General features: G+C 43.1%; 6 protein-coding genes across 21 annotated transcripts in view; 1 reads left to right on the plus strand and 5 right to left on the minus strand.

The window, feature by feature from the left end:
• The window catches only part of sema5a (sema domain, seven thrombospondin repeats (type 1 and type 1-like), transmembrane domain (TM) and short cytoplasmic domain, (semaphorin) 5A), a 196,746-nt gene extending 62,431 nt beyond the window's left edge, over positions 1-134,315 (minus strand). The window contains exons 1-15 of one of the 2 annotated variants that reach the window (XM_014157212.3): positions 133,754-134,315; positions 124,843-124,893; positions 78,371-78,597; positions 69,458-69,557; positions 64,246-64,291; positions 48,758-48,820; positions 41,128-41,226; positions 35,650-35,863; positions 32,578-32,863; positions 30,356-30,491; positions 20,883-21,087; positions 17,674-17,881; positions 15,872-15,989; positions 3,928-4,109; positions 3,451-3,594 (exon numbers count right to left, since the gene is read on the minus strand). In XM_014157212.3, the coding sequence (XP_014012687.1) occupies positions 3,451-3,594; positions 3,928-4,109; positions 15,872-15,989; positions 17,674-17,881; positions 20,883-21,087; positions 30,356-30,491; positions 32,578-32,863; positions 35,650-35,863; positions 41,128-41,226; positions 48,758-48,820; positions 64,246-64,291; positions 69,458-69,557; positions 78,371-78,536 (1,967 nt within the window). In that variant the 5' untranslated portion in view covers positions 78,537-78,597; positions 124,843-124,893; positions 133,754-134,315. The remainder of the gene's footprint in view (positions 1-3,450; positions 3,595-3,927; positions 4,110-15,871; positions 15,990-17,673; positions 17,882-20,882; positions 21,088-30,355; positions 30,492-32,577; positions 32,864-35,649; positions 35,864-41,127; positions 41,227-48,757; positions 48,821-64,245; positions 64,292-69,457; positions 69,558-78,370; positions 78,598-124,842; positions 124,894-133,753) is intronic. The other variant, XM_014157211.3, reaches the window with a different exon arrangement.
• A 20,798-nt stretch (positions 134,316-155,113) lies between these two features.
• On the minus strand, positions 155,114-168,339 carry si:dkey-118j18.2 (uncharacterized). Of its 2 annotated transcripts, none has more exons than XM_014157209.3 (6): positions 168,031-168,339; positions 163,097-163,127; positions 162,902-162,954; positions 162,580-162,739; positions 159,328-159,457; positions 155,114-157,397 (listed from the first exon to the last, which is right to left on the minus strand). In XM_014157209.3, exons 3-6 carry the CDS (start codon positions 162,919-162,921, stop codon positions 157,225-157,227), a joined length of 483 nt encoding a protein of 160 aa, XP_014012684.1. In that variant the 5' UTR covers positions 162,922-162,954; positions 163,097-163,127; positions 168,031-168,339; the 3' UTR covers positions 155,114-157,224. The 2 variants fall into 2 exon arrangements, with proteins under 2 accessions (XP_014012684.1, XP_014012685.1); XM_014157210.3 differs by lacking the exon at positions 168,031-168,339 and adding an exon at positions 167,538-167,688.
• Positions 168,340-201,434: 33,095 nt separating this feature from the next.
• Positions 201,435-220,515, minus strand: LOC106578435 (uncharacterized). 13 transcript variants are annotated; one of them, XM_014157203.3, is made up of 13 exons: positions 220,283-220,514; positions 219,169-219,209; positions 218,800-218,832; positions 218,539-218,589; positions 216,417-216,506; positions 216,125-216,232; positions 215,539-215,628; positions 204,812-204,934; positions 204,609-204,734; positions 204,435-204,486; positions 204,286-204,312; positions 202,467-202,493; positions 201,435-202,312 (listed from the first exon to the last, which is right to left on the minus strand). In XM_014157203.3, exons 2-13 carry the CDS (start codon positions 219,199-219,201, stop codon positions 201,681-201,683), a joined length of 1,392 nt encoding a protein of 463 aa, XP_014012678.2. In that variant the 5' UTR covers positions 219,202-219,209; positions 220,283-220,514; the 3' UTR covers positions 201,435-201,680. The 13 variants fall into 13 exon arrangements, with proteins under 13 accessions (XP_014012678.2, XP_014012679.2, XP_045558048.2 ...); XM_014157204.3 differs by having other exon boundaries at positions 220,300-220,476; XM_045702092.2 differs by having other exon boundaries at positions 219,123-219,209; positions 220,300-220,473.
• Positions 220,516-223,137: 2,622 nt separating this feature from the next.
• timm21 (translocase of inner mitochondrial membrane 21) lies at positions 223,138-225,815 on the minus strand. Its single transcript, XM_014157202.3, has 6 exons — positions 225,284-225,815; positions 225,011-225,073; positions 224,798-224,895; positions 223,823-223,896; positions 223,571-223,676; positions 223,138-223,377 (listed from the first exon to the last, which is right to left on the minus strand). Exons 1-6 carry the CDS (start codon positions 225,585-225,587, stop codon positions 223,285-223,287), a joined length of 738 nt encoding a protein of 245 aa, XP_014012677.1. The 5' UTR covers positions 225,588-225,815; the 3' UTR covers positions 223,138-223,284.
• A 760-nt stretch (positions 225,816-226,575) lies between these two features.
• neto1l (neuropilin (NRP) and tolloid (TLL)-like 1, like) lies at positions 226,576-415,487 on the minus strand. 2 transcript variants are annotated; one of them, XM_014157199.3, is made up of 11 exons: positions 414,240-415,487; positions 413,571-413,624; positions 412,632-412,766; positions 404,829-405,077; positions 321,159-321,200; positions 318,215-318,342; positions 265,277-265,505; positions 252,704-252,817; positions 237,091-237,706; positions 235,902-235,974; positions 226,576-228,628 (listed from the first exon to the last, which is right to left on the minus strand). In XM_014157199.3, the coding sequence occupies exons 1-10, from the start codon at positions 414,265-414,267 to the stop codon at positions 235,914-235,916; spliced, it is 1,656 nt and encodes a 551-aa protein (XP_014012674.1). In that variant the 5' UTR covers positions 414,268-415,487; the 3' UTR covers positions 226,576-228,628; positions 235,902-235,913. The 2 variants fall into 2 exon arrangements, with proteins under 2 accessions (XP_014012674.1, XP_014012673.1); XM_014157198.3 differs by lacking the exon at positions 226,576-228,628 and adding an exon at positions 229,490-230,540 and having other exon boundaries at positions 414,240-415,486.
• On the plus strand, positions 284,993-287,361 carry LOC106578430 (E3 ubiquitin-protein ligase TRIM39). Its single transcript, XM_014157197.3, has 2 exons — positions 284,993-285,113; positions 285,381-287,361. The coding sequence occupies exon 2, from the start codon at positions 285,383-285,385 to the stop codon at positions 287,039-287,041; it is 1,659 nt and encodes a 552-aa protein (XP_014012672.1). The 5' UTR covers positions 284,993-285,113; positions 285,381-285,382; the 3' UTR covers positions 287,042-287,361.
• Positions 415,488-574,362: the final 158,875 nt, after the last annotated feature.

Here is a 574,362-nt window from a genome sequence, read left to right on the forward strand (position 1 = left end):
CTAGCATACTTCCGGGGAATTTACTAACAATTTACTAAATTACTCACGATAAACGTTCACAAAAAGCATAACAATTATTTTAAGAATTATAGATACAGAACTCCTCTATGCATTCGATATGTCCGATTTTAAAATAGCTTTTTGGTGAAAGCACATTTTGCAATATTCTAAGTACATAGCCCAGCCATCACGGGCTAGCTATTTAGACACCCGGCAAGTTTAGCCTTCACCAAAATCAGATTTACTATTACAAAAGTTTGATTACCTTTTGTTGTCTTCGTCAGAATGCACTCCCAGGACTGCTACTTCAATAACAAATGTTGGTTTGGTCCAAAATAATCCATCGTTATATCCGAATAGCGGCGTTTTGTTCGTGCGTTCCAGAAACTATCCGAAATGGTAAATCAGGGTCGCGCGCATGGCGCAATTCGTGACAAAAAAATTCTAAATATTCCATTACCGTACTTCGAAGCATGTCAACCGCTGTTTAAAATCAATTTTTATGCAATTTATCTCGTAAAAAAGCGATAATATTCCGACCGGGAATCTCCTTTTCGGTAAACAGAGGAAAAATCACAAAGACGGGGGCGGCCAGTGCACGCGCCTAAGCCCACAGTCCCTTGATCGGCCACTTGAGAAAGGCGATAATGTGTTTCAGCCTGGGGCTGGAATGACAACATTCAGGTTTTTCCCGGGCTCTGAGAGCCTATGGAAGACGTAGGAAGTGTCACGTTAGAGCAGAGATCCTTTGTAATGGATAGAGATGGCAAAGAAGTTCAAGAAATGGTCAGACAGGGTACTTCCTGTACAGAATCTTCTCACGTTTTGGCCTGCCAAATGAGTTCTGTTATACTCACAGACACCATTCAAACAGTTTTAGAAACTTTGGAGTGTTTTCTATCCAAAGCTAATCATTATATGCATATTCTAGTTTCTGGGCAGGACTAATAATCAGATTAAATCGGGTACGTTTTTTATCCAGCCGTGAAAATACTGCCCCCAAGCCATAACAGGTTAATCTAACCACACTGTCCGATTTCAAAAAGGCTTTAAAACGAAAGCAAAACATTAGATTATGTCAGCAGAGTACCCAGGCAGAAATAATCAGACACCCATTTTTCAAGCTAGCATATAATGTCACATAAACCCAAACCACAGCTAAATGTAGCACTAACCTTTGATGATCTTCATCAGATGACAACCCTAGGACATTATGTTATACAATACATGCATGTTTTGTTCAATCAAGTTCATATTTATATCAAAAACCAGCTTTTTACATTAGCATGTGACTAGCATTCCCACCGAACACTGCCGGTGAATTTACTAAATTACTCACGATAAACGTTCACAAAAAGCACAACAAATATTTTAAGAATTATAGATACAGAACTCCTCTATGCACTCGATATGTCCGATTTTAAAATAGCTTTTCGGTGAAAGCACATTTTGCAATATTCTCAGTAGATAGCCCGGCATCACAGGGCTAGATATTTAGACACCCAGCAAGTTTAGCACTCACCAAAGTCAGATTTACTATAAGAAAAATTGTATTACCTTTGCTGTCTTCGTCAGAATGCACTCCCAGGACTTCTACTTCAATAACAAATGTTGGTTTGGTTCAAAATAATCCATAGTTATATCCAAACAGCGGCGTTTTGTTCGTGCGTTCAAGACACTATCCGAAAGGGTAAATAAGGGTGACGAGCATGGCGCAATTCGTGTCAAAAAAATAATTATTCCATTACCGTACTTCGAAGCATGTCAACCGCTGTTTAAAATCAATTTTTATGCCATTTTTCTCATTAAAAAAGCGATAATATTCCGACCGGGAATCTGCGTTTAGGTAAACAGACGAAAGAAAATAAAGCATTCGGTCGACTCGGGCACGCGCCTAAGCCCATAGTACTCTGATCGGCCACTTGCCAAAAGCGATAAAGTGTTTCAGCCAGAGCCTGCCTCGATATCGTTCAGCTTTTTCCCGGGCTCTGAGAGCCTATGGGAGCCGTAGGAAGTGTCACGTTACTGCAAAGATCCTCAGTCTTCAATATAAAGAGCCAAGATGAAACACAATTTGTCAGACAGGCCACTTCCTGCATGGAATCTTCTCAGGTTTTGGCCTGCCATATGAGTTCTGTTATACTCACAGACACCATTCAAACAGTTTTAGAAACTTTAGGGTGTTTTCTATCCAAAGCCAATAATTATATGCATATTCTAGTTACTGGGCAGGAGTAGTAACCAGATTAAATCGGGTACGTTTTTTATCCGGCTGTGTCAATACTGCCCCCTAGCCCTAACAGGTTAAGTGATAATTGATCAGTTCAGTTTCTTTCCTAGCAGCTTGGTACTTTGTAGCCTTATTTATTAAGCTTTACATAACACAATTCCCTCGAGATTATTGTCTTTTACTTTTAGCCTTCAGAAGTAGGTTCAGACTGAACTTTAAACACTCAGTGTTGTTGCAGATGGTATTTCCAGGTTCCGCTGTGTTTCTTCTGCGGGTTTTGGTTTGTTAGAAGTTTTTTTTGATAGTCCTTGGTAGGAATAGTCCATTCAGGTCATTTTGTCTTAAATCAAGGTTTTCGGTGTGGAATAGTGTACAAGTCCTTCTAAAACATTCAAGTTTATCTACATTTATCCAACTCTCATTCTATCTTTTTTCAGGAGAACTCAGGAGCTCATGCTCTACGTGTGTGTGTGTCTCTCTCTCTCTATCCCCCTCCCTCTTTCCCTCCCTCCAGAGGTGGTCAATGAAATTAGCAGCATGTCTGGGTAGCTAAAAGAAGCTAGAGTCTCATATAAAGAATGCCCAAGTCCCCCATGCTTCATTATGATGAAATGGACCATGTATAAATGACATATAGAGGAACAAAGTACCCAGACATTAAGGAATCTATCTGAAGTTATTCTCATATTATTATTTACTTTGTTGTAAAGTTTCAGGTAAAGAAGTTTCACTTCAAACAACCTGTAGACGTGTTGACCTTCTCTACCAGCACTGTTTCATGTTCTCCAGCTTTTATTTTTCTTCTCTCACTTTCTTTCTCTGCAAATCCCATATTTCAGAGGGCAACATCGGTGGCTTAGAAACCTTCAAAACATATTTTTTGGAGGTGATTATTCCAGACCGATCCAGAGCTCCAGAAGGAATGCAGCTTCCCTCGTCTGTGTGGAGCTCAGATAATTACCAGGCTCAGAAACACCCCTCTCTCTCTTAATTGGCTGTCAGAGTCGGACAGAAGCGATTATGACAACAGCGAGTAATTTCTTCCAGTCATACATTTTACATTAGAATGTATGACTGGCTGGGTGAAGGACTCAAGACTTCTGTGACACTCACACCAGCAAGGGGACTGTGTGAGGTGATCTTGTGTGGATTTACGGTTGAGTATTAGTGGCTATGTGCGCGTGTACATGTGTATGAATTTATGTGTGCGAGTCCTGTACCTCTCTTCTCGGTTCTGCCCCACACACACTCGTCCTCCGTGGCGCGGAGTGGGGTTGCTGCAGGACCTCTGGCGGACCTGGAAGCCAATGCCACAGCTGGTACTGCAGGGAGCCCACAGAGTCCAGGGGGTCCACACTCCATTCCTATAGAGAAACACAGACCACAGGGTTACACACACAACGAGAGAGGCGGTGGAGAAAGATAGAACGCTTGCTATTGGGAAAATCTTTCTGTTGTCGAATGAAATATATACTCTGTTTCATGTATTATCCATAACATGGACTGTAAGCTTGTGGTGTCTTTGTGAGAAAAGGGCAGATTGACAAATACAAATGAAAAGACAGACAGACAGACAGACAGACAGACAGACAGACAGACAGACAGACAGACAGACAGACAGACAGACAGACAGACAGACAGACAGACAGACAGACAGACAGACAGACAGACAGACAGACAGACAGACAGTCATGTACCTGGAGCAGTTGGCTACCTCCACGTTGAGTCCATGACAGGACTGACCCCCACACTGGGGTGTGGGGTTATCACACGCCCTGGTCCGACACAGACAGGACCCAGCACTGCCCCCATCAGTATTGCTACAGGCCCCCCAGCCTGACCAGGACCCAAACCCTCCATCCACCGTCACATTACGCACCTGGGGAAAATACAGAGAGGAGGAAGAAAATACTTTGAACTATGTTGGAGGTAAATAGAAAAGAACGAAGGATAGAGGCGGATAGAGGGAGAGATAACTATACACAAACAGGAAGTTTGACTAAACCATATACTCATGTACGGTATATCCACAAGGGTAATAAATAACAATGTAGTCACTACAGATATATAGATATGGACACTCTGAGATCCAAATAAGGAGATATATAAATAAAAAGATAGTATGATTTTTTTTAAAGTATAATCCACAAGGGACAAAACACATACTTTAGCTGGGAAATGGATGATGAGAGAAATAAATATTCACATACACACACATAGTTACTCATATACAAACGTCCATTTGTATAAAACAGAAAACAGTGCAGAATTTCGTTAGCAATGTATTACAAATGACGGCCCGGCCGTACGGGCTAACTGGAAAGAAATGGTGTGACATTCAAAACCACAGGTGATATGAGCCCTGTAATGGTTACATTTCCGGCCAATTTAAAAATGCTAAGAGCATTTTAACAACAGTAGAAAGAAGGCTTGATGTGTCACTGCTTTGGCGGAAACTGAAATAGCGTCTGCCCTTCTCTTATTGGTAACTGAACCCAGTTGGCGGTCTAAATTGGAAGACATCTCAAAGAGAGAAACATACTCTTGTGAAAGGAGAGAGATAACACAGAGAGAGAGGGGGAGCAGAGAGAGAGAGAGAGCAGAGAGAAGAAGAAAGAGAGAAAGAGAGAGAGACTTTTGACTTTTTGTCTTTCTTTAATGATACATCCTCATTTCATTAAAACCTCACCACCACCACCCCCACCCACCTTTAAAAAACAAATATCCCTTGTGCTGTATACTCACCTTGCCCTCTACCGCACCATACAAAACAACATCATACATCTCAATAACCAAAACCTAACTACTTCTACAATCGTATAACCATCCCATCTTCCCCAGCTAAACACACTATATCTCCTGAAACATCTCCACACTTTTTATAATTTTATAGAACTCAAATTCCACACTAAGGCGTGCAGAGACCATCCCATTAAATAATAGTAAAGGGTCTGTTATCCCCCCACCTTTGAACCTGTTCCTCCTTGTTAGCCAAATAGCCAGAAAATTCAACAACCCACATTTGGTCTTTTCCTTATTCGGATACCTGGGCCCCATTATAAACATCCCAACAGTAAACTCCACCCCCAACCTCTCACACAGACATTACAACAGAGACATTAATGCCAACCAGCTACTAGTGGCCAGGCTCCATGTAGAACCCTCCACTGGAGGTCCCCTGACCTCTTTGGTACTGGGGGTTTGTAGACCCCCCCTCCATCTAAAACCCCCCATACTCTCTGCCCCACATACCCCCTGCCACTGATGTGCCTTTACTCCTGTTAGGCTCCTAATGTTCCTCACCTTAATGCAGAGCTTGTAGAAGGCTTTACCTTCCACCCTCTCAGAGGCTCGGAGTATTAAAATCCAACAAGTCCTCCATCCCCCTTGCCAGTCCCCAGTCTCTGCCGTCACCTGCAGTGGCGGAAACATTGGTGGCCCCTTCCCCTTTGGCCGCTCAAACACCCCCATTACCGGCTCAGTCAGTGCCACCTGGACCTCTCCCAGGAATCAATTCAAGGGCTTTATTGGCATGGGAAACATATGTTAACATTGCCAAAGCAAGTGAAATAGATAATAAACAATAGTGAAATAAACAATGAAAATGAACAGTAAACATTACACTCACAGAATATTAAGTCTATATCCAGTGTTGTAACAATGTGCAAATAATTAAAGTACAAAAGGGAAAATACTACTCTTTCAGACGGCCGTTACAGAACCACCCACCATAAGAAGACCAAGCAGCGTGGATTGGAGCATCGGGTTGACGGATGGACTTGGCAGAAGGAGCGAAGATTCTGGGAGGACAAGTTACGGGAGCTACGGGAGCCCAAGAGGCAGCCCCCAAATTATTTTTGGGGGGGCACACGAGAAGTTGGCCTGAGTCAGGATGGAATACTGAGCCAACTTCCCGTGCTTACAGGAGTCATCGTAGTACTGGTCAGGCACCGTGTTATGCGGGAGAGCGCACGGTGTCCCCAGTACGCGTTGAGAGCCCGGTGCGCTACATCCCAGCTCCTAACATCTGCCGGGCGAGAGTGGGCATTGAGCCGGGGCGGAGTGTTCCAGCTCAGCGCATCTGGTCTCCAGTCCGCTGTCTCGGTCCAGGTTATCCTGCGCCGGCGCTGTGTACTGTGTCTCCGGAGCGCTGGGATGAATCAGTCCGTCCTGTGCCGGGCCTAGGTTGGGTATTCAGCCTGGAAGATGGGTAACAAGCCTACGCACCAGATCTCCTGTGCGACCTCACAGTCCAGTACGCCCTGTTCCTGCTCCTCGCACTAGCCTTGAGGTGCGGGTCTCCAGTCTGGTACCTCCAGTGCCATCACCACGCACCAGGCCTCCAGTGCATCAGCCCAGTCCAGTACGTCCTGCTCCTGCTCCTCGGGCTAGCCCTGTGGTGCGTGTAAATAGTCTGGTGCCTCCAAAGCCAGCCCCACGCATCAGGCCTTCAGTGCGCAGTCCCCGTCCAGAGCTTCCGATGACAGTTCCCCGTCTAGAGCTTCCGACGACAGTTCCCCGTCCAGAGCTTCCGGCAACAGTTCCCCGTCCAGAGCTTCCGGCGACAGTTCCCCGTCCAGAGCTTCCGGCGACAGTGCCCCGTCTAGAGACGGCCCACAGTTCTGGAGCCTGCAGAGACGGCCCACAGTCCGGAGCCAGCAGAGACGGCCCACAGTCCGGAGCCAGCAGAGACGGCCCACAGTCCGGAGCCAGCAGAGACGGCCCACAGTCCGGAGCCAGCAGAACCGGCCCACAAGGCTATGCTCACTGAGTCTGTACACAGTCAGATTTCCTTAAGATTGGGTCAGTCACAGTGGTCAGGTATTCTGCCACTGTGTACTCTCTGTTTAGGGCCAAATAGCATTCTAGTTTGCTCTGTTTTTTTCTTTCTAATGTGTCAAGTAATCTTTTTGTTTTCTCATGATTAGTTGGGTCTAATTGTGTTGCTGTCCTTCGGCTTTGTGGGGTCTGTTTGTGTTTGCTTAGGGGACTCTTCTCCAGGTTCATATCTCTGTAGGTGATGGCTTTGTTATGGAAGGTTTGGAAATCGCTTCCTTTTAGGTTGTTGTGGAATTTATAACGTCTCTTTTCTGGACTTTGCTAATTAGCGGGTATCGGCCTAAAACTGCTCTGCATGCATTAGTTGGTGTTTTACGTTGTACACAGAGGATATTTTTACAGAATTCTGCATGCAGAGTCTCAATTTGGTATTTGTCCCATTTAGTGAATTATTGGTTGGTGAGCAGACTTGTGTCTCAGATTGTTCACAGCTTTGTGGAAGTTACCTGTGGCGCTGATGTTTAAGTCGAGGTATGTATAATGTGTTGTGTGCTCTAGTCCTGGCGACTGGACCTTTTCTGGAACACCATTATTTTTGTCTTACTGAGATTTACTGTCATGGCACAAGTCTGGCAGAATCTGTGCAGAAGATCTAGGTGCTGCTGTGAGCCCTCCTTGGTTGGGGACAGAAGCACCAGATCATCAGCAAACAGTAGACATTTGACTTCAGATTCTAGTAGGGTGAGGCCGGGTGCTGCAGACTGTTATAGCTTTTTTTAAATCAACAAAGCATGAGAAAACTTTGCCTTTGTTTTGGTTTGTTTGGTTTGTCAATTAGGGTGTGCAGGGTGAATACGTGGTCTGGAATATCTACAGCCTAAGAGATGTTAGTCCTTTTTGTTGTGCCAGAACTTCCGGGGTTTTCCACTCCTCCTCCCCCAGCAGCCGCAGGTCACCCAACCTTAGTAAACCCGCTGCCATCAGTCGCTTCTGCAGGGTGGCCGATTGAACCGATCTCAAAAGGATGGCTGAATTGTGGAAGATAGGCTCCTCCCACACCGACAGCCCAGGCTCCACACCCCCTTCTCGTGTGGTCCTTAGCAGCTGCCAGGCCCTCAGAACCGCAGAGCAAAAAATCTGAGAGACCTGCTGTACTCAGCCTCTCCAGCATCATGAGGAAGAGCTGCCAGTCCAACCCTAATCCACCAGCTCTCCTCAGCAGCACGCATGCTGGTTCTCTCCAGCCGACCTCAGTATGGAACAGCAGTCTCTGCGACGCCTATAGTTGGAATGCAGCCACCCTGCTCTCCAGTTCCACCTGGCTCTGTCCTCCTTCGTGGAGTGCCAGTGATGGCCTGACCAGAAAAAAATCCACCAGCTTGCGTTGCAGGTCTTTTATCAGACCGGCAGAGAGGGTTGAGGACAGCCAGTTTAAACCACAGGGAGGATGCTGCCAGGTTGTTGATTATCAGCACCCTCCCGCTATATGGCACTTGGGACAGGAGCCGCCTCCACCGGGCCAGTCTTGACACCACTGCCTGTGACAGCCACTCCCAGTTCTTCTTGACCCACCTCTCTGAGCCCGGGTACACCCCCAAAATGTTAAGCCCTTCAAAACCCCTTTGCAAAACCCCCTGGAAGCAGAGGGGGGGAGGGGGGCGGGGGCTATCCCTCCATGCCCCACATAACAGAGCTTTGCTCTTGCCCCAGTTCACCTTAGCTGACAAAGCTCCCTCGTACACCTTCAGACTAGTCTCTAGTGCCTGCATATCCTGCCCATCCCTGACCATCACAGAAACGTAATCTGCATACGCCGACACTGATATGCCTGTCCAGCACATTCCCTGCAGTCTCCTGCGTAGGAGGCCCAAAAAGGCTAAATGGCTAGTGTATATAACTGCCCCGATAGAGGGAATCATTGTCTAATGCCCCGTCTCACCCAGACTGGCCTACTGAGCCCCACTCCCACCTTGACCATACATGACGCCCCAGCATACAACATCTTCACACAAGACAAAAACCTTTCCCCAAACTCAAACATCACATTAAACAGATTATCATGGTCCGCTCTATCAAAGGTCTAAAGAGACCAGTCAGAGTTCACATTAGAAACTCTTGATAAGTCCAACATGTCCCTGATTAAAGACAAGTTGTCCGTGATTCAGTGACCCGGTACGCAATAAGTCTGGTCCTTGTGTACTATAGAGTCTTTATTATTCCCTTGATTTTTTTTTATAAAACTCCACTGGGAGTCCTTTGACCCCTGGTGCTCGGCCGGGGGACATCTTGGTTATGGCCTCTGAAGGTTCATGGGACAACAGGGGAATGTCCATTTCATTCATCAGTGCCAGAGAGAGCATAGGGAGTTCTGCAAACAAAACCTGACCACACATAGGATCACACAATTCTGCCCTATACAACTCTGTGTAAAACTCCACAGTCCGCTCCCGCATCTCCCCCACCACAGAGGTCACCCGCTCATCCGACAGCTGCAGACAATGCATACCCTTGGCTTCACCGCTCTGTCTTTCCAAACCAAAGAAGAAGGAGCTGGGAGCATGGAGAACCTAGCTCGTACAAGTGCTCCCTTTGCTTTAACCTTGAAAAAACTGCCAAGGTCATTACGTAATTCAGCTAAATTAGCCGGGAGGCTTACATTGCCTTGCCCCACCAGCTCTACCTCCACTTCACTGATACTACGCTCAAGTTACCCCAATATTCTCCTAGCCTCTGAGGATGAGAGAGCTGTACCCTGTTGACAGAAAAGCTGAATTTGGACATTTCCCACATCCCACCATTGACTCAGACTCCTCTCTGTGCAGCCCCCAACTTTCCCCAAAAGTCTGGAAACCTGAGCAAAAACTGTCATCTTGTAAAAGCTTTACATTAAACTTCCAATAGGATGCCTACAGAGGCCCTGGTTAAATAGACAGCCGAGCCACGGTTATGTGGTGATCCGAAAAACCCACCGGGACAATGATAGCGCCCAACAGCCTATTGCTCTGATCTAGTCTGGCTACTTTCACCATAGTCCCAAAGACCTTCACCCATGTATACTGTCTTGTGTTGGGATGTCTAGATCTCCAAACATCCACCAGGTCAAACTGCTTAATGATGTTGCTTAACACCCACACTGAGCCTGAATGATGCTCCTCCCCATTTCTATCTTTTCGTAAAATCTATCGTACAATTCCAGTCCCCGCCAACCACCAGTATCTCCTCATGCGCTACCTGTGAGACTTCCTGTGTAAGACACCCAAACGACACCCTCTCGCTCCCTTTGTGAGGTGCATACACATTTATTAGGACAAAACCCTTGTTTTTAATTTCTGCTTTTACTACAAGCAGTCTACCCCTACACACCTCCTCTGAGGAAAACATTTTTACAGTCAGATCCAGTGCAAAAAGGACTGCCACCCCTGCACTAACATTTGCTCCATGGCTCAGCACACTTGCCCCTTTCCATCAGAGCCCCCAATTGACTTCATTCACAACATTTGTATTTATTTTACCTTTATTTAACTAGGCAAGTCAGTTAAGAACAAATTCTTATTTACAATGATGGCCTACATCGGCCAAACCCGGACGACGCTGGGCCAATTGTGCTCCGCCCTATGGGACTCCCAATCACGGCCGGTTGTGATACAGCCTGGATTCGCCCCAGGGTGTCTGTAGTGATGCCTCTAGCACTGAGATGCAGTGCCTTAGACCGCTGCACCATGGGTCTCCAGCGTCTCCTGCAGAAACAAAACCTGTACTTTTTTTGTTTTACATATTCACCCAACAGACTCCTCTTTCCTGCATCTCTGGCGCCATTTATATTAAGCAAGCCTACCCGAAGAGTCTCCATAAGAAGTGGGAGAAAAGCCAGCAAAGAAAGAGACCAATTGTAAAGCAAAAAAAATCCCAGTGCCAGATAAGAACTATTCATCTAAAAAGCATCTGAAGGTAGAACCTTACGCATGGTTGTGACCCACTTCCTCAACCTAAAACATTTCCTGATCTTACAAAACTTTCCCGGATCGCATAAAAAGCTTCAAGATTAACCTTTTTCCCTTTAGTGTCATTCAGGAACCCAGGAACTTTGACCCCTCTGCCTGACTGGCTGGCTGTCAGCTCTGGACCCATTGTGGAGGAGTCTGAAAAGAAAGCCTCCTCATTGTCCTCTTCCTCAGACTCACCTTCCTCCTCCTCCTCATCTCCATCTCCCGTCCTGACCAGCCGCCCTTTCTCTAAATTCGGGGCCTCCCCCCAACACCAGGCAAAGGTTCCTTATTGCCTTTGACCACACCAGCCTCTCCCCTCCCCTCCCACCTCCTTTCTTCTCCCCCTTTTTCCTCTTACGCTTGACACCCTCCACCACCGCCCCTAGCCACTTGCCCTTCCCCACTTTACTCTCCTCATCCACTAGCATAACCTGACTAGGCCCAGCCTCATCTACACCCCATCCATCACATGACTAGACCCAGCCTCAGCTACACCACCATCCATAGCCTGACTAGACCCATCCTCATCTACACCATTTCTAGCATGACTAGGCCCAGCTTCATCCACACCACCATCTATAGCAGGGGTGGGCAACTCCAGTCCTCGAGGGCCTGATTGGTGTTACACTTTTTCTCCATCCCTAGCAAACACAGCTGATTAATCAAATTGCATTCTAAAGTGAAGACCATGATTAGGTCATTATTGGAGTCAAGTGTGTTAGCTGGGGCTGGGGCAAAACTGTGACACCAATCAAGCCCTCGAGGACTGGAATTGCCCACCCCTAATCTATAGCATGACTAGGCCCAGCCTCTGCTGCCTGCATCTCATGGCCCTGCACGTTGACCTCGATTTCCACCAATGGTGGTTGTACCCTCACCTTGTCTATGGCTTTTATGTGGGCACTTAACGCTCTTATGTCCCAAATCCCCACACTCAAAGCACCATAGACTATCTGTGCTGGCAAACCCTGCGTAGAGCCCCTCCCCATGCCTCACTTTAAAATGCACATTTAACTGTTGCTCATTGTTATTCAGAAACATGAACACTTGCCTCTGGAATAAAACAACATGCTTAACGGCATCTTCTGAAAACCTGCCGACAGTAAACAAAAAATGCTAGCAAACTTACCGTGAGCAGAATCTCCACCTTAACTGCAATCTCAGGAACACACCTGAATCCATGCTGTAACAACAGTGTTTCTTCCGAGCTAGGCTGCGAAGCCATCGTGCACACCACACCGTTCAAAACCCCAGGAAACTAAAGCTCTGTCCTCTTCCTCCCTAACTTAAAAAAAAACCAACGGGTACCGCTAAACTAACAGTGCGTTAACCCTCCACCATAGAAAATAAAAATGTAAAGAGAAGACCAAGGAAAGAATCAAGAAAATGTCTACTGTTTGCTGATGATCTAGTGCTTCTGTCCCCAACCAAGGAGGGCTCACAGCAGCACCTAGATCTTCTGCACAGATTATGTAAGACAAAAATAATGGTGTTCCTTAAAAAGGTCCAGTTGCCAGGACCACGAATACAAATTCCATCTAGACACTGTTGCCCTAGAGCACACAAAAAACTATACATACCTCAACCTAAACATCATAGGTAACTTCCACAAAGCTGTGAATGATCTGAGAGACAAGGCAAGAAGGGCCTTCTATGCCATAAAAAGCAACATAAAATTCTACATACCAATTAGGAGCTGGCTAAAAATACTTGGATCAGTTATAGAATCCATTGTCCTTTATGGTTGTGAGGTCTGGTGTCCACTCACCAACCAATAATTCACAAAATGGGACAAACGCCAAATTGAGAGAAAGTATGCAGAATTCTGCAAAAATATCCTCGGTGTACAACGTAAAACACCAACTAATGCATGCAGAGCAGAATTAGGCCTTCTATAACAAAGCCATCACCTACAGAGAAATTAACCTGGAGAAGAGGGATATTTACAGTGTTATTATCGATTTTAGATGATGCTAACTGTATAGCATAGCCTGTTGTTCTTAGCATAGCACCCCGTTTATTGCAAAATGTGATTTCCCAGTAAAGTTATTTTGAGATCTGGCCATTCGGTAGCAATTACGAGATGATAATATATTATTCTTTGAATGACAATATTATAATTTACCAATGTTTTCGAATAGTAATTTTGTTATGTTCACCGGAAGCATTTCAGAGAAGAAAAAAATCTGAATTTCACGCTACTGTAAAATGCTGTTTTTGGATATAAATATGAACTTGATGGAACAAAAAATGCATGTATTGTATAACATAATGTCCTAGGAGTGTCATCTGATGGAGATTGACAAAAGTTAGTGCATAATTCTAGCTGGTTTCTGCTTTTGGTGACGCCTGACCTTGAATTGAAAATGGATGTTTGTACTTTTGTGGCTATGTACTGTCCTAACATAATCTAACTTTATGCTTTTGCCGTAAAGCCTCTTTGAAAATCGAACAATGTGGTTAGATTAAGGAGATGTTTATCATTTAAATTGTGTCAAATAGTTGATTGTTTGAGAAATTGAAATTATTAGATTTTTGATGTTTTGAATTTCCAGCCTTGTTAGCAATCCCGACTCGGGGTTCATTGCTAACCTGTAGCCCCAACAGGTTAAGCAAGCTGGTCCTGGGTCTCTGTTCACAAACACACCCCACAGAACCCCAGGACAGCAACACAATTAGACCACACCAAATCATTAGAAAATAAAAAAGATAATTACTTGACACATTGGAAAGAATTTACGGAAAAAAACTGTGCAAACTAGAATGCCATTTGGCTCTAAACAGAAAGCACACAGTGGCAGAATACATGACCACTGTGACTGACCCAAAATGAAGGACATTTTTGAAAGGTGTACAAACTCAGTGAGCATAGCCTTGCACAAGAAAAGGGCAACCAGTGAAGAACAAACACCATTCTAAATACAACCTATATTTTGTTTATTTATTTTCCCTTTTGTACTTTAACTATTTGCATTATAACACTGTACATAGTCATAATATGACATTTGAAATGTCTTTATTCTTTTGGAACATTTGTGAGTGTAAAGTTTACTGTACATTTTTTATTGTTTATTTTACTTTGTTTATTATCTATTTCACTTGCTTTGGCAATGTAAACTAATGTTTCCCATGCCAATAAATCCCTTAAATTGAAATTGAATTGAGAAAGGGAGAGAGAGAGAGCTATATTGCATCTCTTTTACTTTTATTGTAAGACTGATAAAGAAGTGTGTAATCTGCTAATGAAATTAAAGGTTAGAATAGAGGGATGGACAAAAGAGTGATATTTTGCTGCCATGGCAAGGGGAGCTAGATAAAACAATTGTTTGTGAAAAAAAGTGTTTGTATTTCATATACACTAGGGAACATCACATCAATAATAATTTATAATTTCACGGCCTCAGTGGAATTGAATCAGCAGACTTCTCTATTGTTTCTCACTTATAAGATGAAGTGCATTGTTTTATTGTTGGGTTGGAAATGTGCTGTAGAGGGGGAAGGAACAGAATGGTTCCATTCCATTTCAGTTTCAGTTAGTTAAAAACACAAGGTGACTAGAATGCTTCCATTCTATTTCAGTTCCATTTGTACTTTTAATGCCTAAAAGACACATTTGGTGAACATGGTGACTAAGATTTATTTTACTTCACCAAAAACACACCTCCTTTCTATAGTGTTTATTTCCACAGGGAGTCCAGTCCCAAACACCAGATGGTTTTGTGAATAGGTTGGTAAATCCGTCTCCTTTCTACCAACTCACTGTGGTACACATTACACCTTGGAACAAGATCCTATCCAAATCTTAACCACAAAACATGTGAAATATGACTTCATCTCTCCTCTAAGTTCTCTGAAAGTTCAGTTCCATGTTGAGGAAAGCCATGTTAATCACAAAAGCCGATTAGAGTAATGTATGGGAAATAAATCTACGCAGCTTCACAAAAGCGTCATTGACTTTGCAGTCATTTTGTCCCCAATATTCCAGTCCTGTCCAACAGTTATGTGCATTTGGACTGCCAGTTGTCAGTCAGATTTAACAGCCATGGAAGTCCTACAATAATAACCAAATGGTTCACAGTTTGTCTGGGCAACACAGGACTCCATTGTTCCGCTGGCTAGCAGGTCGTTATTGGAACAGAATTTATTCTCATTTTCAATTATTTCACTGGCTATATAAAGGCTACATAAGCAAATACACGCTCCCTTCTTGTCTTTGGCAGTTGTGTCTGAGCAAATAAAAGGCGCTAAGAATAGCCAGAGCACAGGCGACGACACCTGTAATAGTGTCTGTGTTTACACTGTCTTTTAGTTGACCATTATGTAATCAGAAGGAGAACAGCCAGTGCTCTCTGATCAGTAGAGAGTGCCCCTTAGGTCTGTCGGTGAACTTTAAAGATTCTGGATAAGTAATGCTTTGGTGTGTGTGCGCATGTGTGTAGGTGTTCGCCAACAAATGCAGTGGGCTGTCTAGTAGTGCCAAATAACCTGTTGAACATGAAACCACATACAAGACTAGGGCAGCACTCAATACTGCCAATGGTCACCGCACCAGAATGGATGTCTGTCAGAAACACGTCAATTACCGTTTCATTAAGCGGGGTCGCTGTGAAATCAATCCCCCGGAATTGGGAGTGGACAGAATGAATGGGGCGAACTGTTGCGAATTAGCTAATGATCGCGAAGACAGAGGAGATTGATTGAGGCTTTGCTGGGGAGAGAATGCATTTCTCTTAGTGTGTGTGTGTGTGTGTGTGTGTGTGTGTGTGTGTGTGTGTGTGTGTGTGTGTGTGTGTGTGTGTGTGTGTGTGTGTGTGTGTGTGTGTGTGTGTGTGTGTGTGTGTGTGCGTGTATGGTACAGTGCATTCTGGGTACTCACAGGGCACTTAGTGATGCTCTGTTCCCATTGGCTCATGCTGACGCTCTCCTCCAGTGTGGTGCACTTCCTCAACACCAGGTCCCAGCCACAATACGGGTCCCTCGCCCCCACACACGCCCTGACAGAGAGGAGACATATTGACTGATTCATTGATTCATATATTAATTAATGAGAGAAAAGGCGAGAGGGTGTGAAAAAGTTATTCCTCAGTCATGTTCTGATCTGTAAACTTTTTAGGAATAAGCAAGACTATCACAAACTATTATCACAGTACAGATTTGTCATGGGACCAGTCTAATACCAGCTCAATCCCCTTCTGGCTTTTCCAGGTCTCTGTTTAGGAGGCGTAGAGGTTTCCAGCGCAATAAAGTACCTGATGTCTCTCTTCTGTCATGCAAATAAGAGAGCCGTGTCACAACCTACACTCATCTCTGAGACACAGACAGATGGTATTAGCTACAGTAATAGTCTGTAGAATATAATAGTGATAGATTGTGTACTGACACACACTCGCGCGTCTGTCAGAAGAGAAAAAAATAACAGTTTATAATCTAGTCAGGTGTTCCTGACCCAGGTGTTACCCTCCATCTCTAAATCTAAACCAGAGAATAACTTATGTCTTTGTGAGATGAAAATTGCAGATTGGTTTTCACCTATTTGCTGTGGTTTCTCCAAATCTCTTCAATGGAGTCTGTCTTTGTAAATCATGCATTGCGTCCAAAATGGCACCCTGTTCCCTATATGGTGCACTACTTTTGACCAGAGCCCTATCAAAAGTAGTGCACTAAATAGGGAATAGGGTGCCATTTAATACACAGTAAGTCTCTGTGAATCATGTGTCTACTGTTATCCTTGGCACTGTGTTCATATCCAGGCCTCTGCTCCGAACGATCTGGTGCCTCTGTCAGAAACTCAATATGTCTCATTAACATACTCCCACTACAATAGCCACAGCAGCTGAGGGGACAAGAAGGCAGACCAACACTATATTACATTGGCATCATGCCAGGCCCACTATAATTGGATTAATTAACAAGTAATTAGCTTGTAACAACTATGAAACTACATGCAGTTGTGGAGAAGTAGTGTATGTGTGTGGGTCTGTGGGTGGGTCTTTGTCTGAAACTTAATCCCTGGTGGACAGATTCTCATGGACAGATGAAACGTCGAGAATCTATCAAGACACACGTATAATTATGTGATTAGCAGCAGTAGTTCCTGGTTTTGGGTTTTTGTGATTGATTATTTGGACGAATCAGGATTGGGCAAAGGTGGTGCTTAAGCTGGTGCGGTGTTATTCAAGCCCGTGATGAACGGTTTCCACTAGATTCCACAGCAACAAAGTCAAAATTGGCTATATTGTAAAAATTCATCAAAACAATAATGTGCTTTTTGACCATGATAAACACAGGTGAAATTAGTGGAAGGCTTTGGCTGAGAGTTTGCATTTCCACGGGAGGACACTTCGCTTCCTTCCTTTGCACAAAGGTAATCACAATTGTTAACGGCATACACCCCAGAAGTAAAACAGGAAATTACAAACCTTGGTAAAATAATTTTCCTTCTGGGTTACCAAGATTATCTGAAACCTGAAGACTTGTTTTAGCTCCATAAAATAATGTCTAGACTTTAGCTCTGTTGGCTAACATGTTCTTGGTCACCTGGATTGCACAGCTTTGATACCTAGGAGGTTGTGTGTGTGTGTGTGTGTGTGTGTGTGTGTGTGTGTGTGTGTGTGTGTGTGTGTGTGTGTGTGTGTGTGTGTGTGTGTGTGTGCGTACACGTCTGTGTGTACTACTCACTCTCTGGTCTTGTGGAAGTTGCATCTCATCAGTGGTATCTTGATGACCTGGTCCCTGACCCCGACGTACAGCTCACTGCTGCTGTGAAGGATCAGGAGGCTTCTGATTGGTTGTCTCCTCCTGGGCGGGAACAACTCAATCTCATCTAATAGACAGCTGCCCATGGACTGGTTCAGAGGAGACAGGACCTTACGGATGGTTCCATAATCTGGAGAGAAGAGAGTAAGAGAAGGAGGTATATAAAAAAGAGGGAACATTTCTGTCTCATATGTGTTAAACAGTATTCTTCTTTTTCAAAGGGAGTGAATGAGGGAGAGGAAGTCACCATTGACTCCATATTTGGCAAAGTTGCAACATCCCCAATCAACTACAATAGCTTACTCCCTCTGGAAAAGTACACAACATGACCAAAAGTATGTGGAAACCTGCTCGTCGAACATCTCATTCCAAAATCATGGGCATTAATATGGAGTTGGTCCTTCCTTAACTGCTATAACAGCCTCCACTCTTCTGGGAAGGCATTCTACTACATGTTGGAACATTGCTGCATGGACTGGCTTCCATTCAGCTACAAGAGCATTAGTGAGGTCGGGCACTGATGTTGGGCAATTAGGCCTGGCTCGCAGTCGGCATTCCAATTCATCCAAAAGGTGTTTGGTGGGGTTGAGGTCAGGGCTTTGTGCAGGCCAGTCAAGCTCTTCCACACTGATCTCGACAAACCATTTCTGTATGGACCTCGCTTTGTGCATGGGGGCATTGTCATGCTGAAACAGGAAAGGGCCTTCCCCAAACTGTTGCCACAAAGTTGGAAGCACAGAATCATCCAGAATGTCATTGTATGCTGTAGTGATTTCCCTTCACTGGAACTAAGGGGCCTAGTCCTAACCATGAAAAACAGCCCCAGACCATAATTCCTCCCCTACCAGACAGTTGATACTGTGCATTCGGGCAGGTAGCGTTCTCCTGGCATCTGCCAAACTCAGATTCGTCCATCGGACTGCCAGATGGTAAAGCGTGATTCATCACTCCAGATAACTAATTTTCACTTCCCCAGAGTCCAATGGCGGCGAGCTTTACACCACTCCAGCCGACATTTGGCATTGCGTATGGTGATATTACGCTTGTGTGCAGCTGCTCGGCCATGGAAACCCATTTCATGAAGCTCCGGATGAACAGTTCTTGTGCTGAAGTTGTTTTCATAGGAAGTTTGGAACTCGGTAGTGAGTGTTGCAACCGAGGACAAAATATTTTTACAGGCTACGCGCTTCAGCACTCAGGGGTCCCATTCTGTGAGCTTGTCTGGCTTATCACTTCGCGGCTGAACCGTTGTTGCTCTTAGAAGTTTCCCCTTCACAATAACAGCACTTACAGTTGACTGGGGCAGCTCTAGCAGGGCAGAAATTAGTCTAACTGACTTGTTGGAAAGGTGGCATCCTATGACGGTGCCACGTTGAAAGTTACTGAGCTGATCAGGCCATTGTACTGACATTTTTTGCACTAATTTAAAGTGTTTTTAAACATGCTAAACTGCCATCATAGGAAGTCTTGATTTATAGATTAGGTCAGCACTTAACAGATGACCTCTGTGGTCCAATAATGTAATGTAATGGGAACATCCCATGTGATTGCATAAGATACAGAATTTGGAGGCAACTCAAGCAAACATCGTCAATTATACATGCATTCCCTGTGGGGAGGGGAATGTAATTAGATCTAAGAAAGTTGAATTCCTATTCCCTAACACAAAGCTTCAAGGTGGTAAAATACAAAAGTACAGTCCTGCCCCGAAGTAGAGTTTTTCACTGCGGGAGCAATGGATGTTTTATCGATCTGTAGGGAAACTGATATCCGAGATACTCAGAAATTGATGACTACACTTGACTAAAAGCTACAAGCAAAGAAATGTGGGAAATAGTTTGGTTCAACATGCTACAATAGTGTTAGCGTTCATGGCTAGATCCTGCCTAAAAACAGTTTGTTTTGTCTATTTTATACAAACAGGAATTAAAGAGGATTTGTGTGGTTTACAAAGCCAAAAGTTGGAAAAACATTGTACGACACTACCTAGTTGTTCGGCCCTCTAGTAAAACAATCAGGTACCAGAGAATGGTCCCAATCAGAGCAGTGCACTAGAGCGCTAATAGCCAGTGATTAGCTATGTATGCTAGCCGTTGCTAATGGCCCTGGCACTGGTTCAGATGTTTTCATTAGGGTCTGGTTAGCATCCAGAAACTTGTCTGCTCTGTGTGAACCCACCGATCTCATTGCCGCATTGATCCCACAGACACACTCACGCACGTATAAGCACGCATCCACACACAATGAGAGTGGAGATACACACACTCACTCACTCACGCACATACGAACACACACAAACACAATGGGAGCAATGTTTTGTTAGCAGGACCGTCAGACAGACAGAAATGCCCAAGGCTAGTGATGCAGAACAGGTGGAGGAGGGACCCAGAAATAACAGGGGCACAGAATGAGACAGAGCATGGCTGTACAAGCCAGCAGTGTAAGAGGAGGTTAAACCTTCCAGTCTGGTTGCTGTGTTACATACTTCCTGTCCTCTGTCTGGTTGCTGTGTTACATACTTCCTGTCCTCTGTCTGGTTGCTGTGTTACATACTGTACCTGTGTTTTTCTCATTACCGCCATGCTTCCCATTGACAGGCGACTGGTTGCAATTTCATGGTGTTTAACATCTCTCAGTGAGGGATTGAGTGTGTGGAAAAGGATGGGATGTGTGTGTGGTTTGTGTGTGTGAGTCTGCTGGATGTGCAAGGTTGTGTGCGTGTGTGAGCTTGTGTGCCTCTGTGTGTGTGTGTGTGTGTGTGTGTGTGTGTGTGTGTGTGTGTGTGTGTGTGTGTGTGTGTGTGTGTGTGTGTGTGTGTGTGCGCGCGCGCTGCCGCATATGGAGGACACATGGCAGTTCATTGCGATCCCATTAATGTCAGCTGAATGAAAGCTTTGATGTCTCCTCAGAGCTACACATCTAATGCCTTCAATCACCTTCCTGAACCACTCCACAACGTGCAGAGTCAAAGGGCTAGGAATCAGATCACACACACACACACACACACACACACACACACCACACACACACACACACACACACACACACACACACACACACACACACACACACACACACACACACACACACACACACACACACACACACACACACACACACACCAATTTTACCTGTGGCCAGGTAGATGATATGGAACAGCATGTCTTTGCCCTGCACCACGTCCACAGCTACGTGGGAGAAGCGGATATTATCCTCCATAAAGTAAGGGACAGGCTGGACCGGCTGAACCACCTCGTTCATCAGCAGGAACTTCTGGGCATCCTGCAGGTTCCTCTCTGTCAGGTTCACGTAGGAGCCGTAGTCTATGGTACCACACTCGAGGGAGAAAGAGAGGGACAGATATCATTTATTTGTGCTGTGTTTTTGTATTTTAATGCAATATATACAGTCCCAGTCAAAATGTTTGGACACACCTACTCATTCCAAGGTCTTTTGTTATTTTTTTAAAACTATGTTCTACATTGTAGAATAATAGTGAAGACATCAAAACTATGAAATAACATATATGGAATCATGCAGTAACCAAAAAAGTGTTAAACAAATCAAAATATATTTTATATTTGAGATTCAACAAGTAGCCACCCTTTGCCTTGATGACAGCTCACAGATCTGAGGAAGTGACTACTTTTCTGAAACTATTGGATTGGCTGCCTTCAACTAATGGCAGGGTTGTATCTGGAACTGCACGTTGAAGATAGAAATAGAATGAATAGAGCACACACAATCTCCTGCACAATTTCAATCTATCTGAGAGTCTTATTGGATCTACACAATACATTTATTTCTGAACATTTTGTAAATGTTCATTCTCCTGAATATCCATTGCCCCAGGTGTACAATCAAATCAAACCAATTAATCAATGATATTTTGTCCAGAAAAGTATAAATAAGTTGTGATGCTCAACAACTGACTCTTCCAACATGCCACTGAAAAGTTTGAAAGCTGCAATTAATTGTATATGATACCTGAAAATACTGCAGAGTAATTCAAATCCATTTACAAACATTGGAAACAGCAGGTTGGATGCTTAGCAAAAACAACTTTGAACCTCTTTGTCCATCTGAGGGTAAATGTTCTTGTTACAAACACACACTATACCATCTTTAAAGAGATAGTTTACTCAGACTAAAACTAACAGATTTTCCACCTACCTTGGCTGTAGTTGATTCATGAAGGCAGTTTTGGGATATTTAGTTTCCTTTTGACACTCAATAGCCATCATTTGTTACTGTTAGCACTCTCAGTAACGCTTAACATTAAACTGTTCTTGTGTCTGTGTAATAAAACTGTAATTACTTTTGGGCCAACATTTTATTAGCATGTTGTTACATAATAATTTTGCAATTGCATTTTAATTGCATAGAAATGAGCTGAGAGTTTTTTGTAACTACTGCACACAAGAGGAATAGTGACTATTCCTTATTCTACTTATGTAATAACTCCATTATTATGCAAGTCCTATGTAACAACAATGTTGCTATTGAAAATAATCACAAAGTTACTACACAAGAACTTGATGCCAAGTGTTACTGTATTACCTTATGTCTCACTCATTGTGAAAGTATATTTGTTAGTCATTTTGAAGCTGCAAAAGTGGTCTACTCTAATGTTGAAGTGATTCCATGTCCCTCCTATATTTCATTCTAGACGATAAACTAGATTAAGACGAATATCTAAGAGCCCCCTAAACCACGTGCTTATGATGATATATTTAGACTAATTCAACTAACTGTTGTAGCTTTTTGGCAGCCATCAAAAATATATTTTGTTTGCTTTCGAATAACTTATATTAAAATACCTTAAAATATTTTTGGGTTTTCTGAGAGATATTCCAATACTTCAATATTATGTTGTTTTTCTGAGACCTGTATTTGAATATTAAAGAAAATATGTTCCTTTTAGTTGAAATGTCATAACCTATATTTGACGACCTTAAGTTTTTGAAAAGCTAGTATTTTCAAATGAACTACAAAACATAACTATTTTCTACCCAGGTCTGGTACTAACTGTATGTATGGCTTATAGTATAGTGAGATATACATGTAAAATGTATTATAACAACCATTAGGAAATCATCTATAAGAGTTTTGTGCAAAACACATCAATCTCTCTCTGACAATGAGTTAAACGATGAATTCATTTTGCATTTACAAGTGAGAGATGACTATCTGCACTCAGACACACCCACCCCAGTCTGATGGTATTGGAACTGTTAATACACAGCAACATGATTCACCATGACCTATAACTGCTGGATCAATTCATACAGTTTAAGAGAAGAGGGAGATATTTCTCTAGACAGATAGATCATTAACCATTCAATCAATGGCCAGGGTGTGTGTGAGTAATGATTTCACAGGAAGTTGGGGAAAGATCCATGTTGGTGTGTGTGTGTGTATTTGTGTATGTGTGTGTGAGTCTCTCTCTCTCTCGCTCTGTGTGTGTGTGTGTGTGTGTGTGTGTGTGTGTGTGTGTGTGTGTGTGTGTGTGTGTGTGTGTGTGTGTGTGTGTGTGTGTGTGTGTGTGTGTTTGTGTGTGTGTGTAGGGTGCTAGATATATGGGCAGGCCATTTTACATCAATGCAGGGCTGCCATAAATCCAAAGCTCGTAAATCGAATCCTCCAACATTGACAAATACTTGATGAAGATGTCACCCCAACCTAGATAAAGTGTGCTGTGCTCCAACAGTGAAATGTGTGTGTGTGTGTGTGCATGTGTATGTATGTGTGTGCGTGTGTGCGTGTGTCAAATGGTGCAGCTCAGAGCAATTCCCCCTGAGCCTGGAAAAGGCTGGTTTACACGCGCACGCACACACGCACACACGTACACACGCACACACACACGCACACGCACACACACACACACTTTATCCTCTCTAACAGGGCCCTGTGCAGACCTACACTGCCACAGTGGGCAGGGCAAGGCTTTGGTCAGATACTACAAGCCAGAGGAAATTGGTTTCCATCAAGGCAATTTCTCCTAGCCTCAAGTGACTGGAATCTGTGTGTGTGTGCGTTTCTTCATGTGCAAATATGTGTGTCTATCAAGCGTAAAACTCGCTGACCAAGTTCACCTTAGGCTTTTGGTTACATGAGTGATATGGAACATGTGTGTGCAGCCGGCCGTGTCTGTAGCCGTGTGTGTGTGTGTGCCCTCCACTGCCTCCCCCAACCCCCTGAGAAAATGAAATCACATTCAGACTGTTGTATGTAGATTAGCCTATAGGCCATCTGCTAAGCCTGCTAGCCCTGAGAGCTGCTAGCCCTGAGAGCTGCTAGCCCTGAGAGCCATACACCATTCTCTCTGTGTCATGACTAAAAAGCACAGAGCTTTAAAGCTAAGGCTTCCAAATCCTCCCTCTGTTCCAAAGCCCTATGAGGTCAGATCATAGCCGTGGGAAGTAGGGGTGCTGAGGGTACTACAGCATCCCCCCCAAAAAACATAAAAAATATATATTGTTTTCACAAGAGTAGTGCACTGGATCTTTAATACACAGAACAAACATATAAATGCAACGTGTAAAGTGTTGCTCCTATGTTTTGTGAGCTGAAAAAAAATATCCCTGAAATTTTCCATATGCACAAAAAGCTTATTTCTATCAAATTTTGTACACAAATTTGTTTAAATCACTGTTAGTGAGCATTTCTCCTCGGTCAAATTAATCCATCCACCTGAAAAGTGTGGCATATCAAGAAGCTGATTAAACAGCATGATCATTACCTTGTACATTACCTTGCACCTTGTACGGTGGACAATAAAAGGCCACTCTAAAATGTACAGTTTTGTCACACAACACAATGCCACAGATGTCTCAACTTTTGAGGGAGTGTACAATTGGCATGCTGACTGCAGGAATGTCCACCAGAGCTGTTGCCAGATAATTGAATGTTCATTTCTCTACCATAAGCCGCTTCCAATGTCGTTTTAAAGAATTCGGCAGTACGTCCAACTGGTCTCACAACCACAGACCACGTGTAACCACGCCAGCCCAGGACCTCCACATACGGTTTCTTCACCAGCGGGATTGTCTGAGACCAGCCACCCGGACAGCTGATGAAACTGTGGTTTGCATAACTGAAGGATTTCTGCACAAACTGTCAGAAACCGTCTCAGGGAAGCTCATCTGCGTGCTCGTCGTCATCACCAGGGTCTTGGCCTGACTGCAGTTCGGCGTTGTAACCGACTTCAGTGGGAAAATGCTCAGCTTTGATGACCACTGGCACGCTGGAGAAGAGTGCTCTTCATGGATGAATCTTGATTTCAACTTTACAGGGCAGATGGCAGACAGTGTGTACGGCGTCATGTGGGTGAGCGGTTTGCTGATGTCAACGTTGTGAACAGAGTGCGCCATGGTGGTGGTGAGGTTATAGTATGGGCAGGCATAAGCTATCGACAACAAACACAGTTGTATTTTATGAATGGCAATTTGAATGCACAGAGATACTTGGGCCCATTGCCATGCCATTAATCCGCCACCATCACCTCATGTTTCAGCATGATAATGCACGGACCCATTTTGCAAGGATCTGTACATAATTCCTGGAAGCTGAAAATGTCCCAGTTCTTCCATGGCCTGCATACTCACCAGACATGTCACCCATTGAGCATGTTTGGATGCTCTGGATCGACATGTACAACAGCGCGTTCCAGTTCCCATTTATATCCAGCAACTTCGCACAGCCATTGAAGAGGAGTGGGACAACATTCCACAGGCCACAATCAACAGCCTGTTCAACTTTATACAAAGGAGATGTGTCACACTGCATGAGGCAAACGGTTGTCACACCAGATACTGACTGGTTTTCTGATCCACTCCCCTACCTTTTTTTAAAGGTATCTATGAGCAACAGATGCATATCTTTATTCCCAGTCATTTGAATTCCATCGATTAGGGCCTCATTTATTTATTAATATTGACTGACATGAACTGTAACTCAGTAAAATCTTGGGAATTGTTGTATTTTGCGTTCATATTTTCGTTCATTGTAGTATTAGTCAAGCGATATCGACGTCTGTAGCGAGGGCAAAAGCATGTTTTCAGCATCTCCACTTTGGCAAAAAAGGTAGTTGTATAATTAAGAACATGACTCAATAGTTGGTGTTGTAAGAGTCGTTGCCCTGTACCTTTCTCTTTGATTGTCATTTTAATGGAATCCATGAAGATCAAAACCCTGTCCTCAGACATTTACATCAAAAAGTGCAAAGTTATAGGCAAAGAAACAAAACATCCACTTCACATAAAATATTTTTCTTGATCAAATAACATAGAAAACAACCACTTTATGTGCAGTATTAATTTACCATCCAAACAAACCACATAATGTACATTACTGTATTGTACACAAGCTGGTCATCTAGGTTTGTAACTAGACCATCACCATGAAGAAAAACAATGTACAGTAGAGTAATTGAGTACATTGAGACATCAAGTGGTTTGTGATGATGTGATGTGATGATCTGGCTGAGATGGTAGAGCATGGCCCTTGCAATGCTAGGGTTGTGGGTTTGAAAAAGCATGTAAATGTATGCACTCACTACTGTATGTTGTTTTGGATAAGAGTGTCTACTGAAAAGGAATGAATAAACCATTTCAGTTCACACATAGAAATAAGTTGCATTTGCAAAGTATTTCAAGAAACTGGAAAACATATATCAAGCAACTATTTTTATATTCCACAAGTATTATCAGATTAACTGTTTTGTTCAGAGTCAAGTTACAAATGCTGGTAAACATTCAAATACATTTAGTTAATTTTTTCACAAAAGCCATGCACTGAGCCTTTACTAGTCCTGTATTAGTGGACCGATAAAGACATCTTCAGCGTGGGCAACAAAAAAAAATTCTGCATCCCCCAATAGGCAAAAAAAAATCGCAGCACCCCCACCCCCAAACAAATTTCCGTGGCTATGGGTCAGAGAGGCTTCAGAGAATGAACTGCCATTCATGATAGGTAGAAGTTGACCTTTAACACAGATCTAGGACCAGATTACCCTCAACCCACTCCTAACCTTAAACAATAAGAGAGATGTAATAACACCTGGTCCTGGGTCAGTGGTTAGGGACAACTTCTTCCGGCTCTAGGGAAAGTACTGTAGTGGTGCGATTGGGATGTTGTAAATTTCACATCAGTGAGTTTTATAACGCGAGGTCGTCATTATTAACAGGTTTGTGAGGAGATTGAAAGAGAGAGTGAGAGAGAATGAATTAATGAGAGGGAGTGTACAGGGACTCTGGAGCTTGCTCATCAGCCCTACACACAAGCACACACACACACTCAAGCATGCACACAAACAAACACACACACAAACACAAATGCAGACCCACCCATACACATAACCACATGTACACACATACTTTCTGTTGGATTCGATTATGTTTTTGTATGTTGGTTAATTGGACAGAGTTGTTGAGGTGATAAAAGCTCTCAGAATAACCAGGTGAAAGCCTGAGTCCATGACGGCTAGATGTCCACCAGAGCTAACTGTCCATGGGAAACAGACACAGGCATGGTCGTCCGCTGCCATCTCAGATGTAAGATCTTAATTTGATCACTCTTTTGTTGCTGAAAATATTCCTGTACAGCAGGAAATGCAAACTTAGTGTATTTGATTTTTTTTTAAAGGTTTCTAAAGTTTATAATTTCCAATTTAAAAAAAAAACTTAATTTGCCCTAACGAAAAATATATCAACCCCTACAAAAACGTCCATTAATTATAATCCACATAATAATTCACATTTTCTGTTGCTGCAGGATTATTTTCCTGCTGTAACAAACTTGCTCAAATTAAGATCCTACATCTGTAAGGCACTGACCTGAGTCATACATCTGTCTTGTCACACTATTTATATATATATTTTTTATTTCACCTTTATTTAACCAGGTAGGCTAGTTGAGAACAAGTTCTCATTTGCAACTGCGACCTGGCCAAGATAAAGCATAGCAATTTGACACATACAACAACACAGAGTTACACATGGAATAAACAAAACGTACAGTCAATAATACAGTAGAACAAAAGAAAACAAAAAGTCTATATACAGTGAGTGCAAATGAGGTAAGATAAGAGAGTTAAGGCAATAAATAGGCCATGATGGTGAAGTAATTAACAATATAGCAATTAAACACTGGAATGGTAGATGTGCAGAAGATGAATGTGCAAGTAGAGATACTGGGGTGCAAAGGAGCAAGATAAATAAATAAATACAGTATGGGGATGAGGTAGGTAGATAGATGGGCTGTTTACAGATGGGCTATGTACAGGTGCAGTGATCTGTGAGCTGCTCTGACAGCTGGTGCTTAAAGCTAGTGAGGGAGATATGAGTCTCCAGCTTCAGAGCTTTTTGCAGCTCGTTCCAGTCATTGGTAGCAGAGAACTGGAAGGAAAGATGACCAAAGGGGGAATTGGCTTTGGGGGTGACCAGTGAGATATACCTGCTGGAGCGCATGCTACGAGTGGGTGTTGCTATGGTGACCAGTGAGCTGAGATAAGGCGGGGTTTTACCTAGCAGAGACTTGTAGATAACCTGTAGCCAGTGGGTTTGGCGACGAGTATGAAGCGAGCCAACCAACGAGAGTGTGCAGGTCGCAGTGGTGGGTAGTGTATGGGGCTTTGGTGACAAAACGGATGGCACTGTGATAGACTAATAGCTACTATGGTAGCTATTAGCCTGATTTGTTATATTCAATTGGTCATATTCAACTTTAAAAACGGATTCAAGCTCATCCATCCCAAAACATATCCCAATCTGATCCTGTGCCTGGCTTAACCCTGATAGAACAACTACCTAGCTGAGCTCATGGCTCAAGGCCTTGTTTCTACTATAGGGATAGAAGATTTTCCTGTGAGCTGTGTCGGCAGCCATACTGGGGTTCCTTATCTGAAAGTCAGGGTTAGGGTTGGGGTAGGTGTATATTTACCTGAAAGTCAGGGTTAGGGTTGGGGTATGTGTATATTTACCTGAAAGTCAGGGTTAGGGTTGGGGTAGGTGTATATTTACCTGAAAGTCAGGGTTAGGGTTGGGGTAGGTGTATATTTACCTGAAAGTCAGGGTTAGGGTTGGGGTATGTGTATATTTACCTGAAAGTCAGGGTTAGGGTAGGTGTATATTTACCTGAAAGTCAGGGTTAGGGTTGGGGTAGGTGTATATTTACCTGAAAGTCAGGGTTAGGGTTGGGGTAGGTGTATATTTACCTGAAAGGCAGGGTTAGGGTTGGGGTAGGTGTATATTTACCTGAAAGTCAGGGTTAGGGTTGGGGTAGGTGTATATTTACCTGAAAGTCAGGGTTAGGGTTGGGGTAGGTTTATATTTACATGGAATTCAGGGTTAAGGGTGGTGTATACTTGGTTTAATGACATGTCTGTAGACAATTAGAATGTGACAAGTGTCGCAGGTCAAAACAACATTTAATTTATACTCTGGTGGAATGTCTGTAGACCGTCACTGCGACTGTTTCCTTGTTGCACAGACATGAAAAAAGTTAATGTCTCTGCGACTGTCGGAACGCCCGTTGTCGTGGTTACTGGGCTGCTACAGCAACAAGACCAAATCCACTGTGACAAGACAGTGCAGTAGTTCTAAATTCTCAGAAAGAATTACCTACTTTTATTTTGTAACACACAACCAAAAGCTACTTTCTGTAAACTCGCCATCATTACCTTGCAATTAATGATGTTGTTGTGGTGGGTTTATTTTCCTGTAATAATGAATAAAAAGTAGCTAAAGTTAAGGCGTTGTCAGCTATACTTGGGTCATTATTTGAACTGGTTAGCCAGCTAGCTAGCTAACAAGCTATTAACGAACCAAAACATTGTTTATAAAGTTGCTTTTAGCAACACCCACCCGTAGGACGCGCTCGAGCAGGTATATTTCACTGGTCATCCCCAAAGCCAACACCTCCTTTGGCCGCCTTTCCTTCCAGTTCTCTGCTGCCAATGACTGGAACGAATTGCAAAAATCACTGAAGTTGGAGACTTATATCTCCCTCACTAACTTTAAGCGTCAGCTGTCAGAGCAGCTTACCGATCGCTGCAGCTGTACACAGCCCATCTGTAAATAGCCCATCCAATCAACTACCTACCTCATCCCCATATTTGTTTTTGTTTTTCTGCTCTTTCGCACACCAGTATTTCTACTTGCACATCCTCATCTGCACATATCACTCCACTGTAAATTGCTAAATTGTAATTACTTTGCCACTATTGGCCTATTTATTGCCTTACCTCCTTAATTCATTTGAACACACTGTATACATATTTTTCTGTTGTGTTATTGACTGTAGGTTTGTTTATCCCATGTGTAACTCTGTGTTGTTCTTTCCGCACTGCTTTGCTTTATCTTGGCCAGGCTGCAGTTGTAAATGAGAACTTGTTCTCAACTGGCCTACCTGGTTAAATAAAAAAGAAAAGAAAAATGCCATACAGAGGCTGTCGTTTTGTAATTATACTTTTTCATAACGAAGAGGATAAGTTTCATGTCGGATGATAATAGAATGTTCATGATGTCACTGTGACAACTGTCTACAGACATGTCGATCGACCAACTGCAAACCAGCCTTTCGGGTTGGGTAGGTGAATATTTACCTGGAAGTCAGGGTTAGGGTTAGGGTAGGGTAGCCAGGCGGAGCGAGAGTTCTCCTGGTATTTGAAGGGACCTCCAAACACCTGGGTGATGGCACTGAGGTTGAAGGCACACACCGCAGATGCTGCTATGCTGTTCCTGAAGGGGCAAGAGAGGGATAGCGATAAATATACAGTGCCTTCAGAAAGTATTCACACCACTTGACTTTTTCCACATTTTGTTGTATTACGAAGTGGGATTAAAAGGTTTTAGTTGTCATTTTTTGTCAACTATCTATAGAAAATACTCTGTAAGGTCAAAGTGGATTTTTGTGGTAAGACTCTAAGAGCTTTGCACACTTGGATTGTACAATATTTGCCAACTATTATTTTCTAAATTCTTCAAGCGCTGCCAAATTGGTTGTTGATCATTGCTAGACAACCATTTTAAAATCTTGCCATAGATTTTCAAGCAGATTTAAGTCAAAACTGTAACTCTGAGACTCAGGAACTTTCATTGTCTTCTTGGTAAGCAACTCCAGTGTAGATCTAGCCTTATGTTTTAGGTTATTGTTCTGCTGAAAGGTGAATTCATCTTCCAGTGTCTGGTGGAAAGCAGACTACCAGGTTTTCCTCTAGGATTTTCCCTATGCCTAGCTCCATTCTGGGTTTGTTTATCCTGAAAAACTCCCCTTAATGATTACAAGCATACCCATAACATGATGCAGCCACCACTATGCTTGAAAATATTGATAGTGGTACTCAGTAATGTGTTGTATTGGATTTGCCCCAAACAAAACACTTTGAAGTCAGGATAAAAAGTGAATTGCTTTGCCACATTTTTTGCAGTATTACTTTAGTGCATTGTTGAAAACAGGATGCATGTTTTGGAATATTTTTATTCTGTACAGGCTTCCTTCTTTTCACTCTGTCAGTTAGGTTAGTATTGTGGAGTAACTACAATGTTGTTGATCCATCCTCAGTTTTCTCCTATCACAACTATTCAACTCTGTAACTGTTTTAAAGTCAACATTGGCCTCATGGTGAAATCCCTGAGTGGTTTCTTTCCTCTCCAGCAACTGATTTAGGAAGGACGTCAGTATCTTTGTAGTGACTGGGTGTATTGATACACCATCCAAAGTTGAATGAATAACTTCACCATGCTCAAAGGGATATACAATGTATGCTTTTTCAATTTATTTTACCCATCTTCCAATAGGTTCCTTTTTTGCGAGGCTTTGGAATACCTCCCTGGTCTTTGTGGTTGAATCTGTGTTTGAAATTCACAGCTCGACTGACCGACCTTACAGATAATTGAATGTGTGGGGTACAGAAATCATGTTAAACACTATAATTGCACACAGAGTAAGTCAATGCAACTTATTATGTGACTTATGTGACTTTTGTTTTTACTCCTGTACTTATTTAGGCTTACCATAACAAAGGGCTTGAATACTTATTGACTCAAGACATTTCAGCTCTCATTTTTACTTAATTTGGAAAATTTTCGAAAACAGCATTCCACTTTAGTTTATGGGGTATTGTGTGTAGGCCAGAATGTGGAAAAAGTCAGAGTGTGAATACTTTCTGAAGGCACTGTATATCTTTCGCATTTTTTTCTGCTGACTGTTAATATCCAGTCTGTGTTTTTGTCCTCTAAATATACCTACACATCTGTCCCTACCAGTTAGTGTCTATAACACAGACTCAGATCCTACTGTGAACGATGGTGTAAGGTGACTATAAATTTAACACCAGGCTTCAATTAAGATGTTCTGCCTCTGTGGCTAAGTGTATGGATCGGGCCTGACGGATAGCTTTGACTTTTCAAACTGTCACTTTCCACAAAAACATGTATCTTCTAAGAGGTGAGAAAATTGAAAATGAAAGAAATGAGTTTAAAGTCAAACTGTGAAACTAAACGTTTATGAATGACGATAGTATGTATAACATGACTGTTCATTTTAAGCTGTGCCTGAATTATACTTCAGTGTTTTGGCAACTACATGGTTTATCATACATTATAAACTGGGTGGTTCAAGCGCTGAATGCTGATTGGCTGACAGCCGTGGTATATCAGACGGGTATGACAAAATATTTATTTTTACTGTACGAACAGCCCTTAGCCGTAGTATATGGGCCATATACCATACCCCCTCTGGCATTATTGCTTAATAATACAGGCAGAATATACCCTATGTGTGTGTGTGTGTGTGTATATAGCATAGTATGTGTCTCACACTTACACATTAGTAGTGAAGATCCCATAGAGCAGTTCTAGCTCTGGCAGGTAGAACGTCCCCTGTAGTTCATTATAGTTGAACGGTATCTCTCCCGGTCGAGAGCAGTTCAACCGCGCCTTCATGAACGTGGTCCAGGTGTCCTCCAATAGGAAGCGGCCCCCAATGTCGTTCTTACAGACCCGGGCGGCGCGCGAGAACACGGTCCGACCGCAGTCGTGTTCCACCGCGTTCTCTCGGAAGAAGAAGTAGGTGAAGTTCCCAATGTCGTAGGAGGAGACAAAGTTAGGTTCTGTTGAAGGATGAGACAAAGTTAGGTTCTGTTGAAGGAGGAGACAAAGTTAGGTTCTGTTGAAGGATGAGACAAAGTTAGGTTCTGTTGAAGGAGGAGACAAAGTTAGGTTCTGTTGAAGGATGAGACAAAGTTAGGTTCTGTTGAAGGAGGAGACAAAGTTAGGTTCTGTTGAAGGTGAGACAAAGTTAGGTTCTGTTGAAGGAGGAGACAAAGTTAGGTTCTGTTGAAGGATGAGACAAAGTTAGGTTCTGTTGAAGGATGAGACAAAGTTAGGTTCTGTTGAAGGAGGAGACAAAGTTAGGTTCTGTTGAAGGATGAGACGAAGTTAGGTTCTGTTGAAGGATGAGACGAAGTTAGGTTCTGTTGAAGGAGGAGACAAAGTTAGGTTCTGTTGAAGGATGAGACGAAGTTAGGTTCTGTTGAAGGATGAGACAAAGTTAGGTTCTTTTGAAGGATGAGACAAAGTTAGGTTCTGTTAAAGGAGGAGACAAACTATTCAGACCACCTGACTTTTTCTACATTTTGTTACGTTACAGCCTTATTCTAAAATTAATTATTGTTTTTTTCCCTCATCAATCTACACACTACCCCATAATGACGCTACAAGCTTGGCACACCTGTATTTGGGGAGTTTCTCCCATTCTTCTCTGCAGATCCACTCAAGCTCTGTCAGGTTGGATGGGGAGTGTCGCTTTTCATCTATTTTCAGGTCTCTCCAGAGATGTTCGATCGGGTTCAAGTCCGGGCTCTGGCTGGGCCACTCAAAAACATTCAGAGAATTTTCCCGAAGCCACTCCTGTGTTGTCTTGGCTGTGTGCTTAGGGTTGTTGTCCTGTTGAAAGGTTTACCTTCTCCCCAGTCTCAGGTCCTGAGTGCACTGGAGCAGGTTTTCATCAAGTATGTCTGTACTTGGCTCCGTTCATCTTTTGTGCCTTTTCCTGAGGAGTGGCTTCCGTCTGGCCACTCTACCATAAAGGCCTGATTGATGGAGTGCTGCAGAGATGGTTGTCCTTCTGGAAGTTCTCCCATCTCCACAGAAGAACTCTGGAGCTCTGTCAGAGTGACCATCAGGTTCTTGGTCACTTCCCTGACCAAGGCCCTTCTCCCCTGATTGCTCAGTTTGGCCAGGCTGCCAGCTCTAGGGAGATTCTTGGTGGTTCCAAACGTCTTCCATTTAAGAATGATGGAGGCCACTGTGTTTGTGGGGACCTTCAATGCTGCAGACATTTTTGGTACCCTTCCCCAGATCTGTGCTTCGACACAATCCAGTCTCAGAGCTCTACGGACAATTTCTTCGACCTCATCGCTTGATTTTTGCTCTGACATGCACTGTCAACTGTGGGACCTTATGTAGACAGGTGTGTGCTTTTCCAAATCATGTCCAATCAATTGAATTTACCACAGGTGGACTCCAAGTCGCAGAAACATCTCAAGGATGATCAATGGAAACAGGATGCACCTGACCTCAATTCCAAGTCTTATAGCAAAGGGTCTGAATACTTATGTAAATAAGCTATTTCTGTTTTTGTTTTTTTATACATTTTCAAAAAATTCAAAAAATCTGTTTTCACTTTGTCATCATGGTGTGTCATCGTGTGTAGATTGATGAGGAAAATTATTTTTGAATAAGGCTGTAACGTAACAAAATGTGGAAAAAGTCAATGGGTCTGAATACTTTCCGAATGCACTGTATATGACAATGAGTTCTGAGTGATTGACTAGGAGTCCATAGGAATGTGAGGTTGAGGTGATTAGTCTTAATAAATGGTGGCATTGTTATTAATGACTTTGTGTTTCAAAATTAATTATTTATCCAGGGAAACCCTAAAGGTTAGGATGAGGTATGGCCAAAACACTGGTGTAGTGTAATAGTTGTCAACCCATCTAAAACTGCTGACCTTCCTAGAGCACTCATTGATGAGCTGTTCATTTTTATGTATGACATTATTGGACCTTAACCGCACGCTTTATCCTCTCTGACAGTGATTTAATTGACTTTTAAATGAAAGAGTTTTTTCCCCTTGTTTGCTCTTTCAACCCCTCCTCTACTCTGCACCTTTGCACAGCATCACAGAAGAAAAGAGAGAAAAAAATCAATTTGCCATAAAATTAGTTATTAAACCTTTCTCAAAGGTTGTCGCGGCGCTATGTATGTGGTGGCTTTTAATTTATTTTTTCAATCTGGCTTTAATGTGAATCAGATAAAATCCTGACAAGATAGCGATTGACCTGCTCTTTTAGAGCAAGTGAACGACTGAAGCAGCGTATTCAATCAGCAGCCCTGTTCCAGGTGGGGTGTGCTGTTGAACTGCGATCCACTGAGCTCTTCAGAACGACACACTGATTTCATTGTTTCAGTACCAGATGTAAATGTCACTTTTATGTCCTTCAAAAGGAAAGAACAAAATATTTTGAAATATATATATATATATATTGTAAAAGAGGCTAAAATGTGTGGATATGTTCTTTGTCATCAATACACTGCATGGCAGTGACAGACGTCCGTATCACTGACATTTTGACACTTCCTGTAAACACCACCACCTTACTTCTACCCTTTCCCCCTCATCCACCCCTTTTCTCCTTCTATATGAACTACTTTTCCTCCTCTCTATACCTTTACTGCTTATCCCCCTGCCCCCTTACCACCTTCCATTTCCCAGCCTACCATTGAGCCATTTGGACTTGTACTAAGCAGTGCATTATTGGCAGCAGCTGCCTATCTCCTACCACTTGCTTCCCTACCCCTACTACCCTTACCTCTACCCGGTACCCCATCCTACCATTGAGCCATTTGGAGTTGTACTGTGCAGTGCGTAGAGGCGGCAGCCCCCCCAGGCTGCGATAGATAGCTGGGTCTCTGCCAGAGAAGTCCATGGCGGTAGCAGCATAGAGCTCTCCGCTGGAGGTGATCAGGGCTGTGGAGTTATGGAGAGGGTTGTAGGGACAACGGGCCATCCCACTGATCTGGTCATGGATCTCTGTCAGGTTGGTCAGCTAGAGGGGGAGAGAGGGTGGAGAGGGGGAGGAGATGAAGGGCAGGAGGAGGGAGAGGGGAGAGGATTAATGTGTTTATAATGCACACAAATGCATGCAGGAGTGGTGAGAGAGGGAGTGTGAGCACACATCACATGATTTTTAACCCTCTCCTTGACTGGAATTTGTCACTCCCATACAAATATTGATTGGTCTCAATTACTGTGAGTTTCAGCAAACAATGAGACAAGGCTAAACATTGAGCACGTTGCTTGGTTACCACAGAACCAAGGGAGAGATTTGGAGTTTGACTTGAATAATTGATTATGATAGTAAAAGTTCAAGTGAAACAGAGAAGTCCCAATTGGCAGCATTTATAGTTGATAACGGCAAAGCAGTGTGAGTGCAGACTGTTTTACAAATCACCTTTATATGATTGTTTATTTCACCACTATGGCGATTTCTCATCTCATAACTAGCTTGTCATCGCTAACATAAATTAACATAAATGCTAATCATTGCCTACCTCACACATACAGTCAATACCAACAGACACAGACATACATACACATGTACCACTTGGTTGGCTCAACATGAGCTCATTTAAATTCTAAAACTTTCTCAATTTTCAGAAATGTTGTGGAATTCGTTTTTTTAAAAGAAATGATCAAATAAATGATTGTGTTTTTTCACTATGATGGCATGGGGTTGTTCAATGACAGACATGTTTTTGGTTTAAAATCTATCACTTGGTGGTTTCAATTCAGAGAGACAAATATTTTATTTTGCTAAATGCTATATATCCACCTCACTCTCAGAGAAATAACTAGTACTGCTATAGTAGGTTTTAAAACTTCTTCAGGATCGGTGGGTCCCCCACGGGACAGTTGAGCTAACGTAGGCTAATGCGATTAGCATGAGGCTGTAAATAACAAGAACATTTCCCAGGACATAGACATATCTAATACTGTCAGAAAGCTTAAATTCTTGTTAATCTAACCGCACTGTCCAATTTACAGTAGCTATTACAGTGAAATAATACCATGCTATTGTTTGAGGAGAGTGCACAGTTATGAACTTGAAAAGTTCCTAATAAACCAATTAGGCTCATTTGGGCAGTCTTGATCCAAAATGTGGTTGTTTTTTTTCTTTGTATTTTCTTTTACCAGATCTAATGTGCTATGTTCTCCTACATTCATTTCACATTTTCACAAACGTCAAAGTGTTTCCTTTCAAATGGTATCAAGAATATGCATATCCTTGCTTTAATGCCTGAGCTACAGGCAGTTAGATTTTGTCATTTTAGGCGAAAATTGAAAAAAAGGTCTGATCCTTATTAAACAGTCAAATGCAACAACAAACTACATTTTTTATAAAGACATTTAGAAATTATACTGTACATTTGTGACATCAATATAATAAAAAAAATGCAATACAGGAATATGAGCTCTGTATGTAAAACATTTACATTTGACATTTTAGTCATTTAGCAGATGCTCTTATCCAGAGAGACTTATAGTAAGTGCATTCATCTTAAGATAGCTAGGTGAGACAACAGTCAAATAAACAGGATACGAACATTCCATTCCAGCGAAACAATGGACATATATCGTTTCGCAAACAAATCTGAGAACAGTAATATTTTACACACACATGAAGGTACCCATAAGCAATAATTTCTGATGAAAAAACACAAATGTGAAAAATATATGATGGATATAGTGTTTGGGGAAAAAACTCTTAATTTGGACAGACCTCAGATTAGAAAGAAGGATATGGAACAATAAACAATAATGCCTGTGAAACTGCAGTTTGTCCTCTAGGAAGAAACCTGTCTCTTATTGTTCATGTAAGACCATCTTACAGAACCATAGCTAAAATCCTACCTTTAGCTATGAAGTTTGGATACAAAACCAATCCGTGGAGAATCAATCGAGGTAAAATAGAGCAACCTACAGTCTACCTACGCAGTTCCCAGCGTAGAGCTCTTATGGCCATATCTATGTGGGTGGGTATTGCTGGTAATTAGCTATAGCATCTTTTTAGGCAAGAATATGACTCTTCCCACAGCCTTTTATAATCAGCTTAACCTATCCAAAACCACACTCTAAGAACAAGAACACAACATCTGGAACAGGACCAATGCTAATAGAAAACCTCCATCTTCACTGTACTTCCTGGAGAAGTTCATGCAATTTGTATTCCTCCTGGTTTGGTTGTTCTGATGACTAGCGGACATACATCTGTTTTCCTTGATAAAGCATTATTAAACCACATCAGTGACTTAGGGAAAGCCTCTCCGTTTTCACAAGCAGCTCCATGCGAAGCTCAGAGCTCAGACGTTTGGTTTGTCTGCCTTTGAAAGTGAGGCCAAATCCAGCTCTCCGTGTTTAAAAATACTCTACAGTACGACCTACACTTGGCCCTAAGACAGTGCACTTGTTCCCAATAAAAACCCACCCAACATAAACTGAGGCAAAAGCCTTGGATATGTTTAAGAGCTGGAATGTACACAGTGTTTTCTTTGCCAATATGACATTTTAACTCACGGAGTAACCGTGAAGGAGAGATGCTTAGGGCAAGGCTTCCACCTCCATTCCTATCAATCTAAACCGTGAGGTATTTTTAGACATTTATATAAACCATCATTCTGTACTTCCCATTTATGGTTAACCACATACTGTTGTAGAAATGCATCTTTGTTTCAATGGAAACCCTCCAATAAACTTTAAATACTTACTGAGTCCCCAAATGGGGTTCTGCAATGGTCAATTTTAGGGCCGCTATAGTTTCTTTCCCACCCACTAACCATCGCATTAAGCTATGAGGCAACGCTACACATTACTCACATCGACCCAGGTGTGTTCTTAACTGCACATCCTGCCTGCCGTGCAGAAGATCATCAGCACAGGAATTTCTAACCATACAGAACACAAGCTTTGTCCAACTGACACACTGAAGCTTCTCTCTAATGCTGGCTTGAGTTTCAGGTTAATCAATGAGAGATGGCCTTTCCACTTCCTTAAAGTACGTGATGCTCATTAATAAAACAGCCTAAGAGCGGGTCACTTTGTATAGATTTATTAGAGTGGGTTGATTTGGACCACTGTTGGTTCCGTCAACACAAACTACCTCCGCTCCGGGCCTCCGGTCTGACCCAGCTTGACCCAACAAGTGTCACTGTGTCTGGGCCTGAAGTCTGTGATGAAAGGGGGTATTGATGGAGCTCATTCTGTGTGTTGAGGGAAGTGTTTGGGTCGAGCTGGGTCTGTAAGATGGGTGGAATGGGGATAGAGTATAGATAGAGGCTGCATCTATCATGCATATTAAAGCAATGGAGTGAATGAGTTCTCTCTTCAGGACACACAGCAGCTGTGGTTGGGAGGACAGGCTGGGGAAACGGGTCACTTTCACACCTCTAATAGGCAATCATTTGAGACACACTCAGTGCTGTTGACTTGGCTTTCAGATCATCTCTCTTTCTCTCCCTTCCTTCCTGGTCAGTTGCCATGTTACACTTCCTTGCAGCCGTCTCAAAAATGTGATCAGACACAGAAAGAGACAGCCAAGCAGGTGTTAGGTGTCTGATGATTCATAGCTGTCAACAGGGCAGCAAAGAGGACATTGGGTCTGCAATAATAAGCTCTATATAATCATCATCATTTCACTCATCATCATTATCATTATCAAAATCATCATCATCATTATCAAACTCATCATCATCATCACCATCATCATCACCATCCTCATGACCACCATACTCATCGTACTCATCATCATACTCATCATTATCATCATCATACTCATCATCATCATACTCATCATCATCATACTCATTCTCATCTTCATCCTCCTCATCATACTCATTCTCATCATCATCATCATCCTCCTACTCATCATTATCACACTCATCATCATCATACTCATCATCATACTCATCATCATCATACTCATCATCATCACATCATCATCACCATCATCATACTCATCATCATCATTATCAGTAGCAATATCATCATTGCCATTATCAATAGCATGACTAGAGGATTGCATTCTCTAATTTCTGACAAATCCATAGTGGGCAAAAATAATCCTGCCATTCAAGGCTATAAATATTGATAAGGCCTTGAAATTAATTAATATATTGTCATGAATGAGGACATTTGGACAGAATTAATTTCAGTAAATGCCTGTAAAGACAGTGAATGGGTCATTAACGGGATATTAATCTGTGGTTATGTACACACATTATGATAACTAAATGCAAATTTATTTCCTTCTCCTCTCTCTCGCCATCTCTCTCCCTCCCTTGAATCTTTCTCTCTCTCTTTCCCTCCCTCTTTGTCGCTCTCGATCCTTCTCTCCCTCCCTCTCAATCTCCTTCTCTGTCGCACCTAATACTTCTCTCTCTCTCCCTCCCTCGCGATCTCTCCCTTCCTCGCGATCTCTCTCTCCCTCCCTCGCAATCCCTCCCTCGCGATCTCTCCCTCCCTCGCGATCTCTCCCTCCCTCGCAATCTCTCTCCCTCCCTCGCAATCTCTGTCCCTCCTTCGCAATCTCTCTCCCTCCCTCGCAATCTCTCTCCCTCCCTCGCAATCTCTCTCCCTCCCTCGCAATCTCGCTCCCTCCCTCGCAATCTCTCTCTCCCTCCCTCGCGATCTCTCTCTCCCTCCCATGCAATCTATCGCTCTCCCTCCACCTCTCTCCCTTTCTCTCTCCCTCTCCTGCCCTCTCTCTACCTCTTTGTCGCTCTCGATCCCTTTCTTTCTCCCTCTCGCCTGATCCCCCCCCACTCTCTCCTTCCCTTTGTCACACTCGATCCTTCTCTCTTTCCCTCTCTCCCGATCCCCCTCTCTCTCCCTCTCTCTATAGCTATGCAGCACTTATCTTTCATATTAGCAGACCCACTCAGAGTAAATATGTGTTCTCCTATAACAGGGCTGATGAAATACCATCGTAATAATGTTTTGGCATTTATACTATATGTATTTCTGACGGAGTAGTCGTTATGAGACGGTGACCTTTGCATTTGCAGCTAACAAAATTAAAAATAAAATCTAAACACCGTCCTTCCCTCCACCTACACACCATATAATATAACCAACAGTCCACACACTTCCCTCCGGTTAAACTGCAGGTTTATATTCAGGTGGTGGAGTAGAACTAGAAGTAGAGGAGCATAGAGTAGTAGAAGAGAGGAAAAGAGAAGATAGTTGCAGATAAGAAAGTAAAGTAGAGGAGAGAAGAAAAAGGAGGGGATAGAAGAGATATGATTAGATTCTTACAGTGCGGTTGGTGCAGATGGGTGTGAAAGCATTGGTTCCACAGGTGAACAGTCTATCTCCATTCACCAGCAGCACTCTGATGTAATTCTGACACTCCTCCTGTGGAGAGGACAGAACAGCACAGCTAACATTAGCACTAATAGAATGACACAAACACAGGAATAAACACCTTAACCAAGTTTCAAGTATTTGCCATTTGTAAGTACATACATTGGAATTTCTCTTCAACGAGAGCTCAAAAAAGGTAGAAGAAGATAAAAAAAACACAAAGATTACGTATAATACAAATAATCACATATGCAAGATAAGAAAGTATATGTGTAAATACTAGCCAGTCACATCCAAACATTGCACTAACTCTGAATAATGAAGCTGCAGCCCTAGAGTACCTACAGATGTAGGATCTTAATTCAAGCCAGTTTGCTACAGTAGGAAAATAATCCTCCAGCAACAGGAAATGTAGGGGTTGATACAAGTCGAAAATTTCAAAGTGGAGATTACAAACTTCAGAAGCCTTTTTAAACCTCATGTTTTAAATGTCCTGCACTGCAGGAAAGTTCTCCTGCAACAGGGTGATCAAATTAAGATCCTACATCTGTTTTGGGAGTTTTTCTTTGCCTCTATTGCCTTGGCTAATCCTTTGGGGGTTAGCTTTAAGCCCGGGTTGAAAAGTGCTATACAAATAAAAAATGAATAAAATGTGATTGATTGAAACAGTGTAACAACACGACCTCTGTTTCCCCCAACACTATTCACACTGCTCAGTCTGTCAGGGGACTTTGTTAAAAACACACAACACTAACACCATGCTAGCAGTGAGAAGTCTTGTCAGAACATGGTGGATGTGTGTTTATGCATTGTCTGACTGGAGTCTTAAAATAAACCACTTGTATGGTAAGTTCCCCTGAGTCCGTCTGAAGGGACCTGGGGCTTGTGGTTCTGACGGCCCTCGTTCAGATTTAGGGCCAGTAAATCAAACTGTCTGGTGTACTAGAGATGCCCGGAGCCCCTCTCTGACTCTCTTTTTTCCTCTCTTTCTCGCTCTTCTATCTCCCTTTCTCCTTTCTCTTGCTTTCACGCTCGCTCTCTCCTCCACCTCTCTCTCTATCAGTGGTGCCTGATTTAAGAGTGTTACAAGGGACCGCTGAAGGGTTAGTGGGAGCAGTATATGTGTGTCTGTGGGAGGGGTAGAAGTCTGGTATATTTTATTTCCCCCTATCAAGATGGAGGTTAACTCGTAAAACCATTCATTTTCCTGTACTAAGCACATTGTATATGTGTGTGTCTCTCTCGCTGTGTGTTTGTGTGTCTCGCTGTGTGTGCGTGTGTCTGCCTTTTATAGTGTGGCTGCCTGTGTGTAAAACTCAACTCAGCACGGAGGTTGTTCCCCCAGCAAATAAGAAGCTGATTGTCTTGTGTCACAGTGTTGAAAACTTCCTGACAAACGTTCAGGCTCCTTATAGTAACACGGAGACTGTTATGCACGGCTCTCGAATGACAAACCAGACAGAGCTGCCGATCGACTCCCGTCAAGTCAATTTAAGTCCCTTTTCTTCTCCTGGTGGAAATAAATCAAAGGCGGTTCAGAGAGGCAGACACCGGCTTTAAAGAGCACAATCACTTGTAAATTCACTCAAGGCGGAGACACCGTATCTGTGAAATAACTTAAGTTACGGTATATTGCTGTGCGGCGGACTAAGTAATAAAACCCCCAACTCTGCCAAGTAAAAGGGAGAGATGAAGAGCGAGAGTGAGAGGGCGACAGAGTGAGAGGGCGAGAGAGTGAGAGGGCGAGAGAGTGAGAGAGCGAGAGTGAGAGGGCGAGAGAGTGAGAGAGCGAGAGTGAGAGGGCGAGAGTGAGAGGGCGAGAGAGTGAGAGAGAGAGAGAGAGAGAATTGAGCGTGAGAGAGTGAAAGACAGAGAGAGCGATAAAGAGAAAGAAAGAGAAAGAAAGAAATATGCAGAAAATGATGTCTTTAATGCTATTCTTAGTGTTCTGTACATTACTGGAGTGTCTCTTCAGAATCAACAACAAGAAAAACAATTCCTTAGGACTAAGGGCTAAGCTAGGACTAAGCTTAGTCTGTAATTCAGAATGACAATCATACACTGGCCAGTCCCTGCACACTTATAATGTGTTGTGTGTGTGTGTGTGTGTGTGTGTGTGTGTGTGTGTGTGTGTGTGTGTGTGTGTGTGTGTGTGTGTGTGTGTGTGTGTGTGTGTTATAGGCCTCTAACCACCTTTCACAGAGGGATAAACACACAGGCAAATCTCTCAGACTCCAACTAAAAAACGGAAATACCCACAAGGCCCCTGCAGTTCAGCACACGGTCACATTCAGTTATAAAGCATGTTATTTGGAGGAGGGTATGCAGGAAAACCACACACACACACACACAGACAGACAGACAGACAGACAGACAGACAGACAGACAGACAGACAGACAGACAGACAGACAGACAGACAGACAGACAGACAGACAGACAGACAGACAGACAGACAGACAGACAGACAGACAGACAGACAGACAGACAGACAGACAGACAGACAGACAGACAGCACACACACACACACACACACACACACACACACACACACACACACACACACACACACACACACACACACACACACACACACAAACAGAAGAAAGGAAAACAGTGTCTGTGTATAGTCAGTTTAAATGAAAAGGTGTGTACTAAACCCACTAAATCCTACTTCAGACATAAATCACACATTATTGTCCGTGAGGGGTTTCTACAGTTTGAGTGAAGTCTAAGTTAAGTCTGAGTTATGAGTGGGTTTGTTTCATGTTGGGATGAGTCTGCTAACGGCCTCACCTCTGACTTCCCCCGACTGAAGCAGGCTCCTTTAGTGAATTCATCACAGGTGTGTGTGTGTGTGTGCATGCGCGTGTTTACACACACACACACACACACACACACACACACACACACACACACACACACACACACACACACACACACACACACACACACACACACACACACACACACACACACACAGCGCTCACTGACACAGAGATAGTGTATCCTAGAAATTACCGTAATGCTTTTGAATCATCACTTTTAGAGAGCAATGAACTAAAGTGGTACCAAGTGATTAACAAACCTGGGTAATACTTTCTATGAAGTCCACATGCACACTGCATTACACAGCATTAGACATGCACTCCTAATGCAGTATAAGTATAGTTATAGACGCACATAAAGACTCATAATTCTATATACCAATAGTCATAATGCATTATAAGTATCATCATAATCACTATAAAGGAATCTTTGTCATGGTGTGTTATAGCATACCTATAAGCCACTATAAAGGAATCGTTGATTGCTTCAGGTAAAGTGATGAAATGCCAAAGGCAGACAGATATGATAAACCATAAACGGCTCCTATACAATTATAAAGTGGTCGTTGTCTGCTTTCAGTAAAGTGAAACTTTCTGAATGTTTCATGATGAGATACTGTAACACAAAGCTCTTCATTCTTTCCCTCCTCTTTTTTATTAAAAACGCTACAGAAATTCCCTTCAAATCTTACAATTTACAATTTGGAATTCCTGCAAATTTGAATAACATAAATAACCCCAAAAAATAAAAAGACAAAATAAAAAGTAATTCCATCACTTTACCTGAAGCAATCAAAGATTCCTTTATAGTGGCTTATAGGTATGCTATAACACACCATAACAAAGATTCCTTTATAGTGGCTTATAGGTATGCTATAACACACCATAACAAAGATTCCTTTATAGTGGCTTATAGGTATGCTATAACACACCATAACAAAGATTCCTTTATAGTGGCTTATAGGTATGCTATAACACACCATAACAAAGATTCCTTTATAGTGGCTTATAGGTATGCTATAACACACCATAACAAAGATTCCTTTATAGTGGTTTATAGGTATGCTATAACACACCATAACAAAGATTACTTTATAGTGGTTTATAGGTATGCTATAACACACCATAACAAAGATTACTTTATAGTGGCTTATAGGTATGCTATAACACACCATAACAAACATTCCTTTATAGTGGTTTATAGGTATGCTATAACACACCATAACAAAGATTCCTTTATAGTGGTTTATAGGTATGCTATAACACACCATAACAAAGATTCCTTTATAGTGGCTTATAGGTATGCTATAACACACCATAACAAAGATTACTTTATAGTGGCTTATAGGTATGCTATAACACACCATAACAAAGATTACTTTATAGTGGCTTATAAGTATGCTATAACACACCATAACAAAGATTATGATGCAACAATAATCATGTGCTGCTCATTGATAAAAACATTAGAATTGCATCGCACTCATAGTCATTATAATACTGTATGATCCTTTAGGAAGAAGTGATCAGCCATGATGAAGCAGTATGTTGCAGTATATTCTAAGTGATTATGATGATACTTATAATGCATTATGACTATTGGTATATTATGAGTCTTTATGAGTCTTTATGTGTGTCTATAACTATGCTTATACAGCATTGCGAGTGCATGTCTAATGCTGTATAATGCAGTGTGCATATGGGCTTCACAGAAAGTGTTACCCACACCTGAAAGTAACAAACTGTGCACCTACTACCTTTTTAAATGCTATTTTGGGACAGAACACAATGTATGTACTGTTTATCCAAGCAATATCAAAGTTATTTTGCAAAATGTTGATTTGGAGTGGGCCCTCTCGCTATTAAGACTGGTCGATACACTGTTGTAACTTTAATGGGTTACAGAGTTAATGTTTACAGTTAATTCATTGAGCTGTATCTAATGATATTTTCTTTACAGTTATTTACATATGTAATTGTATTAGAATTCGTGTGTTGGAGATTGAGAGAACTACATACATATTTTTGTTGTATTGGTTAGTATTGGATTACGCTTTTGACTGCAAGTTCCAGAATGCCTTGCGACAGGAAGTAGAGAGAGAACACACCAGTTACGTACAAGTGACAAGTGATTATCCTGACTTTCGCTAGCAACTTTCTTTTATTGTTTTGTAGAATCTAAAGTTGTTAAATGTAACGTGAACAAGTAGTATTACTAAAAGAAGCTTTCATTTCAAACCCGACGTCCCGAGTCATTACTTTGAAGATAGTTATTCTATATATGTGTATGTATTTCTTGTAAAGATCATTACATTGAAACAGAAGTTCATGCCTTCCTTGCTTTACTGTGGGTTGTACAACAACATTAGAGATGATCCTTACTGTGGGTGGTACAACAACATTAGAGATGATCCTTACTGTGGGTTGTACAACAACATTAGAGATGATCCTTACTGTGTGTTGTACAACAACATTAGAGATGATCCTTACTGTGTGTTGTACAACAACATTAGAGATGATCCTTACTGTGGGTGGTACAACAACATTAGAGATGATCCTTACTGTGGGTTGTACAACAACATTAGAGATGATCCTTACTGTGGGTTGTACAACAACATTAGAGATGTTCCTTACTGTGTGTTGTACAACAACATTAGAGATGATCCTTACTGTGGGTGGTACAACAACATTAGAGATGATCCTTACTGTGGGTGGTACAACAACGTTAGAGATGATCCTTACTGTGGGTGGTACAACAACATTAGAGATGATCCTTACTGTGGGTTGTACAACAACATTAGAGATGATCCTTACTGTGGGTTGTACAACAACATTAGAGATGATCTTTACTGTGGGTTGTACAACAACATTAGAGATGATCCTTACTGTGGGTGGTACGACAATATTAGAGATGATCCTTACTGTGGGTTGTACAACAACATTAGAGATTATCCTTACTGTGGGTTGTACAACAACATTAGAGATGATCCTTACTGTGGGTGGTACAACAACATTAGAGATGTTCCTTACTGTGGGTTGTACAACAACATTAGAGATGATCCTTACTGTGGGTTGTACAACAACATTAGAGATGATCCTTACTGTGGGTTGTACAACAACATTAGAGATGATCCTTACTGTGGGTTGTACAACAACATTAGAGATGATCCTTACTGTGTGTTGTACAACAACATTAGAGATGATCCTTACTGTGGGTTGTACAACAACATTAGAGATGATCCTTACTGTGGGTGGTACAAAAACATTAGAGATGATCCTTACTGTGGGTTGTACAACAACATTAGAGATGATCCTTACTGTGGGTTGTACAACAACATTAGAGATGATCCTTACTGTGGGTTGTACAACAACATTAGAGATGATCCTTACTGTGGGTTGTACAACAACATTAGAGATGATCCTTACTGTGGGTTGTACAACAACATTAGAGATTATCTTTTTGGTCAGCTGCCCAGCCAAAATGAACATTTTATGAAAATATTAAACTATGGGAAATGTTATTAAGAAAAATGTCTGAGCCGTGTGAATGTCTGAGCCGTGTGAATGTCTGAGCAGTGTGAATGTCTGAGCAGTGTGAATGTCTGAGCCGTGTGAATGTCTGAGCAGTGTGAACGTCTGAGCCGTGTGAATGTCTGAGCAGTGTGAATGTCTGAGCCGTTTGAATGTCTGAGCAGTGTGAATGTCTGAGCAGTGTGAACGTCTGAGCCGTGTGAATGTCTGAGCAGTGTGAATGTCTGAGCAGTGTGAATGTCTGAGCAGTGTGAACGTCTGAGCCGTGTGAATGTCTGAGCAGTGTGAATGTCTGAGCAGTGTGAATGTCTGAGCAGTGTGAATGTCTGAGCAGTGTGAATGTCTGAGCCGTGTGAATGTCTGAGCAGTGTGAACGTCTGAGCCGTGTGAACGTCTGAGCAGTGTGAATGTCTGAGCAGTGTGAATGTCTGAGCCGTGTGAATGTCTGAGCAGTGTGAATGTCTGAGCAGTGTGAATATCTGAGCAGTGTGAATGTCTGAGCAGTGTGAATGTCTGAGCAGTGTGAATGTCTGAGCCGTGTGAATATCTGAGCAGTGTGAATGTCTGAGCAGTGTGAATGTCTGAGCCGTGTAAATGTCTGAGCCAAAACCTGCCATCTTATCCTCAAACAGTTTAATAAAGGTTAAATAAAATAAAATCATCCAACGGAGACATTTCTTTTTAAGTGCCTAATTGTCCTTTCATCCACTGTTTTTAATAAAATACAATAAGTATGCATACATGTGCATAGATGATGTAATGTACCGTGTTTGACCATGATTGTGTTTAGTGTCTCAACTCAATTTGAGCGGTCCACAATGTGGTAAAAAAAAATCTGTATTTTATATTATTGTGAAGTGATATTTAAATACACTGTTCTCACTCACTCACTCACACACACACACACACACACACACACACACACACACACACACACACACACACACACACACACACACACACACACACACACACACACACACACACACACACACACACACACACACACACACACACACACACACACACACAAGAAAGGAAAACAGTGTCTGTGTATAGTCAGTTTAAATGAAAAGGTGTGTACTAAACCCACTAAATCCTACTTCAGACATAAATCACACATTATTGTCCATGAGGGGTTTCTACAGTTTGAGTGAAGTCTAAGTTAAGTCTGAGTTATGAGTGGGTTTGTTTCATGTTGGGATGAGTCTGCTAACGGCCTCACCTCTGACTTCCCCCGACTGAAGCAGGCTCCTTTAGTGAACTCATCACAGTGCCACTCCGCCTCCTGTCAACACAAAAATAACATTAGAAACACAAGATACTGGTGTTAAACTGCATTAGAAACACAAGATACTGGTGTTAAACTGCATTAGAAACACAAGATACTGGTGTTAAACTGCATTAGAAACACAAGATACTGGTGTTAAACTGCATTAGAAACACAAGATACTGGTGTTAAACTGCATTAGAAACACAAGATACTGGTGTTAAACTGCATTAGAAACAGACACTGAAACAGCATGACACAATGGAAACACATAGGCATTAAACGAAGAGAACATTAAACATTGGGCAAAAAAATATGAATGGTTCATTAACAACATTGTAAACCAACAATAAAACAGCTTTTAGAAACACTCAATAAACTGACACTTGAGCAGTAGACAACAGTTTAATAATGAACAGTGACAACATTCTACAATAGCCGTTTTCTGTAGGCAGGTATACCACATCACATTGTTTTAAATACGGTGAAGACTATTTCCTCCAGTCTTGAGTTTGTTTGACCAGGTGGTATAGTATTGGCCACTACAACCAACCTCTCTCCCTTTCCCATTCTTTATATGGCTGTGGTTCATCGACCCACACAGAGGCTGAATGAATACATCCTACACAACAGACCGCATCCTATCGGTGTACCAGTGCACGTTAAATACGAACACTGAATTCAATTAACGCGCCCACCCACCAGGGCTCACTCCAGACACGAGGGAGCGAGCACAGAGACGGATGACAATGTGATTTACACCAGGGGAGAAAATGAGGGATACTTAGACATGAGAGAGCAATCACAGAACTGAATGTCAATGTGATTTACATGGGAGGAAATGTTGAGATGCTTTTCACGTTTTTACTAGCAGAGAGGAATTAGGAGATAAAACCTAGGCCTATCCTCTAAGGATGAGAATTCAATACACTCTGATTCCTCAACTGTAATTTCACTTCTGGTACTCCAGGGGGTTTTCATTGATAAAGGTTCTGTAGTAATGGAATGAAATGACTGCTGGCGTCAAGCCAGTGAAACGATGGACGGAGGGAGGAGGAGAACAGCCATTACCGCCACTCCAGAGATTAGGGAGTGAATGGAAAGTTTCTGTAATAATTACTGTACCGGTGTAACTTAATGTACCACTCCGGAAGTTTATGAACCACTTGCTAGCTATAAGTCCCATTATAATTGTGTTTCACTGTAACTCTTGACCACTTTCCCCATTCATTCATTTAGCCAGGTAAATCATGAAGAGCAGTTTCTATTTTTACAATATGGTAAACTACTTGAGGGAACGTTATACTGTATGGATACAATTTTTTAGGATAGAAAATAAATCATATTTTCATCTTAAATATACTCTATATTTCAACTTTGTATAAGGACGAAACGAGGGGAAGGTAGCCTAATGAGTTGAAACCACCTTTTACATTAAGAACCTGTTAAACTATACCAAACACATTATTATAATGTTTCCATCTGATTCAGGATTGAAAGTTGTATATCAGCTGTATATCGTGCAGAAAGAGAGGATAAGTTGAAACCCCTCAGCAGAAACTTTCTTTAATTTCCTCCTCAGACAGGAACAGTGCACTGAAATTCTCCTCAGTGGTTTTTATGAGGAAGCCTTAACTCCACCGTCGCAATGGCCTAAAAGTAGTAACAGGAAGTAGAGATATTGCACGCACACACACGCACACACACACACGCACGTGTGCACACACACACACGCACGCACGCACGCACGCATACACGCACAGGTAGCCTAGAGGTTGGGCCATTGGGCCATTAACTGAAAGGTTTCTGGTTTGAATACCGGGGCCGGCAAGGTGTAAAAATCTGTTGCTGTGCCCCTGTGCTAATTTCACTCCCTGGGGTGTCTCAGGGGGAGTTGGGATATGCAAAAAAACACACTTGTGTGTAACAGGACAAAATATAAGCACCCCCAAATAATAATAATTATTATTATTACCCACACACCTGGCAGGTTCACGTGGGAACAGGAGGCGGGAGAAGGGGGGATGAGAAGGAGAACGAAAATAGGATAGAGGCCCAGCATAAAGTGGAGGGAGGCAGAAGGTGGTGGATTGTGTGTGTGTGTGTGTGTGTGTGTGTGTGTGTGTGTGTGTGTGTGTGTGTGTGTGTGTGTGTGTGTGTGTGTGTGTGTGTGTGTGTGTGTGTGTGTGTGCGTGGCCACCACTCAGCTGTATCTGTCAGGATGCCAGATGACATTCCAGGCCAAAGCTAGCTATTTTAGGGACAGTGCTCCTCTGACACAAACCACACATAAGCACAAGCAGCTCAGCATGCCAACCCAGCTTGCACAGCACTGGCTGTCCCTATGAGTAGGCTATGCGTGTGCAGTACGTGCTCTCAGAAATTACAGGGGAAATACCAAAAGGTTTGGTCTAACTCAAACACAAACATTCTCTAGTCCGTCTGTGAAATGGTATTAGATAGTAATGATGAGGTAGAATAATCAATAATATTACGAAAGAGCTTTGTGGGCACTAACGGATTCAATAAAACAAATCATTACTCATTCAAATGTATTATAATAATCAAATATAAATAGAACAATTCAGAAGAGATTCAATACTCATACTTATTCCACTTTCAAAAACGGCTACTATAATAAAATATGAAGTGAATATTATCCATCTTTCCTAAAACCAGTAATATATTGGCATCATTTACCACCTCTCACACCCCAGTACCACAGTGCCAAGACATCAAATGGGCCAGAATACCTAGCCGTGCATCGATGCAAAGTCTAGAACCAAAATCTTAAAACATTAAACACCCATTACAACGCTATTATTTAGCCTCTTTGTGCTCTGCAGACGAAATAGCTCTCTTAAAGTGAAATATAATCTCTAGTGTGCTGACATTTATTCTAATTATCAGCTCTCAACTTTAGGTCTCTGATACACAGCCCTTTTTAGTTAGAAAGAAAAGCTGCTTTTCAGAAGTATCTACTGGTCTGAAAGCAGCTGTAGGGCATAATCACATGCAGGCATTCAGTGTTTGGGACTTAAAGTGATTTGAATCTGGAGATATGCATGTTCTCTCTACCCACCCTCTCTCTTCACTACACTGTCCTCAGTACTGTTTGATAACCAAGAGATGAGCCTTTGTGCAGAGACCATGTGTGTCTTCACTACTAAGAGGCCCATTGTTACTCTAAGGTGGGTGTTAGGGAGAGACAGAGAGAGCGTGGTCAGAGGACAGACAGAGGGAGAGAGAAACAGAAGGGTGGCAGAAAAAGAGATCGGGGGTGAGAGAGAGAGAGAGAGAGAGAGAGAGAGAGAGAGAGAGAGAGAGAGAGAGAGAGAGAGAGAGAGAGAGAGAGAGAGAGAGAGAGAGAGAGAGAGAGAGAGAGAGAGAGAGAGAGAGAGAGAATCCAAAACAGTGTTCTTCTCCCCAGACAACCAGACATGATAGCATCTATTTTGCATAAAGAGAGCCACACTTTATGTCTAGAGTAGATACTGTCTTGGGAGTCCTTCATAAGACTAGGACATTATGAGGAGAGACAGAGAGCAGAGACATCTGTATCTGTTCGAAATGTCTTTTGACCGTTTTTTTGTTGCGACATTTAGAATTCTGACTGATGTCTGGCTGATGTAAGCCGATGAAAGGTTCTGACAAGAAATTGGCCCTGAAGTCATATTAAAATATGTGTCTATTTCACTACAGTCCCAGATAGTTACAGTCATCAGAGCAGAGCTGTCAGTCAACATGTAGGTAGGGTATTTAAAATCTTAATCAGGTATGTAATTGACTGAAAAACATCCTCAGAGACTGTAGTCTCACCATAATGTATGACATCAAATATGACGGTGTTCAGTATACACAGGGCAGACAGTCAATTAGTCACTATCAGTGTCAACATTGACCATCATCCACAGTCAAACCATTAGTTTCCGAACCCCATCACCCCTCTCAGCCCCTTTAACGGACCAGTCCAAGTTATTATTGAGTGTGCTGTGTATCTCTATTCTGTGGCCCCATTCCACTGACTCAGTCCTCTGTATTATTCCATGCATTTAAATGGAGGAGTTATTCCGACTTGGCCAATTTAAAGAAGCTGAGCTATTGGAGCTAACAGAGGTGTTCCGTTAGCGCTTGCTAAGCAGGGGTAATTGTCTCTCAGACAGAAAGCGTGATGGGAAGAGAGAAGCTGCTGAAATACAACACACTGGGAACTTATTTTGCATCTTGCATTAAATGTCTTCATTATAGCAAAAAAAAATGTTTCATGGCATATCTGCTATTTATTTCACATACTGCACTCCACATTGAATGTGAACAATGCTACTGCTACTATAGAACTCGTCCAGCAATAACTGCCTAATGCTTCGATCCACAACACTGTCTGAAAAACTAGACTGTCTCTGTGTTCCAGTTTAGATTTTCTGTGTCAGAGGAAATAGCCTACTAATGAAGGATTTAAAACATCATGTCTCTCTGAAGGCCATTCTATTAACGATAGAACAGAGGGAGAGAGAAAGAGAAAGAGAGAGAGAGAGAGAGAGAGAGAGAGAGAAACAGGACAGGAAGGAAGGAAAACTGAGGTCTAGAACCCAGGTGATCATCCATCACCGTGGGCAAGACAATGGGATGTGAACACAATGCAGACAGAGAGCAGGTGATTCATCAAGGAAGTGCTCGGTCCAACCCACAGCAGCTACTGTACAGGGTGTACAGGGTGCAAAGGCTCATGGAAGTATGGTACAGTGGTGCCAAGGCTGACTCTGCTGACTGGGGTTGGCAAGGGGTGAGTGTAGGACAGTGAGGGAGTAGGGGGTAAGGCTAGGGGGTAAGAAGGGGGTAGAAGGGGGTAAGGGATGGGGTATTGACATAGGGGCTGTTCACACTAGACAAGTTAGTCATTGCAGAGTAGGCCTACTTTACCTGCCGCCAGATTCTATATAAACCAGATTCTGAGTGTGTGTTTGTGTTGTAAAAACACTCCATCTGATGGCAATCAGAAACTTCTCAGAAACTTTTCACTTCAAATCATTGTTTTGCTTTGTATTCTGAGAGTGTTTACAACACAAAAACAGTTCATCAGACAAAGTACTATCTCTTGCCTGAGTCGTCTGTACCCTTCCTGTTCATAGCCCCAATTGAAGAGATAATCCATGGGGAATGCAATCAAAGACACACAGAAATTGCAAAAGAGTTCTCTCGCTCTCGCTTTCTCGCTCTCTCTCTCTTCATCTCCAATGTTATCCCTTCTTCTCCGAGCAGAGGACTTCACTTCTTCTCTCCCATATGCTTTTCTAAAACCTTGACTTTATTGTTCATTACAGTCAGGAAGTAGGAAGAGAGAGGGGGAGAGAAGGAGGGAGGGAAGAAGAGCGTTTTGCTGAGGTAACAGAGGACAGTGAGATTATGATAGCAGGCCTCAGCCAGTATCGATCTCCTGGTGAACTCTATATCTGCAGTACCACAGGACAGACAGAAGGCAGTTAGCTGGCTAGCAGCACATCAACTGCCACCACTCTCTGAAACTCCAAACAACACAACACTGCCAAGAGGCTCCAGGTTTCATTTTAAGTGATGAGGGTTAGTTTGAGGGAAAATTAGAGGGATTTCAATCAATAATGCCGGAAAAAATTTCTAGAGGTCTGGTTTATTTTTCCTTCATACATCGAAGGATGACCTTGGCTGTTTTGACATGCTCATAAATATATTTTCTTTGTACATAAAGGATTAAGTCTGAGCATTGATTAAACATCAAATGGTAATTCTACCTCGTCTCTTCTTGTATAAAAAAAATCATGCACGGCATAGCTCTCAGCACTAAGCTTCATCAAGACACACAAGACACGAGAGTGTAGTTTGTAGGTCATTTCCCACAGTAGACTACTTTATTTTTTCAACAACAATGTAGACAAGTAAAATCAACAAACCCTGTGAGTATTCTGGTAGTGCATTCTTTCTAGGAATGTATTATTTCTTTGTTTCTTTGTTAGGGACCATGTACAACATGCCATTGCACCAGATTTAACTAGATAGTACATTTTCATCTGTAGTCCCCGTATTGCGGTTTCATAAACAATATTCCCATCATAAATTAACTTGATCAATCTTTAATGCACTTAATATGAGCTGAGAGGCACCGGCAGGGGAGACTTCCTTCATAATGAAACCTAACACAGAAAGAATATAAGACATGCCAAGAACGCCAAGGATGCAAATTTCACCGCAATGAAAATAATTGCATCTTTTAAAGAGAGGAGAGGAGAGGGTAAATTAAAACGAGAGGAGGGGGTAAAGGGTAGTGGAGCTGATGGACAAAGCAGAATATGTCACGCCCTGATCGGTTTCACCTGTCTTTGTGATTGTCTCCACCCACCTCCAGGTGTCACCCGATTTCCCCATTTTCCCATGGTATTTATTTCTGTGTTCTCTGTTTGTCTGTTGCCAGTTCGTCTTGTCTTGTCAACCAGTGTGTTTTTCCATGCTCCTGCTTTTTCCTTGCCTCTGTTTTTCTAGTCCTCCTGGTTTTGACCTTTTGCCTGCCCTGACTCTGAACCCACCTGCCTGACCATTCAGCCTGCCCTTACCTTGAGCCTGCCTGCTTCCTTGTACCCTTTGGAACTCTGACCTGGTTAATGAACTTTTGCCTGTCCTCGACCTGCCCCTTGTTGTTTAATTAATATCAGAGGCTCTAACCATCTGCCTCCTGTGTCTGCATCTGGGTCTCGCCCTGTGTCGTTATAGTACGAACTGGCCATGACTGACCCAGCAGACTTGGACACCATTAAAAAGCCACCATTAAAAACACGACGAGCTACTTCAGAACCTTATGGAATGGTTCCAATCTCTGGCGGAACGCCACAACCAGGGGTTCAAGGCCCCTGTTGGGGCTCGGGGGCAGTATTGAGACATTTTGAAAAAAATATGTGCCCATTTTTAACTGCCTCCTACACCAACTCAGAAGCTAGGATATGCATATTATTAACACATTCGGATAGAAAACACTCTGAATTTTCTAAAACAGTTTGAATGGTGTCTGTAAGTATAACAAAACTCATATTGCAGGCAAAAACCTGTGAAAAATAGATCCCAAAAAAATGTGAATTTTGTGACTGTACTATTTAGTGTCATTGTTTTATAGATACCATAGTGAGAAAGGATTCATTTCGCAACACCTACGGCTTCCACTAGATGTCAACGATCTTTATAAAGTTGTTTGAAGCGTCTATGATAAACAGAGAGCAAATTAGAATCCAAGGAAGTTGACATGTCATCACTTCATTTTTTTGCGCCTGCGCATAAATCTGAGAAACGTGAGTTTGTCATCATTTTTTATCTAGACATAGGATAGGTTGTGTGAAAATATTACTGATGTTTAACGTTAAAAATGGACCAAAAGATTAATGCTAAACAACATTTGACATGTTTGAACAAACATAAATAGATTATTTACTAGGTTTTTTTAGCTTTTCGGCGTGATTTTACCAGCCCCCCACCACGTTTTGTGGGAGCATAATGAACGCTAAGTACTTGGTGTTATTTGGACATAAATTATGAACTTTGTCAAAAGAAACCACATTTGTTCCGGACCTGGGATGCCTTCCGGACCTGGGATGCCTGTCTTCTGATGGAGATAATCAAAGGTAAGGGGATATTTACAATGTTATTATCGATTTTAGATGATGCTAACTGTATAGCATAGCCTGTTGTTCTTAGCATAGCACCCCGTTTATTGCAAAATGTGATTTCCCAGTAAAGTTATTTTGAGATCTGGCCATTCGGTAGCAATTACGAGATGATAATATATTATTCTTTGAATGACAATATTATAATTTACCAATGTTTTCGAATAGTAATTTTGTTATGTTCACCGGAAGCATTTCAGAGAAGAAAAAAATCTGAATTTCACGCTACTGTAAAATGCTGTTTTTGGATATAAATATGAACTTGATGGAACAAAAAATGCATGTATTGTATAACATAATGTCCTAGGAGTGTCATCTGATGGAGATTGACAAAAGTTAGTGCATAATTCAAGCTGGTTTCTGCTTTTGGTGACGCCTGACCTTGAATTGAAAATGGATGTTTGTACTTTTGTGGCTATGTACTGTCCTAACATAATCTAACTTTATGCTTTTGCCGTAAAGCCTCTTTGAAAATCGAACAATGTGGTTAGATTAAGGAGATGTTTATCATTTAAATTGTGTAAAATAGTTGATTGTTTGAGAAATTGAAATTATTAGATTTTTGATGTTTTGAATTTCCAGCCTTGTTAGCAATCCCGGCTCGGGGTTCATTGCTAACCTGTAGCCCCAACAGGTTAATGGAGCAGGTCTGTGAATTATCTCACAGGCAGCATGCCACATCTGAGACCTCCCAGTCACTCAGTAACCCACCTACCAGCGGTGGGTTTGTTCAGCCTACCCCGTTTCCCCGAGAACCCCGCATACCTCTTCCTCCGGAGCGATATACTGGGGATCCTGGAACCTGCCGGGCGTTTCTTTCCCAGTGCTCCCTTATTTTTGAGCTACAGCCATCTTTGTTCCTTTCGGATCGGTCGAAGATAGCGTATCTTATTATGCTAATGTCTGGAAGGGCACTCTCCTGGGCTACAGCTGTTTGGGAGAAACAATCTGGTGTTTGCTATTATCTGTAGGATTTTATGGCAGAGGTGAGGAAGGTGTTCGATTCTCCGGTGCCTGGGAGAGAGGCGGCCCGAAAACTACTGAAATTAAATCAGAACTCCCATAGTGTGGCAGACTACGCAATAGATTTTCGCACATTGGCCACCGAGAGTGCCTGGAATCCGGAGGCCGTGTTCAATACCTTCACGGACTATCAGAGGAGATAAAAGATGAGCTAGCAGCCCGGGAGTTTCCTTTGGACCTCGATTCCCTCATCTCCTTTACCATTAGGATTGATGGGCATCTACGGGAACTCAGGAATGAGAGGAGGTCGGGTCTCGGCAATACTCGTTCATCTGCTGCTGCTTGTTCACCTCTGAAGGAACCCGGAAGTCCCCAAAGGCTGCATTTCTGAGAAGATCCGAAGCCACCCGAGTTCCCTGGAATCATGGGCGACGGGTCTGTCGGATACACTGGAACCTATGCAACTGGGCAGAGCTAGATTATCGCCTAGGGAATGTTCACGTAGGCTAAGCTCCAACAGTTGTCTGTATTGTGGTGCTGCGCGGAATTAAATAGCCACCTGCCCAGTAAAGAGACCTGACTCATTAGTAGGCACGATTAGTAGGTACACTGGTGAGCCAGACTGGGAATTCACTAATTCCCATTACCCAAACTCCTTTTTTTTTGTGATCCTGCTGTGGGGAGACCAGTCTAAGACTCTACGGGTGCTCATTGACTCTGGGACAGATGAGAGTTTTATGGACGCTATCCTGTTATCGGAAATAGGTATCTCCACTCAACTCCTCTCCTTTCCAAGAACGCCAGGGCACTGGACGGCCGCTCCATTGGAAGAGTCACGCACAGAACAGTTCCCATTAATCTGCGGGTATCTGGAAATCACAATGAATCAATACAGATTCTCCTCAGTGAGTCTCCCCACATCCCTGTTGTTTTGGGATTTTCTTGGCTCCAGAAGCACAACCTCGATATTGACTGGACCATTGGTTCATTCCTGGGTTGGAGCCCGTTCTGTCATTCACATTGCCTGAAGGCAACGCAGCCTCCCCCGGAACGTCCACCTCCAGGGTTAAGTCCAGCCTCGGATTTCTCTGCAGTTCCCGCAGAGTACCATGACCTCCTGGAGGTTTTCAGCAAGGCTCATGCTACCTCCCTTCCTCCACACCGTTCTTACGATTGTGCTATTGACCTCCTCCGGGCACCACACCGCCTCGAGGCTGGCTATATTCCCTGTCTGGCCCTGAGACCAAGGCCATGGAGGAGCACATTGAGGACTCTCTGGCTACTGGGAGTATTCACCCTTCTGCCTCCCCTGCCGGTGCAGGGTTCTTCTTTGTGGGGAAGTAGGACAAGACCCTGCATCCATATATTGATTACCGGGGCCTCAATGACATCACAATCAAGAATCGTTACCCTCTACCACTCCTATCCTCGGCTTTTGCACCTCTCCAGGAGGCTACCATATTTTCCAAACTGGACCTTCGGAATGTCTACCACCTTGTTCGGATACGCAAAGGAGACGAGTGGAAGACGGCCTTCAACACTGCCAGTGGACACTATGAGTACCTTGTCATGCCGTACACTCCCACTGTCTTCCAAGCCCTGGTCAACGATGTGCTCCGGGACATGTTGAATCGTTTTGTATTTGTCTACCTCGACAACATCCTGGTTTTCTCTTGTTCTGCCCAAGAACACGTTCTCCATGTTCGACAAGTCCTTCAGTGCCTCCTGGAGAATCAGTTGTTTGTAAAAGCAGAGAAGTGTGAGTTCCTCCACTCCACTATCTCCTTTCTGGGATATGTCATCACTGAAGGGAATGTCCAAATGGATCCAGAAAAGTTGAGAGCGGTGGTGGATTGTCCCCAACCCACGTCCAGGGTGCAGCTACAACAGTTTCTGGGGTTTGCTCATTTCTACCGCCGTTTCATTCGAGGCTACAGCACCCTGGCGGCTCCCCTCTCTGTACTCACCTCTCCCAAGGTACCGTTCACATGGTCCCCAGCAGTGGACAGGGCTTTTATGGATCTGAAACAGCGATTCACTACTGTCCTCATCCATCCGGACCCGACCCGTCAGTTTGTGGTTGAGGTTGACGCTTTCAATGTGGGAGTGGGGGCCATCCTTTCCCAGCGTTCCGTCCAGGACCAAAAGCTTCATACCTGTGCCTTCATGTCCCATCATCTCAACTCTTTGGAAATGAACTATGATGTTGGGAACCGGGAACTCCTGGCGGTTAAGATGGCTCTGGAGGAGTGGAGGCACTGGCAGGAAGGGGCAGAACATCCATTTTTGATATGGACTCACCATAAGAATTTAGAATACCTCTGCACTGTCAAGCGCCTTAACTCGAGGCAAGCCCGTTGGGCCCTGTTATTCACCAGGTTCAATTTCCCCATCTCCTACCGCCCAGGTTCCAAAAATGTGAAGCCAGATGCCCTCTCTTGCCTGTACAGTTCCGCTGCCACACCCTCTGAATCTGAGACCATCCTCCCTGCCTCATGTCTTGCGGCTTCGGTTGTCTGGGGTATTGAGGCCCTGGTCCGCAAGGCACAACATTCCTAGCCAGACCCTGGGGGGGGGGGGGGGGGGGGCATTCCAGCCCGGCCTTAGGTCCTGGAATGGGCTCACTCCTCCAGGCTTACCTGTCATCCTGGTGCCCGTCGTACCCTGGCTTTCATCCAACAACGCTTCTGGTAGCCCACCATGGCTCCTGATGTCTCGGCCTTAGTTGCCGCATGCACTGTGTGTACTCAAAATAGGACTCCGCGGCAAGCTCCGTCTGGCCTCGTTCAGCCACTCCCTGTTCCTCATCGCCCCTGGTCCCATATTTCCCTGGATTTTGTCACTGGGCTTCCCCCGTCAGATGGCAACACCACCATCCGTTTTCCTCATTATTCCCAGGGTATTTGTTCTGTGTTCTCTGTTTGTCTGTTGCCCGTTCGTCTTGTCTTGTCAACCAGCGTGTTTTTCCATGCTCCTGCTTTTTCCTTGCCTCTGTTTTTCTAGTCCTCCTGGTTTTGACCTTTTGCCTGCCCTGACTCTGAGCCCACCTGCCCTTACCTTGAGCCTGCCTGCCTCCCTGTACCATTTGGAACTTTGACCTGGTTAATTAACTTTTGCCTGTCCTCGACCTGCCTCTTGCCTGCCCCTTGTTATTTAATAAATATCAGAGACTCTAACCATCTGCCTCCTGTGTCTGCATCTGGGTCTCGCCCTGTGTCATTATAGAAGAAGGTAAATGAGGAGAGGAGAAGAAAAGAGAGGAGAGCGGGAAAGAGGAGAAGAGATGTGAAGAGGGGGAGAGTTAGAGGAGAGAGAGAAGAGAACAGGGGGAGAGGATAAGTACAAGAAGAAAGGAGAGAAGAGAAGAAGAGAAAAATAGAAGAGAAGGTAGCAATCAAAGTAGTACTAAATCTCAATAGCACTCCGACCACTTCAGCTGAGCCCTGTTTTTTTTTAGATAGGTAGCTCCTTAACTCTCTAACCTAAAACCCTGTTCCTGTCAGATGCAAAGCAGTCTCTAGACTCAGGGTCAGTTTAAATTGGCAGTTGGCCCGTGGTCCAGATTACCAAGGCTTTCTCTCTCTGGAGATGGGGCCTGCCTGGGGTGAAGGAGGGTTGATAGGGGCTAGAGGAATCTACACTGAGTGAGGGATGAGATAAAGGCTAAGAGGGATGGATGAAGGGATGGGGAGGATGAGAGAAGAAAGGATGGGATGAAGCATCTTTAATAACCAGCCCTGTCCCAGTGAGCGCCCTACACTGGCTTCCTGTTAAGGCAAGGGCTGATTTCAAGGTTTTACTGCTAACCTACAAAGCATTACATGGGCTTGCTCCTACCTATCTTTCCGATTTGGTCCTGCCGTACATACCTACACGTGCGCTACGGTCACAAGACGCAGGCCTCCTAATTGTCCCTAGAATTTCTAAGCAAACGGCTGGAGGTAGGGCTTTCTCCTATAGAGCTCCATTTTTATGGAATGGTCTGCCTACCCATGTGAGAGACGCAGACTCAGTCTCAACCTTTAAGTCTTTACTGAAGACTTATCTCTTCAGTAGGTCCTATGATTAAGTATAGTCTGGCCCAGGAGTGTGAAGGTGAACGGAAAGGCTGGAGCAACGAACCGCCCTTGCTGTCTCTGCCTTGCCGGTTCCCCTCTCTCCACTGGGATTCTCTGCCTCTAACCCTATTACAGGGGCTGAGTCACTGGCTTACTGGTGTTCTTCCATGCCGTCCATGGGAGGGGTGCGTCACTTGAGTGGGTTGAGTCACTGACGTGGTCTTCCTGTCTGGGTTGCCCCCCCCACCCCACAGTGTCTTCTGATCCCTCCTGTCTCAGCCTCCAGTATTTATGCTGCAGTAATTTATGTGTCGGGGGGCTAGGGTCAGTCTGTTACATCTGGAGTATTTCTCTTGTCTTATCCGGTGTCCTGTGTGAATTTAAATATGCTCTCTCTAATTCTTTCTTTCTCTCTTTCTTTCTTTCTCTCGGAGGACCTGAGCCCTAGGACCATGCCTCAGGACTACCTGGCATGATGACTCCTTGCTGTCCCCAGTCCACCTGGCCGTGCTGCTGCTCCAGTTTCAACTGTTCTGCCTGCGGCTATGGAACCCTGACCTGTTCACCGGACGTGCTTGTTGCACCCTCGACAACTACTATGATTATTATTATTTGACCATGCTGGTCATTTATGAACATTTTAACATCTTGACCATGTTCTGTTATAATATCCACCCGGCACAGCCAGAAGAGGACTGGTCACCCCTCATAGCCTGGTTCCTCTCTAGGTTTCTTCCTAGGTTTTGGCCTTTCTAGGGAGTTTTTCCTAGGGAGTTTTTCCTAGCCACCGTGCTTCTTTCACATGCATTGCTTGCTGTTTGTGGTTTTAGGCTGGGTTTCTGTACAGCACTTTGAGATATCAGCTGATGTACGAAGTGCTATATAAATACATTTTATTTGATTTGAGCGCCAACAAAAGAGTGACTCCCCATGGATCTCTGCCTTTCTCTATGGGGGGTATCTCTCTTTTCTTATCTCTCTGTCTCGCTCTACCTCACTTTCTTTCTCTCATCTCTGTCTATCACGATCTCCGATCTCTTTTTCCTCTATTCTTCCCTCTCCTCGTCTTCTTCATGTCTTTTTTTCTCCCTCTCTCTCCCCAACCCCCTTCCCCCATTCTCTCTATTCTCCCCTGGTCTTTGAGGGTGTAAACAGCCATTGTCTAGCCTCTGTCCAGAGCATCAGTAAACTGCCAGTGTCTAGCCTCTGTCCAGAGCATCAAAGGAGCCTGCTGTTTTCCCTCAGGAAGAGATCCAGATAAACCTCTAACGTGTCAATATTTGACTGGTTACTCACTGGGCTACACGATTCTTAGCCCCACAGGGGGTAAGTACACACATACAGCCTTCAGCCATGGAAATCAAGGAGAAAGGAGGGAGCATGCTGGTGTAATGGTTACTATTCCATTGTGAGATGAAGGGATGAAGGGAGGGAAAGAGCTACAATTATACTGTACAGTATGTTTACAAACATCACATTGCACTGCTCAAACACATGCTATCGCTTTCAACATCAAAGGTTGACAAAAAAGATAAGAGATTATTTTATAGCATCATTTTAATAACAATCAATTTGCTTGATTCAATTGATTTGGTTTTGTGCTGCCAGTCTTAACTAAGAAGAGATAGAGCATGAGCATCTGTGCTTCTTCCTCTGGCAGGCAGAACACAAGGTGCAAATAACTTAGCAAACTGCAAAAATACTATCATCACGCAGCAGAACAGAATGGGTCTGGAACATAGGAACCACAGGAATTTCACATGTGGTTTTAGGAGCTGGGGTAGACATACACGTATAGGGAATTAACACTGACTGCAGAGAAGACTACAGTTAGAGAGATGGGGCATTAAGACTAACTAAAGAGAAGACTACATTTAGACAGATGGGGCATTAAGACTGACTGAGGAGAAGACTACAGTTAGAGAGATGGGGCATTAAGACTGACTAAAGAGAAGACTACAGTTAGACAGATGGGGCATTAAGACTGACTGAAGAGAAGACTACAGTTAGACAGATGGGGCATTAAGACTGACTGAAGAGAAGACTACAGTTAGACAGATGGGGCATTAAGACTGACTGAAGATAAGATTACAGTTAGACAGATGGGGCATTAACACTGACTACTGTGGCTGGTGGACTTTCCTGAATCCCTGATCCAGCTTAGCCTAGAGATGGCCTCTGCACATAGCCCATGGTGCAATCCAAGCCCATAGGATCTCCTGACAAAATAATAATGAACCTGGCTTCATTTATCAGCACTTAACATAATGATGTTGTCAAGATGCATAGGCCTATAACATGGAGAAACTATTGAACTATTTGAAATGTTCCCTGGGTTTTCATTACTGTAGCTCCCATGGCATGCTATGACAAGCTTTGTGTCTTGTTTGTGACCATTTCTAAGGGCCTGACAGCTGGGCTGTTCCAGTAACTGCTACGATAATTACTGCATAACTGTGTTACACACAAAGACAAGACAGTCATCTTATAGATCACACTGTGGTCCAACAGAGAGTGAGGAGTTGGAGGGAGAGGGAGGGAGGGGGCAGAAAAGAAGGAAGAGGAGCAAAGAGAGAGAGAATACGAGAAGAAAGAGAGAGAGTATGAGAAAAGAGAGAAGTGAATCGAAGAGTGAGTGACAGGTATATAAATAGGAAGGGGATTGAGAGGGAGAAAGAGGGAGTGACAGAGAGATAGATAGTAAAATAGAGGGAGGATAATGGTAACGCTGGTAAAGACTCACCTGGATCAACGAGAGGTCCTCCAGATTGAGTCTGAAGAGGTGGTTTCTGAAAGAAAAAAGAGAGGGAGGAGAGATGAAGGTAGAATCTTCTCTAAAAGAACAACACCGGAGAAAATAAAAGTGGACAGGAGAGCATTTCTGGTAATAGGTGTCCAACGATATCTCTGGGTTATTTTATCCCTATTTTGGTCATTTTCTCTCCCTTAATAACACATCTTTGATGTAGCACACTTGTTTCTGGGCCACTCCAAAAGCCTGTTCAGATGTAACCACATATAGGAACACTTGATTTGACTACTTTACTGCTATAGCATTCCAAAACAAGGTATATCTTTGTTGAATAGAAACCCAGTCAAAACTGAACTGAATATAGTTTGCAAGATTACATACTTTGTCATCTCCCAGTGATATGCCCTTGTCTGGGAAGAACTTTTCCATAGACACAGATGCGGGATCAGCTTACCCTTTACAAATCCAAACATTAACCATTAGATCTTTTTTACGGGTAACTTCAACCAATGGAATGGGAGTTTTGAGGAGTATTTTTCTTCGCTCTGCTGATGAGTATTTGTCTCTGTTAATACATGAGTAATAAAGGCCTAGTTCATACATTTGGTGAAAAAATACATATTCTATTCCTCAGCTTGACGAGAAAGAAATAGCCTATTCCAAACAGACTATGGGACAGTTATGGGACGATAGATCCCAATAGGCCTAGACTAAATAAATAAAACATTCAAAAGCAATGAGTCTGATGCAACAGATCAGAACGTTTAAAATGTTAATAAACTACTATTATTTCACATTATAAGAGTAGCAATGTGCACAAGGCAGCAGGCTACATGTGAATATTCTTTCCATAATGCAATTAGCGGGAAAACACTGTTGTCAAAAGCACACCATACATGCGAGCGGTTTCAGGTGACAGAGATTAAAATATCCGTTAGAAATTTTGAAAGAGGGAAGATCTAATATGCAACAACTAGCACGGATTGCTGTTATTACAACGATTGTGCCTTTGGCTATTGACCAAAGAAAGAAAGTTAATATAAAATAATTTCCCCCATGGATATGGTCTGATTTTGTCTAGGCTACTTTAAAGCAAGGTAAGACATGCCTCATAATATGTAGTAAAACGTTCAGGTTTCAGACAATTAAGTATATGTTTTTAAAATGCATACTGCCTCCAGTTCATTGCAAAGTGGTGTGTGACGCGCTGATGATGCCTGCCTTCTGTTGCCTACGTATTTGCTATTTGAGATGCGGTAGCAGCAGCTCTCACGCTGTCAGCCATATTTTCCACTGAAAGGCTATCTGTATTGTGTACGTGTGTGATAAATAAGATACATAACAAATATACTGTACACATGCGCAAATTTAATTCCACTAAATTAGGCAAATTAACCTATAAACTGATAAGGATGACCAGTCAAACTGGTATTTCCACCAGTTAATAGTTTAAAAAGCATTATTTCGTGATGGAATTTTTTCTTCTTCTCTCCGACAATTGGCCGGCGTCAATTTTATTTATCGGCTTTTCAATTTTTTTATCTGCCAAAAGCCGGCTATCACCGGCTAACGGAAACTGTGTTTCACAGGTACATCTCTCTCTCTCTCGCTCTGTCTGATTATAAAGACTTTCACAGGTACATCTCTCTGTCTCTGTCTGATTATAAAGACTTTCACGGGTACATCTCTCTGTCTCTGTCTGATTATAAAGACTTTCACAAGTACATCTCTCTGTCTCCGTCTGATTATAAAGACTTTCACTGGTACATCTCTCTGTCTGATTATAAAGACTTTCACGGGTACATCTCTCGGTCTGATTATAAAGACTTTCACAGGTACATCTCTCTGTTTCCGTCTGATTATAGACTTTCACAGGTACATCTCTCTCTGATTATAAAGACTTTCACAGGTACATCTCTCTGTCTCTGTCTGATTATAAAGACTTTCACAGGTACATCTCTCTGTTTTCGTCTGATTATAGACTTTCACAGGTACATCTCTCTCTGATTATAAAGACTTTCACAGGTACATCTCTCTCTGTCTGATTATAGACTTTCACAGGTGCATCTCTGGCTCTGTCTGATTATAGATTTTCACAGGTGCATCTCTGGCTCCGTCTGATTATAAAGACTTTCACTGGTACATCTCTCTGTCTGATTATAAAGACTTTCACGGGTACATCTCTCGGTCTGATTATAAAGACTTTCACAGGTACATCTCTCTGTTTCCGTCTGATTATAGACTTTCACAGGTACATCTCTCTCTGATTATAAAGACTTTCACAGGTACATCTCTCTGTCTCTGTCTGATTATAAAGACTTTCACAGGTACATCTCTCTGTTTTCGTCTGATTATAGACTTTCACAGGTACATCTCTCTCTGATTATAAAGACTTTCACAGTTACATCTCTCTCTCTCTGTCTGATTATAAAGACTTTCACAGGTACATCGTTCTCTCTTGGTCTAAAGAAAAATATACTCTAATCTGAAAAGAGCATAGGCCCATGAGGCGGTGTGTGTGTGTGTGTGTGCGTGTGTGTGTGTGTGTGTGTGTGTGTGTGTGTGTGTGTGTGTTTGTGTGTGTGTGTGTGTGTGTGTGTGTGTGTGTAAACCACAGTGAAAGAAACCTTAAGCCCAACAGTGAAACTTCACTTTAATGAACACCTTTAGCCTATCCTTGGCTCAAGCTCTTTTGAATTGTGAAGTTTCCATTGTAAGCCAACTAAAAAAACGGTTTATTTGGAAACCTTTTACAAAACATGACAGTGAGTAGTATCTATATTGACTATCAATGTCTCACTATGGTTTTGGAAAGTCAGCATTATTGCATCACAGAATCATCATTTCAAAACGATTGTCTGGATCCTGGATGCTGATTGGTTGATAGCAGGGAGTTATTCACCACAATCCCCGGGTAATTTAACTGTTCCATTAGATTTATCAATGCGCATCCACTGTCCCACAGCCCAGCTAGGAAATGTATAAACTTAATCTCCCCTGGAAAAAAGCGTCTAGACAATATTTCCCCATGCTACTTGCCTAGCATTTGGTTTGCAACAGTTGGAGTTTGTCTAAACCTTTCCTGTGGAACAATGCTGCAGGTTTTTTGGGCGATCTCCACCGTGCCATGCATATGAACGTTAACGAAACTGACAGCTTCTCTGAGCCAGGCGAATTTATTTTATCAGAATAAGTATAATGGATATATCCAAAGAAATGGCAATGAAAATGAAGGTAAAATAACCAAAAATGCACATAGTTTGCTGTCATTTCAGCTGCTTGATGAGATTGTGTGTTCGCTTTAGTTGGCTAGCTAGCAAAGTAGAAGTAGCTAGCCTCCATAGCAAAATGTTTTACTTAGAACGTCCATGCCATTGGAATGGACGACCACCCCATTTGGCTAGCAACTTCAGAATCTCAGAACTAACGACAAGACTATATTGTATGGTGGAAGGATGACATAAAACAAATGTACTAATTAAAATAACGTTTTTAATGAAAAAATTTAATTAATCTTTTTTTAAATGCTGGCAACCATTTTATAAAAGAAATAAGGCCCTCAAAACCAGGAATTATTGTGCCTAACACCCTCCTAAGAGCTGTTTTTCTGGCCCTTGGCTTCGCCTCGGAAGTTATTCACACGATAATTCCCGTGTTCTCATTACTTATTTTTTAATTATAACAGCTTTATTACATTTTCAGCAGATTATCGTTTCCTTTTAAAAACGGTTTTATTTCAAATAAATTTGGCCTTGAATGTCAGAGAATCAATTTTTCTATTTCAGTTAAACTTGGTACATGAAGGTTATTCAAGGTATAACAACACTCCTAGCTCTTGTCAGAGTAATGCATCTATTCTGTAATATTATTCACCAGCTGAAACCTCTTCACATAAGATGACTCGATAGCAACACACATATACATAGGTGCACACACGAAGACGCACGCATGCACGGACACACACCAACGGATCCATCTTCTGAAGAGTGGCTATCTCACAGGGCAGGCTGTGGTCTAAGAACCTCTTTACAGTATATTGACATTTACATCGATCTGCCTCTCCTTCTCTACCTCCATTATCACTGAGTCCTTTCACTCTGGCCATCAGGCCACAGACAACCCCTAGCTCCTTAAACACTTCTTCTAGATCCCTGTCACTGAGCATTTAAGGAGCTAGGGGTTGATTTGGTACTAGGCTTCTTTGACTGTGTGAATGGTCTCGGAATACACCGTGTGTTGAATCCGTCTAACATGGACTTTCCAAGAATCCAATTAGACCTGTATTTTGGATACAGTTGGTTTAATTCAAGATGTTTAACATACGAGCAGTCGTATAATTGCCTTAGAACCTCTGGTGCCAATATGACTCACATCAATGTCTAAAACTCAAATGTAGTTAGCCAGAGAGGGTATGTCTGTGGCCTGATGGCCTGAGTGAAAGGACTCAGTGAGGCCTGGTCCTAAGTCAACCCCAAGCCCTGGACACTTCTCCTAGATCCCTTTTACAGAGCCCACAGAGCCCACTCCAGAGAGAGCGAGAAGACAGACTAGGCCAGACCACTGCAGGTAGAGACAGGACCACCCTTAAGCCCCTGAGTCAGGTTCGTGTTTGAAAGGAAAGGGTAAGAGCTCTTCTCTCTCCCTCCCTCTATTTTCTCCTTATCTGTCAATCCCTGCAAGTCTTTCCAACTCCTCCGTGTCCCTGTATCCCATCTGCAGTACATTAGTTTATTCCCCCAGCTCTGCTTCTCTGTGTTGGTCCTGCTCCTCCAGCTCTCTGTCTCCTCAGCCATCTGCTAAACTGGAGAGAACGGCTTGTATTGACAACCTAGGCCATTAGCAGAAGTGAAATCCATGCATAGTAAAGCGCACACACGAACGCACTCACACACAAACACACACAGACACTCTAGTTAGAGTTCATCTAAACCCAATCTCAGCTGGCCAGAGAACACTTCAGACAAACACAGACACTCTGGATTAAATACGATGTGCTTGACAGAGACAATGAGCTTAACTTGAGAACACTCTGTGGCAAGTGAGGGGATAGCCAGAGAGAAAGCGAGGGAGAAGCATTGAGAGAGGGGGAAAGAGAGAAGCAGAGAGAGAGAGAGAGGAAGAGAGAGAGAGGGAGAGAGAAGCAGAAAGAGCGAGAGAGCAGCAGAGAAGCAGAGAGAGAGAGAGCGAGAAAACAACATATTACCTGGCTCCGACTATCAGTTCGTTCTGGCTGGGGTCAAAGGTTAGCTGGGAGTAATCCACTGTGCCCTCATCCCGGAACCTGTGGATCCACGGCTCCATATCTGCCAATCAGTGTAGAGAAAGATACACGGTAATCAATGAAACAGGAGGAAAAGAGATCAGAGAAAAAAGGGGTGGATAAAGAGTTTAGCCAATAGCCACAGTAAGTAATAAAGTGATGTAGGCCTATATTATATTGTCTTTGTGTGTATCGTTCTGTATTGTGATTTTATGAAAACAAATGCTTCTTGCCTGGTGATGTTACACACTCCCTCGCAAAATAGGTTCAAACCAGAGGGGAGTTCCTGGTAAAATGAATATTAAGTTAAAAAAAGCCTTCCAAGGAGACCTAATGTACCCTATATCCTGTGCGTCTCCAGATAGCTGTAGTCTATCTCAAGGACACAGAAGTACAGTTTCCCACCTGGGCTTTCAACCAAATGCCTTCCACTCCATTTACTAAACCATTACTGCAGCTAGCAGGAACTAATGCATACAGTACATAGTGTGTGAGAGGAGGAGGGTTGTTTGTGTGAGTGTGTATGTGTATGTGTATTTGGGTGGGGGGGATTGTGTGTGTGTTGTGTGTGTGCATGCCTGTCTGAATCCAAGGTCCTTCTAAAGTGAATCTGAGACGGATGCATCTCATGGTTGTCAGTGCCTTGACCTTGGCCCTGAACCCAGAGATAGAGATTCCCTCATGGTACATTAGACACACACACACACACACACACACACACACACACACACACACACACACACACACACACACACACACCACACACACACACACACACACACACACACACACACACACACACACACACACACACACACACACACACACACACACACACACACAGACACACTGAATATGTCAAACCCCAGACACACAGAGACAGATCACCCTCAACATGCCTGTCTCCATGGCGCCCAACCCATTAGCCCTTGACCAATAGAATCAAATATTCCTGTTGGATTGCTGGGCGATTAGTGTCGGGCCCCTACTGTCCTGTAATCTGATAGGTAGTGAGTCAATAGTTAAGGCTACGGACTAGGAGTAAATGTACCATAACCCCTGATCTAGGGTCAGATATTGTCCAATCCCCTAATAGCTAAGGTAAGCATTTGAAAGAAGATAATCTGATTCTAGGTCTGTGTGTCACGCCTGCTCCCATTCTCCCTCCCTGGCGCTCGAGGGCGCCAGGCTGCTCAGCACTACGCACTCCTGCCACCATCATTACGCACACCTGCTTCCCTCGTCACGCGCATCAGCAATTCATTGCACTCACCTGGACTCAATCACCTGTGTCATTTCCTCCCCTATATCTGTCTGTTCCCCAGCTCTGTTCCCTGCTTCAGCATTAATTGTCGTTTGTCATTTTGTTACCCAGTTCTGACGCTGTTCCTGTCCTGTTCCATGTCAGTGCTAAATGAAATGTTCACTCTCCCTACCTGCTTTTCTACTCCAGCGCCAGTTCTTACACTGTGGTTTGGGCAGGTTCTTCTCTGGGCGTTTGTTTCCTCTCACTCAGCACATAACCTGCTCTGTAGTCACAATAACACATCACTACACACCGATACTAGACAGTATTCTATTCTAATAATCCCCGTTTGAAACTGTTAGCAGTATGTCTTATGTTCATCTAAGTACAGTATTTCAAAATATCTGGTGCCACTGTGGCTCAGGGATTTCAAAACACTTTTCATGGTAGAGAATGAAGCCATTTTAGGGCAATTACCGTGGTGGATATTATGTTGTGATCTGTCTATACCTGTCCTGTACTATATCTGATCGAATACAGCTAGGGTTGAAGTAAAGAAACTCACCTCAAAAAACTTTCAGTCAAAAATGTGAAACACCTGTCAGAAGACATCTTGAAATGAAACCACAGTCTCCCTTCACTGCATCAAACCAACAATCCATTGTTTACTGTCAAGCCAAAGCATTCAGCCCAATACAACAGGGAATCTCTGCCTGGCTGCCTGCCTTCCTGTGAGTCACTGCTAGGAGCTACATACTAAAAAAATACAGCACTGACTCTACCTCCTTGTCAAACTGCAGGAGCACAGAACACTATCATAGCACATTCATTTCACCTAACATGATGGCATCACTGCTAACAAAGACATTCCTTTCCTCTTCCTTCCACTCTCCAGGGTCTAAAATATTAATGAAAATGAGCACCAGTTAAGCTGGGAGGAGGAAACTTTCAACTCGCAGACCCAAAGCTAATACATTTTCATTAGCCTGGGTGAAATAAATATTGTGGAGAGATCACAACAAATTCCGCCCTAAGATTTGGCTGTGGTTAATGGCTTGTTCCCCTCTAATTCTACAGGGGGACGAGAGTTTGGGATGCGCCTCTCTGGTGCCAGTGACAGGCTAGTTTTTCATACCGGGGGAAGCATTCAGAGCATACAAATGTGGCAGCGACACCATCAGAGGGAAACCAAGGCTTCAGTTACTCAGTGTTTCCCCCATAAATCATGCTAAGATCCCACCGGGGTATAGCCCCACTCAGGTCCCTCTCAGAGGGGGAGGCAGAGAGGAGTTTTTAAGTGAATACAACGCCCACAACATGGAGGATTTATGTGTTTTATGACGAGGTGAAGGGCTCATAAACATTCATAAGCATTGATAAGCATTCATAACCAGAGCAGATGTGTTACCCTGGGCTCTGGGCTCTAATGAGAAACAGACCAGACTAATGTTGGAGAATGGCAGCAGGACATTATGGTTTGGTAGAGCGTTGAGTGATCTTGGTAGAATACTAGAAAGTTATATGGAACATTGAGTGATTTGGTGGATTACCTCAGGGCTTCAGTATAACATTGGTATGTTTTGTAAGGCTCTAGGGGAGCAGCAATAGCTCCCTTAGGAGCATTATATTACAGTTGAACCTCAAATTAACTCTGACCTTGACCTCTACAAAAGGAACCAATGGGATTTAAAGAACTTCTTCACTAAACAAGATGTGTTTTTTAAAAATAGCCCCTTTAAACAGTAGAGTGTCTGGGCCTCAAGGGACCCCCCCTCCCCCCCTTCAAGTTAATGAGCAGTCATTCTGAGTGCAACATTCTAACACTGTAGTTAATTCATTTCATATATGCGATTGCAAAAATAATCATTTGGTTATGTTTATGAAGACCTTGGGTAACAATTATTTTTTTTAAATAGCATTTTCATTAGCTTGTTATTGTAGGCTATACGTAAAAATATAAAAACACAAAAAACACATTCAAGTGTTTAATACAATTTATTTGTGGGGTGGGTTTGTTACAACTATGGAACAGAAGGCATGTGTGTTGGAACACATTAACAGCTTCTTTTCATAATGACAAAATGAAATAAAAACCCCAACCACCAAGACGCGTGGTCAGCAAGACGGGTGGTCAGCAAGACAGGTGGTCAGCAAGACATACGGTCAGCAAGACATACGGTCAGCAAGACATAAGGTCAGCAAGACATAAGGTCAGCAAGATGCGTGGTCAAATGATGAAAACATCATTAGCCTAAACATCATTATAAGTGCCAAGTGGGCTTGATAATTAGTGAAAATCAGCACAAAAGCAATAGTTGCATTATAATGAATGTGTCGATATGACAGCAGTCAAAAACAGTAAATTATTGTCAGCTATGTGCTTGCTTGTGTGCATCTTCACACAATGGCATCAGTTGGATTTCATTGAACTGTTATTCGTGGTCCTAGTAATTGACAGAATTGTTGTATCTTTCACTTGCTTGTCACACTTTGACATACCTTTGTTTGGTTGTAGTGCATAATAGTCTCCGGTTCTCTCTTTATTGCGTCCCTGTGGTCTTGTCAATCTTCAGCACCGTTGTGGAGTACAACGGCTGTGCCGGTGAGCTCCGTCTGCCTTTGTTCATGGTGCCAACCAATGACAGTGAAGTGAAGAAATGGTACATGGTGACATTTCTCCCCTTGCCAGTGTAAGGTTCCACAAGCCTCATCACAACATTCTCTGTCACTCCCTCACCTGCTGCCCGATATTGAAAGGGGTTCTGCATGTAAATGACACACGCTCTCACTGTGTAGCCTGTTCCAAGTAGGCCCATGGTAGACTGATAAGACTGCTTTTATTTAGTGGACTGAAGTAGGGTACATACCATTTTAAGATTAGAATTAGACTGGATCAATACAATAGAATGCCCCCCCCTGTTCTTCAATCACAATTGGTGATTACACAATTATGCATCGTTCGCTTCCCCTCGCTCATCAACTCAACCATTCTCCCCATTTCTCCCCAGTCATTCTTACTTAATTTATTTAATCTGATTTTATACGTGTGAAATTTGTTTCGGTATAGTTTCGAGGCAATTATCGTGGTGATTATCAACTGGGCACTGCACTTTCAACTGTTGGGAGAAGGAGGGGCAATGGGGGAAAACCATTTCAAAAATGACACACCCTGCTAAAAATGGTAATAACTCCAGTTCTGTTTGTGATATTAAGATTCTAACACAGACAGTGTGTTATATAGACTTATTTAGGAAAAGTCAAGAATGGAGGGGGGCAAGACTTTAAAAATGGCAGAGTAAAAAAAATGATTCATGAGCAGTCAAAATGACTGCTGTAGCGGTTCTAGTGTTAAAATATGGTCCCCTGCCTCGCTCTCTCTCCAGGCATTTCTCTAGTCTTTTTCATGTCCTTTCCTTCATGCTTTTAATGCGTGTGCGATAATGTAATCGAATCATTACTGTGCTTGTACCACAGCCGGGTGCATCGGGGGCTTGGCTGCTGATGAGACAGAACCGTACAGCGTGCACGTGTACGTGTGTGTACGTGCGTGTGTGTGTGTGTGTACGGTTTGGGAAAAGAACTCTGAGAACGCGGCCAGGGCTGCCATGGCAAAGAGCCAAGCCGAAACCGGCACACTCCCCTCCCCCTTCCCTTCCTCCTCCTTTCTATCCCCCTTTCCAAACTAGATCTTTGCCTTTTTCCTTCTCCATCACTCTTTCCAGGTTTGTTATTCTGGGTTTTGAATCAGAGCGGTTGACACACAATGACAAAGTGACAGACTATATAAATATTTACACCCTAGCTTCAGAAACTAGGGCAGTGTTCAGTCTCAGAGTGCTCAAACTGTATAAAGAACAACCTGACCTGAAACAATAGACACGTGGAACCAACTGGGACTGGAATACTGCAGGTTTCCAGGAGTAAATGGGGGGGTCGTTGAGGGTTTAAATGGAGTACCTACGTATATATTCAATTTAAATTCAGCCTGACAAGATGTGTCCAGCTAGGGAGACGGGGGCGTGTTTGCTGTCCCATGTGGTAAAGGGAAAATATGAAATTACAACTATTTTGTGAAGTTGGATTGAGAAGAAAACCTTAAAGATGCACTGCAGAGGGTGAATCCTGACAGACAAACCACAAGAAAACGTTTCAATGCATCATGCGCTTCAGAGCGAAACCGTTTAAGGGAAGAAAAAAAGGAACATTTAACAAGATGACCTAATGACCTCTGTGTGCCACATGGGAAAAAGAAACACAACTGTAACTTAAGACTTAAAGAAAACACATGAAGGTAGAGGCAGGGTGGACTACATTTCATTTCCTGTGTCAGTATTCAAATGCAGCTTTGTGGGAAGTTTGGCCGTAAATAGAATGCACTGATGCTTAAGAATGTAGCAAGTTGGTCTCGCAATGGACTTAGTGGGCTGTAAAAAATATTCCCCATGGACCAATTAAATCATCTTGGTCTCCAATCGTTGATGTGGCGATTTGTTTATTTTCCTTTGGAAAGTCTTGCGCGCGCACACACACACACACACACACACACACACACACACACACACACACACACACACACACACACACACACACACACACACACACACACACACACACACACACACACACACACACACACACACACACACACACACACACACACAGCAGCAACTCTCTAACAATGTGTTATTCTTTGAGGGGTGATAAAAGTGCAAGTCTATACACCGCTGTTAAACAGACACGTCTTCTCAGATCCTCCGAGACGAGACCTTGAATGGTGGTGAGATGACACTGTTTACTGCACACGTTTTAACTATCTTCCATAACTTCAACATCCGCCAAGGAACACTCGTTAAACATAGAACTTCAATAATATATCTCTGGAGGTTAGGACTGCTGATTGACTCATAAACCCACACGTGTTCCACAAGAATGAACTGTGCTTTAGAACGTTTTTTTTTCTTCCTGATAGAGGATACATTTTTGTTTAAAGTCTGATTTCATCATGGTTGACATTAAGAAGTCATTCCCGAAAGGTTCCTTGCAGAATCAGAAGTTCTATGACTAGTTCGAAGTTCTAAATTCTGCCTGTCAGTTTTGAGCTACGCAGCTTCAAATCCTTCTCACTATAAAACATTTTTCTTGGAAAGAAAACTGCACTCAGAACGACAAAGGAATGGACAATTTCTATAATTCAGCCTTTGAAAATATCACAAGGGAGTATTGCTGTACAGTAGCAGTTATTATGGCTGAGAAAAGAGCCAAGTCAGAAAATCACCACCCTTTAGGGTTGAGTCTTTCATGTGTGTTAGAGTGTCACACCCTGCTCTGAGCAACCCACAGGCACCAGACCAGACAAAACACAACAGTAGAGTACAGTGTGTCACTGGAACAGCTTTAGTGCCATATTCCATCAAACCCACTAACCAGATTCCCAGGAGAAGTTATTTTCAAACTATCCCAGAAATCCAGTTTTCGCTTTAGATTGAATATGGCCCTTGGAGACATGGAAGACATGGGAGTATAGCGAGGCCCACCACAGCTAGCCCAGTCAGTGTGTGTCCACCATAAGAAAAAGCCTGACTCTCCAGGGAGTTACATTTATATTATATTGATATATTTTCATATTTATGTTTGAGGTCTTTGTAGTTCTTCCCACTCTTTGGAGGACCTGGGGCCCTCCCTCCAACTTTAGACGTCAGCAGGACATGGAGTATACAGCATATAGAGAGCAGTGAGTGTGTGTGTGTGTGTGTGTGTGTGTGTGTGTGTGTGTGTGTGTGTGTGTGTGTGTGTGTGTGTGTGTGTGTGTGTGTGTGTGTGTGTGTGTGTGTGTGTGTGTGTGTGTGTGTGTGTGTGTGCATGCGTGTGCGTGTGTGTGTGGCTGTGTTCTATTATACTACATATTATAAACTGGGTGGAATGCTGAATGCTGATTGGCTGACAGCCGTGGCATATCATACCGTATACCCTGGGTATGACAAAACATTACCCTGGGTATGACAAAACATTTACTGCTCTAATTACGTTGGTAACCAGTTTATAATAGCAATAAGGCGTTTGTGGTATATGGCCAATATACCATAGCTAAGGGATGTATCCAGGCACTCAACGTTGCATCGGGGTTAAGAATAGCCCTCAGCCGTGGTATATTGGCCATATACCGCACCCCCTCAGGCCTTATTGCTTAATTCTACTACCTTTAGAGACATTTCCTCCCACTTCTTCTCTATCCCCTACCCCTAACTCTTCTCCCCTTCTCCTCTTCCCCCTCCCCTCTACAGTCTCCCCTCTTCTCCTCTTCCCCCTCCCCTCTACAGACTCCCCGCTTCTCCTCTACAGACTCCCCTCCTCTCCCCTAACCCATCCCCTCCTCTACAGACTCCCCCTTCTCCTCTACCCCCTCCCCTCTTCCCCTCTACCCCCTCTTCTCCTCTACCCCCTCCCCTCTTCTCCTCTACCCCCTCCCCTCCCCTCCCCTCTTCTCCTCTACCCCTTCCCCTCTACCCCCTCTTCCCCTCTACCCCCCTCTTCTCCTCTACCCCCTCCCCTCTTCTCCTCTACCCTGCCCCCCTCCTCCCCCTCCCCTCTTCCCCTCCCCTCTTCCCCCTCCCCTCTTCCCCTCCCCTCTTCCCCCTCCCCTCTTCTCCTCTACCCACTCCCCTCCCCCCTTGCATCTTACCCCTTTTCATCTTCCCCCTCCCCTCCTATTCCCCCTCTCCTTCCCCCTCTCCTCTTCTCCCCTTCCCCCTCTACCCTTCTCCCCTTCCCCCTCCCCACCCCCCTCTCTTCTTCTCCTCTTCCCCCTCTTCTCTTCCCCCTCGCCTCTTCTCCTCTACCCCCTCCCCTCTTCTCATGTACCCCCTCCCCTCTTTTCATGTACCCCCTCCCCTCTATCTGTGTTCAGTGTTCATATCTGATTAGTAACCAAACTGTCTCCATACTTTATTAACACCACTGCATTTCCATGACTTCAGCAGGCACTGAGTGTATGGACTGAAACATTAGGGAACACAAACTGTTGACCTCAGGCAATGCTAGTGTGCAGTTTGGTCACCCCAACTACCACAGAGACTCACAGAGGACAGCAGATAGCATTAGCCAGACCGTTAGTCATCGTTCTCACAGTCTATAGACTGAGTGCTGAAGGTAACCCAACTAACCATGAGCTAACAGAGGAGGCTATGGTGTGTGTGTGTGTGTGTGTGTGTGTGTGTGTGTGTGTGTGTGTGTGTGTGTGTGTGTGTGTGTGTGTGGTGTGTGTGGTGACCTTGCCCTTTCACTCAATTATACCCTAGACAGAGAGCTGTATGATTAGCTGACAGTCTCAGCTAGGATGGATGGAATGGGCGCAGTGGCATTTGGCTGGTATGTTGTTAGTGGAGAGAACTGAATTAATTTCTATCCATGTTTTCATCTGGTGAAGTTTTACAGTACTATTTATGGCTGAACTGCTCTATAAAATATGTTCTTTAATGCAGGAAATATGAAAAATGCTATTAGATTACAGGAAACACTGAATAACAAAATATGAACTTCCACAACAGAAAGGGAATGAGTGTGTGCATGACTGTGAGTGTGAGTGTGTGTGACTGTGAGCGTGTGTGACCTACCTGTGTGTGAGATGAGGGGGTGTTCTGCCCGGTGACAGGGCGACTCAGGCAGCAGCACCGGCCCTCTCCTGCCAACCACGCCCTCAGCCCACAGGACCAGCATGCACTGCAGCAGCAGCACCGCATGCCGGGTAAGGGAGAGGCGACCCACGGGGGGCGGAGCCATGGGAAGGTGGGGCGTCGGTTACTTCCTGTTGGGCCGTGAGCTAATCGCATTAGAGACACGCCTGTAGAGAGAGAGAGGCAACATAAGTTCCTTTAGTTTGCTTGCGAAAAAGGCTTTTTGAGGGCGAAAGAAAGACGGAGCTGCGAATGTAAGCTGGTAATAATTGGAACTCTTAATAAACCACGAGAGAGTGAAGAAGAGACAGAAAGAGAGCAGGGGAGAATAAAAGAAAGGAGGAGAGATAAGACCAAAGAAAAAGCAGAGAGAGCGAAGATAGAAAGTGCTAGAGAAAGGAGAGCGGAGAAAGGGAGATAAAGAGAGAGATATGGTTCTAGTGTCAGATTCATGCGGAGCTGAAGCAGCTGCTGTCACATTCACCCTGATGACCCCTGAACTGTAACCTCTAACCCCTAACACATGAATCAGATCTGCATGCCCTCACACAGCATGAGTGTGCGTGTGTGTGTGTACACATGACCTTCATGTGGGACACACTACTCCTCATGGGGCCCGTTTAAACGTGGATCCCATAAAAACACATTCACTTCTGCTCCAAATGGAACTGTTTAAAGATACATGCATGGCTATTCGGAAACATTGGTCTTGGCATTGTGTAGAGAAATCTGTCTCTTTTGAAGGAACGCTTGATGGTGGAATGTACGGCACTCCTGACTTTCTAATGTAAATCACCTGTCAAATACTGCCAGTCAAGACCACTGTCTTTAGCAATTCTTTCCTCCCGTTTTCTATAGAAAGAATATCCTCATGGCTTTTAGCTTGTCTCCCATTTAGTGAGCATATTTCCTCAATTCTATATAATAAAACTGTCCAAATGTAATTTTTCTTTAGTTAAGATTTCCTACCCTTTTGACAGCCTAGTCTACAGTATCTGACAGCCTAAATATAATTTCTCTAAAGGAAGGTTTACCTATTATATCAGAAACTGTCAGGAAGCGTTTAACTTTAGTAATATTTACTCATTCTAGCATTTTTCTGGATTGATGTTTTCTCCCATTCTGACAGTCTGCACATCATTTGTCATAAACATTCAAAGAGTGCAGCAAACCTGCAGTCAATTATCTCAAGGCCTGTATTCAGAATATCAGCTCAATCATCAACATGACAATCTACACATAAACATGTGTGTGTGTATTGATTGAAGGCACGATTCCAAGTCAGATTTACTGGGCTGACTGAGTGCTGATATATGTCTGTCTGTGTGTGTGTGTGTGTTTGCTGATGCTATCTGTTAGGTGGAGGCCAGAGTATGACTGACACACACACACACACACACACACACACACACACACACACACACACACACACACACAACACACACACACACACACACACACACACACACACACACACACACACACACACACACACACACACACACACACACACACACACTTATACATTGCTGAGGCAGCCATGATTTACAGTGGGTGGATGGATAAATAAACCAACAGCATTGTAAGAGATGTATACAGTAATAATACAACCCAGTCTAAATCATTTTTATCCAGGGTGATTGTGTAAACCCGTTCTTGATCTCGCTCACAAACACACAACCATAACTTGCACACTGCTTTTCAATGGCATCATCTTCAGCATAATACTCCTCAAGTAGCACCGCATTACAGACCACACACAGTGTTCCTCCCTAAACAAGATGAACATGTGTACAAGGTCATGTATTTACACTACAGACCATAAATACTCGGGTTTAACCCTGTGTTGTCCCAGACAAAAGGACTGTATTAAGATCAACACCACTATTTATCTCAATTACAACATGTAGACAGCTACAGAGGTTATGGAAATAAAATGGTAGAGATGAATGCTATTGTCAACACTCAAAGAGTTATACAAAGACAGACGTTGGGAAGATAAATAATTGTTCATTTTTATATATGTACAGTGGAGGAAAAAAGTATTTGATCCCCTGCTGGTTTTGTACGTTTGCCCACTTACAAAGAAATGATCAGTCTATAACTTTAATGGTAGGTTTATTTGAACAGTGAGAGACAGAATAACAACAACAAAAAATCCAGAAAAACACATGTCAAAAATGTTATAAAATGATTTGCATTTTAATGAGGGAAATAAGTATTTGACCCCTCTGCAAAACATGACTTAGTACTTGGTGGCAAAACCCTTGTTGGCAATCACAGAGGTCAGACGTTTCTTGTAGTTGGCCACCAGGTTTGCACACATCTCAGGAGGGATTTTGTCCCACTCCTCTTTGCAGATCTTCTCCAAGTCATTAAGGTTTTGAGGCTGACGTTTGGCAACTCGAACCTTCAGCTCCCTCCACAGATTTTCTATGGGATTAAGGTCTGGAGACTGGCTAGGCCACTCCAGGACCTTAATGTGCTTCTTCTTGAGCCACTCCTTTGTTGCCTTGGCCGTGTGTTTTGGGTCATTGTCATGCTGGAATACCCATCCACGACCCATTTTCAATGCCCTGGCTGAGGGAAGGAGGTTCTCACCCAAGATTTGATGGTACATGGCCCCGTCCATCGTCCCTTTGATGCGGTGACCTGTCCCCTTAGCAGAAAAACACCCCCAAAGCATAATGTTTCCACCTCCATGTTTGACGGTGGAGATGGTGTTCTTGGGGTCATTGGCAGCATTCCTCCTCCAAACACGGCGAGTTGAGTTGATGCCAAAGAGCTCCATTTTGGTCTCATCTGACCACAACACTTTCACCAGTTGTCCTCTGAATCATTCAGATGTTCATTGGCAAACTTCAGACGGGCATGTATATGTATTCTTGAGCAGCTGGACCTTGCGGGCGCTGCAGAATTTCAGTCCTTCACGGCGTAGTGTGTTACCAATTGTTTTCTTGGTGACTATGGTCCCAGCTGCCTTGAGATCATTGACAAGATCCTCCCGTGTAGTTCTGTGCTGATTCCTCACCGTTCTCATGATCACTGCAACCCCACGAGGTGAGATCTTGCATGGAGCCCCAGGCCGAGGGATATTGACAGTTCTTTTGTGTTTCTTCCATTTGCGAATAATCGCACCAAATGATGTCAACTTCTCACCAAGCTGCTTGGCGATGGTCTTGAAGCCCATTACAGCCTTGTATAGGTCTACAATCTGGTCCCTGACATCCTTGGAGAGCTCTTTAGTCTTGGCCATGGTGGAGAGTTTGGAATCTGATTGATTAATTGCTTCTGTGGACAGGTGTCTTTTTTACAGGTAACAAGCTGCGGTAAGGAGCACTCCCTTTAAGAGTGTGCTCCTAATCTCAGCTCGTTACCTGTATAAAAGACACCTGGGAGCCAGAAATCTTTCTGATTGAGAGGGGGTCAAATACTTATTTCCCTCATTAAAATGCAAATCAATTTATAACATTTTTGACATGCGTTTTTCTGGATATTTTTGTTGTTATTCTGTCTCTCACTGTTCAAATAAACCTACCATTAAAATTATAGACTGATCCTTTCTTTATCAATGGGCAAACGTACAAAATCAGCAGGGGATCAAATACTTTTTTCCCCCCACTGTACATTTTGAGAATAAAAATGTTGTTATGGGACTGAAACTCATTGAATGTCATTTTAATTCAAGGGAAACAAAAACACACTGAAACACATTCACACTATTCTGTAGAGTGGGAGGTCTTTGTGAGACCGATGGGGATTAAAACTTGGGTGTCTAGCGTGTTGCAATACTGTGAAAGCCTGCGTGGCTAAAACCAGGGTGATATCTTGGGGGGACAGTGAGAGTCTTCATGTTTCAGCCAAGGTCACTTATCTTGCGAGTGTGGTTACAAACCAGCTCCATTAAACATGGTGTAACTTAACTGATCAATATGTCAGAAAACCAGGCAGGATCATAGTGTCACACCCATATTGATCATGTCTGAGTTCGTCTATGATAGCAGTATAGCATTGTTAATGAATAACCTCTGAAATGAACCACAGTTTAGTGGTCAAGACGAACGCCTTCACACACACACACACACGCACGCACGCACGCACGCACACACACACACACACACACGCACACACACACACACACACACACACACACACACACACACACACACACACACACACACACACACACACACACACACACACACCACACACACACACACACACACACCCTAATGGTCCATCTGTGTAAACAGACAGTAGGGTGTTAGCTTGGGGTCACATCATCATGTTGATAGATGCTGCCTCTCTCCACACTAGACATGTACATGCGCGCACACACGCACACGCACACACACCAGTAAAACAACCCCAGACTTTACATTACAATCTAAGATTAGAGGAAAACCAAAAAGAGAGGCCTGAAGTGTGTGTGTGTGTGTGTGCATGTGTGTGTGTGTGTGTGTGTGTGTGTGTGTGTGTGTGTGTGTGTGTGTGTGTGTGCGTGTGCGTGTGTGTGTTTCTGTCATTTGACTAAGTTGGTAGGTCGGTTGTCTGTCAGTTAGTCTAGAATACATGAACTATATGAACTGTGTGTCCGATGTGAAGTGTGAGTCAGTGTGTTTGTAAAATAGTGAGAATAAGAATGGGATTAAGAATAGAATGACGATATCAGCATCAAAGTCACTGGGTCAGTAAGCAGGCTTTTCAGCTTTTCTCTCTCAAAATGATGTGAGGGCTGAGCCACTGAATAAATGTTGATTCATTTCTAACAGAAGATTATTATCACAGTCAGATTAGAAAGCTGTTTGTTAAAGCCTGGTATGTGCGGTTGGAACAGGGATTATACACACACACACAGATAGCGGTAAAGAGAAATTCAGGGCTGAGCAAACAGCTCAGTATTCTCTAGACCAGGTGGCGTGTGTGTGTGTGTGTGTGTGTGTGTGTGTGTGTGTGTGTGTGTGTGTGTGTGTGTGTGTGTGTGTGTGTGTGTGTGTGTGTGTGTGTGTGTGTGTGTGTGTGTGTGTATATTCTCCCCAGGTGTGTCGGTGTCAGTGTGTGAACATTTACTGTTTTCAGGCCCATAATGCATTTCACCGCCTCCAGCTTCTTATCCCAAACTGATATTTCTCCTCAGTCAGACAGAAAGCTGTGTGTTGATATTTCTCCTCAGTCAGACAGAAAGCTGTGTGTTGATATTTCTCCGCATTCAGACAGAAAGCTGTGTGTTGATATTTCTCCTCATTCAGACAGAAAGCTGTGTGTTGATATTTCTCCTCAGTCAGACAGAAAGCTGTGTGTTGATATTTCTCCTCATTCAGACAGAAAGCTGTGTGTTGATATTTCTCCTCAGTCAAACATAAAGCTGTGTGTGTTGATATTTCTCCTCAGTCAGACAGAAAGCTGTGTGTTGATATTTCTCCTCATTCAGACAGAAAGCTGTGTGTTGATATTTCTCCTCAGTCAGACAGAAAGCTGTGTGTTGATATTTCTCCTCATTCAGACAGAAAGCTGTGTGTTGATATTTCTCCTCAGTCAGACAGAAAGCTGTGTGTGTTGATATTTCTCCTCAGTCAGACAGAAAGCTGTGTGTTGATATTTCTCCTCAGTCAGACAGAAAGCTGTGTGTTGATATTTCTCCTCAGTCAGACAGAAAGCTGTGTGTTGATATTTCTCCTCAGTCAGACAGAAAGCTGTGTGTTGATATTTCTCCTCAGTCAGACAGAAAGCTGTGTGTTGATATTTCTCCTCAGTCAGACAGAAAGCTGTGTGTTGATATTTCTCCTCAGTCAGACAGAAAGCTGTGTGTTGATATTTCTCCTCAGTCAGACAGAAAGCTGTGTGTGTTGATATTTCTCCTCAGTCAGACAGAAAGCTGTGTGTGTTGATATTTCTCCTCAGTCAGACAGAAAGCTGTGTGTTGATATTTCTCCTCAGTCAGACAGAAAGCTGTGTGTTGATATTTCTCCTCAGTCAGACAGAAAGCTGTGTGTTGATATTTCTCCTCAGTCAGACAGAAAGCTGTGTGTTTATATTTCTCCTCAGTCAGACAGAAAGCTGTGTGTTGATATTTCTCCTCAGTCAGACAGAAAGCTGTGTGTGTTGATATTTCTCCTCAGTCAGACAGAAAGCTGTGTGTTGATATTTCTCCTCAGTCAGACAGAAAGCTGTGTGTTGATATTTCTCCTCAGTCAGACAGAAAGCTGTGTGTGTTGATATTTCTCCTCAGTCAGACAGAAAGCTGTGTGTTGATATTTCTCCTCAGTCAGACAGAAAGCTGTGTGTTGATATTTCTCCTCAGTCAGACAGAAAGCTGTGTGTGTTGATATTTCTCCTCAGTCAGACAGAAAGCTGTGTGTGTTGATATTTCTCCTCAGTCAGACGGAAAGCTGTGTGTTGATATTTCTCCTCAGTCAGACAGAAAGCTGTGTGTGTTGATATTTCTCCTCAGTCAGACAGAAAGCTGTGTGTGTTGATATTTCTCCTCAGTCAGACGGAAAGCTGTGTGTTGATATTTCTCCTCAGTCAGACAGAAAGCTGTGTGTGTTGATATTTCTCCTCAGTCAGACGGAACGCTGTGCGTGTGTGTTGATATTTCCCTAGGTGAGTTAGAACATTTCCCATCACAAACCTAACTACTAACTTTCAGGATTGCTTCTTCCCAATCTGTTCCACAAACAGTATTCCGGCGGAATAAACACTCGAGTGTGGGCTGTGTGTGTATGTATGTAAGTCCCCTCGGAAAACCAGACTGAGATTCCAATCTGTTTGGTTTGTAGCTGACTCTCTGGAGTGGAGGGGTTTTAAAACAGAAACGTTCTACAGTGAGTGTTCTCTGCTGTGGACAGATGGATGGTGTAAGGCATGAGTAATGGAACACATGGATGGAGGACTGTAGAGGGGCTGTAAACAGGACTGTAGAAGGATTGCAGAGGGACTGAAGAGAGACTGTAGAGGGACTGTAGAGGGACTGAAGAGAGACTGTAGAGGGACTGTAGAGGGACTGAAGAGAGACTGTAGAGGGACTGAAGAGAGACTGTAGAGGGACTGAAGAGAGACTGTAGGGGGACTGTAGAGGGACTGTAGAGGGACTGTAAACGGGACTGTAGAAGGATTGTAGAGGGGCTGCAGAGGGACTGTAGAGGGGCTGTTGCAAGTGTGTGGTTGAGGGTGAGGTCAAAAGGTTGAGGAAAAACTAAAACACTAATAAAATAAATTAAATTAAAAGCAGCCGTATGCAATGACAATTGTTAGAATATACAAATGTACTTAAACCCTGATGACTACGTAAATACTGTACTTAACTGTACTAAATCTTTGTCTTTGGAGAAAAACTCACACCCACTGTGGTAACAGACTGTATTGTACAAAGGTCTGAAGGACTCTTGGACTAACCCTGAGTTGACTGGCCACAGCCTTGGTCCCATTTAAATCTGACGCACTAACACAAGCACACACACACAGTGTCACGATAGTTGTACAGAGTGGACCAAGGCGCAGCCTGAGTTGAGTTCCACATAATTTTAATTCACAGTGAAACAACAAAAAACAACAAAACATCTGTAGACCGTCACTGGAGTCTCCGGACCGTACACACGCACTGGTGGACGAGTGCCGGGAGCCGGCACAGGATGTACCGGGCTGGGGAGGCGCAATGGAGGCCTGGTGCGTGGAACCGGTACAGGTTGCACCGGACTGGTGACATGCTCTTCAGCGTGGAGCCGGCACAGGACTCAGACTGTGTGTGTTGATTTAGTACTGTCAGCAGGCTCTTCAGGTCGAATGTTGTGCATGTCGAATGTTGTGCAGAACACACCTCCACAACATCTCTCTCCTTTCTCTCACCTCCAACAGTTACATCAGCTCCCCGACGGTCTCTGGCTCTCTCCGCGGCTCGACCGACAGCCCCTTGTGCCCCCCAAAACTTTTCTTGGGGTTTCTGTGGCATCGGACTGAAGACACGCTCTTCAGCACGCCTGTGCTGCAGCATACTCCTTGCTAACACCTCTCTCCAGTATCCCTCATTAAACTCCTCCACCGACTCCCATTCGGGCTCTGGCACTCTCCGCTGCTCGACCGACAGCTCCATGTGCCCCCCCCCCCCCCCCCCCACCCCCCAAAGAATCTTTGGGTTTCTGTGGCTGCGGACCCCGGCGTCGTCGCTGTCCTTCCACCTTCCTTGGTGTCTCCTTCCAAGGAAGGGTCTCACAACTTCCCATGATTTCCTCCCATGTCCAAAACTCCTTAACCTCCATAACACGCTGCTAGGTCCTGCGTTGGTGGGATATTCTGTCACGATCGTCATACAGAGCAGACCAAGGCGCAGCCTGAGTTGAGTTCCACATAATTTTAATTCACAGTGAAACAACAAAAAACAACAAAACATCCAACGAACATGAAGTACAGCACGCAAATAGGCACTAACTGAAACAATATCCCACAAAGCAGGTGGGAGAAAGGGCTTCCTAAATATGATCCCCAATTAGAGGCAACGATTACCAGCTGCCTCTAATTGGGAACCATACAACTCACCAACATAGAAATAGAATTACTAGAACACCCCCCTAGTCACGCTCTGACCTCAACCAAGGGCTCTCTATGGTCAGGGCGTGACACACAGACACACGCGCACACAGGCACAATAAACCCAGCAATTTCAGCTGTGTCCCGCCCTTACTCTCAGAGGTTCCCAAATCCTGATGTTATTTTTACCCATCGCTCTCAGCCTCCAGCAGTGTGTGTGTGTGTCAGAAAAGGGGGATAACAATCACAGTGAGGACTGATGACTGACAGTAGACAGAGCAGATTTTCACCTACAATACAGAGTTGAAGGGTACCTGTAGCAGTGGGGATATATGTTTGAACAGCACACACACACACACACACACACACACACAAACAAGCAAGCAATTACCTGTGTAACCTTGCCCTGTGGTTTCTGGAGGTATTCCAGAATGAGATGGGAGTTAAACCCATTAAATAATGCCTGGGGGATCTGGCCTCATGGCTTTATAACAGGTGACTCTACCTCCCCCACACACACACACACACACACACACACACACACACACACACACACACACACACACACACACACACACACACACACACACACACACACACACACACACACACACACACACACACACACACACACACACACACACACACCAGAACTACAGTAGGTCAAGGTCAAATAAAGCTGTGTATGCAGTTAAGGAGAACTTCAATTAATCAAACTATGAAACCCTGACACGTAATGAAAATGTTTTCTGAGTGGATGCCAAGGTAAAGTCTATGGTAAAGACCACTTAACCTGACCAGGAAAAATGTCTGAATCCTGTAGGGCTGTGAGTTTTTCCGGTTCAGGTCACGTGGTGAGCAAAAACTTAGGACGCAACTTATCGGCAATCCAGAGGATTTTAAATGACTCCTTAGCTGTCAAATCATATACTGATGGTTCTATGTGTTTCTAAAGAATTTTCTCTCCTTCTGTTTGAGTGACATGGCACATTTCATACAATCTCATTGGTAAACAGAAGCTTTAGTTTAAACACCTAAAATGCCATTTATATTTGTCCACAGTTGGCTCACAGTGATCTCGGACATAGTTTGAAGTATTCCCTGCACAAACTCTGATGTTTTCCAGACATTAGAACGCTTAGGAAATGCCTCGACATCAAAGATCCACATTACTTCAAAGACTGACATGTCCATAGACTGACACTAGGAAAGGAGAAGAGTGTCATCGGAAAGCTGATCAAGGGAGAGAGAGAGAGGGAGAGAGAAAGAAAGAGAGAGGGAGAGAGAGGAGAGAGAGGGGAAGAGAGGGAGAGAGAGATGGCCACTATGAAGACCCAGAGGAGTCTACATCAACACACATACAGTTGCAGTCAGAAGTTTACATACACCTTAGCGAAATACATTTAAACTCAGTTTTTCACAATTCCTGACATTTAATCCCAGTAAAAATTCCCTCTGTTAGGTCAGTTAGGATCACCAATTTATTTTAAGAATGTGAAATGTCAGAATAATAGTAGAGAGAATGATTCATTTCAGCTTTTATTTATTTAATCACATTCCCAGTGGGTCAGAAGTTTACATACACTCAATTAGTATTTGGTAGCATTGCCTTTAAATTGCTTAATTTGGGTCAAACGTTTCGGGTAGCCTTCCAGAAGTTTCCCACAATAAGTTGGGTACATTTCGGCCCATTCCTCCTGACAGAGCTGGTGTAACTGAGTCAGGTTTGTAGGCCTCCTGGCTCGCACACGCTTTTTCAGTTCTGGTATATTCAGTTCTAGTATACAAACTTTCTCATTTGTTCTATGTTTGCTGTCACGGACAGCTAGAAACCCAAGCATTTTGCTGCACCTGCTTTAGCATCTGCTAATCTGTGTATGCGACAAATAAACTTTGATTTTATTAAAGTTGAACTGACAGCGTTTTAACTACTTTGCAGATATCGAACAAACAGACAATCATAATATCAGTAAAAAATATCAAATTCCCAGTTTATGCTACAAAACCAACTTCATAAGATGTTTTAAAAATGTCAATACAATTAAACTAGCAAGGGCAATGATCAAACTAGCAAGCGCAAATCAGACATTACGTGGCTAATATGCTAGCGTATTTATTTAAAACACAGAGCCTAACTTTAGCTAGATAGCTAGCTAGTTGACAGGAGGACGTCATTGGAGGAGTGGGTGAGTGACTTTTTCCACTCATATCGTTTTTCAGTGGCTACACAGCTAGAGATAACAGTCGTCCAACATTTGGTTAGCTAGCAAGAAATGTGGTTAGCTAGCAATGCTGAACAACTGTTATCCAGTTAGCATATCTCTTGCGTTCACAAATTCATTCTGGCTAGCTACCTACTCCGATTTCAGGGCACTCTTGTCTGAGTGTGCCAGAGCACAGAATAACTGATGAATTTACAAACGCGCAACACCCATCGAATATGACCTGTGTCAGTAAACATAGGTAAAAAAGTAATAGTTAGTCACGAACGCTCTAGATAACATCTAAACAGCCTAACCAGCTCTCTTAGGGTGAGTAAAATGATCAGAGTGAGGTGTTCTCTTATTTGTGTCTGAAAGCAGCTAGCTAGTAAGCTAGCCAACTTTAGCCAGTTAGCTTGGGTGCTTGGTTGGGACAACAGATGCATTGGCAGGCACGCTGCAGAAGGATGAGCAGGCTATTCCCCTTCGTTTATAAGTGCAATTTTGACAGCCAACAAGCTAAAAAAAAGTTTGAGAGACTTTATCTAATGTTTCTTCGTTAGATTTGAGCTAATCTTGCTCTGGCTAGCGTTAGTTGTTGGTCTTGTTGTTATTGATCTATATATAGGGGAAAATAGCCTACATTTTTATGGTTGTTCAATCAATAGGACTGTAAAATTCACAAATGTAAGAGGACTCCTGTGGTATTTAGCTACATATTTGCAGAAATCCATTCAAGTGTATTTAATGGCTTTTGCCGAATGCGTTCTAAGGACCTAAAGTCACGCTGCTGCTACTTCCTGTAAACACACAGTCCAGTTCAAATTGAATGATGGCAGGCCCTTGTGGCCTCTGATTGGCTATGGCGCACCGGTCTGCGTAGACTCCGGTCCTGGACAAGACAGATGTTTTTATTAGGTTTTATTTACTGCAGTGTCTATTAAATAGTCCAAACACACAGCTGCTTTCCTACTCTACCCTAATTTTCACAAATGCCTTAGTATACGTAATTCCCAAATATTCTAAGAATTTATGAAAACGTGAAAATGACCATTTCAAATCAAATGTTATTTGTCACATGCGCCGAATACAACAGGTTGACCTTATTGTGAAATGCTTACTTACAAGCCCTTGACCAACAATGCAGTTAAGAAAATAGAGTTAAGAAAATATTTACTAAATAAACTAAAGTAAAAAAATACAAAAACACAAAAAGTAACACAATAAAATAACAATAATGAGGCTATATACAGGAGATACAGAGTCAGTGTGCGGGGGTACAAGTCTCGACCCGCTCCACTACAGCTTAAGTGCTCACTTGTCAGAAAGCGTTAAAAAAAATGTAATATTCTTCCTGGGGGTGTATATGAACAGATTTTAATAAGATTTCATGTTGCTAAAATGCTGTCATTTCCACTTTACATTATATTTGGAATAATGCCATGCCTGGAGCAATAACAACACCGACACAAAAATACACTTACCATCAGCAAGTCTGATGTCAATAATCTAAATGTAGATTCTCCTTAAAAGTCAGATATCGTGTTCTATACCACAACATTAAAACGGATCAGTCACAACCCATACAATTTAGAGAGGTCTTTATTGTTGCTGTCTGGTGGTGAGTTGATAACTTGGACAATGAAATGTGAGCGCTCGGTCGACCAATACCATGATACTCTTTCACCAATCACACACACACACACACACACACACACACACACACACACACACACACACACACACACACACACACACACACACACACACACACACACACACACACACACACACACACACACACACACCTGGTAATGCTGTGATAAGGGACATAAAGCCGTCTGGCGAGGGATGGTGACATTTTTAAGGCTTTAATTACATGGTTGGCTAACGTGAGCCTAGTAGCTCTCTGGCTGGAAATTACACTATCACTGTCATACACACACGCACACGCACACACGCACATGCACACACACAGTCTATCAGTGTCTCCAGCTGCAGAGAGGAAGAGGATTCTGTCTTTTCTTTCTGTTAGATACAGCGTGGACACAGCACCAGGGCCTAAGGTGACTGGATTTAATTGAAAAGCAGACAGGAATGCTACCCGGACTGGCCACTGGTGCTACTGTATGTCTCCTTAAAGTTTAGAATAAAGTGCTATTCTAAGGACTTCAGAATGGCAGAACATGTTTCGAACATTGCTTTGTCCAAGTTTGACCTTTTTGAGAGTAGACTAATCTAATCTATTCTTAGCAGCACTTCAACCATGCCACAATAGTTACTTTCTTCAAATCCGCATTGACAGCAAAGCTAGAAGCAACAGCTGTGTATAAACAATAGCCAATACATTTGATCAGACGCTCTTATCCAGAGCGACTTACAGGAGGAATTAGGGCTTGCTCGAAACTTTTCAACTAGTCGGCTCGGGGATAACCTTTTGGTTACAGGCCCAACACTTTTAACCGCTAGGCTACCTGCCACCCTATAAGTCGCTGTAAATTGCCAGCTGAAAAACGAATCTCTCATTGCCAGTACTGTACACATAAATTAGAGAGCAGAAAAAGTTAACCAACTTCCCGGTTCAATGAAACCAAGATAATGATCTTCCAAAGACACCTCTAGGAGAAGTGAGAAGAGGTGTGAGTTAAGGACTAATAGATCTCTGCTGATGAGGACACTTAGGCTACACTGCCAAATCAGCATGTGTGCAAAACCCGTCACCAGACGAAACTTAAGGAAACAATGTCACCACTGATCATTCTACGATAATCGATCATTTCAATAAGCATTTTTCTACGGCTGGCCATGCTTTCCACCTGGCTACTACCCCTACCCCGGCCAACAGCTCTGCACCCCCTGCAGCACCTTGACAAGCCCCCCCCCGCTTCTCCTTCACCCAAATCAAAGACAGCTGATGTTCTGAAAGAGCTGCAAAATCTGGATCCCTACAAATCAGCTGGGATAGACAATCTGGACCCTCTCTTTCTAAAATGATCCGCCGAAATTGTTGCAACCCCTATTACTAGTCTGTTCAACCTCTCCTTCGTATCGTCTGAGATTCCTAAAGATTGGAAAGCGGCTGCGGTGATCCCCCTCTTCAAAGGGGGAGACACTGTAGATACAAACAGTTACAGACCTATATCCATCCTGCCCTGCCTTTCTAAAATCTTCGAAAGCCCCACCGTACCTTCTCCACTATGCAATCTGGTTTACGAGCTGGTCATGGGTGCACCTCAGCCACGCTCAAGGTCCTAAACAATATCATAACCTCCATCGATAAAAGACAATACTGTGCAGCCGTCTTCATCGACCTGGACAAGGCTTTTGCACTGTCAATCACCTCATTCTTAATCGGCAGGCTCAATAGCCTTGGTTTCTCAAATGACTGCCTCGCCTGGTTCACCAACTACTTCTCAGACATAGTTCAGTGTGTCAAATCAGAGGGCCTGTTGTTCGGACCTTTGGCAGTCTCTATGGGGGTGCCACAGGGTTCAATTCTCGGGCTGACTCTTTTCTCTGTATACATCAATGATGTCGATCTTGCTGCTGGTGATTCTCTAATCCACCTCTACGCAGAAGACACCATTCTGTATACATCTGGCCCTTCTTTGGACACTGTTAACAAACCTCCAAACGAGCTACAATGCCATACAACACTCCTTCGTGTCCTCCAACTGCTTTAAAATGCTAGTAAAACTAAATGCATGCTCTTTAACCGATCGCTGCCTGCACCCGCCCGCCCGACTAGCATCACTACTCTGGAAGGTTCTGACTTAGAATATGTGGACAACTACAAATACCTAGGTGTCTGGTTAGACTGCAAACTCTCCTTCCAGACTCACATTAAGCATCTCCAATCCAAAATGAAATCTAGAATCGGCTTCCTATTTTGCAACAAAGCCTCCTTCACTCATGCTGCCAAACATACCCTCGTAAAACTGACTATCCTACTGATCCTTGACTTCAGCGATTTACAAAATAGCCTCCAACACTCTACTCAGCAAACTGGATGTAGTCTATCACAGTGCCATCCGTTTTGTCACCAAAGCCATAAATTCTACCCACCACTGCGACCTGTATGCTCTCGTTGGCTGGCCCTCGCTACATATTCATTGCCAAACCCACTGGCTCCAGGTCATCTAGGTAAAGCCCCACCTTATCTCAGCTCACTGGTCACCATAGCAACACCCACCCGCAGCACGCACTCCAGCAGGTATATTTCACTGGTCATCCCCAAAGCCAACACTTCCTTTGGACGCCTTTCCTTACAGTTCTCTGCTGCCAATGACAGGAACGAATTGCAAAAATCACTGAAGCTGGAGACTTATATCTCCCTCTCTAACTTTAAGCATCAGCTGTCAGAGCAGCTTACTGATCACTGTACCTGTACACAGCCAATCTGTAAATAGCACACCTAACTACCTCATCCCCATATTGTTACTTATCTTCTTGCTCTTTTGCACCCCGGTATCTCTACTTGCACATCATCATCTGCACATCTATCACTCCAGTGTTAATGCTAAATTGTAATTATTTCGCCTCTATGGCCTATTGATTGCCTTACCTCCCTACTCTTCTACATTTGCACACACTGTACATAGATTTTTCGTACTGTGTTATTGACTGTACGTTTGTTTATGTGCAACTCTGTGTTGCTGTTTTTGTCGCACTGCTTTGCTTTATCTTGGCCAGGTCGCAGTTGTAAATTGTTCTCAACTGGCCTAACTGGTTAAATAAAGGTGAAATGTACACTGCTCAAAAAATAAAGGGAACACTTAACACAATGTAACTCCAAGTCAATCACACTTCTGTGAAATCAAACTGTCCACTTAGGAAGCAACACTGATTGACAATACATTTCACATGCTGTTGTGCAAATGGAATAGACAACAGGTGGAAATTATAGGCAATTAGCAAGACACCCCCAATAAAGGAGTGGTTCTGCAGGTGGTGACACAGACCACTTCTCAGTTCCTATGCTTCCTGACTGATGTTTTGGTCACTTTTGAATGCTGGCGGTGCTTTCACTCTAGTGGTAGCATGAGACGGAGTCTACAACCCACACAAGTGTCTCAGGTAGTGCAGCTCATCCAGGATGGCACATCAATGCGAGCTGTGGCAAGGAGGTTTGCTGTGTCTGTCAGCGTAGTGTCCAGAGCATGGAGGCGCTACCAGGAGACAGGCCAGTACATCAGGAGATGTGGAGGAGGCCGTAGGAGGGCAACAACCCAGCAGCAGGACCGCTACCTCCGCTTTTGTGCAAGAACGAGCAGGAGAAGCACTGCCAGAGCCCTGCAAAATGACCTCCAGCAGGCCACAAATGTGCATGTGTCTGCTCAAACGGTCAGAAACAGACTCCATGAGGGTGGTATGAGGGCCCGACGTCCACAGGTGGGGGTTGTGCTTACAGCCCAACACCGTGCAGGACGTTTGGCATTTGCCAGAAAACACCAAGATTGGCAAATTCGCCACTGGTGCCCTGTGCTCTTCACAGATGAAAGCAGGTTCACACTGAGCATGTGACAGATGTGACAGAGTCTGGAGACGCCGTGGGGAACGTTCTGCTGCCTGCAACATCCTCCAGCATGACCGGTTTGGCGGTGGGTCAGTCATGGTGTGGGGTGGCATTTCTTTGGGGGGCCGCACAGCCCTCCATGTGCTCGCCAGAGGTAGCCTGACTGCCATTAGGTACCGAGATGAGATCCTCAGACCCTTTGTGAGACCATATGCTGGTGCGGTTGGCCCTGGGTTCCTCCTAATGCAAGACAATGCTAGACCTCATGTGGCTGGAGTGTGTCAGCAGTTCCTGCAAGAGGAAGGCATTGATGCTATGGACTGGCCCGCCCATTCCCCAGACCTGAATCCAATTGAGCACATCTGGGACATCATGTCTCGCTCCATCCACCAACGCCACGTTGCACCACAGACTGTCCAGGAGTTGGCGGATGCTTTAGTCCAGGTCTGGGAGGAGATCCCTCAGGAGACCATCCGCCACCTCCTCAGGAGCATGCCCAGGCGTTGTAGGGAGGTCATACAGGCACGTGGAGTCCACACACACACTACTGAGCCTCATTTTGACTTGTTTTAAGGACATTACATCAAAGTTGGATCAGCCTGTAGTGTGGTTTTCCACTTTAATTTTGAGTGTGACTCCAAATCCAGACCTCCATGGGTTGATAAATTGGATTTCCATTGATTATTTTTGTGTGATGTTGTTGTCTGTCAGCACATTCAACTATGTAAAGAAAAAAGTATTTAATAAGATTATTTCTTTCATTCAGATCTAGGATGTGTTGTTTAAGTGTTCCCTTTATTTTTTGGAGCAGTATATATTTTTTTAAAGTACAAATCAGAGCGAGAGAGTGAGAGAGGGAGAGCACATGAGAGTATGTTGCAACACACAAAATCGCCCACTTGTCTACACATACAGATAATAACAAGTTGACAAACCCCAAATCCAACATAATTATATTCCCTAAAACATAACTCTCTCACTGTCTCCACACTAGTCCCACACGAAAGGGTGAATGAGGCTTACTGTACATTTATTTTATTTGACCTTTATTTTACTGGACGGGTCAATTGAGAACAAATTGTTATTTACAAGGACAGCCTGGCAGTATGAGGATCATAAGGTATCTGAAAGCCTTGAGCAGCCTTGATGTGTCACGATACTGAGACTATGTGGAGGGTCTAATCAAATCAAATAAGCACGTGGTACCAGCGGAACCAATTAATCACCCTGTGTGTGTTGTGTATGTGTGCACGTGCGCACGCGCAGAGGATATCATTTGTCCTGTTAAAATACAGACTGGCACAATAGTGCAGAGTGAGGGAGTGAGAAAGATAATGAGAAGGAGAGAGATGGAGGGAGAGTCACAGACGGGATGGGAGAGACGTCTGAACAGGACAGCGACTAAGCAGAGCGTGTGGGTGTTCTCCTCAGGACATGAGGAGACCGTGAAGGAGAGGAATGGAGACAGAGCCTAGAGGCATCCGATCTGATCACGTCCCAACTAGACCGAGGAAAACAGATGTAGAGGACTTTTTTGTCTCCTGGTGGCTGATGCGTATGTGTCTGTGCGTCTGTGTGTGCCTGCATGTCTGCCTGCGTGGGGTTGTCTGATGACTGGGAGATCTGGAAGAGGATGACAGCATTTTTGTGAATTGTTTTCCACAGACAAGGATTTGGTTAAATCAGGATTGTACATTTCCTAATCATAGCCTGGTGTCTGACTTCTGCCCTAGTCTCAACCCGTAGGCACTTCTTATAACTTGATCTGAAAGGATGGAGTATAGGCATAAGCAAGCTGGAGAATAATTCCGCCCAGCCTACCATATAAAGTAATTACAATATTCCTCATCTCTTCCTCTCAGATCTGGAAGACGTGCCTAGGGCCAAGTGGGTATAGGGACTGGGATTGGGCATTTGACTCCTAATTGGCCAACTAAGAAAAGAGGACCAGAGCCTTTGATCTGAGCGCCACCTCCCTCTTTTTTCGGCTCCCTCCCTTCTTTCTGCTCCCTGCTACGATGGATAGAAACAGTGCAGATAATGAGCGTGATCTGAATCTCAACTACCGCTAGTGAAAGTAAGAGCAGTGTCACATGTGCTCATTTGTAGAGTCCCAAACCTTGCAGATTTCTTTGGGCACAGATTGCACATTTGGGCCTGAATTTTATCTTGAGTAAAACTTGTGCAGCTAAAATCTGTAAAGTCAATTGTTTAAGTGAATGGCTGAAGTCTTCTAATTGAGCATGTGTATCCGAAGAGAACCTGTACAAAGAGGGACAAAGGTTCAGTACAATGTGACGTGCCATTAAACAAGTAGCCCAGAAACTTTAGACCAACAACACAACACATAAATCTTGACCAATATACTCTCTGTGATTTATCTGCTTCTTCCTCATATCGGTCTTCTGACAGTATATTAGATGAAGTTCATTAATGAGGAGGAGGGAGAGGAGGAAGGGGGAAGAAATGGGGAGGAGAATGAGGACGAGGAGTCTGACACATATGGACAGTAAATAACACATGATTTCCCTACTGGGTCCTCTGAGACGTGTCTTAATAATGACACACTGATTACCTCTCTATCTCTCCTGAGACAGTAATAAAGTACAGTAGAGTTAGAGATTCAAAATGGCCTCCTTACTAATAAGCTCATTTACATCCCTGAGAGGAGAGTAAATAAATCAGATAATTTGCCATTGCAGGGTCTTTGAAATTCAACACGTTTAGAAAAGCACATTTCTTAGAACACCAAGGCTTGGCGATTATGATACTATAGAGAGATGGTAATTGTGTTTCTTTCCCTCCTTTCTAAGAGCTGATGTATTCTTCCCCTGAGAGAAAGCAGAGTGTTTTTGAATTATCACAACAAACCAATTTCTCCTTCCACAGACCTATACCTATGCTGAATGGTAAACCATGAAATGGTAGAACATTAAGGTGAAAAACAAGGACAACGTAGCGCTGCTATTTTTTAATAGCTAAATCATGTAGAACCTGATGAAGCACTGTAGGCCTACAACGAGGGGTGGTGATGGGTTGAAAACAAATATATAAAATAATCTCAATAAAAGGAGGTCCTCCCATCTTTAATAAGAGATTGCTAGAACTAGCATATAGCGAGATGGTAAGGGTCCACTCATGGGCAACATGCTCCTGACACCTGCCTGTAGATGTTAGATCATGTTGGGCTTTAAAGATCTCCAATGGCATTTCCTTCAGGGAGAACCTTCAAAGGTGGACATTTGTTTATGCTGTCCATCCTCTGTTTTATAGATGTATTCTGCATGCTCATCTTTGCACTGCTGCAACCAAAAGTGCCCAGCGATGGGAACATAAATATTTACATCATAGCCAAACCATATAGATATAGAGCTGATGATGGGAAGTACATCCTAGACCTTGTATTTACAGTGTCATCACCAGAGTAGTGTAAGTACCCTCGACAACCTACGCTTCTATTAACACTACACAGTTAAAAACCTACACTTCAGCCGACATCACGTCTAAGAGCTCCAGACCACACAGCCTGTGCCCTCATGTCCCCATCATTATATCTGTGACATCAATGACAGTCATTACTGACACGCTAAGGTCATCAGAGGTACCTGTCTGTCCTTCTCACAGCTCGTTAGCCAGCGCAACAAAGCCATCGCTACAGAGGAAAGGTTGTCTTTGAAAGCTGGCTAGCAGGAACATCAGTGTAAATGTCAACTTGAAGGTCAAGTGACTGGGGGAAGTTGGGGAGAGAGGTGATAAGGGACCCAGTGAAGTGGAGTGTGATGTTCGTGCCCGAATTGAGTGAAAATGCCCTAAGAGAGCACAGATGGTAAAAAATAAATGATTCTTAAACACAACTCATTTGAGTTTGTTTCAAAATGTTTGTGGTGTGTGTAAAGATAGCCACTTGTAACTACAGAAATGGTAAAACCGATATCGCTGTTGTAAACTGCCATGTAACGTCACGTTTCAAGAGCCGATCCAAAAAGCTTTGATGGAATGCGATGTCGAAGAGAAGTTGACTGTAGATATTAACAACCAAACAATCAATAGAAATTCCATTTCCACTGTCAGGATTTTGAGGACAGAAAGCATCTATCAAACGTTAGAGTGAGAGAAAAAATGAAGCCCACGGTGATTTCCTAAGAGGGTAGGGTTATTAATGTTTTCTCTTCAGGCAGTTCACACACCACCCTTATCTAATCAGGACCCACTAAACACATCACTTCCGATCTCTCTGATCAATCCCACACTCCCCCTGACACAGGAAACATCAGACAGACAGATAGGACATACGAAACCTTTAATCTACTGTACTGGAGAGTAGTGAATCATCTGCATCCACACACACACACACACACACACACACACACGCGAGAGCCTGGAGTAGGGTTGCTGAACACCACTCGCATGATCACAGACTTTAGGCTTCCAACTCATATCATTAATAGAGCCTTTTAAAGATTAGGCTAAATGTTGTGAATATTTGATCGCTTTTAAACAGCAGACAGCTAATAGCAGGTCTTCAGGGTACAACAGCACTTCTCCAAAATACAGGCAACATGAAAGGAGATGCTCCTAATTGAACTAAATGCATGTTGTACGAATTACAAAGCACTGTGATAATTTGTCGTCGACGCCTCCCTACACAGACAGACACAGACATTCAATTCAACTGGGATGAGAGAGAAGGAGAGAAAGCGCAAGAGACCGAGAGAGAAACAGAGAGAGAGAGAAACAGAGAGAGAGAGAGAGAGAGAGAAACAGAGAGAGAGAAACACAGAGAGAGAGAGAGAGAGAGAGAAATAGAGAGAGAGAGAGAGAGAGAGAGAGAAACAGAGAGAGAGAACACACGGGAGAGAGAGAGAGAGAGAGAGAAATAGAGAGAGAGAGAGAAAGACAAGACGAAGAGGAAAGACGTTCAGTGAATAGGTGTAACATATCCTGTCTGCATGTGTGAGATGCTAGATAACAATCCCCTGTAAATCCTTTACAAAACTGATTACAAGGCTTCTGTCTGTCTGTCTGGGCCAGATCAACCCCAACAGCATATCAAACTGTGTAGCCCAGCTGTAAACTACTGCTATACATAGCAGTTCATCTGTGTTTTACATTCCTGCCGTTCAGACAAACAAAACCATGCAGTGTGTGTGTGTGTGTGTGTGTGTGTGTGTGTGTGTGTGTGTGTGTGTGTGTGTGTGTGTGTGTGTGTGTGTGTGTGTGTGTGTGTGTGTGTGTGTGTGTGTGTGTGTGTGTGTGTGTGTGTGTGTGTGTGTGTTCGTGTGCGTGCGTGTGCGTCAGTGTTCTGATCATAAACCCGGACTACACCAGATGTTTGAGTGTCCCAGGGCTTTGTAGAGCTGTCTGATGAGACTAGAGGGAAACGTTAACACATCCCAAATCAACAACTGCTGAAGACCCAGTCTGGCAGTCTTCTTCACGCCCAGTCCTGTGGGGGCTTTTGTTCTCACCCAGCATTAACATACTTTGATTCAGCACTTGATTCAGCCAATCAAGGTCTTGATGAGTAGCTGATTGGTTGAGCCAGGTGTGTTAGTGTTGCGCTGGAACAAACACTCCCACACCTTGGGGTCTACCAGACATCACATATCATCACAACTGAACAATTCTGTCAAAACAACACACAGCTAAATCAACACAAACCCTGAATGAAGATGTGCGTTGGTATGGCATATCTACATTTCGTCAGGTCTAATTTTGTCTCCCGGCTAAATATACATTCCAGTCCGGCCCAGCCGACCTAATCAGCAATGCCTTTGATGCTATGTTTCCCTTCAAAGGAAGATGCCATCACTTTCAACTCTAACTCCAATGTATTCATTCAACATCTATCTTTAGCATGTAATGCCCCATATTGCTAGAGAGAGAAAAAATGTCTATTAATGATAGTCGAACTACAACACACCTGAGTCTCAAGACTCTTCTCTTCCTCTTTCCCACTCTATCTCTTCTCTCCTCCCTTTCTCTTAATCTCCTTTTCTGTCTCTGTCTTTGTCATTCTCATTCTCTCTGTCTCTTTCTTTCTCTCCCTCTCTTTATCTCCTGGCCTTGGCGACTGACCTAAATCTCCCTAGATTATGCCATAAATTAATTTGGAAAATAACTCCAAGTACCCATCATATACTGATTAGTAACTCATACCCTGGCTCCTCTTTTGATGTGTGGTCTTTAGGTAGGAGAGAGGGGGAGAGAGGGAGAGAGAGGGAGGAGAAGAGATGGGGAGGAGAGGAGAAGATGTGACTGGTGGGGTAAGGTAGGAATAGTAAAGTATGGGATAGCAGGCAAAGAGGGGAGATGAGAAGGAGAGGTGAGGAGAGGAGGCGGGGGTGAGGAGAAGAGGCAGGGGATGAAGGGGTGAGTGTGGAAGGAGAGGTAAGGAGAGGGAGAGAGGAGCAGGGGGTGAAGGGGCGAGTGTGGAAGGAGAGGTGGGGAGAGGGAGAGAGGAGCAGGGGGTAAAGGGGCGAGTGTGGAAGGAGAGGTGAGGAGAGGGAGAGAGGAGCAGGGGGTGAAGGGGTGAGTGTGGAAGGAGAGGTGAGGAGAGGGAGAGAGAGAGGAGCAGAGGGTGAAGGGGTGAGTGTGGAAGGAGAGGTGAGGAGAGGGAGAGAGGAGTAGGGGGTGAAGGGGCGAGTGTGGAAGGAGAGGTGAGGAGAGGGAGAGAGGAGCAGGGGGTGAAGGGGCGAGTGTGGAAGGAGAGGTGAGGAGAGGGAGAGAGGAGCAGGGGGTGAAGGGGTGAGTGTGGAAGGAGAGATGAGGAGAGGGAGAGAGGAGCAGGGGGTGAAGGGGCGAGTGTGGAAGGAGAGGTGAGGAGAGGGAGAGAGGAGCAGGGGGTGAAGGGGCGAGTGTGGAAGGAGAGGTGGGGAGAGGGAGAAAGGAGCAGGGGGTGAAGGGGCGAGTGTGGAAGGAGAGGTGGGGAGAGGGAGAGAGGAGCAGGGGGTGAAGGGGCGAGTGTGGAAGGAGAGGTGAGGAGAGGGAGAAAGGAGCAGGGGGTGAAGGGGCGAGTGTGGAAGGAGAGGTGGGGAGAGGGAGAGAGGAGCAGGGGTTAAGGGGTGAGTGTGTCTTGCTATAAAGAGCACCTGGGATAACACAGTGGAGCAGCAGCAGCCCTGGGCCCCTGAGTCCATGTGTGTGATTGTAGGGTAGGAGCAGATGTCTGTCTAGAGACGGAGAGTGTTTTTTTCTTCGTGTCAGTTTAACCACACTGGAGTGTGGTATCAGTGTCACTGTGGGTGCAGAGTTACAGTTTAACAGTGGAGTTTTACTGGTCTAAAGCTGTCTACCTGTATGGACTTACCCCCTCTCCCCTCTGCTGATAACACACAAGTTCATCATCATCATCCTATTATCATACTGTGGTTGATGTCTAAAGAGGATTCTTATCATATAACCATGACCAACACTGTATGTGGACAAAGACGTATACCAGATTTATTAGATGTCCTCATGTGTGCTACCTATATCCCCCCACTAAAATCCCCATACTTTAACGATGACAGCTTCTCCATCCTAGAGCCATTTCCAGGCCCAGGGACATGTACTCGTCTGTGGCGACCTAAATGCCAGAACTGGACAAGAACCTGACACTCTCAGCACACAGGGGGACAAACACCTACCTAAATGGGTCACAACTTCTACAGTCCTGTCGCACGCTGGGTACACCTACAGCTCAGCCCTTGGCAGTAGTACTGTAGATTACTTTATCACTGACCTCAACCCAGACTCTCTTAGAGCTTTCACAATCAGACCACTAACATCCCTATCAGATCACAGCAAAATCACAGTCCACCTGAACAGAGCAGTACTCAATCATGAGGCATCAAAGCTAAAGGAACTACACAATATTAACCTCTTGACGGTCGCCTAGGATAGGGGGCGCTACAGCGATTTTTGAAAATAATTTGTGCCCATTTTAAACGTCCTCCTACTCAAACTCAGAAGCTAGGATATGCATATAATTAATACTTGTGGATAGAAAACACCCTAAAGTTTCTAAAACTGTTTGAATGGTGTCTGTGAGTATAACAGAACTCATATGGCAGTCAAAACCCCGAGACCGATCGTAACAGGATGTGGAATTCTGAATTGCAGACTCAACTTCATCACTTTGCCTATAAATAACACCGTGAGCAATGGTTCATTGAGCACTTCCTATTGCTTCCACTAGATGTCCCCAGTCTTTACAAAGTGGTTTGAGTCTCCTACTGTGAAAACTGACTGAATGAGACGCTGTGGAAAGTGGTCACATGAGGAGGGCCATCCCCATTATGACGCCGGCGCCCCTGGCTACCCTCCCTTTCAAAACGTTTTGAAAGACAATGCAATCGTCCCCCTTGAATCTTATTGGAGCTCTGGTTGAAAAAGGCCCTAAAGATTTATGTTATACAACGTTTGACATGTTTGAACGAACCTAAATTTAAAAAAAAGCATTTTATTGAAAGAGGAGTCCCGCAGCCGACGGAAGTTTTGGAGCAGCCTTCAGAACGCGCTAACAAGAACAAGCTATTGGGACGTAAAGGATTCACTTTTTCGAACGAAAATACATTTGTTGTGGACCTGGGATTCCTGGAAGTGCTTTCTGATGAAGATAATCAAAGGTAAGGGATTATTGACAATAGTATACAAGAGTAGATTTGATATGCGATTGTTCCAAGATGGCGCTGACCTGTAACGGTAGCCTATTTTTCTGAGTATCGCATCCCCTTTTATCGCAAAGTGTGATTACCCAGTAAAGTTATTTTTAAATCTGGCATTACAGGTGCTTTCAAGAGATATTCATCTATAAATCTTAGAATGACAATATTACATTTAAAAAAAAAATGTAATAGTAATTTAGTAAATTGTAGCGCTATTTCACCGGATGCATTTGAGGGAAAATGGTTAGTCAACGTCACGCGCCGATGTAAAATGCTGTTTTTATATATAAATATGAACTTTATCAAACAAAAGAATGCATGTATTGTGTAACATGATGTCCTAGGAGTGTCATCTGGTGAAGATTGTCAAAGGTTAGTGCTGCATTTAGCTGTTTTTTGGTTATTTGTGATGCATGTGGTTGGTCGGAAAATGGCTATGTGGCTACTTTTACGATATACCCCTCTAACATAATCTAATGTTTTGCTTTTGCTGTAAAGCCTTTTTGAAATCGGACAACGTGGTTCGATTCAGGAGAGGTGTATCTATAAAACGATATAACATAGTCCTATATTTGAAAAAATATATATATTACATTTTGTTATGCTAATGGCAATAGGATTTTTCGCTGGATGTCCAACCAGGGGTTAAGAAATGCTATAGATGGAAGGAAAGTAGTGTAGAAACCTACCAAAAAAACAATTAGGCAACAACAAATTCAATCCCTTTTAGAGAACTTCCTAGACAAAACATTTCACTGTAATAGTGAATGTGTAAACTTGGCAGTAAAAAGCCTAAACAGTATATTTGACCTCTCAGCTTCCCTATCAAATCTAAAAATGTCAAGCAGACAACCTAAGAACATTTACAACAATGACAAATTGTTTGATGAAGAATGCAGAAACCTAAGAAAGAAATTGAGAAACCTGTCCAACCAAAAACATAGAGACCCAGAAAACCTGAGTCTGCGTCCTCACTATAGTGAATCACTAAAACAATACAGAAATGCACTACAGAAAAAGAAGGAACATCATGTCAGAAATCAGCTCAATGTAATAGAATCTAACCACCAAAATCCAATCTTTTTGTCCCTATAGCAAAGAACAAACAGCAAAAACATATAAATGATCAAATACAAATCTTAGAATCAACTATCAAAGACTACCAGAACCCACTGGATTCTCCAATTACATTGAAGGACCTATAGGACAAAATACAAACCCTCCAACCCAAAAAGGCCTGTGGTGTTGATGGTATCCTAAATGAAATGACAAAATATACAGACCACAAATTCCAATTGGCTATACTTAAACTCTTTATCATCCTTAGCTCTGGCATCTTCCCCAATGCTTGGAACCAAGGACTGATCACCCCAATCCACAATAACTACCGTGGGATATGCGTCAACCACAAACCTTGGGAAAATCCTCTGTATTATCATTAACCTGTTAGGGCTAGGGGGCAGTATTGACACGGCCGGATAAAAAACGTACCCGATTTAATCTGGTTACTACTCCTGCCCAGTAACTAGAATATGCATATAATTATTGGCTTTGGATAGAAAACACCCTAAAGTTTCTAAAACTGTTTGAATGGTGTCTGTGAGTATAACAGAACTCAAATGGCAGGCCAAAACCTGAGTAGATTCCATGCAGGAAGTGGCCTGTCTGACAAGTTGTGTTTCATCTTGGCTCTTTTTATTGAAGACTGAGGATCTTTGCTCTAACGTGACACTTCCTACGGCTCCCATAGGCTCTCAGAGCCCGGGAAAAAGCTGAACAATATCGAGGCAGCCTCTGGCTGAAACACATTATCGCTTTTGGCAAGTGGCCGATCAGAGTACTATGGCCTTAGGCGCATGCCCGAGTCGACCCCATGCTTTATTTTCTTTCGTCTGTTTACCTAAACGCAGATTCCCGGTCGGAATATTATCGCTTTTTTATGAAAAAAATGGCACAAAAATTTATTTTAAACAGCGGTTGACATGCTTTGAAGTACGGTAATGAAATATTTAGAATTTTTTTGTCACGAATTGCGCCATGCTCGTCACCCTTATTTAACCTTTCGGATAGTGTCTTGAACGCACGAACAAAACGCCGCTGTTTGGATATAACTATGGATTATTTTGAACCAAACCAACATTTGTTATTGAAGTAGAAGTCCTGGGAGTGCATTCTGACGAAGACAGCAAAGGTAATAACATTTTTCTTATAGTAAATCTGACTTTGGTGAGTGCTAAACTTGCTGGGTGTCTAAATAGCTAGCCCTGTGATGCCGGGCTATCTACTGAGAATATTGCAAAATGTGCTTTCACCGAAAAGCTATTTTAAAATCGGACATATCGAGTGCATAGAGGAGTTCTGTATCTATAATTCTTAAAATAATTGTTATGCTTTTTGTGAACGTTTATCGTGAGTAATTTAGTAAATTCACCGGCAGTGTTCGGTGGGAATGCTAGTCACATGCTAGTCACATGCTAATGTAAAAAGCTGGTTTTTGATATAAATATGAACTTGATTGAACAAAACATGCATGTATTGTATAACATAATGTCCTAGGGTTGTCATCTGATGAAGATCATCAAAGGTTAGTGCTGCATTTAGCTGTGGTTTGGGTTTATGTGACATTATATGCTAGCTTGAAAAATGGGTGTCTGATTATTTCTGGCTGGGTACTCTGCTGACATAATCTAATGTTTTGCTTTCGTTGTAAAGCCTTTTTGAAATCGGACAGTGCGGTTAGATTAACGAGAGTCTTGTCTTTAAAATGGTGTAAAATAGTCATATGTTTGAAAAATTAAAGTTTTTGCATTTTTGAGGTTTTTGAATAACGCGCCACGGGATTACACTGGCTGTTACGTAGGTGGGACGATTAGGTGCCACCTACCCTAGAGAGGTTAACAGCAGACTCGTACATTTCCTCAGTGAAAACAATGTACTGAGCAAATGTCAAATTGGCTTTTTACCAAATTACCTTATGACAGACCACGTATTCACACTGCACACCCTAATTGACAAACAAACAAACCAAAACAAAGGCAAAGTCTTCTCATGCTCTGCTATACAAATTGATGGAACGTGGTGTTGGGGGAAAAACATACAACATTATAAAATCCATGAACACAAACAACAAGTGTGCGGTTAAAATTGGTTAAAAAAAACACACATTTCTTTCCACAGGGCCGAGGGGTGAAACATGTCAACGAATTGGCAAGGGCACCAGAACAGTCTGCAACACCCAGCCTCACCCAGCTAGAATCTGAAGTCAAATGTCTACTGTTTGCTGATGATTTGGTGCTTCTGTCCCCAACTAAGGAGGGCCCACAGCAGCACTTAGATCTTCTGCACAGATTCTTCCAGACTTGGGCCATGACAGTAAATCTCAGTAAGACAAAAATAATGGTGTTCCAAAAAAGGTCCAGTTGCCAGGACCACAAATACAAATTCCATCTAGACACCGTTGCCCTAGAGCACACAAAAAAACTATACATACCTTGGCCTAAACATCAGCGCCACAGGTAACTTCCACAAAGCTGTGAACAATCTGAGAGACAAGGCAAGAAGGGCCTTCTATGCCATCAAAAGGAACATAAAATTCAACATACCAATTAGGATCTGGCTAAAAATACTTGAATCAGTTATACAACCCATTGCCATTTAGGGTTGTGAGGTCTGGGGTCTGCTCACCAACCAAGAAATGGGCCAAACAATTAAACATAAAACACCAAATAATGCATGCAGAGCAGAATTAAGCCAATACCTCCAGAAAAGAGCTTTTAAATTCTACAACCACCTAAAAGGAAGCGATTCCCAAACCTTTCATTACAAAACCATCACCTACAGAGAAATGAACCTGGAGAAGAGTCCCCTAAGCAAGCTGGTCCTGGGGCTCTGTTCACAAACACAAACAGACCCCACAGAGCCCCAGGACAGCAACACAATTAGACCCAACCATATCATGAGAAAACAAAAAGATAATTACCTGACACATTGAAAAGAAACTGAGCAAACTAGAATGCTTTTTGGCCCCCAGAATACCTGACCACTGTGACTGACCCAAAATTAAGGAAAGCTATGTACAGACTCAGTGAGCATAGCCTTGCTATTGAGAAAGGTCAGACCTGGCTCTCAACAGAAGACAGGCTATGTGCACTCTGCCCACAGAATGAGGTGGAAACTGAGCTGCACTTCCTAACCTCCAAAAGGAGCAGAGAGATGAGAAGGAGGATGAGAGGTGGAGGACAGAGAAATAAGAAGGAAGATGAGAGGAGAGGAGAGGGGAGGGTGAGAGTGACCGTGAATAGAAAAAAGTTAGACTAGAGGGCAGGTCTCCACACAGAAAACAAAGTTAGACTAGAGGGAAGGTCTCCACACAGAAAACAAAGTTAGACTAGAGGGCAGGTCTCCACACAGAAAACAAAGTTAGACTAGAGGGAAGGTCTCCACACAGAAACCAAAGTTAGACTAGAGGGAAGGTCTCCACACAGAAAACAAAGTTAGACTAGAGGGCAGGTCTCCACACAGAAAACAAAGTTAGACTAGAGGGAAGGTCTCCACACAGAAAACAAAGTTAGACTAGAGGGAAGGTCACCACAAAGAAAACAAAGTTAGACTAGAGGGAAGGTCTCCACACAGAAAATAAAGTTAGACTAGAGGGAAGGTCTCCACACAGAAAATAAAGTTAGACTAGAGGGAAGGTCTCCACACAGAAAATAAAGTTAGACTAGAGGGAAGGTCTCCACACAGAAAATAAAGTTAGACTAGAGGGAAGGTCTCCACACAGAAAACAAAGTTAGAGGAGAGTGGGAAAGATAGAGGATTATGGGAAGTAGAGAGGAGAGATGAGAAATAAGGAGATGTGAGGAGAGCAGAGGGAGCAGGGTTGAGAGTGAGTGTGTGTGGAGAGCGTGGCCTTGCTATAAATATAAGGAGAACATGGGATCTCCATACATAACAGACCAGGGGTGAGGCAGACCGGCGGTCGGGGAGACCGGGGATGAGGCAGACCGGGGGTGAGGAAGTCTAATGGTGAGGCAGACCAGGGGTGAGGCAGACCAAGGGTAGGGCAGACCAATGGTGAGGCAGACCAGGGGTGAGGCAGACCAGGGGTAAGGAAGACCAAGGGTGAGGTAGACCAGGGGTGAGGCAGACCAGGGGTGGGGCAGACAAAGGGTGAGGCAGACCGGGGGTGAGGTAGACCGGGGGTGAGGCAGACCAGGGGTGAGGCAGACCAGGGGTGAGGCGGACAAAGGGTGAGGCAGACCGGGGGTGAGGCAGACCGGGCGTGAGGCAGACCAGGGGTGAGGCAGACCAGGGGTGAAGCAGACCGGGGGTAGGGCAGACCGGGGGTGAGGCAGACCGGGGATGAGGCAGACCGGGGGTGAGGCAGACCGGGGGTGAGGCAGACCAGGGGTGTGGCAGACCGGGGGTGAGGCAGACCGGCAGTCGGACAGACGCAGCTGGAAAAGCAAGAGTTACTTTCTGCACTGAACGGAAACACCAGGAGAAACTGTGGTTATTTGGACTAGCCTGAACCTACAGCCATAATGCTAGCTGCCTCTCTCCTTTTCTCTCTCTCTTGCTATACACAGAAGCCTAACAGTTATAAATACCTACAGGGTATACGGTTTAAGATACTATTACATGTTATTTCTGTTATATCTACTAAAATACTCTAGAATGCCAGAATAGGTATTTCGTCCAATCGAGGAAAAAAACACAAATGTCAGAATGTCTGCTTTATTTTCCTTTATAAAACCGTGACCCAAATCCATTAAGCTTAGATGTTATCATACTGGATAGGCCAGTTCAAGAGGTTAAGGCCTAGATTCAAACAGATAGCCGACACCCGCACAGCTGATGTTCTGGCGGTGTTGGAGGTGTAACTGTGTTGGAGCTGTCAAAACGGTGAGCCGCTGCTCTTGATCATGGTCACGAATCCAAACTCGTCCCACTGGTGTTAGAAGTTCAGAACGAAGTGTAGGCTCTATAGAAATAATGACGCTCAAATTGAAAATCATTAAACTAAATAATGAGGATTTCTATCAGCCTAATCGAGGTGCAGATTACATCTCACATTCCAGTGCTCGAATTTGTAAACAAGGCTGCATGGGATTTTTCTTAACCCTCTATTAAACATCGTTGTCCTCAGACAACAGAAATGACTTTGGCCCCTGACATGACAATATGTGATGACATGTCTGTAAAAAAAAAAATCAATAGTGCAGAAGTTGGTGTGATATAATGAAATTGGGGACGGACCTTCTTTCAGGAAGCAGAGCGACGTGAGCGCATGGTGTGAGCAAAGGGTAAGATACATTTCATTCTTTTGAATGTTTAAATAGAGATAACTTGATGATAAAAAAATATGTGCTGGTGTAGGAACCTTTTAAGAACCATATTTGATAGGTTTTCAACATATTTAAAAAATATATATATCCAAAAATAATCATTACTATTTGTTGCCTCAGGGCAACATTGTGCAGTTAAGCAATGTTTTTTTGTTTTTGCCTCCAGGCTACTTTTCAGGGCAATATCATGCTCATTTAAAGACATGTAATTTGTTGTAAAATTATGGCCTTGGTTAATGTTTTTGCCAACATATTCACTGACATTCACAGGCAATGGATACAGGGACATTCTATGCTCACTGTCCTCTGATAGTGAGGACAGTGAGCTTGAGGACAGTGACAGCTAGGAAGAATGGACCCCAGAATCAGGTTTGAGAGGCAGTGAAATACTCTTTTATAAGCCCAACTTTTATTTTCTCATGAAAAGAGTGCTTGTTTCTACTATGTTTCACTTCATAAATGTTCTGAAAATATCCGATTTTCAAAGGCAACAAAAAAAATTCTGGGTGTGGGTAAACGTTTTATTTTTATTATTATTATTATTGATACATTATCATAATGCCAAAATCTTCCAAAAATAGGGAAAAACCTACATGTGTGCCGTAGAAGGTTAATGTGACTCCGTGCAGCCAATGGCAATGTCCACTTTAAGTACAATGCCAGGAACCGCTTGTGGATTTGAAAGCTCTACCGCAGTTCCACCTCCAACGCCAAAACAACCACTATGAGAAAGTTGGCTAAACCGAATCAGATTGAATAGAGCCCTCTAAGTTGTGCCAACTAGACACCTTGTTAAAACCTAAAGTATCTGTTACGTTTGAATGTCTAAATATGCTAATTTTACTGTGAAAACAGCTCCAATCTAATAAAAACAGCCAGATAAAACAGCCTTAAATTGGGTGAGAGGGAGAGATTCAAAGTCTCTCTATTTCCGCCTTGTTTCCACCCTGGTTTATCAGACAAACATGCTACCCTTGTAAGGAGGAAATTGCCTGTAAAACTTCCTCGGCGAGTGTGTGTGTGTGTGTGTGTGTGTGTGTGTGTGTGTGTGTGTGTGTGTGTGTGTGTGTGTGTGTGTGTGTGTGTGTGTGTGTGTGTGTGTGTAATTGGACTAATTTGGGAAAGGAGTGGGGGTTCATTTTCCAAGCAGTTCGTAAATAAAACACAAATAAAACCAGGTGCAAAACAAGACACAAAGTTTCCATCAACAGAGAAACGCAGAGCTTCACACTGACGACTAGACTGTTAATGTCAGCAGTTTTTCTTGGGGGCACCCCTTTCCCTAGACTGAGTTATTCTTCTGTCGATGGTGTGTGTGTGTGTGTGTGTGTGTGTGTGTGTGTGTGTGTGTGTGTGTGTGTGTGTGTGTGTGTGTGTGTGTGTGTGTGTGTGTGTGTGTGTGTGTGTGTGTGTGTGTGTGTGTGTGTATTTGTGTGTGTGTGTGTGTGAGAGAGAGAGAGAGAGTCCATGTGTGTTGCTGTCCCTGTGTGTGCATGTGTGTGTTTGTGTATAGTATTGGACTGACTGTGTTGTATGAGTGTGTCTGGAGGTGATCAAGTAGTGGAGCTCTCATAAATAACGTCCTAATGAGCACCACCACCCTTCACTTTCATGACTGAAGACTTTTCTACCCGCAACATCCACAGCGGTGTGTGTGTGGGGGGCTACATGTGGTCTCCAGGTGTACAACGCCCTTCTCCCGGAACACACACACACACATTCCAATCTACTCTTTTCGAGTCCCGATTAAATATCCTCCTTAACTTGTCACAATTCTTTTGTGTGTGTGTGCGTGCGTGGGAGCGAGAGATGAGGGGGGGGGACCAGATGTGAGATCACACACACACTGAAACTAACTCTTGACTACTCAGGCAGAAATAACAGAACATGCTTCCTAACTGTTTCTATGGAACATTCCATCACTGTAGGCCTGGTTGGTACAAGAGAGCTTGTGAACTTAACCCCAAATATCCCCCTCTACCTCTCCCTCCTTCCTTATCCCCTCTACCTGTCCCTCATTCATTATCCCCCTCTACCTCTCCCTTCTTCCCTATCCCCTCTACCTCTCCCTCCTTCATTATCCCCCTCTACCTCTCCCTTCTTCCCTATCCCCTCTACCTCTCCCTCCTTCATTATCCCCCTCTACCTCTCCCTCCTTCCTTATCCCCCTCTACCTCTGCCTTCTTCCTTCCTTCCTTATCCCCTCTACCTCTCCCTCCTTCCTTATCCCCTCTACCTGTCCCTCCTTCCTTATCTCCTCTACCTCTACCTCCTTCCTTATCCCCTCTACCTCTCCCTCCTTCCTTATCCCCTCTACCTGTCCCTCATTCATTATCCCCCTCTACCTCTCCCTTCTTCCCTATCCCCTCTACCTCTCCCTCCTTCATTATCCCCCTCTACCTCTCCCTCCTTCCTTATCCCCCTCTACCTCTGCCTTCTTCCTTCCTTCCTTATCCCCTCTACCTCTCCCTCCTTCCTTATCCCCTCTACCTGTCCCTCCTTCCTTATCGCCTCTACCTCTACCTCCTTCCTTATCCCCTCTACCTCTCCCTTCTTCCTTATCCCCTCTACCTCTCCCTCCTTTATTATCCCCCTCTACCTCTCCCTCCTTCCTTATCCCCCTCTACCTCTCCCTTCTTCCTTCCTTCCTTATCCCCCTCTACCTCTCCTTCCTTCCTTATCCCCTCTACCTCTCCCTTCTTCCTTATCCCCTCTACCTTTCCCTCCTTCCTTATCCCCCACTACCTCTCCCTCCTTCATTATTCCCCACTACCTTTCCCTCCTTCCCTATCCCCCTCTCCCTCCTTCCTTATCACCCTCTACCTCCTTCCTTATCCCCCTCTACCTCCTTCATTATCCCCCACTACCACTCCCTCCTTCCTTATCCCCTTCTACCTCCTTCCTTATCCCCCTCTACCACTCCCTCCCTCATTATCCCCTTATCCCCACTAGCTCTCCCTCCTTCCTTATCCCCCCTCTACCACTCCCTCCTTCCTTATCCCCCTCTACCACTCCCTCCTTCCCTATCCCCCTCTACCTCTCCCTTCTTAACAATCAGCTATGCCTCCGTCAACTTGACCAGAACATTCTCTATAGCTCAGTCACCACTCACCATGAAGCTGTCTGTCAATGGTCAATTACAGGAGAGACTTTTCTTAACAACTACAACAATCCCACAAAGTTATAAGGGGTCTTTCGGTTCATATAGAGTTTCATGATTGATTAAGGGGGAGGGGGTCAGACACCTAACACCAGAGTGTGAATTATACCGTGACATTCGGGAGGTCTCATTTTAATTTGGTTATAAAAATGTTTTTACCGTTAAATAATGTCTTTACTATTAGGCCCAGTCCAAAACATGTATGGGCCTAATAGAAAACACATGTCATTTAAAGATAATTTATTTTGTATTAACTTTTAATTTGGTATGAACACAATCAGTTATGATGTTTTCATCTTATTGTCAAACAAATCACTGGAAAAAGTAGGCTACCCGTCCACACCAAAATAATTTGAGCATCCAAACAGAGCACTGTGCACTCGCACCATTTGATGAATGGAAAGAAACAGCTGTTACAAAACGCCAAAAAGTGTAACGACATTCGGCGATTGTCATTGGGTCTACACTCTTCTAGCCTGAATTAACTGATGCGCTTTGCTGACAAAAGGACCTTTTTTGTAGAAAAGTTGGGACACCTGAAATGGCACTGAGATACGGGACTGTCCAGAGATGACAAGTGAAGCAACATGGGAAAATATGGTTTAAACCATGACACAGAGATTGGGGTGTTTGTTTAATTTGGAATAAACTCTTATTTGAATATAAAAAATTAAGCAGTACAAATTCCATTGTAAACAAATAGGAGAAAGGTATTTTAGCATTATTTAGAGACCTGAAAAAGAAAGGGGATGAAGGGTGTGAAAGAGAGAAAGCAAGGGAGGGGAAGTCTCAACTTAACTCAATAGGAATATCAGTACCTATAGAAATAAATAGCCTACAGCAAAACAGAGTTGGGTTCAACCTCACTCACCCTGAACACTTTCTTCCCGTCTCACTGTTTTTCTAAAGTCAATACAAAGATGTGAAGTAAAACACTTCCTCTCTGTCTCCACCCTTAACCACTGGTGCCAGGAGGCTTCTTTCACACCCACAAAACAGAGAGTAGAGTGGAGAGAGAGAGAGCACACAAAAAACAAAAAACTATACATACTATACCTCGGCCTAAACATCAGCGCCACAGGTAACTTCCACAAAGCTGTGAACGATCTGAGAGACAAGGCAAGAAGGGCCTTCTACGCCATCAAAAGGAACATAAAATTTGACAAACCAATTAGGATCTGGCTAAAAATACTTGGATCAGTTGTACAACCCATTTCCCTTTATGGTTGTGAGGTCTGAGGTTCACCCACCAACCAAGAATTCACAAAATGGGACAAACAACAAATTGAGATTCTGCAAAAAAAAATATAACGTAAAACACCAAATAATGCATGCAGAGCAGAATTAGACCGATACCCGATAATGATCAAAATCCAGAAAAGAGCCGTTAAATTCTACAACCACCTAAAAGGGAGCGATTCCCAAAGCTTCCATAACAAAGCCATCACCGGCTCTGTTCACAAACACAAACAGACCCCACAGAGCCCCAGTACAGCAAAACAATTAGACCCAACCAAATCATGAGAAAACAAGAAGATAATTACTTGACACATTGGAAAGAATTTACTAAAAAACAGAGCAAACAATAATGCCATTTGGCCCTAAACATAGGGTACAGTGACAGAATACCTGACCACTGTGACTGAGCCAAACGTAAGGAAAGCTTTGATTATGTACAGACTCAGTGAGCATAGCCTTCGTATTGAGAAAGGCCGCCGTAGGCAGACCTAGATCTCAAGAGAAGACAGGCTATGTGCACACGGCCCACAAAATGAGGTGGAAACTGAGCTGCACTTCCTAACCTCCTGCCCAATGTATGACCATATTAGAGACACATATTTCCCTCAGGGTGAAATACCACAGTGTGCCATCACAGCAGCAAGGTTTGTGACCTGTTGCCACAAGAAAAGGGCAACCAGTGAAGAACAAACACCATTGTAAATACAACCCATATTTATTTTCCCTTTTGTACTTTAAATATTTGCACATCGTTACAACACTGTAAATACACACAATATGACATCTGTAAATGTCTTTATTCTTTTGGTACTTCTGTGAGTGTAATGTCTACTGTTCATTTCACTTTTGTATATTATCTACTTCACCTTCAATTCAATTCACATGACATCTTTGCTTTATTTTCTCTGTAGAACATTTAATTTCAAGACAAATGCACAGAGTTGCTAACAGCCTATCTTCATCAAGAAACGTTAGCCTATTAAAAATGAACAATTAATCCTCTCATATGAATATTAAAGTACAGGAGGCCTACCTTATAAAATTACATCAAAGCAGGCTTCATTTTGATAACAACCGCAGCTGCAGGTAACCTAGAGAAGCCTATGCGCTCTGATCCCATCTGGGCCAGGGGAAACGTAACATAATGTTTTCATAGCCTAAGATATGTATTTCAAGTTTAAAATAGGCCTATTTATTTGTGTTCTGAGAAAATGTGAATGTGATGATCAAATTTGGTTTATATTCAAACTTCGGGTGGCTAGGCCTGCTAGGCTTTTTTAATCAAACTTTATTGACTGGAATGAATCAATCAACACGATAGTGATGACATACTGTATGAGTATATTTTTAATTACAGATGCAAAGGCCTACACCGTTCAACCTGCATACAGCCAGCTCAGCCCTGTTCGTTTTATTGTCCAATCGCAGTTGTCTCTTTGTCTGTGTAAAGGGATTGAATGTTTTCGTCCTCCCTAGGGCCAGGAGATTTTCCAGAAGTTTTTTTTAACCATATGACTGATATGAAAACTGATCTGGTCCTATCATAGCCCATATACAGCTGATTCATTACTATATCCTACCCTACAGCCAGGGTCGGGAGTTAGTTAAGTTAGCCTACTACCAGATCAGGAAAAACTCTGGGCCCTAGTTAAAAAATGCCCCCCTCCCATCCTATTTGAATGATCTACATTTAACAACCTTTGGTGGTGAGGATGGGCTTCCGTAGTTTTACATGGTTCAGTGCAGCCGGGCAGCTACTAAAATAATTTCAGTATGTAACAGGCTGATATTTTTTTCAGGTAAAAACTCAATAAAACAAGTCTGAAATATTAGGAAAATGTCTGTACATATCAGCTTTTTAAAAAACATCGCTCTACTATTTCCATTTATACTGGAGGAGTGTTGGCTCAATGAGACAACTGTGTTTACACTGCCCTGCTTCAAGGCGGGCAACCATCAGGGGAGTGTGATGCTCTGCCTCTGGAGGTATCAGTCGAGACGTAGTAAGTACACAAGTTTACATTTGAGTAATATGTGTAGCCGACTGTATTGTTATGAAAAGTCTCGTGTGAAGAGGCTCATAGAGGGAGAGCGAGAGAGAGAGAAAGAGAGAATTCGATAACAAATCCAATTTTGATAAACTCCCATATCTATTGGGTGAAATACCACAGCGTGCCATCACAGCAGCAAGATTTGTGACCTGCCAGAAGAAAAGGGAAACCAGAGAAGAACAAACACCATTGTAAATACAACCTATATTTATGTTTATTTATTTTCCCTTTTGTACTTTAACTATTGGCATATAGCCATAATATGACATTTAAAATGTGTAATGTTTACTGTTCATTTTTTGTTTATTTCCCTGTTTATGATCTATTTCACTTACTTTGGCAATGTAAACATATGTTTCCCATGCCAATAAAGAGAGAGAGAGAGAGAGAAAGGATCCCACATAACAGGAACTTTGCTTCAGAGGGGCGCAGGAAGCTATTTTTAGTGTGGTGCAGCAGGATATGATTCCACTGAATAGCCCCTCCCTCCTTAACTACTTAGTGTTATTACACTATTCAATCAAAACAGGTAGGAGGAAGTTGCTGGGGTATGGCAAAACAACCACCCTGCCTGTTTTGAATCCGATGTTTCGATGCTCAACACTAGAAAGTCATAATCTCAAGGGTAAACCCAGTCCTGTCCTCTCATTACCATTGTAACATATAGCCATCTTTGGGAAGTTGGAACCAGTCTCTGTTGGAACCTGAGCCTGTCCTTCCTGCCTCTCTAACCCAGTTGTGAGACCTCTCTAACCCAGCCGTGAGATCTTTCTAACCCAGCCATGAGATCTTTCTAACCCAGCCGCCGGCCTCTCTAACCCAGCCGTGAGATCTTTCTAACCCAGCAGTGAGATCTTTCTAACCCAGCCGTGAGATCTTTCTAACCCAGCCGCCGGCCTCTCTAACCCAGCCGTGAGATCTTTCTAACCCAGCTGTGAGACCTCTCTAACCCAGCCGTGAGATCTTTCTAACCCAGCCGCCGGCCTCTCTAACCCAGCCGTGAGATATTTCTAACCCAGCTGTGATATCTCTCTAACCCAGCCGTGAGACCTCTCTAACCCAGCCGTGAGATCTTTCTAACCCAGCCGCCGGCCTCTCTAACCCAGCCGTGAGACCTCTCTAACCCAGCCGTGAGACCTCTCTAACCCAGCCTTGAGACCTCTCTAACCCAGCCTTGAGACCTCTCTAACCCAGCCTTGAGACCTCTCTAACCCACCCTTGAGACCTTTCTAACCCAGCCGTGAGATCTTTCTAACCCAGCAGTGAGATCTTTCTAACCCAGCCGCCGGACTATCTAACCAAGCCGCCGGCCTCTCTAATCCAGCCGTGAGATCTCTCTAACCCAGCCGCCGGACTATCTAAACAAGCCGCCGGCCTCTCTAATCCAGCCGTGAGATCTCTCTAACCCAGCCGCCGGACTATCTAAACAAGCCGCCGGCCTCTCTAATCCAGCCGTGAGATCTTTCTAACCCAGCCGTGAGATCTTTCTAATCCAGCCGTGAGATCTTTCTAACCCAGCCGCCGGACTATCTAACCAAGCTGCCGGCCTCTCTAACCCGGCCGTGAGTCCTCAGGACCTCAGGATGGCTGGTACAGCAAAAATATCTGAAAACAGAGACGCATGAGAAAAAAACAGGCTGTCTATAAATATTCTGCATCATCTACCATACATCCAGATTCAGGCTTGTTTTGGACCTCTTGTATTCTCATCGTAGCACAAGGACATTGATTCATCACTATCATTAGGGGAATCAATTTTAATCAGCTATAAGTATTTCTCTTATTTCATTCAAAAGTCATCCCACTTAGAGTTTAAATGCATTTCACAGAAACGTACGGTATAGATTTAGCACTGGAAAACCATTTTCAGGCCTGAAAAATAAATGACACCAGCCTCTCTGGAGAGCGGATCTGGTATTGACTTTCTACGTGCTTTGTCTCTCCAAGAATCACAGCCCAGTGAAGGAGGAAGCAAATCGCCTCTATACTTATCTAAGGTCAATTTTAACATATGTAGCAGTGGGAAAGGTCAGTTTTAACATATGTAGCAGTGGGAAAGGTCAAAGGGGGTGGGGGGTTCGAAGAGCTGAGAAGCTCAGTTCTGATTACATTTCAAAAGGACATTCTACTCCAAAATGAATGAAAATAAAATTATGCTGACATCATTTAAAATGTCATTTCCACCTCCAGAAATGAGCCAAATAACATATTGGTACAATTATTTTAAAAAGTACACTCATGTGTGCTCTGCTGTACTCTACTGTATTTTACTGCACTCTACTGCACTGTAGTTTGTGACTACTAGGATTTCCCATTTTGCCAAATTCAATTGCCGTCATTCTGTTACAGATTTTCCGGTCAATCAATTACTGATTTGATAATAGAGTGAAGTGTTTAATCATTTAATAATTCATTAAAAAACTATAACTAATTGGTAGGTCTACCTTTACTTGTTACTTCTGTAAACTTTCATAATCCTCCCTCCTCATGAGGGAGAGAAATTAGAAAATATCTGAAAGATATCTGGGTTTTTTGGTAACAGAATGACAAGCCACTAGCCAAATAATTTCTGCAAAATATTATTGTGTTTTCATGCATTTCTAATACATTTTAGTAATGTTTTTTAAGACCCCTTTTCCATCTGTGACCAGAGGCCTTTGCTTATTCCTAATTTTTAGGATGGAAAATGGTTGAAAAACGTGGCTCATGGGTCCTTTTACATGGAAATGACCTAATATCTGGAGGGCTTTGTTGCAATAGAAAAGCAGGGATGTTAATGATAGCATCAGAGTCATGCTTGGTCCTGCTGGATTTGGATTATCGGACTCCAAATGTTTGGATAAGGATTGAGTAGTTATTAGCAAAGTATACACAGAAACAGAGAGCACATCTCTTTTGTTCTCTTTCTCTCTCAACCCCTTTCTTTATCTCTCCCCCCTCCTTCCTCCCTCTCTCCTGTCAGATCTCCTCTGTGGCCCAGGGGCTTGGTGCTGGTCCACCTGTCAGATACCAAGACAACCTCTCTCTCTCTCTCTCTCTGTGTGTGTGTGTGTGTGTGTGTGTGTGTCTGTGTGTGTGTGTGTGTGTGTGTGTGTGTGTGTGTGTGTGTGTGTGTGTGTGTGTGTGTGTGTGTGTGTGTGTGTGTGTGTGTGTGTGTGTGTGTGTGTGTGTGTGTCCATGAGCCTGCCTGCTTGTGTAAGAGTATAAACAAACTCTTCAGCAGTTGTCAGGAAAAATGCTGTGCCACCTACAGAATCCTTAATAAACAGCTCTGTTCAGCACCCGAGACAGAAAAGAACAGGACAGAGTCAGCTTTCGAATGTACCTGCCTCCAAATCTCAGGAGCTTTCAAATACACTAGAATAGGGCATCACACTCTCTTGTTTCACAACCAGCCGAATCAGACTGATGTACCGGTTACTAATAGTGTCTGGAAAAAGGGGCACTCCTCGTGATAACGCTCAAGTTTCTCAATTGTCTTTCAGGTGAACCGAGGGTTATACATCGTCTCAAGTGCATGAGCTGTCGGTTAACACAATACATGGCTAGACGATTGATAGGCAAGTGTACCATACATACTGTACTATACTGTTAGGAAATCTCCCCCCACACAAAGTGGGTAACTTTAAACCTGCGCTCATACAACAGACTACAGTAGCATTCAACTCCAAATAACTATTTATCTTGAACGCAGCTCCCTAATCTAACTATCCAGTCACTGAGGTGCGTTCAACACGGAGCTGTGTTTCCACTGTTAAAACATCCCATGCCCACATTGCCTTTTGACTGAGCAGTTCTTTCAGGGCAGAATAGAGACATGTTATGCAGAGCCAATGGTTCAGACCACACATCCTGCCTGTGGTCCACCTTTAGGACTGAGACAGCAGTCTCTCCCCCCCCCCCCCCCCCCCCCCCACACACACACACACACGCACACACACACACCAATAAAGGGCTGACTCACAGGAGCCCTTGTCTGGAGCCGCAGTGTGTGTGTATGTGTCTATGTGTGTATGAGACAGTGTGGGGAGCACAATGGGGGGTGTGTGTGTCCATGTGTGTGTGAGCGTCTGTGTGGACTGGAGTACCCAAGGAGTGTGTGCCCTGAGAGTGTGCTTATTAGAAAAACAGACTGTATTTAAAGCCAGACATGTGGAGAACTGACTGGTAGACCACGTACCAGCTCCTTTCATTAATTCATATCTCTAGACAGAGAGCTACTTCCTCTTTCTCTCCCACCCTCCCTCTCTCTCTATCCCACTTTCTCTCTCTCCCTCCCTCTCTCAATCCTTTCTCTTTCTCCCTCTCTCCCTCACACTCTCTAACTCTCCATCCCTCCTTCTCTTCCTCCCTCCCTCTCCCACCTGTGTAGGTCTGTGTTAGTGATATATGGAGTCCACAGACAGAGATGGGCCAATACAGAGCAGCTGGGGCCCCTGGGAACACCCAGTCCAGTGCATATGGAGAGAAAAAAACACTACATTAAGCTGCATCTCCCTCCCATCCCGCTCTCTCCAATCCTCTCCCTCCCATCCCGCTCTCTCCAATCCTCTCCCTCCCATCCCGCTCTCTCCAATCCTCTCCCTCCCATCCCGCTCTCTCCAATCCTCTCCCTCCCATTCTCTCCCTCCGTCTCTCTGTTTTACTCAGTTCTGTAGGCTATGCACCAGAAACCTCTTTCTCTGTTTCCTTTTCTCACCATTCTCTTCCAATCTTTATCGTCCTCCTATTCTGTCTCTCACCTCTTTCTGTGCATCTTTTCTCAGATAATCTGCCTCTCTATCGCCCTCCTATTTTTCTACATGACCATGCAACAAGTCTGTACAGTATTCTCTTATTGATATGATCACACAATCTCCCCAAAAGTTCAGCTGAGAGGTTTTTATTTCTGTCATCCATTGGCGCATCTTTTTAAATATCATTACCATTCACCAAATGCATTTTTCACTAACGATAAATCTTTCAGAAGATATCTTCTTAATTACCCTTTCATAACGATTTCAAAGCTAAGATTAAAAAAAATTATTAGCCAAAGATTAAAGAAGGCTCCATACTCAAATCTCATCCACTGATCAAATTAGCTGTCTTCTGCATTGCTCTGGCTAGGCAGCCACGCGATTAATGAATCTCACATCGACTTAAACGCTGCTGCATGAAAAGGCTTGCTTATTGTAAAGACACGCAATATCTAGATATGACACAGGAGGCAACATCCCTGAGGATTTAGGATCCATTTAAAACATTTACCGTGTTTCTATAGTCTTCTACAGACGACACCATTCTGCATACATCTGGCCCTTCTTTGGACACTACCTTAATAACTAACCTCCAAACGAGCTTCAACGCCATACAACACTCCTTCCGTGGCCTCCAACTGCTCTTAAATGCTAGTAAAACTAAATGCATGCTCTTCAACCGATTGCTGCCCACACCCGCTCGCCCGATTAGCACCACTACTCTGGATGGTTCTGACTTAGAATATGTGGACAACTACAAATACCAAGGTGTCTGGTCAGACTGTAAATTCTCCTTCCAGACTCACATTAAGCATCTCCAATCCAAAATTAAATCTAGAATTGGTTTCCTATTCCGCAACAAAGCCTCCTTCACTCATGCTGTCAAACATACCCTCGTAAAACTGACTATCCTACCGATTCTTGACTTCGGCGATGTCATTTACAAAACAGCCTCCAACACTCTACTCAGCAAACTGGATGTAGTTTATCACAGTGCCATCCGTTTTGTCACCAAAGTCCTATATACTACCCACCACCTGTATGCTCTCGTTGGCTGGCCCTCGCTACATATTCGTCGCCAAACCCACTGGCTCCAGGTCATCAATAAGTCTTTGCTAGGTAAAGCCAAGGCTTATCTCAGCTCACTGGTCACCATAGCAACACCCACCAGCAGCACGCACTCCAGCAGGTATATTTCACTGTTCATCCCCAAAGCCAACACTTCATTTGGCCGCCTTTCCTTCCAGTTCTCTGCTACCAATGACTGGAACGAATTGAAAGAAAACGTCTTATATCTCACTCTCTAACTTTAAGCATCAGCTGTCAGAGCAGCTTACCGATCACTGTACCTGTACACAGCCAATGTGTAAATAGCACACCCAACTACCTCATCCCCATACTGTTATTTATCTTCTTGCTCTTTTGCACCCCAGTATCTCTACTTGCACATCATCATCTGCACATTCTATCACTCCAGTGTTAATGCTAAATTGTAATTATTTCACCTCTATGGCCTATTTATTGCCTTACCTCCCTACTCTTCTACATTTGCAAACACTGTACATAGATTTTTTTCTATTGTGTTATTGACTGTACGTTTGTTTATGTGTAACTCTGTTTTGTTGTTTTTGTCGCACTGCTTTGTTTTATCTTGGCCAGGTAGCAGTTGTAAATGAGAACTTGTTCTCTACTGGCCTACCTGATTAACCTCTTGACGGTCGCCTAGGATAGGGGGCGCTACAGCGATTTTTGAAAAAAATTCGTGCCCATTTTAAACGGCCTCCTACTCAAACTCAGAAGCTAGGATATGCATATAATTAATACTTGTGGATAGAAAACACCCTAAAGTTTCTAAAACTGTTTGAATGGTGTCTATGAGTATAACAGAACTCATATGGCAGTCAAAACCCCGAGACCGATCGTAACAGGATGTGGAATTCTGAATTGCGTACTCAACTTCATCACTTTGCCTATAAATCACACCGTGAGCAATGGTTCATTGAGCACTTCCTATTGCTTCCACTAGATGTCCCCAGTCTTTACAAAGTGGTTTGAGTCTCCTACTGTGAAAACTGACAGAATGAGATGCTGTGGAAAGTGGTCACATGAGGAGGGCCATCACCATTATGACGCCGGCGCCCCTGGCTACCCTCCCCTTTCGAAACGTTTAGAAAGACAATGCAATCGTTCCCCTTGAATCTTATTGGAGCACTGGTTGAAAAAGGCCCTAAAGATTTATGTTATACAACGTTTGACATGTTTGAACGAACCTAAAAAAAAAAAAAAAGCATTTTATTGAAAGAGGAGTCCCGCGGCCGACGGAGCTTTTGGAGCAGCCTTCAGAACGCTCTAACAAGAACAAGCTATTGGGACGTAAAGGATTAACTTTTTCGAACGAAAATACATTTGTTGTGGACCTGGGATTCCTGGAAGTGCTTTCTGATGAAGATAATCAAAGGTAAGGGATTATTGACAATAGTATACAAGAGTAGATTTGATATGCGATTGTTGCAAGATGGCGCTGACCTGTAACGGTAGCCTATTTTTCTGAGTATCGCATCCCCTTTTATCGCAAAGTGTGATTACCCAGTAAAGTTGTTTTTAAATCTGGCATTGCAGGTGCTTTCAAGAGATGCTAATCTATAAATCTTAGAATGACAATATTACATTTTAAAAATGTTTTCGAATAGTAATTTAGTAAATTGTAGCGCTATTTCACCGGATGCATTTGAGGGAAAATAGTTAGTCAACGTCACGCGCCGATGTAAAATGCTGTTTTTATATATAAATATGAACTTTATCGAACAAAAGAATGCATGTATTGTGTAACATGATGTCCTAGTAGTGTCATCTGATGAAGATTGTCAAAGGTTAGTGCTGCATTTAGCTGTTTTTTGGTTATTTGTGATGCATGTGGCTGTCGGAAAATGGCTATGTGGCTACTTTTACGATATACTCTAACATAATCTAATGTTTTGCTTTTGCTGTAAAGCCTTTTTGAAATCGGACAACGTGGTTCGATTCAGGAGAGGTGTATCTATAAAACGATATAACATAGTCCTATATTAGCCCGACCAGGGGTTAAATAAAAGTGAAATAAAAATAAAAATAAATTCTAATGGGTTTGACATTTCTACAATACTGAGCTGCTCTGTAGAAGGCGCAAGAGCTATGTCTCTTACGTTTAGGATAAACTCCAGGCCACAGGCTGCTGTGCGAAACACACAGGACAGAACTGAAATACGACTACCAGAGGCTATGAAAAGATCCTCTCATTGACTCCAATTCATCTCACTTAGAGAAAGAGATAGAGAGAGGGAGAGAGGGAAAGTGGGAGAGAGGGAGGTAGAGAGAGTGAGAGAGAGAGAAAGGAGAGAGAAATAGAGCGAGAGAGAGAAATAGACAGAGCGAGAGAGAAAGAGAGAGAAAGCGAGAGAGACAAACAAACAAACCAAAACAAAGGCAAAGTCTTCTCATGCTTTGTTGATTTCAAAAAAGCTTTCGACTCAATTTGGCATGATGGCCTGCTATACAAATTGATGGAAAGTGGTGTTGGGGGAAAAACATACAACATTATAAAATCCATTTACACAAACAACAAGTACACGGTTAAAATTGGCAAAAAACACACTTTTTTCCACAGGGCCGGGGGGTGAGACAGGGATGCAGCTTAAGCCCAACCCTCTTCAACATATATATCAACGAATTGGAGAGGGCACCAGAACAGTCTGAAGCAGCCGGCCTCACCCAACTAGAATCTGAAGTCAAATGTCTACTGTTTGCGGATGATCACGTGCTTCTGTCCCCAACCAAGGAGGGCCTACAGCAGCACCTAGATCTTCTGCACAGATTCTGTCAGACCTGGGCCATGACAGTAAATCTCAGTAAGACGAAAATAATGCTGTTCCAAAAAAGGTCCAGCTGCCAGGACCACGAATACAAATTCCATCTAGACACTGTTGCACTAGAGCACACAAAAAAACTATACATACCTCGGCCTTAACATCAGCGCCACTGGTAACTCCCACAAAGCTGTCAACGATCTGAGAGACAAGGCAAGAAAGGGAAAGGGGGATACCTAGTCAGTTGTACAACTGAATGCATTCAACTGAAATGTGTCTTCTGCATTTAACCCAACCCCTCTGAATCAGAGAGGTGCAGGGGGCTTCCTTAATCGACATCCATGTCTTTGGCACCCGGGGGAACAGTGGGTTAACTGCCCTGCTCAGGGGCAGAATGACAGGTTTTTACCTTGTCAGCTCGGGGATTAGATCCAGCAGCCTTTCAGTTTGAGACTCTGCATGCAGAATTCTGCAAAAATATCCTTTGTGTACAATCTAAACACCAAATAATGCATGCAGAGCAGAAGTAGGCCGATACCCACTAATTATCAAAATCCAGAAAAGAGCCATTAATTTAACCACCTAAAAGGAAGCGAATCCCAAACCTCCCATAACAAAGCCATCACCTACAGAGAAATTAACCTGGAGAAGAGCCCCCTAAGCAAGCTGGTCCTGGGGCTCTGTTCACAAACACAAACAGACCCCACAGAGCCCCATGAGAGCAAAAAATTTGACCCAACCAAATCATGAGAAAACAAAAAGATAATTACTTGACACATTGGAAAAAATTTACGAAAAATCAGAGCAAACTTTAATGCTATTTGGCCCTAAACAGAGAGTACAGTGACAGAATACCTGACCACTGTGACTGACCCAAACTTAAGGAAAGCGTTGACTATGTACAGACTCAGTGAGCATAGCCTCGCTATTGAGAAAGGCCGCCGTAGGCAGACCTGGCTCTCAAGAGAAAACAGGCTATGTACATACTGCCCACAAAATGAGGTGGAAAACTGAGCTGTATTTCCTAACCTCCTGCCAAATGTATGACCATATTAGAGACACATATTTCCCTCAGATTACACAGACCCACAAAGAATTCGAAAACAAATCAAATTTTGATAAACTCCCATATCTATTGGGTGAAATACCACAGTGTGCAATCACGGCAGCAATATGTGTGACCTGTTGCCACAAGAAAAGGGCAACCAGTGAAGAACAAACACCATTGTAAATACAACCTATATTTATGTTTATTTATTTTCCCTTTTGTATTTTAACTATTTGCACATCATTACAAAACTGTATATAGACCTAATATGACATTTGAAATGTCTTCATTCTTTTGGAACTTTTGTGAGTGTAATATTTACTGTACATTTTTTATTGTTTATTTCCCTTTTGTTTATTATCTATTTAACTTGCTTTGGCAATGTAAACATACGTTTCCCATGCCAATAAAGCCCTTAACCTGTTATGGCTAGGGGGCAGTATTTTCACGGCTGGATAAAAAACATACCCGATTTAATCTGGTTACCACTCCTACCCAGTAACTAGAATATGCATATACTTATTACATATGGATAGAAAATACCCTAAAGTTTCTAAAACTGTTTGAATGGTGTCTGTGAGTATAACAGAACTCAAATGGCAGGTCAAAACCTGAGAGATTCCTTTACAGGAAGTGGCCTGTCTGACCATTTCTTGAACTTCTTTTCCATCTCTATCTTTTACTAAGGATCTCTGCTCTAACGTGACACTTCCTACGTCGTCCATAGGCGCTCAGAGCCCGGGAAAAAACAGAATGTCGTCATCCCAGCCCCAGGCTGAAACACATTATCGCCTTTCTCAAGTGGCCGATCAAGGGACTCTGGGCTTAGGCGCGTGACCCGACCGCGCCCGCCTTTGTGATTTTTTCCTCTGTTTGCCGAAAAGGAGATTCCCTGTCGGAATATTATCGCTTTTCTACGAGAAAAATGGCGTAAAAATTGATTTTAAACAGCGGTTGACATGCTTCGAAGTACGGTAATGGAATATTTAGAATTTTTTTGTCACGAATTGCGCCATGCACGCGACCCTTCTTTACCATTTCGGATAGTGTCTGGAACGCACGAACAAAACGCCGCTATTCGGATATAACGATGGATTATTTTGAACCAAACCAACATTTGTTATTGAAGTAGCAGTCCTGGGAGTGCATTCTGACGAAGACAACAAAAGGTAATGAAACTTTTATAATAGTAAAGCTGATATTGGTGAGTGCTAAACTTGCCGGGTGTCTAAATAGCTAGCCCGTGATGCCTGGGCTATGTACTTAGAATATTGCAAAATGTGCTTTCACCAAAAAGCTATTTTAAAATCGGACATATCGAGTGCATAGAGGAGGTCTGTATCTATAATTCTTAAAATAATTGTTATGCTTTTTGTGAACGTTTATCGTGAGTAATTTAGTAAAATGTTAGCGAATTCCCCGGAAGTTTGCGGGGGGTATGCTAGTTCTGAACGTCACATGCTAATGTAAAAAGCTGGTTTTTGATATAAATATGAACTTGATTGAACAAAACATGCATGTATTGTATAACATAATGTCCTAGGGTTGTCATCTGATGAAGATCATAAAAGGTTAGTGTTGCATTTAGCTGTCTTCTGGGTTTTTGTGACATTATATGCTAGCTTGAAAAATGGGTGTCTGATTATTTCTGGCTTGGTACTCTGCTGACATAATCTAATGTTTTGCTTTCGTTGTAAAGCCTTTTTGAAATCGGACAGTGTGGTTAGATAAAGGAGAGTCTTATCTTTAAAATGCTGTGAAATAGTCATATGTTTGAAAAATGGAAGTTTTTGTATTTTAGAGGAGTTTGTATTTCGCGCCACGCCCATCATTGGATATTGGAGCAGGTGTTCCGCTAGCGGAACGTCTAGATGTAAGAGGTTAAATTGAATTGAGAGAGAGAGAGAGTAGGAGAGAGAGGAGAGAGAGAGAGAGTGCGAGAGAGAGAGAGAGAGAGAGAGAGAGAGAGAGAGAGAGAGAGAGAGAGAGAGAGAGAGAGAGAGAGAGAGAGAGAGAGAGAGAAATAGACAGTCTATTTCACTTGCTTTGGCATTGTAAACATGTTTCCCATGCCAATAAAGCCCTTTGAATTGAATTGAGAAACAGAAAGTGACTCAGGAACTATGACATAAGGACTCTCCTTACCTCTCCTTCAAGGGCAACCTCTGTACGGATACACAGGTAGGCAATCAATATGCCTTTTCACTCTTTCTTCCACTTTCTCTCACTCCTTCTCTTTCTCTCTAATAGTCTATCATTCTACCTGATCTCTCCTGACTCACTACTCCTTATAACTGCTTTTGCTACATTTTCTTCTTCTCTTTTTTGTCAATATTTCTATCATAATGGTGTATTATTATATATATTTGTTTATATTTAACTCCGCATTGTTGAAAAAGGACCCAGAAGTAAGCATTTCACTGTTAGTCTACACCTGTTGTTTACGAAGCGTGTGACAAATACCATTTGAATTGATTGATTAGATTTTCTCTCTCTTCCTCTCTCAGAAGTCTAATTCTAACTCCAACAAGCAGAACAGACTCCAGATCAACAGACCAACAGCACCTATAATTCTGTATAAACGACTCCTGTTAGTAACGATTTAAGTCCATCCTTATTTTACTTCTCATTCACAAACACCCCTTGACACGATCCCTCCTGAGAAAACAGGCATACAAGATTTATTAACAATGTTTCAGATTTAGAACACAACACAGATGTCCATGCTCCAGTAAGGAAGTGAGGTTTCAGCTTTGGGTGCAGGAAGCAGGAAGCTGAGCTAGCTGTCGTGTTTGAGTGGAGGATAATAGAATGCTGGTTTGCTGCTTTTAATTCTGTTTGGCGTGTAGACATGTCAGGCCTGTTCCATACAACCCACAGCCATTCACTCATTCAGGAACCCAAACAGCGGTGAGAATAATCACACAGCCAGTAACATGTCTCTCTCTCTCTGCTTCTACCTCTCTGGTGAGAATTTAAATCATTTCAAACTAAAACCCAGCGTGAAATTGCTACAGTTTATGATGTAGCTTTTTCGTGCAGTCATTCGGTGTGTGTGCAAGTTGTGGGGCAATAGTCGTAGCTAATTGCTTGTCAGAGAGATTGAAGCTGAGTAGAGTGAGGAAAGAGGAAGGGAGAGAGGAAGAGAGAGGATGGAAGAGGAGGAGAGAGAAGGGAAGTCAGAGAATAGAATCGGAGGGGAGATGAGGGAAGAGAGAGGACGGAAGAGTTGGGGAGAGAAAGGAAGAGAAGGAGAGAAAGGAAGAGAGAGGACGGAAGAGTTGGGGAGAGGAAGAGAGAGAGGACGGAAGAGTTGGGAAGAGGAGGGGAGAGAAGGGAAGAGAGAGGACAGAAGAGTTGGAGAGAGGAGGGGAGAGAGAGTACGGAAGAGGAGGGAAGAGAGAGGATGGAGGAGGCTGAGAGAGAAGGGAAGAGTTGGGGAGAGGAGGGAAGAGAGAGGACGGAAGAGGAGGAGAGAGGAGGAGAGAAAAGGGAAGAGAGAGGACAGAAGAGTTGGAGAGAGGAGGGGAGAGAGAGTATGGAAGAGGAGGGAAGAGAGAGGACGGAACAGGAGGGGAGAGAAGGGAAGAGATAGGACAGAAAAGGAGGAGAGCGCGAGAGGCCCCAAACCATGACAATGCAGGACTCAAGTCACCTTAGAGGAAACAGTGTGCCATCTCACCTTTTCTGCATAAACTGGTCCCCTATCCACTGCCAGAAATAGAATACAATCTCACTAAATAGCTTCCACTATTCACAGATAAGCTGCTGATAGTCGTTAAGTAGGCACTTGTTTCAGCATAATTATGTGTCAGACCTCGACTTGAATCAACCACATGGTGTGCCTTGCATATAACAACAATAGACGTTTATAGTGTTGACGGCTGACGCAAATGCTGAACAAAACAAACAGGTTGACGCAATATGTTATTCAGACAGGATCTCAACAATAGAAGCACTCAGCAAACAACATGTTGCATTCTTCCCCAGTAGCTATGGTAACACAGTCACCCTAACAACGCTGGCCTTTAAACAGCGAGCCAGCTACAGATGATCAAGTTTTATCATATTGTCAACATTTCCATTTCTCATTGTATCCCGCGGAAAGCAATCACCTCCCTGAACCCCTGGGGTAGACATGGCAATGTGCCCATCTCGATAAACAGATAAATAAACAAGGGCGATGAACAGAGGAGAGGAGAAAAATAATCATGCTTCTTATTTTGACAGAAATGTTCTGGGACAAATACAATTGAAAGGATAGTGCTTTACCAGGTCAGGTCATGCCAACCTTACACCCGTCTCTCGGCCAAATGGTTAAGGTTAGGTTTTGGGGGTGGGAAAACTGATGCTCGATCTGTGCCTATGGGCAACGTCTACCCTGATCCACAAAGGTGATCCCTAGGGGCAGGATCCCTAGGGACAGGCTGTCTATGCCAAGGTAATAAACCATCATCCGGGCGGCTCTTTGATACTCCAGTGTGTGTCTACTGGTTACCAGCCTACAGAAGGATCTCTACATAATCTAGAAGTGGCTACTGGACAGGAAGAGAAGAGATATTAACTAAGTGAATCTATATTTAAACTAAAAGGGGGGACATGATAGAACGGAGCACTAGAGGTGTGGGGGGGACAGGGAGGATACATTTGATTTGGGATAGAATGTTTGCTTTGACCAGCAGTAAATCAATGCCTGAGAGAATTTACGTCAGATTAAAATCCTATTTCAAACCAATGAATACAAGCTCAACTATTATCTTATTGTGAGGTTTGTCTCTGTAAGGCCAGTCTCTTTCAGTGGCTCTAGCCCGTGTCAGTTGAATGAGTAACTAAAGTCTTTTTAAGAGCACTGAGGGACTGAGGGTAATGGCTGTTTAGGTTACACGCGCATGACAATGTCTCTTTTAATCCTGAACAGCATTCCGCCCCATGCTCCCAAGTCCCTTCCCCAAAGAGATGCCCAATCACAAAGCCGGTCAACAATGGTGCTGTCACTCAATCTGTCTCCATAGTGACCGCACAGAACGCAGGGTTCCGTGAGGTCACTTTCATTCCAGAATTCTCTGAACAGGGACTAATTGCTATGTTTGTGCTGGTGTTCCGTGTCAGTGAGCGGGCAAATTACCAGCACCGCGCAAATATCAATCACACCAGCTAATCATATGCTGCTATTCACACCAAAAAACTAGAAGAGAGAGAGATAGAGAGAGAGAGAGAGAGAGAGAGAGAGAGAGAGAGAGAGAGAGAGAGAGAGAGAGAGAGGGAGGAGAGAGAGAGAGAGGAGAGAGAGAGAGAGAGAGAGAGAGAGAGAGAGAGAGAGAGAGAGAGAGAGAGAGAGAGAGAGAGAGAGAGAGAGAGAGAGAGAGAGAAGAGAGAGAGAGAGAGAGAGAGAGAGAGAGAGAGAGAAAGAAAGAGCTGAGAGAGATGCTTCTCAGCTGCTCTGTACTTATCTGTAAGTACAGTTCACACTGGTGGTTATCTTTGTTATGAAGCTTGGGAGGGGAAAGGAAAGAGCAGGGAGGAGGGATGTTTTTGAGCATATATTGTTTTTTTCTCTGTCCAGTTTCCCTTGTTGAAACTCAGCTGTAATATAAACCCAGTAACTTTGCCGAGAGGCATCCCATCAGATCAGTTCTCGATTCAGCAATTTTCCCCAACCCTCTCTCTTCCCTAGTCTCCCCTCTCCTTCCTCCCTTCTCACTCCCTCTCTCTCTCACTTTATCTCATGTCTTCAGGGACTTTAGCAGTCCGAGCCGAGCAGGCCTTTCTGAGGGGTGAACTCAAGGAACTCTCTCTGCCAAAACTCTCAGAGTAATTCAACCATCTGGATGGGGTCACTGTTTGTCGCGGAGCGCACAGTATGAGACAGCACCGCATGCACAGCATCACAGCAAGGAGAGGCTCTGAGACTACAGTAATGCTGTGTTCATGAGAGCCACTTCCTTCAAGCCAAAAAACACATTAATACATCTTTGAAGCATCCATCATTGTGTCAAAGAATGGAAATGGCATTAAGACATATTGTTGAGTTGTTATATAAAAACAGCATATGTTGTGATTACTCTGCTGTGATAAAAAGGGATATTTTTGTAGTTGTGATTTTTACAGCCACATTCATATTCTCTGAGAGCCTGAGGGTGTCTGAATGCACTCAACACTCGCAAAATGCATCTGTAAGTAAGGTATTAACCCACAGTGGATACCTCATCATCATACCCCACTCAGTATGATGGAAAGAGACATTCAGGATTCATCAGAACTCACATGTAGGCATGGAGGTCCATTAGGAGCCGATGCCGGAAGCCAAACAGTTAGGTTTCTGAGAAACTGTGAACTCACACAGTCACACACACATACTGTTACCGGAACCCCTTTTAAATGAACCACCGTTGGGATGCATTTTATAAATCCACTTAGCATATGGAAATAGACAATCAAGATTAATCATAACTCACATGTTGGGATTCCCAATTAGGAGCCGATGCCCGGGAGCTAGACAGTTATGTTTCTGAGGTTTCACACACACTGAACAGGTCACATACTGTTACCGGAACCCCTTTTAAATGTCCCACCATTGGGGTGCATTTTATAGACTAAAGCCTGCTTCGAAAGACAATGTGTTGGAGTAAATAGTTTGTCTTGAAAAAAGGCATTGTATCTCCTTGTCTTTGTTTTCTCTTGAAGTCTCAAATGTGGCACTCCAGGCCTACTGTAAACAATCCCAGCCTCAATATGAACGTCCTTCATACTAACTAAAGGTTAGTACATGTGGGGAAGCAGGTAGCCTAGTGGTTAGAGCTTTGGACTAGTAACCGAAAGGTTGCAAGAATCGAATCCCCAAGCTGACAAGGTAAAAATCTGTCGTTCTGCCCCTGAACAAGGCAGTTAACCTAACCCACTGTTCCTAGGCCGTCATTGAAAATAAGAATTTGTTCTTAACTGACTTGCCTAGTTAAATAAAGGTAAAATAAATATGTAATGGGCTGACAAGACAGAATCTGTGGTGTTGAATTAGAATGGATGGCAGTGTACTGTAGCTTACTGTTACTGAGGAGAGGAAACATTTGCCCACACAGCAAGTGCCAATCCTGATGCATTCACAAATCAAAAGAAGGGACATGGAAGAATTTAACACCCGCTGTATGTCATCAAAATCACTGTCAAGTAGTCAACAAAAATAAAGTGATATAAGGGGGTTCCATAACAAAATACAACCTTATATCTATCCTTCTCTGTTCAATTTGTAAACATTGTTCAACATGAGCAATAGCTTATTACCAAAGTTAATTAGAATAATTGCCAAGATATCCAACCATAATCACTCCAAAAGTAATAGTGACTTACTCTGCTTCAATTAAAGCTTAATTACGTAACTGTTGTTTTGTATACATGTAATGGGACCAGGAGACAAACAGATATTATAAGAAGTACATGGTTTCAGAGTTAAACTGACAATGTAAGTATAGAACGGGACCAGTAGCCTACCTCTGTAATTACACAGACCAAAATACGGTGTTTGTACAGCACGAGGAACGAACTATCACTACCAGTGGAAATGTTGTTATTAAAATGAATGTATAAAAGGCAATGCATCTGCATAACGCAGAGGCGAGAAATCGTATTAAGTGCGTGTAATAACAGTGAATAATCACAGTGTTAGCACCGCCAAGCGGTACTAAATCCTTTTAGATAACCAGAGTCAACTTCTACACCGGGCTATTCATATTACTATGTGAATAATATCATATGGCCAACATTATTTTGATTATTATATGTATTATACGTATTTATTGTATCCTATGAAGTCGTGAATTATGCACAGCAATAGAAAAGAGAAGGTGGAAACGTTAAATATTTCACCAGTAATACAATTTACTCCAGAGATTACAGCATTCAGACTGCAAAACGGCAAATTAACCAATTCAGCAGGTCCAGTGAAAGGTCTAATTTGGAAAGAAGAAAAACATCGGCATGGTAAAGCCTTTCAAATGCCAATATGTGTAAACCACTCACCTAGTGACGTCTCCAACTACTCCTATTCATCTAGCAGGAGAACAACTGCAGGTCTCAACCAGTCTGAAGAAGGTGAGTGTTGTTGTGGCTCAGGGAAAAAATTACGGTAAAGGTGGAGTAATCCCAGTTTGCGTTCTCCTATTTAAAACAAAATCCAGTAACTCCGGGTCAGTCTCTGACTACTGTGCAGCTTTCTCAGATCTCTCGCTCCCCCTCTCTCTCTCGGTCTCTCTCTGCCGTCTCTCTAGAGCCATATATTTCTGTCGCCGTGCCTCCTCGCAGCAGCACAGTGCACTGTTTGTAACTGGACACTACACCGCACTGCACTGCCGCGCTCCGCTTCACCTCACAGACAATAGCCTCGGCCACGAGACAAGGACGCAATCCAAGTGACGCGAACTCTTAAAACTTTGTTAAAACTGTAGCAAGAAGGGAGATCAGACAGAGCATTGCAGAGTGCGCGGTTATGTGAGTTGCTGCGTGCAATGCAAGCGCTCAGTGATAGCCATCGGGTTCGCAGGATTTTAAAAAGAACTGAGTGAGGTAAGAGTGCGCCCCCCCTTGCCGCGTCCGTTCATTCACACAGTGGATGAATTGGCCATGATTCTCGCATGATTCTGGAAGACGTGGCAGGCAGCGGCGCACAGCTGTCCTGCAGGTAGACTACGTACTGTAGACGGATACAATAGAGGAACATTGACCCATGAGATCCCAATGTTTTTGGGGGACTATCCAAAGTGCATTTTCTAGGAGACACTTTTATGCATTCTGGTTTATGTTTGATTCACATTAAAGGGCAATTCCACCACTTTTCAACCTCATTTTAATTATCTCCAACAAAATTGTGTCTACATGTGAAAACGGCAAATATCTACGTTTTGTAGAAGAAAAATATAAAGTTAAAATATTCTACTGCCGGTTTTGACAATCACAGTAAAAAATAAAATGTAGTACTACTATCTGTGATGTCACAGATTTGTATTTTTTAGAACCATTCCCTTTATCTATTTAACCACAGATCATAGAAATGTGCTCTTTTCACATAAGACACTGGTTTGTTGCTGGAGATGGATGAGGTTGAAAACCGGCGTTATTGCCCTTTAGTATTTTGAAAGAGTGTTGGTCTATCCAACTTTTGTTGAGTATTAAGTGAACTGTCTGCAAACGTTTTTAACTAGTCAAAATCAAATCAAATTGTATTAAGGTCAGATGCGAACAGCACCATGTTTTTAATCGGCCTTTCAGAGAAACAGCAGCTTCCTCGTGAATAGGAAATACCAATATAAAACTCTGTCAAAAGTCATTGGTCCATATCAAATCTTAACTCACATTTTCACCTTCATATACATGTACATGCCTTGAGTGTGACATCTTCAATTCAATACCTTACTTGTAACGTTTATCCCTCCAGCCAAATTAACATGTGTCAAGCTATGCACACACACGGCCAATGCGAGTGACAGTCATCCTGTTTTGACACTATGACAGAGAGGCGACGACTGCTGCTTTGACAGATGCATTTATTCAAGTCAAACACAGACTGTCTCTTCATATACTGGCCTGGGTGAATACAGATACAGTATGATAGGCTCTCTGTATCCACACATCTACATTCAAATCAGGAACATTTCATATAAAAATGCTAACCGCCCCCAATAGAGGATAAAGTAAAGCTGAGATTTACATTTCAAGTGGTATTTCTCTCTCGCTCTCTCCTCTCTCGCTCTCTTGCTCCAATTCAAAGGGCTTTATTGACATGGGAAATATATGTTAAAATTGACAAAGAAAGTGAAATAGATAATAAACAAAAGTGAAATAAACAATAAAAAATGTACAGTAAACATTAGAACGTTCAAAAGGAATAGAGACGTTTCAAATGTCATATTATGGCTATATACAGTGTTTTAACAATGTGAAAATAGTACAAAAGGGAAAATAAATCAACATAAATATGGGTTGTATTTACAATGGTGTTTGTTCTTCACTGGTTACCCTTTTCTTGTGGCAACCGGTCACAAATCTTGCTGCTGTGATGGCACGCTGTGATATTTCACCCAATAGTTTAATAGTTAATAGTTAATAGTTTATCAAAATTGGATTTGTTTTTGAATTGTCTCTCTCTCACAGAATGCCAACAACCCAAAATGCCAGTAGTCAGAGAACGTTAGCATATTTACAGGGCTGAGAAAAGGCACGGAGAATAAGTCCTACAAGATGTATGATGCGTTTGTGCCTCGATGCCAGGGAAGGACAAAGAGCAGACAGGACACACGGGGGATCACAACCACTGCTTGATCCTACAAATGCCACTGTGACATCTAGTTGTACACATTACTCACTAGCTGTCAAAGTGTTTCGAAGAACGTCTTATTTACTCAACATCATCAGCGCTATAACGTAGAACGAACAATGACTTAAATGTATATTTCACCTTGCACATTTTTTAAGAATATGGAGGTACAGTAGTAACTCACTGCATTCACCCCCAATGTGTAGCATATCAGCTACTGTTTGATTCTGCCTCAATCTGGATCTAGCCTAAACTCCAACAAAAACCCTCTCCAGCCGGAGAACTCCCAAAAACCCCTCCTGAAAGGGTTCTTTACCTCGGCTTTAAGTGAGATTCTTTAACCAGACAATGGTGGGTCTTAACTGAGTCCCCAGATAAATGGGCCCGCTGATGGATGGCTGTTAGTGCATCAGGGCATGGAGGGGGGATGGAGAGGGGAGAATTCACACACACACACACACACACACACACACACACACACACACACACACACACACACACACACACACACACACACACACACACACACACACACACACACACACACACACACACACACACACACACTGGTATTCAAGTGTCCCCCAATCCTCTCTGGTGTGTGCTGTGTGTGTGTGCGTGCGTGTGTGCGTCTCCTTAAACAGTATACATATTCACTGGATGCCAGAGTCAGTCTAATGAACTGGAGTTGCCAAGCAACACACCAAAAATCTAGGCTAGGCATGAGGTCCCTTCCTCTCTTCTATCCCGCTCTCCATCCATCCCTTCCTCCCTCCATCCCTTCACCTGGCCCAACTGTGTTTACTGTTGAAAAGGTGTGCGTGTGTGAAGGAGCACATGTTTGTGAGCTTTACCTCTGCCTACCCAACCTCTATATAACTCCCAAATCGCTCTCCAACAGCAAACAGTCCATCTGTCAAACAGCTACTGTTACCCAGCCGCTGGTCAGCTCAGGACTGGACGGACTCTGGGAACCCTAAAAACAACAAGCACACACACACACACACACACACACACACACACACACACACACACACACACACACACACACACACACACACACACACACACACACACACACACACACACACACACACACACACACACACACACACACACACACACACGTATCGAGTTTACAGCAGCTGCAACAATGACTCAATCACCTGAAAAAAAACAGTCTTCGGAGATGGGGTGTATGCATACATTTAATGTTTGTGTACAGTACCATTATAAAGTTTGGACACATCTACTCATTCAAGGGGTTTTCTTTATTTTTACTATTTTCTACATTGTAGAATAATAGTGAAGACATCAAAACTATGAAATAACACATATGGAATAATGTAGTAACCAAAAAAGTGTTAAACAAATCAAAATATATTTCATATTTTAGATTCTTCAAAGTAGCCACCCTTTGCCTTGATGACAGCTTTGCACACTCTTGGCATTCTCTCAACCAGCTTAAACTGGAATGCTTTTCCAACAGTCTTGAAGGAGTTCTCACATATGCTGAGCACTTGTTGGCTGCTTTTCCTTCACTCTGCGGTCCAAACCATCTCAATGGGTTGAGGTCGAGTGATTGTGAAGGCCAGGTCATCTGATACAGCACTCCATCACTCTCCTTCTTGGTCAAATAGCCCTTACACAACCTGGAGGTATGTTGGGTCATTGTCGTGTTCAAAACCAAATGATAGTCCCACTAAGTACAAACCAGTTGGGATGGAGTATTGCTGCAGAATGCTGTGGTAGGCATGCTGGTTAAGTGTGCCTTGAATTCTAAATAAATCACAGACAGTGTCACCAGCAAAGCACCCCCACACCATCACACCTCCTCCTCCATACTTCATGGTGGGAACCACACATGCAGAGATCATCCTTTCACCTACTCTGCATCTCACAAAGTCACGGCGGTTGGAACCAAAAATCTAAAATTTGGACTCATCAGACCAAAGGACAGATTTCCACCGGTCAAATGTCCATTGCTCGTGTTTCTCCACCTAAGCAAGTCGCTTCTTCTTATTGGTATCCTTTCATTGTGTTTTCTATGCAGAAATTTGAGGTGCAATTTGAGGTGCAGTTAACTCTAATGAACTTATCCTATGCAGCAGAGGTAACTCTGGGTCTTCCTTTCCTGTGGCGGTCCTCGTGAGAGCCAGTTTCATCATAGTGTTTGAAGGTCTTTGCGACTACACTTGAAGAAACTTTCAAAGTTCTTGAAATTTTCCGGATTGACTGACCTTCATGTCTTATAGTAATGATGGACTGCCATTTCTCTTTACTTATTTGAGCTGTTCTTGCCATAATATGGACTTGGTATTTTACCAAATAGGGCTATCTTTTGTATACCACCCCTACCTTGTCACAACACAACTCTTTGGCTCAAATGCATTAAGAAGGAAAGAAATTCCACAAATTAATTTTTAACAAGGCACACCTGTTAATTGACATGCATTCCAGGTGACTACCTCATGAACTGGTTGAGAGAATGCCAAGAGTATGCAAAGCTGTCATCAAGGCAAAGGGTGGCTACTTTAAAGAATCTAAAATATGAAATATATTTTGATTTGTTTAACACGTTTTTGGTTACTACATGATTCCATATGTGTTATTTCCTAGTTGTGATGTCTTCACTATTATTCTACAATGTAGAAAATAGTAAAAATAAAGAAAAACCCTTGAATGAGTAGGTGTGTCCAAACTTTTGACTGGTACTGTGTATATGGACCGTGCGTCAGATTGGATTGGGAAAAAAGGTGATGGAGAGGGGGTGAGGATTGGGTAATGGAGTCAGTCAAGCATAGTCCCCGGAAGGAGGAAAAAGGAGGAGAGGAATGAACAATGGAAGGATGGAGGGAGGAGTGCTGACCAGCTGTGAATCTCTGCAGTCATCTTTCACCCTGCTACTGTACCTGCGTGGGCCCAATGAGCCATCCCACACTGCACTGGGGCCAAGAGCAGCTGATTTCTCAGGCTTACCCAGCCTTGCCTTGTCCCTGCGGTGCCGAGGGAAACGTCCCTGTAGCATCTGAGATCCAGAATGTCCTCTGTAACGTTAACTGCCACGGTCCAGAGGAAGAAGGATTGGAACAATAATGTCAAAAACATCAAGGTTCTCCAAGAAGTATTTCTGCTGTGGAAGACACAGTGAGGGGAAATTATTGAACTCCATAGACCCAGTGTCTCCCAGGTGTATAACAGAATACACCTGAACCGTAGATATACAGAGCTCAGCAAAATCTGGGTGAGATTTAGATTTTGAATGGCTGCCATATTGGCAACAAATATGCCATTCTAGAATGCTAATTAGAATGTTTTCTCATCGAGGATTCCATGCCAACATGGTGAATTGTCTGCAGAACTGTGGTTTAGTAAATCTATTCTGTAGCTATCCTATAGCTCCCTGTCTCTTTCATGACACCATCTTTGTCCAATCCATCTTTAACTCATCCTCAGGTCTGTCTAGGCCAGTGGTTGCCAAAGTTTGTATAGTCCCGTACCCCTTCAAACATTCAACCTCCAGCTGTGTACCCCCCTAGCACCAGGGTCAGTGCAATCTCAAATGATGTTTTTTGCCATCATTGTAAGCCTGCCACACACACACACTAAACATCGAACATCATCGAAAATTGTGAATAACTCACCACAGGTTAATGAGAAGGGGTGCTTGAAAGGATTCACATAACTCTTCAATCTTGGGTTGTATTGGAGAGAGTCTCAGTCTTAAATCATTTTCCACACATGGTCTGTGCCTGTATTTAGTTTTCATGGTAGTAAGGGCCGAGATTCCACTCTCACATAGGTATGTGGTTGCAAAGGGCATCAGTGTCTTAACAGAGCGATTTGCCAAGGCAGGATACTCTGAGCGCAGCCCAATCAAGAAATCTGGCAGTAGCTTCTGATTAAATAAAATTTTCACAGAACCGCTTGTTGCAATTTTGATGAGGCTCTCTTGTTCAGATATCAGTAAGTGAACTGGAGGCAGGGCATGAAAGGGATAACGAATCGAGTTGTTTGTGCATCCGTTTCGGGAAAGTACCTGTGTAATAGCGCACCCAACTCAATCAGGTGTTTCGCTATATCACGTTAGACATTGTCTGTAAGCTTGAGTTCATTTGCACATAAAAAAATCATACAATGATGGAAAGACCTGTGTGTTGTCCTTGTTAATGCAGACAGAGAAAAGCTCCAACTTCTTAATCATATCCCGCACGGTTGTGGAGAGTCGCTGTAATCCTAGATTCCGATTATTCAGGTGAGAAAAAACATCACCCAGATAGGCCAGTCTGGTGAGAAATCCGTCATCATGCAAGCGATCAGACAAGTGAAAATTATGGTCAGTAAACAAAACTTTAAGTTCGTCTCTCAATTAAAAGAAAAAAGTGTCAATACTTTGCCCCTTGATAACCAGCACACTTCTGTATGTTGTAAAAGTGTTGCATGGTTGCTGCCCATATCATTGCGTAGTGCAGAAAATACACGAGAGTTCAGGGGCCTTGCTTTAACAAAGTTAACCATTTTCACTGTAGTGTCCAAAACGTATTTCAAGCTGTCAGGCATTCCCTTAGCAGCAAGAGCCTCTCGGTGGATGCTGCAGTGTACCCAAGTGGCATCGGGAGCCACTCCACTATGCCACTCCACTATGTCTCCCTGTCATGGCTTTTGCCATGACAGGGAGGCAGCAACTACGTTTGGCTACATACGGACCGTTAGTGGAATTCCTGCGAGAAAGTCATGGTTAATGTGATTGGATGTTAATTATTTGACTAGTCTACCTGTATTTGACATTGTGTTGTTATTTCGCTGAACACTAAATGGTTTAATTTTATTTTTGTCAGTGAAACGAGGCTACTCAGGTGAGAAAAAAAACTCACCCAAATGTGTAGCCCCGTTGGAAAATATAAATGGACTGTTTGAAAATGCGACGAAAAAAATGTACAAAAAAACGAATTTTCTTTTCTCTATTTAAAAAAAAAAAATGTAAATCACATTTTTATTTGGCGTACCCCTGACGGCATCGTGTTCCCCAGTTTGGGAATACCTGGTCTAGGGCATTGGCTAGTCTGATGTAGTGTGTGTGTCTATCTATGCGCACACGTGTGTGTTTGTGTACGTGTGTGTGTGTGTGTGTGTGTGTGTGTGTGTGTGTGTGTGTGTGTGTGTGTGTGTGTGTGTGTGTGTGTGTGTGTGTGTGTGTGTGTGTGTGTGTGTGTGTATGTGTTTGTGTGTGTGTGTTTGTTTGTGTCTGTGTGTGTGTTGGTGTGTGTGTGTGTTTGCATTTGTGTGTACATGCACTTGCGTGTATCCATTGCCTGTAAGTGTGCCCTCTGTCTTTTCTCATGGCTTCTACAACTTGATGGAGTGGAGCTGTGTTCTCCTCCAGCCCAGCAGCTCCAGAGAGAATGGACAGACAGAGAGCGAGAGATAATGACATGGGGTGCTAGGTCCATAGGGTCATCTTCCTCTACTCTACTGATATTCTGGCTGGCTAGATCCCTCACTGTCCTCCCCTGCTTCCACCATGATGGATAGTAACCAGAATAAGGCTGATACTTTTTAGGAGATGTTGTTCCCTCTCACTCTCCCTTGCATGTGAAGTGGAGTGGAAAAGTTAAGAGCGGCAGAGATGAACTTTGTGAAATTCAATCATGGAGCGGAGGCCAGAGGAGGCGTGAGGTCCCCTGTCTACAGACAGCCTTTTAAATTACACAGAATTAATTATTGTCACAAATGACAATGGCCTGAAGTTGTAGGGAGCAATTATCTACATCGCTATCCCATGTGATGGGAGCAATAATCCATCGCAATGGGTACAAAATATGACCAACATTTGGGACCACTAATAGTATTGGTGACAAGGGCTTTAGTTTTATGTAATTATTTAGACCTACTATCCAAAAACAATATGATAAGAAACCTGAACTATTCATACTGTCCCAATATTATTTAGTTACAGTATAACAGCAATGGGTAGTGTAATCAAAGTCTCTGTCTCCTGTGCATTCCAGCGGGGCTTGAAGCGAATCTCCTACAGTGAATGTTTTGTTTTCCTAGTGTAACAAGGACACAATGATATTCTCCCTTCATCTACCCTCCTAACTCACCAAAAGGCAATTTGTTTCTCTCAACACCGGATTGTGTTTCTGAGCCTTCCCTGGCCTCTCCTCACAGCCCTGTCTTCTTCTGTCACTAGGTCTTATTGTGTCAGCTACACACACTCACAGCCCTGTGTCCTATATCATCGGGTCACACATCTCCAACAGGACGAAACACAGACACACACAGAGGCAAGAATGCATTCACACACACAAACAGATGGAGAGTGTGGATGGTGTGTGTGTGTGAACCGTGATGCTTTCTGAGCAGGTGTGCACAGCAATTCAAGATTAGGCTTCCCGCTACACTGCCTCTGTTTCTCTAGAGTTGTACAAATCTAGATTTATGTGTGTTTTGGGGCTCTACTGAGGCACAGAAAAATGACAGAAATCTGCAGAGTTTCTCACAGTGCGGGATCATGGATACCTTAACTGTGTCGGTACCACAGAGAATAAAGAAATGGAATGGTTTATGATACTTTTCTTCCTAGATCACCCACAGCCACAGGCCTCTATGCAGTCATCGTGGGAAATCCTCTTTTCATAGTACATGTACTGCAACATGCTCCGGCCTTTTTACATATAAAATATAACATTCACATTCGTCTGTTCTACCCATTGGGAAATACACAATCTTAAAGATTAACCACCACAACAACACCACCAACAACAACAACAACACCAACAACAATAAGGATAATACCAAAAACTAGCTCCCTAACCAATAATAATCATCGATATTACTTGGATATTATTATATTTTATTATCCCTGATAATCTATTGTTATAATAATGAGCCGGCAGTATGCTGTTGGAACTCATTAAAAACAAGCCTCTGTTGTAAAACCCTACATCCATCTTACTCACTCACACACACACGCACGTACGCACGCAGGGCACGCACATACACGCACGCACACAAACTTCCCAACATCCATCATCCTACTGGGTCTCCAGCGGGAGCCAACGGTGGGACAAGCTGCCCATTCCTCTCCCAACCAAACGCTGCTTTGTTGACAAGCAAGTGTGTTCCCAGATAATTGGTTTTAGCTTCATGCCGGACAAGTTAATTAATTTTAATTACTGGCAGGCATCCACTTGGGGTCAAATGGAGGGAGAGAGAGAGACAGAGTGACAGACCAGACAGAAGTAGATGTTTGTGGTTTGTTAGGCTGTTTGTGTTCTTCCTCAGAGCGGACAGTGAAATGTATGTTCGTCTGATGTCACTACTCTGATAGGCTGAGCTGGCTTAAAAACAGTCATACGTCAACTTTGTCTTGACATGACAGAACTGGAACGGTGCAGAATAACATCTAATATTGTTGTCCACCACAGACAGAACAGCAGTGTGTGCAGGTTACCTGTTGGGTTCAAACAAGGACAAGAGATTACGGGTTACCTTCAATGGGTAAGTGTTGCCCACAGTGCGAATATCCATTCACAGCAGCACTATAGAAGTAAAGGACGCATAGCAGGCTGGACCATTACCTCATTTTAACGAGGGAACAAACCCAGGAAGTATTTTGAAACGGAGAAATGCATGAAAATTGGAAACGTGCAGTGATATACAACACATTGTCAAATCAAATCAAATTGTATTGGTCACGTACACAGATTTTCAGATGTTATGGCAGGTGCAGTGAAATGCTTGTGTTTCTAGCTCCAACAGTGCAGTAGTACCTGGCAATAAAAACACACACAAAACACAATGCACACATAATCCCCCCAAAAATAAGAAATTAAGAAATATCAAAACGAGCAATGTAGATATCTAATATGTTAATATAATATAAAATAATGACAACATTAAACACAGTGGCATTAAGCTGGCACCAATCAGAATACACACACACGCGTGCATACTGTTTTATCCACTTCATACAGTATGTACGTATATACTATACTGTACTGTATATATATATATATGTTTACACACATATAATGCTGTGTTTTGTATGTAAACATTATCGAAGTGACCAGTGTTCAATGACTAGAGTACAGTATATTCGCACATACTGTATGAAGTGGGTGAAACAGTATGCACGCGTGTGTGTGTATTCTGATTGGTGCCAGCTTGGTGCCACTGTGTTTAATGTTGTCATTATTTTATGAATGACAGTCCACAGGCACGACATCAGTGGATATTACAAGTTATTTGCTTTAGGACTAGGAATTTAATATTAATTCGGAGCTGATTCATTATTCATTTATATATTCATCAGGTTTGGAGTAAAGTCAACAGCAGCTGTGGAGGGCAATTGTGTGTCTGGTTATTTCAACAAGTCAATTATTTGACCAATATGAGAGCTTGGACTATGAGTTTGGTATATTGGTATGTTTTATGTGATTGTCTTTGATGTGCTAACATAAACCACACTGATTTACTGGTATGCCCTTCTCATCACACACCCATTCCCAATAGCTACACAAATTCCCATTAACTCTGTAATCGACTGGGTCATTGATTGGTTAATTGAATTGTTCATTGATTGGTTAATTGATTGGAATCACTGATCTGTGCCCCTACGGCCCACCGGAGACACCCTAGGGATTGTGGGATTTGTGTCAACATTCTCCCTCGCTCCGCCACGCTGTCTCGTTCTTCATCGCTTCCTCCACTTTTCCTCTCTAAACCGTGAAGCATGAGATTGGATTTATTCTGTAATAGCATAAAGCACATTGTTTCTCATTGGTGCAGAGAAAGCGAGGATATAACCGAAACAGCGCCGACTTGCCTGGTTGGGAAAGTTGATCAAAAGCATCATATCCAAGAAGGAAGAACAATGTTGTTTTTTTTTGGTCAAAATCTATTAAGTTTGTTTTTACTAAAAATAGAATTCCTTTCATTTCCTGGTGGTGCTCATATTGATTTGGTCTAAGCTGCTGCAGTTCGCTATAGAAGTGAAAAAGGAGGGAATGAAACAGGTAATCTTCAAGAGATCAAAGAACAAGGTTGACACAGCTATTTCCAGGGATTTGTGTAATTTAACAAAGTCTATAATGATTAGGATGAAGTTTACCCCTAGACACTGCTCTAAGGTCAGTTTTGTGTTTTGCCGTAATAGTTTAAGGGAGCTAAGCTGATCCTAGATGTGTGCTCTCGGGCAGCTTCCTACCTAGAGCAATAGAAAACATTGAAATTCATACCCTCAATTCGGACCGTTGTTGCGGTCTAAAAGTAATGAAGAATAACCTGTATTGTTCATATTCAACCTTCAACAATGTGAAACTCTATCTGTAGTTTTAATTGAACACGTTTCTCTGTTATCCCTAATGTCCATTACTCTGTCTCACCCTTTCACTCCTCTTCTCTGCTTTATAGTCTTACTGAATAGAGCCACATGATCAGTTCATGAACTATTAGCTTCAGTGACACCATAAAAATAGCATCTTTCAGAATGACATCAATCCACAGTCAACTTATTGTTTTGTTATCCTGCTATTTAATGTTGAATATTCATTTTGATATTCACATGGGAACGTAAGGACAATATATTCCACGTTTTGTTTTAGATGAAGCGAATGGAAGGTCAGGACATATGGTGCACAGTGTAGTATATTAATGACTGTCTTTAGGAAACTGAGAAAGTAGCTCTGCTGGCCTTTAGTTTAATTTACAGTCTTGACTTTTCTGGGCCGTACAGAGTTCATAGAAATATCCTCACTCAATTTATTGCTCCCTCGGTTGCATGCACACTTGCATGCACAAACACGCACACACTCAGCTAGACCAGACATGATCAATACATCCTGCCTCTCACATCAGATGAACGGCTCTTGGTCCTGGAGTGCCACAGTGTCTGCAGCCTGAGGTGCATGCCAGACAACTCCTCATCTAACCAATCACCATCCTGACTGAACCAATTATGATGCTCATTCAACCAATCACAGGTCCTGATGGAACCAATCTAGCCCCCTGTCTTCCAGGGTCAGGGGTAAAGTTGGTGGGTTAGTGACTGGGTGGAAAAGAAGACTGAAGCGCCCAACGATCAGGGCTTGGAAATGTAACTTGTTGAGAAGAAGTTGTTGCTGTGTGTGGTTGAGTTAGAAAATAATAGGGAAGAAATAAATAGAATACTATTGGTTGAGAGGCAACAGTGTTACAGTTACCACAATCTGTAAAAAATAGTTTTAAATATGCTTTTTGCAGGAAGGCGGCAGTGAGGGAGTTATACTGATCAAACGCTGAATGTGAATGAACTGTGTGCCTGTATCTAAACTAACCTTATTAAAAAACAGTAAACTTAAAGAAAACAGCAAGGGTTCTCTTCAGAGACTTTCGCTCTGTAGGCAGAGTCAGCAGAATAGTCAGGACAATGCTAACAAGTGTTCCTCCCCCCAGTTCTGTTCCTCTCCAGTGTTATACAGTACTGTCAATATGAGACATCAACTCAATCACAACAGACAAAGGAGCTGACGAATCATATCTGTTTCAGGTATCTTGTACCTTAATAGAGTGTTCTGTAATGTCAGCGGAGTTAGTGAAGGTGGCATATCAAACAGAGAGTGGGAGTGGACACATCGAGTGATGGATCAAAGTTATCATAGTCCACACACATGCAGGTCAGAAAGAGGAATGCACGCATACTCACAGACAGACACATGCAAGCATACAAGCACAGGCACGCACGCATGTATGCACATACTCAAACACAACTCTCCAAGGCCCTGCTCTAATTCTGCTGTGCCCTTGTACACACGCTCCAAGGATACTCCCTAACAGGAGAGTCAGTTTGTACAGCTATTAACTTGGATTCTGTGAGTTATAACATGGCTCTGTAACACTTTCCTCTGACGTGTTTAAGTTAAACAGCAAGTGTAGGGCGTCCTACGACCACATCATGATCCAATTCAAATGTAAATTCAACATTCTGCTGATAACCGAGGAACAAAGGGGTTGCTAGACAGGAAGTGTGTTTTACACAGGGTTCCGTAGTGTCTGTAAGCAGGTGAACGCAGACAGACGGAGGCCTCGCTGGATAAAGGTTAGATTAGCATAAGGCCCAAGGTCATGGGCGTTCAGGTGTCGCTAAGGCAGGATATTGTCACTTTAAGGGATCAGCAGGTGATCTTTGACTCCTGGTATTTGCCCGGCTGCTACTCTCGTTCCCCTTCATAAGCACGTCTTATCTCTGTGAATAACAGAACTTGTCTAGGCTGTTGAAAGCTTTGCGATAAGACGAAACTGCGCTTCACACCTTGTGTCTACAACTGGCGAGCCTTTAAACTATGTAAGGTATACTGAGATTTTGTACACTCAAATGATAGTGATTCAACATTTTAAGGTGGCAAAATTCACCGTTACACAACCGGTTTAGAATATCCAGGATATCCAGTGAATCTCAACAGACACTGGAGTGATTGGTCACCTCTGCAGGTATATCTGGAGCCCACCTTAAACTGCAGAGGGAAGAGTGGTAGTGTAGATGAATGACTAATGCTAGCATTAAAGCCATGGAGTCTCTCAGCCGCCGACAGAGTTTTTAATTTCCACCCGTCGTGATTCACTGTAAGCTTCATCGTAAGTCACGAATCCACTCGCTCGGAGAACAACTTTCCACTCAGCGAAAATGTTTGGGGATAACTTATGCAGAACAAATCGTCTCCAATGACCAACAAATTACCACAGGGCAAGAGGTATTGCTGCTATATATGCTGTAGTCCTACTCTGGTGGGTGCCAATAATGTAGTAATCAAACCAAGACTAGAGCATAGTCCTACTTCTGACCTGATAAGAGCATTGAGTCTATAACTACACGATGAACCACATTACTCCTCCATTTCATTAAGATGTCTGGAGTTGTCATTAAGTATTGTGTTGTCTTCGCAGGATCTGTCTTCGACTTAACAATAAGATAATATCGAAACAACCTCTCTATTGTTCACTGTGTTCGTCCTCCTTTTATGAATCTCGGACGGCTTCACACACAGAAAAGGAGTCTTATCCCAGACAGATTAGATCTATTGTGTTTGGTTGAATGGTGAGGCTGTTGAACGGTGAGGCCGTTATTATGCTTTCAACACTTGGTGTTTAGGAGAGCTTTTTTGGTACCCGTGCTTCCGCTCAGATTTTTTGCTATATTTTTTTATTTAACCTTTATTTAACTAGGCAAGTCAGTTAAGAACAAATTCTTATTTACAATGACGGCCTACCCTGGCCAAACCCGGACGATGCTGGGCCAATTGCGTGCCACCCTATAGGACTCCCAATCACGGCCGGGTGTGATACAGCCTGGATTCGAACCAGGGACTGCAGTGATGCCTCTTGGACTGAGCTGCAGTGCCTTAGACCGCTGCACCACTCGGGAGCGTTGGGTAAACAACAGGGCATAGTGTGTGTCTGTGGGTGTGTGTGTGTTTTGCAACACAGCCGTTCATCGTGACATTTCCGGCTGACAAGAGAGTGTATTGGTCCACAGATGGTGCTGTAGAAATGCCAATGTAATGGGACTGATTGGAGTAGCTCATCATTCTCTCTCTCTCTATCTCTCTCTCTCCCTCTCTCTCTCTCTCTCGTAAAACATAACTCACTCTCCCTTCCAACCCTACAGCACAATTTTCTCCCTATCTCCTCCCTTAAACATCATTCTCTTTCACACGTTCCTAAAACATCCCTCTCCCTTTCTCATTTATCCCTACACATCAGTCACTTCTGCACTCGTTTCTTTAACACCTTCCAATCCATCCAGAATGGGCCTTTCTGCCCCCAGACATGACACAATGAGCACTGATGCATCACCACCATGGTTATGGCTGGCAGTGGAGCACAGAATCATGAAGAGACTAGGGGAATCTATACATGTTCATTCTGTTGCATTGTATTGTATTTTATTCAGTTTGAAAGGCCTTGAGATGTCAGACTTGTAAAGAAAATGGTGTTTATTATTATTCACCATTTACTTTTTAAATGTTAATGCTGAAAATAACATTAGCATATTGGAATGGAATAATAGGCACTGAACAATTAATGAAGGTCAGAGGGGTAAAAGCAGTCTAATTACTCATAATGTGGTGTTTTGCATCTCGGTAGTCTGTTTCTATTAAAACTGTATACGTATCACAGTATAGTATTAGCACACAATTAGTTTAGAATTGTGCTCAGTCGTTAAAAGGTCTCGGTTGCTTTTAATTCATAAAGGTCAGGCTGGTGGCTTACTATTCCATCTTCCATGTTACTTAACATAGTTTGTTTACATAACGATTCATATCACATATGGTCTCCAAAGCAATTAAGTTTGAATTTACAGCTTTTAGTTGCATGGCAAGCTCTACATCCCCCCGAACTCTCTAGTGTCAAACCCTCAGTAGAGACCAACTCTGATTCCACGTTTACTTTTAATCCGTTAATACCAGCGCTAATGAACAGGCGATAACAGGGTACTCAGGCGTCTGATAAGCTGGAGTAGGAAAAAGAGAGAACGAGAAAACAGAAAGAATAAAGATAGAGGAAGGAAGAGGCTGAGAGAAGATAAATTCAGGATGAGTCACACACACATATATATAGACACGCACACACATGCACACACAGACATGCACACACACACGCAAACACACACAAAACATGAACATGTAAGCACACATGCAAACAAACACACGCAAACACACGCCCACACTCAGCTCTTCGGGCACAAGCCTCTTAAAAGCAGCTAGCTATACGTCACTTGAACTTTCCCATCATAAGGCTTACATTAAACAGTCATTATATTATGACAAATGCTATAAACACCTTAAAGAGTGGATGTTGTCTTTTTAGAACTGACCAGAAGATATATGGAGACTGAAATAACACATGCTGCAAGCTGTTACAGTATTCATTGAATGTAGTCTACAGTAGTGTACATACACAGCTACTTACAGTATCCTGTGGTTTATGTCATGTAATGTAAAGTCAGTCCAACTGATGTTAGCTAACAAAAAGCCTTACCCAGATTATACCATTTCAATATAACTTCTACATTTAGAGTCTGATTGCTCTATTGTACCTCTGAATGATTGCTGTACTGTCGTTGTGTGTACAGTGGCTTGCGTAAGCATTTTTCCTATTTTGTTGCCTTACAACCTGGAATTAAAATAGATTCTTTGGGGGTTTGTATCATTTGATTTACACAGCATGCCTACCACTTTGAAGATGCAAAATATTTGTTATTGTGAAACAAACAAGAAATAAGACAAAAAAACAGAAAACTTGAGCATGCATAACTATTCACCTCCCAAAGTCAATACTTTGTAGAGACATATTTTGCAGCAATTACAGCTGCAAGTCTCTTGGGGTATGTCTCTATAAGCTTGGCACATCTAGCTACGGGGATTTTTGCCAGTTCTTCTAGGCAAAACTGCTCCACCTCCGTCAAGTTGGATGGGTTCTGCTGGTGTACAGCAATCTTTAAGTCATACCACAGATTCTCAATTGGATTGAGGTCTGGGCTTTGACTTGACCATTTCAAGACATTTAAATGTTTCCCCTTAAACCACTCGAGTGTTGCTTTAGCAGTATGCTTAGGGTCATTGTTCTGCTGGAAGGTGAACCTCTGTCCCAGTCTCAAATCTCTAGAAGACTGAAACAGGTTGAGAAGAAAAGGACTTGAGTTCCTGTACGTTACCACAATCACACCATTAGTTGTTAATCATTAAACAAACCCCTCTGCCTTTTTCTTCTCAAGAGAGTTATTTCTTCCTGTCAGCACGACGGATGGAGAACCATGCTGGGTGAATGGACAGGGCAATATATCCGGAGAGAAAAATTATTCCGTAAAACAGAGTATGTTACAGTCCCTGATGTCTCTTTGGAAGGAGATCCTCGCCCTGAGCTCATCTACTTTATTGTCCAGGGACTGAATATTAGTAAGTAATACAAGTACAATCAGAAGCGGTGGATGGTATGCACGCTGCCTGAGTCTGACTAGGGCCCCACTGCTTTAGCAGTATGCTTAGGGTCATTGTCCTGCTGGAAGGTGAACCTCCGTCCCAGTCTCAAATCTCTGGAAGACTGAAACAGATTTTCCTCAAGAATTTCCCTGTATTTAGCGCCATCCATCATTCCTTCAATTCTGACCAGTTTCCCAGTCTCAGCTAATTAAAAACATCCCCACAGCATGATGCTGCCACCACCATACTTCACTGTAGGGATGGTGTTCTCGGGGTGATGAGAGGTGTTGATTTTGCGCCAGACAAAGCATTTTCATTGATGGAAAAAAGCTCAATTTTTGTCTCTTCTGACCAGAGTACCTTCTTCCATATGTTTGGGGAGTCTCCCACATGCCTTTTGGCGAGCACCAAACGTGTTTGCTTATTTTTTTTTTTAAGCAATGGCTTTTTTTTCTGGCCACTTCCATAAAGCCCAGCTCTGTGGAGTGTACGGACAGATACTCCAATCTCCGCTGTGGAGCTTTGCAGCTCCTTCAGGGTTATCTTTGGTCTCTTTGTTGCCTCTCTGATTAATACCCTCCTTGCCTGGTCTGTGAGTTTTGGTGGGCGGCCCTCTCTTGGCAGGTTTGTTCTGGTGCCATATTCTTTCCATTTTTGAATAATGGATTTAATGGTGCTCCGTGGGATGTTCAAAGTTTCCAACCCTGATCTGTACTTCACAACTTTGTCCCTGACCTGTTTGGAGAGCTCCTTGGTCTTCATGGTGCCACTTGCTTGGTTGTGCCCCTTGCTTAGTGGTGTTGCAGACTCTGGGGCCTTTCAGAAAAGGTGTATATATACTGAGATCATGTGACAGATCATGACACTTAGATTGCACACATGTGGACTTTATTTAACTAATTATGTGACTTCTGAAGGTAATTGGTTGCACCAGATCTTATTTAGGGGCATCATAGCATGTACACGCACCACTTTTTTATTTTATTTAATTTTTCATTTTTAAACAAGTTCTTTTTTTCATTTCACTTCACCAGTTTGGACTATTTTGTGTATGTACATTACATGAAATCCAAATAAAAATCCATTTAAATTACAGGTTGTAATGCAACAAAATAGGAAAAACACCAAGGGGGATGAATACTTTTGCAAGGCACTGTATGTGCTTGCTGTACCTAAGTTCCTGTGACGCAAGGGGAAGGCATTAAGTGTCTATTGGCAGGTTGTCTGAGGAGAACACTGTGATTTAATGAATAGGGAGATGAGGACAAACTCTTCATATTACTGCTGTTGCATATCACATACTTAAGCCAATACATTTCTGTGAGTGTGTGTGTGTGTGTGTGTGTGTGTGTGTGTGTGTGTGTGTGTGTGTGTGTGTGTGTGTGTGTGTGTGTGTGTGTTTCAAAAGTCAATCAATTGTTGCCCAGACCAACAGAGCTGACAGGAGTTTGGCTGGCCATCTCTTAGTTTAGCGTGTTTGTGTGTACAGTATGCGTGTGTGTGTGTGCCTGCTGTTAATTTCCAAAGCAGAACGATTACTGCAAATTAAGCCAATTACTGAAAATGTAGTGCCGCTGACAGGCTAATAAGGAAATTTTGGTTTATTTTTTGACAAGTTGGACTTTAATCGATCTTTGCATCAGACATTAGCTCAAATATCAGTTTGTTGCGAGAGGGGAAAAGTTATATTGTTCCTGCACAGTGAAATAACATCTTAAACCGTTTAAAATATTATCTTTAGTCATGGTACTCATGGGCGTCCGTAACTGAAATTATTTAGGGGAGAAGAAAAATAACAAAAAGCTCTCAACACTTTATCCATCCTCACCCCTGGCAGGAATGTGCTCTCGTGCGGAATTAAAAAACCCAAGGTGTGGTATTTCCATGGATGCCAAATACCTCTCCAAAAATACTTGACATTTGATAGGTACCTTAGGCAGGGTATTCGAGAGCAATACCCTATCCTGAGCCCCAATGACAAAAACAAAACCCAATCTTAATTTGAATTCATGTCTCTGTAATTATTCATTGATTCTCAAGCTGTCAATGATTCTCAGAGGATTTATACAAATGTCATGTGCGGAGCTGTGTGGTGGGGAGGTGTAAGACTACTTCTGCATCTCAAATGGCAACCTATTCCCTTTATAGTACAATACTTTTCACCAGGGTCCATACGGCTGTGGTCAAAAGTAGTACACTATGTAGGGAATAGTTTGACATTTGGGACGTAGCCTATATCTAATATCCCTCCTTAAAAACCCAACTGAAATAGCCTCCCAACTCCCATGTGTCACCTTTTAATTTATTGCTTATGAAAGAAATGTCACATTTAGTGAGTATGGATTGCAGACATGAATTTCTTACAACGTAAACATTTCACCTAAACTGAACATATTATTTTTCATGTGGGAGTCAGTGTGGTGTACTGCTGAGGTGACAAGCACAAACGACCTTCCCTGCCTCGTGTCAGACTGTGTGTGTGTGTGTGTGTGTGTGTGTGTATGTCCAATTATGCATGTAGGTGTTTTTTCCAAAACTCCTATTCCCTTCTATGTGCATATCTCCAGCTCCAACCCAAAGTTCTCAGGAAGAGGAATCAAAAACATTGAAGTCGGTGGCCTTAAGTGTCTGTCTGAAACACAATCTAGTGCAGGACTGTGAACTGTAATGTTGAGGCCTTTCAGCCCTGAGGAGTGCCTTAATTAAAGTGATGCTACACTGCCTCACATTTAGACAAGGACAAACACAGCATACACAACTAATTTAGCTCTACACCTACGCTACCTAACATTGATTAATGTGAATTGTCAACTAGATGAGATGAATATATAAAATAGCCAAGGGCAATATGTCCTATTCAGAACCTCGGAGAGGAAAGGCAACTTAATCTATGTTAGGAAACCTTGAGATAGATATCTGTGGCATGCAATTCGTTTCTAGCTACACTGCTTGTTTGTAAAGTTTCCAACTGAAAAAGTGTAACTTCTTCTCATACATATGCTATTAGTAAGAGGTGTGTTTGAATATGTGAGTGTATCCCTTTTAGGGGCATTTATTTGTCCTGCCAATTAAAAAGAAATCATTGAGTGCAGGCAGCAGTGGCATCGTGCGCTGGGTGAAACTATCACTGCCACCCACGCCTCTGGGAACGGCATTGTCTGTTTACCATTTACTAGTCACTATACTTAGCAGTCACCCACCCACCCACGCACCAGCACACACCCACCAATAAATAGTCTACTGTTTTCAAATCCACTGATCCAGAATAATATGAGCAATCTAAAGCCAATCTGATTAGAATTAGCTCTATCCGTCAAGAGGAAAATAAAACAGACAGGACAAAAACCATAATATAAACTAGCCCTGAGAAACAGGGTCAACAGTTGGTGCCTGTAGACAAGGCTACTCCCTGCCAAAGAGACCCTGACAGTGGCTTGGTTCAAATCAAACAGAGCAATACCTCCCCCTAGTGGCTCAAAAATATCACCACTGGTTGAGGGGGAATAGTGGACAGGAACAAAGGGTGTAATTTCAGACTCAATTAGGGCAATTTCTTGATATCAAGTTTCACCCATAGAGCCCATAGTGGAGGTGTCATAATACCCATAAAACCTCAAACAGGGGAATGGTCCAATGGTTCCAATCATTTTTCCACCATTCATTTTTCCAACAGGGGATTTTATAAACACTTAAAATAAGGGCTGTGACTTTTATCAAATCATCTGTGTTGAGAAACCATCAGTCTCATAACACTGGAATTGACAAATGGCAGTCACCAAAGGGAGTTTCCAGATATCAAGAGATCACTATAACATCTTTTTTTTGGGGGGGGGGGGGGGGGAACAAATCACTCTGTCAAGTTTAAAATACGTTGGAAACCCATTTAACCTCAAAAGTTTATATTTTATTTATTATGTGCACTACCTCATCACGCACAGATATTTATCCATAAGTCAACTTGATGGAAACTTCTCTGGTTGGAAAATGTGCATATTGTTTTTATGGGGATATTAGAATATCCGCAGTAAAATCAGCCACCGATTGGATGGAAACCTAGCTACGGTGAAAAAATGTATTTGCGCTGTAAAAAGACAAACACCAGAAACGAGATATGAATATAATCATATGTTTAATGTACAATTGATTAATCCCCAAAATGTATGAATACCCAACAACAAAATCAAGTCTCAGAAATGCAGAATCAAACTGGGTTAAACTTCCCATAATGCATGTGGCAAGGTTAGGGACGGAGACACACTGATTTGTCGCCACAAAATGGAAGATTATCATAATCATATAACAATATAATTTAAAGTCATTTTAAACTCATCTGCAACCTTTCTATTCTATGCTTAAAGTTGTTTCAAATGGGTCTCTAGATTACTTCCTCAAAGTTCCCACAGTATTTTTTACTACACATTTTACAACATTGTTATTGTTTGTTTGTCTTTGTAAACACACCAAAAACCTATGTTGAAAGGTCATCATGATCAGGCCTGTTAGCTCATCCATTTACAGCCAAGGGAAGGAAGGAACCAGAGTTGGGATACTAACGGTTCGTCCCAATAATATCTCCTTTCTCCTGAAGTGTGCACTCGTTCACTACTTGCTACAAATCTAAAAGCATTGGATTGGTGGAGGCATGGGCTAGTGGGAGTTTCCACCAACTTAGAGCAGTCATTTCCTTCAAATCTGTGAAGGGTAACGAACAAATGCACACTTTGGGAGGAAGGAGATTTAGAGTGAGCTCCAAAAGGTATTGGGACAGTGACACATTTGTTGTTGTTTTTGCTCTGTACTCCAGCACTTTGGATTGAAATAATACAATGACTGAAGTTAAAGTGCAGACAGTCAGCATTCATTTGAGGGTATTTTCATCCACATCGGGTGAACCGTTTAGAAATGACAGCACTTTTTGTACATTAGTCACCACATTTTAGGGGACCCAACATATTGGGACTATTTCACTTATATGTGTATTAAAGTAGTAAAAAGTTAAGTATTTGGTGCCATATTCACAACATGCAATGACTACATCAAACTTGTGACTCTACAAATTTGTTGGGTGCATTTGCTGGTTGTTTTAGTTGCATTTCAGATGATTTTGTGCCCAATAGAAATGAATGGTAAATAATATATTGTGTCATTTTGGAGTGGATGAAAATACCCTAAAGCTGACAGTCTGCACTTTAACCTCAGTCATTGTATCATTTCAAATCCAAAGTGCTGGATTACAGAGCCAAAACAACTCAAATGTGACACTGTACCAATACTTTTGGAGCTCACTGTAATTGGGACATAGTCTGTGGGGTTACAGTAAATGCATTGACACAGCAGCAATCTTCAATGAATGGATATGACTTCGGTTAGGAATTTTCCTAACTATATGACCTGACTAGAAAAACACAAAAACTCCTGGCCCCTGGAATGACGCAATAACAGAACATTTATGACATAATAGCCAAAATGGCATAACCAAGCCACTGACAGAGTGAAGAGGGGATGGAGCTCCGATGGACTGAAGATGTTAACCATTATTATTATTCTGTGACTGTACAATAATCATCACATTCAACCACTACATTTTTCCAACATGGTTCTTTCATCCGGTAGATTTCTTGGAAATGCATCGATCTCTCTCTCAATCTCTAAGGCAAATGCTGTTGGATGTTACAGATAAAGGCCTGTCGAATAGTCTCTTTTAAATCAGTTCTGAGAAGGTGCTTAGTATAGAACTCTGATGGGGACACTGGAATGGGTGTCTAGACGAAGCACTAAAAGCCGTCATTGGACTCATTAGATATTGGACGTTATTGTTGCCTTTTATCCTCTCCACTGCTGGCTGTTGTGTAAATCTCTCCCTCTGCCCTCTTTCTCTTCTTCCCATGATGCAGTGGGGTGTCCGAGGGAAGAGTTGTCCAGCAGTCAAACTCCCATCAACTCCACAACATTATATCTTATTATTTATCATATTCTTCATCACAATAAATCACTTTCAAACAGTAGAAAATAGAAAACTGTTTTAAAACCTAGAAAACCAAAACAACAGTCTGCCCTCTCGGTTTAGTGAGTGAGCATAGCTGGCAGGGATCGCTGAGGTGAGAAGGCAGGGAGGAGGACAGCACTTGGAAAGGCGGTAAAGAGTCAGTCAGCATCAGAGTTTGTGATTGGTCTAGCTGGGTCGGTCCTCCGAGTGTGATTGGCTGGAGTTGACAGGGCCCTCATGCTGGTTGGGGCTGGGGGGTGTATGGAGGCGGAGCTTCGCTGATGATGCTAGCAGAGTCTCCAACCTCAGAGAGAGGGGGAGGAAGAAGGGCGTGGTGGGAGGGGCGAGAAGTGTCCATGGCGTCGCTGTGGGCAACCTCGCTATACGGAGGAGGTTTCAGGTCATCAGCTGTGGGTTAAGAGGTTAGAGGTCAATAGGCAGAAATACAGAGCGGTGCCATGAACATCTGTGTGCAGTCTAAAGAAAAAAGAAACTAAAGAATATTACGATGGTCGGCAAACATTCTTAAAACTCAGTCTCCAACAAACGCTGGACATCGTTTTTAATTTTAGCAAATAAATGCTGGCCGCTTATAAGCGCCGGGTCAAAAAAGTGAAATGACATGCACAAATTTGGCTCGTCTGCTCCAGTAGAATGTCACAGCATTGCCACCTGGTATCAAATGATTGATCCCTGCATGTCAAAACACAAGTCTGTCTAAGCAGCGGGAAAAAAAGACCAGTTCTCCCCTTTTGTAACATTTGCAGTGCGTTCTAAATGCAACCACTGTTTTAAATATTTCACAGGGCTACCGGTGACAGAACGTATTAATTACAGTAGCTGTAGAGGAACTTCCACACCTCGAGTGATATTAAAATGCCAGCCTCCCATACGCACCGGCCAGCTCGGCAGTGGAAACAAATAAATGTCTAAATAGAAGTTTTACAGTACTTTGGAATAAAAAAAAAAAAAGTGTACACACAACTTCTACATACCTCTATTTGGCATCATCCTAGAGAATATAGTTTGAGAGATCATAGGAGGAAGTAACCACTCAACAGACTCATATCCTCCCCTACCACATCCTGTTACTGTTCAGTGAGCTGGCTAGAACCGGTTTAGGGTAAAGTTGCTCCTAGATGCTGATCTTGGGTCAGTTTAGCATTTTGCCCACTAAGGGTTAAGGTTAGAATTGGGGGAGGGGAAACTGATTCTAGATCTGTACCTAGGGGAGACTTCACTCCTGAGCGCTAGAACACCAGGCAACGCAGGAGGAGGGGGGAATAATAAGGTACTTTTGACAGTGTATTTATGACAAGGAAAGAGACAAACCCACACACTGGTCCTGGTACTAACACTGACATCAGCTACATGTGTGAGTGGAGGAGGCTCTGTGATCATAGAGAGATCTGAGGGGTAACGGTGTCTTTGATACAGAACACACACAATCACTCAGGGTGAGTGATCTAAGCACTAAAGATCTAAGTGACAGTGCAGTCAAGCAGGGAAGTCCTCATTCATTTTAAAATGGGGCTACCAGAGCTTGGTTCCTTTGCATCTTGCCTGCTACTGTAGTCAGGAACCACTGGTGGCAATAGTGACTGGGATATGAGGGAAAGAACACTCCCCTTTTGAATGTGACGAAGACCATGCTGTTAGAAATGATGTAATTGTCTCACTAAAGAGCGCTTCTGGGAAGAGCAAACAAGGAGTCATTTTTTGTCTCCAGCTCCTGTGTTATGGCTGGATGTGCGTAATCACTCCTTTCAACAGGGTAAGATGGTGTATCTTTGGCAGCAGTGTGGCTGTGACGGGCCTAAAACAAGCCTTTTGGCAGTGGTACCAGATGGCCAGCCAAGCAGTGCTATTATACTGGGAGATGTGTGCTTTTTCTCTCATGGGTTGTGTTCACTAGGGACCAAACCGAAGCAAACAGACAGAAACGGGGAGGGACTACTTCAACTTGTCCAGTAGGAAACTTGTTGTTGTTGCAAAATATTTTCTGTTCCAAAACAAGTTGAACGGTATACACTAATGAATATGGCCCTGTTTGTCCCTGTGGTCTGTAAGGCTGCTGCCTCAAGGCTCAAGACCTCAGCACCAGGATGGCTGAATGAACAACCACACTGAAGGAGTTAGCTAAGTGAGCTAAACATAGTGGTGAAGACAGGCTTAAGGTAGCCTTATTAAGTAGCTCCAATGCAATCTTGAGTAGGCTGTAGTATTTGTGAGAGATAAAAGCCATCAACTCTAAATGTAACGTTAGCCCCTTCTTTAGATAAGACATGTACGACTTTAAGTGGTGTCTCGTCACCTAACCATATCCTGCATGTGTTACCTCCAGAGACGGCTTCGTATGGTGGAGGCATGTCCATGTGAGAGAAGGATGCTGCCGGGGGGGGAGAGGTGGAAGGCTCGCCCACTGACTCCTCATCCTGAACCCCATACCAACTGGGCCAGATAGACGTCTGGGGGGGAGAGAAAGAGAGAAAGAATTAATACCACACACACGCACACTTTCATTCTCAACTGGAGTGTGATGATAAACACAAGCTAAACAGAAGCAAAAGCTCACTAGTTGCCAAAAGACAGAATCTTCACCCTGCATCTCCCCGTCTCTCTCCCTCCCTCTCAAACTGCGCCCTAAATGGCTCACTATTCCCGATATAGTGCACTACTTTTGACCAGAGCCATATGGGTCCCAGTCAAAAGTAATGCACTTTATAGGGAATAGGGTGCTATTTGGGATGCAACCTGTCTCTGGTCTCCCCCCTGGCCTGTCTCCAGAGCCCTTCAGGGAGGCTGCTGCCTGCCTGCTGCAGTTATGGATGGCTCGAGGGCCTCCTTGCTGAACATTCCATTACACTCTAAACAGGGAGTATCATGCTTTAGACTAGAAGACTGAAAGAGGAGATGGGGTGGAAAACAAAAAAGAGAAGTAGGTTGAGGTGAGCCAGAGAGGGGTTGTACTAAAGCAGTGAGGCAGTAAAGGCTTGGAATGGAGTGCAAAAGATCATTCAAGCTGGCTCACTGGGGTGTGGCTGAAAAGGACCAGGTGGAATCACAGGGTTAGAACACTCAGCTTTACCTGGGTTCTGTTCCGAGCACAGCTACATTCTGACTGACATTCTAATTCTTACATTCTAGTTAGGCATGTTAACGGTTAATCGGCAAAAACTATATAATGCTTATTGGTCTATAGGTTCATTTGCATAATTTAGTGGAATTAAACTTGGCACATGTATTTTTGTTTGTCACCATGCATCTTACTTATCACATGCTCACAGCATAGGGAGTCTAGTTTGAGGAGCGGAATAGCCTAACACCTGTTCTCAAAAAGCTAGTACTGGAGTGAAACGGCAGTTGATTGAGAAATAAAAATGGTATTTATTTTTAATTGTGACCATCAAAAGTGTTTTTAACCCTCGATTTTCATTCATAATTATTTGTTGCGCAATGACTGGGCTTACAAGCAGTCATTGCGCAACAAATATTTATGAATGAAAATCGAGGGTTAAAAACAGTTTTGATGGCCACAATTAAAAATAGATACAATTTTTATTTCTCAATCAACTGCAGTTTTTTGAGAACAGTGTTTTCTCGCGAATTGGATTTTGGCGAATATTTGAAATCAACGTTTTATTAGCTGGTCATTACAGGAGTTGGATGTTCAATAATAGGCTATAGCCTTTTGACTGTAAGGTGATAGGCTTGATATTGTTGCATGTTTCCATTCTAATTACAAATGTCTGTGTATGCATGCATAGAATTTTCTGTTGGTCACGTCATGTTACTGCTTGGATTTTCTTTTTACTGTTTGTTGACCAGTTAATGAGAGTCGGTTAGTCGGCGGTAAAATTGACCGAAACGTGCATCCCTAATTCTAATTCCAGCCTAACAGAACTGTAAGGTCTGCTCATCATGTACAAAAATCTACAGTTGTTATTTGAACTTGGTTTCCTTGTAGAGCTGTTTCATTTCGGGTCCAACTACACTAACAATCAAAAACAGAACAGGCTTCTGTTCAAACCAAATGTTCAAATCAGATCAAAGGCAGATATACTAAAGCAGATACAGTAGTGTCATTACTGGGGAAAGCTTCCAAGAAGAGCTAGCTAGAGGCTGGAATCTCCCCTTAACGACTACAGACCTCATTCTTAGAATTGGGGCATTTCCGCCATGAGAAAGCTACGCTATAAATAGCCTAAAAACTAACCTGGAAGACAAGGGGCACCAATAGTAATTCAGTAAAGGCAAGGCATTTTTTGAGTAACAGCATTTGCAGTCCTTTATTCACGTAACAGTGCTCTTTCTATCCAGTCAATCAGAAGGATATAGACCTAGGCCAGGATAGTATGGAACCGTTCTGAGCGCTATTAAAAGGGACAGCAGAGGAGTCGGAGAGAGAGATGTTGAATTTGTTCCCTCATAGATCGTTTGAGCCGGGTTTTGATTCATGGAGATTACTTCCAGGTGTTCTACGAAGAGCTGTTAAAACGTGTTCTAAGAACCTCCGCAGAACACAAAGGCAGAACGTACTGGAAGTAGGGCTAATGTCAGTTTCTATAATGCAACCTTGGTTTTGAAGTCTTCTCCCAGACTTGTCTATGAAAACATCAAAGTCACAGGTCAGTGGTTCTAGAGATATTAGTCCACCGAGGACAATAAATCCACAACAGATGGTAACACTTGGTGTTTAGGGAGAAGTCCCTGGCCAGTACAACAAAGGAATGCAGAAGTTGCATGAATGTCACTTTGAAAACTCCGGAAACAAGATGTATAGAGTGGTGGTCCGTCCTATTCTCTAAGGCACTTCTCTTGCCCCGTCCATCTTAGCTGTCCCTATTGGCTCAGAGACTTTCACAGGCTTGGGTTAGATTTTACAAGTGCTGGACAGTCACCGGTAGAAAAACCTACCCCAACATTGGCTCACACACATTCATTGTAGCCCTTGCACTGCTTCACAAAGCCATGAGAGCTTCCAGAGCCCTGACATTTTAGCAAGGACACCGTCTCACACACAAACACACCCGTACGTGCACACAAACACACACAAACTAAACACATACATGAGCATACACACCTAATAAACAAAGAGTCAACCTGCTGTTAAACACAAGACTGGTGGGAAGCTGAGTAATCGACACAGTGAGAAAGCCTCCCATTCTCAGTCATTCTGAGTGAAAGTAACTCATCTAAAACCACAAGCACTTTCAGGAACACAAACTGCCCACCCACCAACACACCAACTCACAAACCTCTGAAAGGGCAACCTTTAGCAACCCTCCTGCCCTCTTCTTCTTTACTCAGAGTCAATATGATATGCTTCCCTGCGCATGACTGGAACAAAATAATGTGAATCTAGTCTCTGAATAACCTGAATTAGTAGGTCTGCATCCCCATTTCTTTTCTCAGAATGTGTGCCTGAGAACCATGTTGCAAACAAGATGCCACCTCCCCCCAAACCTAGTCAAATTGGTTGCTAATTGGTATACAATTACTTGTACATAATCAGCCTTGTATTGTGTCCATCCATGGCCCTGGTTTGATGCCCCAATAACAAAGATGTAGAAGAACCACTGATACTTACATTCGGTCTCTCACACGTCTGATGCAGATAGGCCCTCCCTCCCACGATGACTATCTGGGCATTACGAGGGTTGTTGAGGTACGCTGCCAGCTGTCTCTGACGTGAGCGGTACCAGCACACGTAGAAGAAGATCTTGATGATGATGAATACGATGACCACTCTGAAGGTACACAGAAGAGAGAGAGAAGTAGCAGCAATAATGTCTTATGCTGAAGTTAATGTTGTTCACATTGTAATTCTATCCATCAAATCCTACTGCATCATGTGAATTGAAGTGAATGCAAAAGAAGTAGAATAGAAATGCAACTAGCTAGCTACTTACATGTACCAGTACAACTCCATATTGAGATCACTAGTTGCAGGGTATCATGGTCCCTGAAACACAAAACCAAAGCAGTGTTTAGACATTTCCAGAGGCACAGCCCACTGTGTGTGTTCTTCTAAAACAAGATGACAGAGAATTTGTTTACTGTAAACCCAAATGGAAAACTCAGAATGGAAACCATAGCTACGTCACCTCTGTGAAGAATAAAGGAGTCCCGTTCAATCTGCAAGACACACGTGGCACAATGTGAGTAACAGTTCAACATCCGATCCAAGGGATGTTGTGTGGTTTTAAACACCATTAACTCGTGGGAGAGGCACTTCAAACTACAGGCTGTTACTCCTCCAACCATGTAGCTAGCCAGCCAAGTAAAACTCAACTCCACCATGTACTTCACATCAACGGAGTTGAGCGGAGACGAGACTGTGTGTACTGCATCTCCGAATACACCGAGTCGCCGAAGGTCGATACTTCTTAAAAGGACAATACCACTTTATAACCAGTTAATAAGCTATTATTACACTGAGTATATAAAACATTAGGAACACCTGCTCTTTCCATGACATAATGACCAGGTGAAAGCTATGATCCCTTATTGATGTCACTTGTTAAATTAATTTAAAATCAGTGTAGATGAAGCGGAGGAGACAGGTTAAAGAAGGATTTTTAAGCCTTGAGACATGGATTGTGTGTGTGTGCCAATCAGAGGGTGAATAGGCAAGACAAAAGATTTAAGTGCCTTTGAACAGGTTATGGTAGTAGGTGCCAGGCGCACCGGTTTGAGTGTGTCAAGAACTGCAGTGTTGCTGGGTTTTTCACACAACAGTTTCCCGTGTATCAAGAATGGTGCACTACCCAAAGGACATCCAGCCAACTTGACAACTGTGGGAAGCATTGGAGTCAACATTGGCCAGCATCCCTGTGGAACGCTTGACATCTTGCCCCGAATAATTGAGGCTGTTCTGAGGGACTATGGGGTGCATCTCAATATTAGGAAGGTGGTCCTAATGTTTTATACACTCAGTGCATGTCGTAATATATGTCAAAAAATTTTAAAATAACGATATTCGACAAACAATGGACACTATGCAAGAATTCTACAAAAAACAGCAGTGATCAAATATACTGCTCAAAAAAATAAAGGGAACACTTAAACAACACATCCTAGATCTGAATGAAAGAAGTAATCTTATTAAATACTTTTTTCTTTACATAGTTGAATGTGCTGACAACAAAATCACACAAAAATAATCAATGGAAATCCAATTTATCAACCCATGGAGGTCTGGATTTGGAGTCACACTCAAAATTAAAGTGGAAAACCACACTACAGGCTGATCCAACTTTGATGTAATGTCCTTAAAACAAGTCAAAATGAGGCTCAGTAGTGTGTGTGGCCTCCACGTGCCTGTATGACCTCCCTACAACGCCTGGGCATGCTCCTGATGAGGTGGCGGATGGTCTCCTGAGGGATCTCCTCCCAGACCTGGACTAAAGCATCCGCCAACTCCTGGACAGTCTGTGGTGCAACGTGGCGTTGGTGGATGGAGCGAGACATGATGTCCCAGATGTGCTCAATTGGATTCAGGTCTGGGGAACGGGCGGGCCAGTCCATAGCATCAATGCCTTCCTCTTGCAGGAACTGCTGACACACTCCAGCCACATGAGGTCCAGCATTGTCTTGCATTAGGAGGAACCCAGGGCCAACCGCACCAGCATATGGTCTCACACAGGGTCTGAGGATCTCATCTTGGTACCTAATGGCAGTCAGGCTACCTCTGGCGAGCACATGGAGGGCTGTGCGGCCCCCCAAAGAAATGCCACCCCACACCATGACTGACCCACCGCCAAACCGGTCATGCTGGAGGATGTTGCAGGCAGCAGAACGTTCTCCACGGCGTCTCCAGACTCTGTCACATCTGTCACATGCTCAGTGTGAAACTGCTTTCATCTGTGAAGAGCACAGGGCGCCAGTGGCGAATTTGCCAATCGTGGTGTTCTCTGGCAAATGCCAAACGTCCTGCACGGTGTTGGGCTGTAAGCACAACCCCCACCTGTGGACGTCAGGCCCTCATACCACCCTCATGGAGTCTGTTTCTGACCGTTTGAGCAGACACATACACATTTGTGGCCTGCTGGAGGTCATTTTGCAGGGCTCTGGCAGTGCTTCTCCTGCTCCTCCTTGCACAAAGGCGGAGGTAGCGGTCCTGCTGCTGGGTTGTTGCCCTCCTACGGCCTCCTCCACGTCTCCTGATGTACTGGCCTGTCTCCTGGTAGCACCTCCATGCTCTGGACACTACGCTGACAGACACAGCAAACCTTATTGCCACAGCTCAGCATTCAAAAGTGACCAAAACATCAGCCAGGAAGCATAGGAACTGAGAAGTGGTCTGTGGTCCCCACCTGCAGAACCACTCCTTTATTGGGGGTGTCTTGCTAATTGCCTATAATTTCCACCTGTTGTCTATTCCAAATGCACAACAGCATGTGAAATGTATTGTCAATCAGTGTTGTTTCCTAAGTGGACAGTTTGATTTCACAGAAGTGTGATTGACTTGGAGTTACATTGTGTTGTTTAAGTGTTCCCTTTATTTTTTTGAGCAGTGTACATTTTCACTAAAATGTCAATAATGTAGTCAAAATACATAAATCATTTGAAAACATGAATGTGGAAGTTGTTAAAAATCGAAATAGTGTTTTTCTGATATTTACATGATAGGAGCCCAAATGTAATGTAAGTCCTGTGCTTAGAACATTCAATTCTGTGACAGAGTCTTTTTTATGAAAGCCATGAAATCGGTGTGTTGATGTGTTCAAATTTGCTCTTTGGTAGAGTGAGGAATACCCATCGCAGAGTAAGATCGATGTGACATTGTATTGCCAACAGGTATGGGAAAGTCCTGAGGTTTTACGTTCATCATATGTCATTGGACTGAAATATAAAAAGGTAAAATGTTTTCCCTTCGGTCATTCAGGTGTTTTCAGAGACACATAAAAAACATAGCATGTCACCAAGTAGAGCTTCGTAGCTACATTTTGGTGTATGGGTTATTAGGGATTGGTACCACCCCTTTTCATGATGAGATGCTAGCTAGCTGTGCGAGGGAGTGTTTGTTGGCTTGATGCCGTTCGCTGAGGTAACGCTCTTGGTGAGAGGCAGCACTGCTCTGCAGCGGCTGTATTGTGCCAGCAGCAAATTTTGTGTTTGATGATTTTATTAATTCTACCAGAATGCAGTGGTTACAGCCCTACAATCGATAAAAACATCCCTAAATACCAGTGAATTGAAAATGTGTTCCATCTATCTTAAAAAATTAATAAAAATGGTTTACCTTTATTTACCTGTGCAGGTTACTACTACCAGGCAAATCACTGTCTCAGCCAAGGATAATTATTTACTGGAAACAATGCAGTTTATCCTCCCATCACTAGAGTAACTCATCAACACCAAACATTACAATGTAAGCCAACTCAGGTTTATGCTTACCTTAGAAGTAAGCCACAATATTACTAACAAATATTCATGCTTTTTGCAAAACAGAGTTTGTAACAACTTATGAAATTATAATGCAACTTTTCATACTACTTTTTGCAAATTAGTTTGTGAATAGCAAAGTTACATTCACTTCAATGGTATTTATTTTTAGCCTAATTGTCGCTGGTGTGGAAGAACTTGACTGGCCTGCACAGAGCCCTGACCTCAACCCCATCGAACATTTTTGGAATTAATTGGAATGTCGACTGCGAGCCAGGCCTAATCGGCCAACATCAGTACCCGACCTCACTAATGCTCTTGTGGCTGAATGGGAGCAAATCCCCGCAGCAATGTTCCAACATCTAGTGGAAAGCCTTCCCAGAAGAGTGGATGGAGGCTGTTATAGCAGCAAAGGGGGGACTCCATATTAGTGCCCATGACTTTGGAATGAGATGTTCGACGAGCAGGTGTCCACATACTTTTGGCCATGTAGTGCATGACCACCCTACCTTAAATTATTAGTCTTAAATTACTGTCAGTAGGCCTATGTATTCCATACTGCCTCATTTGCATATTAAGTGCTACATTTCCATAATATTGCAGTTTAATTTAATACATCTTACTTTTATTTGAATCAACTATGTGTTCTACATCAGCCTTGAAAATGTCATAATAATATGACCAAACTATCTTCAGATATTGGACAAAACGTGTTGAAATTAAGAATTTGGTGCCATTATTGACTAGGGATTAACATTGACCAGTCTGCGACCTTTTGAATATTTTCTGTTCGCTTGAGAAAATATATATAAGCAATGGTAAATCCTATCCTGATGAAATAAAGTGTTCTCTGTTCCTGGGAAGCTTCTCAATAACATAGAATACATGCGTATAACACCAGAACCACGGTTTCATTTTGACCCCTAACACCCTAGTTGTATAGATGAAAATGACCGACCATAATTTATTGTATTTGTCATCTCAGGGATCCTACTGAAAAAAACGTAACAGAGAAGCAATTTCTGGTTTTGCTCATCACTAAACAGTCAATAGACATGGAATCATACAATTACACTAAAACTGTTTAGGACATCAGTAAATACTTTATAATAACAACGCAAACGTAGAACGTGTCGGAGTTGACCTTTAAACCCTTACCGTGTACTTGTCCCTCTGTAGCTGCGAGTATTTGTTTGCTGAAATCTATACTTTTTAATAAAACGTTAAACAAATACAACCACGGACTGTTTCCTCATATCGACTGACAGCGGGTGACTCGATGTAGTCGGAGGAGGTATACTCCGCCCACTCTCATTACATCGTGGAGTTGCGTTTTACTTGGCTAGTAACGTAACTAGTTAGCCTGTCAACTACTACTAGAAAGCACAACGAGTTAAACAAACAAAAACGGCCAGCTAGCTAGCAAATCCAAAACAGTCTAAAGTATCTAACGTTAGCTAGGTGTTAGATTTATAATCCAGTGAGGACAGTTCGCTAGCAAGAACGTATTACAAGGCAAGGATACTAGCTAGTTAGCTAATGTAGCTACTAATTAGACTAGCTAGCTAACGTTTGCTAGTCAGTTGTTTACGTCGTGCTAGCTAATAGTAAACTTATCTAATTCGCTAAACAGAACTAATAAATTACTTACCGTATCAGCGGAGTATATCACTCAGAACTGCTACCCAGGCTTGTCATTATGTTTTCATTTCAGCTGTGGCTTGCAGGACATTTGCGAATGTTAGCCAGCTAGCTTTTGCATAGCGTGAACAACAATTTATTCAAACGCTGTCTAGTGTAATCAGCATGCTGAGGTAATCCACTGACTACTTGTCAATTTCCAAAGTTTATTTTCCTTACAAACATTGCGATTTAAACATTTGTAAGACCGTAAAACGAAAGCAAAGAGTAGTAGCTTCTTCTACAAAGTTATGGCAGACCACCTATTGGTGTATTGCTGCCACCTACTGTATGGGGGACCCAAAAATCATACAAAAGACCAAAAATACATTTTAAAAACATCCCACTCCTTCAGTCACAGTCCAAATCACATCCATGAACAGGCTCAGGTGCCTGTGAGGTTGGAACATTAATTGACAGGATACCTTGGAATGCCTCTGCAGTAAAATCCTTGAGTTCCCCAAAAGTTTTTTCTCAGATTCCCTCTGTTTGCACTTTGCAGTTGATAACCAATGCAATAAACTACAAAGTTCACCTCCTTAACGTGCAACATGTCAGAATCCCTCTTTTGACAAGGAATATAATCTGGTCTCTCTACTCCTACTACCATTACTTCAACTTCACTCCTTTCTTCCACTCTTCTCACCAGCTCTGGATAGAATCTACTGGACAGCCCTTATTCTTGCTACATCCGTCTCCTTCACCCTAACAGGACACTTCAGAAATTCGGGTGCATGTTCACCACCACAACTGCAGCATTTAGGCTCAGCTGGCATATGAAAAATATACTTGACACATGACCAAATATTTTGCATGTATAACACTGCATGGGTTTGGGCATGAAAGCTCTCACAGGGAATCTCATAAAACCCAAATAAACGTGAGAAGGAAGGGAGAGACTCGTCATCAAAAAACTGTGGAATGGATACAATGGGCTTCCTCACTCCATCCACCACGCTCTCCATAGCCAATGTGAGCAAGACCTTTAAACAGGTCAACATTCACAAAGCCGCGAGGCCAGACGGATTACCAGGACGTGTACTCAAAGCATGCGCGGACCAACTGGCAAGTGTCTTCACTGACATTTTCAACCTCTCCCTGGCCGAGTCTGTAATACCTACATGTTTCAAACAGACCACCATTGTCCCTGTGCCCAAGAAATAGCGAAGGTAACCTGCCTAAATGATTACCGCGCTATAGCACTCACATCAGTAGCCATGAAGTGCTTTGAAAGGCTGGTCATGTCTCACATCAACACCATCAACACCATCATGCCAGAAACCCTAGACCCACTCCAATTCGCATACTGCCCCAACAGATCCACAGATGACGCAATCTCAATCACACCTGGTGCCTACAAAGCTCATCACTAACCTAAGGACCCTGGGACTAAACGCCTCCCTCTGCAACTGGATCCTGGACTTCCTGACGGGCTGCACCCAGGTTATAAGGGTAGGCAACAATACATCTGCCACGCTGATCCTCAACATTGGGGCCCCTCAGGGGTGCTTGCTTAGCTCCCTCCTCTACTCCCTGTTCACCCACGACTGCGTGACCAAACACGACTCCAACACCATCATTAAGTTTGCTGACTACACAACAGTGGTAGCCCTGATTAGCGACAACGATGAGAGCCTATAGGGAGGTCAGAGACCTGGCAGTGTGGTGCCAGGACAACAACCTCTCACTCAATGTGAGCAAGACAAAGGAGCTGATCGTGGACTATAGGAAAAGGAGGCTCCCATTAACATCAACAGGACTGAAGTGGAGCGGGTCAAGTTTCAAGTTCTTTGGTGTCCATAACTTTTTTTTCCCTCAGGAGACTGAAAAGATTTGGCACGTGTCCCCAGATCCTCAAAAAGTTCTACAGCTGCACCATCCAGAGCATCCTGACCGGTTGCATCACAACCTGGTATGGCAACTGCTCGGCATCTGACCGTAAGGCGCTGCAGAGGGTAGTGCGTACGACCCAGTACATCACTGGGACCAAGCTTCCTGCCATCCAGGACCTATATACTAGGTGGTGTCAGCGGAAGGCCCAAAAAATTGTCAAAGACTCCAGTCACCCAAGTCGTAGACTGTTCTCTCTGCTACCGCACTGTTGTGCTGTGACTTCCGGATGCTGGAGTGAGTGGTCGTGCTGCACCTCGCTCTGCGGGTAATATTACATTTCATTACATTACATTACATTGGAACGATTTGATTAGTGTATTGTTAGCTAGCTACATAGTTGTATCTGCTGTTTTTGTATCAAGGATAAAGGTGTAGCTCTGAGGAACTAACAAGGTTAGCTAGCCAGCTGTATTCGTTCGTTCGCGCCGTTTTCGAAACGGCGTCAACACCATAACACCACAGCCACTGCTAGCTAGCCAACTTTACCAATTAGCAGTACTGTAGAAACTATATACATTACAACGGAACGATTTGACTAGTGTAATGTTAGCTAGCTACATAGTTGTCTTTGTATCAAGATAAAGGCGTAGTACAGAGTAACTATCGAGGTTAGCTAGCCAGCTACATTTTCTAACAGTCTACAACGCGCCCACTGCTAGCTAGCTAACCCTACCAGCTAGCTGTCTCATTTTTTAGTCAATAAGATTTTTGCAACGTAAGCTTAACTTTCTGAACATTTGAGATGTGTTGGCCACTTGTTAGCTAGCCAACGTTTAATTACTTCTGCGTTATGAACTAGACACGGACACGAATGATCCATTGGTAGCTTGTTGTTACCAAGTATTGGTGCTAACCGTGTGTTTATAGGATGCTAGTTAGCTAGTTAGCTACGGCGTCATAGGACACGGTGCACTAGGTGGGTTTTCACGGAAGAATACTGTACCAAGTTATCTAGCGGAATAAACTAAGTTTGAGCCTATTCCTGGAAACATTGAACCACTGTAGTTTACATCAATTTTAATTTCTAGTGGTAGCTAGAAAAGTTATATTTGAGCGTTTTAGTGTTTCAGTGAATTGTTAGTGAGGGAGGCCCTGCGCTCTCGCTTCCCCAGTTGTTTAGATAATTTTTCATGCCAATCTCCTTTGCATTAGCGTAGCCTCTCCTGTAGCCTATCAACTATGTGTCGGTCTATCCCTGTTCTCTCCTCTGCACAGACCATACAAACGCTTCACATCGCGTGGCCGCTGCCACTCTAACCTGGTGGTCCCAGCGTGCACGACCCACGTGGAGTTCCAGGTCTCCGGCAGCCTCTGGAACTGCCGGTCTGCGGCCAACAAGGCAGAGTTCATCTCAGCCTATGCTACCCTCCAGTCCCTCGACTTCTTGGCGCTGACGGAAACATGGATTACCACAGAAAACACTGCTACTCCTACTGCCCTCTCCTCGTCTGACCATGTGTTCTCGCACACCCCGAGAGCATCTGGTCAGCGGGGTGGTGGCACTGGAATCCTCATCTCTCCCAAGTGGACATTCTCTCTTTCTCCCCTGACCCATCTGCCTATCTCCTCATTTGAATTCCATGCTGTCACAATCATTAGCCCATTCAAGCTTAACATCCTTACCATTTATCGCCCTCCAGGTTCCCTTGGAGAGTTCATCAATGAGCTTGATGCCGGGGAAGGACTGCCCGTTCCATGATCTCGCCATCACGGTTGACAACTCCCTTGTGTCCTCCTCCCAGAGTGCTAAGAGCCTTGGCGTGACCCTGGACAACACCCTGTCGTTCTCCACCAACATCAAGGCGGTGACCCGATCCTGTAGGTTCATGCTCTACAACATTCGCAGAGTACGACCCTGCCTCACACAGGAAGCGGCGCAGGTCCTAATCCAGGCACTTGTCATCTCCCGTCTGGATTATTGCAACTCGCTGTTGGCTGGGCTCCCTGCCTGTGCCATTAAACCCCTACAACTCATCCAGAACGCCGCAGCCCGTCTGGTGTTCAACCTTCCCAAGTTCTCTCACGTCACCCCGCTCCTCCGCTCTCTCCACTGGCTTCCAGTCGAAGCTCGCATCCGCTACAAGACCATGGTGCTTGCCTACGGAGCTGTGAGGGGAACGGCACCTCCGTACCTTCAGGCTCTGATCAGGCCCTACACCCAAACAAGGGCACTCCGTTCATCCACCTCTGGCCTGCTCGCCTCCCTATCTCTGAGGAAGCACAGTTCCCGCTCAGCCCAGTCAAAACTGTTCGCTGCTCTGGCACCCCAATGGTGGAACAAGCTCCCTCACGACGCCAGGACAGCGGAGTCAATCACCACCTTCCGGAGACACCTGAAACCCCACCTCTTCAAGGAATACCTGGGATAGGATAAAGTAATCCTTCTAACCCCCCCCCTTAAAAGATTTAGATGCACTATTGTAAAGTGGTTGTTCCACTGGATATTATAGGTGAATGCACCAATTTGTAAGTCGCTCTGGATAAGAGCGTCTGCTAAATGACTAAAATGTAAAAATGTAAAATGTATAAGTTCCTTTTCTGAGGATGGCTCACCCCTCACAGTTCTGGGTGACTTTAACCTCCCTACGTCTACCTTTGACTCATTTCTCTCTGCCTCCTTCTTTCCACTCCTCTCCTCTTTTGACCTCACCCTCTCACCGTCCCCCCCTACTCACAAGGCAGGCAATACGCTTGACCTCATCTTCACTAGATGCTGTTCTTCTACTAATCTCACTGCAACTCCCCTCCAAGTCTCCGATCACTACCTTGTATCCTTTTCCCTCTCGCTCTCCTCCAACACTACTCACTCTGCCCCTACTCAGATGGTATTGCGCCGTCGCAACGTTCGCTCTCTCTCTCCTGCTACTCTCTCCTCTTCCATCCTATCATCTCTTCCCTCTGCTCAATCCTTCTCCAACCAATCTCCTGATTCTGCCTCCTCAACCCTCCTCTCCTCCCTTTCTGCATCCTTTGACTCTCTATGTCCCCTATCCTCCCGACCGGCTCGGTCCTCCCCTCCTGCTCCGTGGCTTGACGACTCATTGCGAGCTCACAGAACAGGGCTCCGGGCAGCCGAGCGGAAATGGAGGAAAACTAGCCTCCCTGCGGACCTGGCATCTTTTCACTCCCTCCTCTCTACATTTTCCTCCTCTGTTTCTGCTGCTAAAGCCACTTTCTACCACTCTAACTTCCAAGCATCTGCCTCTAACCCTAGGAAGCTCTTCGCCACCTTCTCCTCCCTCCTGAATCCTCCCCCCCCTCCTCCCTCTCTGCGGATGACTTCGTCAACCATTTTGAAAAGAAGGTCGACGACATCCGATCCTCGTTTGTTAAGTCAAACGACACCGCTGGTCCTGCTCACATTGCCCTACCCTATGCTTTGACCTCTTTCTCCCCTCTCTCTCCAGATGAAATCTTGCGTCTTGTGATGGCCGGCCGCCCAACAACCTGCCCGCTTGACCCTATTCCCTCCTCTCTTCTCCAGACCATTTCCGGAGACCTTCTCCCTTACCTCACCTCGCTCATCAACTCATCCTTGACCGCTGGCTACGTCCCTTCCGTCTTCAAGAGAGCGAGAGTTGCACCCCTTCTCAAAAAACCTACACTCGATCCCTCCGATGTCAACAACTACAGACCAGTATCCCTTTTTTCTTTTCTCTCCAAAACTCTTGAACGTGCCGTCGTTGGCCAGCTCTCCTGCTATCTCTCTCAGAATGACCTTCTCGATCCAAATCAGTCAGGTTTCAAGGCTGGTCATTCAACTGAGACTGCTCTTCTCTGTGTCACGGAGGCTCTCCGCACTGCTAAAGCTAACTCTCTCTCCTCTGCTCTCATCCTTCTAGACCTATCTGCTGCCTTTGATACTGTGAACCATCAGATCCTCCTCTCCACCCTCGCCGAGTTGGGTATCTCCGGCGCGGCTCACTCTTGGATTGCGTCCTACCTGACAGGTCGCTCCTACCAGGTGGCGTGGCAAGAATCCGTCTCCGCACCACGTGCTCTCACCACTGGTGTCCCCCAGGGCTCAGTTCTAGGCCCTCTCCTATTCTCGCTATACACCAAGTCACTTGGCTCTGTCATATCCTCACATGGTCTCTCCTATCATTGCTACGCAGACGACACACAATTAATCTTCTCCTTTCCCCCTTCTGATAACCAGGTGGCGAATCGCATCTGTGCATGTCTGGCAGACATATCAGTGTGGATGACGGATCACCACCTCAAGCTGAACCTCGGCAAGACGGAGCTGCTCTTCCTCCCGGGGAAGGACTGCCCTTTCCATGATCTCGCCATCACGGTGGACAACTCCATTGTGTCCTCCTCCCAGAGTGCTAAGAGCCTCGGCGTGACCCTGGACAACATCCTGTCGTTCTCCGCTAACATCAAGGCGGTGACCCGATCCTGTAGGTTCATGCTATACAACATTCGTAGAGTACGACCCTGCCTCACACAGGAAGCGGCGCAGGTCCTAATCCAGGCACTTGTCATCTCCCGTCTGGATTACTGCAACTCCCTGTTGGCGGGGCTCCCTGCCTGTGCCATTAAACCCCTACAACTCATCCAGAACGCCGCAGCCCGTCTGGTGTTCAACCTTCCCAAGTTCTCTCACGTCACCCCGCTCCTCCGCACACTCCACTGGCTTCCAGTTGAAGCTCGCATCTGCTATAAGACCATGGTGCTTGCCTACGGAGCTGTGAGGGGAACGGCTCCTCCGTATCTTCAGGCTCTGATCAGGCCCTACACCCAAACAAGGGCACTGTGTTCATCCACCTCTGGCCTGCTGGCCCCCCTACCTCTGCGGAAGCACAGTTCCCGCTCAGCCCAGTCAAAACTGTTCGCTGCTCTGGCACTCCAATGGTGGAACAAGCTCCCTCACGACGCCAGGACAGCGGAGTCAATCACCACCTTCTGGAGACACCTGAAACCCCACTTCTTTAAGGAATACCTGGGATAGGATATAGTAATCCGTCTACCCCCCCCCCCCCCCCAAAAAAGATATAGATGTACTATTGTAAAGTGGTTGTTCCACTGGATATCATAAGGTGAATGCACCAATTTGTAAGTCGCTCTGGATAAGAGCGTCTGCTAAATGGCGTAAATGTAAATGTAAAATGCAAGCGCCAAGTCTAGGACCAAAAGGCTCTTTAACAACTTCTACCCCCAAGCCATAACACTGCTGAACAATTACTCCACCAGGACTATTTACATTGACCCCCACTCCCCTTTGTTTTTACACTGCTGCTACTCGCTGTTTATTATCACTTTACAAATGACCTCGACTAACTTGTAACCCCACACATTGACTTGGTACCGGTACCCCCTGTATATAGCCTCGTTATTGTTATGTACATTTGATGTGTTACTTTTTGATTGATTAGATTTTTAAAAACGTTTTTTTATTTAGTAAATATTTTATTAACTATTTATTGAACTGCATTGTTGGTTAAGCATTTCACGGTAAGGTCTACACCTGTTGTATTCGGTGCATGTGACAAATCACATTTTATTTTTGTTGAATTCTTCACATATACTCTTTGCTTTTACTTCTAGCGCCACCTGAGATAACACCATGATAAGCGTCCCACTTTGAAGATCCACACGACACATTCCAATCTGCTATCTTCTTGAGTCGCAGAGCACTCTCTTTCTGTTCCATAGATATACAAAAAAAAACAAAATAAGGCCACTTCTCGTGACTCTCATCGATGCCACCTCATCCAACGCATCCACAATTTTAATAGCGACTTCAAACGGATCTCCCACAATCTCGATCCAAAACCCATACTCCAACCAAAAACTAATCAGAACTACGCCTGGAATTAGTAGATTACACTTCCACTTTACTTCTCTTATTTCCTTTTGGATTTACCACTGTAATCCAATTCTTCTCACTCTCATCTCGACACGCCATCTGATGCAAACATACCATCCACTTCTGCCATTTTATGAGTACTAGCTAAAGCACTTTCTATCAGTTCTTCTATTCTTCTTCTTCTATGTTACCATGGCAGTCCTTAAACAACTGTTTAAGGTGCATGCCACCACATACTGTGCTGGAGTGTGCAATCAATCATGGTTTGCCAAATTCTGTACTACTTAGAAAATCTAATAAAAATAAAAAATACATCCCTACTAACTTCTACCACATCATCCCCCTCCTGAGTTGTGTTGATAACTTCATAGCTTTCACTGGTAAGGTTAACTTTATTCACTATCAAGGTGTCCTTTGACACAGCACATTCATGAGTGCAAGATTTTTGAACAGGTCTCGAAACCATGCCAGGACCAGCAGAAGCACCAGCCAGCCATGGGAGCTCCATCAGTCCGCATTGTAGTTCCACCAATCAGTCTTACAGCCTCTGCATATGATACATCATGACTGCTTCTATATCTCTGAGCCTCTCTCTGCACCTGGCATCCACCAAATGCTGCACTATGTTCCCTCCCACAATTACAACACTAAACCTTCACATTGCTCCCACATTCCCCCTAATCGTGTTCCCCTCCACACTTGGCACATCTTTTCTTTCCTTTACACTGAACAGCTAAATGTCCCATCTTTGGCATTTTAAACACTGCAATGGAGATGGGCCAAGTCCTCTGACATTGAAACTAAGGAATCAAATCTACTTTTCCAGGAGAAACCTTCTCAAACCTCAACAGCACTGATAAGCTTTCACTTCATTGACTCTTTCCTACTGATCAACCTTTTGGCCTCAATCACTCTGCCTCCCTTCACATTTTATTTAATATCATCTATAGAAAAAGATATTGGGACCCTAGTGATGACTCCCCTCCACCTAGCATAAAAAAAGTATGTCCGGGTCACGGAATTTCGAAACTTTTCAAAATAAAAGTCCCCCACGTAATAGTAGAAACGTGTCAATCAATAACCTGTATTTATTCATGATATATGAAAAATGATTCTCTAAATTTTAACAATGATTCATATTTGCTCATATTTAAGTGAAATTTTCATTAAATGGGGGTTTTTAAAACATATTCCGAGGCAAAAAATAAATGGCCACAATGTTAATCACTGTATATGGAATACATATTGACTTATAGAGCAAAAACTATTCTAGGTGCCGCAGTAAAAGTATTATAGGGAATAGTCAGTAGGGTCTGTACAATGTATATGGTGTCATTATATGGGGCTCTGAATAATACCGAGTGTTGCTGGCCTTTTATTCCACCCATTCCATTGGCCTCAATGCGAATCACTGTATATGGAATACATATTGGTTTATAGAGCAACATACATTTTTTGGGGACCAGTAACACTCCGTATTATTCAGAGCCCCATGAAATGACACCATATATACCACAGGAGGTTGGTGTCACCTTAATTGGGAAGGACCAGCACGTGGTAATGGCTGGAGCGGAATAAGTGGAAAGGTATCAACAACATCTAACATATGGTTTCCATGTGTTTGATACCATTCCATTTGCGCCGTTCCAGCCATTATTATGAGCCATCCTCCTCTCAGCAGCCTCCACTGATATATCCATTCTACAGACTCTCCCGAGTACTCCACAACCCATTTTTACAACAGAATATATAATAGTCTTTTCTCTATAAGCCAATATATAATGTGCTGTGGCCTATGTAATGGGCTGAGTAAAAGGCCAGCAACACTCCGTATTAATCAGAGCCCCATGAAATGACACCACATATAGATTCTACAGACCCTGTACTCCCCACCCCACTTTTACATCTGCACAAATAATGATTTTTCATGTACAGCTCTAGATTGGTACCATATAGTGTCCAGGCACCCGATGTTAAGCCATTTGACCACAGTAAAAGGCCAGCAACACTCAGTATTATTCAAAGCCCCATGAAATGACATCATATATACAGTAGGGGGAAAAAGTATTTGATCCCCTGCTGATTTTGTACGTTTGCCCACTTACAAAGAAATGATCAGTCTATAATTTTAATGGTAGGTTTATATGAACAGTGAGAGACAGAATAACAACAAAAAAATCCAGAAAAACGCATGTCAAAAATGTTATAAATTGATTTGCATTTTAATGAGGGAAATAAGTATTTGACCCCTCTGCAAAACATGACTTAGTACTTGGTGGCAAAACCCTTGTTGGCAATCACAGAGGTCAGATGTTTCTTGTAGTTGGCCACCAGGTTTGCACACATCTCAGGAGGGATTTTGTCCCACTCATCTTTGCAGATCTTCTCCAAGTCATTAAGGTTTCGAGGCTGACGTTTGGCAACTCGAACCTTCAGCTCCCTCCACAGATTTTCTATGGGATTAAGGTCTGGAGACTGGCTAGGCCACTCCAGGACTGTTACGTTCCCCACTTTCTGTGTTGTGGTTTGTGGATATTCATGTAGGTATTTCAGGAAATGGCTTCCTGAAATTCTCTACAAGCAGCTGATTGGTCGGCCCCATTGCTGATTGGAGAGCTGACCCCGCCCCCTCGTCAGGACGCAGCTGTCTCCAATTACCAACCCCACCTAAAGCTATATAAGCCAGTGTTCTGTTGCTCAGAAAAAGAGAGATGATTGCAGAGAGATATTTGCTGAAAGAGGAGGTTGATGGCAGAGGGTTATAGCATGTTGGCTGTTACTAAGAATTTTGGTATGTACTGTGTTCGTTGTTGCTGAGGGAGCTGATTGGTTGTCTGTTGTGTCAATAGGATGCAGTGTTTTGATTATTTAACTTATTTTTGTGTTCTGTTTGATTTGTTCTCAAAGGGGAAGGCACCTAGGGAGTGCTTAGGCAAGAGGCCCATGGGCATACATTACCCGTAGTAGTTCATTGTCTATTCACACTAGGAAAGACCTGGGTGAACCATCCCCTGTATTTTGGTTAGTGCACCAGGTGGTGCTAGTTAGTTAAGTAGTGGGAAGTCAGGTAAGGTAGGAGAGGGGGCTTTGATATTTACTTTCTTTGCTTTGGTTCCGTCCAGCCCCTTTTCCCCGAACTTACCGTGCGGAGGAATAAATTCCCTGTAAATGGCATTCTCTGCCTTTTTGTCATCCTTACTCACACCTACAGTCCATACCTCTTTCACACCACGGAGAGTTGAGTTGCAGCAGGGTATTGCGTTCCCTCTTTCTAGAGGTGTGCGTAACATAATGGGGGCTCATCCGGGATTCCATTAAGCTCTCTGATTTGTGATTGAGGTGTTTGTGTATTCAGTGGACTTCTGTGTACAAGATGGCTGCCACAGCCATCTCCAAGTTTTTTTGAAGCGCCCTCTATTGATTATTTGGTGAGGTTTCGGAAAGCAGACCTCTTAGCTGTAGCTGACCATTATGGATTTGTTATCCCTGAGAAAGCCCTAAAGGCTGAGCTTTTGGTGCTAGTCAGGGAGGGTTTAATGAGAGAATTAATTATCTCGTTGCAAGATGACGAGAGGGAGGCTTCAGGAGACGAGTAGACCTTCCAATGCCAAGTCGGAGGACAGGGCAGAGGAAGGGGTTGCTCGTACCCCCTTTGCATTGCCCCGATTTGATCCTTTATCTTCTGCTTCAAGTCGTTCAGGCGGGACCGCTAGGCTGAAGGTGAGGCTGGCCCTGTTAGAAATGGAGCAAAAAGATAAAGACAGACAGATGAAGTTTGATCTTGAAATTAGGAGAATGGATATTGACAAGGAGGTGAGGATATGACAACTGGAGCTAGACTCTGGCTCCAGTGCGACTCCACAAGCTGCTTATCATCAAGCCCACTTTGATGTAAGTGAAAATATAGCTTTATTCCTTCAATCCCAATGTTCGGAAGTTGATTCCTATTTCTCTGCTTTTGAGCGTGTGGCCGCTGCGCTACATTGGCCACTCGAGGTTTGGCCACTCCTGTTACAATGTAAATTGTCTGGGAAAGCCCAGGAAGTAGTAGCTGCTCTCTCCCTGGAAGACAGTTTACAGTATGATATAGTTAAAACTACCGTGTTGCGGGCTTATGAGTTGGTGCCTGAAGCTTATAGACAGCGCTTCAGGAACCACAAAAAAACATCTCAATGTACTTTTGTTGAGTTTGCTAGGGACAAAGAGTCTCTGTTTAATCGCTGGTGTTCAGCCAGTAAAGCTAACACCTTTGCTGATATTCGGGAGTTGATTCTGTTGGAGGATTTTAAAAGCAACCTCCCTGATAGAATTGTAGTTCATTTAAATGAACAGAAAGTGGTGACATTGTCCCAGGCAGCAGTGTTGGCAGATGAGTACGCTTTGACACACAAGACTGTCTTTGGTGCACCTCGTTTTGAAGGCCGAACGATTACGTCATTAGTGCCTCGTTCAGGTCGCTTTTCCTCTGATAAGCCTTTTCATGAAATCCGTGAATGTTTTTACTGTCACCAAAAGGGTCATGTGATTGCAGACTGCCCGGTTTTAAAAAATAAACCGAAACAGTCCCTATCACCGTCCCCAAAAATGAAGTGTGGGTTTAGTAAAGTCTATGGCTCATCCGTTGGACTGAGATATTGATTCAGCATTTGAGAAACCAGATCCTGTCTATGCTCCGTTTATCTGCCGGTTGTGTTTCCTTAACTGGAGAACAAGCTGATCAAAAGCCTATACGAATCTTACGAGACACCGGGCTGCGCAGTCAGTAATTGTTACTGATGCTTTACCCTGGTCTCCTGAAACGTATTGTGGCTCACATGTCATATTACAGGGGATAGACAAAACAGTACCTGTACCATTACACTGGGTCCACTTAGTGTCAGACTTGGTATCAGGATGTGTTGGATTATGTCAGTAAGATGCGGGGGAGACTGCACGCCGCATGTGCGTTAGCCCAAAAGTCTCTCCTCTACTCAAAAACGCATGAAGTTGCATTATGACAAAAAGGCTGTGGCCGTTCTTTTGCACCAGGGGATCAAGTTTTTGTTTTGTTGCCAATCCCTGGCTCATCTGTCAGCACGTTTTTCTGGACCATATCTAGTGGAAAGAAACTCGGTGACACCAATTATGTGATAAAGACCCCAGATCGGAGGCGTTCTTCCCGAGTGTCATGTTAACATGCTGAAAGCATATTATGTGCGTGATTCTCCCAACAGCTCCTCAAGTAAGCCGGTCCTGCCCACCGTCTCCAGTGTGGCTGCGGTGGTGCTGAAGCCTGGCTGGGACCTAGAGGAGGATAAGGAGGACGGGTTGGAGTTGCGCCATACGTTACAGCAGTGTGAACGTTTATGTAATTCAGATGCTGAAAAAGTTACCCTCTCAAATGGAACATTTGGATAACGATCAAACTAAGGATCTTATCCTTTTGATAAACAGTTTTCTCAATGTGTTTCAGGACGTTCCAATTCGCACGTCCATCTTGGAACATGATGTAGATGTGGGGAACGCTGCTCCTATAAGTCAGCATCCGTCCCGAGCTAATGCAAAGAAAAGGGAGGTAATGAAAAGTGAGGTAGCTTATTTATTACAGAATGACATGGCAAAACCCAGTAACAGCTCCTGGAGTTCCCCGTGTATTCTTGTTCCTAAGCCTGACGGTACGTCTCGCTTACGTACGGACTATCGTCGAGTAAATGCCGTTACAAAGTCTGATTCTTTTCCTCTACCTCGCTTAGATGACTGCATTGATAGAATTGGCTCTGCTGCTTACGTTAGTAAGTTAGATTTGCTAGGTTATTGGCAGGTGCCTCTGACCTCTCGAACTTCTGACATCTCGGCTTTCGTTACGCCAGATAACTTCGTACAATACACTGTGATGCCCTTTGGAATGTGTAATGCACCTGCAACTTTTCAGCGGCTAGTTAACATTGTATTTGCGGATGTACCGAATTGTACTGCTTACCTTGACGATGTGATTCATTCGTCTACTTGGACTGATCATCTCTCCACTTTGAAAAGTGTTTCAGCGGTTGGAGAATGCTTCTTTAACCCTCAATTTGGCCAAGTGTGAGTTTGGGAAGGCTACAGTGACTTACTTAGGGAAACAAGTGGGACGAGGTCAAGTGCGCCCAGTAACTGGCAAAGTGGAAGCAATTGTTGCTTTTTCTGCCCTTCTGCTTTTTCTGCTTCCAAGAATTTCTCGACGGTAGTAGCTCCCCTTTCATCTCTGCTTAGTCCGACGGTACCATTTAAGTGGTCCCAGGACTGCAACTATGCTTTTGAGTCCGATAAAGCGCTACTTTGTAGTGCCCCAGTGCTTGCCGCCCCAACTTTGACAAACCTTTTAAGTTGGAGGTGGACGCTAGTATAGTAGGGGTGGGTGCGGTTCTCTTGCAGGAAGATGAAGATGAAGTGGATCGGCCCGTCAGTTTCTTCTCCCGTAAGTTCAACTCGTGTCAGTCAAGGTACTCCACAATTGAACAGGAAACGCTGGCTTTATTGCTAGCATTACAGTTCTTTGAGGTATATGTGGGTTCCAGTGCCTTGCCTGTAATGGTCTTCACGGACCATAATCCTTTGGTGTTCTTTAAATAAATGTACAATCAGAACCACCACCTTATGCGGTGGGCTCTGATTGTACAAGGATATAATGTACAGATAGCCTATGTGAAGGGCTCGGCAAATGTGGTTGCCGACGCTCTATCACGGGTTTAGTAACTGGGGATGCGTTAGGTTCTTGTAATTGTAAACTGTATGTTTGCATTTTTTGTGGTGGGCGTGTTACGTTCCCCAGTTTCTGTGTTGTAGTTTGTTTCAGGTAATGGCTTCCTGAAGTTCTCCAAGCAGCTGATTGGTCGGCCTCCATTGCTGATTGGAGAGCTGACCCCGCCCCCTCGTCAGGACGCAGCTGTCTCCAATTACCAACCCCACCTACAGCTATATAAGCCAGTGTTCTGTTGCTCAGAGGAGATGATTACAGGAAGATGACCACTGAGAGAATGATTTCAGAGATATTTGCTGAGAGGAGGTTGATGGCAGAGGGATATATATGTTGGTTGTTTCTCAGAAAGAGATTTGGTATGTACTTAGTTAGTTGTTGCTGAGAGCTTATTGTTATGTTCTGTGTTTGGTGCTCAGAGTTTTCTTTAATGTCCTGGGTTAGTGTTCTCAGTTTTGTTGTGAAATTGTTTGTTATTCTGTTTCCTTTGTTCCCAGGGGGGAAGGGGAAGGCACCTAGGGAGTGCTTAGGGAAGAGGCCCGCGGGCATACATTACCCGTATTAGTTGGTCTATGCACACTAGGAAAGACCTGGGCGGACCATCCCCTGTATTTTGGTTAGTGCACCAGGTGGTGCTAGTTAAGTGGTGGTAAGGTAGGAGAGGGGGCTTTGATGTTTACTTTCTTTGCTTTGGTTCCGTCCAGCCCCATTTCCACAAACTTACCGTGTGAAGGAATAAATTCCCTGTAAACGGTAATCTCTGCCTTTTGTCATCCTTACTCACACCTACACTCCCATACCTCTTTCACACCACGGAGAGTTGAGTTGTAGCAGGGAGTTGCGTTCCCTCTTTCTAGAGGCATGCGTAATAAGGACCTTAATGTGCTTCTTCTTGAGCCACTCCTTTGTTGCCTTGGCCGTGTGTTTTGGGTCATTGTCATGCTGGAATACCCATCCATGACCCATTTTCAATGCCCTGGCTGAGGGAAGGAGGTTCTCACCCAAGATTTGACAGTACATGGCCCCGTCAAATGATGCGGTGAAGTTGTCCTGTCCCCTTAGCAGAAAAACACCCCCAAAGCATAATGTTTCCACCTCCAAGTTTGATGGTGTTCTTGGGGTCATAGGCAGCGTTCCTCCTCCTCCAAACACGGCAAGTTGAGTTGATGCCAAAGAGCTCCATTTTGGTCTCATCTGACCACAACACTTTCACCAGTTGTCCTCTGAATCATTCAGATGTTCATTGGCAAATTTCAGACGGGCATGTATATGCATTCTTCAGCAGGGGGACTTTGCGGGCGCTGCAGGATTTCAGTCCTTCATGGCGTAGTGTTACCAATTGTTTTCTTGGCGACTATGGTCCCAGCTGCCTTGAGATCATTGACAAGATCCTCCCGTGTAGTTCTGGGCTGATTCCTCACCATTCTCATGATCATACAACTCCACGAGGTGAGATCTTGCATGGAGCCCCAGGCCGAGGGAGATTGACAGTTCTTGTGTTTCTTCCATTTGCGAATAATCGCACCAACTGTTGTCACCTTCTCACCAAGCTGCTTGGCGATGGTCTTGTAGCCCATTCCAGCCTTGTGTAGGTCTACAATCTTGGAGAGCTCTTTGGTCTTGGCCATGGTGGAGAGTTTGGAATCGGATTGATTGATTGCATCTGTGGACAGGTGTCTTTTATACAGGTAACAAGCTGCGGTTAGGAGCACTCCCTTTAAGAGTGTGCTCCTAATCTCAGCTCGTTACCTGTATAAAAGACACCTGGGAGCCAGAAATCTTTCTGATAGAGGGGCTCAAATACTTATTTCCCTCATTAAAATGCAAATCAATTTATAACATTTTTGACATGCGTTTTCTGGATATTTTTGTTCTGTCTCTCACTGTTCAAATAAACCTAACAATAAAATTATAGACTGATCATTTCTTTGTCAGTGGGCAAACATACAAAATCAGCAGGTGATCAAATACTTTTTTTCCCCCACTGTAGATTCTACAGACCCTACTAAGAATTTCCAACCCCACCTTTACATCAGCACATATAACAGTTTTTTTCTCTATAAGCTAATATGTAATTTATAGTCCTACATTGTATTGCATTGGGACTAATGGGATGGGTGGAGTAGAAAGGGCTGCTGGGCATTTAGATCAGTCATTCAAGAAATAACACCATATATAGACTAGTGCTATATAGACTAGTGCTAATTAATAGTTACCCTGCTCGTCGCTGGAGGCTCCGGACCGTCCGGACCGTCGCTGGAGGCTCCGGACCGTCCGGACCGCCGCTGGAGGCTCCGGACCGTCGGGACCGCCGCTGGAGGCTCCGGACCGCCGCTGGAGGCTCCGGACCGCCGCTGGAGGCTCCGGACCGCCGCTGGAGGCTTCGTGCCATGGATCGTCGCTGGAGGCTTCGTGCCATGGATCGTCGCTGGAGGCTTCGTGCCATGGATCGTCGCTGGAGGCTTCGTGCCATGGATCGTCGCTGGAGGCTTCGTGCCATGGATCGTCGCTGGAGGCTTCGTGCCATGGATCGTCGCTGGAGGCTTCGTGCCATGGATCGTCACTGGACGTACCAGGCTGGCGAGACGCACTGGAGGCCGGGTGCGTGGAGCAGGCACAGGGCATACCAGGGTGGAGAGACGCACTGGAGGCCGGGTGCGTGGAGCAGGCACAGGTCGTACCGGGCTGGGGAGACGCACTGGAGACCGGGTGTGCGGAGCTGGCACATGATATCCTAGACCGAGGAGGCGTATTGGAGACCAGGAGCGCTGAGCCGGCACAACCGGTCCTGGCTGGATGCTCACTTTCGCACGGCAAGTGCGGGGAGCTGGCCCCGAGCGCACCGGGCTGTTAATGGTGCCTGAACGGTCACACGCTCCTTAAAGTGAGTGTGGGGAGTTGGCTCTGGTCTGAAACCTGGCTCCGCCAACCACCCTTTGGGGGGGGGGGGGGGCTGCCTCTCATGCTTGCGTTGTGGTTGCGACCCCCGGTGTCGTCGTTGTTGCTCCCTCGCTGCTTCCGTCTGCTCCCATGGAAGGCTGGAGACCAAGGTGAATGAGGAGACCAAGGTGCAGCGTGGTAGGCGTACATCATTTCCTTTAATAATGAACACCAACAAAACAAGAAAATGCAAAACCGAATGTAACGTTCTGCAGGGCTAGACAGCACAATGCAAAAACAAGATCCCACAATCTCAGGTGGGAAAAAGGGCTGCCTAAGTATGATCCCCAATCAGAGACAATGATAAACAGCTGCCTCTGATTGGGAACCATACTAGGCCAACAAAGAAATATAAACAGATTTGCCCACCCAAGTCACACCCTGACCTAACCAAATAGAGAATAAAACAGACTCTAAGGTTAGGGCGTGACACCGGAAGTGAATGTTGCTGCCATGACACGAATGCACTTTCTTTTGCCACGTTCAAACTAAGTGGAAACTCGGAACTTGGAACTCAAAAATTCCAATGGATATTCCAACTCGGGAACTCGGTAGCTCTGAATTTCCGACCTTCAGGTCACTGGCGTCATGATTTTACCTCGTATTTTTCAGAGTTCGCAGTTGTTTTGAAAGCACCCATTTTTTTTTTTACTTCCGCCTACCTAGGCTGCAGTCCAAATTCAAAGTAGACAGCCCTCGGCCCTAAACCCTCAGCTCTTGAATTACATTTTACAGTGTCACATCCGAGTGTACCTTAAATGTCCCTTGCCCAAGTGAGGGAGAGTGATTATTGAAGAGGCATCAAAGGCATTTAGCCCGTCTGGTAGGCTCGCTTCACTGGGCAGCTCGCGGCTGGGTTTGTAGTCTGTAATAGTCTGCAAGCCCTGCCACATCCGACGAGAATCAGAGCCGGTGTAGTAGGATTCAATCTTCGTCCTGAATTGATGGTTTGTCTGAGGGCATAGCTGGATTTCTTATAAGCGTCTTGATTAGTGTCCAGAGTTTTTCCTCTGGTTGCACATGTGACATTCTGGTAGAAATTGGGTAAAACGGATTTAAGTTTGCCTGCATTAAATTCCCCGGCCACTAGGAGCGCCGCTTCTGGATGAGCATTTTCTTGTTTGCTTATGGCTTTATACAGCTCGTTGAGTGCGGTCTTAGTGGCAGCATCGGTTTGTGGTGGTAAATAGACGGGTACGAAAAATATAGATAACTCTCTTGGTAGATAATGTGGTCTACAGCTTATCATGAGGTACTCTACCTCAGGCGAGCAATACCTCGAGACAAATAGACACACCATCACCCCTCGTCTTGATGGATGTAGCAGTTCTGTCCTGCCGATGTATGAAAAACCCAGCCAACTGTATATTATCCGCATCGTCATTCAGCCACAACTCTGAATCATAGGATATTACAGTTTTTAATGTCTCGTTGGTAGGATAGTCTTGAACGGAGCTCATCCAGTTTTTTTCTCCAGTGATTGCACATTTGCCAATAGAACGGATGGTAGCGGCGGGTTACCCACTCATCGACAAATTCTCACAAGGCACCCCTATCTCCGCCCCCTGTACCTGTCTTTTCGTCACGCGAATGACAGGGATTTGGGCCTGGTTTTGGAGAAACAGTATATCCTTCACGTCAGAAATCATTAAAGAAAAAATCTTTGTCCAGTTTGAGGTGAGTAATCACTGCTCTGATAACCAGAAGCTCTTTTTGGTCATTATGTACAAAATAAGTTACAAATAATGCAAAAGAACATACAAAATAGCACAGTTGATTAGGAGACCGTAAAACGGCAGCCATCCCCTCCGGCGCCATTGATGAGGTTTTACTGAGTTACAGTTCATATAAGGAAATCAGTCAATTCAAATAAATTCTTTAGACCCTAATCAATGGATTTCACATAACTGGGCAGGGGTGCAGCCATGGGTGGGCTTGGGAGGGCATAGGCCCACCCTTTTAGTAGTCAGGCCCACCCACTGGGGAGCCAGGCCCAGCTAATCAGAATGAGTTTTTCCCCACAAAAGGGCTTTATTACTGACAGAAATACTCCTCAACCAGTGGATGGATTATCTTGGCAAAGGAGAAATGCTCACTACCATGGATGTAAACAAAATTTGAGAGAAATAAGCTTTTTGTGCATATGGAACATTTCTGGGATCTTTTATTTCAGCTCATGAAACATGGGACATGTTGCCTTTATTTTTGTTCAGTATACATTGCAACAATTCTTTGTTATTCACCATCAAGTAAAATACATACAGATTAAATAACAGTCAATAACCGCTTGCAACCTTATACAAAGGTGGGCATACAATGCATTCGGAAAGTATTCAGACTCCTTGACTTTTTCCACATTTTGTTCATTCCAGCCTTATTCAAAAAATGTTTTTAAATCCTCATCAATCTACACACCATACCCAATAATGACAAAGTGAAAACAGGTTTTTAGAAATGCTTCCAAATTTATAGAAAAGAAAAACCTTAATTATTCAGACCCTTTGCTATGAGACTCAAAATTGAGCTCGGGTGCATCCTGTTTCCATTGATCATCCTTGAGATGTTTGTACAACTTTATTGGAGTCCACATGTAGTAAATTCAATTGATTTGACATGATTTGGAAAGGCACACACCTGTCTATATACGGTCCCACAGTTGACAGTGCATGTCAGAGCAAAAACCAATCTAGGAGGTTGAAAGAATTGTCCGTAGAGCTCCAAGACAGGATTGTGTCAAGGCACAGATCTGGGGAAGGGTACCAAAACATGTCTTCAGCATTGAAGGTCCCCAAGAACAAAGTGGCCTCCATCATTCTTAAATGGAAGAAGTTTGGAACCACCAAGACTCTTCCTAGAGCTGACAGAGTTCCAGAGTTCCTCTGTGGATATGGGAGAATCTTCCAGATGGACAACCATCTCTGCAGCACTCCATCAACCAGGCCTTTATGGTAGAGTGGCCAGACGGAAGCCACTCCTCAGTAAAAGGCACATGACAGTCCGCTTGGAGTTTGCCAAAAGGCACCTAAAGGACTCTCAGACCATGAGAAACCAGATTCTCTGGTCTGATGAATCCAAAATTGAACTCTTTGGCCTGAATGCCAAGCGTCACGTCTGGAGGAAACCTGGCACTGTGCCTATGGTGAAGCATGGTGGTGGCAGCATCATGCTGCAGGATGTTTTTCAGTGGCAGGGACTGGGAGACTAGTCACGATCAAGGGAAAGCTGAACAGAGCTAAGTACAGAGAGATCCTTGATGAAAACCTTATCCAGAGCACTCAGAAACTCAGACTGGGGTGAAGGTTCACCTTCCAACAGGACAACGACCCTAAGCACACAGCCAAGACAACACAGGAGTGGTTTCAGGACAAGTCTCTGAATGTCCTTGAGTGGCTCAACCAGAGCCCGGACTTGAACCCGATCGAACATCTACGGAAAGACTAAAAATAGCTGTGTAGCGGGTATAATAAGTCTGTAACGTAACAGAATGTGGAAAAAGTTAAGTGGTCTGAATACTTTCCGAATGCACTGTCTAGTGGTAAAGAGAGGGGTCAGATCTACAGTCTCAATTCACTTAAATGCATCAAATACCTTTTTACGCCTGTTTCTGCCAGAAAAGACATTCTAGCATATTGTTTTCCTATCTATGGTATCCAGCTTCTCCTGCTAGATATGGCAGACTGCTTTGTCTTGTTGGTGTTATGTCGTCAACCTCCATGACAACCAAATTAAATCAGAATCCAGGCAACAACATTTGTTATAGCACTTGTGTGCGATGTAAATTGTTGTGCAAAGTGCTTTACAAGACTGCTTCGTAACTCATATTCCAAATTCTCACCTGAACCTGTTTGTCCTCTCCCTGTGCCCTAACATGGGTGGTGCTCTCCCTCTCTCTACTGACTGTCTATGACCCCTGCCAAAACAACCAAATGAAATGCAGGCAACAACTGTTTTGTTATAGCACAGGCTACAGTCAGCAAAGATGAGGAGTTGAACTGATAGTGCCTTATAACTCAAATTCTCACCTGATGATCTGTTCGTCCTCTCCCTGCCTCAACGTGGGTGGTGCTCTCTCTCTCTCACTCTCTCTATTGCCTGTCTTTGAACCCTGCCATAATCCTATTACCAAATACCATTATCATATGACAAAAATGGCTGGCCTTAACAATGATGTGATTAGCTTATTAACATGAATTAGATACTGCTTTTATTAGCTAAATTATGTATTTACTGACAATGGGTATAGCTAGCTAGCTTACTTCATAGTACCCGTTTATTGTGAATTGTGAAACTATTGTGTAGTTAGTTAGCCAGCAAGTTAAGTAGCCATTCATTAATTAACTTACATTCCACCTGCAATCCCCCCAAACATCTTATGTTCTGCACTTTTCTCCTCTTTTGCATTGGTACCTTTATTAAGGTCACTAGCTACTTTTTCAATAAGGTGAACACTGACTCAAGTGAGTGATGCTCATCTGAAACTGCAGCTGACAAGAAAAAGGGGAAGATCCAGATACTGTGCTAGCTCAGCTAGCTAGCAAGCATTAGGCTTGCTAAAATAGCCAAACTAGCATCGCATCACTCGCTATAAAACTCTTTTGACACAATATTATCACCAATAGTATGCTAGTTACACAACATAGGAATGCATTTATGAAATGTTCATGAACTTTTACTCGTTTTGAACTTTCAAAAGATTTATACATTGGAGCACTCCTGAATATAGGGGAGAGATCTGTCCATAAAGAGATGCCCTGCTTTTATGATACCGTATTCCACAAAGCAAGTCCTGCAGGCTCTAGTTTTATCAAATCAGGATTATTGTCCAGTCATATGATCAAGTGCTGCAAAAAAATACCTAATTAAGCTGTAGCTGGCCCAGAACAGATCGGCATGTCGTGCTCTTCACTGTAATCAGAGGGCTAATATTAATACCATGCATGGCAGTCTCTATTGGCTGAGAGTTGAGAAAAGACTTGTGTCACTTGTTGTTTTTAAAAGAAACATTAATGTATTGGAAATTCCAAATTGTTTGCATAGTTACACACAGCACTGACACACACGTACCCCACCAGACATGCCACCAGGGGTATTTTCACAATCCCAGAACACATTCAATGAAACATACAGTATTATACAGGGCCATGAGTGCATGGAACTCCCTTCCATCTTATATAGCACAAGTGAACAGCAAACCTGGTTTCAAAAAACAAATAAAGCAACACTTCACAACACCTCTCCCCCATGTGACCTACTTGTGTGTATGTACGGACATGTCTGTGTAACTGATAGATGCGCGCACACACACAAACTTTTTATTTTATTTATTTATTTTATTTCACCTTTATTTAACCAGGTAGGCTAGTTGAGAACAAGTTCTCATTTGCAACTGCGACCTGGCCAAGATAAAGCATAGCAATTCGACACATACAACAACACAGAGTTACACATGGGATAAACAAACATACAGTAGAACAAAAGAAAACAAAAAGTCTATATACAGTGAGTGCAAATGAGGTAAGATAAGGGAGTTAAGGCAATAAATAGGCCATGGTGGCGAAGTAATTACAATATAGCAATTAAACACTGGAATGGTTAATCTAATTAATTGTATGTCAATTGTAAAGTATTTTGTCTGTAATGTTTTTTTATTATGTGTTGGACCCCAGTAAGACTAGCTGTCGCCATTGGCGTCAGCTAATGGGAATCCTAATAAATAAAATCAGAATTGTCGCAAAGTCCAATTCAAACCATCCCAAACTGAAGATGAACTGTGCCAAAATGAAAATACTTTCTTTATTTTTATGTTTTGATATAATAACATGGGTCTGTCTACTCTAGGACTTACGTCATTCACAGTGATTAAAAAGGCTAATAAGAGTACTATTGAAATATATTTCAAAAAATGTGCCTCTAAAAAGGTCAACATTGGAATAATATTCAAATCTATTGTCCATAAATTTACAGATAACTGACAAAATTAAGGAAACACTTCAGTAAATGAGGGATACAAAGTATATTGAAAGCAGGTGCTTCCACACAGGTGCTGTTCCTGAGTTAATTAAGCAATTAACATCACATCATGCTTAGGGTCATGAATAAAAATGCCCAGTTGCCCATTATTCTGGTTTCCATGACTAGAGGAAGAGATCCGTGACTTTGAAAGAGGGTTCTCAAATGAGCAGAACTGTCCCAGAGTCTGTTTTGAACCTTCCCAGACATACAGTGCATTCAGAAAGTATTCAGACCCCTTCACTTTCTACACATTTTGTTACGTTACAGCCTTTTTCAAAAATAGATTAAATAGTTTTTTTCCTCCTCATCAAATCTTCACACAATACCCCATAATGACAAAGCAAAAACAGTTTTTTAGAAATGTTTTCAAATTTATATACACTACCGTTCAAAAGTTTGGAGTCACTTAGAATTGTCCTTGTTTTCCATGAAAACATACATGAAATGTGTTGCAAAATGAATAGGAAATATAGTCAAGATGTTGACAAGGTAATATATAATGATTTTTAATTGAAATAATAATTGTGTCCTTCAAACTTTGCTTTCGTCAAGGAATCCTCCATTTGCAGCAATTACAGCCTTGCAGACCTTTGGCATTCTAGTCGTCAATTTGTTGAGGTAATCTGAAGAGATTTCACCCCATGCTTCCTGAAGCATCTCCAACAAGTTGGATTGGCTTGGTACCATACGGTCAAGCTGCTCCCACAACAGCTCAATAGGATTGAGATCTGGTGAGTGTGCTGGCCACTCCATTATAGACAGAATACCAGCTGACTACTTCTTCTCTAAATAGTTCTTGCATAGTTTGGAGTTGTGCTTTGGGTCATTGTCCTGTTGTAGGAGGAAATGGGCTCCAATTAAGCGCTGTCCACAGGGTATGGCATGGTGTTGCAAAATTGAGTGATAGCCTTCATGCTTGAAGATCCATTTTACCCTGTACAAATCTCCCACTTTACCACCACCAAAGCACCCCAGACCATCTATGCATAGTCACTTCACCCCTACCTACATGTACAAATTACCTCAACTAATCTGTACCCCCGCACACTGACTCGGTACCGGTACCCCTGTGTATAGCCTCGTTATTCTTATTGTATTACTTTTTATATTATATTTTACTTTAGTCTATTTGGTAAATATTTGAACTGCACTGTTGGTTAAGGGCTTGTAAGTAAGCATTTCACGGTAAGGTCTACACTTGTATTCGGTGCATGTGACAAATTAAGTTTGATTTGATTGCCTCCACCATGCTCATGCTTGACAGATGGCGTCAAGCACTCCTCCAGCATCTTTTCATTTTTTCTGTGTCTCACGAATGTTCTTCTTTGTGATCCAAACACCTCAAACTTAGATTTGTCTGTCCAAAACACTTTTTTACCAATCTTCCTAAGTCCAGTGTCTGTGTTCTTTTTATTGGCCAGTTTGAGATATGGATTTTTCTTTGCAACTCTGCCTAGAAGGCCAGCATCCCGGAATTGAGACTGGTGTGTTGCTGGTACTATTTAATAAAGCTGCCAGTTGAGGACTTGTGAGGCGTCTGTTCCTCAAACTAGACACTCTAATGTACTTGTACTCTTGCTCAGTTGTGCACCGGGGCCTCACACTCCTCTTTCTATTCTGGCTAGAGCCAGTTTGCACTGTTCTGTGTAGGGAGTAGGACACAGCGTTGTACGAGATCTTCAGTTTCTTGGCAATTTCTCGCATGGAATAGCTTTCATTTCTCAGAACAAGAATAGACTGATGAGTTTCAGAAGAAAGTTATTTGTTTCTGGCCATTTTGAGCCTGTAATCAAACGCACAAATTTGGATGCTCCAGATACTCAACTAGTCTAAAGAAGTCCAGTTATATTGCTTATTTAAATCAGCACAACAGTTCTCAGCTGTGTTAACATAATTGTAAAAGTGTTTTCAATTAGCCTTTTAAAATGATAAACTTGGATTAGTTTACACAACGTGCCATTGGAACACAGGAGTGATGGTTGCTGATAATGGGCCTCTGTACGCCTACAGTGTGTAGATATTCCATAAAAAATCTGCCGTTTCCAGCTACAATAGTCATTTACAACATTAACAATGTCTACACTGTATTTCTGATCAATTTGATGTGATTTGAATGGACAAAAATGTTTATTTTCTTTCAAAAACAAGGACATTTCTAAGTGACCCAAACTTTTCAACGGTCATGTATATAAAAAAACAAGAACTGAAATACTACATTTACATATGTATTCAGACCCTTTACTCAGTACTTTGTTGAAGCACCTTTGGCAGCAATTACAGCCTTGAGTTTTCTTGGGTATGATGCTACAAGCTTGGGTATGACGCTACAAGAATGGGCAGTTTATCCCATTCTTCTCTGCAGATCCTCTCAAGCTCTGTCAGGTTAGATGGGGAGCGTCGCTTAACAGCTATTTTCAGGTCTCTTTAGAGATGTTGGATCGGGCTCAAGTCCGGGCTCTGGCTGGGCCACTCAAGGACATTCAGTGACATGTCCCGAAGCCACTCCTATGTTGTATTGGCTGTGTGCTTAGGGACGTTGTCTTGTTGGAAGGTGAACCTTCACCCAAGTCTGAAGTCGTGAGCGCTCTGGTGCAGGTTTCATCAAGGATCTCTCTGTACTTTGCTCCGTTCATCTTTCCCTCGGTCCTGACTGGTCTCTCAGTCCCTGCCACTGAAAAACCTTCCCACAGCATGATGCTGCCACCACCATGCATAACTGTAGGGATGGTATTGGCCAGCTGATGAGCGGTACCTGGTTTCTTCCAGACGTGACGCTTGGCATTCAGGCCATAGAGTTCAATCTTGGTTTCATCAGACCAGAGAATCTTGTTTCTCATGATCTGAGTCGAAACTTCTTGCATTTAAGAATGATGGAAGCCACTGTGTTCTTGGGGATCTTCAATACTGTAGACATTGTTGGTACCCTTCCCCAGATCTGTGCCTCGACACAATCTACAGACAGTTCCTTCAACATCATGGCTTGGTTTTTGCTCTGACATGCACTGTCAACTGTGGGAGTTAAAATGTAGACAGTAGTGTGCCTTTCCAAATCATGTCTAATCAATTGAATTTACCAAAGGTGGACTCCAATCAAGTTGTAGAAACATCTCAAGGATGATCAATGAAAACAGGATGCACCTGAGCTAAATTTTGAGTCTCATAGCAAAGGGTCTGAATACTTATGTAAATAAGGTATTTATGATTTTTAATGTAATACATTTGCAAAAAATTAAAAAAAAACTTTGCTTTGTGATTATGGGGTATTGCGTGTAGATTGAGGGGAAAAAAATATTTAATACATTTTAGAATAAGGCTGTGACGTAACAAAATGTGGAAAAAGTGAAGGGGTCTGAATACTTTCCGAATGCACTGCATTTTTTATTGCCCCTGGGATGACGTGACACCCTGAAGCTACCTCTACTCAGTAGACACCACAGAGAGAAAAAGAGAGAGTGTAGTGGGAGCTGCTGAACTGTTACTGCAGACCAAATCAACCAGGCGGAACGAAAAGCATATTTGGCATATTTGGGATCAATCTTTAAAAGATGAACTGAATAACTGTGGTGTAAAGCCACATTAAAAAACAGTAGCTGCCTGGTGGGACTTTTTTTCTCCAATCAATCACACTGCTAGGTAAAGTCTCCCCTTATCTCCGCTCACTGGTCACCATAGCAGCACCCACCTGTAGCACGCGCTCCAGCAGGTATATCTCTCTGGTCACCCCCAAAGCCAATTCCTCCTTCGCCCGTCTCTCCTTCCAGTTCTCTGCTGCCAATGACTGGAACGAACTACAAAAATCTCTGAAACTGGAAACACTTATCTCCCTCACTAGCTTTAAGCACCAGCTGTCAGAGCAGCTCACAGATCACTGCACCTGTACATAGCCCATCTATAATTTAGCCCATACAACTACCCCTTCCCCTACTGTATTTATTTATTTATTTTGCTCCTTTGCACCCCATTATTTCTATTTCTACTTTGCACTTTCTTCCACTACAAATCTACCATTCCAGTGTTTTACTTGCTATATTGTATTTACTTTGCCACCATGGCCTTTTTTGCCTTTACCTCCCTTATCTCGCCTCATTTGCTCACTTTGTATATAGACTTATTTTTCTACTGTATTATTGACTGTATGTTTGTTTTACTCCATGTGTAACTCTGTTGTTGTATGTGTCGAACTGCTTTGCTTTATCTTGGCCAGGTCGCAATTGTAAATGAGAACTTGTTCTCAACTTGCCTACCTGGTTAAATAAAGGTGAAATAAAAAATAAAATAAATAAAAACTCATCATGGTATATTATTGGGGGGGTCAAATGTACAGGTTTCTATTTTTGAAGTTACAAGCTTGCTGCTACGAAAATTCAATTCTGGTAAATTCTTCTAGCCAAATCCAAGAGGCGGTGAAGCTTCTTCTTCTTCGGGGGGTTTTACGTCGGACTACATCCTTTAGTGGTGTATTGCTGCCACCTACTAGGTGGGGTGAAAACTGGATCTTTAACACAAAAGGGAAATAGGGGGAAGGGTTAAAAACCATACTCATAAAATTTCTCCCAAATAACTACAAACATTTTTTTTTAATATAATCTCAGCCTTATTCAAATGTATTCTCAGATCCCTACACAAGGATGGACTCCCGAGTGGCGCAGCGGTCTAAGGCCCTTTATCTTAGTGCTAGAGGCATCACTGCAGACCCTGGTTTGATTCCAGGCTGTATTACAACCGGCGTCGTCTGGGTTAGGGTTTGGCCGGGGTAGGCCATCATTGTAAATAAGAATTTGTTCTTAACTGACTTGCCTAGTTAAATAAAGGATAAAAAATAAATAAACAGGCTCTGTGGCCAAAGAGGAGGGAACATCTTCAGACAATATTCCCTGCACGGTTTTCGGCTGTGAAGTCCTGGAGGTCCAAAAACATTTAGCCACTTTCAAATTTATATCCATTTCCTTAGACGTATAGTTTTTTTTTGCCAGTACAATTTATCAACTGTGCTATAAATGCAAGAAAATCCAACTTCTTCAAAATCAGAGTTTCAGGATCTTTGAGCTGGTGAACTACATTCTCACTCTCAGCAGACTGCGGGCGTCCACTACCGTATCTTCCTCATCTCGACTCGCTCCTTCAGCTATTTCCACTACACAGCATAGGAGTCCTGTTGGACAGCCCTGATCCCTACTATTGCAACCTCCTTCACCCTTACAGGGCATTGGAGGAAGTCAGAAATGTGATTCCTACCACAATTGCAGTGTTGTATACCCTCCAACTGTTCAACAACATATTTTTTCAGCCTACCAACACTTGGCACGTGTCCAAATGTCTTATAGGCCTATTCATCAGATATCAGTAATACGATTCACATAACATCAGCATTAACTTGTTTAGCCATAATGTCTTCTCTTTCTGCTCTTCTGACACACAGGAAATCCAAACCACTCCTGATCACTCTGACCGACTCCACCTTTCCTAATGCATCCTTTACCATCTGCTTCTCCTTCTTGTTGTGGAGTAGACAGAGAACAGCAAGACGATTTTTCCAATCAGCGCTGGTCCCAGGTCACAAGTCATGGAAACAGAAAGCAGCTGCATGCAGCTAGGCGGACTGGAGTGTCTGCAAGAGGTTCGGAGCAGATTAACATAAGGAATAGCTTCGCCACACTGGTGCCTGATCTGCCTGCGCCTTCATCGCTGGGATTCTCTGTGTCTGCTACGGCTGTGCTGACTCCAACTACACTGACTCCAGCATCGGCTTCGTCATTGAGTTTGGCTCCTTTCCCTCTCACTGGATCTGACGAGGCACTGCCTGCTGTGGGAGGTCTGGACCTATTGCCTGGGAGCAGCGGGCGTATGCTATCCTGCTTCTCGTGTGCCCGTGAAAGGTTCAACGAATTGTGTGAGGGGTAGGAATGGGCGGATTTCTCCATTCCCTTCTCCGGATGTTGTATTGAGCAGTTCAATGGTGAGAAATGTCTCAGTCCCTGGAGCAAAAATGTTGCGCTATCCAGGAGCACGAGTTCAGGACATAAATAAGCTGCTCTCAAACATTTGAAACCTGCATCAGGGAATTGAGTCTATCATAGTTCATGTGGAATTCAATGACATTATAAAGGGGAGGTCACAACAGCTGAAGATGGATTTTAAATAACTTATTTGGTCTCCGCTTGACACCAACAAACACCCCATAATATCTGGCCCTGTGCCCTCCCTAAATCGTGGCACTGAATGTTTCAGCAGGCTTTTAGCCCTCCATAACTGGCTACAAGACTGTTGCAGCTCTGTGGGTGTAACAACTATTGAGAAACAAAGCTTGTTTTATAAGGAGGATGGGATCCACCCAAATCATGTGAGTTCCTGGATCCTTTCACAGTATTATAAGACTTAACAATGATCCAGCTCAGTTAATCTCTACCATTGTGTCGATGAGTTGTCATAATGCTTCAGCAAATGTACATTATCCCAGTGGCATTGGAAGACACAATGTAAGTAACCTAATTATGTCCCTTGTCACGTGACCCTCTTTGGGTACAGTGAGCACCATCCCCCTCTCTCTCTCACCACCTCTCTTTTCCCCCTACACCCAGGCTCTGTTATCACAGGTCATAAATTCATAGAGGAGTCTCTCTCCTCATGGCCATGCAGTTTATATAGAGAGTTTCACAGGAGAACAAAGGAACCTCTTCCACATCACAGAACTTGAGAACTGAACAATGTCCATGTTTTGGAGAACGTGTACACGGTCGGGGGAGAATCCAGCTATGACCGGTCCATTTCGTTTAATGTTTGTGAAACTCATGAGAGACAATACAGCCACATTACCATAACTCTGTTTATACAAGAGTCTCAGTTGTGAGGCTTGCATCTAATGTTGTATAAAATGAATGAGTAAAGATGAAACTATTTGTGAAATTATGTAATGTGATTTTAAACTGTTTAATGAAGGAAACTCCAATTCCCTTTGGAGTTTAACTATGTCATAGGCCTGCCCCATGAGCACAGACATTGATCTGGCATCATGGGACAGCCCTTTCCTACGGTTCTGGATATAACCCCCACCTTGGGAATTTCCCAGCAGACCAGTACCTCGATCACAGAGGGAGCTAAGGTTTGAGTAGAGACCAAGCTTACCTTGATTACCGAGAGGGCTAAGGTTTGAGTAGAGACCATGCATACCTCAGTATAAACTAGGGTTGTAATGGTTGTTGAAACTCTGAGACTATCGATTCCGACAGAATAAGAGCAAATCTTCGATACTAATTACTAGTCTGCAGCTAGAAATTATGTACCACTGAGACGCGAAGGCCGACAACCGCCGAAACATCTATGCTATAAGAACATTTCTGAATGTTACTCTGAAGTAACCATTCTAACCAAAGACTCCAGGGACGCAGAGAGGGGTGGATGAACCTCCAACAGAAAGGACGATTCCAACAGAGATCACGACGACACACTGAGCGTAAATATATATATATTGATTGCAATTATTCCCGAATGAGTGAGCGTTCATGTGCAAAGGATTAGTATTTCAATGAATATAATTATCAAGTGTGTAGTGACTCATTTGCGTAATTCCCGCCTTTCTCAGTCTACACCCACTTCCCTTTTGTCCACCAAGCCGTAATATCGGTTTATCCCACCAGGGAACCTCCCCTATCATTTCCTTGGAACCATATGTACTACTCTTTGTTTATGCTTTTCTGTGATTATTTGGTTAGTTAATAAATGATTGAGACAATTGATGTATGGAGGATTCATAGTGAAGACTGGGTTTGTGCAGATAACCAACAATTTACGACGTTTGGAATGAGACTAACGTGAGGTAAAGAATAATTCATTAATTAGAAGACTAATTGATCAGATATTAAAATATCTGAAAGTTATATTAGGAAAATTATAACTTTGTAATCTGAATATTTTCCTTGGTGCCCCGACTTCCTAGTTAATTACATTTACGTGATTCATTTAATCACGTAATAATAATTTGAGAATTGATTTGATAAAATATGTCTTCAGTTTAATGACGCCAAAGACACGACACCCTCTAACTGCCCTGAGTGCCTCTGCTGATCCTACAGCTATTGTATACAGCTATTGTATGCAGTAATCAGTAATCATGTGCCTATGAAAAAAAATGACTGCCTCTGAGGCGGTGTACCCTAGTAGGAAGTCCACTGTGTGCAACTCACCATGCACTAACATAAGTAACATGAGCATGTCTACTTCGGCTAAGCTTCACAGTAAAGCAATGAAAACAATCAAGTATCCCAGAAAAGTGTTGAAAAATAGTCCACATTAACATATGTAGTTTAAGAAACAAGGACTATGAAATCAATAATTTGCTATAAAGGATGACATTCATATTCTGACAATCTCTGAAACTCACTTAGATAATGTAGCAATACATGGTCTAACATCTACAGAATAGACAGAAATGCCAAAGGTGGAGGTGTTGCCATTTATATTCAGAACTACATTCCTGTAAAGCTTAGAGAAGATATGTTAAATACTATAATATGGCCACAGGTTCATCTGCCTCAGCTACAGCCCATTCTGGTGGAAAGCCGCTATAGACAACCAAGTGCTAACAGTCAGTATCTGGATTACATGTGTGAAATGCTAATACAGTACATTGATAATGTATGTGATATCACCAAAGATGTATATTTTCTGGGTGATTTGAAAATTGACTGGCTTTCATCAGGTTGCCCACTCAAGAAAAAGCTTCAAACTGTAACTAGAAACCTGTAACCTGGTTCAGGTTAACAGTCAACCTACCAGGGTTGTTACAAACAGCACAGGAATTAAATCATCAACATGTATTGATCACATCTTTAATTCTGAAGAAATTTGCTTTAAAGCAGTATCCAAATCCATTGGATGTAGTGATCACAATACAGTAGCAATATCTAGGAAAACTAAAGTTCCAAAGTCTGGGTCTAATACAATATAGTGTATAAGAGGTCATACAATAAGTTTTTTAAATGATTCCTATGTTGTTGATGTAAATATTTTTTGCTGGGCTGTGGTGTGTAATGAGGAGCAACCAGATGCTGCACTTGACCCATTTATGAAATTGCTTCTTCCAGTTACTAATAAGCATGCACCCATTAAAAAAATGACTGTAAAACTGTCAAATCCACGTGGATTGATGAAGAATTGAAAAATTGTATGGTTGAGAGGGATGAGGCAAAAGGAATGGTAAATAAGTCTGGCTGCACAACCGATTGGCAAACGTACAGCACATTGAGAAATCATGTGACTAAACTGAATAAAAAGAAGAATAAACTATACTATGAAACAAAGATAAATTACATAAAGAATGATAGTAAAAAGCTTTGGAGCACCTTAAATGACATTTTGGGCAAAAAGGCAAACTCAGCCCCTTACTTTTTTTCAATCTTTACTAATGACCTACCATTGGCCTTGTGTGTCTATGTAAAGTCAGTGTGTCTATGTATGCGGATGACTCAACACTATACACTTCAGCTACTACAGCAAGTGAAATCACTGCAACACTTAACAAAAAGCTGCAGTTAGTTTCAGAATTGTTGGAAAGGAATAAGTTAGTCCTAAATATTTTAAAAACGAAAAGCATTGTATTTGGGACAAATCATTCTCTAAACCATAAACCTCAACTAAATCTTGTAATAAATAATCTGGAAATTGAGCAAGCTGAGGTGACTAAACTGCTTGGAGTAACCCTGGATTTTAAACTGTCATGGTCAAAACATGATAATACAACAGTAGCTAAGATGGGGGGGAAGTGTGTCCATAATAAAGCGTTGCTCTGCCTTTTTAACTACACTATCAACAAGGCAGGTCCTAAAAGCTCTAGTTGTCGTCACACCTGGACTACTGTTCAGTTGTGTGGTCAGGTGCCACAAAAGAGAGGCCTTAGAAATGCCAATTGGCTCAGAACAGGGCAGCATGGCTGGCCCTTAAATGTACACGGAGAGCAAACATTAATAATATGCATGTAAAAAAATACAGGGAGAGAGAGAGGCAGAGGTTGTCCAGATTGTTTCCAGATTTATTAGCTGCCAGTGGAGGGGAGGACCCCTTTTCCATCTGTTCGACCAGAAATCAAAGCTTTTGCTTATTCCTAATTTTAGAATAGAAAATAGTTGAAAACATTTATATATGCCTTCATTTTCAAAAAAATATAGGACTCTTAGGACACCAAATTGTGTTCCTATGAACTTCACATGTTGGTGCTCATGGGTCCTTTAACATGAAATGGCCCTATATATATATATCAATCAAACATTTTTATACACTGTAGTTTTACCCTAGGCCTATATGGTTTTACCCATGGAGTTTCATCTAGTGGAGTACTAATGTGTGTCTCTAATGTGGCTGAAATCTCTCTGGTGTCACAATTTTGAGCTTTGTGTAGGCATCCAGACAGGCAAACACAGGAACGACCCCCCCCCTTAAAGGTATCAGAGAAGGTGTAGATGTGAGACCTCTTCTCTACATCATAGAAAGACACCTGGCCCTCTTCGTAATCCAGATAGATGCCCACCCAGTTGACACTTGGAAGCTTGATTGGTTGGTCATTGCAGGCAAAGAGCTGCCGGGACCCACTCTGGGTCCAATAACCCCAGAGTGTCCAGTAGCCCTTTGCTGGGGTTATCTCAAACCGATTCCTCCTGGAGGAAGTTACAGTGGTTAATCCCAATCTCCAGCTCCCTGTGGGGGTTGCTTCCACCTCCCAGTAGTGATGCCCTGAGGTGAAGAATCTGTCACCAAGCACGCAGTGCCATGAGTTAAAACGACAGGGGTGGTCTATGACATTGGGCCTCTGGCTCCCTCTCGATACCTCAAGCTTGTCGTCTGAGAAAGCCAGCAAAGGGTGGCTAGTGTTGGGGTCCAGGCGGATAGGGACTGTGGAGATTGACAGAGAGAACAAGGGAGGCGTTTTAAATGGAAGCCTTAAGATTGTTTCTATCATGTTTCTATCATGTTCTTATTCATGAGGTTAAAGACTGAAGTAACCAATTGAATATATTTCCCTGCACTTTATATGTTTAAATGTTACCTGAAACACTGAGAATCCATTGCCATGCTAAAAGAAAATAATGGAATAGGTGAATAGATTTTACACAGGACTTAAATTGAGTGAATTTCCAAGAAGCAATGGAGGCTGCCGAGGGGAGGGCGGCTCATAATAATGACTCGCACGGAGCAAATGGAATGGCATCCAACCATGTGTTGATAGTGCTAAATACGGCTGCTAAAATCCTGACTAGAACCCAAAAATGTGATCATATTACTCCAGAGCTAGCCTCCCTACACTGGCTTCCTGTTAAGGCAATGGCTGATTTCAAGGTTTTACTGCTAACCTACAAAGCATTACATGGGCTTGCTCCTACTTATCTTTCCGATTTGGTCCTGCCGTACATACCTACACGTACGCTACAGTCACAAGACGCAGGCCTCCTAATTGTCCCTAAAATTTCTAAGCAAACAGCTGCATGCAGGGCTTTTTCCTATAGAGCTCCATTTTTATGGAATGGTCTGCCTACCCATGTGAGAGACGCAGACTCGGTCTCAACCTTTAAGTCTTTACTGAAGACTCTTCTCTTCAGCAGATCCTATGATTGAGTGTTGTCTGGCCCAGGAGTGTGAAGGTGAATGGAAAGGCACTGGAGCAATGAACCGCCCTTGCTGTCTCTGCCTGGCCGGTTCCCCTGTCTCCACTGGGATTCTCTGTCTCTAACCCTATTACAGGGGCTGAGTCACTGGCTTACTGGTGCTCTTCCATGCCGTCCCTAGGAGGGGTGCGTCACTTGAGTGGGTTGCGTCACTGACGTGGTCTTCCTGTCTGGGTTGGCGCCCCCCCTTGGGTTGTGCCGCGGCGGAGATCTTTGTGGGCTATACTCGGCCTTGTCTCAAGATGGTAAGTTGGTGGTTGAAGATATCCCTCTAGTGGTGTGGGGGCTGTGCTTTGGCAAAGTTGGTGGGGTGATATCCTGCCTGTTTGGCCCTGTCCGGGGGTATCCTCGGATGGGGCCACAGTGTCTCCTGACCCCTCCTGTCTCAGCCTCCAGTATTTATGCTGCAGTAGTTTGTGTCTCGGGGGGCTAGGGTCAGTCTGTTATATCTGGAGTATTTCTCCTGTCTTATCCGGTGTCCTGTGTGAATTTAAGTATGCCCTCTCTAATTCTCTCTTTCTCTCTCTCGGAGGACCTGAGCCCTAGGACCATGCCTCAGGACTACCTGGCATGATGACTCCTTGCTGTCCCCAGTCCACCTGGCCGTGCTGCTGCTCCAGTTTCAACAGTTCTGTCTGCGGCTATGGAACCCTGACCTGTTCACCGGATGTGCTACCTGTCCCGGACCTGCTGTTTTCAACTCTCTAGAGACAGCAGGAGTGGTAGAGGTACTCTCAATGATCGACTATGAAAAACCAACTGACATTTACTCCTGAGGTGCTGACCTGTTGCACCCTCGACAACTACTGTGATTATTATTATTTGACCATGCTGGTCATTTATGAACATTTGAACATCTTGGCCATGTTCTGTTATAATCTCCACCCTGCACAGCCAGAAGAGGGCTGGCCACCCCTCATTGCCTGGTTCCTTTATAGGTTTCTTCCTAGGTTTTGGACTTTCTAGGTAGTTTTTCCTAGCCACCGTGCTTCTACACCTGCATTGCTTGCTGTTTGGGGTTTAGGCTGGGTTTCTGTACAGCACTTTGAGATATCCGCTGATCTAAGAACGGCTATATAAATACATTTGATTTGATTCCACTCCAGCCATTACCACGAGCCCGACCTCCCCAATTAAGGTGCCACCAAACTCCTGTGCAAAGAAGGTACTGAAATAACTTATTTTGTGAATAACTTTGCCCACCTGAATTGGGGATATATATGGAGTTTCCTAATTGGGAAGGAAAATAATAGTTTAGCACAACAATAAATAGGTGAAAACGTTTCAGTGAACATCAACCCTATTTATGAAAAATTCTAAGAGAAAGAGACGAAGGAATCATCAACATTTACCAGTCTTGCATGCCCTCTGTTTGGACGATAACCACAGCACTGATATGTCCTCCTATGGAGACAGAATAAATATGATTTGTTGGACAGTAATATACACAGGAAGGAATACACACACTGGATTCCTCACTGCTGTTTCAATAGTCACCATGTTTGAAAAGTGTGGGCACTGCTCACCTCAGAGTCATGTGATAGTAGAGACCAAGCCACAAATTCCAACAATGGCAGAGCACTGGCCAGCCTTGACTCCTTCCCACTAGGGCGCAGGAGACTTTCAATGTCTTCATCTGACAGACAATTCACCTGCATTACAAAACAATGGGAGTACACACACATAAAAGATATAGTAGCACACACACACAAATAAATAATTGCCATACCTTTGAGACATTCTTCAGCTCTACTGCCCAGTCCAGGATCTTCTTCTCCAAACATCTATCTTCCCATGTGCCTTTCAAATCATCCAAACTTCCATCCTCTGTTTCCATGGCTCGCTTTGGGAACTGAGAGAATAAGCTTTGAAACATCAGCCATGAACATCACAGAATTATACATACTGTATATGTACGCCTTCGGGTAACTTGGGGGTTATTCGGGTGTCACTTATTAGATGTATTATAGATCTACAGTTAACTGCCAAAATAAAGGAAACACCAACATAAAGCATCTTAATAGGGTGTTCGGCCACCATGAGTCGCCAGAACAGCATCAATGCACCACGGCATACAGTTGAGGTAGGAAGTTTACATACACCTTAGCCAAATACACAATTCCTGACATTTAATCCTAGTAAAAATTCCCTGTCTTTGGCCAGTTAGGATCACCACATTATTTTATGAATGTGAAATGTCAGAATATTAGTAGAGAGAATGATTTATTTCAGCTTTTATTTCTTTCATCACATTCCCAGAGGGTCAGAAGTTTACATACACTCAGTTAGTATTTGGTAGCATTGCCTTTAAATTGTTTAACTTGGGTCAAACGTTTCAGGTAACCTTCCACAAGCTTGCCACAATAAGTTGGGGGAATTCTGGCCCATTCCTCCTGACAGAGCTGGTGTAACTGAGTCAGGTTTGTAGGCCTCCTTGCTCACACACACTTTTTTTGTTCTGCCCACACATTTTCTATAGGATTGAGGTCAGGGCTTTGTGATGGCCACTCCAATACATTGACTTTGTTGTCCTTAAGCCATTTGGAATACCATTTTGCGACCAAGCTTTAACTTCCTGACTGATGTCTTGAGATGTTACTTCAATATATCCACATAATTTTCCTCCCTCTTGATGCCATTTATTTTGTGAAGTGCACCAGTCCCTCCTGCAGCAAAGCACCCCCACAACATGATGCTGCCACCCCCGCACTTCACGGTTGGGATGATGTTCTTCAGCTTGCAAGCCTCCCGCTTTTTCCTCCAAACAAAACGATGGTGAGTATGGCCACACAGTTCTATTTTTGTTTCATCAGACCAGAGGACATTTCTACAAAAAGTACGATCTTTGTCCCCATGTGCAGTTGCAAATCGTAGTCTGGCTTTTTTAATGGTGGTTTTGGAGCAGTGGTTTCTTCCTTGCTGAGTGGCCTTTCAGGTTATGTAGATATAGTTCTCGTTTTACTGTGGATATAGATACTTTTGTACCCGTTTCCTCCAGCATCTTCACAAGGTCCTTTGCTGTTGTTCTGGGATTGATTTGCACTTTTCACACCAAAGTACGTTCATCTCTAGGAGGCAGAATGCGTCTCCTTCCTGAGCGGTATGACAGCTGCGTGGTCCCATGGTGTTTATACTTGCGTAATATTGTATGTCCAGATGAACGTGGTACCTTCAGGCGTTTGGAAATTGCTCCCAAGGATGAACCAGACTTGTGGAAGTCAACCATTGTTTTTCTGAGGTCTTGGCTGATTTTGTTTGATTTTCCCATGATGTCAAGCAAAGAGGCACTGAGTTTGAAGGTAGGCCTTGAAATACATCCATGGGTACACCTCCAATTGACTCAAATTATGTCAATTAGCCTATCAGAAGCTTCTAAAGCCATGACATCATTTTCTGGAATTTTCCAAGCTGTTTAAAGGCACAGTCAACTTAGTGTATGTAACTTCTGACCCACTGGATTTGTGATACAGTGAATTATAAATGAAAAAAAATCTGTCTATAAACAGTTGTTGGAAAAATTACTTGTGTCATGCACAAAGTAGATGTCCTAACCGACTTGTCAAAACTATAGTTTGTTAACAAGAAATTTGTGGAGTGGTTGAAAAACGAGTTTTAATGACTCCAATGTAAGTATATATAAACTTCAGACTTCAACTGTAGATTCTACAAGTGTCTGGGACTATATTGGAGGGACGCGACACCATTCTTCCATGAGAAATTCCATTATTTGGTGTTTTGTTGATGGTGGTGGAAAACTCTGTCTCAGGCACCGCTACAGAATCTCCCATAGGTGTTGAATTGGGTTGAGATCTGGTGACTGAGACACACACACACACACACACACACACACACCCACCCTTTAAACCCCCTATGCTCCTTTATGACCCCTCTTTCAAAGTCACAGAGATCTATTATTCTAGCCATGGTAGCCAAATTAATGGGCATCTGGTCATTTTTAGACATGACCTGAAGCATGATGGAATGTATTAATTGCTTAATTAACCCAGGAACCACACCTGTATGGAAACACTTGGTTTCAATATACAGAGCATTTGGAAAGTATTCAGACCCCTTGACTTTTTCCACATTTTGTTAAGTTACAGCTTTATTCTAAAATTGATTAAATAGTTTTTTCCCCCCTCATCAATCTACCCTATAATGACCAAGCAAAAACCATTTAGAAATTTTACCAAATGTATTTAAAATACCTTATTTACATAAGTATTCAGCCCCTTTGCTTGAGACTTGAAATTCAGCTCAGGTGCATCCTGTTTCCATTTATCGACCTAGAGATGTTTCTACAACTTTATTGGAGTCTACCTGTGGTAAATTCAATTGATTAGACATGATTTGGAAAGGCACACACCTGTCTATATAAGGTCCCACAGTTGACAGTGTATGTCAGAGCAAAAACCAAGCCATTTGGTCAAAGGAATTGTCCATAGAGCTCCGAGACAGGATTGTGTTGAGGCACAGAGAAGGGTACCTTCTGGAGAAGGGTACCAAAAAGTTTCTGCAGCATTGAATGCCCCCAAGAACACAGTGGCCTCCATCATTCTTAAAATGGAAGAAGTTTGGAACCCATTATTAAGAATCTCCCTAGAGCTGGCAGCCTGGCCAAACTGGGCAATTGGGGGAGAAGGGCCTTGGTCAGGGAGGTAACCAAGAACCTGATGGTCACTCTGACAGAGCTCCAGAGTTCCTCTGTGGAGATGTGAGTACCTTCCAGAAGAACAATCAATCAAATTTCTATCAAATTTATTCATAAAGACCTTTTTACATCAGCCGATGTCACAAAGTGCTGTACAGAAACCCAGCCTAAAACCCCAAACAGCAAGCAATGCAGATGTAGAAGCACGGCGGCTAAGAAAAACTCCCTAGAAAGGCCAGAACCTAGGAGGAAACCTAGAGAGGAAACAGGCTCGGAGGGGTGGCCAGTCCTCTTCTGGCTGTGCTGGGTGGAGATTATAACAGAACATGGCCAAGATGTTCAAACGTTCATAGATGACCAGCAGGGTCAGATAATAATAATCACAGTGGTTGTAGAGGGTGCAACAGGTCAGCACCTCAGAGTAAATGTCAGTTGGCTTTTCATAGCCGATCATTCAGAGTTAGAGACAGCAAGTGTGGTAGAGAGTCCAAAACAGCAGGCCCGGGACAAGGTAGCACGTCCAGTGAGCAGGTCAGGGTTCCATAGCCGCAGGCAGAACAGTTGAAACTGCAGCAGCATGACCAGGTGGACTGGGGACAGAAAGAAGTCATCAGGCAGGTAGTCCTGAGGCATGGTCCCAGGGCTTAGGTCCTCCGAGAGAAGAGAGAGCGAGAGAGAGAATTAGAGGGAGCATATTTAAATTCACACAGGACAGCAAATTAGACATGAGAAATACTCCAGATATAGCAGACTATCCCTAGCCCCCCGACACAAACTATTGCAGCATAAATACTGGAGGCTGAGACAGGAGCGGTCGGGAGACACTGTGGCCCTGTCTGACGATACCCCCGGACAGGGCCAAACAGGCATGAATATAAACCAACACACTTTGCCAAGGCACAGCCCCCACATCACTAGAGGGATATCTTCAACCACCAACCTACTACCCTCAGACAAGGCCGAGTATAGCCCACGAAGACCTCCCCCACGGCACAAACCCAAGGGGGGCGCCAACCAGGACAGGAAGACCACGTCAGTGACTCAACCCACTCAAGTGACGCACCCCTCCTAGGGACAGCATGGAAGAGCACCAGTAAGCCAGTGACTCAGTCCCCGTAACAGGGTTAGAGCCAGAGAATCCCAGTGGAGAGAGGGGAACAGGCCTGGCAGACAGTAAGGGCGGTTCGTCACTCCAGTGCCTTTCCGTTCATCTTCACACCCCTGGGCCAGACTACACTCAATCATAGGACCTACTGAAAAGATGAGTCTTCAATAAAGACTTAAAGGTCGAGACCAAGTCTGCGTCTCTCACATGGATTGGCAGACCTTTCCATTAAAATGGAGCTCTATAGGAGAAAGACCTGCCTCCAGCTGTTTGCTTAGAAATTCTAGGGAAAATTAGGAGGCCTGCGTCTTCTGACCGTAGCGTACGTGTAGGTATGTACGGCAGGACCAAATTGAAAAGATAAGTAGGAGTAAGCCCATGTAATGGTTTGTAAGTTAGCAGTAAAACCTTGAAAATCAGACCTAGCCTTAACAGGCAGCCAGTGTAGAGAAGCTAGCAAGTAATAATATCACATTTTCTGGTTCTAGTCAAGATTCTAGTAGCCGTGTTTAGCACTAACTGAAGTTTATTTTAGTGCTTTATCCAGGTAGCAGGAAAGAAGAGTATTGCAGAAGTCTAATCTAGAAGTGACAAAAGCATGGATGAATTTTTCTGCATCATTTGACAGAAAGGTTCTGATTTTTGCAATGTCACGAAGATGGAAAAAAGCTGTCCTTGAAATATTATTGATATATTCGTCAAAGGAGAGATCAGAGACCAGAGTAACGCCGAGGTTCTTCACAGTTTTATTTGAGACGACTGTACAACCACCAAGATTAATTGTCAGAGCCAACAGAACATCTTTGTTTCTTGGGACCTAGAACTAACCTCTGTTTTGTCCGAGTGTAAAAGTAAAACATTTGCCGCCATCCACTTCCTTAGGTCTGAAACAGGCTTCCAGGGAGGGCAATTTTGGGGCTTCACCATGTTTCATCGAAATGTACAGCTCTGTATCGTCCGCATAGCAGTGAAAGTTGTCATTCGGAAACATAATGTTATCACCAAGAGGAAAAATATATAGTGAAAACAATAGTGGTCCTAAAACGGAACCTTGAGGAACACAAATTTACAGTTGATTTGTCAGAAGACAAACCATCCACAGAGACAAGCTGATATCTTTCCGACAGATAAGATCTAAACCAGGCCAGAACTTGTCCGTGTAGACCAATTTGGGTTTCCAATCTCTCCAAAAGAATGTGGTGATCGATGGTATCAAAAGCAGCACTAAGGTCTAGGAGCACGAAGACAGACGCAGAGCCTCGGTCTGACACTATTAAGCCCTGGTCGGACATCCAGCGAAAAATCCTATCGCCATTAGCATAACGAAATTTAATATATATATTTTTCAAATATAGGACTATGTTAAATCGTTTTATAGATACACCTCTCCTGAATCGAACCACGTTGTCCGATTTCAAAAAGGCTTTACAGCAAAAGCAAAACATTAGATTATGTTAGAGGAGTATATCGTAAAAGTAGCCACATAGCCATTTTCCGACCAACCACATGCATCACAAATAACCAAAAAACAGCTACATGCAGCACTAACCTTTGACAATCTTCATCAGATGACACCCCTAGGACATCATGTTACACAATACATACATTCTTTTGTTCGATAAAGTTCATATTTATATATAAAAACAGCATTTTACATCGGCGCGTAACGTTGACTAACTATTTTCCCTCAAATGCATCCGGTGAAACAGTGCTACAATTTACTAAATTACTATTCGAAAACATTTTTAAAATGTAATATTGTCATTCTAAGATTTATAGATGAATATCTCTTGAAAGCACCTGTAATGCCAGATTTAAAAATAACTTTACTGGGTAATCACACTTTGCGATAAAAGGGGATGCGATACTCAGAAAATAGGCTACCGTTACAGGTCAGCGCCATCTTGGAACAATCGCATATCAAATCTAGTCTTGTATACTATTGTCAATAATCCCTTACCTTTGATTATCTTCATCAGAAAGCACTTCTAGGAATCCCAGGTCCACAACAAATGTATTTTCGTTCGAAAAAGTTAATCCTTTATGTTCCAATAGCTTGTTCTTGTTAGCGCGTTCTGAAGGCTGCACCAAAAGTTCCGTCGTGCGCGGGACTCCACTTTCGAAAAAATGCTTTTAAATTTTTTTTTAGGTTCGTTCAAACATGTCAAACGTTGTATAACATAAATCTTTAGGGCCTTTTTCAACCAGAGCTCCAATAAGATTCAAGGGGGATGATTGCATTGTGTTTCAAAACGTTTCGAAAGGGGAGGGTAGCCAGGGGCGCCGGCATCATAATGGTGATGGCCCTCTCCGTGTGACCACGTTCCACTGCGTCTCATTCATTCAGTTTTCACAGTAGAAGGCTCAAATCACTTTGTAAAGACTGGGGACATCTAGTGGAAGCAATAGGAAGTGCTCAATGAACCATTGCTCACTGTGTGATTTACAGGCAAACTGATGAATTGGAGTCCGCAATTCAGAATTCCACTTCCTGTTACGATCGGTCTCGGGGTTTTGACTGCCATATGAGTTCTGTTATACTCACAGACACCATTCAAACAGTTTTAGAAACTTTAGGGTGTTTCTATCTACAAGTATTAATTATATGCATATCCTAGCATCTGAGTTTGAGTAGGAGGCCGTTTAAAATGGGCACTAATTTTTTTCAAAAATCGCTGTAGCGCCCCCTATCCTAGGCGAACGACAAGAGGTTAAAAGGTAATTTACCACCTTCACAAGTGCAGTCTCAGTGCTATGATGGGGTCTAAAACCAGACTGAAGCATTTCGTATACATTGTTTGTCTTCAGGAAGGCAGTGAGTTGCTGCGCAACAGCTTTTTCTAAAATCTTTGAGAGGAATGGGAGATTCGATATAGGCCAATCGTTTTTTATATTTTCTGGGTCAAGGTTTGGCTTTTTCAAGAGAGGATTTATTACTGTCACTTTTAGTTAGTTTAGTACACATCTGGTGGTAGAGAGCTGTTTATTATGTTCAACATAGGAGGGCCAAGCACAGGAAGCAGCTCTTTCAGTAGTTTAGTTGGAATAGGGTCCAGTATGCAGCTTGAAGGTTTAGAGGCCATGATTATTTTCATCATTGTGTCAAGAGATATAGTACTAAAACACTTTAGTGTCTCCCTTGATCCTAGGTCCTGGCAGAGTTGTGCAGACTCAAGACAACTGAGCTTCAGAGGAATACTCAGATTTAAAGAGGAGACCGTAATTTGCTTTCTAATGATCATGATCTTTTCATCACAGAAGTTCATGAATTTATCACTGCTGAAGTGAAAGCCATCCTCTCTTGGGGAATGCTGCTTTTTAGATAGTATCAAAAATACATTTTGGATTGTTCTTATTCTCCTCAATTAAGATGGAAAAATAGGATGATCGAGGAGCAGTGAGGGCTCATCGATACTGCATGGTACTGTCTTTCCAAGCTAGCCGGAAGACTTCCAGTTTGGTGTTGCGCCATTTCCGTTCCAATTTTCTGGAAGCTTGCTTCAGGGCTCGGGTATTTTCTGTATACCAGGGAGCTAGTTTCCAATGGACAAATGTTTTTTGTTTTTAGGGGTGCAACTGCATCTCGGTTATTACGCAAGGTTAAATTGAGTTCCTCAGTTAGGTGGTTAACTGATTTTTATACTCTGATGTCCTTGGATAGGTGGAGGGAGTCTGGAAGGGCATCTAGGAATCTTTGCATTGTCTGAGAATTTATAACACGGCTTTTGATGATCCTTGGTTGGGGTCTGAGCAGATTATTTGTTGCGATTGCAAACGTAATAAAATGGTGGTCCGATAGTCCAAGATTATGAGGTCAAACATTAAGATCCGCAATATTTATTCCACGAGACAAAACTAGGTCCAGAGTATGACTGTGGCAGTGAGTAGGTCCAGAGACATGTTGGACAAAACCCACTGAGTCGATGGCTCCAAAAGCCTTTTGGAGTGGGTCTGTGGACTTTTCCATGTGAATATTAAAGTCACCACAAATTTGAATATTATCTGCCATGACTACAAGGTCCGATAGGAATTCAGGGAACTCAGTGAGGAACACTGTATACAGCCCAGGAGGCCTATAAACAGTAGCTATAAAAAGTGATTGAGTAGGCTGCATAGATTTCATGACTAGAAGCTCAAAAGACGAAAACGCAGTCACTTTTTTTTTTGTAAATTGAAATTTGCTATCGTAAATGTTAGCAACACCTCCGCCTTTGCGGGATATGGTCACTAGTGTAACCAGGAGGAGAGGCTTTATGTAACACAGTAAATGAATCAGTCAGGCCAATCACAGCAAGATTATGATCATTGATCATTGACTGTAACTGCCTTGGAAGTGAGGGATCTAACATTAAGTAGCCCTATTTTGAGACTTCACAATCTCTTTCAATAATGACAGGAATGGAGGAGGTCTTTATTCCAGTGAGATTGCTAAGGCGAACACTGCCATGTTTAGTTTTGCCCAACCTAGATCGAGGCTCAGACACGGTCTCAATGGGGATAGCTGAGCTGACTACACTGACTATGCTAGTGGCAGACTCCACTAAGCTGGCAGGGTGGCTAACAGGCTGCAGCCTGCCTGTATCCTATCTCATTGTGGAGTTAGAGCCCTGTCTATGTTCATAGATAAGATGAGAGCACTCCTCCAGCTAGGATGGAGTCCGTCACTCCTCAGCAGTCCAGCCTTGGTCCTGTTTGTGGGTGAGTCCCAGAAAGAGGGCCAATTATCTAATAATTCTATATTTTGGGAGGGGCAGAAAACAGTTTTCAACCAGCGATTGTGTCGTGAGACTCTGCTCTAGAGCTCATCACTCCCCCTAACTGGGAGGGGACCAGAGTCAATTACTCGATGCCGACATCTTTCTAGCTGATTTACACACTGAAGCTTTATTGCGCTTGGTGACCTCGGACTGTTTCATCCTAACATTGTTGGTGCCGACGTTGATAACAATATCCCTATACTCTCTACACTCACCAGTTTTAGCCTTAGCCAGTACCATCTTCAGAATAGCCTCAACGTCGGTAGCCCTGCCCCATGGTAAACAGTGTATGATCGCTGGATGATTATTTTTAAGTCTAATGGAGTCGCCAATGATGTGTTCAATTTGTCAGAGCTAATGGTGGGAGGCTTCGGCGTCTCAGACCCCGTAACGGGTGGAGGACAGACCAGAGAAGGCTCTGACACGTTGCTTAATGGGGAGAACTGGTTGAAAGTTTCTGTCGACTGAATGAGCGACACCGGTTGAGCATTCCTACAGCATTTCCTTCCAGAAGCCATGCAAAAATTGTCCGGCTGCGGGGACTGTGCGAGGGGATTTATACTAGTATCTGTATTTACTGGTGGTACAGATGCCGTTTCATCCCTTCCTATACTTAAAATTACCCTTGCCTAACGATTGCGTCTGAAGCTAGACTTGCAGCACGACTATCCTCATTCTCCTGAATATTACGAGTACAGTGATTGCAATTAGAAGGCATGATGTTAATGTTACTACTTAGCGTCGACTAGCAGAGGTCGTGTAGAACCATGTCCAGATAAAGCGTCCGGGGTGAAAAAGTTACGAAAAATATAAAACAGTAATTAAAAAAGGTAAAAACTGTAAAGTTGGCAGGTAGCAAAGAAACGTTAGCAACAAACCGCACAGCAGCACAACCATCTCTGCAGCACTCCACCAATCAGGCCTTTATGGTAGAGTAGCCAGACGGGAGCCACTCCTCATGACAGCCTGCTTGGAGTTTGCCTAAAGGAACCCAAAGGGCTCATACCTTGAGAAACAAGATTCTCTGGTCTGATAAAACCAAGATTGAACTCTTTGGCCTGAATGCCAAGCGTCACATCTGTAGGAAACCTGGCACCATCACTATGGTGAAGCATTGTGGTGGCAGCATCATGCTGTGGATATGTTTTTCAGTGGCAGAGACTGGGAGACTAGTCAGGATCGAGGCAAAGATGAACGGAGCAAAGTACAGAGAGATCCTTGATGAAAACCTGCTCCAGAACATCAGACTGGGGTGAAGGTTCACCTTCCAACAGGACAACGATCATTAGCACACAACCAGGACAACGCAGGAGTGGCTTCGGGACAAGTCTTTGAATGTCCTTGAGTGGCTCAGCCAGAGCCCGGACTTGAACCCGATCGAACATCTCTGGAGAGACCTGTAAATAGCTGTGCAGCAAAGCTCCCCATCCATCCTGACAGAGCTTGAGAGGATCTGCAGAGAAGAATGGGAGAAACTCCCTAAATGCAGGTGTGCCAAGCTTGTAGCGTCATAGCCAAGAACACTCAAGGCTGTAATCACTGCCAAAGGTGCTTCAACAAAGTACTGAGTCTGAATAATTTTGTAAATGTGATATTTCAGTTCTTTTAAAACCTGTTTTTGCTTTGTCATTGTGGAGTATTGTGTGTAGATTGATGACAAAAAACAAACAATTGAATTCATATTAGAATAAGGCTGTAACGTAACAAAATGTGGGAAAAGTCAAGGGGTCTGAATGCTTTCCAAATGCACTGTACTTTGTATCCATCATTTACTCAAGTGTTTCCTTTATTTTGGCAGTTACCTGTATATTAAATGAGATATGAGGTCAAGATGTAAAGCAGACCCAAATCTATAACAGCAATTTAGTAAATACTAAATGAACTGGGAGTCAAAGACAATGAATGATCTCCTTTGGAAGTGTGGTATGTTAAAGCTTGCATACTGGTTCAACTCCTTGGATAAATTTAGGATGAGACTCCTGCTGCTCGGTGGTGGAGTTTTCAGCTTTTTCCAATTTTCTTTTCTGGACATGCTGCAAGCAAGGTAGAGAAGCCATTGTCATATAATCTGTTCCTATAATCACTGGTAACAATCTACGTGCTTCATCAAATATGATTGCATCTGTTATGTTAAAGTTTGATGGTAAAGTTCTGCTTGTTCAGTTATCCAAAATTGTTAATTGTCTACCTTGGATTTTGGCTTGTATTTCAACGCTTCTTAAATTTGGAACCCAGAATTAAATTGCATGTGTACTCTGCTAGCTTATTTAGAGGGTTATTTAACCAAACAAACACATCGTATTTGGCTGATCTAAATTTCAAATATTTTGCAGGCTCGGAGTGGTGTGCTCCTTTCTGTTGAATGAACAGGGCCATGTAAAATGTTTGACCACCTGACCCATGACACAAACCTTATACTACAGGGACTTTCTCAGCAATCATGATGTAATTACATAAACACAGGTGCATGGCCACTAATGTTTAATCAATTATTTCCTTCTGTTGTAACTGCCCAGTTAGCCTGCTCACCCGGGTTAGTTGGTTCAGCTCCTTGGACCACTTCAGAATGAGACTCCTACTGCTATCTAAGCTAAGTGATGCAGTTACCTCTTCTTTCACCTCTCTCTTCTGAGCATGCTACAAGGAAGGAAGGACAGCCATGGCCATATCATCTGTGGTAACAGTTTTGATGTGGAGGTTTGTATTTTTTTAATATGTCAAAGTTTGTTGATGCACAGCTTCTTGACTTAGTATTTTTTGTTGTTGATATAATGAATGACTGGGACAGTGTGTGTATGTGTGATTGTGAATGATGCCATACCTTATTGATATCCTTCACCTCCTTGGCCAGTTCTTTGATGAGCTGAAAACATGCTCCATAGTCCACAGTTAGGTTAGTCTGATGGAAAGACTGACACAACCAGGCAAGTTAACATTTAACAGAGCTTGTTATCATCCACTGACATAATCATGTTTGAATTGGTGGACATTGATGCCCTTTAAACCACTCTAATACAACTGAACCTTGATCTCCAGTCTTCCTGGCACAGTGAAGACAAGACTATGGAGTGTAGCAACGCAAGACTAAAATACATACAGTATCAATGATATATAGTATAATTATAGTATAATTTCCAATGGAAACCATTTAGCGTCTACACTTCTGCTCACCTATTATCCTTTCACATGATTGAGGGTGCATAGATTTTCTAGGATCTTTAAGCCTTGAGACAATTGAGACATGGCTTGTGTATGCGTGCCATTCAGAAGGTGAATGGGCAAGACAAAATATACTGCTCAAAAAAATAAAGGGAACACTTAAACAACACATCCTAGATCTGAATGAAATAAATAATCTTATTAAATACTTTTTTCTTTACATAGTTGAATGTGCTGACAACAAAATCACACAAAAATAATCAATGGAAATCCAATTTATCAACCCATGGAGGTCTGGATTTGGAGTCACACTCAAAATTAAAGTGGAAAACCACACTACAGGCTGATCCAACTTTGATGTAATGTCCTTAAAACAAGTCAAAATGAGGCTCAGTAGTGTGTGTGGCCTCCACGTGCCTGTATGACCTCCCTACAAAACGCCTGGGCATGCTCCTGATGAGGTGGCGGATGGTCTCCTGAGGGATCTCCTCCCAGACCTGGACTAAAGCATCTGCCAACTCCTGGACAGTCTGTGGTGCAACGTGGCATTGGTGGATGGAGCGAGACATGATGTCCCAGATGTGCTCAATTGGATTCAGGTCTGGGGAACGGGCGGGCCAGTCCATAGCATCAATGCCTTCCTCTTGCAGGAACTGCTGACACACTCCAGCCACATGAGGTCTAGCATTGTCTTGCATTAGGAGGAACCCAGGGCCAACCGCACCAGCATATGGTCTCACAAGGGGTCTGAGGATCTCATCTCGGTACCTAATGGCAGTCAGGCTACCTCTGGCGAGCACATGGAGGGCTGTGCGGCCCCCCAAAGAAATGCCACCCCACACCATGACTGACCCACCGCCAAACCGGTCATGCTGGAGGATGTTGCAGGCAGCAGAACGTTCTCCACGGCATCTCCAGACTCTGTCACGTCTGTCACGTGCTCAGTGTGAACCTCCTTTCATCTGTGAAGAGCACAGGGCGCCAGTGGCGAATTTGCCAATCTTGGTGTTCTCTGGCAAATGCCAAACGTCCTGCATGGTGTTGGGCTGTAAGCACAACCCCCACCTGTGGACGTCGGGCCCTCATACCACCCCCATGGAGTCTGTTTCTGACCGTTTGAGCAGACACATGCACATTTGTGGCCTGCTGGAGGTCATTTTGCAGGGCTCTGGCAGTGCTTCTCCTGCTCCTCCTTGCACAAAGGCGGAGGTAGCGGTCCTGCTGCTGGGTTGTTGCCCTCCTACGGCCTCATCCACGTCTCCTGATGTACTGGCCAGTCTCCTGGTAGCGCCTCCATGCTCTGGACACTACGCTGACAGACACAGCAAACCTTCTTGCCACAGCTCGCATTGATGTGCCATCCTGGATGAGCTGCACTACCTGAGCCACTTGTGTGGGTTGTAGACTCCGTCTCATGCTACCACTAGAGTGAAAGCACCGCCAGCATTCAAAAGTGACCAAAACATCAGCCAGGAAGCATAGTAACTGAGAAGTGGTCTGTGGTCCCCACCTGCAGAACCACTCCTTTATTGGGGGTGTCTTGCTAATTGCCTATAATTTCCACCTGTTGTCTATTCCATTTGCACAACAGCATGTGAAATTTATTGTCAATCAGTGTTGCTTCCTAAGTGGACAGTTTGATTTCACAGAAGTGTGATTGACTTGGAGTTACATTGTGTTGTTTAAGTGTTCCCTTTATGTTTTTGAGCAGTGTATTTAAGTGCCTTTGAACTGTGTTTGGTAGAGGCACAACTCTGAGCTACGGTGGTATGGTTAAAACTCACAGATGTTTTCTTGAAACTACTTATCGGGATACCCATTGATGAGCTGGAGTTCTATGAATAGGAGAATGGAAAGAGGGGCGGGGTCATGCCATTTATTTATTTACTGGGCCAAAGCACATCAATCAATTTCTGTAAATGTACCAGATCCAACCAGTTCGTTTTCTTCTAGTCATTGGACGACGTGTTGGAGGGATATTCTTCAACATTTATCAGATATTATTCAATGCCCTTTTCATCACATGCAGTTTACTTGGAACATACCTGTGCCATTAGATACGATCTACTCCTACATGGCTATGAGGAGGAGAGAGAGAAGGAAGGGGGTCAAATCAGTTAGAAATAAAAGACAAGTAAAACAATTCAAATAGTTTATTCAAAAAATATGAATATAAATGTAAAAAGATTTAAGACAGACTGTGGTCAACATCTAAATGAAAAATAACATTTCAGAATGTTTGTTTGTTTAGTAATTTTGTAGCAAAATATATTCAATGAAGAAGAGTTGATTTTAAAGCAATTAATGTTTTTGAAAAATGATTCACTTTGGCAGTTGTTTTGACAATTCGTTTTCTTGTTCATATTACTTTGTGAGTGCCATCATTTGTTATAGGACTTCCCTGCAAAACAAACCCTTTCTGAAGAAGAAGACATCCTGTGTGCCATGGCAAAGCCTATGATGAGAGGGAGAGAGAGAATACAGAAGGTTCACTTCAAGTCATCACCAAGTCAAACTAGATCTGCCAGTGTGCATACTTCGCAAAGATACAATCTAAACACTTCCTTGTCATCACCAAGTGTGCATAGGAACAAAGATAAAACATAAATAAAGCAACACCTCACAGCACAAATTGTATTTGTCACATGCGCTGAATACAACAGGTGTGGACCTTATATGCTTATATACAAGCTCTTAACCAACAATGCTTTAAGAAGTTAAAATAAAAATAAGTGTTAAGTAAAAAAATAGAAAATAAAAGTAACAAATAATTAAACAGCAGCAGTAAAATAACAAGCGAGGCTATATACTGGGTGTACCGGTACAGAGATGAAATATATGGTGGCACCGGCTAGTGGAGGTAATTGAGGTAATATGTACATGTAGAGTTAAAGTGACTATTCATAGATTATAAACAACGCATCTCCCCCATGTGACCTACTTGTTGTGTGCATGTACCGACATGTATTAATGTATGTCAATTGTAAAGTATTTTCTGTGTATTGTCTTCGTAATATGTCGGACCCCAGTAAGACTAGCTGTCGCCATTGGCGTCGGCTAATGGGGATCCTAATAAATCAAATCAAAAGATCAATTCTAAACACTTCCTCTTTGTGAAATTGGTCCAATGATGTGTGTGGCATAGTAGCCAACTCGTCTATCATTGGCATGTACTGTATTTCTAGCGTTACAAGACATTTCCAAAACTAATAACAATTACAGTAGAAATATGAAATTTCAGCTGATTTGTTTTGATTGACAACGACAGCCTACTTTGTGAGTCGGTTTGAGTCAAGGTCTTAGATTCATGTGAAATAAAATGTAGGCAATAACGCACATTGCACAACTGACAGTCATTTAGAAGAAAACGAATAGTCTTAATGATCAGAAGAATTAGCATTATGGTAGTTGGTTTGACAATTGCTTAGACTATGTCAATGTTGTATGCCTTTCTTTTGCGGATGTTTAGCCTATTTTTTGAGTGTACGCTAACTATAACAATTTTGAAAGAGTATAAAAAGTACCTACCTGCGTCTGTCTCTCACCTGTTGTTTAACTTCTGTTCTTGATACGCTTACTTCTAGTCATAACTGGTCTTTGACCGATTTACCAAAATTGTATGGGGCTATATCCCCGGGATTGTTCCATATATTTCCCAATGATCCACCTACAAACTACAAATAAGTGTCGTAGGGAATGAACCGAGAAGCTCCTGAATTTACAGTGCTAAAAAAAAAAAAAACGGTGGGAGGGGGTCAAAGGTTTGACTCCGCCCGAATTGCACACTGCAATCAGGTGTACTTAAATGAACGTGCCATTTATGGGTTGCCACCGGGCCGGATTGCCGCTTGTGGTCGCTATTTACAGACAGGAAAATAGCGACCACTAGCGGCTGTCTAGGAAAGGTTGCCAGTTTATGGTTGGTCTTTCTTCAGCCTTCCTTGGAGTCGTATGCAGAGATGGGCAGTATTTCTGCTACATGTATTTGAAATACATATATTAATTACTTCTGAGTATTTTGTCATTTGAATGACACTACACTCAAAAAATGTGCAGCTCAACAAGGGTTCTTCTAAGATCCTGAAAGTTCTTTGAACTTGGCACTGAAAATTGCCTCCAATAGTTTCTTCCAAGAACCCCATAGAAGGTGGGGTTAATCCTTAGTTGGTGGGGGTTCTTGGAGGAACCTAACTGCCCAACTGAAACATTTGGATTTGAAAGGACAGCAGGTGCAGGCACTTAACTGAAACATGTAAAGATATCCTCAATTTAAGGTAAGGTTTGTCCCTTGTATGATCTGAATTAATATTGTTTTATGATGAGACCATCTATCTTCTCATATCTGTGAAAACATAAAATGGACAATTCAATGGATATCAATAAACAAAGAGGTAAGAATATGTAGGCTATAAGAATATGCTGAAGGCTAGCTGTATTGGGTGCAGATGACTGAACTGCTCACTTTTGTGTCTGTATGTATACAGACGAGGCATATGAAGGTATGTCAATTGGTATTGGTATGTTATGCAGATCACATTTACCATCCTCCTCCCTTACCTCTTCAATGAATATCCCATAGGCCTCTACATTATGGACAAGGTATGTGTATGAAAACCATTATCAAAAGTGTTTTTCGTTCATTTATCTCAAAAACCAAGGTATGAATACTGTCATGTGCATGTTTTGTTAATGTGTATAATTTAAAAAAAATTGGACTCACAGACCTCACCCTCCCTACACCTCATGAATTTAACAGGAAACCTGTTCACCATGCACTGCAAAATCATTCTGGCTATGGATACGGAGAACATCAACACATTAACATCAACATGCCAGAGGATATACCCATTGGACTTTGGGCTCTGCTGGGAGTTTGGAAGATTTTGTTCTGCTTTGCCACTAATATAATAAACACTGACAAATAAAATAGTGTTATTGTTGTGCATATTATTAATAATAAAAATAATAATAATAATAGGGGAGGGTAGTTACAAAATTTATCCCAAAAGGTTCTTCGAGGATCCATTAAAAGGGGTTCTTTGAATAAGCCTTTTAAAGGGTTCTTCAAATAACTTAAGGGTTCCCCCACAGTTTCAATTTGAAGAACCCCTAGAGGATACTCCAGGAACCTTTTCTTTTTTTCTTTCATTTCGAGTCTCATAGCAAATGGTCTGAATATATATGTAAATAAGGTAAATGTTTTTTTATATTTAATACATTTGCTAAAATTTAAAAATAAACTTTTCTTCATCATGGGGTATTTTCTGTCGGTTGATGAGGAATTATTGTGATTTAATACATTTTTGAATAAGGCCTTATCGTAACAAATTGTGGAAATAGTCAAGGTGTCTGAATACTTTCCTAAGGCACTGTACTCCATCAGTCATAGGATGATGTTTACACTAATTTCATCAGGCCTGAGTCAACATTTGCATATGTAATATTGGGTATGCTATAATATCCTATCAAATATTGCCATAATGAAAGAAATCTATACTGTCCATAACAATGGAGGCTGCCGAGGGGCGAAAGGCTCATTATGTCTGGAACGGAGCGAATGGAATCAAACATGAAAACCATGTGTTGATACCATACCACCTATTCCGCTCCTGCCATTACCATGAGCCCTTTCTCCCAAATTAAGGTGCCACCAACCTCCTGTGTTCCATAAGTACCAACAAATGTTTTCTAAAATGTATTTCCAATAAGTTCAGGGTGGGATAGAACATTTGCAGTGTGACAGAATTTGTCTAACTTCGCATGGCCAGTGAACATTTATCATTGGGGGTTTAATCAAGTCACATTCTTTTTTTTGTTATTTCCACATACTCATAAAACAATTCTGTTGATTTGCTCTCAAAATACAGGTGTCTTAATTCAAAATCTTTAACGTTTATCCATATCTCAAATCAGTGTAGTAGATTCATGAACAAAGACATTGAACATTTTCACTGTCAATACACATAACATCTCTGCATCAGATGCTTTTCTTTAACAGCATTACGTTTCCGTGATTTCGCAACAAAAGTAAACCATTCTTTAGAGAAGCCGTTTATCCTATGGAGCATTAAAACGGCATAGCTTCAAATTATTGCTCATTTAAAACACCAGTCATTGGCATTCAGAAGGGAACAGCCACGTCAAAAAGAGATCATCCTTCGCCCTCACTAACTCAGTTCTCAAAAATAAAGAAATTGTCCTCAGAAAAGTCAGCAATGGCAGTAGAGTGATCTGTTTTGCTTACCATCAATCATTGTTTGACTCCATTTTCTAAATCACCCAACAAATCTGTGCAAGTGTGTCGAACACTGAAACTCATACTAAACAAGAAGATATAGGAACTTGGTTCCATCAATAATTATTATTGGGTTTAACCACCGATAGACTGTATAAAACTTTATTGGCATTTGTTGAAAAACTTTTTGAAACAAACAAGTTCATCAACAAAGTGATGCATTGCCTACATAATCTGAGTGATGCTAGACAGCTGCAGCACCTCTTCAGACCGGGTCAGAGAATCAGTCCCCATCTTATCTGTTATCCTCAATGACAATGGTTCTCCTGGGGTAAGTGTCTACTTCCACAAAGATGTAGCGGAACTCTAACTTTCCAGTTTCAGGGTTCTGTTGAAAGAGTTAAAACATGTTCACCTTATATCACAACAAAAACAGACGTTTATGCCAATATTTATTCTCTAATTAATGAAGAATCTTGTTTCTGACATCAATAAAATAATGTCTCTAAATGCTATAGCGTTTATGTCAATCAAGCAGATAAATTGCACATAAAATAATATGGCTAGGGAATATGTCTAACCTCTTTAGATTCTGTGTGCACAGTTCCCTGCCGGCCTGGTTCTTCTCCCTGGATGTAGAACTTCAGTCTCATGTGCTTCAGTCCATCCTTCATGTACTCCACATGACTGTGGGGGGGGGGGGAAAAATGACATAATAAACATGCTAGTAATCACACTGATGTAAATCACAGTCTGTTTAATGCAGTGATCTTGTATTCCTATCACAGTGTATAAAGAAAGTCCATCATGGTAAAAACAAACGTTGATCTCACCTGATTTTCTGTCTTCTACCTCGGCGGGATGTTTCACCGAAGCACTTGATTGGCTCCCCGAACACTCCAATCACCTGTGGTTTTACAAAGAGGAAGGAAGAAAACAATCAGCTTTACACCCTGGGGTCAAATTAGATTTCAGAAATCAGCCTTTTCTAAACGCAGACCATCAAAAATCTGTGTTTTAAACCATTTCACCTGTGTTTTATATTGAACGTCGACAGTGTTTTTTTGGCATCAATCTTCCCACAAAATGCATTAACGCAACATATTTGGCAGAATTTTTTTCCATCAGATGACAGACGTGAAACGCTATTTGGCAAGCAGCCACACATAAGTAAATTAGCTTACAATGAAAAAGCAAGATATTTTGTTTTAGCAAAAATGATTTATAATATATAAATCTATTTATAATATATATCATAGAAAGAATGTAGCCAGCTACATTTCCTAATGTTTTGCTTGAAGTAAATCTTGGATTTTACTTTGATACCAGAGAAAAACTACACCAGAGGAAAGTACAGGAGAAAAGTAGACTACACATCCATCAGTCAGAGTGCTGTCTGGTGATCCAATGATGTGAGCAAAGATATTGTTTACCTGAAGCACAAAATGTGTCCTTTAACATTCATGATTTGTAGCGAACCCTGACTAAAGCCGAGCAGAATTTACAATGAGAAGCATTTTAGATCGGCCTTTTATCTTTCCTTTTCTGTGTGAAAAATGCAGAATCCTGTGTTAACGCGACCCCTGACATCACATTGTTTTTATCAATCCTGTGTTTTCAGAGAGGTGCAGATGCAGGGAAAGAGACGAGCCAATGAGACGTAGATGGTCAATGTCTTAACTCAGTTCTCTCGTATGAGAAACACATTCCTGCAAAAGGCAAATACATAAATGAACTGAACTCAACTGAGATGCAGACTAAGAGTAGAGTGTCTTGTTGATGTTATGTTTCTGTGCTTGTTATCTCACCTCTGGGTGTAACCTGGTTTTGTTGAAGGCTTTGCTGTAGACCTTGTTGGGGCTGGAGGAGGAGAACAGCTCCTGGAACACCACATACAACAAGCCACCTGAGAGCAAAACAGAGGTGTCAACAGGTTAGGGCAACACTGGCTTTTAATCAGATTACATCAATTGATCTTTCAATATCATATTCTGGAAGTGAAAAAAAAAAATATATATCACCTGTTACTCCAAGTCCAATCAGCACCACTATGAGGTAGGTAAAGTCTTTGCCAGCTTCCTTTACTGTTGCGAGGGAGAGAACTCTGATTATGGTATACCCTTCTAGTTCTAAACTCTTTGATAGCTGGAGAAAAGGATGATGCCATTATGCCAATGTCAAAACTTTCAATAGTTTAGTCTCTTTCATTCTCACTGTGCAAGAAGTGTGATTAACAAGGCAAAATCCATATGCGCTCTGACTGAATAGCAATACATTGTGTTCAACAGGCTTACCTTTATGTGCAGTAGAAGGTCCTTTCCTCGGTACTGACACCTGTCCACCATCCTTCTCTTCTCCTTTACTCCTCAATCTTGTGTCGACAGAAATGCTTCGACTCCGTGTACAAAATATATCGCTCACAATAGGTGAGCGATTTGCAGTCCTATAGAAAATGAATCTGGATGTAGCAGTAGACGGTTTCTGAAGGTGCAAATTGTTCTGCATGCATTTACATATTCGCAGAACGGATTGCGTTGACAGTGTTTGATATTGATGCAAATTGCGCTTCACAACTTTCAGTATGAAAGAATACACCATGTTGTCCTCTATTCACGTTGACTTGCTAGCTACTTCAGATATAAAAAAAACGCACGCTGTGTCTTGCCCCTATTTCGCAAACTTTCCCAGTATTAATGAACTGTTACTAAAGTCGAACCATTATACGATATAAATGACCTAATTGCAACACAATTCAATATATACTTCAATAAGTACTTGCAAGACTGTCAGCGTTGAGTTGGGGAGCTTGCTGTTGAACCTCCGGCGCATGCATGTCGTCGTCACTGTACAAGCGCGAAGAATCGTGGGAGAGTGAGTTTTCTTGGAAGAGTCATTGGCAGTTTAAGTCCATGGCAGGTCCCAGTGGATGAAATCAAAGAGAATTCTGTCTTTGATAAAATAGACATCACAGCAATATCACAGATTTTAAAACATGTATATTTTAAACATATATTCTCTTTGGCAATATACTCACGTATTCTAGACTAGTAGGGTAAGCTACAGCACTTAGGCTACAACATTATAACAAGGGACAGGTTTGGGTAGGTTACTTTCTAAATGTAATCCGTTACAGTTACTACTTACCTGTCCAGAATTGTAATCAGTAACTTCACTTTTGGATTACTTCCCTTAAGAGGCATTAGAAGAAGACAAAAAGAATCCATCAAACGCATTGGTGTGTCATCATAGTGGTCTCTGACTTGTGGTCTGACTCGCTCAGCTGGAGCAAACTTAAACTTTCGCCTTTTTTCAATGCTGAATTGAATGTCATTGAAAAAAACAGAACGGTGTTATAAAACATTTCCCCAAACATCCTTTCTAAATGTCAAAATAATCCAAGAAGTAATCATCTAGTTTTTCAAAAGTATCCGTCATCTGATTACAATATTTTTGCTGGTAACGTAACTGATTACAGTTTGTTTTATTGTAAACAGATTACATGTACATGTACCCTGACAAGTGACGTTGTTCATGGACAAGCACAAATTAATATCACTTTCCAATATACAAACTCAGTAAGTCTCAATGAGATTAGTATCAGTTTATTGAAAACATTCTGTCCAGCATTTCTTTAACGTGTTACCAAAGTATAGAGATCTCAGCAAACAGATGGGTCTCAAACATACACATCAACGATATACACAAAAGTGTGTGGACACCCCTTCAAATGAGTGGATTTGGCTATTTCAGTTACAACCGTTGCTGACAGGTGTATAAAATCGAGCACACAGCCATGCAATCTCCATAGGAAACGTTGGCAGTAGAATGGCCTTACTGAAGAGCACAGTGACGTCTATGTGCAACAACGGCTCAGTTGTGAAGTGCTAGTCCACACAAGCTCACAGAACGGGACCTCCAAGTGCCGAAGCGCTTAGCACGTAAAAATAATCTGTCCTCGGTTGCAACACTCACTACCGAGTTCCAAACTGCCTCTGGAAGCAACGTCAGCACAATAACTGTTCGCCGGGAGCTTCATGAAATGGGTTTCCATGGAGGAGCAGCTGCAGACAAGCCTAAGATCGCCAAGCGCAATGCCGAGCTACAACTGGAGTGGTGTAAAGCTTACTGCCATTGGATTCTGTAGCAGTGGAAATGCTTTACCATCTGGCAGTCCAATGGACTAATCTGTGTTTGGCAGATGCCAGGAGAACACTACCTGACTGAATGCATAGTGCCAACAGTAAAGTTCAGGGGAGGATTAATGGTCTGAGGCTGTTTTTCATGGTTCGGGCCAGGCCCCTTCCAGCGAAGGGACATCTTAACGCTACCGCATACAATTAAATTCTAGACGATTCTGTGCTTCCAACTTTGTGGCAACAGTTTGGGGAAGGACCTTTCCTGTTTCAGCATGACAATGCCCCCGTGCACACTGTGAGGTCCATACAGAAATGGTTTGTCGAGATCGGTGTGGAAGAACTTCCCTGGCCAGCACAGAGCCCTGACCTCAACTCCATCGAACACCTTTGGGATGAAATGGAACACAGACTGCGAGCCAGGCCTAATCGCCCAACATCAATTCCCAACTTCACTAATGCTCTTGTGGCAAGTCCCCGCAGCAATGTTCCAACATCTAGTGGAAAGCCTTCCCAGAAGAGTGGAGGCTTTTATAACAACAAAGGCGGGACCAGCTCCATATTAATGCCCATGATTTTGGAGTGAGATGTTCGATGAGCAGGTGTCCACATACTTTTGGTCACGTGGTGTATTTTGAATGACAGGAAATAAAATATTGTAAAGGAAAGACTATGGGATAATCAAGGAGTTAGGGAGTAGCCTAATTCATGATCAGTAATTGAGCACACATTTGTTTTACTTAACCTAGTGTGTATGGACATGCCACTGGTACAACTATTCCCAATGTTTGAGATCCTAGTTGGAAATCGGACTGAAAATTCTCAAAATTTGGATCTCTGGAAAAACAATTTAATTAGGCTACTCTCTGAAGAGGTCTGTGACTTGTCATAGAAACTACATATTACATCCCAATGTCCCATTTCAGTCCTCACATATCACCAAAGAGATCTTTCATGTCCAGTGGATTAACACTAAGGTTAATGCCCTTCATGACATCACAACATTCTCTTGGGTGTGAAACTCCATCCGGGGAAGAACTTGAGCCATAATGGACGGAGGGAAACATAACAGCGATACATACTGTGGATTTCCAGATGGTATTTCAGCACCAAAATGACATCCTTACATGTTTGATAAATAAAAAAATCATTAATCAAGTTTCAAAGAACAGGTTCAGATTTTCAGTCCATGAACAATGTACATTAAAGGTATTTATTTTTCTTTTAAAGTTTCGGTCCAGTATCTGAGTATCAGGATATGTGTCCGTTGGCTTTACATTCTCAGCCATTTGAGAAACACAAACAGGGCATCTCACCTGTCATCCAAACAAAATAAACCAACGCATACACAAAAAAGCTTCTGTTTTTCCTTATCACAACACTCTAAATTGGTTGTGCCGCTCAACGCAAGTGCAACAGTTCTCTCAAGATGCATGAGGGAGATTAATGTTAGTTCCATGTCAAACTTGGCAAGATGCAGAAGAATGATGAATCTGTCTGAAGTATCTGTAGAGAAATGAAAACACCATTATTTTTAGTGTACTCTAGTCCACAATAACTACAACAACAGTTTATTACTGTTTGATATGTCACTTTACCTCTCTGTCTCTCCATCCTGAAGTTTCATTAGAACAGATTACTGCGTAAATCAAATGTGACCCTAAAGCAATCACACGTTACAACATACAGTAGGCCTATTTGCAGTATGTTGCCCATATTGTGCATGTGTTAAGACATTACTGTATTGTTGCAGTCTCTCTCTGTGTGTGTTTACACAGCGTCAGTATTGATTCACATGGTCTCTTAAGTTCACATTACAGTTATACAATAACAGTATCACTAGCTGTGTCAAAATGAAGTGAACAAATAACATTAACTGAACACATAAACTTACGCAGTGCATTACAAAAAACCAACAACAACATTAACATAAACAACAGCAAACGAGAAAACTGAGCAAGCATATCAAATTAAACTAAAGCTTGATTTATTGTTGGGATATTGAAGGCGTCAGCATAGTTGCAATGATGTAGTGTAGACAAACCATGCAGGCAATAACATAAATCCTATTGTCGACACTGTAACAACTCCCTGATAATGTTCAAGTGAGAGTGGACTGGAATTACATTACATCTGAGTGGAGATCAAAATGTTTTGATTTAGTATAGTGCTAGTGTGGCTAAACGGTGTATCTTAATGGGGTGCGTTTGTGAGAGTGTGTGTGTGTGTGTGTGTGTTGGGTGCGTGCATGTGTGTATGTTTGCATTCATATTTATTTACTTGCAATCAAATTAATTTCCTTTAATTTCATTGGAACAATAAGGACTGGTGAAACACATGACAAAATAATTAGATAAAACCTTAAAATAAAAATTATTAAGCTTTATTGTTTATTTTCTTACAAAGCATTCATAAAATCAGCCCTGAACAGTATTATTTATGTCTTTAAAAAGTCTCCTCTTTTCAAATACCCCCAGTAAAAAAGTCTGAGTACAAAGATTACAGGCTACTAAAAGAGAGGGTGTGACATATCAACTAAATTTAGGAATCAACATTTGAAAATGAAAATGTTAAAGTTTAGTTTTGTATTGACATTTGACTTTCAATTTAGTTGAATTAGCATGCAATCAATTAATACCACTCATAATACTTTTATGGAAAGATTTCCTTTGTTTATGTTATAGTGAACTTATTTATAATTGAGATGCATGTAGTGTATTAGTGGATGACTTAACTTTCAATCTAGATGTTAGTTTGTTAATGTTTTAATGGATATAAAAAGCATGCACAAGTCATACCATAGCATTTTCAATTATCATAGAAAGAAAATTTTTTCTTATTCAGAGAGGGGTAATTACACTGGGGTTAGTTACTGAGTAGGCCTTATCGCCTAATTATTACTGATAAATGTTACATCTTTCCTCAAACTGAAAAATTGCAAGCATTGATACCGCAAAATATAATTTATAATATGCTGCAAAAAATCCTACAAAATCACATGCTCTAAACATTGAACTGAGGAAGGTTTTCTAACCACAATAGTCCTTTGATGAATTTGAGCAACAAACTTGCATCTCACAATGTAGATATTCATCCAAAATGTTTTGTTTGATAATAATGTACCTTGTTAATGTCCAGTCAATAAGATTACAAAATCTGAAGTAACAATAGTGGGTCTGATTAGAAGCCTACTTAAATTCAAGTTTCAATTATTTTAAGCCAGTCTATATACAGGCAATTGTTTTTATCACTGTAGCTACTTTCTTCCAGTTTGTTACATATTTCATATTCTCTATATCCATAAGTCCTTCATCACCATCACCATCGCCATTATGCTGATGTGAATCTCCGGTCCGTATTTTCATATTTCATTGAAGCCCGTTCGTACTGATCCAGGATTGCACTATTCTCAAGAAGTCTATATGATGGAAACAATGCAACATAATGTAGAGCGTAAACAAACACACAAACACACATACACACTCACCGGACTAAGCATTTGTTACACTGAATGACACAACTTAGGGTAACAGTTTACTTGAATGTCCCAGCATAATACTAACATGAGGGAGTCATGGCTTAAAGGTGACATTCATTAAGCGCAATGATAGTCTAGACAACCTTATGTTGGCATTATGACGAAACATCCAAATAAAGTGTTACCCAACAAAGACATAAAATAAAATGCTTTAACATTAATGCAACTTAAAATTGAAGACAACAGTACAGTCCATGAGTCAGGGGAGTCTCATAGCGATTTTTTTGAAGGTCAATGTCCCTAGAGTTGGAAAATGTGTGATAGCAGTGCATCAATGGTAGTTTCCTCTGTGTTAAAACTCTTTATTTCATCCCTCCGTCCCATTCATTTTTCCCATAGGGATTTTATCCCAAAGAATGTCAGTATACAACAAGTTGCTCACTTATATCACTTATACCCTTCAGTCATATATCATTGGAACGCTTAGATTCACAGCTATTCATCAGACATATTTTCTGAATGTTTAGATCAACAGAACTTTGACCTTAGACCTCTAGGGTACATATTAGAATTACCTGTATGCATTGCTTTAAAAAAGAAACATGATACATTTTAAACTTTGTTTGACAAGATGTTCTGAAAGGTCATAAAATTACCATTCAAATGATATATAATATAATCAACTTCGAAAGCACCAGCTACAACCATTGTTAAAAGAAATCGCCAATATTGTGCCATCGACATTAGAATGTTGCAAGCTTAGCCATAGAATTCAATGTAATGGGGAAGCTATGTTTTGGGATTCTAACTTTGGTGATAGAGGAATCAAATTGCACACACACAGCTAGAACAGGTTTTTAAAAAGATCTGTAGACACAGTACAAGGCCTTTGTCCAATATGGCCGCCAAACAACACAATGGGGTCTTACTGGAAATGTTTTCATTACCATACCTAAATATAAAAACACAACATGCAACAATTCCAACGAATTTACTGAGTTACAGTTCATATAAGGAAATCAGTCAATTGAAATAAATTCATTAGGCCCTAATCTATGGATTTCACATGACTGGGCAGGGGCGCAATCATGGGTGGGTCTAGGAGGGCATAGGCCCACCCACTGGGGAGCCAGGCCCAACCAATCAGAAATAGTTTTCCACAAAAAACGTGCTTTGTTACAGACAGAAATACTCCTCAGTTTCATCAGCTATGCGAGTGGCTGGTCTCAGACAATCCCGCAGGTGAAGAAGTCGGATGTGGAGGTCCTCGGCTGGCGTGGTGACACGTGGTCTGCATTTGTGAGGCTGGTTGGACGTACTGATAAATTCTCTAAAACAACATTGTTGTTATGGTAGAGAAATAAACATCAATTCTCTGGCAACAGCTCTGGTGGACATTCCTGCAGTCAGCATGCCAATTATACACTCCCTCAAAACTTGAGACATCTGTGGCATTGTGTTGTGTGACAAAACTGCACATTTTAGTGCAGGCTTTTATTGTCCTGAGCACAAGGTGCACCTGTGTAATGATCGTGCTGTTTAATCAGCTTCTTGATATGCCACACTTGTCAGCTGAATGGATTATCTTGGCAAAGGAGAAATGCTCACTAACAGGGATGCAAACAAATTTGTGCACAACATTTGAGAGAAATAAGCTTTTTGTGTGTATGGAACACGTCTGGGATCTTTTATTTCAGCTAATGACACATGGGACCAACACTTTACATTTTGCGTTTATATTTATGTTCAGTATAATTGTAGTATGCCCTAAAATATCTTAAAATGTTCATACTGTTTTAGAATACACAACCAAATGAGCAAGGTGGGCCAGATAAGGAATGATTATTCACAGAATTGGGGTAAGAATGTGCCTAAAAAGCTATCAGAATCACTGACTTATGAACACAATAGCATCAACAATTGTAATATTTGATCTTTAAACATGTAAAATGGATATGTACATGTGAATAATCATGGATGTGAGCTTATTAAAATGATATACAATGTTATCCTAGTAGCAGTTTTCATTATGAGGACTATAAACCTGCCCCGTACATTCCATTACAATGTAGTAAAATCCAATGTTGGGCCTGTTGAAGTCAATTATATTACTTGTAGTATTCTAGTAACAGACCAATGTACTACAGCCCCAAAGTAAGAATGCATCTTCATTTAGACTAACTATGTGTAATGGTTTGCTGCTCTCAACATCAGGTGAAAACAGATTGACATTTCTATGGAATTTGACATTGTACTGTATGTGGCACATTTCTAGTCCTCTGTTTTATGAAAACAATTAATATGATAACATTGTATATCATTTTAATCAGCTCACATCAATGACATCACATGTACATATCCATTTTACATTTTTGAAGATTAAATATTGCAATTATTGATCATAACATCTGCAGAAATCAGCGATTCGTAAAGCTTTTTTGGGAACATTCTTATCACAATTCTGTGAATAAATTAACATCTTTATATACAGTGCCTTCGGGAAAATATTCAGACTGCTTCACTTTTTTCACATTTTGTTACGTACTTACTGTAAAATGTATTAAATAGTTTTTTCCCCTCATCAATCTAAAAAATATCCCAGTATGACAAGGCAAAAATAGGTTTTTAGACATTTTTGCTAATTTATTACAGATAAAAAACTGAAAATCACATTTACGTAAGTATTCAGACCCTTTACTCAGTACTTTGTTGATGCACCTTTGGCAGCGATTACAGCATCAAGTCTTCTTGGGTATGACGCTACAAGCTTTGCACACCTGTATTTGGGGAGTTTCTCCCATTCTTCTCTGCAGATCCTCTCAAGCACTGTCCGGTTGGATGGGGAGTGTTGATGCACAGCTATTTTCAGGTCTCTCCAGAGATGTTCGATCGGGTTCAAGTTCGGGCTCTGGCTGGGCCACTCAAGGACATTCAGAGACTTGTCCTGAAGCCACTCCTGCGTTGGCTTGGCTGTGTGCTTAGGGTCATTGTCCTGTTGGAAGGTGAACCTTCACCCCCAGTCTGAGGTCCTGAGTGCTCTGGAGCAGGTTTTCCTCAAGGATCTCTCTCTGTACTTTGCTCTGTTTATCTTTGCCTCGATCCTGACTAGTCTCCCAGTCCCTGCCGCTGAAAAACATATCCACAGCATGATGCTGCCACCACCATGCTTCACCGTAGGGATGGTGCAAGGTTTACTCCAGACGTTACACTTGGCATTCAGGTCAAAAAGTTAAATCTTGGTTTCATCAGTCCAGACAATATTGTTTCTCACGGTCTGAGTCGTTAGGTAATTTTTTGGCAAACTCCAAGCAGGCTGTCATGTGCCGTTTCCTGAGGAGTGGCTTCCATCTGGCCACTCTACCATAAAGGCCTGATTGGTGGAGTGCTGCAGACATGGTGGTCCTTCTAGAAGGTTCTCCCATCTCTCTCCACAGAGGAACTCTAGAGCTCTGTCAGAGTGACCATCAGGTTCTTGGTCACTTCCCTGACCAAGGCCTTTCTCCCCCGATTGCTAGTTTGGCCCAGGCAGCCAGCTCTAGGAAGAGTCTTGGTGGTTCCAAACATCTTCCAATTAAGAATGATGGAGGCCACTGTGTTCTTAGGGACCTACAATGATGCAGACATTTCACCCCAGATCCCTGGATATGTGCCTCGACACAATCCTTGGACCTCATGGATTGGTTTTTGCTCTGACATGCACTGCCAACTGTGGGATCTTATATAGTCAGGTGTGTGCTTTTCCAAATCCTGTCCAAACAATAGAATTGACCACAGGTGGACTCCAATCAAGTTGTAGAAACATCTCAAGGATGATCAATGGAAACAAGATGCACCTGAGCTCAATTTCAAGTCTCATAGCAAATGATCTGAATACTTATGTAAATAAGGTATTTCTGTTTTGTAATTTTTTATACATTTGCAAACATTTATAAAAACCTGTTTTTGCTTTGTCATTATGGGGTATTGTGTGTAGATTGCTGAGGATTTTATTTTGTTTAATCAATTTTAGAATAAGGCTGTAACTTAACAAAATGTGGAAAAAGTCAAGGGGTCTGAATACTTCCCGAAGGTACTGTATCTGGCACACCTGGCAAATTTTGCTGTGTATTCTACATCACTATGAACATTTTAAGATATTTTGGGGTATACTACAATTATATTTTATGTAGGTATGGTCATGCAAAATTATTAAATAAACCCAATTGTGTTGTTTGGTGGCCGTATTGGTAATTGGCTTCTGGGCTTAATACATGGATTCTGTGATGGCCCTGTATCTACAAGCCTCTTCCATAATGTTATAGTTCAAAAACATAACTGCCCCATTACATGGAATTCTATGGTTAAGCTTCAAACATTATAATGTCAATGGCACAATATTTGCGATTTTCTTAACAATAGTTGTAGCTGGTGCATTCAAAGTTGGTTACAGTATATTTTATATAATTTAAAAGGTAACTTCATGACCTTTCAGAACCACTTTTCAAACAAAGTTGGACATGATTCAGGATTTAATGCACTTCTATTACACATTTTCCAACACTAGGGACAGAGATCTTCAACAAAATCACTATGAGACACATCATCCCAAGTGAATGTACAGATCATATTTCGGGGTCTGGCTCATGGACTAGTAGGCTCGAAAAGCCATGTTCAGTATTTCAGTCATTCAACAAGTCAAGACAACAGAATACCGTGTAAGTGTAACTTCAATAAACCTTAGTAATGTCTGAAAACATTCCAGGTGACTAACTTGTTTAGAATTAGGACTGTGACTTTAGTATTGGTGTATGTAGAACTATTAATGTGCTTAATTAAAAGTGTGCTAATTAAATATCTGTATGTTAAATAATACAGCTATGATCTGTTTGTGCTACGAGGCTAAAAGAAATACAGGTTAAAGGTGAGAATCATCCTTATTTTCCACAGGTTCAACAGAAGATGACCGGAAAAGTCCATGCTAATAAATAATAAAATGTTGCTCATGATATGACCTCGGTAAGAAGAGGACACATACATGAGCTTTAAATCAACCACGCAAAAAAATAGCAGCCAAATTTCACACAAAAACTCACCATAAACCAAGATGGCCGCAAGCAGAGGAACCATCTTGATGACAACAATGAACCATATAAAAAAAAATCTAACAAACAAAACAAACTAAATCCAGAATAACTTCACAAAAAAGTAAACATCAAAACTACATAAAACTACCATTACTGAGATATTGACTTATATGGTCAAACGATGACCTACACAGAAACAGAAAATATGTTTATTGTTGTATAGGGGGGGGGGGCTTACCTTGAGATTGCCTTACACCCTAGTCGTGTTGTATTCTGATTCGTGTTTGCTCAAAGAGCCAATGAGGCAGAACCTGAAATGTCACCGCTCTGTCGTTTAATATCAAACTCTTTTTTGCATAGAGATTATCATATGTACTGTAAATGCATATATTGGCTACATAAAAGCAGAACATTTCAACAGAGTTTTGAACTCTGGAAGTCTTGCATGCATAGAAATTGCTGTGCTGGACATTATAGGTAAAACAATACTTTTTCAGGTATACAGGTTGAAATACAGTAGAGCACACATAGTGCATGCATAGCAAAGGTACTTTATCTTGGAAGTTATTTTGGAAGTCCAAGAAGTGTAAACATTTAATTTATCAAGCCATCAAGGTGCAGATATCTGTACAATCAAATATAATTGAAGAAAACAGATTTGTGCCAAAGGTTTGAACTTTACCACATAAAAAAAATAACACAGTTAACTTTTACTATTAACAAAGTTATTTGTGTTTATATCTCTTGAGTTTACAAAATAAAGTTATTTGCATTCAAAATTGATTAATCAATAATCTCTTTAACAGTGGCAGGCACCAATACAAGCCCTTCTGCTGAGAGTCACAACAGACTGATACGACTACAGACTGAATTGATCTACATGTCCTCTATAGAAAAGAGGTGTGTGTTTGTCTGATCCATTGCAAATTTCGTGCACTCTATTTGCACATCATAAATCAGTAGTTTAATTCAAGATGGATATCTGAAAACCTAACAAGGGCACTGGCAATGTTTCTTGGTACTGAGCATGGGTTGGAGCTACATAGATAGATAAAGAACGCAATACAGAGACATAGACAAAGAAAGAGAGTGAATGTGTGTGAAAGAGTGAGATAAATAGACAGGAAGGGGAGGAAGATAGTGGGTGAGAGAGAAAGTGAGGGGGCAGGTCTCACTACCACAGCATAACTCTTTATGAATGATAGCAGAGTTGACAAGAAGTAGGAATATCAAAGATCAAAGCAAAAAAGGAAGCTACAACCTAAAAAAAAAAAGAATGAGAGAAAGAACAAAAATAGAGGGGGATTAAAAAATGTTTAAAAAGGAAGAAAATCAATGTCACCCTCCCCCATGACATCTTCTATTAGGATGTCTTCATTGACATGGATTGATTGACCATGGATCATTTGAAATCTATAGATACTGACCGCTGGACTGCCTTCTCGTGACGCGACAGTCGGTGGCTCGTCGTGGGAACCTCTTCCAGGTCGTCATCGAGGTCGCACCCGTTGTCGGCCGCTTCCTGTGAGTAGCTGTGCTTCATCACCAGTATGCTGCGTCGGTTCCCTGTGGCAACGCTGGGCAGCAGCGGCCGTACCGGCTGTGGTGGAAGGTCCGTGAGGAGGGCCTCGCGCGTGCTCAGGTTGCCGCGGCTACCCCGCCCACTGAGTGACAGCTGGGACAGGTGGGCGGAGCCCGGGTTGGAGGCGAAGCCACAGTGGTGGTCATGGACGCAGCGTGAGGATGAACGGCGGAGCGCGTGGTAGTTCTCGAAGTCCTCCGCCAGGTCGACTAGGTCGGCGGAGGCTGCAGTGGCGTGCGTGGCGCTCCGTAGCGTGCAGAGCTCGTAGTGCGGCGGCTCGAAGACCTCCTGGAACATGGTGGGGTCGAAGTCCTCGCGCCGGAGGATGTACTTCTTCCTGGGCTGTTTGATCTGAACGATGACGGACACAATGAGGAGGATGAGGACGATGCAACAGGTGACGCCGATAATGGTGCCGTTGGTGTTGTTCAGGTTGTCCAGGATATTGGCTTTCCTCTTCTCTGTTGGAGGAGGGAGACAGATGGGGGGAGAGAGAAATAGAGAGATAGGTGGGAGGGAGAAAGACAGTGAGAGAGGAGCAAATAGTGGTGATCAGGAGACATTTGAATGCTTCTCTTTTAGAGAGTGTGTTGTTCTCTGCTTCCACCTTTGTAAATGCAGCCAAGTGGTGAAACACATTGCAGTTCTATAGTTTTTCCACTGTGCGGGGCTGCCCCTTTAAGAAATGGCCAATTTACACCCACACACACACACAATCAAATTAAATTAAATCTTATTTGTCACATGTGCCGAATACAACTGATGTAGACTTTACCGTGAAATGCTTGCTTACGAGCCCTTCCCAATGATGCAGAGTTTAAAAATAATAATCAAAATAGCAACACAAGAGGAATAAAATACACAAAAATGGAGCTATATATCGGAAGTATCATTACCAGATCAATATGCAGAGGTAAGAGGTAGATCTGTACATGAAGGATAAAGGGTAAAGTGACTAGGCCTCAGGATAGATAATAATAAGAGTAAAATAAAGAACTGAGTAGCATCAGCAAATAATGAGTGTAAAAGTGTGTGTAATATGTATGTATGTATGCATGTATGTGTGTGCATATGTGATTACACACCTGGCGAAAAGATTACTGTAGCTCTGTTGGAATAATTTTTATAGATAACTTTGTCATCTTCTGGAAACAAAAGATGTTCTACAGCAGGTATTCCCAAACAGGGGTACATGCAATGCTATTGGGGGTACGCCAAATAAAAATGTGATTCACATAAAATATGTCAATTTTTTTGATTTATTGAATTTTTTACTTTTTTTTTCTCTTCACATTTTCAAACAGTCCATTTATATTTTCCTACGGGGCTATACATTTGGGTGAGTTTTTTTTCTCACCTGAGTAGCCTCGTTTTACTGACAAAAATAAAATGAATCCATCTAGTGTTCAGCGAAATAACAACACAATGTCAAATACAGGTAGACTAGTCAAATAATTAACATCCAATCACATTAACAGTTACTTTCTTGCGGGAATTCCACTAACGGTCTGTATGTAGCCAAACGTAGCTGCTGCTCATGTTGGTATCTGTACTGATGGCGCAAAAGCCATGACAAGGAGACATAGCGGAGTGGTAACACGCGTGCAAGCAGTTGCTCCCGACGCCACTTGGGTACACTGCAGCATCCATGAGAGGCTCTTGCTGCCAAGGGAATGCCTGACAGCTTGAAAGACGTTATGGACACTACAGTGAAAATGGTTCACTTTGTTAACTTCTATGGGCTACGTGGGACGCTAGCGTCCCACCTGCGGGACACAGCCAGTGAAATATCAGGGCGGCAAATTCAAAACAACAAAATGTCATAATTCAACTTTCTCAAACATACAACTATTTTACACCATTTTAAAGATACACTTCTCCTTTATGTAACCACATTGTCCGATTTCAAAAAGGCTTTACAGCAAAAGCAAAACATTAGATTATGTTAGGAGTGTACACAGACAAAAATAATCACACAGCCATTTTCCAAGCAAGGACATGTGTCACAAAAATCCAAAACACAGCTAAATGAAGCACTAACCTTTGACGATCTTCATTAGATGACACTCCTAGGACATTATGTTACACAATACATGTATGTTTTGTTCGATAAAGTTCATATTTATATCCAAAAACAGCATTTTACATTGGCGCATGATGTTCAGAAAATGTATTCCCACCAAAACCGCCGGTGAATGTGCACATCAATTTACAAAAATACTCATCATAAACGTTGACAAAATATATAACAATTATTTAAAGATTTATAGATAGACTACTCCTGGATGCAACTGCTGTGTCAGATTTTAAAATAGCTTTACTGTCACAGAAGTTCTCTTGGAGTGAAGAGGACCAAGGCGCTGCGGGATTGTGGACACTCATGTTTATTAAATAAAACACGTAAAGCATCCACTTGACAAAAAACAATAAACAGTACTTACAACAGCACATACAATGCAGTGCAAGGACAACCACCCACAACCCCAAAGAAAAACACACACACCTATATAGGACTTCCAATCAAAGGCAACTCAACACACCTGCCTTCAATTGGAAGTCCCAATCACCAACACAACATTTAACAAACACAAACCACCTGCCACATCCTGACCAAGACTAACACAATTACGCCCTCTGCTGGTCAGGACGTGACAGTACCCCCCCCCCTCAAGGTGCAGACCCCGGGATGCACCTAAAAAAAGAAAAACACAAGAAAATCCCCAATACCCCAACAAACAATAACCCCTACACAATAAGGGAGGGAAGGGAGCCTATCCTGGAGGTGGCTCAGGTGCAGGACGTGGACCTTGCTCCACCTTCGGCGTCGCCCACTTCGGTGGCGCTGCTAGCTGCGCCGGCCAGACGGACCACTCGGGCTGGGCCGGAGGACAGGAGGGCCACTCGGGCTGGGCCGGAGGGCAGGAGGGCCACTCGGGCTGGGTCGGAGGGCAGGAGGGCCACTCGGGCTGGGCCGGAGGGCAGGAGGGCCACTCGGGCTGGGCCGGAGGGCAGGAGGGCCACTCGGGCTGGGCCGGAGGGCAGGAGGGCCACTCGGGCTGGGCCGGAGGGCAGGAGGGCCACTCGGGCTGGGCCGGAGGACAGGAGGGCCACTCGGGCTGGGCCGGAGGACAGGAGGACCACTCGGGCTGATCCTGACTGACGGGCCACTCTGACAGCTCCGAACAGGCAGGGCACTCTGGCAGCCCCGAACAGGCGGGCCACTCTGGCAGATCCAGACTGTCGGGCCACTCTGGCAGATCCAGACAGGCAAGGCACTCTGGCAGCCCCGAACAGGAAGGCCACTCTGGCAGTTCCGGGCAGTCGGGCCACTCTGGCAGTTCCGGGCAGTCGGGCCACTCTGGCAGTTCCGGGCAGTCGGGCCACTCTGGCAGTTCCGGGCAGTCGGGCCACTCTGGCAGTTCCGGGCAGTCGCAGTTCCGGGCAGTCGGGCCACTCTGGCAGTTCCGGGCAGTCGGGCCACTCGGGCAGATCCGGGCAGACGGGCCACTCGGGCAGATCCGGGCAGACGGGCCACTCGGGCATCTCCGGGCAGACGGGCCACTCGGGCAGATCCGGGCAGACGGGCCACTCGGGCAGATCCGGGCAGACGGGCCACTCGGGCATCTCCGGGCAGACGGGCCACTCTGGCGGCTCCTGACTAGCGGGCGGCTCTGGCGGCTCCTGACTGGCGGGCGGCTCTGGCGACTCCTGACTGGCGGGCGGCTCTGGCGACTCCTGACTGGCGGGCGGCTCTGGCGACTCCTGACTGGCGGGCGGCTCTGGCGACTCCTGACTGGCGGGCGGCTCTGGCGACTTACGACTGGCGGGCAGCTCTGGCGACTTACGACTGGCGGGCAGCTCTGGCGACTTACGACTGGCGGGCAGCTCTGGCGACTTACGACTGGCGGGCAGCTCTGGCGACTTACGACTGGCGGGCAGCTCTGGCGACTTACGACTGGCGGGCAGCTCTGGCGACTTACGACTGGCGGGCAGCTCTGGTGACTTACGACTGGCGGGCAGCTCTGGTGACTCTTGACTGCGGGCAGCTCTGGTGACTCTTGACTGGCGAGGCTGGGCTGACGCACTAGACTCCTGATGCATGGGGCTGGTACTGAACGTGCCAGCCTGGAGACACGCACCTCAATGCTAGTGCGTTTAGCGGGAAACACCGGACCGTAGAGGCGTACTGGCGGTCTTGAGCGCAGGGTTGGCATCACCCCTTCAGGCTCGATGCTCACACTCCCCTGGCACATGCGGGGCGCTGGTACTGCGCTTACCGGCCTGAAAATGCCAGGCCTCACCACAGCACCTACCCCAAAGCACGGGACCTGTCCAGTGTGTTTTCTTCCAAAAAGGGTACGGGGAGCTGGCCTGGGTCTCCCATCTCGCCCCGCCAAACAGCCCTTGTGCCCCCCCCAAAAAATGTATTGGGGCTGCCTCTCGGGCTCTACCTGCCTCCCAGGCAGGTTGTCGCAGTGCACCCGCAATTGCTCCCATGTCCAGTCAATCCTCTCCTCCAGTATTTCCAGCGACCAGGAATCCATCACCTCCCGAGTGCGCTGCTTCCAACTTTCCTCCTGTGGCTTCCTCCTCTTCCGCTGCTTGGTCCTTTTGAGGTGGGTGGTTCTGTCACAGAAGTTGTCATGGAGAGAAGAGGACCAAGGCGCAGCGGGATTGTGGACACTCATGTTTATTAAATAAAACACGTAAAGCATCCACTTGACAAAAAACAATAAACAGTACTTACAACAGCAACAGTCTTGCAGGCACATACAATGCAGTGCAAGGACAACCACCCACAACCCCAAAGAAAAACACACACACCTATATAGGACTTCCAATCAAAGGCAACTCAACACACCTGCCTTCAATTGGAAGTCCCAATCACCAACACAACATTTAACAAACACAAACCACCTGCCACATCCTGACCAAGACTAACACAATTACGCCCTCTGCTGGTCAGGACGTGACATTTACGGAGAAAGCACATTTTTCAGTATTCTGAGTACATAGCTCACTATCACAGCAAGCTATACAGACACCCGCCAAGTTCGGGGTCACCTAAACTCAGAATTAGTATTATAAATATTCTCTTACCTTTGCTGATCTTCGTCAGAATGCACTCCCAGGACTGCTACTTCCACAAGAAATGTTGTTTTTGTTCGAAATAATCCATATTTACGTACAAATACCTCCGTTTTGTTCGTGCGTACAGAGCACTATCCAAAGGCATAACGCGCGAGCGCGGTACCAGAGACGAAAAGTGAAAATGTTCCATTACCGTACTTAGAAGCATGTCAAACGCTTTTTAAAATCAATCTTTATGGTATTTTTAACGTAAAATTGCGTTAATATTACAACCGGACAATAGCATATTCATTCAAGAAGAAAAAGAAGGAACTGCACGCTTGCGGGATCGCGCATATCCAATCCCTTTGTCCCCAGGCAGTCCACTCAGTGACTGAGCTCCTATTATCTGCCCAGTGACCGGCTGGCTTCCGGGTTAAGCGAGCAGTGCGGCTTGTGCTTTGGAGGATGCATGGCTCTCAACCTTCGCCTCTCCCAAGTCCGTACTGGAGTTAGAGTGATGGGACAAGACTGTAACTACCAATTGAATATCACAAAATTGGGAAGAAAAAGTTTAAATAAATATATATACACTACCGGTCAAAAGTTTTAGAACACCTACTCATTGAAGGGTTTTTCTATATTTTTACTATTTTCTACATTGTAGAATAATAGTGAAGACATCAAAACTATGAAATAACATATATGGAATCATGTAGTATCGCTGCAGAATGCTGTGGTAGTCATGCTGGTTAAGTGTGCCTTGAATTCTAAATAAATCACAGACAGTGTCACCAGCAAAGCACCTCCTCCTCCATGCTTTACGGTGAGAAATACACATCATCCGTTCACCCACACCGTGTCTCTCCAATTTGGACTCCAGACCAAAGGACACATTTCCACCGGTCTAATGTCCATTGCTCGTGTTTCTTGTCCCAAGCAAGTCTCTTCTTCTTACTGGTGTCCTTTAGTAGTGGTTTCTTTGCAGCAATTCACCATGAAGGCCTGATTCACACAGTCTCCTCTGAACAGTTGATGTTGAGATGTGTCTGTTACTTGAACTCTGTGAAGCATTTATTTGGGCTGCAATTTCTGAAGCTGGTAACCCTAATGAATTTATCCTCTGCAGCAGAGGTAACTCTGGGTCTTCCTTTTCTGTGGCGGTCCTCATGAGAGCCAGTTTCATGATAGCGCTTAATGGTTTTGAGACTGCACTTTCAAAGTTATTTTCCGTATTGACTGACCTTCATGTCTTAAAGTAATGATGGACTGTCATTTCTCTTTGCTTATTTGAGCTATTCTTGCCATAATATGGACTTGGTATTTTACCAAATAGGGCTATCTTCTGTATACCACCCCTACCTTGTCACAACACAACTGATTGGCTCCAACGCATTAAGAAGGAAAGAAATTCCACAAATTAACTTTCAACAAGGCACACCTGTTAATTGAAATGCATTCCAGGTGACTATCTCATGAAGCTGGTTGAGAGAATGCCAAGAGTGTGCAAAGCTGTCATCAAGGCAAAGGGTGGCTATTTGAAGAATCTCAAATATAAAATATATTTTGATTTGTTTAACACTTTTTTGGTTACTACATGATTCCATATGTGTTATTTAATAGTTTTGATGTCTTCACTATTATTCTACAATGTATAAAATAGTAAAAATAAAGAAAAACCCTTGAATGAGTAGGTGTTCTAAAACTTTGGACCTGTAGTGTATATTTTAAATTGTACACTGAACAAAAATATAAACGCAACATGTAAAGCGTTGATCCTATGTTTCATGAGCTGAAATAAAAGATCCCAGAAATGTTCTATACACACAAAAAGCTTATTTCTCTCAAATGTTGTGCACAAATTTGTTTACATCCCTGTTAGTGAGCATTTCTCAATTGCCACGATAATCCATACACCTGACAGTTGTGGTATATCATGATCATTACACAGGTGCACCTTGTGCTGGGTACAATACAAGGCCACTCTAAAATTGTCACACAACACATTGGTAAAGATGTCTCAAGTTTTGAGGGAGCGTGCAATTGCCATGCTGACTGCAGGAATCTCCACCAGAGCTGTTGCCAGAGAACTGAATGTTCATTTCTCTACCATAAGCTGCTTCCAACGTCGTTTTAGAGAATTTGGCAGTACGTCCAACCGGCCTGACAACCCCAGACCATGTATATGGCGTCGTGTAGGGCAAGTGGTTTGCTGATGTCAACGTTGTGAACAGAGTGCACCATGGTGGCGGAGGCGTTATGGTATGGGCAGGCATAAGCTATGGTCAACGAACACAATTGTATTTTATCGATTGGCAATTTGAATGCACAAAAATACCGTAATGAGATCCTGAGGCCCATTGTGAGGCCCATTTTTTTTAAAGGTATCTGTAACTAACCGATGCATATCTGTCTCCCAGTCATGTAAAATCCATATCAGCTGGCAGCTTCATTAAATAGTACCCGCAAAACACCACTCTCAACGTTAACAATGAAGAGGCGACTCCGGGACGCTGGCCTTCTAGGCAGAGTTGCAAAGAAAAAGCCATATCTCAGACTGGCCAATAAAAAGAAAAGAAAAGATGGGCAAAAGAACACAGACACTGGACAGAGATATGGCTTTTTCTTTGCAACTCTGCCTAGAAGGCCAGCATCCCGGAGTCGCCTCTTCACTGTTGATGGTGAGACTGGTGTTTTGCGGGTACTATTTAATGAAGCTGCCAGTTGAGGACTTGTGAGGTGTCTGTTTCTCAAACTAGACACTCTAATGTACTTGTCCTCTTGCTCAGTTGTGCACCGGGGCCTCCCACTCCTTTTTCTATTCTGGTTAGAGCCAGTTTGCGCTGTTCTGTGAAGGGAGTAGTACATAGCGTTGTACGAGATTATTGGCAATTTCTCGCATGGAATAGCCTTCATTTCTCAGAACAAGAATAGGCTGACGATTTTCAGAAGAAAGTTCTTTGTTTCTGGCCATTTTGAGCCTGTAATCGAACCCACAAATGCTGATGCACCAGATACTCAACTAGTGTAAAGGAGGACAGTTTTTTTATTTTTTTTTAGCAGGACAACAGTTTTCAGCTGTGCTAACATAATTGCAAAAGGGTTTTCTAATAACCAATTAGACTTTTAAAATGATAAGGTTGGATTAGCTAACACAACGTGCCATTGGAACACAGGAGTGATGGTTGCTGATAATGGGCCTCTGTACGCCTATGTAGATATTCCATAAATAATCTGCCGTTTCCAGCTACAATAATCATTTACAACATTAACGATGTCTATCTACACTGTATTTCTGATCAATTTTATGTTATTTTAATGGACAAAAAATTTGCTTTTCTTTCAAAAACAAGGACATTTCTAAGTGACCTCAAACTTTTGAACGGTAGTGTATATATATATATATGGTCACTTTTTTTGTATATATATATATATATATTTCTTTTTCACTATTTTTTTAACTCTTCCGCGATCCCATTTTTATATCAGGCGACCCCACATGGGGTTGTGACCCCTAGTTTTGGAACCTCTGCCATATACACACTCACTCACTCACACACACTACATTGACACGGTCAGCGTGGCGGAGGTGTTGTTGCCTACCCTCACCACCTGGGGCCGGCCCGTCAGGAAGTCCAGGATCCAGTTGCAGACGGAGGGGTTCAGTTCCAGGGTCCCTAGCTTGGTGATGAGCTTGGAGGGGACTATGGTGTTGAACGCTGAACTGTTGTCTATGAACAGCATTCTCACATAGTTATTTCCCCTCTTGTCCAGGCGGGGGAGGGTAGTGTGAAGTGAAATTGAGATTACGTAATCTGTGGATCTGTTGGGGCGTGAATTGGAGTGGGTCTAGGGTGTGTCATTGATGTGTGTCATTACCAATCTTTCAAAGCACTTCAGAATTACAGATGCAAGTGCTCCAGGGTGATAGTAATTTAGGCAGGTTACCTTGGAGCTCTTGGGAACAGACAATGGTGGTCACCTTGAAATGTTGGGATTGCAGACTGGGACAAGGAGAGATTGAAAATGTCCCTGAAGACACTTGTCAGCTGGTCTGTGCATGCTTTGAGAACACACCCTGGTATTCCGTCCTTGTGAAATAGCAGCTTTCACCCAAGGCACAGTGTTATATTCCTTGAAGCGAGCATAAAAGGTATTTAGCTCGTTTGGGAGTTCTGCATCACTGGGAAACTCACCTCTGGGTTTCCCTTTGCAATCTGTTATCGTCTGCAAGGCCTGCCACATACGACGAGCGTCGGAGCCGGTGTAATAGGATTCCACCTTCCTCCTTTTGCATGTTTGATGTCTCGTCAGAGGTCGTAGCGGGCTTTCTTGTATGCTTCCAAGTCCGTGTCCCGTTCCTTGTAAGTGGTCGCTCTAGCCTTTAGCCCAGAGCGGATATTGCCCGTAATCCATGGTTTTTTGTTTGTATACATTCTTATAGTCACTTTGGGGACGACATCGTCTATGCACATATTATTATTATTATTCTACATTTTTTTTAGAGGGTAGATCAGCTTTAATATTGCAGATAGATTGTGGCTTCCATCAATGTAATTGCCTGCATAAATACCAATCACCCATATATTTTGGGGTATATTTGGGGTATATTTATTTTCCTTATTTTACCCTAACCCTACCATCCCTCCCCTAATTGGAGTAAACTAATGGACAACAATACTTAGGCTTCTACTTCCAGTTTATACTATATACAAGTCTATGCACTTATTGATGAAGCCCATGATTGATGTGGTAAATACCTCAATGTTATTGGATGAATCCTGGAACATTTCCCAGTCTCTACTAGCAAAACAGTCTTGTAGCCTCGTGTCTGTTTCGTCCGACCACTTCTGTATTGAGTGCATCACTGGTACTTCCTGTTTGAGCTTTCATTTGTAAACAGGAAGCAGGAGAATGGAGTCATGGTCAGATTTGCCGAAGGGAGGACGAGGGAGGGCCTTGTATGCATTTATGTGGGTAGAATAAAAGTGGTCTATAGTTTTAGCGCCCCTAGTGCAGGAGACGTGTTGGTAGAAGTGAGGTAGGACAGTTTTAAGACTCCCCGCGTTAATGTCTAGGCCCACCAGAAACGCTGCCTTTGGGTGAGCGGTTTCTTGTTTGTTTATGCCCCCCCCATAGACACACACACACACACACACACACACACACACACACACACACACACACACACACACACACACACACACACACACACACACACACACACACACACACACACACACACACACACACACACAGCGAGACCTTTGTAAAAGATCACACCGCAGCAGATGTATGCATCACAATTAACATGCAAAGATGATTCCCAACACACAGAGGAAATGAACCACAAGATAAAGATCAAGATGTTATTGATGAACAGCAGCTGGGTGAAAAGGTTAGCAGTCAAGGAGTTAAGGCCGTTCCACCAGAGAGCTTACAAAGAGCACAGAACACTAACAATGTGGATAGAAGCTGCCAATAGGGAGAGGGCTGACATTTAATGTATACTCTGTGATGGATATACATTTTGTGTGGTGAGTGTGTGTGTGTGCGTGTTTGAAGGTGCCTGTGTTCAGTGTGGTCAACTCCCCAGTTAAAGCAGCAACATTTACAGCACATCCAGACATGAGAGGAAAGCAGAAAAAAATCCTAAATACATGACATTGTACTGCTAATGAGGATAGATGCAGGCAAGAGCTATACATTACCAGGAACAGGGGGGAAGAGCTGGAAACTAGCTAAGCAGCACAAAAACATGTCCGGACAAGATGCTGACAGATACAGATTTTCAAGACTAGGAACTTGTAGGGACGATGGAGGCTTAGAAGGTGAGAAATAAGCCCACACAGGCTTAACAATGGCTGTAAATTGCTGTTGTTTGTCATTGGGCTCTGCCCAGGGTTACACAGAGGAACAAAAGTGCATCGAGAGGACAGGTTTGGCGGCTGCCTGGGTTCGAACTCTGGTCACCAGCAAGGCTCCCGATGGCGCAGCCTGCTAAACTAAAGGAGCTGAAAGGAACCATTTATCCAGCCTTAGCAGGGTTATGATGCTAGAAATAGAATGTGCACCAACCCACTAGAACCACTAGACTCGACTCCTCCCAGTAGCAGTCAGTATGTGGGAACACAGGCTGTATTGATTGACCAGAAGCTCAGAGGATACGGAGGTAGACCTAAGGATCATAGTATGGATCTATTTGGACAGCTACAAGAACAGATGGAAGCATGAGAGATAAGGAGAGAGTTGGGGAGAAGGTTGAGAGGGACAGAATTCTGGTAATAAAGTAGGAAGGAATGGATTACCAGTACAATGTCCGTGATTGACCCTGATGACCAAGAACATAAAGAGGAAGGGGTTGTATGGATCACAGGTGGCTGGTGACACCTTAACTGGGGAATACGGGCTCATAGTAATGGCTGGAATATAATTAATGGAATGGTATCAAACATATGATAGGATTCCATTCACTCCATTCTGGCCATTATTATGAGCCGTCCCCCGCTCACCAGCCTCCTGTGGTATGGATCTAATAGTAGAAACAGAGAGTATATAGAGAACACTGAGAAAACAGAGAAGCACTGAAGATCAGGAAAGAGCTGAGAGGGACAGAGTTCAGGAAATACAATAAGAAGCATTGGATTTTCTAAGGACTTTGTCATCATTGAGGATAGAGCGGTATTGGCAGTGGATCATGACATGGGATCAGTAGAACAGGATATATTATTGAGGAAGTGTAAACCAGGATCAGGTATGGATTGAGTGGTCGAGAGGAATACATAGGGAATTCTGCTGAATGCTTGTGTATGGAAAATACATGGGAATCCTGAGCTTCTGGTATGGACCAGGCGGGATGGAATTATATTAGTTGAGTGTGAAGGAACCACTGTGGGATATGCATGTATTGAGAGGGACAGACCTTGGATACAGGAAGGCAATACACAGTGGATTGGACCGGATTGACGTGGGATTTAATGTGGATCATGTGATCATGTTGAGAGGGAGAGAGTTGTGAGAGGTGGAGACAGAGAGGTCCAGAGAGGTGGGAGTGAAACACACAGGATGATTGAACGATACATACAGTTGAAGTAGGAAGTTTACAACTCATTTTTCAACCGCTCCACAAATTTCTTGTTAACAAACTATAGTTTTAGAAAGTCGGTAAGGACATCTACAGTGAGGAAAAAAAGTATTTGATCCCCTGCTGATTTTGTACATTTGCCCACTGACAAAGAAATGATCAGTCTATAATTTTAATGGTAGGTTTATTTGAACAGTGAGAGACAGAATAACAACAGAAAAATCCAGAAAAACTCATGTCAAAAATGTTATAAATTGATTTGCATTTTAATGAGAGTTATTTCCCTCATTAAAATGCAAATCAATTTCTATCATTTTTTACATGCGTTTTTCTGGATTCTTCTGTTGTTATTCTGTCTCCCCTCTCAATCAGAAAGATTTCTGTCTCCCAGGTGTCTTTTATACAGGTAACAAACTGAGATTAGGAGCACACTCTTAAAGGGAGTGCTCCTAATCTCAGTTTGTTACCTGTATAAAAGACACCTGTCCACAGATGCAATCAATCAATCAGATTCCAAACTCTCCACCATGGCCAAGACCAAAGAGCTCTCCAAGGATGTCAGGGACAAGATTGTAGACCTATACAAGGCTGGAATGGGCTACAAGACCATCGCCAAGCAGCTTGGTGAGAAGTTGACAACAGTTGGTGCGATTATTCGCAAATGGAAGAAACACAAAAGAACTGTCAATATCCCTCGGCCTGGGGCTCCATGCAAGATCTCACCTCGTGGAGTTGCAATGATCATGAGAACGGTGAGGAATCAGCCCAGAACTACACGGGAGGATCTTGTCAATGATCTCAAGGCAGCTGGGACCAAAGTCACCAAGAAAACAATTGGTAACACCTATGCCGTGAAGGACTGAAATCCTGCAGCGCCCGCAAGGTCCCCCTGCTCAAGAAAGCACATATACATGCCCGTCTGAAGTTTGCCAATGAACATCTGAATGATTCATAGGACAATTGGGATAAAGTGTTGTGGTCAGATGAGACCAAAATGGAGCTCTTTGGCATCAACTCAACTCGCCGTGTTTGGAGGAGGAGGAATGCTGCCTATGACCCCAAGAACACCATCCCCACCGTCAAACATGGAGGTGGAAACATTATGCTTTGGGGGTGTTTTTCTGCTAAGGGGACAGGACAACTTCACTGCATCAAAGGGACGATGGACGGGGCCATGTACCGTCAAATCTTGGGTGAGAACCTCCTTCCCTCAGCCAGGGCATTGAAAATGGGTCGTGGATGGGTATTCCAGCATGACAATGACCCAAAACACACGGCCAAGGCAACAAAGGAGTGGCTCAAGAAGAAGCACATTAAGGTCCTGGAGTGGTCTAGCCAGTCTCCAGACCTTAATCCCATAGAAAATCTGTGGAGGGAGCTGAAGGTTCGAGTTGCCAAACGTCAGCCTCAAAACCTTAATGACTTGGAGAAGATCTGCAAAGAGGAGTGGGACAAAATCCCTCCTGAGATGTGTGCAAACCTGGTGGCCAACTACAAGAAACGTCTGACCTCTGTGATTGCCAACAAGGGTTTTGCCACCAAGTACTAAGTCATGTTTTGCAGAGGGGTCAAATACTTATTTCCCTCATTAAAATGCTAAGCATTTTATAACATTTTTGACATGCGTTCTTCTGGATTTTTTTGTTGTTATTCTGTCTCTCACTGTTCAAATAAACCTACCATTAAAATGATAGACTGATCATTTCTTTGTCAGTGGGCAAACATACAAAATCAGCAGGGGATCAAATACCTTTTTCCCTCACTGTACTTTGTGCATGAGACAAGTAATTTTTCGAACAATTGTTTACAGACAGATTATTTCACTTATAATTCACTGTATCACAATTCCAGTGGGTCAGAAGTTTACATACACTAAGTTGACTGTGCCTTTAACCAGCTTGGAAAATTCCAGAAAATGATGTCATGGCTTTAGAAGCTTCTGATAGGCTAATTGACATAAGTTGAGTCAATTGGAGGTGAACCTGTGGATGCCTATTTGCTTGACATCATGGGAAAATCAAAAGAAAATTTGTAGACCTCCACAAGTCTGGTTCATCCTTGGGAGCAATTTCCAAATGCTTGACAGTACCACGTTCATCTGTACAAACAATAGTACGCAAGTATAAACAACATGGGACCACGCAGCCATCATACCGCTCAGGAAGGAGACGCGTTCTGTCTCCTAGAGATGAACGTACTTTGGTGCGAAAAGTGCAAATCAATCCCAGAACAACAGCAAAGGACCTTGTGAAGACGCTGGAGGAAACGGGTACAAAAGTATCTATATCCACAGTAAAACAAGTCCTATATCGACATAACCTGAAAGGCCGCTCAGCAAGGAAGAAGCCACTGCTCCAAAACCGCCATAAAAAATCCAGACTACGGTTTGCAACTGCACATGGAGAAATGTCTTCTGGTCTGATGAAAGAAAATAGAACTGTTTGGCCATCGTTATGTTTGGAGGAAAAAGGGGGATGCTTGCAAGCTGAAGAACACCATCCCAACCATCAAGCACGGGGGTGGCAGCATCATGTTGTGGGGGTGCTTTGCTGCAGGAGGGACTGGTGCACTTCACAAAATAGATGACATCCTGACGATGGAAAATTATGTGGATATATTGAAGCAACATCTCAAGACATCAGTCAGGAAGTTAAAGCTTGGTTGCAAATGGGTCTTCCAAATGGACAATGACCCAAAGCATACTTCCAAAGTTGTGGCAAAATGGCTTAAGGACAACAAAGTCAAGGTATTGGAGTGGCCATCACAAACCTCAGTCCTATAGAAGATTTGTGAAAAAGCGTGTGCGAGCAAGGAGGCCTACAAACCTGACTCGGTTACACCAGCTATGTCTGGAGGAAAGGGCCAAAATTCCCCCAACTTATTGTGGGAAGCTTGTGGAAGGCTACCCAAAACGTTTGACCCAAGTTAAAAAATGTAAAGGCAATCCTACCAAAAACGAATTGATTGTATGTCAACTTCTGTCCCACTGGGAATGTGATGAAAGAAATAAAAGCTGAAATAAATAATTCTCTCTACTATTATTCTGACATTTCACATTCTTAAAATAAAGTGGTGATCCTAACTGACCTAAGACGGAATATTTACAAGGATTAAATGTCAGGAATTGTGAAAAACTGATTTTAAATATATTTGACTAAGGTGTATGTAAACTTGCAACTTCAACTGTATATTCTGAATGCAGTTGAATGATGAGGACCTAAGGTTGGAGTATGCCAGCAGTCTGTAGTTATGCATGTAATCAAGAGTGGATCATTCTGGACCGAGCATGGGTTTGACCGCTGACCTTTACAGTGATTCTCATCCCAGGGGTAGACACAGTTCTGAATGCCGTTACACACCAGGGTGTTGTTGATGCACATGTTACTGTGACAGAAGAAGGCATCCGCCTCGCATGGAGCTGCAATGACAGGAGACAGAACAACAATTAACAAGGACACACATATCCCAACCTGGGTATAATTGCATGCTGGGTAATAATAGGCCTGTCACTCTCTCTCCCTTCCCCTCCCCCTTATCTCTTGTTCATCATTCTGTCTCTCGGCCTGTTCTGGGTGTCAGAATATGCAAAGTATGTGTAAGGAGTGTTCAGTCATGAGTGTTCTGTTTTAGGTTTTTACCTATTCAGCCAGATAGTATCTATTGCCCTTCATAGTTGGTTGGCAGTTGGTGTACCAGCCTGTTTAGATGGAGTTAAACAGAGGTTGGGAAAGTGAGTATCAGCTGAGTAAAGAGTGGTGTATTTGGTGTACCTGTGCTTATAGGAATCAATTGATTACAGTGCTCAACAACTGTGGGACAGAGGCTCTCCATTTTTGTGATCATTATGTATTAGATGGTTTCCATCTACAGGATCTGCTTTGTTCAAATAATCAAGGATGAATGTTCTTTTTAATGAAAGGAGTGTACTCTATAGCACACCAAACAGCCTTTTACCGTGTATGATCTTACACAAAATCAATGGCATCAGCAATAGAGCAAAAATGATCCACAACATGAATCAATATCAGAGCCGCCCTCCCACATTCTGAAATTGCCCCCACCCCCCTGCAGTTTTATCATTGCACTGTGGTAAAAGAAATGGGGCAACGGTGTGCTTTAGGACCATGCGGAGAGCTTGTCTCAGAGAGGTCAGGTAGGCTGTTTTCTGGTTTCAACCAGCTAGATTTAGGACTGCTTGGACACCACAGGTTGTGTGGAGGGAAAGCTTCTGAAAGGCTGGTGTATAGGACCAGCACAGGAGAGATGAACAGAGGCAGCTGCTGTCTGTGTGTGTTGCGCTTTTTCTCCGAATTAAAAGCAAGCAGAGCAGATACTGGCTACTCTTTAGTTGACTGATAGCTAGTTAGCTAGCTAGTAGCTACCACAGCCAGTTCAGTTAGCTAGACTCTAGCTAGCTATCTGTCAGGTAGCAGTATCTAACCGCTGCTGTGTGTATGGAAATGTTTTGTAGCCTTTGTTTTGTCCCGTTTCAACAAAAGTACATTTGATGATGTACCATTAGTTAGAGCTAGCCAAAAGTTGGCTAACAATAGCGAGCTAGCTAGCTCACTAACTTGAGTTATTATTTTTGCCTCAATCACACTAGACCTGAATTAAATGATGGAACCAGCGGCCAAATGATTGAAGACCGATATTCTGATGTTTGTTTCAGCGCAATGTGAATTTTATCAGTCAGTATAGCAATGTAATCCTATTGATCTGTCAGTTTCCCTAGCTAATTCCCTACTTTTCACGCTGACTCGGTATAAACAGCTCCATAGGCTTCACTGTCATGGTGCACAGTCAGTACACAACACTGTGCTCATCGTGTCTTAGCAGGATCAGATGGTGACAGATTTCCCTGCAGGGTCAGACAGCCAGGGAAAATCAGTCTACGGAGCTCAGGTGAATTTTGCAGTATATTATAACAATCAGTGAATGGATACAAAGTTCCATCTTGAGTTGATGGGTAGGCTACAGTCTGGGATCTGGGAATAATGGTCATTTCAATTATTGAACCATTAATTCTATTCTTGGGTAATATAATGTATAAATGTACACCAAGGTAATTCTTTGTAATGCGTCATCTGAGCAGGGTCAGATGATGACAGTGTTCTCATCAGGGTCAGGCAGCCAGGGAAGACCAGTCTGTGACGGCACAGAGGTGAACTTTTGCAGATTCAAACAACACTTTGTTCTCTCTGTGCAGCAAACACTGGATAAGCCAGAAGCTTCAAAAAATGTAAACTATTTTAAGGCAGTCTGACAAACCTCTAAAGTTGATTTCCAAACTGTATCAAGGGTTGATAGAGGCTTTCCCCAATGACACAAAACACGTAAAACGAAAACGTGAGGAAGACCTGGGAGGCGCTATTGATGATGATGAATGGGTACAGATTTGTTAAAATGCCCAGTCATGTTCATATAATCTGACATAAATGACTGCAATTTAAGACCATCCATAGAACGTTCTATATGCCAGTGAAACTGATTATCATGCACTTAGAAATGAAATTCTTCTGCTGGAGGTGGAAAACACAAAAGGGGACATATTTGCATATGTTATGGTCTTGTGAAGGCTGTCTGAATTCTGGCAAAGAGTATGTTATTTTATCTCAGCATGTCTACAGATTCTCCCTTCTCCCTGTTTTTGTTTGCTTGGAAATGTTTATACTGGAGACTGTTCTCAGAAGAAACTGTGTAACCTAGCATTTATAGCGGCTAAGAAATGCAGGTTGTGTCACGACCGTCTAGGACCAGTGGAGATGTGGAATCAGGAGCAGGAGACAGAGGGCCGGAGCAACTATGTTTTAATAATAATAGTAACACGCAATAGCCTTAGGGCACCAGGCGCGTGGCGAAGTCTGCCAGGGGAAAACACCTTCCCAAAATAAGCCCGGCAATATAATAGACAATAACAGTTTACAATCACAACTGTCCTGAGTGGACAATAAACAATCCCGCACGAGAACCCCAACTGAAAATGCACACTAAATAACCCCCCACTAATGACAAACACAAAACAGGTGCGAGATAGACAGACAAAACCAAAAGACACAGAAACAACGATCGGTGGCAGCTAATAGGCCGGCGACGACGACCGCCGAGCGCCGCCCGACCGAGGAGGGGCGCCACCTTCGTTAGATACTGTGACAGGTTGGTTATCCTCCCACAATGGATGGCAAAAATGTCAAGTTATGTATCACTAGATTTGATTTATTACAAGATTAAGGGTATACTGTGCAACTTTCATAAAGTCTGGATGCCTTATATGGAATACTGTATGACAAAAGGAGTCTGTATTGAAAACTTCAGGGGAGATACCTATTTAGGCAATCCCTAGCTGCTGGGCTGCTCAGTCCTGGCCCTGGGGGTCTGCTGTACTGTTAATTGTCACTCTGGCCTTGGCCTAACACACCTGAAACCAATAAGGAATCTTTCACTAAGATCCCAAAGCTGAGTGGGGTGTGTTGTGTTTGGGGCTCTGCAGGGCCATGGACCCCTAGGGGCAGGACGGGGTGACCCAGTTAAGTTGTGTGCAAAAAGAGCTCTAAAAGTACTATTAGGCCTATGATGTGAGTTATATGGAGAATGTGCTATTTCTGTGTGCTAATGTGTGTTGTATGTGTGTTTTTATTAAACTTTTTTGTTTTCCAAAAGATGACAAGGAAGTTGTTTTGTGGAGAGGGTTGAGTTATTGACTAGACTGGTGGGGCTCGGGCTGGCCTGGTGGTCTGGCTGAAATTTTACATAGAGTATGTCTTAATAAAGACAAACAAAAGTTACGTCTTTTAACTTTATTTGTTGTTCATTTGTTCGGCTATTGGTTAAAGGTGCAACACAATAATGATTATTGAATTATCATTGATCTAGTATTATTGATCAGTCTTATCAATCTTGCTTAAAAATCTTGCTTACTTTTTGTTGTTCTAAACAGAGACGGCAAGAAGGGCCCTGGGTCATATTAGATTGCAGGAAATGGACTTTAGATGCCCCAAAAACTGGCAGGACCCCCAGACCTCCTGCCAAGTTATGCCCCCCCACTTCTAAAATCAAAGTTGCGCCCCTGGTAAAGTATTATGATGCTACAGATTTGGGTGAATTTGGAGGCGCATTACTCAGCCCTGAACCCATCTGCTCTTCATGAATTTTCATCTTTCCTCCTCTTCTGAAATGTGATGAGACAAGGCAGTGCATAGTAATCTCTCTGGGAGTGTTCCTTTTAAAGCTATCTATCTAACTACATGGGTAAGGAAACACCTGGAGAGAAAACCTTGACATCCTGGAGATGTCAGACTAACACATGTTGTAATCATCCAGGCCTGAATCCTTAAGGGCCAGAGATACTGTATGCATACATAACTTAACTTGAATGTTCACACGAATTATGTATGCATCGATGCCAATACGGAGATATGCACAAAGTTAAGAGGCAAGATATGACTGTGTGTTGATACTGGCAGGGAATGAACGGTGTGCGTGTGTATATGTCTATCCATTAGTGCTTGTGTACGAGCAAGTGTGACACATAGCTGTATCCGTGACAACAGGCGGTGACAGAGATCATAAAAGTGAAAGATGTGAGGAGAAGAGAGAGAGCGACAGAGAGCGAAAGAGAGAGAGAGATGTTTGGAGAGCGACAGAGCCATCGAGGCAGAAGGAAGTGAGTTATCCAATTATAGAGTCTCAGGTAATGTGTTAGCAGCCTCATCACCACACCGGTAATTAAACAAGCAAGGTGACTTTCAGAGACAGGAGACACCTCCCCTCTTAATCACACTAATGCACTGGCCTACCGTGGCCTCCACAGTGTAATGAACAGACCTACTGACTAATCAAACGGCTACACCAAGCCAAGACAGTTTCCTCCATTCAATCAGATGTAATTCAATGGGATTTAATACATCTTTATTGCACCCTAACAGTAATCTGTTTCTAGTGGTATAGTTTAAACTGAACATTCAATATTCCCTGCACTGACTCAGAACAGAGGGTAGTGATGTAAGGGTTACAGCTGACTCCTGATAAGTGCACATTGGATAAGAACAAACTATTAAAATGCAGTAAAGTTCACCACCATATACATTATGTTCAATTACTCTAGATATGCACGTTCTGGTTTAGTGCATCATGATTTCATATCAGTCCTAGCCCCAAGTCATGCCATTCATCAGGAGTGGAGCATGAAGACTGGTAGAAGCAGCACTTCACACTACATCCTCCCTGTCTACTGTTGAAACTCATTAGAATGTGGGATGGGTGAACATAATGGATGGCTGTGTTTAAACATTGATTATTTACTAGCTGTGGATGGGGAAGTGATCACGCACACACACACACACTCACACACACACACACACACACACACACACACACACACACACACACACACACACACACACACACACACACACACACACACACACACACACACACACACACACACAAAATAATGCGTTGCGTTGGGCATTAAAACAGGCTGCTGTCTGATACAGAAGGGCTCAAGGTTGGGCAGAATTACCTGAATGATGGACGACTGTTTTCATCTCTGCACTGATCCCAGGGGAATAATAACAGCTCAAATTAGAATGAATTATCTCCTCTTGCTCGCTCTCTCTCTCTTTCTCTGTATCCCTCTCCCTCTACGTCTCTCCCTCTATTCCTCTCTCTCTCTCTCTCTCTCTCTCTCTCTTTCTCTGTCTCCCTCTATGTCTCTCCCTCTCTTCCTCTCTCTCAATTCAATTCAATTCAATTTAAAGGGCATTATTGGGATGGGAAACATATATTTACATTGCCAAAGCAAGTGAAATAGATAATAAACAAAAGTGAAATAAACAATCAAAATGGACAGTAAACATTACACTCACAAAAGTTTAAAAGGAATTTCAAATGTCATATAATGGCTATGTACAGTGCTATAATGATGTGCAATAGTTAAAGTACAAAAGGGAAAATAAATCAACATAAATACATGTTGTATTTACAATGGTGTTTGTTCTTCACTGGTTGCCATTTTCTTGTGGAAACAGGTCACAAATCTTGCTGCTGTTATGGCACACTGTGGTATTTCACCCAATAGATATGGGAGTTTATCAAAATTGGATTTGTTTTCGAATACTTTGTGGGTCTTTGTAATCTGAGGGAAATATGTGTCTCTAATATGGTCATACATTTGGCAGGAGGTTAGGAAGTGCAGCTCAGTTTCCACGTCATTTTGTGGGCAGGGTGCACATAGCCTGTCTTCTCTTGAGAGCCAGGTCTGCCTACGGCAGCTACTCTCCCCTTCCCCTACGCTCCCACCAGTACATCCCTAAAAGCGTTCCCAACGGGCCTCTCCAATCCTAACCTTAACCATTCGGGCTCAAATGCAGGACTAACCTTAGGTCAGTGTCTGGGGCTTACTTCAGCCTTCTCTTCCTGAACACAGTGCCAGTTCTCCCCACCAGGGGGAGGTGCTGTCCTCACTATCCACGACACTCAGTAGCCTACCACTGCTCCACAGGGCCACAGCTGACTTTATGAAGAGGTGGATCCAAACTAATTTGCAGCCAAATTAATTCCTAGACATTTTGTAATAAAAAAGTGCCCCTTTCCACACCCAGGAGCCTTCCCCCCACTGCCCCAGGCATAAATTAAATAATAATAAAGTGGCCTGATGAAATACACTAGACATCCAACTGAAAGCTCGGAAGTCCTCTAACTCAGTTTGCTGCAGAGGAGCACTTTATACGAACTTCAAAACCATAGCTCTAATTGCAATAAAACAACATATTTTTGATGGAAGCTTGGTTCAGAGAGGAAGATGAGAATCGAGAGGTTTTACTCAGCCCAAAATCTTTCCACAAAAATAAGCCCTCGAAGTGAGGGATTTTTGTATGGAGTTCAATGAGAATGTCAAATTTGCTAATTTGGTATGTGAGGCTTAGTTTATCGAATAGAATTTTCGTAATGGTTAGGCTGTTACGAATGCACTCATATAAGTGAACGCACGTGGCATTTCGGCAACTTCAAATATGAAATTACTTTATATTGGAGTTGAGCTAGATAGACAGAGGACTCATCATGGCTATAACCCGTTTTAGCATGTACATTGCCATTGAGGGCTTCCACAATTTTAAAGTAGTCAACTGGGTGGGGATTCCTATGTTGGGAGCAATCAGCCAATGAAAAATAAGAAAATGTACTACTTTAAAATGTCAATGCTGTCACAGACGCTATAGGGAAAGGGACATATCTAGTCAGTTGTACAACTGAATGCATCTCCCTCATTTAACCCAACCCCTCTGAATCAGAGATGTGCGTAGGGCTTCCTTAATCGACATCTTCGGTGCCCGGTAACAGTGGGTTAACTGCCTTGCTCAGGGGCAGAATTACAGATTTTTACCTTGTCAGCTCAGGGATTCAATCCAACAACATTTCTGTTACTGGCCCAACGCTCCTACTCACCAAGCTACCTGCCAGGCTACCTACCTGCCAGGCTACCTATAATGGCACAGATACAAAGATAAGTCCTCTAACTCTATGGCAGGTTGTTCACATGCGTATCTGCCCTCTCATTGGCTAGAATGGTCCCATATGATCTTGCCTCCTCCCGCCTGCCTTCCATCTTTGAGGACTTGTACTGTATTTCCATTGTTAGAACAGTTACTTGACTATCCTGTCAATATAATAGACAATGGGTGTATTCGAGCAGATTACTTTTGTCAAGTGGGGGACTATTGTGTGTTGCATTCTGGGGATAAAACTTGCGTCTACAGGTCGACTGCATGAACTTTACAAAAATCATGCAGTTGACTGCATGATTCTGCAGTTGCTCTCCACCAGCTTCATCCTGCAGCCATCACCTGCATTGTGGGAGACTCTATTGTCAACCAATCATTGGGGTGTTTTTGTTTGACCCACGTGAACCTGACCAAAGACATGACTGAAACAGGAACTTGCTGCAATTCATGTGTAGCCTACAGTGAATAGATAAATGTGATATTTTAGGCACTCTCACTAATTAGTTGTATAATGTACACACATACAGTAGGATTTCAGTTTGTGAGTGTGATATCGGCTTTTGGACACGTTTATTTCGACATTATAAAGAAAACCTTTTATAAACAATGGCAACACTGCCATGTTGATCTGAGCCTTACTGTTGGGAAACCATATTAGTGTTTATGTCTTGAGAAGCAGAAGGAGAAAAACGATGTCTATAGATGCTGGGTGACTAAACAGATGTTGTCTGGGGAAATCAAACAAGGAGAAGTATGTGTATATATGTAATCAGATAAAACCAAATAAGAATGATCCTACAGTATATGCATATGTTTTCCAATAAACGTCAGATCAACTATACAGTGGCTTTAAGCATACAAAATATGGATTCAACTGTACCCGGTCACAAATCAACCAATGATTGATGTACAGTATATGTATAGGTTTATAAACCTTGTAAAAAAGGAAAGTAATCAATGTAGAAGACAATCACTGTATGTGGATGACCCATATGTCTACATACATATGCTGTCTCATAAACGCCAGATCTCAGACATCTCAATGTCTATTTGAATGCAGAGATTGGCATGTGAAGAGAAGCCACTGAGGATGTAGATCTATACGTCCCAGGGGACTCTAGGAACTGACGAGGCATGAAGAGGCTGACAGCTCTGCTGTCGCTCACACACATCTCCCACCCTAGGTATAATTGCATGCTGGGTAATAACAGGAATGTCTCTCTCGCTCTCTCTCCCCTCTCTCTCTCTTGTTCATCATTCTGTCTCTCTGCCTGTTCTGGGTGTCAGAATATGCAAAGTGTGTATAAGGAGTGTTCAGTCATGAGTGTTCTGTTTTAGGTTTTTACCTATTCAGCCAAATAGTATCTATGGCCCTTCATAGTTGGTAGGCAGTTGGTGTACCAGCCTGTTTAGATGGAGTTAAACAGAGGTTGGGAATGAAGCTCTAAGAGAATATCCGCTGAGTAGATTTGGTGTACCTGCATATCGCCTGGTGGTACCTGCATGTTTAAATGGTATTGATGATTTTGCTCTGAGGTTCTGAATGCAGCTCTGGCTCAGGGTATTGCTAGGCATTGGTTGATTGTCTTAGGCAGCAGTGTTGCCGGGGTAACGGCACATCCTGGCTTCATTCAGTAGATAGGCCTCAGAAAGAGGAAACTGACTCGCACACAAACAACTGCACTGCCTATTCATTAAACACACACACACACTGACACACACACTCACACACAAACACATGCAAACCAGTCTAACACTTTTGTAACTGATGCAGATCTGTGTGTGTATTTAAAGAGAGCGAAAGAGATAGAGGGAGAAAGTGAGAGCAAAAGGGAGAGAAAGAGGGAGAGAGCCTTAAAAGGAGAGTTCCTGTGCCTTTCATTCACACTGAGCTGAGCCACTGAGTCATCCTCCATTCTATCCCCCCTATCATCCTCAGCAGGAGTACAATGGCCTCACTGTGCAAACCTCTCTCCCCTGTCAATTTAAACTACTCAATCAATGGGAGATGGGTGTCTGTGTTTCTCTCTCTGTAGTGTGCATATCCAGGGATGAAAGTAGATGTCCTTTCTTCATGGTACGGGGAACCTCCTATGTGTGCACGCACAAAATGGGCCTAGTCATAGAATTACATATACAATCCCTATTCATTTAATAGGATCTCTTTGGGCCTAGAAGTCATTTAACTTAACTAAAATGTATTACGTTTTAATGTGGCATAAACACAACCAGTCATGATGTTTTAATCTGATTGTCAAACAATCAAAGAATCATGTAGGCTACTCAGGTACGTTCGATTACTCACAAATGAATTCCAGCAGCAAAACAGTGCTCTGTGCAGCCACCATTTGATAAATGGAAATAAATATTTGTTAAAACACCAAAAAATGTAATGATATTCGGTGACTGTCATTATGCCTGCACTAGCCTGAATTGATGCGTCTTCAGCTGTCTGCGTGCGTCAGTCTCGGCTAGTCATCTCTGCCTTGAAAATATATCAGTGTTCTCCTTGAACCACACCGCATTTTGGAGCGTAGCCTATACCACCCGATTTCAAGTCCATTTGCTCATTTTTCATGCTGCTGACATGATATGATAAATAATGTTGTAATAGCCTACAGTTTCCTTGACATTTTGGTTGAATTATTGAGATAGGCTCATGTTTTACCAGTATGGCGTACCCTCACTATTTATTTTTGCCGGGACGCCTTACCGGACCGTATTGGTTTTCTTTCACCCCTGTATATATCTATCTCTCCTTTCTGTGTTTGTGTTCTGTCTGTGTGCGTGCGTGTGAGCTATGATAGCTCTCCAACAGCATTGAGAGGGGATGTGAATACTATGGTTTCTGGGGAAAAAGCACATTTTGAGATCCAGTGAGTACTCACTTTGTCTCGCTCTCTCTCTTTTGCTCTCCTCCCTGTCCCCCACTCATTCTCTCCCCCTCACACTGCCTCTCTATCGCTCCAACATTGTTCAGTTACTGTAATACATCATTCCACGGAAGTATCTCAGCTGCATGCGAACGGTGTGAATGACATGCCATCACTACCACATTCATATAGACAGAGTCAGACAGTCTAAGGTACTGTAGTGTTTCCCTTATGAATGGACCATGAACAGGCTGAGAAGACTTAGTCAGTCACTAGATGTCCACATTACAAAGGACAGCATTGGTGAGCAAGCATGTAAGCCCATAAGCTACCCACTGGGCACAAACTGGTTGAATCAATGTTGTATCAATGTAATTTGAAAATCTACGTGGAAATGTGACCATACTATATCACTCATATATCGTCAATGATGCTATTTAGACCTAGTGTATATAGCATTTGCAATGTCATCAACAGCTTTTGTTTCAATTCAACCCAGAATTCAACTACAAATAGACAATACAATAGGTTGAGGGTTTCAAGCTCTGGTTGATTTCAAATGTAATGATATTTAGTGATACTGAATTGTGTTTGGTTGTCAATGCAACCATATATCAACATTTGAAAGATATTTATCTTCTGCTTAGATAGTTCCATCTGTGCCACTGACTTAGTCTGGCTTTAAGTCCAGTTTATCTACAAATGAATAATTGATATGTTGGATTCACATCCCAAAAATCTAAGTTAAAGAATAGGACTAAATCAAATCCAACTGTATTTAAAGTTTGATTTGATTTAGTCTTATTCTTTAACTTAGATTTTTGGTTGAGATGGAGACATGAATCCAACATATTATTAACAATTATTAATTTGTAGACAAACTGGAATTGAAGCCAGAGTAAGTCCGTTTCACAGATGGAACTATCAAAGCAGAAGATTCATCTCCTTCAAATGTTGATATTTGGTTGCATTGACAATTAAATATCACTTTTTAAATACAGCAAATAGCCTATTAATTTGTCAACACATTAACAAATAATATGTTGGATTCACGTTTCCAACTCAACCAAAAATCTAAGTTAAAGAAGGGGATTAAGCCAGTGGCTCAGATGATCAGATAATTGGCTCAGATCCAAGCAGTACATCTCCTTTAAATGTTGATATATGGTTGCATTGTCAACCAAACACAATTCAATATTACTTTTGTAATACAGTAAATACAGTAAATCTTACAAACTAATGTAACATTCACCCTTAAAATGAATAACACTTTGAGGTTACTGTAACTATACTGTACATTTCTTATTATGTAATCCCACAACATGTGCATGTTCAAGATAGCATGCATAGGTTGTTGCTGGGGAGATTCTATTTTATTTCACCTTTATTTAACCAGGTAGGCCAGTTGAGGGGGAGATCTTCACAATTGCTTTAATAATCTGCACAGAATCTCAAACGGCATTGATCAATTGCACCATGTACTTTTAATGTAATCTCAACTTCAATCCAAGTCACTTGGTTCCGCTATTTCGATGAAGCACAGTGGTAACATATTCATCTGTTATATAAAAAAACAAATATCTGACATTGTATTACCGTTTGAACTTTGCTGTGATTTGAAATGGTTGAAAGTGAAGTGATAGGCATTTGGGTGACAACTAAACCAAAGATCTGACATTGTATTTCCATTGGAATTTGGTTGTGTTTTTAGATGGTTTAAAGTGTAGTGATAACACACTAGAAATTCAACTAACTTTTGGCTGCTTTTTTTAGTGAATGAATATAGGTTGTAATCTCATTGATCAACGTTTCAACCAAATATTACCCAATTATCCCACGTTGAAATTACGTGGTGTGCCCATTTGGTATTGTCCTAAGGGTACAGGATAGGATCGATCGTTAAAATAAGATTAATCCTTGTACATCTGTTCATTCAAGAATGGCCAGATAATGAAGATCCTATCTCTGATACTTCGTCCATCCCCTTTTAACACTGCAGTATAACAGCCCTGTGGCGATACACTCCCTAATGGAACGTTCCCTCTCCAGTCACGAGGAGCTGTTTAAACGCTCATAAAAGTAAATGAGATCCTTAGACTGCACCTCTGCCCACAGTGGTTTAGCCCAAGCCCATTCTCTCTCTCTCTCTCTCTCTCTCTCAGTGGACAAGGCCATAAATGCGCTGATGAATTGACCACGCCCGTGTTTCTTTAATAGCCGCCACTAAAGATAGACTACGGCTGGGTTGTTTTTATTTTCTGTTTAACGCTGCAGACATAGGGTTAGGGGGTCCAGTATAAGAGGTGGGGGTGGGGGACATTAATGTACCCGATCTGTACCCTCCCCCATCCCAATGTTCCAGTAAATGTCTTTACTGCATGGCTTCTTGAAGAGGATATTACTGTATGTGTGCGTGTGTGTCTGTGTGTGTGTGTGCGCGCGTGTGCACAAGCACATTTGTGTGTGTGAACGCATATGCATGTACTATCAACAGTCCCTTACGTTCTTGGAAGGTGGTGAAGAGTATCCTGAAGCGGCTCCGGCGGCTGCCCTGGTCGGCCCACATCCTGATCACCCCCGTGGTGGACACCAGCATCACGTCGTTGGCCACCGTAGAACAGAACTTGTTCTTCAGGTCCTCTACGGACGCACTGCCGTCGTACACCGCCACAAAGTTACGCTTACACTCATTACTGTTCTGCATCTCATAGTCCAGGAAACGCAGGTAGATCTGGGGTGGAGAGGACGTGGAGGAGAGTGAGGAGAAAGAGACAAGGGAAAAGGGAGGGATTTGACAAGGAGAGGTGGAATAAAAATAGAATATAGGACAAATGGAGAAAGAAAAATGGCAAAGGAGTTTGACAAAGATAGACAGAGGATGAGGGATAGAGATGTCATGACAAAGGGAGAAGGAGAAATGAGGAGGGGGGAGAAAGAAGTGTTTAGTCATTCCTCCAGGCTGTATGTGTGTCACTGTCAGTCGTCACCTCATCATTCAGTCACTGATATAGCAGTAAGCCTTGTAATGGAACTGCCTGAATAAGGTCACAGTCATTGCATTTACTTCAATCAAACCATGATAAACTTCCTCAAACCCACTGAGAGGAGCTCTTAGGTTTTCTCATCCATGTCTGTGGCTCTCGTAGATCAAACATGTGTCTTTACAAAACCTACAGTCATCCAGTGGTGTAAAGTATTTAAGTAAAAATACTTTAAAGTACTACTTTAGTAGTTTTTTGGGGTATCTGTACTTTACTTTACTATTTATATTTTTGACAACTTTTACTTTTACTTCAGTACATTCACTACATTCATAAAGAAAATAATATACTTTTTCCCTGACACCCAAAAGTACTATTTACATTTCGTATGCTTAGCATGACAGGAAAATGGTCAAATTCACACACTTATCAAGAGAACATCCCAGATCATCCCTACTGCCTCTGATCTGGCGGACTCACTAAACACACATGCTTCTTTCGTAAATGATGTCTGAGTGTGCCCCTGGCTATCTGTAATTAATAAAAAATGCAAGAAAATGGTTCTGTCTGGTTTGCTTAATATAAGGAATGTGAACTAATTTATACTTTTACTTTTGATACTTAAGTATATTTGAAACCAAATACTTTTAGACTTTTACTCAAGTAGTGTTTTACTGGGTGACTTCCACTTTTATTGAGTCATTTTCTATTAAGGTATCTTTACTTTTACTCAAGTATGACAATTGGGTACTTTTTCCACCACCGCAGTCATCACACTCAGCACTACTGAGAGACCAGAGAAGTTGTAGATGAATCATTCAACGGTTCACTCGCTAGGCTACATACAGTATGATTGTAAGGCATGTCAACACATCACAGTCTTTCTGTCTCTCTTTGCCGGATTGACTACAGACATTTGTGATGACCCTTATCACTCAAGTAACAATGGAATAAAGCAAAAAATACACTTGTTACCTTCTCACATCACAGCCAGCCAGACCGTTGAAATATTAACCGTATTGTGATAATGAGGATCCTGTCTCACATAATGATCATAGGGCACAGAGTTTTCCCTACGCATATGACCTAACCATGAAAAACTCCAGGCACTAGTTATGGACTATCACTAAGGCCCCAGAGTTGTTCCTGGTTAGGTCTTGTGATCAGTAAAAACTCAGGCCCCTAGTTATAACCGCAACTTACACTTCCACATAACAGCCTGACCAATCTCAGTTAGTCTGAATCCCTGTCTATAAATATGAACCACATATTTCATAATGACCCTTTTCCACAGCAGCTCTTCACTGTGAGGTTAACACTTCCTGACAACTCCAGCATCAGAGCCTGCCATTCGTTCATCAAACTGAGATTGGCCAATCACAGCTGCCGTTCTGGCCCACTGCGCATAACGCCTACCATCATTAGCGTTAATGAGCTGCCGACTCGGGACGCGTGGCGGGGAAAGGTAACGCTTTAACTGACAAACGGCACAGAAGCACAAAACTAATGGAGCCTGCAGTGTCAGCTCGGCTTCAACCAACAGATAAGTGGAATAGATAGGGAGAGGAAAAATCTCTCTCTCAATGTCTCTCTCTCTCTCTCTCTCTCTCTCTCTCTCTCTCTCTCTCTCTCTCTCTCTCTCTCTCTCTCTCTCTCTCATGCCATTACGAATTAATACAACCAAAGTACATTTATGACCAATTTGCTTCTTTGATGTGGAAATGGACTACATATTTTCATGCCTTTTGAGTGTGTGTGTGTTTATGTGTGTTTAAGAGAGAGAGAGACAGACCGAGAGAAAGAGGTGAGAAACTCACCTCTCTCTCTCTCTCTCTCTCTCTCTCTCTCTCATGCCATTAGGAGTTAAAACAACGAATGTCAGTTTATGACCAATTAAAAGATGTGACCATTCAAATAAAGTCATCCCACACAACATTAGTTAGCTAATCCCAAAGCGCCTCCCTGTCCACATGTTACTTTGAGCTAGTAATGAGATCGGCGTCGTAACCGACTTCAATGGGTAAATTGTTTGTTTGTATATCAGTATTGTTTGTTTGTATATCGCAACTCGCAACACGCAACACTATTATGGCTCTAGCCAGAAGTTTTGCTCCTCTTGCGTTTCTGATTTATTCTACAATTCAAACATGGAGATGATCCCAAATTTCCACCTACACCGAAAATCTTCGCTTTCATATTGTGAACTTCGGCCATGAACAGCTTAACCCGCAACTGATATCACCGTTCCTACGAGAACAGCTGAGCCGCTCCGTAAAGGTACACAGGAAACGCCACAGCGCTCCTGAGACCGGTGTTAACTCCAACAATCTGCTTGTTACCTTCAGCCTGCTACTCTGTGTCGATGTACACCCCTGTCCTGGCCCAAACACCACAAAGCAAGCTAAAAAACTATGCCCAAACTGTGGTAAGACCGTAAGGAAGAACTCAAAAGCGGGGGCTTGTGACATTTGTGATTTGTTCGTTCACATAATGTGTGGAGCTATCAACCCCTTGTCATATGATGAAGCTATAGTCTCAAAGTAACATTTCGCTTGTTTGCAATGTATGCTGTTTAAATGTATGCTGTTTAAAGGTATGCTGTTTAAATGTATGCTGTTTAAATGTATGCTGTTTAAAGGTATGCTGTTTAAATGTATGCTGTTTAAAGGTATGCTGTTTAAATGTATGCTGTTTAAATGCAATGCCAAACATTGGGATGCTGAACACAAGCAGGGATGATGAGTGCAATCTAGATGAGATTGTCGATGTATCAGCAGTGGGCACAGAAAATGACATGTTTGACTGTTTCAATCAGAGAGGATTTCATTTTATCTATGTGAACGCATGGAGCCTGCTGCCAATATTTGAGGAATTAAAACTCCTTGCTTCTAATACAGGGGCTGCAGTAGTTGCTGTGACTGTGACATGGCTCGATGGGTCAATTGAGGACAATGAGGTTGAGCTACCGGGTTATAGCATTCATAGAATTGACCTGAAACCGAAACGGTGTGTTTTTACAAGGAATGATGTGCATTTTAACCCTCGCTCAGATCTGAAAATGGATGGTCTTGAGGTTGCATGGGTAGATATACTTTGTCCTATACTTGTTGGTGTGAGCTATCGGCCTCCTAAGCAGAATCATTTCTATGATTTACTTGAATCAAATTGCTATGATCACAATGTATTGGCTGATAGAGGATGAATTCTGCTTGGTGATTTTAATACAAATGTGCAGTTACCACCCAAGAAAAGTACACTAGTAAATTCCCTGTATAATTATAATCAGTTATCTGGACTAAAACAACTGATTGTTGAGCCAACCCGGGTGTGTATTGACAGTAAATCAACTTTGGATTTGATTATTGTATCAGATCAAGAGAACGTCTGTCAGTCAGGAGTCTTAAATATTGGTTTTAGTGATCATATGGTAACCTACTGTACCCGTAAGACATCCAAAATGCTACTAGAGCCAGGTAATAAATACATGAAGGTACGGTCTATGAAACAATACTCAAAAGAACGTTTTGTAGAAGTACTTGGAATTTTGGATTGGTCTCATGTATTGAACCGTGATGATGTTGATCAAGCTTGTTATATTTTTAAAGATCTGTTTCTGTCTGCACTCAACTCTCTGGCTCCGATGAAACAAATTCGAATCAAACAGCAGTCAGGGAAATGGATCACTTCCGAGATCTTAAGGAAAAGGGATCGCTCCTTGGCCAGATTCAGAAGGACAAATCTATAACAAGATGATGATGGTTATATTAACTGTAGAAACCAGGCAAGATACAACATGGATAAGGCCAAATCCCAACATTATATAGACGCTGTTAATGACAACTTACATCAGCCTCGTAAACTGTGGAAAATTTTAAAGGACACTGGCTCAAAATCTCCCCATAAGGTAAAATCCTCTAGTATTGGCCTGGATATTCGATTATATTTTATGTTATGACCAGGCAAAGGTTGCAAATAATTTCAACACATTTTTTACCATTATAGCCTCATCTCTGGTTAAGAAGTTATCCACCTGCTCTGGACACTATGGCCAGTCTTTCATTAACTACTTTTACCATAGCACAGGTATCACAAATTATTTGTTTGAGCTATGCATGGTAACAGAGGACAAAGTTAACAATCTACTCTGCTTAATGAGCACAAACAAAGCAACTGGGATGGATAACCTTCCTGCAAGATTCATAAAGGATAGTGCTTGTGTCACTGCTAAAATGATATTGTAAACCTTTCTATTAGTAGTGGTACATTTCCCAAGGATCTCAAAACAGCCTGGGTGGTTCCACTCCACAAGAGCAGAAAAAAAATGTAGGAAACTACAGGCTTGTGTCAATCGTCAGCACCTTATCCAAATTTGTTGAGAGATTCGTTTTTAATCAACTTGAGGGATACCTTCTTGAGCACAAACTTCTTTATGAACTACAATCTGGCTTTAGAACAGCTCATTCCACTGATACTTGCCTTATCCACCTTTTTGACCACATTAAGCAGGGAAGTGAGAAGGGGAACTATACAGATATGGTCATGTTAGACTTGCAAAAAGCTTTTGACACTGTAGACCATGATGTTCTCCTGATGAAACTGAAATGCATTGGTCTAAATGATGTAGCAGTGAATTGGTTTAGGTCTTATCTGACCAACAGAACACAAGTATGTAATGTTGGTGATGTTCTGTCAGAGGCCAAATAAATATCCTGTGGAGTACTGCAGGGATCCATTTTAAGGCCTCTCTTATTTATTATATATGTTAATGATATGCCAGATACAGTAAAGCGTAAAGTAAATTCTTGCTTTATGCGGAGGATTCAGCCATACTGGTATCAGGGAAGGATACAGTTTACATAGAGGAGACCCTGAGTAAAGAATGACATTTTGATAGAGGTTGGTTTTTTTACAACAAATTGTCACTACATTTGGGAAAAACTGAATCGATTTTGTTTGGAACAAAATGTAGATTGCTTAGGACTGACAAAATAATTGTAAACTGTGCAGGCAAGGAGATTGAATCTAAAAAAAGTTAATCTTATCGTGGTGTGTCCCTAGATCAATCCCTTTCTGGAGACCTGTTTGCTGCTAAAATACTTTCTAAAATGCCGAACAAATAGAAATGTTGATATCGTAACACTAAATATTTTAACATTAAAGTTAAGAAACTGCTTGTCTCAACCTTGATTCAGTGTCATGTTGATTATGCCTGCTCTGCTTGATATAGTGGGCTATCAAAAAAGCTGAAAATGAGAATGCAGGTCATGCAAAATAATGTTATCAGGTATATGCTGAAAGTCCCCCCTAGGACCCACATAGGGGTACAGGAGTTCCAGGAGGTGGGCTTGTTGCCTTTGGATTCCAGAGTGGACCAAGTTAAACATAATAATGTGTTTGACATCTTAAACGATCGTGCCCCAGGTTACATGAAAAACCACATGATCTGGTCTATAACCAATACAGTCACAATCACTACCAGAGCTAGTGATATGTCTTGTAAAATCCCAAGAGTAAACAGTACTGCGAGGAGCACATTTTTCCATACAGGCATTTGTCTATGGAATAGCCTTCCCTTGGAGTAAAAAGTAGAAATTGCTTTAAAAAGCAGGCAAAGGTTTTCATTTGTACAAGGTCGTGTTGTGTAAGTAAGAGAAACCACTCCATTGCCCCTTGTGCCCCTACTGCTGGTCAGGTGTATTTATTTGAAGGATCAGTATGATGTGCAATTACTAGATTGTTTTAATGTGAAATTAATATGGCTGATTTTTAAGGTTAGGGAGAAGTGTAGTGAATAGTGCCACTTTTTAGGATGTCAATATAAATGAATGTATTTATGGTTGTTTGTAATTTTGTCTTGCCTTTTAATCATTAGATGTTTTATTGTTTTTACCATCGAGGACCACTTTGGAAACAAGTGTTTTTAATTAATACTTTCAAGTGATATCCTCTGGGTCCACATTGTACATTTTGTTGTATATGTCTGTTACCCAAAATAAATTCAATTCAATATCATATTTCTACTAAGCACCACAGCTTGGGGTTTGTCCTTCAGACCTTCAGACCTTCAAAACTAAAAACAGTCCACTGAGAATCCTATTGTGCAGCTCTCCAGGTATAAACCATTAATCTGGTAGTCCTAAATGGTCTGGGCGTTTACCTGCCATTAAAGAACAGGACATATGATCATACATGAGCTATGACAGCTCCAATCCATCCCACTCTGCAGGGCTGAGATACGGAGACTTAACGCATAGGCTTTACCAGGAGCCTGGCATTGCCTAGCATCTGGGTAGGAAGGAATAGGACAATGAATATGCCTGGTGTTTTCTTCCACTTGTGCCTTCAACAAGGAGATATTTAGTGGGTATTGATGGATGTGGCCGGCCCAATCTCTTTCCCTCTCTGTATCACTCTCTCTCTCCTTTTCCCTCTTTCTTCCTTTCTCATACAGATTAATAAAAATCTTTTTTTTGCTTCGCGCCGTCCAAGCCAAGCTCTCCTAACTAGTCAATGATTGTGAATTATTTGTCGCGGGATTACATCATCAAGCCTAATGAAGGCCATGGATCAGGCAGATACAATCGCAGTGCGGTGTCGTGCGGGAATCGCCTTCCTAGTGAAAACAGGCCAGAGGAACCAAAGCATCCAATAATGACACAGCATCTATCACTAACTAGAACAGCGAAAGATCAAAAGAAGATTTGTCTCAGCCAAAATGAGTCTGAAAACCAACTGTTTTATATAATGACAATATTTATCTTGCTGCCATTATTTCGATGGGATGATGCAAAGCAATAGGGTAAGAAAACAAACACCAAGGTATTACAGAAATACCCACAGATGAAGCAAAGAGAAGTGCTGTCTTGGTGCAAAACACCCGTCCTTGAGGGCTGCAGTGTATACATGTTTTTTTTAAATATATTTCCTTCCCCTGCAGGAAGGGAGGAGCTGAGAGACGTCACTTTGCTGAAGTGAAGGTAAACAAGAGAAGCCAGACTGCAAACTCAGGTAAGGAGAGGGAGAGAGATTATGTTTATTCATTTTGCCTTTTGTACTTTAATCATTTTCATATGGACACAACACTGTAAATATACATGATAAGACATTTGTAATGTCTTTATTATTTTGTAACTTCTGTGAGTGTAATCTTTACTGTTCATTTTTAATGTTTATTTCACTTTTGTATATTATCTACTTCACTTGCTTTGGCAATGTTAGCATATGTTTCCCATGCCAATAAAGCCCCTTGAATTGAAATATAATTGAATTAAGAGAGAGAGAGCGGGAGAGAGGAAGCATACAATCTGAGTAAATGTTGAGTAAATGTATCATAGTGACTACTTTAAATATAGCAAATGCTAAATCCTGGCTTGAAATAACCAGGTTCTTTTCAATCATGTAGCCAAGTGAACGGTAGAATTACTGAAAGGGTGATGTGCACGGGTATCAAGTTAGGACTACGAAGTCCTTCTATAGTTTGTCTGTTATTGTGTTGCAGATATGTGACTCGTTTCAGCAAACTAGGCGTATGTCGCAAGTCATGACTTCACAGGAGAGGCATTTGAAAGTTTATTTCTATTTTCTATCAAAATGCGTTTATTGGAAGAAATGCCTTCTGGAACATTTGAACTTTCATTTGCCTTAATAACAAACTTGTATGCCATCTGTAAATACAAATAAAGTTGTTAAACTACGAGCCTAGTTGGATTAACCACAGAAAAAGACAGGAACCTTCCCACTACCCATGATTGGCTGAGATAATGAATGGGCTGGACATGCCGACAGATGAGTTTTGGATTGGTCTGCCATGTAGCATCTTCTGTGTATAAAATGACCTGCTCGTTATGTGTAGATAATCCTTTCTACTGCAGTTTTTTCGAAAGACATAACGTTAGCCACGGAGAACTGCAAATGTGTTGCTAATGCTCTAAATAACATTGCTGCCATGAACTTATCAGGCGATATTGACAAAGGTCAGTGGGAAAACGTTGTGATGGGCTACTTTCAGGAAGACGATAGTACCATGCTGATTCTCTCTGACTCTGAAAATGAATCAGACAATGAGGAAATCCCTGATTTAAGTAAAAGCATTTTCATTGAAGAAGACATTGTTGAGTCTTCTGATGGCAGTGAGGGAGAAGAAACGGTGATCAACATTTTACATTTTTTACATTTTAGTAATTTAGCAGACGCTCTTATCCAGAGCGACTTACAGTAGTGAATGCATACATTTCATACATTTTTTTCTGTGCTGGCCCCCCAGTGTTGTTGTCACAGAAGAAGTTGACTGAGTTTTGAAATCAGTGGAATGTCTGGTAGAAGCAGAGTATGATAAGGATATGAATACAATTCTGACGTTTGATTGCAAATGCAGAGGGAGTCGAAAAGAGAACACAGATGGCTGTTGTATAAAACACCTGTCTCCGGATTACATCTTCAAGCTAAGGGCAACCATGGCATCCGTGACAGAGAGGGAGAAATATCTGATGATTCTTATGGCATTGCACACGGTCAGTGTGAAGATAGATAGATAGATAGATAGATAGATAGATAGACAGTACACCAACAAATATATATACTGTATATATATATATATATATATATATATATATATATATATATATATATATATATATATATGTATCAGGCAAATGCCTTTCACTGATTTTTTTAAAGACAGACTGATAGGAGTGAGAAAATTAATTTTAATTAATTGTTCATTTGTTCGTAGGTATTGTGCCTGTTGGACCACGCATAAGCTCCACCACAGTCTGGACCTTCACTTCCTGATCACATACCACACCAAGTTTTCCCCCGACTGGTGCTTCAGCCTCATCAAGCAGCGCTTCCGAAAGACCAGAGTGAACACTTTGTCCGAGATTGCTGGTGTTGTGAAGGTCAGCACTGTGACAGGGTTCAATATCCCACAGCTGGTTGGACTGGAGGATGATACGGTGCTGGTGGAAAGCTATGGCTGGCAACAACTCAACCCAAATCAAATCACATTTTATTAGTCACATGCGCCGAATACAACAGGTGTAGAACTTACAGTGAAATGCTTACTTATGAGCCCCAACTGACTCCGTACTTCAGGCCACTGCCACAGATCAAGCAGTACTTCAGGTGAATACCATTTCTGTTGCATTGTATGAGGTTATTCTTCTTATCTAAACTTGGGAGGTGAATTGCCGTTATGCAAATATGCTCCTGAGTGGCACAGCGGTCTAAGGCACTGCATCTCAGTGCTTGAGGCGTCACTACATACACCCTGGTTCGAATCTGGGCTCTATCACAACTGGCCGTGATTGGGAGTCCCATAGGGCAGTGCACAATTGGCCCAGCATCGTCCGGGTTTGTCTAGTGTAGTCCGTCATTGTAAATAAGAATTTGTTCTTAACTGACTTGCCTAGTTAAATAAAAAAATGTCTTCTCAATTGTTTTTGTTATTTACTTTTTTACAGCTCCGATGCTCTGGAGCCTTGTGTTGTTGTCGTCAATGAGCTTTCGGAATAGAGGTTGACCGATTATGATTTTTCAACCCCGATACCGATACTGATTATTGGAGGACCAAACACCCACTGCCGATTAATCGGCCGATTTGTTTTGTTTATTTATTTTTAATAATGACAATTACAACAATACTGAATGAACACTTGTTTTAACTTAATATAATACATCAATAAAATCAATTTAGCCTCAAATAAATAATGAAACATGTTCAATTTGGTTTAAATAATGCAAAAACAAAGTGTTGGAGAAGAAAGTAAAAGTGCAATATGTGCCATGTAAAAAAGCTAATGTTAAGTTCCTTGCTCAGAACATGAGAACATATGAAAGCTGGTGGTTCCTTTTAACATGAGTCTTCAATATTCCCAGGTAAGAAGTTTTAGGTTGTAGTTATTATAGAAATTATAGGACTATTTCTCTCTATACGATTTGTATTTCATATACCTTTGACTATTGGATGTTCTTATAGGCAATTTAGTATTGCCAGTGTAACAGTATAGCTTCCGTCCCTCTCCTCGCTCCTACCTGGGCTCGAACCAGGAACACATCGACAACAGCCACCCTCAAAGCAGCGTTACCCATGCAGAGCAAGGGGAAAAACTACTCCAAGTCTCAGAGTGAGTGACGTTTGAAACGCTATTAGCGCGCACCCGGCTAACTAGCTAGCCATTTCACATCGGTTACACCAGCCTAATCTTGGGAGTTGACAGGCTTGAAGTCATAAACAGCACAATGCATTGCGAAGGGCTGCTGGCAAATGCATGAAAGAGCTATTTGAGTGAACGCTTACGAGCCTGCTGCTGCCTACCATCGCTCAGTCAGACTGCTCTATCAAATCATAGACTTAATTATAACATAATAACACACAGAAATACGAGCCTTAGGTTATTAATATGGTCGAATCCAGAAACTATCATCTCGAAAACAAAAAGTTTTTCCTGTCAGTAAAATACGGAACCATTCCGTATTTTATCTAATGGGTGGCATCCCTAAATCTAAATATTCCTGTTACATTGCACAACCTTCAATGTTATGTCATAATTATGTAAAATTCTGGCAAATTAGTTCGCAACGAGCCAGGCGGCCCAAACTGTTACATATACCCTGACTCTGCGTGCAATGAACGCAAAATGACACAATTTCACCTGGTTAATATTGCCTGCTAACCTGGATTTCTTTTAGCTAAATATGCAGGTTTAAAAATATATACTTCTGTGTATTGATTTTAAGAAAGGCATTGATGTTTATGGTTAGGTACAGTCGTGCAACGATTGTGCTTTTTTCGCAAATGCGCTTTTGTTAAATCATCCCCCGTTTGGCAAAGTCAGCTGTCTTTGTTAGGAAGAAATAGTCTTCACAGTTCGCAACGAGCCAGGCGGCCCAAACTGCTGCATATACCCTGACTCTGTTTGCAAGAGAAGTGACACATTTTCCCTAGTTAAAAGAAATGAATGTTAGCAGGCAATATTAACTAAATATGCAGGTTTAAAAATATATACTTGTGTATTGATTTTAAGAAAGGCATTGATGTTTATGGTTGGAGCAACGTGTACCTAAGCGATTATATGCAACACAGGTCAGGCTAGATAAACTAGTAATATCATCAACCATGTGTAGTTAACTAGTGATTATGATTGATTGATTGTTTTTTATAAGATAAGTTTAATGCTAGCTAGCAACTTACCTTGGCTTCTTACTGCATTCGCGTAACAGGCAGGCTCCTCGTGGAGTGCAATGTAAAGCAGGTGGTTAGAGCGTTGGACTAGTTAATCGTAAGGTTGCAAGATTGAATCCCCGAGCTGACAAGGTAAAAATCTGTCGTTCTGCCCCTGAACAAGGCAGTTAACCCACCGTTCCTAGGCCGTCATTGAAAATACGAATGTGTTCTTAACTGACTTGCCTAGTTAAATAAAGGTAAAAAAGAAAAAAGACATCGGCCAAATCGGCGTCCAAAAATATCGATTTCCGATTGTTATGAAAACTTGAAATCGGCCCTAATTAATCGGACATTCCGATTAATCGGTCGACCTCTAGTTTGGACTCAGTCGGGACCAAGTTTCAGCTGCTGCGCAACAGTGACATTCTTCCTCCCATAGATGGTCTGCATGTACAAGCACCACCTGGACTGGTCACAGCTAGATAAACTTTTGTGACGAAGAGACTATGGACATCACATGCCCTGCAGCAAATTCAAGGGCAGGACAGAAACAAGCTCTCCGAATACAGATTCCCTTGTTCATGTGTGGTTTGGACAGACCAGTTCATCACTGGGGGCGAGTTCCCAGTCATCAGCACTATTTGCAGTGCCTCTATGGACATTCACATGACTCTCTCCTAACACACACGCCATACATTGCTGCTACTGATACATTTTTTTCCTGCTGCTCAGCCACTTTACCCCTGATTGTTTGCGTATAACTACCTCATCTATCACCAGTATAACTTATATTTTTTATTGATATTGTTCTTGTACATACTGTATATTATGTTGTTCTTTCTCTACTGGCATTGTCACTTGTTCTTTTTTTCTTTGTATTGACATGATCTATTTTTGATATTGCTATTATGCAAGTAAATATTTCGCTGTACTGTTTACACCTTCTGTGGAGACCCATCCACTTAGCAAGATGTGGCTGTTGTTATAGTATTTCTTCCACATTACCCATTAATTTAGACAAGTGTGTCTGGGTAAGCGTCATCTAATATTTATAAAATATTTTTATCTGGACACTGTTTACCTGGAATTTTTCCTTATTTTCGGCTACTACTTTTACTACTTTTAGTATTAATCTTTACCACACTACATGACATTTAGCACGACCTCACATGTGAATCCTTAAAGATATGGGTGGGGGCTAAGCCTGAAGAGGGTGTGAACAATGCTGAAAGGGTGTAGACAAAAGAGCTCTCTAGTAGGTGTACCAAAACATTCAAGGGCCATTTTCAACTTTCAAAGCAGAATTACTTTCCCATTGTTCCTCAAATGCAGTGTATGATATACCATTTTATAGCTCTGAGTCTCTACTTTTATCCAATGTAAAAACTACCATTTCAAATTTTGCTACGTGAGACCGAATCAAGGCGGTCAGTCACATATGGGGTTATCCAGCAGTCTCCTGTCTGATGAGCTGAAGAGGATGCAGCCACATGCTGTGGATGTGGTTATGGACCCTGTTACAGCACATCCAAAGCTCATTTTGTCTGGCGATGGGAAAAGAGTGCAATATGTACAAAAAGCACAGAACTACCCTTACAACCTGAAGAAGTGTCAAGGTGGTATTTCTGTCAGGGCAAAGGAGGGCTTCTCAGGCAGATTCTGCTGCGAGGTATATGTGGACAGTTAGAATGGGTGGAATGTAGGCATGGCAAAAGAGTCCATCGATAGGGCCCATGGTGGACTGAACTCTGACGAATGATTCTGGACTGTGTGGTTGTCTTTTAAGAGAGATTGCACATCCCCCATGCCTCGCTCTCACTGAAGAGCAAGCCAGAGAATTTGAGGGTGTTTGTGGATTACGATGAGGGTCTCCTTCTATGATGTGATAACAATGGCGCCGGAGGGGAGGGCTGCCGTTTTACGCACCCCTAACCAATTGTGCTATTTTGTATGTTTTTTTGCATTGTTTAACTTATTTTGTACATAATGTTGCTGCTAATAGCTTCTGGATATCAGAACAGCGATTACTCACCTCAAACTGGACAAAGATTTTTTCTTTAATGAGTCTGACGCGAAGGATATGCTGTTTTTCCGAGACCAGGCCCAAATCCCTGTCATTCACGTGAAGAAAAGACAGAGGTACAGGTGGGCGGAGATCGGGGTGCGAATTCGTCGGCGAGTGGGTAACCCGCCTCTACCATCCGTTCTATTGGCCAACGTGCAATCACTGGAGAATAAACTAGATTAGCTCCATCCGAGACTATCCCACCGGCAGGACAGAACTGCTATGTCCGGTAAGATGAGGGGTGGTGGTGTGTGTCTATTTGTCGATAACAGCTGGTGTGCAATGTCTGATATTAAGGAAGTCTCGAGGTATTGCTCGCGTGAGTGAGAGCACCTCATGATAAGCTGTAGACCTATATTATTCGTAGCTGTCTATTTACCACCACAAACCAATGCTGGCACTAAGACCGCACTCAACGAGCTGTATAAGGCCATAAGCAAACAAAAAAATGCTAATTCAAAAGCGGCGCTCCTAGCGGCCGGGGACTTTAATGCAGGCAAACATTCAACCAGAGGAAAAAAAAACTCTAGACCACCTTTACTCCACACACAGAGATGCATACAAAGCTCTTCCTCGCCCTCCATTTGGCAATTCTGACCATGATTATATCCTGCAGATTCCTGCTTACAAGCAAAAGCTAAAGTAGGAAGTGCCAGTGACTCGCTCATTACTGAAGTGGTCAGATGACGCGGATGTTATGTTACAGGACTGTTTTGCTAGCCCTGTCTGGAATATGTTCTGGAATTCATCCAATGGCACTGAGTAGTATACCACCTCAGTCATCGGCTTCATCAATAAGTGCATCGATGACATCGTCCCCACAGTGACTGTACATATCCCAACCACAAGCCAAGGATTACAGGCAACACCCGAAACGAGCTAAAGGCAAGAGCTGCTGCTTCAAGGAGCGGGACACTAATCCAGTCGCTTATAAGAAATTCCGCTACACCTTCAGACGAACCATCAAACAGGCTAAGCGTCAATACAGGACTAAGATTGAATCCTACTAATCCTACTCTGACACTTGTCGGATGTGGCAGGGCTTGCAAACTATTACGGAGTACAAAGGGAAACCCAGCTGCGAGCTGCCCAGTAACGCAAGCCTACCAGACGAGCTAAATGCCTTTTATGCTTGCTTTGAGCAACACTGAAGCATGCATGAGAGCAACAGCTTTTCCGGACGACTGTGATATCCCGCTCTACAACGCCGATGTGAGCAAGACCTTTAAACAGGTCAACATTCATTAGGCAGCGGGCCAGACGGATTACAAGGATGTGTACTCAGAGCATGCGCGGACCAACTGGAAGTGTCTTCACTGACATTTTCAACCTCTCCCTGACCGAGTCTGTAATACCTACATGTTTCAAGCAGACCACCATAGTCCCTGTGCCCAAGAAAGCAAATGTAACCTGCCTAAATGACTACCGCCCCGTAGCACTCACGTCAGTAGCCATGAAGTGCTTTGAAAGGCTTGTCATGGCTCACATCAACACCATCATCACGGAAACCCTAGACCCACTTCAATTCGCATACCGCCCCAAAAGATCCACAGATGACGCAATCTCAATAGCACTTCACACTGCCCTTTCCCACCTGGACAAAAGGAACACCTATGTGAGAATTCTTTTCATTGACTCAGCATTCAGCACCTCCCTCTGCAACTGGATCCTGGACTTCCTGATGGGCCGCCCCCATGGGGTAAGGATAGGCAAAAACACATCTGCCACACTGATCCTCAACAAGGGGGCCCCTCAAGGGTGCATGCTTAGTCCCCTCCTGTACTCCCTGTTCACCCATGACTGCGTAGCTAAGCATTTCTCCAACACCATCATTAAGTTTGCTGATGACACAAATGTGGTTGGCAATGAGATGCCAGGACAACAACCTCTCCCTCAACGTGAGCAAGACAAAGGAGATGGTCGTGGACTACAGGAAAAGGAGGGCAATAACACGCCCCCATTCACATCGACGGGGCTGTAGTGGAGCGGGTCGAGAGTTTCAAGTGCCTTGGTGTCCACATCACCAACAAACTATCATAGTCCAAACACACCAAGAAAGTCATGAAGGGGGCACAACAATGCATTATCCCCCTCAGGAGACTGAAAAGACTTACCATGGGTCCGCAGATCCTCAAAAAGTTCTACAGCTGCACCATCGAGAGCATCCTGATCGGCTGCATCACCGCCTGGTATGGCAACTATCGGCATCCGACCGTAAGGTTCAACAGAGGGTAGGGCGTACAGCCCAGTACATCACTGGGGCCAAGCTTCCTGCCATCCAGGACCTATATACTAGGCGGTGTCAGATGAAGGTCCAAAAAATTGTCATAGATTTGTTCTCTCTGCAACCGCATGGCAAGCGGTACCGGAGTGCCAAGTCTAGGTCCAAAAGGCTCCTTAAACGGCTTCTACGTGCAAGCCATAAGACTGCTGAACAATTAATCAAATGGCCCCCTGACTATTTACATTTACACCCCCCTTCCCTCCCCTTTCTTTTTACACTGCTGCTACTCGCTGTTTATTATTTATGCATTGTCACTTTACCCCTACCTACATGTACAAATTATCTTGACTAACCTGTGCCCCCGCACATTGACTCAGTACCGGTATCCCCTGTTTATAGCCTCGTTATTGTTATTTTATTGTGTTACTTTTTAACTTATTTTTTACTTTAGTTAATTTTGTAAATATTTTCTTAACTCTACTTCTTTAACTGCATTGTTGGTTAAGGGCTTGTAAGTAAGCATTTCACGGTAAGGTCTACACCTGTTGCATTTGGGGCATTTGATAAATACAATTTGATTTGATTTGACACCCGGTCTCATATCTACTATTTTACTTGCTGCAACTTCAACGATTAACTCTATCTATAATTGAACCCCTTTAATGATTATGATGGCACGAACCCAGTCCCATTGGTCATCACCCCTGTTAACCAGACACCCTGAGGGAGACATCCTGACAGCGCTAAGCCATGTAAGATCATACAAACAATTGTAAAATTGTTTCAAATACTAATTAACAGTAATCTACAATAGGGCTTACCCAGGAAACAGACTTCCAAATGAACCTATCCATTGTAAACATGTTGTCACGTCCTGACCAGTATAGAGGATTATTTGTAGCGAAGGCTGAGAGGCGGCGTTATGAAGCCATGAACGCGCTGGCGAGGAAGCCGGAGAGGCACCCCCAAGACATTTTTTTGGGGGGGCACACGGGTAGTTTGGCTAGGCCTAGGAAGAGCCATAAGCCAGCTACCCATGAGAGTATGGAGGAGCGTATGAGGTGGAGAGCGCCGTGTTTCGCTGAGGTGCGCACTATCTCGCCCATACGCACGCACAGTCCGGTGCGCGCCATTCCAGCCCCTCGCAGATGCCGTGCTAGAGTGGGCATCCAGCCTGGTAGGAGGATGCCTGCGCAGCGCGTCTGGTCGCCGGTACGCCTCCTAGGACCAGGCTACCCTACGCCCGCTCTACGTACGGCAACCATCAGGCCCCTGCACAGCCCAGTTCGCCCTATACCAGCACCCCGCTTGTACAGGGCTGCTAGTTCAATCCAGCCAGGACGGGTTGTGCAGGCGGTGAGGTCTAGGCCACCTGTGCGCCTCCATGGCCCAGTCTTTCCGGTTCCTGTCTCTCGTGCTATCCCGGAAGTGAGTACCTCCAGTCTGGCACGACCAGTACCAGCAACCCGGACCAAGCTTCCCAGTAGTCAGCCTAGTCCTGTTCAGCCTGTTCCCGCTCCTCGCACTAGCCCTGGGGTGCGTGTCTCCAGGCTGGCACGTCCAGTGCCAGCCCCACGCATCAGGCTTCTAGTGCGTCAGCCCAGCCTCGCCAGTCTGGAGCCGCCAGAGCCGCCCGCCAGTCTGGAGCCGCCAGAGCCGCCCGCCAGTCTGGAGCCGCCAGAGCCGCCCGCCAGTCTGGAGCCGCCTGAGCCGCCCGCCAGTCTGGAGCCGCCAGAGCCGCCCGCCAGTCTGGAGCCGCCAGAGCCGCCCGCCAGTCTGGAGCCGCCAGGGTAATCAGCCAGGCGAGCGCACCAAGAGTCACCTGCCAGCCGGGCGCAACCAGGGACGCCCGCCAGCCGGGCGCAGCCAGGGTCGCCCGCCAGCCGGGCGCAGCAGGAATCGCCTGCCAGCCGGGCGCAGTCAGGGTCGCCCTCCAGTCCTCCGACGCGGCCAGGGGCACCACCTAAGGGGGCGACGCCGAGGGTGGAGCGGAGTCCACGTCCCGCACCTGAGCCGCCTCCAATATAGGTGGGTTGGGGAGGGGGGGTGTAGCACAGGTGCCGTCGTTGACGGCAGCCACCCTCCCTTCCCTCCCTTTAGTTTAGGGGGATTTTTCTGTTTGTTTTGGGGTATTTACTGGGTTTTGTGTAAGGTGCATCCGGGGTCTGCACCTTTGGGGGGGGGGGGGGGGGACTGTCACGTCCTGACCAGTATAAAGGATTATTTGCATTATTTGGTCAGGGCGTGGCAGAGGTATGTTTGTTTTGTATGGTGGTTTTTTTGTGTATAGCTTAGAGGGGTGTGTTATTTATGTGTTCCGGGGTTTTGTGGTGTATGTTTTAGTATGAGTAGGTTCTAGGTTAAGTTTTCTATGTGCAGATTTGGTTGCTGGACTCTCAGTTGGAGGCAGGTGTTTCTAGTTGCCTCTGATTGGGAGTCCTATAAGTAGGTGTGTGTTTTGTTTGTCACTTGTGGGTAGTTGTATGTTAGCACTGATTTTGTTTAGCCTGCTACACTGTTCCTGTCGTGAGTTTTGTTTATTGTTTTTTCCTCGTGTTCACATTTAAAATAAATGATAGGGAGCACGCAATCCGCTGCATATTGGTCCACTTTGTCCGACAGCGATTTCAACATATCTTCTGACGAAGAGGTTTGTGACACAAGTGTAACGGTAACGTATATTAATATACACTATATTATAAACTGGGTCGTTCGAGCCCTGAATGCTGATTGGCTGACAGCCATGGTATATCAAACCGTATACCATGGTTATGACAAAAACATGTATTTTTAGTGCTCTAATTACGTTGGTAACCAGTTTATAAGAGCAATAAAGCACCTCGGGGGTTTGTGCTTTACAGCCAATTTACCACGGCTAAGGGCTGTGTCCAGGTACTCCGCGTTGTGTTGTGCATAAGAACTGCCGTTAGCTGTGGTATATTAGCCATATACCACACCTCCTCGGGCTTTATTGCTTAAATATACACTATTTACAATCAATGCCTTCTCATGTAAATCGTCAAAATATACATCATTTTATTACCTTTATCAGTCTGCTTATATTTCATTCACGTTTTTATTTAATCTGCTTTTGTCATTACTTTAACGTTTTTCATTTAACTTAATTAACTGTTCAGTCTATTGATACACAACAACCTTTTGGAAGGGATGTGAGAGAGAGAGAGAGAAAGAGAGTGAGAGAGTGTGTGTGAGTGTGGGTGCGTGCGTGGCATAAAGATGTCAGGGGACAGATTTGAACAAAGAGAACTGATATCTGTTGGCTAGTCTGTCACTGTCATTGCCTGCCTGTCAACTGAGGACTTGTCCTGAAAGACAGATCAGCTGGGGAAAATATGACATTGATTTAAACCAAATAAGATATATCACTTGTCTTCTCCTTCTACCTCTCTCTAATAATAAGAATGAATAATGGGGGGGGGGGGGGGGGGGGGGGGGACACACCCACTGCCAGGACATCCAACAAATGAAAGAGAGAATCTTTCTGCCATTATTTTGATGGGATGTTGCAAATACTGTAAATAGTGTAAAAAAATGACAAAGGTGTTCGAAAAATATAGAGCTGTTAAAGATCAAAGAGCAAGTGCTGGCTTAGGGCCGGGGTGCAAAACTCCAATCCTTGAGGGTAGCTGGGTCTAGTTGTTGCATTTCCTGCCCCTTTAAGAGCAGGAAACACAGAGAGCATGGAGGGAAAGAGAGAGAGAGGGAAATGGAAGGGAAGTAGGGAAAGAGTTAAGGAGGAGCTGTGTGATGTCACTTTCCTGAAGTGAAAGTAAATGAGAAGCAGAGGTTCTGCGCAAACTTTCTCTTGCTCTTCACAAAACATTCTACACAGCTGCACTGAGGCACCCTTTTGTCGTAAAAGAAAAAAGTACAAGCATAATCAGGTAAGGAGACAGAGAGAGAGAATTTGTGCAAGAAGACTTTAATTGTAAGAAAGCATAAAATCTAAGTAAATGTATTATAATGACTACTTTGAATAGCAAGGGATAAATCCTGTCTTGTGTTTATTTCAATCATGTAGTCAAGTGAATGGCAGCATTAGTGAAAGATTGTGGTGTGGACAGGTATCAAGTAAGGAATGTTCTTAGTAAACACAGCTATAAAAGACGAATAAGTCCAGGAAGTCCTTTTATAGTTATTTTGTATTCCAGATATGGCGTCCTTGAACAGTCTGCTGCCTGAGGAGCAATTCCAGTGCTCTATCTGTCTGGATGTTCTCACTGATCCGATCACCACTCCATGTGGACACAACTTCTGCCAGGCCTGTATCAGCAGGTACTGGAAAAGCACTGAACAGTGCCAGTGTCCAATGTGTAAGGAGACCTTTGACAAAAGGCCTAAGCTCAAAATCAACACAACACTCCGAGAGGTTGTGAATCATTTTAAGGGGATACAAGTCAGAGACAGAGATGAGTCCCCTGCTGCGCCTGGAGAAGTGGTCTGTGATGTCTGCACTGTGACGAAGCTCAAGGCCCTGAAGTCCTGCATGGAGTGTCTGACCTCTTTCTGTGAGACTCATCTGCAGCCTCATCAGATAGCCCCAGCCCTGAAGAGACACAAGTTGATCAACCCTGTGGAGAACCTGGAAGACAGGATGTGCAAGAAGCACAAGAAACCCCTGGATCTGTTCTGTAAGACTGACCAAATGTGTGTGTGTCAGTTCTGCACTGTGACAGACCACAAGGGCCATCACGCCGTCCCTCTGAGGAAGGAGTTCGGAGAGAAGAAAGCTGAGCTGGGAAAGAGAAAGAATCAAGTGCAGCAGATGATCCAGAAGTGCCTACAGAAGGTTAAAGAGATCAAACACTCAGCGGAGCTCAGCAACAGAGATGCAGAGAGAGAGAGAGAAGAAAGCGAACAGGTCTTCACCACTCTAGTCCGCTCCATGCAGAGAAGCCAGGCTGAGGTGTCTAAGATGATTGGAGAGAAGCAGAAAGCAACCATGCGGCAGGCTGAGGGGCTCATTAAAGAGCTGGAGCAGGAAATCACTGAGCTACAGAGGAGACACTCAGAGCTGGAGCAGCTCTCACACTCTAAGGATCATCTCCACCTCCTCCAAAGCTTGCCATCCCTGTGCCCCCTTACATCCACCAAGGACTGGTCTGATGTCAGTATAACCCGGAACCAGAGCAAGTGGAATGTGCAGAAAGACATATCCCAACTGGATAAAAAGGTGAAGAGAGCACTTTCTGAACTTGAGGAGAAATTGAATAATGTATTGGAGAAGTCAAAGGGTGATGAGCTGAAGAGGATGCAGCAGTATGCAGTGGATGTCACTATGGACCCTGATACAGCACATCCCCTTATCATTGTATCTGGCAATGGGAAACTAGTGAGAACAGGTCACTTTGAACAGAACCACTTTTACAACCTAAAGAGGTTTAGAAGTCGTGTAGCTGTTTTGGCAAAGGAGGGCTTCTCCTCTGGGAGATTCTACTATGAGGTGCAGGTGAAGGGGAAGACTGGGTGGAATGTAGGAGTGGCCAAAGAGTCGATTAATAGAAAGACAGTTGGATTATACCCAGAGCAAGGATTCTGGACCATGTGGTTGTCTTTTCAGGTTGACTATGAGGCCTGCACAGACCCCCATACCCCCCTCTCACTGAAGAGCAAGCCGGAGAAGTTGGGGGTGTTTGTGGATTATGAGGAGGGTCAAGTCTCCTTCTATGATGTGGACACCAGGTCTCATATCTTCTCTTTCACCGGCTGCACCTTTACAGGGAAGCTCTATCCATACTTGAACCCCTTTGATGATTATGATGGCTCAAATTCAGCACCAATGATCATCACCCCTGTTAACCAGACACTCTGAGGGTGACATTGTGACAGTGCTAAAATGGGGGCATTTGTAATACTGATCCAAATGGTAATTTAAAGTAACCCATAACCTTTTAGGACACATACATAATATTTGTATTACTTTTATCAGACCTACTAACCTGCTTGTATTTAATACGTTTTTGTCAGCTAACATTGTTTGACGGTGAAATGTAAAGCTTTCATTGGATTGAATTTGGTTTCCTGATCTAATGGAAACACTGTGACCATTGTGAAACTGACCCAGTGAACTTATAGTGAACTCAGAAATGTGTATTTGAGTATCTGGTATTAAAAGGTCCAATGCAGTTTTTATCTCAATATCAAATAATTTCTGGGTAACAATGAAGTACCTTACTATGATTATCAGTGGTGGGAGCAAATCACTAAGGTCCAGGTCTCAAGTCGAGTCCCAAGTAGAACAGGTCGAGTCTCGAGTCAAGTCCAAGTCGTGCATTCTAAGAACAAGTCAAGTAGAGTCACAAGCTTTTTGAAGTCAAGTCTCAAGTCAAGAAAAAAAATATATACAGTATATATCTTTGTCTATTTATTGAGGCTACCAGACAGCCCTTTCCAGTATCTTGTCCTAAACATATTTTGAATATGTAATAATACATTTTAACAAATTCCCAATGCAAGTAAATTAACCTCTCTAGGATAGGTGGCACCAAATCGTCCCACCTACGTAACAGCCAGTGTAAACCCGTGGCGCGTTATTCAAAAACCTCAAAAATGCAAAAACTTCAATATGACTATTTTACACCATTTTAAAGACAAGACTCTCGTTAATCTAACCACACTGTCTGATTTCAAAAAGGCTTTACAACGAAAGCAAAACATTAGATTATGTCAGCAGAGTACACAGCCAGAAATAATCAGACACCCATTTTTCAAGCTAGCATATAATGTCACATAAACCCAAACCACAGCTAAATGCAGCACTAATCTTTGATGATCTTCATCAGATGACAACCCTAGGACATTATGTTATACAATACATGCATGTTTTGTTCAATCAAGTTCATATTTATATCAAAAACCAGCTTTTTACATTAGCATGTGACTAGCATGTGACTAGCATTCCCAACGAACACTGCCGGTGAATTTACAAAATTACTCACGATAAACGTTCACAAAAAGCATAACAATTATTTTAAGAATTATAGATACAGAACTCCTCTATGCACTCGATATGTCCGATTTTAAAATAGCTTTTCGGTGAAAGCACATTTTGCAATATTCTCAGTAGATAGCCCGGCATCACAGGGCTAGCTATTTAGACACCCAGCAAGTTTAGCACTCAGAAAAGTCACATTTACTATAAGAAAAATGTTATTACCTTTGCTGTCTTCGTCAGAATGCACTCCCAGGACTTCTACTTCAATAACAAATGTTGGTTTGGTTCAAAATAATCCATAGTTATATCCAAACAGCGGCGTTTTGTTCGTGCGTTCAAGACACTATCCGAAAGGGTAAATAAGGGTGACGAGCATGGCGCAATTCGTGACAAAAAAATTCTAAATATTCCATTACCGTACTTCGAAGCATGTCAACCGCTGTTTAAAATCAATTTTTATGCCATTTTTCTCATAAAAAAGCGATAATATTCCGACCGGGAATCTGCGTTTAGGTAAACAGACAAAAGAAAATAAAGCATTCGGTCGACTCGGGCACGCGCCCAAGCCCATAGTACTCTGAGCGGCCACTTGCCAAAAGCGATAATGTGTTTCAGCCAGAGCCTGCCTCGATATCGTTCAGCTTTTTCCCGGGCTCTGAGAGCCTATGGGAGCCGTAGGAAGTGTCACGTTAGAGCAAAGATCCTCAGTCTTCAATAAAAAGAGCCAAGATGAAACACCACTTGTCAGACAGGCCACTTCCTGCATGGAATCTTCTCAGGTTTTGGCCTGCCATTTGAGTTCTGTTATACTCACAGACACCATTCAAACAGTTTTAGAAACTTTAGGGTGTTTTCTATCCAAAGCCAATAATTATATGCATATTCTAGTTACTGGGCAGGAGTAGTAACCAGATTAAATCGGGTACGTTTTTTATCCAGCCGTGTCAATACTGCCCCCTAGCCCTAACAGGTTAAGTAAATTATACATTTCAAGCAATTTCATACCAAAAGACCAGCAGGCAAATGATAGTAGTTGTTGCTTGGTGCCCCATTGCTGGTGAGCTTGCAAAATAAACATTTAATATTCTTGATCACCAAACATTTTTGGAGTTGCATATCTTTACGGCAATCGTCTCTCCCTACAATTGGACATTTGTGCTGCACCCGATCCTATAGCTGCACCAAATCAGCAATTTATTCACTAGCTCAGTGGTTCTCAAAATGTTTGTAAAACAGCGTTTTACACCTGCATTATGTGTAAAACTTTAATTTCAAAATGCAGGTGTAAAACGCAGTTTTACAAAATGTTTGAGAACCTCTGTGCTAGCGAACAGATTGCAGATTGCCTGTACAGCTATTGGATTGGTTGCAGCGCAAATGTCGAATAGTAGAGAGAGATGGTGCAGGTGTCGTCAGCCAATATCAACTAGGGATATCAGGAGGTTGCAGGAGACGGATGGAAAGCATGGTCTGTCTTAGCTTTCAAAAACTCTAGGCAGCATTCTGGCTTCACCCTACAGTTCTGACATTAGCTTTGCCCACTACTGCCTCATGTGAACTACAATCCTGACCCTGTGTTTTAATAGGCATCACTTGCGATATGGCTTTCGAAACATATGGCCCTTATCTTCCAACAACAGGAAAAAATCCTTCAAATAAAATGACTTGTCCTGAAAGATTCATACAGCTATGGGTGCTTCCATCCGATGAAACTACACTTACGCTACACAGGAATGCGGAGCAAGCTAGATAGCTAATTAGCACAGCTATCAGAGATATAGCCAGTAGCCACCAACACTAGAACTATCTGAAATATGAAAATGATCAATGAAATCACCAGGCCGCCTAATGTTATTGTTCTGGCAAAGACGCGTTCATAGTAGATTGCTAAACTGTACACAGTATATGGATAACTTTTGTATGGATAATATAAACATAGGTTTACTCTGTTTTTACCAGGCAAAACTGGAGAAAATTAAACAAGTGCTAACTGGATATGCGCCCGCCTTTGCATGCAAATGACTGCTCAACAATCAAGACGCACAACTTTTTGGTTCTAAAGCACAGATTAGATGTTTTTTAAACAATAATTTTGTCATGATCGTCGTAAGAACTGGACCAAGGCGCAGCGTGATTAAAGTTCCACATAATTTATTCAAGCAAAACTTCCAAACAAAAAGAAACAAACAACAAACCGTGACATCAGCGGTGCAACATGCAGTAACTCAAAACAATATCCCACAAAATACAGTGGGGAAATGGCTGCCTAAATATGATCCCCAATTAGAGGCAACGATTACCAGCTGCCTCTAATTGGGAACCATACCAAGCACACCAACATAGAAATAATAAACCTAGAACACCCCCTAGTCATGCCCTGACCTACTATACCATAGAGAACCAAGGGCTCTCTCTGGTCAGGGCGTGACACATTTTGTGCAATACCGTAGGCCTATGTTGGAAACCAGATCAAATAGGAAAAGGTATAAATATAAAATACAAATAGTATATGTAGACAATTAAAGTATGAAAAATATGTATTTTTCCCATTCAGTTTCATACTCTCGACCCCCCCAGAACCTTCTCCACTTTGAGAACCACTGTGCTAGCTCACATGACCTGTCTTGATTGACAGTTTGCTGGTCCAATCAGAGGGCAGAGAGTGCGCATCACTAGGCAAATCTGTTGCACTTTTATTTTATTTGCAAGTGCGAGGCTGCTTGTGTCTACGGTCTCTGGCTGTGTGGAGAGTAATCCAGGGACACACTATGCCAGAAAATGACAAAACGTTACAAAACCTGGCCAGATAAATTCAAGTCATCAGTCTCAAGTCAAAGTTGAGTCATGAGTCAAGTCAAGTCTCAAGAAATTTTATTTTATTTCAAGTCGAGTCTCAAGTCATCAAATGTGTAACTCAAGTCAGACTTGAGTCCAAGTCATGTGACTTGAATCGAGACCTCTGGTGATTTAAAAAAAAATTAAAATGGTCAAAAATAAAAAATAGCTTCTTAGCAAAGAGTAGTTTCTTAAGCAAGAATTTAACTAGGACTGTCTTGGAGTGGTCTGAGTGGGGAGGGGAAAACTGAAAACTAGCTGTTATTGGAACTCTCCATCTTCTAGGTCGGTTTCAATAAAACGTCACAATACGTTCAATTTGCTACGCTAAAACCATTGACAACTACGTGCCGTTTTCAAGGGATTGTGAAATACAGTTGCAAGAAAAAGTATGTGAAGCCTTTGGAATTACCTGGATTTCTGCATAAATTGGTCAAAAATATGTGATCTGATCTTCCTCTAAGTCACAACAATAGACAAACACAGTGGCTTAAACTAATAACACACAAATTATTGTATTTTTCTTGTCTATATTGAATACATAATTTAAACATTCACAGTGTAGGTTTGAAAAAGTATGTGAACCCCTAGGCTAATGACTTCTCCAAAAGATAATTGGAGTCAGGAGTCTGCTAACCTGGAATCCAATCAATGAGACGAGATTGGCAATGTTGGTTAGAGCTGCCCTGCAATATAAAAAAAACACTCACAAAATGTGAGTTTGCAATTCACATGAAGCATTGCCTGATGTGAACCATGCCTCATACAAAAGAGATCTCAGAAGACCTAAGATGAATAATTGTTGACTTGCATAAAGCTGGAAATGGTTACAAAAGTATCTCTGAAAGCCTTGATGTTCATCAGTCCACGGTAAGACAAATTGTCTATACTATAAATGGAGAAGGTTCAGCACTATTGCTACTCTCCCTAGGAGTGGCCATCCTGCAAAGATGACTGCAAGAACACAGCGCAGAATGATCAATGAGGTTAAGAAGAATCCTATCAGCTAAAGACTTACAGAAATCTCTGGAACAAGCAAACATCTCCGACGAGTCTACGATACGTGAAACACTAAACAAGAATAGTGTTCATGGGAAGACACCATGGTAGAAGCCACTGCAGTCCAAAAAAACATTGCTGCACATCTGAAGTTTGCAAAAGAGCACTTGGATGTTCCAGTAGCTACTTCCAGCACTACTGGCAAAATATTCTGTGGACAGATTAACTAAAGTTGAGTTGTTTGGAAGGAACACACAACACTATGTGTGGAGAGAAAAAAAGGCACAGCACACCAACATCAAAACCTCATGTGATGTCACCAGGTAGGCCAAAACTCCACCCCACCAAAACAAGCAGAAATTTCAGGCGGTCTTTTCAAACTGCTCTTACACTAAAAGGGCATTATCATTTTCAGTTATTCCAACGTCATAGTGTGGATATATCTCACAGGGGTTTATATCAGATGGTGCCAGAGGGGATGGCTGTTTTATGGGCTCTTAACCAACCATGCTATTTTTTTTTTTTCAAATTGTTTGTAACTTATTTTGTAGATAATGTTGCTGCTACCATCTCTTATGACCGAAAAGAGCTTCTGGACATCAGAACAGCAATTACTCACCTTGAATTGGACGAATAATTTCTCTTTAACGAGTCGGACGAGAGGGATTTACTCCAGACACCCGACCAGGCCCTCATCCCCGTCATTCGCAGGAGAAAGAGACGGATGTTTTGTGGAAGGAGAACAGGGTGCCTTGTGAGGATCTGGTGACAAGTGGCTAATTTGCCTTTGCTATCGGTGCTATCGGTACTATTGGCTAACGTACAATAGCTGGATAATAAAGTGGACGAACTAAAAGCACGTACATCCTACCAACGGGACATTAAAAACTGTCCCTGTATATAGCCTCGCTATTATTTTACTGCTGCTCTTTCTTTATTTGTTACTTTTATCTCTTATGTTTTTGTATTTTTCTTAACTGCATTGTTGGTAAGTAAGCATTTTACTGTAAGGTTGTATTCGGTGCATGTGACAAATAATTGATTTGATTCGATTTCTGACTGCAGTGGCCTTTTTAAAATACCTTTCTGTGTACTTGAGTATTTTCACATACACAGTCCAAAACATGTACTTTTATTTGAGTTTTTTAATGGTTATTTGTAAAAAAACAAATAGTCTACCAAATTGTATATGAGGGTATTTTCAAATGCATGGGAGTGTAATTGAGTCAGTGTATTTTAAAATGCTTTCCAAGGGTATTTCCAAATACATTAAAATATCCAACTACTTATTTTTTCAAATAAAAGCTATCTGAATAATTACTTCAATGTATGTAAAGTAATTTAGATATTTGAAATGGTATTTTAATCCAGGTCTGCCCAATAGATACAGTGTGAGGAGCACTAGAGGACAAGCAATCATCCCAGGGACCCCTGCTATTTTACATTTCTAAACCACCTTAGATCCTTCAACCTCTCCCCTCATCAATCTGCCTTTCTCCAGTCTGCTCTATCTGCCTCTCCCCTCCCCCCCTCCTAAACCTATCAGCAGAGTAACCAGCAACCTCTGGCACCACAGCAAACTGCCAGGACATCCAGCAATGATGCAACAACCTTTGGAAAGGATGTTGGTTGGCTGGTGTGTGAGTGTGCGTGGCATAAAGATGTCAGGGGACAGTTTTATCAAAGAAAACTGGTATTTGGTGGCTAGACTGTCACTGTCAGCTGATGACTGGGGAAAGTATGACAATAATTTAAACCAAATAAGATATATCACTTGTCTTCTCTCTCTCTGTGTCCAATCCTTCCTATGACTTTTACCCCTCTCTAGTAGTCCTGGCAGAAAGGCGAGACTACTCGCTAAGTTGTATGGAGGGAATCAATGTGGCCTTATTGCATAGACCACAACATTACGAGGGGGGCAACGTTCTCTGTAACACCAATTGTATGGTAATACATAATAAAAAATATATATATTTCACCTTTATTTAACCAGGTAGGCCAGTTGAGAACAAGTTCTCATTTACAACTGTGACCTGGCCAAGATAAAGCAAAGCTGTGCGACTCAACAACAGAGTTACACATGGAATAAACAAACATAGTCAATAACACAATAGAAAAGTCTATATACAGTGTGTGCAAATGAGGTAAGATAAGGGAGGTAAGACAATAAATAGGCCATAGTGAAGAAATAATTACAATTTAGCAATTAAACACTGGAGTGATAGATGTGCAGAGGATGAATGTGCAGGTAGAGATACTGGGGTGCAAAGGAGCAATTTGCTGAGTAGAGTGTTGGAGGCTATTTTGTAAATGACATCACCGAAGTCAAGTATTGGTAGGATAGTCAGTTTTACGAGGGTATGTTTGGCAGCATGAGTGAAGGATGCTTTGTTGCGAAATAGGAAGCAAATTCTACATTGAATTTTGGATTGGAGATGCTTAATGTGAGTCTGGAAGGAGAGTTTGCAGTCTAACCAGACACCTAGGTATTTGTAGTTGTCCACATGTTCTAAGTCAGAACCGTCCAGAGTAGTGATGCTGGACGGACGGGCAGGTGCGGGAAGCAATCGGTTGAAGAGCATACATTTAGTTTTACTTAAATTTAAGAGCAGTTGGAGGCCACGGAAGGAGAGTTGTATGGCATTGAAGCTCATCTGGAGGTTAGTTAACACAGTGTCCAAAGAAGGGCCAGAAGTATACAGAATGGTGTCGTCTGCGTAGAGGTGGATCAGAGAATCACCAGCAGCAAGAGCGACATCATTGATGTATACAGAGAAAGAGTCGGCCAATGAATTGATCCCTGTGGCACCCCCATAGAGACTGCCAGAGGTCTGGACAATAGGCCCTCCGATTTGACACACTGAACTCTGTCTGAGAAGTAATTGGCGAACCAGGCGAGGCAGTCATTTGAGAAACCAAGGCTGTTGAGTCTGCCGATAAGAATGTGGTGATTGACAGAGTCGAAAGCCTTGGCCAGGTCGATGAATACAGCTGCACAGTATTGTCTCTTATCGATGGCGGTTATGATGTCGTTTAGGACCTTGTGCGTGGCTGAGGTGCACCCATGACCAGCTCGGAAAGCAGATTGCATAGCGAGGAAGGGCTGTTGACCGGGGTAGGGGTAGCCAGGTGGAAAGCATGGCCAGCCGTAGAAAAATGCTTATTGAAATTCTCAATTATCGTGGATTTATCGGTGGTGACAGTGTTTCCTAGCCTCAGTGCAGTGGGCAGCTGGGAGGAGGTGCTCTTATTCTCCATGGACTTTACAGTGTCCCAGAACTTTTTGGAGTTTGTGCTACAGCATGCAAATTTCTGTTTGAAAAAGCTAGCCTTTGCTTTCTTAACTGCCTGTGTATATTGGTTCCTAACTTCCCTGAAAAGTTGCATATCGTGGGGGCTATTCGATGCTAATGCAGTACGCCACAGGATGTTTTTGTGCTGGTCAAGGGCAGTCAGGTCTGGAGTTAAACAAGGGCTATATCTGTTCCTGGTTCTACATTTTTTGAATGGGGCATGCTTATTTAACCTGTTAGGGCTAGGGGGCAGTATTGACACGGCCGGATAAAAAACGTACCCGATTTAATCTGGTTACTACTCCTGCCCAGTAACTAGAATATGCATATAATTATTGGCTTTGGATAGAAAACACCCTAAAGTTTCTAAAACTGTTTGAATGGTGTCTGTGAGTATAACAGAACTCATATGGCAGGCCAAAACCTGAGAAGATTTCAAGCAGGAAGTGGCCTGTCTGAGAAGTAGTGTTTCATCTTGGCTCTTTTTATTGAAGACTCAGGATCTGTGCAATAACGTGACACTTCCTACGTCTTCCATAGGGTCTCAGAGCCCGGGAAAAAGTTGAACGATATCGAGGCAGGCTCTGGCTGAAACACTTTATCGCTTTTGGCAAGTGGCCACTCAGAGTACTATGGGCTTAGGCGCGTGCCCGCTTCGACCGAATGCTTTATTTTCCTTTGTCTGTTTATCTAAACGCAGATTCCCGGTCGGAATATTATCGCTTTTTTATGAGAAAAATGGCATAAAAATTGATTTTAAACAGCGGTTGACATGCTTCGAAGTACGGTAATGGAATATTTAGAATTCTTTTGTCACGAATTGCACCATGCTCGTCACCCTTATTTAGCCTTTAGGATAGTGTCTAGAACGCACGAACAAAACGCCGCTGTTTGGATATAACGATGGATTATTTTGGACCAAACCAACATTTGTTATTGAAGTAGAAGTCCTGGGAGTGAATTCTGACGAAGACAACAAAGGTAATAACATTTTTCTTATAGTAAATCTGACTTTGATGAGTGCTAAACCTGCTGGGTGTCTAAATAGCTAGCCCTGTGATGCCGGGCTATCTACTGAGAATATTGCAAAATGTGCTTTCACCGAAAAGCTATTCTAAAATCGGACATATCGAGTGCATAGAGGAGTTCTGTATCTATAATTCTTTAAATAATTGTTATGCTTTTTGTGAACGTTTATCGTGAGTAATTTAGTAAATTCACCGGCAGTGTTCGGTGGGAATGCTAGTCACATGCTAGTCACATGCTAATGTCAAAAGCTGGTTTTTGATATAAATATGAACTTGATTGAACAAAACATGCATGTATTGTATAACATAATGTCCTAGGGTTGTCATCTGATGAAGATCATCAAAGATTAGTGCTGCATTTAGCTGTGGTTTGGGTTTATGTGACATTATATGCTAGCTTGAAAAATGGGTGTCTGATTATTTCTGGCTGGGTATTCTGCTGACATAATCTAATGTTTTGCTTTCGTTGTAAAGCCTTTTTGAAATCGGACAGTGTGGTTAGATTAACGAGAGTCTTATCTTTAAAATGGTGTAAAATAGTCATATTTTTGAAAAATTGAAGTAATAGCATATCTAAGGATTTGAACAACGCGCCACAGGATTCAACTGGCTGTTGAGTAGGTGGGCGTCCCACCTAGCCCATAGAGGTTAAAGAATAACCAGGCATCCTCTACTGACGGAATGAGGTCATTATCCTTCCAGGATACTCGGTCCAGGTCGATTAGAAAGGCCTGCTCGCTGAATTGTTTTAGGGAGCATTTGATAGTGATGAGGGGTGGTCGTTTGACCGCAGACCCATTACGGACGCAGGCAATGAGGCAGTGATCGCTGAGATCCTGGTTGAAGACAGCAGAGGTGTATTTGGAAGGCAGGTTGGTTAGGATGATATCTATGAGGGTGCCCATGTTTATGGATTTGGGGTTGTACCTGGTAGGTTCATTGATCATTTGTGTGAGATTCAGGGCAACTAGCTTAGATTGTAGGACGGCCGGGGTGTTAAGCATGTCCCAGTTTAGGTCACCTAACAGTACGAGCTCTGAAGATAGATGGGGGGCAATCAATTCACATATGGTGTCCAGGGCACAGCTGGGGGCAGAAGGTGGTCTATAGCAAGTGGCAACGGTGAGAGACTTGTTAGACTTGTTTCTGGAAAGGTGGATTTTTGAAAGTAGAAGCTGAAATTGTTTGGGCATAGACCTGGATAGTAAGACAGAACTATGCAGGCTATCTCTGTAGTAGATTGCAACTCCACCCCCTTTGGCAGTTCTATGTTGTCGGAAAATGTTATAGTTAGGGATGGACATTTCTGGGTTTTTGGTGGCCTTCCTAAGCCAGGATTCAGACACGGCTAGGACATCCGGGTTGGTAGAGTGTGCTAAAGCAGTGAATAAAACAAACTTACATGCTGACCAAACCGGACACGTCACGTGCACGAGCATCGCAAAATAAATGTTGAATTCCATGTTATTCAATTATTGCACCCACACTGCTCGCGCGTGCCAACGAGCGTCTGCGATGCCAAGGGCTAAAATAGAACTCCTTTCTATTTCTGACGCAGATCGCGCTGCAAGTTCTGCCTCTCCCATCTCCTCATTGGTTTATAGAAGCAGGTACCGACGTGCCATCTCCTCATTGGTTATACCCACGTGGGTGATTGAAAGATGAAATGTTTTGCCGGTTGTCGTGGTAATACTATGAAAGTGTAGATGCCAATCACCATATAAGTTCAAAGATGAAAAAGCCTGGAAGGAGGAGAGATGACTAGAAACGATTCGGTTGGCCGTTTTATGTGTGGATTAATTGTCGGAGTAGAGGACCTTGTGCATTTCAGGTAAAATAACAACTCAATGTTTATATCCCATGACAAATTAGCTAGCAACAGCAAGCTAGCTAAATAGGACAAATTAGCTAGCAAGTGCAAGCTAACTAGCTAAATTGTCATACATGTTTAATGCTTTTCGACCTGTCCCCAAATTAATGTAATTGGTTCAGAGTTTGTTTTGATATTTTCACCTGCGTGTCGTGATCGCGTTTGGTGTAGGGGGACAAAATAAATGTATGCACGATAGCGCACGATGGCACACGCGCGCAGCCAGTTTGGGTTCTGTGTTAGGGAGGAGGCTTCAAATGTTAACATGCATGAAACCAAGGCTTTTACGGTTACAGAAGTCAATAAATGAGAGCGCCTGGGGAATGGGAGAGGAGCTAGGCACCGTAGGGCCTGGATTAACCTCTACATCACCAGAGGAACATAGGAGGAGTAGGATAAGGGTACGGCTAAAGGCTATAAGAACTGGTCGTCTAGTACGTTTGGAACAGAGAGTAAAAGGAGCAGGTTTCTGGGTGCGGTAGAATAGATTCAAGGCATAATGTACAGACAAAGGTATGGTAGGATGTGAATACAGTGGAGGTAAACCTAGGTATTGAGTGACGATGAGAGAGGTATTGTCTCTAGAGACAAACCAGGTGAGGTCACCGCATGTGTGGGAGGTGGAACAAAAGGGTTAGTTAATGCATATTGAGCAGGGCTGGAGGCTCTACAGTGCAATAAGACAATAATCACTAACCAAAACAGCAATGGACAAGGCATATTGACATAAGGGAGAGGCATGCGTAGTCGAGTGACCATAGGGTCTAGTGAGTAGCTAGGTGGGCTGGAAACACGGCGATTCAGACAGCTAGCGGGCCTTAGGGGGACGTCGCGACAGAAGAGTCTGTTGTAGCACCCTCATGCGGTTACGTCGGCAGACCAATCGTGATGGATCGGCAGGGCTCCGTGTAGTTTAAGGGTCCAGGCCAATTGGCAAAATAGGTATTTTATTCCAAGAAATTTAGTGATGGACCTCTTCAGCTAACAGTCCGATATGCTCTAGACTGCTACGCCATCTTGGATCCGGACTAAGAGATGGTCATAAAGAGATTTTGGTTTGATTTTCTTAGGATCCCCATTCGCCGATGCCAATTGCGACAGCTAGTCTTCCTAGCATCCGACACATTACGAAAAATACATTACCAACAAAAATACTTTACAATTGACCTACATTTAAAACACTAACATAGACTTATATGTAAAACAATACAAATAAAAACTACAACTAAACACACACAAATGTACACAAAATAAACAATACAACAAAAGAATCATAATGTGTGGGTGTGTGTAGAGTGTGTGTGTACATCTATCAGTTACACATACATGTAAGTACATACACACAAAAAGTAGGTCACATTGGGCATTGGGAGAGGTGTTCTGCCATGAGGTGTTTTATTATTATTTTTTACCAGGTTTGTTGTTCACTTGCGCTATATGAGATGGAAGGGAGTTCCATGCAATCATGTCTCTGTATAATACTGTACTGTGAAAAGACCCCTGGTGACGTGTCTGGTGGGGTAAGTGTGTGTGTCAATGCTGTATGTACAGTACCAGTCAAAAGTTTGAACACACCTACTCATTCCAGGGTTTTTCTTTATTTTACTATTTTCTACAATATAGAATAATAGTGAAGACATCAAAACTATGAAATAACACATATGGAATCATGTACTAACCAAAAAAGTGCAAAACAAATACAAATATATTTTATATTGAGATTCTTCAAAGTAGCCACCCTGAGAGCAGGTTTGTGTCTCCTTCTTCTGTACATAAAAACTGTTGAACATAATAGTGTCTTTGGAAAAGTGGTTCATATATCCCAAAGTCAATAGCGAATGTGACTATTTACATATTTATGTTGTCGTTAATGTATTTAAAGCCTATTTCAGCAAGTTATTCAAGTGTTTGCTGGCTTAGCTAGCCATGCTAACTAGCAACGTAAGTCAGTGTACCTATCTAAAATATATATTTTGTCCTGCCTAACCAGTGAACATGTGGCTGTGACCATCCCGCCAATACCTGTCATCACTGTTTGATATCTTTTACAGCAGGTATGCTTTACTGTATTTTTCAAATTTTCTAAACACAACGCATGTATACTATACGATCACTTTGTGCATTGAGAATGAGAGAGATATTCTGAGAGCAGTGAAGATGTGGCTGTGACCGTCCTGCCAATGCCTGTCATCACTGTTTGTTATCTTTTACTGCAGATAAAAACCAAGTCAACCTGAAGTATGGGGGTCCATGTGCCTTTCTTCTCAAATCAAATCAAATCAAACTTTATTTGTCACATGCACCAAATACAACAAGTGTAGACTTTACTGTGAAATGCTTTTCCTGAGGGGGAAAAGGTTTTGTTATGCCCTCTTCACAACTGTCTTGGTATGTTTGGACCATGATAGTTTGTTGGTGATGTAGACACCAAGGAACTTGAAACTCTCGACCCGCTCCACTTCAGCCCCGTCGATGTGACGGTCGCCTAGGATAGGGGGTGCCACAGCGCATTTTGAAAAAAATTCATGCCCATTTTAAACGGCCTACTACTCAAACTCAGAAGTTAGGATATGCATATAATTAATACTTGTGGATAGAAAACACCCTAAAGTTTCTAAAACTGTTTGAATGGTGTCTGTGAGTATAACAGAACTCATATGGCTGTCAAAACCCCGAGACAGATGGAAACAGGAAGTGGAATTCTGAATTGCGAACTCAACTTCATCACGTTGCCTATTAATCACACCGTGAGCTATGGTTCATTGAGCACTTCCTATTGCTTCCACTAGATGTCCCCAGTCTTTACAAAGTTATTTGAGACTCCTACTGTGAAAACTGACAGAATGACACGCTGTGGAACGTGGTCACACGGAGAGGGCCATCACCCTTATGACGCCGGCGCCCCTGGTTACCCTCCCCTTTCGAAACGTTTTGAAACACAATGCAATCATCCCCCTCGAATCTTATTGGAGCTCTGGTTGAAAAAGGCCCTAAAGATTTATGTTATACAACGTTTGACATGTTTGAACGAACCTAAATAAGAAAAAAATGCATTTTGTTGAAAGAGTAGCCCCGCGCACGTCGGAACTTTTGGTGCAGTCTTCAGAACACGCTAACAACAACAAGCTAATGGAACATAAAGGATTAACTTTTTCGAACTAAAATAAATTTGTTGTGGACCTGGGATTTCTGGAAGTGCCTAAGGATGAAGATAATCAAAGGTAAGGGATTATTGACAATAGTATACAAGACTAGATTTGATATGTGATTCTTCCAAGATGGCTAGCCTATTGCTATTGCTAGCCTATTGTTCTGAGTATCGCATCCCCTTTTATCGCAAAGTGTGATTACCCAGTAAAGTTATTTTTAAATCTGGCATTACAGGTGCTTTCAAGAGATATTCATCTATAAATCTTAGAATGACAATATTACATTTTAAAAATGTTTTCGAATAGTAATTTAGTAAATTGTAGCGCTGTTTCATCGGATGCATTTGAGGGAAAATAGTTAGTCAACGTTACGCACCGATGTAAAATGCTGTTTTTATATATAAATATGAACTTTATCGAACAAAAGAATGCATGTATTGTGTAACATGATGTCCTAGGTGTGTCATCTGATGAAGATTGTCAAAGGTTAGTGCTGCATTTAGCTGTTTTTTGGTTATTTGTTCAATCAAGTTCATATTTATATCAAAAAACAGCTTTTGACATTAGCATGTGACGTTCAGAACTAGCATACCCCCCGCAAACTTCCGGGGAATTTGCTAACAATTTACTAAATTACTCACGATAAACGTTCACAAAAAGCATAACAATTATTTTAAGAATTATAGATACAGAACTCCTCTATGCACTCGATATGTCCGATTTTAAAATAGCTTTTTGGTGAAAGCACATTTTGCAATATTCTTAGTACATAGCCCAGCCATCACGGGCTAGCTATTTAGACACCCGGCAAGTTTAGCACTCACCAATATCAGATTTACTATTATAAAAGTTTGATTACCTTTTGTTGTCTTCCTCAGAATGCACTCCCAGGACTGCTACTTCAATAACAAATGTTGGTTTGGTCCAAAATAATCCATCGTTATATCCGAATAGCGGCGTTTTGTTCGTGCGTCCCAGACACTATCCGAAATGGTAAATCAGGGTCGTGCGCATGGCGCAATTCGTGACAAAAAAAATCTAAATATTCCATTACCGTACTTCGAAGCATGTCAACCGCTGTTTAAGCTAATGGCGATATGATTTTTCGCTGGATGTCCGTCCCGCATACGGCTTAATGGGGGCCTGTTCGGCCCACTTTTTCCTGTAGTCCATGATCAGCTCCTTTATCTTCTCTGATCTCCTCCCTATAGGCTGTCTCATTGTTGTCTGTGATCAGAACAACCACTGTTGTGTCGTCAGCAAACTTAATGATCATTTAGGCATGTTACCTTCGCTTCCTTGGGCACAGGGACTATGGTGGTCTGCTTGAAACATGTAGGTATTACAGACTCAGTCAGGGAGAGGTTGAAAATGTCAGTGAAGACACTTGACAGTTGAGTACACGTCCTGGTAATCCGTCTGGCCCAGCGGCTTTGTGAATGTTGAGGGCTAGGGGGCAGTATTTTCACGGTCGGATGAAAAATGTACTCAATTTAAACAGGTTACTACTCTGTCCCAGAACTAGAATATGCATATTATTAGTAGATGTGGATAGAAAACACTCTGAAGTTTCTAAAACTGTTTGAGTGGTGTCTGTGAGTATAACAGAACTCATATGGCAGGCAAAAACCTGAGAAAAAGTCAAACAGGAAGTGGAAAATCTGAGGTTGTAGTTTTTTCAAGTGATTGCCTTGACTGTATACAGTGACTTAGGGTTCATTTTGCACTTCCTAAAGCTTCCACTAGATGTCAGCAGTCTTTAGAACGGTGTTTGAAGATTCTATGGTGAATTTGAAGTGAATACCAGCTGTGGTAAACTGGTGTCCCATTATAGGGCATGGGCTCAAGTCACGCGCAAGGACTTGGGAGCGAGCTGAGTTCATATTCACTCCTAAAGAGAACGGACAGGTCCAGTTGGAATTGTATTCAAGGTATATGATAAAAACAACCTAAAGATTGATTCTATTCATCGTTTGACATGTTTCTACAAACTGTAGTATAACTTTTTAGACTTTTCGTCTGGACTAAGTAAGCATGCGCGTAGTGGATTTGGATAGTGAACCTAACGCTCGAACAAAATTGATTATTTGGAAATAAATATGAACTATATCGAACATTTATTGTGGAGCTGGGATTCCTGGGAGTGCCTTCTGATGAAGATAATCAAAGGTAAGTGAATATTTATAATGTAATTTCTTAGTTTTATTGACTCCAAGATGGCGGGTTTCTGTTGGCTAGTTGTTAGTGTCATCTGGGCTGTACTCAGATTATTGCAAATTGTGCTTTCGCCGTGAACCTTTTTTGAAAACTGACAAAGCGGTAGCATTTAGGAGAAGTGTATCTATAATTCTGTGCATAACACTTCTATATTGATCAATGTTTACGATGAGAATTTACGTACTATGTGTGCTCATTGTGCTCATTCACCGATAACATTGGAGGGAAAACATTTCTCAACATTACGCGCCAATGTAAAATGTTGTTTTTGGATATAAATATGAACTTTATCGAGCAAAATATACATGTATTGTGTAACATAATGTCCTAGGAGTGTCATCTGATGAAGATTGTCAAAGGTTAGTGCTTCATTTTGCTGTGTTTTGGGTTTTTGTGATGCATCTAGTTGCTTGGAAAATGGCTGTGTGGTGTTTCTTGTGAAGTTTACTGTATGTCCTAACATAATCTAATTGTATGCTTTCGACGTAAAGCCTTTTTGAAATCGGACAATGTGGTTAGATTAACGAGAAGTTTATCTTTAAAATGGTGTAAAATAGTTGATTGTTTGAGAAAATGGAATTATGAGATTTTAGCTGTTTTAAATTTGGAGCTCTGATTTTCCACTGGCTGTTGTCAAAATCAATCCCGTTAACGGGATGAGAACGGGAAGGGGTCACCAACAGGTTAAAGGTTTTGTTCATATCGGCTACCGAGAGCGTTATCACATAGTCATGGTGCTCTCGTGCATGCTTCAGTGTTGCTGCCTGGAAGCGAGCATAAAAGGCATTTAGCTCGTCTAATAGGCTCGTGTTACTGGGCAGCTCGCGTCTGGGTTTCCCTTTGTAGTCCGTAATAGTTTTCAAGCCCTGCCACATCCGACGAGCGTAAGAACCGGTGTAGTAGGATTCAATCTTAATCCTGTATTGACGCTTTGCTTGTTTGATGGTTCGTCTGAGGGCATAGCGGCATTTCTTATAAGCGTCCGGATTAGTCTCTCGCTCCTTGAAAGTGGCAGGTCTAGCCTTTAGCTCGATGCGGATGTTGCCCTGTAATCCATGGCTTCTGGTTGGGATATGTATGTACAGTCACTGTGGGGACGACGTCATCGATGCACTTATTGATGAAGCCGATGACTGAGGTGGTGTACTCCTCAATGCCATTGGATGAATCCCGGAACATATTCCAGTCTGTGCTAGCAAAACAGTCCTGTAGTGTAGCATCCGCATCATCTGACCACTTCCGTATTGAGCGAGTCACTGATACTTCCTGCTCTGGTTTTTGCTTGCAAGCAGGAATCAGGAGGATAGAATTATGGTCAGATTTACCAAATGGAGTGCGGGGGAGAGCTTTGTATGCATCTCTGTGTGTGGAGTAAAGGTGGTCTAGGAATTTTTTTTCTCTGGTTTCATATGTGACATGTAGGTAAAAATTTGATATAAACTGATTTAAGTTAGCCTGCATTAAAGTCCCAGCCACTAAGAGCGCCGCTTCTGGGTGAGAATTTTCTTCTTTGCTTATGGCCTTATAGATTTGGTTGAGAGCGGTCTTAGTGCCAGCTTCGTTCTGTGGTAGTAAATAGATGGCTACGAATAAAATAGATGAGAACTCTCTTGGTAAATAGTGTGGTCTACAGCTTATCATAAGGTACTATACCTCAGGCGCGCAATAACTCGAGACTTCTTTAATATTAGATATCGTGCACCACCTGTTATTGATAAATAGACACACACCTCTCGTCTTACCAGAGGTAGCGTCTCTGTTCTGCCGGTGCATGGAAAATCCCGCTTGCTCTATATTGTCCGTATCGTCATTCAGCCACGTCTCAGTGAAACAAAAGATATTACAGTTTTTAATGTCCTGTTGGTAGGATAAACTTAATCATACGTCATCAATTTTATTTTCCAATGATTGCACGTTAGCAAGAAGAATGGATGGCAGTGGGAGTTTACTCGCTAGCTTACAGATTCTCAGAAGGCCGCCCCACCAGCGGCCTCTTTTCCTGCATATTTTCTTCACGCAAAAGGCGGGGATCTGGGCCTGTTCCAGTGAAAGCAGGATATCCTTCTCATCGGACTTGTTAAAGGAAAAAGTTTCTTCCAGTCCGCGATGAGTAATCGCTGTTCTGAAGTCCAGACGTTATTTTCGGTCATAAGAGACGGTAGCAGCAACATTATGCACACAATAAGTTACATAAAACGCAAAGAAACTAACAAAATATCACAACTGGTTGGGAGAATTTTAAACGTCAGCCATATTCTTCGGCGCCATCTTGTTCTGGGTGGCAATATGAAGTTGGCTACATATGCAAACAATTTGAAATTTTCAACACATAATGATCCTTATAAAAACAAGAAGCGATGCAGTCAGTCTCTCCTGAACTTTTAGCCAAGAGAGACATAGTGCATAGCATTGATATTATCCCTCTGACTACAGTGAAGGGCAAAACCTGCCAGTCTGTTCTAGGCCAGCTGCAGCTTAACGAGGTCCTTCTTTGCAGCACCTGACCATATGACTGGACAATAATCAAGATTAGATCAAACTAGAGCTTGCAAGACTTGCTTTGTGGAGTGTGGTGATAAAAAAAGGTAACCTTACAACCATTGAAATATGCTTTGACCATAACAGTTTACAATCTAAAGTAACACAAAGTAATTTAGTCTCCTCAACAGCCACAGCATTCATTATAACATTCAGCTGAGGTCTAGAACTTAGGGAATGATTTGTACCAAATACAATGCTCTTAGTTTTAGACATGTTCAGGACCACTTTATTACTGGCCACCCATTCTAAAACAGACTGCAAACTTTTTTTTAGGGTTGGAGTGATTTCACTAGCTGTGGTTCACTGCTTTTAGCCAAATCCTTTTAGAGCAAGCCAAATCATTTCATGTTTTGAAAAGTTATCCTAGATCAGGATTCATTGTTTGAATGTAAGATGCCAATTATTTGAGTGGATGAATCATCAGTGTAAAAAAGACCGTCCTACTAGACCGTCCTACTCCCCTCCTCTCTATCTAAATTTCCCTCATAGCCCCTTCAGTTTCCTTTGAGTCGCGTTTGTTTGGCTGTTCTGCCTAAATGAGTTATCCCTCACCCATCATGGCCCTGCCATTCCCAACCAATCAAAGAGCTTGGAAAGGTGCATCTGGACACTGCACCCACCCACTCAGGTCGGAGTATTATAGACATCCGAAGAAAGAAGACCCACATTTTCTGAGGACTATTTTTATTGTGGAGAGTAACTAGAATACCTGAATGTTGTGCGTGCTTCAAAATGTAAGTTGCAGGGGGGTTTATTGGGTTGCTTTTTACATGTTGTGTAATAATGTGTAATAACCACAAATGACTTAGTAGCTATGTTAAGTTTGCGGCCATAGTTTCTATTGTACAGCTATTACTATTCTTTAATGTTGGAGTTGCCAAAACTGCTTGGCATATTGTTTATAGTATGTAGCATTATGCCCCATTGCCATAAGTGTCACTGTTGTATTGATAAACATAGTTTTTCATGTGCACATGCTACCATGGCGTTTTCCATAGTGGCCTTTGTTAAAGTGGTTTTCCGCTGCCATGGGTGAGCTTCTAGAACCCTCCCAGATGGGTCTTGGAGCTTGTGAATGCGCAGAGTAATTTATGGCACTGTGGCGCTGGGGCAGATCAGATAAGATATCAGCAAGGAAGATTCTCGCACCGGGCTGGAGAGAGAGGGTGCCATACATTTTTATCTTGTCAGTCTCAGTAATTGGTTTCACTCTCTCTGACAAGATGTTTATCGCTTAGGTTAATATTTATGCTGATATGTTTATAGCCCTGTTTATATCTGTGTTATAGTGTAGTGTATTGTTATGTTTATTCAGTCATGTTTATATAGCCTATTTATATAGAATTATTATGCCATTTTATTGATACTGTTATGTTGTGTATGGATTTGCTTTATAGAACCACAATTAATCCGGATTAACTTGTTGGGGATAGGGGGCAGTATTTTCATGGCCGGATAAAAAACGTACCCGATTTAAACTGGTTACTACTCTTACCCAGAAACGAGAATATGCATATAATTAGTAGATTTGGATAGAAAACAGTCTGACGTTTCTAAAACTGTTTGAATGGTGTCTGTGAGTATAACAGAACTCATATGGCAGGCCAAAACCTGAGAAGATTCCATACAGGAAGTGGAAATCTGATTTGTGGAATCACTTTCAACACTTTGCCTATGAAACACACCGTGACTTAGGATTCATTTAGCACTTCCTAAGGCTTCCACTAGATGTCAACAGTCTTTACAAAGTGGTTTGAGTCTTCTCCGGTAAAAACTGACCGAACGAGAGGCCTGGAAAGTTTTTCATAGAGGGAGGGCCATTACTACTATGATGCGCGTGCCAGTGGGTACTCTTTCGTTCTGAAACGTTTAGTAAGACAATGCAATCGTCCGCCTTGAATATTATTGAAGTTCTGATTGAAAAAGACCCTAAAGATTTATGTTATACAACGTTTGACATGTTTGAACGAACGTAAATACATTTTTTTTTACACATTCGTGAGGACAAGTCCCGTGCGCTTCGTACATTATGAGTAGCCTTCGGAACGCGCTAACAAGAAGGAGCTATTGGGACATAAATTATTAACTTTTTCGAACAAAACTACATTTGTTGTGGACCTGGGATTCCTGGAAGTGCCTTCTGATGAAGATAATCAAAGGTAAGTGAATATTTACAATAGTATATTTGATTTTAGATGTCTCCAAGATGGCGCTAACCTGTATCGCCTAGGCTATTTTTCTGAGCATAGAACCTCATTTATTGCAAAGTGTGATTTCCCAGTAAAGTTATTTTTAAATCTGGCAATGCGGTGGCATTCACGAGATGTTGATCTATAATTCTTTGAATGACAATATTATATTTTACCAATGTTTTCGAATAGTAATTTTGTAAATTGTAGCGCTGATCCACCGGAAGCGTTTGAGGGAAAATATTTTCTGAACGTCACGCGCCGATGTAAAATGCTGTTTTTATATATAAATATGAACTTTATCGAACAAAAAATGTATGTATTGTGTAACATGATGTCCTAGGAGTGTCATCTGATGAAGATTGTCAAAGGTTAGTGCTGCATTTAGCTGTGTTTTGGGTATTTGTGATGCATGCTAGTTGCTTTGAAAATGGCAGTGTGATTATTTTTGGCAGGGTACTCTCCTAACATAATCTAATGTTTTGCTTTTGCTGTAAAGCCTTTTTGAAATCGGACAACGTGGTTCGATTCAGGAGGGGTGTATCTATAAAATGGTGTAAAATAGTCATATGTTTGAGAAATTGAAGTTATAGCATTTATGAGGTATTTGTATTTCGCGCAACGCGATTCCACTGGCTGTTGACTAGGGTGAGACGCAAACGTCCCACGGTTCCCAGACAGGTTAACACAAGTACTATTCCACCAAGATTAATTCCCAGTCAAGATCCAAGTTGACGCCAAGAAGTACTATTCCACCAAGATTAATTCCCAGTCAAGATCCAAGTTGACGCCCTCAAAGCCATCTTCCCTCCAACAAGCTCAAGACTGGAGAGGGTACAAAGAGAATGAGGATGAGGACTGGGGGGAGAGGATTGGGCACACACCCCACACCCTGCCGACGAAGGAGAGCATGGCAAGCCCAGCGTCGGCCAGCCCAGAGGTGGCCATCCCAGCGTCTTCCTTACAGCGGCACCGGTAGAGTGGAGAAACCAGAATGTTCCTTCATATTGCCTACATGAGCCTGCCTCCCTGCCACGTACCACCACCCAGGAGGTGTCTAGAGAGCAAGTCCCACATCCAATAGGACAGCGAGAGCCTCGCCCGTTTAGGGAAGACTACCCCGCCTCATGTTTGGAGCATTCCATCCCTCCACCAATCAGCCTATTCCCCTGATCAGTGTTACTCCATGGACACCTATTTAGAGCATTCAACACCCCTGAGGGAGCGCCAGGAGGGCTACTATGCCTCTAATAAGTGCAGCAACTTCCCTGTCTAACGCTGCTCTAGAGTCTCCCGACCAGAGGCCACAACACTTCCACGATACCACCGGGAGGGCTACTACCTGTCAAGACAGCCGAGCAACTCCACAGACTGATGTCGTTTCAGCAAACCATCGGTCCCCACTCAAGAGCCCAGGGAGTGCTACTATCCCCCGAGGCGACACAACTACTCTGCTGATAGGCATCCCTCTAGACTCAGGACACAGAGTCTGCCACATCCCCCAGGTCAGGAGTGGACCTACAGAGGGCCGGACTTCGTTCATCTGAACCCCAGAGAGTTCTCACAGCTGAAGATCGCCCTGGATAACATCCTCCCAGTGGATGCCACAGAGCGGTTTAAGTTCCAGATCCTCGGTGACCACCTTAAGCTGAAAAAGGCCCTGCTCATCACTGACTTTCATAGCAACTCGAAGGTACCCCTTCACAGATACCATGTCTACCCTCAACCAGCAGTTCGGACCGGCGCATCAGTTAGCTCCAGCATATCGCCAAGCTCATGGAGGGCCCAAATGTTGCCAGTGGGAACATCAAGGCCATCTGTCTGTTCCTCCACTGAGTATGTTCCTTAATTGGCATGTTGGAGCAGCTGGGCAGGAAGGGAGACGTGGAGCTGGAATGTGGATCCCATGTCTCCAGGCTGCTGGGGAAACTTCCACATGACCTGATATCCAGCTTCTGGAGGTTCATCCATCCATGCAAGATCCAAATCCCCACTCTGCTAGACTTAGCAGACTGGATGGAGTATGAGGTCCAAATGCAGGAGGATAACTCCAGGTTTGCCAGCAGTTCACGAATAGAGACATTAGCTAGAAGCAGAGATCGGCGTAAGGAGCCTAAGGCCTCCAGCATGACAATAACCATCCTACTTGGCATGATGGAGAAGACGGCCCCCAAAAAGGCATCCCAGGCCACCGCCACCAAGGAGACAGTCTATTGTCCCTACTGTGACCGCATCAGCCACTCTCTCAACAATTGCTCCATTTTCCAGCACTTTCCAATTGCTCCATTTTTCCTTTGATCCAGCAGGTAAACTGGATCGAAGGAGAGGAACGTGTGTTGGCTTTGCGGCCAAGAACATCATTCAGCGGAGTGCAACCTCAAATTCCACTGCAAGATTTGCAATCAGTGACACCTGCTGGTGCTCCACGAGGTCAACGAAAGAGTTACAGTTCCAGAGAAATCTGAGAACACTATGATTAATGCTGCATCCACGACCTCGTGTCTGCTGAACACTGTCAATGAGGTCCTGTTCGTAGACCAGGGGAGGTCTGAAAGTACTGTTGAAAGTCAGCAACGTCCTGCTGAGTCACGGAAACCGGAGTAGGGAGACAAACTCGATTCTGGATGATGGATAAAATGTATCATCCTCCTCCATGCAACTGCACAGCAGCTGGGATTCAAAGGTGAGCCTGAAGACTTGACCCTTCGAACAGTAAGACAAGAGTTTCAGGTTCTCCATGGGGCGTCCTTCTCCTTCACTGTCTCCCCTGCCTCACACACCCACAATACATTTTGGATCCAAGGCGCCTTCACTTCGCAACAGCTAGGCCTGTTCAAGCAGACCCATTCAGTCTGTGCCCTGCAACAGAAGTATCGCCACCTGAAGAGACTGCCTCTGCAGCACATATTCAAGGTCTAGACAGTTCTGTTTATTGGATCAGACTACGCCCACCTGATCATGCTGGTGGAACCAGTCCGGCTTGGGCCACCAGGAAGCCCAGCTGCCATCAAGACCATCCTGGCCTGGACTCTGCAGGGCCCTGCGCAGGGACTGAAGTACAGCATCTCCGAGCACCAGTGCTATGTCACCTCTATGCTTTGCTCAAATGCTGACCTGTTTACTCAGGTTAAGAAGTTGTGGCAGATGGATGTACTGCCATGGCGCAGCGAGAAGATCAGCACCGGAACTCACCAAGACCAGGAGACGATAGACATGTTGGAGGCCAGAACAATGAGAGTTGAAGTGGATGGAGTCGAATGTTACGCAACTCTCCTCCTTCGCATTAAGAATATGCCCCAGCTGCGAGCCCCTGAGGAAGCTGTGCTCCCGCTGCTCAGAGCCACAGAGAAGAGGCTGGCGAAGTCACCAGAGCAAGCAGCAGCATTCAAAGCAGCGATTCAGAAGGAGCAGCCAGCTACACCGTAAAGCTAGCGCCAGATGCTGAAGAGAACACTGCCACGAGCTGGTACATCCCACACCACATGACAGAGCATAACAGCAAGAATCATGTGGTATTCAACTGCTTGTTCCAGTACAAAGGGGCCAACATTAACAAGGTCCTGCTCCCAGGACCCACGCTTGGCCCCTCCCTGCTTGTAGTGCTCCTCAGATTCAGAGAGGATTCGTGGGATGTTCCACCAAGTCAGACTACTCCCTGAAGACCAGCCGCTGATGAGGTTCCTCTGGAGAGACCTAAACCGGGAGAATCCGCCCAGCGTCTACGATGACACGTCCTCCCCTTCGGCACCACGTCAAGTCCCTACTGTGCTACTTTCGCTCTCCAGAAACACATCCTGAACCACAGACAGCCGGTAGTAGACGTAAGAGGGTCAATAGAGAAGTCCTTCTAAGGGGACAACTGGAAGATGCCAAGGCCATTGTGGACAAGCTTTGGAAGCTACTAGCCGCTACAACAGGCAAGCAATGTCCCTTCGGTAATCAGCCATCTCCCTTCTGAAGTCAGGTCGAGCAGCACCAAACTCTGGATTAGACAGGGGCAAGCAGATGCTCAAGAATCAGCCCTCGGGCAACGCTGGAACTGTCAGTCCAACACCCTGTCGTACAAGTCCTGCCAGCTAGATTGTCCAACAGTTACCATGCGCACCATCGACAAGGTTCTAGCTAGCCAATACAACCCCCTGGGGTACATTGCCCCCTTTACCATTAGGGCCAAAATGCTGCTTTAGCATCTATTGAACAAGAAGACTGGGATGACGGCCATTTGCCCAAAAATCTAGTCTTCCCCTGGAAAGAATGGAAGAGAGAACTTCCAAATCTGCAGCAGATAGCCCTGCCAAGTTGATACACCAGCCCAGAGATGGACTCCCCGACTTTCCTGAGGGACATCCATGTGTTCTGCGACGCCGCGAGACAGGCCTATGGCTCTGTATCTTGGAACAGAACACCCCAACAGCAACATCGATATGGCCTTCCTCACAGCCATGTCAAGATTAGCCCCGAAGAAGAAAAAATCGATCCCTTGTCTGGAATTGTGTGCAGCACTTACTGGAACGCAGCTGGCCAAGATCCTCACTCTCCCTATCTGCCAAGTTATTATGTGGACGGATTTCATGACGGTCCTCACATGGCTCCAATCGGTTTCCTGCCGATTCAAGATCTTCGTTGGCAACCGAGTGGCGGAGATACAGGATCTCACTGACCCTACCCTCCTCTTTACCCAACTTTCCCTCACAGTCCCTTCAGTTTCTCTTGAGTCCCATTTGTTTGGCTGTTCATCCTAGCTTAGTTATCCCTCACTAATCACGGCCCTACCATTCACAACCAATCAAAGTGCTTGGAAAGGCGCGTCTGGACACTGCACCCACCTACTCAGGTCAGAGTGTTATAGTCATCCGAAGAAAGAAGATGCACATTTTCTGAGAACAATTTTTATTGTGGACAGAAACAAGGATACCTGAATGTTGTGCGTGCTTCGAAATGTAAGTTGCAGGGGGTTTATTGGGTTTCTTTTTACATGTTGTGTAATAATGGGTAATAACCACAAATGACTTAGTAACTATGATAAGTTTGCAGCCATAGGTTCTACCACTCAGACAGGTGAGGGCATACCAGCCAACCGTTTTTACAATCAGGTCATTGGTAAAAATTGAAACGCCTAAAGGCCCAAGAGAGCTGCCCTGCGGTACACTGTACATTACATGTTTAACCAATTTTTACAAGTTTGCAAAGAGTCGGCAGCAAGCTTTACCATTCTTGGGTAGCGGGATAACTTTGGCTTCCCTCCAGGTCTGACACCAATTTAAAAAAATCCAGACTCAGATTAAGATATGACAAATTGGAGTGGCAATATAGTCCGCTACAATCCTCAGTAGCTTTCCATCTAAGATGTCAATATCAGGTGTTTTGTCATTATTGATGGCCAACAATATTTTTTCACCTCACCCACACTAACTTTAACCCCTGTGCGGCCTCCGTCCCGTAGCCATTTTCCGACCAACCACAAGCATCACAAATAACCAAAAAACAGCTAAATGCAGCACTAAGCTTTGACAATCTTCATCAGATGACACACCTAGGACATCATGTTACACAATACATGCATTCTTTTGTTCAATAAAGTTTATATTTATATATAAAAACAGCATTTTACATTGGTGCATAACGTTGACTAACTATTTTCCCTCAAATGCATCCGATGAAACAGAGCTACAATTTACTAAATTACTATTCGAAAACATTTTTAAAATGTAATATTGTCATTCTAAGATTTATAGATGAATATCTCTTGAAAGCACCTGTAATGCCAGATTTAAAATTAACTTTACTGGGTAATCATACTTTGCGATGAAAGGGGATGCGATACTCTGAAAAATAGGCTAACGTTACAGGTCAGCGCCATCTTGGAACAATCGCATATCACATCTAGTCTTGTATACTATTGTCAATAATCCCTTACCGTTGGTTGTCTTCATCAGAAAGCACTTCCAGGAATCCCAGGTCCACAACAAATGTATTTTAGTTCGAAAAAATGACTCCTTTATGTTCCAAGAGCTTGTTCTTGTTAGCGCGTCTGAAGCCTGATCCAAATGCTCCGTCGGCCGCGGGACAGCCATTTCGAGAAAATGCATTTTTTTCCCATTTAGGTTCGTTCAAACATGTCAAACGTTGTATAACATAAATCTTTAGGGCGTTTTTCAACAAGAGAGCCAATAAGATTCAAGGAGGATGATTGCATTGTGTTTCAAAACGTTTCGAAAGGGGATGGTAACCAGGGGCGCCGGCGTCATAATGGTGATGGCCCTCTCCGTGTGACCACGTTCCACAGCGTGTCATTCTGTCAGTTTTCACAGTAGGAGTCTCAAATCACTTTGTAAAGACTGGGGACATCTAGTGGAAGCAATAGGAAGTGCTCAATGAACCATAGCTCACGGTGTGATTAATAGGCAACGTGATGAAGTTGAGTTCGCAATTCAGAATTCCACTTCCTGTTTCCATCTGTCTCGGGGTTTTGACTGCCATATGAGTTCTGTTATACTCACAGACACCATTCAAACAGTTTTAGAAACTTTAGGGTGTTTTCTATCCACAAGTATTAATTATATGCATATCCTAGCTTCTGAGTTTGAGTAGTAGGTCGTTTAAAATGGGCACACATTTTTTTCAAAATGCGCTGTGGCGCCCCCTATCCTAGGCGACCGTCAAGAGGTTAATAGTTCTAACGGTCAGTTTCTTAATAGGTGCAGGCTTATCAATAACTGGAAGAACAATTTCATAAATGCATGAAGTGCAGATAGGCCTCCCCCTTTCAGCCACAGTTCAATAAGGCAGCTCTATGGTATTGTTGGGAGCCAGGTTTAATTGTTTGTAATGGCTGAATCAGAAGGACGTTGGAAGGTAGACAAGGGAATATAGTTTTGATTTGCAGTCCTGGAAGGACATCAGATAACACCCAAATCAATCACAGTGGCAATAAATCACATTTAACACAAATATTATCAAGCCAGCCATGACATCATCGCTGGGGGGCAGAGAGAACAAACACAAAGCTAAAAAGATTGTGTGTGTTTGTGTGTGTGAGTGTGTGTGTGAGCTCAACAATATGCTCAACAATTATCCTTTCATCAAATCCAACTGAGGGATTATCTGTATGTACGGTGGCCTCACTGGTGCATAAAAGGTGGGAAGTATTAGAGGCCAATTAACTATAATAAATTGTGACATCATTAAGCCAGTATCACAGCAGATTTATCTCTCCCTCTAACAAAGACAATGGAGTCAGGAACGGCAATGAATGATTCCAACCACAGAGACCCATTCATCCCTGTCTATCTCTCTCCAGTGGCATTCTGGAACAGGAAACATATAGAAGAGTGTGAGTATACTGTCGATATGAGTGTGTTAGTGTTTGTCTGTATATGTGCATATATCTGCTTGAATGAGTGTATAATAGAAATGTGTGTATATGTGTGCGTGCGTGTGTGTGTGCGTGCGTGCGTGTACGCCTAAGGTAAGACGGAGACCAGTGAGGTTTTTTTGGGGCCAGGGGTGTTTTTTAACCAGCGAGCTGTAGCCAGGAGAGTGAGAGAAAGGAGGGAGCGAGTGAAGGAAGGAAGGAAGGAAGAAGAGAAAGAGAGAGAGATGGCTAGAAAGAGAGGAAGGCAGAAAAAGGAGAGAGAGAGAGAGATAGAGAGAGACAGGGAAGAAAGAGGGAGGGAGAGAGATTTAGTGCTGATGAAATAGCGTTGCTGTGTAGTTTGACCCTGGGGCTTGCTACAGACCGCATTTGTTTTCTCTGCCAGCACACTCTGCACAAAGCTGCAGAACACACACACACAGACACACACTCTGACTTAAATCCCCTACTAGCTATACTGAACAAAAATATCAATGCAACATGTAAAGTGTTGGTCCCATGTTTCATGAGCTGAAATAAAAGATCCCAGAAATGTTCCATACGCACAAAAAGCGTATTTCTCTCAAATAATGTGCAGAAATGTGTTTACATCCCTCTTAGTGGGCATTTCTCCTTTGCCAAGATAATCCATCCACCTGACAGGTGTGGCATATCAAGAAGCTGATTAAACAGCATTACACAGGTGCACCTTGTGCTTGGGAACAATAAAAGGCAACTCTAAAATGTGCAGTTTTGTCACAAAATACAGTTTTGAGGGAAAGTGCAATTTCATTGCTGACTGCAGGAATGTCCACCAGAGCTGTTGCCAGAGAATTGAATGTCCATTTCTCTACCATAAGCCTCCAACTTCGTTTTAGAGAATTTGTCAGTACGTCCAACCAGCCTCACAACCGCAGACCAAGTGTAACACGACAGCCCAGGACCTCCACATCCGACCAGCCACCTGGACAGCTGATGAAACTGAGGAGTATTTCTGTCTATAATAAAGCCCTTTTGTGGGCTCTATGCCCTCCCAGGCCCATCCATGGCTGCGCCCCTGCCCAGCCATGTGAAATCCATAGATTAGGGAGTAATGAATTTATTTCAATTGACTGATTTCCTTATATGACCTGTAACTCAGTAAAATTGTTGCATGTTGCGTTTATATTTTTGTTCAGTATAATATATCAGCTATACTCTCCACTTCAGAACATATTGTATGGCACCTGTCATGACATCATTGTGCCCATGGCCACCTGTAATAACAGCATTGTGCCCACGGTCACCTGTATTAACAGCATTGTGCCCACGGCCACCTGTAATAACAGCATTGTGCCCACGGCCACCTGTAATAACAGCATTGTGCCCACGGTCACCTGTATTAACAGCATTGTGCCCACGGTCACCTGTATTAACAGCATTGTGCCCACGGCCACCTGTAATAACAGCATTGTGCCCACGGCCACCTGTAATAACAGCATTGTGCCCACGGCCACCTGTATTAACAGCATTGTGCCCACGGCCACCTGTAATAACAGCATTGTGCCCACGGTCACCTGTATTAACAGCATTGTGCCCACGGTCACCTGTAATAACATCATTGTGCCCACGGTCACCTGTATTAACAGCATTGTGCCCACGGCCACCTGTAATAACATCATTGTGCCCACGGCCATCTGTAATAACAGCATTGTGCCCACGGCCATCTGTAATAACAGCATTGTGCCCACGGCCATCTGTAATAACATCATTGTGCCCACGGCCACCTGTAATAACAGCATTGTGCCCACGGCCATCTGTAATAACAGCATTGTGCCCACGGCCATCTGTAATAACATCATTGTGCCCACGGCCACCTGTAATAACAGCATTGTGCCCACGGCCACCTGTAATAACAGCATTGTGCCCACGGCCACCTGTAATAACATCATTGTGCCCACGGCCACCTGTAATAACAGCATTGTGCCCACGGCCACCTGTAATAACAGCATTGTGCCCACGGCCACCTGTAATAACAGCATTGTGCCCACGGCCATCTGTAATAACAGCATTGTGCCCACGGTCACCTGTAATAACAGCATTGTGCCCAAGGCCACCTGTAATAACAGCATTGTGCCCACGGCCATCTGTAATAACAGCATTGTGCCCACGGCCATCTGTAATAACAGCATTGTGCCCATGGTCACCTGTAATAACAGCATTGTGCCCACGGCCATCTGTAATAACAGCATTGTGCCCACATCCATCTTTCTATGGTTTAATGGAATAATACGCACCATATTACGCACAAGGTGCATGGACGCGCACATACACACACCTGGCTGTGCTTTAGAGGAATCCGTGTTACAGCTCACGGGTCTTAACATTAGCCATAACTCTCACATACTGACACTAGGAAGGACAAGACTCATTCAGAAACACACAGTATTGTTATTACAGAGTGATGTGACGTGACGTATGTGTATACATATTTATAAAAATGTGTAAGTGAGTAGAGTTATGTGTACCTACTGTAGGCGTGTGCAGCCTGTTTGACAGTTTGTCTGTATGTGTGTTAGTGTGTGTGCGTCACTGACCTTGGAGCGTGGCGGAGCGCGGATGAACCATTTGCAGTCCACAGCCTCTGTAGCTAAAGCCTTTCCATCTTTGGTGATCTGATGAGACTCCACTATCCCCTCTGGTCCTCCCATGTCAAACTCACAGACTGGAGACACACACACACATCAGTGAATAGAGGCAAATGATGGGAATGGAACAAAGACACAAAATACACCACACAACGCAACGCAATGTAACACAACAACATAACATGACACAACAACACACATTGCAATGCAATTCAACATAACACAACATAACGCAACACAACACAACGCAAAACAACAACATAACACAACATAACACAATGCAAGACAAAGCAACATAACACAACATAACACAATGCAACATAACACAACATAACACAATGCAACATAACACAACGCAACATAATACACAACATAACACAATGCAACATAACACAACATAACACAATGCAACATAACACAACATAACACAATGCAACATAACACAACATAACACAATGCAACATAACACAATGCAACATAACACAACATAACACAATGCAACATTACACAACAACATAACACAACGCAACATAACACAACATAACACAACGCAACATAACACAACGCAACATAACACAACATAACACAATGCAACATAACACAACGCAACATAACACAACGCAACATAACACAACATAACACAACGCAACATTACACAACAACATAACACAACGCAACATAACACAACATAACACAACGCAACATAACACAACGCAACATAACACAACATAACACAATGCAACATAACACAACGCAAAACAACAACATAACACAACACAACAACATAACACAACGCAACATAACACAACAACATAACACAACATAACACAATGCAACATAACATAACACAACGCAACATAACATAACACAACGCAACATAACACAACATAACACAACGCAACATAACACAACGCAACATAACATAACACAACGCAACATAACACAACAACATAACACAACATAACACAATGCAACATAACACAACGCAACATAACACAACGCAACATAACACAACATAACACAACGCAACATAATACAACGCAAAACAACAACATAACACAACATAACACAGCGCAAGACAAAGCAACATAACACAACATAACACAACACAATGCAACATAACACAACATAACACAATGCAACATAACACAACACAACACAACACAACGCAACATAACACAACACAACACAATGCAACATAACACAACATAACACAATGCAACATAACACAACACAACACAATGCAACATAACACAACACAATGCAACATAACACAACACAACACAATGCAACATAACACAACACAATGCAACATAACACAACACAATGCAACATAACACAACATAACATAATGCAACATAACACAACGCAAAACAACAACATAACACAACACAACAACATAACACAACGCAACATAACACAACAACATAACACAACATAACACAATGCAACATAACACAACGCAACATAACATAACACAACGCAACATAACACAACGCAACATAACACAACATAACATAATGCAACATAACACAACGCAAAACAACAACATAACACAACATAACACAGCGCAAGACAAAGCAACATAACACAACATAACACAATGCAACATAACACAACAACATAACACAACATAACACAACAACATAACACAACATAACACAACATAACACAACAACATAACACAACACAACATAACACAACACAACATAACACAACAACATAACACAACACAACATAACATAACACAACATAACACAATGCAACATAACACAACATAACACAATGCAACATAACACAACAACATAACACAACATAACACAATGCAACATAACACAACAACATATCACAACGCAACATAACACAACATAACATAACACAACGCAACATAACACAACAACATAACACAACATAACAACATATCACAACGCAACATAACACAACAACATAACACAACATAGCATTACGCAACATAACACAACATAATGTAACAAGATACATCAGCAAACAACAAAAAGTCAGAGAGAGAGCGAGAGAGAAAGAGCGAGAGCGAGAGAGACAGAGCGAGAGAGACAGAGCGAGAGAGCGAGAGAGACAAAGAGAGAGAGCGAGAGAGACAGAGAGAGAGAGAGCGAGAGAGAGAGCGAGAGAGACAGAGAGAGAGAGCGAGAGCGAGAAAGACAGAGAGAGCGAGAGAGACAGAGAGAGAGAGAGCGAGAGAGACCGAGAGAGACAGAGCGAGAGAGAAAGAGCGAGAGAGACAGAGCGAGAGAGACAGAGCGAGAGAGACAGAGCGAGAGAGCGAGAGAGACAGAGAGAGAGAGCGAGAGAGACAGAGCGAGAGAGCGAGAGAGACAGAGAGAGAGAGCGAGAGAGACAGAGAGAGAGAGAGCGAGAGAGAGAGCGAGAGAGACAGAGAGAGAGAGCGAGAGCGAGAAAGACAGAGAGAGCGAGAGAGACAGAGAGAGAGAGAGCGAGAGAGACCGAGAGAGACAGAGCGCGAGAGACAGAGAGAAAGTGCGAGAGAGAAAGAGCGAGAGACAGAGAGAGAGAGCGAGAGAGAGACTTTTATTTCACTTGCTTTGGATATGTAAACCTGTTTCTCATGCCAATAAAGCCTTTTGAAGTGAATTAAATTGAAAGAGAGAGAGATTTCTTTTTGCACATCATTATAACACTATACATAGCCATAATATGACATTTGAAATGTGTCTATTCCTTTGAAACTTGTGAGTGTAATGTTTACTGCTAATTTTTTATTCTTTATTTCACTTTTGTTTATTATCTATTTCACTTGCTTTGGCAATGTAAACATATGTTTCCCATGCCAATAAAGCCCTTTGAATGTAATTGAATTGACAGAGAGAGAGAGCGAGAGAGAGAGGATACTTACAGGGCAGAGGCTGGGGCACTCCCAAGTCTCCAAAGTCCGGATCTGAAGAATTGGATAAAAGAGAGGGAGAGGGGCAAGAGAGTCATTTTTATTAAGGAAACATACTGTCAGGGACAGCCAAATGATTTTTTTACAGGGTGTGCGGGACCACCTATATGTGCGCAGTTGCACATGCACACATTTATTTATTAACTTTAAATGTGGCATGAACACAACCAGGCGTAATATTTTCATCTAATAAAACAAATCACTTCAAAAAGTAGGCTACCTGCGCATATTCAATCCACTCTATAATAATTCCAGCATCTAAAACAGTGCACTGTGCACCCGCCATTTGGTGAATGGAAAGAGATATCTATTTAAACATCAAAAGTGTAATGACATACAATGATTGTCATTAGGCAAACATGTAGCCTGAATTGATTGACGTGTCTGTAGCACACGGGATGTGTGAAAACCTACTCCTCAGCCTGTAGTGTCCCCATTTGAGCTGCCGAATTGCTAGCCTCCTGCGTGGCACCGTCTGGTAAGACGCCTTGGGAGGGCGGTCACGTGTGCTAGCAAGGCAGAGGTCCTGTGTTCGAGCATCAGTGTGAGATGAATCAAGAGGAAGTGGTACTCGCTAAGAAAGCAGTGTGATGTTCTTTACAGTAGTGACTCGGATCTACAGTTGTGCTCATCTCAATGCTGGGGTTGCTGTTGAGTAAGTTAGAGGGGTGTGAAACTTACTCCTCAGCTTGAAGTGTCCCCACTTGCGCGGCTGAATAGCTAGCTTTTTGCTTGGCACAACTGGTAAGACACTTTGGGAGGGCGGTCACGTGTGCCAGCAAAGTAGAGATCCAGAGTTTGAGCTTCAGTGTGAGCAGAATCAGGCAGAAGCGGTACTCACTAAGCAAGCAGCGTGATGTCCTTTACATGTCCACTGCTGTTCATACACGTCACAGTCCCAGCCAGTCATCACTGTCTTGGCAAATATAAAGTGTTCACATCGAACCACACTAGATTTTGGAGCATAGGCCTATATCACCTGTTTTCAAGTCCATGCACTAATTTCTCATGCGGCTGACAGGCGGTAATTATAAATGATGGTGTTATAGCCTACAGTTGTCTTGCCATCTTTGTTTTATTGTGATATGCGCTTGTTTTAGCAGTAGGCCTACAGTGACTTCATACCTGCTCAGGCTACTTTCACCCCATGTTAGATATTTTTCTGCAAATAATTTCCAACATTTGGTAGTCTATTTGTCTATAAATAGATACACGCAGCTTCTCCTCTGTCCTTATTACTATTTTTTTTAACTAGGCAAGTCAGTTAAGAACAAATTCTTATTTAAAATGACGGCCTAGGAACAGTGGGTTAACTGCCTTGTTCAAAGGCAGGACAACAGATGTTTACCTTATCAGCTCAGGGATTCGATCCAGCAACCTTTCAGTTACTGGCCCAACGCTCTAACCACTAGGCTATCTGCTACCCTCATTAGGCTGTTTGTTGCCCTAGAAGAGAGTGAGCATATTGTTGGGTGCTCACCAGAACAATGTCATAAATCGATGGAATGAACGCATCAATAATAATCTAGTTGACGTCAGTAAAGTTTTCTCTTCCATTTCTGCTTGCAGAGCGAGGATGTGTTAGCCTCGAAATTTCCAGATTGATTACTTCTGGACTTGTAAGGACCGGGGAGAAAATACAATATTCTAACTTTAAAACAGCTTAATATTTTACCTGTAAAATCTGCAAATGACATCAGTTTGTCCGGTTTTAAGGAAATTATAATCTGTGAAAAAATAGGATTATAAGATTTCAGTTTGTCTTGAATGTATGTGTTTGAAATGGCCGATTGTCAGCTTTTACATCTCTGACAAAGACAACAAGTTTGCACAGTCCCTAACCACGCACTGCACTCTCTTAAGATTGTGAAAGCAATAAATTATATTTCTCTACTCCTCAGAGAATTTTTTTTACATTTGATGTGTCATTTTACTGCAAGAAATATTTAATTCTGTAGTAGTTAATATTATATTAGTGTACATGTGAGAGTTGCAGGCCTACAGTGAGTGTCCAGATTTCAGTTAGAATTCTATTTAACCCATCTCAACTTCAAAAGGTGCGCAAACCAGTGGGTGCGCAAACCACATACTTCTGCCGTCTCTACACTGTATCCTCACAGAGGCAGTAAGCTAAATATTCAGGTATGGTGGTGTATCTGTCACGTCCTGACCAGTATAGGGGTTATTTGTTATTGTAGTGTGGTCAGGACGTGGCAGGGGGTGTTTGTTTTATGTGGTTCAGGGTGTGTTTTGTGTATGTATTTAGGTAGAGGGGTATTTGATTTATTAGTCCGGGGTTTGTTAGTCATTGTTCTATGTTAGTATATTTCTATGTTCTATCTAGTCTTTTGTATTTCTATGTTTAGTTAATTGGGGTTGGACCTTCAATTGGGGGCAGCTGGTTATTGTTGCCTCTGATTGAGGGTCCTATAATTAGGAGTTTGTTTTTCATGGGTTTTTGTGGGAGATTGTTCTTGTTTAACTGTTTGCCTGACGAGACTGGCCAGTTCGTTTGTGTTTGTGTTTGTGTTTTGTATACGTTAATTGTGTTTCCCTTCTTCACCAAATAAAAAGAAGATGAGTATATATTTTCCCGCTGCGTCTTGGTCTTTACCCTACGACAACCGTGACAGTATCACTACTACCACAGAGGCAGTAAATTAAATATTCAGGTATGGTGGTGTATCACTACTACAACACATAAACAAATGTGTGTGCATGCTTTAGTAATAGTCATAGTAATTTCCACAAAAAACACATTTGTGTGCATTAGGGATGTAACGATTCAGTGACATGCATCAGTTCAAATAAATGTTTAAGATAGGAGTGCATCAGTCAGCTGGACCCCAAACCAATCCAAATGGATCATGCATCAGTAGGATTCAAATGATCTGAATTGCTGGTTCACTAACTTTTTTTGCATTACATTCTTTCTAACTTCCGGAAATACCTCATCTTTTGTGACAACTGATGCTCCCTCTCCTTCAGTGTTGTACTAAGCATGTAACTACATTGACAGTCATTGATCTACAAATAATTTTGGATGCCAACAACCCCAGGAAATATCAGTAATCTAGTCAAACTGTGCACCGTGCGCAGCTTCGCTCGCTGACCAACGAGAGGTAGGCCTCTGATCTTGCACATCTGTGCGCCATTAAATGCTTGTAAAATGGTGCAATTTTATTGAGTGACAACCAATGTAATTTGCTAGGTTATTGTTATCAAATGAGTTGTTCAAAATTGTGCTTTACCGGAATACATTTATTTTAAGAAGGGGTGTAATCGAAAACTGTGCTACATAATTATTGGCAATGTCATAGCACATTTAAGATAAATATTGATACATTACTATCTCAAACACTGCAATAATGACAAGTTAATTAGTGGGTGATGGTGGTTTCAGATCAAAAGTGGGGGGACAAAAAGTAGCCAATACATTGCTCCCCCTCTGATTGTGGGGCGGTAGATGCCCAGTATCCCTTATGGCTAAGTCCAGGTGCTTACATACACCATAGACATATACATAATTGACGCACGCACACACATTCACACATACACACACATACACACACACACAAAAGTCAGCTCAGACAGATCCAGTTCAGAGACCTAGCTCATGAGCTCCATCAGCAGTAGATTTTAATTTACAATGGAAAATGAATGTGTTTATGCAACAAATGTTAATGCATCGGATTGGATCATATCACATCGAACGAAATCACATCAATTTGTTCCACTAATCAAACTGAATCACACCAAATCATTTCAAACCAAAACGTATCGTTCCTGTATGGTATCGGAGCCCATGTATGAAGATACGTATTGAATTATCTTGAAAGGGAAAGATGCACATCCCTAGTGTGCATGCTTTAGTGTCATAGCAATTACCCCACAAAAACAAATGTAGGTGCATGACTGTGTAATTAAAATAGCAATTTACCAGGACAGAACAGTTGTCCCCTTCCTAATCCTTCCTTTAATACCTCCCGTAGTTACCTGCTGGTAGGGAGCTATAACATTTTATAGAGGTTCAGCTGACCTTTTGGATCTGATCTGATGGCCACAAAGTTTTGAACACTGGATATAAAACTTTAATAAAGGTTAATTAAATCAAGGCCTCCCGAAGTGGCGTAGTGGTCTAAGGCACTGCATCGCAGTGCTAGCTGTGCCACTAGAGATTGCTAGCTGTGCCACTAGAGATTGCTAGCTGTGCCACTAGAGATTGCTAGCTGTGCTAGCTGTGCCACTAGAGATTTCTAGCTGTGCCACTAGAGATTGCTAGCTGTGCCACTAGAGATTGCTAGCTGTGCCACTAGAGATTCTGTGATTCGAGTTCAGGCTCTGTTGCAGCAGACAGCGACTGGGAGACACCTGGGGCGGCGCACAATTGGCCCAGCATCGTCCGGGTTAGGGGAGGGTTTGGCTGGCAAGGATGTCCTTGTCCCATCGCGCACTAGCGACTCCTGTGGCAGGCCGGGCGCAGTGCACTCTGACATGGTTGCCAGGTGTACGGTGCTTCCTCCGACACATTGGTGCGGCTGGCTTCCAGGTTAAGTGTGCATTGTGTCAAGAAGCAGTGGGGCTTGGTTGGGTTGTGTTTCGGAGGGCGCATGGCTCTTGACCTTCGCCTCTCCCGATGTCACGACTCTCGCCGATGTCGGCCCCTCTCCTTGTTCGGGCGGCGTTCGGCGGTCGACGTCACCGGCTTACTAGTTGCCACCGATCGATGTTTCACTGTTCGTTTGGTTTTGTCTTTATTGTGTACACCTGCTTTTCATTTCGCTAATCATGTTCATTATTTAACCTCTGCATTTCCTGTTTGTCTTGTCGGTGATTGTTTATCTGTTTTGTGTAGTTGGAGGTGTTTCTCTAAACTATGTATTTTTCTATGACAAGATTTATTGATATTTTTAGTAAACACGTTTGTTTACCTTTATCCCTGTGTCCTGCGCCTGACTCCTCCACTTCTCTAAGAAAACCATGACACCCGAGTCTGTATGGGAGTTACAGTGATGAGACAAGACTGTAACTACCAATTGGATACCCCGAAATTGGGGAGAATAATAAAAAAAAAATTAAATCGTCTGAGTCATAGAATGACCTTCTAGGCGCAACACGTCTCCTAGACTACAACACCTTGGTGATGGAAACTCTTTTATAATATCACATTTTATTTGTCCCACGCGCCGAATACAACAGGTAAACAGTAAAACAGCTCCTCTGACCTTCGAGACACTGGAATGACAAATGAAATGAGTATAGAAAGGATAGGCATTATCAGAGACAGATTTTCTTTACAGTGAAATGCTTACTTACAAGCCCTTAAACAACATGCTTTAAGAAGTTAAGAAAAAAGTGTTAAGTAATAATTAGATAAGTAGAAAATAGAAAATAAAAGTAACAAATAATGAAGTAAAACAACAGTAGCAATGCTATATACAGGGGGTACCGGTACAGAGTCAATGTGCGGGGGCCCCCTGCTAGTCGAGGTAATTGAGGTAATATGTACACGTAGGTAGTCGCTGTCACCCGATGTGACATCACCTTACACACACACACACACACACACACACACACACACACACACACCTTCAACCACTGAGTAAGTGCAATCACAGATGGAGATGTTGTTTATCATAGGAAGTAGCAAATCTGTGAAGGAAAACATTTCCGAAATCTCCAACATCTGTGGTGTTTTGTCTTTACTGAACCATCTTCAAACATTACTCGCATGACTGAAATATCACAGCTGTGTGTGTGTGTCTGTGTGTGTGTGTGTGGGGGTTGGTTGTGTTTTGTTGTTTTTATCCACTAACAGCATAACACACACTCACTCACACACACACACACAAACACACACACACGTAAAATACATTACAGTGGAACCACCAGTTCAATTTCATTTTGCAGATGACACAGTGCAGATATTTTCAACGACATGCCGCAAGCCATGTTCAGCTAAGGACAGCACCCTCTAAACACCTTGCATTAGCCCCGATTGGCTCAAACTACAACCAGTTACATAGACAGTGGCTGCTGCTCACTGATTGCACAGCGTGAGCACCTTGTCTAGTGTAACACTTCTCTTTGTCCATTTCATTGTTCTCATTTCAAACTGTGATCCAGTCAGAGTCTAGGGAGAGAGAAAAAGAGAGAGAGAATTAGAACGAGAGCGCAAGAGAAAAAGCGAGCGAGAGGGGAGTGAAAGGGGAGAGAGAGAGAGAAGAGAAAGAGAAGAGGGAGGAAAGAATGAGGAGAGGCGAGAGAGAGGGAAACGAAGAGAGAAAGCGAGATGAGGGAGCGAGGAGAGAGAGAGAGCGAGGGAGAGGGAGATAGGGAGACTAAGAGTGAGAGAGAGAGATGAGAGGGTAAAGAGAGCGAGAGGAACGCTCACTCCCTACATAAAATAATGGTAGCTAGCAAAGGGAAGGTAAGAGCCACAATCAAAGCAGAGATAGAGAGGAAATGGGACTTGTCCATTTACATTCACCACACTCACACTAACACACATATGCACACTTCAAACACTCAGACATAGTTCAGCCCTTTGTCCTGTTTTGAAATGCAGCCCCAAATAGGTGAGCTTCCACTGACGGTCAAAGAGGAGAGTAAAATCACTTGTCAAGACACACACACACACACACACACACACACACACACACACACACACACACACACACAGGCTAACAAGGTTGGACAAAAACTCAGATAAAAGAACAGGCCTCTTTCTCCTCCAAAATGTCCCTACTCTGATAAAGTAAAGTAGAACATGGACACAGATAGAAGTCCATCTTATCAGAACACTCTCCTACTTTGTCAGTCCTCCTGCTTCCATCAAAGCAGCTTCCTCCCTCCCTCGCTCTATCTTTCTCTCTCTCTCTCTCTTTCTGTCTGTGTCACTACATCTTGTTGTCTGTTTTCTTCTTTCTTTTTGATGCAGTAAGGGTATCACACAGGGAGTAAACCACACTGTGTGAATTCATGGAATTGGGTATGTGATCTCAGGACTTAATTTTGCCCGTCAGGGAACATCTTACGTGGTTTTGTATGCAACAACACATGTTTTATAATGAGACTCCACACAGTGTAATTCAGTCTGTCAATCAAAGTAGCAGAGTGAGGAGATGAGACGGCTCTGGAGTGACGGCTATGATTTAGTATTCCAATAGGCCAATCACAAAACGGAATCAATAAGAGAAGTGTGGCGGATGAGTCATTTGTGTGTGAGTGTACGCATAAGTATGTGTGCGCACACACTCGTGCTTATGTAGGCATGTGGAGACGAGGCGGTCTATCGCTTATTCCCCTCTTCAAACAGATGAGTTCCATGCTGTGTGTGTATTTGGGCAATGAGAGGGGGGAAGAGAAAATGCCAGTGGCAGACAGTTAATGAAACAGCAACCTTCAGGTCAAATCAGCTGGTTACAGAACAGATTTATTACTGGGCGCTGGCATGCCTTAACCCAGCACGGACACAAGGCCAAGCAGCCTCAAGGGATAAACACATGCACGCAAAGGCTGGAATGCATGCACACTAGGGATGTGCATCTTTCTGTTTCCAGACGATTCTATACGTAACTAGATACAACACAGGAACGTTTCATTTTAGTTTAAAATGACTCGGTGAGATTTGCTTTGATTAGAGAACAAATCGATGTGATTCGGTTCGATGCGATATGATTCCATGCATTAACATTTGTTCCATAAACACATTCATTTTCCATTGTAAATTAAAAATCTACTGCTGATGGAGCTCATGAGCTGGGTCTCTGAACTGGATCTGTCTGAGCTGACTTCTCTGTGTGTGTGTGTGTTTGTGTGGTGTGTGGTGTGTGTGTATAAATGATGTATGTCTATGGTGTATGTACTATGTAGGCACCTGAGCAGAGTCTTAAGGGAGACTAGGCATCTACCACCCCTATACCACTATCAGATTAGGGGGGTCAATGTAGCCTATGTTTCCCCCACCCCCCCATTTTGGTGCTGAAATCACCATCACCCACTAATTAACTTGTCATTTTTGCAGATGAAGTGTTTGAGATAGTAATGTATCAGTATTTATTCTTTACAAATTAGCTATGACATAGCCAATGAATATATAGCACAATTTTGGATTTCACCCCCATCTCAAAATCAAATGGTTTTGACCTCTTCTCCTAACGCTTCGTCCATGCAGTGTGCAATTGCCGTCCTCATTATGAAATTATAAACTTTACCGTGTATATCTAAAACATGACCATATACACTGATTGTTTAAAGCAAAACTACCAAAACTATAGCTGATGGTGAACCTGAACAATCAAAATCAAATCCATTCAGCAGGTATAGGCAGATGAGAGTTGTGTCTCAGGTAGCTTCCTTCTATTCCGGTAAAACACCATTTTCAACAGCACATAGATAACAATAACCTAGCTTATTTCATAGGTTGTCACTCAACTAATAAATGCTAATATCACGCAAGCCATTTTAGCATTTAAATGCTGAAGGTGCCCTGTTGGTCAGCGCACGAAGCTGGGCTCCTGATGTTGCCTGGGGTTGTTCGGCATGCAAAACTACTTGTAGGTCAACGACTGTCTACACAGTCCGACGCTGAAGGACGACACTGAAGGACGCATCAGTTGTCACGACAGATGAGAGGTATTTTCGGACACACACACGCGCAGAAGGAGGAGAAGAGAAGGTTGAGATGCTAGACAAAGCTGACTCAGTCAAAATGAACTGTATGTAATATAAAGGACCCAGCCGGGGGCAGCACCGATTATTCCTTAGAGCTTTTCACTTCTCAATACATTTAAAAGAAGACCAGAGTGGAAAGACGAGAGAAAAGGAGACAGTAATCCTCCCATCTACCCCATCCCTCCTCCGCTCAATCCCTCGTTCCATCCTTTTCATTCATTCCCATATAAATAATAGTATTCATTTTGATTATAAAATGCTAGTTTGCTAACAGTACAGTGCCATTGACGATTCCATTTCTAGTGGTAGCAGCTCCAACCCTTTTTATTGTGTTACAGACCATTTCCAGATACACTACTGCTCAAAAGCCATGGTTACTATGATGTTACTATGGTGGGTGTCACTGTTACCAAGGTGTGACATTGTCAACAAGCCTGTAAACCCCTTCACCCCTCCTCCCCTCGTTTCCCCCATAAACCCCTCATCCACTGTGATCCCTGGCCTGCTGAAGGTTCCATCCCCTGAATTCCAGACACACGGGCTCTGTACCAACAGTAATCAATCACTTCCTTTCCTCTTCACCTTTCTTCCGTCACCCCTGATTTATTTATTCAGTTATTTACCTTCACTCTACCAGGTCAGATGACTGAGAACACAATGTAATTTATAACAACAACCTGGGGAAGGAAAGGAGGAGAATACTCGAGGCAGTATTCTGTTGTCCTTCTTCTCTATGTACTGCGAGCCATATATGGGCTTCCTGTGTGAGTGAGCAGACTACAGAGCAGATACAGCCATCCACATACAATATGGCCTTGGTCCCTTCTCCCTTTGTAACCCCAGGCTTAGAACGTAATCTTCACAAGCTTACAGTATTTACCCCCAACAACAGAGAGACAAATATATATAATGGCCCATCCCTGGAAATTGTGTTTCCTTACTGCACTACTATTCATGCAGGCAGGCAAAACTACTCAACCCCCCCCCCCCCCCCCCCCCCCCCCAATAACTTCACAGCCTCCCAGGTATTAATGGCTATTGCATCAGTCTTGCCATATGTTACACAGGCACAGGCAAACTATATGCTTTATTTAGAAGTCACAAACAATAAGTTCCATACAGTATAGGACATCAGATTAGGCAACACACCCTTAATGGACCTATTGCATGCACAACAACACACACCAGAGAAGACTCCATTTCCCAGAGGCTTCATCTGTTGTCAGCTGGCTGGCAATGGCCTAATGAATGACTGTCATTAATCAATACACACACCACAGCTGGAGAGAGAGATGGAGAGATAGAAAGGGACAGAGAAAGAGAGTGAGAGAGAGAGAGAGAGAGAGAGAGAGCAAGGGAGAGAGATCAAGGGAGAGAAAGAGAGAGAGCGGAAGAGAGAGAGGGAGAGAGATACAAGGGGAATTTATATAATCGTAAGCATATATAATGTACTTTACAGAATGTTTAACACTTCAGTTGATTTGTTCATATCCTGTTGAATGGTTGATTGGCTGGTATAAGCTCAAACATCAACTTGAGGACTTTAAATCTCCAAGAGACTCCTACTAGGCCTATGTGATTGCAATGCATAACGTTTCAGTTTAGTGATCTAAGAGTGAATGTTAGGCCTTATATCAAACATATGCTACAGCACCCTGTGCCTAAATAAAACAAAGGCTATACTGTGGTCCCTTCAGAGTAATCATACCCACGCCCCAGTGCATTTTTTACCCAGAAAACCGAACAGAGGGTGACAGCGGGTGACATTACAGTGAAAGGAGTGACAGTGGATGCAGGATCTGGTGGGAAGCGATAATATTCACCACACCCTGTGTGTCATGGTCAGTGAGCTGGGTCTGTGCTCTGAACTGTGATTAGTGAACATGCATACCCACAAACAAACACAGACACCAGACTCCAAAGCCTACTAAGCACTTGTGCACACTTTGACCAAGAGCAGTAGTGAATTGTTTGTGTGTGTGTGTGTGTGCATGCTTGCTTGCGGCTGCGTGCGTTCATACATGCATGAAATTGTGTCTGTTTTTGCACGAGTGTGATAGTGTGTGCTTGTGTTAGTAAGGGATGATTGTGTGTCTTTGTGCAATGTGTCTTATGATGTAGTGCCAGTGTGTGTGCGCTGGGGTGGGATTGTGTGTTAGTGTGTGATTGCATGCATGTTTTCTAATCAAAATGTTTTGTGCATGATATTGACAGACATGAAGTCCTTGTCTCTGTCACCATCAATCCAATCGACTGTGAAGGAGAAAACTACCCCACACTTCAGTCAGACTATATATCTAGAGCTATTGGGCTTGTAAGTAAGCATTTCCCTGTGCTTGTAAGTAAGCACCTCCCCAATACCCCTGTTGTATTCGGCGCATGTCACAAATCAAATCTGATTTGATTAGGAGTTCTAGAGGCCCTCCCTCTATCCTTCAATATGTTTGTCTGTGTATGTGTATGTGTGTGTGTCTGCATGTACATTGAGTGTACAAAATATTATGCTCTTTCCATGACATAGACTGGCCAGGTAAATCCAGGTGAAAGCTATGATCCTTTACTGATGTCACCTGTTAAATCCACTTCAATTCACTTCAATCTGTGAGACAATTGAGACATGAATTGTGCCTTTGAACTTGGTATGGTAGTACGTGCAAGATGCACTGTTTGTGTCAAGAACTGCAACGCTGCTGGGTTTTTCATGTTCAACAGTTTCCTGCGTGCATCAAGAATGGTCCACCACCCAAAGGACATGCAGCCAACTTGATACAACTGTGGGAAGCATTGGAGTCAACATGGTTCAGTATCCCTGTGGAATGCTTTCGACACCTTGTAGAGTCCATGCCCCGACGAATTGAGTCTGTTCTAAGGTCAAAGGGGGGTGCATCTCAATATTAGGAAGGTGTTCCTAATGTTTGGTATACCCAGTAACAGTGCATTCGGAAAGTATTCAGACCTCTTGAATTTTTCCACATTTTGTTACTTTACAGCCTTATTCTAAAATGGATTCAATTGTTTTTTCCACTCATCAATCTTTTAAAAATATTTTTTTTATTTAACCTTTATTTAACTACAGTCAGTTAAAATCTTATTCACAATGACGTCCAAACCCGGACGACGCTGAGCCAATTGTGCGCCGCCCTATGGGACTCCCGGTTGTGATTCAGCCTGGAATCAAACCAGGGTCTGTACTGACACCTCTAGCACTGAGATGCAGTGCCTTAGACCGCTGCACCACTCGGGAGCCCAATCTACACACAATACCCCATAATGACAAAGCAAAAACAGGTTTTGAGAAATATTTACATATGTATTAAAAATAAAAACTGAAATATGCATTTACATAAGTATTCAGATCCTTTACTCTGTACTTTGTTGAAGCACCTTTGGCAGCTATTACAGCCTTGGGTCTTCTTGGGTATAATGCTACAAGCTTGGCACAGCTGTATTTGGGGAGTTTCTCCCATTATTCTCAAGATATCCTCTCAAGCTCTGTCAGGTTGGATGGGGAGCATTGCAACACAGCTATTTTCAGGTCTCTCCAGAGATTTGGCTGGGCCACTCAAGGGCATTCAGAGACTTGGCCCAAAGCAACTCTTGTGTTGTCTTGGCTGTGGGCTTAGGGTCGTTGTCCTGTTGGAAGGTGAACCTTCACCCCAGTCTGAGGTCCTGAGCACTCTGGAGCAGGTTTTCATCAAGGATCTCTCTGTACTTTGATCTGTTAATCTTTCCCTTGATCCTGACTGGTCTCCCAGTCCCTGCCGCTGAAAAACCTCCCCACAGCATGCTGCTGCCACCACCATGCTTCACCATAGGGATGGTGCCAGGTTTCCTCCAGACGTGACGCTTGGCATTCAGGTCAAAGAGTTCAATCTTGGTTTCGTCAGACCAGAGAATCTTGTTTCTCATGGTCTGAGAGTCCTTTAGGTGCCTTTTGGCAAACTCCAAGCGGGCTGTTGTGCCTTTTACTGAGAAGTGGCTTAAGTCTGGACACTCTACCATTAAGTCCTGATTGGTGGAGTGCTGCAGGGATGGTTGTCTTTCTGGAAGGTTCTCCCATCTCCACAGAGGAACTCTGGAGCTCTGTAAGAGTGATCATCGGGTTCTTGGTCACCTCCCTGACCAATGCCCTTCTCCCCCAATTGCTCAGTTTGGCCGGGCGGTCAGCTCAAAGAAGAGTCTTGGTGGTTCCAAATTTCATGCTGCACACATTTTTTGGTATCCTTCCCCAGATCTGTGCCTCAACACAATCCTGTCTCGGAGCTCTACATACAATTCCTTCAACCTCATGGCTTGGTTTTAGCTCTGACATGCACTGTCAACTGTGGGGCCTTATATAGACAGGTGTGTGCATTTCCAAATCATGTCCTATCAATTGAATTTACCACAGGTAAAGTGGTCATCAAGTTGATGATCAATGGAAACAGGATGTACCTGAGCTCAATTTCAAGTCTCAAAACAAAGAGACTCCTCCTCCTCATCCTGTCTCCTGTTCTGACAGATTCCTCTTGGGGGACAATGCAGTAGACACATTAAGTATGCGTTTCAGATTCAGGTCAATGCTTTATGACTAAAATGTAAATATACTGTATAATTAATTCATTCACCCTTCACCATCTTTCAACCTCCCCACTATGTCCTCATTCACCCTTCCCCCTCCTTCAACCTCCCCAGTGTCCTCATTCACCCTTCCCCCTTCAACTTTCCCACTATGTCCTCATTCACCCTTCCCCCTCCTTCAACCTCCCCAATATATCCTCATTCACCCTTCCCTGACCTTCAACCTTCCCACTATGTCCTCATTCACCCTTCCCCCCTTCAACCTTCCCACTATGTCCTCATTCACCCTTCCCCCCTCCTTCAATCTCCCCACTGTGTCCTCATTCACCCTTCCCTGACCTTCAACCTTCCCACTGTGTCCTCATTCACCCTTCCCCCTCCTTCAACCTCCACACTATGTCCTCATTTACCCTTCCCCCTCCTTCAACCTCTCCACTCCCTTTTTTATTTCTTCACCCTTATTAAGGCTCCTTCCTCGCTCTCTTTATCTATCACCTTGCTCAAAAAGCACTGTGTGTGTACTGTATGTGTGTGCGCATGTGTGTGTGTGTGTGTGTGTGTGTGTGTGTGTGTGTGTGTGTATGTGTGTGTGTGAGAGAGAGAGAGAGATAGAGAGAGAGACGAAGGATGATTTTATTGCTCTCCTAACAAACGCAAGCCAAAAGGTAATTTGAGAGGCTGATTGCATTCTTGAGATTGTGTCTCAGTTTACCGTCACAGAATTATAAAAGTCAGATATCAGTCTCATCTTTCAATTTTCACCATGGTTACGCCTCTGTGGGGATCAGTGAGGGGAATAACAAAGTCAAAGACATTAGCATGTCAACAATAGGAATCAATTTGACTCTGGGATGCACACATACAGTAGTAGACACAACATTGAATTTAAATATGAACAGCAAAACCCCTATATGTACTAAATAGGTTTTTTGAAAGAAACTCAGAAGTTCATCTGGGCACACACTCATTTATCAGTGTTGGATTAGGACAATTATAAGGCTTACTTAAGTCTTCTTACACTATAGAATGGCTTATTACATTCTAGAACAGGCTTCTGATATTGTAACTCAAGGAAGCCTAGCAAGCATTTAAAGGTGAAAACCTGTTTACTGTATCTGTGACAGTTTTAATGGGGAACACACTGGATGCTTTCTCTGGGGAAATAGATTCAACCTCTTGCTAATTGAAGGGAAATGAGGAAGAATGGATAGTTATGGAACAAAACTTTTTGGATACAGGTAACCTACTTAACGTACTTTTTGAACTGATTCATTTGACAATCGGATGAAAACATCATGACTGGTTGTGTTCGCGACACATTCAAAGGTAATACATGTTTTACGGTTGAATTACATGTCTTTACTATAAAGCCCATAACAAATTCACACATAGGAGGTCCCTTAAAAAAAAATAGAGACCCCCGAATGTATAACTGGCACTCTGGATGGCACTTTGAATTGAATTTACTGCTGTATGCTAATACCCTTTTATAAAATTCTGACCTTGAATGCAAACACTGTAACAAGACTTTTGGAATCAATCCATGATTTATTTGAAAAGGGAAATGTATCAAAGCTAAGCTGAAGCATTTCATGCGTTGAACCATCATATTTATGTTGAAAAAACACCTTGCATTGATTAAGGTTCAAAATGTTATGGCCCCCCAAAACTGGGTCTGTGCCTCACCTTGGCCACCCGATTCAAAATGTTCTGGACACGCCACTGAATGTAACAGAGACTTAGACACAGGCATAATAAATGAGTAATATCTTGAAGAATAGACTGATTTGATTAGGGGAGTTAAATTAAGGTGTGGAATTGTTTATTGACTTTTACTCTATTGCATAGCCACTTGTGTTTAATGTTGCAGGCACTTCTATTTCAGACCAGGTCTCTCGTAACAAATAAACACTAAACTTGAATCGAAGAATCTGGATGATGAAAGTTAGAAAACTCAAAATTAGCAACAACGACCCACGCAATTATTTCCTATTGTTTATAGATGATCATTCTAATTTAAATCAGTGGTTTCTCCTTTAAAAGTTGCGTCATACCGCGGCACACCTTGCGTGCTGCCTCAGCATTCTGTGGCACGTCATTTGATTCTCAGCCATTTTTTCTGTTACTGCAAGTTATTGCTAGTTTGACCACCAGAGGGCATCTTTGAGAAGCATTTGATAGTATTCCGTATTGCAGACACGCGGGAGACCGGGGTTCAATCCCCCAACGGGGAGAAAGGAGTAGGCTGTCCTTGTAAATAACAATGAGTTCTTAACTGATTCCATATGTGTTATTTCATAGTTGTGATGTCTTCACTATTATTCTACAATGTAGAAAATAGTAAAAATATAGAAACATCCTGGAATGAGTAGGTGTGTCCAAACTTTGACTGGAACTTGCTTAATTAATTTGATGAATATTATGGTGTTTCTATTCCATGAAAAACAAAAAACCCTCTGGGTTTCTGTCAGGATGGAACAAAAAATATAGTGCTGTACAACAAGATGGTCGGCAGTACAGTACTGGGCTATTTAGCTACAGAATCACTGTGTTCTGCGGACGGGAGACCGGGGTGCAATACCCCAACGGGGAGAAAGGAGTAGGCTGTCCTTGTAAATAAGAATGAGTTCTTAACTGATTCCATATGTGTTATTTCATAGTTGTGAGGTCTTCACTATTATTCTACAATGTAGAAAATAGTGAATATATAAAAACATCCTGGAATGAGTAGGTGTGTCCAAACTTTGACTGGAACTTGCTTAATTCATTTGATTAATATTATGGTGATCTATTCCATGAAAAACGCAAAACCCTCTGGGTAAATTCAGACCGCTTCGCTCTAGGAGCGCACACTGGACGTTCGGGCTGAGGCAGTCAAGCACCCAAGCAAACGTAGGCTAGCTTGCTAGCTACTTCCAGACACAAACGAGACCACTCTGACCATTTTACTAGCCCTAGAAGAGCTGTTTTTTTCGTGTTAACCTGAGCGTTGTTGACTGTAACTGTGCTGCGGGAAACAATTTAATTACGCTTTTTGCCAACGTTTACTGACGTCGGCTATGCCAGCTATGGTATATCGGAATGTTCCAAACACCTGTGCACATTTTTATTTTTGCCTTAGCACTACACAGCTGATTCAAATGATCAAGTTGTCATCAAGCTTGAAGTGGTATTTATGTCTAATAATGACATCTTCTATTGTTTGTCCTCATGTGTCTGTTTTTCAGCATAACGTACTCTTTGGCCACTTAGTGTGGACACCAGGTGAGACCACACACACAATAACAGTCTCTTTCCTTCACTTCATCCCTCCCCCCCTTCTCCCTAAATCCTCTAGGTTATATCAGCTATGTCGGTGAACCCCTCCCGCATCTGAACTGGCTGACACAGAGGGCACAGCATGATCATAGGTGAAAGGTCAGGTCAATAGGAATTATTATTATAGAGATGCTTTACATTGAAATACAGATAGAGATGTAGTAGTCCCAGAGTTAATGATCCAAGGTCAGTTTTGCATTTCACCTCCTGATGATTATGATGACTGACCGTGTTAAAATAAAAACAAACAAGGCTTAATCATGCTCTCTCTCTATACATCTGTCTCTCGTCTGCAGGTATGTTTTGATGTGAGAGAGGAAGCCAGTCCCATCATCGCCACCTCACCCACTCTTAAGATAACCTTCTGGCCAACTGGGGTCCCAAGGCTGGTTAGGAGACACCGCTAGAGACACTGTAATTGTGATGAACTGAGAGAATATTAGGGTAGCACTGTAATTCATTAATAATATGCTATCTGCTTCTGTTCTTACCTCTTTCCCTTTGTCTTCTACACTTCTCCCACCTCGTCTTTCTTCCTCATTTTATAATGCAAACCATATGTGCATTGAAGTACAGATTGAACTTGTATTTATAATATAATATTACAATTATTATAATTATAATGCATGTATTATGTATTTATGACACCTGGATAATGAACTTCTTTCAATAAAGCATTTCACATTCTCCACTGGTTGAAATTAAGTATTTCATTGAAATACTATCCTGTGTCCTCAGATTAATGCAGATGAAGGGACTTAGATATGCATAGTTTTTTCTTTTTGTATATATGAATTACAAATCACCCTTTACTTAAATCATGTTTCTAGTCTATTGCATAGTTACAATGTGTAATCATTGATGTCCCAGGAGCAGGAGTGGTAAACACTGTTGAAGTGTATAATTGTAATACATACATGCAGACACAGCATCATTCAAAGAATGGAGTTTGATACACCTGGTATTGGATATGACTGAAAAAGAATGTCTCACAGATTCATACCTGAACCACACCTTTCTTTGCCAAGGAAGAGTACACGATCAGTGAATATATTCAATGTACAGGCTACAATGTGGGGATCTCATGCATTAATGCCATTCAGACTTGAAGTTGATTCAACAACTATGATAGCTGAGGTTCATATATTGGTATGAATATTAGTTCAGAACCTAACGTTTTGAGGTCCATAGGCATACAGTTATTTTTATCCTCCACTACGCAATAAGCAAGTAAATAGTTAGCTAACGTTAGCTATGTTACTTCAGCTGCATGGCAAGGCAAGGCAATCTTACACAATTTTACATTCAATTTTCTGGCATTTACCCGAAATGCCAGGCGGCCAGTCCGCCCCTGTATGTGTATTAGCTACAGAAGGTTCAAAGCAGGGCCCATGGGGACTCAAGTCTCAGCATTTCCTATGACATCTCTGGACTAATGACTTCTAGTTCCACCCGTCACCAGTGGAGATATCGGCACCTTATTTCACCACAATATTGTCCGTTTCCCCTTACGGACAGACCGATCGTTAACTAGGACAGGATTGCACTCCTGTGGCATAACCTATCGAGCTGTGGCTCCTGATACACACACACAATCTCTCTCCCCCCTCTCTCTATCCCCCTCTCCCTCCTCCTCTCTCTCTCTTTCTCTCTTGCACTCCCTCTCTCTATACTTATTCGATCTAACGTCTCCTTTACTCTCACCCCTGAAGCTTGAAACACATCAGGTGTAAAATTGGCTAAATCAGAAAACAAATATTCCCCCTAGCAGTCCATCTCTGTTTGGCCTATCTCATCTCCTCTCTGTCCATTAGTAGTAGAGGATAACACAGACTGAGATGTGAGTTATCAGGGATGAACCCACCCAGGTGTGCAGACAGGGGTGCTGTCTAGAAATTAAAAGGGTTCTTCGGCTGTCCCCATAGTAGATCCCTTTTGGTTCAAAGTATAACCGTGTTGGGTTCTCTCTTACTCTCCAAAAATGGTTCTACCTGGAACCAAAAAGGGTTTTACCTGGAACTAAAAAGGGTTCTATTATGGGACAGCTGAAGAACCCCTTTGGACACTTTTTTGTAAGAGTGTGGGTTCAAACAGGCCTGAGGTGATTTTATTTATACGTGGGCTGATTCCATAAGGTTATTAAATCAGACAGGATAGAGTATTGTACTTTAACATGTCTTTACACAGTCATTAGGACACAAGGAATGGGAATCTGCTGATTAGTCACTAAACCAACTAGAGGATGCATTTATTAATCTCTTTCTCTCTCTCTCTCTTCCCCCTATCTGTCACGTCCTGACCATAGTAAGCTGTTATTTTCTATGGTAGAGTAGGTCATGGCGTGACAGGGGGGTTTTCTAGTTTAGTTTTTCTATGTTGTTATGTTCTAGTTTTGTATTTCTATGTTGGGTTGTTCTAGTTTTGTATTTCTATGTTGGGCTTTGTTTGGGATGATCTCCAATTAGAGGCAGCTGGTCATCGTTGTCTCTAATTGGAGGTCATATTTAAGTTGGTGTTTGTCCCACCTGGGTTTGTGGGAGATTGTATTTCTGAGTTAGTGTATGTTTCTACTCTGTGTCACGGTTTGTTGTTTTTGTTCGTTCAGTTTATTGTGTATGTATTGCAAAGTTTCACAGTGAAAATAAAATGTGGAACGACACACACGCTGCACTTTGGTCCGCTTCTCCTTTCGACAACCATGACACTATTGTCTCTTGCTGTCTCTCACTCTCCCTGTCCCCGTCCCCCCCTCCCCCCCTTCTCTGATAAAAACACTTAGCTAAGCCCACTATATTTAGCCGGCCAATTCTGATGATGCATTAAGGCCATTTTGAGTAAAACATATTTACCTGGCTCAGCAGATCGTTCCTGATGATATTATCTAACATGGTAACTGGCAGCAAGCTGTCAATTAATTGTCCTTTTCTCCTCAGGATAGCTGATTTTTCATGACTTGAAAATCAATGAAAGAACCTATCACTTTGGTACTGCTAGAGTCAACTTAGGTGAGCCATTACACTGATTATACTGTAAGATAATTAAAGTAAATATACAGGTGTGGGTACAGTGCTTTAGTGAATGCGTTAGGGAGTGCTAAAAACATCAGCCATAATCACAATCGTGATCCACCTCAAAAACACAATTACATGCTACTCACAAACATTTCCAAGGGGAGCACTTCAGTGCATTTGAAGGGCTTGATGGAAAAATGAAACATCTGAAAAGATTTAACAACTATTTGAAAGGGGAAGTCGTCATTCTTTTGTTTCATTTATTGAATCTCTCCCTAATCTTTTTTTACCCGTGTTAACCTCAGTTTACCTGGTCAAAAAGAAATCTCTAGTACAATCAGACATGCAGGACATTAATATGATGGGCTTTATAATCCCATGTATAATCCTAACCTGTGTTACCTCTGTGGAAATAGTTTGACAGTGAAAACATCTGACAACAGGATTGGGGGATAAGATAACCCGGTGTGTTTGTGTCTATAATCTCAATAACCAGGTTTCCATCCAACATTTTCATCCGAGTAAAGTACATGCCGAATAAATAAATGTCATGACAGGCCTGATGGAAACAAAATATTTGTCGGTAAACTTTCTAAATGTCGACAAAACGAAACACTCTAGACTAGGTGGGATGTTTTTGTAGCTGTAAAATTAATTATGTAGGTGGAAACACTATTATGCCCAAATATTAATAGAATAACCATCATATCGAACTAAACTTGGAGTCACACGATGGAATGTTGTGTGGTCCTACCACTACGACTCGTCGAGAAAGCACGCATTTTAGTAAGCTACAAGTTATGATGAACTTGAAAGTGCAAGGTGATGAGCTTGATGCTCTTTTCCAATAAATATCGAGGGTCTTATTCTGGCGATATGATCATCTATGCTTGGCTGCAGTTTGACAAAAATAATCTTGCTCTTTTGTCCATAAACATCTCATCATGTAGGCTATACCCGCACTGTATCTGGTAGCTGTTGGCTAAAGTGCACGTGTCAATACCAGAGTGGGCACACTCGCTATATAACACATGTTTGACTTTTTTTACCATCAGTAGATTTGAAAATGCAATGGAAACCCAATTCACTTCTATTTTTTATTCGGTACATGGGAATTTAACTGCAAAAGGTATTTTTATGTGCACAACGTCATCACGCACAGTCTTTCATCCTCCACAAGTCAATATGATGGAAACGCATGTCTGATGAGAAAACGAGCATATTGTGTGTTTAACTTGTCTAAAGTACGGTATCTTTAAAGCTAATTATTTTATTTTATTTTTGTATTTTTTCTAGTTGAGTATATTATTTATATTGTTTTGTGTTGTCTTGTGTGTAAAACTGAATAAACAGAGTTTAAAAAAAGAAAATCTGTCGCCATTTGGATGGAAACCTAGCTGCTGTGACAGCTTGATGTATCTCTTTCTACTTTTTAAAGGCTGGGCAGCAACCTTACAGAGAAGCTGCAATGTGCAATGTGACATTTAATGTGCATTCAATGTTTAGAAAACGCTCAATTGGTGTTCACTCATTGTGCGTTCAATGTTCACTCGCTCGCTGGTGGCCACAGCTTTCTGCTCGTCTGGTTTCTGACAGATATTATGACATCATTTAGAAAACGGTCGCTACCCCGAGGGGAAAATGACATATCTCCCACAGGATCTTTGGCTGTCACTCAACCTGCTGCTAGCCCGCTAGTCTGCTAGCATGATAGTCTGCTAGTCTGTTCCCATTTAGCCAACTCCTCAGTGTTGTCCTGCATGACATATGTACATTACATACACGCCATACATGACAACATATACATGGTAGAGATAATGTGTCTTAATGAAAATCAACACCAACCTTTGTGTTGTGGAAAGGTGTACTGTACTTTTCTTCAAAGGCGGTCTATATTGTAATTCTTGATTCAAGAACCATTCGAAAGTCTTGTTGCTCTCTCTGACATCCGCCATTCAAAACTCATCTTTAGTAGTAGACCTATGGTCCCTCCTGTCTCAGAGCAGACTGACATATCGACTAGAGCTGCTTCCATTGACGTCAACACCGGCCTCATACATAAATACTCTACAACTCTCCTCTCTGTCCATACCTCAGTTGGCTGCAAGTCCAATCAGACCAACAGAGAGAGAGGAGAGAGAGAGAGAGAGAGAGAGAGAGAGAGAGAGAGAGAGAGAGAGAGAGAGAGAGAGAGAGGAAAGAGCGAGAGAAGAAAGAGAGAGGGGAGCGAAGAAAAGGAAAGAGGAGAAAGAGAGTGAGAGAGAGAAAGAGAGAGAGAGAGAGAGAGAGAGAGAGAGAAGGAGAGAGAGAGATCCCTGTCTCAGTAAATATTGATCTGTCCCAGTCTGTAGCGTCTGTATTCTGAGCTAGATATCATTAATACAGGTGCAGTTTGTTTTGGCCTGGTTTATTGAGTGTCAAGAGGTCAGGGTTTATGTGTGTGGTCATCAGGGTTAAAAGGTGAAGGCTCTATTGGATTGTACTGTGAGCCCATAACACAGAGTAGTTTGTTTAGTTCCCATGTTTTAATGGACATGTACTGCCTGTCTCCTCATTGCAAAATATACCAGAAAGCATTTGAACACCCTCACACTCCAAAGTTAACCCCCTTAAATCATACACTTCCACTCACTGACACTAACAAATACGTTAGCATGCTCTTCACGTTTGACCTTACAGTAAAGTAATCTAGCACACAAGCAAGCTCTCCATCATTATCCCCTCACGTCACCCCCAACTCAACTCCCACTGTCAATTAGTGGACTCCCTGTTGGCACAGTAACAAATAACTCCAGCAGACATCACCGCTGTTGCTGTTGATAGACTCCCAATTGATCTTAGTCCCTCTCCATCTCTCCCTTGCTCTCTCCCCCTCCATCTCGCCATCTCTCTTTCCTTCTCCATCTACTGTACCTCCTCTCTTTCCTCCCCCTATTTCTTCCACTCTATCTGTCCTTATACCTCCTCTGTCTCTCACATCTCTCCTCCCTCCACTTCTCATCCCCCCTCTCCTTCTCCCTCCTTCTCTCTGGTCCAGCTGATGCAGGCGTAGATACATTTACGTGGTGCCCAACACATTTCATTACTGCCCTACTCTCAGGGCATGACTGATGGTTGTCAGCAATGACAGACTTCATTAGTCCAGGTGAGATAGATGGCTACGGGCTGGCAGTCTATCACATGTGAGAGTGTAAAAGAGAGTGTTTGCGTGAGAGAGAGCGAGTCCGTCTGTGTGCGTACATTGAGGGAAGGTAAGGTGTTGTGTATGTGTGTGTGTCTGTGTGCATACGTAGTATGACGTATGTAAGAGTGTGTGCATGCATGCAGCCGTTTGTCAAGTGTGTGCCCTAGTCATTACATTGCTGTCGTGCTCTCACATGGACACTTAGAGTGCCTCCCTGACATCACTCCAAGGCCTGAAGGCCATATGGCCCCCCGGCCCCATCTAATAAGACTGGACTGGATCCATACAGAACATAGAACATACTCCATCCTACAGAGAAGGTCTATATCCATTACACATAAATAACATCACACTGACACATCGCCAAGAGATGGGAGAACAGTCATATTCAAAACCCTTTTAGCAGAATGATTCACATACAGTACATGAGCTATGGGAGGATTAATTTCATACATCATAGCCTACTTTCCTACTTTATCATTGCAGGTTTGAGACTGCATCTTCCACGTGAACCGAGAGCAAGCATACATAATATGTCTGTTAGATGAGTTATGTCCACCCAGGTTTAGCCTTAATTGTTTATCTGCCATGATGTTTTCTGAAACAAAAATGGACAATTCAACTTTGACTACTTTGACTATGTGAAACCGGTACATGAAAAGAAAATATATCCATTTACTAACAAAAACCTGTGGCATATTTCCGCTTCACCTTGATTTTCAGTGGCAAAAGCATTATACTGTACGTAACTGTGAGTACATTCTCTAAGATCCAAAAGCCCTAAATAATCAATATGTGTCCCTTGCAGTTGGGGATATCTTTGGATGTGGCGTAGTCAGGCTTGACTGCTCAGAGGGCTATAAAGGGTAAGGGGACAGGCCTAATGATCCGATTGGAACTGAGCCCCTATTTGACTTTGGGCAAACCCAATTTCCTTCCCCACTGCAAGAAAAACCCTGACCCCTGCACTTATTAAATAACTGCTTGTGCGTAGCGGACCAAAACAAAACAGAAAATCATGTCCAAACACATCATAATGTTGATATTACATGGATAAATACTCCTTCTAATACCCCAGATGGTGCCGTATTGTATGATTGCCGTCTTGCGAGCTCCAACCCAACTTTGCTATTTTGTTTTTAACATCATATACAGTACATGGTAGAGATAACATGTCTTAAAGAAAATCAACGCCAAAATGAATGTATCCACTATAATTTCTTATGATCGACGATAATTTTTTAACATCAGATCGGCAGTTACTAAGCTCAATTCCGTCTTGAACTTCGACTTCAACTCATCTGCCCTGGGCTTATTGTGTGATTCTGATCCAATTTTTTGGTGTTACCCAAGTGGAAATGCCGGCAAAAAGAGGCAGGAAAGTCCTGGCGAGATTAAGGACAAGGGAAAACTGGCCACCTCTGCCCTCCATTCAATTGGCCACTTGATAATAAGATGGATGACATCCGACTTGCTATCAACAGGACTCTCGTAACTGCGATATTCTCTGCTTTTCTGAAACATGGCTTTTGGATAAGATACTATCCAACTCGATGGATTCTCCATTCACCTGAGCGGCCATTTGATTCAGGAAAATCAATGGGGGAGGGGTATGCCTCTTCATCAACAGAAAATGGTGTGCTGACTCTAGTGCAGTGGAAGTCTCCATCCACTGTTCACCCATCTTGGAATACCTCATGGTCAAATGCCAACCTTTCTACCTTCCGAGAGTTTCCAGCTTTTATCGTGACTGCTGTATATATTCCACCTCAGGACAAGAAAAACAACAAGCTGGCACTTAACGAACTGGAGGCTGCTTTCCTTGTTGTCAGGGATTTTCATTCCGCATCATTAAGACACATAATGCCCAATTTCAATCAACACGTCTCCTTCGCCTTCATTGATTACAGCTCAGCGTTCAACACCATAGTCCCCTCCAAGCTCATCACCAAGCTTGGGACCCTGAGACTGAACACATGACTTGATTTGTGAAATGCTTTAAAAACAGTAACCTCATGTGTCCAACGACTAAATATAGTACGATACAAAAACATCTGTAGTTCACAAACAACAATGAGTTGAATAATACATTTGGCATATGTAGACTAAGAATAGGTCAAATAACTATAATATTGACTGAGTGTAAAAAAAAAAAACTGTGATTCCATGTCTATGTATATAGGGCAGCAGCCTCTAAGGTGCAGGGTTGAGTAACCGGGTGGTAGCCAGCTAGTGATGGCTATTTAACAGTCTGATGACCTTGAGATAGAAGCTGTTTTTTAGTCTCTCGGCCCCAGCTTTGATGCACCTGTACTGACCTCGCCTTCTGGATGATAGTTGGGTGAACAGGCCGTGACTCGGGTGGTTGATGTCGTTGATGATCTTTTTGGCCTTCCTGTGACATCGGGTGCTTTACGAGTCCTGGAAGGCAGGCAGTGTGTCCCCGGTGATGCGTTGCGCAGACTGCACCACCCTCTGGAGAGCCCTGCGGTTGTGGGCGGGTGGTGTAGTTGCCTTTCCAGGTGGTGATACAGCCCGACAGGATGCTCTCAATTGTGCATCTGTAAAAGTTTGTGAGGGTCTTAGGGTCCAAGCCAAATTTCTTCAGCCTCCTGAGGTTGAAGAGACGCTGTTGCGCCTTCTTCACCACACTGTCTGTGTGGGTGGACCATTTCAGATTGTCGGTGATGTGTACACCCAGGAACTTTTCAGCTTCTCAACTGCGGTCCCGTCGATGTGGATAGGGGCGTGCTCTCTCTGCTGTTTCCTGAAGTCCACGATCTGCTCTTTCATTTTGTTGACGTTGAGGGAGAAGGTTGTGGAACGCTTTCGATGCTTGCCCATGTTGACTCCAATGATTCCCACAGTGTCAAGTTGGCTAGATGTCCTTGGGGTGAAGGTCCATTCTGTAGACACTTGTAACATCTATGTTGACACCAAATGTCATGCATTTACACCAAACAGAATTTGTTCAGTGGTATATTTTTAGATTATACAAAATATAGTACAAGGACATGAATGGGTTAATGCAGATTACTTTGCTCAGACAATACAAACTCGATTCTTATGTGACAATCTCTGTGTGTTCTTTTGATATCTGCTTACATTGTTTGCAGAAAAGAAAGGGACAGTTCAGGATTTTGGGAATAAAGCCCTTTATCTTCTTCCCCAAAGAGAGATGAACTTGTGGATATCATTTGTGTGTCTCTGTGTTCAGTTTGAAGGAAGTTGCCAACTAGCGATTGAGCTGGGAGTCTATGGGAACAGCTAGAGCGCTAGCTACTAACGCTAGTTAGCATTGGCTTGCGAAACTACATCTAACTTCCTTCATACTGGACGCAGAGGCACAAAAATAGTATCCGCATGTTCATCTGTCTCTGGGGAAGTATATTGCCAACATCCTGAACTATCCCTATAATATAACCCCAAAAAACGACATTATTTTGTAAATGTTGCATCATCTCTGGCTTGGGGTGGACTTCACTTTACTTTGGAAGGTTTTAATCTAGAATCAATTAAATAATCCTTGGTCAACCCTTTCAGAGCTCCATACTAAAATGTTATATTTTATGATTTACCCTTCTCTGTCTTTTCCTCTAAATCATTACCATCTCAGTTTCTGGAATGTGTTTAAATCAATGGTCTTTAGGTAGCTATTCTGGCACAAATCACACTTTCTGAAACTATGTTTTATGATTGGCTTTTAACAACCATGTCTTGTCAGATGAAGTTGATTGCCTGACAGCAGCTTTAAATCTTTATCAGAATATGGAGAGAAAAAAATAATATGGCTGTGAAGCTCAGCCAAGTCACCCGTGATACAAGTCAGTATTCGACGTCCATCCATGTCTGAGGGACGTCGGGAGATGCCGTGGAAACAGGGTGCTAGGGGCAACAGTGAGTGTTGTTAGGTTCAAGTAGATTTCACTTTTACTAAGGCATTAGGGGATGGCGGAATAGTGTAAACATCTGCCTCTCATTCCAAAGGTTGCAAATTCAAATCAAATGAAAAAATGTACGTCATCCCAAACCTTAACCCTTACCTTAACCATTCAGAGTTAATGCATAACCTTAACCCTTACCTTAACCATTCAGAGTTAATGCATAACCTTAACCCTTCAGAGTTAATGCATAACCTTAACCCTTACCTTAACCATTCAGAGTTAATGCATAACCTTAACCCTTACCTTAACCATTCAGAGTTAATGCATAACCTTAACCTTTACCTTAACCATTCAGAGTTAATGCATAACCTTAACCCTTACCTTAACCATTCAGAGTTAATGCATAACCTTAACCCTTACCTTAACCATGCAGAGTTAATGCATAACCTTAACCATGCAGAGTTAATGCATAACCTTACGAATGTGGAGATAATGCCTAAACTTAACCTTAAACACTAAGAAATTTGACTTTTGAGCAACATGGATGAAGGTCTAATTTTGATGTGAGACTGTGAGAGCTGGTAGATGGGGTGGCAGCGTAGCCTAGCGGTTAGAGCATTGGACTAGTAACCGTAAGGTTGCAAGATTGAATCCCCGAGCTGACAAGGTACAAAAGCTGTCATTCTGCCCCTGAACAAGGCAGTTAACCGACTGTTCCTAGGCCGTCATTGAAAATAAGAATTTGTTCTTAACTGACTTGCCTAGTTAAATAAAGGTTAAAAAAAGTTAATCCTTGTTGCTTGTCCAAATATTCTTAATACTTGTGTGTCTTGTGTGTATTGTTGTTGGATATTACTGCACTGTTGGAGCTACAGTTGAAGTCTGGATATCATAAGGTGAATGCACCAATTTGTAAGTCGCTCTGGATAAGAGCGTCTGCTAAATGACTTAAATGTAAAAATGTAAATGTAAGTCGGAAGTTTACATACACCTTAGCCAAATACATTTAAACTCAGTTTTTTACAATTCCTGACATTTAATCCTAGTAAAAATTCCCTGTTTTAGGTCAGTTAGGATCACCACTTTATTTTAAGAATGTGAAATGTCAGAATAATAGTAGAGAGAATGATATATTTCAGCTTTTATTTCTTTCATCACATTCCCAGTGGGTCAGAAGTTTACATACTTCACATACTTTAGTATTAGTATTTGGTAGCATTGCCTTTAAATTGTTTAACTTGGGTCAAATGTTTCCACAAGCTTCCCACAATACGTTGGGTGAATTTTGGCCCATTCCTGCTGACAGAGCTGGTATAATTGAGTCAGGTTTGTAGGCTTCCTTGTGTAACCGATGTGAAATGGCTAGCTAGTTAGCGGGGTTCACGCTAATAGCGTTTCAATCAGTGACATCACTCGCTCTGAGACCTTGACGTAGTTGTTCCGCTTGCTCTGCAAGGGCCTGTGGCTTTTGTGGAGCGATGGGTAACGATGTTTCGTGGGTGTCAGTTGTTGATGTGTGCAGAGGGTCCCAGGTTCGAGCCCAGATAGGGGCAAGGAGAGGGATGGAAGCTATACTGTTAAACTTGCTCGCACACACCTTTTCAGTTCTGCCCACAAATTTTCTATAGGATTGAGGACAGGGCTTTGTGATGGCCACTCCAATACCTTGACTTTGTTCTCTTTAAGCCATTTTGCCAGAACTTTGGAAGTATGCTTGTGGTCATTGTCCATTTGGAAGACCCATTTGCGACCAAGCTTTAACTTCCTGACTGATGTCTTGAGATGTTGCTTCAATATATCCACATTATTTTCCATCCTCGTGATGCCATCTATTTTGTGAAGTGCAACAATCCCTCCTGCAGCAAAGCACCCCCACAACATGATGCTGCCACCCCCGTGCTTGACGGTTGGGATGGTGTTCTTCGGCTTGCAAGCTTCCCCCTTTTTCCTCCAAACAAAACGATGGTCATTATGGCCGAACAGTTCTATTTTTGTTTCGTCAGACCAGAGGACATTTCTCCAAAAAGTACGATCTTTGTCCCCATGTGCAGTTGCAAACCATAGTCTGGCTTTTTTATGGCGGTTTTGGGGCAGTGGCTTCTTCCTTGCTGAGCGGCCTTTCAGGTTATGTCGATATAGGACTTGTTTTACTGTGGATATAGATACTTTTGTACCTGTTTCCTCCAGCATCTTCACAAGGTCCTTTGCTGTTGTTCTGGGATTGATTTGCACTTTTCGCACCAAAGTACATTCATCTCTAGGAAACAGAACGCGTCTCCTTCCTAAGCGGTATGACGGCTGCGTGGTCCCATGGTGTTTATACTTGCATGCTATTGTTTGTACAGATGAACATGGTACCTTCAGGCGTTTGGAAATTGCTCCCAAGGATGAACCAGACTCGTGGAGGTCTACAATTTTTTTTATGAGGTCTTGGCTGATTTCTTTTGATTTTCCCATGATGTCAAGTAAAGAGGCACTGAGTTTGAAGGTAGGCCTTGAAATACATCCACAGGTACACCTCCAATTGACTCAAATGATGTCAATTAGCCTATCAGAAGCTTTTAAAGCCGTGACATCATTTTCTGGAATTTTCCAAGCTGTTTAAAGGCACAGTCAACTTAGTTTATGTAAACTTCTGACCCACTGGAATTGTGATACAGTGAATTATAAGTGAAATAATCTCTCTGTAAACAATTGTTGGAAAATGACTTGTGTCATGCACACATTAGATGTCCTAACCAACTTGCCAAATCTAAAGTTTGTTAACAAAAAATGTATGAAGTGGTTGAAAAAAGAGTTTTAATGACTCCAACCTAAGTGTATGTAAACTTTGGACTTCAACTATAGAAACACAAGCATTTCACTACACCCACAATAACATCTGCTAAACACATGTATGTGACCAATACAATTTGATTTGATAAGACGACTATGTCTCATCTGTTTACAGTGGGGTCAACTCCTTTCATCTGTGTGTCTGCATGTGTTCTGCATGTGTTTCTGAGTGTGTGTCTGCGTGCGTGCGTGTGTCTGCGTGCGTGCGTGCATGTGTCTGCGTGTGTGCGTGCATGCGTGTGATCCCAGCTGTCATGGTGAGGGTATTTCCTTCCTCCTGTGCTGTCATCCCTCTCTCCTCTCCTCCACCTCTCTTCTCCTCCACCCCTGCCCCATGGAGCAGAACACAGAGGTCTACGGGTTAGCCAAGCTACCACAAGGATCCAGAGGAGGATACAGTCTGAGATGTGTGAGGCTTCTGCTTCTTATTATTGTGATGTGGAGGGTGTTCTATGAAGCCTAAATATCAATATAAGGCGGCACAGAGACTGCTATGATGAACTCTACAAGCCTCTGGCATTGACTACTGATGTCAGTACAGAATAGGAGGGTGTCAATAGTCTAGCTAGCTAAAATGATACATATGTCAGAGCTGAGCTCTGTATCTACATTTACCATTTACTTATGGAGATAGAGAGAAAGGGAGAGAGATAGAGAGAGGGAGAGAGAGGGAGAGAGAGGATAAGAGAGAGGGAGGGAGAGAGGACGAGAGGGTGAGCGAGATGGAGAGAGAGAGGTTGAAAGAGACAGGGGAAAGAGAGAGAGAAGGGGGAGAAAGAGCGGGAGAGCGAGGCAGAAGGTTGACAGAGTGCAGAATAGATGAATCAGAGCAAGACAAAGGAGAAACAGTGAGAGATGGAGGGTGAGAAATGGAGAGGGAAAAGTTTGACAGAGAGGAGAAAGATAGTAGAGGTTGAAAATAGATGCATGTACAGGGGAGTGAGAGGGATGGGGGTATGGGAGAGAGGTAGTTCCATCACATGTTGTAGTGCTCAGATGGCATTGAAAACAGATGCAGAACTACAACATGCCAACATGCCATGACACACACAGACACACATGGAACCCCTGTGTCGTCCCTCCTAATGCCTGATCAGAAGGCAGAGAGGCTGTCCAGATTACTGCCGGATTAATATCATGCCAGAACTCTCCTAATCTCCTAATTATCTTCCTGATAATATTATAATAGCATCACCAGCTTCCTGATTAGAGCAACACACACCATGTTGTGAGAGAGTTAGACTGTTCAGCTTTCTCACATCAAACTGTGTAATACTGTAGAGTACACCATTAAGTTTACTGATTTCAACAAACACAAAATTGTAAATTGCACACGACATTTCAATATGGAATGCCTGTCTTAACTTGAATCTAATTATGAGATGCTAGTTAAGGTGCACTGAAATGATTTAAACACATTTCAGTGCGTAGACTACACAAAACCCATTATGGGGTCTTGTACTGTGTGATTATTACTCTGCTGTCTCCTAACCACCCGCATCTCAGACGGTGTTCTAACTCATGAATGTTTTATGGTGTGGAATCGTGAGTCTGGCCTCTATTGTAAAATGGGTAATTTACTGTAAATTAAAAAAGAGCAAATGCAGTGTTCTCACTTTGATGGATCTAATGTAGTCATTAAACAAACAGCGGATTCCCAGAGCTGAAAACAGCAAAGCTTTTCCACTTAAAAACAATTCCATGCTACATTAGATCAACAACTCCATTTTATTCATAACACTTTTCATACTAAAGGAATGAAAACTTGGTTTCTAACACACACACACGCACACGCGCACGCACACACTCAACAGCGAGAAACCGATTCCTCATCAAGACTCTTTCATCACTGTCCCTATGCTTTGATTAGCATAACCCAGATAACCCAGGCCCTGCATGTTCAAACACACAACCAAGCAGCTACATCTAGAGAGAGAGAGCTGTGGTTGTGACAGCTTCTGCCGCCAGCTAGGTCAGTTCATTATTTTACATATTTGATCCCTACTGATCCCAGAAAAATGAGAGTTCATTAGTGCACTGGAAGCAAATGTAGTGGTAGTACAGTACACCCCCCTCCCCCTCTCTCTCTCTGCTTCGTAATCTCTGTGTGACTTAGCCTCTTTCCTGAGAACTGTTGACTGAGGATGAGACTGCAGTCTTGAAGCAAAGAGCTATCCTACCAATCTCTTACCACTGTACTCCTTTCAATGGGCTGTGACCCTCTCATCAGTCTACGGAATACTGAGTGTAATGTTATAGCCACTCTAAACACAAGAGGTGTCAATGACACAAGTCTGTTTTTAAAAATCCACTCATCCTCCTCCCACACAGACACACAGCCTATGCGTGAAAGGGTTTGTGTGTCATTTTTTTTATGGCTCTCCATGCACATCTGTACTGCGGACGTGCAAGTGTGTAGTGTATATAAGCAGGAATGCATGTGAGCTGTCCCCTCTGAGCTGCTTAGAAACCTGCCTTCAGAAAGTATTCACAGCCCTTGACTTTTTCCACATTTTGTTCTGTTACACCCTGAATTTAAAATGGATTAAACGGCGATTTCTTTTGTCACTGGCCTACCCACAATACCCCATGAAAGTGGAATTATGTTTTTAGAGATTTACAAACTAATAAAAAATGAAAAGCTGAAATGTCTTGAGTCAATAAGTATTCAAACCCTTTGTTATGGCAAGCCTAAATAAGTTCAGGAGTAAAAATGTGCTTAATAAGTAGATTGGTAGATGGGTGAAAAAACAAAACAGACATTGAATATCCCTTTAAACATGGTGAAGCTATTCATTACTCTTTGGATGGTGTTACCTATTTAGTCTGGTCTCCTTCACCACCAGCAGTTACCATATCCGGTCTGCTAGGAGGTTGCTACTTAAAGTCCCCAGGACATTCATAGTATTAGGCAAGACTGCCTTCTCTTCTTGTGCACCAGAGGCATGGAATAATCTACAATCCATGCTTCATCTAGATATGTTAGTGCAACTGAATGAATTTAAAATATTGAAGGGAGACTCTGTTACAGAGGAGTGTAAATGCTTTTTTTAGGCTGGATCATGTTGTTGTATTGTATTGTTGTATGTTTTAATTCTGTAATGTATTGATTGTTGCTGCCTTTTTGTCCAGTTCTCCATTGAAAAAGAGACTCTGGGTCTCAATGGGCTTTTCCTGGTTAAGTAAAGGTAAAAAAAAAAATCAATACACCCTGTCACTACAAGGATACAGGCATCCTTCCTAACACAGTTTCCTGAGAGGAAGGATACCGCTCAGGGATTTCACCATGAGGCCAATGGTGACTTTAAAACAGTTACAGAGATTAATGTCTGTGATAGGAGAAAACTGAGGATGGATCAACAACATTGTAGTTACTTCACAATAATAACCTAACTGACATTGGGAAAAGAAGGAAGCCTGTAAAGAAAATAAATATTTCAAAACATGCATCCCCTTTGCAACAAGGCACTAAAGTAATACTGCAAAAAATGTGGCAAGGCAATTCACTTTTTGTCTTGAATGTTTGGGGCAAATCCAATACAACACATTACTGAGTACCACTCTCCTTATTTTCAAGCATAGTGGTGGCTGCATCATGTTATAGGTATGCTTATAATCATAAAGGACTTTTTCAGGATAAAAAAAGAAACAGAATGGAGCTAAGCACAGGCAAAATCCTAGAGGAATACCTTGTTCAGTCTGCTTTCCACCAGACACTGGGAGATTAATTCACCTTTCAGCAGGACAATAACCTAAAACACCATGCCAAATCTACAATGGAGTTGCTTAACAAGAAGAAAGTGAGTGGCCGAGTTACAGTTTTGACTTAAATCTGCTTGAACATATATGGCAAGATTTGAAAATGGTGATCTAGCAATGATCAACAACTAATTTGACAAAGCTTGAAGAATTTTGAAAATAATGTGTGTGTGTGCGTCTGTGTTTGTGTTGTGTGTATTTGTGTGTTGTGAACTAATATAATACACAATTAAATAATGGACAAAAGAATACCAGCATAGTTTTGAGATTTTATTGTCATTATATTTAAACATAGTTTGGAAATACGCACTAAGGGCCAGGGAGGCATTTCTTTGTTTCTTTGTGTGAATCTTGGTACCAACTCTGGCATACAACTTTATGGAACAGTATAGTATGGGTTGTTGCCTGGCTGGTTCCTGAAAAAAATATCAAAAACACGAGTTCATCTTCAGAGATATACATGCGATAATCTTCCAAAATGAAGACAAAATGCTATGCAGACATAATTATTATGATGTAGATTAGAATAACAACTTAACAGTACATGCAGTTGTTGACAGCAGCAGCAAAAGAGAGATCCTCTGCCTCTGATAATTGGGTTACTGCCAGACTGGGCAAACATACTATGTTAAAAGTCATCTAATGATTAACAATGGAATTGAATCACCAACACTAATAATACATACTTTATTATAAATCATTTTGATACATACCTCCTCTCTGTCAGCCCACTACCCATCACCTGTATTCAACAGAGGTCGGTAACAGTCTTCTAATGGCTTCATGAAACATAGTCCCCTCACCTGACTCCACACTGAAATACTGAAGTAAAAGTAACAATTAGCTAATTGCCAATGTCAGGCTGGGCCTGTAGCTCTATTTGGCATATCCCATAATAAAAAAGTATGTTTATTTGATAGAGTTGGCTAGCTTGTAATTTGGCTCATTAAAGTAGCCTAGCGTTCCCTAACTACAGTGCCTTCAGAAAGTATTCACACCCATTGACTTTTTCCACATTTTGTTGTGCTACAGCCTGCATTTAAAATTGATAGCATTGAGATTGTTGGTCACTGGCCTTCATACAATACCCCAAATCATCAAATTGGAATTATGTTTTTTTTTTATGTTTTACAAATTAATTCAACCACAAAGACCAGGGAGGTTTTCAAATGACTCGCAAAGAAGGGCATCTATTGGCAGATGGATAAAAATGTAAAAAGAAGACATTGGATATCCCTTTGAGCATGTTCAAGTTATTAATTACACTTTGGATGGTGCCAAGTGCGGCATCGCCATTAATGTGCCTCTATTAAGGGTCACTTTTTTGGTTTGCTCTGTATTACCTTGCTGTTTTTCTTTGAAACATACATTTTTTTGCCCACTTTTGTAATTTTATATGTCTATGTATGCCGATGACTCAGATTAAAATACACCTTGTCGTCTTCAAAGATACAGGCCTCCTTCCAAACTCAGTTGCCGGAGAGGAAGGAAACCACTCTAAATTACTAAAGTAATACTGCAAAGCAATTGACTTTTTATCCTGAATACAAACGGTTAAGATTGGACCAAATCCAATACAACACATTACTGAGTACTACTCTCCATATTTTCAAGAATAGTAGTGGCTGCATCATGTTATGGGTATGTTTGTAATCGTTAAGGACTAGGGAGTTTTTCACGATTAGGCTGCTTTCCACCAGACACTGGTAGATGAATTCACCTTTCAGCAGGACAATAACCTAAAACACAAGGCCAAATCTACACTGGAGTTGCTTACCAAGAAAACAGTGAATGTTCCTGAGTGGCCGAGTTACAGTTTTGACTTAAATCTATTTGAAAATCTGTTGTCATTGTTGGGTATTGTGTATAGATGGGTGAGATTTTTTTATTTTTTTTCCCAAGATGGCGTAGCAGTTCAGACGTCCTCTACCCTCCTCTTGTCGTGTCCCGTGTATTTATATATTTACATATTTTTTTTCTTCACTTATCTTTTTATATATATATATTCTTTTTTAATTCTTAAAACTCAACCTCAAAGCACTCTCCTGCAACCCGCCTCACCAATTTAAAAAAAGAAAGTATTATTTACCTCATCTGAATTCCACAACAGAAGCTAGCAAGAGGTTAGCCATTTTCACTGGCTAACGTTGAAGTTCAGCTAGCCACGGTTAGCTGTCCTCAGCTATCCATTAGCTCGAAAAGCTATCGCCAGTTTTTGTACAGCGCGACTCAGACCAGAGCATACCGGACCTATTCTCTCTCCTTTCCCCGATTTCTACCGCAGGCTCTGGACATTTACACCTGGATCTTGCAGCTAACTAGCTGCTACCTGAGTGACTATTGGCAATGTCGGTCACGGAATTAACACACATTATTACGGAGCTAGCCAGCTAAAGAGTTCCGTCAGCCACTCCTGGGCTATTCCTGAGCTAGCCAGCTGAAGTGTCTCCTGGGCTACAACTCACCTATCCTGACCCGTTTTACTGCTGATCCGGAGCCCCATCGGGTCTTCACGACTGGACCACCGACGTTATCTGCCCGAGGGAGTTATCCAACTGGCCCCTCCGTCGCGACGTAACCTGATCGCCCATCTGCGGCCCGCTAATCGTTAGCTGTCTTTTCGGCTGCGATCTGAATAGGTCTATCGGACACTTTTCTTGGGCCACTATAACTAACTATTTTGCCAACTTGGACAGGTCCCCCCTTCCACACGGAACCCCACTAACCCACAGACGGAAACGCACGAGCTGGCTAAAAACAGACCTCCCTCCCATCTTCCACCAGCTTGCTACCTATGGCCTGGCTAGCTGTCTGAATCTCACTGGACCCTTTGATCACTCGGCTAAGCATGCCTCTCCTTAATGTCAATATGCCTTCTCCATTGCTGTTCTGGTTAGTGTTTATTGGCTTATTTCACTGTAGAGCCTCTAGCCCTGCTCATTATACCTTATCCAACCTCTCAGTTCCTCCACCCACACATGCTATGACATCTTCTGGTTTCAATTATGTTTCTAGAGACAATATCTCTCTCACTATCACTAAATGCCTAGGTTTACCTCCTCTGTACTCACATCCCACCATACCTTTGTCTGTACATTATACCTTGAAGCTATTTTATCGCCCCCAGAAACCTGCTCCTTTTTCTCTCTATTCTGGACGTCACAGACGACCAATTCTTATAGCTTTTAGCCGTACCCTCATACTTATTCTTCTCTGCTCCTCTGGGGATGTAGAGGTGAATCCAGGCCCTGCAGTGCCTGGCTCCACTCCTACTCCCCAGGCGCTCTCTTTTGATGACTTCTGTAACCGTAATAACCTTGGTTTCATGCATGTTAACATTAGAAGCCTCCTCCCTAAGTTTGTTTTATTCACTGCTTTAGCACACTCCGCCAACCCGGATGTCCTAGCTGTGTCTGAATCTTGGCTTAGGAAGTCCACCAAAAACTCTGAAATCTTCATCCCTAACTACAACGTTTTCAGACAAGATAGAACGACCAAAGGGGGCGGTGTTGCAATCTACTGCAGAGATAGCCTGCAGAGTTCTGTCCTGCTATCCAGGTCTGTACCCAAACAATTTGAACTTCTACTTTTAAAAATCCACCTCTCCAAAAACAAGTCTCTCACCATTGCCGCCTGCTATAGACCCCCCTCGGCCCCTAGTTGTGCTCTGGACACCATATGTGAACTGATTGCCCCCCATCTATCTTCAGAGCTCGTGCTACTAGGTGACCTAAACTGGGACATGCTTAACACCCCAGCCATCCTACAATCCAAGCTTGATGCCCTCAATCTCACACAAATTATTAATGAACCCACCAGGTACAACCCCAAAGCCGCAAACACTGGCACCCTCATAGATATCATCCTAACCAACGTGCCCTCTAAATACACCTCTGCTGTTTTCAACCAAGATCTCAGCGATCACTGCCTCATTGCCTGCACCCGTAATGGGTCAGCGGTCAAACGACCTCCACTCATCACTGTCAAACGCTCCCTGAAACATTTCAACGAGCAAGCCTTTCTAATCGACCTGGCCCTGGTATCCTGGAAGGATATTGACCTCATCCCGTCAGTAGAGGATGCCTGGTTATTTTTTAAAAATGCCTTCCTCTCCATCTTAAATAAGCATGCCCCTTTCAAGAAATGTAGAACCAGGAACAGATATAGCCCTTGGTTCTCCCCAGACCTGACTGCCCTTAACCAACACAAAAATATCCTGTGGCGTTCTGCATTAGCATCGAACTGCCCCCGCGATATGCAACTTTTTAGGGAAGTTAGAAACCAATACACACAGGCAGTTAGAAACGCCAAGGCTAGCTTTTTCAAACAGAAATTCGCTTCGTGCAACTCCAACTCTAAAAAGTTCTGGGACATTGTAAAGTCCATGGAGAATAAGAACACCTCCTCCCAACTGCCCACTGCACTGAGGATAGGAAACTCTGTCACCACCGATAAGCCCACTATAATTGAGAATTTCAATAAGCATTTTTCTACGGCTGGCCATGCTTTCCACCTAACTACCCCTACTGCATTCAACAGCACTGCACCCCCCACAGCTACTCGCCCAAGCCTCCCCCATTTCTCCTTCTCCCAAATCCATTCAGCTGATGTTCTGAAAGAGCTGCAAAATCTGGACCCCTACAAATCAGCTGGGCTTGACAATCTGGACCCTTTCTTTCTAAAATTATCTGCCGAAATTATTGCAACCCCTATTACTAGCCTGTTCAACCTCTCTTTCGTGTCGTCTGAGATTCCCATAGATTGGAAAGCAGCTGCTGTCATCCCCCTCTTCAAAGGAGGTGACACTCTTGACCCAAATTGCTACAGACCTATATCCATCCTACCCTGCCTTTCTAAGGTCTTCGAAAGCCAAGTCAACAAACAGATTACCGACCATTTCGAATCCCACCGCACCCTCTCCGCTATGCAATCTGGTTTCAGAGCTGGTCATGGGTGCACCTCAGCCACGCTCAAGGTCCTAAACGACATCGTAACCGCCATCGATAAGAAACATTACTGTGCTGCCGTATTCATTGACCTGGCCAAAGCTTTTGACTCTGTTAATCACCACATCCTCATCGGCAGACTCAGTAGCCTTGGTTTCTCAAACGATTGCGTCGCCTGGTTCACCAACTACTTCTCTGACAGAGTTCAGTGTGTCAAATCGGAGGGCCTACTGTCTGGACCTCTGGCAGTCTCTATGGGGGTACCACAGGGTTCAATTCTTGGGCCAACTCTTTTCTCTGTATACATAAATGATGTCGCTCTTGCTGCTGGTGAATCTCTGATCCACCTCTACGCAGACGACACCATTCTGTACACTTCTGGCCCTTCTTTGGACACTGTGTTAACAACCCTCCAGACGAGCTTCAATGCCATTCAACTCTCCTTCCGTGGTCTCCAACTGCTCCTAAACACAAGTAAAACTAAATGCATGCTCTTCAACCGATCGCTGCCTGCACCTGCCCGCCTGTCCAGCATCACTTCTCTGGACGGTTCTAACTTAGAATTTGTGGACAACTACAAATACCTAGGTGTCTGGTTAGACTGTAAACTCTCCTTCCAGACTCACATCAATCATCTCCAATCCAAAGTGAAATCTCGAATTGGCTTCCTATTTCGCAACAAAGCATCCTTCACTCATGCTGCCAAACATACCCTCGTAAAACTGACCATCCTACCAATCCTCGACTTCGGCGATGTCATTTACAAAATAGCTTCCAATACCCTACTCAACAAGCTGGATGCAGTCTATCACAGTGCCATCCGTTTTGTCACCAAAGCCCCATATACTACCCACCACTGCGACCTGTACGCTCTCGTTGGCTGGCCTTCGCTTCATAATCGTCGCCAAACACATTGGCTCCAGGTCATCTACAAGACTCTGCTAGGTAAAGTCCCCCCTTATCTCCGCTCACTGGTCACCATAGCAGCACCCACCTGTAGCACGCGCTCCAGCAGGTATATCTCTCTGGTCACCCCTAAAGCCAACTCCTCCTTTGGTCGTCTCTCCTTCCAGTTCTCTGCTGCCAATGACTGGAACGAACTACAAAAATCTCTGAAACTTGAAACACTTATCTCCCTCACTAGCTTTAAGCACCAGCTGTCAGAGCAGCTCACAGATCACTGCACCTGTACATAGCCCATCTATAATTTAGCCCAAACTACTACCTCTTCCCCTACTGTATTTATTTATTTTATTTATTTTGCTCCTTTGCACCATATTATTTATATTTTATCTTTGAACTTTCTTCAAACTACAAATCTACCATTCCAGTGTTTTTCTTGCTATACTTTATTTACTTTGCCACCATGGCATTTTTTTGCCTTTACCTCCCTTATCTCACATCATTTGCTCACATTGTATATAGTCTTATTTTTTTATTTTTTTATTCTACTGCATCATTGATTGTATGTTGTTTTACTCCATGTGTAACTCTGTGTTTTTGTATGTTGTCGAACTGCTTTGCTTTATCTTGGCCAGGTCGCAATTGTAAATGAGAACTTGTTCTCAACTTGCCTACCTGGTTAAATAAAGGTGAAATAAATAAATAAAATAAAAAGAATTATTTTATTTAAAAAAAAATGAATTCAGGCTGTAACACATCAAAATGTGGAATAAGTCAAGGCGTATGAATACTTCCTGAAGGCACTATAGCAAACAAAATTGTATAGCTAGATAGCTTACAAATGGTGCTCAAATTATAATACAAATGTATCTACCTAGCCTAGCTATAGTTTATCATATGACTTTGGGTTCATATATTTGAATTAAATAATCAACTTTGCTTACCTTAATACATTGAAAAATGTACACACTGGACACTCTGGATAAGGAATAGGGTTGATCTGAGTGATCTGACCTCACAATGGCAGTCAAGCACCAAAGCTAACTGGCTAAAGTTGCCTAGCTTGCTAGCTTCTTCCAGACACAAATAAGAGAACACCTCACGATGACCGTTTTACATGCCTTAGCAGAGCTGGTTAGGCTGTTTTCATGTTTTCTAGGGCATTAGTGACTACAACTGTGCTTCTGGAAACAATTTAATCATCAGTTATTTTGCGCTCTCGCACACTCAGACAAGAGTGCTCTGAAATCGGAGTAGATAGCCAGATTCAATTTACGAAGCCTAAGAATGTATGCTTTTATTAAATGCGCTGTTTTGTCTATCTTCTAGCTAGCTAGTGAAATCATGCAGTTGCATTATTAATAACTAAAAAAGTAACTAAAACAAATGAAAAGGGAGCTAGTTACTTGTCATTTCAGAGTTTGATGTGACTGTGTTAGCTTTTGTTAGTTATTGTTTGCTAAAATCCACATTACACTCTGGGGTAAGGATAGAAAACTCAAGGTTCTTTGCCTTTTTCCACATTTTGCTACGTTACAGCCTTATTCTAAAATGGATTACATTTTTTCCCCTCATCAATCTACACACAATACCCAATAATAACAAAGCAAAACCAGTTTGTTAGAACATTTTGCAAATGTATAAAACAAAAAAAACTGAAATAATACATTTACATATTCAGACCCTTTACTCAGTACTTTGTTGAAGTACCTTTGACTGTGATTACAGCATTGAGTCTTCTTGGGTATGATGCTACAAGCTTGGCACACCTGTATTTGGGGAGTTTCACCCATTCTTCTCTGCAGATCTTCTCAAGCTCTGTCAGTTTGGATGGGGAGCGTCGAAGCACAGCTATTTTCAAGTCTCTCCAGAGATTTTCAATTGGGTTCAAGTCTGGGCTCTGGCTTGGCCACTCAAGAATATTCAGAGACTTGTACCGAAGCTATTCCTGCATTGCCATCGAAATGCTAGCTATTAAAATCATATCAAATAACAACATTAGAGAATTAGAAATCCAAGGCTAAAAAACAAAGGTGTCTATGTATGCCGATGACTCAAGTTTTATATTAAGTCCGCAAGCTAGATCCCTGCAATTTCTCATTGAAGATAACTTTTCTGGACTCCCTGGACTAAAACCTAATTATGATATGTGTACAGTATTACGTATTGAATATAAAAAAATACAACTTTTACCTTACCCTGCAGTTTAGCTATAAAATGGGCTGACGGTGATGTAGACATACTTGGTATTCATATTACAAATTATATAAATTAGCTCTTCACAATGAATTTCAATAGAAAACGTATAAAAATAGATAACATCCCGCAACCATGTAGAGGTAAATACCTGTCTATTTATGGAAAAATTGCCCTGATTAACTCCTTAGTCTTATCTCAGTTTACTCACTTACTTACAACGAACCCAAACCGGCTGTGTGCGTGCGCCATCGCGCGCCATCGTGCATAAATTGATTTTGTCCCCCTACACCAAACGCGATCACGACACGCAGGTTGAAATATCAAAACAAACTCTGAACCAATTACATTAATTTGGGGACAGGTAGAAAAGTATTAAACATTTATGGCAATTTAGCTAGTTAGCTTGCACTTGCTAGCTAATTTGTCCTATTTAGCTAGCTTGCTGTTGCTAGCTCATTTGTCCTGGGATATAAACACTGAGATGTTATTTTACCTGAAATGCACAAGGTTCTCTACTCCAACAATTAATCCACACATAAAACGGTCAATCGAATCGTTTCTAGTCATCTCTCCTCCTTCCAGGCTTTTTCATCTTTGAACTTATATGGTGATTGGCATCTAAACTTTCATAGTATTACCACAACGACCGGCAACACAGTTCGTCTTTCAATCAGCTGCTTCTATAAACCAATGAGGAGATGGGAGAGGCAGGACTTGCAGCGCGATCTGCGTCAGAAATAGAAAGGACTTCTATTTTAGCCCTTGGCAACGCAGCTCGTTGATGCGCACGAGCAGTGTGGGTGCAATAATTGAATAACATAGATTTCAAAATGTATTTTGCAACGCGAGTGGAGTAGTCAGGGTATTATGGCACTGCCTACTCCAGATGATTCGTTCTTCAAATCATATGAACTAGGCAGTCAAGTAGACATACTGGTATTCATTTCACAAAAGATATAAATGAGCTCTCCACAATGAATTTCAATAGAAAATTGGTAAAATAGACAATATCCTGCAACCATGGAGAGGTAAATACCCGTCTGTTTATGGAAAAAGTTATGAAAAATGTAATTTATGAAACATTTCCCTGATTAACTCCTTAGTCATTTCTCAGTTTACTCACTTACTTATGGCGCTGCCTACTCCTGATGATATGTTTTTCAAATCATGAGCAAAAAATATTTTGCTTTATCTGGGATGCTACACCAGACAAGATAAAAGCGTGCCTATCTATATAATGAATATGAACTAGGTGGGTTGAGATTATTAAATCTAAAAGCACTAAACCTCTCTCTAAAAGCTTCACTTATCCAAAAGTTTTACTTGAACACTAAATGGTTCTAAAGTAGATTACTAAGAAAAGCTCATCCATTGCTTAAAAATTGCCTTTGTGCAGATTGCCAAGTCTCATTTTCGATTAATTGAAAATGTAACTTTTTTCAAAGTATCTCTCTTTTTCAAACAAGATCTAACGTGTGCGCTGGGAGTCGGGAAGCAAGTTCAGGGAGTGAATACATTTAATGAATAAACGAAACACGAACAACACACAGACAAGAAACAGAAACAATGACGCCTGGGGAGGAACCAAAGGGAGTGACATATATAGGGCAGATAATCAAGGAGGTGATTGAGTCCATGTGAGTGTCATTATGCGCAGATGCGCGTAACGATGGTGACAGGTGTGCGCAATAACGAGCAGCCTGGTGACCTAGAGGCCGGAGAGGGAGCACACATGACACAAGCATTGCAGAGCTGGCTACAATTTCAATTTCACTCCCCTGAAAAGATAAAACAAATATTATGGCTGAACTCAAAATGTGCTGGTTGATAAAAGACCTGTATGGAAAAGATGTTTGAAAAGGGTATTTTGTTTTTAAATGATATTGTAAATTGGAATGGTAGAGTTATGTCTTTCATGGAGTTTTCAAAACTGTATGGGAAGGTACGTATGCTCAATCCAAGATTACAACCAACTGATTACAGCATTACCCCAAAAATGGAGGAGGCAGGTGACAGCGGGAGGAGGTAGGGAACTGGTCTGCTGCCCAATATAAAGGATCAAAACTGGGCGGAGGAATAAAAATAGTAGAAATAGGAAAGTATACCAGTTTCATTTGAGGACCAGGATGTTGACAGCTGTGCCATACAGACTACAAAATAGTTGTAAAGAGATTTGAGTTGATATACAAAATGACGCAAGATTCAAGACTTTGTGCTTATCAGCTAAAATTATTGTACAGAACTCTTGCCACCAACAAAATGTTGAATATTTGGGGCATACAATCATCACAGCTCTGCAGATTTTGTTGTGAGGATACAGAAATAATAGACAATTTGTTTTGGTATTGCCCCCAGGTAGCCTGTTTCTGGTCTCAGGTTCAGGAATGGCAAAAAATGCATAACATTGATCTAAAATTGACCCTAGAAATAGTACTGTTAGGAGATCTGGAGAAACCGGGTCAGTCAATTACTAATATACTAATACTCTTAGTAAAAGTATTAATCTTCAACTCGCAATCTATGGATTCTATTCGATTAGATAGATTACATTTGTATCTCGCAATTTGTGTGTGTGTGTGGGGGGGTTCTCAGAGATTTGAGGGGCAGCTCTTGGGGAACTGTGGGGGGGAGGATCTTGGAGGGTTGGTGGCCTGGCGGTTGGGAGCTTGGGCCGGTGGCTGATGGGTCGCTGGTTCGGGTCCCCGTTTTTTTTACCTTGTGGGAGATCTGTCGATGTGTCCTTGAGCAGGGCGTTGACCCTGGTTGCTTCTGTGGGTCGCTCTGGGTGGGAGTCTGTTAGATGACTAATGTGATGAATATGTTGAGCAGCTTCACTGCAAGTAGATTGTATGTTTTATATATATAAAAAAGGCTGGGCTATGGCTGGGCCACTCAAGGACATTCAGAGACTTGTCCCGAAGCCACTCCTACATTGTCTTGGCTGTGTGCTTAGGGTCATTGTCCTGTTGGAAGGTGAACCTTCGCCCCAGTCTGAGGTCCTGAGTGCTCTGGAGCAGGTTTTCATCAAGGATCTCTCTGTACTTTGCTCCGTTCATCTTTCCCTTGATCCTGACTAGTCTCCCAGTCCCTGCCGATGAAAAACACTCCCACAGCATTAAGCTGCCACCCCATTCTTCACCGTCGGGATGGTGGCAGGTTTACTCCAGACGTGACAACTTGGCATTCAGACCAGGGAATATTCTTTCTCATGGTCAGAGTTCTTCAGGTGCCTTTTGGCAAACTCCAAGCAGGCTGTCATGTGCCTTTTACTGAGGAGTGGCTTCCGCCTGGCCACTCTAGCATAAAGGCCTGATTGGTGGAGTGCTGCAGAGATGGTTGTCCTTCTGGAAGGTTCTCCCATCTCCACAGAGGAACCCTGGAGCTCTACCAGAGTAACCATTGGGTTCTTGGTCACATCCCTGATCAAGGCTCTTCTCCCCTTATTGCTCAGTTTGGCCAGGCAGCCAGCTCTAGGAAGTCTTGGTGGTTCCAAACTTCTTCCATTTAAGAATGATGGAGGCCACCTATGTTCTTGGGGACCTTCGATGCTGCAGAAAGTTGTTGGTACCCTTCCCCAGATCTGTGCCTCAACACAATCCTGACTTGGAGCTCTACGGACAATTCCTCCAAATCATGTCCAATCAATTGAATTTACCACAGCTGGACTCCAATCAAGCTGTAGAAACATCTCAAGGAGGATCAATGGAAACAGGATGCACCTGAGCTCAATTTTGAGTCTCATAGCAAAGGGTTTGAATACGTAAATAAAGTATTTCTGTTTATTATTTTCAAAAATTTAAAAACACCTGTTTTTGCTTTGTCATTATAGGGTATTGTGTGTAGATTGATGAAAAAAAATCTATTTTAGAATAAGACTGTAATGTATGTGGGAAAAGTCAAGGGGTCTGAATACTTTCCAAATCCACTGTATATAACCTTTTGTAGTTAAGGGTTCTTTAATCTTGTCCAAAGAAGCAAAAGGTTCTGTGTAGAACCCCAAATAATATTTTTTTCTAATAGTGTATGTGCCTGTCTTTCTGCTTGTCTGCCTGACTGCATGTGTTTGCATGACAATCTCAGTTAATCAGTTATGAAGCCGTCAGTGCTTAGTCACGATCCCATTTTAAGCAGTGTATTTTTCCTGGATTTTATAAGACAGAGAGTATTAGGCCTCCTTGGCAGAGATGAGAGCAGCCTGCCATAAGGACAACACGACAACAGGAAGTTAGCCAAGAGCTAGCTCCCAGTGCCAGCTCCAAGGGCCGTCACAGAAGAAAAGCTACAAAATGTCTCACTATGTGTCCAAATTGAGATTATGAATAAATAAAAACAAGAAAATCTGCTATATTCTCCACTTAGCTATCAGGGTTAAAACCAGGACATTTCCGACACATGCTATACCGTTGATACTTATAGCAGAAGGGCAGATACTACTCTAGAGAAAACAGGAGGAAATCCCACCACCCATGACTCTCCTGATCCTACACATCCTGCAGGCTAGCTATCAATTAGCTGATCACTAGCTGTAGCTAGACCTGTCCCTTTGTGGTTCAGAGTCTACTATACTGTACGTGTTAGCATCCACACGGCCTAATGAAAAAGGGATGTTAGCATAAGGTCTGGGGGATACAAATAGGGACACAGTAACCTGGAGTAACCCAGTGGTGGCCTAGCATGGTGCTAACTGACAGGGCCAGGGTACGCACAACTTGTCCCCTGAGACTGACTGAGACAGAGAGACAAGTGTGTGCTGTCAACAAGGAGAGAAATAGAGAGAGAAAGAGAGAAAAATAGACAGAGGGAGGCACAAGGAGAAGGAGAGAGAGATAAAGACAGGGACTGAGGTTGAGGAGATGGAGATGGAGATGGAGGGAGAAAAGTGACAGGCAGAGGAGTGTGAAAGGAGACAGAAACATAGAGGCAGAAAGCAGGGAGAGGGAAGGAGGGAAGTGACAGACTGTGTGCTGTAAACTGAGGAGAAAATGAGAGAGAGAGGGAGATACAATTAATGTGTGCTGTCTACACTGAAATGAGAGAGAGAAAGAGGAGGAGGATAGAGAGAGAGGGTATTAGTGGTGTGAGCTGTCTACATTCAGGAAAAAGAGGAGAGAGGAGAAACAGGTGATGTGATGAGCCAAAGGGAGGGAGCGGAGAGTGTGTATGTGTGTGTTTTTGCGTGTGTGTTGGTGCAAGCCTACATTTGTGGCATGTGTCTATGTGGAAGTTGTTACGGAGAAAGAGAGAATGCCTCCAAAATTCTTTGTCCATCCTAGAGACAGAATATGCTGTTGCAGCATATGGTAAAGAGGAGAGATTGATAACTGCGCACTTAATATGTGTGTCCACCTGCCTATGTATGTGTGTGTGCGTGTGAGCGTGTGTGTGTGCTCTTTCTTGCATCTAAGCATGTGCGCCCGGTAGGGTAATAAATGTTGCCATGTTTACCCTACCTTTTAAATATGCTGACTTGCTGATAGCTTAGTCCCTGGCAATCTCCATGAAAAGTGAACGAAAATATATTTCATTATGTTCCATTAAGTGGACACAGTTACTCAGCCCACTAATCACTACAATTAAATTAAACACGTTATGCATTTGTCAATATTTATTCACTTCTCTCCCAACAGATGTAGGATCTTAATTTGATCACTTTTGTTGCTGACAAAACCACAGCAGGAAATGCAAACTTGTAGTGTATTCAAGGTTTAAAAAAGCTTCTAAAGTTTGTAATTTCCCAAAATGTATTAACACCTACAAAAAACATACATGGATTATAATTCACATAATAATTCACATTTCCTGTTGCTGCAGGATTATTTTCCTGCTGTAGCAAACTGGCTCAAATTAAGATCCCACTTCTGTATGTGCCCTGTAGTAGATAAACACATAAACTCACTGTAATCCACCACTTTTTTTCTACCACTCAGGGTTGAGCAGCATGATAAGAAAATCCATTCTTATTTTGTGCCCATGCACTGGCCATTGAAAAAGCAATCTTCATTTAAGAGACGGGAAAATATTGCTTCTCTGAAGATGATCCGTCTTTTTGCAATTCAAAGTGAAGCGTGATCAATCTTATGCAAATGTCTGTGTTCTGTGACTTGTGGAGAATGCGGAGAGCAATTCTCATAATGCATTTTCATCCTTTACACGGGTTTAAAGCACCAAGGCCTCCATGTTTTTATTATAAAAATAGACTTGCATTTATCACTTCCGGGAAACATACACACACAGACCCGCAACACACACGTAAACACACACATACGTAAAAACACACACACACACGCACCCTCACAGAAGATAGGCGGCACACTCCCATAAAGGATTCACGAAGTGTTAAAACATATTCAATGCTTATCAAAAAGAGGAATATACTGCATTTATGCTGGATGTAACCTTTGATGTGTAATAAAAGTGGGCGGTGAATCCAGTCTGGGCGGACAGCATCACTGGAATCAGAAATCAAAGGGGGGGGGGGGGGGGGGGGGGGTTGAAGGCTTGTCAGTAGGCATGAAGTTAACTGTAACATGAATCACATCATGGCTTTCATCTTCTCCCCTAAATCAGTATGTCATAAAACAGGCATGTGTGAGTCTACACAAAGCAGTTACAGTGTTCTATCGGTGGAGGAATGTGTGTGTGTGTGTGTGTGTGTGTGTGTGTGTGTGTGCATGAGCGTGTATTCACACGTGTGAGTGTGTGTGTGTGTGTGTGTATGTAGAGCTGTTGAGTAATCAAAGCCGTGCTTTTCAAACATACAATTCCCTTTTTTCATACTTTCCATTCATTTAGTTGCCCACAACAATAAAAACATTGCCATGGTCCAATGATCTGTCAACTAGGTCTTACTCCAATAGGAGTGTGATGGACAGACAACAATGGTAGTGGGCAGCATAGAGAACACTAGGCTTTGAGAACACTAGGCTTGCTAACGCAGCCAGGTTGACTTTTTTTATTTAAAAAAATTATATCCAATTGGTAGTTACAGTCTTGTCCCATCGCTGCAACTACCGTACGGACTCCTGCGAAACACGACCCTGCCAAGCTGCACTGCTTCTTGACACACTGTTTGCTTAACCCGGAAGCCAGCCGCACCAATGTGTCGGAGGAAACACTGTACAACTGGCGACTGCACACTCGGCCCGCCACAGGAGTCGCTAGAGCGCAATGGGACAAGGCCATCCCGGCCGGCCAAAGCCTCCCCTAACCCGGACAACGCTGGGCCAATTGTGCGACGCCTCATGGGTCTCCCAGTTGCGGTCGGCTGCGACACAGCCTGGGATCGAACCCGGATCTGTAGTGACGCCTCAAGGCAGCCAGGTTGACTTTGATAAAAACCCATTAGAGTTCTTTCTCTCTCTCTCTCGTTATTCCCCCCCCCCCTCTCTCTCTCTCTCTCTCTCTTTGTCATTATTCCTCTCTCTCTCTCTCCCTCTCTCATTATTCCTCTCTCTCGCTCTCTCCCCCTCTCACTCTCTCTATTACTTGCTTTTGTCTCTCATTATCTCTTCCTCTTTCTTTCATTCTCTTCATTGCTCTCTCTCTATCTCTCCACACAGAAATAACAGTCTAAGGGGAAAACACCTGGGTCAGAGAAAGGGAGAGAGGCAGCGAGGGAATCAAGGGGTGACAGAGAAATAGGGGAAGAGGTAGAAGCCACAATTAGAAGAGAGAGGGACCATGAGAAGTCGAGAAATGGAGGAAGGAGGAACAGTGAGAGAGAGGGAAGGAGGGAGATAAAGAAAAAGAAGAGGAATGTTTTGTGACGTAAAACGAGACAGGTTGAGAGAGAGAGATAGTGAGACCGAGAAACAGGGCAGAGAAGAGAAAAAGTTTGCAAGAGAAAGTGAGTGAGATAGATAGCATGGATGCTGGGCTGACATGTACTGATGCCAAACTTCAACAACAGCCATAACAAAAGAAGTTTCTCCTTTTTACCCTCTATCTAAATCTGACTGTTGCCATAGAAAAAAAATGCAAGCAGAATGTTTTAACACCATTGGCTGTCACTCAATCCAGCTGGCTCTTTGATTGTCCTATCAGAGCGAGGTTGAATAGCAATATCAGGTGAACATCTGTTTAATCATAAATGGAAAGAAGCAATTCGTCAGGAAGTCGCTGGGAGGTCACCGCTACACACACAGAGCAGAACAGAACCCATTCACCACTCACCATCTATCTAAATTGAAAATAGTATTTATACCAGGCCAGGGTTCAAGAGTTAATGGAAGCAGTCATGCATCAATTGAGTTACATAAAAACTTTGCAACTGAAATAAGAGATAACTACATCCCTTTTAAATGATGTTGAATTTTCTTCAATTGGCTTTTTGTGGAGGGAGATGGGGGAGGGAGGGGGACGGAGCACATTACAATGGCAGTTTAATCAGAGATCAGAACGGGTATTAACAGAGAAATGTGCTAAAGGAGCGGGATCTAACTTTCCAACGCTCTAATGAAACGATGGACTCCATGGGCTAATAATGTCGGACCAGTTTGGGCTACGAGCGATTAGAGCGCAGAGTGATCAGAGGAGAGAGACTGTAAAGTGATTAAACATATACTTCCCATGATAACGCTGCAGTATGATTATTGCTGTGGTCTGGCTATTTAGCAAATATGAAATATGCTAAGAGATTAGTTCATTTTCTTCAGAATTTTAACAATAAGACAATACAGTATATTCCACATGGACATCAAATGCCTACAGAACATAATCTAATTCACAACCTCATTTCTACCAGGGACCAACAAGCTATGGATCTCCTAAGAAAAGCTCTTAATTACTAAATCAATGTCAGCTAACCATCTGACAGACAATTTCAGGGACCATTGCCGGTCCATAGACCGGGGGTTGAAGAACACTGCAGTACTGTAACTGACGGAAGTTCACCTTCAAAGAAAGGCAACTTCAGTTTCTAGGGCCACTATGGACAGCATGGTTTCACTCTGTTATCGGTAACTTATTGTAGTCCTGGGACATTCATTTATTAAGGGGACATTCACACCAATGGTGTAGTTTGATTCATTTGGACTGATGTGAACACTACCTGCACTCGGGAGCACACTAAACAATGCACCATGGTTCTCTCAAAAAGGGTGGCCTCGGTCCGATTCCATTTGTACCATGGTGCGGCTCGCTGCAGGTGAGAACACAGTCCAGACCACACACAGACAAATAACCAGAGGCGAGCAATATTATTGACTGTTTGAATGCGAGCATTTGATGAAACACACGCAGTATCATAACTTGATATCTCTGAAATATACTGTGAGTAGCAGTGCATTTATGAGCACATCCAATCCAGATTAGAGACAGGGGCTATACTGGGGATAAAGGCTACTGAACATAGCCTGTTCACCTCACAGTTAGTGGCTATTGTGCTGTTTGTTCCCGCATGTTGTAGGAAGAACAAATAAGCAAAAGTAATATGAAGCTTGGGACACACAAGTGATGCTTCATTATGATACATGGATTTTAACGTCAGCATTTTGTACCAATAAATAAATTACTAGCATGAACAAGTGGTTTTGTTAAGGGATTTTAGTTTGTTTGACATTTGGCAATGTGAAAGCAGCTGGACCAAATGAAAAAAAAATCTATGTTTGCATCTGAATTTGTTACTTGGCACACTTCTTGGCACTTACTTTCCTTGTAGTGTATTTTAGAACTATAGTAACTTTAGACATTCACAGCAAATGGTTAAGCTGTACATCTTACTTTAAGTTAGGGATGGTTTCCCAGACACAAACCCTAGTCCTGGACTTAAAACACTTTCAATGGGGATTTTCCAGTGAGCATTATTTATAGTCCAGGACTAAATCTTAATCTGTCTTCAGGAAACTGGCACTTACATGTCTTTCTTTCTTTCTTTCTTTCTTTCTGTATTTATCAATCTCTTTCTCTCTCTTCCCCCTATCTTCTCTTGCTGTCTCACTCTCCCTGTGTCATTCAAGTAAGGTATTTTAGTATTTTTTTCACCTAACTTTTAACCTAAATCTAATGACATGGTGCCATTTTTTTATTTCACATTAAATTCACATTAGTTGACAACTCAACCAAATGTAAATCAAAACTAGACGTTGAACTGACATCTGTGCCCAGTGAATTTATGTCATTTACATGTGGTGTAAGTGTTCTCTCAGTGATAATGTTTGGATAGACCTGTGAATATTAGTTAAGGAAGGCTTCAAATCGCAACACACTCAGTCTTGGAGAGGAACCAGTGATTTAGAGAAGACCAGTGTTTGTCTGTCTGTGTGTGTGTGATCAGCATGACTCAGTGCAGATGAGGGAGGAAAGGAAGGAAAGGAGGGAAAGGATGAGAGAAAGATGCGTATAGACTATTGAGATGCACCCGGGTTGGTCTAGGTCACACTGCTAACTAATGACTAGTTCAAGGAGCCACAGGCACATGAATGGCATCATTAGTCCACAGCAATGTTCCCTCTATTTGTTTTCTGCACTGAGAACATTTCAGGTCTGAACGTTGTGAAAATTCTGTGAACACTGAGGCTGTACACGCTTTAAGTTACAGTTAAAACAGTGACTAAGTAGGCTACTGTGGATATTTGATCATAATGTAGGCCAATCAGAGTGGCCTAATATTTAAAAAAAAACTATGGAGAAAATGCATCCCATAACATTTTAACATGGAAATAGCTGTTCTATCATTCAGCCTACAGTAGCAGTCAATGCGTGGTGTTCAATGTAGGCCCTCATTCAATGAGACTTTTGAAAAATGGGATTGATAAAATTCATTATTTTTCCCATATCAGTATTACAGAGAATCAGACAAATTATGCTACCCTCTGCCTATTGGCTACTTAGCTTATTCAAGCCTGCCTCAAAATACAACACTGCCCCTTTAAGTCAGAAAAAAAGCTTTTTACTTGACTTGCTTATCAAAGATGGCTAGAAATGCACACATTTTGTGCTCTTGTAGATAGCAACCGCTCCCCCATTGCTGACTATAAATTAGCTATAACTGGGCAAATAACTCACTTACTAGCAAAGAATATGAACAAACGTACACCCGCGGTTACATGCAGTTCTTGCTTTGATCTCAAAATAAGAGCATCTACTTGCGACCACTCATGCTGTAAACACAGTCCAGTTCAAAGTGAATGGCACATATTCATATTTGGCAATGGTCTATTTGCATATAGCGATACTGCAACTCTGATTGGTTATGGCCCACCGGTCTGTGTAAAGTATGTGCCTGACTTGTGCCTGTCAATGCAATAGAATCCTACTCCAATGCATTCTGCCTACAAGAAAATCTCTTGCATAGTTTGTTTTGTTTTGGAATGTTTCAAAGTGGCCAATATTGCGTTGATTTGATCACAATTCGTACAGTAGAGGGAAATGTTGATAGTGTTAACTAAAGGCATCATAATCAAGCTCTCATAACAGATCTAACTAATCAGTGGCAGAACCAGGTGTGTCCAGGATGAAGAATCGACTCTCTGCACTGAACGTAACAGACCCAATCTCACATTCTATTTCACCTCCACCCCTTTCACTCTCTCAATCTCCCTCTCTCTTTCTCTGCATTTCTCTCCACCTCTGTGTGTGTTTGTGAGTCTGTGTATCTGCACTTTCTGCAACCCTGATCCCTGATTCAACTCATTTCTCGGTAACCTTGGTAATTTGGGGATCTGTTGTGCATCACCAGTGAGACTTTGACAGGATATTAAACATCCTCTGTACCATATAGCTTCTGTGAACTGGATATTGACTGTGGTATTACAGACTTTGCTGATCTGTGCAATCTAGAATTCACATTTGCTCATAAACTCCTAAGATTTTGTACACTGGTTGGAGAACACAGCTAGGGGTCATAAAAACTTGTACAAATAACAATATGAATATTGAAGATAGCAACAGTGAAATACTCTTGAGTCAATATTCATATCATAAGAAGTAATTCCTCTCGACCACGCCCACAAATTGGGGAAAACAAACATTCTTTCCTGTTGACCCCCATTGTAAAAGAGGCAACTTCTTCATCAATTTTTTGAAATAACAAAACATGCCCGAAAAGCTGCTGTGTTGTTCAATGTACATGTAACCAGGTCAAAAATCCCGACCTAACATTCGCAATCCTCCCACACAGGGAATAGGGTGACCACATGTTCCGGATTGGTGGAACAGTCCTGCATTTTAGTCCTTTGTCCCGCAACCAAACAATAATGTCCCGCATTTTATCAACAAATCCAAACACTACTAATTTAGAAAAAAGGTTAATTTGTCCGTATTTCAGCCAGACATTCCAACCTCTCTTGCGGTCATATTATGCTTATGAAAAGATAGCAATCATAAGGTCGTGGTGCTGGGATGTTAAACAAATCGTTTGTTGTTGAGATCTGATATTCTGCGAAGTGCAAGAGAAAACGTAGGCCAATGTCATAGAACTATCATCAACAATCACATTTCTTAAATCCTTTCGGGCTAAATTCCAGCTAAACTTGGAGAGGACATTTAGGACTAACCACTTACAAAAAGTGTGCTTCTGACGAAGAGCTACAAAAGTAAGTAAATATCTGTTTTTAGACTGAAAGATACAAACTTGTGAGGCTCTCAATGCTCATTAGTTGCTCATTCAACATATTTGCTGCTACTTCAGTCAAATCAGTTTTAAAAGTATCCCTTCCTAACTGTTACATTCTCTGAGACCAACCATAAATGTTTCCTTCGCCAAATATTCCCAGATTTTCATAAAACACGCGTGGTCACACGTGGTCTCTCGTTTCTGCATCACCACATTTTGCGTGAGGTATGTTAAAGCCTACTTGGTGCATTTTGTTCAGTGCAGAGGTAGCAGGGGTGTAGTGTCGCTCTCTCACTTCTCACAACAGTGCTTGTTTGGTAAAATTACATTAAAGCTGAATCAATGTCTTGGAAGATCACATAATGATTCATTAGTATTCTACATACAGATCCAAATATAATAGCACATTACTGTTAAAGCAAAAACACCACTTAATTTCTTATGAGATTTTAGGATGGTTAGCTGAAGACTTACAAAAAATATCTCATGGCGCAGCAGTCTAAGGCACTGCATCTCAGTGCAAGAGGTGTCACTACAGTCCCTGGTTCAAATCCAGGCTGTATCACATCTGGCCGTGATTGGGTGTCCCATTGGGCAGTGCACAATTGGCCCAGCGTCGTCCGGGTTTGGCCGGGGTAGGCCGTCATTGTAAATAAGAATTTGTTCTTAACTGACTTCCCTAGTTAAATAAAGGTTAAAGAAAAAAAAATATATATATACTGTATATAGAAAATGTTCTTGAGACAATATGTGTGGACATAGGCAGACGTTGCAATTGGAGGATGGATTTCATGCATTTTATATAACGAGATTCAATGGGCTACATCTGCTACCAAAAACATTTTTCATGTCGCTTACAATGTCCAGAGAATATCCTGCAAAAGCATGCTGTTGTCTCACATTTGGGTATTTTAAACATGGTCACCCTAGTAGGGAAATAGAGCCCTTGTCACAACTTCCACCGAAGTCGGTCCCTCTCCTTGTTCGGGCGGCGTTCGGCGGTCGATGTCACCGGCCTTCTAGCCACCGCCGATCCACTTTTCATTTTCTATTTGTTTTGTCTTAGTCTTACACACCTGGTTTCACTTACCCAATTACCTGTTTATTATTTAACCCTCTGTTCCCCATGATTGTTTGTGAGTGATTGTTTATTGTATTTTCAGTTCATTATGGTGTGCTCGTGATGTTACTTTGTACATTTGTCATTCTGAGTAAAAGTATGTTGATTACTCATATTTGCTGTCCTGCGCCTGACTCTCTACACCAGCTACACACAGGACCCTTACAGAACCACTCAACCGAAGAATGGAGTCAGCAGGAGCAGACGCTCTCCCAGTTGCAGTGGAGGAGCGCGTTCAGCAGCACGCGACCATGTTCCAACGTCTGGGCACAGCCATGGATCGCGTGCTGCAGACGATGGATAGTTGAGAGAGAGGAGGAGATTTTCCAGCGCCTCCACCAGTCCCACTACAACAGGTCCCACTGTCCACCCCTCTTCCACCTGGTCCCAGCGTGATTCGACTCGCGCTCCCAAGGGAGTATGATGGGACGGCTGCCGGATGCCAGGGGTTTCTACTGCAGCTGGAGCTCTACCTGGCGACCGTCCACCCGGCTCCTTCGGGGCGTGAGAGTGTGTCCGCCCTCGTCTCCTGCCTCACAGGCAAAGCCCTGGAGTGGGCCAACGCCGTATGGAGTGAGGGAGACGCGGCGTTGGACCATTACGTAGAGTTCACCCTCCGCTTTCGGGCAGTGTTCGACCACCCGCCTGAGGGTCGAGCGGCGGGTGAACGTCTGTTCCACCTGAGGCAGGGGACTAGGAGTGCACAGGATTTCGCCTTGGACTTCCGGACCCTGGCCGCCAGCGCGGGATGGAACGACAGGGCCCTGATCGATCACTACAGGTGCAGTCTGCGCGAGAACGTCCGTCGGGAGTTGGCCTGCCGAGACACCGCCCTCACATTGGACCAGCTGGTGGACATGTCCATCCGGCTGAACAACCTGTTGACTGCCCGCAGATGTCCAGATCGGGACCTGTCAGTTCCATCCCCCAGCACCTCCGCTCCGACGCCCATGGAGTTGGGAGGTGCTGCACTTAGGGCGACCGGAGGAGGGGCTATTCCCTGCACCATCTGTGGCCGCAGAGGGCACACTGCTGGTCGGTGCTGGGGGGGTTCCTCAGGGAGTCGAGGCAGCAGGCAGTGCACTATTGTGTCACCCTAGGTGAGTCGGCACCAGGCTCACCCAGAGCCCCCTGTTGCTCACATGTATGTGTTTATTTCATTTCCTGAGTTTTCCCCGCATTTCCAGCATAAGGCGCTAGTAGATTCAGGCACAGGTGGGAATTTTATTGACCGTTCATTTGCTCGTAGTTTGGGGATTCCCCTTGTTCCTGTGGATATGCCCTTCCCTGTGCACGCCCTAGATAGTCGACCATTAGGGTCAGGGCTGATTAGGGAGGCCACCGCTCCACTTGACATGGTTACGCAGGAGGGTCACAAGGAGAGAATCAGTCTCTTCCTTATTGATTCTCCTGCGTTTCCCCTGGTGCTGGGCCTACCCTGGTTGGCCTGTCATAACCCCACTATTTTGTGGCAACAGAGGGCTCTCAAGGGGTGGTCACGAGAGTGCTCAGGGAGGTGTGTGGGGGTTTCCATCGGTGCGACTACGGTGGAAAGTCCAGACCAGGTCTCCAACGTGCGCAATCCCCTCAGAATATGCCGATTTGGCTCTTGCCTTCTTTAAGAAGAGGGCGACTACATTACCACTCCATCGACGGGGGGATTGTGCGATAAATCTCCTGGTAATCGCAGCACTTCCCAGGAGTCACGTGAATCCTCTGTCCCAGGAGGAGACGGCGGCTATGGAAACATGTCTCCGAATCCCTGGGGCAGGGATAGATTCGGCCCTCCACTTCACCTGCCTCCTCAAGATAATTTTTTGTGAAGAAGAAGGATGGGGGTCTGCACCCGTGTATTGACTACCGAGGGATCAATCAGATCACAGTGAGGTATAGTTACCCGCTGCCTCTCATCGCCAGTGCGATCGAGTCAATGCACGGGCGCACCTTTTCACAAAATTGGATCTCAGGAATGCTTACAACCTGGTTCATATCCGGGAGGGGGACGAGTGGAAGACAGCATTTAGTACCACCTCAGGGCACTATGAGGGCACTATGAGTACCTCGTCATGCCGTCCTTTGTTGATGAGATTTGGATCGGTTTTCTAAGTCCTGCCATCTCCTCCCTTTGCTCGGTCTCCCTACGGCCCTACAGACTGTGGATGCCCTGTTTACACACGTCTTCCGGCACTACGGGGTGCCTGAGGACATAGTTTCTGATCGGGGTCCCCAGTTCACGTCCAGGGTCTGGAGAGCGTTCATGGAACGTCTGGGGGTCTCAGTCAGCCTCACCTCAGGCTTTCACCCCAAAAGTAACGGGCAGGTGGAGAGAGTAAACCAAGATGTGGGTAGGTTTCTGTGGTCATATTGCCAGGACCGGCCGGGGGAGTGGGCGGCGTTCATCCCCTGGGCAGAGATGGCCCAAAACTCACTCTGCCTCTCCTCCACTAACCTCTCTCCTTTCCAGTGCATACTAAGGTATCAGCCGGTTCTGGCACCGTGGCATCAGAGCCAGATCGAAGCTCCTGCGGTGGACGAATGGTTTAAGCGCTCGGAGGAGAGCTGGGAAGCCGCCCATGTGCACCTGCAACGGGCCGTGAGGCGGCAGAAGGCGAGCGCCGACCGTCACCGCAGTGAGACCCCCGGTGTTTGCACCAGGGGATCGGGTCTGGCTCTCGACCCAGAACCTGCCCCTCCGCCTGCCCTGCCGGAAGCTGGGTCCGCGGTTTGTGGGGCCATTCAAAGTCCTGAGGAGACTGAACGAGGTATGCTATAGGTTACAGCTTCCCCCAGATTACCGTATTAATCCCTCGTTCTATGTGTGGAGGACGTCTTGGACCCTTCGTTGCTGTGTGATTTCCACCTTCTCCACCCGGATTGCCCTGCGCCTCGTCCTCCGGGTCGTCCCCGAGGTCGGTGTCAGCGCGTCGGGGGGGGGGGGGGGGGGGGGGGGGGTTTGGCGGTCGACATCACCGGCCTTCTAGCCACCGCCGATCCACTTTTCATTTTCCATTTGTTTTGTCTTAGTCTTACACACCTGGTTTCACTCACACAATTACCTGTTTATTATTTAACCCTCTGTTCCCCATGTTTGTTTGTGAATGATTGTTTATTGTATTTTCGGTTCGTTATGTGGTGCTCGTGATGTTACTTTGTACATTTGTCATTCTGAGTAAAAGTATGTTGATTACTCATATTTGCTGTCCAGCGCCTGTCTCTCTACACCAGCTACACACAGGACCCTTACAGCCCTGTAGCATCAGGCTATTCGGCATGGGAGAGTGGGAAATGTGGTGACCCGGTGTCCAAGTAGGCTACACGTACATTGCATTCGTAAAATATTCAGACCCCTTGACTTATTCCACTTTTTGTTACATTACAGCCTTATTCTAAAATGGATTCAATAGTTTTTTTTGCCTTTTTTGCCTATAATTACAAAGCTAAAACAGGTTTATAGACATTTTTGCAAATGTACTATAAGTAAAAACCTGAAATATCACATTTACTTAAGAATTCAGACCCTTTACTCAGTACTTTGTTGAAGCACCTTTGGCAGCGATTACAACAGAGTCTTCTTGGGTATGATGCTTCAAGCTTGGCACACCTGTATTTGGGGAGTTTCTCCCATTCTTCTCTGCAGATCCTCTCATGCTCTGTCAGGTTGGATGGGGAGCGTTGCTGCACATCTATTTTCAGGTCTCTCCAGAGATGTTCGATCGGGTTCAAGTCCAGGCTTTGGCTTGGCCACCCAAGGATATTCAGAGACTTGTCCCAAAGCCATTCCTGCATTGCCTTGGCTCTATGCTTACGGTCGTTGTCCTGTTGGAAGGTGAACCTGCATCCCAGTCTGAGGTCCTGAGCGCTCTGGAGCAGGTTTTCATCAAGGATCTCTCTGTACTTTGCTCTGTTCATCTTTCCCTTGATCCTGACTAGTCTCCCAGTCCCTGCCGCTGAAAAACATACCCACAGCATGATGCTGCCACCAACATGCTTCACCGTAGGGATGGTACTGGCCAGGTGAGGAGCAGTGCCTGGTTTCATCCAGATGTGACGCTTGGCTTTAAGGCCAAAGAGTTCAATCTTTGTTTCATCAGACCAGACAATCTTGTTTCTCATGGTCTGAGAGTCCTTAGGTGCCTTTTGGCAAACTCCAAGGGGGCTGTCATGTGCCTTTTACTGAGGAGTGGCTTCCGTCTGGCCACTCTAGCATAAAAGCCTGATTGGTGGAGTGCTGCAGAGATGGGTGTCCTTCTGGAATTGTTCCTCCATCTCCACAGAGGAACTCTGGAGCTCTGTCAGAGTGACCATCGTGTTCTTGGTCACCTCCCTGACCAAAGCTCTTCTCCCCCGATTGCTCAGTTTGGCCGGGCGGCCAGCTCTAGGAAGAGTCTTGGTGGTTCCAAACTTCTTCCATTTAAGAATGATGGAGGCCTTGGAGACCTTCTTGGAGACCTTCAATGCAGCAGAAATATTTTGGTACCCTTTCCCAGATCTGTGCCTCGACACAATCTACGGACAATTCCTTCGAACTCATGGTTTGGTTTTTGCTCTGACATGCATGGTCAACTGTGGAACATTATAAAGACAGGTGAGTGCCTTTCCAAATCATGTCCAATCAATTGAATTCACCATAGGTGGACTCTAATCAAGTTGTAGAAACATCTCAAGGACGATCAGTGTAAACAGGATACACCTGAGCTCAATTTCAAGTCTCATAGCAAAGGGTCTGAATACTTATGTAACTAAGGTATTTCTGTTTTTAATTTTTTTAAATCTGCAAACATTTCTAAAAACCTGTTCTCTCTTTGCCATTATGGGGTATTGTGTGTAGATTGATGAGGAAAAACATTTATTTAATCGATTTTAGAATAAAACTGTAACATAACATAATGTGGAAAAGGGGAAGGGGTCTGAATACTTTCCGAATGCACTATAGCTATGTGTGTGAAAAACATTTAATCACATGTAAGACATTTAACTTGTTTAGTATAGTCTGTTTGTAACTCCACTCACTACTGTAGCTGTAGCCTATAGTCAGTTTGTTTGTGTTGTTGGTCTTGGCTAGCTTAATGTTCAGGTCGGTAGCTAGCTAGCACTCACTCACGTGGCTGCTAGCACCGTCATGAAAAGGGGCATGAGGGAAGCCCTACAAAATATTACATTTTCTAAGTAGTGGAGCAAGCAATGTTGAAAAGTAATCTTTAGACATGTTGTACTTTTCTTAAATGTAGTTTGTAATTTACTAAAACAAGCAGACAAGAAGAAAATTGTGTTTGAAAAAGGTCAAGTTTTTGCTGTGAGCCAATGGGTAACCTACGTAACACAGGTTGTTTTCCCAACGGGCAGAAGGGCCACGACATTCTATTTAACACCGACTGGGACTAATTTTCTACATATCTCTGCTGTGTCAAATATTTAATAGGGATTAAAATCGTCTAGTTATTTTTTTAAATAAATCATCATCATATGTTAAATTACATATTTCTTGACAAATTGGATGTTTTCTCAACAAATACCCATTTACTGGCATGAAACCAAATCTGACTGTCCGTGTATGCCAAAACACAGACCATGGCAAGATTAAAAAATGAAAGGCCTGACTAACACCATTCAGCAAAATGATGTGAAGCCTTGCGTTTCTGAAAGTGAAATCTACATAGTCTAAACGCTAACACCAGAACAGCTTTCAAAGGATCAATTGTGGGAAAAAAGCAAAGATTTGCAAACAATCACTGGATTTTCATATTTGCAGGGAAACTTTGTCAGGCATTGATGCTTTTTCTCATTGTGTGTTTGTGTGTGTGTGTGCGTGCATGCGTGCGTGTGTGTATGGAAACAAACAGGCCCATTCGCGGCCACATGGTAAGAACTGATAGTTATCCTTTAACAAACGGAGGCAGGAAAGCCAGTCTCAGCTCAATGAATATTCAGATAGAAGCCACAGCCTTGGGGAGACATCCCACAGCACTGAACTGTTATCTGCCTGGCTCTCACACACACACACACACACACACACACACACACACACACACACACACACACACACACACACACACACACACACACACACACACACACAAGCTCCCTCTCTCTCCGGTGCTTTTTCTTTAGCTCTTTTTTATTTCTGTCACACACACATTCCCACACAAATCTCCCTCTTTTGCACACACAGAAAGACATATACATTGTAACATGCGATTTTTGCTTTCCGTCTTAGTCACCCTCATACATTCCTTTACCCAGATTTCCCTTTCTCTCTCTCCTCTCTTTCTTGTTCCCCATCATATCTCTTTCTCTCTCCCCATCCTTTCTCTCCCCTCTATCTGTTTTCTCCTTGGCTGTACATTTCTAGGGAGGGGAAAAATAAAAGGCATCTGAAGCAGTCTGAGCAGGCAGCCAGGGTGAGAGAGAGGAGAGAAGAGCGTTTTATAGGAGTGTCGTGATTAATCGAGCTTGCCAAATCGAAAATGAAATCCTGTGAGACATATTGTTCGGCAGCAGCTGTTTAACGTTTTTGTCTGCTCTGCGGAGATTATCAACTTCCGACTTTTCCGAGGCGGCTCCCACCCCCAGTGCTCTGGCCCCCCTGGAAGGGGGTTGGAAATTCCCGCTAGGATAGAGGTTGTGTTTACAATTGACTTTCCAGACATGTTTACTACAGCGGTCAACAGGCTAAGGAGAGAAGGAACAGACGCTAATGTTGGAAATGCTGGTTGCTGGTGCGCACTCCTACACACTTCCCATTATCACTGATGGGCTGGCACTCAGATACAGAAATATGACAGGCATTGAGCATTACCAGCAGATAAAGATGCTTAATTGAATGTATGAGCACTGCTGATGGAGAATATTCAATAACACATTAGCTAAAGCCTGTAATTGCAGTGAAGGCAAGGTTCTCTTAGACGTTAAGTCCCCTACTTAGGGGACTGACATGTTGGTGTAAAAAGCGTTCTGTGTGCAACTCAGTATTAGGAAGGTGTTCCTAATGTTTGGTGTTCCTAATGTTCCTAATTCAGTGTATACACTTGAGCTCAACACTGAGTAAACCTCAGCAATGTATAACTATTTTTATCAGAAAGGTGAGTTCCAGACCTTTCTAGAACTTTGCAACGGTACTAGTTATTATTTATGTCAATCTCATGAAATCTACATGTTGCCATAATGTTCAAGAGGATTTATAAAGACCTTGTCTATAAGTGGAGAGTTACCAATTTTAATAAAAGTCTAATGTTAAGCATGACATACAGACTACAGTCCAGAAAAGCCCTCTGAACAGATGACACAGTAGACATACTACACCAACACACCTTCAGAAAACAAAGAGACTCAGCTTAACCTCCCTTTACTCTCTACTGAAAGAACAGTTAAGCCTCCCTGCTATTCTAATGGATCCTTTGGGTACCATAGATATCCCTCATCAGGGCCGGCGGAGACAGGCTACGGCAGGCAGGGAGGGGGGCAGGCCAACTGAATACAGGCAGTGAGTATTGGGTGATATTTAGCAGGCCTCTAACCTGCCTCCCTGCCTTGGCTCTTTGCCACCATTTTTATGAATGAGCTGAGCATAGACCCAGATGTATGAGACACTTTCTCACCTTCTCCTTTCCCCAGACCAAAGCCCACTCATTCTCCCTTTAATAGGCGTGGAATTGGTTCTGAAACAGAACTAATGGAATGGGCAGAGTACAACAATCCATGGTTTTTCATGGTTTATCCAATATGGTGATTGCCCATTCTACTGATTCATATTATATTATTCTATAATTCTATATACTGGAACCATTGACGATAGCCAGCTGATGTTTTCCATTTCAGTTCACCAAAACTGGGCTTCTCTAAAGCTAGCGATCTATTTCCTACATTTTATTAAGAGCTCATCACTAACTAAATATCCAACTCGGGAGAGCCATGGAGCTTTCATAAAAATTATGAGTCTGGTCCATTAGCAAGACTCTATAAATGTCACTCCACTAATGGGTTAGATTGGTGACTTAACAAGTTAACATTGATATGATTCCAATACTCTTTTTAAAGGTAAAATGTACATCCAGTTTTCTATAGAATCTCTCATCTTCTAATACAAAAATTGTATCCAGAAGAATTGTAGTCATGTCTGGTGTAACGCCATCTATTCCATTTACCCTTAAGATACATCTATCCTAGCATTTACCTCAATATCATGATTACATGATGAATGCGTCCAATTCGAAATTTGAATGTCTAGCATCTATACACAACCTATAATCTCTATCAAACTCAATGAGGTATCACTGTATCATATTCTTTGAGAGGAAATTGCACATCCTTGTTGATCTAAAGCTATAATCCATGATTACTGTTATTATTAAAGATTTACATCAGAGAGGTTATGTCATTTCCTCTCCCTATAATCCTATCACGGGTTTAACCTGCTCCTGGTACTGGGGGAAAACAATCCCACTGGGCACAGATGTCAGTTCAACGTCTAGTTTTGATTTACATTTGGTTGAGTTGTCAATTAACGTGAATTTAATGTGAAATCTACAAACAATGGCACCATATCATTGGATTTAAGTTCAAAGTTGGGTGAAAAAATATGAAGAAAAAAAATACGTTGATTACTCTTTTTCAACGTCATCACATTTCATTTTTGCGTTGAAATGATTTGGAAACATTGTTGATTCAACATTTTTTGCCCAGTTGGATGGTATCATTCTCCCTCCTGATGGTCACAACGAAACCCTGCACTTACATATTAGATGACCCTGTAGTGAAACGCAATTTAGTCTACTTTTACATCAGAAATCCTCCCTGGGTGGATGCGTTGGGACTGTAGAGTAGCGTTGAAAGAAGGAGAGTCCAGTGGTAGACGTAACATAAAGAAGGATATACTGTACACTTTTAGAAAAAAATTGCTATATACAACCTAAAAGGGTTCTTCGGCTGTACCCTTTTTGGTTCCAGGGAGAACCCTTTTGGTTCCATGTCGAACTTTTTTGGGTTCCATGTAGAACAGAATTCTTTCCACAGATGGTTCAATAAGGAACCCAAAAGGGTTCTACTTGGAACCAAAAAGGGTGATCCTACGCGGACAGCCGAAGAACCCTTTTGGAACCCTTTTTCGAAGACTGTTGAGAAAACCAAGATGTTTAACAGAACCTTCCTAGACAATGTTTATGCAGTGTTTTTGTTTACAAACTACTGCCTGTGCGCACAAACTTCTTATCCTGAAATCTAGAAGAATCTACCTGTGAGGGGAATCTACCAAGTAGTACTGTAGAGATAGGACTCTATTACAGAACCCAAAAGCACTCTGTGATTTGATCACTGAAAAAATACTGCATCCAAAACGGAATGCAGGTTTAATTGAATTGAGGTCTAGTTAGAGTTGATGTATAGTGATGAGCAAGCCCAATGCAACCTTGCACTTACAGTGCACAGCGAAAGCTGCACATTCATACAATGCCCAACCCATTGCTTATACACATACCTCTAAGCTAAGTTAATATCTCAACCCTCCAAGGAAATATCACACTTGAAAACAAAGGGAAAAAAACTACCCCAAGTGTGGAAAGCAATCTGTTACATGACACTGTCGCTCCAAAAACTGAAGAACAGCCTACAATCCAATCAAAAAGAAAAGTTCACTACAATGTGAATCTCAAACTCTTTTTGCAGACCTTTTTGGTCACTCTAGTTTTAATAGAATAACAGAATATGCCAGCTGGCACTTTTCTATCTACTAGGGACCTTAATATAATGTTTGTGGTGATAAGACACAGGTAAATGTCATTGCAGCACAACACAGGCTAATGGAGGGAGCCAGGCTAACAGCATGACGGAGCACCAGCCACCACTAAGACAGGCTAATGGAGGGAGCGAGGCTAACAGCATGACGGAGCAGCATCCACCACTGAGACAGGCTAATGGAGGGAGCCAGGCTAACAGCATGACGGAGCAGCATCCACCACTGAGACAGGCTAATGGAGGGAGCCAGGCTAACAGCATGACGGAGCAGCATCCACCACTGAGACAGGCTAATGAAACTAAGAGCCAGAGGCTACACTAGCTGTTATGAGAAGGAAAGAAGAGAAAAAAGGAAAGGAGAGAAAAAAGGAAAGGAGAGAAAAAAGGACAACAACAATGACAATGCTGAAAATGTCAATGCAGCATTCACTTAGAATGAGCATCGGCATCATGTTGAGTACTGCACTGCGTACACTCTCCTCGTTATGCAGTAAGAGAAAAGGCCTGAGTGGAAGCATTTTCTGTACAACATTTTAGGCCCTATAACTATACCTACGATCAGGAGTTTTTCCTGGCTCAATGACATGGCTGGGAAAAACTATGGCCCCATAAAGGAAGGAAGCCAGAACAAAGAGAAAAGAATGACAGATGGAATGGGAGACCAGCCAGCTAATGTAGCGGAGGTATTTCAGTATGATGCAGCACTACACAAACACATTATGGTTTCTACCTGGTTTACTGTACTGCAGAGAACCAGCCAAAACAACCACAGGCCCTTAACCCCCATAGCCCCATAGTAGGATAAGGGAAAGGCTGCCAGCTAGCTGCCAGCTAACCGCAGGGGCCGGGAGGCTTGGAAGCGCTAGCAGGCTAGCAGGCAGGCAGGTTAGCCAGCTCTCTGACTGATTTGTGGGGTAATTGGCTTGGGGAGGAAGCGGCAGCAGAGGTAAATAAAAAGGAAGGTGTGCTGCACGGTGGATAGTGAGTTAAGTTCTTCTGGGTGATAAACCCTGATTGGGCCTCCCCTTAGTGAGGGGTTGGAACAGATAAGGACCAGTGTACATTCTGTACTGCACACAGACAGTGTCTCATTCTGTACTGCACACAGACAGTGTCTCATTCTGTACTGCTCACAGACAGCGTCTCATTCTGTACTGCACACAGACAGTGTCTCATTCTGTACTGCACACAGACAGTGTCTCATTCTGTACTGCACACAGACAGTGTCTCACTCTGTACTGCACACAGACAGTGTCTCATTCTGTACTGCACAGAGACAGTGTCTCATTCTGTACTGCACACAGACAGTGTCTCACTCTGTACTGCACACAGACAGTGTCTCACTCTGTACTGCACACAGACAGGGTCTCATTCTGTACTGCACACAGACAGGGTCTCCTCTCACTACAGCAGGGGGTATGGGGTTGGGGGGGAGAAAGAAAGAGAGTAAAATTGGAGAGAAGGAAGATAGATAGAGAGTGGAGAGATAGAGGGAGAGCGAGAGCGAGAGAGAGGGTGACCGACCTCTCTCACAGCTGCAAGAGGTGATGTGACTGCAATGCTAACTCTCTCCATCCATCTCGCCTCACTAAAACACATAGGGAGAAGAGAGGCTTCTCACAGAGGCCCAATGTATTACTGTCACTCCCCCCAGATACCACCACAAGATACCAACACAAGACACACCAAATGAGACTGTCACGCATGCACACACACACATGCATACACACACCAACGCACACACATACACACATGCGCGCACATACACACACGATGTGAATCAGAGGAAAACGAGAGGGGTTTCTAAAAATAATCAAACTGAATAAGAGGTTTGCTTTTAACCGTCACTAAAGTCGATTCCCCTGTCTAGACAGTTATTACCAAAATGTCCCTTTTATTGAAATGAGTCCAAGGCAAAAATAGGCTTGTCTCTAAAACACACCACAATAATAGATGACTGAGGGGTGTTGAGTTGTGTTCCACCTTAGCCAGGGGCTTTCCTTTGCCAAACACCTCAGTCCGATAGCATTACTTTGGGAAATGACATTAGAGCTGCATAGAGCTGCATAGCTATGCATAACTCCACTGTGGATGACACACCTATACATTTACCTTCACAGGAAGGCACAAATGCTACAGAGAGACAAACATACAGTATAATATAATAGTACTGTTATTTAACACATGCTTTCACTCAAAGCAAACTAGCTACGAACATAAAGCTCAAATATAGTTTGCGCACACACAGTAAACGCACATCATGTAGTGACTATGTGGCCCCCAGGTTTCTTAGGTGACCTTACCAGAGATAATTCCTGGTACCTCTGCAGAAACCAAACTGACAACTCTGGCATTACAATGACACTCTTAGGGGGACTATCGTGACTAGAGGGAATATATTCCTGGAAAGGGGAGCGAGAAATTTCAGGGGAGAGAGATACTGCATTCATAACTGCAGCGAAACGGTAATGAGAAGAAGCATTAGAGTGCAACATTAGGATGACGATTTTCCGTGTTTGTGATAAATGAGGAGATGCTATGAATGCTCATTAGGAGTTGTATGCCCTTCACACAGACCAACCCAGTTCACTCTCTCTCTCTCCCTCCCCCCCTTCTTTCCCTCTTGCTCTGTCTGTCTGACTCTCTCTCCCTCACTCCCTCTCTTTCTCTCCCTCCCTCCTCTTGCTCCACTCATTCTTTTCGTCCACATTTTCCTGTGTTCCTTTGTAAGTCAGGCCCCGGCCCGTGCAGAGTCCTGGGCCCTGCAAATTAAATGAAAGTCCCAGTGCCTGCTTGCCGGCCTGCCTCAGGGGGAGGGACAAATGTAGGCTACATTCTTATTGAATTTTTTGTAAAGCGCTCAGGAACAAGATCCACATCATTACTAAAGCCAAAAGAGTCATAACGCTAGATTTATCAGTGATTTTTCACTCTTCCTTGTCCGTTATCCAACAGAATGGACAAATAGATAAAACATTCCTTCTCCCTCCTTTCTGCTCTCTTCCTCCTTCCTATGCCCTACTCTTTCTCTGCTCTCCTTCCCTTCTCTCCTCCTCTTTTCAACTCTGCTTCCCTCGTCATCTTGTCTCCTCTACCACTCTCTTCTCATATCCTCTCTGCTGATAAGAAGCTGCTGACTCTCCAGACTTGAGCTTCAGTCTTGTCCTGTTTCTCTCTTCTTACCTTTCACACTGCCTCACGCCTCACCTCATGCCTTGCCTCCCCTCCCCTGACGTTTGTTTAACTACATTCCCAAGTGCCATTCATCTCTCAAATTAAGCGGGTGAAAGTGCGCTCGCTTGCTCACTTCAGCCGTCTCTAAATAATCATGAATGATTATCCCGTCTCCCTCAGCCAAGCTTACGGTTGCTACTGTTCACGCTTTTAGTAACTTTATTAGAGAAAGAAGTAGAAAGACAAAAAGAAAAGAAAAGTTAAGTTCCAACAACCTAAATGTCAAGGAAGTGTTTCGTCTTCATTCAGTGACTTTATAGAAACTCATGAAACTGAGGGGGAATGTTAACTCAGATTCATCCTCTCCACTTCTTTCAATGAAACCAAGGAGTGATGAGGGTCAATTGCTCTGGGTCAATTTAACAGTTTCCAGTTTGAATCCATCTAAGTCCAAGCTCATGGAATTGCTTCCTGGACGATGGGGTCCATACATCCTATTCCAGCTCTAATCTCCAATGTCATTGGACTGATTTCAATCCAATACGACTCCCAGTCCACATATAAAGGGGGTGGGGGTTGTAAATCTCATTGAGATGGATTCATTAGTAATGGCCTGACCCCCTAGCATCAGGAAAAAATACATTCCCAGCAGAGTGCTGGAGATGAGGTTGGAAGTCATGATTCATGATAGTGTGAGGGTTCAGGAGCATGTTGACCATGATCCATTTCACCTTGTGGGTCGTTCCACCAATTCAATTCGGTGTAACGTGGTAAAAAAAAAACTTTTGATTTCACCTAATTTCAACATTCTGTCATAAAGAGCACATGTTCAACTTCATAAAAAACGAATTTTGCTATCTCAAGAGGTTAAATAACAAAATGCCTATTGAGTGCTAAATAAAGTAACAGAGTTGACTGTAACAGGGGTGATGATTTCATGTTGGAATGGAAGCGTGTTGTGTGCAACAGGGAGTGGCAGTTGAATGCAAGCTTAACATTTATTTTATTGTTAAAACATTTCTAGCCATGCCTATCTATGGGTAACAGGGTTGACGTTTTATGCTCGACCCGCTCAGTTTTCCACCACAAAACACCAGAAATTGTCCAAAAAGAGTAGAACCAGCTCACCTGGTTTTACACTATGATTTGACAATTAGATGTTTAATGTTTCTTTTGAAATAAAACAAACACTTTAAAAGGAATCGTTTCACCATAATAAAACAAGAGTTCAGTTCACGTAATAGGGTTGACCTTAAAATGAGGCAAAGACAAATCAAATCACATTGTATTTGTCACATGCACCGAATACAACAGGTGTAGTAGACCTTACCGTGAAATGCTTACTTACAAGCCCTTAACAAACAATGCAGAGTTTTTTTTTTAAAAGTAAGTGAGAGTCAATGTGCGGTGGTACAGGTTAGTCGAGGTAATTGAGGTAAAGAGCGAGTAGCAGCAGTGTAAAAAAGTGCGCTCAACGCAAATATTCCCGGGTAGCCATTTGATTAACTGTTTAGCAGTCTTATGGCTTGGGGGTAAAAGCTGTTAATTAGCCTTTTGGACCTAGACTTTGCGCTCCGGTAACGCTTGCCATGCGGTAGCAGAGAGAACAGTCTTTGACTTGCTGGCTGGAGTCTTTGACAATGTTTAGGGCCATCTTCTGAAACCGCCTGGTATAGAGGTTTCATACTTATTTTTCTCTGCTCCTCTGGGGATGTAGAGGTGAATCCAGGCCCTGCAGTGCCTGGCTCCACTCCTACTCCCCAGGCGCTCTCTTTTGATGACTTCTGTAACCGTAATAACCTTGGTTTCATGCATGTTAACATTAGAAGCCTCCTCCCTAAGTTTGTTTTATTCACTGCTTTAGCACACTCTGCCAACCCGGATGTCCCAGCTGTGTCTGAATCTTGGCTTAGGAAGTCCACCAAAAACTCTGAAATCTTCATCCCTAACTACAACGTTTTCAGACAAGATAGAACGACCAAAGGGGGCGGTGTTGCAATCTACTGCAGAGATAGCCTGCAGAGTTCTGTCCTGCTATCCAGGTCTGTACCCAAACAATTTGAACTTCTACTTTTAAAAATCCACCTCTCCAAAAACAAGTCTCTCACCGTTGCCGCCTGCTATAGACCCCCCCTCGGCCCATAGCTGTGCTCTGGACACCATATGTGAACTGATTGCCCCCCATCTATCTTCAGAGCTCGTGCTACTAGGTGACCTAAACTGGGACATGCTTAACACCCCAGCCATCCTACAATCCAAGCTTGATGCCCTCAATCTCACACAAATTATTAATGAACCCACCAGGTACAACCCCAAAGCCGCAAACACTGGCACCCTCATAGATATCATCCTAACCAACGTGCCCTCTAAATACACCTCTGCTGTTTTCAACAAAGATCTCAGCGATCACTGCCTCATTGCCTGCACCCGTAATGGGTCAGCAGTCAAACGACCTCCACTCATCACTGTCAAACGCTCCCTGAAACATTTCAACGAGCAAGCCTTTGTAATCGACCTGGCCCTGGTATCCTGGAAGGATATTGACCTCATCCCGTCAGTAGAGGATGCCTGGTTATTTTTTTTAAATGCCTTCCTCACCATCTTAAATAAGCATGCCCCTTTCAAGAAATGTAGAACCAGGAACAGATATAGCCCTTGGTTCTCCCCAGACCTGACTGCCCTTAACCAACACAAAAATATCCTGTGGCGTTCTGCATTAGCATCGAACTGCCCCCGCGATATGCAACTTTTCAGGGAAGTTAGAAACCAATACACACAGGCAGTTAGAAACGCCAAGGCTAGCTTTTTCAAACAGAAATTTGCTTCCTGCAACTCAAACTCTAAAAAGTTCTGGGACATTGTAAAGTCCATGGAGAATAAAAACACCTCCTCCCAACTGCCCACTGCACTGAGGATAGGAAACTCTGTCACCACCGATAAGCCCACTATAATTGATAATTTCAATAAGCATTTTTCTACGGCTGGCCATGCTTTCCACCTAACTACCCCTACTGCATTCAACAGCACTGCACCCACCACAGCTACTCGCCCAAGCCTCCCCATTTCTCCTTCTCCCAAATCCATTCAGCTGATGTTCTGAAAGAGCTGCAAAATCTGGACCCCTACAAATCAGCTGGGCTTGACAATCTGGACCCTTTCTTTCTAAAATTATCTGCCGAAATTATTGCAACCCCTATTACTAGCCTGTTCAACCTCTCTTTCGTGTCGTCTGAGATTCCCATAGATTGGAAAGCAGCTGCTGTCATCCCCCTCTTCAAAGGAGGTGACACTCTTGACCCAAATTGCTACAGACCTATATCCATCCTACCCTGCCTTTCTAAGGTCTTCGAAAGCCAAGTCAACAAACATATTACCGACCATTTCGAATCCCACCGCACCCTCTCCGCTATGCAATCTGGTTTCAGAGCTGGTCATGGGTGCACCTCAGCCACGCTCAAGGTCCTAAACGACATCGTAACCGCCATCGATAAGAAACAATACTGTGCTGCCGTATTCATTGACCTGGCCAAAGCTTTTGACTCTGTTAATCACCACATCCTCATCGGCAGACTCAGTAGCCTTGGTTTCTCAAACGATTGCGTCGCCTGGTTCACCAACTACTTCTCTGACAGAGTTCAGTGTGTCAAATCGGAGGGCCTGCTGTCCGGACCTCTGGCAGTCTCTATGGGGGTACCACAGGGTTCAATTCTTGGGCCAACTCTTTTCTCTGTATACATCAATGATGTCGCTCTTGCTGCTGGTGAATCGCTGATCCACCTCTACGCAGACGACACCATTCTGTACACTTCTGGCCCTTCTTTGGACACTGTGTTAACAACCCTCCAGACGAGCTTCAATGCCATTCAACTCTCCTTCCGTGGTCTCCAACTGCTCCTAAACACAAGTAAAACTAAATGCATGCTCTTCAACCGATCGCTGCCTGCACCCGCCCGCCTGTCCAGCATCACTTCTCTGGACGGTTCTAACTTAGAATTTGTGGACAACAACAAATACCTAGGTGTCTGGTTAGACTGTAAACTCTCCTTCCAGACTCACATCAATCATCTCCAATCCAAAGTGAAATCTCGAATTGGCTTCCTATTTCGCAACAAAGCATCCTTCACTCATGCTGCCAAACATACCCTCGTAAAACTGACCATCCTACCAATCCTCGACTTCGGCGATGTCATTTACAAAATAGCCTCCAATACCCTACTCAACAAGCTGGATGCAGTCTATCACAGTGCCATCCGTTTTGTCACCAAAGCCCCATATACTACCCACCACTGCGACCTGTACGCTCTCGTTGGCTGGCCTTCGCTTCATAATCGTCGCCAAACACATTGGCTCCAGGTCATCTACAAGACCCTGCTAGGTAAAGTCCCCCCTTATCTCCGCTCACTGGTCACCATAGCAGCACCCACCTGTAGCACGCGCTCCAGCAGGTATATCTCTCTGGTCACCCCTAAAGCCAACTCCTCCTTTGGTCGTCTCTCCTTCCAGTTCTCTGCTGCCAATGACTGGAACGAACTACAAAAATCTCTGAAACTGGAAACACTTATCTCCCTCACTAGCTTTAAGCACCAGCTATCAGAGCAGCTCCCAGATCACTGCACCTGTACATAGCCCATCTATAATTTAGCCCAAACTACTACCTCTTCCCCTACTGTATTTATTTATTTTATTTATTTTGCTCCTTTGCACCATATTATTTATATTTTAACTTTGAACTTTCTTCAAACTACAAATCTACCATTCCAGTGTTTTACTTGCTATACTTTATTTACTTTGCCACCATGGCCTTTTTTGCCTTTACCTCCCTTATCTCACATCATTTGCTCACATTGTATATAGTCTTGTTTTTTTCCTACTGCATCATTGATTGTATGTTGTTTTACTCCATGTGTAACTCTGTGTTTTTGTATGTTGTCGAACTGCTTTGCTTTATCTTGGCCAGGTCGCAATTGTAAATGAGAACTTGTTCTCAACTTGCCTACCTGGTTAAATAAAGGTGAAATAAATAAATAAATAAAAAGGTCCTGGATGGCAGGAAGCTTGGCCCCAGTGTTGTACTGGGCCGTACGCATGACCCTCTGTAGTGAGGATCTGAGGACCCATGCTGAGGGGGAATAGGTGTTGTCGCGTACTCTTCACGACTGTCCTGGTGTGTTTGTACAACGATAGTTTGTTGTTGATGTGGGCATCAAGGAACTTGAAGCTCTCGACCCGCTCCACTACAGCCCTGTCGAAATGAATCACTAAATCACATTAAATAAATAATAATAATAATCTTCAGAAATGTTATTGTCAAGCAACAGAATAACTAGGGTTTTACAATGATGGTGAAAACTTGGAGAAATGTTGGGATTAAATGGTTTAAAAATGTCCCAGAAATCAGAGAGTGCACAGAGGGACATGTGAAAATGCTGAATTTGATGTCTTTATTCATGTAAAAAAAATTGATATATTGAATTCTCCATGTGGTCTATATTAAAGTGCACTTCATTTAATATAACAGGCTTTTAAAATTCAATATTGGTGCGCAATTTCTATTTAAAATATAAAAGGGAAGCAAAAGGACTCTTTTCGTGGAACAACACTTGTATTAACACTACAGCTATGCAGCTATTGTAACTTTATGACAGTTGCTAGGAAACCATTCCCACTTAATGAAGCATACATAGACAAACAGTTGGATAGATAAACTGAAATAAAATATGACATATGTCACAGTGTTATTTAGTACTGCAAAAACAACACTACACTGACCCACAAATCCCCCTCCTCCGAATTGTCCAAAAGACTCCACACTTCAGCTATATCTATATTTCATTCCCAAACTCAGCCCTGGAGCTACAAAAGAGATTTCACTTGGCATCCAGCAAAGCAGTTAAAAAGCTAAAAAGGCCACATGAGATGTTTTTCTTCTCTGTGTGAAACAGTATTCAGACTAGCAGCAGTCTGGGGGAATCATGGCTGCCTCTGTCTCTGCTTTATCAACGGCCCCCATCTTCAAACACACACTGATCACAGTAAGATGAGTGTGTGAGGGTTGAAGTGTGTGAAGAGAGGTAGTGGTTTTTATTTCCCCCAGCAAGGGCTTGCTGTCAAGGAACAGCACTTAATCTGTGGTAGCACGGAGGGGGGGCTGAGGTCATGTTGGCCTGAGTGGAGTGTGAGGTAGACACAGACATATGCTGACACACATAACTCATACACATGCACACACACACACACACACACACACACACACACACACACACACACACACACACACACACACACACACACACACACACACACACACACACACACACACACACATGCACTCACGCACACACACCCTGGGGATGCCACTCCTTCGATTTCAGGATAACCCCTTTTGGATTGCAGTTTGTTTTACTGCCTGTGTCAAGTGCTCTTTCATATTACTCATCAGCAGTTACCGTAAGGTTAGAGTGGAGGGTAACAACAGTGTTCCTTACTGCAGTGCCACAGAGATACAACCCATTCTGCACACTCCTATTCAATATAGAACTAGAGTTATGTCTAAGGTTAGGGAGCACTGCCAGATCGTGACTGTCATCTTTCAGAGTGAAGAGTGTACAGTGCAGGCGTGGGTGACCGCAGCACTGCCAGAACAGAATAGGAAGGGGATTTATGAGGGTTTGTGGTTTGGGTAGCTGTGGCTGTGGCTGCATTTCAAATGGGCAGGCTGGGCAACCACAAGTCGTCCTTGGGAGAAGGAAGAAGGGAGAAGGGAGAAGGGAGGAAGGAACAGACAGGAGTTCACTGACTCCAGAGCAGATTTAAATATAGAGATATTTGTAGAGATATTTGCTGACTTGTATCAGAAAAGATTGTCAAACTGTAGCCTATAAGAAGAAAATACAGCACTATCATTGCTACACTTTATTTTCAATACGTGTACGGTTGCTCTTCCATTTGGCTGACAAACTATTCCTAATCCCTTCTACAGTTATAATTCAGACAGCATCTCTGGCTGATGATGCACTTGATAGTGTGATTGGAATGGAATGACAGTGAGCGTGCTGCTGCACCTGCAGATGAAGTTTAGCACCTTGCGTACGTCAGAACCTAGCATGACTAGATTCCAGATACTTCCAACTCTACCTTAGTCTCCTCACTTCAACCTCATTGGCTGCTGGATCAGTGTTAGTCATCACTGTAGAATTTCTGTAAGCTCCCAAAACATGCTTTGAAGTATTTCCTATGCTTTTGTCGATTTTTATTAATGTTTGATTGCTACCGTCTAGGTTTATGTTTTATGGGATAACCAGTATAAATAAAGGATAAAAAGTGGAATGAGTTAAATCTACACCAAAATCCACAACATACTGTGAAAAATTGCTGTTACATTGATTACAATAGTGATACAGTATTATACAGTATACAGTACATCCAGTCCTAGTCATCTGCTGTACAGTATGAAGGCTGGGAGGGGGACTAATCTGAACCTTGGGGAGTGGTGGATCTCATAAATGCTGTTATATCTTTCATCTCCAGATGATTGACAAAACGGAGCGGGACTGGAAGACACGGTGAGTGGAAAAACCTGTGATTCATCACATTTGATCTATGTTCACTCTTCTCGTCTTCTCCTCTCCTCTACTTATCCCCATCTCCACTCTCCTCAGGGCACTTCAGATGAATGAAAAGCGAGGGAGAAGACAAGGCGAGGAAAATGGGCAGAACGCTTCTCTCTCTCTCCTCCTCCTCCTTCGCTCCCCTTTGCTTTTCATTCATCTTGAGAAGCCTAGTGTGAATTAGCATGTGCTAGCAGCATTAGCTAGGCAGAGGCAGATGTGAACCTCTCTCCACACAGCCAGATTTTGGAGCATCAAATTGAGTGAAATCAAGACTTTTATCTTCTTTAATTATGTAAATCATATGCCACAGATATTTATTGTCAAGACAGAGGGGAGCGATGTTATTTATTTATTCGTATCTCTTTCAGCAATATGAGAAGAGTCTTCACCAGTAGACAGCAGTGTTTCAAAGACCACAATATTCTATTGAGAAAACATACACACTTCATCAACCTGACTATAAATGGACAATACCACTTTCCCCCCTATCTACTCCCACCTTTTTACATGACCTCACGTACACTATCTTACTTAACTTACTGTATAGGTTCAATTGTCAATAGCAATCCCATTCCTTCTTCACCCCATTAAATCTAGTATATCCATCTAGGATAAAATATCTATGTATTTGGGTGTATGGGAAATCCTTGTGTGTGGTGAAAATAGGTATGTGTGGAGAAAAATGTATATACAGTTTATGAGGGTAAGGGATGGAAATGAGGCTTTGTTCAAATTTATAAAACGGGTTGTTTGGATCCTGGATGCTGATTGGTTGATAGAGAGGAGTTATAGCACCACAATCCCTGTATTCAGGTAATACCTGTTAACAGTTCCATTAGATTTATCAATGTGCATCCACTGTCCCACAGCCCAGCCAATTTATCAACTTAATCTTCCCTGGAAAAAAGTGTCTAGACAATATTTCCACATGCTAATAGGCTAGCATTTGGTTTGCAACAGTTGGGGTTTGTCTAAACCTTCCTGTTTGCCTCTCTGACCTGTGGAACAATGTTGCAGTTTTTTGTTGTTTGCGATCTTCACCGTGCCATGCACATGAATGTGATGAGACTGACCGCTTCTCTGAGCAAGGACAATTCATTTATCAGGATTATTATAATGGATATATGGCAATAGAAACAAAGGCACATTTCAGCTGCTTGATGTGATTGTGTGTTAGCTAGCAAAGTAGAAGTAGCTAGCCTACATAGCTACATGCCAATGATTTGTTTAGTATAGCAACCATTGCAAATAGAATGGATAGCAATTTCAGAAACTCAGAACTAACGACTGGCTTTTGTGGGGACTATTTAGTATGGTGGAAGGATGAAATAAAACTAATTTACACAATATAATAAAGTTTTTAATGAAAACATGTCGTTAATCTTTTTTAATATGTTGGCAACCATTTTATAAAAGCAATAAGGCCCTCGAACCTGGGAATTATTGAGAATAACACCCTCCTAAGGTCTGTTTCCCCGGCCCTTGGCTTCACTTCGGGCCTAAGAACAGCCCTAGCAGGGAGTTATTCACACGATAATTCCTGGGTTCTCATGCCTTATTGCTTAAGTAAAACAGTGTCCAAGGACAATGTTGTGGGTCAATGGCAATGAAAAACGTCAAGAGGTTTATGGCAATGTATTTTGTGGAGGTAAAGAAGGATATAAACAGAATGTGGGATGCTCATAAGAATTTTTCCCACATGGAACATGATTCTGCAGGTCAGTCTTTCAGAGCTCTGATGTTGGTGTTAAAATTCTCCTACATATCACGCTGCTTCAGGCAGTATTCCCTTCAACCCTCGACAACACACAAAATAAGTTGACAGTGTTATTAAACCCTGACCCAGCCAAGGGTATACACCATACAGCCTATAGGAGACCAGAGGGGATTTCAAATCATGGTTCGGTTTCAAAAGGTTGTAGTAAATCCACGCACTGCTCAGTTAATGCCAAACCAGCCCGAAGGTGATGCAAATTAAGAGAGTCAAGGCTTCTCACGGCACGCGGAGGGAGGTAATTGGGATGATTGTGTTCGACAGTACAGATTAGCCTGTCACGCTACTTCACCTTTCCTCTGCCACCCCCCCTTCCTGTACCCCCGTAAACAACACAGAGAACTCTGATTGAAAGCTATCAAACTAAATCTCCACGCCGCTAGTTATATATTACTACAGCAACAAATATCGTTAGCCTGCCTGCCTGCCACCATTGCTGGAGGCTAGGAGGTGATAGAATACTTTGTGTGCTGTCGGGAGAGGTTTAAACCACATAATTAGTACATTAGTACTCAGCTGCAAAAAGACTAGGTTCCTGAGTACATTGATAGAATTTGTATGTCTGCTTTGATGGCAGGTTTCAAACCTGTTATGAAAACAGCAAATGCGGGGGTAGTGGATGAAATAGAGCAGGATGCTTTGAAAGTGGAATCTTACTCCGCTCACTGCTCAGTCATGCGAGGGGTTAATACAGCCACAGTGAAAGTCACTAAAGGTGGTTTCAATGGCCAAGGTAAGACAAAGAAACGTGTCGAAAAAACATCAAAGCTTAAGGCGATAGATCCCTGTTTTAGATGTGGGGCCGTGGGTCATTGGAAGAATGAGTGTAGAGTGGTAATGGAGCCTACTGCACCCGGTGCATTCAGAGGGAATGCAGCAATGCAAGAGTTTTAGTATCTTTGACAAAAGAACAGCAGCAAACACCGTTAAAGGCTGCAGGACAGGAACATTTTAAATAGCGGTGTATGGCCTCAGTTCGATCAATAGTGGTTGATAGAGATGATGTTACAGTATATGTGAAGGGAGACGTCTCACACAACTTTTTAATAGATGCCTATGTCTTTGAACATAGGTCCAGTAACAATACACAGATCATATTACATAGATGGAAGTGGAGATGATTTTGGGGTTAGAAAATCCTTGCGAGAATCAAAGACAATGGAGTCTAAAAGGTAACAAGTTAGAATCGGAACAGAAAAATACTCCTTGTAAACTCTGAAAACCTTGGGGAGTTTCTAATCTCGTGAGACATTTTATTTAGTCTTATTCTGAAATAGATTTATAGAATTGACTAAAGGGTGGATGGGTCACGGGGAATTAGATGAGAGTTAATATTGGGAGAAGGTCACGAGAAATTAGAGTTGGGGTTACCAAACCTAAAATTACCTTTTTAAAATGTTGTAGTGCCGTGGTTATGGAAAATCATGAAGAGAGACCAGTCATTACGGGAGTGAATCGTTGGACTCGGTGGAGAGATAAATGTTGCCGTGTCTAAGGGTAGTACATGCTAAATGAAGGGCGTATAAACAATGAGGTGGATTAAAACTAACGATTAATGATTGGAGGGAGGACAGTGGATTTATCAGTATCGAGTTTGGTTTGTAATTAAAACGAGTTGCTGATTAAGATGAAGCATAGTGAAAGCTAACGAAATGTACACTTTCTCTTCAAGCAGAGGAGGGGGTGTCATTTTCTTTCTCTTTGGAAGGATTAGGCTGTAAAATGAGCTCCCATATAAGTAAGGCCTGGCCATGTGTGTGTTTTCACCATATGGTTTACCACATACACACCAGCACGCAAACACAATTTACTGATTATGAATATGGATTACTGTTTGAAATGTTTGAAATGGTTTCTGAAGGGCAGGGAAAGAAAGGGAAAGGAAATACTTAATGGTGGTGAGGCCTGATCAATCTTACTAGAAATAATGGACAATAGGATTTTTAAGTATAGTCTATTTTACTATTACGTTACGGGATACAATTATTTCCTTATGGAGTTATCAAGAGTTGTAATTCTAATTGGATGATAATAGCCTGAGTTGTTCATCTTTTAACAGGCAGTGTTATTATGTCGGTTAGTGTTTCTGTATTTGTTTTCATACAAATTTCACCAGATTGGGGATGTTGTATTGTTGGGATTTCTCCCGAGAGGTTAGCGACATAACTCCCTGATCCGGTATCTGCTGTGAGGTAGACAGCATGATAAGGGAGTATAGGACAATTTGGAAAATGTGTTCTGATAAGGGGGTATAGGACAATTTGGAAAATGTTTTCAACAGTGTGTGGTTACGCTACTTGGCATTAACGTTGGGAGAGTGGAATGGAATGTGACTGGGGATGGCTCATATATTCAGGAAGTTGATAATAGAGAATAGAGTCTGTAGGAAAAGGTACCACTCTATGTATATTGTTACAGGAGATAGCTCGTAGGAGAGGACAGCTAACTGCACAATATAGAATATAGAGACTAGTATGAGGTAAATTGAATGTCACACAGACCCAGATCATGGTGATAGTAGCAGCGATAGTGTTGTCATTTTAGACACTCTTGTCAACTTTCAATGAGGGGTTTGTCAAAGAAGGTATAATGCTTAAAAGGAAAGCCACAAATTCCGGCATACAGGAGGCCACATCAACGGAAGGGAAGTTTGCTGTAATAATATCATCACATCTCCTGAAGAGTGTGATTAAGGAACATATGTCTCAGAGTTTGTTAGGTTGGATGCTATTCCAACGCCACATAAAGAGGTAACTGGGAGACCGATGGGAGTACCGGGTGCTGTTATTCACGCCACAAATGAGCTGGGAGAGTCTATGTTGATCTATTGTCAGGAAATTACCCATGCGTTGCAGTGTGTATCTTCCTAGGTGAAAGAGGCCCACCGTAGACTCCCTCTGGATTGGCAAGCACACTCACTAGAGCCAGGAGACGAGCTGTGCTTGAAGGTCTATCAACCGGGTACCTTTCAGCCTAGGTGGACCAGACCCCATACTGTCCTACTAGTGACTGACACAGCAGTGAAGGTGTCGGGAAGGAAGGCCTGGATCCATGTGTCCCAGATGAAAGCTGCACCAACACCTACTGACTTGGGAGAGGCCGAGCAAGATGGAGAGGCTAGAGCAGGTTTTGATAGAGGAGGTGATGATGGAAAAGGAGTGTAAATCACACTGTAAAAAGGGCAGTAACGTGGGGCCTCTGGACATTTTTAGGTGGGGTAGTTTTTGTGGCGGCTGCTATAATCACTACCACTCCAAGGGGAGAAGATCAAATAACACTTTATATAGAGTGGATAGCTCGATACGAAGATACTCGGGTTCATTGGGAGAGGGTAACATCAAAAGTTGCGGAAGCCGTGAGGGTAACTAATCATAAGGGCACGGTGATATGGGTGGCTCCATTTGAAAATAGTGTCCTAGATGTAGGATGTTCTGATCGGGGATGGTTCTCTTACAAACAGGAATTTGGAAAGAATGCAATGGAACAGAGAGTTTGAGGAATGAAACCAGATTCTCGTCCCTCCCTCAACTTGGCATTGTGTGCGATAGACTCCAGTTGAAAGAACAGCAGTTAATAACCTTCAAGTTAGTGTGGGCAGAGGACAACACTTCTGAGAGTTCTACGACACAGGACGTCAAGCCAGGTCAAGCTACAGAAACGAAAGAAAGGAAATTATATCGGAGCAAGAGGTTTTACATACCTGTCACTCCGTATTACCCAACACCAACAGGAATGAAATGGTCGAGGAAGATTTTAGATAGTGAGAGACCGAGGACCTGGGGAGAAATAGATTGTTGGGGCAATCAGACCCTGGACGATATTACGCGAAGAGAGTATAATGACGAGATTGTCCTTATTGTTAAACGGTTTGAGGAAAGCGAGGGATATGAGCAGATGAAGGCTTATTTACAGGCTCGGTTAGGCCCTACTTTAGTTCATGAGACAAATATACACCGATGTTTGTGGCAGCACAGTGGGGGTAGTACAGGACATTCCTATGGAGTGTTGGTGTCGGATGTGGGGGTAACCCATGTAAGCCCTCTCCTTGGTGTCCCGAAAACCAAGGCCATAGTCTTTACAGGGACAGGATATAGAGGAATAAATGTGACAAGAGGCGGAGGGATGCCTCGCCTATAAATTAAGAAAAAGGGTGATAGACTCATTAGAGAATGATACCACTCCACTGTGTAGAGTTATACATGGCATAGTGCGTAGTGTGGGAAAGACAGTGGTCTGTGCAGAGTGGAAGGACTACTATGAGGATAAGCTCAACATGGAGGACTCAAGGAGGGTCTTCATAACCGTCGCTGAAATAGTTGTATCATTTCAGACTTTAATAGCCACATACGGAGATGAGGGTACAACAATTGAGAGGGTTGCCACAGATCCATGTATACAGGAAGCTGTATTCCCAGAGAAAAAGCTTGCAGTAGTGGTGGCAGCCCATCTGTTGCAGGGGACAATCAGGGAGCATGTGACCCAGAGATATGTAGAACTGGACACTCTCTCAACCCCACTGCTCTCTCCTCCATATCAAAGGGCAGATAATCCATTGACATACCTGACAGAGAACTGGGACCAAGACTCGGTAACAGGAATTTGTAGAGGGATTGCGGAAAAACAACCTTTAGGCCCTAAAACCTATGTCACACATAGGGTTTTCACATGGGGGTGGGGGATGGGTATGCCGTGGGATGAGAGATGTGATCCAGATGTGATCCAGATGGTAATTATTGCCCGCAAGTCCCTACTGTAGCACAACATAAAGAGGCAATAGATAAGCTGGTCAGGAAAACGTTGGGAGAGGACTGGGAAAAAGGCAGAGAATATCTCACAAACTCAATCATAGATCTAACAGTAAAGCCGGTGATGAAAGTTACTGACAGTGACAGAGTTAAAGCGGTAACAATACCTACGGCTGTTACATTGGGAGTAATAACAAAAGAGACTTTTAAGGTTGTGGAAGGTGCTGTAGGAACAGCATGGTATTGGACAATTGATCAAATAAGGTGGATGTTGGAATATGCGGCATGGGCAGTGTTGGCAGTTATGGGGGTAGCTCTGATGGCATTGTTAGGATTCCATATAGTAATAGCTTTGTTGCTGAAACGCATCTATAGTGCAGATTTGCCACAAGAGGAGGTGAAATTGATTCAGGCTACGGCTCACGTCTTTAGGGTAGCTTTAGGAGGTGAACGCAGTGAGGAGGACTTGGCTGAAAAACATCTCTTGTGATCCCTTGATGGAAGACTGAGAAAAAGCATAATGGGGATATTTAGAGCCCTACTTTTTGTGGACCTTAGCAGAAAAGCATATCAGTTGGCATAGTGTTCAGGGGTAGCAGGAGATTGTGTCGGTCGAGTTCCTCAAGCTGTGGTCAGAGATTTAGTTTATAAATGTATTTACATAGATGCTTATGATAATCAGGAGAATTTAGGATTGCTTTAACTAATGTTTTTTTTTGGGGGGGGGGGTTCCTAGTATTTTTTTCTCTCTATCTATCAAGTCTGTTTCTATCACACTCTCCGATCTGGAGAAAACCAAAGAAGAAGAAAGTCTACAGCAGGCAGTTGAATGATTGTTTAATGATATTAAACATTAAGAAGGGTTTATGGTTTAATAGGGGGGACTGATGGATCCTGTTAAAATGTAACATGTTTCAAGTTAAACTGTAGTTTGTTTGTATCCTGTTTAGTGAATGATTACTGTGAGTATTAATGGAGTTCAGGTCATGAAACTGTGTGTATGCTCATTTAGAAAGGTTGACCTAATCAGATAAGAGGAAATTGCCTAGGATCAGGATCAGGCTCAGAACAGAAGATGGACGGGGTGTGATTCTGACATCTGGCTAAACAAAGAGAGGACCATGGACATTCCACAGGGGAAAGGAGGGAAATTCATTGGGGTCATAAAATGTATAGCTGGGTAGGTGACGCCTACAAGGAAAGAGTATAAAATGTGTTGTGAGCTGGGGGTGCACTCAGCTGACTGTATCCTTGGTATTAAACACTTGAAACTTCTCGTGAGCTTTTGGTCTCAATTACTTAGAGTAAAGAAGTTGCAATAACATTTTTCTTTTTAACCGTGCTAAGGAAATATATGGTGTTGCTTAGCAGAGGGTGTGAACAGACTGTTGATGAGGTTTCTGAGAGCCAATGTTTGCGTTGAACTCCTAGGCCCATATCCACAAAGCTTCTCAGAGTAGGAGTGCTGATCTAAGATGTGTCCATATAATCTTATTTATTATGAACTAAAATCACTCCTACCCTGAGACGCTTTGTGGATACTGAACTAGCCTCTTTGCAGTGTCAACACTATCCTGCTTTTGCAATTGGGCATGTTGCAATTGCCTAGCTGAAGGTAGTGTGGATACTTTGTATCGATTGTTACCTGCAGTGAAGTTGTAGTTGGCTGAAAATCCAATTGCCTCCAGTTCGGCATCAGAAACAAATTTTATCCAGAGGTACCGTCCGCTGCTCCTGATGAAGGGAGGGATGGTCTGGCCACAGTAGCGCCCGATTATTGGGGAGAAGCCAAAGGGGCCGTCTCGCACCTCGATGTTGTCAAATTTACATTCCCATGAAGGCTCTATAGAATACCTCTCATCAAAGAAAAGATCGATACACAGCCTCGGAGGAGCTGGAGGGGACAAAGAGAGTAGATAACACAGATAAATATAATGCCCATACTGTGCAGCATATTACACAGCACAGTACATCTATAAGGCAAAACATGGAGAACATATGAAGTGCAATTAAACAGCGTGCAATTAAGATGAAGCTTTCTAATGGTAAATGGCCGTTGGGGGTTTACTAATTTTGAGTAATTTTGCAATGCAATTGAAATAGATACTCACTGTAAGTTGTCTTAAATGAATTAACTACTATGTGGCTTAGATGAGTGAACTACTAAGAAAATCTGAATCCTAGAATCCCTGTGTTTAATTAATTTATTGGTGAAGGACTTTCCAAGTATTCCAAGCAAATAAATCATACCGTTATGAATATAACTGTTCCCTGAAGGAGGGAACGAGGCATAATATACTATGGGGAGTCAACGACCAATTATACTCACCTGAAGAAAACTGAAATCACACCCAACGGGCCAATTGCCCGACCTCGGAAGTCCCGCCTTCCTGGCTATAACAATGGGACTCACATTCATTTTCTCAAATCAGTACCAATCTTCAGCAAGCCCAAAACCCTTGACGGCGCGGGGCCAAAATATGTTATACCTCGTTCCCTCTTTCAGGGAACAGTAGTTATATTCATAACTGTACGTTCCCTTTTCATTCCCTTTCACACTGGGTATAACATACTATGGGGACATACAATATCGCCCCAAGCCGGCTCAGAGGGTACCAAACCAGGATGCCCACGCTAACCCAAGCACACACAGGTTCCACCGGCTCCAAAAAGGGGTTACAGAAGCCACCTTTTCCCCTAATACTTAGCAGAGAAACCTGAACTGTCAGAGCCTTATGAGGACTCAACTGTCAGAGCCCGCCCTATATAGGGAACCAGAAACTGCTGCAACTTAGCTACGCGCACTAACACGCTGCCACAGCAGCCCAAGTCCATAGACCCCACGGTTCCAAGAAAAATACTTACCTTGCGAGCTTGAAATGTCACAACTGTTCTGCTGTTTTGAACCGCAACAGAACACCTGTGGTGACTTGTTAAAACGCACACGCACTCTGCAAAGCACCGACCAGAGTTGATGAACCAGGAAACCTACAGTAACCTGGTAACTGTGTACTCATGCACTGCCACGGCAGCCCAAGGCTCGAACCCACAGGGAACAGTGGTAACCACACAGGGAGCAGTTACATCCAAGCGATAAAACCTCACAAAGGTATGTGGGGAACGCCAACTGGTTGCAGCACAGATATCACCAATCGTCGTGCCCCTGAATAATACCAAAGAAGCCACCACACCCCTAGTGAAGTGAGCACGCACACCGGTAGGCAACTCTTATCCTATGCTGTCATATGCCAGGGAGATAGCCTCCACAATCCAATGAGAAAGACGCTGCTTCGAAAGTGCCCTACCATGAGCTGGATTAGCAAAATAGACAAAAAGCTGGTCACAAACACGGATATCCTTCATCCTATCCATATACCTGCGGAAAGTGCGAACCGGACACAAGCCATGCAACCTACGTTGTTCACGGGAAGCAAACAAAGGAGGTGAGAAAGGGAACAGCTCGAAAGCCAGGGACCTGTAAGACATAGGCATAACCTTGGGAGCAAAAACTGCATTAGGACATAACAAAACAGGGAGGGTGTACTGATAGCACACGGAGATCTCCAACGTGCTTGGCCGATGCCAAGGCCATGAGTAGGGCAGTCTAGTAGGAAAGAACCTTCAGGTGTACACCAATGGTTCAAACAGAGGCTCAGACAGAGCATCCAGGACCAAAGCCGCATCCCAGGCCATAGGCTTAGACACTTTCAGGATCCGCACCACCAAATGATGGGACCCCGATGTAGAGCCATCAATCCCTACATGACACGCCGAGATGGCTGCCATATAAACCTTCAATGTGGAAAAAGAAAGGTCCTTCTCAAAAAGCTCTTGCAGGAACATCTAAATGTCCACCAAAGAGCTCTGAAAAGAGGAAACTCCTTTAACCTGACTCCAACCGCGTGCCACTTAAAAGTATATTTCGTAGAGGGTGCACGTGCCAACTGTATAGTTGTAATCCTGTTTGAGGGTAAACTCCTAGCCATCAAATTCAACCTTTTAGGTGCCAAACCCACAGATCCTTTATCTGCGGTCATGCATGCCAACCTCTACCATGCGCCTGCGACAATAGACCCCAATGACACAGAACCATCCACGGGTCCCTGCCCAACAGGTAGATGATCTCCGAGAACCAGGGTTGTCTGGGCTACCAGGGAGCCACCAGAATCAACAACAGACTCTCCTGACGGACACTCCCCAACAGACAAAAATGCGTGTTTTCTCTCAATGCCTGAAGAACGTCCCTTCCGAACCGGTCCCATATCTGGGCAACCACCGAGAGGTGCAGTCTCCACTCTGTAGCGATAAGACCCCCTCTGGAAAGTAGATCTGCACCCACAGGTTTAGGAGAGTAAGAGAGAACGCATCTGTCGTGATCACCCTGCGGGACACTACCTGAACCATGAGAACCCCCTGCAACAGCAGTCGAGGGTCGCTCCAAGAAGTCAACGATGGCAGTGGCAAGATACATTTAGACGTGTAGCAATCACCCAGCGCTGAAACTGACACATCAACAGAAGAGGCACCACAGCTATCATAGAGGCCATCAGACCCAATAACCGCAGACACAAGCGAAAAGGCACTGAATGCCCAAGCTGAAACCGTGCCAGACAGAGATGGAATGTGACCCTCCTCTGTTGGGACAAAACCGCATGATTCAGAACCGAGTCCAGAATAAGACCCGGCAAAGTGTGAGCATTTTGAACTTGCAAACCTTGAGATGCTTGTTTAAAACACGCAACTCCAGGGTGGGATGCAATTTTCCATCGCTCTTGGGAACTAAGAAGTACCAGCTGTACCAACCGCTCTGTACTTCTGACATGGGGACCACCCGAATAGCCTGCTTTTGAAGGAGAGAGGAAATCTCCTCTCTCAAGACAGGTGCTCGGACTTTGGAAACTATTGACGTAATGACACCACGAAAGCAGGAGGCAGAGCGAACTGCAGAATATTCACCCTTGTCACTGTCCTCATCACGCATGGTGAAACTGCTCATGCCCGTGGAGCATGCTGCCAGTCTTCCATTCATTATCTCCTGAAGGGGCAGAGGGCCACCCTGAGGACTGGGATAAAAACATTTTTGTCATGCTTGTTTTCATATCCGCCACTCTTGAAAACTGTGCGTCAGAATGTGAAACGTGCGTCAGAAACCCTCCCTGAAAACACCTGGATGACACCGCTCTCTTGATACTAGAGGTCGACCGACTATGATTTTTCAACGCCGATACCGATACCGATTATTGGAGGACCCAAAAAGCCGATACCGATTAATCGGTCGATTTTTATATATATATTTGTAATAATGACAATTACAACAATACTGAATGAACACTTATTTTAACTTAATATATTACATCAATAAAATCTATTTAGTCTCAAATAAATAATGAAACATGTTCAATTTGGTTTAAATAATGCAAAAACAAAGTGTTGGCGAAGAAAGGAAAAGTGCAATATGTGCCATGTAAAAAAGCTAACATTTAAGTTCCTTGCTCAGAACATATGAAAGCTGGTGGTTCCTTTTAACATGAGTCTTCGATATTCCCAGGTAAGAAGTTTTAGGTTGTAGCTTTTATAGGACTATTTCTCTCTATACCATTTGCATTTCATATACCTTTGACTATTGGATGTTCTAATAGGTACTTTAGTATGGCCAGCCTAATCTCGGGAGTTGATAGGCTTGAAGTCATAAACAGCGCAATGCTTGAAGAACAGCAAATAGCTGCTGGCAAATGCAGGAAAGTGCTGTTTGAATGAATGCTTACGAGCCTGCTGCTGCCTACCACCGCTCAGTCAGACTACTCTATCAAATCATGAACTTAATTGTAATATAATAACACACAGAAATACGAGCCTTAGGTCACTAATATGGTTAAATCCGGAAACTATCATTTCGAAAACAAAACGTTTATTCTTTCAGTGAAATATGGAACCATTCCGTATTTTATCTAACGGGTGGGTGGCATCCCTAACTCTAAATATTGCAGTTACATTGCACAACCTACAATGTTATGTCATAATTATGTACAATTCTGGCAAATTAATTACGGTCTTTGTCAGGAAGAAATGGTCTTCACACAGTTCGCAACGAGCTAGGCAGCCCAAACTGCTGCATATACCGACTCTGCTTGCACAGAACGCAAGAGAAGTGACACAATTTCCCTAAATTCATGTTAGCAGGCAATATTAACTAAATATGCAGGTTTAAAAATATATACTTGTGTATTGATTTTAAGTTAGGCATTGATGTTTATGGTTAGGTACACATTGGTGCAATGACAGTGCTTTTTTCACGAATGCGCTTGTTAAATCACCCGTTTGGCGAAGTAGGCTGTGATTCAATGATAAATTAACAGGCACCGCATCGATTATATGCAACGCTGGACAAGCTAGATAAACTAGTAATATCATCAACCATGTATACTTAACTAGTTATTATGTTAAGATTGATTGATTTTTATAAGATAAGTTTAATGCTAGCTAGCACCTTACCTTGGCACCTTGCTGCACTCGCATAACAGGTAGTCAGCCTGCCAGGCAGTCTCCTCGTGCAGTGCAATGTAATTGGACATAATCAGTGTCCAAAAATGCAGATTACCGATTGTTATGAAAACGTGAAATCGGCCCTAATTAATCGGCCATTCCGATAAATCGGTCGACCTCTACGTGATACCCCTGATCATGAGGAACCTTAGGTAGAGACAATGTATTATTGTGATACGGCTGTTCTGATACCCGACTCACACCAGGTTTGGGGACTTTGGCAACCAGTAACTTGCCCCCATTGACCAAGCCACTTGGGAGCATTACTGCCACAGTAGATACTTGAGAAGGAGGACCCTGAGAACATGCCCCCTGCCCCGGCCTACAGCTAGGGACGCCAGGTCTGCTTCTTCCACGCCACAGAAGAATCTGGTTTCACCCCGCTCTCCTTCAACTCAGCATGCCCAGAAAGGGCCTGGACCTTTTCTTTCACGCCTCAGGAACTGCCAAGCCGCTCGTGCGAATGATTTTAGTTCGAAAAGGACCTGTAGAGCTGCGTCCTGCTTTTGTTTCTTCTTGAAATGGGCCTGTCAGGACTCCATAGCCAAGCCAAACGACCTTGTTGGCAAAACTGTCTCATCCGCCTGTCCCTCTCAGCAATCCGGGACAATGTCAACCAGAGGTGGTGTTGAACCACAACTGTCGCCCCCTATACTTTTCCCCACAGCCACAATAGTACAGCAGGACAGAAGCAGCACAAAATCAGCCTTAGCACGGATTTCGTCAAGAAGCTCTGAAACTGGTTTCCCTGCCTCCACGGTCTTATTCAGCTCCTGCAGCAAATCGATATGATACATCTGCAGCATTGTGACTACATTCAATGATCGGGATGCCACAACCTCAGGCTGGTACACTTTGTCCAGCTGATCCACCGAGAACCGGCAATGTTTACTTGGAAGCACAATGCTAGGATTAGCACCCTTGTTAACCTCTGGAGCTAAGTAACTCACCAGGTTTCCATGCATCAGTGGTGTGCAAACGAGCCCCACCTCCTCCATACCCTCTACATTCATGAACTCGCCATAACCTAGCTTTCCTGGCTGAATGAGATGAATCACAGGTCGCCTTTAGCTCACTGGCAAAATCTTTAAACAGGGGTAGGCTACGCTTCCCAGCTGCAGGGATAGGAGGTAAATACCTTCCCCCAAACCTGGAGGAACACCGCTGTGGGGTAGAAGACGGCCAATCAACCCCCAGCTGATCTGCCGCCCTACGACACAGCTTCATCCAAGGCGCATTAACTACCAATGGTTCACTCTCCCTGCTGAATCCAAAGCCAGGGCTTTAGGCTGCTCCAGACTGATGTTGTCCCATTCACACTCTGAAAACCCTCCAGAGCAATCTAGGGATAGAGTATCATCCCAGGAATCCGGACTCTGAACGCTGCCAGAGAAACCGGAATGAGCCTCACTCTGGGATGACACCCTTATCAACTCCGACCACCGCTGCTGCTCTCTCCCGGCCTCAGACAACCCCATTCCCGAGGTCGCTTCACCGGAAGACCCTTTGCCAACAGCCGGAGACACAGGTCCCACAAACCGGTCTGACTCAAAGCCTCCTGAGTGTGTTTCCACCCAAGGCAAATAGGACAGCACCCGTGAGTATCTTTCATTTTCCCAAGGGCACGGTCAGAGGTTCAAACTTGGATGGTTAGCATTTTTTTTACTTACTCTTACCACTGGCCATCTTACTCATGCAAGGAAGCACTGGCTATACAAGCAAAGCAGAAAGTAGTGTGTTTTAAGCAAACATAAATCCTACCCAAGCAAGGAAGCATTAACTACACAAGTAGAGCAGATAGTGGTTAGCTTTTAGCAAACTCAAAAACCGGTACCAAGACCCAAAACTCGCAACATCTAGGGGGACGAGTACTCTCTCCCCACTAACAGACGGTTTAGTCAAATCTCATAGTTTGTAAATTGCATGACACGTTCTTCCTTCAGGCGAGCTGAAGAGCGAAGAATTTAGGAAATTAATGCAAGCTCCGGTGTTATAGCTAGGAAGGTGGGGCTTCTGAGGGTAGGCTAGGCATCTATTGGCCAGTTTTCTTCAGGTGAATATGATTGGTCGTTGACTCCCCATAGTATGTTATACTGAGTGACCGACTGAAAGGGAACCTTATATTTCTATCTTAATTATCAGTAGGCTATTGGTAATGTCCAGTGGCCTCGATCGACAATGATCTCACAAGCTTACATTCGGTCAGGTCTGGATGGTGGGTCGGGCTAAAAGTCTGGCCCATCATACACATTTCATCTATAAATCCAGTTCAAACCATAACCCAGATGATACTGTTGCAGCTAGTATGGTTCCTCCAGTCCAGTAATAGTCTCTCTGTAGAGATGATCTTTCATGTATTCATTTAGTTAATATCATTAGGGCCGTAACCTAATCTCCTCCACTGATTAATCAAATATCAACCTCCCAGAACGTAAATTAAAACGACTGAGATTGCAACTTGTTGTCTGATTTCATTACCATCATCAGACAAACATCAGCAGCACAGCAACTAAACTGGCCAATCCCATCAATTATTACTGTGAACACATATCTCAATATCTGGTCCAGATTTCACTCTGTAACATGAAGAGATACATCCATTCACAGAGCAAATTGAGCTCATCCATATTCACTGAAGCCTGAACTCAAGTAGACAGCGAGGAGTTAAATAGACAGATGGCTTTAATTTCTCACCTGGATCTACGATTATAAAGATGTGAGGACACTATCATATGTTACATGCTGTAAGATCAAGGTTGCTGAAACAGTATTTAAGAGTCTGTATTCCTTATTCATGGTGGTCTATTGAAACATTCCTTAATTGTTTGAAGAATGTCAACCCATGATCTGAACAGAAAACTTAGATGGTTTTATAATGATGTTAGTTACTGTGAAAGCTATTCACCTTCAATAATGTAAACACACTCTACTTCTGGGGGGTATTTGCTGGGGTAGTTGGGAGAAGTGAACAATCCCCCGTCTCCTTCTTTCACCCAGGTGCCACATTGTCCTGCAGGCTTCACTCCTGAATTGTTTTTCACTGAAAAAACAGTAGCAGAGTGAAGTGGATTATACAGACAGACAGACAGACAGACAGACAGACAGACAGACAGACAGACAGACAGACAGACAGACAGACAGACAGACAGACAGACAGACAGACAGACAGACAGACAGACAGACAGACAGACAGACAGACAGACAGAGTCAGGTCCAAAATGATTGGCACCTTTGATAAAGATGAACAAAAAAGACAGTATAAAATAAATCATACAAATACTGAGATATAGTGTATGCTCCAAGAAATCTGAAAATGATATTATTTTATACTAATGCAATTGCTCAGAGAAAGATTTTGTTTAACAAGTCATCTTTTTTTCTCACAAAAAGACAGCAGTCAAAATTATTGACAGCCCTGTTTTCAACACCTTTCAATACCTCACTTTGTTAGGATAACCGCACTGAGCCTTTTCTAAAATGTTTTATGAGATTAGAGAACACATTGGGAAGGATCTTAAAATCTCTCCCAATGTGCTCTCCAATCTCATAAAACATTTTAGAAAAAGGCTCAGTGCAGTTATCCTCGGAAGGTGAGGTGTTGAAAACAGGGGTGCCAATAATTTTGACACCTATCTTTTTGAGAGGAAAAATATTACTTGTTAAACAAAATGTCTTTCTCTGAGAAATTGTGTTAGTATAAAATTATATAATTTTCTGATTTTGCTGAGAATACAATACAGCTCAGTATTTGTATTATTTATTTTATACTGTCTTTTTTGCTCATCTTTATGGGGGTGTCAATAATTATGGACCTGACCGTATGCAGTGATAGAGTGTATTATACCTGCTTCCTTCTTCGTTGCCCCAGACAACCCAAGTATGAGTAGACTTGCAACAACTGCAACAAGAGACAAATTCATTTTGGTAGTATATCCGGCCTAGCGTAAAATAGGCATACTCTGAAGATATCAAAATACAAGGATATGGGCCTTTAAAAAAAATCGAGTTTACCATTAAATAAATCAAACCTCAAATTAGATTAATTTGAAACCATTTAAATCCCTAAAGTTTCGGAACTTTTTTTTTTATAGAATTGGATGCGCAATCAAGAGGCACGCATAATCTACCTATTACACTGTTTGATACAGCAGACCTCAGGCAACACGTAACTGGGCTTTTACGCACTAGTCATCATACAGATGGAAAAGTGTAGGTTATGCATACAGTCTTCAGGCTAAATACCATAATGTATACATCCGCATGCAATGCTATGTAAAAGTAGCCTACACATGCGTTTTGAAAAGGTAGGCTATACTATAGAAATTGTGAAGGGGTATGAGTGTATGGATATCAAATTCGTTACACAACTGACACTATATGTGGACTGACAACTATAGGCAACCACAGTGGTACGTCAATTCATAAACTCATGAATATTGTGCTACTACTCAATGAAGGTTTTGTGGTATAGGCGCAAAACAGTAAAGTCTGTTCAATATAAGTGGTGACTTACCGTGAAGGAGGCTGTGCCCATGTACCATGTCTGTACCTTTCACAAGGGGCTTCACGCTCAACTAATTCCATTTAGATTAAGGAATACTTCAAGAGGAAACGATTGAGATTTAAGGGAATTGCGAAATGGACAGCGTACCGAAATAGCAAAAATAAAATAAAAATACAATTGATAAACCGACAAAAATCTACACCTCAGTTAGACTATAATTTCTTGAATGAGAAGATGAAAATTCCAGAGAGAGAAAAATCGCAACTACTAGTCACCAGTTTCATATAAAACCAAAAGCAAGTCTAAACATTCGCCCGATTTCCATCCAAACGTTTCCAGAACCTTTTGGTGGTTCTGATGCACTGACCAGATTAATAGGTCCGTCATCGGCCTTCTCTGATCGCTCCACCTTTACAATCTAACAATGAAACAGATATAGGGAGAAAAAACAGCTTTGGTTATTTTTCTTCAATCCCTTTATCTGGAAACAAAAATCCTAATGACGCGTGGGTATCCATCCTCCTAAACGCATTCTCCGAATTGTTTTCACTGAGATGCGTAAAACCCCGGCTATCAAATTCGACAGCAAAAGTCGCAACGTGAAGAAGAATTGTTTTTATCTCATCCTTTCTTCCTCGATTCCCTCAAGCGATGGATAGTGTTCGTGGAGCATTCTCCATTCTTCTCTAGCGACTGGCTGGTCTCTCTCTATCTCTCTCTCTCTCTCTCTCTCTCTCTCTCTCTTTGCACCCACCAAGAAGAGTTAATGGATATTGTCGCCCTCCTCCAAACGTTGGTCATCCATTCATTCCTACAATTACTGGACTAACCTATAAACCACCCTAATTGTAATTGGACCACACTCATACAAACATACGAAAACTACTTTGTTTCACGAATATAATCCAACTTCCCCGATATAAACACCAAGGAGGAGTAGAAAAAAGTACCGGGAGAAGGTGGTGGGGTGTTTCCTTAAAATGCTCTCTCTCTGCAAGCAGACTGCAGAATCCAACACCTCAGTCGGCAGGGCACTGAGCGAAAATGTAAAAGGTAAGCAGAAAAACGCACATTGCAAGAGGAAATGGAAGAAACAAGCAAAGCAGATGGATGCCAGGATACTGTAGGCTATATCAACAACTCCAGGCAGCAACACCTGCAGCATGGAATAGATGGAGTTGCTTTCTGCCTCCCGCCGAACATGGCGAGGTCGAGGTTGGGTGGAATAGAAAGTAGCGATGCATGCAGACACAAGGCTAGGCTACAACAACTATGAGTTTTTTTTTTAAACAAATATGTCAATTTTTTCCCCACATGTTCCATTCATAGTTCAATCCTGGCTCTGATTGTGCAGTTAATCATCATCCCAGCGTATTTCCAGTGTCTCTATCATAAATCAAATAGCTCACATGAAAAATGTATGTAGGGCTATAAGTGCATGTACAGAAATATCTTCCCCATGAAAATGCCAAATATTCCATACGTTTTCCAATGTCTGCAGGGAGAGTAAAGCCTTGGCTAGGCAACTCTTATGTTTATCTCCTTGCTGTGTTTTGGATAGCCTAGAAAGAAAGAAATCATTGCTAATGCTGATAGAGCTAAACACAAAATCATTTTCCACACACGATTTTGCTGTTGATTAAACCTGTTTTCTATTAACAATACCCATCTCTTCCCAGCCTTTTCAATTAACTGCATGAATGCCTCCTCCCCCTCTCATCTCTGCATGGCATGACAACAACAGATCAACAGAGGTCAATAAAGTTGCCCAGGGCCTGGTTTCCCAAAAGCATCTTAAAAAGCGAATGCCTTTAAAAAGCAACAAATCCATTTGAAAACGGCCTATGTAGCACTGACACAGAATGAGTCAGAAACAGTTATTTTCATGTCAGAATTTACTACGAAGTGTAAATAGTATAATTTTGGTCATGAATTCTGTCTTGTCTAAAACAGAGTTTGGAAGATCTCTGCATCACAATGGGTAAATTAAGGTTGGGTTTTGATTTGACAATGTACATTTGCCCACTAACATGGGGTGAACATCTGCAGTGATTGCTCTCTATCCAATAGCATAGATAGTGAGACAGACCTGTCCATCAGCCCAACTTTCTTTTACATCTTTACTAACGACATGCCACCTTGAGTAAATCTAGTGTGTCTATGTATGCGGATGACCCAACACTACCACAGCGACGGGAATTACTGCAACACTTAACAAAGAGCTGCAGTTAGTTTCAGAATGGGTGGCAAGGAATAAGTTAGTCCTAAATATTTAAAAAACTAAAAAAGCATTGTATTTGGGACAAATCATTCACTAAACCCTAAACCTCAACTTAATCTTATAATGAATAATGTGGAAATTGAGCAAGTTGAGGAGACTAAACTGCTTGGAGTAACCCTGGATTGTAAACTGTCATGGTCAAAACATGTTGGTACAACAGTAGCTAGGATGGGGAGAAGTCTGTCCATAACAAAGCGTTGCTATGCATTCTTAACAGCACTATCAACAAGGCAGGTCCTACGGGCCTTAGTTTTGTCACACCTGGACTACTATTTATTCGTGTGGTCAGATGCCACAAAGAGGGACTATTAATATGCACGTCAATCTCTCCTGGCTCAAAGTGGAGGAGAGATTGACTTCATCACTACTTGTATTTGTGAGAGGTATTGACATGTTGAATGCACCGAGCTGTCTGTTTGAACTACTGGCACACAGCTCCGACACCCATGCATACCCCACAAGACATGCCACCAGAGGTCTCTTCACAGTCCCCAAGTCCAGAACAGACTATGGGAGGCATACTGTACTACATAGAGCCATGACTACATGGAACTGTATTCCACATTAAGTAAAATTTGATTTAGAAAGACAGATACAAATACACCTTATGGAACAGCGGGGACTGTGAAGCAACAAACATAGGCACAGACACATGCATACAGGAAGAGTAGCTGCTGCCTTGGCAGTAACTAATGGGGATCCATAATACATACAAATACATAAGACAACACGTTGCACATTTTTTTACTTGATACTGCACCATCACCTTAGTTAGATGTAAAATTGCGCAATTAAAACAACCTTGGCAAAAACATCCAAATGATTTACAGATTTCTTGAGTTGTCTTAGATTCATTCTGGGGATTTTGAGGAAGTGAAATAGGCATTGACAAAATGGCACCGATAGAGATGGCAGCTTCGCTTCAAGTCCTTAGGAAACTGTGCAGTATTTCGTTTTTTTAATGTATTATTTCTTACATTGTTAGCCCAGAAAACCTTAAGTGTTATTACATACAGCCGGGAAGAACTATTGGATATCAGAGAGACGTCAACTTACCAGCACAACCAGCACCTCCCAGGGCATTTGAACTTGTATGTTTCATGATTAACCTGTCTGGGCAACGTGGGACGTTTGCGTCCCACCCTAGTCAACAGCCAGTGGAATCGCGTCACGCGAAATACAAATACCTCATAAATGCTATAACTTCAATTTCTCAAACATATGACTATTTTACACCATTTTATAGATACACCTCTCCTGAATTGAACCACGTTGTCCGATTTCAAAAAGGCTTTACAGCAAAAGCAAAACATTAGATTATGTTATGAGAGTACCCTGCCAAAAATAATCACACTACCATTTTCAAAGGAACTAGCATGCATCTTAAATACCCAAAACACAGCTAAATGCAGCACTAACCTTTGACAATCTTCATCAGATGACACTCCTAGGACATCATGTTACACAATACATGCATTTTTTGTTCGATAAAGTTCATATTTATATATAAAAACAGCATTTTACATCGGCGCGTGACGTTCAGAAAATATTTTCCCTCAAATGCTTCCGGTGAATAAGCGCTACAATTTACAAAATTACTCTTCGTAAGCATTGGTAAATTATAATATTGTCATTCAAAGAATTATAGATTAACATCTCGTGAATGCAACCGCATTGCCAGATTTAAAAATAACTTTACTGGGAAATCACACTTTGCAATAAACAAGGTGCTATGCTCAGAAAAATAGGCTAGGCGATACAGGTTAGCGCCATCTTGGAACCATCTAAAATCAAATATACCATTGTAAATATTCCCTTACCTTTGATTATCTTCATCAGAAGGCACTACCAGGAATCCCAGGTCCACAACAAATGTAGTTTTGTTCGAAAAAGATAATAATTTATGTCCTAATAGCTCCTTCTTGTTAGCGCGTTCCGAAGGCTACTCATAATGTACGAGGCGCCCAGGACTTGTCGTCACGAATGTGCAAAAAAAATATATTTACGTTCGTTCAAACATGTCAAACGTTGTATAACATAAATCTTTAGGGCCTTTTTCAATCAGAGCTTCAATAATATTCAAGGCGGACGATTGCATTGTCTTACTAAACGTTTCGGAACGAGAGGGTACCCACGGGCGCCCGCATCATAGTAGTAATGGCCATCCCTCTATGACCAACTTTCCAGGCCTCTCGTTCGGTCAGTTTTTACCGGAGAAGACTCAAACCACTTAGACTGTTGACATCTAGTGGAAGCCTTAGGAAGTGCTAAATGAATCCTAACTCACGGTGTGTTTCATAGGCAAAGTGTTGAAGGTGATTCCACAAATCAGATTTCCACTTCCTGCATGTTATCTTCTCAGGTTTTGGCCTGCCATATGAGTTCTGTTATACTCACAGACACCATTCAAACTTTAGAGTGTTTTCTATCAAAATCTACTAATTATATGCATATTCTAGTTACTGGGCAGGAGTAGTAACCAGATTAAATTGGGTACGTTTTTTATCCGGCCGTGCAAATACTGCCCCCTAGCCCCAACAGGTTAACGACTCATGGTGTAATTGTAACAACATCCAAGAACTCAAGTCCTTTTGTTCACCTGACCTAGAATTCCTCACAATCAAATGCCGACCGTATTATCTCCCAAGAGAACTCCACTCGGTTATCGTCACAGCTGTGTATATCCCCCCGTAAGCGGATACCAAGACGGACATCAAGGAACTTCACTGGACTTTGTGCAAACTGGAAACCATATATCCTGAAGCTGCATTTATTTTAGTTGGGGATTTTAACAAAGCTAAGATGAGAACAAGGCTACCTAAATTCTATCAGCATATCGATTGCAGTACACGAGCGAGTAACACAATCGACCATTGCTACTCTAACTTTTGCGATGCATACAAGGCCCTCCCCCACCCTCCTTTTGTCAAATCTGACCATGACTCCATCTTGTTGCTCTTCTCCTATAGGCAGAAACTAAAACAGGAAGTGCCCGTGCTTAGGTCTATCCAACGCTGGTCTGACCAATCGGATTCCATGCTTCAAGATTGCTTTGATCACGTGGACTGGGATATGTTCCGGGTAGCCTCAGACAATAACATTGACGAATACGCTGACTTGGTGAGCAAGTTTATAAGGTAGTGTATAGGAGATGTTGTACCCACTGTGACTATTAAAACCTTCCCTAACCAGAAACCTTGGATTGATGGCAGCATTAGTGCAAAACTGAAAGCACGTACCACCACATTTAATTATGGCAAGGCGACTGGAAACATGACCGAATACAAACAGTGTAGTTATTCCCTCCGTAAGGCAATCAAACAAGCAAAGTGTCAGTATAGAGACAAAGTGGAGTCGCAATTCAACGGTTCAAACACGAGACGTATGTAGCAGGGTCTACAGACAATCACGGATTACAAAAAGAAAACCAGCCCCGTCGTGGACATCGGCGTCTTGGTCCCAGACAAATTAAACAACTTCTTTGCGCACTTTGAGGACAATACAGTGCCACCCACACGGCCCACTACCAAAAACTGTGGGCTCTCCTTCTCCGTGGCTAACCCCCCTAGACTCACTGCAATTTGCTTACCACCCCATTAGGTCCACAGACGATGCAATCGCCATCACACTGCACACTGCCCTATCCCATCTGGACAAGAGGAATACCTATGTAAGAATCCTGCTCATTGACTACAGCTCAGCATTCAACACCATAGTACCCTTCAAACTCATCATTAAGCTTAACATTGTCGAGGCCCAGGGTCTCAAGCTTAATGATGAGTTTGAAGGGTACTATGGTGTTGAATGCTGAGCTGTACTCAATGAGCAGCATTCTTACACACTCACAGACAGATACACTAATCTAACATCACTCGTAGAACAGCTAAGTACGTCGTTAGGTCACGTTTTCCCTCCAGCGTCACTTTACACAAAGAAAATTACACACTCACAGACAGATACACTACATGGCCATTGGACACTAGAACTTTGGAAAGATGTTCTCTGGAGTGATGAATCATGCTTCACCATCTGGCAGTCCGACGGATGAATCTGGGTTTGGCGGATGCCAGGAGAACACTACCTGCCCCAATGCATAGTGCCGACTGTAAAGTTCAGGGGAGGAGGAATAATGGTCTGGGGCTGCTTTTCATGGTTTGGGCTATGCCACTTAGTTCTAGTGAATAGATATCTTAACACTACAGCATACAATGACATTCTAGACGATTGTGTGCTTCCAACTTTGTGGCAACAGTTTGGGGAAGGCCCTTTCCTATTTCAGCATGGCAATGCACACATACCGTGCACAAAGCGAGGTCCATACAGAAATGGTTTGTCCAGATTGTCGTGGAAGAACTTGACTGGCCTGAACAGAGCCCTGACCTCAACTCCATCGAACTTCTTTGGGATGAATTGGAATGCCGACTATGAGTCAGGCCTAATCGCCCAACATCAAGTCCCCGCAGCAATGTTCCAACATCTAGTGGAAAGCCTTCCCAGAAGAGTGGAGGCTGTTATAGCAGCAAAGGGGGGACCAACTCCATATTAATGCCCATGATTTTAGAATGAGATATCTCGATGAGCAGCCACATGCTTTTGGCCGTGTAGTATAGCTAGTTTATTGAGGAAAAATGTACTTACTTTGACTTAGACATGTGGCTGGCCTGTAAGTCGCTCTGGATAAGAGCGTCTGCTAAATTACTAAAATGTAAATGTAAAATCTACTCTAAACATAGAATGAGTGTTTATCTGTCTCTGTGACCACCGAAGACGTCATAGTTGAATATAAATAGCCTAAAAGGTTTGCAATGTTATAAACAAGCGAAGCAAAGATACCTTTTTTTGTTGATGATACATCACTTTCATGTATGTACAATTGATAGACCTACCTAGTATTAAGCCATCTGAGCCGTTTCAATATTCATATCTATAAGGCCAAAGGCTATAGGCTACTATTATCTTAAAGCTCACGCATTTCACTGTAGCCTAACCAATAACCTAAAGGTCAACATATTAGGTCTATGGCAACGTCGCTTAACTTGCTACGTAATGTTTAATTATTTGAATTGTTTATTATTTAATAATTGAATATATGTAGGCCTAATTGAAGCCAATCAAGCTACAATGATGTGGTGAGCAATTACAAAAAGTATTATCATTTTTAAGTCGCATAGATATTTTCTACAGCAAATGAGGGAACGAGCGACTTTGACTTTATTTGTTCTTGCTCACAGTTTACACAAACTGAAATGCAGAATATACATAATCAAACATTGCATACAAAATAGCACGAGAATGCACTCAGAGTTCATAACACATGGCAAACAATACAAACACTTAAAAACATAATAGGGTACAGAACATTTCTTCTCTTGATGGGAAAACTGTATTGTGTATAAAAAGAAATGAATAAACTTCGAATAGCCATAAATCATTTAAGAGCTACAGCGAGCTCTTTAGCCTGTATTCTGGAATCATTTTCAGCACCGGACAGCTTCTGTAACAACACAGTTACGTTTCACTTTGTAACGAGTGCATTGTGTGGTGTTTTGGGAAATGGGTGTGACATCTTCGGCCGTTATTTTTACGATGCATCGTTAAAACACAAATAAGCCGCCTCCCGAGTAGCGCAGTGGTCTAAGGCACTGCAATGTATATGTATGTATGCTAGCTGTGCCACTAGAGATTCTGGGTTCGAGTCCAGGCTCTGTTGCAGCCGGCAGCTACCGGGAGACCCATGGGGTGACGCACAATTGGCCCAGCGTCATCTGGGTTAGGGGACGGTTTGGCTGGCAGAGATGTCCTTGTCCCATTGCGCACTAGCGACTCCTGTGGCAGGCTGGGTGCAGTGCACGCTGACACAGTTGCATGGTGTTTCCTCCGACACACTGGTGTGGCTGGCTTTGGTTGGGTTGGGTTGTGTTTTGGAGGACACACGGCTCTCGACCTTCGCCTCTCCCATGTCCGTATGGGAGTTGCAGCAATGAGACAAGACTGTAACTACAGGTTGGATACCACAAAATTGGGGTACATTTTTTTTATAATAACATTTTTAAAAAACCACACAAATAAGCCTAAATTCCATCGCCATCTGAAAACCGGTCCTAGGTCTCTCAGCCTGGCCTCAGAGCCATACAAAACACACTTCCAAGACAAGTAATACCTACTAATTGTATATTTACAGTGTATTTGGAAAGTATTTAGACCCCTTGACCTTTTTCCACATTTTGTTACGTTACAGCCTTATTCTAAAATTGATAAAATATTTTTTTTCCCTCATCAAGCTACACACAATACCCCGTAATGACAAAGAGAAAACAGGTTTTTAGAAATATTTGCAAATGTATTAAAAATAAAAAACAGAAACCTTATTTACATATGTATTCAGACCCTTTGCTATGAGACTCGAAATTGAGCTCAAGTGCAACCTGTTTCCATTGATCCTCCTTGAAATGTTTCTACAACTTGTTTGGAGTCCACCTGTGGTAAATTTTATTGATTGAACATGATTTGGAAAGGCACACACCTTTCATAATAAGGTCCCACAGTTGACGTGTCACGACACTGACGGATGGTGGCACCCCTCCTCGACCGGGCGGCGCTCGGCGGTCGTCGTCGCCGGCCTACTAGCTGCCATCGATCCTCTGTTTCACTTTCTGTTGGTTAGGTCTAGGTTAGGCACGCACCTGTTTTGGTTTAGTTATTAGTAGGGGGGTTATTTAGTCTAGCGAGGTATGTCTGTGTTTGTGCGTGATTGTTCGTTGTCAGGTTTGTGGAATCTTGAGGAACGTGTGTTTTTTTTCCCCCTCTGCCTGTGGTTTTTTTGTGTTTTATCATCGCAGAGGTATTTATGGGCTGCGTCCCTATTTTGGGTTTTGGAGCGCGGTATCTTTTGGCGCCCTGCCCTGCCGTGTTTGGACTTTCTTTATTTTTGTGCATACGGATTAAAAGTGTGTTCAAGAATTTACTGTCTCCTGCGCTTGACTCTACCTCTCCTGCTTCCTTGAGCCAGCCTTGACATGACGGTGCATGTCAGAGCAAAAACCAAGGAATTGTACGAAGAGCTCTGAGACAGGATTGTGTCAAGGCACAGATCTGGGGAAGGGTACCAAAACATTTCTGCAGCATTGAAGGTCCCCAAGAACACAGTGGCCTCCATCATTCTTAAATGGAAGAAGTTTGGAACCACCAAGACTCTTGCTAGATTTGGCCGCCCGGCCAAACTGAGCAATTAGGGGAGAAGGTCAGGGGGGTGACCAAGATCCCGATGGTCACTCTGACAGAGCTCCAGAGTTCCGCTGTTCCGCCAGACTTGTTTTTTTTACCAAATAGGGCTATCTTCTGTATACCACCCCTACCTTGTCACAACACAACTGACTGGCTCAAATGCATTAAAAAGGAAATTAATTCTACAAATGAACTTTTAACAAGGTACACCACCTCTTCAGCGTCTGATCCCGTTAGCGGGATCAAAATCCAGCGAAAAATCATATCGCCAATTAGCATTAAAAAAATTAATAATTTAAAAAAAAAAATAATAATAATTTTTTTGTTTGTTTTATAGATACACCTCTCCTGAATCGACCCACGTCGTCCGATTTCAAAAAGGTTTTACAGGAAAAGCAAATCATTAGATTATGTTAGATGAGTCCATCGTAAAAAGCAGCAACATAGCCATTTTCCGACCAACCACTTGCATCACAAATAACCAAAAAACAGCTAAATGCAGCACTAACCTTTTACAAACTTCATCAGATGACACCCCTAGGACATCATGTTACACAATGCATGCATTCTTTTGTTCAATAAAGGTCATATTTATATATAAAAACAGCATTTTACATCGGCGTCTGATGTTGACTAACTATTTTCCCCTCAAATGCGTCCCGGGAAACAATGCTACAATTCCCTAAATTACTATTCGAAAACAATTTTTTAAATTTATATTGTCAATCTAACATTTATAGATGAATATCTCTTGAGAACACCTGTCATACCAGATTTTAAATTAACTTTACTGGGTAATCACACTTTGCGATAAAAGGAGATGCGATACTCAGAAAATGAGCTAATATACCGAGCTCGGCGCCATCTTGGAACAATCGCATGTCACATCTCATCTTGTATAATATTGTCAATAATCGCCTACCTTTAGTTGTCTTCATCAGAAAGCACTTCCAGGAATCCCAGGTCCACAACAGATGTATTTTCGGTCGAAAAAGTCCATCAGTTATGTTCCATTAGCTTTCTGTTAGCGCGTCTGAATGCTGTATCCAAATACTCTGCCGGGCGCGGCACAGCCGTTTCGAAATAAAACATTTTTTTCCCATTTAGGTTCGTTCAAACATGTCAAACGTTGTAAAACATTAATCTTCAGGGCCTGTAACACCTAGAGAGCCAATAAGATTCGACGGGGACGGTTGCAGAGTGTTTTGAAACATTTCCAAAGGTGGGGGTAGACAGCGCCGCCGGCGTCATAATGGTGATGGCCCATCCCCTGTGACCAATTTCCAATGCGTCTCATTCACTGAGTTTCGACTGTATAAGGCTCAAACCACTGTGAAAAGACTGGCGACATCTAGTGGAAGCAATAGAAAGTGCTCATTGAACCATTGTTAACGGTGTGATTAATAGGGAAAGATGAGAAGTCGAGTCCACAATTCAGAATTCCACTTCCTGTTTCAATCGGTCTCGGGGTTTTGACTGCCATATGAGTTCTGTTATACTCACAGACACCATTCAAACAGTTTTAGAAACTTTAGGGTGTTTTCTATCCATATATAATAAGTATATGCATGTCCTAGCTTCTGAGTTTGATTAGTAGGCCGTTGAAAATGGGAACGAATTTTTTTCAGAATGCGCTGTGGCGCCCCCTATCCTAGGGTATCCTCAAGAGGTTTGAAATGCATTCCAGGTGACTACCTCATGAAGCTGGTTGAGAGAATGCCAAGAGTGTGCAAAGCTGTCATCAAGGTAAAGGGAACACTTAAACAACACAATGTAACTCCAAGTCAATCACACTTCTGTGAAATCAAACTGTCCACTTAGGAAGCAACACTGATTGACAATACATTTCACATGCTGTTGTGCAAATGGAATAGACAACAGGTGGAAATTATAGGCAATTAGCAAGACACCCCCAATAAAGGAGTGGTTCTGCAGGTGGTGACCACAGACCACTTCTCAGTTCCTATGCTTCCTGGCTGATGTTTTGGTCACTTTTGAATGCTGGCGGTGCTTTCACTCTAGTGGTAGCATGAGACGGAGTCTACAACCCAAACAAGTGGCTCAGGTAGTGCAGTTTATCCAGGATGGCACATCAATGCGAGCTGTGGCAAAAAGGTTTGCTGTGTCTGTCAGCATAGTGTCCAGAGCATGGAGGCGCTACCAGGAGACAGGCCAGTACATCAGGAGGCGTGGAGGAGGCCGTAGGAGGGCAACAACCCAGCAGCAGGACCGCTACCTCCGCCTTTGTGCAAGGAGGAGCAGGAGGAGCACTGCCAGAGCCCTGCAAAATGACCTCCAGCAGGCCACAAATGTGCATGTGTCTGCTCAAACGGTCAGAAACAGACTCCATGAGGGTGGTATGAGGGCCCAACGTCCACAGGTGGGGGTTGTGCTTACAGCCCAACACCGTGCAGGACATTTGGCATTTGCCAGAGAACACCAAGATTGGCAAATTCGCCACTGGCGCCCTGTGCTCTTCACAGATGAAAGCAGGTTCACACTGAGCACGTGACAGACGTGACAGAGTCTGGAGACGCCGTGGAGAACGTTCTGCTGCCTGCAACATCCTCCAGCATGACCGGTTTGGCGGTGGGTCAGTCATGGTGTGGGGTGGCATTTCATTGGGGGGCCGCACAGCCTTCCATGTGCTCGCCAGAGGTAGCCTGACTGCCATTAGGTACCGAGATGAGATCCTCAGACCCCTTGTGAGACCATATGCTGGTGCGGTTGGCCCTGGGTTCCTCCTAATGCAAGACAATTCTAGACCTCATGTGGCTGGAGTGTGTCAGCAGTTCCTGCAAGAGGAAGGCATTGATGCTATGGACTGGCCCGCCTGTTCCCCAGACCTGAATCCAATTGAGCACATCTGGGACATCATGTCTCGCTCCATCCACCAACGCCACGTTGCACCACAGACTGTCCAGGAGTTGGCGGATGCTTTAGTCCAGGTCTGGGAGGAGATCCCTCAGGAGACCATCCGCCACCTCATCAGGAGCATGCCCAGGCGTTGTAGGGAGGTCATACAGGCACGTGGAGGCCACACACACTACTGAGCCTCATTTTGACTTGTTTTAAGGACATTACATCAAAGTTGGATCAGCCTGTAGTGTGGTTTTCCACTTTAATTTTGAGTGTGACTCCAAATCCAGACCTCCATGTGTTGATAAATTGGATTTCCATTGATTATTTGTGTGTGATTTTGTTGTCAGCACATTCAACTATGTAAAGAAAAAAGTATTTAATAAGATTATTTCATTCATTCAGATCTAGGATGTGTTATTTTAGTGTTCCCTTTATTTTTTTGAGCAGTGTATAATCGTTTTTCTTGAGAGTATTTTTAACAAAGATGAGATTAAGTTTGAAGTCCAAAGTGTAGGAATAGCGCTGAAATCAGTTTTTGACAAAGACATGTTGGCATTTTGCAGGAAGATCGGAATGCGGAAGTGAGTTCAAATCCCAGGTGAGGACACGAATCATTGAATAATAATTACTGTATAAATTAACAAAGAATGTAATAATCATGTATGTCAAAGTGGGTCAAATACTGTATGTAAGTTGAAAACACTATGTTTAAAGCACTGTTTGTATATCCTAACAACTCATTTTTGTTTGCAGAGCATCAGCTGTGAAAACTCATGTGAAAATGATTAACATGTGAACATTTCAACGTGAAAGCTTATGTGATCTTATGAAAACCTACATCTTAAATATAGTCACATGTGAAGTGTTGCAAAAACACATGTTTTTTCGGGTGGAAATTTCACATGTGAAATTATGTGATTTTCCACATGTGAAATAATGTGTTTTTTCCGTAAGGGTCAACAAGGACAGATCATGCTCATGTTATGCTGATAGGTTTCATCACTACATCCCTGTATTAGGCCTATGTCCACTGCCAAGAGGTCTGAACTTTTATGGCACAGGAGTGTACTTTCCCTGTAACCACAGCATCACAAGTTCAACCTCTTCCCCCTCAGTCATTACACAACCAACTGAACTATGGACTGTTTTATTGTTGAGGTGATAGTCATTCACAGTCAAAATTGTAAGGACACCGGATCTTGAATCAGCTGTTACAGAGGAGAGTAAGCTAGCTCCATTAATTTAGTCACAGCTCAGGGAAGTGCGGATCCACTGAGGGAGTGCTAATGGGTTTATTTCTAATTAGAGATGATTGAACTACAAATTAACTGAAGGGGTATGAGAAAGCCTGCTGTTTAAAATGTGCTCTGAGAGTACAATAAAGAGAGGTGTGCTTAAATTCAGCATCTTGGATCTTCATTACTCCGCTCTTCGAGGGAGGGAGCGAGTGAGTTTTTGCACTGTGCAATTGTAGTTTCCTGAACTTGGGTCTCCTGTATGCGATAAGACCCGCTGAGCTAAAAACTAGGCATTACCTAGGGGAGCTAACACAATTCTTCCGATGAGGCAAGATGACTCATCAAACAAACATGGTTCAGCGAATCACCTCCGTTAAGTCAGTTCTTATCTTTATGTGATCCAGGAAGTGTTTAGTCATTGTCACATTGCTGATCAGAGAGCGTCTGTCTGTCCGTCTGTCGGGCCGGTTAGGGGACATTAGCCAGCCACTCAGCCAGCTCTCTTGCAAAATAATCTTGGCAACCGGCGGACAATATCCATCTTCAGATATTCATCACATTGCAGGGAAGAGGCCAGCTCCACATCTCCGTTCAACCATCAGACCCAGACGTAGCCCCCCTGTGTGCATGCTAATACCTTCGTTAGCATTCTGCTGGGCGGATTGGATTAGCATGAGTTACACTGTATGAAATGGCTGGTGGTGGTGCAGAGAGAGAGAGGGGTTTTCTGTAATGTTGAGATCACGGCTAGTCCTGTGTAGCATGACACTGGTATGGAGAGTAAGCTACTGTATATTTACATACCGTACATCAGTGGCGATTTTAGCATGTATATCTTGGTGGGGCAAAAACAAATATTATTGTGGGATGCATGCCCGCAAAATCATTACACAACACTAAACAATACATTAATTGCACTGTAACGGTGACAAACAAAAGATGGCGCCGAAGAAGATGGCTGACGTTTTACATGCCAGTCCTAACCAACTGTGCTATTTTGTTAGTTTTTTTGCGTTGTTTGTAACTTATTGTGTACATAATGTTGCTGCTACCATCTCTTATGACCAAAAATAACTTCTGGACATCAGAACAGAGATTACTCACCTCGAACTGGAAGAAGCATTTTCCTTTAACCTGTCTGGGCTAGGGGGCAGTATTTTCACGGCCGGTTGAAAAACGTACCCAATTTAAACAGGTTACTACTCTGGCCCAGAAACAAGAATATGCATATTATTAGTAGATTTGGATAGAAAACACTCTGAAGTTTCTAAAACTGTTTGAATGGTGTCTGTGAATATAACAGAACTCATATGGCAGGCAAAAACCTGAGAAAAAGTCAACCAGGAAGTGGAGGATCTGAGAATTGTAGTTCTTCTTTCTAGTCCCTTTCGAAACTAAAGTGTCTGTGGGGGACTTTGCACTTCCTAAGGCTTCCATTGGCTGTCAACAGCCTTCAGAAAGTGGTTTGAACATTTTCCTGTCACTGGGCAGATAATAGGAGCTCAGTTACTGAGTGGTCTGCCTGGCAGCAAAGGGATTGGATATGCGCGGTCATGCGAGTGCGCCGTTCCTTCTTTTTCTTCTTGAATGAATATGCTATTGTCCGGTTGGAATATTATCGCAATTGTATGTAAAAAATACCATAAAGATTGATTTTAAACAGCGTTTGACATGTTTCTAAGTACGGTAATGGAACATTTTGACTTTTCGTCTCTGGTTCCGCGCTCGCGTGTTATGCCTTTGGATAAGTGATCTGTACGCACGAACAAAACAGAGGTATTTGTACATAAATATGGATTATTTCGAACAAAAACAACATTTCTTGTGGAAGTAGCAGTCCTGAGAGTGCATTCTGACGAAGATCAGCAAAGGTAAGAGAATATTTCGAATACTAATTCTGAGTTTAGGTTGCCCCAAACTTGGCGGGTGTCTGAATAGTTCGCCGTGATGGCTGAGCTATGTACTCAGAATATTGAAAAATGTGCTTTCACCGAAAAGCTATTTTAAAATCTGACACAGCGGTTGCATCCAGGAGTATTCCATCTATAATTCTTTAAATAATTGTTATATATTTTGTCAACGTTTATGGTGAGCATTTTAGTAAATTGATGTGCACATTCACCAGGAGTTTTGGGTGTGAATACATTTTCTGAACATCACATGCCAATGTAAAATGCTGTTTTTGGATATAAATATGAACTTTATCGAACAAAACATACATGTATTGTGTAACATAATGTCCTAGGAGTGTCATCTGATGAAGATCGTCAAAGGTTAGTGCTTCATTTAGCTGTGTTTTGGGTTTTATTGACACATGTTCTTGCTTGGAAAATGGCTGTGTGATTATTTTTGTCTATGTACTCTCCTAACATAATCTAATGTTTTGCTTTCACTGTAAAGCCTTTTTGAAATCGGACAATGTGGTTACATCAAGGAGAAGTGTATCTTTAAAATGGTGTAAAATAGTTGAGAAAGTTGAATTATGACATTTTGTTGTTTTTGAATTTTCCGCCCTGATATTTCACTGGCTGTGTCCCGCAGGTGGGACCCACGTAGCCCATAGAAGTTAACGAGTCCGACGAGAAGGATATACTGCTTTCCCGGGAACAGTCCCAAATCCCCGAAATTTGCATGAAGAAAAGACAGAGAAAAAGGGGGTGGAGGTTGGGCTGCCTTCTGAGAATTCGTAGGCGAGTGAGTAAACCCCCACTGTCTTCCGTTCTATTGGCCAAAGTGCAATCATTGGAAAATAAAATTAATGACCTACGATCAAGATTATCCTGCCAACGGGACATTAAAAACTGTAATATTATATGTTTCAATGAGTCGTGACTGAACGATGACACGGATAATATGGATCTGACGAGATTTTCCATGCACCGGCAGAACAGAGAATCTACGTCTGGTAAGGTGAGGGGTGGGGGTGTATGTCTATTTCTCAATAATAACTGGTGCGCGATGTATAATATTAAAGAAGTCTCGAGGTATTGCTCGCCTGAGGTAGCGTACCTTATGATAAGCTGTAGACCACACTATCTACCAAGGGAGTTCTCATCTATATTATTTGTAGCCATCTATTTATCACCACAGACCGATGCTGGCACTAAGACCGCACTCATCTAACTCTATAAGGCCATAAGGAAACAAGAACATGCTCATCCAGAAGCGGCGCCCCCTAGTGGCTGGCGACTTTAATGCGGGCAAACTTAAATCCATTTTACCAGATTTTTACCAGCATGTCACATGTGCAACCAGAGGAAAAAAAACTCTAGACCACCTTTACTCCACACACAGAGATGCATACAAAGCTCTCCCCCGCCCTCCATTTGGCAAATCTGACCATAATTCTATCCTGCTGATTGCTGCTTACAAGCATAAACTAAAGCAGGAAGTACCAGTGACTCACTCAATACGGAAGTGGTCAGATGACGTTGATGCTACGCAACAGGACTGTTTTGCTAGCACAGACTGGAATATGTTCCGGGATTCATCCAACGGCATTGAGGAGTATACCACCTCAGTCATTGGCTTCATCAATAAGTGCATCGATGACCCACAGTGACCGTACATATCCCAACCAGAAGCCATGGATTACAGGCAACATCCGCATTGAGCTAAAGGATAGAGCTGCCGCTTTCTAGGAGCGGGACACTAATCTAGACGCTTCTAATAAATCCCTCTATGACCTCCGACAAACCATCAAACAAGCAAAGCGTCAATACAGGATTAAGATTGAATCCTACTACACCGGCTCTGACACTCGTCGGATGTGGCAGGGCTTGAAAACTATTACAGACTACAGAGGGAAACCCAGACGTGAGCTGCCCAGTGACGCGAGCCTACCAGATGAGCTAAATGCCTTTTATGCTCGCTTCGAGGCAAGCAACACTGAAGCATGCACGAGAGCACCAGCTGTTCTAAATGACTGTGTGATAACGCTCTCGGTAGCCGATGTGAGCAAGACCTTTAAACAGGTCAACATTCACAAAGCCGCGGGGCCAGACGGATTACCAGGACGTGTACTCAAAGCATGCGCGGACCAACTGGCAAGTGTCTTTACTGACATTTTCAACCTCCCCCTGACCGAGTCTGTAATACCTACATGTTTCAAGCAGACCACCATAGTCCCTGTGCACAAGGAAGCAAAGGTAACCTGCCTTAATGATTACCGCCCTGTAGCACTCACGTCGGTAGCCATGAAGTGCTTTGAAAGGCTGGTCATGGCTCACATCAACAGCATCCTTCCGGACACCCTAGACCCACTCCAATTCGCATACCGCCCCAATAGATCCACACATGACGCTATCTCAATCGCACACCACACTGCCCTTTCCCACCTGGACAAAAGGAACACCTATGTGAGAATGCTGTTCATTGACTACAGCTCAGCGTTCAACACCATAGTGCCCACGAAGCTCATCACTAAGCTGAGGACCCTGGGACTAAACACCTCCCTCTGCAACTGGATCCTGGACTTCCTGACGGGACGCCCCCAGGTAGTAAGCGAAGGCAACAACACGTCTGCCGTGTCTGACAGATTATTAGGGTGATGTGCATGGGCTACTAACATCTTAGTGGCGCGGCGGTCCTTCGTGGGCAAATTTTGTCATCAAACTTTCTCATCAAAGTCTGTCATTATCTGGATTTATGGTGCTTTCAAGACAACTGGGAACTCGAAGACAAAAAAAAGACAGAATCATGATGACGTCAGTGATCTTCAGGTCGTAGCTCTAGAAAGAGGCCCAGGTTTGAAATTTAGAATTCCGAGTTGAATGAAAGTTGAAGACGTATTTTCCCAGTCGTAGCTCGTTCACAGTTGTCTTGAACTCACTAAAGTCAGATTTGACAGATCCAGTTGTTTTGAGCGCAGCATAAATCATGCTTCATTTACAACATGGCCAATGTTGAATGTTTATCACTTTAAACTAGTAAAAGAGACCCTTAATCTTAGACTTGGGACCACACAGCCACTCCACTGAATAGCATGCTAATGTTTGCTTTGCAATGCCAGGGGTGGCAGGTCTCCTAGTGATTAGAGCATTGGACTAGTAACCGAAAGGTTGCAAGATCGAGTCCCCGAGCTGACAAGGTACACATCTGTCATTCTGCCCCTGAACAAGGCAGTTACCCCACTGTTCCTAGGCCATCATTGAAAATAAGAATTTGTTCTAAACTGACTTGCCTAGTTAAATAAAATAAAAATACTTGCAGTTAGCCACTGATTCCTTCCAAACCACTCATTGTTGAATTTGTGATTTCCAACTTGTTGTGTAATGTTTATGGCCGATGAGCACCGATACGTTTTATCTATAATTTCTCTTCATTATTTCTCTCCATATGACAAGGATTAAAAAGGATTTGCCAGTAGATTGTCGCATTGATTCATGATCATCAAATCAAATGTATTTATATAACCCTTCTTACATCAGCTGATATCTCAAAGTGCTGTACAGAAACCCAGCCTAAAACCCCAAACAGCAAGCAATGCAGGTGTAGAAGCACAGTGGCTAGGAAAAACTCCCTAGAAAGGCCAAAACCTTGGAAGAAACCTAGAGAGGAACCAGGCTATGAGGGGTGGCCAGTCCTCTTCTGGCTGTGCCGGGTGGAGATTATAACAGCACATGGCCAAGATGTTCAAATGTTCATAAATGACCAGCATGGTCAAATAATAATAATCATAGTAGTTGTCGAGGGTGCAACAAGTCAGTAACACAAGAGTAAGTGTCAGTTGGCTTTTTCATAGCCGATCTTTGAGAGTATCTCTACCACTCCTGCTATCTCTAGAGAGTTGAAAACAGCAGGTCTGGGACAGGTAGCACGTCCGGTGAACAGGTCAGGGTTCCAGCAGGTCTGGGACAGCAGGTCTGGGACAGGTAGCACGTCCGGTGAACAGGTCAGGGTTCCATAGCCGCAGGCAGAACAGTTGGAACTGGAGCAGCAGCACGGCCAGGTGGACTGGGGACAGCAAGGAGTCATCAAGCCAGGTAGTCCTGAGGCATGGTCCTAGGGCTCAGGTCCTCCGAGAGAGAGAAAGAAAGAAAGAGAGAGCATATTTAAATTCACACAGGACACCGGAAAAGACAAGAGAAATACTCCAGATGTGACAGACTGACACTAGCCCTCCGACACATAAACTACTGCAGCATAAATACTGTGTATGCATCTGGGTCTCGCCTGGGTCTCGCCTGGGTCTCGCCTTGTGTCATGATAAACACATCAACAGACAGTGAGAGAGAGAAAGAGGGAGAGAAAGTGAGGGAGGGAGATAGACAATGAGGGAAAGGTGGAACAGTATGTACGGCAGGTCGCCACATGTTTTGAGCCCCACATATTGAGTAAGGAAGCTCCAAAATGCAGGTGTTTCAGCCTAACTCAGTGTTTCAGCCTAGCTCAGTGTGTTCTGTCACTCATGGGGACACAACGTCACCGCCAAGTCTTTACTTACCTATTGTTCACCTAATACCTTTTTTGCACTATTGGTTAGTAAGCATTTCACTGTAAGGTCTACACCTGTTGTATTCAGTGCATGTGACAAATAAACATTCATTTGATTTGACTTGGCGGTGACGTTGTGTCCCCATGAGTGACAGAACACACTGAGCTAGGCTGAAACACTGAGTTAGGCTGAAACACCTGCCTTTTGGAGTTTCCTTACTCAATATGTGGGGCTCAAAACGTGGCGACCTGCCGTACATACTGTTCCACCTTTCCCTCATTGTCTGTCTCCCTCCGTCACTTTCTCTCCCTCTTTCTCTCTCTCACTGTCTGTTGATGTGTTTATCATGACACAAGGCGAGACCCAGATGCATACACAGGAGGCAGATGGTTGGAGTCTTAAAATGTTTAATAATCCAAAAGGAGTAAGCAAGAGAATGGTCGTGGACAGGCAAAAGGTCAAAAGCAGAACAGAGTTCAGGAGGTACAGAGTAGAAAGGCTCGTGGTCAAGGCAGGCAGAAAGGTCAGGCAGGCGGGTACAGAGTCCAGAACAAGCAAGGGTCAAAACCGGGAGGACTAGAAAAAAGAGAATAGCAAAGGCAGGCGTACGGGAAAACCGCTGGTTGACTTGGAACATACAAGACGAACTGGCACAGAGAGACAGGAAACACAGGGATAAATACACTGGGGAAAACAAGCGACACCTGGAGGGGGTGGAGACAATAACGAGGACAGGTGAAACAGATCAGGGTGTGATAGTGTTACTGTTGCAGATGATACAGAAAACACTATTGACTCTGAAAGCTCAGGTCTTCCTTCTTCTTTTCCCACCCTTTCTAATAAATGCCTCAAATAAATAATTATGTCTTTACACTATAGCATAATGCAACACTTTGAGAAAAGCACCCAGACATCCTGTAGACCTAAGGACATAATCAATTTAAATGATGGTAAATACTTAGAACAAAATAGTTAACCTGTTTGTTTACACACGGTTCCTTTGAGCCATGGTTTTAAAAGATAAAACATGAAAACACTGACATTAAAGGCAGGGTTCTATAGGCTCCTCTGCGGCAGATTAATAAAAGTCACTAGAGGATTGGTTTCGAACCACAGAGCACAGCATATAGCATAGTAGTGCAGCCAAACTTAGTCTCACTACAGGCCTGAATCTGAATAAACTGGCATTCTACATACTGTAGTAACATAGTGTACTCTCTGCCTCTAGCAAATCCCCACTCTGACAACCCACAAAGACACAGTTGAAAAGAACCCAAATGTCAATTTCTGTGCACAGTCGAAAGCCTATTAAAGATCTTCTATAGTCTGAGGCGATGACAGTCAATAGCATCTAAACAACATAGCATAGTACCCCAAAGCTAGCTGTTGATCGATTAGCATTAGCAACATAAAGTCAGACAACTTTGTAACCTAAACAACACACTCACACACTCACTCAGTCACTCAGCCACATTTCCTGATTGTTAAACTCAGAGATACAGAATGGCAACATGGGAATTATTCAAATGAGGGCTTATCTGGCCTCACTGTATGCAACACTAGCTGGGGTGGAGAATTGAACAGCAGCAGGCTATAGCTTAGCACCGCTCCAGCATGTATAAACGGACTGTGTGAGAGTGAATAGCAGAAAGACAGGCAGCAGAGAGAGAGGGGGGGAGAGGGCGAGAGAGGGTGAGAAGGAGAGAGAGAGAACATCTCCAAAGAAAATAATTAATTCTAGAGCTCTTCTTGAAGACTACCGTTTTAATTAAGGGAGTTTATCAATTGGGTGGACCTGCACTGTTGGAGCTTGGAGCTTAAGAATTTCACTGTATCCTGCAATTTCTACGACCCTGTGCATTTGACTAATAAACTCATCTAGTCTAATCTAAATGTGTAATTATAATCACTTTGGGGGAACTGGGAGGGAATGCAGGGGCAAAAATGCATTTATTACAGATAAAAAAACACATCAAATATAAATACATACAGACAGTGCATACAGACATAAATAGATCAATACAAGGTGACTGGTGCTGTGGTATGCCATTATGAGATTGTTAACAAATTGATACATTGATATTGGTCGTATTCTTTGAAGTGCATGTGGATATTTAGAGATGGGGATGGGTCACAAGGATAAGGGATATTGACCTTGTGTTGGATCGTTTGTAAGTTTGTGTAATAAATACATAACAATACCTTAGTAATACACAATGTCACTGAAAAAACACTTATCTCCCCAAGTCCACATGTAAATTTGCACTTGAATGCTTCCTCTTAAACATAATGAATAAACGCAGTGAACAAATCAAGAATTCACCGTCCGTCCTCCGTCGTCATAGCACTGAAAGGCCACAGTTTTCCTTCTCGATGTGCTAACTGGCTAACAGGGGACGCAGCTAATGCAGATAAACACAGAGGCTAATGCCTGGTGCCCAGTGGGACTCATATTAACCTTATTAGTGATGCTCGGAGCAGTCTGTCTGCTCTAATACGGACCCGTCTGTTTATCATTTAACACACTGCTACTTCATTAAACAGGAGCCGTACGACCAGGAGAATGGAGACACTCTTACCATGAGCAAATATTGGAGCTGCTCTTTATGCTACATTAGGCGGTGTCTGGGGCACCATGACGGACTGGCTTTATCCTCCTCTCACACCTGGGGCCAACACAGAGGACAATTGCTCAAATGCTGGTCTGTAATGGTTTACCTGTAGCCTACTCAATTATTTGTAAAGCTATTTTATTCTGAATATGTTTCTGAGAAGCTAAGGGAAATGGGTTTTGTGGTGGAAATGTTGCAATATCACAATGGAATCATGAGGGAATGGAAGTTGCATCACAGTGGAATGGTTGTGACATCGCAATGGTATGGTTGTGACATCACGATGGAATGGTTGTGAGATCACAATGGAATGGTTGTGACATCACATTGGAATGGCTATGACATCACATCTGTGAGGACACAGTGGAGATGGAATCGCCATTACTTTGCTACATTGGCATCACAATGGAACAGATGTGGTGTCCATTGTGACACGCACTAATGCCATTGTGACTTTCATTCATGGTAAACAGAACAGTTTAATGGATGTGATGTCACATTGGAATAGCTTTCCATTCAGGATCCTTCTCTGTCTCATCGATTGGAATGCAGCGTTCCATTTGTGTGTCAAAATGGCCTTGGCCATTCGGGTTATTATGTAGTACCTGAGGGGCCTCTGTACTATCTGTGAACCAGTGCTGCAGCACTACTGTCCTCTGTGCTGTTAAACCTCCTCTAGCTATAAAGAGCTGACATACCTGCTGTATCACTGACATTTATGCAGAGCAGACACACGCAGCATTTAAACCTCCCCACTACATGACATGGGCATGACCTTTACATAAGACTCACAAGGAAATGCCACATCTGCATAGTTTTTCATTTGATCCTGCATTTTACCTTTTGAACTCACCTCTTTGTCTTTGACGTATTTAGGATTTTACTAAACATTTTAAACCCATCACCCCCAAACCCCCACCCTCCACCCATTGTCTCATTTCTCTCTCTGTTTTGGCCCTCTCTCAAAAACAGTGGCCTGGTTCTTTGTTGTCCTGGCTCCTGGCTCCTGGCTAATGTTGTACCCTTCTCCAATCTGTTCTGGTATACTCACCCAGACTCCCACAGTACGGTAGGGTACAGTACCAGGCCAACCCTGTAGTCCCAGCCCTGTGGCCCTGCTAAATCAACTGTGTAATTTCTCATTTGACCTCATTAGCAACTCTGTAGGGGAGCGCCATGGAGGCCTCAGAGTGTCACCCGGTAGGCCGTCACACCCCCGACGGGGGGTAGGGGGTCTGGGGTGGTTTAGGGGGGAACAGTCACTTCCTCCCCCCTGAAACCACAGGGAGTTGTTGGAACGAGACAGCAGTGACAGGAACACAGCCAGATTTTAGCCTAACACATGGTTCAGTTTGTTTATACACTCGCACTGTTCAAACATATGTCAGTGTTCAAAAAAAGAGGATTAAAAACAACAAAAACATTTTAGGCCATTCGAATTTTTGGAGCTTAGTTGCGAATGAGTGTAGATATAACTATGTTTTGCTGACGCTCTTATCAACAGAAACCATATTTGATTTGCCTCCCCGCCCGTCCTCCACTCCACTATGAACTCCACAGCACTGAGGAGAAGGAGTCAATTTCAGCAGAAATGCCAGGTGGACTGCTGAGCTTGTGTGTGTTGTGCTGATCGGGTGTTTTTCAGATGACCTTTTACTCACGACCTCTGTGTTTTGGGACAGAACCAGGCCTCTGAGATCTGCTCACACACTTAAACACTCATACACTGGCTGTGTCCGAATACCCACACTTGCATCCTAAATAGTAGGCCATTTGAGTATGACAAAAATAAAGTTTAATATTATGTAACATTTATAAATTGTAGTATACTTTAAGTGCCTAGATGTCATAATAATTATGGCTTTGACAACAGCTGATCAATTAGATATGGAGATGCGCTACTGAAATCAACGAATAGTGGGAAACAACGCAATCGCGTACAACGCTTTCTCAATATACAAAAATATAATGTTTTACAGTATGTGCATTTTATAAAATCTAGTATGGTTTAAATGGCAGGATGTTATACTCATTTTGACTCTTCATCTAGTAGAATTCGATGCACAATGTTCCACAATGCATTGGCAGAGGTGGGCTGCGAGTGATAGGCCGTAGTTCTCTTCAAGTAGCCAAACAACAAATCTAGGTTACTTAATTGGGAAGATGCCGAATAGTGAAGCTCCTGCACTGGTGTTCAAATGTAGGCTAAGTAGTTTTTGTTCTCCTTAAAATTATCATGAGTATTGCATCGTAGGCTACATCTTTGAAAACATTTCTGTTTTCTCAGTGAAAAGTGTTTCTTGTTCTCTTGGCCTTCGTCGGAGCTTTTAAACTAAAAGCTAAACCATCTTTGTGGCTGCGTTGTTGATGTCATGTTAATCAGGCCTTTTGATTTGAACATGTGGATTATTTTGTAGGTGACGCTACCTATTTTATTATTACATTTTTGGACCTAATGATCAGTGCTTTAGTTTTTTACGTTGCTGTCCAGCGGTTCTGAATTTGCGATGCACCTGACTGTACACTTTTTTCTGTGCATTAGCCTTTTTATTTGAACATTTGAATAGTTTTGGTGTGTGTACTAGACTATTAGATTTAATATATATATACAGTGCTTTCGGAGGAACTCAGACCCCTTGACTTGACTCGTCATTTAGTTATGTTACAGCCTTATTCTACAATGGATTAAATAGTTTCCGCCCCTAATCAATCTACACACAATACCCCATAACGACAAAGCAAAAACTTTTTTTTTTTTATTATTGCAAAAAATAAATAAATAAATAAGTATTCAGACCCTTTACTCAGTACTTTGTTGAAGTACCTTTTGCAGTGATTACAGCCTCGATTCTTCTTGGGTATGATGCTACAAGCTTAGCTCACCTGTTACGGCTGTCGTAGAGAGGGGACCAAAGCGCAGCGTGGTAAGTGTTCATTATATTATTTTAAACAATGAAAACACTAGAACAAAGAAACAAACCGAAAAGCCAAACAGTTCCGTCAGGTAACGAATACAAAACAGAAAATAACTACCCACAAAACACAGGTGGGAAAAGGCTGCCTAAGAATGGTTCCCAATCAGCGACAACGATAGACAGCTGCCTCTGATTGGAAACCATACCTGGCCAAAACATATAAATATAAATACATAGAATGCCCACCCCATATCACACCCTGACCTAACTAAACAGAGAAAAATGGCTCTCTCAGGTCAGGGCGTGACATCACCTGTATTTGGGGAGTTTCTCCCATTCTTCTCTGCAGATCCTCTCAAGCTTTGTCAGGTTGGATGGGGAGCGTTGCTGCACAGATATTTTCAGGTCTCTCCAGAGATGGTCGATCGGGTTCAAGTCCGGGCTCTGGCTGGGCCACTCAAGGACATTCAGAGACTTGTCCCGAAGCCACTCTTGCGTTGTCTTGACTGTGGCCTTAGGGTCATTGTCCTGTTGGAAGGTGAACCTTCACCCCAGTCTTAGGTCCTGAGCACTCTGAAGCAGGTTTTCACCAAGGATCTTTCTGTACTTTGCTCCATTCATCTTTGCCTCGATCCTGACTGGTCTCCCTGCCGCTGAAAAACATCCCCACAGCATGATGCTGCCACCACCATGCTTCACCGTAGGGATGGTGCCAGGTTTCCTTCAGACGTTACACTTGGCATTCAGGCCAAAGAGTTCAATCTTGTTGCTTCCGTGGCTACCATCTGGCCAGCCAGTCAGGAGCAACCAACTGTGTTGCGGTATACTTTTTAGTAAATGGTACATGCTAAATAGTATGCAATGATGAGTACATCGTATGCAGTTTAACTATGTAGTATTCGGGTATTCAGACTTGGCCACTTAACACACAAGCACACAGACACATGTAGGCATGTATGCACACACAAAAGCACATGTACACCAGTGGCAATTGGTGCCGTTTAATATGAGGAAGGATGATATTTGCTTTTATGAGCATGGTCTTTATTCTATTACAGCATATTGGATAAATGTCTTTCAAATTCCATTCACCCAGCTCAATGTAACATCGATAGGTTTAGGCTACTACACGATACTCCAATTTTCCCTATACCCATCATGAGGTTGCTACAACCTAGCCTATGAATGAAAGTTTACAACGTAGGTGTAAAGGTCAAGAGAAATTTGCGTAATCAAGGTGACAGACATTGACACAATCAATACCGCCTTGCACACTCTTGTCTACTGAGCTAGGTTATGATAATTAGTCCAACAGTTGCAACCGAGAGTTTTTATTGGACAAATTCATGTATGTTTGGCCAGGGTTTCATTCTGTTTCCTTCCGTTTAAGAAACATTTTTCAACAGAATCGGCAGAATGAATACACCACAGATCAAACACAGTTCATTTTCATAGCAGCCATGTACAAACAGCATGATCCCTTTGACTGTTGTATAATTCCTTCTCGCAGCTACACATTCACTGCATCTCACCTATTCCCTTCGCCTGTGGACTTCAGTGCTGTCTGTGAACAGGCAAAAATACCATTCCAGGCCAAACCTTCATATCATAATTACTAACTGCTACACAAACCCTACATCATTGTCACTTATTAAGGTAATAGTCAACATACACTGCATGGACAAAGGTATGTGGACACCTGCTAGTCGAACATCTCATTCCAAAATCATGGTCATTAATATGGAGTTGGTCCCCGCTTTGCAGCTTTCCACTAGATGTTGGAACATTGCTGTGGGGATTTGCTTCCATTCAGCCACAAGAGCATTAGTGAGGTTGTGCACTGATGTCGGGCGATTAAGCCTGGCTCGCAGTCGGTGTTCCAATTCATCCCAAAGGTGTTCAATGGAGTTGAGGTCAGGGCTCTGTGCAGACCAGGCAAGTTCTTCCATACCGCTTTGTGCACAGTATGTATACATTGTCATGCTGAAACAGGAAAGGGCCTTCCCCAAACTGTTACCACAAAGTTGGAAGTACAGAATCGTCTAGAATGTAATTGTATGCTATAGCGTTAAGATTTCCCTTCACTAGAACTAAGGGGCCTAGTCTGAACCATGAAAAACAGCCCCAGACCATTAGTTCTCCTACACTAAACTTTACAGTTGGCACTATGCATTGGGGCAGGTAGCGTTCTTCTGTCATCCGCCAAACCCAGATTTGTCCGTCGGACAGCCAGAATGTGAAGCGCTTTTCCTCACTACAGAGAACACGTTTCCTCTGCTCCGGAGTCCAATGGCGGCGAGCTTTACACCACTGCAGCCGACACTTGGCATTGTGCTCGGCCATGGAAACCCATTTCATGAAGCTCCCGATGAACAGTTCTTGTGCTGACGTTGCTTCCAGAGGCAGGTTGAAACTCAGTAGTGTCATGGTTCCACCTGTCACCAGAGGGTGGCAGAGACCATCCTAGAGATATTAACGACACTCAGGTGTGTCCAATTTACTCATTATGATTTCCCTGTTAAAAGAGTTGTGTTTTCTGTTGTCCTTTGCAGAAGCTTGAATTCTTTACTGTGTGTGGTCGGTTCCTAAAGTCAGGTTTTGGGACTAGCTTTTGTGATCCTGCAGCTACGGTTGTTCAGTAAAGTATTATGTTTATCCTTAACCACTGATTCCTCGTCTGGTCTCTTTACCAAGTCACACGTAGCAAGTGTTGCAACCGAGGACAGACAATTTTTACTCACTACATGCTTTAGCACTTGGTGGTCCCGTTCTGTGAGCTTGTGTGGCCTACCACTTCAAGGCTGAGCCGTTGTTGCTCCTATATGTTTCCACTTCACAATAACAGCACTTACAGTTGACTGGGGCAGCGCTAGGTGGGCAGAAATTTAATGAACTGACTTGTTGGAAAGGTGGCATCCTATGATGGTGCCACGTTGAAAGTCACTGAGCTCTTCAGTACAGGCCATTCAACTGCCAATGTTTGTCTATGGAGATTGTATGGCTGTGTGCTTGATTTTATACGCCTGTCAGCAATGGGTGTGGCTGAAATAGCAGAATCCACTAACTTGAAGGGGATTTGTCCACATACTTTTGGCCATGTAGTGTAGCTACTAGAACTACTGTGTTAGTAAACCCACTACAATCGTGCAGTACAGTGTACAGTCAGCAGCAAGCAGTTACACAAGCTGGCCCCGGTGGCAATAAATGAATAATACCAAAAGCTTACCTTGGAAGAGTTCCAGTGTTGGATAGACATAGCCAGCTAGCTAAGATAGCATCACTCTCGGTTTGAGCTGGGTGTTTGAGTAGGATAAACTAGCTAGCTGAGTAAGTGAAGGTTAACTGTTCAACTGTCTTTCTGTCTCTTTGAGTGAACTACTCACCACATTGTATGCACTGCAGTGCCAGCTAGCTGTAGCTTATGCTTTCAGTACTAGATTAATTCTCTGATCCTTTGATTAGGTAGACAACATGTCAGTTCTAATGACTTTGTATTTTACAGGGGTTTCTCAGCAGTTTGCTGTTTGTCACAGTGTTTGTTTCTGGAGTTACCAATATTGCTATTGAAAAGCCACAGGGTTATGCTGGCTTTTTTGTCCAAGCCCAGTGCTACCACACCTGATTCAACTACTCAGCTGTTCATCAAGTCCTCAGCTGTTAATCAAGACATTGAATAGTAGAATCAGGTGTGGTAGAACTGGGCTTGAACAAGAAAGCCTGCATAACCCTGTAGCTCTTCAAGAGCAATTGTGGCCATCCCTGAATTGTATGTACAAAGTTTACTATATCTGCTGAACGTACGTTTGATTGTAAATTGTATATTTTGTATTAACTTATTATTGTTTACAGATAATCTAGTACTAGGCCTTTCTTCAGTAAACTTTAAAGTACATTTTCATGTAAATAGTTAATGAATGTTTTTTTTTTAAATGTATATATTTTCCAGGAGCTTTCTTGATTGTCTGTCTTGTTAAAAGATATAAGGGAAAATGTTTCCAGTTTACTCCATATTGGCTTAAAATGAGGTTTCGCTTCTCTCTGGAAAATCAGCTGTTAATATTAAATAAATACAAATATCTACATTATTTCTGTGGTGTAAAAAATAAAATGTTTTAAGTGAGAAGTAGACATTGGTATGAAGAAAAACAAAGGAAGCATTATGCTGTATGTATTTTTTAGATATAGGCCTATTGTAAATGTGTATTGTAGCATCTTTATTGCAAAAAGAAACAAACACACAACTTTAAGCTACATAGTCATTTGACAGAGGTAATGAATTGTCCATTGTTCAGCACAGCAATTGATAAAACGGACCATGTTTGAAAAATAAGTGGTTCTGAACTTATGTCACTATTACACAGGTAAGACAAAACAGCTCACTCAATCAAGCCTTATAGTGTTGTAAGTATGAAAGCAAAGTTTACTTTCAAATAATAATAAAACAAAGCTTGAAAAGGTAGTGGAATGGGGTCTCTCAGTGTGGGGTGAGAAGAATGTAATACATTACCTTGTATGTGGTACAAATCCCATTGTGGGTACACCTCCTCTAAGAGGATGAATTAGGCTGTTTCAGAAGGTCTGAATCCTAAGCAACCTGCCTATACATTGATGGAAGTACAATAGACCAGCATAGCTACTGTAGTAGGTCAAAGCTGTGCGCTGGAAAACCTTGGTAGAGCATGGGTGATTTATGCATTGTGGTGCTCATGTGTATTTCCTTATTTGGCTTCAGACCAAATCCTACTTCTCACTTAACTTAGTTTTTTGTTTTTAATTGTCAAGATATTTTGATTTGTGTTATTTAACAAAAGATGCATTGAAAGAACAAATCTATAAGTTATTTCATTGAGTTATACCATACATTTTTAGATACCTTTGAATTATTTGGACATGAAGTGTGAAAATGGTAACATAGATACCATTGGCAAGGTTTCCATCCAATTGTTGACAGATTTTCATGTGAATATTCTAAAATCTGCATAAAAACAATATGTGCAATTTCTCACCAGGGATGCATTTCCATCAATTTGACTTGTTGCATATAAAAAGCTGTGAGTGGACAAAAGAGGAAGATTATTTTCTCAAACGGCAACCAAGCATTAATGATCATGTCACCAGAATAAGACCCTCGATATTTATTGGAAAGGAGAATCAAGCTCATCACCTTTCTCATTCACCACCCTATGAAGTTCATAACTTATTTCATATGTAGCCTAATAAACTGCATGGTTTCCAGAGTCGTAGTGGGAGGACCACACAACAAGTCATCGCATGACTCCAAGTTTACTTCGATATGATGGTTATTATATCAATATTTGTGCATATAAGCGGTTCCACCGACATTTCTCTGATTCATTTTTACAAACACCTTCTGTTGACATTTGGAAAGATTACAGAACATTTTTCTGTTTCCATCAGGCCTGTCATTACATGTTTTATCCAACATGTACTTTACTTTCATCAAAAAGTTGGATAGAAACCTGGTTAGTGACTTGCATTGGATTTGTGCCACAAATGCTAAAATGTTACCATTTTAAACAGTGGCCAGGTAAACCAAATCATGGCTTGCTGTCATACCTTGCCTGTAGACTGCTTACAGGGTAAGGAAACTAATATGTAATTTGGGTGAAATATCCCTTTAATTAAACAGGCCAGGGCAAGGAAACATATGGGACCAAGCTCAATCCAAACCATGCAATATGGCAACTAAATAATTCAGCGGGAGAGAAGGGCCTCGTCATTCTGCCAAAATCTCAATAACTTTTAAATACACATCCTTCAGACTGCAATAAGCATTAACTCCTGTTCCTTATTCCTTCTCTTATTCCAATCCTTCTATCCCTTTTCCTTTGTAATGCTTCTCCCTCCCTTCCAGCAGACACTCTTCTTCAAATGCCAATTCACTTTAAGAAAGAAACTGATTAATTTAATTCATCTCAAAGATGTTTAATAGTGATTCAGGTTGGGATACATTGAGGAGGTATATTTTGGGAATAGTTTGATTAAGAGATCTGAGTGTTCAACGCCATCATTTCTCATTGAAATGACCCCATTGACCTGCAATTGATAATTCTAGGGCCATGATGTGGGTCATTGGGAAGCTATAGGAAGGACAAATCTAGCATTTTCAGACTTAAAATATACATAAATGCACAGCACACATTTCAATTTGTATTTAGTATTTGAAGTGAATGGTCCATTTAATCTACACTGTATTGTCATCCACGTCCCGTTCCATACCCTTACCCACCATAGCTCATCAATGCAGCTTGTTATGCAACTCACTGTAGCTTTGTGGTCCCTGCCTGAATGACACACACTCATGCACGCACGTGCACGCTTGCACACATATGTAGCAGCAGGAGCAGTGGAGGAGAGAGGAGAAGCTAGTGTTGATTGATGATGGCTGTGGAGAAGATGGCCAAGGTGATTAGTGAAATTAACAGAAGCATAGGCAGCAGAGGACTGCAGGGCAGACGGTACTGTAAACCTGCATTGTTGGAGTGTGTAGGGGGAGAAGTGTGTGTAGGGGGAGAAGTGTGTGTAGGGGGAGAAGTGTGTGTGCGTGCCTCCTCCCTGTCAAAGATTTCACACTGTATAGATCAGGCAAATCCTAATGTAAATGTTGCCACAGCCATACAACTCATTTGACAAAAGCAGGCCAATCAATTAAAATAATCAACAAACTGGAACTGACAAACAATCAATTTCAAAGAACAATCCATTCTAGGCCACCTTTCCTTGAAAAAAAATCTATGTTTTAAATTGTGCTCAGATAATACGGGTGTTTTAATCAATCATTTCACAACCAACCCTGCTCATGAAAGCAGCCACAGGGAAGCTACCCACAGTGCTGCGTCAGTGAAAAGATAAGCTTTTATTTTCCTAATAGAACATATTAACTAACTGCTGGGAGGTGACTCTGATCTCTGAACGACTCAGCTTGTTTTGCCTGAAATGAGACAATAGCTGTAGCAGTACATCAGAGGAGTAAAGTACTGCAGTGTCTTTTGAGGGGCTTAGTAGGGCTAGGATACAGTATGTATCAACCTAAAGATTGTGTAAAGGGGGAGTCAGACCTTACACGAGATTCAAATGACAAAAATGCATCTTTTGTCAATGCAGGTGGAATGATAAGCGCTGCGGTGCTTTGGAGTTTAAGTAAATTGAACTTTCACCCCTGCGCTGAGCCGGAATCTAAGGTGCTCTGTCTCTTGCAAGTATCAAGTGAAAGGGCCTTTTTTGAAATGAGAACGCTTCACCCTGTGATCATCCAGGGGTATCTGATTGTTATCGCACTAGCTTAGCGATAGTGATCTGACCGTGGTAGTAGTGTTACTGCAGAAGGTCACAGTGTGTCATTATGGTTTCAAAAGGAAGGAATTTGAGAAAGGACATATGTCTAATGTGCAAAGGATTGTATTCAACCTACTATTTCAATGGTGGTTATATTTATTATGTCGTGCATTGAATGATTTGGTCAGAAAGTAATGCAAAAGCAAGTTAATGTCGAATTCTTTAAGTACAGTGGAGTAACATACTGTATGGCCTGTACACTTAAATGCTCTAACAACTCATATCTTTATGTTGTAACAAGACAAGGTTACAATCCAAACTGTTCTCAGTCAAGTCGTGGATCGATGCTGCAATAAAGGTGTGCGTTGGAGCTTTTGAGTTATGAGTTATACGTGAGATTAGACTGGCTTGCAGGATCTATTATTTTATTTAACTATCATGCCGAGTAACTCAGAATGTATGATGTGATGAGTTATTGTTGTTTTAACAAAGTTAGAGGATGTTTTCTTCATTGTTATGCAGAATATTCTGGATTCCTATTGTAGACTTTTACAGCTTTAGGAAGGGGGTGATTAAATGCCACACTCTGGCCTCCTATTGGCAGCTCCAATTAGGACCCTTTGTGGGAGCCAGCGGTGGCCATAGTACTCCCTAGTGGTGCCTGTCTAGAATGAATTGGTGTCGTTTCCAACCAGGGAATACTGATGGACAGGTTCAGTGCTTGCTTGCTCGCTCGCTCACACACACGTGCGCACACACACACACAGCCACACGTGCACACACACACACACAAGCGCACACACACACAGCAGTCCCAACTCACAGGGGAATAAGCAACATGATTTGCAGAGGGGTGTCAAGAGGTTCCTAATTAAAATGTTTACCCATAGACAAACAACCTGTTTACCTCCTAATTCACGGCCCTGGATGGCTCATCCCCTGGAGGATGAGCAAGCACATAATATGTCAGCAGCTTCTCCTTTCCCAGCTTGGCCTTGCTGTTCACAATCACTGCCTCCAACCTGGGCTGCTGAGGCACAAAGAAGACACATAATAAAAACACACACACTGAATATACTGTACACTACACAATACACACACACACACACACACACACACACACACACACACACACACACACACACACACACTGCTGTGCGACCTCCAGAGCAGTTCAATTTCAGAACCAATCCTTTCATCTCCCCAAAGCATCAGTGATTATTACTTGGTGTCTGACTCTCAGTTTGAGGCTGTCACAATGTACATTAACTATGACCACAGTGCCTTAAACACACCCACAGAGAGGAGAGTAGGTGAGAGAGACGAGGAGAGATCGATCAACAAAGCATTCCCAGACAAATCTCTCATACACTCTTAGAAACAAATGTGCTATCTAGAACCTAAATAGTTTTTGGGGCTGTCCCCATAGGAGAACCCTTTGAAGACCCTTTTGTTTCCAGGTAGAACCCTTTTGGGTTCCATGTCGAACCCTTTCCACAGAGGGTTCTACCTGGAATCCAAAAGAGCTCTACCTGGAACCGAAAACCTTTAACCTTTATTTAATTAGGCAAGTCAGTTAAGAACAAATTCTTATTTTACAATGACTGCCTACCCTGGCCAAACCCTACCCTAACAATGCTGGGCCAATTGTGCGCCACCCTATGGGACTCCCGATTACGGCCGGTTGTGATACAGCCCGGGATCGAACCAGGGTCTGTAGTGACGCCTGTGGTGCTGTGCCTTAGACAGTTGTGCCACTCGGGAGCACCTTTAAGACTTATCATTGGACACATGGCAAGATTACTCTTATCTGGTTCCTGGAACATTCCTCAAAATATACCAATCCATAGAAGGAGATGCCTCTAAACTATTAAATGTTTGGTTTTTCCACTAAAGCAGTGTGGAATCTTGAGAAAAGAGCACTGAAATCCATATTTTTTTGCAAATAATGCTAGGCCCTCCTCAAACATTGGCCATGAAGTCTAATTAAAGATGTTACCTGTGGGTTGGACAGGCCTCCAGCCACACCCATACTATACCTGCATCCTTGGACATGTACATCAACACGTTCTTTTTGGTAGATTCATCATTGAATTTATCTTAGGGCAATGTTTCATTTCATTTTCACTTCATGCTTTCATGGTAAGACATGTTACAAAGATATTGCAAAGTAGTCAGATAAGTGAAGCTAATTTTACTCAGGTGAAAATCCATGTTTTACTTTACCTAAAGCATCTGGTATGATAGTGTATCTTCGTTCAACCAAAACCCTTCATAGATGTTTTCATTGAGCTCAATTCAAGCCTGGATATGTTTATTCAAGGTGTATGTCATTAATTTGGATGACCAACGTGTTTTTGCAGGAATGTAACAGTGAGTTTGCATATAGCTCTTTGATGATAGCCAGAGGGACATCTGCTAGTCTGCTGCTAGACCCATAAAATCACCCTAGTGGGCCATGGGCTGTCTGGCTGAGCATGTGTCTATGGAAGCACAGCTAACACCTTGTCTGGAAACTAATATTTGTTTTCGACAAATAGAACATAGTATACAGTATGTGTCTACATAGTATATAGTAGGCTACATAGTATACTATAAACTGGGTGGTTCAAGCCCTGAATGCTGATTGGCTGACAGCCGTTGTATATCAGACCGTAAACTATAAAACATTTACGATGGTAACCAGTTTATAAAAGCAATAAGGCACCTTAGGGCTGTATCCAGGTACTCAATGTTGCGTTGTGCATAAGAACAGCCCTTAGCCGTGGTATATTGGCCATATACCACTCCCCCTCGGGCCTTATTACTTAAATATACAATGTTCTATTTGTCAATATCTATTCTGATATCATATTACGATATCAGAATAGTTCTAGAACAGGGCTTGACAAAAGGGTTGAAGGTGTGGGCAGCAGGCTTTTGTTTCAGTCTAGGTATAACACACCTGATTCCACAAATCAGCACATGGTCTTCTAGTTAAACCCCTATTCATTTATTCAGTGCTGAGCTAAAACAAAATAATCCTCACACTACAAACAACCAGGAGTAGAGTTGGCCACTTTTCTTCCACAGAGTTGATTATGTATCAGGGATAATAGTCCCATGAGATGTCTATGAACTTAGTTTGTAGGAGTTTACAGACTTCCACAAGTGCTGAGCCAGCTTGGCCCTTGACTGTGGGCTGAGGCTCTCCAGGATATTTTACACACACACACACACACACACACACACACACACACACACACACACACACACACACACACACACACACACACACACACACACACACACACACACACACTGTTTGGACCCGTGCTCAGACCCGTGCTCACCTGAGGAGCTGAGCGTCTTTCTCTTGGGGGTCGGTTGAGGATTGATGACTCCAGCCTTCTCTGCATATGCTTTACCTGCCTGCCGTCAAGGTGGAGCTGTACTTGAAGTGTGTGTTTATGCATGCATAGGATATGAATAGATATGTATATGTTTGTGAGTTGACCGTAAAATATTCTCGAAAAGCATCTCCAAAAACGTTTCTGTATTTTCATATTCTACATTTCAGACATGAACATGCAGACAGGGCCATATAGTCACACTGAGAGCTGTTGTGATAGATATCACACTTTAGGCCTGCGTCTATTAATGTCTGCCAAAGTGTCCTCTGCTGCTCAGCACAGAACAACACTGCAATTAGACCAGGCTGATGCTCCTCTGTCAGACTCATTGCACAGAGCCACGGGGGGCATTCAAAGCACCATGTCACTTTGTTAGGAATATGACTACGCCAATTAGGTCAGAATGATGGTGACTGGACACACAAGCAAACACTCCCACACACAAAGCTGTGCCTGCCTGCCTGTGTGTGTGCATTTTGATTTGTATGTTTACTGTGTTTGTGTGTGTGTGTACAGATGTAGGATCTTAATTTGACCAGTATTGTTGTACAACATCAAGGACCCCAGCCACCGAGCCACTGCTTGTTCACCCCGCTACCATCTAGAAGGCGAAGACGGTAGTGGTGCATGAAAGCTGGGATTGAGAGACTGATAAACAGCTTCTATCTCCAGGCCATCAGACTAGCCGGCCTCCACCCAGTACCCTGCCCTGATCCTCAGACACTGTCACTAGGCGGCTACCACCCGGTACTCTACTCTGCACCTTAGAGACTGCTGCCCTATGTACATAGAGTCATTGAACACTGGTCACTTTAATAATGTTTACATGCTTTTTTACCCACTTCATAAGGATATACTGTATTCTAGTCATGGCTCATCTTATATAACTACTGCTATACACACATTTTCTATTGATATACTGTCCATACTGTCTATACACACCATTCACATACAGTTGAAGTCAGATGTTTACATACACCTTAGCCAAATACATTTAAACTCAGTTTTTCACAATTCCTGACATTTAATCCTAGTAAAAATTCCCTGTCTTAGGTCAGTTAGGATCACCACTTTATTTTAAGAATGTGAAATGTAATAGTAGAGAGAATTATTTATTTCAGCTTTTATTTCTTTTCTCACATTCCAAGTGGGTCAGAAGTTTACATACACTCAATTAGTATTTGGTAGCATTGCCTTTAAATTGTTTAACTTGGGTCAAACGTTTCGGGTAGCCTTCCACATGCGTCCCACAATAAGTTGGGTGAATTGTGGCCCGTTCCTCCTGACAGAGCTGGTGTAACTGAGTCCAATACCTTGACTTTGTCCTTAAGGCATTTTGCCAAAACTTTGGAAGTATGCTTGGGGTCATTGTCCATTTGGAATACCCAAGCTTTAACTTCCTGACTGATGTCTTGAGATGTTGCTTCAATATATCCACATACTTTTCCGCTCTCATGATGCCATCTATTTTGTGAAGTGCACCAGTCCCTCCTGCAGCAAAGCACCCCCACAACATGATGCTGCCACCCCCGTTCTTCACGGTTGGGATGGTGATCTTCAGCTTGCAAGCCTCCCCCTTTTTCCTCCAAATATAACGACATATACTTGCGTACTGTTGTTTATACAGATGAACGTGGTACCTTCAGGCATTTGGAAATTGCTCCCAAGGATGAACCAGACTTTTGGAGGTCTACAATTATTCTTCAGAGGTCTTGGCTGATTTCTTTTGATTTTCCCATGATGTCAAGCAAAGAGGCACTGAGTTTGAAGGTAGGCCTTGAAATACATCCATAGGTACACCTCCAGTTGACTCAAATTATGTCAATTAGCCTATCAGAAGCTTCTAAAGCCACAACATCATTTTCTGGAATTTTCCAAGCTGTTTAAAAGCACCATAAACGTAGTGTATGTAAACTTCTGACCCACTGGAATTGTGATACAGTGAATTATAAGTGAAATAATCTGTCTGTAAACAATTATTGGAAAAATGTCTTGTGTCATGCACAAAGTAGATGTCCTAACCGACTTGCCAAAACTATAGTTTGTTAACAAGAAATGTGTGGAGTGGTTGAAAAATGAGTTTTAATGACTCCAACCTAAGTGTATGTAAACTTCGGACTTCAACTGTACATATATACCTATTATTTATATTCTGGACTCAGGTCGGGAAGCTAATTTCCTGCAATTCTATACATTTTGCTATGGTGTTTTGTACCCTGTATATTAGTTTGACTGTTTATACACACGCCACATATTTATACATATACTTGATTCTTGACATAGCTCACTCATATATCTACTGCTGTACATGTCATTCTTAGTTTATCTTGTGTAAATTAATCTGGTGTAGATACTTATAGACTGCATTTGGATTACTGTTACAGTGATATTTGGGTTGTTATTTGGATTCGTTCTGACATTTCTTGATTTCTTGTAGTTTTTTCTGGGGGGTTTTTCCGTTTTTTTTATTGAGATTTTGTGTACCTGTTTGACATTTTACTGCATTGTTAGGAGCTAGCAACATAAGCATTTCGCTGCACCCTTTATAACGGGATTTTAACGTTTAGTCCATAATGATGCTTGATAGGTGGTTCGGCTATTAGCTGGACAAAAGCAGGCTACATGAAAATTACTGTTAATATAACTGTGTGTTAGTGCGGGTTTTCAGTGAATTTATGTAAATCACAATGCTCATCTGCAGTTCCTGCAGCGCAGGAAAACTTTCAGCAACAAAAGAGCGATCAAATTAAAATCCTATATCAGTACGGTCACCAGCATACTGACCTAATTGGTGTAGTTATACAGACACTCACAGAGAGACACTCACTCTGGGCAAACATCAGTGTTTCTCTAATCTCTATCAGCGGCTCAATAAAACCCAAACAGTATGCAACACTCGAACTAAATCTAAATTGTTGGTAACTGATAAAGTAGTTTTGGACGATATATTAAGATGAAAAACTTGCCTCAAACCACAACATTTACAGAAGAAATGGCTCTCTGTACAGTGGTTCTGGTTCACCCAGTGATTTACTTACATGAAGTATGTATTATAGATATAGTCTCTCTCTCTCTCTCTCTCTCTCTCTCTCTCTCTCTCTCTCTCTCTCTCTCTCTCTCTCTCTCTCTATCCGCAAGCTAATTGTGAAAGAATGGAGTATTTCAGTGTCTGTGACTGAATAATTGATTGATTTGCCGCTGTAAACCCCCCATGCAGAGCTGGAGTAAGATATGGATTCAGAAATACATGTGTATTTTCCCCCTGCTATGTAGACACAGTACCTCATAGGGCCATGGAATCCTAATGGGAATGTAACTGTAGCTTCTCTAGACAATTTCAATGCCTTTCTTCTCTCTTCAGGGTAGGGTGCAGCTGTGTGCACTTTCTGTTGATAAATTAAGCTGGCGTAGTTTTAATATTCCCGCCATGCAAACGTTGTGTTTACCAAATGTATTCAGCCCTTTTTGGAGGGAAATTGAAAGTGGTTTATTTGTTGTTCAAATGTTTTGCTTTTAACTTGTACATCTTTGATAACAAAGGGACACATTTAATTCAACTTCCACTTTCCTTCAAGAGTGCACCAATAAACTATATTTATTAAATCAACTTTGTTCTTTATTTCATTTCATATAAACAAGACGACGCTGTACATTTTGATACAAGTCTCAGGTCAAGTGGGGGAGAGAGAGAGGGAACGACAGAGAGAAAAAGATGGAGAGAGTAGGGAAATGAAGATAGAAACAATGTTGTGCTGAGAGAGTGTGTGTCATACCTCAGGGCGGTGCAGTCTGTTCCTGGAGAGCCCTGTCTGGCCACAGCTGTAATATATGGTTGATTATTGATGGAGTGAGGAGAGGGTGGAGGGAAGAGGAGAGATGGGGGGGGGGGGTGCAGATTACTCTGACACAGGTGTCAGTGTGCCAAACTTTATGTGTACTGCCTACGGGCCTTGGCAGGTTCCTCTGAGGATAGGTCTTAGTGTTCACTATGAGCTGACTTCACTAACTTGAGATCTGTGAGCGGAAATTGAATTTTCAGACTGAGACTCCATCAGAATGTGCATACAGTGCACCTGCTAAACCCACTGTATCTAAACAGCCTTACATAATACCTTGAAGCATGGAGACTGAGCCAGGCTTATAGATTACCTTTGCTACACTGCCTGTCATAGCCTTGAACATAGCCTTCTGTAGTCCACTAGTGTGCTGTCTTAGCCTATAACATAGACTACAGTACTGCAGTCTCAAGACCACCTTGTTACACTAACAGGGCTCTAACTAGTCAGTCCATGCATATTAACCAGCATCCCGTCTAAAGCCCCAGAACGACAGAACCCAAACCATAGCCTTGGAACACAGCATGCCTGCCAGCACTGTCTCCCTCAGCCTATCAGACCCCAGCAAGGCCAGCTAGATTAAGCATATTACCCACAGTGCTTTGGAGGAGATTAGAAGCAAAACACAGTGTTTAGTGAGTATAGGGTCTTTCAGGGAATGTTGGAGTGTATCTTTTCTCTTTTTATATTAGCTAGTTTTGGGTTGCTTTGATGTTAGGGGTGTTCCAATTGGCAAGTAGAGGAAAGAAAAGAAAGAAAGGAAAGAAGAAAAAGACTAGGTGAAAGCTTATTTGATGCCTAATATCAAAGGAGAGCTTTTAGAGGTAGAGGGTACTCACTGTGGAAAGCTAGAGGTGAAATGGACATGATGGGCAGTCAGAACATACAGTAGTGTGTGTGTGTGTGTGTGTGTGTGTGTGTGTGTGTGTGTGTGTGTGTGTGTGTGTGTGTGTGTGTGTGTGTGTGTGTGTGTGTGTGTGTGTGTGTGTGTGTGTGTGTGTGTGTGTGTGTGTGTGTGTGTTTTTATTCTTTTGGCCACATTTTCCCATTGTTTATATTGCTGAAAGACCTCTATGCCAAACAATCGAAGGCAAATTCTAAGGGGCCAGAGGCACTCGAGTAGGTGCACAAGTAATCTGTCCCAGGATACTGTATACAGTACAGCACACTACACACACACACACACACACACACACACACACACACACACACACACACACACACACACACACACACACACACACACACACACACACACACACACACACACACACACACACACACACACACACACACACACACACACACACACACACACACACACACACTACACACCTCTCTCTCGCTCTCTGAGCTAAAGTGAGCTGCTTTGAAAGTCAGCAGAGGCCTAAGAAGTCTAAAACGGTTGAGAGAAACAATCAATTCTCAACCTATCCTGCTTTTGAGAGTATTTAGAACACAGCTATAGTATACAGTACCATACTTTAAAGAATACTATATCTGCTTTTCTGTGCATTGATTCGCTCTCTGCATGCAACCATTCAGAAATCTCCTAAGGGGTATTGACTTGGTTTTCCCTTCCTCCTTCATCTTTACCATGTCTTAACATAACCCTTTGACAAGCAGCACTTTACATTTTACATTGTCCTTTGTTGCAAGTAGACTTCCAATATATGCGGCGGAACATTTGAAATTCCACTTCTGTTCAGTAGGGATACAGCACATTCATTTATTGTAATCCTGAGAGAGAGAGACAGAGACAGAGAGAGAGATGCAGAGACAGAGACAGAGACAGAGACAGAGAGAGAGACAGAGATGCAGAGACAGAGAGAGAGATGGAGAGACATGAGAGAGAGAGAGAGAGAGAGAGATGGAGAGACAGAGAGAGAGATGTAGAGACGGAGAGAGAGAGAGAGATGGAGAGACAGAGAGAGAGATGGAGAGACAGAGACAGAGAGAGAGATGGAGAGACAGAGACAGAGATGGAGAGATGGGGGGGGAGATGGAGAGACAGAGAGAGATGGAGAGACAGTGAGTGTGATGGTATGTTTGATGTACACTGCTCAAAAAAAATAAAGGGAACACTTAAACAACACAATGTAACTCCAAGTCAATCACACTTCTGTGAAATCAAACTGTCCACTTAGGAAGCAACACTGATTGACAATAAATTTCACATGCTGTTGTGCAAATGGAATAGACAACAGGTGGAAATTATAGGCAATTAGCAAGACACCCCCAATAAAAGAGTGGTTCTGCAGGTGGTGACCACAGACCACTTCTCAGTTCCTATGCTTCAAGGCTGATGTTTTGGTCGCTTTTGAATGCTTGCGGTGCTTTCACTCTAGTGGTAGCATGAGACGGAGTCTACAACCCACACAAGTGGCTCAGGTAGTGCAGTTCATCCAGGATGGCACATCAATGCGAGCTGTGGCAAGAAGGTTTGCTGTGTCTGTCAGCGTAGTGTCCAGAGCATGGAGGCGCTACCAGGAGACAGGCCAGTACATCAGGAGACGTGGAGGAGGCCGTAGGTGGGCAACAACCCAGCAGCAGGACCACTACCTCCGCCTTTGTGCAAGGAGGAGCAGGAGGAGCACTGCCAGAGCCCTGCAAAATGACCTCCAGCAGGCCACAAATGTGAATGTATCTGCTCAAACGGTCAGAAACAGACTCCATGAGGGTGGTATAAGGGCCCGACGTCCACAGGTGTGGGTTGTGCTTACAGCCCAACACCGTGCAGGACGTTTGGCATTTGCCAGAGAACACCAAGATTGGCAAATTTGCCACTGGCGCCCTGTGCTCTTCACAGATGAAAGCAGGTTCACACTGAGCACGTGACAGACGTGACAGAGTCTGGAGATGCCGTGGAGAACGTTCTGCTGCCTGCAACATCCTCCAGCATGACCGGTTTGGCGGTGGGTCAGTCATGGTGTGGGGTGGCATTTCTTTGGTAGGCCGCACAGCCCTCCATGTGCTCGCCAGAGGTAGCCTGACTGCCATTAGGTACCGAGATGAGATCCTCAGACCCCTTGTGAGACCATATGCTGGTGCGGTTGGCCCTGGGTTCCTCCTAATGCAAGACAATGCTAGACCTCATGTGGCTGGAGTGTGTCAGCAGTTCCTGCAAGAGGAAGGCATTGATGCTATGGACTGGCCCGCCCGTTCCCCAGACCTGAATCCAATTGAGCACATCTGGGACATCATGTCTCGCTCCATCCACCAACGCCACGTTGCACCACAGACTGTCCAGGAGTTGGCGGATGTTTTAGTCCAGGTCTGGGAGGAGATCCCTCAGGAGACCATCCGCCACCTCATCAGGAGCATGCCCAGGCATTGATTGAAGATTATTTCATTCATTCAGATCTAGGATGTGTTATTTTAGTGTTCCCTTTATTTTTTTGAGCAGTATATATATGTAACCCCTAGCAACCAGGCATTTCATTTAACCCAAGGGATCGTAAGGAGATTTCACAATGTGTGTGTATGTGTGTGTCATATGTAGTACAGTCCCATACAGTCCAATGGGACTGTAAAATCACTGATATGTTTGAATAAATGATGCTTGATGCTAGATTCTGTGGATGACACATAGCATGTTGATGACATGGTGTAATGCTCTGGATCTGACAGTCAGTGTATTTTCTCATGTCCCTAAGAAAACCACCTTGTGTTGAACTTCCACTATCTTCCAGTGACTATCTTCATCATTTTCTCAAACCAGTTAGTTCTACATTTCAGGCACCTTGTTTGGTCTGGAACAAAGGCCGTCAACAGTCTACTTCCTCTTATGTCCTTAACAAATAAACAGACAAATGTCTGTGGACCATCCAGTGACGCTTGTGTTTGAGGAGCCTCGAGATGCTGAACTTAACCTTATTCTGCCCGGGGGCCTTTTGATGTCCATGTCTGATTACTATTGTTATACAAACTGAGTCATAGCCTTCAGTTGAGTTGTGCTCTGTGTTAGTACAGAGGTAGTCTCAGAGGAGATATGTGTGGCTGGCTACATCCAAGCTTCATATCACTGATGTTAGTCAGGTTGTCACACACACACACACACACACACACACACACACACACACACACACACACACACACACACACACACACACACACACACACACACACACACACACACACACACACACACACACACACACACACACCACTGATGCTGGCCTGGAACAGGAGAGAGCAGCAGAGACAGAACAGTCAGGTCTGAGTCACAGCATGGATGTGAGGTTTTGTTTTGTTTGGGTGAGTCATCACCTCATTTGGACCCAGGATCTCATTAGGAACCCAGAAATCCCCCAAAGAACATCAGACTGTCTGAGATCAGAGAGATGGAGGGAGAGAGAGAGGGGGGAGAGAGGGGAGAAAGTGAGAGAGAGAGAGAGAGAGAGAGAGAGAGAGAGAGAGAGAGAGAGAGAGAGAGAGAGAGAGAGAGAGGAGATACAGTTTGTATACAGAGAGAAAGAGGGGGCGAGAAAGAATGAGAGGTAATGTCCACACCCACATTGTGTAACAGGGAGTACTAACCATAAACAAGTCTGATAGATTGAGTGGTAGACGGATACACAGACAGACTGACAGAAGGATGAAGAAATAGATGGGGGAACAGAGAGATAGACAGATAGCTAGAAAGATGAACAGATATGGTGCTATTCACTGATGTTATAGGATCTTAATTCTTACACCTCTTTATCCATACACCCCATATATTCCCTCATCATAGGCCTGAATAACCTGTAACCCTGCAGCACAAAAGCACAGCGTGAATCGTCACTTCCATTGCCAATGCAGTACAATTATCATTGTTAACAACTCTTAATACTCAGACTTCACAGTATTGACACCACAGTAAACCGAATGGGACATAACGGCACATCTCTCTCTGAGGAGATGATGAATGGTTACTTTCAGTGTTACCTACAGAGTAGCAGTAGCCTCTAATTGATGAACGATAATACCCCATTCCTATGCCATTCATTTGAATGGTCCTGTAATTGGCCAAGTAATAGAAGTGATCAGTCAAAGGAACCAGCCATTCTATTAGAACAGCGTGCGGTTGGCCACTGTGGATGCATTTACACAGAGGTAAAGATACCAAGCTGTAACAACGACGCAAAGGTCGGGAATTATTTTCTTACGATAATGGTTTCGCCTCAATCTTGGTTCACAGCGAAGTATTATATTCCAGGCCCATCTTAGACTATCAGCTATTAAAATTGTTCACACTTAAATGCTTTTTAATTATTTCAGCCTCATGACGAAATACAAAAGCCTTGAAATTGCTACTTATGGGAGAATCACCAGAGAGGATCTTTACTGTTCACAGGGTTGAACTGAATGTTAACCAAACGGAACAGACACATTTGGGGAGTAAAAATGGGCTGGATGCTTATTTGACTAATGAACCCACAGACTCAAACTCTTTCACAGCCAAGCTCATTCCTCTTATATGTTAGAAAGCAGGAGCAGGGCTTGAACCAATGACCCAAACGGAATCTGGAATCATTTTTTATATTTTCTGCTGCGATTTCTGCTGAAAATCTGCAGAAAGCTTTATTTGCCTCTAGTGTAGTAACATTATTTAATAACATTGGGAACATGGTTTTATGTAAATAAATGCTTAATTCTGTGTATTAGATGACAATGAACCTACGGTTATTCTTCTACTAAATCTGAGTCAAATATAACCTCTACACAGACTCAAACTTTCTATGATCCTATTATCGTAAGCGTTTCCTTATTGAGAAATATGACATATAAAAAAGTAGAGCGTCATCAACAAAGTGCAAAGACATATGAATACAAATAATACATTGATGAATCTATCTATAAATACATATACACCAAATAGATTAGATTAACAATTCTGTCTCTTCATTCCATTCTCTATATAACTATTAATTAACTATTATCAAATTGCTTCAAACCAAAACACAGAAAGAGTGGTAGAGTTGGTGGTTGTGGGTGTGTGTGACTGACTTTTTAGTGCTCAATGCTATTATACTTTGCAATCAACAACATTTAAAAAATGTTTTCTGTGAGGCTCCTTCTACACTGACTAAGTAGCATCTGATAACGTGAGAATAGTCTCTCTACATCCACTGAGGTAGTGGGGAGGAACAGATGTATCATCACAATGTGAGCTAAGACTGGCATCCTGTCCTGCCTAGCTTCCCAACAGCTCACTGCACTCAGTTCCATAGCGTCTGCCTTGTCGATGCCCACGTATCTGTGCCACTCCTCTGCAGACACCTGGCTCAGAGCAGGGATGGCATGGACATAGTCCTTAATGTCCTTTCTTGTGCCTACCAACTGGGCTGAATCTAGAACAGTTAGTGGCGTGAACAGGTGAAGTCAGGGGTGCTTCTCTCGCACAGTCTGCAGCTTGATTGAGCATGCTGCCATGGCAGACTGGAACAACTCTGGAAGCTGCCCCAGCAGCTCAGTTGTATGGGGGAGCCAGTCCTCAGCGCCAGCTGTTCTGACATACTCAAACTGCATTTGCAGGTCCTCCAGCTTGCTGGCGATGTTGTGGGCTGTTGGCACAGCTTTGTCAGGTTAGCCACTATCTCCACACTATGCTCCACAATGAGCACTGTCTGGGCCTTCAGCTGGGCCTTGTGTTCCCTCAGCAGCTCACAAATGTCCCGGACACACTTTGCCGTTTCTGGTAAGGTCGTAGTGAAGTTGGTGAGCACATCCATGTACTCTGCCAGGTACTCCACAGCACGTATCCAGGAGCCCCACTTGGTCTGCACAGCATGCCCAGGCATCACAGGAGAATGGCCAATTTCCAGCATGAATGATCACAGCTCCAGACGACGCTGGGGCGCCTGACAGAACACCTTATTCACCAGAGCACACAGCCTGTTTACGTCCTCAAACACCTCTGGAAAAACCTCCAGCACCAGGCTCAGGAGATGGGCAAAGCAGGTGATGTGTCTGTAGTTGGGGAAGAGGCCCTTCAAGATGCTGGTGAAAACCTTGTTCATGTAGCTAGCTGAGTCGATTACAAAAGCCCACACATTGTTAAAGTCAACCCAAGAGTTGTTGAGGTAGGAAATGACAGCTTGGGACATGGTGGTGAAGTGGACCTTATCCGAGAAAGCCAGGTCTGCTACAACAGGTCGTTCACCCACTGGCTGGAGTAGGATAGCGAATGCACATCTTCCAAAGGTATCGGTCGTCTCATCAAGGATGACATAAATGCCCTTTCCCTCTACAGCATCTTTGATGTCCTGCTCATATTGTGGATAGAGCTCTGGCAGGTACTCTGTACGCAGATGGGATGGCGCTGGGATAGACCCTCCGTGCTTGCAATGTTTCTTAAGAAATGTGGAGAATTTGGGCCCCCTCTCAAGAAGTATATCTACTTTGATTCATGTTCTTGTGAAGTCCAAGATGAACTCATTTCTCTCAGCTGTGGAGGGGGTCTTTGCCAGACAGGAGGCCAGGGTCTGTGTTCTTGTTTGGACTGAAACATTTTTTTAAATAAAGAACAAAGTTTACATTTGGTAAATTCAGATGCCTCAGGTTGAGTTCAATAGCAGGCCTATAGTGGATGTCGAGCTTTGAAGATAAGCACACTCTCTCCTGAAGCGACACACACATCACTCTTAATACTCAGACTTCACGGTATTGACACCACCCTAAACCCAAAGGGACATATCGACACGTCTCTCTCACACACACACACACACACACACACACACACACACACACACACACACACACACACACACACACACACACACACACACACACACACACACACACACACACACACACATACACACACAGCCCATAAACCTGACAGTATGTCTCACACACAAAGACATTTTTAAGCAATGATAGTTAACTAAAAAAGGTCACAAAAAAGTCACACAGAATATGTCTGTAACTTGCTGCTTTTATAATTCCTAACTTGTCACTTGTTGTGGTAGCTCTACCGTGTCACTTTGGCTAACTTGTTAGCTAGCTAACATTACCTCAACTAAGTTAGCTAGCTAGCTTAAATGACTTGAATGAGCTGGTGTGAAAACAATGGGAAGCCTGCCAGGCTAACGTTAACTAGCTAGTTCACTTGCCTCTATATAGATACAGACAAAAATGTAATTGTCATGAACAAATATTAGCTAACTAGAACAAACCTACTAGCTAGTTAATATATCTGTAGCTAGCTAAAGCATCAGAATGTTTACCTGGTCCACTAGAACTCCTATTTTGTGTCGGAGTGACCTCAGGTGCACCACCGCAGTATGACACAGTATGTAGTCGATTGAATGCTGACAGACTTAGGAAAGTACTCCTCCATCCTCGTACAGTTCAGCTGGAAACTCCCTGGCCCTTTCCCTGGCTGTTATTCTGGTCGCCAAGTGTTTACTCATCAGCTCCTCTGCTGCAAATCTGGGCATTTTTTGTTCGGTACTTCTCTCCTCAGACAGCTGTCATTCATTCACCCACCTGTCTGCACCCTGCACCTCTGACTCACACATCCGAGGGGCTACAGTGGGGAGACTGGGCTACACCTTTGGCTGCACTTTTCAGTGATTGAAATACATAAATGAAAACAGAGGAAAAACTAAAATTCAACAACCAGTTAATTTTATTGAAGTTTGCTATCAATTTGCAGCTTATTTTTAGCTTTAGAATCCCATGCATTCTATTTGAAAATCCGCAGATTTTCGTCAGAATTCTGAGTGTGCAGATTCCGTGTGGGTTTACCAAAGACCCTTCGCTTATCTATAAGCTATAAAAATAAATAAAAAGAGTCGCACGCTCTCTATATATAAACTCACAGTAATTTATTGGATAAAACACCAACATTTTGGCATTACTGTGCCTTCTTCAGGGTGAAGAAGGCACCCTGAAGAAGGCACAGTGATGCCGAAATGTTGGTGTTTTACCCAATAAATTACTGGGTGTAAATATATAGTGTGCGACTCTCTTTATTAACTTTTATAGCTTACAGTTTATTCGCCATTAGTCAGCACCTCCACACGAAATAATTTTCTCTGGGTGTGCTCCAGCTATTCTATTTATTAGACTATTACCTCCGCGTATCTGTGCCATATAGTTCCAGGTTATATGATATCCCTATCCACAACATCACAAAAAATTTTCAGGAAAACATTTTTGAGGGTACATTTTGTGGAGCCAAAGAGCAACACAATATAATATATAAACATGACTAGATGCACTTATAGACTTGCAGAATCAATAGATGGTTTAGGACAACCTGTTTTACATAGACATTCTCTGGGTGCTAGGGACGTCTTTAAAGCTGTTATAATGGAGGGTAATTGTCTTCTGCAAAGCCTCCTCCTGCCATCGATTGGAGCACAGACAGAACACTCTTTCTCTGTCAATCAATTCATCCATTGTCACCTTACCTCAGCACCAGGGGTTGGAGCTGGTTCAGGGAACAGAACTGAAAACTGGAAAATAACAAAACATTTTGAGGGACGGAAACAGAACCGGGAACAAAAGTGATCTCTAGTGTTCCACAACAGAACCGTTACTTTAAATTCCTGAGAACTGGTTAATAAAGTTTTTTTTAAAGTTCCAAGCATTTTTTGCCATCAAAGTGCTTATGCAAATCACTCACTCTGTCACTCAGAAACTTCTCCTTCCATTGTCTGCCTGCCAGATTTTTGTAGGCTAGTTAAGGATACTGTTAGTTAACACGTTTCACATTTAGGTACAGTGGGGGAAAAAAGTATTTGATCCCCTGCTGATTTTGTACGTTTGCCCACTGACAAAGAAAGGATCAGTCTATAATTTTAATGGTAGGTTTATTTGAACAGTGAGAGACAGAATAACAACAAAAACATCCAGAAAAACTCATGTCAGAAATGTTATAAATTGATTTGCATTTTAATGAGGGAAATAAGTATTTGACCCCCTCTCAATCAGAAAGATTTCTGTCTCCCAGGTGTCTTTTATACAGGTAACGAGCTGAGATTAGGAGCACACTCTTAAAGGGAGTGCTCCTAACCGCAACTTGTTACCTGTAAAACAGACACCTGTCCACAGAAGCAATCAATCAGATTCCAAACTCTCCACCATGGCCAAGACCAAAGAGCTCTCCAAGGATGTCAGGGACAAGATTGTAGACCTACACAAGGCTGGAATGGGCTACACGACCATCGCCAAGCAGCTTGGTGAGAAGGTGACAACATTTGGTGCGATTATTCGCAAATGGAAGAAACACAAAAGAACTGTCAATATCCCTCGGCCTGGGGCTCCATGCAAGATCTCACCTCGTGGAGTTGCAATGATCATGAGAACGGTGAGGAATCAGCCCAGAACTACACGGGAAGATCTTGTCAATGATATCAAGGCAGCTGTGACCATAGTCACCAAGAAAACAATTGGTAACACACTACGCCGTGAAGGACTGAAATCCTGCAGCGCCCGCAAGGTCCCCCTGCTCAAGAATACATATACATGCCCATCTGAAGTTTGCCAATGAACATCTGAATGACTCAGAGGACAACTGGTGAAAGTGTTGTAGTCAGATGAGACCAAAATGGTGCTCAACTCAACTCGCCGTGTTTGGAGGAGGAGGAATGCTGCCTATGACCCCAAGAACACAATCTCTAACGTCAAACATGGAGGTGGAAACATTATGCTTTGGGGGTGTCTTTCTGCTAAGGGGACAGGACAACTTCACTGCATCAAAGGGACGATGGACAGGGCCATGTATCGTCAAATCTTGGGTGAGAACCTCCTTCCCTCAGCCAGGGCATTGAAAATGGGTTGTGGATGGGTATTCCAGCATGACAATGACCCAAAACACACGGCCAAGGCAACAAAGGAGTGGCTCAAGAAGAAGCACATTAAGGTCCTGGAGTGGCCTAGCCAGTCTCCAGACCTTAATCCCATAGAAAATCTGTGGAGGGAGATGAAGGTTCAAGTTGTCAAACGTCAGCCTTGAAACCTTAATGACTTGGAGAAGATCTGCAAAGAGGAGTGGGACAAAATCCCTCCTGAGATGTGTGCAAACCTGGTGGCCAACTACAAGAAACGTCTGACCTCTGTGATTGCCAACAAGGGTTTTGCCACCAAGTACTAAGTCATGTTTTGCAGAGGGGTCAAATACTTATTTCCCTCATTAAATGCAAATAATTCTATAACATTTTTGACATGCGTTTTTCAGGATTTTTTTGCTGTTATTCTGTCTCTCACTGTTCAAATAAACCTACCATTAAAATTATAGACTGATCATTTCTTTGTAAGTGGGCAAACGTACAAAATCAGCAGGGGATGAAATACTTTTTTCCCCCACTGTAAGATGTTGTCATGACTCTCCTGTAAGGATCCAAAGATCAGGTTTACATTGGATTTGCCTTCCACCAGACCCCTCTCACCCGCAGAGGGGACATGGGATTGATGTGGGTGTTTTATGACACCTCACACCCGGTCATAAATTGTATGCAGCATAGGACTCTTTGGTTTTCAGTAGTAGTTATTGGAATCTCTTTGTTACAGAGACATTTTGCCGCCCAAAAACTCTAACGTCCAAAAGTGAACACTGGGACAATATGTCTAATATCCAGATGTGGGGAATGATGAGAGATGGAATATGAGAAATTAATGTCGATTTTGTGATGTCATTAAAAATGCCATAAAAATTATATAACGAAAATATTGTAACTTGAAGAGTTTTTACACTGTGTATGTCAGGTTTATATCCTTTACGTTGTGTAGGAAATATCAAGGATAAAGATAATATTTTTGTTAAGATAGGAATGTGATTTTAGTTTTCTAACAAGATTCATAGTTTTGATGATACTTTGCCCAGTAAGTACACCTGCCCGAGGGAGCTCAGAGAGCATGTCAGCATGATGGAAACAGCCCTTTTTATGAGAGTGTATAAAGAATGATTTGAGAATTAACATACCAGACCAGAAGGACTCAAGCTGCAGCTTAGGTCTCCATTGGATACAACCCTGAAAATCAACATGAGGTGAAGACGACAAAGTAGCCTCTCTAACAACCGATGTTATGGCTGAGGAGCTGTACTAAGTACTGTATCTAAGAAAGTGAATTTAAGTAGCACAATCATGTTACTCTCTTCAAATCATTGTCGACTACACTGTTCTCATCACCCCACCGGAGATCATTGATACGGCTGATTAGCTGTCTTCAGAGGACCACTCTTCCAGAACGAGTGGAAGTGAAGCCACAGACAACTAAGAAGAAGGACATTGTGACCTCTTGTGAACAATCACAGCCTTACCCTTGAGAGCTCGGGAGAAGGCCCAACTGACTTTTTTCACGGAGGCCTTTGTCCAACAGAGATGCACGACGAAGGAAGACATTCAACAAGTAAATACGTTCATTTTACATATTTATTACCCAAACGGGCGGCGGTTCGGGGCAAAGTATTAGGATTACTGTGAGCATAGTTACAAGTGTATAAGTCTTGTCTCTCTTTCTTTCTTTCTTTCTTTCTTTCTTTCTTTCTTTCTTTCTTTCTTTCTTTCTTTCTTTCTTTCTTTCTTTCTTTCTTTCATTCTTTCTTTCTTTCTTACTTTCTCCCCTCTTCCCTCTTTTGATAAACAAGCAGTCATGTTGTCGTTAGTTCACTAGGGACCTGTTTTCATCATATTACGTTTCTAATCAATAACCTATACTGTGTGTGTGTGTATCCTGTGTTATCATTTAGTTAGTAAATAAATAACAAAATTCATTTGTGTGGTACGGAATTATAAGTAAGACTGGGGTTTGTGCAGATGCAAGGAGTATGCGACGTTCAGAATTATGAGACTGATATGAGGTAATGATTAACAAATGACTGTTATCGATAGATATTTTATATATCATCTAGAGTTTAATTCAGGAGATGGTAGCTCATTAAATAACTTATTCCGAGGTGCCACAAAATCCTAATGAGTTAAATGTTACATGATTAATTTAAGTGAGTAAAAATAACATAGTTAGTTGATCCGGTACATAACAGTCATCAGATTAATATAAGTTACGTCACAACAACTTGTATTGAATTCTGGTGCCGCTGCACACAAGCTTGTTAGCTAGCTCTAGTCCAGGGCTTTGAGCAAACGTTCAGACGTTCAAAGTTCCTCCATATTAGCCACTCCTTCATAGGTAACTACCTAGTACAATGCAGTGAAAAAGTATTTGCCCCCTTCCTGATTTTCTCTATTTTGGCCTATTTTTTATACTAAATGTTATCAGATCTTCAACCAAAACGTAATATTAGATAAAGGGAACCTGAGTTTACAAATAACAAAAAATATTTATAGTTATTTTATTTATTTAATTAACAAAGTTATGCGACACCCAATTACTATGTGTGAAAAAGTAATTTCCCAAATGCACTCAATAACGGCTTGTGCCACGTTTAACTGCAATGACTGCAACCAAATGCTTCCTGTAGTTGTTGATCAGTCTCTCACGTCGTTGTGGAGGAATTTTGGCCCACTCTTGCATGTAGAACTGCTTTAACTCTGATACCTTTGTGGGGTTTCAAGCATGAACTGCTCGTTTCAAGGCCTGTCACATCTCAATTGGGATTAGGTCTGGACTTTGACTAGGCCATTCCAAATCTTCAAATGTGTTGCTTTTTAGGCATTTTCATGTAGACTTTATTGTGTGTTTTGGATCATTGTCTTGCTGCATGACCCAGCTGCACTTCAGCTTCAGCTCACAGATGGATTGCCTGACATTCTCCTGTAGAATTCACTGATACAGAGCAGATTTCATGGTTCCTTCTATTAAGGCAAGTCATCCAGGTCCTGAGGCAGCAAAGCATCCCCAAACCACCTTTGGTTCTTACTGTGGAATCCAGTGTTAATTTTCGCCAGGCATAATGGGACCCATGTCATCCAAAATGTTATACTTTTCACTCATCTCTCCATAGAACATTATTCCAAGAGTCTTGATGATCATCCAGGTGCTTCCAGGTGTGTTTTGGCAAACTTGAGTCAGCTTTTTGAATGAGATGGGTCCCTTTATGTCTGGCGAAATCCAAACATAGCATTCCACAGTAAAAACCTCATACCAGCGGTCAAGCATGGTGGTGGTAGTGTGATGGTTTCGGGATGCTTTGCTGCCTCAAGACCTGGACGACTTTCCTTAATAGAAGGAACCATCTAAATAGCAGCCCATAATTGTGGATGCATGCTGAGGCTGCATAAATGAGACTCACAGTCAGACAGAAACAACTGCTTGTGTTTCAGATTTCATATCAATGAATAACTGATCCCTTTGAATCTGAAACATCTTATAGAACATGAAGGCAAAACTGTCTTCTGAGCTTACTGTAGAAGAAACCTGAGATGATGTCCCCTTCTGTTTGGCTAGAAACTAGATACCTGTTTATTATGGAGGAGGGACCAGTATGATTGTGAGTGTTTATGGTCACTCATTATATCTGAACATGCTTTATCAGCAAGTCCAAATGATTTTCCCCCTTGACAGTGTGAAACCCAAATATCAAAGGCATTCGGAACGTGCTTTCATTTGGGCTATTATAGCCATGATAGTGTGCTTGATTCTGTTTAATTGCACAGCATAAATTATGCATTAGTAAACAGACTCCATGGTGTGCTACAACAGGTGACAATTGTCCTTTGGAGACTCAGTAAATTATATAAGACTGACATCGTTTATTACCCATAGTGAACATTGCTAAATAGGTCAGAGCACAACAGTGAAGAAACATGCCTTCATGGGAATACATTAATAAATCATTATGGAAGACTTGGCGCATGTAGGCCTATAGTACTGGAACATGTTTTCTGCATGTGTGTTGGAGAGGAAGGTATGCTGTTGCTACCTCGTAGACAGTCCAACCAAGATGCATGAGTTGAATAGGCTTTTGGAAGGTTTTCAGACACTCTCTGGAGGACAATGGAAGTTACAACACAACAAACACAAGCAAGCAGTGTGTGTATGTGTGTATGTGTGTGTGCTTGTGAGTACAGTATACCCCCATCCCACCGGTTGTACATTGTTAGCCTCCCATTGTCAGAGAGAGCACAGAGGAGACATTGTGGTGTTTAACACTTGACCTTGGTCTGAACCCGGTGGAATAACAGAATGGACCGCCTAGATTCCCCAATGCTTCCCCTCTGGATTTCTGGTTTCACTTTTGTTTATGGGTTTAATTGCTCTCTCCCTGCATTCACTGGGGGGATGAGATGTTTGAAGTTGTGAGACAAATAAGCACTGATGTTGTTAAGACCAACCCAACTCCTCTGGTGAAAAAAGCAAAGGAAAGAAAAAGGGGTTGAGGGATGATGAGAGGAAAGAACTTGTGACATAACCACTGCCCTTGGGCCTTCCACTTCTCGAGTCCGGCCCTGATTCACCAAGCCTGCTGTCCTTGGAATCTTTCTATTAAACTCCATCAAGTCAATGAACAGATGAGGCTCTAATCGAATAAGTAATGAAAGGGCTCTGAATGGAGAGGTTTGGTACTGAACCTCTAAATAATACATCGCTAACTGAAAGGGTTGGAGGGATACTGAGATGACTTTCCCTTCACGATCGTTAAATACTCGTAACACTATAATGAAAAGGTATTAGGTCACGCTTTTCTTGGAGCTCCTGTCGTGATTTTCACACAGCCCTGATAGGTGAATGGCACCTGGCAAATGACATAGTATGTACAATGGGTACAACCTTGAGTTCAGAGGTATAGCCTGGACAGAGCTAAATACCACAGTGCTCACCATGTTATATCTCCTCCTGTAATCACAAAACCTCCCAACCTTTGACCATACATTTATACAAAAATATATGAACACACTAGTGTTCAAAACTAGTTTGCGATGCAACTGTGCATCATGTATAGAGGGCTAAATTAATACCATCCTCATATAGACAATACTAAACTAAAGATTAGGAACTGACAGAATAGAATGGTAGAGTGGTAGAATGGAGAGGATGGCTGACATTTATGTGTTGCGAACCAACTGTGTCATTTAAAAAAAAAATGTGCGTTGTTTTTAACTAATGTTTTTAACGTATTTTGTACATAATGTTGCTACTACCATCTCTTAAGACCAAAAATAACTTCTGGACATCAGAACAGTGATTACTCACAACTAACTGGAAGAAGCTTTTTCCTTTAACGAGCCCGACGAGTCCGACGTGGATATACTGCTTTTCCGGTAACAGGCTCAAATCCCCGTCATTTGCATGAAGAGAAGATGGAGAAAAAGGGAATGTAGGTAGGGCTGCCTTCTGAGAATTTGTAGGCGGGCGAGTAAACACCCACTGACATGCGTTCTATTGGCCAACATGCAATCATGGGAAAATAAAATCGATGACCTACGAGCAAGATTAAACTACCAACGGGACATTAAAAATGATAATATCTTATGTTTGGTCGATTCGTGGCTGAACGACGACATGAATAACATACAGCTGGTGGGTTATACACTGTATACACTGTATACACTGTATCAGCAGGATAGAAGAGCAGCCTCTGCTAAGAGAAGGGGTGGCAGTCTATGTATGTTTGTAAACAACAGCTGGTGCACGATATCTAAGGAAGTCTCAAGGTTTTGCTAGCCTGAGGTAGAGTATCTCATGATAAACTGTAGACCACACTCTCTACCTTGAGAGTTTTCATCTGTATTTTTCGTAGCTGTCTACATACCACCACAGTCTGATGCTGGCACTAAGACCACACTCAATGAGCTATATACTGCCATAAGCAAACAGGAAAACGCTCATCCTGAGGCTGCGCTCCTTGTGGCCGGGGACTTTAATGCAGGGAAACATAAATCCATTTTAACAAATTTCTACCAGCATGTTAAATGTGCAAAAAAACTCTAGATCACCTTTACTCCACACAGAGACACGTACAAAGATCTCCCTCGCCCTCCATTTGGCAAATCTGACCATAATTCTATCCACCTGATTACGGCTTACAAGCAAAAATTAAAGCAGGAAGCACCAGTGAATCAGTCAATAAAAAAGTGTTCAGATGAAGCAGATGCTCAGCTACAGGACTGTTTTGCTAGAACAAACTGGAATATGTTCCGGGATTCTTCCGATGGCATTGAGGAGTACACCACATCAGTCACTGGCTTCATCAATAAGTGCATTGATGATGTTGTCCCCACAGTGACTGTACATACATACCCAAACCAGAAGCCATGGATTAGAGGCAACATCCGCACTGAGCTAAAGGGTAGAGATGCCGCTTTCAAAGAGCGCGACTCTAACCCGGAAGCTTATAAGAATTCCCGCTATGCCCTCAGACGAACCATCAAACAGGCAAAGCGTCAATACAGGACTAAGATCGAATTGTACTACACTGGCTTCAGCGCTCGTCAGATGTGGCAGACTACAAAGGGAAGCACAGCCAAGAGCTGCTCAGTGACACAAGCATACCAGATGAGCTAAATTACTTCCATGCTCGCTTCGAGGCAAGTAACACTGAAACATGCATGAGAGCATCAGCTGTTCCGGACGAATGTGTAATCACATCTGTATCTATGAAATGCTTTGAAAGGCTGGTCATGGCTCATATCAAAACCATTATCCCAGAAACCCAAGAACCACTCCAATTTGCATACCACCCCAACAGATCCACAGATGATGCAATCTCTAATGCACTCCACACTGCTCTTTCCAACCTGGACAAAAGGAACACCTATGTGAAAACGCTATTCATTGACTACAGCTCGGCGTTCAACACCATAGTGCCCTCAAAGCTCATCACTAATCTGGGACTAAACACCCTGGGACTAAACACCTCCCTCTACAACTGGAGTCAGGAGGACTTCCTGACGGGCCGCCCCCAGGTGGTAAGGGTAGGTAACAACACATCCGCCACACTGATCATCAACACATGGGCCCCTCAGGGGTGCGTGCTCAGTCCCCTCCTGTACTCCCTGTTCACTCATGACTGCACTGCCAGGCACGACTCCAACACCATCATTAAGTTTGCTGATGACACAACAGTGGTAGGCCTGATCACCAACAACGACGAGACAGCCTATAGGGAGGAGGTCAGAGACCTGGCCGTGTGGTGTCAGGACAACAACCTCTCCCTCACTGTGATCAGGACAAAGGAGATGATTGTCGACTTTTGGAAAAGGAGGACTGAGCACGACGGGGCTCCACTTGGAGCAGGTTGAAAGCTTCAAGTTCCTTGGTGTCCACATCACCAACAAACTAACATGGTCCAAGCACACCAAGACAGCCATGAAGAGGACACGACAAAACCTATTTCCCTTCAGGAGACTGAGATTTGTCATGGGTCCTCAGATCCTCAAAAGGTTCTACAGCTGCACCATCGAGAACATCTTTACTGGTTGCATCACTGCCTGGTAGGGCAACTGCTCGGGCTCCGACTGCAAGGCACTACAGAGGGTAGTGAGTACGGCCCAGTACATCACTGGGGCCAAGCTTCCTGCCATCCAGGTCCTCTGTACCAGGCGGTGTCAGAGGAAGGCCCTAAAAATTGTCAAAGACTCCAGCCACCCTAGTCATAGCCTGTTCTCTCTGCTACCGCATGGTAAGCGATACTTGAGTGCCAAGTCTAGGTCCAAGAGGCTTCTAAACAGCTTCTACTCTCAAGCCATAAGAGTCCTGAACATCTAATCAGATGGCTACCCAGACTATTTGCATTGCCCCCCCCCCCTTTTACACTGCTGCTCATCTCTGTTATTATCACTTTAATAACTCTACCTACATGTACATATTACCTCAATTACCTCGACTAATAGCCTCGCTATTATTATTTTACTGCTGCTCTTTAATTATTTGTTACTTTTATTTCTTGTTTTAATTGTTTTAACTGTATTGTTGGTTAAGGGCTTGTAAGTAAGCATTTCACCTGTTGTATTCGGCGTGTGACAAATAAAATTTGACTTGATTTTGATCTGAATAGGTTTTGGAAGTAGCTAATACTATAGGCTTACTCATAACACAAGTGCTCCTGACTCACGTTGTCTCATATATCATGGTTACTTATCCCCATCATTCCCTCTGGGAAGAGAGAGAGAGAGAGAGAGAGAGAGAGAGAGAGAGAATAGAGAGAGAGAGAGAGAATAGAGAGAGAGAGAGAGAGAGAGAGAGAGAGAGAGAGAGAGAGAGAGAGAGAGAGAGAGAGAGAGAGAGAGAGAGAGAGAGAGAGAGAATAGGAGTGTTTTCCGCTCACTCAGTGCTTTGTGGTAATGTTGTTTGCATACCTGAGGCAGAGCTTATACCGTGCTGTAGGATAACATCTGATGTGTGGACCTACTGAGTAACGTGTTCATTCTTCAGAGAGGATATAAAAGCTAATCTTCACATAGGAAACGTCAAACATGTTTTTTGTCTTATTCCCCGTGAGATTTTTTACAACTGCATGACTAGCAAATAGCCATGGGCATGAGCCACAACAATAAATACCAAGACAGGAATATAAAAATCTATTTCTATCTACTTCAACATATTATTGTGATCAGCATTGTCCCCTGAAATGTCTGTATGGATTTCTAGGAATTCATTGCAATGATTATAGCTACAGTGGAGGCTCCTCAGAGGAGGAAAGGGAGGACAGGACCATCCTCCTCAGTCAATTTCTCAAAAATAAAAATAGTGAAACATTAAAAAAAGTTATCCTTTATAGATACAATTATACTAAATAGATTCACATCACCAAATAATTGATTAAACATACTGTTTTGCAATGAAGGTCTACAGTAGCCTCAGCAGCACTCTGTAGGGTAGCACCATGGTGTAGACGGAGGACAGCTAGTCTCTGTCCTACTCTGGGTACATTGTCTTCAATACAAAACTTAGGAGGCTCGTGGTTCTCAACCCCTTCTATAGACTTACACAGTAATTATGACAACTTCCAGAGGACGTCCTCCAACCTATCAGAGCTCTTGCAGCATTAATTGACAAGTTGTTCACCCAATCAAAGGATTAGAGAATGAATCTAGTATTGAAAGCATAAGCTACAGCTAGCTAGCACAGCAGTGCATCAAATGTGGTGAGTAGTTTAGCCTTACAGATAGCCTTACATTCTCCTGCAAAATGTCTTGATAAACTTGGGAATTCAGTTTTCCGTCGATGATAGCAAGCTGTCCAGGCCCTGCGGCAGCAAAGCAGCCCCAAACCACGATGCTCCCTCCACCATACTTTACAGTGGGGATGAGGTTTTGATGTTGGTGTGCTGTGCCTTTTTTTCTCCACACATAGTGTTGTATGTTCCTTCCAAACAACTCAACTTTAGTTTCATCTGTCCACAGAATATTTTGCCAGTAGCACTGTGGAACATCCAGTTGCTCTTTTGCGAATCTCAGATGTTTTTGTTTTTTTTGGGGGGGGGGGGGGGGGGACAGCAGTGGCTTCTTCTGTGGCGTCCTCCCATGAACACCATTCTTGTTTTGTGATTTTCGTAGATGTTAGCATGTCCCAGAGATTTCTGTAAGTCTTTAGCTGACACTCTAGGATTCTTCTTAACCTCATTGAGCATTCTGCACTGTGTTCTTGCAGTCATCTTCATAAGACGGCCACTCCTAGGGAGAATAGCAACAGTGCTGAACTTTCTCCATTTATAGACAATTTGCTTTACCGTGGACTGATCAACATCAAGGATTTAGAGATACTTTTGTAACCATTTTGAGATCTCATTTCTTCAAGGCATGGTTCACATCAGGCAATGCTTCTTGTGAATAGCAAACTCACATTTTGTGAATGCTTTTTATAGGGCAGGGCAGCTCAACCCAACATCTCCAATCTCATCTCACTGATTGGACTCAAGGTTAGCAGACTCCTGACTCCAATTAGCTTTTGGAGAAGTCATTAGGCTAGGGGTTCACATACTTTTCCCAACCTACTCTGTGAAAGTTTAAATGATGCATTCAATATAGACAAGAAAAATACAATAATTGGTGTGTTATTAGTTTAAGAACAGTGTGTTTGTCTATTGTTGTGACTTAGACGAAAATCAGATCAAATTTTATAACCAATTTATGCAGAAATCCAGGAAATTCCAAAGGGTTCACATACTTTTTCTTGCCACTGTAGACATATCTGATATTGTCAGAAAGCTTAAATTCTTGTTAATCTAACTGCACTGTCCAATTACCAGTAGCTATTACAGTAAAATAATACCATGCCATTGTTTGAGGAGAGTGCACAGTTTTGAACATGAAAGTTATTAATAAACAAATTAGGCACATTTGGGCAGTCTTGATACAACATTTTGAACAGAAATGCAATGGTTCATTGGATCAGTGGAAAACTTTGCACATACACTGCTGCCATCTAGTGGACAAAATCTAAATTGCAGCTGGGCTGGAATAATACATTATAGCCTTTCTCTTGCATTTCAAAGATGATGGTACAAAAAAATACAAAATAACGTTTTATTTTTTTTAATTATCTTTTACCAGATCTATTTTGTTATATTCTCCAACATTCCTTTCACATTTCCACAAACATCAAAGTGTTTCCTTTCAAATGGTACCAAGAATATGCATATCCTTGCTTCAGGGCCTGAGTTACCGGCAGTTAGATTTGGGTATGTCATTTTAGGTGAAAATTGAAAAAATGGGGCAGATCCTTAATAGGTTAACAAATTAATTTCTTCCAAAATTAAGGAGAAGCAAGAGAGAGAGGGAGAGAGAGCGAGAGAGAGATAGCTATATTTCGTAGTATATTTGTTTTCACTTTCACTTACTTAGCTAGCATCAAATGCAGCTAACTAGTTTAGCCTACTCAAACACCTGGCTCAAACAGAGAGGGATGCTATGTTAGCTAGCTGGCTATGTCTATCCAACATTGGAGCTCTTCCAAGTCAAGGTAAGCTTTTGGTTTTATTAATTTATTGCCACCGGGGCCCACTGGTGTATATGTGAAACTGCATGCTGCTGACTGTACACTGTACTGCATGATTGTAGCAAGTTTACTAATGCTTTAGTTCTAGTAGCAATGGTGATTGACTATGATGTGACAACAATGTAGGCTGTGTGTAGCTGTTTGCACTCATAATATGAAGGTTTGGCTTGGAAAGTTTTTTTTGCCTGGTCACAGACAGCTGATGTGTTGTGCGCTGAAGTCCACCAGCTAAGGAAAAAGGTGAAAGGAGGAGAGCGCGTAGATAGTTTAGAGAAGGAATTATATATACAACGAGCTGTTTGTATGTGGCTGCTATGAAAGTGAACTGTGGTTGCATGTTATCAGGGGTGTATTCATTCCGCCGATTCTGTTGAAAAACATTTCTTAAATGGAAGCAAATGGAACGAAACAGGGATAACATACCAGAATTTGTCCAATAGAAACTTGTTTGTAACTGTTGGACTAATGATTACACCATAGATCAGCTAGATACATACAAGAGTGTGCAGGGCTGTATTGAATGTGTCACTCTGTCACCTTGGGTAGGTTCGTAAATTCAATCTGGAGTGCCAGAGTGCGCTTTGAGCGTTCTAAAATTCAGAGCGTTGTCAGATTGTCCATTTGTAAATTCAGGGCATGTCGCTTTCGAAGCATTCAATAGGATTGATCCGACCGTTCTGACCTCACAACGGCAGTCAAGCACCGAAGCTAACTGGCTAAAGTTGTCTAGGTACTTACAGACTACTTCATGTTATTTAGAGTGTTAGTGACTGTAACTGTACTGCTGGCAACAATTTCATTTAATTATGTTTTTTTGCCAATATTTACTGACACCGGTCATATTCAAAGGGTGTTGCATGGTATTCTGGGCTCTGGCACACAGACAAGAGTCTTCTGAAATCAGAGTAGATAGCCAGAGTGAAAATTGATTACTCAAATGTCTCTCTCGACCTGTGCGCCTATGCTGTAAACTTTGTTTCATAGGCTAGGTTGTAGCAACCTCATGATGGGTATAGGGAAAATTCTAGTATCATGTAGTACCCTAAACCTATCAATATTACATTGAGCTGGGTGAATGGAATATGAATGACAGTCATCCAATATGTTATAAAATAAATAAGGCCATGTTCATACATTTTTTTATTGTACTCCCTCATCTTAAACGTCACTAACCGCCACTGTATAGCTGCTATGCTCCTAGATAATTGATAACAAAAGCTAAAACCCAAATCAAAACATTAAGTCACATTCATAGAGGGGCTAAAGTACATGCCCTGTGATGGCTAAAGCCTATCACAGCCTTGATAAATCTTCTCACTTGTAATCAATGTTGATGTATAAAAATAAACACTTTGCTTTCATTTGCTTTTAAAAGAGAAAATATTTCATGTAATGCAACAAAATCCCCACCACACATCATCTACCCTACATCATCTTGTCGATGGAGCAAAGCCTCCAGCAAATGAAAGAATATTCTCCTGAAACCAGGCACTGAGCCAGAGACTGTGTCTGTTGGCACTGCCAACCCGGAGGATTCAAGCTATTTATTTTTGTTCTTCTAATGTTTGGCTCGCAGGAGACACAGAAAGGATTCATTCAAGGCTCGGCAGATGGAGGTCGACGCCTTCCAACACAGCAATTAACCTACAGTCAAAGATTTCCGATTCGGGATATTTGGATCAGTCTAAAGAAAACAAGAAGTGAAAAGTCCTCAGTCACTCATTGGCACTGTTTGACCGAGAAAAACAAGCTGCAAACAAAACTACAGAGAAGAGGGGAGTGAAGGAGACTAGAAGGGGGTAGAGAAGAGTGGGTATTTAACCTCTCAGTGAGGATTTACATCAACTGTATGTTGAATGACTCAGTGTTAATCTACAAGGGGGGAAAGTTGTACAAATAAAAATGAAATCAAATTTGAAATGTAATTAATTTCCCCCCTAGATCTCCCTCTCTAAGGAGGCTGAGTATTGTGATTGAGTGTTGAGCCGCTGCATTACATCAATCAGCTGTCTGCTCTGCCCCATGCCAGCAGCAGCAGCAGCACAAGTGGCTTAAAGTTTTATAGTAGCATTAGCATAGTAGCTACTGTCATTCCGTAACTGTAGGCCTATAACTTACTGCTGAGAAATTGGTGCTACTTCCTTTGTGACTGAGAATCCATTCTCTGCTATACAGCAACCGACTGGAATGTACAGAACAAGTCAAGTAGAATAGCCATAGATGTCATTTTAATGTATCTACAGAGCAAACACAGTCCTAATAGATTGATGTACAAGCTAATTAGTTTACATCTGCTGACTTTACTGCTAAATCTACATAACAATAAAGCAACTGAAGACCACCAGTAGCACGGTATGTAATACAGCCATCTCTCAGACACACCATACACAACTACAAGGTAATTTGCTGTACATCTGCTACCCTTATTGCTACACCTACATAATAAACAGTAAGGGTGTTCACCCAGGAAGTGTGTATCTAGTACCTCTACAGTACCTCCCTCCCTCCCAGCCTGATTAATGATGATGTTTCCGGGCAACACTGGAGCATCTGGTGCCTTCTGTTTTCCTCAATACTATCACCCATCCCATGGGATCCATCCAGCCACAGCCAGGCACCACACCACATGGACTGCCCTCTCAAGAGGGCGGAGGTCAAAGGTTATATGTACGTACCAGAGCGTCATGCTCGGTGGGGTCGCCTCTCACTCCCATCCCCGCTGTACTGTATGACACTGTCATTAACCTAGTGTGTGAACGTATTAGATGATAAGGGCCACTGGGCCAGGAAGTAATTTGCTTAATAACAGACTGTGTCTAAGAATGGGGGATGGGAATACTGTAGGAAGTCAATCAGGAGAGAAAAGCGGAATAGTCATTAACGGAGGTTGGATGGGAAGGAGGACGGCGAAGAGGTTTCAAAGATGCCAACAATCCCAATCAGGGGCAATTACTGTACATTTTGTTTCCATTCAGAATATTTCAAAAAAACACAATCTGGGTAATCTGGGTAATTGAACGGGAAAAACAATTAATTTCCGGGAAATATGGAAAAGGTGAGTCAAATTGACTTTATTTCATCAGAGTTGTAAGCTGAAATGTAACTGACCCCTACCCTGACTAGAGACCTTCAGACATTCAGCAGTTGAAGGTTTGACGTTCTGAAAGAGTTTCTCTCTAACCGTCAATGGTAGAATGTCTATGTCATCAGTAAAACAACCTTCAGACCTCAACTACTTTCTCCTTTTTAAAACAAGATGCTGCTTTACCTAAGATGTGGAACCACACAACAACAAATTACCAAAGTCAGACCAAAAAGTCCCTATTTATCATATATTTTATATAGGTTATCATCTTCATCAGAATGTCAACAGTCAGAGTCATGCATCGCTAACAAGACAGTTGTCTCCGCCTTCTCCAACACTGCTGCTGTCTGTCTGCTAGAAAGGATGTGATTAGGATCTGTAAATCTGTCACAGGAAGAGGACTTCTCTGTAGTCCGGCCCTGATTCACAGAGGCTGCTGTCCTTAGAATCTTTCTATTAAACTCTGTTGAGTCAATTAACAAATGAGGCTCTAATAGAATAAGTCATTAAAAGGTGTCTGAGTGGAGAGGTTTGGTACTGAACCTCTAAATAATACATTGCTAACTGAAAGGGTTGGAAGATACTGAGATGGTTTTCCATTTACGATCGTTAAATACTTGTAACAAATAGGGTCTCCCAAGTGGCGCAGTGGTCTGAGGCACAGCATCACAGTGCTAGCTGTGCCACAAGAGATTCTGAGTTCGAGTCCAGGCTCTGCCGGCCACGGCCGGGAGACCCATGGGGCGGCGCACAATTGGCCCAGCGTTGTCCGGGTTAGGGGTTAGGTTTGGCCGGCAGGGATGTCCTTGTCCCATTGTGCACCAGTGACTCCTGTGGTGGGCCGGGTGCAATACACGGTCGCCAGGTGTAAGGTGTTCTGACACATTGGTGCTTCTGGGTTAAGTGGGCATTGTGTCAAGAAGCAGTGTGGCTTGGTTTGGTTGTGTTTTGGAGGATGCACGGCTCTTGACCTTCACCTCTGCCGAGTCCGTATGGGACTGCCAATTGGGGAGAAAAAAAGGGGGGGAATAACAATATAATGAAAAGGCAAAATGGAATAAAAGTGTTAGTTATGTTTTTCTTGGAGCTCCTTTTGTGATTTTCATGTAATTTTGATTGGGGAATGGCACCTGGCAATTTACAGATGTCAGAGGAAGGCCCCAAAATGTTTCAAATATTCCAGCTTCCTAAGCCATACAGTAGACAGTTTTGTCTGCTACCGCACTGCAAGCGGTATCGATGCACCAAGTCTGGAACCAACAGGACCCTGAACAGCTTCCACCACCAAGCCATAAGACTGCTGAACAAGACTGCTTAATAGCAAATCAAATGGCTATCCGGACTATCTGCGTTGACCCTTTTTTGCACACATACTGGACTCTACCCACACACTCACACATACTTACACTGCCACCCCAGCACACACATACACACCCCAACACACACATACACACCCCAGCACACACATACACACCCCAACACACACATACACACCCCAGCACACACATACATACCCCAACACACACATACACACCCCAGCACACACATACACAACCCAGCACACACATACATACATACATACATACCCCAACACACACATACACACCCCAGCCCACACATACACTTTTTTGCACTAACTCTCCTGCACTGAGTCTATGCACACACACTGGACTCTACCCACATACTCTCACATACTTACGCTGACACCCCAACACTCACATACACACACTTCATTCACCCAGACAAACATAACACGCGCACACATTCATACTGATGCCACACTTTCACACTCACCACAAACTGCTGCTACTGTCTATTATCTATCCTGTTGCCTTGTTACTTCATCCCTACGTATATGTACATAGCAACCTCAATTACCTCTTACCCCTGCACATCGACTCGGTAATAGTACCCCTGTATAGCCATGTTATTTTTACTCTTTATTGTTAATTCTTTATTCACTGAGTATTTATATATATGTTTAGATCTTTAACTCTGCATTGTTGGAAAAGGACACATAAGCATGCATTTCACTGTTAGTCTACATGTGTTGTTTACGAAGCATGTGACAAATAAGGTGATTTGATTTGACATATTATGTAGAACAGGTACAACCTTGAGTTTAGAGGTGTAGCCTGAACAGAGCTAAATATCACAGTGCTCACCATGTGATATCTCCTCCTGGAATCACAAACCCTCCCAACCAGACTCATCATCTCTATCACTGTGTGATGTCTGATGAATGGGCCTGCCTGCCATCACATCACCACAACACAAATATCAATCACTCTGCTTTTGGACACCACTCATAAGTCACTTTCTGTTTAACATACCAATTGCAGCACAGACAGACGGATTGATTGATTGATCTATTATGCCAGTCTTCTTCTTTGTTGTGTGGTTTCTTTTTTAAAGTGTTGGAGACCGTTATGACCTGAGCACCTTTTCTTGTATAATTAGCGTATCAGTAATAATGATCCTGTTATGGGTTAGGCTGAATAATCGATGTCTATTGTAATTAGGCATAGTGAAGGTATCGAAGGGGCCTGTCTCTGAGTGTAAGAATGATTCCATAAGGGTTGTATATGAGCCTTTTGTCAGGTGTTAGAACATGTTTTGCAGAAATGAATAGAAACCACTTGTCTGGGTTATGATAAGGTCGAGGTTGAGTTACTGTCCAACTGTCTAGTTTCTGTAGGAAGCAAGGAGATGGCTTTCAACGTCATAGCTGGGGAGTGGAGTGAGGATAACAAGATGCAGGTAGCTGAATCGTATCTCAAGAAAGGAAGACAGAGTCAGACCGCCACCTAGCCCAGCCTCGGTCATCCTACTTTGATGTCACCAAATGTAAAGTATTGTAGTTAAAAGACTATGTGACTCTGTATCTTCATGTTCTCAGCTGAAGCATCCAGTTGGGTGTAATAGATTTAGTTTGAGCTTTCTTGGTGTCCATACCAGAAATGTAGAGTCTAACAAAAGGAAATGTTGTTGTTGCCAGTGTATGAATCTACAATATTTAAATTTAAGGAATGTGATTATATACTGCTCAAAAAAATAAAGGGAACACTTAAACAACACATCCTAGATCTGAATGAAAGAAATAATCTTATTAAATACTTTTTTCTTTACATAGTTGAATGTGCTGACAACAAAATCAGACAAAAATAATCAATAGAAATCCAATTTATCAACCCATGGAGGTCTGGATTTGGAGTCACACTCAACATTAAAGTGGAAAACCACACTACAGGCTGATCCAACTTTGATGTAATGTCCTTAAAACAAGTGAAAATGAGGCTCAGTAGTGTGTGTGGCCTCCACGTGCCTGTATGACCTCCCTACAACGCCTGGGCATGCTCCTGATGAGGTGGCGGATGGTCTCCTGAGGGATCTCCTCCCAGACCTGGACTAAAGTATCCGCCAACTCCTGGACAGTCTGTGGTGCAACGTGGCGTTGGTGGATGGAGCGAGACATGATGTCCCAGATGTGCTCAATTGGATTCAGGTCTGGGGAACGGGTGGGCCAGTCCATAGCATCAATGCCTTCCTCTTGCAGGAACTGCTGACACACTCCAGCCACATGAGGTCTAGCATTGTCTTGCATTAGGAGGAACCCAGGGCCAACCGCACCAGCATATGGTCTCACAAGGGGTCTGAGGATCTCATCTCGGTACCTAATGGCAGTCAGGCTACCTCTGGCGAGCACATGGAGGGCTGTGCGGCCCCCCAAAGAAATGCCACCCCACACCATGACTGACCCACCGCCAAACCGGTCATGCTGGAGGATGTTGCAGGCAGCAGAACGTCTCCCGGCGTCCCAGACTCTGTCACGTCGGTCACGTGCTCAGTGTGAACCTGCTTTCATCTGTGAAGAGCACAGGGCACCAGTGGCGAATTTGCCAATCTTGGTGTTCTCTGGCAAATGCCAAACGTCCTGCACGGTGTTGGGCTGTAAGCACAACCCCCACCTGTGGACGTCGGGCCCTCATACCACCCTCATGGAGTCTGTTTCTGACCGTTTGAGGAGACACATGCACATTTGTGGCCTGCTGGAGGTCATTTTGCAGGGCTCTGGCAGTGCTCCTTCTGCTCCTCCTTGCACAAAGGCGGAGGTAGCGGTCCTGCTGCTGGGTTGTTGCCCTCCTACGGCCTCCTCCACATCTCCTGATGTACTGGCCTGTCTCCTGGTAGCGCCTCCATGCTCTGGACACTACGCTGACAGACACAGCAAACCTTCTTGCCACAGATCGCATTGATGTGCCATCCTGGATGAGCTGCACTACCTGAGCCACTTGTGTGGGTTGTAGATTCTGTCTCATGCTACCACTAGAGTGAAAGCACCGCCAGCATTCAAAAGTGATCAAAACATCAGCCAGGAAGCATAGGAACTGAGAAGTGGTCTGTGGTCCCCACCTGCAGAACCACTCCTTTATTGGGGGTGTCTTGCTTATTGCCTATAATTTCCACCTGTTGTCTATTCCATTTGCACAACAGCATGTGACATTTATTGTCAATCAGTGTTGCTTCCTAAGTGGACAGTTTGATTTCACAGAAGTGTGATTGACTTGGAGTTACATTGTGTTGTTTAAGTGTTCCCTTTATTTTTTTGAGCAGTGTAGAAACAGTTGTAACACTACTCGTTCACAGTGTCAATACCAGTATATTGTTCTCACCTAATACTGAATGAAGTTGATCCCAGTTCAACGATACAGTAAGTCTTTGTTGGCGACTCTAGTCCACTCACATACTAGCATAAAACACACCACAACAACAGGCCGTCAGGCTCCATAAAGTATTTACACTAGCCGACCCTCAGGAGCACTCTACCTCTGAAAGTAGACTCAGTGTTACTCTATGAATGTATCACTTAAGAAACAGCACCGACGTGGTGGAGAAGGTATCATTTTCTGAAGAGCATAATTGAATCCACTGACCTGAAATTGCTCCACTTGTCATCCACCTGTTATGGCTGCCAGGAATCTACCTTAAACTATACAAAGACCACGGACGGCACAAAGAAAAGATTTGGAAAAATACAGTCATTGCTTTTCCTCAAATAGTATGGCATAATTTAGCTCCCATTCCAATAAAAGGGTGAGACAATGGTTTGCCTATGGAATTGGTGTTTGCAAACCTTAAATAGTCATATTCAGGGATAAATAAGAGCAATTTGATGCATCAGAGCAATCGTAAGTAGTGTTTAGAAAACTCACTATACTGTACAACCGTGTTCAGATAATTGCATGTAAGCTACCAAAGGAGAGAGATATGAGAGAGAGAGAGAGAGAGGAGAGAGAGAGAGAGAGAGAGAGAGAGAGAGAGAGAGAGGGGAGGAGGGAGGGAGGAGAGATGGCGGGAAAGAGAGATATCATGCTCTCTCTATCAGAGAGCGTATCAACCACAACAGGTTTCTATGGGGACTGCTCCATAGGATCGTTCTCCAGGAGAGACAGCTGTCTACTTTACTACGAGTGGTTGGACAATCGGCTTGAGACTCCATTCCACATAATTGACTCCAATTTTGAAATGGCCAGTGTTAAAGTGAAATCTCACTTCTTAAAAGTTCTTAAAAGTTAATGTTGTTGACTCATCCTATACTGGTATTTATGGCTAAAGCATAAACTGAAGAAATACACTTAAAAAACCCAACCTCAAACTTGTATCTCAAACATACTGTTTCAAAAATGCTTGCTATTTCCTTATAGAGGACGATGTCATCCTCCTGAGGATGATGAGCTTTTAGCTGAGCTTTTTAGTGACTGGTTTATGCTCACAGCATTCTGTTGTTTGGGTACGCCCACACCATTCCAACACAGAGAAGCTGCTTTTTAACATCAGACGTAGTTTTTTGTTAAATTGGAAGGAAAACTAATTCACTCACATTGTAATTTATTATAGGTCATATTTCATATAAATCTGGAAACACTGGAAGGTTAATTTAAAACTTAAACTCATACCTGTGTGAACCACACTAAGTGCCCTCATATGAGCAGGAACCACGTTTGACAGTCAGCTGTTTAATACTCTGTCTAATTGTAAACATAGAGAGTGAAGAGCGCTCAAGGGCTACATGAAAGGCCTTGGCCCTAGTTCAGTATCTGTTTTCACATATATGCTTACACAGTGGATATTACAGCCTCTCCTCTCCCTTGTCCTTACCTGACATTGACTGGACTAAATATAGACAGCAGCGTCGGCATGGCAGCCGTACAGTATTATTACAGGGAGTGCGGGTAAAGGCAAATGATAGATACCAGCACTCAGAGAAGGTGTCAGTAGCCCTCATAAAAAGTCATAGGATGGCTGAGCATAGGGAATAGCTGACAAACTCCTTATCACACGTCTCTCTCTCGCTTTCTCCCCTCTCTCTACTAGCCTGGCAGTGAGAAGATATGTAAAGGTCCAATGCAGCTGTTTTTATGTCAATATCAAATCATTTCTGGGTAACAATTATGTACCTGACTGTGATTGTTTTCAATTAAAGTGGTAAAAAAGAAACAAAAATAGCTTCTTAACAAAAAGCAATCTTGCTCGGACTGTCTGGGAGTGGACTGAGTCGGAAGGGTGAAAACTACCTTTGGAACTGTCTTTATTATTGGTCTATTAACTAATACAATGTTGGTAATGTCACCAGGCTGGCCAAAACCCCATCCTACCAAAACAGGCTCACATATCAGGCGGTCTTTTCACTTTTCACACAGCTCTTACACTAAAAAGGCATTATTGTCATGTTCAGTCACGCTCCCCCTCTCCGGCACTCGACATCGCCAGTTGTCTTATTATTACGCACACCTGTCACCATCGTTACGCCCACCTGCGCCTCATGACACTGACCTGGACTCATCACCTTCCTGATGACCTCCCCTTTATTTGTCCCTCCCCGTGGTTCTTTCCTCGGGCGTTATTGTTTCTGTTTCTGTTTCATGTCTGTATGCTACGGTGTTTCTTGTTTTGTTCCATGTTCATTGATTTATTATAAAATGATTCACTCCTTGTACTTGATTCCCGACTCCCAGCGTGCACGTCACAATTATCATCGTTTTCACAATCTCACAGTATTATTCCAACCTCATAGTTTGGAAATATATACTGCTCAAAGAAATAAAGGGAACACTTAAACAACACAATGTAACTCCAAGTCAATCACACTTCTGTGAAATCAAACTGTCCACTTAGGAAGCAACACTGATTGACAATACATTTCACATGCTGTTGTGCAAATGGAATAGACAACAGGTGGAAATTATAGGCAATTAGCAAGACACCCCCAATAAAGGAGTGGTTCTGCAGGTGGTAACCACAGACCACTTCTCAGTTCCTATGCTTCCTGGCTGATGTTTTGATCACTTTTGAATGCTGGCGGTGCTTTCACTCTAGTGGTAGCATGAGACGGAGTCTACAACCCACACAAGGGACTCAGGTAGTGCAGCTCATCCAGGATGGCACATCAATGCGAGCTGTGGCAAGAAGGTTTGCTGTGTCTGTCAGCGTAGTGTCCAGAGCATGGAGGCGCTACCAGGAGACAGGCCAGTACATCAGGAGACGTGGAGGAGGCCGTAGGAGGGCAACAACCCAGCAGCAGGACCGCTACCTCCGCCTTTGTGCAAGGAGGAGCACTGCCAGAGCCCTGCAAAATGACCTCCAGCAGGCCACAAATGTGGATGTGTCTGCTCAAACGGTCAGAAACAGACTCCATGAGGGTGGTATGAGGGCCCGACGTCCACAGGTGGGGGTTGTGCTTACAGCCTAACACCGTGCAGGACGTTTGGCATTTGCCAGAGAACACCAAGATTTGCAAATTCGCCACTGGCGTCCTGTGCTCTTCACAGATGAAAGCAGGTTCACACTGAGCACATGTGACAGACGTGACAGTCTGGAGACGCCGTGGAGAACGTTCTGCTGCCTGCAACATCCGCCAGCATGACCGGTTTGGCGGTGGGTCAGTCATGGTGTGGGGTGGCATTTCTTTGGGGGGCCGCACAGCCCTCCATGTGCTCGCCAGAGGTAGCCTGACTGCCATTAGGTACCGAGATGAGATCCTCAGACCCCTTGTGAGACCATATGCTGGTGCGGTTGGCCCTGGGTTCCTACTAATGCAACACAATGCTAGACCTCATGTGGCTGGAGTGTGTCAGCAGTTCCTGCAAGAGGAAGGCATTGATGCTATGGACTGGCCCGCCCGTTCCCCAGACCTAAATCCAATTGAGCACATCTGGGACATCATGTCTCGCTCCATCCACCAACACCACGTTGCACCACAGACTGTCCAGGAGTTGGCGGATGCTTTAGTCCAGGTCTGGGAGGAGATCCCTCAGGAGACCATCCGCCACCTCATCAGGAGCATGCCCAGGCGTTGCAGGGAGGTCATACAGGCATGTGGAGGCCACACACACTACTGAGCCTCATTTTGACTTGTTTTAAGGACATTACATCAAAGTTGGATCAGCCTGTAGTGTGGTTTTCCACTTTAATTTTGAGTGTGACTCCAAATCCAGACCTCCCTGGTTTGATAAATTGGATTTCCATTGATTAATTTTGTGTGATTTTATTGTCAGCACATTCAACTATGTAAAGAAAAAAGTATTTAATAAGATTATTTAATTCATTCAGATCTAGGATATGTTATTTTAGTGTTCCCTTTATTTTTTTGAGCAGTGTATATAAAACATAGGAAGATCACCGTTTTGACTGCACTGGGCCTTTAAAGTTTATAGTTATATAGAACATTATAACGTATGGAGAGAGATAGAAAAATGTATACACTGAACAAAAATATAAACTAACGTGCAACAATTTCAAAGATTTTTACTGAGTTACAGTTCATAAGGAAATCAGTTAATATAAATCAATTCATTAGGCCCTAATGTATGGATTTCACATGACTGGGAATACAGATATGCATCTGTTGGTCACAGACCCCTTAAACAAAAGGTAGGGGTGTGGATCAGAAAACCAGTCAGTATCTGGTGTGAACACCATTTGCCTCATGCAGCGCGACACATCTCCTTCGCATAGAGTTGATCCGGCTGTTGATTGTGGCCTGTGGAAAGTTGCCTCACTCCTCTTCAATGGCTGTGCGAAGTTGCTGGATATTAGTGCTGTCGTACACGTTGATCCAGAGTATCCAAAACATGCTCAATGCGTGACTTGTCTGGTGAGTATGCAGGCAAATGGAAGAACTGAGACATTTTCAGCTTCTAGGAATTGTGTACAGATTCTTGCGACATGGGACCGTGCATTATCATGCTGAAACATGAGGTGATGGGGGCAGATATGTGGCACGACAATGGGCCTCAGGATCTCGTAACGGTATCTCTGTGCATTCAAATTGCCATCGATAAGATACAATTATGTTGGTGGTCCGTAGCTTATGCCTACCCATACCATAACCCCACCACCACCATGGGGCACTCTGTTCACAACGTTGACATCAGCAAACCTCTCGCCCACACGATGCCGGTTGGATGTACCGGCACATTTTCTAAAACGACGTTGGAGGGGGCTTATGGTAGAGAAATGAACATTCAATTCTCTGGCAACAGCTCTGGTAGACATTCCTGCAGTCAGCATGTCAATTGCCAAACTTGAGACATCTGTGGCATTGTATGACAAAACTGCACATTTTAGAGTGGCCTTTTATTGTCCCCAGCACAAGGTGCACCTGTGTAATGATCATTCTGTTTAATCAGCTTTTTGATATGCCACACCTGTCAGGTGGACAATTATCTAGGCAAAGGAGAAATGCTCACTAACAGGGATGTAAACAAAATTTGAGAGAAATAAGCTTTTTGTGTATCTGGAACATTTCTGGGATCTTTTATTTCAGCTCATGAAACATGGGACCAACATGCGTTTATATTTTTATTCAGTGTGTATATATATAGCATGAGAGAGAGAGAGAGAGAGAGAGAGAGAGAGAATGTATCCTTATGGCAGGGTTAAGTTGAAACTACTCCAACACAGAAGTACCATAGCTATCACTGAAAACACCCATTTTGAATATAATGTTGAATGACTGTATATAACCAATATACTGTTCTATAGATTTAGTAGTCTTCTAGTGGCCCTATGAGATCTGCTACCTGTACTGTATACAGTAAATACTCTGTAGGCCTGCACTTCTTAAGCCCTAACACAAGGAAAATCATCAATATCCACGTACTGTACATGTTTTTTTTACAGTACATTTGTGACAAAGATTGATTGAGAAACATCTGCATTCCCAGGTGTCAGCAGGACTATTTGCTAAACTATCATGTCAGTCCAGAGGACACAACACCACTGAGCACTTTGTGTTTACTCTGTGACTTGTTTTGGTTCCAACCATTTACTTCCCAAGGTCGAACTCTAACAACGGCGGTGGAATGTTTTAAAATTGGAAAAGAGAGAGCTCTCTCACCCCTCAGGTTTCAGTCAAGGCTTTGGAGTGAGATTGACATTATTTTTAAGCACTTTCGCTGCAGGTGTTGTTTTCAGCGAAAGATAGAGAAGTGGCCTTTGGAAGAAAAAAAATATCCTATCCGAACCTCATTGCAGTGGGTAATGTGAAGAGATAGCACTTGGCTTCTGGAAATTGTTGTTTGGCTCGATCCACTTGGGCCTATCTTATCCCTGAAAATGAGCTGATGGCTACCTTTGCGCTCTATCTTTCAGCACTGGCAGCCTGGTGCCAGCACTAAATGATAATACTTTCATGATAATACTCATTCAGAAGACTCATTCTGGGCAATAACATTGTGATTCCCCTGTCAAAGAACTATGCACAAACCAAAGACTTTTGTTTGTTCATTTCGATGTCTGGCTTTGCTGTAAGTGGACAATATTAAAAGAGCCCATATTTGTTATTCAACAGTGTAACAGGACATTTCCTTGTTAGAGCAGATTTCCAGTTTGCCTCATTACTCTCCAGAGGTCTGTTTGAATGGCCGCCACACTGTGTTGCATACCAATCCACCCTTCCATCACACACACGTAGGCATGCACACACACACCACATCCCCGTCCATGTCTCCTAGCCTTCTCAGTGGTGTGTATTCCTTATGACCCCTCATAATTAGCAGATAGAATGCATTATGCATAATTGGAAAATATTAAAACATGCAAAGCCCGAGCCATTTCAGCCCAGATCCACAGCATTAAACATTACTCTCCCATACTGGGTGGACTTTTAATGTTTTTCAGACAGTTTAATATTTCAATATCTCATTTGAGCCACGGCGAAGCTGTGACATTTACCACTCTGCTGGCTTCACAATGGGATGAAAGGCTTGCTGCTTCTGTGGATATTAGTCTGGACAACCTGCATGCGAGAAAGCTAGAGCACTGAGCTGGAGAGAGGCAGGAAGGATACTGAGAAGACAGGCACCATTTTCTCCATGATTTCTTCCCCTGGTGAAGATTAGGTCATTAACGACATAGCTACAATGTTATTGAATGGAGCCTGGCACAGTATACTATAGGAGAACAGTGGCAATGCAACATAAACATGCAAGACACACAACAGAGAAACACACAGTATACAGAACATTAGGAACACCTGCGCTTTCGATGGTATAGACTGACCAGGTGAATCCAGGTGAAAGCTTTGATCCCTTATTTATGTCACTTGTTAAATCCACATCAATCAGTGTAGATGAAGGGGAGGATACAGGGAAAATCCTTGAGACAATTGAGACATGGATTGTGTCTGTGTGCCATCCAGAGGGTGACTGGGCAAGACAAAATATTTAATTGCATTTGAATGGAGTATGGTAGTAGGTGCCAGGCACACCGGTTTGAGTGTTTCAAGAACTGCAACACCACTGGGTTTTTCACGCTCAACAGTTTCCTATGTGTATCAAGAATGGTCCACCACCCAAAGGACATCCAGTCAACTTGACACAACTGTGGGAAGCATTGGAGTCAACTGGGCCAGCATCCCTGTGGAACGCTTTCAACACCTTGTAGAGGTAATAACAGTTGAATAATTGAGGCTGTTCTTAGGGCAAAAGGGGCTGCAACTCAATATTAGGAAGGTGTTCTTAATGTTTTGTACACCCAGTGTAATTCAAACACACACAAAACAGATTGACAGTTGCATTCATGAGAATGACACGTAAATGTACCAGACTGACATGCAAATGTACCAGACTGCCAAATGGTTAAAATGTTGAGGAGAAATCCACAGGGACTGTCTCAAAATGGCCTCTTAACTTGAGATGAAGACATTTGGGAAGAAATAGGCATCCCTGCTTTAAAGGTTAGTGCTTAAACAATAGTACTTATGTCAGCAAAATACAGGTGCTTCTTCGCCCTCCATCCATGCTTTTGAGAGGACGGGCTGGCTATAGTTCAAATCAGCATTGACATTCTGACAATCGGAGAAAGAAGATTATGAAAAAAGCTATTTTAGGTCTTGGAGCAATTGACTTTGTATATTCTGTTAAGAACATTACGAGCATTTCTAATGCATTCAAAAATAAACATTCCCATAAAGGAAGTCAAAGAAATTGAAAGCCAAACGCAATGAATGAATATTGCCATATGGCAAAACAGACCAGAAACAAAGACATGATATTGCTGGCAACATCTTATTTTCTCATATCCTATTAGCTGAATAAATCAAAAAGGAGTATCAAATATCAATCCAGACATAGACTACCCACTGAGGGCATTATCCTTCAACAGCTTCTGAATCACCACATCAAGTCTTCCAGTTATTGCCAGACATTGTTATTGCAGACAAGATTTGAAATGTGCAGAGAGAGTAATGTCACGCATAAAGTCATCTCCATTGGTAGTTTTTAATGAGGTGTTTCCACTTTCCAGAGCATTGTTGAAGTATTTGTCTATTGATGCAGGATGTTAGAAAGTATCTGAATATATCAGATATCAAGGTAAGACCCAGATGCAGACCGTGTCGAAGTAATGATGTTTATTACAGCAACATGGGAAAAGGTACAGGATGGCAGGCAGGCTCAGGGTCAGGGGCAGGCAGAGTGGTCAGGCGGGTGGGTACAGGGTCAGGACAGGCAAGGGTCAAAAACCAGGAGGACGAGAAAAGAGAGACTGGGGGAATGTAGGAGCTGACACAAAAACGCTGGTTGGCTTGACAAACAAGACGAACTGCTAACAGACAAACAGAGAACACAGGTATAAATACACAGGGGATAATGGGGAAGATGAGCGACACCTGGAGGGGGGTGGAGACAATCACAAAGACAGGTGAAACAGATCAGGGTGTGACAGAATACTGTTTAAAAGTCTGATTTTATATATAGGATCACTGACTTCTGCAATCTATTGTGGTGGGCAGGTGTCGTGACACACAAGAACAAAACGATGAACTTCCTGCACATCTTCATACAATCTCAAAAGACATACACATTGAGGATATTGTAGTATTAATAAAGATTATGACTGTTTTAATCCTTTAAGATTATTTGAGATTACTTGGGAGCCAGCCTCTCTTTCCCTCCCTCTTTCCCTCCCTCCCTCTTTCCCTCCCTCTTTCCCTCCCTCCCTCCGTTAGCCAGCAATCAGCAGTGCTGAGCCATTGTTAATTTAGAACGGCACTGGAGTATCTTTGACATTAGGGTTAAATCATCCATTTGATTGCGGTTGACATAATTTGAAAATATTTTAATCATTTATTTTCCAAAATAGCAATTAACAGCAGTGAAGCTTATACAAAACAATGAACTTTCTGCATATCTTCAAACAATCTCAAAAGATACACACATTGAGGTTATTACAGTATTAATAAAGATTATGACTGTTTTTCGGCTTTAAGATTATTTGAGATTACTTGGGAGTCAGTCTCGATGCATTTCATTTCTCCCTCCCTCCCTCCCTGTTAGCCAGCAGTCAGCAGTGCTGAGCCATTGCTGATTTAGAGTGGCACTGGAGTATCTTTGACATTAAGGTTAAATCATCCATTTGATAGCAGTTGACATAATTAGAAATGATTTCAATAATTTCTTTCCAAAATAGCAATTAACAGCAGTGAAGCCTAAGCAGATAACGGGGACCACCAGGAGAAGAGTAGGAGAGGGGGAAGATTAAAAACATTTGAAGAAAATAGTGTTTTGAGAGGGCCAGCCAAGCAGTAAGCAGCCCTGCACAGTTGAACAGCTTAGATAAGCCTTTAGGCAGATGCCGGCCTCTCAAACGCTCAGAGCGGATGTCACACACGTTGTTGACAGCTGAGTCACAGAAGTGATTGGCAGAGAGACAGTACGGTGCTTCTGAGGTCTCAGAGAAGTAGGGATCAAAAAATAAAAGGAGTGGGAAATGTATTTGTGAGGATGGGGTATCGCGTCATTAAACCTGTTCACTCTTGATTGCGTGGAGCGTCGGGGGCATCGATCATGTGTGTCTGTGTGACCAGACACAGTCTCCAGAGTAAAAAAGAGACAGATATGTTGTCCTTGGGTAACTTAGACCAGAGAGGAGCTGATTGAAAACTGAAGTATGGCACAGTGGCTTCTTGACCTTAGCAGGTGGTAGATGTGTTGCTGTGTTGTTGTGACAACAGGAGCCAGAGGAGGAGTGGAACTTTACAGAATGTTCAGATAGAAATGTTAAAGGGTAGGAAGCATAAACATATCCACATGTAACATATGGATTTGCATTAGAATATGCATCAAAAGTCTCAATGCAAAGTTACACCTCACTTTTCTTTTTTTGGAGTAATTACATAATACTGACCAGAATACCGAAGTCATGCCGGAAAATGTTTTTCCGGGTGTTATGTACTATTGAGGACCCGGCAAGCCAGCCTATTCCCTATAATGTAAACTCCAACAGAAATAACTTCAAATGTATAACTTCAAATTAAACCAAATCATTTGCCCTCATGACTACTGGTTTTAATAACATTTTAAGCCAACTTACAGTACAAGCAAATTCTTCATGAATTGATTGTTACAAATCAACTTGCAAGGTTGCTAGTCAACTAGCCTGCTAACTTTAGCCCTACTAACTTGCTAACGTTTCATTAGCACTGAATGAGTCAGCCAGTTGCTATCAACACCTAGCTTTCAGCTACATTAAAGTAAACCAACATAGCCTACTTCACAGAGAACGTGCCGAAAAGTTGACAAAACAAAAAGGAGAACAGATGAGGTACTACCGTTACACAGTTAGAACAAGAAGACTGTATCACATTCGGCCGTGATTGGGAGTCCCATAGGGCGACGCACAATTGGCCCACAGTCATCCAGGTTTGGCCAGGGTAGGCCGTCATTGTAAATAAGATTTTTTTCATAACTGACTTGGCTAGTTAAATGAAGGTGAAATGTAAAAAAGTTACCAGAGCCTGCAGTGCTAATGGGTTCCCAACACAAAGTCTGTGAAGAGCATGATGTGTGGCTAACATTAGCCAGTTTGAGCTACAAACTCGGTAACACAGAGTAGATCTTCCATATGACGTTGAGAAATAGTGTATCATGAAGGTTAGGATTAATCTCTCTAGTGAATGAATGTGGGTTTTGTAATTGTCAATTGCTGTAAAGCTCGGTATGGTCAGATGGTTTCCCTTTACACGTTTTCTATCCTTTGTATATATGACAAAACCCTTCTGTAATATTATCATCAATGACCGTTTTTTACCTTCTTTATCTGTCTCAGCACTGATGCATCCAATCATGTTCCTGTCCTTGTTCAATTTCCCAGGTTGTCAGGGAACCTCAGAGAGCCAGCTTTGTCCTGACACTTCTCTTTAAAATATAATCTGCCGACAATTTTTCCAAAGACACAAATCCAGGAGGAGAAATTAACACCAGGTCTGCTTGCTTGTTTTTTTTATTTTGCTTCCATGTGTGCTTTGTCAATACCATATTCATTTTCTAATTTCATTGGAAGCGAAAGCATCAAGGCAGATACATTAAAGGTGTTGTTCTTCTCGGGATTGAAACAATGGCATGTCTGTTTCCAATCAAACTCCTGGCAATGATGCGCTTCCTGAAACCAGATATCACAGTTGCAGCAAAGCAATTACCACAACACGCCTGGGCCCCTGTGGAGAGACACAGGGGGTCAACTAACCTGAAAACAACCACAGCATAGAACCAGGCAGCAACACACATACAAGTGCCATATATATATATTGGAACTAGAGAGTAAGGTTAAAGCATGCAGCAACTGAGTAGATTCCTAAAGCATCTCTAATCGCACTCGACATAATGTGTGTGTCTGTGTGTGCATGCGTTCGTGCCTGCGAGAGAGAGAGAATGAAAGCAGAAACACAGACATACAGGCAGAGAGAAAGAGAATGATGAGGGGGCAGGCATTGCACCTGCTCCTTTGCCCTTCCACTCGCCCTTTTGGGTGGTGGTGTAATCTTAATTTTTTTTGTATACAGTTATTGTCGTTGTTTTTTTTAACCCACTGCCCTGAAGTCATCGCAACATCGTCAAGTTCGCCACCCCCCACCCCTACCTTGTCCGTTGGTCTGCCCTGTACAGAGCTTGCATGCACCAGGTTGTGCCTTTTTCCCAGTCTGCCCTGTTACGGAGACTGCACACGCCCGCTTGAGATGCGGTCAGCGGTCGAGTGTGTGTAGCTAGCTACCTAGTATAACATTTGATTAACACTTGGGTGGTGGACCATTCTTTGATACACAAGGGAAAGTGTTAAGTGTGAAAAAGTGTGAAAAACCCAGTTGCAGTTCTTGACACAAACCGGTGCACCTGGCACCTACTACCATACCCCGTTCAAAGGCACTTAAATGTTTTGTCTTGCCCATTCACCCTCTGAATGGCACACATACACAATCCATGTCTCAATTGTATCAAGGCTTATAAATCTTTCTTTAACCTGTCTCCTCCCCTTCATCTACACTGATTGAAGTGGATTTAACAAGTGACATCAATAAGAGATCATAGCTTTCACCTGGATTCATGTGGTCAGTCTATGTCATGGAAAGAGCAGGTGTTCTTAATGTTTTGTACACCCAGTGTATATCAGGTGTTAGAAGATTATAAATATAATATTATGAAGTTATTATTCAAGAGCATTGAAGATACAGTAAATCACAATCAGTAAAAACAATAATCAAGATAGCTAACTACATCAATCATCAACATAAATGATTAGCTGATGGCCTACCCTCTTTTCCCAATATCAATCATGTCATTAGAAGGCACTGTAACTAGCTTGTTTATATTTTGTGATGAGTGAGTGTGTTGTTGCAGAAATCAATAGGCCTATGCAAAGATACAACTTTTCTTTTTAAATTCGCTACAGAGGCAGTTGGCGTGTGACGAATTTCGAGAGATGAATGATGAGTTTCGGGGTGGGGTGTGGTCTGAAAGGGCTGTACACGGCCCTTGTGGGGGGGGGGCTCTAGATAATGAGGACGCATTAGCTAGGCCGAGCCAATTAACATGTTGAACAGGGCAGAAATGCCAGAGCTTATAAAAATACCAGATTAGCATTAACACACTCTCCCTTTCACAGAAGTATCACTATAGAGGTTGAACGGAGAGCCAGTGATTTTTCTATTGCCTATGAAGCAAATGCAAACATCAAGATGAATGCAGTGCGAATAACGCTTATTGATTTCAGCTCACATTTCGAGGTACCCTCGCTCTTGTAGGAAGTATCGAACCATCTCTTGGAGGAGTTAGGAGAGAAGAAGAAGAAAAAGAAGAAGAAGACGTATTGTCTACCACCGTAGTTTTTTACCACGGACTTCTGATAATATTGCAAGATTCAAATGCAAAATAAGCGTGGTTGTGGGTTTGGGTGGTGGTGGGGTTCGTGTGGTGGTGGTCTTTAACAGGCCCAGGAAAACGATTGGGGAGGGATAAATGCTGCCTACATACAAACTTGAAATCATTGGCCACTCTAACAAATGGATCACCAGTCACTTTATTAATGCCACTTTAATAATGATGTTTACATATCTTGCATTACTCATCCCATGTGTATTTACTGTATTTTATACCATCTATTGCATCTTGCCTTTGCCGCTCAGTCATTGCTCATTCGTATGTTTATATATACATATTCTTATTCCATCCCTTTACTTAGATTTGTGTGTATTAGGTCATTGTTGTGGAATTGTTAGATTACTTGTTAGATATTGCTGCACTGTTGGAACTAGAAGCACAAGCATTTCGCTACACTCACATTAACATCTGCTAACCATGTGTATGTGACCAATACAATTTGATTTGATTTGAAATAGACAGACAGTGGATTGACAAGGACAACCTGGATGTGTCCCCATCCAGAGGCAGCTGCCTGCTGCCTACTTGCCTCCAAAGGCACCTAACAATTAGTAGGCAGCACTTCTCCAGTAGGTAACTGCCATCTACCAGTGGTGGAAAAAGTACCCAGTCGTCATAGTTGAGTAAAAGTAAAGATACCTTAATAGAAAATGACTCACGTAAAAGTGAAAGTCACCCTGTAAAATATTACTTGAGTAAAGGTCTAAAAGTATTGGGTTTTAAATACACTTAAGTATCAAAAGTAAATGCATTGCAAAAACATACTTAAGTATCAAAAGTTAAAGTAAAAGTACCAATAATTTCAAATTGCTTATATTAATCAAATCAGACGGCACAATTTTCTTGTTTTTTTTTATTTACGGATAACCAGGGGCACACTAGAACACGCAAACATTAATTACTGTACAAATGAAGCATATGTTTAGTGATTCCACCAGATCAGAGGAAGTAGGGATGGCCAGTGATGTTCTCTTGATAAGAGCGGGAATTGGACCATTTTCCTGACCTGCTAAGCATTCAAAATGGGGGTCAGGGAAAATGTATGGAGTAAAAAGTACTGTACATTATTTACTTTAGGAATGAAATGATGTAAAAGTAAAGTTATCAAAAATATATATAGTAAAGTAAAGTACAGATACCCCAAAAAACGACTTAAGTAGTTCTTTAAAGTATTTTTACTTAGTACGTTACACCACTGCATTCGGATTCCACTGAATGCGAAATGTTTGTTTACATTGTAGCCACTGTAGCTTGTGTGAGCAACTAGTGCTAGCAATTCAGTGAATAACTATCCCGAAATGGAAATATCTGACACGAATAACAAGTAATCAAGTAGCAGAATCGATCTCCTCAGTACCTGTTCATGAATTAAGTTGACACAGACCAGAATAATTATCCTACTGTATAGTGTCCCCCTCTCGTATATTGCTTGGTCTGCTGCTCCATGGTTGTGAACTGGTAAGCTTGCATGCTTGCTACAGGATTAAAAAAAATTGAGATAGCTAAATAAGCTATTTTACTGACTGTTTAAGAATGATTAACAGCCAGAATAGTGATGTTTCACTGTGAAGCTAATATTGCATTAGAGCTGCTAATGTTTTATCTAATGAGTAAGACTACATTGTGATTAATTCATACAACTATCACACCCGTGCATATTATTAAATCACACATATTTTCAGCATAACATGGTATTCAAAGGTGATATGATGCAATCTAACTAGATTAGAAGGCATTGGCTACTTCATCCTAATGTAGCGAAGATAAATACATTGGATACAAAACAAATACTGGCATGTGATAAAGGATAACAAGTCCAATATAATTATAGAAATGTGTATCAAACAGGAATATATATTAAATGAAATGAATACAACATTGTAATATTATCGATGCCTTTCTCTCAGGGGATTACACAGATGAACTGCATCACCAGATGCCCAAGCCACAAAACCCGAAACATGTGGAGACATCAACACTTGTCATTTAAATAAATCTTAACATTTGTACTGGTTTTCCTGTATCTGTGCATTAGTCATTAAAACACAGTCCATTGTACAAAATAACTAATTCCCGAAAGTGAGGGACATCTCAAGGAGATTATCCTCCACCATACATAAACTTGTTCAGTACGAGGGAAAATGTTGTCATTACAGCCTCAGTTTTTTTTACAGAGGACATGAGTTTACAGTTGTTTTTTTACAGAGGACATGAGTTTACAGTTGTTTTTTTACAGAGGACATGAGTTTACAGTTGTTTTTTTACAGAGGACATGAGTTTACAGTTTTTTCCCCCAGCCCTTTACTAACACCTCATTCAACTAATTGTGGTCTAAATTGAAGACTCGCACACAGTGCAATCCCCTGGGACAGAAAATCAAGTGTTTTTTTTAGAATGAGCTTCATCAATTGCAATGTCCTGACAAATCTGCATGATAAACAATAACATAGGTGAATCTATTTCTATATTACATTGTGATGTTGCACACTCCTTCATAAAATCTTGGTATATGGTGATTATCCTGGTGGCTAGGAGGTTCCCAACAAGTTCTTTACATCTGCAGGGTGTCAAGGTGGGATGTCCTTCAACCTGGAATAAGCAGATGGTTCAAGTTGCTGAAGCCACAACTATGTTTATTAATGTGCATTCGTTTTGTTTTTGGCTTGGTCAGTTGTTTACAGTAAGAGTAGAATAACTTAGTCTCTCATTTTTATTACTAACACCAAACCCAATCGTGCAACACAATATGGGAAGGGAAAGTGACGAAAGAAAGTTAGCTAACATTAAGTAAACATACGCTGCATTAAGCTAGCTATCTAGATGTTTGAACGGCTGCTAGTTTTTACTGCCGTTTTTGTCCTCATGCTAGCTAGCAGTAGCAACAGCAGCAGCCATTATAGAATGGCACGTTGTGTTTAACATCAAAGGAGCTGACTGGCTGACACTGCCCTTCCAAAATGGCTGCTGTGGCTTCTGCTACCTAAGCATGAGGATGAAAAGGACAGTTCTCCGGAAAAACTAGCAGTCTTTCAATCTTCGTGGTGTAACAGTTGGGATAATGGGACAATTCAGAGTACAACACATTTCTCATCCACGGATTGAGCCATATCTCACGCTGGCTCCACTGTGTTTTATATACACAGGAATGCTGTCTGGCCCTAGTGCAGCTGTAAGCAAGCGGATCGGGTTTCTGCTGGCTACCAAGCGGGGACTTCTATCCGCCATTAATTCTGAAGGTGTTCTGGGATAGCCTCCCCGGCGAAGGATACATGAGATGCTGCCTTCAAAATCTCCCTAATGAAGGCACCTTAGAAGGCAGCATTTTAAGGTACTTTGTGATAGGGATATGCTAATTCTGACGTCCTGCCTAGAAATGCTGCCTCAAAAGGCAACATCCTTGTCGATTGGGACACATCCCCTGTATGTTGGAGTTGGTCTCACTACCTGGCAGCCCAGGAGGTGTATTAGGGTTAATTCCTATTCAGTGGAACACTTCCCTGGGGGAGAGAGAGACAAATAGATAGGGAGAGATGGAGAGGGAGAAATAGATAGTGAGAGAGGGAAAAGAGAGAGAAAGAGGATCAAAGAGAGAACGTTAGAGTACAAGATGGCGCTAGAGAGACAAAGAGAGAGGTGAGGGTGGAGTAAGAGAGAGAGACAGAGAGAGGCTCTGAATAATACATGGGCCTGCCTGTCCACAGTGCTGAACATGACAATAGGTTTGTTTCCAAAACTCAGAGCCCTGGCTGGCAGACAGACAGTGTAAATAAGCACTGTAGTTAGGTGGGACGGCCAGGTTAATGGGATGTATCTGACCTCAACACAGCATCTGCCGCCTGGCATCAGTGGAGCCGCTCTCTCCCCAAACTGCCGTCTCTCCACTACAGAGATGCTGCATGCACTGCAAAAATAACCCAATCATTTTCACTGACATTTAGTATGGTATGATGGATTTGAGATTGTCCTTGGAGGAGTTTATGGATACATTGTGTGTATTAGGATAGTGTTGTTCACTGTGGTGATGTTTTTAATGCATCAATCCTCCACATAAAATCCTGGATTTTTGAGGACAGAGTTTGGGAAGAAAGTAAGGAAGTAGGGATAGGGCCAGTGGTATTGAAGCAACTCTGAACGGCTTACCAATGGTTTTTGACCACAAGAAGTGGTTGATTCTTAAAGGTCGACTCAGCAATGTGACATCATCATACATACCAGGGCAACTTCCTGTTTACTAAAAGCAAGATAAGTTAAATCTGCCAAGACTGCCACTATTAACTCTTCCAAATTTCTGTCCTCCTTTGAGGTATATTGTGAAAGTTTTAGTAGATTTACATTTTGTAATTGTTGATTTTTGTAATGTGGATGTTGACCCACTGTATATTATGACGTAATATTTCTGGTTATACCTTTAAAAGCAGAATGCACTCTACAGCTGAGCACTATACAACCAAGCTTTCAAATATCCATTGTGGAAACTAAGACAAGAGGACCGGCTGATTGGACTTACTTCACTGAGCTTAACCGTCCTTTGGGAAAACAACTGTTCTGCCTCACTGGCATGCTTCTACAAACACACAGCTTAACTCTGCTTAACTACTCTCTGGTGATTATAATATCAATTTGAATAAAAGCAAAGGAGATCTATTGAATATCAGCAGCCATACATCAACTTAACAGCATCACTCACACTTGATTTATGTGTGCATTTATTGATAAATAAACGCTATTGAAACTGTAAAAAGCATCGACTACAGTCATCCAGAAGATCAGGCTAATAAATCAAACACAATGGGTTCTATAGGTGAGATTGATCGAGTGTAAAGACATGGGAATTAGTTATTCCATTCCCCAACCACACCTCTAGATCTGACCATGGTGAATTTCTAGTTGCGTAACGTTCAGTAGAAACAAACAGAAAAACATATTTTGAAACTGTCTTTGAGGCTACCTCAGATTGTCCAATAATAATGTAAATTTTTTTGGTTCATATTCTGTAATATTGTAAGAACTGCTTTTCTGTAAATGAGTAAACATTTAAGATTACAATTACAGGATCACATAAAGCATGAACACTGTGAAAACATACGCGGCTGTTCCTCGTCAAACTCAACTGAGTCCCGTGTAGCTCACTCTAAGTCGCTACGGATCAGAGCATCTGCTAGATGACTAAAATGTCAATAAACTGTGTTCACATACCATCAGCCAGTTATTAGAACTAAACACACTGTATTTGAATCTGAAAGGGATTTTACAGTGTTTTCATGCCACATGCAGACTTCTTTTTTTATTAGACACATTTATTTGGCAATAAACAACACGGTATGCTAATAAGGCCACAGCAGAATGTTGTGAGCAAATTAATTTTGAATTTGTTCACAACCAATTTCAAAGGGTTCATTATCAGATGAGTGAGTGACACAATGATTAACTGTAACATTGATATGCAAACCATTATGATTACAGCACAGAGTTCAACACAGGACAGGAACAGTGTCCTCTATGAATATAAACTTCAGCAGCAGTAAGCTATGCAATGTTAATCATGATAATGCATTCCACCAGCTGAAGTTGATAACAAGTTTTGGAAATGAAAGACTAACAGATGGACAAGACAGACAGACAAGGCACAAGGACAAGACACACGGGCGGGCGGACAGTCAGACTGACACATACAGTAGATACACCATAAATATATTTTCATAGATGACAGGTGTACAGTAGTATGAGTTACTCTGCACAGCTCATTCATAATAGTTCTGAAAAGAAAAACTCAAAATCTCGTTAATAAATTGGCTTGGGGGGGAAAGCGAGGCGGAATGTATTCTACATTTCAAAGAGTAATACTTTTATGGATTCAATTAACACCCAGGCTTAAAATAACATGGGGCTTGTAGTTTGAGATAAGGGAAACAGCATTTGTAAGGAGCCATGTAAAACGAGTATTAAAGTACGGTTATGTAACTAACAACGGACTGTGTTACACTACTAAGCGCTGTGATTTTGCCAGAAACTGATGAGTAAGAGCTAATGTACAAGCTACTGTAAAATGCATCCCTTAGGTCCTAACCGGATATTTTGACAACTAACTTCCAATGTTGCAGGCTAGTGTCCATGCCATGATTGTCTTCCCACACTGTAAAGGATGTCTGTAATTTACCGCAAATGTGTTATATCGCAGCATACTGTAAATTGTGGTGTATTGTGGAAAAAAATGTGTGGGTGGGGAAAGAGTTTCTATATTTCTGATGGTACTGTAATCCACAACACAGAATACAGTACCATACTGTAAATTCACGGTAAATTACTTGCCACTAGCTGCCAGAAGGTTACTGTAAAGTTATTTTCTCCGCCTTTACAATGCATGGTGTGTCTCTGCAACAAGGTAACATGTTCAAACCCAAGAGTTATTGCACACTGTCAAGTGCTAGTTAATACACAAATTGGTTTGTGTATTAGAGGATTTTAATTTATGTCCCTTAATCCTGAATTTCCAATGACAGATTGGACCTCTGATGGGTCTAAGTATCTTGTGAGGACTGACAAGCACAACACGAATCCATCCAAGAGTCATTCATGTAATGTACTGTCGATCAAACACTATGCGGCCACCTTGACAGTCTCAATGCAAGGGAGGCCACACAGTTATGATGCATGGCCCTGACACGTGTGACCACGGTGCTGACACATGTAACCATGGCACTGACATGTGAGTTTACTGCTCAGTTGACTGTTCTCATATCCTGAAAATGTTTATCGAAAAAACCTGTGCTAAAATTATCTTGATGGAATAGAATGATGCATGGGACGAGATGTTTTGGATTTAACTTTGTTTTTGTTTATTATACTCACTGACTAAATGGCAATGTCCATGAATATTCAAGTGTTACAGAGGCAAAGGGCAAAATACTGTATCGCTGTACCTTAAAGGCTGTTCCCTGTGTCCAGAGTATGCAGTCAGGGCCAGCAGCATCTTAAAGTCTGACCCCTGTGTTAATAGTACTCAGTCAGGGCCAGCAGCATCTTAAAGTCTGTCCCCTGTGTTCAGAATACTCAGTCAGAGCCAGCAGCATCAGTGCCACAATAAACATGTCAGTCTCTCTCTCTCTCTCTCTCTCTCTCTCTCTCTCTCTCTCTCTCTCTCTCTCTCTCCTCCTTCCCACTCTCTCTAAACTCTTCTAATACTAAAATAACATCCACTAATCAGATTTATGTCACTTAATTACAGAAAGAGAGAGAGAAGTATATAATTTCCTCCTGATTCACTCCATTACATTTTCACCCTGTGTCCCTGTACAAGGTTGGCATAATCTGTGATGTGTAAAATCAATTTGCTGTGGTGGAAGTTGGGGGAAAAGATTCTGTCAGCAGGGCTGGCTGTACGGTGATGCATGGGGATGTAAATGGTTATATGGACACCATCTGGACTGACCTCACTAATGGTCTTGTGGCTGAATGGAAGCAAATCTATTGATTATCACATTGATCACTGAGTGTGAGAAAATATCCAATCGCTACATTTGCTGGTTGATGTTCCACAGATGTGACATGATCTTGTCACGCCCTGACCATAGAGAGCCCTTGGGGTTCTCTATGGTGCAGTAGGTCAGAGCATGACTGGGGGTGTTCTAGTATTATATTTCTATGTTGGTATGAGTATGGTTCCCAATTGGTGGCAGCAGATTATCGTTGCCTCTAATTTGGGATCATATTTAATATGGTCCTTTTCTCACCTGCGTTTGTGGGATATTGTTTTGTGTGAGTGCATTCTGCACCACGTAGTTCACGTTCGTTGTATGTTTATTGTTTTTTGTTTAAGTTTTCACTGCAAATAAAGATGTGGAACTCAACATACGCTGCGCCTTGGTCCGCTCCTTTCAACGATCGTGACAGAATATCCCACCAACGCAGGACCAAGCAGCGTGTTATGGAGGTTAAGGAGTTTTGGACATGGGAGGAAATCATGGGAGGTTGTAAGACCCTTCCTTGGAAGGAAACACCAAGGAAGGTGGAAGGACAGTGACGACGCCGGGGTCCGCGGCCACAGAAACCCGAAGATTTTTTTTGGGGGGGGCACATGGAGCTGTCGGTTGAGCAGCGGAGAGTGCCAGAGCCCAAATGGGGGTCGGTGGAGGAGTTTAATGAGGGATACCGGAGAGAGGTGTTAGCAAGGAGTATGCTGCAGCACAGGCGTGCTGAAGAGCTTGTTTTCAGTCCGATGCCACAGAAACCCCAAGAAATCTTTTTGGGGGGGCACAAGGGGCTGTCGGTCGAGCCGCGGAGAGAGCCAGAGACCGTCGGGGAGCTGATGTAACTGTTGGAGATGAGAGAGAGGAGAGAGAGGTTGTGCAGGTGTGTTCTGCAGAACATTCAGCCTGAAGAGCCTGTCAGCAGTCTGGTGAGTCCTGTGCCAGCTCCCCGCACCCTCCCTGAAGTGCGTGTCAACAGTCCGGTGCCACCTGTGTCGGCTCCATGCACCAGGTCTCCAGTGCGCCTCCCCAGTCCGGTACGCCCTGTGCCTGCTCCCCACACTCGCCTTGAAGACCGTGTCACCAGTCCGGTGCCACCTGTGTCGGCTCCATGCACCAGGCCTCCAGTGCGCCTCCCCAGTCCGGTACGTCCTGTGCCGGCTCCTCGCATTCACCTTGAAGAGCATGTCATCAGGCCGGTACCACCTGTGCCGGCTCCACGCACCAGGCCTCCAGTGCACCTCCCCAGCCTGGTACGTCCTGTGCCGGCTCCCCGCACTCATCCACCAGTGCGTGTGTAGAGTCCGGAGTCTCCAGTGACGGGTCTACAGCCCGGAACCTCCAGCGACGGTTCACAGTCCAGAGCTTCCAGCGATGGTTCACAGTCCAGAGCTTCCAGCGACGGTCAACGGTCCGGAGCTTTCAGTGACGGTCAACGGTCCGGAGCTTCCAGTGATGGTCAACGGTCCGGAGCCTCCAGTGACGATCAATGGCCCAGAGCTTCCAGTGACAGTCCACGGCCCGGAGCTTCCTGCACCAGTGCCATGGCTGGAGCCTTCTTCTGTGCTGTTGCCCAGTCCAGGCAAGGCGTCCAGTCCTGCTCCATGGCTGGAGCCTTCCTCTGCGCCGGTGCCCAGTCCAGGTACGGCGTCCAGTCCCGCTCTATGGCCGGAGCCTTCCTCTGCCCGGGGCTCAGTCCAGGCACGGCGTCCAGTCCCGCTCCGTGGCCGGAGCCGCCACTGATGCTAGTTTCCCACCCTAACCCTCTCCATCCAGGTTCAGGTTTTGCGGTCGGAGTCCGCACCTTTGGGAGGGGGGGGGGGGTACTGTCACGCCCTGACCATAGAGGGCCCTTGGGGTTCTCTATGGTGCAGTAGGTCAGAGCGTGACTAGGGGGTGTTCTAGTATTATATTTCGATGTTGGTGTGAGTATGGTTCCCAATTGGAGGCAGCTGATTATCGTTGCCTCTAATTGGGGATCATATTTAATGTGGTCCTTTTCTCACCTGCGTTTGTGGGATATTGTTTTGTGTGAGTGCATTCTGCACCACGTAGTTCACGTTCGTTGTATGTTTATTGTTTTTTGTTTAAGTTTTCACTGCAAATAAAGATGTGGAACTCAACATACGCTGCGCCTTGGTCCGCTCCTTTCAACGATCGTGACAGATCTGTATTATAAACTGGGTGGTTTGAGCCCTGAATGCTGATTGGCTGACAGCATATACCATATACCACGGGTATGACAAAACATTTATTTTTACTGCCGTCATTACGTCGGTAACCAGTTTATAATAGAAAAAAGGCACCTCAGGGATTTGTGGTATATGGCCAATATACCACGGCTATGGGCTGTATCCAGGCACTCCGCGTCGTGTCTTGCGTAGGGTGTTACAGGGTGTTACAGTACTGTGTTGTAACAGACTGAGACAGGAGGAGTCCACAGCGTGTTATAGACTGTGCCGTGCCGTAACAGACTGAGACAGGGAGAGTCCACAGCGTGTTACAGTACTGTGTCGTAACAGACTGAGACAGGGAGAGTCCACAGGGTGTTACAGTACTGTGTCGTAACAGACTGAAACAGGAAGAGTCCACAGCGTGTTATAGACTGTGCCGTGTCGTAACAGACTGAGACAGGGAGAGTCCACAGGGTGTTACAGTACTGTGTCGTAACAGACTGAGACAGGGAGAGTCCACAGGGTGTTACAGTACTGTGTCGTAACAGACTGAGACAGGGAGAGTCCACAGGGTGTTACAGTACTGTGTCGTAACAGACTGAGACAGGGAGAGTCCACAGCGTGTTATAGACTGTGCTGTGTCGTAACAGACTGAGACAGGGAGAGTCCACAGCGTGTTATAGACTGTGCCGTGCCGTAACAGACTGAGACAGGGAGAGTCCACAGGGTGTTACAGTACTGTGTCGTAACAGACTGAGACAGGGAGAGTCCACAGGGTGTTACAGTACTATAATGTAACAGACTGAGACAGGGAGAGTCCACAGGGTGTTACAGTATTGTGTTGTAACAGACTGAAACAGGAAGAGTCCACAGGGTGTTACAGTACTGTGTCGTAACAGACTGAAACAGGAAGAGTCCACAGCGTGTTATAGACTGTGCCGTGTCGTAACAGACTGAGACAGGGAGAGTCCACAGGGTGTTACAGTACTGTAATGTAACAGACTGAGACAGGGAGAGTCCACAGTGTGTTACAGTACTGTGTCGTAACAGACTGAGACAGGGAGAGTCCACAGTGTGTTACAGACTGTGTCGTAACAGACTGAGACAGGGAGAGTCCACAGGGTATTACAGTACTGTGTCGTAACAGACTGAGACAGGGAGAGTCCACAGGGTGTTACAGACTGTGTCGTAACAGACTGAGAGAGGGAGAGTCCACAGCGTGTTATAGACTGTGCCGTGCCGTAACAGACTGAGACAGGGAGAGTCCACAGGGTGTTACAGTACTGTGTCGTAACAGACTGAGACAGGGAGAGTCCACAGGGTGTTACAGTACTGTGTTGTAACAGACTGAGACAGGGAGAGTCCACAGCGTGTTACAGTACTGTAATGTAACAGACTGAGACAGGGAGAGTCCACAGCGTGTTACAGTACTGTGTCGTAACAGACTGAGACAGGGAGAGTCCACAGTGTGTTACAGACTGTGTCGTAACAGACTGAGACAGGGAGAGTCCACAGTGTGTTACAGACTGTGTCGTAACAGACTGAGACCGGGAGAGTCCACAGCGTGTTGTAGACTGTGCCGTAACAGACTGAGACAGGGAGAGTCCACAGGGTGTTACAGACTGTGTCGTAACAGACTGAGACAGGGAGAGTCCACAGCGTGTTACAGACTGTGTCGTAACAGACTGAGACAGGGAGAGTCCACAGTGTGTTACAGACTGTGACGTGCCATAACAGACTGAGACAGGGAGAGTCCGCAGGCTTCTGTGGTTCTGATATCCATGTTGAACTGACTGAATGTCAAATCAAATCACATGATTTGTAAACAACAGGTGTAGACTAACAATGAAATGCTTACTTACTGGTCCTTTCTAACAATGCAGAGAGGTAAAAATAGAGAAATAATAGAAAAATGAAACAAAAGGAATAAATACATAATGAGTAACAATAACTTGGCTATATACATGGGGTACCCGTACCGAGTCGATGTGCAGGGGTACGAGGTAATTGAGGTAGTGTCACAGTATCTAACGAAGGTGGCGCCCCTCCTCGGTCGGGCGGCGCTCGGCGGTCGTCGTCGCCGGCCTATTAGCTGCCACCGATCGTTGTTTCTGTGTCTTTTGGTTTTGTCTGTCTATCCCGCACCTGTTTTGTGTCTGTCATTAGTGAGGGGTTATTTAGTGTGTATTTTCAGTTGGGGTTCTCGTGCGGCATTGTTTATTGTCCACTCAGGACAGTTGCGAGTGTAAGCTGTTTTTTCACTGTTATTGTCCATTGTATTGCCGGGCTGCGCCCCGGGCGCTTTTTCCAGAGCGTTTATTTTGGGAATGTGTTTTTCCCCTGGCGGACTTCGCCACGCGCCCTGTGCCCTACGGCTATTGCATTTGAAATTATTATTAAAACACTGTTGCTCCGGCCCTCTGTCTCCTGCTCCTGATTCCACATCTCCACTGGTCCTAGACAGCCGTGACAGGTAGATATATGTACATATACTGTAGGTAGGGATAAAGTGACTAGGCAACAGGATAGATAATAAATATTAACATCAGCGCATGTGATGAGTCAAAATAGTTTGTGTACATAGTGTGTGTGTGTGTACAGATGGCTAGGGGAAGTGAACAGGTATGTGCTCTTTCATTATCCTGGTCCCTGCATTGGGCCCTCAGCAGTGACAGCCAGGCATTGATTTCTGTAATCACTTACAAATACGCTGAATGGGCTCGTTGGGGGCTGCTGAATATGCACTCACACACATACACACAAACACACACACGCACACACACACACACAGTGCATTGCGGTGCGGTAGAGTGTGCCAGTGCGGCTGTATGATGGTAGCTCCCCAGTGAGACCTGGAGAGCTCTGCACCATTGAGCCCAGTGTGAGAGAAAGCCCGACTCGACACATTAAATATGGGCATTGCGGGATGGAGGTTAATGCAACAGAACAGCATCAAATACTGAGAGTAGCCTACATCGGCTTTAAAGTTGATTCAGTGCTCCGTTCCCCAAACCAGAGGGGGAACCATGGAGTAAAGAGAACACCCTCAGCTACCTAGGGGGACAATTGGGCTTTTTATTTGTCTATGACACATTTCATTTGGCGTGAAAATTATCCCCTGAACATAGAAACTCATGCAGTGAGGAAGGATAGGGTAGCACAGTGTCGAATTATACAGTACTTTTTCTCACATAATGTCTACAGATGGCTCGAAGATAGCCCATTAAAACACAGGGATAACTATAAAAGATGTTCAAAACAGTGGGATTCTACATGGTGGGAAAACTAGTTGGAAAGCATATAAAGTTGTCCAGAAAATGTTGAGCTTTAATTCAACAATTCACGTCTTGAAACCATTTAGAGAACATTGCTCAGCTCTGCTCTTGAGACAGAGAAGACAGAGGAACAAAAGGAGAGATGAATGAATGTATGTATGTTTTTTCCCCTGCTAAGAGAGAAATAATGAAATAATTTGAATCGATGTAGACATGACAGAACATTCCAGGTTGGTGAATTTAAGCTTCCACACTGTAAGCAGTGGTTCTATTTTGTGTGTGTATATGTGTATGTGCTTGAGTGTGTGTGTGCATGTGATACTCCGTGGGAAGACTGCCCTGCTATGCTGAACCTGTCACCAAAAGCTGATGATGACTGTTGCACTGACACAGTCCAAAACTGGCTCTGGTCAAATATGTGTTTGTGGCATGCAGGAGGAGGTAACTATGAATTTGTGTCACAGGGGTCGTGAAATGGAGACCAAGACGCAGCGTGGATAGTGCTCATTTTCAATATTTTAATGACACTTGACAAAATAACAAAAACGACCAACACAGGCCTGTCAGGTACAAAGACTAAAAGGGAAAACAAAACATAGAAATAGAAAACTAGAAAAAACCCACATATAAACAGAAAACCCAAAACAACCCACCTGTCACGCCCTGACCACTCTACTATGGCAAATGACCTCTTACAAGGGTCAGGACGTGACAGTACCCCCCCCCCCAAAGGTGCAAACCCCGACTGCACCATAAACAAAAACCAACAAAAATAACCCCAAACACAAAGGGAGGGAAGGGAGGGTGACAAATGTCTATGGCAGCTCATGTGCTACACCCAGACCCTTCCTCTCCCTCCGATCCTCCAGCAACGGAGGTGGCTCCGGCTCAGGGCGTAACCCCCGTTCTGCCCGCAGATCCCTCCGCTTCTGTAACCCTAGCCTGTGGATCATTATCGGAGGAATCGGACTGTAGATCCTTACCGGAAGCTCTGTGCTGTAGACCACCGCTGGAGGATCTGGGCTGCGGGCCGCCGCTGGAGGATCTGGGCTGCTGGCCGCCGCTGAAGGCTCTGGGCTGCAGGCCGCCGCTGAAGGCTCTGGGCTGCAGGCCGCCGCTGAAGACGCTGGGCTGCAGGCCGCCGCTGAAGACTCTGGGTTGCAGGCCGCCGCTGAAGACTCTGGGCAGCAGGCCGCCGCTGAAGATTCTGGCTGCAGACCGCCGCTGAAGACTCTGGGCTGCAGACCGCTGCTGAAGACTCTGGGCTGCAGACCGCTGCTGAAGACTGTGGGCTGCAGACCGTCGCTGGAGGCTCCGGACTGGAGAGCGTCTCTGTAGGTTCCGGACTGGGGACCTTCGCTGCAGGCTCCGTGCCATGGATCATCGCTACTGGTTCCGCGCCATGGGTCATCACTGGAGGCTTTGTGCCATGGATCATCACTGGAGGCTCCGGGCCATGGATTATCACTGGAGGCTTCATGCCATGGATCATCCCTACAGGCTCCGGGCCATGGATCATCACTGGAGGCTTCGTGCCATGGATTATCACTACAGGCTCCAGGCCATGGATCATCACTGGAGGCTTCGTGCCATTGATTATCACTGGAGGCTTCGGACCATTGATCATCACTGGAGGCTTCCTACGGGGGGGTGGTTCGGTCTCACCGGACTGGGGAGACGCACTGAGGACCGAGTGCTCAAAGCAGGCACCGGCCTTACTGAACTATTGAGGCGAACTGGAGGGAGAGTGTGGGAAGCAGGCACCTAGAACCTAGAAATAGAAAAACAAGAACAAAACATAGAAACAAAAAAGATAGACTGCCCACCCATGTCACACCCTGACCTAACTAACCAGAGAAAAAACAGCTCTCATAGGTCAGAGCGTGACACTTGGCTATAAAAGACCTTTGTACATTTGTCTCGGGGCTCTCAACAAATCATTTGATTGTGAATCGTCGACCAGCCATGACCAGCCATCATTATTGTGGAGCACTCAATCGATTCACTTTATATGTGTGCGTCGTATTGACCAGCTCCATTATTAATAAGTGACTAAAGATTTAGTTTAAGTGTAACTCTGACTTGTGTGATAAGTTTGTCTCTCCTCATTTGATAGTAAAGAAATTCACCACCACAAGGTCTACAATTTGTTTTCTGAGGTCTTGGCTGATTTCTTTTGATTTTCCCATGATGTCAGGCAAAGAGGCACTGAGTTTGAAGGTAGGCCTTGAACTACATCCACAGGTACACCTCTGATTGACTCAAACAATGTCAATTAGCCTATCAGAAGCTTCTAAAGCCATGTTCTGGAATTGTCCAAGCTGGTAAAGGCACAGTCAACTTGGTGTATGTGAAATTCTGACCCACTGGAATTGTGATACAGTGAATTATAAGTGAAATAATCTGTCTGTGAACAATTGTTGGAAAAATTACTTGTGTCATGCACAAAGTAGATGTCCTAACCGACTTGACAAAACTATAGCTTGAAAGAAATGGAAAGAAATTTGTGGAGTGGTTGACAAACAAGTTTTAATGACTCCAAACTAAGTGTTTCTAAACTTCAGACTATAACTGTAGCTCGGTGGGGCGACCACATATCACAAGCATAGTAAGTACACTTATCCTCAATAAAGTAGTTATTAGCAATGTCGGAGCTAGAAAAAGCAGGGAGGGCGACACTTTGGAGTTGTCAACAGCTCCGTCTTGTCGAGGTTGAGCTTGAGGTGGTGGGCCGACATCCAAGCTGAGATTTCTAACATCAATTAATCAATCAACCAATGAACACACATTATCCATGCTGTGAATATTATCTGACTAAACATTTGAACACAACATCTAAAGTGAAGTAAACCTAGGAGCAAAACAACCTCTGATTCACATGCAGTCAGATCCCATTCACAGTCAGATCAGCCTGCCATTCACATTAAGCCAACCACTTCAGTCCAGTTAATCTTCAAACAGTGCATCCCTTTATATATTTATGCACAGACACGCGTGGCCTAACACTGATCAGGGAACTGTGTTTAATAGAGAGCCTCTTACAAACAACTAAACCCTGGAGAATAGAATACATACTGATCCCATGCCACTCTCAGCCACGTACTGCCTCAACACACACACAAATGCATGCACGCATACACACACATGCACACTTGGTGCACACCCACACACAGACACACATCTGCATGCACACACACAGACACACGCAAACACATACATCTGCACACACACATACAGACACACACAGACACACACACAGCAAATCACATTAGCCACCAGCACGGCTTTGTTTCAGATGTAGCTACACATAGGCAGCCACTCGTATGCCGGAGAGGTTGGATGTACTGCAGGAGGTCACCCCTCTGATCTATTGTTCTTCAAATTCATTCATTATTTCTACAGTGTTTTGAACACTGTAGGTGTAAATCTTCATGTTCTGTGTTTTGGATAAAACACAACAAAATGTGTTTGGGGTATGATAACGGGTGAGAGCTTAAGTATGACTAAAATATTCAAGACATACTTCCTGTCTATGCAAAAAACATTTCCAAGAGTTTCATTGGAAACACATAACCGATATACACACACAGAAGAAAAAACACAGTTAAGCTAAATGATAGTGAACACGGCATCTTAGCTCAAATATACAGTCAGTGTCACAACATCTACGGAAGGTGGCGCCTCTCCCCGTTCGGGCGGCGCTCGGCGGTCGTCGTCGCCGGTCTACTAGCTGCCACCGATCTCCTTTTCATTTTCATTTGGTGATGTCTGTTTTGTGTTAGCACCTGTTTTGAGTTAGTTCATTAGTGGGGGTATTTAGTCTGTCTGTTTAGGTTTAGGGTTGTGCGGGATTATTTTGTGTCTATTATCGTCAAGTTGGGGATTGGTTTTTCTCTGCCTTTCATTCCTTTTGGCATACGGGTTTCCTGGGCTGTGTCCCAACTCGGATTGGGTGTTTTTGCCTATTGTTGGATTCCTTGTTCCCTGCCTTGTGTTCGGCATTTTGGACTGGTGTCTATTAAACGTTTTTTTCACGTACCTTGGTCTCCTGCACCTGACTTCACCCCTCCTGCATTTATAGAGTTCCTGACAGAATCTCGCACCAAGATATGGAGTCAGCAGGAGCGGAAGCGCCACCCCCGTCCATGGAGGAACGGGTCGCCCAACACTCCACCATCCTCCATCGCCTGGGTACAGCCATGGACCAGGTGTTGGCGCGTATGGAGAGCTGGGAGAGAAGCCCTCCCCCCACCACACCTGCAGCTGTCCGACAACCTGCGCCCCTACCAGCGCCGACGGCGTCCAGCCCCAGCGGGATTAAACTCGTGCTCCCGAGGGAGTACGATGGGGCGGCCGCTGGGTGTAAGGGGTTCCTACTCCAGCTGGAGTTTTACCTAGCGACCGTTCGCCCCACTCCCTCGGGAGAGGAGAGCGTCTTGTCTCACGGGTAAAGCCCTAGAATGGGCCAACGCCGTCTGGGAGGGTCCGGACTCTGCTAGGGACCATTACCCAGAGTTCACCCGCCGCTTCCGTGCTGTGTTTGATCATCCACCGGAGGGCAAAGCGGAGGGTGAGCGGCTGTTCAATCTGAGACAGGAGACGAGGAGTGCGCAGGACTTTGCGCTGGAGTTCCGGGCCCTGGCCGCTGGAGCGGGGTGGAATGAAAGGGCCCTGATGGATCATTATCGCTGTAGTCTGAGAGAGGATGTCCGCCGTGAGCTGGCATGTAGGGACACCACCCTAACCCTGGACCAGCTCATCGATCTGTCCATCAGACTGGACAACTTGCTGGCTGCCCGCGGGCGTCCCAATCAGGCCCTGTTCATTCCACCTCCCAGCCCTCCTGCTCCAACACCCATGGAGATAGGGGGGGCTGCAGCAAGGAAGACTGGAGGGGGAGTCTTCTCCTGCGCCCACTGTGGTCGCAGAGGACACACTGCCGACCGGTGCTGGAGAAGCTCGTCCGGGAGTCAAGAGGGCAGGTAGAGCACTACTTTGACACCTCAGGTGAGTCAGCACCAGCCTCACTCAGAGCCCCCTGTCGGCCACATGCATGCATTAGTTTCTTTCCCTGAGTTTTCCCCTCATTCCCAGCATAAGGCCCTAGTCGATTCAGGCGCGGCTGGGAGTTTTATGGACCGTGGGGTCGCAAATAAGTTAGGGACTCCTCTGCACACCTTAGACAGTCTTCCCCATGCACACCTTAGACAGTCGACCACTTGGGTCAGGGCTGGTCAGGGAGGTCACAGTGCCACTGGTCATGGTAATGCGGGGGGGGGGGGGGGTCATGAGGAACGTATTAGCCTCTTCCTCATTGATTCCCCGGCGTTTCCGGTGGTACTGGGTATTCCCTGGCTGGCCAATCACAATCCTAAGATTTCGTGGAGACAGAGGGCTCTTAAGGGGTGGTTGAAGGAGAGCTCGGGCAGATGTATAGGGGTTTCCATCGGTGCAACTACGGTGGAGAGTCCAGACCAAGTCTCTACCGTGCGCATTCCCTCAGAATATGCCGATTTGGCTATCGCCTTCAGTAAAATGAAGGCGACTCAATTACCACCTCATCGACGAGGAGATTGTGTGATAAACCTCCAGGTTAACGCTGCACTTTTCAGAAGTCACGTGTATCCCCTGTCTCAGGAGGAGACAGTGGCTATGGAGACATACGTCACTAGGTCCTTGAGGCAGGGATACATTCGGCCATCCAAATTACCTGTCACCTCGAGCTTCTTTTTGCGAAGAAGAAGGAGGGAAGTTTGAGTCCGTGCATTGACTATAGAGGTCTAAATTCCATCACGGTGGGTTTCAGTTACCCGCTACCTCTCATCGCTACGGCGGTGGAGTCATTTCACGGGGCGCGCTTCTTCACAAAACTGGATCTCAGGAGCGCGTACAATTTGGTGCGTATCCGAGATGGGGATGAGTGAAAAACAGCATTTAGTACCACATCTGGCCATTATGAGTACCTCGTCATGCCGTATGGGTTGAAGAATGCTCCAGCCGTCTTCCAATCCTTTGTAGACGAGATTCTCCGAGACCTGCTCGGTCAGGGTGTGGTGGTGTACATCGATGACATTCTGATCTACTCCGCCACACACGCCACGCATGTGTCTCTAGTGCGTAAAGTGCTTGGGCGACTGTTGGATCATGACCTGTATGTTAAGGCCGAGAAATGTGTGTTCTCCAAACAAGCCGTCTCTTTTCTGGGGTATCGCATTTCCACATCCGGGGTGGTGATGGAATGTGACCGCATTTCGGCCGTGCGTAATTGGCCGACTCTGACCACGGTTAAGGAGGTGCAGCGGTTCTTAGGGTTTGCCAGTTACTACCGGAGGTTTATCCGGGGCTTTGGGCAGGTGGCGGCTCCCATTACCTCACTGATGAAGAGGGGGCCGGTGCGGCTGCTGTGGTTGGCGGAGGCGGACAGAGCCTTTTGTCGGCTGAAGACTCTGTTTACCGATGCTCCCGTGCTGGTGCATCCGGACCCCTCTTTGCCATTCATAATGGAGGTGGACGCGTCCGAGGCTGGGGTTGGAGCCGTGCTGTCACAGTGCTCAGGCGCGCCCCCAAAGCTTCGCCCCTGTGCTTTCTTTTCTAAGAAGCTGAGTCCGGCGGAGCGTAACTATGATGTGGTGGACAGGGAGTTGCTGGCTGTGGTAAGGGCCCTGAAGGTGTGGAGACATTGGCTCGAGGGGGCGCAACACCCTTTTCTCATCTGGACTGACCACCGTAATCTGGAGTACATCCGTGTGGCGAGGAGACTGAACCCTCGTAAAGCCAGGTGGGCTATGTTTATCATGAGATTCCAGTTCACTGTCTCATACATACCAGGTTCCCGGAACACCAAGTCCGACACACTGTCTCGTCTCTACGACACCGAGGAACGGTCCATCGACCCCACTCCCATACTTCCGGCCTCCTGTCTGGTGGCACCGGTGGTCTAGGAGGTGGATGCGGACATCGAGCGGGCGTTACAGTCAAAACCTACTACACCTGTGTCCCGCGGGTCGAAGTACATCCCGCTCGGTGTCCGCGATCGGTTGATCAGGTGGTCGCACACGCTACCCTCCTCGGGTCATCCAGGGATTGAGCGGACGGTGCGGGGTCTTAGAGGGAAGTACTGGTGGCCCACATTGGTGAAGGACGTGAGGCTCTATGTTTCCTCCTGTTCAGTGTGCGCCCAGTGTAAGGCTCCTAGACACCTGCCTAGAGGGAAACTACAGCCCCTCCCCGTTCCACAGCGACCATGGTCCCACCTGTCGGTGGATTTCCTCACCGATCTCCCGCCGTCTCAGGGGAACACCACGATCCTGGTCGTTGTGGATTGTTTCTCTAAGTCCTGCCGTCTACTCCCTTTGCCCTGTCTTCCTACGGCCCTACAGACCGCGGAGGCCCTGTTTACTCACGTCTTCCGGCACTACGGGGTGCCTGAGGAGATCGTCTCTGATCGGGGTCCCCAGTTTACGTCCCGGGTGTGGAGGGGGTTTATGGGGCGATTGGGGGTTTCGGTCAGTTTGACCTCAGGTTTTCACCCCGAGAGTAATGGGCAGGTGGAGATAATTAACCAGGATGTGGGCAGGTTTCTGTGGTCCTATTGCCAGGACCGGCCGGGAGAGTGGGCGAGGTTCGTGCCATGGGCCGAGATGGCGCAGAACTCTCTCCGCCACTCCTCTACTAACCTGTTGCCCTTTCAGTGTGTGTTTGGTTACTAGCCGGTCCTGGTGCCCTGGCATCAGAGCCAGACTGAGGCTCATGCGGTGGAGGACTGGGTACAGTGCTCTAAGGAGACCTGGAGCGCCATCCAGGAATCCCTTAAATGGGCTAGTGGACGGCAAAAGGAGAGCGCTGACCACCGCCGCAGTGAGGCCCCCCTGTTCACACCGGGGAACAGGGTCTGGCTCTCAACCCGGAACCTGCCCCTCCGCCTGCCCTGCCGGAAGTTGGGTCCGCGGTTTGTGGGGCCATTTAAAGTCCTGAGGAGAATAAACGAGGTGTGTTATAGGTTACAGCTTCCTTCTTATTACCGTATTAACCCCTCGTTTCATGTGTCTCTCCTCAGGCTGGTGGTAGCTGGTCCACTGCAGGACGCTGAGGTGCAGGAGGTCCCTCCGCCCCCCCCTGGACATCGGGGGGGCCCCAGCATACACAGTCCGTGCCATCTTGGACTCCAGGCGCCGGGTAGGGGGCCTGTAGTACCTCGTGGACTGGGAGGAGTACGGTCCGGAGGAGAGGTGCTGGGGACCCATCAAATCAAATCAAATCAAATTTATTTTTATATAGCCCTTCGTACATCAGCTGATATCTCAAAGTGCTGTACAGAAACCCAGCCTAAAACCCCAAACAGCAAGCAAAGCATGTGAAAGAAGCACGGTGGCTAGGAAAAACTCCCTAGGAAAAACTCCCTAGAAAGGCCAAAAACCTAGGAAGAAACCTAGAGAGGAACCAGGCTATGAGGGGTGGCCAGTCCTCTTCTGGCTGTGCAGGGTGGATATTATAACAGAACATGGTCAAGATGTTAAAATGTTAAAATGTTCATAAATGACCAGCATCACTGTTTTACTTTTTTTATTTTTTTTTTATTTTTTACATTTTAAGTCATTTAGCAGACGCTCTTATCCAGAGCGACTAACATACATTTCATACATTTCCTTTCATGCATTTTTTTGTTATTTTCTTTTTTCTTTTTTTGTACTGGCCCCCTGTGGGAATTGAACCCACAACCCTGGCATTGCACACACCATGCTCTACCAACTGAGCCTCAGGGAGGCTTTGCGGGAGTTCCACAGCCTCCATCCGGATCGCCCTGCGCCTCACCCTCCGGGTCGTCCTCAAGGCCGGCGTCAGGAGGGGGTACTGTCACAACGTCTACTGAAGGTGGCGCCTCTCCCCGTTCGGGCGGTGCTCGGCGGTCGTCGTCGCCGGTCTACTAGCTGCCACTGATCTCCTTTTCATTTTCATTCAACCTCCGGTGAATTTACTAAATTACTCACGATAAACGTTCACAAAAAACATAACAATTATTTTAAGAATTATAGATACAGAACTCCTTTGTGCAATCGAGGTGTCCGATTTTAAAATAGCTTTTCGGTGAAAGCACATTTTGCAATATTCTCAGTAGATAGCCCAGCCATCACGGCTAGCTATTTAGACACCCACCAAGTTTAGCCCTGACCAAAGTCCGATTTACTATTACAAAAGTTTGATTACCTTTGATGTTCTTCGTCAGAATGCACTCCCAGGACCGCTACTTCAATAACAAATGTTGGTTTGGTCCAAAATAATCCATCGTTATATCCAAATAGCGGCGTTTTGTTCGTGCGTTCAAGACACTATCCGAAGTGTAAATAAGGGTCACGAGCATGGCGCAATTCGTGACAAAAAAATTCTAAATATTCCATTACCGTACTTCGAAGCATGTCAACCGCTGTTTAAAATCAATTTTTATGCCATTTTTCTCGTAAAAAAGCGATAATATTCCGACCGGGAATCTGCGTTTAGGTAAACAGAGGAAAGAAAACAAAGCATTCGGTCGACGCGGGCACGTGCCTGAGTCTCACAGTACTGTAACCAGCCACTACCCAAACGCGCTACTTTTTTTCAGCCAGAGCCTGCAAAGCCACGATTCAGCTTTTTGCCACCTTCTGAGAGCCTATGGGAGCCGTAGGAAGTGTCACGTTATAGCAGAGATCCTCAGTTTTCAATAAACAGAGGCAAGAAGAACGACACCTTGTCAGACAGGCCACTTCCTGCATGAAATCTTCTCAGGTTTTTGCCTGCCATATGAGTTCTGTTATACTCACAGACACCATTCAAACAGTTTTAGAAACTTTAGGGTGTTTTCTATCCAAAGCCAATAATTATATGCATTTTCTAGTTACTGGGCAGGAGTAGTAACCAGATTAAATCGGGTACGTTTTTTATCCAGCCGTGTCAATACTGCCCCCTAGCCCTAACAGGTTAAACTGTTATTCAAAGAATTATAGAATAACATCTCCTGAATGCAACCGCATTGACAGATTTCAAAATAACTTTACTGGGAAAGCACATTTTGAAATAATCTGAGTACTGTGCTCAGAAAAATACACTACGCAATACAGATAGCCGCCATTTTGGAGTCATCTAAATGCATAAATAGCATTAGAAATATTCACTTACCTTTAATAATCTTCATCAGAAGGCACTTCCAGGAATCCCAGGTCCACAACAAATGTTGTTTTGTTCGATAAACTCCATAATTTATGTCCAAATAACTCCATATTGTTTGCGCGTTCAGTAAGCTACTCAAAATGTGAGGAAAATGTCACGACGAAAAGTCCTATTTACGTTCGTTCAAACATGTCAAACGTTGTATAGCATCAATCTTTAGGGCCTTTATAACGTGAAACTTCAGTAATATTCCAACCGGACTCATGCATTGTCTTGAAAAATGTTTTGGAACAGAGCTTCCTCTCTCGTGAATGCGCGCCAATGAACTGACATCCTTCCCTGGGTTACCAACTTCCCAGCCTTCTCATTCGGTCTCTGTTCATCATAGACACCTCAAACAACTTGATAAAAACTGTTGATATCTAGTGGAAGCCTTAGGAAGTGCAAAATGAATCCTTAGTCACTGTGTGTTCGATTGGCAATGACTTGAAAAACCTACAGGCACCAGATTTTTCATTTCCTGGTTGTATTTTTGTCAGGTTTTTGCCTGCGATATGAGTTCTGTTATACTCACAGACACCATTCAAACAGTTTTAGAAACTTCAGAGTGTTTTCTATCCAAATCTACTAATAATATGCATATTCTAGTTTCTGGGCCAGAGTAGTAACCTGTTTAAATTGGGTACGTTTTTCATCCGGCCTTGAAAATACTCCCCCCTAGCCCAGACAGGTTAACGGGATGAGAGCGGGAAGGGGTCACCAACAGTTGGGGTTTGTCTATGGGGTTTTTGTGGGTAGTTGTTTTCCGTTTTGTATGTTGGCTGTCGTTTTTGTTATTTTCTGTTTAAGTGTTATCATTAATAAAATATGAGCACTCTACACGCCGCGCCTTGGTCCCCTTTATACGACCCATGTTACACCAAGATACACCCCTTTCAACCTACAGGACGAACAACATATATATAGAATGGGTCACAAGTTTAAGATTTGTATGAAAGATACCTATAATACATAGTGAACAGTATCTGCTGTGTCAACAGTTTTCATTGTATAGAGACCAGTGTCTGGCCCTCCCACTCCAAATTGGAACCATCTCTTCCTGGTACGGTATAGAACAGAAACATTAACTCATGCTCTGGAATGCTCTTTAGGTTTTATCACCCAAAAGACATCGTAAATCTCCTGTCAGTGTTATCTCCCAAAGGCCCATCCTCAGTAGAACACACACACAATAGTTAAGAATACTCTATTCTGTTGCTAAACACAACCATTTGATGCAATAAAAGTATTATAACATAATCTTGCAATTTTGTTCTCACAACCTCCACAAGTCTGGTTCATCCTTGGGAGCAATTTCCAAATGCCTGAAGGTAACACATTCATCTGTACAAACAATAGTACACAAGTATAAACACCATGGGACCAAGCAGCCATCATACCGCTCAGGAAAGAGACACGTTCTGTCTCCTCGAGATTAACGTACTTTGGTTCGAAAAGTGCAAATCAATCCCAAAACAACAGCAAAGGACCTTGTGAAGATGCTGGAGGAAACAGGTACAAAAGTATCTATATCCACAGTAAAACGAATCCTATTGTCACGAGTGCTATCTTCAAATTCCCTGTCATAGATTAGCCAAGGTGCAGCGTGCAGGTAGTTCCACATCTTTTATTTGTGATCTCGAACAAAACAAGATAACAGGTGAAAACTGAAACAAACGTGACGTTCTGGGGCTGCTCACACACAGCTGCACAAAAACAGGATCCCCCGAAAACAAAGGGAAAAACAGGCTGCCTAAGTATGGCTTCCAATCAGAGACAACGATAGACAGCTGCCTCCGATTGGAAACCATACCTGGCCAAAACATAGAAAACAAAACATAGAATGAACACCCACCTATCAAACCCTGACCTAACTAAACAGAGAAACACAGCTCTCCTAGGTCAGAGCGTGACACCTATATCGACATAACCTGAAAGGCCACTCAGCAAGGAAGAGGCCACTGCTCCAAAAAAAAGCCAGACTACGGTTTGCAACTGCTCATGGGGACAAAGATCATACTTTTTAAGAAATGTCCTCTGGTCTGATGAAACAAAAATAGAACTGTTCGGCCATAATGGCCATCGTTATGTTTGGAGGAAAAAGGGGGAGGCTTGCAAGCCGAAGAACACCATCCCAACCGTCAAGCACGGGGGTGGCAGCATCATGTTGTGGGGGTGCTTTGCTGCAGGAGGGACTGGTGCACTTCACAAAATAGATGGCATCATGAGGCAGGAAATTATGTGGATATATTGAAGCAACAACTCAAGACATCAGTCAGGAAGTTAAAGCTTGGTCGCAAATGGGTCTTCCAAATGGACAATGACCCCAAGCATACTTCCAAAGTTGTGACAAAATGGCTTAAGGACAACAAAGTCAAGGTACTGGAGTCGCCATCACAAAGCCCTGGCCTCAATCCTATTGAAATGTTGTGGGCAGAACTGAAAAAGTGTGTGCGATTAAGGATGCCTACAAACTTGACTCAGTTACGCCAGCTCTGTCAGGAGGAATGGGCAAAAATTCACCCAACTTATTGTCGGAAGCTTGTGGAAGGCTACCCGAAAACTTTGACCTAAGTTAAACAATTTAAAGGCAATGCTACGAAATACTAATTGAGTGTATGTAAACTTCTGACTGGGGATGTGATGAAAGAAATAAAAGCTGAAATAAATCATTCTCTCTTCTATTATTCTGAAATTTAAAGTGGTGATCCTAACTGACCTAAGACAGGGAATTTTTACTCTGATTAAATGTCAGGAATTGTGAAAACGGAGTTTAAATGTATTTGGCTAAGGTGTATGTAAACTTCCGACTTCAACTGTATCTTAAGATGAATGCACTAACTGTAAGTCGCTCTGGATAAGAGTATCTGCTAAATGACTAACATGTTAAATTTTCAGGTCTCTCCAGAGATGTTCGATCAGGTTCAAGACCGAACTCTGGCTGGGCCACTCAAGGACATTCAGAGACTTGTCCCGAAGCCACTCATTCGTTGTCTTGGCTGTGTGCTCAAAATCGTTGTCGTGTTGTCCTGTCGCCCCAGACTAAAGTCCTGAGCGCTCTGGAGTAGGTTTTCATCAAGGATCTCTCTGTACTTTGCTCCGTTAATTTTTACCTCAAACTTGACTAGTCTCCCAGTCCCTGCAGCTGAAAAACATCCCAACAACATGATGTTGTCACCACCATGCTTCACCGTAGGGATGGTTCCTTGTTTCCTCCAGATGTGACGCTTGGCTTTCAGGCCAAAGAGTTCAATCTTGGTTTCATCAGACCAGAGAATCTTGTTTCTCATGGTCTGAGAGTCCTTTAGGTGCCTTTTAGCACACTCCAAGTGGGCTGCCATGTGCCTTTTACTGAGGAGTGGCTTCTGTCGGGCCACTCTACCATAAAGGCCTGATTGGTGGAGTGCTGCAGAGATGGTTGTCCTTCTGGAAGGTTCTCCCATCTCCACAGAGGAACTCTAGAGCTCTGTCAGAGTGACCATCTGGTTCTTGGTCACCTCCCTGATCAAGGCCCTTCTCCCCCATTGTTCAACTTGGCCGGTCGGCCAGCTCTAGGAAGAGTCTTGGTGGTTCCAAACTTCTTCCATTTAAGAATGATAGAGGCCACTGTGTTCTTGGGGACCTTCAATGATGAATTAATGTTTTGGTACCCTTCCTCAGATCTGTGCCTCGACAGACTCCTGTCTTGGAGCTATTCGGACAATTCCTTTGATCTCATGGCTTGGTTTTTGCTCTGACAACTGTGGGACCTTATATAGACAGGTGTGTGCCTTTCCAAATCATGTCCAATCAATTGAATTTACCACAGGTAGACTCCAATCAAGTTGTAGAAACATCTCAAGGACGATCAATGGAAACAGGATACACCTCAGCTTAATTTTGCGTCTCATAGCAAAGGGTCTGAATTCTTATGTAAATTAGGTATTTCTGGTTTCGATTTGTCATTAGGGGGTATTGTGTGTAGATAGATGAGGAATTATTTTTATTTAATCCATTTTAATATATGGCTGTAACGTAAGAAAATGTGGAAAAAGTCAAGGGCTCTGAATACTTTCCGTAGGCACTGTATATCACCTGTTGAGAGGCTGCCTTATACACAGCAGTGATATAACATATACAGAGGAACCTTGGCTTAGACTGTATGTACTGTACTAGGTTGCAAAACCCCAAGTTCTACAGGGACAACTGAAATGGACACGGCTGTATAGAAATGCACTGTTGGCGAAAAGTCCCCTGACGTTGATGAATGTTGTCCTGGGATTGTGTATGTATATGTGTGTGTGTGCGTATGTACGTGTGTGTGAGTGTGTGTGAGGGAGAGGTGATACTCTGATGGAATGCACTCTGTGTCCAGCCCTACAAGGTTGTTTGTACTGTAAAACTGATGACGTGGTCTGTGGGAGGATGGCAGAGCAAGGCCATACCAGGGAAGAGAAGCGACCAGGAACACACACACAATGTACTTCATACTGTAGGTCGGTCTGTATTAAGTGCAGGTGAACATCTATCAGGAAACAACAGGAGAAGGCCACGCCTTTAGCGTCTCAGTGTGTCTCTCTACCTGGAGACTTGTACCTTGACGCTGTTAACTTCAGCTTGCCCTTGGGGATTTATGTGCAAATTGCTTTGAAGCACTTCTTGTCAAATGGATTTGTGAAGAAAATTGAAAAGAAAGTATACAAATATATTTGGTTGTATTAATTTGATTATGTGGTATCTTGGTCTGTTGTTACGCAACACACGGCATAGAATGCTTTTAAAAAGTGAAGATTTCATGGGCTTCTTTTCCATCAGCTCGTAAAGTAAAATAGCTTGTGCCTAAGAATTAACATCACAATGCACGGTAATTGTGCTGTGTGCTAACTCAAACATAATCAAGTGTGCTAATTTTAAGTTTTATTCAGAAATACATGTCAATGTGTAATGCACTGTAACCTCCACATGATGTGGTCCTTCAATGCCTTCTTGTGGCCATTCTCCATATCTCTCTCTTCCTCTGGGGTGTTGGCTACTGAACATGGCTGTAGACTTTAACAGATGCTGTAAACCACTGTATAAACAACACATTTCACTGCATCTATCTGGTGTATGTGACAATAAAATTAAACATCTATAGCTATATTATGTCTGGACTGTTGAGGGAAATAAGTTACCTGAAACCTTAAAAATATTTGAAGCATTTACGATTAGAATTGGACATATTTATTGTTGAGCTATATCCTATTTAGTCTTCACTGTTGTTACTGAGTGTCAGGAGGTGAGTGTAGCTGGTGCATCAAAGTCAGGTGCAGGAGAGCAGAGATGAGTGGACAAAGCACTTTACTAAGGCAATCATTTGCACAGAACTCAACTGCGTCGCAAAGCAAATGCCCAACGAACCACTGAGGCAGCACAAAGTACAAAAACACAAGTACAAAGTACTGGCTGCCACAAAGCACGGGTAATAAAATAAACCCGGCGCAAACCAGCCGGAAGCGTGCCAACCTCAACAATAAAAAATTACACACAGACATGGGGGGAACAGAGGGTTAAATACACGACATGTAATGAGGGAATGAATACCAGGTGTACGGGAAAACAAGACAAAACAAATGGAAAATGAAAGTTGGATCGGCGATGGCTAGAAAACCGGTGACTTCGACCGTCGAACGCCGCCCGAACAAGGAGAGGGACCGACTTTGGCGGAAGTCATGACAGAACCCCCCCCCCTTGACACACGGCTCCAGCAGCGCACCGACACCGGCCTCGGGGGCGACCTGGAGGGCAAGGTGCAGGGCGATCCGGACGGAGACGGTGGAACTCCCGCAGCATTGAAGGGTCCAACACGTCCTCCACCAAAACCCAGCATCTCTCCTCCGGACCGTACCCCTCCCACTCCACGGGGTACTGAAGGCCCTTGGCCCGACGCCTCGAGTCCAGTATGGAGCGAACGGAATACGCCGGGGACCCCTCGATGTCCAGAGGGGGCAGAGGAACCTCCCGCACCTCAGACTCCTGGAGTGGGCCAGCCACCACCAGCCTGAGGAGAGACACATGGAACGAGGGGTTAATATGGTAATCGAGGGGAAACTGTAACCAGTAACTAACCTCATTCAATCTCCTCAGGACCTAGTTTTGCCTCGACCTAGGTTGGGCAAAACTAAACATGGCGGTGTTCGCCTTAGCAATCTCACTAGAATAAAGACCTCCTCCATTCCTGCCATTATTGAAAGAGATCGTGACACCTCACATCTCAAAATAGGGCTACTTAATGTTAGATCCCTCACTTCCAAGGCAGTTATAGTCAATGAACTAATCACTGATCATAATCTTGATGTAATTGGGCTGACTGAAACATGGCTTAAGCCTGATGAATTTACTGTGTTAAATGAGGCCTCACCTCCTCGTTACACTAGTGACCATATGCCCCGCGCATCCCGCAAAGGCGGAGGTGTTGCTAACATTTACGATAGCAAATTTCAATTTACAAAAACCAAAAAAACGTTTAAATCTTTTGAGCTTCCAGTCATGAAAACTATGCAGCCTACTCAATCACTTTTTATAGCTACTGTTTACAGGCCTCCTGGGCCATATACAGTGTTCCTCACTGAGTTCCCTGAATTCCTATTGGACCATGTAGTCAGAGCAGATAATATTCACATTTTTGGTGACTTTAATATTCACATGGAAAAGTCCACAGACCCACTCCAAAAGGCTTTCGGAGCCATCATCGACTCAATGGGTTTTGTCCAACATGTCTCAGGACCTACTCACTGCCACAGTCATACTCTGGACCTAGTTTTGTCCCATGGAATAAATGTTGTGGATCTTAATATTTTTCCTCATAATCCTGGACAATCGGACCACCATTTTATTACGTTTGCAATCGCAACAAATAATCTGCTCAGACCCCAACCAAGGAGCATCAAAAGTCATGCTATAAATTCTCAGACAACCCAAAGATTCCTTGATGACCTTCCAGACTCCCTCTTCCTACCCAAGGACATCAGAGGACAAAAATCAGTTAACTGAGGAACTCAATTTAACCTTGCGCAATACCCTAGATGCAGTTGCACCCCTAAAAACTAAAAACATTTGTCATAAGAAACTAGCTCCCTGGTATACAGAAAATACCCAAGCTCTGAAGCAAGCTTCCAGAAAATTGGAACGGAAATGGCGCCACACCAAACCGGAAGTCTTCCGACTAGCTTGGAATGACAGTACCGTGCAGTGTCGAAGAGCCCTCACTGCTGCTCGATCATCATATTTTTCCAGGGCACTGGAGCAACGAACAGCCCTTGCTTTCTCTGCCTTGCCAGTTCCCCTCTCTCCACTGGGATTCTCTGCCTCTAACTCTATTACAGGGGCCGAGTCACTGGTTTACTGGTGCTCTTCCATGCCGTCCCTAGGAGGGGTGCGTCACTTGAGGGGGTTGAGTCACTGACGTGGTCTTCCTGTCTGGGTTGGCGCCCCCCCTGGCGGAGATCTTTGTGGGCTATACTTGGCCTTGTCTCAGGATGGTAAGTTGGTGGTTGAAGACATCCCTCTAGTGGTGTGGGGGCTGGGCTTTGGCAAAGTGGGTGGGGTTATATCCTGCCTGTTTGGCCCTGTCCGGGGGTATCATCGGATGGGGCCACAGTGTCTCCTGACCCCTACTGTCTCAGCCTCCAGTATTTATGCTGCAGTAGTTTACATGTCGGGGGGCTAGGGTCAGTCTGTTATATCTGGAGTATTTCTCCTGTCTTATCTGATGTCCTGTTTGAATTGAATTATGCTCTCTATAATTCTCTCTCTCTCTCTCTCTCTCTCTCTCTCTCTCTCTCTCTCTCTCTCTCTTTCTTTCTTTCTTTCTTTCTTTCTCTCTCTCGGAGGCCCTGAGCCTCAGGACTACCTTGCATGATGACTCCTTGTTGTCCCCAGTCCACCTGGCCTGCTGCTGCTCCAGTTTCAACTGTTCTGCCTGCGGCTATGGAACCCTGACCTGTTCACTGTGATTACTATTATTTGACCATGCTGGTCATTTATGAACATTTGAACATCTTGGCCATGTTCTGTTATAATCTCCACCCGGCACAGCCAGAAGAAGACTGGCCACACAAACCGCGACCCCAGCTTCTGGCAGGGCAGGTGGAGGGGCAGGTTTCGGGTCGAGAGCCAGAAAGCGCTGGCTTTCTGGCGCCGCACGGCCCGCTGAAGGTGAACATGAGCGGCGTCCCATGTCTCCTCTGCGCGCCTGAACCAGTCGTCCACCGCAGGAGACTCGATCTGACTCTGATGCCAAGGCGCCAGAACCAGCTGGTACCCCAGTACGCACTGGAAGGAGGAGAGGTTAGTGGAGGAGTGGCGGAGCGAGTTCTGGGCCATCTCTGCCCAGGGCACGAACGCTGCACACTCCCCCGGCCGGTTCTGGCAATAAGACCTCAGAAACCTACCCACATCCTAGTTCACTCTCTCCACCTGCCCATTACTCTCGGAGTTCCATGTACTCCCTCCAGAACCTTGAAGTGAACTGGGGACCCCGATCAGACACTATATCTTCAGGCACCCCGTAGTGCCGGAAGACGTGTGTAAATAAGGCCTCCGCAGTCTGTAGGGCCGTCGGGAGACCGGGCAGAGGGAGGAGATGGCAGGACTTAGAAAACCGGTCCACAACGACCAGGATCGTGGTGTTACCCTGTGAGGGAGGAAGATCGGTAAGGAAATCCACCGACAAGTGCGACCAAGACCGTTGTGGAACGGGTAAGGGGTGTAGCTTCCCTCTGGGCAGGTGCCTAGGAGCCTTGCACTGGGCACACACCGAACAGGAGGAAACATAAACCCTCACATCCTTAGCCAAAGTTGGCCACCAGTACGTCCCACTCAGACAGCGCACCGTCCGACCGATGCCTGGATGACCAGAGGAGGGTGACATATGGGCCCAATAGATCAACCGGTCACAGACAACAGAGGGAACGTACAGACGCCCAGCGGGACACTGGAAGGGAGTGGGCTCTGCACGTAGCGCCTGCTCAATGTCCGCGTCCAGCTCCCACACTACCGGCGCCACCAGGCAAGAGGCCGGGAGTATGGGGGTGGGATCCATGGGCCACTCCTCTGTGTCAAATACCCGGGACAGTGCGTCTGCCTTCACGTTCTGGGAACCTGGTCTGAAAGAAACGGTGAAAACAAAACGAGTGAAAAACATGGCCCACCTTTCCTGGCGAGGGTTCAGTCTCCTTGCTGCCCGGATGTACTCCAGATTGCAGTGGTCAGTCCAGATGAGAAAAGGGTTTTTAGCCCCCTCAAGCCAATGTCTCCACGCCTTCAAAGCCTTGATGACAGCCAACAGCTCCCGGTCCCAAAGTCATAGTTTCGCTCCGCCGGGCTGAACTTCCTCGAGAAGAAGGCACAGGGGCGGAGCTTCGGTGGCGTACCCAAGCGCTGAGAGAGCACGGCTCCTATCCCAGCCTCGGACTCATCCACCTCCACTATGAATGCCAAAGAGGGATCCGGATGGGCCAGCACGGGAGCCGAGATAAACAGAGCCCTCAGGTGACCAAAAGCCCTGTCCGCCTCAGCCGACCACTGCAAACATACCGGTCCCCCCTTCAGCAGTGAGGTAATGGGAGCCACTACCTGACCAAAACCCCGGATAAACCTCCGGTAGTAATTGGCAAACCCTAAAAACCGCTGCACCTCCTTTACTGTGGTGGGAGTCGGCCAATTACGCACGGCTGAAATGCGGTCACTCTCCATCTCCACCCCTGAGGTGGAAATGCGGTACCCTAGGAAGGAGACGGACTGTTGGAAGATCAGGCATTTCTCAGCCTTGACGTACAGGTCATGCTTCAACAGTCGACCCAGCACCCTGCGTACCAGGGACACATGCTCGGCACGTATATCAGAGTATATCAGAGTATATCAGAATGTCATCAATATACACCACTACACCCTGCCCTTGCAGGCCCCTGAAAATCTCGTCTACAAAGGCTTGGAAGACTGATGGAATATTCATCAACCCGTACGGCATGACGAGGTACTCATAATGCCCTGAGGTTGTACTGAACGCCATCTTCCACTCGTCTCCCTCCCGGATACGCACCAGCTTGTAAGCGCTCCTGAGATCTAGTTTGGTGAAGAGTGTGCCCCGTGCATTGACTCAATCGTAGTGGCAATAAGAGGTAGCGGGTAACTGTACCTCACAGTGATCTGATTCAGACCTAGTAGTCAATACATGAGCGCAGACCTCCCTCCTTCTTCTTCACAAAAAATAAACTTGAGGCGGGTGAAGTGGAGGACCGAATGTACACATGACGCAAGGATTCGGAGACATATGTTTTCATAGCCACCGTCTCCGCCTGTGACAGGGGATACACGTGACTCCTGGGAAGTGCGGCATCTACCAGGAGATTTATCTTTTTGGAGAAGTTGAGAGCCAAATCGGCATATTCGGGGGAATGCGCACGGTGGAGACCTGGTCTGGACTTTCCACCGTAGCAACACCAACGGAAACCCCTAAACACCTCCCCGAGCACGCTCGCGACCACCTCGTGAGAGCCCTCCGTTGCCATGAAACAGTGGGGTCATGACGGGCTAACCAGGGTAGGCCTAGCTCCACAGGAAATGCAGGAGAGTCAATGAGGAAGAGACTGATTCTCTCCGTGTGACCCCCCTGCGTCACCATGGCCAGTGAAGCGGTGGCCTCCCTAATCAACCCTGACCCTAATGGTTGACTGTCTAAGGTGTGAACTGGGAAGGGCATAGCCACTGGAACGATGGGGATCCCTAAACTATGGGCAAATGATCTGTCTATAAAATTCCCAGACGCGCCTGAATCGACGAGCGCCTTATGCTGGGAATGCGGGGAAAACTCAAGAAAAGTAACAAACAAAAACATGTGTGCAACAGAGGGCTCTGGGTGAGAATGGTGCCTTCTCACCTGGGGTGATGCCAGAGTGCCGTGCCTGCTGCCTCGACCCCCAGAGGAACCAACCCGACACCGACCGCCAGTGTGACCTCTGCGGCCACAGATGGTGCACGAGACGGTACCTCCTCCAGTCTCCCTGAGCGCAGCACCTCCCAGCTCCATGGGCATTGGAGTGGTGGTGCTGGGGGATGGAACCGACAGACCCCCGTCTGGACGTCTGCGGGTGGCCAGCAGGTTATCCGGCCGAATGGACAGGTCCAACCAGCTGGTCGAAGGTGAGGGTGGTGTCCCTGCAGGCCAACTCCCGACGGACGTCCTCATGCAAACTGCAGCGATAGTGGTCGATCAGGGCCCCTGGACGCGCTCCTCGACCCCTATACCAGGACCCACAACATTATGGACCCACAACATTATTGGGTTTTTAAAACAATACAGCCATAACAATTTACGTAAAAATACTTCATACTTAGATGTTGACTTATATCAATTACAAGCAATAAAGAGCATACATGGTTAATATTTGCCATTTACCTCTGCGAGATCACATTTATCAATAAAAGCACTATATGTTTTTTTTAATAAAATGTGATTTTTGTAAACAAAAATCTATTATAATCAAGAGATGGGTGGAATAAATCATGTTTATCTTGAACAAATATAAATGAAACAAGGTTTTCATCACTTGAACTGAACAAATTGGAAGGACACATTTTACATACAGTATTTTATGGAAATGATAAATGAGCCCCATTGAACACAAATTAAGGCGGGTCTACACACCACATGAGGGACAGAGTTTTACTGTGTGTGTTGCAAATGTATTTCTTGCACTTGATGCATGTGTACTGTGTCTTCCTGTCCTTCTTGGGTCCACACACATCGCAGCGCTTCTTCTTGTTGCTACTGGCTGCAATCTAGAATGATGAAAACACTTAGTTCAGGAATTTTACGAACATCTCACTCACATATATAGTTACAGTAGGCCAAGGAAGCAAGTAAGTGTGAGTGATGCAACAACAACATGAGTACCACATTTTTGCCTTTCTATGGCACGTAGGACACTAGGGACGTGTCGGCCATGAGCAGAAACTTAGAGGAAATAATAGGCCCTGTAAATAATGTGGAAGTTTTCCAGAGACTTTGCACAGAAAAGTTATGTGCCAGTTTCTGCATCCCACAGGGATTCTGTGGATTCCCCATTGGATCCGAAAACACCAGCAAGGATAAGAACCCCAAAGTATGCATGTAAATGAGTTTGGTCCATCTCCTTCCATCTTTCTCCAAAAACACACCTTCCCTCCAAATTAGTACAGTCCAGAATGATTTTCTGGATGGTGTCTGGGATGAACAGTTCAAAAGAAGACTTCATGTCCTGCACACGAGTAACCGACATCCACTTCGGCCCTGGTTGCATCTTTATCACATTGGCAGCCATGTGGGTTGGCTCATTCCTTGGGAAAAAAGACCTTTCAATTTCACAATTTTTTGACATCCATATTTCTCCTCCTGCAGGCTGGTGATGAGCTGGTTGCTGGCGGGCTGCTGGTTGCTGGCTGAGGGTCAATCTCATCCTCTTCTTCCAACTCACTGTCAGACTCCAAACTGACAGAAAAATGTTCCTCATATTCGGGAAGATTCTTCATCTTCCAAAGTGGAAGATGCTCCGACCATACTAGCTTCTCTCTCTACAAAAATGATTTCAAAGGACCTCTGAGCAGAGATAATCTTTGCCAGACTGATTGATTGTGGTAAGGAGCCACACATGCAAAGCTATTTATTGGTTGTGTCCCTCCCCCAATTTGCACCTGGCTGGGGTAGAGTGTGGGAAAATATCGAAGTAATTTATCGAAATAATGTATTGTAATAATATTGTGCAGGTTCCCATAATACATTGTGTAGTTTCACACACTACAAAGGGTAAAGAATGCGAGAAAGGTGGGAGACAGGCAGACAGGCAGGGAGACAGACAGGTTCTTGGTGCTATGTTGAAACAGCAAGCCCAGGGATGAGGAAGAGTGAAGGCACACAGTAAACTTTTTTGTTACATTTTTACTTGTTTTCACCTACACACACACACTTTTCCACACTTTTATTACACCAGATATGTAATCAAATCAAATCAAATTGTAGTAGTCACATGCGCCGAATACAACCTTACAGTGAAATGCTTACTTACAAGCCACTAACCAATAATGCAGTTTAAAAAATATGAATAAGAATAAGAAATAAAAGTAACAAGTAATTAAAAAGCAAAAGTAAAAAGTGACTACGCATAGATGACAACAACAGAGGGAAAGATAAACGGAGCAAAGTACAGCGAGATCCTTGATGAAAACATGCTCCAGAGCGCTCAGGACTTCAGACTGGGGTGAAGGCTCACCTTCCAACAGGACAACAACCCTAAGGATACAGCAAAGACATCGCAGGAGTGGCTTTGGGACAAGTCTCTGAATGTCCTTGAGTGGCTCAGCCAGAGCCTTGAACCCGATCAAACCCGATCAAACATCTCTGGAGAGACCTGAAAATAGATGTACAGCGACACTCCCCATCCAACCTGACAGAGCTTGAGGAGATCTGCAGAGAAGAATGGGAGAAACTCCCCAAATATAAACTTAGCAAAAAAAGAAACGTCCCTTTATCAGGACCCTGTCTTTCATGTGCTCTTCACTGACGAGTCGCAGTTCTGTCTCACCAGGGGTGATGGTTGGATCCGCGTTTATCGTCGAAGGAATGAGCGTTACACCGAGGCCTGTACTCTGGAGTGGGATTGATTTGGAGGTGGAGGGTCCGTCATGGTCTGGGGCGGTGTGTCACAGAATCTTCGGACTGAGCTTGTTGTCATTGCAAGCAATCTCAATGCTGTGCGTTACAGGGAAGACATCCTCCTCCCTCATGTGGTAGCCTTCCTGCAAGTTCATCCTGACATGACCCTCCAGCATGACAATGCCACGAGCCATACTGCTTGTTCTGTGCATGATTTCCTGCAAGACAGATATGTCAGTGTTCTGCCATGGCCAGCGAAGAGCCCGGATCTCAATCCCATTGAGCACGTCTGGGATCTGTTGGATTTGAGGGTGAGGGCTAGGGCCATTCCCCACAGAAATGTTCGGGAACTTGCAGGTGCCTTGGTGGAAGAGTGGGGTAACATCTCACAGCAAGAACTGCAAATCTGGTGCAGTCCATGAGGAGGAAATGCAGCTGGTGGCCACACCAGATACCGACTGTTACTTTTGATTTTGACCCCCCCTTTGTTCAGGGACACATTATTCAATTTCTGTTAGTCACATGTCTGTGAAACTTGTTCAGTTCATGTCTCAGTTGTTGAATCTTGTTATGTTCATACAAATATTTACACATGTTAAGTTTGCTGAAAATAAACGCAGTTGACAGTGAGGACGTTTATGTTTTTGCTTGAGTTTACATGTCAAGCTTGTAGCTTCACACCCAAAAAGACTCAAGGCTTTAATTGCTGCCAAAGGTGTTTCAACAAAGTACCGAGTAAAGGGGTCTTAATATCAAATCAAATCAAATGTATTTATATAGCCCTTCTTACATCAGCTGATATATCAAAGTGCTGTAAAGAAACCCAACCTAAAACCCCAAACAGCAAGCAATGCAGGTGTAGAAGCATGGTGGCTTGGAAAAACTCCCTAGAAAGGCCAAAACCTAGGAAGAAAGGAACCAGGCTATGAGGGGCGGCCAGTCTTCTTCTGGCTGTGCCGGGTGGAGATTATAACAGAACATGGCCAAGATGTTCAAATGTTCATAAATGACCAGCATGGTCAAATAATAGTAATCACAGTGAACAGGTCAGGGTTCCATAGCCGCAGGCAGAATAGTTGAAACTGGAGCAGCAGCACGGCCAGGTGGACTGGGGACAACAAGGAGTCATCATGCAAGGTAGTTCTGAGGCTCAGGGCCTTTGAGAGAGAGAAAGAAAGAAAGAGAGAAAGAGAGAATTAGAGAGCATACTTAAATTCACACAGGACACCGGATAAGACAGGAGAAATACTCCAGATATAACAGACTGACCCTAGCCCCTCGACACATAAACTACTGCAGCATAAATACTGGAGGCTGAGACAGGAGGGGTCAGGAGACACTGTGGCCCCATCCGATGATACCCCCGGACAGGGCCAAACAGGCAGGATATAACCCCACCCACTTTGCCAAAGCACAGCCCCCACATCACTAGAGGGATATCTTCAACCACCAACTTACCATCCTGAGACAAGGCCGAGTATAGCCCACAAAGATCTCCGCCACGGCACAACCCAAGGGGGGGTGCCAACCCAGACAGGAAGACCACGTCAGTGACTCAACCCACTCAAGTGACGCACCCCTCCTAAGGATGGCATGGAAGAGCACCAGTAAGCCAGTGACTCGGCCCCTGTAATACGGTTAGAGGCAGAGAATCCCAGTGGAGAGAGGGGAACCGGCTAGGCAGAGACAGCAAGGGCGGTTCGTTGCTCCAATGCCTTTCCATTCACCTTTACATTCCTGGGCCAGACTACACTCAATCATAGGATCTACTGAAGAGATGAGTCTTCAATAAAGACTTAAAGGTTGACACCGAGTCTGCGTCTCTCACATGGGTAGGCAGACCATTCCATAAAAATGGAGCTCTATAGGAGAAAGCCCTGCCTCCAGCTGTTTGCTTAGAAATTCTAGGGACAATTAGGAGGCCTGCGTCTTGTGACCGTAGCATATGTGTAGTTATGTACGGCAGGACCAAATCGGAAAGATAGGTAGGAGCAAGCCCATGTAATGATTTGTAGGTTAGCAGTAAAACCTTTAAATTAGCCCTTGCCTTAACAGGAAGTCAGTGTAGGGATGCTAGCACTGGAGTAATATGATCAAATCTTTTGGTTCTAGTTAGGATTCTAGCAGCCGTATTTAGCACTAACTGAAGTTTATTTAGTGATTTATCCGGGTAACCGGAAATTAGAGCATTGCAGTAGTCTAACCTAGGGAGTAACAAAAGCATGGATTAATTTTTCTGCATCATCTTTGGACAGAAAATATCAGATTTTTGCAATGTTACGTAAATGGAAAAAAGCTGTCTTTGAAACAGTCTTGATATGTTCGTCAAAAGAGAGATCAGGGTCGAGAGTAACGCCGAGACGACTGTACAACCATCAAGATTAATTGTCAGATTCAACAGAAGATATCTTTGTTTCTTGGGACCTAGAACAAGCATCCCTGTTTTGTTCGAGTTTAAAAGTAGAAGGTTTGCAGCCATCCACTTCCTTATGTCTGAAACACAGGCTTTCAGCGAGGGCAATTTTGGGGCTTCACCATATTTCATTATAATGTACAGCTTTGTGTCATCCGCATAGCAGTGAACGTTAACATTATATTTTCGAATGACATCCCCAAGAGGTAAAATATACTGCTCAAAAAAATAAAGGGAACACTTAAACAACACAATGTAACTCCAGGTCAATCACACTTCTGTGAAATCAAACTGTCCACTTAGGAGGCAACACTGATTGACAATAGATTTCACATGCTGTTGTGCAAATGGAATAGACAACAGGTGGAAATTATAGGCAATAATCAAGACACCACCAATAAAGGAGTGGTTCGGCAGGTGGTGACCACAGACCACTTCTCAGTTCCTATGCTTCCTGGCTGATGTTTTGGTCACTTTTGAATGCTGGCGGTGCTTTCACTCTAGTGGTAGCATGAGACGGAGTCTACAACCCACACAAGTGGCTCAGGTAGTGCAGCTCATCCAGGATGGCACATCAATGCGAGCTGTGGCAAGAAGGTTTGCTGTGTCTGTCAGCGTAGTGTCCAGAGCATGGAGGCGCTACCAGGAGACAGGCCAGTACATCAGGAGACGTGGGGGAGGCCGTAGGAGGGCAACAACCCAGCAGCAGGACCGCTACCTCCGCCTTTGTGCAAGGAGGAGCAGGAGGAGCACTGCCAGAGCCCTGCAAAATGACATCCAGCAGGCCACAAATGTGCATGTGTCTGCTCAAATGGTCAGAAACAGACTTCATGAGGGTGGTATGAGGGCCCGACATCCACAGGTGGGGGTTGTGCTTACAGCCCAACACCATGCAGGACGTTTGGCATTTGCCAGAGAACACCAAGATTGGCAAATTCGCCACTGGCGCCCTGTGCTCTTCACAGATGAAAGCAGGTTCACACTGAGCATGTGACAGACGTGACAGAGTCTGGAGACGCCGTGGAGAACGTTCTGCTGCCTGCAACATCCTCCAGCATGACCGGTTTGGCGGTGGGTCAGTCATGGTGTGGGGTGGCATTTCTTTGGGGGGCCGCACAGCCCTCCATGTGCTCACCAGAGGTAGCCTGACTGCCATTAGGTACCGAGATTAGATCCTCAGACCCCTTCTGAGACCATATGCTGGTGCGGTTGGCCCTGGGTTCCTCCTAATGCAAGACAATGCTAGACCTCAGGTGGCTGGAGTGTGTCAGCAGTTCCTGCAAGAGGAAGGCATTGATGCTATGGACTGGCCCGCCAGTTCCCCAGACCTGAATCCAATTGAGCACATCTGGAACATCATGTCTCGCTCCATCCACCAACGCCACGTTGCACCACAGACTGTCCAGGAGTTGGCGGATGCTTTTGTCCAGGTCTGGGAGGAGATCCCTCAGGAGACCATCCGCCACCTCATCAGGAGCATGCCCAGGCGTTGTAGGGAGGTCATACAGGCACGTGGAGGCCACACACACTACTGAGTCTCATTTTGACTTGTTTTAAGGACATTTCATCAAAGTTGGATCAGCCTGTAGTGTGGTTTTCCACTTTAATTTTGAGTGTGACTCGAAATCCAGACCTCCATGGGTTGATAAATTTGATTTCCATTGATTATTTTTGTGTGATTTTGTTGTCAGCACATTCAACTATGTAAAGAAAAAAGTATTTAATAAGATTATTTCATTCATTCAGATCTAGGGTGTGTTGTTTAAGTGTTCCCTTTATTTTTTTGAGCAGTGTATATAGTAAAAACAATAGTGGTCCTTAAACGGAACCTTGAGGAACACCAAAATGTACAGTTGATTTGTCAGAGGACAAACCATTCACAGAGACAAACTGATATCTTTCCGACAGATCAGATCTAAACCAGGCCAGAACTTGTCCGTGTAGACCAATTTGGGTTTCCAATCTCTCCAAAATAATGTGGTGATCGATGGTATCAAAAGCAGCACAAAGGTCTAGGAGCACGAGGACAGATGCAGAGCCTCGGTCTGATGCCATTAAAAGGTCATTTACCACCTTCACAAGTGCAGTCTCAGTGCTATGATGGGGTCTAAAACCAGACTGAAGCATTTCGTATACATTGTTTGTCTTCAGGAAGGCAGTGAGTTGCTGCGCAACAGCTTATTCTAAAAGTTTTGAGAGAAATGGGAGATTCAATATAGGCCGATAATTTTTTCTATTTTCTGGGTCAAGGTTTGGCTTTTTCAAGAGAGGCTTTATTACTGCCACTTTTAGTGAGTTTGGTACACATCCGGTGGATAGAGAGCTGTTTATTATGTTCAACATAGGAGGGCCAAGCACAGGAAGCAGCTCTTTCAGTAGTTTAGTTGGAATAGGGTCCAGTATGCAGCTTGAGGGTTTATTTTCATCATTGTGTCAAGAGATATAGTACTAAAACACTTGAGTGTCTCCCTTGATCCTAGGTCCTGGCAGAGTTGTGCAGACTCAGGACAACTGAGCTTTGGAGGAATACGCAGATTTAAAGAGGAGTCCGTAATTTGCTTTCTAATGATCATGATCTTTTCCTCAAAGAAGTTCATGAATTTATTACTGCTGAAGTGAAAGCCATCCTCTCTTGGGGAATGCTGCTTTTTCGTTAGCTTTGCGACAGTATCAAAAAGACATTTCGGATTGTTCTTCCAGAGGGAGTATGGAAGGGCATCAATGAATCTTTGAGTTGTCTGAGAATTTATAGCACGACTTTTGATTCTCCTTGGTTGAGGTCTGAGCAGATTATTTGTTGCGATTGCAAATGTAATAAAATGGTGGTCCGATAGTCCAGGATTATGAGGAAAAATATTAAGATCCACAACATTTATTCCATGGGACAAAACTAGGTCCAGAGTATGACTGTGGCAGTGAGTAGGCCCATAGACATGTTGGACAAAACCCATTGAGTCGATGATGGCTCCGAAAGCCTTTTGGAGTGGGTCTGTGGACTTTTCCATGTGAATATTAAAGTCACCAAAAACTAGAATATTATCTGCTCTGACTACAAGGTCCGATAGAAACTCAGTGAGGAACGCTGTATATGGCCCAGGAGGCCTGTAAACAGTAGCTATAAAAAGTGATTGAGTAGGCTGCATAGACTTCATGACTAGAAGCTCAAAAGACGAAAATGTCGGGGGGGGAGGGTTTTGTAAATTGAAATTTGCTATCGTAAATGTTAGCAACACCTCCGCCTTTGCGGGATGCACGGGGGATATGGTCACTAGTGTAACGAGGAGGTGAGGCCTCATTTAACACAGTAAATTCATCAGGCTTAAGCCATGTTTCAGTCAGGCCAATCACATCAAGATTATGATCAGTGATTAGTTCATTGACTATAACTGCCTTGGAAGTGAGGGATCTAACATTAAGTAGCCCTATTTTGAGATGTGAGATATCACGATCTCTTTCAATAATGGCATGAATGGAGAAGGTCTTTATTCTAGTGAGATTGCTAATGCGAACACCGCCATGTTTAGTTTTGCCCAACCTAGGTCGAGGCACAGACACGGTCTCAATGGGGATAGCTGAGCTGACTACACTGACTGTGCTAGTGGCAGGTTCCACTAAGCTGGCAGGCTGGCTAACAGCCTGCTGCCTGGCCTGCACCCTATTTCATTGTGGAGCTAGGGGAGTTAGAGCCCTGTCTATGTTCGTAGATAAGATGAGAGCACCCCTCCAGCTAGGATAGAGTCCGTCACTCCTCAACAGGCCAGGCTTGGTCCTGTTTGTGGGTGAGTCCCAGAAAGAGGGCCAATTATCTACAAATTCTATCTTTTGGGAGGGGCAGAAAACTATTTTCAACCAGCGATTGAGTTGTGAGACTCTGACAATTACTCGACACATCTTTCTAGCTGATTTACACGCTGAAGCTATGTTGCGCTTGGTGACCTCTGACTGTTTCATCCTAACATCGTTGGTACAGACGTGGATAACAATATCCCTATACTCTCTATACTCGCCAGTTTTAGCTTTAGCCTGCACCATCTTCAGATTAGCCTTAACGTCGGTAGCCCTGCCTCCTGGTAAACAGTGTATGATCGCTGGATGATTTGTTTTAAGTCTAATACTGCGGGAATTGGAGTCGGCAATGACTAGGGTTTTTAATTTGTCATAGCTAATGGTGTGAGGCTTCGGCGTCTCAGACCCTGTAACGGGAGGAGTAGAGACCAGAGAGGCTCGGCCTCTGACTCCGACTCGCTGCTTAATGGGGAGAACCGATTGAAAGTTTCTGTCGGGTGAATGAGCGACACCAGTTGAGCATTCCTACAGCATTTCCCTCCAGAAGTCATGAGAAAGTTGTCCGGCTGCGAGGACCGTGCGAGGGGATTTATACTACTATCTGTACTTACTGGTAGCACAGACGCTGAATCATCCTTTCCTACACTGAAATTACCCTTGCCTAACGATTGCGTCTGAAGCTGGGCTTGCAGCACAGCTATCCTCGCCGTAAGGCGATCGTTCTCCTATATATTATGAGTACAGCGACTGCAATTAGAAGGCGTCATGTTAATGTTACTACTTAGCTTCGGCTGTTGGAGGTCCTGACGAACCATGTCCAGATAATGCGTCCGGAGTGAAAAAGTTGAATGAAAAAAAAGTTGAGTGAGGGAAAAACAAAAAATATAAACAGTAATTAAAAAGTAAAAACCGTAAAGTTGTCAGGTTGCAAAGTCAGGTTAGCAACAAAACGCACAGCAGCACGTAAACAAGTCTGCAAGTTGTGACCGGAAATGATCATTAATACTGATAATTCTGTTTTTTATTTTTAATACATTTGCAAAAAAAAATTAAAATTTCGTCATTATAGGGTATTGTGTGTAGATTGATTTTAATCCATTTTAGAATAAGGCTGTAACGTAACAAAACATGGAAAAAGTCAATGGATCTGAATACTTCCCGAGTGCACTGTAGGTATAGGGTTAGTTGGTGGTGCAATTGTTTCCCTTTCCCCCCTTCCTTTTAAATTTTTGTATCACAAAATGTAACATGATCGACCACACACAGTAGGTGGCGACATGCACAAACAAAATGTGCAAATGTCATGATACCAAAGAATTAGAAGAAGAAGAAGCCTAGAATGTTACTTTGGATTATCTAGCATTACATGTGCTGTCTCACAAGAATTTACATGGAAGGGGGCAACTGCAGTTCGACTGTTTGTCTGTAGCTGAACAAATTCAAATCAAGTAAAGACTAGTAAACTTGTTTTGACAGCATTGTCTAACTATCAGATTCACCTAGCCTACATTAGCGATGGTCAGATGAAATAGCCCACCTCAGTAGTGGTTCTAGCAGACTCCTTTTCATCCTTCGTTCTAGCTTGCTTAGTCTAATGTGTGATGAGTGAGTGTGTTTTTGAGCACCTGCCCCACCAAAGGTCTGTGTGCAGCCCTGCACAAAGGAAACCTGTATTTTCCAGGTGAAACGTTACACCAAGAAGAAAAATTATCCCTACAGTCTTTTGGCCGTAATCATTAAGTTGTGTGCTCACCATGACATTTTATTTGTAGCAATTTTTGCTTTTATTTGAGGTTAAGAGAAAATTAGGCCTACCTCTCAAGTCACAACAAGAGAAAGCCATTCATTTTACTAATCCGAGAGGTGAGTGATCGTGAAGCATGAAGACTCCAGTAAGAGTCTAAGAGCGTAATGGAATCAATCATCATCACAACCCTAAATGTAGTGTCTTCACTGTCATTTTCAACCTCTACCTGACCCAGTCTGTAATACCTACATGTTTCAAGCAGATCACCATAGTCCCTGAGCCCAAGAACGCCATGGTAACCTATCTAAATAACTATTGCCCCGTAGCACTCACATCTGTAGCCATGAAATGCTTTGAAAGGCTGGTCATGGCTCACATCAACACCACCATGCCAGACACCCTGGACCCACTCCAACTCGCATACCCCCCCAACAGATCCACAGATGACACAATCTCTATTGTACTCTACACTGCCCTCTCCCACCTGGACAAGAGGAACACCAATGTGAGAATGCTGTTCTTCAAATACAGCTCAGCGTTCAACACCATAACGCCCTCCAAGCTCATCACTAAGCTCAAGACCCTATGCAGGAACACCTCCCCCTGCAACTGGACCCTGGACTTTGATGGGCAGCCCCAAGGTGGGGACCATCAACACGGGGGCCCCTCATGGGTGTGTGCTTTGTCCTATCGTGTACTCCCTGTTTACCCACGACTGTGTGTCCGCGCATGACTCCAACACCTTCATTAAGTTTGCTGACAACACGACGGTGGCAAGCCTGATTACCGACGATGATGAGACAGCCTATAGAGAGGAGGTCAGTGACCTGGCAGTGTGGTGCCAGGACAACCTCTCCCTCAACGTCAGCAAGACAAAGGAGCTGATCATGGACTACAGGAAACAGAGGGCCGAGCAAGCTCCCATCCACACTGACAGGGCTGTAGTGGTGTCGGATACGTGAGGGGATGAGTGGAAAACACCCTTCAACACAGCCAGTGGACATTATGAGTACCAGGTCATGCTATTTGGATTGTTTTCCAGGCTTTAGTCAATGACATGCTTCGGGACATGCTAAACCGGTTGGTGTTCGTGTACCTTGACGACATCCTGGTTTTTCCCAATCTGCACAAGAACATGTTCTTCATGTCAGACAGGTCCTTCAGCGCCTCCTGGAGAACCAACTGTTCGTGAAAACCGAGAAGTGTGAGTTCCATCACTCTACAATCACCATGGACCTGAAGTATTGGTCCTGAAGCATTGGTTCACAACAGCATCCATCCTTATCCATCCGGACCCCTCGCGTCAATTTGTGGTGGAAGTGGATGCTTCGGATGTTGGAGTGGGGGCCATCCTGTCCCAGTGATCTGCCCAGGACCAGAAGCTTCATTCCTGTGCCTTCCTGTCCCATCGTCTCAATCCTGCTGAAAGAAACTACGATGTTGGCATCTGAGCCAACCAAGACCTGGAAACCACACTGGGATGCCTAGTCTCGACCCGTCCCACTACCTGGAGCCAAAAACTGGTCTGGGTGGAGTATGCCCGGAACACCCTTCCCTGTTCAGCCACAGGACTCTCTCCATGTGAGTGTTCTTTGAAGTATCAACCTCCACTCTTCCCAGAACAAGAACAAGAGGTTAGCGTATCCTCGGCAGAGATATTTGTCCGCCGCTATTGGACTCTGATCTGGTTTTGACCTTTTTGCCAGTCCACGACCATTCTCTTGCCTACCCCTTTGGATTAATAAACATTGTAAGACTCCAACCATCTGCCTCCTGTGTCTGCATCTGGGTCTCTCCTTGTGCCTTCATAAGTGGAGTGGGTCAAGAGCTTAATGTTCCTCTGTGTTCAGATCACTAAGGAATTAACATGATCCACCAACACAGTTGTGAAGAAAGCACGACAATGCCTCTTCCCCCTCAGGAGGCTGAAAAGATTTTGCATGGGCCCTCAGATCCTCAACAGCTACACCATTGAGAGCATTTTGACTGACTGCATGACCGCTTGGTAACGCAACTGCTTGGCATCCGACCGCCAGGCGCTTCAGAGGGTATTGCGTACGGCCCAGTACATCACTGAGGTCGAGCTCCCTGCCATCCAGGACCTCTATACCAGGCGGTGTCAGTAGAAGGCCCTAAAAAATGCCAGAGACTCTAGCCACCCACGTCGTAGACTGTTCTCTCTGCTATCGCATGGCAAGCGGTACCGATGCACCAAGTCTGGAACCAACAGGACCCTGAAAAGTTTCTACTCGTTTGACTCATAACATACTGATGCTTCTACCACTGTTTATTATCTATCCTGTTGCCTAGTCACTTTACGCCTACCAATGCATACATATATACCTCAATAACCTCATACCCCTGCACATCGATTCGGTACTGGTACCCTGTGTATATAGGCAATTATTGTTACTCATTATGTATTTATTAAAAATATATATATAATTGTTCTCTCTGCATTGTTGGGAAGTAAGCATTTCACTGTTCATTTACACCTGTTGTTTACGAAGCAAGTGACAAATAAAATGTTATTTGCTTTGAGAGATCTCTTATAATGCTGTACAAACTCTAGATGTGGTAAGAGAGACAACGAGCAGTCTTGCCAACTTGCAGCTAACTGTGTCCATTAGTGTGAAATGTCGATCCTTGTTGTTTCGCCCTATGGATTCTCAGAGTTGGAAATAACATTAATCAAACTGCGCTTCCCTCAAAGATGTGACACAAATACACTTAGAACAGGAGAAATGCATTAGATCAGGATGAATCCCTAGTGCAGTGAAGTACATTATAATTTCACATTCATTTTATTGTAGTAGTGTGTTTGTGTGTTTGTGCATGTGCATGTGTGCATCCGTGGGTATGTGCCGAAGGAACTAAAGATAAGCCAGACAAGTTAAAGACAAGCCAGTCTCATCCGTTAGCCAGTCGAGCTAAAGATAAGGCCCTTTCAACAAGAGGCTAATAAATGCATCTGTGTTGCCTATGATTTATAACTGCCTTCTTTATTCTGAGCTTTTTCCTCTGCACTCATTAGCCTCTTGTTGAAAGGACCTAATCTTTAGCTCGACTGGCTAATCTTTAGCTCGACTGGCTAAAGGATGAGGCTGCATAGTCAGAAGGTCCACATTGTTGACATTTAAAACAGTAATATTATGTTAAAGCAGTTCCGCTTCATGTTGTTTTCCTATACCGTACGTTAGGGTGACATGTTGGTAACAGCTGAGAGAAAGAGAAAGCAAGATAGAAAGTGTGTGTGTGTGTCTGGCATGTACAGTACATATGGCCAATGCAGACGGTTAGACAGAATAGAGATGACTTAACAACACACCACTTCGATACAGGCACGACTTTTTCGTAGCAGGTTCTGAGAACTTATGCTGCAGGTTAGGATAATTAATGTAGCAGGTTAAGAGAATTAGGTTAAGCTTAGGAAAAGGGTTAGGGTTAGTGAAAATGTTCTCCTAACCTGCTACGAAAAGTCACTGGTATCGAAGTGACGTGTTTCTAGGTATTCCCAGACAGATTCAGAGACATTATATGACCCCTGTGACCTCACTTCCTGTCACAGGCATAGAGCGTCAACACATTGGGCTTGTTCAACATTGCAGCCGACAGTGCAGGCGACTGACTGATCTACAAAGAACCTTGCATCATAAATAAATACTCATTATTATTTGTAGATCAGTCAGCCAGTCACAATTTACCCATGATAAATTATGGTTTTGATCATCTCGAACATGACCAATGACAGAAGTTTCAGGTTGATAAATCGGTTGACCAATATTATCGTCTTTTACAGAAAAATTTGGATTGGTCTTTATTCCACAGATAGAGTGCCAATATTGAACATCATTCAGCCCTAGGTCACAACGTGAGAGAGTAGGCATGGTGGTTTGACGTGAGTAGCTTGCCACAGCCAGCACATTTCAATAAGTAAATAATCAAAAGTACACTTCACCAAGCAGTCAGTCCTGTCCTCATCACATTCTCACTTAGTTAACGTTAGCTGGTTAGCTAGGCAGCAAGGTAGTTAGCTTCTGTGATACTTATGTGTTAACACTGGGCATGAACCAAAGTGAACACTTGTCCTTGATACTAAAATAACACAGTTACTGTCTAGGCCTATTATATTAGTGTGCTTATTTAGTTAGGTTTTCCAAAATATCTATCATTCAGGCCATGTTCTTACATTCATGATTAAATAAGTAGCTAGCTAGCTAAATTATAACATGACTAAAAGCAGTGAGGCAAGCATTACCCTGCATAAACACTTTCAGTCAATAGAGGTTGCCATTTGCAGTTGGAATAGTGTATATAGCCAATACATTTTGTATTGAATAACATTGTGTAATGTCCATAGGGTCTCAGTAAGAAAACATTGTGGTAAACAGCTAGCATGTGGTTGTCATATTTGGCTCGCATTGCTAGGTTGCCATAAAGTGTTTGTTTACATGACTTTTGACTGTGTGTAAAGCACTTTAGTGAATCTACTCAATACCAGTGCTGGCGCTGACACCTAGTGGTCACACTACGAACAGCATGTTACTGCATTAATGCATAGTTTGTTCTATTTGTCACATGCACAATTATAGTGAAATGCAAGCCCTACCCACCAGTGCAGTATTTATTATCCAAATAGTATAACCATAATATATAATAATAATAATAATAATAATAATAATAATAATAATGTAGAAGAAGAAGCTATATACAGGGTCAGTGCCAGTAACAAATGTGCAATGCCCAGGGAAACTGGAGTATTTGAGGTAGATACAGTATATATACAAAAGTATGTGGACACCCCTTCGAATTCGTGGATTTGGCAATTTCAAATAACATTTTATTTGTCAAATGCGCCGAATACAACAGGTGTAGACCTTACAGTGAAATGCTTACTTACAAGCCCTTAACTAACGATGCAGTTTTAAGAAAATACCTTAAAAAAAGTAAGACATAAGAATAACAAATAATTAAAGAGCAGCAGTAAATAACAATAGCGGGGCTATATACAGTGGCTACCGGTCAATGTGCGGGGGCACCGGTGTCGAGGTAATTGAGGTAATTATGTACATGTTGGTAGAGTTATTAAAGTGGCTATGCATAGATAACAACAGAGAGTAGCAGCAGTGTGGGGGAGGGGGCAATGCAAATAGTCTGGGTTGCCATTTGATTAGCTGTACAGGAGATTTATGGCTTGGGGGTAGAAGCTGTTTAAAAGCATATTGGACCTAGACATGGCACTCCGGTACCGCTTGCCGTGTGGTAGCAGAGAGAACAGTATGACTAGGGTGGCTGGAGTCTTTGACATTTTTTGGACCTCTACACCGCCTGGTATAGAGGTCCTGGATGGTAGGAAGCTTGGCCCCAGTGATGTACTGGGCCAGACACACTACCCTCTGTAGTGCCTTGCGGTCGGAGGCCAAGCAGTTGTCATACCAGGCAGTGATGCAACCCATCAGGATGCTCTCGATGGTGCAGCTGTAAAACCTTTTGAGGATCTGAGGACCCATGCCAAATGTTTTCAGTCTCCTGAGGGGGAATAGGTTTTGTCGTGCCCTCTTCATGACTGTCTTGGGGTGCTTGGATCATGTTAGTTTGTTGGTGATGTGGACGCCAAGGAACTCAACCATCTCCACTACAGCCACGTCGATGAGAATGTGGGCGTGCTCGGTCCTCCTTTTCCTGTAGTACACAATAATCTCCTTTGTCTTGATCACGTTGAGGGAGAGGTTGTTGTCCTTGCACCACACGGTCTTCCCTATAGGCAGTCTCATCGTTGTCGGTGATCAGGCCTACCACTGTTGTGTCATCAGCAAATTTAATGATGGTGTTGGAGTCGTGCCTGGCCATGCAGTCATGAGTGAACAGGAAGTACAGGAGGGGACTGAGCATGCACCCCTGAGGGGCCCCTGTGTTGAGGATCAGCGTGGCAGATGTGTTGTTTCCTACCCTTACCACCTGGGGGCAGCCCGTCAGGAAGTCCAGGATCCAGTTGCAGATGGAGGTGATTAGTCCCAGGGTCCTTAGCTTAGTGATGAGCTTTGGGAGCACTATGGTGTTGAACGCTGAGCTGTAGTCAATGAATAGCATTCTCACATAGGTGTTCCTCTTGTCCAGGTGTGAAAGGGCAGTGTGGAGTGCAATAGAGATTGCATCATCTGTGGATCTGTTAGTGCGGTATGCAAATTGGAGTGGGTCTAGGGTTTCTGGGATAATGGTGTTTGATGACCAGCCATAACCAGCCTTTCAAAGCATTTCATGGCTACCGGCGTGAGTGCTATGAGTCGGTAGTCATTTAGGCAGGTTAACTTAGTGTTCTTGGGCACAGAGACTATGGTGATCTGCTTGAAACATGTTGGTATTACAGACTCAGACAGGGAGAGGTTGAAAATGTCAGTGAAGACACTTGCCAGTTGATCAGCGCATGCTCAGAGTTCACATACTGGTAATCCGCCTGGCCCAGTGGCCTTATGAACGTCAACCTGTTTAATCTTGACGGTCGCCTAGGATAGGGGCCGCCACAGCGCATTTTGAAAAAAATCTGTGCCCATTTTAAATGGCCTACTACTCAAACTCAGAAGCTAGGATATGCATATAATTAATACTTGTGGATAGAAAACACCCTAAAGTTTCTAAAACTGTTTGAATGGTGTCTGTGAGTATAACAGAACTCATATGGCAGTCAAAACCCCGAGACAGAACGAAACAGGAAGTGTAATTCTGAATTGCGAACTCAACTTCATCACGTTGCCTATTAATCACACCGTGAGCTATGGTTCATTGCACACTTCCTATTGCTTCCACTAGATGTCCCCAGTCTTTACAAAGTGGTTTGAGTCTCCTACTGTTAAAACTGAATGAATGAGACGCTGTGGAACGTGGTCACACGGAGAGGGCCATCACCATTATGACGCCGGCGCCCCTGGTTACCCTCCCCTTCGAAACGTTTTGAAACACAATGCAATCGTCCCCCTCGAATCTTATTGGCTCTCTTGTTGAAAAACGCCCTGAAGATTTATGTTATACAACGTTTGACATGTTTGAACGAACCTAAATGGGAATAAAATGCATTTTCCTGAAATGGCTGTCCCGCGGCTGACGGAGCATTTGGATCAGGCTTCAGACGCGCTAACAAGAACAAGCTCTTGGAACATAAAGGAGTAATTTTTTCGAACTAAAATACATTTGTTGTGGACCTGGGATTCCTGGAAGTGCTTTCTGATGAAGACAACCAAAGGTAAGGGATTATTGACAATAGTATACAAGACTAGATGTGATATGCGATTTTTCCAAGATGGCGCTGACCTGTAACGTTAGCCTATTTTTCAGAGTATCGCATCCCCTTTCATCGCAAAGTATGATTACCCAGTAAAGTTAATTTTAAATCTGGTATTACAGGTGCTTTCAAGAGATATTCATCTATAAATCTTAGAATGACAATATTACATTTTAAAAATGTTTTCGAATAGTAATTTAGTAAATTGTAGCTCTGTTTCATCGGATGCATTTGAGGGAAAATAGTTAGTCAACATTACGCACTGATGTAAAATGCTGTTTTTATATATAAATATGAACTTTATCGAACAAAAGAATGCATGTATTGTGTAACATGATGTCCTAGGTGTGTCATCTGATGAATATTGTCAAAGGTTAGTGCTGCATTTAGCTGTTTTTTGGTTATTTGTGATGCATGTGGTTGGTCGAAAAATGGCTATGTGGCTACTTTTACGATATACTCCTCTAACATAATCTAATGTTTTGCTTTTGCTGTAAAGCCTTTTTGAAATCGGACAACGTGGTTCAATTCAGGAGAGGTGTATCTATAAAACGATATAATTTGAAAAAAAAAGAAAAAAAAAAACAATTATTAAATTTGGTTATGCTAATGGTGATATGATTTTTCGCCGGATGTCCGTCGGCCGCACAGGGGTTAAAGGTCTTACTCACATCGGCTGCGGAAAGCGTGATCACACAGTCGTCCGGAACAGCTGATGCTCTCATGTATGTTTCAGTGTTTTTCCTCGAAGCAAGCATAGAAGTTATTTAGCTTGTCTGGTAGGCTCGTGTCACTGGGTAGCTCTCGGCTGTGCTTCCCTTTGTGGTCTGAAATAGTTTGCAGGCCCTGCCACATCCGACAAGCATCGGAGCCGGTGTAGTACGATTTGATCTTAGTCCTGTTTTGATGCTTTGCCTGTTTGATGGTTTGTCAGAGGGCATAGCGGGATTTCTTATAAGCTTCCGGGTTAGAGTCCCACTCCTTGAAAGTGGCAGCTCTACCCTTTAGGTCAGTGCGAATGTTGCCTGTTATCCATGGCTTCTGGTTGGGGTATGTTCGTACAGTCACTGTGGGGACGACGTCCTTGATGCACTTACTGATGAAGCCAGAGACTGATGTGGTGTACTCCTCAATGCCATCGGAAAAATCCCGGAACATATTCCAGTCTGTACTAGTAAAACAGTCCTGTAGTTTAGCATCTGCTTCATCTGACCACTTTATTATAGATCGAGTCACTGGTGCTTCCTGCTTTAATTTTTGCTTGTAAGCAGGAATCATGAGGATAGAGTTATGGTCAGATTTGCCAAATGGAGGGCGAGGGAGAGCTTTGTACGCATCTCTGTGTATGGAGTGGTAGAATTTTTTTCCCTCTGGTTGCACATCTAACATGCTGATAGAAATGAGATAAAACAAATTTAAGTTTCCTGGCATTAAAGTCCTCGGCCACTAGGAGTGGCGCCTCTGGATGAGCGTTTTCCTATTTGCTTATGGCGGAATACAGCTCATTGAGTGCGGTTTTAGTGCCAGTCTCGGTCTGGGGTGGTATGTAGACAGCTTTGAAAAATACAGATGAAAACTCTCTAGGTAGATAGTGTGGTCTAAAGCTTATCATGAGATACTCTAAGTCAGGTGAGCAAAGTTGCTGACAAGTGTATAAAATCGAGCACACAGCCATGCAATCTCCATAGACAAACATTGGCAGTAGAATGGCTCAGTGACTTTCAACGTGGCACCGTCATAGGATGCCACCTTTCCAACATGTCAGTTCGTCAGAATTCTGCCCTGCTAGAGCTGCTGTCAACTGTAAGTGCTGATATTGTGAAGTGGAAACGTCTTGTAGCAACAATGGCTCAGCCACGAAGTGGTAAGCCACACAAGCTCACAGAACCGGACTGCCAAGTGCTGAAGCGTGTAGCGCGTGAAAATCGTCTGTCCTCGTTTGCAACACTCACTACCGAGTTCCAAACTGCCTCTGGAAGCAACATCAGAACAAGAACAGTTCTTCGGGAGCTTCATGAAATGGGTTTCCATGGCCGAGCAGCCGCACACAAGCCTAAGATTACCATGCGCACTACCAAGTGTTGGCTGGAGTTGTGTAAAGCTCGCTGCCATTGGACTCTGGAGCAGTGGAAACGCGTTCTCTGGAGTGATCTGTAGTTGTTAGCCATTTAACAGTCTTATGGCGAGGGTACAGAAGCTGTTTAGGAGTCTGTTGGTCTGAGCCTTGGCGCACCACTACCTATTGTCGGACGGGAGCATGGATTACAATATATTGGTAATCAGTGACTTTGCCTCCCTAAAATCGGTATCGAACCCAAAAATACCATATCTGTCGGACTCTAGTTTCAGAGACTGGATGTGCGACTGCATTATCATACAGTAATACAATACAGTTTCCCTTTTCCCATATGTGCACTTTCACACTGTCTTCATAAAATACCAAATTGTGTTGAGATGTATTGTACTGGAAATGTACAAATTCTAATGATTGCATTATGTTGATGACTCATTCACACTCTAAATTGTGTGTTGGTAATATTCTTGATCTCCATGGCCACACAGCTCATTCCACCATGCACCTAATCTCTTGTTGTCAGAAATTAGGTCATATAATACACAAGCCAGGGTCATTGCCATGACAACATTGGCGGAGCGCTTGGCCAAAATATATTTACGTTTTTAATGTAAATTAGTGAAACGGCACAGAGCAGTTTTTGTGTTTTTCAAACAAAGGACAAAGTGGTTTAGAGGTTCAGCACATGTGACAAACTTAATTTTATGTTGGGGAGATACAGTATGTGACACAATTCATTGCATTTCAGACGAAAAAAGGAATTGTGTACTACTCCACTGGTTGGGGAGGAAATGTATCAAAGCTGTGAGCTGCCAAACGTATCTGTCTTTATTTGTTGTGTGACAGGTGCAAGCATGCGGAAATGTTCTCTCAGCCTCAGTGATCGCAGTCATCTCTAATGGGTGTCAGCACACAGGTGGCCCTACCACAGCCACAGATGTGATTAAAATGCAATCATCCCCTGCCAGCTAGGGCTGGGTGAGGCCCGGAGTGTGTGTGTGTTTGTGGGTGTGTTTATAGTATACAGTTAACAGGCTGCCCAAATGATGCACAACTATGCAGCACAACAAACTGCTGTAGGCACAAAACATACCTAAGCTTCCCAGTTTATAACATTTTAAATAATGCAGTTAATATACTGGTTGAAGTGCTGCAGGTGACAGAGACCTCAAGACTCTAAAACAGCCAAATCAAATCATGTCAGCTCAGGTAAATATCTGAAATGCATGTTACAAACAGAACATTTTTATTTTATTTTTTTATTGTACCTTTATTTAACTAGGCAAGTCAGTTAAGAACAAATTCTTATTTTCAATGACGGCCTAGGAACAGTGGATTAACTGCCTTGTTCAGGGGCAGAATGACAGATTTGTACCTTGTCAGCTCGGGGATTTGAACTTGCAACCTTTCGGTTACTAGTCCAACGCTCTAACCACTAGGCTTATGGTAATCGGTGGCCGAGCAGCCGCACACAAGCCTAAGATCACCATGCGCACTACCAAGTGTTGGCTGGAGTGGTGTAAAGCTCGAAGCCATTGGACTCTGGAGCAGTGGAAACACGGTCCAGTCATGAGATCAGGAAACTCCTACTCATAGTCTCTCTTCACTGCTGCCGTCATAGTTTTACTGTCGATTGAACATAATTCAGCCTGACTACGGAGGGTTGCAGTGGCATTTAGCTACTGTATCGTACATCACGGTAGCAAAACACACATGCTATGTCTATCTCAGGGGCCATCAGTGTTTTAACATATCACAGAGTCATGCACTATAAATAAGGGGCTTTTAATAATGCATGTCCCTTCAGAGACTGTTGCAGAGCGGAGAAATACTGCAGGGCCGAGTGTGTAAGTGACCTAAAATATTAGTAACATTTAGATGCTGCGATGTACTAAGTAATGGATTAAGCATGAAAGACAAAGACACGCATGCAAGCACACACACACCCAACATTGACTACTGAAAAAGCCTCAGCATCCATGTTCAGGTGTAATGTGGAAGGGTTTTGCTGTTTGCCTAAAAATTGCAGCTTGTGTCTATCTCAGTATTATTGGTGCAGATCAATGGAGCTAGCCTCAGGCACAGACCTTTGGACCAAAACAATTGTTCAAGGAGCCCCACTACTGGAGAGACATCTCTGCTGAGAAGAAGCCTGCCTTGAAGTCTCAGCACACAGACACATGCAGACAGACACATGCGGCAGTAAACCAATGTGTTTGCAGAGGTTATGGGAGAATAGTGTTCTCTTTCTTTTTATAATCTCTACATACTCTTACCTTTATCTCATTTAGGCCATGCTGTACTGTAAGTATCATCATTTTTCCTGTAACTTACTTGCCTTGGTATGGATTTAGAATCTCACCAGTTGGTGCAGATGTGGCCATAATCTAATTGTTCTAAGTGGAGTCAACAGTTAGAAAGGGGATTTCTCCTGATGGAACAGCCAGCAGCTGCTCTGATTCAGACCTATTTCGATTTTAGTCTTATCCAGAGCAATTGGGGTTAAGTACCTTGCTCAAGGGCACATGGACGCATTTTTCACCTAGTCGGCTCAGGGATTCAAACCAGCGGCCTTTTGGTTACTGGCCCAACACACTTAACCACTAAGCTATCTGCCACCCCAACAGACCTTACATGCTGATGATGATAAGAATAATTTCCCTCAGAATTCAAAGAGAGTTTGTTTTTTTGGGCTTAAGTGATAATGTGCTGACTCTGATCTCTGTCAATTTAAAATCAATTCAATTTAAGGGCTTTATTGGCATGGGAAACATATGTTTACATTGCCAAAGCAAGTGAAATAGATAATAAACAAAAGGGAAATAAACAATAAAAAATGAACAGTAAACATTACACTCACAAAAGTTCCAAAAGAATAAAGACATTTCAAATGTCATATTATGTCTATATACAGTGTTGTAATGATGTGCAAATAGTTAATGTACATAAGGGAAAATAAATAAACATAAATATACGGTACCAGTCAAAATTTTGGACACACCTACTCATTCAAGGGGTTTTCTTTATTTTTACTATTTTCTACATTGTAGAATAATAGTGAAGACATCAAAACTATGAAATAACACATATTTCGTATAATGGACATGTAGTAACCAAAAAAGTGTATATAAAAAAGTGTTAAACAAGATTCTTCAAAGTAGCCACCCTTTGCCTTCATGACAGCTTTGCACACTTTTGGTGTTCTCTCAACCAGCTTCATGAGATAGTCACCTGGAATATATTTCAATAAACAGGTGTGCCTTGTTAAAAGTTAATTTGTGGAATTTCTTTCCTTTTTAATGCAATTGAGCCAACCAGTTGTGTTGTGACAAGGTACTTTAAAACATGATGGTCAGTCAATACGGAACATTTCATGAACTTTGAAGTTTCTTCAAGCGCAGTTGCAAAAACTATCAAGCGCTATGATGAAACTGTCTCTCATGAGGACCGCCACAGGAAAAGAAGACCCAGAGTTACCTCTGCTGCAGAGGATAAGTTCATTAGAGCTACCAGCCTCAGAAATTGCAGCCCAAATAAATGCTTCACAGAGTTCAGGTACAGTTCAAGCCACATCTCAACATCAACTGTTCAGAGGAGAATGTGTAAAATCAGGCATTCATGGTGAAATTGCTGCAAAGAAACCACTAATAAAGGACACGAATAAGAAGAGACTTGCTTGGGCCAAGAAACATGAGTAATGTACATTAGACCAGTGGAAATACTGTATGTCCTTTGGTCTGATGAGTCCAAATTTGAGATTTTTGGTTCCGTCCGGCGTGTCTTTGTGAGACTCAGAGTAGATGAACGGATGAGCTCTGCGTGTATTGTTCCCACCATGAAGCATGGAGGAGGAGGTGTGATGATGTGGCGGTGCTTTGCTGGTGACACTGTTTGTGATTTATTCAGAATTCAAGGCACACTTAACCAACATGGCTACCACAGCATTCTGCAGCGATACGCCATCCCATCTGGTTTGCGCTTAGTGGGACTATCATTCGTTTTTCAACAGGACAATGACCCAACACACCTCTAGGCTGTTTAAAGGCTATTTTACCAAGAAGGAGAGTGATTGAGTGCTGCATCAGATGACCTGGACTCCACAGTCACCCGACCTTAACCCAATTGAGATGGCTTTGGATGAGTTGGACCGCAGAGTGAAGGAAAGCAGCCAACAAGTGCTTAGCATATGTGGGAACTCCTTCAAGGCTGTTGGAAAATCTTTCCAGGTGAAGCTGGTTGAGAGAATGCCAAGAGTGTGCAAAGCTGTCATCAAGGCAAAGGGTGGCTACTTTGAAGAATCTTAAATATATTTCATTTGTTGAACACTTTTCTGGTTACTACATGATTCCATATATGTTATTTCATTGTTTTGATGTCTTCACTATTATTATACAATGTAAAAAAAAATAATAATAAAGAAAAACCTTTGAATGAGTACAGTAGGTGTGTCCAAACTTTTGAATGGTACCACTGTAGGTTGTATTTACAATGGTGTTTGTTCTTCACTGGTTGCCCTTTTCTTGTGGCAACATTTCACAAATATTGCTGCTGTGATGGCACACTGTGGTATTTCACACAATAGATATGGGAGTTAATCAAAATTGTTTTTGTTTCAAATTCTTTGTGGTTCTGTGTAATCTGAGGGAAATATGTGTCTCTAATATGGTCATACATTTGGCAGGAGGTTAGGAAGTGCAGCTCAGTTTCCACCTAGTTTTGTGGGCAGTGTGCACATAGCCTGTCTTCTCTTGGGAGCCAGATCTGCCTGAGAGGGAGGAGAGGAGCGAGGTAGGGAGAAGAGGGAGAGAGACAGAGGAAGGAATAGAGAAGGAGGGCATGGACTCAGCCTTTCTCAAAAGCACTGTGTTTGTACATTTTCAAAGATTTCCTTAATTTTGCCTCAGTCACTGTGGTCAGGTATTCTGCCACTGTGTACTCTCTGTTTAGGGCCAAATAGCATTCTAGTTTGCTCTGTGTTTTTTCTAGAAACGCTACAGGTACATTCTAAGAACATAACATAAGCATTCTAGAAACGCTACAGGTACATTCTAAGAACATAATATAAGCATTCTAGAAATGCTACAGGTACATACTAAGAACATGACATAAGCATTCTAGAAACGCCACAGGTACATTCTAAGAACATCACACAGGTATTCTAAGATCTCATAGAGAGCAGCAGGGGAGAGAAGGGAAGGAGCAGAGTGATGGTGGGTAGCTGAACTCCTGCTAAAGATATTATACCCATGTTGCCTGAGTTACGCCCACTGTTATGTTATAGCCTATCTCCACGTCTTTAGAGACGAAGGATGAAGTGAACGTCTTACATAAAAACACCCTTGCAGCTCTCACATACATCCCTCCCCCTTCCCTCCCTTCCCCTCATCCTGTGGAAGCCACAGGATGAGTAGAAGCTTTGATATAATGGGATTGCTCACACTCGTATGGCCTGATGCTGTGTTTATAAACTGGGATAAATCTGGAATCACACTGAGCATAATAAGCCTATTACAATACAGAGGACCCAATCACCCCTGCGCCTAGGGACCTGGATTGGAGAGGCAAAGAGAGGGAGGAGAGGAGCGAGGTAGGGAGAAGAGGGAGAGAGACAGAGGAAGGAATAGAGAAGGAGGGCATGGACTCAGGGCAATGGGATCAAATGCAGGGCAGAGAGGCTGTGAACTGTGATCTAGCAGCAGCACAAGCTAGATTGCTGCACTGTACGTCAGAGACACGCTATTTCACAGGATGCAGTATTTCACAAAACACCAGCCAGTGGCAGAATGGAAGGATGTACTTCAGAAGCACGCTAGTTCAGACAACACAATATTACAGAACAGTTTGTCATAATTGGAGAATGGGGAACTCCCCGGCTCTCTATGCTACTCCCTTCAATATTATCACCTCCACAGTATTTAAAGTACAGTATGATTGTGACCTCAGTGGCCGTACCTTCCCCTTAAAAAGTCCAGCTTGAGAATTGAGTGTGTGTCAATGGAGTCATTAACACATTGTCTGTTGTCTGTACATTCATTAACACATGCCTAGAGTTTGTGATTATTTTTTAATTGCTGAAATAAGGTCTGGCCTAAATTAGACTAACGCTAATCAGACAATTCAAGATGAGAGTTTTAAAGCCTTGAGAAGCATCTTTGACAGTGTCATAAAGCCACCTCAGACAACACACTTGGGAGCACAACATACACAATTACCAAGGTGCAATTAAGAACGTAATACTTTTTTTTTTTCTCAGGTAGCATCTGGTCTCAAATGTGTCTCCCTCATACTGTCAGTGCCCTCTACCTGATAAGGAGTGAAACAGCTACAGTAATACTACTGCTAGAATCTTATTGATACATAACAACACTGCCACACTGCCACACATAGATACCCAACAAGACCACCACCCATCCAACACAGCTACACCACCATAGACACAAAAAAAACATGTATATTCCTAATAGATTTCATAAAGTGTCTTGTATCCTGTCAATAAGGTGATGTGAATAGAAGAGATCGCAACTTCAGTCTCAGCTGGTCAGTCACCAGGGACAGAATTAGGGGCTAAAAATGGAAGCAATTTTCCGCTAAGATGAGTCAGTTGAGAGTCTCAGGGAGCTGGGTTTAATGATGCTCTAATGTGGATAAATTTACCCATTTCAATGGGAGACCATGGAGGGGATAATTTTGAAATTATAATCGGTGGTTAAGTTAATTTGAACCTGAACTAAGGCCACAATCAGACATACAGTATGTCACTGAAGAACTTAAGTCTGTCGGGAGGGGCGGACTGGGATAAAAATTCTGCCCTGGCATTTTAGCCACACCGGCCCACATCCCCCCCCCCCCCCCCCCCCCCCCCCCCCCACACACACACACACTACTTACACACACAGGCATTACTGACACAAAACATAGGCAATACACTATAGTACAACGTTTCTGAAGTTTTACTGTACAAGTGACTAACGTAGTCCTCCTCCTTTTTTAACCAGCTCTTTACATTTACATTTACGTCATTTAGCAGACTCTCTTATCCAGAGCGACTTACAAATTGGTGCATTCACCTTATGATATCCAGTGGAACAACCACTTTACAATAGTACATCTATATCTTTTTTGGGGGGGAGGGTAGGGGGGGGAGGGTTAGAAGGATTACTTAATCCTATCCCAGGTATTCCTTAAAGAGGTGGGGTTTCAGGTGTCTCCGGAAGGTGGTGATTGACTCCGCTGTCCTGGCATCGTGAGGGAGCTTGTTCCACCATTGGGCTGCCAGAGCTTTCTTTCTAACCAGCTCATGTGTAAGACAAATACAACATTGGAGATACAACTCACCACTATAACTGTGCCTCTGTTTCCTCCCTGTTGTGCAGTCTGTCTCTGCATCTTCTCTGCTGTCACTCTGTCTGTCTGTCTCTCAAATAAAATACAATTGTATTTGTCACATGTTTTGTAAACAACAGGGGTAAACTAACAGTGAAATGCTTACTTACGGGTCCTTCCCAACACAGAGAGAAACATAGAAAAATAATAGAAAGATAATAACACAAGGAATAAATACACAATGATTAACACTAACTTGGCTATATACATGGGGTACCAGTACCGAGTCAATGTGAGGGGACACGAGGTCATTTAGGAAGATACAGTATGTCCATATACAGCACCAGTCAAAAGTTGGGACACACCTACTCATTCAAGGGTTGTCTCTGTCCTGTCTATGCTAAGCCTAGCCTCCTTTCCCACAGCACTGGTACCAGAAGACCAGGGGACCACACTGCCTGTGTTGGGCCCAGTAACATCCTAGTTGTGAATGAATAAACACATGTATTAGATAAAGAAGATTACTGAATAAAAGCCTAACTACCTATATTGCAAATATTAGTGCCTGGCTTTCATACATGTCACCCCCTATCCTAAGGGTTAATTACAATTACATATATAATACAGAGCCAAAATATTACAACTGGCAGTACATCTGTGTCAGTGTGTGTCTCCCTCTCTCTGTTTTCTCCCTACATCCATTGCACTTGACTGCTGAGCTGCCTGTGCTGCTAAGACTAGCATCACTGGGACCAGAAGACCAGGGGACTGCACTGCCTGTGCTGGGCCCAGCAACATCCTAGGGTAACACTTTATTTAATGGTCCATAATAAACCATTTATATCACATTTGTAAATGTTAGTATGCTAGTTATTCACACATGTATATATATATATATATATATATATATGTTTCCTTATAAATATTGTGTTGCGTGCTCATTCTTTTACTAGGTACTACTTGAATGTCTTCCAATGTCATGCCCATCTTTTTGTGAGAAATTACACGGGTCACTCAAAACATTTATAAAGTATAAATAGCACTCACTTTAGATTAGGGACTGCAAAAATACTTTACCAAAGATTAGTAAATGGTTTAATAATGTGGGAGTAATGATTAATACATGGTGAACACTATTTATAAATGTCTTAAATGTTGTTTTTTTACAGACCCTTAACATTAAGTTACCCATCCTAGTTGTGACTGAATAAACACATACTAGACAAAAAAAGAAAACGATAGAAATGATAAATGACCATTGGCTTTTTTAATACCTTATAACAGCCTAACTACATATTTCAAATTACCGCCTTTCATGTGTTCCCCATGGCCCACTTAGCTAAGTGTATAAATATGAGTCTAAATATAATTAAATGGAAGAAAACAGAGAGAGAAAGAGAGAGAGAGAGACTGACAGTTCCTTAATGTTTTGGCTGTATGATACAGCCAATGGCTACTTTAAAGGAACTGGCTGTCTCTTTCTCTCCCTCTGTTTTCGTCTATCGAATTCAATATAAAACCTTCTGTGTTTGTCATAGATCGATGCCAGCAATAGTTTATGTGGATGAGGATAGATTTCCAGCATTGTGCTTCATTTGACATTGCTGCGAATGCAGATATTTCTGCCAAGAAGTGATGGGCCTTTCAGTTATTGAAATAGGATGGAAAAAGGCGGGACTTTCCAGCCTCCAGCGGGGAGGCTATGTAATGTAATCCGACACCAGAGTCACTTGTTACTACAGCTCATAAACTAAGACCCGCTCGCTGGCTGGAGAGACAGATTCAGAAGTGAATAAACATTGATAAAACAATTAAAATAAACAGACAGTCCCCGAATTGACCTTTAGCAGAGAATAATTTAGCAAGACTGCACTGTCTTTTGCAGCAGCAGCTGATCTGTCTGTGGTAAGCCTAGCATAATTTCTCCGCACAGACAGTCACAGTCATTGCCCACTGATCAGACAAATGCTCAAATATATTATTATGACAACAGAGAAATTGGAAAAAAAAAGTCTTAAGAGGCCCATAGGCCAATTCCGACCAGTCCACCCAACTAAAAGATGGTCCGGCATTTGCCAGAATTGCCAGATGGCCAATCCGCCTTGTCTGTCGGCCCATGGTCTTTGTTGGATTTTGAGAAGGACAGGAATTTATTTATGTCCTTTTATTGCATTGTAAAGGTGAGGTTGGGTGGAAACAATGTGAATCACAAAAGGGCAAATTAATTAACGATGTAGAGAATTAATTGTTCCTGGTCATTGAACCCTTGTTCTGAATCTTGCTCTGGTTGGCATACCATTCCAAAATGCTGTCTTCATGCAATTCAACTGAAACAGAAGAAAAGTAATTAAAAACTGCAATCATCCATCATCAAAGATTTTTTGTCTGAGGACAAAACGAATTCAGCAAAGATGAGTTTCGCCTTCTTTCTATGATAATAGTCATAATAAACAATGGTCTTCTTTCACAATGACCTACCAACTAGAGCCTTCTACTGGGTTTGAGCAAAAGTGCATTTTACTGTGCAAAGGAGTTGACTATGAATTAATGAATCACATTTTATTTTTGTGTCAAATCGGCAGTTGGCAACTCATCCCTTATTGGATTAATTGACACATAACCAAACTATAGATCTGTTTGACATTGATATTTTAACCAGGTAGTATGTACTGTATTGTAAAGCTAGTTCGACAAACATAAGCTTTCACTGCTTGTATTGTGAATGCATGTTGGGACTGGACATCATACAGTACAGATATATTCAAGTTCCCCCTCCTTTTGCTGCAATGTGCTCATAGGTCTATATCACTCAAAACCATTGGAGCCAGTGACTCACATAAACCATCATATCACCCCTGGGAAGGCACTATGCAGTTCAGCGACATCCAATGAAAAGATCTATCTCCACTAGTTAGTGATTCCGTTGACTGGCCAAGATGACTGTGAGTGGCATATAATAGGCAGAGTGTTCTTGTGAGGCCATTACTACATCTCATTGTCCTTGAGATTCTGGTGGTTTTAGTTCATCAATTGCAGTGAAAGATTGCCTGTTTCAAAGGGTTTGATGTTTGAAGCGACACTAGATTGGTGGTGAAGGTCGTAGCGGTGGAATGGTGGTGTACCGTACTTTACATTGACTGTACTATCACCATAGATTTAGCATGAATAGTGTGGGTAGTATGCCATTTAATAAAGGAAAGGATCTCTATGATTGATCAATTGGATGAAAGCCTGTTTTGGTATAGTAGTAGCAGAACAGTATATGGAAAGACAAGGCCGTGAGTTTTTCCAGATGAAGTCAGAAACTCTGGGTCCTTCAGTGAGGGTTTTTTCCTTGTCAGGTCACATGGTCATGGAAAAACTAAGGGTCCAAGAATAGAATCGGTTCTAACCCCCCCCCCCAAAAAAAAACATTAAAATATGTTCGCCCTAGGTGGAAGAGGCTGGGCTGGGGAATCCTATTATAATGTTAAACCCAGGGTTTGTGTTTGAAAGTCCATCCGCAACACACCAGATGCCTCCAAAATGGCACCCTATTCGCCTGGTCATGGTTAAGTTGTCAGTCAGACATTTGTCATCGCCATTATAGATGACATGCAAATCAAATAATATTTGGATATAGCCATGTAGTTTATCCCGACAGTTACCTTAACTAGCCATATTGATGTGATGTGTTATTAGCTAGCTAGCCAATTTACTGCGGTCAAACTATCCTGGAAATAAAAATCCTCCGTCAAGCCACCTGCCCTATAGAATTTGCATGCACACAGAATATGCTTGACAGGGAGAGACGTTCAGATATCAGAACCTCTCAAGAGATTTAGTGTCGCCACACGCTAGTGAACTGTGATATGATGATGTGATATGTTTATACCCAGTAACTTCATTCAAAAAGTCAAATTGAATTGACTTAATTAACTTTTTTAATTGGATATTTGAGTGATATAAAATAAAAGTGAACCATACCTGACGAGTGGTTTAGGTTCAATTCCAATCCTTTGTAGGCTCTGCCTGTCAAGCGCATTTGCCGATGTACTGTTAGTTGATGTTTACTTTGCAAGCTACTGGTAGAAACTTTGTACATGTCACGTCCTGACCAGTAAAGGGGTTATTTGTTATATTAGTTTGGTCAGGACGTGGCAGGGGGTATTTGTTTAGAGTGTTTCGGGGTTTGTTGGGCTATGTGTTTTGTAGAGGCGTGTTTGATTAGAGTGTTCCGGGGTTTTGGTTTATGTTCTCTGTTAGTATATCTCTATGTTCTAGTCTAGTCTAGTCTTTCTAGTTCTATGTTTAGTTTATTGATTTGGCCTTCAATTGGAGGCAGCTGTTCCTCGTTGCCTCTGATTGAAGGTCCTATGTATGGGGTGTTTTGGTAATGGGAATTGTGGGTAGTTATTTCCTGTTTAGTGTATGTAGCACCTGACGGGACTGTTTAGTGTCATTCGTTCGTTTTTGTATAAGTGTTTCTTTTGGTTTTTCCTTCTTTTATAATAAATAAAAAGATGAGTATACATTTTCCCGCTGCACCTTGGTCTACTCAATTCGACGGCCCTTACAGTACAGTTGACTAAACATAGTGGTAATTAGACCTAATGCACTTTTTTTCCCCCAAACAACGTAGGCCTACCTAGCGAAGTTAGCCAACATTATCCCCTTTTCAACATTGTTTTTAAAGAGTGTTTAATTCCCATTGCTTTTGCTGACAGACACGACAGTCTACTTCGACTGATGGACAAAGTCAAATAGGCACTGCGGTCAATTTAAATGGAAACAGAAACCTCGGTCAAGCCATCTGCACTGTAGAATTTGCATGCACATTATGGTATTATGGGAAAATGCATGACAAGGAGAGATGCTCCGATCTCTCAACCTCTTCTAAACAAATTTAGTGTCGCCAGTGAATTGTGTGAGGATGTGATATGTTTATACCCAGTAAGTTCATTCAAAAAGTGAGACAAATTGTATTGACTTATTGAATTTGTTTTATGTTTTGGTTCGGTAGCAACGCACAGCATACGCGGAAGTATTTGCCTTCCGACGGTACAGTTGAAGTCGGAAGTTTACATACACCTTAGCCAAATACATTTAAACTCAGTTTTTCACAATTCCTGACATTTAATCAGAGTAATCTGCAGCAAAGCACCCCCACAACATGATGCTGCCACCCCGTGCTTCACGGTTGGGATGGTGTTCTTCGGCTTGCAAGCTCCCTCTTTTTACTCCAAACATAACAATGGTCATTATGGCCAAACAGTTCTATTTTTGTTTCATCAGACCAGTGGACATTTCTCCAAAAAGTACAATCTTTGTCCCCATGTGCAGTTGCAAACCATAGTCTGGCTTTTTTATGGTGGTTTTGGAGCAGTGGCTTCTTCCTTGCTGAGTGTCCTTTCAGGTTATGTCGATATAGGACTCGTTCTACTGTGGATATAGATACTTTTGTACATGTTTCCTCCAGCATCTTCTTAAGGTCCTTTGCTGTTGTTCTGGGATTGATTTGCACCAAAGTATATTCATCTCTAGGAAACAGAACAAGTCTCCTTCCTGAGCGGTATGAGGGCTGCATGGTCCCATGGTGTTTATACTTGCATACTATTGTTTGTAAAGATGAAAGTGGTACCTTCAGGCGTTTGGAAATTGCTCCCAAGGATGAACCAGACTTCTGGAGGTCTACAATTTTTTTTTTTTTTTAAGTCTTGGCTGATTTCTTTAGATTTTCCCATGATGTCAGGCAAAGAGGCACTGAGTTTGAAGGTAGGCCTTGAAATACATCCACAGGTACACCTCCTATTGACTCAAATGATGTCAATTAGCCTATCAGAAGATTCTAAAACCATTACATAATTTTCTGGAATTTTCAAAGCTGTTTAAAGGCACAGTCAACTTAGCGAACGTAAACTTCTGACCCACTGGAATTGTGATACAGTGAATTATAAGTGAAATAATCTGTCTGTAAACAACTGTTGGAAAAATGACTTGTGTCATGCACAAAGTACATGTCCTAACCGACTTGCCCAAACTATAGTTTGTTAACAAGAACTGTGTGGAGTGGTTGAAAAACGAGTTTTAATGACTCCAACCTAAGTGTATGTAAACTTCCGACTTCAACTGTATATGCCTCCAAGGTGGTAGTTCGGTTAGACCCTCTTCAGTGATTGAGATTCCCTATAACTATGATTGCATTTGGTTGTCATAAAATAGGTCAGAAATACAGTCTTGAAAAAGAGAAACATCCAAGAACTTCATAAAAAGCACAGATCTGATTCAAATCATATTCTGATTAGTAAAGCCATGATTGGATTTGTATAATACCATAAACTATTGTCAAATATGATCATGTATACGATTTTAATGGTTATGATTTTAATTGAAGCGCTAATTCAAATAGATTGCCAATAGAAGTAATTACTGGGTTAGATTCATCTCATATTCCAATAAAAAATAACATAGACACATACATATATATATACACACACACACACACATATATACACTGCGTGCACAATTGTTAGGCAAATTGTATTCCTCGGGATTCATTTTATTATTGAACAAACACAATGCTCTCAGTCAATCCAAAATGTTATTGAACCTGAAACCTGAATGTTTAACAAAGGAAAAGTGAGTTTTGTCTTTCTCAGGGAAATATAAGTGTGCACAATTATTAGGCAACTATTAGTGTGCACAATTATTAGGCAACTAAACTACAAAAATAATTTCTCTCAACTCACTTGTTGATTCTCAATTTTTAGAGTAAGTGTAACAGATAAGTAACACAAAATGACAATTATATAACATTTTTGGCCTTTCAAAAATATTCAGTGACCAATATAGCCACCCTTATTTTCAAGAACTGCCATGAGCCTTCCATCCATGGAGTCTGTCAGTTTCTTGATCTGTTCATGATAAATTTTTGCTGAAGCAGCAACCACAGCCTCCCAAACGCTGTTCAAAGAGGTGTATTGTCTTCCCTCACTGTAAATCTCACGTTTGAGAAGGGCCCACAAGTTCTCAATAGGATTTAAGTCAGGTGAGGAAGGGGGCCAGGTCGTTATTCAGGCATCTTTGAGGCCCTTGCTGGCTAGCCAAGCAGTGGAGTACTTGGATGCATGTGATGGAGCATTGTCCTGCATAAAGATCATGGCCTTCTAGAATGCTGAGGACTTCTTCCTGTACCACTGTTTGACGAAAGAATCTTCCAGAATCTGGCAGTAGGTTTGGGAGTTGAGTTTCAGTCCATCTTCAACCCGAAAAGGTCCAACTACCTCATCCTCAATGATAGCAGCCCATACCAGTACCCCTCCTTCACCTTGCTGGCACCTGACTCAAAGTGGTGCCCTGTGTCCATTACTGATCCAGCCACAGGCCCATGCATTTGGTCCATCAAGAGTCACTTTCATTTCATCTGTCCATAAAACCTTTGAAAAATCTGTCTTCAGGTATTTCTTTACCCAATCTTGACGCTTCAACTTGTGAATCTTATTCAGTGGTGGTCTTGTTTCAGTCTTCTTGACCTTGGCCATGTCTCTGAGCACTTGACACCTTGTGCTTTTGAACACTCCAGGTAGGTTGCAGTTCTGGAATACGGTGGCACTGGAGGATAATGGGTTCCTAGTAGTTTGACGTTTAATTCTTCAAGTCTTTTGCAGTTAATTTGCGCCTTTTCTTCCCCATGCGTTTTTTGCGCCCCCAGTTGACTATTCGCAACAAAACGTTTGATTGTCCGGTGGTCACGCCTCAATAGTTTAGCTATTTAAAGAGTGTAGCATCCGTCTGAAAGGCATTTTACATTTTTGGCTTTTCAGTGTCAGTTAAATCTCTTTTTTGGCCCATTTTACCTGAGGTAATGAGGCTGCCTAATAATTATGCACACCTTGATATCAGGTGTTATTCACTTTCGCCACACCCTCCCTCATTATACAAATACATATCACCTGAAAATTATTAAATCCAATAAGCATTCAAGTTTATATGGTTTGGAGTTCGAAAATGTGAATAGAAATAATGACAAGATCAGAATACTCACTGGACTAATAATTGTGCACGCAGCGTATATATGTCACACACACACACACATATATATATACTGCTCAAAAAAATTAAGGGAACACTTAAACAACACATCCTAGATCTGAATGAAAGAAATAATCTTATTAAATACTTTTTTCTTTACATAGTTGAATGTGCTGACAACAAAATCACACAAAAATAATCAATGGAAATCCAATTTATCAACCCATGGAGGTCTGGATTTGGAGTCACACTCAAAATTAAAGTGGAAAACCACACTACAGGCTGATCCAACTTTGATGTAATGTCCTTAAAACAAGTCAAAATGAGGCTACGAAGTGTGTGTGGCCTCCACGTGCCTGTATGACCTCCCTACAATGCCTGGGCATGCTCCTGATGAGGTGGCGGATGGTCTCCTGAGAAATCTCCTCCCAGACCTGGACTAAAGCATCCGCCAACTCCTGGACAGTCTGTGGTGCAACGTGGCGTTGGTGGATGGAGCGAGACATGATGTCCCAGATATGCTCAATTGGATTCAGGTCTGGGGAACGGGCGGGCCAGTCCATAGCATCAATGCCTTGCTCTTGCAGGAACTGCTGACACACTCCAGCCACATGAGGTCTAGCATTGTCTTGCATTAGGAGGAACCCAGAGCCAACCGCACCAGCATATGGTCTCACAAGGGGTCTGAGGATCTCATCTCGGTACCTAATGGCAGTCAGGCTACATGGAGCACATGGAGGGCTGTGCGGCCCCCCAAAGAAATGCCACCCCACACCATGACTGACCCACCGACAAACCGGTCATGCTGGAGGATGTTGCAGGCAGCAGAACGTTCTCCACGGCGTCTCCAGACTCTGTCACGTCTGTCACGTGCTCAGTGTGAACCTGCTTTCATCTGCGAATTTGCCAATCTTGGTGTTCTCTGACAAATGCCAAACGTCCTGCACGGTGTTGGGCTGTAAGCACAACCCCCACCTGTGGACGTCGGGCCCTCATACCACCCTCATGGAGTCTGTTTCTGACCGTTTGAGCAGACACATGCACATTTGTGGCCTGCTAGAGGTCATTTTGCAGGGCTCTGGCAGTGCTCCTCCTGCTCCTCCTTGCACAAAGGCGGAGGTAGCAGTCCTGCTGCTGGGTTGTTGCCCTCCTACGACCTCCTCCACGTCTCCTGATGTACTGGCCTGTCTCCTGGTAGTGCCTCCATGCTCTGGACACTACGCTGACAGACACAGCAAACCTTCTTGCCACAGCTCGCATTGATGTGCCATCGTGGATGAGCTGCACTACCTGAGCCACTTGTGTGGGTTGTAGACTCTGTCTCATGCTACCACTAGAGTGAAAGCACCGCCAGCATTCAAAAGTGACCAAAACATCAGCCAGGAAGCATAGGAACTGAGAAGTGGTCTGTGGTCCCCACCTGCAGAACCACTCCTTTATTGGGGGTGTCTTGCTAATTGCCTATAATTTCCACCTGTTGTCTATTCCATTTGCACAACAGCATGTGAAATGTATTGTCAATCAGTGTTGCCTCCTAAGTGGACAGTTTGATTTCACAGAAGTGTGATTGACTTGGAGTTACATTGTGTTGTTTAAGTGTTCCCTTTATTTTTTGGAGCATATATATATATATATATACACGGTTGAAGTCGAAAGTTTACATACACTTAGGTTGGAGGCATTAAAACTTGATTTTCAACCACTCCACAAATTTCTTGTTAATAAACTATAGTTTTGGCAAGGCAGTTAGGACATCTACTTTGTGCATGACACAAGTCCTTTTTCCAAGAATTGTTTACAGACAGATTATTTCACTTATAATTTACTGTATCACAATTCCAGTGGGTCAGAAGTTTACATACGCTAAGTTGACTGTGCCTTTAAACAGTTTGGCAAATTCCAGAAAATGATGTAATGGCTTTAGAAGCTTCTGATAGGCTAATTGACATAATTTGAGTCAATTGAAGGTGTACCTGTGGATGTAGTTCAAGGCCTACCATCAAACTCAGTGCCTCTTTGCTTGACATCATGGGAAAATATAAAGAAATCAGCCAACACCTCAGAAAAAATTCCTGAAGCAATTTCCAAATGCCTGAAGGTACCACGTTCATCTGTACAAACAATAGTATGCAAATATAAACACCATGTGACCACGCAGCCCTCATACCGCTTAGGAAGGAGACACGTTCTGTGTACTAGAGATGAGCGTACTTTGGTGCGAAGTGCAAATCAATCCCAGAACAACAGCAAAGGACCTTGTGAAGATGTTGGAGGAAACATGTACAAAAGTATCTATATCCACAGTAAAACGAGTCCTATATCGACATAACCTGAAAGGCCGCTCAGCAAGGAAGAAGCCACTGCTCCAAAACCACCATAAAAAAGCCAGACTATGGTTTGCAACTGCACATGGGGACGAAGATCGTACTTTTTGGAGAAACGTCCTCTGGTCTGATTAAACAAAAATAGAACTGTTTGGCCATAATGACCATCGTTATGTTTGGAGGGAAAAGGGGGAGGCTTGCAAGCCGAAGAACACCATCCCAACCGTGAAGCACAGGGTGGCAGCACCATGTTGTGGGGGTGCTTTGATGCAGGAGGGACTGGTGCGTTTCACAAAATAGATGGCGTCATGAGGATGGAAAATTATGTGGATATATTGAAGGAACATCTCAAGACATCAGTCAGGAAGTTAAAGCTTGGTAACAAATGTGTCTTCCAAATGGACAATGACCCCAAGCATACTTCCAAAGTTGTGGCAAAAAGGCTTAAGGACAACAATGTCAAGGTATTGGAGTGGCCATCACAAAGCCCTGACTTCAGCCCCATAGAAAATTTGTGAGCAGAACTGATAAAGCATGTGTGAGCAAGGAGACCTACAAACCTGACTCAGTTACAGCAGCTCCGTCAGGAGGAATGGGCCAAAATTCACCCAACTTATTGTGGGAAGCTTGTGGGAGGCTCCCTGAAACGTTTGACCAAAGTTAAACAATTTAAAGGCAATGCTACCAAATACTAATTCAGTGTATGTAAACTTCTGAACCACTGGGGATGTGATGAAAGAAATAAAAGCTGAAATAAATCATTCTCCCTTCTATTATTCTGACATTTCACATTCTTAAAATAAAGTGGTGATCCTAACTGACCTAAGACAGGGACTTTTTACTAGGATTAAATGTCAGGAAATGTGAAAAACTGAGTTTATATGTATTTGGCTAAGGTGTATGTAAACTTCTGACTTCAACAGTACGTGGAATTTGACTGCCTTCATGGTCACCGCAACAACCCTAGTGGTGGCAGCATCATGCTGTGGGGATGTTTTTCAGCGGCAGGGACTGGGAGACTAGTCAAGATTGAAGGAAAGATGAACGGAGCAAATACAGAGAGATCCTTGATGAAAACCTGCTCCAGAGTGCTCAGGACCTCAGACTGGGGCGAAGGTTCACCTTCCAACAGCACAACGACCCTAAGCACACAGCCAAGACAACACAGGCTTCGGGATAAGTCTCTGAATGTCCTTGAGTGGCCCAGCCAGAGGCCGGACTTGAACTCGATCAAACATCTCTGGAGAGACCTGAAAATAGCTGTGCAGCAACGCTCCCCATCCAACCTGACAGAGCTTGAGAGGATCTGCAGAGAAGAATGAAATAAACTGCCCAAATACAGGTGTGCCAAGCATGTAGCTTCATACCCAAGAAGACTCAATGCTGTATTTGCTGCCAAAGGTGCTTCAACAAAGTAAAGGGTCTGAATACTGATATTTCAGTTTTGTATTTTTTATACATTTTCAAACATTTCTAAAAAACAGTTTTTGTGTTGTCATTAAGGGGTATTGTGTGTAGATTGATGAGGGAAAAATAGAATAAGGCTGTAACGTAACAAAATGTGGAAAAAGTTAATGGGTCTGAATACTTTCCGAATGCACTTTATATACACTGAGTGTACAAAATATTAAGAACACCTTCCTAATATTGAGTTGCACCCCCCTTATACCCTCCGAACAGCCTCAATTCTTTGGGGCATGAAGTCTACAAGGTGTCAAGCGTTCCACAGGGATGCTGGCCCATGTTGACTCCAAGTCAAGTTGGCTGGATGTCCTTTGGGTTGCAGACCATTCTTGATACACACGGGAAACTGTTGAGTGTGAAAAAATAAACAGCAGTTATTGACTCTCTCAAACCAGTGCGCTTGGCACCTACTACCATACCCCATTCAAAGGCACTTAAATCTTTTGTCTTGCCCAATCACCCTCTGAATGGCACACATACACAATCCATGTCAGCAAACTCAATGAATTAATAGAGAACAACTACTCATCTGTCTATGTTATGGACTAGAAGCATTTTTACTGTACCATTTTTAAAATGGAGGCCTCCAAACTACTTACGTCACATACACGATAATGGCATTTGCAGTGCCTTAAGAAAGTATTCATAGCCATTGATTTATTGAACATTTTGTTGTGTTTCCACCTGAATTAAAAAGTGATTAAATATTTTTTTTGACCCACCTACACACAAAACACCATAACGACAAAGTGAAAACATGTTTTGAAATTTTTTCAAAAGAAACACAGAACATATTAATTGACATAAGTATCACCCTTGAGTCAATACGTTGTAGAAGCACATTTGGCAGTGATTACAGCTGTGATCTCTAAGAGCTTTCCACACCTGGATTGTGCAACATTTACCCATTATTCTTTTCAACATTCTTCAAGCTCTGTCAAATTGGTTGTTGATCATTGCTAGACAAACATTTTCAGGTCTTGCCATAGATTTTCAAGTAGATTTAAGTAAAAACTGTAACTCGGCCACTCAGGAACATTTAATGTCTTCTAGGAAAGCAACTCCAGTGTAAATTTGGCCTTGTATTTTAGGTTAGTGTCCTGCTGAAAGGTGAATTCATCGCACAGTGTCTGGTAGAAAGCTGCCTGAACAAGGTTTTCCTCTAGGATTTTGCCTGTGCTTAGATCAATTCCATTTCTTTTTTGTCCTGAAAAACTCCCCAGTCCTTAACGACTGCAAGCATACCCATAACATGATGCAGCCACCACTATGCTTGAAAATATGGAGAGGGGTACTCAGTAATGTGTTGTATTGGATTTGCCCCAAACATAACACTTTCATTCAGGACAAAAAGATAATTGCTTGGTCACATTATTTTGCAGTATTACTTTAGTGCCTTGTTGCAAACAGGATGCATGTTTTGGAATATTTGTATTCTGTACAAGCTTTCTTCTTTTCGCTCTGTCAATTACGTTAGTATTGTGGAGCAACTACAATGTTGTTGATCCATCCTCTGTTTTCTCCTATCACATTCATTAAACTGTAACTCTTTAAAAGGCACCATTGGCCTCATGGTGAAATCCCTGAGCGATTTCCTTCCCTCTCTTGCAAATGAGTTGGGAAGGATGCCTCTATCGTTGTAGTGACTGGGTGTATTGGTACACCATCCAAAGTGTAATCAATAACTTCACCATGCTCAATGGAATATTCAGTGTCAGTTTAAATGTTTTTACCCATCTACCAATGGGCGCCCTTCTTTGCGAGGCATTGGAAAACCTCCCTGGTCTTTGTGGTTGAATCTGGATTTGAAATTCAGTGCTTGACTGAGGGATCTTATATATAATTGTGTGTGGGGTACACTATTATTGCGCACATAGTGAGTCCATGCAACTTATGTCTTGTGAAGCACATTTTTACTCCTGAACTTATTTAGGCTTGCCATAACAAATGGGTTGAATACTAATTGACTCAAGTCATCAGTTTTTCATTTGTAATGAATTTGTATTTTTTTTTATAAAAACACAATTCCACTCTGACATTATGGGGTATTGTGTGAAGGCCAGTGATCCCAAAAAATCTCAATTTAATCTATTTTAAATTCAGGTTATAACAGAACAAAATGTAGAAAAAGTCAAGGGGTGTGAATACTTTCTGAAGGCACTGTATATTTTGGAACAGTAACAGTGAGTAGGCATTCCCCTTTCTCTTTATATTGGATCTTTTTTCCAGCTCACGTGAAAAGTTTGGATGTGCGTAAAACCCTCCACAGTCTACGTAGTTTTAGGCCTAAAATGATATGCCCACGGGGAGCAATTATGGTGCCTGTAACTTTATTTAGACATAGCCTATTTCAAACAAGTTGTTTTATTTTATTCTAATTAGGTCTTATCATAAATTGCCTGGATTGATGCGCCAACAATTAATAGAATGACACATTTATAACATTAATGTGCACCAGTTTTATTAAATTACCCTTTCAACTACTAATACTACTAGTTTTATTGAAGTAGCCATCAATTGTCCCATTAACAATTATCCATATTAGCAAACTTATTTCATTCCAAACTTCACATTTCTCTAGTATAAGCTACTTATCGTAATGAACGATATCAGTAAAATGCTTGCGATAAGTGGTCGGTATGGTCGGTGTTGATCATTTTCGTTTTGTTGTCCCAACTCTAGTCTTATCAATAGTGAATTCAATCTTGCTTATTGACAACGTTAGGCATGTCCATGGCTCAGACATAATGCACTTTACAGTAGGCCAATATCAGTGTGAATGCTATGTTATCAATATATTTCCATATGGAAGCCATGCAATTACTGTTCAAAAACATGTTCAACATGTTTAGCAAATATGGGATAGGTATACATTTTGTTATTTTGTTTCTGTAGGCTATTTAACAAACTAAGCTATAACGGACTAACATTCAAATTGGAGTTGATGACAATGCAATACATAAAAGACTGTAAATACACAACTTGAAGCAACCACATATTTAGCCATGGAGCACGTCCCGATTGGCCCGTGAGGGGTCAAGCCTCGACACACCTTCAACTTGCTTACACACTTAACTTGTTTATTCAAGTTGCTGCACCCATAATTCTGGTTGTGAAAATAACAAAAATATTTGACACACCCCTGAACCTATAGCGACCGCCAGAGCTTACAACTTGACCAAACCGGCCTCACGCGTGCATCTGCCATCTTGCCATTTTTGTCTATCCCCACCATACGCATTCATGACAGGCAGATTAAAATACTAAAACCAAGTGAGAAGCAACTCTATTAACTTTGGGACAGGTCGGAACACACAAAACATTCATGGACATTTAGCTAGCTTACTGTAGATAGCCAATTTGTCCTGGGAGATAAACAGTGGGTTGTTATTTTACCTGAAATGCATATGGTCCTTTTTTTTGTTGCTGGATCTTTGTAAGCAGTTTGGATGAAATAATTAAATAATGCTTGGGCATGCAATGTGGCCAGTCTAGTCAGCATGTTACCATTGCATTGGGTTTGTTAAAATAGAACCCTCCATGTCTGAACCATGGTAACTTAGGAGTCTGGCACTTGTATTGAAATATAATATAATTTAGCATGAAATATTCAGCAAGTGTTCCAACAGGGCTATGATAATATCTGCTGTCACCATGACAAACATCTGCATTTAAAAATTGTCATATTGTGCCTCCCATAAAGGACAAGAAACACACAAACACATAACAGATTAAGTATTTTTAAAGATCTTTTGGGGCATAGGTAGGGCTGTGGCTGTCACGAAATTGTCAGCCAGGGATTGTCAAGCAAATAACTGGTCGGTCTCATGGTAATTGACCGTTAATTAACATAAACACATTTAGCATCTCCTGGCTTCCACACATAGCCTACAAGCCATTTTAAAATGACTATGCCAAATGGCTGTGGGCTACACTTCATTTAGCAGACAAGATTTGCTTATAATTCTGTGGCATTATTTTATATTATGAAGAATACAATTGAACAAAGCTGAATAAAATAGAAAGGACATTTTCTCCAAAGGATTTGAGAGAGTGCTACATGCGGCTATTCTGTGTTGTGCGGTTAACAAAGAAACAGGTACTCCTATATGCTCAATTTAGAGTTATTAACGTAACTTTAGTTGTTCTACAAACGTTGGGCTATATGTTTTGATTGATAATACCAATGTATTCATGAGACTAATGATGATTTGAAAGAAGTCGCTTGAAAGGCATGAGCTCTGC

Source organism: Salmo salar, chromosome 19, assembly GCF_965601325.2.
Source record: "Salmo salar chromosome 19, fSalSal1, whole genome shotgun sequence".
In the NCBI taxonomy this organism is placed as follows: Eukaryota; Metazoa; Chordata; class Actinopteri; order Salmoniformes; family Salmonidae; genus Salmo; species Salmo salar.

What these genes read in the sequence shown, in the direction of transcription:
- LOC106578435 (XM_014157203.3), bottom strand. Translation starts at nt 219,201, where the DNA reads ATGGCACACAGGATGTCTTCTTCTTCAGAAAGG. An exon ending in TTATCCAAGGAGTTGAACCA is followed by an intron (nt 204,935 to 215,538) that starts GTATGCAAGCTT and finishes TTATTCTCTCAG; the next exon opens with TTCCCAAAGCGAGCCATGGA. An exon ending in ATGGATTCTCAGTGTTTCAG is followed by an intron (nt 202,313 to 202,466) that starts GTAACATTTAAA and finishes CAATCTCCACAG; the next exon opens with TCCCTATCCGCCTGGACCCC.
- neto1l (XM_014157199.3), bottom strand. Translation starts at nt 414,267, where the DNA reads ATGGTACATGGGCACAGCCTCCTTCACG. An exon ending in GGCAACGAAGAAGGAAGCAG is followed by an intron (nt 412,767 to 413,570) that starts GTATAATACACT and finishes CTGTTTTTTCAG; the next exon opens with TGAAAAACAATTCAGGAGTG. An exon ending in GTGTGTTTACATTATTGAAG is followed by an intron (nt 405,078 to 412,631) that starts GTGAATAGCTTT and finishes TGTCCCCTCCAG; the next exon opens with CTCCTCCGAGGCTGTGTATC.
- timm21 (XM_014157202.3), bottom strand. Translation starts at nt 225,587, where the DNA reads ATGGTGTATTCTTTCATACTGAAAGTTGTGAAGCGCAATTTGCATCAA. An exon ending in GATTGGACTTGGAGTAACAG is followed by an intron (nt 224,896 to 225,010) that starts GTGATATATATT and finishes TTTTGCTCTCAG; the next exon opens with GTGGCTTGTTGTATGTGGTG. An exon ending in GGTAGAAGACAGAAAATCAG is followed by an intron (nt 223,677 to 223,822) that starts GTGAGATCAACG and finishes CCCCCCCCACAG; the next exon opens with TCATGTGGAGTACATGAAGG.
- LOC106578430 (XM_014157197.3), top strand. Translation starts at nt 285,383, where the DNA reads ATGGCGTCCTTGAACAGTCTGCTGCCTGAGGAGCAATTCCAGTGCTCT.
- si:dkey-118j18.2 (XM_014157209.3), bottom strand. Translation starts at nt 162,921, where the DNA reads ATGGAGTTGTACTGGTACAT. An exon ending in ATGGAGTTGTACTGGTACAT is followed by an intron (nt 162,740 to 162,901) that starts GTAAGTAGCTAG and finishes GTGTACCTTCAG; the next exon opens with AGTGGTCATCGTATTCATCA. An exon ending in ATACGAAGCCGTCTCTGGAG is followed by an intron (nt 157,398 to 159,327) that starts GTAACACATGCA and finishes CTTAACCCACAG; the next exon opens with CTGATGACCTGAAACCTCCT.